The following is a 532,636-nucleotide window of genomic DNA, read 5'->3' as shown; positions in this document are numbered from 1 at the left end:
GCTTATGTATTTTTGCACAAAATGTACAGTCTCTGTTGAGTTTGACACTATTATGGGATTTATCTGTGTCAGCTGTTAGCGTATTCACCTTCCTTTTTATGAAAAAGTTAGGTTCGAATCCATGCCAGGAGCTAGGTTCACAACCCACAGCACGGTGGATAGTGCCTTGCCAAAAGACCTGCCCTCCCCTGAAGCAAAGAACCCAGATCTATTCTGCCTCTTCCTGGGGCCAAAGAGAAGGAAGCTCCAGACTCTGTGATGCTCTTTCCAGAAAAGTCGGAGTTAATTTAGTGATTAACTCAGGTCCTTATGCTATTCCTTATGCTTTTAATTATATGTCCCTAGGGCTTAAAATCCAAGGATCTTTAAACTTCCCAGACAAATAATTTAGTTTCACAGCAACCAATGAGTTAGGTATTCACATCTGTACTCAACAGATGATGAGATGAAGTATTGGGGAGATAAGAAAGGAATATTTATTCCCCCCTAAAAGTGATAAAAATACAGTTTTTTCCACATAGTTTAATGTTTAAAAAATTCTTATGGACTATTTAATACCTGGCAAATGTTAGAAAATCAAGGCAAACACTTACAAAATAACATTTTTTGTTAAAATAAAGGGGGACAGGAGGGAATCTAATCACTATTATTGCAAGAAACTTCAACACAGTTCCGATCATTGTCACTGGAAAATATACTGAAAGAAATAGTTTTAGTTCAACAACTTTTGTTAAAAATTTTTCTAAATAAATTAATCAGTCCCATATCTCATCTTTTGTTTAAAACACAAGGTCATCTTTCCCCACTTATGCAATAGTAGCATTGTCAATATGTATTCTGAGTATTAGACTGTGAAGGATCTAACATAACTGGAATCTGAAGGATAATCTATCAAAGCTGAAATTTAGTAGATGCAAGGAGAGGCGAGTTACTTTTTCTTGCTTGTTTTAAATTGGAAGGTTTCTTGTCTTCTTTATAGGTCAATATTCTAATTAAAAATGTATGCATATTTTTAATAGAGACAAATTGAAAACAACTGCAGAGTTTTAATGGCCTGCATTCTTCAACATTTTCTCCTTTTTTACTCTGTACAGCTTCTTTAAAAGGTCAGAAGGAGGAAAACATGTGCTAAGTGCTGTGCTCAGAGAGACAATATACCTCACAGAAAATATGTTAGGGTTAATTAATAATATAAATGATGCAATATCTAAAACAAGAGTTATATATTAATCCACATAGTTTGAATGGTAAGGGGACATTTTCCATAGCTTAAATATCCAGTGAACGAAGGACAGACCTGGAAGTTACGGACTTTTTAACTTTTATTACAGGTCTTATACAGACGTCCTCTGTGATTCACATAATCTAAGAGTGCTTCACTTCCCTCATCTGTAGAGAGAACCACGACATATTTGAACTTGAAACTGTTATAGAAATGAGATGTGTCAAAACCAGAACATGAACACCCCCCCCATGAGCATGTCATAAGTAAATGTTACAAAACCAAGAATTACTATATTGAATCAAACCAAAGATCCATCTCTGCCAGAGAACAGAAACTGTTCTCTTCCCAAAGTTGGAAGTTGAACCCATCCTTAAGGAAACACACCTCATCTCTTGCAAAGAAACCACTGCAGGAACGTGAGTTGGTTCATTACAGAGGAGACATAGATAAGGTTATGAAACAGGAATTTGCCAAAAGCAACTTGGGCTAAGTCAGCAATTTGATGGAAAAGTTATCAGAGACCAGAGGTCAGACGGAGATACTACCATGTTGTTATGCCTTATTTCTCCTTATTGTTTCTTTTAAATAGAACAAGATTTAGCCAACATCATATGCACGGGTATTCTGCCAAAACAGCAATGATCATTTTTGAAAGCAGAGGTTTCAGAGGCAGGTTATGAACATATAGTATGTTCCAAGCAAGAGATAGGAATGCGTACTGAAGCAGGAGCAGTGTAGCACTGGAAAAGAGGGCAGAAACAGCAGGTAGTGGAGAATTCTTGAGTGTTTTTTAACAGCCTGTTAGACTGAACTGCCTGCATGGCTTACAGCACAGCCCTGAGCTTATAAAAATCTTGACGTTATACTTGATCGGTATGTGTGATTTCCCTATGATTTGTTACTTACAAATTATTTTTTCATCTTTGGATGTATTTGTTCTTCCAGGCTCTCATGTTCATTTTCCTTTTAACTGTGTAGCTCCCAAGGGAAGGATGCTAAGCATTCTCGTAGAAGAGCTCTTAAATGCATATAAATAGTGGTCATATATCACTGAAGATTTTACATATGTGAGATTAAACATAGCCATAAAACTATATGACTGCTATTTATTGATCCATAAATGAATACCTGGTTTTCAATTTTTAATACTTCTCTTTGAAACAATGGCATAGACTTCTGAAAGCTATGCTTTCTCACTGCATGACAATTCTGTGTTAGAGCCTTAAATACTTTTACATCTACATATGTAAAAGGACTTTTCATTTCACTTTATTCCAATACTCATATACCCACACACATTACAGACCATAAACATTGTAATAAAGAATAATTCACTTGTCATTCATGGAGTTACTTCTGATTCACCTGATGCAGTAGAATGCAGATACCACATATCAAAATAAGTAATAGAAATGAAATTAATTTAAGCATACATAGGCCGAGTCTAGGTTTTTGTCTGTAGATCCGAATTGCCATGATTGTAATAATTGCTTAAATTTGTTACATTAATAGTTAATGATCTCTAATAAAACTGAAGTCTGATTTTACAAGACATTGCACTAATTACCTGGTGCAATGTGTAAATTACCTGATTCTTGTGTAAAACACACAAGACCACTGCTGAGCTTACTGACCCCCATTCATTCACAGAAGTATGCCTATGTTATATTTTGTATGTAGGAGGGAAAGAACATAGAGATAGACATAGTCCCTTCAGATAAGAGTTTAATCTGAAAAAAAAATATTTGTCTAAAGTTTACAGCCCTGCACAGTGTCCTTTAAGAGTCTAAAAAGTTTTGGATAAAACAAAGAAACAATATTGTCTATTTCTGAAAAGACATCAAATTATGCATTTATCCTATTTTAGCTCACCGAAATATGAAAAACTGCTTAGAAACTTTTAGGCTTAAACTTCCAGTGAGTAAAAACCATAAATTTTAAGAAACTCCAGTGACTCCTAAATTGGACTTTCGGTGAGACAAAGAAGCAATAATCTTAAGAGTATTGACAGAAAGAGAGAACTACCATTTTATATTAGGATTTAGGGAATTATATATTCCCCTTGCAACTACTGCATCAAATTCTTATGCTTACATGATGAAACAAACGATATTCTATCGTGGATCTGTTGAGCTCTTTCTCTACTCCAATATAATTGAGGAATTTAACTGTTATTCACACTAATCCTGAAGATTTATCCACAATGAAATAGTTCTCAAAATATACCACCATACAGTCTTTTACTAATTACATACCTGTTGTTAAAGAATTGCCTTCCTTTCTTCTGAATAGAAGTCATGCATGTCTTATACCACAGGTGGTTGTATTTCTCTGATCATGAAAAATGAATGTGTGCGTGGGAGTATATTTGCTTTCACTGTATTTAACAGCTCACTAATAGGTGATTCAAGTTTTTTTTAGCATCATCCACTTAACAAACAAGACGGAAAACTTCCTTCAAGAATGGTCAGTAATCCATTTCTAGCTGTGCTAGCTTCCCAGAGAAAAAGCCAAGTGTTTGAACAATACTATGGTTTGGTGTCCTGTTTTCGGCTGGGATAGAGTTAATTTTCTTCCTAGTAGCTGGTACAGTGCTGTGTTTTGGATTTAGGGTGAGAACAATGCTGATAATGCACCAATGTTTTAGTTGTTGCTGAGCAGTGCTTACACTAGTCAAGGACTTCTCAGCTTCCCATGCTCTACCGGCTGAGAAGGCTGGAGGTGCACAAGAAGCTGGGAGGGGGCACAGCCAGGACAGCTGACCCCAACTGGCCAAAGGGACATTCCATACCATGTGCCGTCATGCTCAGTACAGAAACTGGGGGAAAGCTGGCCGGGGGGGCCGCTGCTCGGGGACTGGCTGGGCATCGGTCGGCGGGTGGTGAGCAATTGCATTGTGCATCACTTGCTTTGTATATTCTTCTTCTTATTACTACTATTATTATTATTAGTAGTATTTTATTTTATTTCAATTATTAAACTGTTTTTATCTCAACCCATGAGTTTTGTCACTTTTACTCTTCCGATTCTCTCCCCCATCCCACCGGGGCGGGGGCAGTGAGTGAGCGGCTGGGTGGTGCTCAGTTGCCAGCTGGGGTTAAACCACGACATTTGGGTCTTGAGAGACTAACAAATTGATGATAGGTTGTCATGAAGGCTGAGAGCTAAGGTACTCAGAAAACTATCAGTCTTATACTGACACATTAGGGAATTGGTTTCCTAGTAAGCATTCTCTGAAATCTGTGTCCTATTCTGTTCTTACAGAGCCTGACTTTGGTGACTGCTAGATGTAAGATGCTCATAAAATGTTGGAAGGAGGAGTTCAAACACAGAATCTGATTTTTCTCTGGCTTTTAGTTTTAGAAATTGTCTTTTTATATAAAAATTTATTTCAGTAATAGTACATTCTTAAATTAAGTACATATTATTTTCAATAAGGGAACTAATTCAAAAGTAAGTAAATAAAAAGGAAAAATAGGTGGTTGCCTGAGGCAATTAAACTGAACTATTTTCATGCATGCGATTGGGGGTTAGAGAGCAGCAGAGCTTAAGCACCTCAGGGTCCACTTCCAGGAAGCACAATGCTACAGAAAAACATGAAGTCTTTGCCTGGCGCTTTGACATGTGCAGGCAAGAGGAGTCGGAAAGGTAAAATGGGAAGGAAACTAAAAGCTTTGCATTTCTAACCGGCTGGAAACCTTTACACTAATGCTATCTTTAGTTCTGCCTGCCAAAGATGCGAATAAGACAGATGGCAGAACTGTGACCAGCTTTTGAAACTGAAACAAACTACTACACAAACCCTGTACAGGCATCAGCAGATGCCCTCTCACGAGAGCCCTGAAACAAACAGTGGTTTAGTATATGGCTGTATCTGAGTCCAGCTTTGTCCAGCAAGATATTTCTGGTCATCTCTTTAATGTGTGACTGGACTTCTTAAACATTTGTAACTTAGTTAAAATTACTACTCACTGGAGGATCCCTATACACTTTTAAAAGTTGCATATTTACTTTCAAGTGCGCTGTAGTACAAGCAAAATTAACTTTGGTAAATAATATCCTACTGTAATAGCGAGCATACATAAAATATTCTCTGCACAGAGAGTTAACCCAACACAGGACAGTAACAAAGAGACAGACTGCAATTTTCTAGAATCTAATGAAGGATGAGAAAGAGGGTGGGTAATCCTCCATATAGGCGTATAATCCCATTTAATTTATTTTTTAATACAGAAGGTCTAGAAAATGTTTCACATTTGGACACAGCCTGTGTATGGAAATACACGCAAAGTAACTAGGTAATAATGTAGTAAACAGGCAGGATTTGGAGACAAGAGAGGAGTAGTGAAGATGGGTACATAAGTTTCAGAAGACTTAACTCTTTGCAAAGACAAATGCACAAGCCGTTAGTAGCCAGCAGATGATCTGCTGGCCAAAAGCTATAGCTCTCCATAGTTCTGTACAGACAAGGAAGCAAAAAAACTAATGGAAAAGGAAGGGTAGTGAAATTGTCTTATAACTATTTCGTACATACAGAACACTGTTCTGGTCCAAAAACCATGCAGCAGTCACTGGCCTAAGATCTGCATGAGAAATACTCTGGTACTTGATGGCTTCGTAGAGAAGAATAGAGATGACAGCAAGGGAGAAGAGAAGGCTCTAAATATGGAATCTGCAGGAAGTCAAAAAATCATACATGAATATTGCTCTTGAGATGATGAAAGTGCAAGGGCTGAACGGAAAACCAAACCTTGGACACAGAGTGTTGGTGGAATGGGCTGCTGAGGAGGTGTAGAAGAATCAGTAATGATGAAAGTACAAATATGCAGACAATGGGGGAGACTTTGTACTGATTTCTTGAAACAGACCAGGAATTAGTTTACATTTCTAAAGATAGTGGTAGTGTTCTGCTTTCAGCAAAAACTGAGAAATAGACATTTGCTATAAATAGTACTGTACACTTCTATGAGCCCTTCATCTGAGGTTCTCGACAGTTACTATTTTTCCCAAAGAAAGAAGCTCAGTAATAAAGACCTACACATGCAGAAAAAACCACAACTTTAAATTTTACAGGACAGACACAGACATTCTCACTACAGGCAAACAAGAAGTGCCCTTATAAGACATAGCACAACTTGATCCTTATTACATTAAAATCAAGGTCTAACCTTTTTTCCATATGGGAAACTGTTGTGGATGCTTTAGGTATAAGAAACAAAACAAGTATGATAGTAAGTAAATAAAGGCCTAGTAAAGATGAATTAACAAGAAAGAAAAAGTGAGGAGAAAGATTAAGATGATGATATAATGCTTTCAGCAGAGGCTTTCACTTTGCTGAGTCTAGTCTAAACTGACAGCCCTGGCTAGAAGCTAAAACTCAAGGGTCCAGAGGAGTGGAGAAGAAGAGCTCACTTTTATTTTTTGCTGAGTTGAAAAGTGTCACTTTTCGTTTTGCTTTTATAGTTGCTGGAGACCATTACTGCTCACCCCATGTTGGCTTTCCCTGCCCTAGAGAAAGTAAATGACATCTGAGAATGCAGTAACTGTGTGGTTTATCGTCCCATTACATGGTATCCCTACAAAACGACTGCAGGCTTGCTTGCAATATTTTAGCTTTACATCAGTTGGATGAATCGGTGTACCAGGGACAGCTACTTTTGTTTATATAAATCTCAACAATTTTACAATAGGGAAGCAGGAACACAACGTCTGCTATGACAAGCCTAGAGGAAAGCATGATCATCACAGGAGACCTTGTAGGAACTTGCTGTCCCTGCAGAGAGGAGGAGTGATAGGGAGAAGTATCAGGATATGTAGTGGAATGTGCACATGGTAGAGACACTGGGCAGAATGAGGCATATACATCCTTTATAGCAGTTCAGAATGTCTCCATATTCTGTGAGGAGGTGAAGGTAACGCAGTAAGGAAGGATTCTTTCTGGCATGACCCTGAGAGCAGAGAAAGGGGCACTACAAAGGCCAACTGCTTCTTTTTGATTACAGAAGTTACATTAACCCACTGTGAGACTTTCAATGGAGGAGACACCTTTGGGTATGACAGAACCTCTCTTTTTTTCTAATGAACACTCAGCACTCCTGTGGAAGGGAAAAGGAGGAAGAGGAGGCAGCACCCAGCTATGCTGCTGGGTCAGAACGGTCAGAACGGTCAGAAACAAAGGGTAATTAATTCTGTCATGGTGCAAAAGAGAGTAAGAGAATATAAGAATAAGCATTGCCTATAGGTTCAGTGACTGGATGATACCAGGGTTGTAAAGTCAGAGATTGTAGGATCAATGCACAAACACAACCTGCTGCTCTGCAGCTGTCTGTAATTGAGGTAGCTGGCAACTGTCCCCGAAAATAGTGCACTATTATAATTAAGGAAGAAGTTTAAGACAAAGTTAGCATTCTAGATCTCAATTCTGCAAAGTCTCATGTAGGTTCTTACCCTTTCATACTGGGAACAGTCCTACTGAAGTATCAGTGCATAAAATTAAGGCCATTAATAAGTCTGCAAGATCAGGATCAAGGTTTGTGTTTTAAATCCCATGTTAATCCAGGAAGGTGGCTTCATGAGAAAGACATTAGAATAAAGTAGCCTGCAAAGCACATTCCAGAAATTCTATGATCCTAGAACCTACACAAGCTGGGCTATTCATTAACATTTCTGCTCTTCCCCAAAGTCATCAGAGATTAACATGATTGCTGCAGCAAAGGGCTGCAAGTACTATTGAGAAATAAAATGTTTACATACATATAAATCCAGACTAAATTTGATTGCCTTTGTATAGCATCTCCATATTTATGTTGATATATCTGATATCATAAAGCGGTAAAGAGAAGACACTAATTTCTCTGGATTATTTCCAGTGTTGAATATATCAATAGTGTGAAACAGCAAGGCAAAAGCAGGAGAGAAAGGAGAAAGAACATACATCATAAATAGCCGTGCAAATCCAGCATTTCATCCAATCCAGGGTAAGACATTAGTCACTTTATTATCAATGCAACAACAGACGCAGAGAAAAGGAGAGGGTTTGGGGTGGGGTTTTTTTCACATGAAAGGTAAAAAATAAGACTCCTTCCATGGTGTGCTTGTATGACTATTTTCACTGCCTCAAGCAAGTTGTATCACCCCCCCCCCCACCAGATATCTTCCATTACCTCTACATGGATGCAGAGCAGGTCATCTCATACATTAACTTTTTATTCAGATAGCTAATGACTTAAAACATACAAAAAGTACTAAAAATAAAACCCAGAAAATTTAAATGGAATGACTTTAGAGTTTACAAACTCATAGGAGCTAGCAGAGTCAGAATCAAAAGTGAACTTTCAGGTTCTGCATAAAATGAAAGGTGGATTAAAATATACTTCTGCTCATTTCTTTTGTATTTACTGTAGATTAAATTATTATATTTGCCTCTTTTTGAGATTTTTTTTCCCCTCCCCAACTGCCCTACTCTTTTCCTGGTTCCTGCATGAAAAGAGACAATTCCATTGCTTAGTTGCCATGCAAAATCATATGAAAGGGATTTGGGGTTATTTAAGGTAACTTTGCCTCCAAAACCAGGTCCTTATTTCTTTCCCAATGCCAACTTAAAAGAACAGGCAATGATCTGAAAATATGAAACCAGAGAATGTATACACTTTGCATTTTCAAACTTCTTATTCCCATATATGCCCAGTCACTTGCGGTGTGTGATGTCTCTGTTTAGTCATCCCAAAACCCAGCGCTACAACTGTCTCAGCTGCCTTGGTATTACTTGCTTATTTCTACCATCTGCACGTGTGACACTGATTTATTCAGCCACTGAGTGTGCTTCATGGTTTGGGCTAGGAGGGCTAGCAGCAGCTCTCCTTTCATAAGCAAAACACTTGCATAATCCCCAGCACGAGGCCCTCGGCTCTTTTTTGCATCTGATGTGCCAGTTCTATCTGCCAGTGTGAATAGAAACAAAATGTCCAGATCGCAAAGTCTGTGACTGCAGTTGTTTCCATACCACAAGCAAATTAAAGCAACCACTACCTCCCTCTGCCTCTCCCCCCCGGCAGCGGTCACTCCCCACTGTATCAAACGGGTGCGACAGCTGTACTGTGGTCTGCTATTTCAAAGACTTCATTACTTTTACAAAATATGTTGCAGCACATTTACCAATGCACTGCGAAGTATTATAAATAATTAAAACTAAACCATTCGTGTCAGAAATAAATGAACAAAGCCCATTTTGCAATGCAGCATCCCTGATTTATTTTTATTGCATTCATTTAAAGCATTTGTTAATTCACAAAACCCAGCAGTCCACACAGAGTGGGTCTCCAAAACATTAGTGAATGCTAGTGAGGTCGTGTCTTCTCTTTAGGCTCATAAAGGAACAGATCTCTTTGGGTCAATAAAAAACATACAGAATACACAAAATTAACAACCAACTGCTTCTGGATTTCACATTCTGTGTTTTCCAAGTGTATGCTATTCTGAACATCTCTTTTTAAGAACCTTATCTGCATTTTGCATTTGCATAAGGGTACAAAATATGCAGAATCACACTCCAATTAGAAATAATTTTAAATACAGCTATAGCTAATATCTACACCTTGAGAGACTGATACTATCTTGGCTGCTCCCTGACTTCCAGTGTGCTTGTTTGTAAGCATCATAAATAAAACTGCTTCTTTTTAAAGTTTCAGTTTCACGAGGTGAGGATTTCTTTGGGGGGTCTAAGTTATGGTAGTGGTGATCAGACATTCTTCCCTTATTGCTGTTGCTATTGTCATTGTCTGTATCACCAATATATTTCACAAGAAAGCTGTGATCAAATCTAGGAAAGGATAAATAAGCATGTCACCTCAGAACTACTGCTAGTAATATAAAGCCATACTGTCAAAAACCACTACTTTTTTGCTTCATCTCATTTTAAAAGATATTCTGGGTAGAGGCATATGCAAACCTGTAGCCGAATTCCTATATTAAACACTGAAACAATTCCTCAAAAGTAATAAAATCATAATGAGCTTTAAAACTGTATTTAAAACTATTTTAGATCAAATATACAGGCACCTGTGGCAAAATAAAATCCTGGAATAATCTTCGACCTTTCCAACTCCATTCATTTCATCACAAACCCGAGTTTCTCTTTACAGCTCAGTCCCTGACAGCAATGGCTCCTATAACAGAAAGAGCTCATTGGGCTTTCTTTACTGGAAGAATGCCCAAGAAAGTTGGAAAGCACAAACTTATGTGAGAACCACGAGAAAGCAGAATGCTCATCTCTCTTAAGTGTCTTTTCTTATGATTCTGCCAAAAAAATTCCGAACTCTATGCATGTATTTTTTAATACTATGATTAAATTCACACTATTCCAATATTAATCATCCTGCAAAATTTTGCAACTACTGCAGAGTTATCTTTGGTAAAATTTCATAAGTTTATTGATTGTGTGTCAATATTTTAATTACAAACAGTTTCACAGATGGAATATTTTAAATCTTTCCTAAGGTTTCTATGAGCTTCTCTGGGCTATTTTTTCTTGCCATTTGAAGAGGAAATACATTCTCAGACGTGAAAATAGATGTGAACAGGTAAGAAAGCAAAGGCTTTGCTTCTATTCTGTTCAATTCTATACTATTCTACACTGTCCTGTTCCATTCCTCTGCTTTTCACAACACTGAAAGCGGAGAGGTTTGTAGACCCAAGTCACTGCACTTTTCTAGTAGTCTCCCTATTCATTAAATTGTAGTATACCCTTACCTGCATTCCAAGTACACCACAGAAATTAGTGGATTTAATCTTGTTACCTTATCACAGCAAAAAAACCTATAAAAATGAACAGGATGCAAAATTAGGTACTATACCTTTTAATTCTGAAAACAACTTGCTATCATGCATGATGTTTCCCAGCACAAATATCTCCATGATACCTGGGCAAATTACCAATTACAAGTGCACCGCTCCCAGAGCGGGTATTTGCACATGTAGCCCTACAATCTGCAAAGTGTACTCAATCTTGCATAAAAAGGACTTTGAGAAAAATTTATTGCTCACTGACATGAGAACAAATGCTCCACAGTGACTGGGGCTTTTCTGCTATGCAATGGGGTGCTTTATGTGAGGAGATCCAAAGCAATGAGTATTTGCTGAGTTAAGATGTAAGGAGGCTGGAGGAAGCAGATCATCTGCTCTAATTCATAGTGAGAGAGAAATTTCTGCATAGCCTCCATTGTGAAAGTCTTCATGGAAGAGCCGTTGAGCTTACTTGAATCCCTCAGCAAGAAATGCCTGTGTCCCCACCTCCACAGACAGGACTTGATACAGCGCGCTCAGACACCAGAAATAAATTTCCTTTGTGTTCAATAGGATAGGAACATGCATTTACTGAACATGCAGTCTGGCTTCTCCCAGAAGGTACTACACTCAAGGTCTGAACTTATGCACATAATTATTATTCTACTCCAATCATCTTTATGCATGAACTGGATTTATTTTATTTTTCTAGGCCATTATTTAATACAACAGGCAGTGCAGAAACTAAGAAGCTAATACAATCACTTCTGCTGTGTACTGCATGTTTATCTGGCTGAAAATGTAAAAATGTCAGAATGCATGAAGTATATCAGAAGTGTCACTAGGCCTGTTTGGTATGCAAAAGAGCACTGGAGAAGTTATTTTATTAAAAAAAAAAATATTTACTCCAAATTACATTTCTCTTACTATACCTGCAATACTCAACAGCTAGTTTTTAAAAAAAATTCTGACTGATTTTTGGGTATTTATAAGTAATGCAAACCAAGCGATTGACAAGACTCAGATCCAGACTGAGATGTAAATATGCACAATGGCTTTAACCTGAGCAAGCTTGTCATACCTGAGTTTTTAAACAAACTTGAACAGTTAAGGTGCCTTCCAGTTCTTACCAGAGAAACAGCTCTGCTACCTATTTTGAGTTGACTAATGCTGCAGAGACTGAAATCTTCTCAAAGGACCCATGTTTCAACAAATGCTACTCAGTTTTAACCCTGAATGCCCCTTATATTTGGTATCGCTTACTTTCTACTTTATACATAATTTTCATCAGAGGGAAGCAGCTACGGAAGGATCTACTGTGGTCACCTGAGTACTGCAAATTTTTTATACATGTGAACTTTGTCAGGGATTGCAGTTCAATTTTGGTCTTGAGGAAACATAGTTATGTTACTGTGATAGTTAAATGATCCAACAACATTTGAACCAGTAACAAGTAAAGCAGAATATGTGACCCTTCATCTTCAGCTAGAGAATCAGCTCTGCCAGCAAACAGGCACAGAGTCAGTCAACGGACATGTGTAACACCAGGGCTTACCAGTGCCCTTTAAGCACAGCTCAAATCCCATTTCCTAGCAAGGGCAGGGGCTGAAAGGGAGAGCTCCCCAAGTAGGACCATGAACAAGAGCAACTGGAGCTGGAGGGCTGGCTACCCAGCACCAGGCTGGGGTGCAGGAGACACTGACTGTTGAGTTACACTGAGACTTTAGTCTGTTACATTTATTCAAAGATGCCTTAGCCACTAAAGCAACAGGCGGCAGTATATCAACACAATCACCATACAATGCCGACTCTTCATTATTGAAGAAACACTGTTTAAATCACTCTCTTTTTCTATTAAAACATTAACAAAAATCCCCATTAAGTAATCTGCATTTCACAAATGATAGTGACCTAGGTCTTCTGCTGCCACAAGCATAACTTGCTTTAGGGCAATGGGCTCTTAACAACCGTCAGTTTACAGAAAATGAACATTTGTCTGATTTTTTATTTTATTGTATTGTATTTCTGTAATGGTGCTTGAAATTAACATTTTTACTCTGTTTTTTTCACTCTTTTTTGATCATTAATGTAGTAAATTATACCAGCAAAAGGAGCACAACAGTTTCATCTGTGTCTTAAAAACCTATTAACTTTAAGTGTCTGAGTAGAAACTGTGTAGCATTTTAAGGCTGACTGTCTTATTTCCAAGGTCATACTTGGGCCTATTGACCTAAGCCAAACTGACTCGAACTCAAATATTCACAAGAAGAATCCTATCAAATTGAAAGCATAAAGCGAAAGAGGAAAAAAGAGCCTAGGCACATGGTTACATAATCAAAGCTAAAATAATCTATAACTAGTCAAAGTGTTTCAGTGACATTTGCAGGCTACCTTCCTGTGAGGACCCTATTGTATTCTTCAGATTTTAAAAAAACTCGTAAGCTGAGGTATTCAGCAAGCTGCTGGATATAATTTATCTTGCTTTAATTTATTAGAACGTGTCTCTATATCACTGTTCTTATTTTAACAAAGCGGTTTTTAAACTGGTAAAACTAAATGTATATTTAATTTATTTCACCCACTAAAGAATCCTTGAGAAAATCAATTTCCATTTACAAAGGTATCCCAGCAGGTTGGAAGTCCTATTACTGCAGTATTGTACCTCTTACATCCAGGTTTATGTGACATATGGTATCATTTCTTCTCCATGAGTCTATTACTTTCAGAAAACTATGTTAAAACATCATTATAAATGTAACTTAAACTGACAAAAGCTGTGAAAATAAAAGTTAGTGCTGATCACTGCCAGTTTTGGTTGTACACCATATGTGATCGACGCACATATTTTCATATTTCTGCCATCATATGACCAAGAAAACTTCTTCTTATACATCACCCTCACGACTACTGAGGTATTACCAATAGTACTATTTCTAATCTGCTAAGGCATGAAGTGGTTCCATAGTGCTGCTTTTTTATTTAATCAGAAATGCCCACCAAAAAGAACTTTTTTTCCTGGTGTATAGTTAACTTCTTAATCAAATTACACTATTTAAATGTCTGTAGTAGGTATCCTAATGCTGAACCACTGACAGATTTGAAATCTACTGTTTTTGCAAAGTATGGGATCTCAAAATGTGTACTTCATCCTCACAGAGAGCTGGGAATCAACATTTTAAAAATCTTTAATACTATGGTATAGACTGAACATAAGTTAGTGTGACTAGTTGTCATGTGCATGGGAAGACTTGCAAAACTCACTTTGGGTCCCCCTACTCATAAGCTATGCAACCACTGAAACTGTTCCTTGGAACCACACTTACCTAGATCCCAGGACTGATAAACGTCACATTAACACGTCTGGAGTTATTCTAGTCCACAACTGGATGAGCAGTTCCCCTCCAAGGTGACCTACTCAAAAACTACAAGGTTCCATCTCACCCTTCCCTACTGAAAGTGCGCTTCCCCGTGCTTGGTTCAAGGAGTGTGATTTTGTGTTTGCATTTTTTATTTTAGATTACAAGCAAGGAACCATTACAATCACTCATAGCTCCATTGTTCTCAAAGTATATGTTTGAATCTACAGACACCAAACAATTCAACTCTAATAAAGTATTTTTGGTATGACCCATTATTTTCACAGAATTTAATTCAGTTTCAGGTTGGGCCTTAATTTTACTTATAATTTTATACTAAGTATAAAAAAGTGTGTGTGTGTGTACATACATATAATAAAAGGTGCTGTGAATTACAGGGCTCTAATTCCATCGGGCTTCTGATGACATCATAAACTATTGGAGAGGGGATCCAGTGGATTGTGTACTCAACAGAACCCAAAGCATGAATTACAGCTCTGTAATTCAACCCTGACCTGCTTTGTATTTTAGACAAAATACTGGTACAGTTGCTGTGCAGTTACCAGCATTTTAGTGCTACTGCAACTGTTTACTCTGCTTCCTCAATAACATACCCTAGACATACCCAAGTCCACTGGCTTTCACTGATCCTGGCTCCTTTTCAAATATTTCTGGAGAGTTTTGATATTCTCGTACATGATATTTTGCAATCAATGAGCACAACTTCAGGATGAATACTGATTTAGGTGTATAATGGCATATGCAGGAATTACGAGGGCTTTTTCTGTAACTGTAGTGTGCACAACATTGCAATGAGTAATGCTCCGTTCCCCAAGCTAGCATAAGAAAAACAAGGTTGTAAAACTAATCATCCCACAGCCCAGGAATGACACAGCTGAGGTTGCCTTTGCATCTTCGATTCATTTGAAGGTGTGTATTGCCCCCCATCCACAGTAGTACAGATTTCAAAGGCAACTAAGGGAATCAGATGCTCTGGTCTCACTGAAGTTCTGAAGAAGGTAGCTCTGTAGTTCTTTCAGAAACTGTTGAAAAGTACCATTTACTGTATTTAATGATATGATCCTTCTGTCTTACTCAAGGATAGATGGTGCTTACTAAAGTTATGTGTGAGCAAATGTAATCAAGTTCTTAAATATATATCCTTATATATCCGTATAACCTTAAATCCCATTTCCTTTAGCGGGAACGTAATGGATCTCTGATCTGATGAGGTGTGATGTTTACTTTAAAATAATATCTGAAAGCAGAAGAGAAAAACGTCTCATATCTAAGCACTTTCCTTTCCTGAACTGCCAGAGGACTCAGAAGTGAAAAGAGGAGGAAGACAAAAATTTGTATTCCTTAAGAATGTACATAATGACCAAAGGCAAAAAGAATGAAGATAAGATTTCCAGATGGGGGAGTAAACTTTTCTCTTAGTTATTCACAGAATTAGTATGTAGACTACACAACAGAAATGCCTATCTTCAGTATAAACTTATTTTTCATTTGCTAAAGCAAAGCAATTGAAATTTGGAAAAGGAAATCACAGGTAAGACAGTGACAGCAACCATTCCAGTCCATGGATAATAATCTACCCATGTGACAGGAGGCATTCAATTTTTATAACCTGGACCTACGTCAGGTGACTGGGATCAGAAAATAGAAGGCAATTTGTTCCTGACACTCCCTTGTTGCACATTTTTTACAAGGTTTTAACCTCCAGCAACTCTGGGATTTGAAAGGAGGAGGTATCTCCCTTATACTATATCCCTACATCCCACATCAGACTAAGAGTAAATTCCAGCAAGCCATTAGCTGTGTGTAAATCAATAAAAAACAAACAAACAAAAATAAATCCCAGAGGCCAAACATATAAGATCAGAATTTCCAAGCAGTTGTCTGATTTATAGACTCTTTCTACTAATTCTAAACCCAAGCCTGTTATCAGCCCCCAAGCAGCGCATCAGGAATGCCACACAGCCACTAGTCTTTATCCTTATCTTCATCACCATTTCCCTTCTGCCACTTCAACACAGTACAGAAAAAGCAACAACTATTCTACTATTGGATATCACTACAGGCATTTTTGCTCATTATTTGAATATTATGTACTTGATTGCTGCACACACATTTGTTGTTACAAATATAATTGTCTTCTTCATGTATCTTTCTTTAATAAGCTGTTGTTAATAATGCCCAAAGATGCACAACACGTACAGCTACAGCACGTAAATTACAAAATATACAGAAACTGCAAGGTGCAAGGTGTTTGCATGTGCATGTATACACACAAAGAACAAATAGCAAAGAAGGAAACGCTTTTATAATTTGTCCTGTTGGAAGACTGACTGTGTTGCAACACAAGATAAGATGATGCTGTACCATTACTACGCAGACCTGCACAATGGTTCAGTAATGCAGCAATGCTATGTCCAGAAGCAACAACACCAGGAGGAACTGTTGCATCAAACTACCACAAGTTGAAATGAACATGCAGGGGAAGACTTGCACAATGCTGACTTCTTCCAAATATAGCATAAGATTTTTCCTATACAAATCTCTTTTGTATATGAGATTTTGTATATGAGTTATGAGAGGTTCAGGCTTCTTGCGGGCTGTCATAGAGCTTTGAAAATGAGTATTTTTGTAACATGTAGCATCTGTGGAACAATGCCATGGTATATGCCACAGAAATATATCACTGAAATAAAGCCGCCTTCTTTCCATGCTGAAAAAAAATGTGACACACAAATATTTCATATTTAGAAATGCGCATGTTCAAACCAGGCAGTTCTTAACCCTGAGTTCTGTGCAGACAGCTCCTGCTCTGCCTCCGCTGTTGCAGAGCCGCTGCAGTGTTCATGCCGCAGTTCATCTGTATGACCCCCTGATGCCTGAGCTCAGATCCTCAGCACGCACGTTGAGTGTGGAGGGGATTTCACCTCTTAGGAAGAGCAGGCAAAATTAATCCCTGCTGTTAGTCCCCTGTGCAGAACACTTACATCAGAGATCGAGTTGATTCTGTCCATGTAACATCCTTCATCACAATATCCACTAAAATATCCTTTGGCAGATCTCAAAGAAAAAAAAAGGGCTGTCACATTTCTTTTGGCACTGAGGTACCTTCATACTGCTAGAGAATTTCTCAGGGGGTGATCAAAATTATTAGCACGTTATTAAGTAATGAAGCTCATACAGCATAAATCATCTTCTCCCTCATATCTGGGTCTCCGAGATCTTATCTCCTCATAGGAAGAAACCAAATCCAATATTCTCAGCCGTGCTGTCCTGTAACACACCCGAAGCCAGCACTTTGTGACAATTACTATTCACTAGAGAGTTGCTTTTCTGTGGCTACAACATTCAGCATGTTTTTAGCACATGGGCTGTTGAGTCCATATCAAATTAGGTGTCCTGCTGGCCATATGCAGGGAGAAAGGCCCACAGGAAAAGTTTCGGAAGCAAAGGTGCAGAAGTGTACAGAGGCATTTAACTAAAATGCAAGGGGGTGGGGGAGGGCAAGAGCTCATTACGTGAACTTCCCTCCTGCTGTCATCCCAGGTTGTGTAAATATTAGCTGTGTGAACTGGAATAACGGCTCGATTGTCTGAGAGGATGACAAGTGACACCTAAGAACTGGGTCAGGATCAATCACTATTTGCATACCGATTAGTTAATGTTCTTTCTTTTCTCATGCAAATAGAGTAAAAGGTAACATTTCTCACTTTTAGAATAAAAAGCTTCAAGTATCTTTCACGCAATGGCTTACATTGTATTTTTAGAAAATTTGTTTAGTCCTCAGTAGCTCTGCTAAAACTCCTTAGTCATGATTTGAAACATCTAAGTCTTAGCTTCATCAACTCTGCTAACATACCTTAAGCAGTACTGCTCACCTTCCCAGTAAACCAGGGTGCTTAGCAATGTGTTTCTTTCTGGCTGCGGAGCAGTCGCTCCTATTTCAGTCCTAAAGTGCTTCTACTTAACTCTTATATTTTTCAATATATTTTGGGACTGACATTTGTAGCTTGCCTCTTATTCAAGCCATAGGCCTTTTGTCAAGACACTAAAATCCAAACATGTGGCACTCCTGCAGATTCCCTCTTCGGTCATCATTAAAACAGAGCTTGAATTTCACCCTGTTTCTGTGCATGGCAGATTTATGATAGAAATTACAAGAATCATTCATCTTTCTCAAGTTTATAGTATACTTCACTGCTGGACCGTTACCTCTCTTAGAGAGGCTACTTGCGGTAAGGAAATTGAAGAGAGGAGCAGCTAGATGGAAACTTTTATCATTTGGACACTGTTGTCCTTATTGACCCTTGCCTTAGTTCAGCCTGTACCCCTTTAGCTACAATAACACTACTTACTTCTAATGAGGGCAGAAGCATCAGAGAGACTATGAATGGTGAATTAGTAAAACCACCACTTTTCCAGGCTTATTTCTTTAAGTATTTTAATATTTCAAAGAATTCCTTCTAAATGTTTTAAGAGCTTTAAATTAGTAGCTGTAACTTGATCATAAATTAAAAATCTTCCCTTGCCAATGAAAAGCAATGCCAAGTTATTTGTATACTTATTGTTTGTTTACACTCCCCATCAAGATATTCCCTGGAAACTGATTCTTATTGCCAAAAGAATTGGAATTCATAATACAACATCCATGCTAACTAATCTTGTATTATACCTCCATCAAACAACTGCAACACCACTCATTTCTTGTCATGCACAAACATCCTCCCAAACCTATGAAATTTTAAATGTAAATAAATATTCCAAAGTCCATATAAGCAGAGCACCTAATTCTCACATCAGAATGCAGATAGGTGAGAATGTGTGTGCAATCATATCCAAAAGGAATTTCAGATGATGTAAAACCTTAAATAAAGAGCTCTGGCCAAATGCAGGAATCACAGTAACCCAAGCTTCTCTCTCCAGACAAAATGGAAACTCAGAGTCATAGTCATGCACATATGCTAAGACTGATTTTTTTATTTTTTTTTTAAATACAGTAGCACTACAAGTCACATCTGCGTGTGACCCCATTGCTCTAGATACTGAATGGCCATATTATACAAAATAGCTGCTTAAAACTAAGCCAGAGGAAAGCCAAAGGGATTCTGGCATAAGGGGGGGACAAAAAAAAAGGAAAAAAAAAAAGAATGTGCGCCCACACTGACACACTGACTTTCCTCATTATGGATGGCCTTTTCCCCTAGATTTTTAAACAAGCTTAAAGCTTTTGAACGTCTTTCTCGTTCCAATGAAAATGGATGCTGCACTAGACATTCCAGGAATACACACGCTTCCTTTGATTGCATTAGGAATCATCCCTAGGCCAACAGTCAGGAACACACTGGGTCCTTCGGACATCATTTCTGCAGCTCATTCTGTTATTAATGAAAACTGGGAACAAATTCCAACTGGGGCAAAGTATCATAACACAAAAGATGCAAGATACCATGAAGATGTCATCCCAGAACTCTACTTTCATATTGGTGCCGCAATGCTTAGAGCATAAAAAATCCACATGCTTGTGAAATCCCAAGTGTCTGTCCTAGTGTTCAGAGCAGTTCTCCACTAGTTTGACTTTAGCTATCTGAAAGCTGGGTTACACAAAGTGTCGGTATGCACATTCTTCATCTAAGGTGAATAAGTAATAATGACACGTAATTTACCCATAATTAGGACTTCACATGACAGCTACATCCCACTGGAATAAAGAAACTGCCAAGACAACTGAAGGAAGCTTGTGAGAACAGGAAACAGAAATTTAACATGAGTTGGAACCTGGAAATCATTAGCAATTGGATGGGATTGGCCAAAAGGTTTCACAGATACAAGTAAAACATTATTCTGTATTAATTTCTCAGTTTCTTCACCTCAGAAATTGTCCCACTCAAATTCCACAAACTTAAGAAATACTAAACCCTGTATAACAATCCTACATAATCCCAAGGATGCATTTTTCTACAGTTTATGTAACACCTATGGCACAGCCATACCAAAAATAAACTTTCTAACTGGAAAAAATTTAAATAATTAAGTTCTTGTTGGCCCATTTGTTTTTTAAAGAACAAAAACAACAGCTCTTTTCTAAACATTTGGAGATCTTCACAAATATATGTCCATCTAACTCACATTGCTTTCACTGCAGGTTGTGCACTTGAGTACACCTGAGAATTCAACTAATGCAGTAATGAAATCCATACAAGTAGTGTAAAGTTCCTGGAGACATCACTTTGCTGATGCCCTGAAAAGAAAGATGCAGAAAGCTCATTGGTTTCCAGTTGACAGAATATTTACAATGCCTCATGTCTAAATGTCATTTTATTGCATTCTCCCTGCTTCATTCCCTATAAATTAAAAGATGTGTGATTAATCAGTTGTACTTTGGGTTCCACACACAATTTCATGGCATGCCCTGCCAAACCCATAGCCCAAGTGTGCCACCTAATGGCCCTGGAGTCAGTAATGCATTTATACTACTAGTTTAGCAAATAAAATCTAAAGAAAGCGTAGCTTCATTTGTTGAGATGGAGGTGGAGTTTTATCATTATTTTTCTGAAGGTGTCCTGGTTTTGGCTGGGATAGAGTTAATTTTCTTCACAGTAGCTAGTATGGGGCTATGGTTTGGATTTGTGCTGGAAACAGTGTTGATAACACAGGGATGTTTCAGTTACTGCTGAGCAGTGCTGACACAGAGTCGAGGCCTTTTCTGCTCCTCACCCCACCCCACCAGCGAGTGCTGGGGGTGCACAAGAAGCTGGGAGGGGACACGGCCAGGACAGCTGACCCCAACTGACCCAAGGGATATTCCACACCATGTGACGTCATGCTCAGCATATAAAGCTGGGGGAAGAAGAAGGAAAGGGGGGACACTTGGAGTGATGGCGTTTGTCTTCCCAAGTCACCGTTAGGCGTGATGGAGCCCTGCTTTCCTGGGGATGGCTGGACACCTGCCTGCCGATGGGAAGGAGTGAATGAATTCCTTGTTTTGCTTTGTTTGCGTGCGTGGCTTTTGTTTTACCTGTTAAACTGTCTGTATCTCAACGCACGAGTTTTCTCACTTTTACTCTTCTGATTGTCTCCCCCATCCCACCGGGGAAGGGGGGAGTGTGAGAGCGGCTGGGTGGTGCTTAGTTGCCGGCTGGGGTTAAACCATGACAGAAGGACCTGTCCACTGTATTTCACTAGTAATTCTGAAGGTCTGATGAAATAATTCCTTTAAGGCACTTCAGAATTTTTAGGTAAGCAAGCATTTGAATGTGACTATGAGGTTAAGGAATTCTGTGTAGCTTTAACCTCACAGTCAAAACCTCACAGGTTACAAGCTGCCCAAAAACTTTGATATCCTGGTTGCCTCTGTTTACTCCAAGTCTCACTGCTAAATGACTGCAATTTCAAATGAAGTTGTGGTGAGTGGCAGCAATAGATCCATCCTGCTAAATGAATGTGTTATTTCTTTTATCTGTTAAAGTACTTACACAGGGCAAGCTCAATTTAGCTGATACCATCTGCTTAACAATGCAGTCCTATAGTCAAGATAGGTGTGTGCCTTAAGAAGCATCAGGAAAAAAACCATGCATAGAGGAGTTGTGGAATAACATTTGCAATGGTGATACACATGAACTCAAAGAGAATATAATTACATTATAAAATAAATTTCACAGTAGCATACACTAATGAACTTAGCTGTCAAGCAACGTTCTTAAAAATACTATCTATCTAAACATACTGTAAAGGAATAAAAAAGATAAATACAGGTGCAGTTTATGTTATACAACATTTAATATTGGGAAGCATAGCTACTTTATAATAATTTACAAAAGTAAGCATTACAACTGTGGTGCAGAGGTTATAGGTTAAGGAAATGAGTTACTTATTTGGTTACATACCCAGAAACTGAACACTAGGAAGGAGATTTGGGATTTACGTTTATGTTGCAATTTAGAATAGCTCACTGTCAATCCCTGTTTTCTACCACTTGAAAAGAAGATTCAGAAAATACTTACATTTGAATGAGATTAATGATTTATTATAAACACAGTATGCCAGAAGATGAACAAGGGATGGAAAATACTTCTTGACATTAAAATTATTTTCACATGTACTCAGTGCTTCCTTTTCATTATCCTTCACTAATAATGTAAAATCTAAGTCTAAATATTGTCAGATACAAGCCTGTATGGCAAGACAGTGTTTATATTATTTATTTTGAAATAACTTGTAGTAATTCCCCTTTTCCTATGAACTCTTGATTTCTTTTGCCATAATGATGAAGCTGGTATAACACTCTGCGTGTTGCCTAAGCCAACAGGAGTAGAAGGATGAGACAAGAATGACTTGAGTCAGGGTAGATGACAGAACTTAGTTGATACCTAGGTTTTTACCTCTTTTCCTCAATTCTCCGTATTCATGCTTGGACAATTCCACACAGAGCCATCTAACCCTGCCCGCCCTGAGCTGCAAGGTTCTTTCCATTTGAGATCTCATTTCTCTAACAGGCTGTCAAACAGAGGGGATGTTACCTCACAATTTGTCGTCTCAGGATTGCTAGTAAAACAACAAAAGGAAAATAAAGATAGAAAATATCCAAGAATTAAGGGAATCACGGCCAAGGCATTTCTGGAGAAGTGAAGTTTAAAAAAGATATGGTTCATATATAGCTCGTCACAACCAAGGCTGTTCTATGGCTGGCTACATTAAGACTGGGAATGGCTGCAGTTCATGGAGTTATACTACTACTTCCTTTATTGTGAAAAGAAGAACAAGACATCCCTCCTTCCCATTCCTTCCCATTCTTCATTTGCTGTGTTGTGCAATTTGTATATTTTGCTAACGAATGGAAGATGCGTTTATTCCATCTCATTACAACCGACATTGACCAAAGGACTTAGGTTTAGTGGAAAGTTACTTCCACTGCAGGTGCTGGTAATTAGCAAAAGATTCAGTTGATGTTTGTAGACACAACCTTTTCCAGTCTTTCTTTGGAGATAAACTTCATTAATGTATGGCTCTCATAATGTGTGCATGTATCTTAAGACTGCAATTCTGTATAAATATTTAAATTAAATCAGTGGCAGCTTTCTCTAGTGACAAAATGTAAATGAAACTTGCAAAGAAAAGAAAAAAAATGCTTTTACTGAACACTACTGAAAACTGCATGAGGTTTTTATGGGAATTTTTCACACCACTCCCCCTCATTTCCTGTTGTCATATAAATAATTCACTAGCAAAGTCCTCATTCTGAACAAGAAATGAAAAAATTAAGTAAACAGATCTACAGATATGTATAGGCTCTGCAGAAGTTATAATTTTGTTTTGTTAAACTAAGTGGTCACTCGTTAGCAAGACAGCCTGCCACACTGGGATGAGAGGAGGGGACTGCAAAACTTGCAAATAGATAAAACTGCTTGAGAGGCTGGAATTTGATTTCCTTATCAGACTCAGAAAGTTAGCTGATGCAAAGCCGAGCACAAACACTGAGCTTTCATATTTTAAGCATGCAGAGAAGAAATGGTAATTGCACAGTGATGGCTCTGAGTTCATGGCAAAATAAGTCACTAAAACAGGTGAATAATTCAAATTTTACACATCTGCCAAGGTAGGGGAATGGGCCAGGTGTCTTCCTGTCAACAGCAAATAGTTAGTAGATTTTCCTCCATCCCTATCATGCTCCAAAGATCTTGAAGTCAAAGAATCTTGTTATCTGAATAATCCAGTGGAACAGAATTTGCAATTATAGAATGTTGCTGTAAACTTTCATATTACTCATGTCAATATTACTCATCCCAACGTGACCTGTAAGCTCAAAAACCATTTCCAAAAGAAGGATCTTAGCACTTTAGAGTGAATCCTGCTTCAACACATGTGCTTGTTGAGCCCACTGATCCTTCCAAGACTATTCTTCCCGGTGGGGGAAACCTTGAGCATCTCAGTTTGATAGTGGGATAGTTTCTTCCCAAAAGAAAAAGAGAAGGAAACTTGCAAAATATTTTTCATTCTCATGATGAGATTGCAGTCATATAAAGCTGCCTGGATGCATGTACCATGGCTGCACCTACACTGCTCTGTCAGTAGCTGCTGTTAGTAAAGAGTAGGTTAAGAATAACAACAAAAGCCCTATTCCCACTGACTTGTAAAAACATTCTGTTGTCAACTCAGAGAAAAGCCTGCTGAGATTCCTGAATAAAATCAAATGTGTACTCATGTTTGAAATGCTCCCAAGAAAGCAACAATTTACAGCATTAAAAGGTCCTAGTCCTACAACTAGTTCATCCATCCCTATACCACCTTTGTGGTACAGACAGAGAAGATGAGTCAGGGTCCTTGGTTGCAGAATGCTAGTGTCTGCTCAGGAAGGGCAGTACCTTGCCCATCAATAGCAGATGGTGCCTGTAGAGCAGGAGAAAAGTTCCTTGTCCTAGGAACAGCCTGGGATCCAGAATGCTCCCAAGACTCAGGAGCTGCAATGACATTGCAGCCAGCCTGACCAACTCTGTTCTAGTCGCTCTATGGGACTGACTTCTCCATCTGTCTAGGCTAGTATAAATCAAGCATTGAAATCTGGGGATGACTGTCAATGTTACTTTCACGAAAGTCTAGGTATGAATCCTGAGGAGCAGCCATGCGCATTAAGCTGTTACTGGATGATCATAAAAGGAAAGAGGATAGTTCTCAGAGGTGATGTCAGCTGGGCAATCAGGAAGCTCCTCTTTCAGAAATAAAGCCTGATGCATCCCGAGAGTTTACTCTAGTTAGGGAAAATAAGGGAAAGAGCAACCAGTTCTCTTGATACCTACGATGCGATTCCCCTAAAATAAACTACATCACAAAACAAATACCAGTGTAGTATTTTTATCTATGTGCCAGAAAAGAACATATAATAGTGTTTTGTATTGCTGTTGTAATAATGACGACTTCTTCCATGGTATATGTGGGGAAACTGATGTCGTCAAAGGATAACTGTCTCAACATTATGAAAGATTTGAGGGGGCACATTCTGTCCTTAGTACTTTCAGACAACCCTATTTAAGTCAATAGTATTGCATAAATGTAACTCTGGGTAGAATGTGATCAGCAATTTATAAATGATCATACATACTGCTGGAGTCTGCAGCTGTGTTGTGCTGATATTTAGCTGCTCTACTGTGAGCCTCTGACTCTGATATGAATAAATACTGCAATGACAGAATGCACAAGCAGGGTAAATCTCAGGGGGACTGCAAATGGATTTTCTTGTTTGGCTTTTTTTTTTTTTAATCATTCCAATCTCCTTTATTTGGAGCAAAGGATTTTTTGGGAGGGGGAATACAGAAGAACCTTATGAAAATACCATCTAGGTATTTCTGAGTTTGGATTTTCAAGCAGCCTGATGCAAGGTAATTAAACTTACCTCACACTAACAAATTCTGTTTGTGAAGAGCAGATGTGAATAAGTTTGTGGCAGAAACAAAATAAAACCAGTATAAAGAAGATTTTGGATACTGCTGAATTTTTCTGGAATTTCTGGAGATAGGGTCCCATCTTTCTTCTCCAGGCTGATGAGAACAGGGTACACTGGTGACCTTCTCAATTCTGATTGTTACAGTTCAGTCCAGTACACTGACTGGGATCGTTAGCTAATTCTATACATGGAGAGGGGAAATATAGGACATGCTTAAATGGTGAACTGCAGACAATCCCGTGCTGAGTATCCTTTGATCTCAAGTCTGCCTGCATAATGAACCAGCTGTGATCCAGAGGCACCGAGACATGCTGGGGGGTGGGGGTAGTGGTGTTTCTGCTGTTCCCAGGCTTCCATCTATTCACCCCTCCTAGGTGAACCGACATAGTATGTCTGTGCCATGCCAAGTCAGAATATGCAGAGAGCTGATGCAACAGCTGTCCGTGCCCAATGATGTCTGTAGTCTGAAAGTCATCAGCCCATACTGGGTCAAAGAAGGAAAAGCTGCCTTAAATTTAGGTAAAGTATTTTTCCTGTCACATGAAAAGGTTTTTAAAATCCAAGGCAAGTTATTGCAGATTCATACCACTGTATACAGCTTCAGAAAAGAAAGGTTGAATGAAAGTGGAAATTCAATATTTCCTGGTTTGCATTAGCAAATATATGATTTACCTTCAGATCAATGGAAGGAACAATGAGTTTGGTCAGAAACCCCTGACTTTAACAACCAGTATGGAATGAAAAAAAAAAAGGTAGGCTTTCTTTTTTGCTTCAGCCAAGGTAGTCTGGCTAGGTCAGAGTTACAGTTTCACTGATGAATCAAGACACAGAGAATTCAGGACTAAATGCAAATCAAGTTTCACCGAACGAAAAAAATGAATGTCTGAACTGAGAACTGAAAAGTACAGATCAAATAAAACTAAGTAAGATCCCTCTTTTTCACCACTGAATTTTAATCTTGGTCCAAACTGCAGAACTATAATTCTGAGTATGGAATTTTAAAAATAAAGATGTAGGCAAAAAGTCTTTTGCAATTTCCTTTAAATGAATCCAATGATTCTATCTTCTAGGGCAGCATTAAACTCTCAGGGTGCTTAACCAAAATCAAGGGATTACTCTCCACTATTACCCTATAACAAACAGAACAGGTTAATAGCTGTCATTGCCATTTCTAAATAGAGTACTGTATCATTATGTATTTTTAGAGCTGACAGGCGCGCATCCCTATTACAGCACTTCTATAACCTCACACAATAACAGTAATGAAGTTTTGCAAGATGTTTTGATATTTGCAGACCTTATAAGATTTTAGTAAAGGCAGTGGTTAGGTTAGATAGGCAAAAGGAGAGCAAAAACAGAAGTGGTTTTCTTCTTCATTCTAATTCAATGTTTCCTGCACAACTCTTGCAACTTTTTTGACATATGAGAAACGCCTGGAGGAGGCCAGTCTGTCAGCAAAACAGCCAGGAAGAAATTTATTCATGGAAAGAACAGAGGTGCAGTTAAAAAAGAAAATAAAAAATACTCCCCTTTGAGAGGAGATGGAAAAGCAGCTATAGACTAGTGAGCCTTTCTTGATCTTTCCTCCTTACTTGAACAACACTGTCCCAAAGAAGTCAGACTCCCAACACCCAGAATAGAACTGGAAATTGCCATACGGCATCTCCCAAAGTTTCCTACAATATAATATATGCTTGCTTAGGGACTATTTCCCACCCTTCTCCTGTGTAATATAGTAGTTCCCATCTACAACAGACTGGTATTCACTAGAGATCTGTGAGACTCAGATTTGAACTCCACTACAACCTCAAGCACAGATTTTGATTCCTGTGTCAGACATTACCCCAGAATTACATTTCAGTGCCCTTAATAATGGCTATTCTTGTTTTCAGTTTCTTGCAAATGTTTTTGAAAGACTGCAGTTCTTCTCTTCTGCCTAATTGTACTGCCAGGCTTTTTTTCCCTATAAAACAGGTGAAGAAATCGCAGAACAAATATGATATGGATGGCAAAATTATTGTATGGGGCATGAAAATGCTATGACCACAATTACATTTCCTTTCTTTGGCTAAGGCACTCCTAAAATGACCCTTGGACAATAAACCCACCTCTCTGCAATCTTATACCATATCATGAAGTTAAAATTTCCTTCTGCACAGTATATGATTTTTGCATAGCTCCTAGGGCAGTACACAGAAACTGTCCTCATTTTCAACTCCATTGCACTGTTTTAGCTTATGACAAAGAATACCTTTGCAATACCTGACTCAGGTGCACAAGTTCCCCGAGGGTTTGTAACTTCTCTCACCATGCTACTGAAGGAAAACCACAACACATGGCAATGCAAAACATATTTATAACATATTTGCACTTAAATCTATGGGTTAGCTATTGGTATTCTCATATGAGTGGCACTGTCTTAATTGGAACTGCACCTACTGACAACAGTATAATTTTATCTATAGCCTGTTTGGAAGTATGGGCAGCTTTGTTGCAAGGAAATGCATTCTCATATATTCTTTTTCTCAATCTATCTTTCTTAGTCATTCACACCATATAAATGCTTTTGGTTTCACACGTATCTCTTGCAGCATACTAATTAAATGTTTCAAAAGGCTTTATCCATGGTTAAGTGAAGATAAAATTTTAATGATTTAATTAGCAAGCTCCAGGGAAAAAATAATAATGAACAAAGGTGTGTGCTTTTAGTGTCTCTTGCTCTCATGTTACGTTAGAAGCACAGGAAGGAAGATGCAACATTCAACATCACTTTTCCTAGTATACTCAGCAACAGAGAACATGGTCCATACCATGCTGGAAGGGAAGTGGGGAACACAACAGTCAAGTGAATTATGCCAGTTCTTAGCTGCATGTCATTAAGGGTGCTTCCTCAAAGAAAGAAGGCAGCTTTATGGGGGAAAAACAAATCAACTATCATTTGACCCCTAATGCTTGAAAGCAATTGGGAAAAAAACAAATGCTATTTTCTGAAGATGAATTGAAAAGTGGTTAACTTTCAGTATTTCCTCATGACTTTGTGTTTCTCTTGTCAGTTGGCTGATTTTTCCTCCCAGACCTCTGCATTCAGGGCTAGGTAAAGATAAAATTCTGTTGTTCTGTATTATACATTTGAGAAGAAAAAGCTAATTGCTCTGTTTGAATAACTTCTTATTACAATTTGGAATTTATTCTCCTGCTTTCCTCTCCACCAAGATTAGCCTATTATGAAAATCGCTATCCAGACACTACATATCATTGACACAGAGCACAATATAAAGGCAGTTTGAGCCTGGCTCTGGGATGCAGCCATTCTAATCCCACCGCTTGGCTCTCCCCTTCCAAATGTGAAGAAGTTGGTTATAATATTCCATTTCATATGATGCACTATGTTCTAATCCACATACTGAATATCAAAAACTAGCACATAAGGAGATGAAAGGGAGTCTGGATTGTTCACTCATTATAAAGCATCATTCATTCAAAGAAGTTAAATACATCAATAGGCAGCTTTACTCCCTCAGCACAATTCAGAAGGATCAACGGTACATGCTAGCTTTTGCTTTAAGAATTAGAGATGAGGCCAGAGCAGAAGGAGGGCACAGAAAACACGTATTTAGCTGCAATTAGAATTCCAGTCCATTGTAACATAATCATTGTTTTAGTTCACAAAATTTGCAGTTGGCAGCGATCTCACTCTGTCAGCCATCACTGAGCCGGCTCTGGAAAGACCAAGAGCTGCGTTCACAATCAGCTCTTGGCAAAAGCGGTCGCCATGCAGTCGCTCAAAGCAATGTGATATCTATATTCTCATCTCATTATCATTATTCTTCTCAGCCAGAATCCCTAGTAAGAAGACATAGCTGGCCAAGTTCTATGGAAGGCTGTGTGCACAGGATAGTAAAGCTGTGGAAGTTGCCTGCAAAAGGAGAGTACACAACAAACACGCCGTGCAGAGGGTAAGCAACTGATAACGGATGTAGTGAAGAAACTGAGGAACTGATCCCAGTCATGGAAATGCTGCATAGCATGCAACTCTGTAACCCTTTTTGGTAGTATATAGTGCTTATTCAATATTCTGGTTCTTATATGCTCAGAATATGGGCACCGCTCAAGCCTTTAATCTGCAAATCCCCTGAAGCAAGGATTTACTTTTACATGTGGTAGTCAACCTGTTGTAAATCACTGTGTACAGCTAACATCACTATATCAATGACTAGCAATAAAAGGGTGATAATATGGGTGGTTGAGGAACCTGGAGAGACAGGTTGCAGGGAGCAAGTGTAGAAATGATGTAGATGTAAAGAAACACTTGAGATCAGCTTCACGTGTTCAACTTAAAATTCAGACTTTTGTTTTTCAATGCTTAGTTAAGAAACAAACTATCAAAGTCCCATTTACCAGCTACTAAGGAAATTAACTCTATCCCTGCCAAAACCAGGACAACAAGAAAACTTGCGCTATAAATACATTATTAACACTTTGGTTAAAATTTGGTTGAAATTATCATAGGCTTCTAGTAAGCAAAAGTCTTTCCAAAGTCAGCTGTTGTTGCCTGGCATCTTTGCAAATTTGCCTATGAGGGTCTTCAAAAGTTCTTTGATGAAGAGTAATTAAGGAAGACGGAGCCATAATAGTCTGTGTTTGGGATCTCTTAATTTTCCCTGGAAATGTAAATGTTTGAAAACACTGAGAGATTAGTTTCAACTCTTTTTCAAATAGAAAACTATCGCTGGTGAGATAGATAGTCTTATAGGGGCACAGCCAAGACACAGAAGCTCCAGCTTAGAATTACCAGTGTAATTTGTTGTGTAGGTGATCAAGCTGTTAAAAACTAAGCTGGACAGAAGCAAGTCTTCTGAGTTCAACAGAACCTCAAAAAAACTTCTACCAGAGATTCTCACATTGGTGTGGCTGTAATAAAAAGTCTATCAGTGTTTAAATTATAAGCCTTGCTTAATTTAACTGTAAAAATTTGCTGGAGGCAGAGATTTGTAATATAAATTTTTAGCCTGACAGCAATTTCCACTTTACACATTTTGAAAACAAATGTGGCAATGTTTCAGTTAGTGGAGAACAAATAATGTCTTAGAAGCCTATCTGTTACAGGAGTTGAGAAAAGGAGCAATTGCACATTTTAAAGCTGACAAACTCCCATTACTATCAATGCTGACACGTGCTTGGTTAATTCATACTTTACCAGAAACTGCCATCAAGTCATGAAATGTAGAATGACTACAAATGTTTCATAAGCATTCATAGTGACAAATCAGGTTTGATTGCCTTGACCAGTGTAACTAGACAAATTTAGAATATATTACAGAAATCTAGACTTGATGTTTCTTTCCGAGGTACTCGCTGGACAGAGGTGTTGATCTTAATTGTCTCCTTACTCAACAGGAAGAGGCACATAGTCATAACTTCAGAAGTCCAGAATGAAAGGTTTATCTGCACCAAAAGGATAGCTTTTCTATGCAGGAGAAGGGATTTTTTTTTCCAGGAGTTATTCTCAGACACTACCACAGGATCGTAGAATCATCATTAACCTTCCTCAGTTCCATTCCAAGAGCAAGGTACAAATCTTCTATTGGCTTTTGCATGTAGAAACTCTGCAGAACACCGTGCTTTTTTTTTTTTTTTTTTAAGAAAAAAAATATGAACCAAAGTACGATCATTAAAAATAATTTTAATCCATTACTGATTTTTTAAGATGGCAGGGAGGGAAGACAGAATGAATTACTGCTGAAAGTTATAATGACCTACTGCATTTCTAGAATGGGCTTATGTATTATCATGATGCAAATGGCACAAGAATTTGAATAAATCAGATTAGAACCAAAACTCTTCCTCCCTCAGTCAGTGAGAAAAGTATGGTCTTAGGTAAGTAGGCTTTCTTTTCTTCTCCTGCCCAGGCAAAGGCAAGAGTGCTAGCACTTTATATAGAAGTCAGGACAAACAACTGCGCTCTCTTTTCTAAATTGTCCTGAGTCCAGTCCCACTGATGACAAGCCTCAAAAAGTCTCTTTGAATGGAATCACTTTTAGAACAGAATACAGGTTATAATCCCCTGTGTATTATCTTCAACAAGCCTAATTTGGATTCAGTATCCATGAGTCTGTCCTTTGGAGGCTATGATCATTAATATATTGATTGCACCATACAGGCCTGATAAAGCAAAGTACTGCTCCTTCTTTGCAATAGGATCACTTTGTCACACAAGAAATCAAGTATTTACTAGTAAGCTTATCTACCTTGATCTCACCATCCCTCTGATGTTCCTTTGGGAGCCCAACTTCTTTAGACACCTTTCACCTCTGTGTTAGTCAACTTACCCTCCTAGAGGTTTTAACAATCTCATGCTTCTTCCAGTGGAATGCATTTTAATTGTTCATCATCCTTGGATTTTACACCATGACAGAGTAAGGCTTAATTTTGTTGAAGGAATGACAGGAGGACCTTCCCAATAAAGAGCCCAACAATTATTTTCTTAAAGATAGTTGATGTGTTTTTAAGGTGGTATCTTACCATTAGCAATTTTGCCTGCTCTCCCATGTTTTCCCCCAACAACCCTCTCTGACTTAACTCTATAGTCAAGAAAACTCACCCCAACAACAAACAGTCCTGTATCATGTACACACATACACTTACTGAATCTGATGTGTATGACGTAAACTGCTTAATCTTCTTGTTCAACTGGGTTACATCATTTCCTTCAGGCCTTGCAAAATTATTTAGGACAGATGAGATATCGAAATTTTGAAAAGATGTAAGAAATAATTAATAGCAAAATTTTTACTTCTGTAAAGGGAAAATCCTCTTTGTACTACAATCTAACTTGTCATGTGCTGAACAGTCACTCATAATACCTGGTAAGTAATTTACTTAGCAAAAGATCAGAACTTGGATAGAGGATATCACACTGCACTTGCCTGTGATTAACCAATGATACAGGTAAAAAAACCCAAACCCTCTTCTTAGACTTTTTCCTGTGGAAGTTGTTTTATTGCAGGTTATAGGTTTCATTAGATGACTTTATGAGAAAAAAAAAAGAAAGAAGAATTGCGCTAACCACTCCAAGATAAGGAGTAAGAAGGTTGGGTTGCAGGTTTTTTGTTGATGGTTTTTTCCCTTATGAAGACACATTTGTTTTGGTTACTGTTGCTCTTTTGTTCCATGTGTGTCTTAAAATTTTTGCTGTAAATCTCTCAATTGCTGGTTTTCAAACATTCTAGAAGTATAACGAGCCATGTCAACACCAGAAGTGACAGTTCTAGATATAAAACATGAGGCCAAAAAGAGCCAAAGGCACCAGAACCCTCGACTTACGGCAGAGGTCCACACAGTTCTGGAAGTGCAACTGTGTGTGATGCAAAGCACATATCTGCATGATTCCAGAGACATCATGACCCTGAGAGCACGCCATGTGTACACAGTTCCAGGCTCACCAATATTCATTTGTCCACAAAACAGGCTCTAATAAATCCTGATCGGCAGTTGTGCCTGTTCCCTATGTAATTAGCATTTGTGTGCTTTACACTGCCCAGGATTGTCATCTAGAATCCTATAGATTACTGCTTTCCATTTCCCCTCCAGTATTGTAATTTCTGCCAAACTGTCTTAATGCCAGAGAACATAGTTGTAAAATGATTAAAGAAAAAAAAAAAAAAAGAACAAACTCCTCATGTTCGAATTTAACTGCTTTCTATGTTCATTATGTGATTCGTGGTTTTCTCTCAGGCTTTGTTGAACTGCTTGCCTTTGGTATGGCCCTACAATCTCCACTTCACAATTGAAAGCTTGCTTGCAATTGTTCTCGTGAAATTAGAAAGATGGTATGAATTTCCATAAGAACTTAATGGATTTCAATTCTTAATTTGGCAAGCAAGCTTTTACTTATTTCTTAGCAGGTTTACTGATGACATTCTTGGTAATCTACAATGGTTAGAAAGCACGTATATTATATACAAATTGAAAACAAAACATCTCCAGTTACTCAATATGAAATCCACTGAATCCACTGTGCTGTCTTTTAACCAGCCCCTGGGAAAAAGCAGGGGTTTACTGGATGCTATAAAGCTTAACGCATTTAGGCTCTGATGGACCAAGGAAATAAATTAATTGCTCCTCAGTGGAAAATGCTCTAGTCTCTGACTCCTGATAAATACATTTTTGCTTCTCAGGTTATTTCAAATGAGTAGGTAGGACTTAAAGAAAGATGGTCTCTAGGTTATGTTGGATTAATACCACTACAAACATTGTATAGCTTAAATTGTACCCAGAAACAAATTGGAAGCCAATTAGATTTGAAAAGAACAAAGATAATTTGCTCCACTAAGAAGCAAGGCAGCAGGATTCTACATTAGCTGAGATTTCAGAGTGATCTTTTGGTATTGCTCCCATACAGAATACACATCAACAATCAATTCTAGAAACGGCAAAGACATGGATAACTGCAGTGGGGACTGCTGTCTTTAAAACTCAGGAAAAAGAAACAAAGAATGTGATAAAGCGGGACAATATTTCAAATATTGAATGTTTTAAAATGTTTATTCTGCAAAAGTTAGCAAAAGTTTTATTAAAAAAAACTTCCTAGGAAGTTCAATTTTCCTATGAACAGAACCATTCTTGAGAATAAATTCATTCATTAAAGTGCAAGTCCTACTTCATATAAAAACCTCAACACTACCTTAACTGCCAATTTACTGCTGATAGCTCTGTAATATGTGACTTTATAAAGCATTGTCCAAGATTTTTAAAATTAAGTATTTATACTCCTAAATCACTCCTGCCTGAAAAATACCGGGTATTCAGCAATTTTGAAAATCATGCCCTTGCATGTCTAAATATAGATGTAGGATGTTCTTGATCGCTAAAGCATCACAGAATTCTTCTCAGCTGAGAAAGTAAATATTAATACTACTCTGAGTCCTAATTCATCACTCTGCATAGTGCTTTGAGATCTTTGGATGAAAAGCATTACAGATCTATTTCCAGGATCTTTTCCAGAACTCTGGGAATATCTAAAAGCTCTGCAAAACCCTTCCTTCTTTAATAGGACTTATAGCATGCGCTCTCAAAAGAATGTATATGCCATTTGCTTTTTATAACCTACTCTTTGTTCTATTTTTGTTTTTCCGTGTCACACTTTCCTCTTACTGATGGATGCCGTAGCTATACTAAATGTATAGTGTGTGTACTTTTGTGTACTTTTAATGAAAACAGGGCTGGCAAGCCAAAAGTGAGCTTATCATCTTCACTTTATTAGTTTCTGTATACAGGCTGTTTCTTATTAATTACATAAAACTTTTTTAAAAGATAGTAAATGGTGAAAAATAAAATATAAGTAGATGTATGAGCCTGGAGCCAGTGAAAAAGGGTGAAATAACAGCTAGGCAACCTTCCAGCAATGTCACAGTAAAAGGTAGGCTCTGGCTTTTGTTGCGTATTTGATCTGTCCAGAGCTTTTTAATTTATCAGAACAGCTGGTTTACAGCTATAGTACACAATTTTTTGAATAATGGTGCATTAATCTTAACCCTATTAAATACACAAAACAAAAATGCTCTTGTGACTGCAAAGGGTTTAGGTTTTTTTAGAGGCTTTCTGTACATTGAGACTAGCAGGACTGCTTTTTAGTGGAAAAAAAAAAGCATGTCTGTTTTGAAAGGGTCCAATTAGCCAGTCTCAGGACGCTCAGCTTACAGCGCTGAGTGAAACTGGAGCTGGACTTCTGCAAAACAAAACTCCGGTACACTGCTCACTGGATAGAAAATATAGTCAACTGAGAAGCAGGAAACAAGAGAAACAAAAAGAAAAAAAAGAAAGTGGATGATAAAACCCATTTTCCCCACGTTTTCATTTATAGAGTGTCATGAAAGCCTACTTAGAGGCTTTTATTTACTCTTAAGCTAGACACTGGAGTTTTCCCTGAACATTCAACATCCCTCACTAGAAATAGCATTACTATTTTCATACATAGAAATATTTCTTTTTGATTTTTATGACATTCTAATTTTTTAAATATTGGAAATGATGCACAGATTGATGAGTGGTCTGGGGATTTCAGAGCACATAGAATTACTTTGTTTTCATGCGAAGGAGAAGGAGAAGAGCAAAACATCCAAGATTGGTAAGTATATGAAAACAGTCCAATCAGTGCCAAAGAAAAGAAAGGAAATCACATCACAATTAAACTCCAGTATTACAAATCAAAGAAAATTCTAGCAAATTCCATAAGGTTATACTAGGTAAACCCAAGCCAAACTCATGCCAAAGTTTTCAGTTGAAGTACAGTCACAGATCCTCAGATCTATGTCTATTAATCTCCACTTTCATATTAATGTTCTTCCTACTACCAAGGCAGAGTTTATAGGATGTCTTTTTACCATATCAAACAATAAGGACCAAAGAAAAAAGCAAGCACTCAGGCACAGAAGAGTGCCTTCCAACATCAAAACCCCTCCCAGCTGCACGGTGTGGGATGGACTCCATTCCACGGAAGATAAGGCTGGACTCCTTACTGGCCAGGTGTTCCCAGTAGCCTCCTACTCCGCACTGCAGCTGTGTAGGAATAAATCAAAGGCACATTTCATTCCATTCATTGCACTGATCCCTCTACCTGGTGCCAAATTCTCCTCCTTCTCCTGATGAAGGCAGGTGATCATTCAGCAACAGGTCTCAGACATGCTGTGTTTTGTTCTGCTTTTATCTTTTCTGTCTCATTTTGAACAGGGCACTGCTTACTGATAGCAGTGTTGGACAGAGTTGTCCTTTCTCTAATGGAAGGGAAAATAGGCAGAAAACTAATCTGATTTCTGATGCATACATATCTATATAGAGGACAAGTTAAGTGTACAGAGTCATATATCTACAAATAGCATGTATTACATGTCATATATAGGGTGTCTTTATAGATATACATGTATGTGTATCTATAAATATGCATTCATACATGATTTATATAGTGGGGAATGCAAGAGTTCCTACAGACTTTTAAAATGAAACTGTTCTCCCATATAACATTAGAAAACAAAACTTCTAAGGATCTACCAACACCTATTTTCTGTTTTGCAGTGGTGAATCATAAAACAGGCCTACATATTACATGTAGTACGGTGACACAGTTAAAACACCAATTTCAATAATAAGCCTGTTCACTGTTGTCGACTCCTCTAACCATTTCAGCAGCATCAAATATATCCTGAGATCTTTAAATAGGGTACGATCAAAACACATTGCAAAAAAGCAATCAGAAGATTGTGTATGAACAAAAAGCAGCTAGGAAACAAGAAGCCATAAATACCAAGCAGAGCTGCAGCCGGGGGCTGCCTTGGTGCCTAGGCACAGGGACACAAAATGGAGAAAACCTGTTGGGAGCCTTTGGTAAATTATGTTCCCAAAGGATGTTCCCCAAGACAATACAAAAAAACATAGAGCAACCTATGCACCTTTATGAGACTGTCATATGGAAGGTATTATAAAAGTGAAAAGCAGTATTGTTATTACCACCAGTACTGGCAGCTGTGCAAACACAAGGAACCATCTGCTGTTGTTTTGTAAGTGCATGGGTGATCTGGGACAACAATGGGCTAAAACCCATGATCTTCCTAAGTAAGGGAAGTCGGCTTAGTTTCTAACATTTCTTTCAACAAATCTGTGGGCTAGGGTCACACTCCCAACTTAGTTTCTGCATGTAGGTGTAATATCAATGGTTTTTACAGCTATAATATTTAAGCCCTCAGGACAATGACTGCAACTCATGGATCTTAGGGGATGATGTGCTCAAACATGACTGTGGTAGATGCTGATCACCTCCACAACAACCACTATAAAAAGACAATGCACATGAAAAAAGAACAAATAGCATATTTTTGCAGCATAATCCACAACAGTATCCCATCTAAAATTCACCCACTGTTTTGGGGTTTTTCTGTTTTCCGGGCACTGGCTTGCATTATATGTCATGTCAAACTATACCGCATTAAAAGCATGCCATGGCCTTACAGCACATAACACAATGTTGCAATTCCTACAACAAATACACACTTATCTTGAGATGACTATTCACTTCCAACTCACGTGTAGGAAACGTAGGCTGCTGAGGAAGAAAAGAAACTCAGTGACATATAGAAAATGGAGGTTGGGGTTGTTTATTACATATAGCAAGAAGCTACTTAAGTGTTATTATTTCTTGTCAGCTTTGTTGTCTTGTGGAGGTTACAGCAAATACTGGCTATTTATTCCTGAAAACAGACTAAAAATTGTGGTACATAATGGAAAATCACATCATACAAAGGAAAGAATACTAGAGGTAGGAATTGATTTATAGATGACAGAAAACTAAAATTCATGGCTTAATGCTGTGACTTGGTACTTCCATGAAGCTTCACATTTCCAAAGAACAGTGCAAACATTGCCTAATTGATCCGCATGAATAATTTACTGTTGGAAATGACACTATAATCCTTGCCCTTTCAGTGTATCACTGAATCTTCTGCCTTATTTTTAAACTGTGGATTCTGCAAGGCATACGCATAAGCATTTTTTAATCATTTCATAGAATTTCAGTTGTGGAACGGTCCACTACAACTTAGTGGAAGCTGCTTATCTTATCACAAACTACTTGTTGATTCCTCCCCATGATGAAGTGTAATGCTCACGTAACTAAGTTAAATGCTTATCTAACTGCCTTAAATATGCTACCTTTGCATGTGCATTGTATCCAGATAAGTATGCATATAAAATGCACAAAATCCTTTAATTTTTCAAAAAGCACTTCCCCAGTAAAATGTTGTGAACCTCTCATTAGTCTCATTAGTGACTTTTCATGACAACACATGGAAATCATTGCTACAATGAATCACTTGCTACATGAACTCCTTACTACAAGAAATCAGAGGCCACAGTTTAAGTAGAATTCAAATAAAGGATCAGACATTTACACAGAAACACCCATAATTACATCAGATAGAATAAAACTAATTATCAGGGATACAAAACCCCATGCTTCAGACCTTAAGCCAACTTTGTGTCTGTTAACACAAACACCTTGTGTGGTTTGGGTTTTTTTCTACCCATCACCAATATGTTTTATACTTGCAAATGTCAGATAGGATACAGCCTTAAACGAACAACCGGTTTGATCTGTCACGGCAATTCTTAGCTTCTTAAAAATGTAGAAGAGATTTTGTATATTCACTGTGAAAGCCCAAATCAACTGGAATCAAGTAGTAGCACAGTAATTATTTTTGTTTTCAATGAAAATGCAATAGCATCAATAGTGTGAATAATTTAACTGAATTTCTAATCTGATTTTTTTATTATTAAACATGACAATTGTGTGCAACACACTTAATTCACTTTCCCTTAATTGGTACCTAAAATGTGATAATCATGTTACCCCACAAAACTTTTTATATGACAATCATTAAGTGTTCTTTAGTGTACTATATATTTTTGGAGCTACATGTATATTTTAATAAAGCTGAGTGAAAAATTTATAGGAAGCCTTTTTACATCTTTTCAAGCATGAAACTGCCTTACTACAGATGAAGGACTACTCTGCAAAAGTGCATAATGCTATAACGGCTCCAGAATTATGCAGATAACAGTGCACTGTACAAACACAAAAGGAAAAAGAGGAGCATTCTACCTTATGTTCATATACTCCACAGATTTTTCCATTAAACTAAAAAAAGTCCTTGATGTCTGTCTTTCTCCCTCCTCCCCTCCTTCATACATAATGGCACAAACATGATTTCACACACACACAGTTTCTCAAACTATAAACTTTTTCCACCTGCAAAGTAAATTATAAATTATAGCCCCTGGAGGCTAACTACTGATATTCTCTTAACGCACATGGCCAATAACAATATACAGTTTCATGGCTAAATAGTAAGCCTGTAATTTAATCGTAGGGTCCTGCTGCCATTTATAAATTGCTCCAGCTTTTATGACATCAGGACTGCACCTTCTTTTGAAACGCAGAACGGTATTCAGACATAAAACTTGTATTATTCTAAATGTACAAGGACTGTAAGGCAGTATCCACGTAAACATTAACCCAAAGGGAATATATTCTTTCCGGTCAGAGTTGCTGCTGCAGTTCACCAGGTTGAGACATGTTTCCTGAAGGGCAGAAAGGCAGGTAGACTTACCTTATGCTTAAAGGCTAAGACCTAACAGAAACCAGACAAAATATATCTTAGATCAAAGATCACCTTTCTCTTATTGCTCTTGCAAGATCTTGTATTTTGTACTGGGAGAAAAGGGTGTCTGAATTCCAGCTAGCCTTGTAATGGAAGCCAGTACCTTTCCCATGAAGCAGTGTTTTCATGTGACATATTTAATTTTCATATCCAGCGTAAAATTACAGTTGGAAAACCATATGCCCACAAGTTCAGGGAAAGCCTAAAGGAAACCAGTGGAAAATAATTAGGTCAACAAGGAAAAGAAGAAAAACAGTGAAAAGAAGGGGGTAGGGAGGAAGAAGAAAAAGAAAATTTATTTCCACTGCTGTGGATTTTTTTTCCGTAAGAAGTCCTCAAACAGTCAGAGTTCAGCAAGTGTGATATGCTGTATTACGCATATAACATCAGCCTGCTTGCAAATACATCATGGTATTGCCAACTGACACCATAGGACTGCTACGGAGGGCAGGGATTTCAAAAGTCTTTCAGAAAGAGTGTGATATACTTACTACAGTTTCTATATATTTTGTGATTTTTTTTAATAAACATTAGGTTTGCTAGACTACTACCATAATAATCATTCTTCTAATGAGGAACCTCTAGTGAGAGGATTTCTAGGTTCTCGCTACATGAACAACACTACTTAGTCTTTTAACAGTTAGAGGAGATGACAAAGATGACACTTGGCACAGTTTGATGGTTTCACTGTTTTCTTTATTTAGGAGTTAGCACTGACACCCTACTGCTCTTCGGGGAATTTTTTTCCAGGTCAATTCCAACATAACGCTTCAACAGCAGCAGAATTAGCATTGTCTGTCTCTCACCCTCCCTTTTTCAGTGACCTTGGACACTTCATGATAGAATCTGTGAAAACTATAGAAAGGGGGACTACACTGAGAACTGTGATCACCAGAGCTTTAAAGAAAGTTTCCCTGAATATGAACTGATTCTTACTTCAGATTAATAACCAAGGAGAATGCATGATGAATGGGTATTATGACCCTTGCAACTGAGAAACTGAAGCATAACTAAAAAAAAAATAAATCAGGTTAACTCCATGCATTGTGGCAGGAGCAATGGGAACCACAGCCTCATCCCTAGATAAAGCATCTCTGAAGGGAAAAGCATTAGTCAAACTTTACACTCAGCTCCATTCATCTCGGCTGTCTTTGAGGGGACTGAACAGCTGACCCACCATTTGACCTACTGAATTGTAATTAGAAATACATATCTCCACTTAATTTTCTGTAGGGATATCTGTTCAAGGGTCTCATATTCGGTCCTAAATCTGAAGACAGTCAGGATACACATCCTGCATTTAACTAACTTAGGTATTCCACACAAGTAGAACAAATTTGTACCTAAATTAAGATAAATCTGATTCTAAATAGCTTAGACCTCAGTCTCACTGCCTGCCACATGGGTGGAAAAAGGATTGTAAAATGCTACTACCAGGATTCCATTGGATTCTACTGAATATCTCTCTCTCAGTATATACATCTACCCCACACGGGCGTGAATGACTACAAAAACAAAAAGCAACAATGGCTCTGAAGAATTAGTTTAGTTATTATCTGCAAATATTATTCCTGCTGCAATTTGTGTGTTCTTCAGAAATTACTCAGTTTGTACATACGCTTATACATACGTAGCTGACAGAAACATAGGAGAACAAAGCTTTGTTTATTGAAACAATCTTATTTTGAAGCAGAATCACAAGGTAGAAGTCCTACTTCTAGCATATATCAATGACACAACTTGCTGTGTTTTGCAGGTTCATCAACATACAGTAAAGGTCTTTCAGCTTTATGTCTAGAGCAATCATAGAATCATAGACTATCTCAAGTTGGAAGGGGCCCATAAGGATCATCGAGTTCAACTCCCGGCTCCTCGCAGGACTACTTAAAACTAAACCATATGACTAAAAGCGTCATCCAGACGCTCCTTGAACTCTGACATCGTTCCTCTCTTTGCTTCACAGCCATATTTTTGATTTGTGTGAACTAATATTTTTATTTTCTTCCAGGCCAATGCAGAAACAAGTCAAAACCCACTGCTTACATTCTAATCTAATGCCAGCTGTCTTCATGTAGACTGGCTGTCAGCCAGCCTCCTGATGGATTCTTCTGTGGTTTGTATGAACAGAGGTCACAGACTGAAGTCATGGGGAACACAACAACATGCTTCAATATATGCTTAATAATATAACTCCAAGATAACTGAGCAAGCATTTCTCTTTCAATGTTCCTCCATGACCATAAAGGTGAGTTGGCCTCAGTATAAATTCCGAGGTTCTAACTAGAATGGCCTAGGTTTAGGTTTTCCTGAATTTAGGGAGCTATTCTGAACTTGTGATCCCCGTGTCCGTCAGCACTAAAATCCCTCTGCTACACTCTTTAAGTATATAGAAAAGATTCTTTAAGTCTCCGATGATTACAGCACTTTTTAATAATGCCCTTTCTCTTGCTTCTTCTTTTCCGATTTAATTTTTTTGCCCCAAAATGTCTTTCTGAAGGATGCAGAATGAACAATGGAAACATCATTCAATCCAGCTTGCACACAAAGATTATTTGACTTTGTACCATTGACACTTTAACAGGTTGATGTCACTAACATTAATAAATTCCATCCAACAGTTGGACCCTAGCCACAGAAAAGCGCTATGAAAATGAATGATATAGCATATGTCATTCATATATCAGGGTAGGAAGAATCATTGTTTTCCACTCTACAGAATGCCCAAGTCTAATCAGTTAACATGAGGCTTCCCATTCCGGGAAGGACATCAGACTACCAGGAGATTTTCAGCGCATGAGGAAACTAGACAACGTGGTCAAAACAGGCAACTTATCCATGTCTATAAGTTTGTAAGAAGTATGTTTATAAACATATTCTCTCTCTCCATAAATACCACCAACCTGCTTTTCACACAAACTTAGGAAGCCAAGCATTGCCTTAATTATACAAATACAGAATCCTCTGGTTTTGTTTCCTTAATTAGCTGAGGTCAGTGGGAACACAAGGATAAACTAGGTTAAAACTAAGCCTTGAAAGTTACATTAGATTCCATCCTTATGCATAAAAAAAAGCATAAGGAGTAACTCTCTCTTGGGAAATTATTATCATAATATACACTTTCAAAAAATGCAGTTGAAATGGGCATGTAGATTATTTTCTACAGCTGTTTTTTTTCAGACTTGAATAGTATATAAACCCACTAGATATTCTCAGGTTTGCTCTACTTTCTAAAGTATGACGTCATTCCATTCTAAAATACTCAATTTAAAATATACATACTGCATTATTGTGCTTGGCCATTTTTGGGTTAGTAAATTATTTACAAGTAAGACGATTGTAAACACCAAATTATGGCCAGAAGAACAAGTCAGTCATCCGAGTTGCATACAAACACTACTTTATATACTGAGTTTATGCAACATGTGTCCTTGTCCCTATAGCCACACACCAGAGGGTTACAGGAGAGATACCCGGTGTTTGCTTAGTGTACAAAGAACTCAAGTGTGTCATCTGAAGGAACTGCCTAAGCTTCACTGGTGAAAGAAATTAAATAATTTTACATCAGAAGGCCAAAACATTCAAGCAGTCAGAATTCTGGGTTTTTTCTTTGTGTTTTTTTTTTTTTTTAAAACTGGGAAAACACATTCATGCTTGATGATCCTAAGTGTCCTCCATCTCTTTGCAATGAAATCACCCAAAGATATAAATAAACTACTCTAAATAAAGTTCAGACTGACTGCAGCATTAGGTATGTCTACTAATGTATGTGACTGTCAGCCAAAATAAATTAACCTCCAATAGAAGTCATTTTCATAAAATTAATTATTCCAATGTCAGCTAAAAGAGACAGGTGCACTCTCACTATTCCTTCACTAGACTTTTCAACAAACTTCTCAAATAGGCTGCAGTTAGAAAACCTTAATAGATCTATATTTGAAGATTTTCTTTCGCTGTTCTTTCCAGGCTGTGAGTTTGGTTGGGTTCTTTTTCGTAAACTAAAGGCTCTAGCAAGAAAAATAAAGGATTACTGAACAATTTATATATAGTACAATTTGCTATAAAAATATAAGAGGAAACTCAATGACAGAATGAACAACACTGAGCCTCGTACACTAGAACATGGAACTGAGATACTGGTTACTCAGGGATTTGGCTTTTGCCACTCTTCTGAAAATTTGCCCAAATTTAGTTGCTGTAAATCTTTGAAAAAATAGCATGTACAGCTCACTGGAGGCTTTGATTTTAGCTGCCAATGCCTGCAAGATTCAATCCACATTGAGAATAGAATAGTTGAGTTGGAAGGGACCTACAACGATCATCTAGTCCAACTGCTGCATTAAACACACTACAGTCAAACCTAATTGGACTTCCCAATGCAATTGCAGCTCTTGGCTGCTATGAACTGTCTGCTTCTAAGTTCAGGCATAAATGCTTATTCAGGGCTTGCATAGGAATTTTTGCATACCAATTTACTGTGCTATGCAGACATACTATAAGCAAGTATGATCGCTCCTCTGCACTGAACGGGGCATGAAGCCAATGGGAAAAAAAACAGCAGGCATGTAGCTGAAGCCTGTATTTTGTGAAGCATGGAGCAAACATATGGATAACTATTAGAGAAGCAGGCCACAGTTTCACAGTTAAGATGGAGTTGTATTTTGCACTTGTAAAAAGGATTCCAACTGCTTGCTACATCTAAAAAAGGTGAATTCTAAAATTTGCAAGTAAACCCATTTGTTATTTTCTGAGGTAAAACTGACTAAAAATTGAGTTCCGCATTAAAATGTAACTCAGACTATACACACTTATTGCTAAATTGCAGGTAAAGCTCCAAACTTTTAGAGAGGAATTTCAAATAGAGTGTCCAGCGTTATAAATCTCAGCATTAATAACAATACAGATCAGACCCAAATGAAATCCAGATGTGTTAAGACCTGGATATGTATTGTTAAGACATCAGAACAGTCTCAACTGTGTTGCTGTGTGTTGTGGTTTAACCCCATCTGGCAACCAAGCCCCACACAGCCGCTCGCTCATTCCCCCCCAGTGGGATGGGGGAGAGAATCAGAAGGGTAAAAGTGAGAAAACTTGTGGGTTGAGATAAAGACAGTTTAATAGGTAAAGCAAAAGCCACGCACGCAAGCAAAGCAAAACAAGGAATTCATTCACTCCTTCCCATCGGCAGGCAGGTGTCCAGCCATCCCCAGGAAAGCAGGGCTCCGTCACGTGTAACGGTGACTTGGGAAGACAAACGCCATCACTCCAAACGTCCCCCCTTTCCTTCTTCTTCCCCCAGCTTTATATGCTGAGCATGACGTCACATGGTGTGGAATATCCCTTGGGTCAGTTGGGGTCAGCTGTCCCGGCCGTGTCCCCTCCCAGCTTCTTGTGCACCCCCAGCACTCGCTGGTGGGGTGGGGTGAGGAGCAGAAAAGGCCTCGACTCTGTGTCAGCACTGCTCAGCAGTAACTAAAACATCCCTGTGTTATCAACACTGTTTCCAGCACAAATCCAAACCATAGCCCCATACTAGCTACGATGAAGAAAATTAACTCTATCCCAGCCAAAACCAGCACACTGTGGCAGTGATGGAATGCTGCAGGAGACAGCTGAGAACCACACATAAGTACCTGAGCTGGTGCCAATCCAAGCTAAAACAACCACATGGAGCAATGTAGCACTGGGAGAGACCGCTTCAGGTCCTCAGCTACTTCTGGTTCCAGAGCTTTCCTGGCTTTTCCTGCTATACTGGGAGTCTCTGTTCCTCATTCAATTTCACGGTGCAGGTGTGCCCTGAAGTGAAAGAAAATATATTCGAAAAAGAAAAAAGAAAAGGAGTATGCTTACAACTCAGGTTTATCTAAACTAGTGCTACAAACATATTTTCACTATAATTATGTACTTAATGCAGAGGTTCCTAACCTCTTTATTTTTTGCTAGGGTGACAATGCTATGTTTCCTTGCTGCATACCACTCTGAAGTAGGCTGCAAAACTCTAGATACATTTTCCTCTTCGTTGGCATTCTTAAGTTTCACTGCATGGCATTGCGGACAGACTATTCAGTCCTCTAACTCTGCTTCCATGCCTCATAGATCAATTTAAGTCCAAATACACTAATGTAATTTTCTAGGTTTGTAATTCTTGTTTTTGGAATAACTATTATATTTTTCTGACATAAATAGGTACCTTTGTGTGTGTTTTAAGGATGCTAATATGTATTCTCAAACTGGCTTAGTGTTTTGTATGGGGGGGTGACAAAAATTGCTTAACATAAAGACAGTTTGGAAGTGATAGCTATAAGCTAGTTGTGAAGAGGTTTGACCTAACAGTAATTTATATATCAGAACATATATTAAACTTATGGGTAGGGAAAAATCGTAATGCTCTAGGCAAGGCTTTGCTACGGAATAAAGATCCATCTCCTTCGACACAGAAATACAATAGTTTCCTCACATCACAACATTCCAAGAGAGAATTGGAGCATACACTATTCAATTTTACAAAACTGTTGAATTGTGCACTTGAGACAGTAAATATGGACAGCATGATAGACAGAGTTTTTATTCCAGCAAAACTATTTTGTTTTGATATTCTCTGTCCGTGATGCATCCAAAGAGCTGCCCTGGGGCAAGACCCCAGTGCAATCAAGCTGTCAGGTTTAACATAGATATTCTATGAAAATAACTTTAATAAATAAATTAAAGATCATGGCTACTTGCAAAGGAGGCTATTCGCTATTTTACAGGCAGTTCAGGCATTTTTTATCTCTAAAATATCAGGTTGCCATCAGATATTTAGAGGGTTAGTTTCATCACCAGCAGGATAAACAAAACAATGTTCCTCAAACTTTAAATCCCTTTTCTGTCTATGTCTTAACAAATTCAAGGCAGAATGAACTAGTTGTACTGTCAGCAAACTAGACAGAGTATGAGTCCTGACAATTTGTTGGACTAAACCACTCTGTTCAAACAGACCTCAGAATACAGCTTTAGGTTTACTTCATGCACCTGCCTGCTTTATTATTTGGAGAATAAAAAAAGGTTTTGGGAAATGAATACCTAACTTAGCAAAGCATAAGTTGCAGGCCACAAAAATACTATTTCCTTATTTTAAAGCATTTACATGCTCTTAATTCATTTGCATCCCAAAGGATTAAAATTATTTTAAAGAAGTAGTCCCTCACCCTCTTAATGTGCTGGATTCTGCTGCTGTTCTGCCTAAACTGATACAACTTACTTGGAAACAAAATGTTATTAACAAAAAGAATATTTTCATTTCTTGGTTGCTATAATTTTGAAGCAACAAATATATAGCTGTATTGTATTTCTCTGGGCACTCAAAGAAGAACAAAGACCTGAACTGCAAACAGTATTTAAGAATTTCCCAACACTAGGTATTTTGGTTTTGTTGTTTTTATCGGTGGGAAAATACAGACAGCAAATAGCAGTAAAGTTTTTGTTCTAGAGCAAAACATGAAGTCAGCTTCCCAAAGCACTTGTCTTTCTCAGAGAAACAAGGAAATTGGAGCAATAGCCTGCCACATCCTGTTGATTCAATGGACAGCAATGGTACAGAACTTTCAGTCATTTGGATGTTGTTATGGGAACTACAGAATTAGAGATCTGGCAATTGCAGGTATCAGTAAAAAAATGCTATATGCTATTTTTCTCCAAGTTCATTTCGCTTGGTCACTCTTCTCAACACTAAAAAGCAATAGGTACTTGATATAGAAGTCATATCCATTCCTTTCCACGCACTGCAAGCCATGGCTTATATTTGATAATAAAGACTAATATAAAACCTTATTCCCTCTTCTGTGTGATACTGTCAAAACATTTGAATTCTAGGCCTGAACACAGCTTGCTAAATAACCTGCATTTGTTTTTTCTTGTTCTGAGATCAGAATAGTCTATGTCAAAATGATAGTCTAGCAATTAAGTCATTACTCAACATCAATAAGATTGCAAGAATCAGATTCCTTAGTATATCTATTTGAGGCATGAATTTGAATGAAGGGGAATAAAAGAAGCAACAGTTCAACAAAACTGCTGAACACATACCTAACTTTAAACTTGTTCTTAATTACCGTGTGGCACATAGGCCACCAAAAATATGAGCAAGCCTTATTCCGCAGCAATACCCAGTTTACAAATCAAATTACAGTAAGAGGCATAGTAAAACACAAGCAATATAGAGTTCAATTAAAGCAAGTCTTTAATGATGTCATCAGTAGACCACAGTTTGTGCTCTGTAAATAGCAATTACTCCAGAACTGCAAAATTATTAACTTAATCCTATTTATCTGTTCCTTGGTATAAAGCTCTCCTGTTTAAGTTGTGTGTTATAGTCCATCATGATTTTAAACAGCATAAACATAGTAGGGTTAATATAGCTGAGTGTCAATACATAATAAGGTTTTAACTGTGACTTTTATATTGAAGGAAGAGTGCACCTGAAGAATTACAAATTGTTACCTTACAGACAGCCGTTAAGGGGTTCTTACTAAACACAAAATCTAAACTAAAGACTATATTCACAGAAGAGTCATAGTCATTGCAGTGCTCATCTCAAGCTTTAATTTTCAGAAACCAGTAGAATCCATAACTGCATGCTAGGTGTTTCAACTATTCATACAATGCACAGAAGAAAATCAAGCACCTCAACATGGAATTTTGAACAGGCAACGAGTTGAGAAGGTAACGACCAAAGCTAGCCAATTGAAAATATTAAAGAGAGATGGGTGTCTTAAATTTCATTTCTTTCCAGGTTTTAGGTTTCTAACTGCAGATTCCAGAATATGCTTATCTTGGTTTAGGATCGATAGCCTACAATATTTCCCAAGCTTAACTGCTATTCCTTTTAAAAAAGGGAACAAACGCCCCTAATTTTCTTTTAGAAGAATGAAATCTTGTAAAAATTTGTTAATGCAATACAACAGGAGTAGATCAACAAAATGAAACAACTGGTGCTGAGGACTCAACATCTATGCATGTTTCACAGGGATTTACTTCAGACTTGTTCTTGTCTGATCCAATGAATTGAACACTTAAGCATCTCTTTCTGTTTAGTTTTATCTGAAATAAATCCAGTTCACATGAACTAAGACTACTCCATAATGCAAACCAAAACATGCTAAATATGGACAGCTGGTAGATTCACTTCAAAAGCCCACTCCTGATTCAAGTTAAAATGCTACTGGGCATAGATACTGATGCCACCACAAACTAACGGGTGAAGCATCTACAGAAGGGTTAGCCTGAAGAAATCCAAAGCTTTTAAGGTTCCATGAGTCTTTAGGGGCGGCATTCTTCTTCTCTGTTGAAGCCGCACAACTTTATAAGAAAGGATCAACTATGTCAGAGAAAGAGAAGGCAAAAAGGAGCATGATTCTGCAACTTCGTTACAGAATTTGGCACTAATTTGGGAAATGTGAATTCCAACCTCTGTTCCAAGGAATGTTTATGAACTTCATTCAATGGATATTTAAATGTAAGAAGCAGCCTTTGGAGGTTTGAAATTGCCCCTTGCCAGAGGAGACAGCAAAAGAAAGATCCTGATCAAGATCAAGTGTGCCTACTTCTGGTTATATGTAAAAAGATTACTTTAAAATGCCTTGCAAATCTTACTGTTGAAACCTCATGCACCTTACGTGAAACTTTTGAAGAACGCACTTCTGAACTGGGGCATCCAAGGTCTGCCCAAGTTCCTTTTAGGCATTCCTTCTGGGGATTTGGGACAAAAACATAGCTATAAAGCATGTAAGCAGGAAAACAAGTTCACGTAGAATTTATTAGCTTGGAGGCCTACAAATACCTGAAGCTACATTCTTTAGTTGCTTCATGTTTGTGCATATTTATATCTCCTTTTTAGCTGCATGACTTCTTAGAAAGTAACAGAGCATGAACTGCCTTTTCATCACACCATTTTTACATTGGTGAGATTCCACTGAATTTAGTGAAATTCTGTTGGCAAATAAAATGGAGAATAAGGTCCACAGGGTAAAATCCTGGGCCAGCTGGTTTGAATGAGTTTTCCAGAACACTTGAAGTCTCTATAAATTGCGTGAGAGAACTTAAATTCAATCATACATGAAAAATAAACAGAGGCCAGTTTCTTCTACTTTGGTCACATTGTAAATACATAGTAACTGATTTCACAGGAACTAGTTGTAGAAGAAACAGCTCAAAGCACACAGACTAGCAGAATTCTTATTAATTGCTATTACCCTTAAAACAGTATTGATTCCAAATGTTTAAATACATTGAGACACATCTGTGGATGAAAACTTGCTGATCTTCTATATGTGCATGAACATGTGTACCAGCTTTACACTTTGTTAATTTTGTATCTAATTAATGCAAAACTTGCAAACCCATATTTTATAATTAAAGTTCTTTGTCATTAGAGGCACACTGCTAAGACACTTCACAAATATGTCCAATTTCATCTGTAAAGAATGACAGACCTTAAACAGCACATTAAGCAATTTGAAAATCATTTGGGAAAAAACTCAAAATTTAATTACAGAGTTCAAATTATTAAAATTGCTCATGCCAGTGTTAAAAACAAAACAAAACAAAAAACTCGAAACTCTCCAGTAGAAATTATTGACCCATTCTTGTAAAGCTAATCTAAGAAATACAATTTGTCTTGAGGCTTTTCTTAAGAAAGTAATAACTTAAAACTGTGATGGTCCTCAATAAGTAAGGCTCCGAGACAGTTTTGATCCATTGATGAATTCTTCCTAATATGTTCCCTGAGGTACAGTTTTCCTAAATCTATTAGACATTTACAGTCTTTCAGGATGTGCTGCCTGAGATGCTCTATCACACTGTATTAACTTGACAAGGTAACGCAGCGCTATCTTTTATTTTCATAGAAGAACTATGTTTGACCTTGGAACTACTAACAACAGTTTATTACCCCTAACCTTACTAGAGGGACATTCTGATATATTACTGTGAATTATTATACTAGACATAAGATACACATAAGATGCATGTAGAAAGTTACAGGGGGGGTTATTCAGGACAAGATCCTGGATCTACTAAAAATCACAATAATGTTTCTACCTAATACCCAGTTCTCCAAGGAAAGGCAAAACAAAACAAAAGCACTCCATAATGATCTAGCCATTTATAAAACACAGTTAACAGAAGAAAAAACAATTCCCATTTGTTGCTTAGTGGCTTCTCTATGCTGTCCCTATCAGCACAGAATCATGGTACTAACTCCTTTTGAAATCATAAACGATCTTGAACCCTAGATACAATTATTCTTCTTTCAGTATACACACTTAGACATTTGTGGCGATAAAACAAACTGCAGGCCCTCCCCCCTTATTCTGCAACAGCCTCTGGAACAGTACCTTGAGTATTATTGCACTGATAAAAAGATCACAGCTACACTGGGCACAGTTGTAAACCCTTCTATGCAACAGATTTTGTGAGTTTATGCATCACAGTAAGCTTCCAGGAATAAGAGTTATTTGTGCATTAATCTTCATCTTAATAACCCCTTTGCTTCAAATAAATTAGCTATACTTAGCTGTGTCATAAGACGATATACTGCAATGTGCTAGAAGGAAAGCTTCTCTTTCATTTTTCTTTTTCAGAATTACTCTCCACTTAAATGTTTATCAGGGAGCCAATGCAAAGTGTAACTAGTCAGCACAGGAGTATGACTAAAACAAGGGTTCTTTTTTACCCTTTTGATGTTCTTCTAGGGACACATTTATGTATGTTTCTTAAAAACATATATTAAAGTAACTAAAAACAGAATAATTTTAAATGCTTTGTAATTGAAAAATTCTACATCTGTAGTATTTTAAGCAGCAATTTAAGATGTATCGTTCCTTCTTTTTTCAGAGGTTTTATAATCACCTATGTTACAGAATTTTTTAGGATCCCTTTTAATGCGTTTTTGTCGAAATAATGAATGCTAAGTGATTGAAACCCCCTGCAACTTGTTAGAGAGATCAACCAATAACAGTAAGCAAGGCACAATGTCTCCAACCATAGCACCAAGTTCTGCTCTAGGTGACATTCTTTGAAATTAGGGGTGTCTGCTTAAATCCTGCAGAGATTCATCTGCTGGAAGTTAAGCATGTATATATTACTGCTGTAATACATAGGATTTGCCCCTGTTAAGTATATGTACAAAGTCCTTGCAGTATTAAGGCTTTATTTTGGATTTATATCCTTATGACAAAAGGCAGAATTAGTCTCAATATTCTTTAGAACAGATGTATATCGTGAAAGTAGAAAGGCCACATCTATGAAAGCTTTTCTTGATGTATCGCAACTCCCTGAGACTTCAAACACCCATAGCAGGATTCAGACTCCATCCAGGTATCCAAATGATTAAAGCTACTCATTTTGTAAAAAATTAATTATGACCGAATGAAAGAACTCTCTGAACATATGGTTTTGAGATTTGCCAACATCCAAGGCCAATTTATTTTTTATTAATCTATGTTTGTAAGATGTCTGAGACATTGTGTAAATCTCCTTTTGAAAGCTGAAGTCAAGAGGTGAGAAAGAAAAAGCAAGATGAAGGCATTGTTCAAAGAATGCCACAAAGCAAAGTTTCTCTTGTAAAATAAGAGAAATGTGGAGACTCCAAACTAACTTTTTTTGCAATGCATTTTACAGATAAATTTAATTTTAAATTTATTTTTTAAGATTTAATTGTAAATGTCCTTCCTTGCTGGCTTTGTTCTTGTCCCCAAAGCAACCACCTTGTTTTTCTCTTGACAATTTTCTCAGAATTTGGAACTTTTTAGTGTCTTTGTTTTCTTTCCTTGTACATTAGAGTAATTCTTTGGTTGCTACTGTGATCAACAAAGATCACTGGATTCAGGTGAAACTGAGAACAATCAATCACTGTGCAATAGCAACTTCCTTTCCTCTCTTCTCCCTGAAACTAATGGCGAAGCTCCCATTGATAAGGTCCAAATTTTACTCCAGCTTGTGAGGTAATGGTTTGATAAAGTGACATTGTTATATATTGCAAATTCTCACTAACTTTTAAAGCTAAAAAATGTACACAAACATTTCTTTTTTTTGAGTGAGAATATTAACACAACTATTATTTTTATTGGGAAACAATACCGAACATGAAGAAATATCTAATTAGGAATAGCAAAGATTCTATTTACAGATTATTTTCTAAATAAGCAATTCCCTTTTCTAAGGGAAGCCATTGCATTTCGAGGTAGAGTGTTCAAAGACCAGTTACCAACTGGAATGGTCTAAGTGGATAGATCAGGAAAGCTAAGCTGGTGAACACCGGCAATAAATTAAACAGGTTAAACTCAATTAGATTATTTCATTTCCAATGTTAAAATCCCTTCAATTCTGAACTCCAGCATACTAGAGTTCACATTAGCCAGGAATGATGACATCCACAAAGGGATTTATCATTCTTCAATTTATGTTCTCTAATTTTACACTTTCAGTTGCCTCAGCTGAGCTTTTCTAAGTGTCACCATACAGATGCAAATTCACTGTTGACAACCCCTACTCTTATTTGTGGTCTGAAATAATTTAGCGTCACTTTTCAACTGTGGGCTTTTTTTTTTTTCTTTTCTTTTTTCCCCCCCAAAGCATGCTTTTCCTGACAGATTAAAGATCTATCAGAATAGCATTCTCCAGGAAGGGTCCTGAATAACATCAGGCCAAAAAATAGATCTGACAAAGTTCCCCCATACACACACTTCTTCCACATACCTTTCAACCAGATGATGATTTTCTAAAGTTTATTTCAGTTTATCATTCTAATCTAAAAGGTTGAACATCAGATAACACACTTTGTTTTAAACCATAATCATGCAAGACATTATGGCGAAATGATAGTGCTGAAGTCAAAGTACATTAAATCAAACAATGGGAGATTATCAGTCAACCTTGCAATCTCATCAAAAGCACCAGCATGCTTGTTCAATATCTGTTTTCCATAAAAATCATATCAATCAGCACTGATTGTTAATTTTGTTTCTACCATTTCCATCTTAACCAGCCTCCCAGTGCATGAGAACTGATCTTCAATTAACATGCCTGGGATTACTTGTGGCATCATGTTTAACCTTAAAATATTTACATAACATTGGGTTTTCTTTCCACTCTTCTGGAACTTCTAATGGCAGTTCAGATTCGTTAAAAAGAACACTGATAGTTCACAGAACTTCTTAGCAATTCTTTTAACAATCCCTGGTATATCCAGGCATTGTATTATATTATATTCTGTTATCCAAGCATTATGAACTTGAAGGTATTTTGCATTCTTCGTTGTGACTCTTATAAAGTATTAATTTTGACTAACAAAGAAATGCATCGCTATTTCTCTCCAAACACAGAAGAAAAAATACACGAGTTGTGTCCATAAGGGGTAGTGTATGCACCACCTTCCTTCAATTTGTTTAGCCCTAGTTATTAATATTTAGGCTTTTATAGGTTTTTAAGGCTATAAACTTCATAATTTAGTTCAGTTGTAAGTGGATGAACCCAAGTTAAAACTCACTGAAGTTTCACCCTTATCTGCTTAATTTTTGTCCTTGTGAGTGGACTTTAAGAGCTCCTGTAGAAGACTGTCATGAAAAGCAACGATACACATTCTCAGCAAAACAAAGTAACCCTTATTCTAATCTTACATAGTGTCTGATCTGGAATCCACTATAGTTCTGGGAAAAAAATGACATTAATTTCCATGTTTTTTTCACCTTACCAGTATAAACCAGAAGTAACGACACCAAAATCTGTAGAGTTGCATCAGTTCAGCTAACATGTTAGATCAGAATTAGGTTCTATTTCTTTGTAGCAATCCAGACTGGGCTGAGCCTTACTTTATTTCACTGTTAAGGCAACAGGAGTCCTGTCCTGATTACCAAGTGCTTTATATAGCATGTCATCTCACCTTGTAGTTTGTACTTACATTTTCCCCTTGTACCTATGAGCGCTCTGTGGAGCTGCTCCCAAAGGAAGGTCATATTATAGTCATCTTGGAATACTCAAAAACTGATGATATGCATACAAAGTCAGGAATAAGATCAGATTTACATATTAATGTGAAGATTTGCAGAGGTTTTTTTACAATATATTCATTAAAAAAGCCAAAAAACTGTAGCATTATTGTACTGCAACTGCCACTCAGTTTAAATTTCATGAAGTTTTCCATGTCTCGCTAAACTCATTACTAAAAGAAAAATCTCCAAACTTTTGCTGTCCCAAAACCCTGTATTAGTAGAATCATATGTACGTATAAACCAACTACAAGAGTTAGATCATACTATAACTCACTAACAATTATTTTAAAAGTGTATTTACATTCATTCCATATAAAGCGTAGTGGTTTTTTTCCATTACTATGAATTATTTACATCAGAAGTGTTGATTCATGAAACTTAGGTTTCATCAAACTTGACCAATGTGAAATGCGTGCATCTAATGTAGTTCTCTGAACTATTGATTTTTCTGCGTCCATCTGTCTTGCACTCACTCTGTTCTGAGTACTCTCTGAAGAATAATGCTGGCATCTGTTTTAAGTATAAGCATTCCAAATTACTGCATAGATGCATTACAGAGTCATTAAGAAAAATCGGTGGTTTCTATGTAAATAACCACATAGCTTTGCTACTTTAAAACATAAATTTCTTTATTAAAGATTGTTTTGTTTTTACTCCAGTATTTCTCCTTTACTTCAGCTACTGCAGTCAAAGCTATCATAATATTCTGCTGCTGTTTAAATTTACCACTGGTGTGATTTCCTTTGTTGTGGGTGGTTTTTTCCAAGGAATATGCATTTCATATTGTGTTTACTACTGAAAAGTGAGATTTTGAATCTGAATCAAGTAGAAAGACCTTAGTACACATTTAAAATACATTTTCACAGCTTTCCTAAAAATGGTGCAAGGGTGTCACCCAAGTGGATCACTTAAAAAATATTTCAGATTAGCCTTTTAAAATAACATTTAATTGCTATGGAAATTATGATAAAATTTCTGTAATTAGGATGCATTCTTCCTTTCTGAGCACAGAACAGCAATAACCTTGAGCAAAAACTATGAAAATGGTAAAACGTACTGTCCGTGTCCACAGCCTGGATTTCTACAAAATTAATTTCTGTTAGTAGAATCATGATAAGAGAACCGTGGAAAAGAAAGCTCTTCAGTGTTAATCTGGACCCTTGTCCTATCTTGAACAGATTCAAAGATATAATATAATTGCTTTTGATCATCTTAAAAAAAAGAAAAAAAGCTCGTAAGGAAAGGAAGAATCACAGCACTGAGAAGAACCAGTCTTGAAAAGCAGTGAAGCACTGATTAGATAGATGCCAGCTGAATTATAGACAGTCAGTCAAGAGAAGGGGTGAGTTGACGTACACAAGGATGCAGCCAAGAACAGTGGTGACAAATAAATTATTTTAGCTGCTAAAGATAAGAACCTGCTGGTGAAGATCCTCTGCACCAAATAACTGGGGAAAAATGTTTTGGGACAACTTTAATTTTGTGCCAAAATAGCACTACTTGTAAAAACCAGCTGGCATGCTGGCTCACTCATGTTAATCCTCTTACTTCATCTCCCTGAACCGACACAGTCTGGTCCATTTTTTATTTTTGCAAACCGGAGTTATGGGATCTAAGCCTGATGTCTCAACTTCAGTCATGAATAAATCTGGAAAATTCTTGGATACACAAGTGTGCAGGCCCAAAAGATTAATAAAGCCAAAATGTCATTAAAAGACAAGCAACAGTCTCATTATGGCAGAAAACTCTCTGCTGAAGTCCCCATAGTGGCAGATTCCTCTGGATTTGAATCTTAATTTAAAACACTACTAATCAATACCTTTTCATATCCTATGGAGAAAAAAATAATTTATAACTACAGTGGCCAACGCTGCAATCACTGTAAATACCTTCTATGTATTCTTTAAAGCTTACTTTCTCATTTCATGACCCGTTTATTTTATATGATGGGCAAATTGTAGACTATGACAGCAGTAACATGGCTGAGATGTTCAGTTATATCCCCTTTAGTAAGTGTGATTGCTCAAGCCCTTGTGGTAATTGTTCTCATCCTCCTTCTTGTTATCTGTTTATCACATTGCAATAAATGGGATTTTTCTTTTAAGGTTAGAATTAGGTTCTAACATTAGAATCATGTTGATCAATTCAGAAAAACACAGGATCGTAATAATAAACTAACTCATCACATCTATTACTTTGCATTTCTCAATTAACTACAGTATCTCAAGAATATGCTATTTTTGAAACATGATCTCCATGTATACATTTAACACTGTTCTTCACAGTAATAATGTAATCCCAAAACAAAATGTTTTTGCTTACTTAAGACAAGGTGTTTACACTGCATCTGAAAATAACCCATACACTTGATAAAAACACAATCTTCTACAACACTGTTCAGGGACTGCGAGAATGTTGTTTAAGTCTTCAAAATATCTTTATGAGTAAGCACATGGGAGACAATAATCAGTTCACTAACCATTGAACTAGCATCCTCTCTGGGTGAAACCATGGTCATACTGTAGCATCTTAGTACAAGATGATCAGGAAATTAAGAAAACTGTAACCAACAGAAATCACACGGCATCTTGCATGGTATATGACTTCAGTTTTTTGTTTTGGTTTTTTTTTTTAGTATCAAAGTTACCGCTATGAAAAAAGGAAAACACCATGAAATCTAATCTCATTTCAAAGTGCTTAATGTTTTATGTTCTACCTGAAACACATCCTGCAGAAGCAGTACCTTTTAATGTTGTGGATGGGGTTTGATTCAGCTCTGGAGAAAAAAAAAAAAAAAAAAAGGAGGGAGTGGGGGGGAAAGGCAGCTAACACCACACTCCCTATAGTATGATGGTATTCTCTGAAAGTCTTCTACCTAGTGTGATCAAGAGTAAGTTGATGCATTAATGCATTTCAGTAGTAATATTACCACAGTTCAGTTGCAATTTAGTAGATTTCTTTTGTACTTACCGTTTCAGGTTCTGCTTTATTTATTTTTTTTCCTGATCAACTAGAAGGTTGAGAAAGCTACCAAGATGGCACTAATAAGTATAAAGGTTAGGTACAACCAAAAGATTTAGTCTTTGTCCCAAGTCCTCCCTAATATTTATGGGCAATTTCAGACGTTCCTCAAAGTGCTCAGGTCACTTGTGCCTGGGGCGTCATCTGAATCATGAAAGGGCAATCCCTGCAACCCATGGCTGGATAGCCAGACCAGCTGTGTTTGAAGACACAGACTTCTTAAAATAAGATCTCTCTCTACATTCTAGCCAAACTTGTCTGGAGTAGAATCATTACAGCCCCTGTAGTCTTCCTCTGGGAGGCTCTAAGAGTGTTTTCAAACGTCTACATTTCAAAAACGCAGAACCTGTTGTCTTGATCCTTTATGTTACTTCGCTAACTCTCTACTCCATAAAACACAGCAGGGCAACGTGGCTAGGTCATTGTGAATTTCTTCTGATAGCTAAATAGGAAAGCCTATTGTTACATCGGGATAATACAGAAGATGGGATAATTCAGAAACTACACTAGCGCCTTCTCCTGACTGTACAGACATTGTCCATATCAGCTTAACTGTTTTTGAATATAAACACAGCTGTGCTACAGCTCTATCAGGAGAGCTCTTAGACTCATAAAAGCCGTGAAACATACATTTCAATCTATTCACTCTGCCCTCAACTTTTACCGCTGTGCCTTAGAACTGTACCTTGTCTGTTCCCGGACTCCTAAGCACAATCATATTAAGCAGCAAGTGAAGGAATTTAACTTTGAATTTGCTAGCATTTCTGAATTTAAAATCAGACCTAAGAGGTATATAAATCTAATTCTAATTTCTTTTATGTAAATTCAAACCACATGGAGAAAACAAAAATCTGTAATTCTGTTTGTTTTGGGGCTTTATAACTGACACCATATTCAGTTACTTAAGCTCAGTAAAATTTAGTGGGAGTTACTCTTGTTCTTGTAAGTGTTCACTGCAGAAGACACTTCCAGAAGCGTGGTGAAGTCATTGTTTAATGTCTCCCCTGAGACTTCCAACTATGTAACATGATTTCTTTTTTCTTCTCTTCCAATGTTTATTATTGATGTAGAAGCATATTTACACCATAAAAGCAAAGCAGCTGGCTAGTGACCCTTAGGAATATACCCTTGTTAAGGAAGATTTTAGCCCCCTCCCAATAGTTTACTGCATTCAGGTTGATTTAGTATGCTGAAAAACAATCTCATTTGAAAACAAGTTATTTTCTACTCACATACTCATTGTTTTCTAAAGCTTTGTCCCTCTTGGGAGAAAAGAAAAGGCAATATAAAAATCTTCTGGGACAACCACGTGGTAGTCAATGCAATCGCTTGCCCTGAGTTTTGCACTTTAAGTTTCTGGGTGAAGGAAAATGGAAGTGTAGAACCAAACCACAAAACAGTGTTTTCAGGGTACCCACATGATCTATACCTTCTATAGGAAACCCTTCTATCCAAGGAATTAGAAATATTGATTCTTCTACATTACTTACGATGAAGATCTTACTAGAATATTAACTTTCAGGTTGCAATAGTATGTTATGATTTTGCCTGTTAAAGTGTTCGTATCTCTCTCCATTTATTTTTCAAAGTTTTTGGTAAGGGTTTTTTCTTCACCAGTTAAATTTCTCAGGTAGAGTAAGTCATCATCCAAGAAAGTGCACTGGTAGAAAATACCACATAATACAAAATTAATCACTGATTTTTTTTTTTTTTTGGTAGAAGAATGAATGCAAAATAATTACTTGGCTTACAGGACTAAAATATGCAAGCAAACCATAGCAATTACCTGGTTGAAAAAACTTTGCATTTGGTATAATCTACACCCCAGCTGGGTACTACCCATCAATGACTGCAAGAACCAAAGACTGCATCAGGAGATACACTAGAGCAAAACCACCTGCTGCATCTCTCAAAAAAGCATATAAAATTATTGGTATAGAGAATGCTCTCTCTAAAGGAGTTTAGCTAAACTTCAAATGCTAGAAAGAGTCAATAAGCTATACCCTAGAAGATATAAAGTCTTGTAAAAGGAAACGAAGAATTAAGGTTGTACAACATTGGCAAGATTTTCCTTTGGAAGTAGTTCCATGATTCTATTTTCTTGGCTAGAAAGCTACCTTTCATTAAGTGGTCTGTCTTGAGTAGCAGACCCTTCTGTTCTTTCCTCTTTTGTCTGATTGTCTCACCACTTATGTAAATGAAATGTCCCACCATTCTGTAATAATTATACAAAAGTCTGCAGCCCTTAGAAGACTTACCCATTTACACCTCATTGCAGAACACAACAGTCATTGGAGAAAAACTCTCTAACCTCGTTTTGTCCACCTTTAAATGAAACTAACTACATTGCTTCTTCTTTTCTTTTACTTACTTTTAAAATTCCTGAAAACCCATCCCCTCCTTTTTTCTGTCTTTATGAGCATCAGATTTGTTTATGCTTTTTCAGGTGGGAGAGTTGTTCTCCTACTAGTTTTCCTGCTGCGTGTTTAACAGCTTAGCTCCTCACTTCTTACATGCATGCAGGAGAGTGAAGAAGCAGGTACAGAACAGAGGTAGTAAAATCGTGAAATGTTTTTACTAATCTAGATAACAAGACTTCAGATAATTTTTTTCTGGTTTGAACACTATTAAGTACAGTTATTGCAACCAAAGCAAATAGAAAAAAAAAAAACCAACCAACAAATGTTGTCTTCTGTGACATGTCAAAGGGACATGGTTATTGTTAAAAATAAGGAAATAACAAACTGAAAACGTCTCATCCAAAATGTGGAGTTGGCAACTATAAATAATACTACCATATTTAAGTATTTCGCCTGAATGACGAAAATAGGTTAGCTTCCTATTCTTATGTTTGCGTGTTGAACAGATTTAAAGTGCTACAAGGAAAATGTATTAATTCCAAGAGGAAACAAGCTTTCACTAAAATTAAACAAGGTAACAGAAATTAGTATTTCTCTTCTGTAGCATCTTGGTTTTAAAACATGACAGTTTGACAATGACTCTTTCAGCAGACTTTAGACAACAATAACATAACTGCCATGAATTGCCTCCCTTCGAACTTATAAGGAAGCACTGAGTCCTTTCTTAGAGATCAAACTGAATTTGAAATCTTAAACTAAAATTTCCATCAGCAGCCCTATGCTCCTTTGTTAACAGCACTTAAAAAAAACAACCACCAAACATGCAATTAAATACACTTTCCATTTCCAGTTAAGGTAAATCAGTCCCACCCAAATTACTAGTTAAAGAAAACGTTTCTTCATGCTGCAGTAAATTAACTACTATTAATGGTGCAATGGGAGTTACAGATTGTTACTTCCTTGAGGTCAGTTCTCAACACAGCTGAAAACAATCTAGGTTCACTTCGCATTGTTCTTAAAACAGACATATTGAAGGGAAAATCGTAAGCACTGGGCCCTGGTATCTGTAGATAATTATTCATGTGGTCTACACACAAAAAAAGGAAAGTGTGACGTGAGAGATCCAACAGAATCGCTATTCATGCTCTATTGACCACAAGGAAGAGACAGCTGTTGAAGTACAGCTCATACCTTCTAGTTACCAGGAAAAGGTGACAGAACAGGAGAAGAATTTAAGTACGGCAACTTCTTGAGCATAGGAGCAACAAGCTTTCACACACGGGGAAGAAGGGCGGGCAGAAAATGGATGTCATGAACCTTAAAACCTGTTAGATACTAGAAGAAGCAGGCATCAGCATAGGTGAGCATCTGGCAGACAAGATTTACCTGTGAGATACAAAGGGAGGGTCAAGAGGAAAAACTGACTCATAGCTGGCATGGATTTGATGGCTTGGATAGAAGAGGGTGCAACTGAGCAGCACGCATTACACGCACAAGGCAGACATTGCCACGGAACTAGTAAATGCTGCTCACCTGTACTGGGGTGGCGTGGAAACAGTGAAGACACTTTAGCTTTTTTATGCTATAAAGTAACAAAAGCATGAGAAAAAGGTGCTTTCTTGAATAATATACCTCAGTCTGAAACCCATAATGCCAGCCGTTAATAATACAAAAAAATGACCTTGCATTTGATGTGATAATTTACTATGTTTGCCTGCATGGCTCTATCGTAAGAGACAGCTTGTCAAAAAGGAAAAAAGAGCAGAAGCTGGCTGCCAACCTTCGACTCAAACATTCGCTAAACTCATTGAATAAAACCAAAACAAGCTCAGAAACTTCGCTGTACTGCCAGCCTCGCAGGCTGAATTAAACACAACGCAAAGAGCAGGAAGGGGAGTTAATTCGCACCTCCGGGCTCTCTGGCTTTGTCACATACCTGCTAGTTTCCTTGTTCGCTGCAAAAAAAGAACAGCTGCCGGGCATGCACGGGCTGAACCAGCCGCACCCCAGCCTTCCTGGGCGTGCCTGGCGTGCCCCCTGGCAGCAGCAGCCACCGCCGCCAACGCGGCGGCGGCGGCGGCGGCGGCGCTTCACAGGCCTAGGGGGCGCAGCGAGCGCGGGGACGCGGGAGAGCGTCCCGCCAGGCGCGCACGCGCGCGGCCGTTAGCGAGCGCGGGGACGCGGGGGTGACGCGCCCCCTCAGGCTTGCACGCGCGCGGCCGTTAGCCCGCGCAGGGACGCGGGACAACGTCCCTCCCGCCTTGCGCGAGCGCGGCTCCCGCGCCGGCCCCGCGCGCCTGCCGCCCAATCAGCGGCCTGGCTGGAGGCGGTGCTACCGGAGGGGGTGGGGGAGGAGCGGGGCGCTAGGGCGAAGAGCGATCGAGGCGGCCGCGGGCAGGTCCCGCGCTGGCTGCAGGGCGCGCTGTGTGTGTGTGCGCGCGTGCGGGGGGCTCCTCCTCCGGCGCCTGTGGAGAGCCGGCGGGCAAACGCGTATCGAAATACCACCGCCCCCCCCCCGCCCGGTCCTGACAGTTCCACACGCACCCCCCCCCCCCATCCAGTAGCTCCCTCCTCAGCTCCGTGGAGGATGTTCCCCCACACAGACACAGCCCCGTTGAGGTGTAGGTCAGGGGAAGGTGGGATGAGGCGCGGCGTGCGTTTGGGGCGGGGGGGCCGCGGGCTGTGGAGAGACGGGGGTGTGCGCGGGAGAGACGTGAAGGGAGACGGGAGGTGAGCCAGCAAGGCGCGGCGGCCGGGGCGGGGAGCGCGTCTGCCGGTTTTGAGGGAGGTGAGAGGGGAGCGAGGACGCGGGGCGGAGGCGGAGAGGTAGGAGCCCGGGAGGGATGGCGGGTGAAGTGTGAGCCCACTGCCAGGGGAGGGTTAAAACCGCGTTTGTGCTGGAGGAGGCGAGAAAAGTTCAGGCTGTCTTTCGGGGGCGGGGGGGTGGGGGGGGAGAACTGACAAGATTTTTGTTTGATCAACTTGGCGCTTAGGTGCTTTGTTTTTAACTTGCGTTTATCCTGGGTGTACTTCTTTTATAACTACTCGTATTCTTTCTTTTTAATACGGGGGGAGGGAATCTCCAACGAAACTTTTCCCTTTACGGAAGGCGGGACTGAAACAATACCCGATGCATTGTTTAAATGTAAAACCTCCAGCGCCTTTTTTTTTTTTTTTTTTTTTCGGTACGGTTTTATTGCCGCCGCCGCTGCTGTTGTGATAGCGCTTTCCCTCTTGTGTTTACAGCTTCTGTAAGGGAGAGACGCTCAGAGGAAGAACCAGGATCCCTGGGCTGCATAAACAAGGAAAGCAGGAGTCCATCTAAGCAAAGCTGGAAGGATTTCACCTTGTTGCTGTTTGTTTCGGGAGATTTTCCCTCCCCCCGCCCCGGACACTATCCAGCTGAGGGTTTGTTTCGTTCCTGCGTCCATAGCCGGCCAGAAGAAAAGCGCTTTACATGTTAGAGGTGATTTTTGTCGTGGTCTCCCTGCAAGAAAGAGATCAGCACCAGTCTTCGATGAGGAGGGAGATACGATCGACTGAGGTTTTCCCTACCTCCGGCTGAACGTGAGAGTTCAACTGACACCGCCGCTGGCCTGTGGCTGGCTGGCTGCACAGCGAGCTGGAATCACAGCCAGAGCTGCTCAATTTACCTGCTCGAGGACCCTTCAAACCCTTCTATTGACGGTAGAGATTTGTATCCAAAGGAAAATCGGATTAATATAAACTATGCAGAGCTTTGCGGGGATATCTGGAGACTACCCTGTCTGCATGGCTAATCTTCAAATTGTCTGAAATAAATCCTTAGTGCAAGGAATAGCAAGATACTTTCAATTAGGTTTTTTTTTTTCCTTGACGCTTCTCCCCCCCCCCGCCCCGAGAATTTAACACTTCCATCGCAAGGTTTTTACAGGAGAATGGGACACATGCTGGAAAACTCACCACGCTTCATAAAAATCACAGGGGTAACAGTTTCCATCACCGTTGCGGTATGAAAGGTACTCTTTGGATTGTCTGCTGGTGGCTAAGATGGATCAGTCTTTCTCTGTTTCTGTTAGCGATGTGCTGAAGGATCCGGATTTACTGAAATACTGACGCCCATAAACTTACTCCCTCTCTGTTGAAGGCATTGGATGTGACACTGCAGAGAAACATGTGTTTCACATTTCTGACTGGTTGTTTTGGTGCAATCAATACCCCCACCAGAAACATTGACTTAGGTGGCGATTACCATACCGGGAGGCACACGGAGCGCCTCTTTCGGGTTGCATGCCAAGTGAGCACAAATCAAAGAGTCCGCCGTTCCTGTGAAGTGGGGGCGTCAGTTCCCCCCAAACTCCGGGGCAAAGGCAGCGGGCGGTGTTCCCAGCCCACCAAAGAGAGCCCGGACTCGGGGTGCGGAATGAGCAATGACCAAAGCGCTGTCAGGAGTGGCAGGCAGTCGGATCGGATGGGGATCAGTGAGGCAATAACGGTTGAAAGAAAGGTGGATCGCGAAATTATTGCCCGAAGGAGTAGCAGGCGAGGCGGAATGATGATAAAGTTAAACTTCTGTTTCATCTTCTGTCGGGGATGGTGGGCGTTTCTGTTGCTTCAGCTCCACATGTTGCAAGCACTGGCACAAGGTAGGGCTAGAGACATTTTTGTTTATAGAAATGCTGCATCTGCCTTCTAAGAGGAAGGGAATCTCGCTCGGGTACAGAGAAACCCTCTTACTTTATCCTTATCAGAAGTAAACTGCAGAATTCGCACTGAGCTGATTTCATGTGGGAATGGTCGTTTCTTATACATAATCGTTTCTTTATGGAACAGGGATTTGCAAACTGTACCTACATGTTTCTTTCCCTTTCTCGTCCAATCCTTCCCCTATCCCCACCTCCCAGAGAGAATCGATAGCCCTATCGGGAACAAACCTGCTTTTTTTATTTACTTAAATACGTCCGTACATTTCTGTTCTTTTAGGCAGCAAAAGAGTTAACGGCTGGTTGTATGTGTGTGTTTAAAACCACTGTGCACCGAGATAAGTTATTAGGAGAAGGGGAGTCATAAATCCGCCGACTAGAACTAAATCAGGCATGTAAAAGGAATTCTTTGGACATATGAGCACTATTCTATGTGAACCTCGGTTCGAGCATTGTTCATTTCTTTTGGATTGCCAAGTAACATTTAGCCGAGACAAAAACTGCAATTGATTCGTATCTGAGCATTTCCACATCAGAGATCCTTGCAAACGAGTCACTCGTAAAGGAAGGGTCAGAGTCGACCAATAGACTTTAAATATCAAGTGTCAGTCACTTTGCATGTAAATTCCCTTCTCAAAAAATTGCCGAATGTAGCCTAATTCTTAATAATCCTTTGACAGAGCAACAATAAATGGCAGGCAGAAGCATTACAGTTGGCTGCGCCAAATAACATGCTGAACAAACGCAGCTTTCACTTTCTTTGCTGGGTTGAGTTTTATTGCTGTGTGCATTGTCTGACTGAAGTGGTATGTGTTGGACAATGCAGAACTGTATCGTGTGGGACGATGAGTTAGTTATTAAAAGCGGAAGTTAATACTCTATGAAGGGGAACGGTCTTTGTGTTTTAGTTCTTTGTTTTCAAGTATTTCATAGGGAACAACGGTGCATTCAGTTTTAATAACTGGATGGGCTTGTGTGTTGAGGAAGAGGGGGTTATAAGCCAAGTCTGCTCTAGTTTGTCTGCTCAGGGTTTACTACTGCATCCTCGGAAAGTTTGGAGCCGCAGGATACAAAAGAGTTTTAATCCAGTGTTTAATAATGGGCTCCACCCTCATAAACCTTTTTCAGTGCTTTGTTTATGCTGTCATTGCTATTCCCAAACTACTTATGCTGAGGCCTGCAAGCCCTAACAGGGTATTGTTATTCTGAGACAAGACATACCTGAAATAATTCTCTCTGCAAATTAAAAGTCACATTACTTTTTTGTTTCTTTTGGTAGTTGTTGTTGATAGATGCCAACATGATGATTCATTTTGGAAGACAAATGCTGATGATTCTTGCTGTTTACACTAAAAATGCAAAAATTTTTCATATAAGGCAGTTTTAAGTGCCAGCAATTCAGGAATCAATTTAGATGCCATGTAATACAGTTTTTGGTGGTTTAGTAGTAAACTAGCCATCTTATTGGATTAAAAAGTGAACTCAAACTTCTGTTTAGCACATAGTGTAGAAATTTTTTTCGACAGCGTATTTCAGATTCCTAAGCATTTGCAGTAGTATCAGTTTTAGGTTTATATATCTCAGGGACTTACATAGTGTTTACAAACTATCCTAAAGAAAAGTCCTAACACCAAGTTAGTTTTACGCATCAGTATTTAAGAGGGGGAGGGGAAGCGAAGAGAATAAGACACATTATTTCTGAGAAATATTGGTGCAGATAAAGGCATGGAGTTTAGAAGACATTCAACAATGAAAGATAAAACAATTACATAATGCAGAAACAACATACGTTTTTATTTTTATATAATGCAGAAAATGCAAATTGCAGTTAGTCCTCTAAAAATTCTTTGACACATAAACCAGCATGGAGGTCTTAGTGCAGAGTGCTTCTATTAGGTTTTCATGAAATTTGTGTTCATTTATAACTTATGGTTCTTTTTGCACTCTGAATTCTAATGCATTCTAATGCATTCATCATATTTATGCAAAAATTTACTTTAGAGAGAAGATGACAATTTTTATAGAAGTCCTTCATGAAAATGGAAAATCTGCTACAGCCACAGAAAGTTTTTAATGGAATGATGTGGTCATATGCATGAGAGAATTACATGACTCCAATCTTTTTATGTGATAAAAAAATGAACTTTCTAAATATATGGGCCATGGCTATTTTGAATGAGTCATAATACTATGCTATAACCAGCTAATGTTTCTATAATAACTATTTCAGCATTAAAGAAATAAGAAATATTTCAGGCATACTGAAATGCAGGTTCTTAGTTCATAGGAAACAGATTATATAAAAGTCATTGAGATTAAGTATCTTATACTGCAAGGTGAATGGAAGAAAAGGTTTTCAACTGCAACAGGTTGTTGAGTATTCTCTAGACTTGAATGATCATCCATGTAAAAGCAGATCTAGAGGCGAACTGTAGATAAAACCACTTGTAAATTCATTTTGTACTTCGCTCTTCAGCTTTTCTGTCTCCTGGTAGTTGTGTTACATAATTAGATATAACGATTTATTTGCTTTCTTTTTCCTTTTCAAAGTGAATTTAATTATTGTGAAACATACAGTGGTTTATTGTACTGAATAATGCAGCATTCTCTTTGAGCCTTAGTATTGTTAGTGCAGACCTTCTCATTACGGGAGTGATTTCCTGGGTGGAAGAAATGTACAGCTGACGAAGGTTGTGGCCTGTCCCATGAACACAGCCTGGAGGGGTACTCCCACTTCTGTAATGGCTGCAGATCTGCACAGACGCCCATTCAGACCGTGTGTGTGTGCGCGTGTGTGTGTCTCACCCGGTTTACCACACTGGCCCATCTGTGAATGGGAAGCTTGTCAGAAAAATTAACCTGTAAGAGTCTGAAAACTGTTGCACATTTCTTTGTTTACTCAGTTCTTCATGCCTGCTAGCCTCTGCCATGATGCCTCTTTTCATGGCATTTTTGTTAAATTTGAGCATTAGGTGCTACTTAGCCTCAAGTCACTGTGTGTCATCAAATAGTAATGAGATGCTAATTGATAATCAGTATAATTATCAAATTAGAATTTTCAAGGTGATGGTAGAAGTGAATCATTTCGACACAGTAACTAACTACTGTACTTAGAAGAACATTATCCTGCAGTGACCTCTGTCTAGCTCAGTGGTCTAGCGTGCCTGGGCATAGTCCTGTTGAATACATAGAGCTCGTTGCAGAATTGGAATTTATTAGTTATGTATGAGATTAACAAACACTGATGCCTACCGAGATACAAAATGTTTACTAAAATACTAGAATATTTGTATGGAAACAGAAAAATTCTGCGTATTTAAATAGGTTGGAAGTTGCTAGGGGCTACTCTACATGCATCTCAATGGCTTTAAGCACTTTCCCAATGTCTTACTTTTGTTGAAGAGTGAAAGAAAACTTAGAAAATATACTTCTTTGCATTGATGGCTGTTGTTCAGAATGATTTTAAAATAGGTAAAAGCAGTGCAAAGCTTTAAGCTTCTCCAGCAGGAGATGGGTATCTTTAAATATTAAGAAAGAGAAGCTTGTCTGATTTTTCTTAGTTTTCCAGCAATGGAGTGTAATCTTTTTATGCTACTTGATCAAATCCGTAATTCAGAATTCTACATGTACCTGAATGTGCATTTGAGATGATATTGATATCTATTATGCTTTGACAGAAGTCATGAGATGGAAGATAGCAGAAAATGTTTCTGGGGCCCAACTTTTTTAATTCAAATATTTGATCTGGTGTAACTTATAAATATGCTAAGTGTAGGACGTGTTTTTGAGCAAATTTCAAACTGCATTAGATGCAGAGATGATAAGCAACTTGCATAGAGCATGTAGTTGTTGGAGGGACAGAGAGATGGTTAAATGTAAGGGCAATACTTATTGGAGAGTGAAAAGCATTCTGAATTAAATGTTGAATGATACATTTCTAATTCCAAAAGATTCCATTACTGTTCATTGGAAACTCATTAATTTGTATTGTGTTCCCTTTCTTTAGATGAACATTTTAAGTATGTGCTAAACAGGTGAATTCTTTGTGTATATAATTATAATAATTAAAAAATTGATTTGGAGGAGTAGATACAAGCCTAGTCTAAATAGAAATGGGGTGGAGAGAGTGGGCTTTTTTCTGTGGCCATATCATGCAACTTCTAACTCTCTCTACTGTGGTAAATCTGTGTTTGGTTTATATGCTTACCTTTAGCTGAAAAATGTCTTATTCTCAAGACTTCTCAAAGCAAGTTCAAAGAGATAGGTATACATACCTATTAAGATTTTAAGTACAGTGTTTCAGATAGTTTCTTGAGAGTGCAGTGTAACAGTACTATTAGAGGTGAAGGAAGACCACATGTAATAGGTGTTTCTCAGTGTTGTTTTCATGCATTACCAGAAGATGCTTAGACCAAGAATGACCTAGGTACGGAGAGAGAGGTTGTGGTGGTTCAGTCTCAGAGCCATGCTGTGTGACTTTCACATCACTTAAGAAGAACGGAAGGGAATCTGTGTCCATGGCTTATAGTCCTTGAAAGGTTGTTCTGGAAGGTTCTGTCATCTCTGTGCATAGTCATATATTTTGAATAACAAAGACAATTATTGGCTAATATTTTAAAGATTGTCTCACTGACTAAACAAACCGTAGAAATTTTAATAAACAATCTTAGAGTGAATTATTAGGAAGCTGTTAAGTGAAGGTCTTGGGCTTTTGTATGTCTCAGAGGGATTTTTTTTGTTGTTGTTTTAATGTTCTTACCAGCACATATGTAGAAGTCTTGAATGCACTCTTGATTCAAATAAAAGATTTTAATGCATTTAGCAACTTTGTATACAGCTTTACCTGAACATCACATTCTGAATGGACTAGGTGTTTGGTTCACTTGGACCTTTTTGCTGTAATGAGTCTGTGGGCAGACTAGAGGCAATTAGGTTCCTCATGGAGCAAAATCTTGTTCATGTTGAGTTCATCGCAGAAATAGACCTTTCTTCCTCCCTCTGCACATATACATACATAGTATGTATTTAAACAGTTTTTAACGAACAAATTGATGATTTGTTGCTCTTTTCAAAATTGTGTTTTCTTGAAGTTATAACATAAAACTAGAATAATTTTTATAAGATTTGTGCAGAGATTAGAAAATGCCAGAACTAAGGTAGCTTGTGCATCTTTAATCTGAATTCTTTATGCATGTGTATTATGACCAAGTTTAAATTGATACATATTATTTTACTGTCTACCTTAGTCAGAACTAAGACTGAATACTGCTTACTGATCAGTTTTTCAGTATTTTGTTTTCTTGTCAGTGCTTGGCCCCATCTTTCATTTACTTCAAATCTTTTAAATTCAGCACAAGAAGACTTTTGTGCGGACTAAAGGAAGAACTGTTAGCAGCTATAGCGTGGCATTGGATTAGGCTACTTACAGTTATTACAGCTGGAAAGCAGGTGATTGGTGAGACTTGGTTTCTATTTCTGACTATCTAGTGAGTATTTACTAGTGAATAAAGACTCTTCTCTCCATGTGCCTCAAAGATGACCCTTCACCACCCATACGGCTCATGCAGAACAAAAATATAACTCCGTGAAAGGTCTGTTCCCAAAGAAGTTGGGATTTCTGGAGTTATTTCTGCCTGTGCTGATGTTGGTCTTGTTACAGACTATTTCGGACAATTCCATAATTTTCATTCCCTAGGACTCTTCTGATAAGTGGCCTCACACGTAGCCTAGTAAATTTATTAAATTGGAGATGTGTAGTAGTTGGCAGACTTTCTTATGGGAAGTGTATTGTTTTCTCATTTTATTGGTTATAAACAGGTGTTAAATAGATGCGATGAAATTATTTTTTTTACCTAAGTAAAAATTTCCAGTTCCTTTATGGACATGGTCTTTGAAATGTCACAGCCCTGAAATTTCCAATAGGTTCTATAGGAATTAGTTCATGTAGCACTTGCAGGTCTGAGTTCAGGGGGTTACATCGCTGAGAAGGGAAAAACCTTTTATTTTAATGTGCATACTAACTTAATTACTTTTAAACATATATGACTGTTTTTGTAAGATCTATTCATTATACAAATTTTTGGCTTCTAGACCTACATGGTGTTTGTATACTGTATCTTGAGCATTAGTATTTTTCGTTTACTAAGAGTTATTTTTTTGTTCTGCCCTTGCTACGAAAAATAATAAATATATTACTAGAATATACTAGTCTGTTGCTAATCATATCTTTTATCTGTGAAATGCCCCTGAGGTGTAATACAAACGGCACCTTCACTAATATTAAAAATGTAGATCTAGGCTTTTTAAGGGAAGTGTTTTTAAAGTTAATTTTCAGCTGTTTAGCTCCCTGAACTAGCTCAAACTGGGGTCATGCAAGCATCAGGGACAAAGCCAAAGACGTGATGGGAATGCATGGCCAGGGGGCAGGGCCCTGGCAGCCATCACTAAGATCAGTTTAAATTGTTAGAGTTTTCAGACTCAGACAAAACACAAGGGAATGTACATTGCCTAACTTCTCATAAACATGTGGAGGCTGCTGTTCCTGGGTAGAAAATAGGAAGGTTAGTGCCTTTAAAGGGGTGGTTTGGAAAACTTAACTTTGGATTTCTTCTCTGAAAGACCCTTTCAGTGAGTTTCTCCTTCTGTTAGATAGAGTCTTCCTAAAGAAAGTCTTACTAACCTGAGCTTGTAAGGTAAGTGCTAAAGTTAGGTAATAAGAATATTCCCTTTAATCCCCTTATATCTCAGTTCTCAAGACCTATAATGGGAATAATATTTTTCTCTTAAAAAGAAACTTTGTAACTTAAGTTGCAAATTCCACAGGTATTACTTTTTAACATTTGTATCTAATATACAGATTCAGCAGGTGAAAATGGTGGTATGAGCTCCAACAACTCTGGTAAAAGGAAGTCTTTACTACCACTTTATGCAAAATGTGGAAGTGGATTGTACAATCTTATGTCACACCATCCAGATAACTTTTCAAGTGTCATTCTTGATAAACGATAAAGCATTGGCAGTTTTTAAGCAGAGAACTTGAATCCTTAATCCTGCTTTTTACATTTCCATGCTTTTGCGGCAGCCTGAAAGGAAAGTTGATTCTGGTAGATAAATCGTTGTCCCTTAGGTCTCTTTAAACCACTTTATGGTCTTTCAAGCCATAAGCCATATATTTTTCTAATAAACTCCTATGTCTAACAAGTTATCTAAAAAATAATTTGTTGGGCATAGCCTTCTTGGACCAGAAAGTAGAGAATAATGATACATAGTTCCAGTACATGTTGCCAAAATAGTCCCACATTGATTCCAGGCTGAAATTGAAGAGTTTGTAACTCACTAGAGATGAGCCTAGGGGTGGCATGCCAATGCTGGGGGCGAAATCGATAGCCCAGCTCAAGTGCATCTACACCAATGCACGCAGCATGGGTGGCAAACAGGAGGAGCTGGAAAAGCCATTGTGCAGCGGGATAGATATGACTTAGTTGCCATCACAGAAGCATGGTGGGGTGATTCTCATGATTGGAGTGCTGCAATGGATGGCTACAAACTCTTCAGAAGGGACAGGCGAGGAAGGAGAGGCGGTGGGGTGGCTTTATATGTTAGGGAGTGTTTTGATTGTCTAGAGCTCAATGATTGTGATGATGATATGGTTGAGTGTTTATGGGTAAGGATGAGGGGGAAGGCCAATGAGGCAGATATCCTGCTGGGAGTCTATTATAGACCACCCAACCAGGATGAAGGGGTGGATGAAGCATTCTACAAGCAGCTGGCAGAAGTCTCTCAATCACTAGCCCTTGTTCTCATGGGGGACTTCAACTTCCCAGACGTCTGCTGGAAATACAACATGGCAGAGAAGAAGCAGTCTAGGAGGTTCCTGGAGTGTGTGGAAGACAACTTCCTGATGCAGCTGGTAAGTGAGCCTACCAGGGGAGGTGCCTCGCGCGACCTGCTGTTTACAAACAGAGAAGGACTGGTGGGAGATGTGGTGGTCGGAGGTCGTCTTGGGCTTAGCGACCATGAAATGGTAGAATTCTCAGTTCTCAGTGAAGTATGGAGGGGGGGCAGCAAAACCGCAACCATTGACTTCCGGAGGGCGGACTTTGTCCTGTTCAGGATGCTGGTTGAGAGAGTCCCTTGGGAGACAGTCCTGAAGGGCAAAAGAGTCCAGGAAGGTTAGAAGTTCTTCAAGAAGGAAGTCTTAAAGGCGCAGGAGCAGGCTGTCCCCATACGCCGTTAAGAAGAATGGGCAGGGAAGATGACCGGCTTGGCTGAACGGGGAGCTCTTGCTGGGACTCAGGAAAAAAAGGAGAGTTTACCGCATGTGGAAGAAGGGGCAGGCGACTCAAGAAGAGTACAGGGGTCTTGTTAGGTCATGCAGAGAGGAAATGAGAAAGGCAAAAGCCCAGCTAGAACACAATCTGGCCGCTGTCGTTAGAGACAACAAAAAATGTTTTTACAAATATATTAATGACAATAAGAGAGCCAAGGAGAATCTCCATCCTTTATTGGATGTGGGGGGAACATTGTCACCGAGGATGAGGAAAAGGATGAGGTACTCAATGCCTTCTTTGCCTCAGTCTTTAATAGTCAGACCAGTTATCCTCAGGGTATTCAGCCCCCTGAGCTGGAAGACAGGGACGGCGAGCAGGACAAACCCCCCATAATCCAAGAGGAAGCAGTCAACGACCTGCTATGCCACCTGGATGCTCACAAGTCTATGAGGCTGGATGGGATCCACCCATGGGTACTGAGGGAGCTGGCGGAGGAGCTCGCCAAGCCACTCTCCATCATTTATCAGCAGTCCTGGTTAATGGGGGAGGTCCCAGATGACTGGAGGCTTGCCAATGTGACGCCCATCTACAAGAAGGGCCAGAAGGAGGATCCGGGGAAGTACAGGCCTGTCAGCCTGACCTCGGTGCCGGGGAAGATTATGGAGTGGTTCATCTTGAGGGCGCTCACAAGGCATGAGCGGAACAACCAGGGGATCCGGCCTAGCCAGCACGGGTTCATGAAAGGCAGGTCCTGCTTAACCAACCCGATCTTCTATGACCAGGTGACCCGCCTAGTGGATGAGGGAAAGGCTGTGGATGTGTCTACCTGGACTTCAGTAAGGCCTTTGACACCGTCTCCCACAGCATTCTCCTAGAGAAGCTGGCGGCTCACGGCTTAGACAGGTGTACTCTGTGCTGGGTAAAAAACTGGCTGGACGGCCGGGCCCAGAGAGTTGTGGTGAATGGAGTTACATCCAGTTGGCGGCCGGTCACGAGCGGTGTTCCCTCAGTTTTGGGGCCAGTCTTGTTCAATATCTTTATCAATGATAAAGATGATGAGGGGATTGAGTGCACCCTCAGTAAGTTTGCAGACGACACCAAGTTGGGCAGGAGCGTTGATCTACTCAAGGGTAGGAAGGCTCTGCAGAGGGACCTGGACAGGCTGGATCGATGGGCCGAGGCCAATTGTATGAGGTTCAACAAGGCCAAGTGCCGGGTCCTGCACTTCGGCCACAACAACCCCATGCAGCGCTACAGGCTTGGGGAAGAGTGGCTGGAAAGCTGCCTGTCGGAAAAGGACCTGGGGGTGTTGGTCGACAGCCGGCTGACTATGAGCCGGCAGTGTGCCCAGGCAGCCAAGAAGGCCAATGGCATCCTGGCCTGTATCAGAAATAGTGTGGCCAGCAGGAGTAGGGAAGTGATCGTGCCCCTGTACTTGGCCCTGGTGAGGCCGCACCTCGAATACTGTGTTCAGTTTTGGGCCCCTCACTACAAGAAGGACGTTGAGGTGTTAGAGCGTGTCCAGAGAAGGGCAACGAGGCTGGTGAAGGGTCTGGAGAACAAGTCTTATGAGGAGCGGCTGAGGGAACTGGGGTTGTTTAGCCTGGAGAAAAGGAGGCTGAGGGGAGACCTCATCGCTCTCTACAACTACCTGAAAGGAGGTTGTAGCGAGGTGGGTGTTGGTCTCTTCTCCCAAGTAACAAGTGATGGGACAAGAGGAAATGGCCTCAAGTTGCTCCAGGGGAGGTTTAGATTGGACATGAGGAAAAATGTCTTTACTGAAAGAGTGGTTAAACATTGGAACAGGCTGCCCAGGGAAGTGGTGGAGTCCCCATCCCTGGAGGTATTTAAAAGACGTGTAGATGAGGCGCTTTGGGACATGGTTTAGTGGGCATGGTGGTGTTGGGTTGACGGTTGGACTTGATGATCATAGAGGTCTTTTCCAACCTTAATGATTCTATGATTCTGTGATTATTACACAAAGAATGAGAAGATCTGGTAGACACTACTTCCATCCTCAGATTCATATTTGTCTAACTTTGTATATTTATTAGCTGAGAATGTTGCGGCTTTGGTAAGTGTTTTTGGCATTGAGTTAATAGGAAGTCTACTCAGTAGCATTGTTACCGTTTAAGGGAAGGTACTAAGAAAATAATGGAACTAATGCAAATATTTCAAATGTTTAGACATTCAGAAACAATGCATTTCATTATACTGGTACTGTTTGCTCACCTAACACTTGTGTTGAATACAGACTCAGTACAATACAGTCATTGCTATCTTCCTTGCACCCTGGGGATTGTCCCTTGTTCTTATTTCTTATCTGTCAGGAAGTGCAAAGGACATTCATGACTAAATACTTATGAAATAACTAAACAGTGTGCGGTGATTGGAAAAGAAATATATGGTGCTATGCCATACTGGTAATTCAAAGATAATAACATTTATCATAACATGGAACACATGGCAAGTGACACAGTGCTGTAGTATTGAAGTGGGTGGGAGGAGGTAAGGGGAATTCTCCGTCAGTATTTCTAAATGTGTGTACTGATTAGTGTAATTTTAAGTCCTCTTGAATCTGTGCATGTAGAAGTACAACTACCTTTTCTTGCAGATTTTTTGGGACTGTTTTCTTTCCTTCAGTATCAACAGGTTGGATAAACTCTGATTGTAACCTATCATGCTAACATAACATTTGCAAAATAGCACTCTTGTGCTTTCTTCCCTGCTGTCCCCCTTGCTTAGGAGAAACTCTTTGTCCATGAACAAATACATCCTTTAAAGTTTTCAAGCACTCTTTTTTTTCTGTAATGCATAAAAAAACTTTTACAGTAGCTCAGTTGATAATGCACTGGAAATGCTGCTGTCCCATGGTGAAGACTGTCTCATTGTTCACATGTATGCCCATCTGTGTGTCTCACTGTTGTCCTCTATTCGCTTTATCTTTTTGTCCCAGGTTGATAGAGTCTTAACCACAATGTGCTTCTGGTCTCTGATTATTGCTGCTACGTGCTATTGTAACACAAATAATGCCTACTGCTAGTAAAAGACTGAGGTGATAGTTTGAAACCCCTGATTCTACATGCAAAATGTAGAACAGATTCCTTAGTTATCCTCTAGCTGGCCACAGAATAGCTTTTCTAGGACACTTGTATTATCAGAAGCAGGGCTTTTATTGTGCTGGAAGACCTTGTTCACAACAGATAATCAGAAAGATTGTTTCATTGTGGATTATCCCAGGCATTGTTTTTCAAAAATGTTAGATAAGACTAAGAGGCCAGAGATCAAGAATAGTAACTCCTGTGTTTCACCTTTTGCTATTTTTGTTGCAATAAAGAAGTTAGATTTGTTTTTGAAAAGGGAGTGACTGAAGTTACTTCTTAAAACCATTTTAATACATGCCACTTCAAACACCAGATTTTAAGGTAAATGCTATCAACCAATTTCCCATTTTGCTTTAGAATTATTTTTTTTTAACAAACATAACTAGTTACTTCTTTATCATGAGCAACATTGGATGTGTCTTAAATGGAGAAAAATATGTGGATTATTGTTAAATTCATTTCCTGCATCAGTGTGTGCAACCATCACTTTTAAAATAACATATTTTAAAAAGAAAATAATATTCTTTCTAGTTATCTTAAGCTTTTTTTTTTTTTTTTTTTTTAAGTACTGTGCTACCTTCTCTCTTGGAACTAGTATGCAAAATTCTTAGCTTTTAAGAACTACTGAGAGCTCTGTGTTTTTTTTTTTCTTCTTGAAAAGAATACATATTTTATATAGTAACTTCCTGAAATTTATAGACGGAGAGAAGGTGTTTCCTATTCACAGAGCCTAATCATGCTAGTGTTCATTATCCATACAGCAAGGCTAAAATTTCACTTTAAAGCATTTTTGTTCATGGAAATAGGAGAATAGATGAATTGATTCTACGTTAATTCAATTAACAAAATAGGCTGGTGATGCTATTGTTTAATGAAGTCATCAACAGAAAAATTTCAGGTCACTGAGGACAAATCTCCCATTTATCCACAAGTTTGAAGTAGCAGTGAATAACAGAGCACAGTAGATTTCATACCTGTGCGTTTTGAAAACTTACCTTGAAGTCATTAATGTAGTACCTAACATCTTTATTTCAAATTCCTCTATACCAGTGTTGATAGCAGTCTTGCTCAGATTTAATTATTTTCACTATATATGATTTATTATTAGCATTTAATGGGTCAAATACTTATGCATATTTTTCTGAATCTTCAGTTGAGAATTCTGAGTTAATGAGAGTCATGTCAAACTCAAAAGTTTTAAGTGCTGGTAATTCAACGTTACATTTGCTATGTAAATGTATCATAATTAAAATGATGCCTTGTCAATCCCATTCAGGTTTCTCATGAGTATGATTTTCAGCTTTTGTATACTGGATATAGCTATGTTTTCTGCTACCCAAAACCTGAACAGACATATTTACGGCATACCAGTGTCAATAAAAATCTGCAACGTTAACTGTTGTGCCTGTTAAAATTTGAAGAGTGCAAATCTTAATTCTGTTACAGAAATCCAGGTAAGATCTAAAACTTAAGTTTTTGACATTTTCAAATTGTTGAGCTCCACTATAAAAAAAAAGTTGGTGCAGCAGCCAGTGAGAAAATATAAGACGGCTCTGCAATTGGACCATCCTAATCTCATGGGCAGAGATGGATACTTTTCATTTATAACAATGCAGAATGGGAGCTTGATGCCTGCAAAATAGCTTTCACCAACAAATGTGGTATCACTGTCACCCTAAATGCTCTTTGACTGAATAGAGATATAAAACTTTTTTCAATTTATCTTATACATTTGACATTACGCTGAATACATCTGTTTTAATATTTCCTTTCTATAGGCAATTCCTTTACAAGTTGGCAGTCAGTGAAGAAAGACATAAATGCAACTAAACCACAACTAAAACACAGGCAAATGAAACTAAAAACAGTCAGCAGAGGAAGCTGGAGGCAGAGAGAGCTTTTAAAATTAGCTCAGAAACAGTGGTGGCTCCCCCTAAATGGCTGAGTCCAAATGGGCTCAACGAAGGAAGGATATTCTTTATCTAGGTTCTACTCTAAGTAGGATTGTGTTTTCATTGCCCTTTAATTGCTAGTTTTGTTGTGATAGTTAATAAATCAAGGATTAAATCAAAGATCAGTAAGTCGGAGTTATTTTTCTATACTTACAAATGACAAAATACAAAAGTTTTCAGCCATTGGCAAGTACAGTAGTAAAGGGAAGTGATTTATCAGTATGAACTGGTGGCAGATGAATTAAGAGACAGTATTTTTAATCTGGCTCAGTGACATCAGTGCCAGTGTAAACTCCTCAGCTTGGGAAGAACCTCTCCGCTGGGTGTATTCTGATCTTGGCTAAAGTTATGTCCCCAGAAGTTTTCAATCATCATGTGCTAGTGCAGCTGTGTAATAACAAAAAGCTTAGCTACTCTTGATCACTCTGCTGACTTGGCAAACAAAAGAAAAGAGTAACTGTCAGTTTGTGCTTGTGCAGTCTGGTCAAAAAGAGTTATTAGGTTAATAAATGATCAGCAATATTATTTAATATCTGCCCTGAGAGCTTAATACAAATGAGGTCAAAGTTTCATATTGTATATAAAAAATAAAGTGCCAAGTATTTTTGGATTTCCACACTTACATGTGAACAAATGTTCTTACATATAAGAACAATTCTTCCAAGAATTCTTAGTCTTCTAAATATCTTTCTACAGAGCTGCTGGACATTATAACTACTGATAAACCAGCTTTTGTGCAGATGTTGACTATAGTGGAGTAAAAGTTAGCTGTCACTTTATTAGAATTAATGGCATAACTACTCATGTGTTCTTGAAATTCATTGCAGCATGAAGTGATTAGGCATTGGTGCTTTGGTAAATTATGGCATATTGCATATTTTTTATAACCAATTAGTAAGTGTTGGTGTTGGGCACGTGCAGTGCATGTAGTTGTCACTCACACTTGAGTTGAATTTAATTGACATCCATACCTGTGTGTTTACCAGAAGAGTTCTGTTGGAACTATTAACATGGGACAAAGACAGTGGATATTATCTAACTCGGGAAAGAAAGAAAATGTTTGCTATTGTTTGTTTTATTACAAGACCAGATAATAGTGCTGTTCTAAGGACATGACTGCCTTGACTGAAAGAGCTCCCAAAACTAGTACTGGAGTTGCCAGATATGGATTTCTCATAATTGAGTCAAATCTTATATTCCATGTGAAAGGCATATGTCGATTTCATACATATTTGCAGTTCTCGGTCACTTTTCCAGGCATCCAACAAGTCTCAGCTGCCTTGAAATTCTGGAAAAGTGGCTACATGCTGAATAATCTGTGTGTATGCATGCTTGGTCAGATGCTGCATCAAGGCAAATAAAACACAAGACATAGCTATTCAGAGCTCATGTAGTAAGCTGACAAATAGAATGTACTGTAGATATGAAGAACTGTTCATAGTGATTGATATATTGGGCATTTTTGAAGCCTTCAGTGTGCCCAAGCCCTCTGAAGTTCTATTGGTGATGCTGGTCAGAATTTCTTTTACTTTCCTGATTTTTGTAGACAAAATATTACATCTACATAGAAAGAAGTTTTAAATTAACATATTATTATTACACATATTAGTGCTTTGCATAATTATATTTTCCAAAATTGCATTTTAATGCCTCTGTCCTGTTTGTAATAATTCTTTTTTAACAGGTTATTTTAACATATCTGGAAGAATATTTTGTGTCGTTTGGCATTGAGTTAAATAATTGCACCCTTATAATGTTCAGAACTGTGACCCTCAGGGCGCAGTGTAAAAAGGAAAATATTGTTCTATCAATAATTTCCACGCTTAGTTCCTTCTCCCCTGCTCAGTTGCCTTCACCTGCTCCTCTAAATTCTGCTGGCGGAAGCAATGGGGAGCTAAAGCAAAGAAAAAAAACATGGAGGTAAGCTACAGTAATAGAATTAATAGTGCCCATCCTTAACTAAGGCCATCTAACAACATCTCAGTTTTTAAAACACTCATTTTGGAGGCCTCCTCCTTCCTTTTGTGAGGTTTATTTGTTCCCATTTCACATAAATTTATCAAAACTAATTTTAAAATGCTTCTGATACTTAAGTCAAAACTTTTAACTTTGTGCAGTGTTTGAGTTTTAAACAATTCATTCTGCTATGTGCAGTCAATACATATTTAATTACATAGACCTTTCAAACTTTTTCCCCCCACAAAATTATCTGGCTATTTATTTTCTTTATATTAGAGAAAAATTGGAATATATTTTAAGAATTTTAGCTTCACATTTAGATCATAGTTGTTGCTGTTATACACATAATATTCCTTTATAATCTTTCTTAGTTGTCTAAAACTATGTGAAAACAATGATACGGAAGTAATTATCTGAAATGTTGTGACCTTAATAAACATTACGATGCTGTTCTTAAGCCAAATGACATACAACAGGGTGGACTATTTCTTTTTTGTTTCAGACAGAGACGTTAATGTCAGTATCTTGTGTTATGTGTGATGCTGTAATTTAGTGGAGAGGGGTATAAAATTAATTTTTGTGATTTAAATGCATATATTTCTGAATTTCAGATTTCTAAGAATAACTTGTGTTTATGGCTGCATCTAAATGTAGTTTCATTTTGTACCTTGTATATTGACTGAGAGAAACTCTGAAATTGCATGATCTTAAATGGAGATCTCAAATATCATAAATCTGCATCGTGAAATGTAATAGTGTTAGAGTCAAAACACTTGTGGTTATTCAATTACTTAGTCGTGCTTTTTCAGCAGTTCTGTCAGATACAAAGAGTTTGGATCTTTCAGACATACCATCTTTGAAGAAACAGCTAAAAGGCAACAGGTTTCAAGCTCTTTGAAACCTTGGCTCTTTGAGTCCTTGGTGAAGGATGTTCTGTCATCACTATTGGTCATTTATTAAGTATGCTTTTAAGTTTGTGGGGAAAAGTAACGAAGTGCATTATTACATATTCATGTAGCACAAAAAGGTCTTAATTTATTCCCCTTATATAGTACACATCTCCTATATTTTAGAACTTGCAAAAGTTATTAGGCTAATTACAGTTAATCCTTTTGGTAGGAGGAAGCTAACAGCCATCTAAACTAATATCATAAAAAGGAAGGTCAAGGTTTGTATGGCTTGGTTAAACTGATAACTAATGTAATTTTACTAATATAATAACGCGATGTATAAAAGTAGGTGATTTTAATTTTAGCCTATATTCAGTAAAGCTTACATGTTAGAAACATTGTCTGATATGGTGATTTTTACTTCAACATATTTTGAAGGGTTATAAGCTTTAAACATTTGTATTGCTATTATAAAATTCTTAATAGTTTTTCTTTAGGCATTTAAAAGCTTCAGTTGTGTTGGGACAGTTTTAAAACTTTTTTGGCAGAGGAATTAATGTGTATATAGTAGGGTTTACTAATAACTATTACTGAAGTTATACAGGTTAATTCCAATGAAGTTCTTCAATGTCAGTGTGTAAATTGCTGTCCTCTTCTTACTGTCACTGATCTAATTTTTTTGCATGTAAGTAAATGTGGGGGATTTTGTGTGTGAAAAAGGATGTGCTTCAGCAGGTTTCAGGAACTGAAAAATTAGTCTATCCACTCACTCAGATTGGTAATGGAAGTAATACCCTTTCCAGGTAAAAAGTCAGTCTAAATGTAAGGATTTTATGATGCAAATACTTGTCTTTTGGGATATATAGTTTTCATAGCAGCTCATAATAAAGCCAAGGAGTCCAATGTTTTTGGGTTTGGTTTTGTGGTTTTTTTTGTTGTTGTGGGGTTTTTTTATGTTCTATTTTGGCTTTACATAAGAGGCTTAAGAAAATAAATAGAATCAGGTTGTTGAGAAGATCAAAACCATGAAAGGTTTTTAAACCATGAAAGGTTTTTTTAAACAGAAATTTTGTTTGGAGCAGGAAAAGACAAGACATGAGACTGTATCTTCATCTGTATTGTAAGCAAAAAAAATTTAGTACATTTTGGCTAATATTGCTTAGCAAGGTGCACAGAGCAGTTTGATGGCTCACCAAGTTAGTAAAAGACAGTCATAATCTTCAGTCTTCTACTGGAGCATATGTGAGCTGTTCAATAAAATTAGACATTTTTTCGAAGTCTTAAGTCTTAAATGTAGTTGCTTATGAAGGTATTCTAGACAGAAACAGCAATACTGAATTGAGTTGCATTTTAATGTACTTGGCTATTCCAGCTGTGTAGATCCCCAAGCATAAGAAGGCAGTATTTATTCTAAACTCTGTCCTTTCCTTTCACTAGATCCAAAGGAAAGATACGTGCTCTCAGTAACTCAAATATTTAGATTTATCCTGCTTTTAGGTGCTTCACAGTCCAAAAAAATGCAAGTAAGTTAAGCAAAAGGATTTCCTCTAATTGCTATGATTTTAAAAATCACTGATAGAATTCAAGATGCCTTATTTCCTTATGTATCTTTCTCCTTTCTCTAGAAACTCCTTCCTATAAAAACCAGCATCCCGTATTCCCAGAGCTTTCCCTTACCCCTGCTCCTTTTTTCGCCTGCCTTTGGTTGGGTTTTTTTCTTGTTGTGTTGTTGGGTTTTTTCCTTTTTTTTTTTTTTTTTTTTCCCCTTTTGTAGCTAGTGCAGGGACTTTTATTAGCAGAAAGGATGTCCTGTGTGGGAGACAACAGAGATACTGCATAAATGGCTTTTTCCACACTGGAAGATGAAGGATCCTTCTTGAGTTCTTATCTATAAATTCCTGATGCTGTCCATCTGGGCAGAGAATAGAATACAGATCTCACAAACTGTAAGTTACAGGGAAAAAAGTTCAATAGGAAAACCAGCTAAAAGCTGCTGGCTCTTCCAGAGGGTTTTCTTAGAGCAACAATCTCTGGGGACTCCAGAGGGATAGAGCTCTGCTGTAATCCTGAAGCCTTTACAGTTATGTCTCTCTCACCGTTCAGCGTCTCACAATTAGTCTAACCTGTTTATCAAAACGAACATCAAACCTTTGGGTTTGCATGTAAGCCACAAGTTTCTGTACATCAAACAAGGATTAGTGTTGTGATACTTAAGTGTGGCACATTCCATCACTTTTTTGAAAAGGGTATTTACTTACCAAGTATCATCTCCTGGATCCCCTCTGATCTGTGTTGTTTATAAGACTGGAGATAGGTGGAAGAGTTTTATTTGATTACTGTGATTAGAGTGGCAGAGAAATCCTTTGTTATTTATCTTCTTTAGTGTCTTGATGGGTATTTGACCATCTTGGATCCTATTTCTCGTCATGCATCATCCACAGAATTGTTTATTAAATTCTGAACAATTAACCTATGCAAACTCTTTCAAGGCAAAATAATCTGAGCAAGTACTGGTGAAGCACTTGCACAATATCAGTATTGCATTGATATTGCAAATATCATTCATTCATTCATTTTTTTGTATCAATTTGACAATATGACATAATTTAAGGGAAGAAAAATAGATTTTAATATGCGTATTTCTGTATTACTGAACAGCTAATTAGGGAAATTAAAGTACTTTCTTAGCTATGAATAGCAGGTTGAAAGAACTGTGCAACAAAACTATTCTTGTAGCTCTACGGCTTACTTCCTGGAAACTACCCTATTAATTCCATTACAGATTATTAGTAGTGCAGTATAAAGTGTGTATGAAGACGAGGTTACTCTCAGTCTAACTGAAGAAAATTATAAAGACAAAAGAACCAAACCTTTGAAGATGGTTTGATCAGAGTCTACTAGAGACTTTATTATATTGACTAGTTTATATGTTGAGAATATAAAAATCTACGTCTCACAGCTTTGGATTCTTAAAATGAATGCCACAGTAATGGGAAAAAACGGCCTCATCATCAAAAGGAGTTTTATATTTTTTTTCGGTACTTTTAGTTATTAATCTAAAATTATTTTTAGTCAGTTTTCACATTTTGAAAACTTTGTTGGATAATTGTAACTATTTTTTGTGAGGATTCTTGTATAGCAAATTATGTTCCTACTAGGCAAAATATATATTTAACTAGCATACAGTTTCCTCTGGCAAGCTATTTTGATATTGATGTTAAATTAGGTTAACTAAATTATATATTATTGCCAAAGGCAATATAACAAAATACACGTGGAATACATTGAAGTACATGTTAGTCCATCAACTTTGTAGAGAACCATGTCTCCGGGAGGTAGACAAATATTATTCTGAGTTTATTGCTGCTTTGAGAGTTAATGACCATAATAAAGGTAAGTATAGCTTGCTAATTATCTATTAGTTTTGTTTTTAATAACATTTTCATTTGCATATTGGTTTTCTGCTGAAAACACATGCTTTTAATTGTTCATCTTCAATTAGCATCACTTTTCAGATTTTTAAATGGGGTTTTAAAAAGTTTAAAAAGTGCAGGTTTAAAAAGTTTGTCTAAATGAATTGAGATACTCAATTAGAAATGTGCAAAAGTAGGCTCATGTCAAAAATACTGGATTTTAGTTAGAAACTTAGAGTTATATATTCAGTTCTTGTCCTACATGGTTTTCAGCTTGGAATGTTTTGGGCCATTAATTGGCCCAAATTGACTGACTCCTCCATCTTATCTTGGACGAAATGGATTATTGTTTAAACCCTAGCATTACAGTTTGAAAGGATAAATTATTGATTGTTGACATTTTGCACAATATCAGATGTTTCTCTAAGATGGAATTTAATTTCTTTAATCTTGTAAAAGTAAAGTAGAAAAGCATACTTTAAATTGATTTGGAAAAAAAATGCTTTTACAAATAAAAATATTTTTTTCATATTTGCATTACTTAAAATGCATTTTTTTGTCTTATAAATATGCTAATCTTTATAAGCTGCTTCTGGTATGACATATGGTATGTAATTTTGTTTCAGTTCTTTGTCATCAACCTAGTTACTCTTACATAAAATGTACAATTGGCAGGGAAAATTAGTATCTTCAGTGGCATGATACTTATAAGACTTTTGAGATGTATCCGGGGTATTCATCTGTATTAGAAGTAGACAGCTGTTTGAAGAGGACTTGGAGATTCTGTTAATTGTATGTTTGTTCCTTTTCAGACAGCACTTCTTTTGGGCCCGTTTGGTCTGATGGAAAAACTGCAGATAAATACTTGTGAATAAAAGAGCAAAGCTCAGTTAAACATATGTTTATATTTTAAATAGTTTTATACAAAAAAAAGGATATTTAACTGAGAAGTAATTAAGATTATTTTCTTAAGGGGATGGAGCAGTGTCAAGAAAGAAAAAAAATCACAGAACAAGTTTAAAAGATTGATTGAAATTGCTCCTTAATCTATCAATCAAGGCTTAGCCACATGTAAGCACAACATTGTCCTAGGAAATGAAGAAAAATTAAATGATATATTCAAATTTTGTAGGTTTTTACTAGTATAGAGCCAATGAATAAAAACCTTGAACTAAATGAACTAAAAAACTCCAGGAAAAAAAAAGTTAATTGTGCCACCATGATGCTGTTTACATGGAAGGAGATTTGTCTTTTTTTTTTTCTTTTCTTTTTTGAAATTTTGTGTATTCTAAATGTCTGTTGATCTACCTCTGTTCCCTATTATACAGGGCTGTGCAGAGAGAACTTATTTCTAAATTGAAAAGCTATCTCAGGTAACTTGGAGTAATCTAGCAGTAATAGTGCAGAGCTTAATGCAGGTACACTCGGTTAAAATGGGAAGTTCCATGATGTTGTCCCTACCCTCAGGATCATGTGTACAATTTAAAATAGAGGAAAAAAATTATGAACAATATTAGGGGCAGGCATAGGAACCGAAGGCTCCTCCCTCAAGAATTTCCTGCTTAGTATGCTAGAGTCTGGACCCCTCTTGTTTGTGTGTTTATGCTTTTGCCCTTTCCTTTTTGACCACTGACCCCTCTCTGTTTATAAGTGTGTAAAAGCGACAGCTTCAACTTGATAGTGGAAAATACTTCCAGCCTTGTCCTGTGTGTTATAGGCACTTTTCAGGGAATGGGATACAAGAATTTCAGATTTGAACTCCTTGTGCTGAGGGACATGGCTGATAAGGGTCTTTTCCAACCTAAATGATTCTGTGATTCTATGAACCCACATTTAATATCCTGAAGAGAAAGTTACTCAGTCTTTGGAAAACGCAGTGTGACTAGTTTTCTGTGCCAAGAGACAACTGCAGAATCTAATAGCACATCTGTACTGGTAAACAAAATGGACCAGGCCTGTCCCCTGCACTGAAGCCATTTGGCATGATAGACCCATATGTTGCATAGAACATGATATGATATATATAATACAGTAGAATCCATATGTTAAATTCTTTTGCCTGTCAAAACAAGGTGGGTACATCCCATCTGTATGTTGGAAATAGCCCCTAGTAGACACTCTAAACTGAAAGCATGTCCAGGCACTGTTTGGGAGACTAATAACTGGTATATCACCAAAACCATGCCAAGGACTCTGCTAACAGCATGTCAGTATGGATGCTCACAGGACAATGCCTGTGTATTTATTAGTATACGTGTAGCTTTGATGCAAGAAGGATTTTCAGGCATTTATGTATGAGCAAATGATTCAGCATTGTAGACAGGAATCCGAGTCTTGGAGAAGTAGCATTTTAAACCTACCCTTTGTTAACCTTTAGCTCCAGCTAACCTTACACCTAACATTTACTACTCCTTGTTGATAGTAGCTACTGAGAATCTCAAGTGCCGAGGTCTTCTCAACTGACACTGAAGTTGGATTTGTGAATTGAACTGCCCAAAGCAGATGTCAAAAGTTAGGTATAGCATATAACCATTTGTTAATCTTAAATGTTAGAACATGTTAAAAATAGTTGCTTTCATTGCTTCTAATTTGAACAATTAAGTGTTGTTACATGGATACTTCTGCCTTTTCTTACAAACGTTTTCTCCATCTTAGCAACAAGAGAGATACTTGATAAGCCAGGGAAAGACAACTGCAGGCTGTTTGACTTGACTCTTGGTGTTAAAGGGTTCTTTGCTAGAAACTGATAATGAAGAACATTTCCAAGAATTAATTCATTATTCTTGGTTTTGGAAGGTTGGTTTGATTATGATTTTCATTTAGCTAAATTCCATCCCCAAATTGTTGAGCAATGATTCCATACAATTTTATTAAAACTAATGAAACGAATACTCTGTTTATAGGCCAAATTCAGTATGGTACTTCAGCAAAAGCTTAATTTCAACTACATGAGAAGTGATATTATTGATAAGTCAAGCATGCTTTATCTTACTGAAGTTGGATCATCATTTGTATAAAAAAAACTCCCACTCAATTAAAGTCTTTCATAATGAAAAGTTTCTGTAAATTATTCTTAGTAAATGGAAAACATCCTATTAGTCTTGCTTAGCTTTGTTTGCTCTAGAATTTGTTTTGAGATTTTGTGTATAATTTCCTGTACTTTTGGGCCATTACTTTAATATTTATGCAAAAACTGACAGGAACATCACTGAAGTTTTAGCATATGTTTTGGCTCTATAGTCAGGGAGTCTTTTCTTTTTTGTACTAACATCTCTAGTCTCATTTTATCTTAACACAAAGTGATCTGCACTTAGTAAGATACAAGCTTCAGCTAATCAGAATTAGCAGCTATCTGGAGTAACAGACTGTTAAGGTGTGGCTGTGGTTCACCTGTCAACTTTGCCTCTCTCAATGTACATGAAGATCAGATGTGCTACCTGTCAGGACCTTGAGGACATTAGGTCTTAATTTCCCTGACCAGCCTCACCAGGGCCCTCCACCCACACCCTCTGCCCCTGGGCCTAGGAGCTCCATTTAAGCTCAGGGCTGTGTGTTTAGTCTCTGCCTGAGCTCTGTTATAGGTGTGCTTGCATCCTGCCCTGTCTCCTGGATAGACCTCAGGCCTGTGTGGTAGGTGGCTTGTCTCCTAGATGGGCCCCTCAGACGTGCCTTATAACTTGCGTCTAGTGCTGTCTCTGTCCCCATTTCTTTTTGCCTCTGGCTGGTCTATCTGGGTATCGCTATCTTGTGACTTGTCTGGGACTGTCAATACAGGATTACATTACCAGGACCTCCCTCTGCCTGCTGTGTTGGAGTGCTGTGGGACCCCACCCCAAGTGCGGAGGGAACCCCCTGTGCTGGGGTCATGCTTGGCTCCTGGCTTGTTCCTTTGGGAACAGCCAGCCCTGGCTGCTGCTTGATACTGCTACGCATTCAGTATCCTGTTCTGGGATGAGCACTATGGTAAAGAGACTTTCTTGGCATTGGCAGCCAATGCTCTTATTCTTGCACTTTTTCATCAGCGGCAGGAACAGCAAACATAGCTCTCTGGCTCAGATACCGTTTCCTGGCACCAATACACCTTTCCATCTCCTCACACCTGCTTCTGAGCCCCTTGCCCGTCAGCCCATCTCGCCTACCTTGCCTTGCTGAAATCAGTCTTCCAGGCTAACTCTTCCCCGCCATCGCCATAAGGCTGTGAGCTTTTTATGATCATCTGCTGCTTCATGATTGAATTAAATATGCTTAATTTTGAGTGTGTTTTTAAAAGATAAATTAACTAAAATACAATGATGCAGATGCTGCAATTCACTGAGTCAAAGAGAAGAAGAAAGCAGGGGAGCTGGAAGGGGATTCAAAGGTTCAACAGTCTATTCTCCTGGGCTATGGCAGGATCAATCATACCAACGCAATTCCTGACAGATATTTATTTAATCTGTTTTCTAAGCACTTCAGTAAGGGAGATTCCAGAGATTCCATTGTCAATCTGTTCACTATTTAACTATCTGAGCTGTAAAGACAGAATTTTCTTGAGTTCAGAGTCTAATTGCTTTTTCTGCTACCAGTACTCCAGATTGCTGAAGTAGATGGTATTTCAGACACCTGCTATACATAATCCTTTTCTGTTTCATGGTTTTGATAAGCCTATGCTTCTTGCATTGAAATTTGAAGAGAGCTGAACTGAGCTATCTTTTGTTAGTGAAGTAAACAAATATCCAAACTGTGTCCTCAACAGCTTACTCAGCCAAGTTTTGGGAAACCACTTGGGAAGTTGTAAGAGTGCTGGGGAAGAGTTAGCAATTACAAACTTCATCTAAAAAAAAACCCAAACCAAAACCAAAAAAACCCCCAACCCAACACAAAACCCCAACTTTCTGTAGGCACTTGCACTTTTGCAACCTTCAGTCAGAGATGGTGGTGAAGTTTTATGCTCCTTTCAGACCTGATTCTTTTCAGCCTGATGTGTTCTCAGTATATTCTCGTGTTTTAGGCCAGTCATCTTTCAGGGATGTCTAATCAGAATCCTTTAGTTCTGAACTTGTTTGCTAGCTATCAGACACACCCCAGTATACCCCTCCAGTATACCTTAGGGCTGCTCAGCTAGGGAAGAAACACAATAACTTGTTCCTTAAGGTAGAATTGAGATGTAAAATTTCAGTTTTCAGAGCCTGAAATCTAGCTTCATTCTCCTTGCTTCGTAGTAGTTGCATTAAGCATTGCCTGAATGCTTCCAGGCCAGCTATAAAGTAAATGTATTGAAGTGTAGAGAACGTGGGAGATTTCAGTGTTTAATGAAATATTATGTGTGGCTCAAGTACAATTACATTGTTTTGTTACTTTGACTTGTAGGGTTTGGTTTTTTTCCTAAGGAAATGCTAGAGATATTTAATTTGGAAGAAGACTGTTTGGATGTGTTTATCTGCAGGGAAGAAGAGTAATTTGTATTGGAGGAGCAAAAAAGGTATCAGAGTGGGGTTTAAAAAAATGAAATGAAGCAAAAGAGCAGAAGTGTAGTTTTTTAGAATGGGATGGGATTTTTTTTTCCTTGTTAAATAGGAGGTCATACTTTTGCCAAAACAAGCTGTTTGGAGGACTGGAGTCCGCATTTCAGGAGAAGCCAGAAGGTCAGAAGCCCAAGGTAAGAAGTTTGGAATCCTAAATTCTTGAGAACACTCTAGAGTAGGAGGAAAGTGTAAGGGAACTGACAAGTGGAAGATGATTGTTTGCTTACACATTTGTATTTAATGTACTCTTTTCAGAGTGACTTCTTTTAAACTGTGACATTATTTTGGGCTTCAATTCTCAACTCTTCTAGAGTTAGTAAGCTGTATATCAGAATGGCTACAGGTTTGGAGCTCTGGAAAAGAGTGGTGTTAAAGCTCATGAGGGGTCTGCACCGTCTAAGGGGTGATCGGGCTCCGTCAACCCTAGAGTTCTGCTAAAGGTATCAGGAAGTTCTGAAATTGCCAGAAGAAAGTGAACAGCCGGCGCTGGAGCTTAACCAGTTAAAGGAAACCCCAAGGGTGTATAAGTCGAACGTGGTGAGGCCGCAAGATGATGAGTGCCCAAAGGGGAGAGCCCACGCAGCCCCTGACCCAGCGCACGCGTGGGATGCAGGAGGCGTGGGCGGTGTGAAATCGCCGCCTCACAGCCTCGGGAGGGCCAGCAGAGGGCGCCAGAGGGCAAGGCGCCCGGCGGCTGCGGCCCCGCTGCGGGGCGGGAGCCCGGCCCGCGCCGCCCCTGCGGAGGCTCGGCCGCCGCCCCCGGGAGCGGCCTGCGGGAGCGGCCGCCGCAGGGACCGTGCCCCGGCGCCTTGTGTGATATTTAAATGGGCTTGTTCGGTCTAGTTCGTCCTCTCTGTTAGCGCGCTTCGAGGGGCGCGTGGTAGAGGCTGGTTTGGTCCAGCCCAGAAGACCACAGAAGCCTGTCGTCTGTGCATTCTTCTTGTATGCACAGAAGAATGTTTTGATTAACAACTGTACGGTGTGCAGTAAAAATACTTTCAACACATCGTATGAGGCTATGTGTGTTTAAAGTCAGGAAGATGAACGATTTTATGTAGTTTAGTGTATGAGTAGGAACTTAAAATTTGAAAGAGATCTCCTAAGACAATGTTTTAAAATTATTTTTCCAGTTGTGAAACGGATTTTTCTTCTCCCTTCAGTCCAAGAGCAGTATAGACTAATCCAACCAATAGTGCAAGATTATCATAATCCAATTGATTTTTGTCATAAAAACACGTGTTTGATTTGTGAGGAGAGATGTTTAACCTGTTGAAGGATTTGATGAGCTAAGAATTATGGAAAGCTTTTTTGGATAACTAGTAACTTGTTGGCTATCCAGTTATCTTCTTGAGAGAAAATGATCCCAGAAAAATGGTCTTTACATTTCAAGGAAGGCAATATTTCATGCAAGATCCTCTACTCCATTCAATATACAACTGAAGTCCCGGTAACTTTAACAGGACCAGGATTTTATTGGAACTTGTCTTTCGTATTATCCTTCATAGATCTCTAAGTGTCTGGAAGAAGCAATGAAGAATATACAGTGCAGTTTATTTACCTACCTAGTGGTGTCAAAATGAGCAAAGCTGCTGTTGTACTTGGAAGTTCAGGTCAATTAGTTTAGAAAAGATTTTGTTATAGATGGACATCAAAGCTGTAATTTTAAGAGAACCAACCGTGAGAAACTATGCATTTATCCAAAGCGTGTCTGTTTTTCTAAATATGCTGTATTTCTTAAGTATTCATCAAGTATCCAATCTGATTACCTACCTCCTGCCTTGTACTAAATTTTATAAATTTTTTTTATGTTAAATGACATGGTTGAATAGAAATCTCAAATCTTCCCCCCTGCCTTTTCTTTTCTCCTATGCCCATACAAATTATGAGAGTTTTTCCTTTCCGGTAAACAGAATCTGAAGCACTCAACTCTAGGTACTTTTAGTAGGTGATAGACCTTAGCATTCTGGCTACTGGAGGATGAAACAATACTATGTGTGTGGTTGGTTTGTTTTGTTAACAACAGTAATAGATTAGTCACATAGCTTTTGTGGATAAGAAGGCTGAGTAGTTTAGCCTGCTGGCAGGACCCTCCCCTACCATAAGACTTGTCCTGTTTTATATATAACAGAGTTTAGTTTGCCTTAATCTCGGTAGGGGGAATTTTTCCTGAGGTCCTCAAAGTCTGGATTTTAAGGGTTTTTGTCTTTTTTATGGTATCCTTCTAATTTTATTAGTATTTAATTAAAATAATGTTTCATTGTTTAGTAACTCCTGTTCCCTTCTTTTCAACACAAAGCTTTCACTTTCTTGAAATACTCTTACTCTTTTTTTTTTCCCCATGTAATTCTCGGTGTATCTGCCTTTAAACGGGTATTTCAGAACGTACTGCTGTTTCTTTTATGACCTTTGCAGGGATGTAGCTTCCTCCCTTTGGTGAGAAGCTTAAGGAAGCATTGCTAGATATGTAACTAATCCCCAATCAACACGTGTGCAAGTGTGCACACAAGCACACGCTTAACTTACATATAGGGAGTTAAATGGCTTGTCAGGATAACCAGTCAGCATCAAATGGCTTTGCTTCATTTGTACAGAAACATTTTAATCAACATAATGACAGTGGGTAGTTTTTATAAGATTTTCATTTTTATGAAAATATTTGGAAATGTATATTTCAAATTATAATATATGGAATGCTTAAGCAAACTTACTTTTCACCTTTAAGAACACATGGTGATGTTAGAGCCATACCTATGGAGGTTTTGCCTCCTTGGTAGACAAATTGCTATTGCAGAGTGGGTAAGCTGGTTTTGGTCTGTGTTTCAGTTGACAACTCAAAAAATTGTGCTCATAATATATAAACCTTGTTTGGTTTCTATTTGGGCCAGATTTCTCAAAGTTTAACTTGACTTGTCAGTGATATCATGACTTTCATTGCTGCTTCTGAGAATTCTAAAAAGTTATTTTGAGTCTACAGTTTCCCAGCCTCCATATTCTCATCTTTTACTTCTGAAGTAGAAAGCATGAACCGGCTTTCTTACTATTTTCAGGAAAGCAGCTTATGGCAGCAAGACTTTGATGTTTTTGAAATGTTACTGAATTCTTTTACCTTCCTGAATAAGGAGAGGATTACTAGTAGATATCTGGTGTTCATGATGCAAAGATGATTTATGTATCGGCATTCTGAATTTTTACTTCACAGTCCTGAAACTGACTGTCACACCTATGGAAGTTCTGGATAAGATTCTTATCTGCCTTGTTTACCCCCCTCTAAATATCTTGCCTCTGCTGGCAGTGTTCCGTAGAATTTAGCATCTCAGATGCATATCATGCTCTGCCTTTTTTTTCACATCTTCTTTGAGTATTATATTGGTGTGAGACCACTGAATAATTTGTCATGAATCAACACAATAATTTTTTTTCTTGAAATTTAAGGAAGAGTGCTATACCAATCAAGAGGCTGTAAAATAGTATGCTTTTGAATTTGGAGCTGTGACAGATAGCAAAGCATTATTTAGTGAAGAATTAAGATTTAGCAATTCAACATCACACACCTTTTTTGGTCTAAAAAGTACATATTTTAAATCCAATACACTTTCTGTTTTCTTTGTTTTGTCATCTAGTGTGGTTTTTTTGTGGTGTGGTGGGGGTTTGGGGGTTTTCTTTGTTTTTTAAACTGATAAGCTTCCTATCTTTTATGTACTGGGCATTGAGAGTGAAGCTGACAGTATTAATGAAGTGCAAAAGCTAATTTACTATATTTTGTCTGAATTTAGCCTGGTATCCACTCAAGTGAAGCATTAATCTTGGATATATGATGATATATAATAGTGTTGCACTTGGGAGCAGTGCAGTTACATTTCTCTTATTTAATTATCATGTCAAAGAGAGGAGAGTGGTGTCCCTTTTCATATGGTGTGGTAAGGTTATATCTTGAATTTTTCATGCATACAAATCTGAGCATATTGCTGCTGTAGGATTAAGAAATCAGAGGACAGAGCACATACAGTGTTGGAGCAGGAAAATTAAATATTTCAGTACTAAAATTTCCACTTGCTGTTTGAAGATGGAGAGGAGCAGATAAAAGTGTGTTGCAATAGGAAGGATGCAGAGGTGAAGATGAGAAGAAATAGTCTAGAATAGCATAATAGTTTGTAATTAGAAGGGAAGGATAAGGAAAGAGATTTGGTTCGTTATTCTGGGATATTTTTCATACTGCATGTTAAGTTTGTGCTAACAGTGAGTACCCTCTCAAACTGGGTGGGACAGTGTGTTGGAATAAGCACTAGACAAAACATCTGCGGTAGAAAATTATTGGCTAAAACCTACTTTTCATACCTAATGTCTGTTTATTTGTCTACAGTTAGTAGTTGTAAGGATGATGTTTTTATATGTACAAGCTATTGCCGTTTTTTGGGGAAAAAAAAAATCTCCAATTTAAGGAATGCAATCAGACTTTTTTCCTTAAACTAATGCCTGCCAACACTTTGTTCCAGAGTTCAGATGGAGAATTAGCTAATCTGTATTGAGTGTCTTCAAAAACCAAATGATGCTATGCTGTCTCTCTATTTCTTTTATTTATTTATTCATTCTGATGAATCCTGCTTGAAATATCCATTGTTTGGATGGCAAAGAAATAAAAGGGAAAAATAGTTTTACTGCTGCTTTTTACTCCCCCCCCCCGTGGTTGTCACACTGCTATTTATTCCTGGTCTATAGACAAACAGTTTAGGTGATATTATTATTATTGTTGTTGTTGTTGTTAAATTATGACTGCCCTTTTAGTTTATTTCAATTTAAGAATTAAACTTGACAAGTGGAAAAATCTTGCACAGCTAAATGATGTGAGTTTTTCATTCCTGTTTGATTAATCACTGAAGAAAGGTGAAGGAGTTTGCAACTTTCAAATTTCAAGACAGTTCTGAAGAAAAATGTGATTATGGGTTAGTTGTGCTATTAGATCACAGAAATGGTTGTACACATGTTTGTGATATCAGTAGTTCTCAGTTATCTCATGGAGTTAACGGGTATATTGATGACACAGTGGTTTGGCAGTGCTGGAATAGAAGCTGAGCCTTTCCCAGCTGTAAGCAGTAATCTCTTTCCTTAGCCCATTTGTATGAGGAGGTTCATGTGCATATGCTACCTAAACTATGTGTATCTGAAAAGATTTCTTTAAATGGTCCTGCAGAAGTTCTTGACTCATTGCAGTTGTGTGTGTAAAAGAAAACATAAATAATGGGTACAAGAGGGAAATAGTCATAGAAGCAATATGGCTATATGCCTGGCAGGAAGTTATTTGGAAAAAGAAGCAAATTTCCATTAGAGAGATGGAGACGCTATGTAAGGAAATTGCTGCTTCCCATTTCTTTCTGTTCTGCTCAAGGAAAAGGTATTTGGTATATATACCTTTCTTACAAATAAAGAAAATTGCCTCACAAACATATCTGACTCATCTTGACAGCTACTTAGCCCTGCCAGAAACAAACAGGCAAGGAGAGTTGCCCAGCTGTATGGGCAAAGGGGGCAGCAATATACTCGTTGATTTGAACAAACATCCACTTCAAAAGAAAATAGATTTGTTGTGATTTAATAAGTATCTTAGTTCCCTCTGACTGATGCTGCATATGATGACATAGCTTCTGAACGCAGAAATCTAAGAATATGCAATGTGTCCAATCCTGATATAAATATTTAAAAATTGGTAGGAAAAGGCATGTCTAACTCTGTTCACTCTAACAAGCAGAAAAGATAAAAAAAATAATCTTGCAATAGCCTTTTAACTAGATTATCTATAGTTTTGTGAACTGATATATAAATGTAATAGCCCATTTATGGAAGTTTTGATTTCTGATACTTAAACAGATTAACTTAAGTATTATTTCATTCTACACTTAATTTACCTGAGAATACATGAGATATCCTAAAGCACTAATGTAGAGTTGCAACACAGTTGCAAGCCCTCTTCCTAGTTTCATAAGCTTTACAGTCATAAGGTATCATTGGTCATTCAGATTAAGTGAGGGAGCTATTTGTACCCTGTTTAATGATAACTGAAACAATAGAAAACACTGCCTGAAGTACAGGCCTATGTGACAGGGTTAGTTGGGGAGCTAAGATGTATGTGTCTGTGGATTTTTTTTTTTTTTTTCCTTTTTCCTGGAGTCTGGAAAACATTGCTTGCTATTGAGTTTAAAAAAAAAAAAAAAAAAAGCCAAAAAGTAGGCTTAGTTCAGTCTTAAACTTAGTGAAGTGTAAAAGCTGAGAATAGCTAGGCTTCGTACTACTAACGTTTGAGATCTTCAGAAGACAAGGGAGTTGACTGGATCCACTATGTCCAAATATTCTCTGCTACATAAGAAAACAATTTTTCCCATCCCCTCAAAACCCCCTAAAACCCAAGCTGAAATATGAAGAGTAAAAAAAATAAAGCCATTTCTTTACAGATGTTTAGGAACCTGTAGGTAATTTAGTATTCTCTACCCTCTCTTGAATTGGTCTGAACAGTAATTGTAATGTATGGGAAAAACCTAATGACACCAATTGTTTTAAGTTATTTACCCAAGAATAGAGTTTTCTGATAATCACTCCATAACATGTTATTACTATCACTTTATATGTTTTTTATTGAATTAATTTTTACACACCAGAGTTGTTATTAAAATACCATACTTTTATCACTTGTTCCTTGGGAGCATTCATAGTAGTGCTGGTAGTAATCAAGCAAACTGAAACAACTGCATTAATCGAGTCTTTTTAATGTAATTGATCGATTTCACGAGTCAAATCGCAAAACGTGCAAGTCCTTAAAAATAGTATGCAATAGAAAAGTAAAGAAAAACATCAGAGCTTCCAACCAAAATGAAAGTTTCAGTGTTTTGTATAGCTTCCAAAGGTGTTGCTTGATAGCCTAGTTGTTAGCTGTAAGAAAAAGTAAATTGGTTTCCTTAGTACATGGGTTTGTGAAATGTTTATTTTTCAACACAGGAATTATCAGACAGGGCTGGATTCCAGACAGCTGGGCAGATGGTTCTTTCTTTTCAAATTGGGTTGTGCCAACAAAGAGAGACAGCTATACAAATGTTAACCCCTAAGGGATAGAGAAATCTCTGTCAATCTTCCCTCTCCACCCCCTCCCAACTGTCCGTTTGAAAAGAAAAGGAAAATAGCAATTTTGATCTCATTACTGAAAAATATTCTGTTTTTTTAAATGTAAGTTTTCAAACTTTGCCTTTTCAAAAATACCCATGTTTAGAAATATAATGCAGTCAGTTAGCTGGTCTTTAATGTGGTTGTGTAGATCATGAAGCATGAAAAAACCAAATTTGCCTCAGATCAGGTACATATCAATTGCAGCATCATGGAGATGCTAATATATATTTAAGAGAAGTGGTTAGTAACTGCAAAACTGATTTGTGCATGGGCTGTAAATGGATTTATTTTCTGATGTTTTAACTGATTTGTTTTATATACTTTACCAAGACTGAAAATTTCAAGTCTGTTGCCTAAAAATAACTACTTTAGGAAATAGACCTAAAAACTCAAGATCTTGGAAAAAGAATTTTAAGAATTGCAGAAGTTACCTTTGAGTGGCAGGATTTAGTTTTCTTTGTAAGGTAGTAATTTAAAAACAAAACTTTCATTATTTGAAATTCTTTGACCTCTAAAATAAATTTCAGATACTATTCTGTGCCCATTCAAATGAATGTTATCATTTTTTCTAGTTTTGAAAATACGAAAGCAGTTTTCTTTTTATCTGGACTTTTAGGTGGGCTTTTATTTAGATAATAGAGGCTTGACTAACTGATGTAGAAGGGAAATGTAATTTTTTGTTGAGAAAGAGGAAGTTTGAGATGCTGCAGGCAGAATAAGCAGTTCTAGTTTGTCTTTATTTGTGAAATAGAATAAGAGAGGAAAATGACTCAGAGGTTGATGCAAAGTTTAGTGGTTCAGAACAGGGTTTTGTAATACAGCAGTTGAAAAAAAAAATAGATAACACTCATTCCTGTTTTTTAACATGCACTCATTTTGGTTGGAAATAAGCTAGCTGCAGTGCACTCTGAGTGTTCTACTGAGTCTGAGTTCCCCACCTTATGTAAAGAAAAGTATCCTTTGTACATAGAATTATTTGCTTTAAAAACAGCAATACTTGGTTTGTTGTTCAGGAGAATAACTCTTGAATGAATGTGTGTTTCATAAATGCGCATTTTAGTGCCCTTTTCAGGTACTTTTCCCCATTGCTTCCAATATGTCTAGATAAAATTATTAAGGAGTAAGTGAGGAACAAGCCACTGTGGTTCTGTTTAGCTGCACATGGCTGGACTTCAAAAAAAAAAAAAAAAAAAAAAAAAAAAAAAAAAAAAAATCTGCCTGTTGTCATAAGGAGATATATCAACATCATGTCCTAATTTCTGATTTCTCTGTTTTGAGAGAGTAACCTTGATATTTTGTCACATACTTCCAGATTTTTGTTGCTGATGGTTTCCTGAATTATTAGTTTAATTTTCATGGTATTTTTTTGTATCTTTATTATATTTTTTCCCTCCATCTGTCCACAGAAGTAAATGAGAATCTCCAAAAATGCTAGGTTTTTTACTTTGATGAAGAGACAGTCCATTTGTTTCCATCACATTGTGTATTGGTGCGGTAGCAGCCAGCTAGAGAAAGGCGAATGAGTTGCATATTTAAAAGCATGTTAAAGAAATTATCGCTTTCTAAAAAGTAATGTCAGTTCTTGTGATTGGAAATGGGATTCCTGTGGTCAGAGTGAAGTTTAAAATATTTATACGTAAGTGGGGTGATCATGATCTAGAAAGTTTACCTACTTAAAAGTTAAGTTTTTCTTTATATTGGTAAAGCAGTATTAACAAACAACTTCAAAAGTATTCAGTCATTTTTTTTCCCTAGTTCTCATGCTTCTCTTATAAAATTACACTTTATAAAAAGTCCTTTTTCTAGAATAGCAGGTATACACACTCCTAAAAACACCAGTTGTAATTAAAATTTAATTAGAAACATTCCAAATTGAAACACTGTGACAGCTGGATGTGTTCTTATCAATTATGTGTCATAGTGAAGGTTTTGCCACGTAGCAGTTTGGAGAAAACTGAGATTTATTGCCTTTCAATATGTGTTGAAAATGGTAGAGCTTAGAAGATTCTCTGAATAATCTGAATAATTTTTTTTTAGTTAAATTTGAAAAACTGTGGTTAAGTTCCTACCCCACTGACGTTCCTGTGAATTTTGTTATTTAATTATCCTATTCACACATGTATTTCAATATATGTTGAAAATGGTAGAGCTTAATAATTCTTCAGAGAATATTCTAAATTTCAGCAGGATAGATAGTCTTTAACTCTCCCCACATATGTGTCTACAGCACCTATATATTTATATGGGAAAATGTTAATGAGATATGTGGACAGGGTAGTAGGAAAAAAAAAATAGAATGCTATTAAGAACGGAGGGTGACTATCTGGGATATTTCAGAACATTTATAAATCTGCAGTAATAACTGAGTTTGCAACTCTATCTGTACATTTTTGAGATCATGGGATAACTTACTGCATCACAAGTAGTAACTTCACTTCATACATGTAGTTCTTCTCTATGCCTATGTTAATTTTGTCTCTTTAACCACTTATCTATTAATATTGGTCAATGAATAACAGCTCAGAAAAAGCTAGGAATCTGGTTTTTCCCCAATGAGACAAAACTTCAGAAGTCAGAATAAAATGTGAGAGCGGTTAGTTAGATGGCGTTGCAGTCATGCTTCCCTGGTTTTCATTTCATTTGAGTAGGCATCAGTCTTATTCCCAGACAAGTAGCGTAGTAATAAGAATTCATATATTAGCCTATTGAATTTCCGTTCTTTAGCTATCTCCTATAGCAATTGCATATTAATTAAAATTTTTGAAAGATAGACTTTGCAGGATGGATAAGTTATTTTTGTATTCAGATACTCATGTCATGCCTTTTTTTTATCTATTTACTTTTTCAAATGTTTCTAATCTAAACTTAACCCCTGGACTTTTAAAACAAAAAATTATGTTGATGAAGAAAGTTGATTCTTTATTTGGTTTCAGTGTTCAATTAATTGAAAATGTGAATCTTAGACTTACACTGCTTAAGTCAGTTTGGAAATTTTTTTTGAGCCAAATAGCTAAGGAAAACTGTAGCTGTTGTGAAGCTTAAAAAAATAGCTGCAGCTAGCTCTTCAAGGTTATTTCACAGTAAAAAGCTAAATTTAAAATGCTAAAAAAAATTAACAAGATGTGGAAACACTGCGAAGTAATCTTGCATAAATGTTATTTACTGTTAGTATGAGGGAGGAGGGTTTATTGTCTAATTAAATAATGATTTGGATGCAAGCTTAAATTACATTATATATGTATGCAATAAAGTTTTCTTGAAGGACAAATTAAAAAAATCTAGTTATTAAAGCCTTATTTACAGAAAATATGAACAGTACAGAACATAGAAGGGAATTTTCTAGTTTTAGCATTATGTTTGTTAGTTTAAATGTCATCCTCACTAGTACCTATGATTGTTTCCTTTACGTTTTCTATCTTTTCATTGTGCTGTTTTTTTGGTTTCTGGATTCTGCTGGCCTCACTAACAGGGTATATATAGTACTACCTAAGAATTAACAGTATATGGATTATAATGTGGTATTAATTGATGATGTCAGGAGTAGAATGTGAAATCTAGCCAACTATTTAAATATTAAAAACATTCTATATTGTTAAAGCTCTTCTGCAGTGCTCGCTTTTACACCTCTTCTTATACTCTCTTGGCTTTATAGCAGAGGAGTTAATCTTGTAGCTTTTGGGTGGTTCAAATGTCCCAGCTGCATCAGGTGTGATGTGTAGCCCTGGGATTGTGCAGCCAGCTCTTGGATAATCTGAATTCCTGATTTTTGAAGAAAGTGAACAAGCACAGACTCCTGAGGCTTGGGTTCACTTGAAACTTGCCCACATTTCATCTTTGTGTTTACACATCCCATAATATTTTACTATATATTTTTATTCTTACCAGGGCCTCTCTTACTGAGTGGCACCGATCCCCACCAGAACTTTATAACCTTCAGTAAAAGCTTTCTAAAATTTCCCTCCTTTGCTAAGCACAAATGGTGCACCTATGCAGTTATACCTGCAACAGCTGCATCCTTAATAACCTTTTGGTTATTTCACCTTAATAAATTAGATTTTTTTAAATTTATATCTTTGATTTTTTTTAAAGTGGAGGGTATTCTGCTCCAAAACAAACTTGAAGATTTACTTACATAGCATCAGAATGGGTCAGAGGAGTGGGAGAAGCCATGCGTAGCTCTGAGACTATGCATATGCTCTATAGTCATTCCAATTCTTCCAGTTCTTGCTGCAGGGTCTAATACTCCCATTAGAGTATAAAGAATAGGAGGAGAAAAGGACAGCTAGGGAGGGTGAGTCACCTTCTTGGATCCTTTTCTTTAATACAGTAAAAAATTGCCCCAGAAAATATGACGTGTATCTTACATTGAGGTAAATATAAGTGATTGTTTTTTACACCGTAATCACAGCAGTTACTGTACCTTTTTAATTTGCATATTTTTAATTTACTTTAGTAGAAAATTAATCCTAAGAGTTCCATCAGCTCATTTCCAATTTTATTTGGTTATGTTAGTTATAACTGTGTGCTTATATTTAATGTGAGACACATTATAAATACTAATAGATTTGTTCTGCTAGCAAATATTTCAAGTCAAAATGTTTGCATTTTGGATGTGATTATATTCTTTCTTGAATATATAAGAACAACTATGCATTATCCCATTCAAAATACTGGAGAAACTTGTGACTATGAATAAATAGAATTTAATGTAATATTAAACATTATAGAACATTATTTTATTTTCAGATAGCCTTATAGTCTTAAATGACTTCAACAATCAATGAAGCTTTTCTTATTTTGGACATTGCTGCTTGACTTTTTATTTATTTATTTATTTAAACAGCCAACTTGACATTATTTTTGGCCTACCCACTCATTTTTTATTGCATGAATTATTTCTGCAAACTGCTTGTCGGCATGTTATGTTAGCATAATCTGAATTTGATTTAACTTACGGTAGTAGTAACCAGTAACCAGCCTTCTCTATTCCTCTCTTGCTTTCGATCGCTTTTCTCTTTATATCTAGTAGACCTGTTGGCTGTGAAAGTGCCTTTTTAAGATCAAATTGTGTCAGCTCGCTTACACTTGAGCTTTTCTCTCCTGGCCTTGGTCTACAGTAAAATAAAAAGTCAGATGGAATGACACCAGGTAGTATTATTATTTTATGTATGTTTTTTCATTTCAGACTTACACCGTGGGTTTTATGCTCTGATGCTGCAAATATAGGAATAATTTTGTTGCTTTTGGAGTAGTGTTTTGGCCAATTTTCTAATGAAATAAGTTGGGGCAGGGCAGTGTGTAGAAATTTGTGTTGGCATAGCTTTCTGTACCTGGAAGAATAATTTTGGCACCTTTAGCAATTACTAAGTATATTGTATTTGACAGAAAGAGCAAGCGTCTTCTTTCTAGATGATCTTTGTAGACTCTCTGCTCTCCAGACTTCCACTTGTTTTCAAGTGTTCCCTACAACAGGCCATGGTTTTACCTTATTTTGCTCTGTGTGTGTTACCAAGAGTGTCTCACTTTTGATTTCTTTGATCTATCCTAAAATATTAAGAAGAAACACTTGCATGTTCTTAAATAGAGAAAGTGGATAATTGGTCCTAAGTTTTGCTGTTTGCTTACCCATAAAGCTTTGGTTGGAATCAGGACAGAGGTGGTGGGGTGGGATTGTTTGTTTTTCTTAAGATCAGAAAAAGGAGATTAGTGCTTTTTCTTCAGTGTTGGGAGAATCGTTCCTTGATGTTGTGAATGCCTGTATCTGGTTGGATAACTTTTCAGTAAACACCTGTTTCTTAAGTTTCTGAGACCCCATTCTCAGGCCTTACCCTTGGCTTAATCCAAAGAAACAGAATGCTCTTCTTGAGTTACTTTGATTTGATGCAGTTTCCAATCCAATTAGCAACCAATTAGAAATGAGAACAGTTTTTCTTTCAGACCCTTAGTTAAAAATAATCAATAGGATATACATTAAAATTTCAAATCACATTATTTTGATACATGTGTATGTATTCTGTTTTTTATAAATTTATAAAATTTTTATAAATTTTAAAATTTTTATAAATACTCAAGTATTGTGGCAGCAATTGATGGTTGATTGTATTGTGAAATAGAATTTAAATCTATTTTTTTCCCATCTGAACACAATATGGAATTGGGACTGTTGCTTAGAAAAGCTTTTAGTATATTTCTGAATGAGAGAAAATGTAGTTTACTTGATGACCGCACTGGCAAGTCAGTTAGCAGAAAAGCTAAAAAACCCATGCCCTCCAGGAAGAAGGCTTGACCTTCAACCAAGCCAGTGTGATGTCTTTCAGCTAACTCTATAACTGGCAATGCACTAATGAAAGATTTCTCCAGTACCTTTATTTTTCTGTAACCAGGTTGTCAAATAGATTTTTTTCCTTTATTTGTATAATTTTATATCTGCTTTTTTTGTGCTGCTTTATTTAGGACTCTTGGAGCTTCTAGAGATGATGAACTAACTTCTTTGTTGTAAATAGACCAAGTCTTGATAAATATAAAGGGAGTTCAATTTTTTTTTAATTAAAAAAATGAAACTGAAAAGTAAAAATACACCACATTCTCACTGTGTGCAAATAGCAACCCCTTGGGCAAAGGAAAGGAGAGTTCTTGTCCTAGGGTGGTTTTCATTGAATACATCTAAAAATAGGGGTCTTGAAAAAGAATAGTGTCAACTCAAGACTCAACTACATTTTAAGAAAAATACTTGTTTTCATTTGATGTTAGCATAAATTCATGGAAGTTGTAATCTGCAATGTGTACATTCAAAATTCTTTGATTTATCAAATTGGCCAGCTATGGATTGCTTTCAAGAGGATCCAAAAAGTTAAACATCAGGTATGTTAAACAGCAGATAGACCAAATTTTTCATCTAAAACCTGGGTCTTAAAAAATAACAATTCAAATTTCAAGAGTTTTGTTACTTGGGAATGTTGACTTTTTCAGTTTTGCCATAGGTGTGATTTTTCTCTCCCTGCCCCCGCCCCCAACTTTCAGTGAGGGATAAGAAAGTACAGAAATCCATATAGTTTCCCAATTAATGAGGATTCACTTTGGTAAGTGAGATAAACCTTACTATTGTGTGCAAATGTCATCTTGTGCTAAATTTCTAGAGTTTTGACATTACATGGAGAGAAATGTTTTTGGGAAGAAAATTTTCCTACTGTCTTCTGAAATGTTAATGGTAAAAGTAAGGCTGTTTCTGAGCAACAGCTGACCTCTTAAAAATACAGCTGCTTGGAAAAAAAAAATCCAATGAAAACATCTTGTGGAGAAGCTAGACACATCAGAAAGTACCACTAGAGTAAGTGGAAATGTCAGTTCTGATAGCGCTTTGGATTTACTAGCTCTAGGTCCCTATACTTGCTTCTAAAGTTTTATGCTGAACGCTGGAGGCACTGGATGAGGAAGTGAGTGTTGCTCTGAGGTATTCCTTGGATGAATAACTTGTGGTAGTGTTCTCTGAGGACACAAATTTCTCAATTATCTACGCAGTGTTCTGATTTGTCCCTAAATAATGAATCTGAATATTGCATGTTGCCCTTCTTTGGGTGTTTCATCAGACTTCGCTTGTGCTTTAAAAAAAATAATATTGTTATTAAGTGTGCAAGCAGTCTAGGGAAAAACCAACAAAAGCTAAGATGAGAGAAGGCAAATCAGAAGCCTAGGCAAGGTTCAAAATGTGTAATTATAGAGAGCTTCCTCCCTCTTTCTTTGAAAAGCCTTTTATTTATTCGAATGCAGTATTGCAAAATTGAGTTTTGCATGAGGAGTTTGTGGCAAAAAGTTGATTTTGTTAGTTAATATTTAAAATATCACAGGTTTCAAAATGAAAACACTTGTTTTATTCAAGTAACGAAATTAGATGAAACTCTTAAATCTTAGCAAAAGATACAATATTTGTGGAGAGAAAGATTTCTTCTGAAGAGCGCAATCTGACAAGAAAATTAATTCATCCCTGAGAAGGAATCATGAGACTTTGGCAGCAAAGTGTCTTAAAAAAGGAGATCTTGAAGACACTTCATTTGCAGGCAGTGAATCTATTCACCTAAGCTGAGTGCTTTGTTCTTGCAATCAGAGCAATACTTAGAAGAAGCAAAGTAGAAAGGAGAAATTCACCAAGTAGGGAACAATCTTGCTGGGCAAAGTAATTTTCCTTTCTGAAGTGTTTGAGTGTACAACTAGGGAGAGAATAGTCCAAGAAATATATTTTTGATGAATAGAAACCCAGGAAAGCTGTCTGAAAATTCTATACCCGTTTCTCCCACTTTTCATTCCCTTCTATTAGTTCAATAGGAGACAGGCATAAATTCTCAATTGCAGAATTTCATTAAACTTGTTTTTTGCTAAGTAGAAGCTCGGAACCTCAGTAGAACATGTGAAAACGTTATTGGTCAACAAGGATGTAATGGAATAACCTGACTTTATAAATTGTAGTATCTCACCTGATTTAGGAGTTGTGAATTCTGCTGGCCTCTAAACATAAGGTAAAATGAATCTGTGTAGCCAAAAGGAATAGTGTAATGAAGATGTCTTGGGATTGGCAGGGGCTATAATACTTGATTGAAGCCCTCTGATGTTATATGAATCTGTGATTATTTGAAGGTGGTACCACATAAATGATGAACATTTTTCTACATTTGAGTAAGTAATTTAGTTTTATGTTGGTGTAAATTAAATGAAAATTTATGTCCTGAAGTGGTTTAAAGATGCAAGGAAGGGGACCAATATTTGAGTTTAGTACAATTACAGTAAACATATTGTTAAAAGTGTTCGTTCTAGAGTGAAGTAGTTAAGGATTCATAGGAGTATGAAGCTGCTGATTACTACCTGCTGGCATTGTACTTTGTATTTTAAGATAATAATGAAATAGGCTTTCTGCCTTAGCATTCTTTTCATTTATGAATATATATAAATGAATAAATTTCATCAACTTCTACAAGGACAGTGAAGAGTCTATGATAGCACCGATCCAGGGACCTCAGAGGTTTACATAAACATTAGTTGGCAATATATGATTAAAAAATGGATCTTAGGGCTAGAGTCGGGGGGGGAGGAATCATGTTTCAAAGGTGTAAGAGCTTACTTTAAAATGTACAGTGAGTGTTTTTCCTGAACTTAGCACTCATTTTTCCTTACTCAGTCCTAACTCAATAATAATGTGATGAAAAAATGTTAAACATATCATTGAATTATTGCTGCCTATGATTTACTGACACTCAAAACACCATCTATCAGTCTTCAAAGGAAGACTCGAGTACTACTTTATAAGAAATTCCTGTTTTATATATTTTATATATAAATATTTTGCATATTTTTAAATAAATTGTTTTTTCAATCTTAAAAGATGGAGAATGAAATTCTTTTTGACTCTTGTGCAAAGAGTCATTGCTGCTTAGCAAGTATTCTACCTGATACTATGCTGAAAACATAAGTAAAAGTCACGGTATTGTAGATGTCGGTAATATATTAATATGCATTTCATTGTTAAGTGGACAAGGGCAGAAGGCAGAAGACATGGTGAGGATCAGATCTGTTTATATTTGTAGCACAAAGAAAATGGACGTAATGAAATGAGCAGATGTAGGCGAACTGTAAAACGTCATGGGATAAACTTAAGTTCAGAATATATTGCCTTTCAGCAAAACACTTCACAGAGTGCTTACTAGAAGAAAATTTTCATTGTTCAATTCAAAATATAGTAAAGTTATTAGATATTAACTGTATCATGCTAATTTGTAACTCCTTACTTGTAAAGTGATTCTGTAAGTCAGTCCATCAGTTTACATTACCTACTTAAGGAATGATCCTTAGAGGTACATCAGATTACAGTGTTGATTTTAATGCTTTAAAAATGTGGAAGGCATATGTATTTTTAAGTTTGAAAATACCTGAGGCCAATATACCTATCATATTTTGATCTTATCATCTTAACCTTTAAATCAACAATATAACCAGTGAAACACAAGATGACAGTCTTTGATCTTCCTGTATTCTGTTAGTCTTATTCTGGGGCTTAAAAATCAACATACAACTGTATGAAAATGAATTGTATTATATTGGTTTGGTCAACTAAAAACTGATAGCCAGAAAGCTGTAAAATGCAGTTTAGTCCTTTTTAATAATAAAAAATACTACAAACAATATTTTATTCTATGGAATATAAAAGTTCCTATAGCAAATCATTGACCCATTATTTTCTCAGGCAAATGTCTGTATAGTTGATGCTTCAATTTTCATTATAGTAACACTTAAATATTTTTTTTTCTTACTCTTATTTTAGTAGTACCCTAATCCTTTCTTATTCCTGTAAGGTAAAAAAAGGCTGTTACAATCTATAATTTAAATTTCTGCTATGTTATTAAAAAAAAAAGTGTGTTCTTTCTTGAAACACTTTTCTAATGAGGTCTAAGCAAAGCTTGTTTCTCTCCCCAGTGAATTTAAGTTTTGTAGAGAATCTTGAAAAAATGGCACTTTAAATATGCAAAGGCAAGATCTTGATTTCTTTTCTTGTAGGATTTTTTCTAATTTTATAGTGTCAGGTCTTCCCTTTCAAATCTTTAAAACAAAACAAAAAAGCCTCCCCAACCCCCCACCACTTGTGATTATCTCTTGAGCCTGTAATATGATGCTTTTAAGTTAAGTTGTAAGGTGATGTGTCTGCCCTCCTGTTGCCCTTCAGCTGATTGAAAATATTTACACAATGTTTCTGACCTGTGTGAAATGTGTGTGAAATGGTCAGTTTTCAACTCTTAGCAGTTAATTCAGGTTGTATAAATAATTCCTTGTGTTTTGGACAGATGTCTGTATGCATCAATGTGCATGTTTTTTATGCTATGTAACCCTTACTAACAGACAGTGATATCTTTCACCGAGTATTTGCTGTACTGAATAATTCTGGCCTTTTGGGCTGCACGAATATGTGAAAACAGAAGTAGCTTGTTGCATGTTTCAGTATTAAGTATTGACACATTCATCTACTCTGCAGTTTTTTGACTAGGGAATTTTGTTTTCTTTCATATGCAACTCTTGACAGAACTACTGCTCTCCTGTGTTTCGATACTCGTTTCAGTTCAATTGCAGAATGTTACAGAAAACATCACAGTTGTTCTTGATACTTGGAAAAATCTTGCCAATGTTTTGAAATGTTTTTCCAAAATTTGCATGTTGCATCAGAGATCATTTCAGCCAATGTTTATTCTGTGGAATAAGCTTCTAGGTTAATTTTATAATTCTCCCAACAACTTCGATTTAAATTTCTATTGTCTTTACTAAGGGGTTAGATACTACAGTGATGCTAGTGTATAGTACTACCAGAACGTCTGGGGGAGTGATAAAGGAGCAAGAGGAAAGGAGATAGTCATCAAGAGAAGGGAGGAGGGGCTGTTTAATAAAGTAGTTGCCACTGTTCCTCACCAAAGAAGTTGAGCTGGAAGCCACTGTTGTGTTTTTAATTCTCTGTTTATGCCAGTAAGCCTGGTGCTCAAGTCATGGAGCAGGGAGTGGACAGTGGTACAGTGCCCTGACTCATATCAGAGGACAGTCATCCTGAGCAAAACTTTTCTGCATTCATATTTTCTGCCACACAGTAGTGAGTGTATTGATTTCATATAACTCTGATTTTTTTCTCTCCTGTTTCTAGACTATTCTACTTCTAACACAGAAGCCATTTAATTTTCCAGAGAAAATCCGTGTAGTTCCTGTTATTTTCATTGTCTTCAAGTCGTTTAATGGAATCCAAGTAGCCTGTGCCACCATATTGCCACTGATAGTTTTAATCTAGCTAACGAAGGAAAACAAACTGCGTGTTCCACAGTCATGCTTCATTTTCCTGTGCAGCTATTCCTAATCCTCTTTGGGCCACATTATTTATGAAAAGAAGTAGCCACACCATAATTTAATGTGCTTTAAGACTAACTTTCTAAAAGTGCGATTTTAACATTTTTGAGTATTTATTTGCAGAAGTACCCTTAAAAATGTGAGGTGGTTAAGTTTTATCCGAGCTGATCTGTGTCCATCATTGAAGCTACATTTGGTGTGCTATTTAAACTTTGTGTTTGTTGATCTTTCTAACACCCATCATTTCCACCAGGGAGTCCCATTACATCTTTTGTATAATGCTCTTTGTACAATAGCAAATTTTATGCTGAAATGTAGCCACATTTTTAATAGAACCCAAAAGCAGAATTTCATTATGAAGTTACTATATGCATAAATAAATGAAAAAAAAATAAACTTAATAGAAACTAATAGGAAGTACAGTGCAAAAATTCATGTTTAGTTTTATGGCTGTTTCCAGTCTTTCAATGTCATCTCATTGATTTCTCTCAAATTATTATCTTCTGCTGTAGAACCAGATGTTATCTTCACATAATTATGTATGCAGCTTACAAATTCTTTTTGGAAACCACGTTAACTATAAGATTTAGTTCTTCAGTTTTAGTATATGATGTACTAAATTATATATTCATAGAGATATTAAATTTAGATGAACACTCTCTCTGGGATCCTCTACCCTTGTTTAGACATACTGACTGCTGTAGGGCCTTGAAGGAAGTTAATTCAGCTCCTGAGCAGGTACTAATTCTCAGAAAACAAATTGGCAGGTAAGCATAAATTTAATTTACTATGTTAACTGCAGAGGGTAGAAGTCTTGCTGGTGTAAATATAATGCTATGCATGATCAGGATTCCTCAGCTTGTCCTCCTCTTCCTGGATTTTTTTTTTCCCCCCGGAGAGATATCTATCTATATGGAAAAGTACATGTATATGCACACGTTTATATGTATCTCTCTATGTGTGTGTATGTATGTCTCTTGCATTTGCCCAATATTTCTGGACACAGCTACTGCTTGGTAATCAGAGCTGGACTGCTGCACACTAGACAGTCCCAGACATGTTAACTGTGCTCATTGGAAAAGCTAAATTTACTTTTGGACACCACTGGACGTTTTGTGCAACTTCAGTATTTGCTATGTAGAAAGTCTAACATTTTAGAAAACTATTTTATGGACTTCTGTCTATATTTGAGTCATGCATACTGAGCAAGTTCAGAATCTCTAGGAAGCTTTGAAATTATTGCATTTATTTTGTGCAGTGGATGCCTGCATCCTTCTGTCTATAAGACTCTGTATAGCTTAACTGAGCCAGCTGTGCTCTATAATCTAGGTATATGGCCCACGTACTTTACATCTTAAATTGTTAATCAAGATGAAAGATTACTATGAGTCATGGAAGACTTCTGTAGAGATACAATATGACTGTATTAACTATGAACCAGTACTTACATGGAAATGTTGGGTCTGAGCCTTCAACTAGACAGGTAAGTGAGCACATACTGCATGAACACTGAGGTCTGGGGAAAGAAACATACTTAAAGATTTTCTGGTTTTATGGCTTGTTTCTTATATTTCTGCAGTGACCCCGATTTATTGCTCTTCTGTGAAGCCCATTTTTGTTAGTATTAATTTTTAATGGTCCTAAACAACCATAATCTAAATTTTTTGTATGGTACATATTACAGCAGTCTTGGCAACATCGTGTTTTCAAAATTCAAAGGGTGAAGCACAGGGTGTTTTGTGTTATTATAACTTTGCCTTTTGTTTTGAACATTTGTTTATAAGTGTTCCATGCAGTATGTAATTTTTTTAAAGGATGATGTTTGCATTACTGAAATGTAATAATTATAGAAGCCACAGTTAGAGGTGCACAAGGTTTTTATAATTAATGCATAAAAATATACAATGAAACCATGATAAAATTTATGAATACCTTTGTAGAGTTTGGCACAGTTTTGGCCTTCTAGATATTAAAATATTATGTTTCATGTTCCTGCTTTCATAGCAAATTCTAATCATATTCTGTAATTATTTTTTATTACTTAAATATTAGTATTCACTGAAATGTCAATCCACTCTAGAAAGTAAAATAGATAAATAGTAGTGTGGTAACAGTGATTTTGGTCAAGGACAAACTTGGTGAAACCTTTCCATACATTCTAATCAATTCTATATGGTTTTAATAATTTGGGAGGGGTGGGAAGTGGTCTTAAGCTGTGTATGGCTATGGAAGGAAGAAGAGTAAGAAATAAATATTAAAAGATGAGGTGTCTTTTAAGAAATCTTCCCTTCTAGTACCCCTTTGTTGTTCACATGATGCACACATACAGGTATTTTGTTTGAGAAGGATGAGAACGTATTTGTTTTCTAGTAGAAAGAATAAGTGGCAAAAATACTGATTTTATTTTTTTTTAAATGAATAATCCAGAAAAAAAAGAAAAATCTAATTAAAATACTGGAAGTTTGAAATGTAGAATTTCTGGAATGTTTGTCAGTGTTTTAATCAGTAATTTTACCATAAGTTGGATTCAGCAGTAACATTTGCTTATGATATTACATTATAACATTCTGCTTATGCTTACCCTTACTCACCTTGTCACTTTAGATGTGTTGCTATAGCTATTTCTGGGAGTACACTCTGAACCGAATCAGGAAGCTGATTTGATTTAATCATTCCCTCATGACTTTTTTTTTTCTTTTTTCCTTTCCCAACCTGGATTAGTTCCCCAGTCACATTCACAATGCAGCCCTACAAACAGTTGTGCAGTACAAGTGAAGGGCAGAATGGGGACAAGGATGAGTAGTAGAGTAGGAGGAATGGAAAACCTTTAAGTCAGCATTGCTACTGAGGAAAAGGTATGTGGAACCTTACCCTTATTTTGAATACCACAGGCTCTTTCAGTAATTACATGTTCTGTAAGCTAATTCACAAGACTGCAGTACATATCATGTAAAACAGGAATTATCTATGAATAAGATTAACAACAACTTTTTCACACTGTCATTCTGGTCATGTATGAAAACCATAAGTGTAGGGCAGTATTTATCAAAAAAGAAAGATCGTTTTTTGATTACAGCGGTGATTAAAAAACTTACAATAGCTTAAACTAGTTTTTCTTTGTGATTTTTATGGAGATACACAGATTTATTTTTCATTTAAAAAAATAGTTTGAACATTGTGAAAGCCCTTAAAACTATCATTCTCTGATAAGTTAATATATACAGGAGCAAAATCTTTTGTAATAATTAAATATCAGTTAGCTGTAACTAAATGAGTTTGACATAACACAGTGGCTATATTGTTAATGCCTTTAAAAGTAGAGTGTTTTCAGTACCTTAGCCTGCCTACGCTTTCTGTACGTTCAACTGCCTAAAAGTCAAATCTAATATTAATTTGAGAGGTGGAAAAGCTTAAGTTAAACATTTGGTAAAATTGCATTGTTTATATGAATTTTTGAAGTTTTCTGTTATAGTTTTCTTGAAGTAAGGTTAAATGTTGTGTAGAAAGAAATTAACAGTAAATTGTTATTGAGTTGTGACAAAGAGGTTGTAAAGGTCATACATAAAAATATGATTATATTTCCTCAAATGAAACAAGAATATGCCCTGTGAAGGCAGAGTAGTTTGAAATGTATTTTTTAATACAGGGATAGTTCGTGATTACGATTCTGATATCTAAAGGAATCAAATGGATTATTTTTATTCTTAAGCCATGTCTTTCCCCTGTGGTCTGGTCTTTAAATATATGTTAGAAGGTTCAAAACTTGGATCCACAACAATCTGTTCAGTGGATTATGCTGGACATTCCATGAAACGTGAAATAAATTTGACTGATATCTTGGAATCCTAATTTTCCCCTTATCAGCTGTACTCTTTAGAAAAGTGTGCTTTTTTCCCCCCAAAATGCCCAGAGGAGACTAAGACTGCATGTTCTGGGAAGTTTTTATTTCAGAGAAACATATTTAGGGTACTAATTATAATATAGCAGAATTTTGGCTTGTAGTATTTGGTTATTATGTTTGCATAAAGCATAATGTAGAGTAGCGTTGTGATTGTATTCTTAGTTTGCTAAATTCTGATGACCCAACTCCAGCAGGGTTATTACAGGTAGTACAGACAGAGAGGGATCAGGATTCTGTAGCTGGAGATTCCTCCTGTATGTAAATAGTACTCACTGAAGATGCTTTTATAACTAGATAATCTGTGATTACAGTTTAGGAATGGCAAATTGAATGGTGAAATCCAAAAATGGGACAGAAATGTGACTGTTCATAGGACGTTTGGGGTTTTTTATGGACTCAGAAGGACTATTGCCCAGTTCACGGTATTATTTAAATTTGTACTTAAGACCAGCTTTGGAATTATAGCAGAGCTAAAGGCACATAAACCTTCTAAATTAGTCCCTGCTTCCCTTTTCCTTGCCCTTCTGCACTGTTCTACTGTAGCATCATGGCTACTTTCCAGCTTCACAACCCTACCTGTTTGAGGAAGCAAACTGCTGTACAAGGGCTTCTGGAGTGTGTCTCATATCCCAGATTAGAGTCCTGTGCTGAAGGTCTGTTCCTGTCATGTGCCTCAGTGTCACCCATGACAATGTGTACAAAGCTGAATTTGCACTGGGGCTGTGTCTAATGATGCCTGTGTCCCAGGGAAATCAACTGGACTTAAGCATTTCGTGAAGAGCTTTGCTTAATGGATGGACTTAATCAAAGTACATGCTTAAGTATTATTGAATTTGCATCTTTAAAAATGGGTCTAAAAAGAACTCCTTGGAATTTTTTAGTATGCTTTTTGCCTATTGTCTTTTGTTCTATGTTTTCACACAAGTGGGGCAAAGTCCCTTGTCTGTGATGGGTAATTGTATGTGCAATGATAACATAAGTTACAGAAATAATGAGGAAAATGGATCTCCTCAGGTATAGAAAGCAAACTCTGTTTGTATTTGTATCTTAGTGAGGAATTGAATTACTTAAATACTTGTTCCCATGTATTTCTTTTGAATCATTAAAACTAACAATTATTTTTAATAAACTGGTGAAGAGTTTTTATAAGTTCTCATAATTTTTATAGAATATTCATGAAACTGATTTTGGTCACTACGTAGTATAATTGAGGTAAATATTCAACTATTCTTTGCTTATTTGTCACAGATGGAGAATTAGCGTCTGATTCGCAGTGTCTGATTCTGCTTTGCACCTATATGAAATAGGTGAACAATACTAGATCAGATTGTAGGGTGTTTTAATGATTGAACTTGCATGTACTTCACGTAACTGAAAATAGCTACCTAGTACGCAAGTCAGTGGAAAATTCACTCTGTTATCCCAGTGCAGTTGCAGTGCAAACTTCAGTACATCCTTAATTATGGAGTCACATAATATTTGCCATCAGACCCATTTGTCAACTCCATTTGCTGTCTGAAGTTACAGATGTCAGAAATTTGTACATGTCATCAATTCATTTGTCATAGTTGTTGTATGTTAACATTAAAATCAAGTTAGCTAACATTGACATTTAAATTGCCATCTTTAGGTTTCAGAATCAATAACATATTTCAATTAATTTCATACTGATCTGAGATGTTGTGTCAGGGTGATGCAGATATAAGGAAGTCAACACTGGTTTATACTTGCTTCATTTGTTGGTTTTCTTCAGAAATAAATCATGATGAAAGTGTAAAACAAAGGTTTCCCAAATGTAATTTTCACAAGTGAAGGTTTATGTTGATGCTGAAAGGATGAGAAAGAGCTTTTCAAATTACAGTGAGGTGGATTCTGATTTAAAAAAAGAAAAAGAAAAAAGGGAAAAGTGAGGAGGAAGAAAAGAAACAATTTTACCTATAACCTGTTATTGTAAACTTACCAAATTGTTACTTGTTAGATAGTGAGCATGTAGTTGTTTAGACAGATTATATAAACAAGAAAGCTAACAGCTACAATTACATGTTTCTTAATTTTTAAATGTAGATTTAAGATTGTTAGCAGGTCATTACTTGTATTCATGTCTCAGTACAAGATACTATTTTAATTACAATTTAGGGTATTGCAGAAAACCATTTTGAATCATGATGTTTTGAACATCTGTTATATTGCTCAAACAGAGGAAAAGCAAAACAAATTTAGTAACTTGTATCCATAAGATTCATAATGAGCTTTACTAAAATTTAACACAAAATGGAGTTTTACGGTTGTGCTTTTTGTTGTTGTTGTTTGTAACTAAAGTAATATGTGTGCAACTGGAAGAAAGGTATGGAAATGGTAAGAGACTGAGAAGTGGTTTTGCAGGCTGAAAAATAGCTTATTCTTGTCAGTGTTATTACATGACTGGGATCAATAACTGCAATATCAACAACTGCACACCCAGTAAATGGTCTGAATTTGACCAGTCACACCATGTCTGAGTCCTTTAAATGTTGAGATAATTATCACTAATTTTTTTTAATCGAGAGCAAATGTAAAAGCTATGCTAGAATTTTGAAGGAAAAGGTTTAGCATGGCTGACTTGCTAATCTTTCTTCCAAGTGTAAAAAAGTTGAGCTTTCAGCTTGACTGTTTAAGAATGTACAGACAAATCAATAGATTTATTGTACTGTACCTTTCTCAGGAATAGAGGTCAGGAGTTTGCAGAACATCATGGTTTCTTTTTGTGTTTGTGTTCTGAATATAATTCTACAAAAGTAGTTATTTATACAAAGCTCTTCAGAATTCCTAAAAAGAAATGTGTCTTTGGGGTGGGGTGGAAAAAACAATCAAGAAACCCCCAAAATAGCTCTGAGGTACAAGGAACCATGATATGCATATGGAAACTTGAAGTTGTTTTAAAGATATTAAACTTTATTTATACTTACAAAATATATACATGCATTTGTGAAGTTGCTGTAATTTTTTTCTTCTGCTGGAAGCCCCGGTGTTCTTTTCCCTGATCACTGAACTCTTTATAGAGTTCACAGAGCACGTATTCATTCTGTTACCCGGTGCTGGACAATTTCTGTACTAAAGAAAAGTGGGCACCAGTTTTAGGTATCACCAGTATGGTAGAGAGCCCAGCTCATGAGTGTAGCTACTAACTAGCTGACTAGCTCTGCTATTTCTTGATACCATTATGTTCTGGCTGCTGATGTAGCCACGCTGATTTGGAATGGATGTGGAATCCGTTTGGGTGTAATCCCACTTATACCAAAACTGATCTCACTACTGCTCCTCATTTATATACTACCTGCTTTTTTTTTTTTTTTTTAATGGCAAAAAATAAAAACCTAATACTAATTAAAAACCTAATGCTAATAGTGCGGTCTGCAAAACATCTGCTAGCATTAGAGGAGAGCAGGTCAGTCACCTCATTTCAATTTTTTTTTTCTACTTCTTAATATGTTTACTTTCCTACCATACAAGAGGTTTCTGTTATTGATCCTGGGATATTGTATAGTCAAAAACTGGATGGGGAATTGACTGGGGGAGTTGTCAATAAGGTATGGTACTTGTTTTAAAAATAATGAGTGGTGTAATAAGAGTCTCTTAAGTGGGAATTAGATTCTATGTATCTGTCAAGGCCCGTCTTTGCTATCAGCACAAATGAGTAGAGCAGACAGCTGAGGGAGAAAAAACAATTTGAAAATGGCAGTTACAATAACCCAACATGTAACTTTGTTAAGTAGAAACTTTGTTGTTAGTCACACCAGTTCCCTCAAACGTGTCTACACGCCTCTGCAACTTCCACACACAACTGTAAAGAGAGGAAGACAATCCACGGCTAATCACAATTTCTGTTTTCAAATGTGCCTTATTGCTATAGAATTCTGCTGAATAGGTACAGCCAGCTCAGAGGGAGACCCCTAATACTCCCTGGGCTCTTGGTGTACTGTGGTGGATCAATGTCAATTAGACATGCCTTTTTATGGAGCAAGACAGCTTGGTTCTACTGCCACGACATTGCTCCTACAGTTTTATAGTAAATCTGTCGGTCACTGTGGAAGCAAACTAATTTTTTCATTTTTTTGTCTTTTGTTTTGCCTTTAGGGTGGGATGTCACTTCAGGAAAAAAAAAAAAATCAGTTTTTTAGGTTGAGTTTTGTAGAAAAGTTTGCAACAGTTGGTTTAAAAAAAACAAAAAAGTGCATTATTGCTGGATGTCCGGGAGTTTATCAGGAAGCTTGTGGTTTTCCAAATTGCAGACTTGGAGAAATACTCTGCTCAGTAACCTGGAAAGAAAAACCATATTCCTGCATGGATAATGTGAGGAATTCCTATGTAATGAAAAATATGTATTTTTTTACATATTCAGTAGCAACTGAGTAGGGCTCAGCCAATTGGGGGGGGGGGGGGGGGGGGAAGAAAGGGAAGGAGAACACTGAAGTAAGAGGTGCTGGTCAGATAAGATAGCCAAGCCCAAATAATTTGAGTGGATTACAAAGAACTATTAACATAATTGTTGAGTTGTCTACGGAAGACAGTTACCAGACATTAACTTTTAGGTATTGTCACCCAGCAGAGGGAATTCACATGTGATTCAACTTGAAAAGAAAAAAAAAAAGTCAGAAAATCCTTTTAAATACTTGCCCTTCCATTACAGTTAAAGAAATGAAATCCAGGACAGGGTGTGGGGGAGGGCAATAATGCTAATACACGTGTGCATTTCAGTTTTCCATTCTGTAAGAACACTAAAATACTGCATTTTAGTTGACAGATCACATGGGTTGGTTTGAAAAATGTCCTGAGATGGGTAAACCTTTGGTTAGGATTCAGATTCTTTTCTGAATCTGAAGAGCCAGAAAGGGAAGCAACTGCTGAAGACAAGAACTTCGAATTGCACAGCCCTAAGTTCTCTTGAAAAAAATAGTATGTGGGCATAGATCCCAGGTCTTATGGTGTACACTCCCAGTTCTTATGGTGTACACACTGTATGAGGCACAGAGCTGATGCATTTCCCCCTTCCCACTGTCCTGCAATGAGACAGTGGGGAAAATAGGTGCTGTTCCATATACACTTTCTATTCTTTTCGTTATAGAAGCCTGGAATTCCAGCTGTGCACAGGGGGTGAAAGAAATAGAAAAAAAAAAATTTTTTTCTCTAATTATTAAGGTATCCAGACATTTTACAAGGTTAGGATGCTGATAGTCCATGATAAGAAAAAAAGAGAGATCCATCAACCAGTGAAGGAAATAAAAGGTGGAAAAAGTAAAAATTTCATTGCATGCCTTAATGTGTCTTCATACTTGTGTTAGAAGAAAGTTAGCTTATATCTAATTAGAAGTTAACACAGCAATAATTTTGTAAGGCAAGCATGTGCACGCAATGAGCTGATGTTGCAGGAAGGAAATGACAAGTGCAGAAGAGCATAAATCAACCTCTAGCTGAAATCTCTTGTTTTTCAACAGTGCATGAAGGCTCTGTAAAAATTTTAACCCTAAAGCAGTTCTTAGTTTTCAGATTTTCTAAGAGGGTGTTTGTAGCTTTGGAAGTCATGAACTGGCTCAAAAGTAATTCAAGATCTTTAAATTTGTAAAAGGTAGGAACTTAGTGATATTACATGCAGTTGATCTGCTTAAAGTAGAGGATTGGTACTTGACTGAAGTCAAGTGAGCAACAGCTCTGCGCTGATTTAATGAACAAAGGAGACCTTGCATGTTAGTAGCAGAAAAAAGTATCGGTAATGTAAAATTATGTATGTCTTTATTAAATTTTAAGTTTTAAATGATACTCTCAGTGCATATTTTAGTATTTGTCTTATCAATTACTTCTGTATTAAGCCTATAATTTTTGAACTCTGAGGGTGTACATTGAATTGACTTTTTGAACTTAACGAACTTTAAACAAACAGAGCTAACGGGGACGAGCTAGAGTAATATTTACTTTTTTGTTTGATGAATTGCCAGGACTGGAGTGCTAAAGGGCATCACAGTGCAGGTGGTTTCAATACCTTTGTGTTCTTTCTGTGTTTTTATTTGGAACTCATTAGTTCCTGTTAAAGCAGTAATCATTTTTTGGATGCCACTGAAATTCTTAGTTCTTAGTGAACAACTCCTGTGGTTTTTCTGCCTCTTTATTTTAGTGTATATTTGTTTTATTACAAGTCTTGACAACATGGTATTTTTCTTGTGTTTGCCTAGGTTTCAAATTCTGTTTAAAACAATACGTCTATTTGATTTGAGAGTATATTTTATCTTTCACGCTACTTATTGTTTGGGATGAGAATGTGGAAGGTTGGACTACCTTTACAATTCATCTTGTTGCAATATCTTTTCTTCTTCTTTTCATATGAAGAAGTTCATACCATTTGTTTGGCTTAAAAGCAATTGCAATGAAAAAGGTGAGTCTCTGGAAGAGCTTGCCAAGATTCATTTTCCCAAATACTTTTGTTTTTACTCATGTACCGTTGTTTTATAATCCTTATTGGAGAGAATAGACCAAGGTCTTTTGATATAAAGTACTGGTTTTCTTTGTGCTTTTCCACTCTGTTTTATATTCACTAACAAACTATTCTAATAAGTTGGTAAGATCCTAAAGCCCGGAAGTCCTTTTATCTCCCCTTTCCTCTTTCTTTTCTTTTTTTCTTTGATCTATGCTAAATTAGTAAATACATTGTTCTGTGTCATTGGATAGAATCTGTTTTTTCAAAAGTGGGGAAGAACTGCAGTTCTGGCTGACTTTTTTGCAGTGCGGCTTAATCTCATTTTTACCTGAAACTAGCAGAAGATTCTCCATGCAAATTATGTTTGGCACAGATTTAGGGTTGTGGCTGCCAGGATTACTGATGAAGCAGATGGAGAGCTACTCTTCTGCCATCATTACACAGTACCTTAATGTTAGAAACGTTAGCAGTAGACTACTACTAAGGACATGGGTTGAGTTTCAGACAAAAAAGTTATCCTGTTTAAGCAAGTTGAAAAAACAATCTGCCTATGAAAATACCTTATGAAAACTCTTCATTTGAGAATCTTGATTGCTGTATGTTATAGCAAAGATTGGTTGGTTGATTTGGATTTTTTGTTTGGGTTTTTTTGCCTACCATAAACCTTTTAAAGACTTTTTTTCAAAATATCTTTTATTTTTCTTGAAGTGAGAAAGAAAACTAGATTGGACCCCAAGGAGTTATACATTACATATAATAAAAAATACTTAATATTAATATAAATGGTAAAGCCAGTTTAAATGCTTTCCTCATTGTTACTGGGCCATAAAATACTAATCAGAACAAGCATGCTGTAAAAGTAAACTCTTGTTCAAAAGAATTCCTTTCTTTCAGTTCAGAAGGAAGCCATCAGTAATTGTATTACTTCACAATTATAGCAAAATTCCTTTTTGTTTAAAATGGTTTATAAGCTTGAGCTAATCCTTCAATGGTCTGTGGAAATAAACCGACACAAAAAAATAAGCGATTCAACAAAACCCAGAAATTAATAACAGTCAGAACCAACAATTAACTCAGAATTCTTGATCTAATGTCTCTAGTAAGATTCAGAATCTCTGGTCTTGTATACCATTCTTCTGTGGTTTTAAAATTAATATTTGATACATATTATTTGATACATGTTACTAACAGGATTAATAGAGAAATGTATGAAAAGTTTTAATTTTGGTAGACTACATGCTAGCAAGCCTTGCTCCTAGACAGGAAGCTATGAAAGAACCAGTGTACTTTGTGTTGCACGAGTGTATTTTTTATGTGAGTTGTTGGTTGAGTGGGTGGTTTGCTTGCCAGATTGGAAAGGCATTGCCAGCAATGATTAAAATGTCATATAACATGTTTTATAAATCACTTCAGAGGGTACCATTATGACTAAGATTAAAAAATAGGGGCATTTCAAAGAGTTCATGTGTAACACTATTGCATTCTCGCAAGTCAATAGATTCCACACAGTATTCTCAAGCATATATAAATAACTTAGACTTATACTGCATGGCGTACTCGGGTGCAGGCATCTCACTGCAGTGCCTACCAACCTTGCTTCCCCCAAACTGTTAAACTGAAACATTGCTCAGCTGAACATACCTCATTAGGAACAGAAACTACATTATTTAGATAAAAATTTAAGACAGGAGATGACTGAATTTCTTCTACTATAAAATTGTCAGAAAGTTAATGATAGCTGACTTATCATGAGATAAATTAAGATGATAGTCTATTAAGTACAGATTAACAGGCATACTCTATAAATATCTAGAAAATCTGCTTTCTATATAGTTATGAATTAATCTCAAAAACGCTCCATACACTTCTAGTATTCATTAAGAGAGATCTTAAAGTGATTCTGCCTTCTCATTTTTAATATTGAGGGGTGTTATAACCTGGTCATGGAAGTTAACCTTGTGTATTTGTTTTTATTTGTATTTAACTTTCCACTGAGTTTCATTATGGTTGCATGATTCTCCTCTTAAAGCATTGATTTAGAGCCTAAATGAGAATAAATAGCAAGAACCTCGCTTCTCTTTAAAATAAAGGAAGCTTGAAATAGTGATGGGAGGACTCTTACTGGATTTCTCTGGAGCTGTGAAGGGAGAAAAGACTGCCTAAAATTATCAGAATTGGTGTATAAACTTGTCGGTGTAAATACCACTTGCATCCTGGCAGCTTTCATGCAGGCTGTATTGGGCAGTTAAGGAAGATCATTAATAAAGTGAAAAATAATGTTTTTGAAGTCTATTGCACTCCATGTGACAGCTGGCTCAACGTTGTCTTTAAATGCTGTAACTTGTGAGTGAGACTACACAGTGATCAGAAAACTATAACTATTTCCCATGCCAACCTTTCAGTTTGCTGTGCTTCCCTGAGACTGGGGAATCTGACCAGTTATGTTTAACATGCTATGACATTTAAAAAACAATTTTAAAAACTGATGGTTACAGTTGTCCTTCTGGAAGAACACTGATGTATTTTTCATGGTCTTTAATAATCTCATGAAAAAATGAAATTGCCTCTTAAGCTCTGCACTGTCATATGGATCAGGTACTCCCCTTTTCCAAGCAAATGAAGCAGCTCTCTATAGCCTCCTCTGGAAGTTTAGTGCTTGAGGTACTTTAGATTTGCAATGTACTGAGTAGAAAAACATCATCCTGAGGAAGCTGACAGTGCTGATACATGATCTTTGATCCTTTCTCTAACCACTTCTCCTGGTTTTGGCTGGGATAGAGTTAATTTCCTTCATAGTAGCTGGTACAGTGCTGTGTTCTGGATTTAGGATGAGAACAATGTTGATAACACACCGATGTTTTAGTTGTTGCTGAGCAGTGCTTACACTAGTCAAGGACTTTTCAGCTTCCCATGCTCTGCCGGCTGAGAAGGCTGGGGGTGCACGAGAAGCTGGGAGGGGGCACAGCCAGGACAGCTGACCCAAACTGGCCAGAGGGACATTCCATACCATGGGACGTCATGCTCAGTACAGAAACTGGGGGAAAGCTGGCCGGGGGGGCCGCTGCTCGGGGGCTGGCGGGGCATCGGTCGGCAGGTGGTGAGCAATTGCATTGTGCATCACTTGCTTTGTGTATTCTTCTTATTATTATTGTTATTATTAGTATTAGTATTTTATTTTATTTCAATTATTAAACTGTTTTTTTCTCAACCCATAAGTTTTCTCACTTTTACTCTTCTGATTCTCTCTCCCATCCCAGCGGGGGGGGGGGGGGGGGGGGGGGGGGGGGGAGAGTGAGCGAGCGGCTGGGTGGTGCTCAGTTGCTGACTGAGGTTAAACCACGACACCGCTACAAGATGTTCTGCTAAAGCATATGCTTCTCTTTTTGCAGAGACAGGTGTTCTGCATTCCATTGCTACTTGATTTTTCTGCTCATCTTCCACAGATAATGCTACCCACTTCTTAAAATAAAAATAATAAATATTGTAAAACCTTAATTTTTTTTTTTTTTTTTTTGCATCTCCTCTTTCCGTTTCATGGTAAAAGTTTTTTTTCAAAACCTCTTTCATATTGTCCTCCCTTCATATCCTCTTTCTTTCTGGAAAACAGGAGACTTCAGGAAATTGCTATTTGAGGAAAAACATGGCAATGGAAATGGCTGAAGTCAGATAAAAGGAATTCCTTCATGTGGTCTGGCTGTGCTGTAACCGATTGTCACTTCATTTTCCCAAAGAATGCTTATTTGAGAGTCTTTATGCTTAAAAGAATAATAAAAAAACAAAACAAACAAAACATGTAAGTTGTGTCTAATATCTGCCTGCCTTCCAGGCAGTGTGCAATGCCCGTTTCTTCTCTGATGGACTTTTGTTTTCTTTTGTAGAAAGAAGCTCCAATCTCATGCATTGGTTTGCTTCTACCACAAATGCTACTGGCAGTTTACAGTCTTTGGTTCATTGCTAATTCCAGGCAATGTCCTTTAACACTTAAAATCTAAAGGATGGAGGTATCTGACCTATAACATTTTTTTTCCATTTTAGTTCAGTTTATGTGATGCTTCTAATTTCCCTTTTATTTATGGAAATTGGTTTTGCAACTGGTTGCTTGTAAGTAGCAATGAATCCTGTAGTATAAGGTGACTGAGGGAGGTAATAAGGCTAACTTACCCACTTGTAATTTTTTTTTCTTCTTCTCAAAAGAGTGTTCTCTTACTAGTACTTTAAGAGATGTCATACTGAGATCAGACATTTTAGATTTCCAGTAGGAAAAGAAAAAAATTGATTTTTCCTTTTCCTTTTTTTTTTCTTGGCCAAAGGAGAGTAAGAGGAAAACTCCAAAGCTGACCTTTTTTTGTCAGTTTAAATTACATTTATCATATTTCTGTGCATTCTTAGTACTGAAAGTATTCATATGAAAAAAAAGGTGGTTCAACTGGCAAGAGATTTTCAACTCCAGTTTTGCAAGCAAATGAAGGGGAAGTTCAATTAAGAACTTTCCATTTAATAAGTCAGTAATGTAGTATTAGTTTTCTCCTTTGTATTGGATTTAGATGAGAGAAATTATTACTCCTGGCAAAAAAATATTTTTATCCTTTGTAGAACTTGCATTTATCAAAAACCCCCACAACCACAATGTTTTTTAATGTTGTTAATACAGAAAGGCAGTTTTAAGTAGAGAGGTGGGCTTCCTCAACTTTATTTAGCAATTTTGTTACAGCTAATGTAACTACTTATATTTTACATCAGCTACTTGTATTTCAAGATTGTTCAATTGTTATTGGTAAGACCAGATAGTCTATGTTTATGTTTGAAGTAGTAATTACAGTTTTTGTGCCTCAAGGTTATGGCAGGGTTTTGGCATCATTGAACCTGAGATGGTTTATATCAGTGTACTTTCACTTTCATGTTAAGAAATTAATCAAGTATTTTTGGATTTGTTTTTAACACAAAATTTCTCATTTATTAAAAACCCTAGTGGAAGTATGCTATGAATACTGTACAAGTTTTACAACTTGTTTTATGGAGCAGTGTGATTTCATTTATAAATGAATTTGTTTTACTTTTTTTTAATGCAGGATTAGCTATATTGTGTTCTGTTGTCCTTTCACAGTTGCTTTCATAGAAGGTCTAAAAGATAAATCGTCGCCTGTATTGTGACTACTTCTCTGAAACGTGGTGATCCAAAAAAAAAAAAAAGTATTCTTTACAAGTGTTTTGGAGGACATGAAATTAAGGAAGTTAATAGGAACTCTTAGTCGAATTGATCATAACATTAATTTAGAGAATAAGGCATTGATTGTGACATCTAAGCTATAACAGAATTATGGTGATCACTCACATGGAGAATGTGTAGCACTGGTTAATGACAGGTCTAGTGCACTTTGTATTTGATTTGGTGTTGTAACTTTCTTAAAATGTTACAGTGCTGTATCATTTCCATTTATACCCAACTGGGATATTTTAGAATTTTATTTAAGATCACGACTTACCAGCAAGGTTGTATTATTTAGTGACTTTTTAATGTGGAGAAAGGAATATGATAAGCCATCTTCTTTTTGTTGTGGTTTAGGATTGGATATGATTCCAGCTTTTCAGCACAAATTCACATACTAGCTTTTCATTTTTATTTTTGAATTTTTGAGTCCTGTTTATGACACTGATATTCAAAAAGTGTCTTGATGTTTGAAGATGTGACTTCTATATATAATCAAATAAAAATTGGCTTCCAAAATTTCTATCAGTGAAGAAGCAGAGTAGAACTGACCTATTTATATTTGATCATAATAATGTAAAACATAACCTGAATAATATTGCTTTAAATTACTGTAGTGGTATGTGTTGAGTGTTCTGAATACAAACAGGGATATGAGGGGCATTCAGAATATAGAATACTTTTAAGCAAAACTTTTTGTGTCTAGAACGTGCTGATCTGGAATGGGTGGGTTTCACTTCTCAATGATATCTGTGGACAGCACCATTGTTAATTACTAAGTACTTTCTGGAGTCCTTTGGTCACCTTTTTTGTAATGTCTTCAAATCATATCTTTCTTGCCATAGAAGTATTCTATGCAATCAACTCCTGAGGAAAAAACCTCATCACTAGGGAAAAAAAAAAGTAAATATACTGGTACTGCCATTAGTTTTGTTCTTCGGGCTTGGATACAGAAATAGACCTCTGTGTGTAAAAGGAAACTTTTTAGTTTATTAAGAAGCTTATGTTGCTTGTTCTCAAAATCTAAGGCCTCCCAGTTTGAACACATTGAGTTACTTATGATGGTCATCAGATCTAATCCCTCTCTATCACTTTGCAGAAGTTTTTGCATGTGTACTGTGTATTCTATTAATCCTCTGGAAATGTATGCAAGTGGTAGAAAAGAATGTTTTCTGAAGAAGAAAATTATCCCCTACTGAGTAACGGATAAAGTTGAAAATTTTGAAATCAGATATTCTTTGTTGCTATTGGTGTACTTCATCCCTTAATAAATTCTCCGTCTTAAAAAAAAAAAATCTCTATGCGATCACTCTTTGTTTCTGTTTAAGAAAATGGTACGTCTATTTGGGATGTAAGTCACAGAGGTATAATGTTTCTGAAATTTGCTTACAAATTACTGAACAATAAATTACTGTAATAAATACAAAATTTCTTGGAATGTTGTTCCTAGAAGAACACTATGTATGTAATCATGATAGTCAAGACTTAACCAGTTGTTCATGATAGAGCAGAATAGTACTGTGAAACCATAAGGCGTAGGAAGTTAGGGCCTATTTCAATCTACCCCTCCTATCTGAAGCTGCCTGCAGATTTTTTTTTTTTCCTGTCATAGAATCCTTTGTTTTTTCAACCTAGAACCAGGAATGCCATGGTAAATAAGAATTCATTAGCCTTCACACAGGTTATGGCATAATATAAGTTGATAGCAAAAACCCAAATTTCAATCCAAATATATAATTTCATAAACAAAAATCATATGCTGCATATTCCTCAGTTTATTATTAATAGTATTCTACTTTTTCAACAACAGCAGCCCTGATCTAATAATAATATATAGCAATCTAATATATAACAATCTATAATTAATAATAAAATATTACATAATTTAAGTGTTCAAAAATATATATTCTGACACTGTAATCAAACCTGCGTGGGCAGATGATTATGTCTATAACAAGTTCAGGAGTTTAGATGCGATTCCTTTTGATCTTTAATATCCAATTTTGGATGGAGGAACGCCATAGTTATCAGCTAGATAGAAAACCACATGAGAGTGCAGAACTATATCCTTTTGAAACAGATCTATTGTGAAGCAGCATATCTTTTCAATCCTGTTCTAGGATTAATTGAAAAAGCAGTGGAGTTGTATGGGAATGTAGAAGTCAAAATCGACCTAATAGTTCATGATGCAGCAATAAAACCAAACATAGGTAAGTAGATGAGAGCAGGCACAGTTCCTGAGATTGGCTGAGTTGTGTTACGCATTATTATGGTAGAAGAGAATGGAAATAGGAAAGGCAAAGACAACTGTATGTTTTTTACTCTTGCTAATATAGCGAAACAGCTTCAACCTAGTTTTTGGAGATTATTTCTGCGGTTATAAGGTTAGAAAGATTTATTTTGAAATGAAAGCTTTACAATCTGTAGAAAATACTTCATCTTTCAAAGTACAGCTTTGGGGTCAAGTCATGCATTTGGAGCATGAAAATACTTGCTAGCAGGTGTAATTCTTACACAAGTAACCCTACTTTAATTCTGCTTTGACTTTATCACTACCATTCATATTTGGAATTGATGTACATTTCTGCCATGTCAAAAATAGATGAGAATAGTTTTGCAGTTTTTCTGGGAATAGCTGATCTGTTTTTCTGAAAATAATGCTGATTGTTGTTAATCAACTTGTCAGAACTGAATAGTTTTCTTCTTTATCGAAGTGAAGAAAATTGGGACACTAAATAACAGTCTGTGTGGAACTAGGACACTGTTTGGAGACATAGCTCCAGACATTGTAGAGGATTTTTTTGACAGATAAGCTGTGTGCTTAAAGAGATAAATGTTAATCTAATACATTGGAAAACAGACAGATTGCAGTGTACTGCAGCATTAAAATAACAAGACTAAGTTCTATGCACCAGCTGATTCTGTTTCATAAAACTCCACAAACTTACTGTGAAGACCATGGCAGCAGCTGGTAAACTGTATCTCCTAGACTCTTGATATATGATCCAAACATTGGTAGAGTAAGCAACACCTCAACTAACATTTTTGATATGGAAAATTAAAATTTTTTTGGATTGGATTGTAGGGAGTTGAAAGATCAACATAGTGCTGCTGTTATCTTTGTTCTCAGTCAGGCTTCTCTGTCACTTTCTTTCTCTTTTCAAGTTCCAGAATAAATATTGTCTATCCTTACTACGTCCAGAATACTGATGCTTGATATAGTTGTATAACCTGATCATTTGTATCCTATACAGCATGTGATTTCTTCAGTAAAAGGTTCACATTAGTGCAGACACTGAGTACAATACACATCGCAAACTCAAACTTTTAAAATGGTAGTTTAATACTGTATTGCCTCAGGCAAATATGATAGGACATATTAAAGAATGATGGCGATTCAAAAAAGAATTATAGAAGCTTCAAGGTGTGAGAGCTGTTCTTGTCATAATAAGACATGTTCTTTTATGGTTAAAGCCAAGTTAAGGAACAGTGAATATGAACTCATTCAATCAAGTTATCGGGTTCTCTGGAATTATTCTTAAATGTTATTAACAGAATATAGGTTTGGAGATGACTTTTCTGTAAGAGTTTTGTAGTTTCTAATACATAATAAAATGTGTTTTAACTTTTATATATATACCCCTGACTACAAAAGAAGGTTTCATGTGGAGCTAACAGGTGGAGGGAAAAAAAAGCATCAATCTCCAAAAGCAAGGATACACAGTGCTAATAATTACTGTCATTTAAACTGTGGAAGCAAGACCAGCTGTTTTGTTTACCAGCTGTGTGACAATTGATATGTCTAAGAGACACATGCAGGTTCTTGTGCAGTCATTTGTCCTTATATTCTGGGTGCAGAATTTGTGTGGAATGTGTTAGTATAACATGTAAGTACTGTGTTAGTATATCACTGTACCTGAGTGTCGTGGTTTAACCCCAGCTGGCAACTGAGCACCACACAGCTGCTCACTCACTGCCCCCACCCCGGTGGGATGGGGGAGAGAATCGGAAGAGTAAAAGTGAGAAAACTCATGGGTTGAGATAAGAACAGTTTAATAACTGAAATAAAATAATAAAAATAATAGAATACACAAAGCAAGTGATGCACAATGCAACTGCTCACCACCCGCTGACTGATGCCCCACCAGTCCCCGAGCAGCGGCCCCCCCGGCCAGCTTTCCCCCAGTTTCTGTACTGAGCATGATGTCACGTGGTATGGAATGTCCCTTTGGCCAGTTTGGCTGTGCCCCCTCCCAGCTTCTTGTGCACCTCCAGCCTTCTCAGCCGGCAGAGCATGGGAAGCTGAAAAGTCCTTGACTAGTGTAAGCACTGCTCAGCAACAACTAAAACATCAGTGTGTTACCAACATTGTTCTCATCCTAAATCCAAAACACAGCACTGTACCAGCTACTAGGAAGGAAATTAACTCTATCCCAGCCAAAACCAGGAAACTGAGCTAACAAGACTTGCTGAAAGTCTGCTCTGCCTTAATCTGCATGTGTAGTTCCAAACTGGAACTGGTTTATGTTTGGCTCAGAACACAGGTAGAATACCTGTCCATACAGAGATATCCTCTGTAGTCATTGTAATATTCTATCTTGTTTACTGGACATGAAGCAAAATAAAGATCCATGTTAAAATGCATTGTCTAGTAGAATACTAGATGTACCTTGACAAAATCAGTCCAGACTATAAAAATAAAAAGATAAATAAAAATAATTGATAAGCTCACTGGTTTTGTCCTCTTCTAAACTGGATCCATTGATCTGGCAAAATAGAAGTCTGTTGGAAGTAATAACCTCTGAACTTTGATCTGGATGTTTTTGTCTAATACCAGAACGTATCATGATCTTGTGAAGATTACTGCTAATCGCATAAGAACTAGTTAGAGAAGAGTCATTTGAGCCCCCAAAAGCAGTAATACCCAAGGCAGGAGTTTTTAGACTTCTCCAAAGACTTTCAGACAAAAAGAAGCTGTGGTAGCAGTTGTCTGTTTCCGCTCCTCACAAAGAGAATTTTCTGTTCTCTGTCTGAACCTACTTATACCTTTATGGCTTGACACAAGCATTAGCAAGGAAGCAGTCGAGTTGTAAGCGCTGTTTCAAAACTGCACTGCTGTTGCAAAGGTGATATCAAACTGCTACCAAGAGAGTAGAAAGATTGCTTTGTATGTTTGGCTGTTATATTGAAAGGGGGTTTTCAGATGCTAATCGTGTCTTTTTATATCTCTTGGCCCAGCACCATAAAAGGTGTAGTGAAACTGCTCCATAGGTACTGAACTTTTCTTTATCATATGCTGCTGTAGTACCTGAAACCTCCTGTATAAAATAGCTGATAAAATGAGACTTATCTGCCCTGCTGTTGCAGCAACAGGGAGGCTGGTAGCCTATACGCTTCTCCCTTGCCATAAACCAATGCCTTCGCAGGTTTTGTCATCTCAGGGGACCTGGTACTGGATTTTCAGTAACTTCACATGGAGTGAGCTTGCTTCTGTGTCTTTCTTATAAGACAAACCTAGCAGCTGTTCTGAGAATATGTATTAAATGGTAAAAAATCCTCCACTGAAAGCTGAAAAGAAAGAAATGTTCTGCCTTTTGGCTTCTACTTGAAGTTGTGGTAAGAGTCTGTATGTCTTTTGGTTTTGTTTTTAATTGCTGATCCAATAGGATATTCCACAGCTTTTTTTTTTTTTTCTTTGAAAAAGAGTAATCATTTTAAGAAATGAGAACTTGGTTGATCTAGCATCTTAGACGGGTACTGTCTCATCTTTTCTGGAATAGTTTATGAACACATGGAAACACAAAATACAGCAATTCTTTTTTTAAAATACAGGGCTGTTATAACAGGTATAACAGGAGTAACACTTTTAAAATTTTGACTGCGCAGCATCTTAGAAGCAAACATTGTGGAGATAAATTATAATGTTCGTATAAATATATGCCTGTCTAAATCTAACATTGAAATAAAGATACAGTTGCCTGAGTAAGTGACTGGATTTTTAAAGATGCTGTGTGCTAAAAATTCATCTTGACTGAAGTGCTGAACTGAAATCACAGACATCGCCACTTTTGCATTTCATCATCTTATGTACATACTTCACTTCAAGATGATCACTCTCAGATAATCGAAATACATAAATATTTGGAGGACTGGAGGTATATTTCGATAAGATTTCTTGGGCTTGGGCACAAAGGTTTGAAAATCCTGGCTGGGTTCTTGACAACAGTGAAATAACCTAAGTACAGGTCACAAATTCTGGTTTGTGTCTAGTTAACTGGGCATTTAACGAGTACCACTACAACACTGGAGTAGTATTGTACTTTAGTTTTTTCTCAGCTTTGCTATATGATTTTAAAAAGTACTAGTTCAAGTTCAAAAGGTTTGTTAAATGCAAGTAATTTTAAAAGTAATGTAATATATTAGAACTTATAAAGACCTTGGAAAGGTAAATGCTTCTCCAAGTAGCCTTTGATTCTGTTGGTGGCATAAAAATGATGTTCAGATCTCCTCTTGAAGGATGCTCTTCAGCATTTATGAAATAAAATGGAGGTGAATACTGTTGTGCCCCTTTTCTACAAAATATTTGGTGAGCATTTCTAACTTGTAGATTGATAGTTTCCCATTTCTACCTGTAAATGCTTATTTGCAGAGAATATTGAATAGAACAATTAGAGCGGAGAGATTTTCTTGTACCACAGATAAAGATCTCTACGTAGCCATCACCAGCATTTCATCTTAGTACATAAATCAGGGAAATGGTCAATATACGGAACAAATCTAAAAGATGTGAGAAACTTCATATGCCATTCCAATTTGATCTTTACCAAATGATGTATATTATAAAATAAAACATACTGATATTACTTCATGCAACTACCTTGGAAAAATGGTTTTGACTTAGAAATATTAGTTTCTGTCACGAATTGTATTTATTTTTCCTACGGGTAGAACTCAGGGTGCCAACAATGTTCTAATAAAAGTTAAAATTACTCCTATGGTGACAGCAAGTGACAGACTTAATAATATTGCCTTTTTTAAAGATTTAAAGTTTCCATTTTAACAATGTATAGCATAAGCTTTTGAGGAGTGACAAAGCTCCAGTTCTTTGCTTGATGTAATTTTCAGGAGAATGTTTGACTACAATGTGTGGTTTCAAAGATGCAGCTAGATTTTTCTCTGGTATAGTGGAACAGACCAGCATGGTACAAATGCTCCCGTGACTATCTTTGCTTTCTTGATTTCTGCAGCATTACATTTTCCTATTAGAGGAGTAAAGTGATTTAAGGAGGAGAGGGGGAAAAAAAATGTTTTAGCTTCTTAAGACAATGTATATTTTTTTGGAGCAAATATTTCTGCATTTTGTGTTTTCACAAGGCATTGTACATTAATTATATTGTACAAAGAGTGTTAATATTTAATATAGACATTTGTTCTTGAGTGAAAAAACTTGTTATATTTTATTGCCAAAAAGATTCATGGTAACCGACCTTGTCTGAACTCTGACAAATAGTATCTAAGAAATGATTATTTGGACCTGTGCATCCATCCTATACTGGAAAAGCTTATCTTAGAATACATTATTTTAAACTTATTTTCAATTTTGAATGAGAATTGATATACTGAGTATATTTTCATTTCATTGTTGGTATGCTAGATAAAAATAAAATATTCTTTCTTATCCTGAATACTGTTTTATAGCCATTCAGATTTAGTATTCTAATGGCCTGCTGACCCTCTTTGCTGAGAAACAGAAACTGAGAAATGTTCTCAGACTATTTTTCATTAAGTGGCTGCAGATTTATTTAAATTGATTGAAAGTCATCTCTAATTACAGGTAATCATAAAGCAAATGATGATAAGGAAAAGGTAGCATTTAGTTGAATTATCAATCATTCTTTTTTAGTGCATTCTAATTAGATTACCAACTGTTCTTTCAGAAAAAGTACTTTAATAGGAATAAATATCAATAAAATTACATGTTTATTTACCTGTGTTTGTATCTGTATTTCTTTTGTTTTTATATACCTAGACCACTATACTGAGTGCAATATTATTTAAAGGCAATGTAGTGTAGGCTACTGGGAAATTACAAAATACTAAACATTTAATATGTTAATTGTACCTTTTAAGCTCAAAAGAATTTGGAATTCTGTCTCACATTTGAGGCTGATTATTTACTGAATGCAAGTAGGAAGCTTGGAATATGTAATTGTGGTCTGCCGTGGTGAAGAAAATGACTAGTATTTTGGTAGTTTTTACATTTTTTTTGCAGCATTCATGCTTTCAGTTATTAAAGCAAATGAAAAGAATTCTCCCCAGGAATTAACACCACCTCCACCCCCCCCAAAACAAAACAAAACCCCCCAACCAACCCAACCCTAAACAAAACAAAACAAAAGCCCAAATAAACAAAAAAACCCCACCAGATTTGTTCAAATGTCCATGTTAATGTTTTGCTGCTGTAAGAGATCATGGGTGAAAATTGATTGTACTCTATGGCCCAAAGAACTTCATGGTAAATATTTTATTCAATAAAGCTTTGTATTACAAAGGGACTATTCGGGTTGTAATTATCAAGCTAAAATCAATATCACTTTCCCAGACTGGTACTTTATATGTAAGGGTATTCTTAAATACAATAGTATAATCAATAAAAAACCGGACAATTTCCATTTTCAGTAATTAACTCTATCCAGTAGTTTTTCCAGGACCTTCTGCATTCTGTGCTGTTAATAAGAGTTCTACTTCTTCCCATCACACTTCCTAAATGGAGCCAAAAAGCCTGGACAAAATTATGTTCAGGTTTTGAATACATTTAGTCTTCCACTACTCCTCTCTTATTTCCTTTGGTGGCAAATACATCTATCACTGCTGAAATGGAATTGTTAGTTTTTCTTTTCAAAAAGATAAATATCAAATGAATTTTTGGACAGGCACTGGAGAACCTTCTCCTGTACTTTGAGAGAAAGCCCTGTTTATTAATGATCCCACTGAAGACCAAGTTTATTAACCTTTGCGGCTGCTGAAAGCACACACAAAATGTTTGCGTATGTGTTTCATACGTATTAGGTAATATACACTCCTAAGCATTAATTTAGCTGGTGTTCTGGGAGTGACTCTTCAAAAGGTTAAGGCATAGCTACTTTATGATATTGAAGTCAACAATATATACTCTTTTTAATTTCACTGTGTCAGCAGATCTGACTTTTTCGGGAATTTTACGAGTGTTGCGGCTAGTCCTTGTAGCACAGTTTAAAACCTTTTTTAGGGTAGTTGCTGTTGGGTAGTTGAGGAAAGCAATCACATCCCATCTGAGTGTTCTCTTCAAGCCTGTACAACAAATCCAGCTTTCTCAGCCTCTTCCCACACAGTGTTTTCTGCAATTTCCCACTGTCTTGATGGTCCTCCATTTGATTAGCTCAACTTTGTCAATGTCTTTGGTGTATGAGGGAATGGGAAGCTGGATGTAGTGCTCCAGCTGTGTCTCCCAGGTGCTGGCTGGAGAGCAATAATCACATCCCTAACCTTCTGGCTATGGTTTAACTAGTAGTCTTACTTTTTACTTGTTAATTCTCCCTAAAAGGAAAGGCAGACAGCAAAAAGGGCTCCAGCTGTATGGAAGGATGAGACATTTTTCACTTTCTGCTAAAGGTTTGAACTCTCTGTGTTGTAATAGCCTCATATTCTTGATGAATAGGCACAGCAGGATGTCTTTTCTGCCTTGATAAAGGGTGTATCTGTTATCACTATTGGTGTGATTGTTTAAGAACTAAATTAAAAACTTGACTTCATTTTAGCTTCTAAGAAAAGGATGCATCAATGCTGGAGATATTATTTTGTTTTTTGTTTAAAACCAATATTTGTAAATATTCTGATGTAAGACAACTGAAAGTAATTTCTTGCTTTGAACTTTATATCAGTGAATGTTGCCATTGTTCTGATTATTTTGTTTTAATCAGAATTTATTTTAGAGTGAACAAGTGTGAAATTATTGTTTTGAAAGATGAAAAGACCTATGGTACACTTATATTCAACAAAAATTACATTTCTTGTATAATAAGTTACAGATAATCCATATATTGTCTTTGAACCTGGAAGAAAGTTGTTATTTCTCAGAATAAACTCACTTTACTTCCAGGAATGGCAAAATAAATAGCTAAAACAGAAGAAAAAAAAAAAATCTTTAGAAAGTAGCATATTAACAACTTTTAAAGACAAAGCCATTAGAACTCAGTAGAACTCTGTTGTTTTTTTTTTTTAACAGTTAGTGAAACTAATTTGAATGAAAACTCAGATTAAGCATATATCCTCACAAGTGTTCACGTAGTTTGTAATAACATACAGGAACAAATGTGAATTTCAGGAATTGCAATAACTATCTTTGTGACAAAAAAACATCCTTTATATAAAGACCAAGCTACCAGTCTGGCAGAACTTTCCTGGCAGATACAGCTGCCAGAGCACAGTTTCTGTGATCAATACATTATATAGGGTAAAAATAATTTTACAGATTTTGTGTAAGGCAATAATGCTGCTCTGCTGAGAGAAGATACAGAACTTTAAGTCAAGTAGCAGCGCTTTTCTCTTCCAAATGCACTTTTCTGATTTGAAAAGGATGTTCTGTTACTTGGCAGGCTGGTTGAAATTATACAGTTCATAAAGAAAGGATATATTTTGAGATGCTGTGAGTGTATATACTGAAATTGTTCCTGAGACTTGAACTCAGAATAAGAAAAGTAACTATAGTTCTTTATGAAGAATATGGTTTTTGCTCTGATTGACTGCTAAATTAGCTTAGTAAAATGTTTTAGTATGTTTTGTTACTAATTTTTTTTTATATATATATATATATTTTGCAGACAATAAAAATGTTACAAATTTACCTTAATCATTCAATTCATTTTCTCATTGGTCTTTTCTAGTATATTTGGTCAGTCCCATTTAACCACAAGCCAAATACATGGTACTTCTGAGAGCTGGTAAAAAGAATTATTGGTGCATTGCATACTGATAAAAGATATTCTTCCATAACGAGTGGATAGAGGAAGAAAAAGAAACTGTATTACCCCAACAGTACTTCCAATTTAAGATCTCTGATGAAATGTCTTTAAAAATGACAAAGTATCCTAAACTGGATGCCAGTGAAGTATATTCATGAATGTTTTATCATATACCAGGGACCATGTTTAAAGTAATAGAGTACTTAATTATAAACCTCAACAGTATTGTCAAACTAACCCGCCTTTGATAAAAGTGTGTTCTGTAAATGATTGGCTTTATGGATTAAGGCAGTTTGCTTGATGGCTTCTATATACAGGTTAAAGATAATTTTTGGTTATAATTGTGGAAATAAATTTAATATAACTATTTTCAAAGTTTTTCCAAAAACACTGTATATATGAAATTATTTAAATTATATTGTTCAGTAATATGTAATTACGGCTTTTTTTAAACAGGCAGAGAAGAATCAAGAGCATGATTTTTCTTCAGTATTAGTGGGAAATCACCAGTTGTGTTTTGAAGGAACTTTTAGACCACTCTACTTGAAAGGATTATGTTGCAAAATGTGCTTTTCTCAGAGCTAAGAGGGGTTTTTTTGTTGTTTTTGTTTGACTGTTTTTTGGTTTATCTGCTTGACTTTGTGCTTTGGACAGTAGACACATGGAGTGTAGTTGTGACCTAAGCACTTCTGTCATCGTTTCTGGAATTTCTATAGGTAATGTGATATAATCCCTTTTTGTTTTCATTCACTTAATAATACATCCCTAAATTCAGTTTAGTAACCCCATCTCTCTCACTTGCGTGTATGTAACATTACTAAAATTATTCAGATTTTTATCCTAATTTTGGGATCCTGCTGTCTATATCTGACTGCCAGTCCCTCACATCCCTCATAATATTTATTGCCTGTGCTGATTGTTCCTATCTGTGGCATGCTGTTAGGCTTGCTGCAGTTTTGACTTGGGTACAGCATTGTCCTTCAGTCTTCATATAAACCAGGTGACCCATCTACTGGGAAACCTGCATATATGTAAGTTTTCTCATGGCCTTTGCAAAAGCATGTTCTTTGTGTGCCTGTTAGTATGGAGAAAAATTCCTGGCTCCCAGGCATTCAAGCTACTCCCCAAGAGCCAGGTTCTCAACTGCTAGCCCACCCGGCATATAAAATTATGAATAAAAGTGCTGTGGAGGGATTTTGAAAGAACTGTGCTATGTTTGTTAATAACGTAGAGGCACTGGGTGTGTGAGGACGTGAGGGTACGAAAGTACAGCTGATGTTATATGGATCTGTGTCCATATAACACCTGTTTGATGGTGGCCTCTGTGTCCTCACAGTGAGACGGCTCCAGAATAAGGCCATTTAGACCGTGTGCAAGGAAACCCTAAAGGAATTGTAAAAACTGGGTGCTTCCAACATTTCCTTTGCTTTTCAGAAACCACTGATTTAGTCAGCTAGTATGATTCCTGTTAAGGAGTGTATTTGAATTGTTTTAATGCTGAGTTAATTGAATAAATAGTAATACAATTTACCTGTATCCCTTAATGAAGTTTTAAACATCCTTATGAGTCATTCTGTTACCTGTACAACCATCTTCTAAGGATGTGCTTAATTGAATTTATGTCAGATGGGATTTAAAACTTTCATAATATATGCAGAATAAGTGTAATAGGTTTTGCTTTGGAATATGATAACCAAGGGACATTTTAATTCCTCAAGGTAGCCCAGTGTATATATTTCTGTCTCAAACTGGTGATAGAATCTTCAGTTCCTCTCTCTTCCAAGAAAAAGATAAGAAGTGCAGAAAATGAGTATTTTACAGTGGATACTCCATTTTCATATATTTCCTACATATAGGAGCATAAAGTTTTGAAATGTGTAGGCAGGCAGGATACTTGCAGAAATAAATACTGTAAATGCTTTTTAATGGCTTAACATAAATATGATGTACCTGACTCAATACTGTAGTGTCCATGTTTCTTTTCCATGAATGTTAAATTTGTGGTTACTCTGGAGATGAGAGAGAATTTTATTGGTGTTCTTTGGGATACAGAAATAAGTTAATATTTGTAATCTACATTGCTGGGAAGGCTAAAACGAGAGGGATAACAGAAAGAATTCCTGATGTTTCTAAAGCATTTTTAGTCTTGAAGGTTTTTTTTTTTTTTTAGTAATCATAGAAGATTTTACTTAAAACTAAGATTTTTTTATTTTCAGATTTAAGAAATTCTCATAGAATTTAGCTATGACAAGTGGAATTCACAGCAAATACTGACATTTGTATAGAGAAGGCAGATGGAAAGAGAATTTTAAACAGATCTCTCATCTCTGGTATCATATATTAATAATTTTTGCCCCATCCTTTTGGGTAGTGGGATGGAGTTAATTTTCTTCATAGTAGCCCATAGGGTGCCGTGTTTTGAATTTGTGACTAAAACAGTGTTGATAACCCACCAATGTTTTGGCTGTTGCTGAGCAGTGCTTGCCCAGTGTCAAGGCTTTCTCTTACTCTGTAGGCTAGGGATGCAGCCGGGACAGCTGACCCGAATTGGCCAAAGGGACACTCCATCCCATAAAACGTCATGCTCAGCAATAAAAAAAACCCCAAGAAACCTAAAAAAACCCCCACAATGCGGGGGGGTTTAGTCTTCCAAGGTAGTTGTTGCTTAGAGACTGGGGGCGCATCAGTCTGCTCGTGGGAGGTGGTAAGTGGTTGTCTTTGCACCACTTGTTTGTTCCCCCTCCCCATTTCCTTCACTTATTAAACTGTCTTTATGATTTTTCTCACTTTTGCTTTATTCTCCCCCTCATCCTGTTGTGGGGGGGAGTGAGCAAGTGGCTGTTTAGGTGCTTAGCTGCTGGCTGGGGTCAACCCACCACAGAAAGTCACTCCATAACCTACAGTATAAACACGAAAAAAAAAGTAATCTGATTTTTATAAACAAAATAAGTAAGCATCAGAGAGATCACATGTAATATATTTAGTCCACTATCTAGTTCACTGGAATTGCCCCAGTGGAGATGCACAAGTCTTACAGCTGGCAGCATTTGGTTTTGTTTGAAACAGAAATGTGTCTTAGATGTTTTTTGATAGGTTATAAGATCTTGCTCTTTCTCTAGGAAGTGGGATGTAAATATCATAATTCCAGTTTAAAAGGAGTGTGAAAAAACTGACCCTAGATGTTATGGACATTAGCTATTATTAGCTTTATTGGTGTTGAAACAAATTGTGTGTAAGGCTGTTTTTCTGACAAAACCTTTGCATTAAGAAACTTGCATTATTTCTGTCATGAATAAGCTGGCTTTGTGTATTTTGTATTGTACGGTTGATCAGTGCTTTGTATTGTTTCCCTTTGTTAATAAGTAAGTAAATATCTCCAAATCAAAAGCTTGGTGCTGAGTTCATTGATCTTTGGGAAGCCTTTGATTCCTGACAAAGGAATCTTTCTAGCTACAAGATCTTTGAAGGAAAAATTCAAGTGAATTTGAAGTGTGTGTGTGTGTCTCATCATGCAGCTCAGACAAGGTAGTATACCATTAAGAATTAAATTTAATTTTTTAACGAGCGTGGTTATTGAAGAAATAAGGATGTATTTTCTTTCCATTTCTGATCAATTAGAAAAACCACAATTAACACATAATACTTGAAAGTATGAGAAGTTCTAGGTTTAAGTATTTTACGCACTATGGTACATATGGGTTACTCACTGTTTCTTGTTGAGTCTCACTGACTTTCAAACTATTGGCCTTGCATGCTGAATTAATTAGGCTATACATAAGAATGCATAGTTAAACTCAAGTGGCGCTCACTTCTTTTGATCATAAGGTAATGTAAAACAGGAATATAAGCTTGGTTAAGCCTGTATTTTATATATTGGTGTAAGCCTATCATTACTACAATTGATCTTGTGTAATGTTTAGCAGTGATTCATGAGAATATTTGTTATGACATTAAAAAGAACAAAAAACAGCCTCACCTTTTATGAATGTATAGGCATTCTAGAAATACACAATTTATCTAGCAGGCTCAGGGCATTATTTAATATCTCTATGAATTATGAGGAAGAAATGTGGTGACATTGGAGGCAGTTGTGGTTTGCAGAGTTCTAGGCTGTAGGTGATAGTGAAGTAGAAAAGGAATTGCTTCATCCTTTAGTCCTACTGTTATTCATCTGCACATGTAGCAGTGGTTGGTATAAAGAGTGAATAAGCTGTTCAAAATAAAATAATAGTGCTGGTAATGGCAGCCAGGCAAGCAGACATTTATGGGACCTGTGAGCTGTAGTCCCTGCTCACAAAAAGTGTCACAGACAGACATGGTCTGAGAGCAGCCTGACCTTTGGTCTAAACTGTCATGGCAGTGGTATGTTCTCCACAGGTTTCGCTTTTTATAGGTTTTAAAGTTAACAAATGTTAACTTTAAGTGAGCTGGAGGGATCCAAGTTTGTGCAAATGAATGACAATTTCATGGGGCTGTTATGACCCCTTAGACTTATGGCCTGTCATTAGAAACTCATCAAAATGTATTTATGGAGCTTAATTTCATTGAACCGTCTTGCGTTGTTTTTCTACTTTTTTCTCTGTGAAATATTAAGCCTTGATAGTTTCTTTTGTATTAGTAAAGTGGCATATATTAATGTTTGAGCATACTCATTGACAAACACACAATGACAGATTGAAATGTGAAATTGAAATTCTAGTTTTTAAACTTGGTATTTCCCTGAAAGAAATATCTGACATGTTCCGGTGGTTCTTAGCTGTTCTTGTTCCTTTCAGAAATGATGTATGAGTTGCTGCTTAGCATGTGCTTTTCTCTTGCCTTTTTCTGGACCCTGTGAAGTATTCCCTACACAAAGACTGAAAACTGCTATATACTCTTTGGGGTTTCAGGAGTTGAGTGATATTTTAAGAATGTTGAGGGGTAAGGGTTTGCAGTTGCTTGTGGATTTGGGTTTTTTTCTCTTTTCCTGTAGTATTTCAGTATTTTGTATGTTGGGGCTTTCTTTTGGTTTGTTTTTGTCTTGTTTTGTTTTCCTTAGACTCTCTAATGGCTTGCTGTGTCCTCTTACCCAGCATGCTAAAGGAATGCTCACTGGAGATTGAGCAAAAGATGGATAAGTTTCAGAAAGAGGTTTAATCAAGCAAGCTGAGATGTGTACGATCCAAGGGCTGAATAATTTTTACTTCTCTACATTTTGAAATGCATGTTGATGTGACAAGATGACATTACAGCTGAACTCTTAAAATATTAAGGTGGTTTGATAAAAACTTAAAAGGAAGTAACTGGAAAGTCAAACTACTGTCAAATTTGTTATAGCGTATACAAACAAACTTACCAATGTTGCTTCGAGTTTTCAAAACCTCAGATTATTATATTTTACATTGTTGGAGCAATTTTAAAACTGAACATCATGGAAAAACTCCTGAGTTCCTTTTTTTTGTAGCCTGCCAAAAATCACGGCAGAGAATTGTCCTAGGGGGGAACAGTAAATTCCACTCCCATGCTATATTATGCTTCCTTTCTTTGATTTACTTTATGTATTCCTGATTTATTTATTTGTGCTTATCTGAGAAGGACTGTGAGCTGACAACTGACTCAGCAGTAATGGGATAGCAATAATCAGAGTAATTTAGCAAAATACATTTTTTTGTTTTTCAACATAAATAAAACAAATTAATCTAAGGGGAGAAAGTGTGAGTCATCAACTTGGAGTTCACTCACTAGCAACCTCTCATCCCACTTTCTCAAGAATTTTTTTCTGTGCTTTTTCAAAGGATTTTTTAGATCTTTTCCTTTCTCTGTTGTACTGGTGGTCAGGGCAACAGCTAATTTTCATTCACTTGAGAGTGGCCCTAGCGCCTGCCACAAGTACGGAGTACTAGAAGTTAAATCAAGCTCAGTCGCCTGGGAGATAGTAATTCAAGTCCTTGTATTATGCTAAGGAGGATGAGCAATAGGATATGTTATCAGAAGGAGATTATGAATTTGTATGTTGAAATAAGATACTGAAAGCTCCTGGTGTCTCCTCCCCGTTTCCCCAGCCCAGGAAGTATTGCTGTCCTAGCTAAAGTCTGTGACATCCTTTCCTTCAAGACTTAGTCCAGTATTAGAAGGCAGAAGGAACACATCAAGCTGGAAGAGATAAAGAACAACTCTCCTGTGCTTTTCCTTGCTGTCTTGATTGTTGTTTGCTTGTTTTGGGAATTCTTTAAGTGAGCTGTTGCTGATTTTCCCCCCCCCCCCCCGTACTCATTTGGCTGATCCTGGTTAAGATGGTCTGAAACCCCTAGAAGATCAGCTGTCCTGTATCAGTTATTTAATGAGATAATTTTTGCATCCAGTTGTTTCCTAATCTAGCTACAAATTTTTTTTTTTTGAGATTTGTCATGTGCTTTCATTTGCTCTTGCCCTTTCATGCTTATTCTCTAATGTGCTGCTGTTCTCTCATACTTGCTGTCTCTCTCTTGCAAGTTGAGTTCTTAGTTGAGATGTGATGTAGTGGGGTAAATGCCGTGAGTCGGGGGGGAGAAGGAGCTGGGTGACTGTGACTGGTTCATACTGGGCTATGAAAAAGTTGTTTTGTGGATTAATGACTGGATTGCGGAGCACAGAAGGAGGACAGATGACACAGGGTTTGAGGCACGCAGTTAGTAGAAAGCACGGTGACATGGAAGCGGGATGGCATAGGGACACGTACATGTATACATTTTATTATTTTAAACTAGCAGTCTACAGAACCAGATGAAAGGTAGAATCTCAAAGATTCTGCTGGTTGCCATGTTAGTTTCTTCAAACTTCGGGCTAGTCCAAGGCAACTTTCTTGCCTGTCACACCTCTGAAGCTCACAGCATCCAGTCTGTCAAAGAACAAGTGCTACACACCCTGAGGCAGCTACAGCTAGGGAACAGTATTTGGAAGGTAAATTAAATACCAGTGATGTCCTTGCTGAACTTGAGAACACTCATTAAGCATCTGCTTTAACTTCTCTTTACCTTTGGTGGCATATGAACAAGGATGCAAACTGTCTTGCAGAGCTGGTGTTAATGTAAAATATTAAAAAGTGAACAACAAAGTCAACCATGCATGTGCTACAGGTTCTTTTTGCTCAAAACATTGGTTAGTCTGGATAAGGACCTTTCAGATGGGGAGGCCCCGCTGATTCCCAGTGCTGTAGTGCGTAGCCAGTGACAATTCTGAGAAATATAACTGAAAACAATGAATATTATTTTGTTTTTCATCTTGGATATAAGGAATATTTTAGAGAAGTACTGAAGGCTAGATACATGAAAAGATTTCCTTTCAAAACTGGCTGAATCGTACCTAGATTTTTCAGTCTTCCTAGCAGCTATAGAGTTTGTGCTTTGTGGATCATACTTGAGATTGAGTGTGATTCCAATAATGAGGTTAATCTTGTCATTAAAATTAACTGTGAAGCATGATGTTTACTTTGGTCTGTTCTGAAATGTAGGAGTGCATCTATGATGAAAGTGATGTGTTATAAATAGTAGTTCTGCAATTAATTCTGAATCATCATACACAGGTTTTTGGATTTCCCTAGTAATACTTACAAGTAGGGTTTTTGTTTAAACCTTTTCCTGCTCCCGTCCTCCCCATGTTGTGCCAGACTTGGTTTGTCCTGAATCACTAACACAACAGAGCAAAATGCAATACAACAAGTCAAAACCCCCTCATATCGTATCCTTATTTCAAACTTCAGGCAAGCAAACAAGAATTGTGTTCTAGGTCCTAAAAGCAATACTCTGAAACAGTTTCACACACTTTGACCAGAAAAATACACAGAAAATTATATTTTAAAGCATCTACAGTAAGCCCAGGGAAATTCAGAGCCCAGTACTATGTAACATAACCCTTCTGCTCTAGAAATGTGTTGTTGATGCAGTGAGGATATGAGCCAGCCTGTGTCACCTTCCTTCAGGGCTGTGGTCCCTGGACCATTCTCATTTAGTAGTATAGGCAGAAAGGAGATCTGGCCCTCTGGTTAAGCTCCCAGACTTAAGTCTGGCTGGATTCTACTGTGACAGTCAAGTCTTCCATTTTATCTGAAGACCAGAGTTTACAGAAGCCGTTTAAGCTGTTTACATGGTTGGAGTTCATCAAAAGCATTATCTTAATGTTTTGTTCCTCTCTAAAGCTTGTACGGGCAGTGGAATGACGGGAGGAACCACTGTTTTAAAGTTCTTGAGGTAAGCTTAGGAAGTTTTTAAACTTGTTGTAATAGAGTATTTTTTACAACTTAGGACTGATGTAAAGAACTGCAACCTCATCAAGTACAATTTGGCCTATATACAAAATAGTCTAAAGCTCCCAGGTATTTTTAGTAAGCACTTTGCTTTGTCTTCATTTGAAACTGGTGGTACAGAGTTTCAAGGAGATCTGTCAGGGATCCTGTAGAGCTGTCTCCTCCCATTTATCAGTTTAAATGGTGCTAGAAAAAGTACTCCTGCTCATAATTCAGGTATTACTTCAATGTTTTAAAAGTCATTCTGGTGTTTCAATGAAAAACTTGCTGCAGGACCCTTCACAATACATCCAAACAGGAAAAGGGGAGCAGGGGGAGGAAGCTGGAAGTGCTCATATGACTAGTGCTAGTAAGACTGCAGTGCTTGTTGTGCTGATCTTGAAGGTTTAAGGTCACTTTTCATCATGACAGAGCTTTAGAATAAATCGCAGGCATGTATGTTGTGTGAACTCACTTTGGGGAAAAGAATTATGTAAAAAAAATGAAAACTTGCAAATTATTTCAGTTAAGGAGTAAACATATAATAATATATGCAAGGCAGGAAAAGCTAATAACCTTAAGGATAATCTCAATGTCATTTGTTTTGTTGGACCCATATGGAGGGCATGGACTCATTCTAGCATTCTACATGCTTGGTTGTACTGCACTGGTTCCCTTGTTCCATTTGGAAATTATGTTTTTGTAGAAGAAGATTTTGGCAGTTGTCCATGCTCAGTTCAACTTCATGGCACATGCAGAATTGATTCAGAATTACTGTGTGTGACCAGGCCATTAATGCAGTACAATTGCCATTGGCTTGATAAGTTTGAGATAAATAGAAAATCATGACACAAGTGTTGCATAAATGCTCACATGGAAATCCTGCGTGGAAAAGTAGGTAAACAACACATGTGAGCCTCCTAAGGGTAAATGATAGTGCAATATGTATGAGATAGTGAAGAACAAGATCCGTTCAGATTGTAGTAGTGGATAAGTGATTAGAATTAGGTTTTTAGATTCCCATTATACTACAAAAAGACAATTTTAATTGATTCTTATGAAGCACTGTATATTTTTTGTTAATTGTTTATATTAAATGCATAGTGATGTTAATCATCTGCTCAGTTGATTTCTTAATATCCTGAGGGATTTTTTGCTGCTGTTCTTTAAATATTTGCTTAAACAGTAGTGCTAGAAACACGAAAACAAAAGGCATCTTATCTTCAACAGAAACAGTGCAGTGATTTCAATTTTGCATGTTTCTTGTTCTTTCTCAGCAGTTGTTACTTTCATTAACACATTTTTTTATTTTAGATAAATTACTGCCAAATATAGCTAAATTCCACAGTTAGCAGTTGACTCCAGGGTAGTGGAGTTAAACAAACAAGAGAGACCCAAACCAAAAACCCCTTAAGTTAATAGTCAAGATTTTTTTCGATATGCATTGACCTTTTTGAAGGTTTTTATACTCTATTCTGCTGCCTGATTACTTAGGGATTCACTGAGCAGTTTCCTTGAAGGCTATTCTTTCTGGTAGCCATTGGCATGAAAATGCATCTGAGTGAGACCTCTTTGATCTTCAGAGAGCTTTGTAAGGATAGATTAAAAAGAAAGCTATCAGGCATTTTTTCCCAATGAAAATACTGCCTATGATTTCAAGTCAGATAGTGTTGGGGGGGTGTGGGGGGTGTTGTTTGTTTGTTTTTAGGGAATTGAGTAGTGATCATAGCTTTTTTATTTTTTTTTAAACAAAACCTGAAAATACATGAATGTGTATGGTGCCCTTTGGAAAGAGAAACCAAAAAAACCCAAACCAGCCCTCTATGGAACATTTTATGTTAGTTAAAATCCAGAGGGATGATGAATCTAGTACCCTCTGGACAAAATTATGTTTAAAAAGACTTACAAGGGACTTGATTTCAATAAAGTAATTAAAACAGAATATGTCTCTAAGTAATCTGAGTTTAACTTTATATTGAGGTGCTGGTGTTCAGGTAAATCAAAATTTGTTCTTGCAAGTTAAAAACAGTCTGCTATGCTTACAGACTGTATTACAATCCAAAAATTTTAAATGATACATTAATTTGCAGCTGTGTGCCTCCAATGCCTTTAATTTGAAAATATGTGTTTACATTTTTTCTTTCTTTGAGACCACACGTTTGTATTGAAACTTCAAATAATCTGTGTTCCTGTTTTAGACCCCTGAGATCAGTCACTTCACATTCAGTAGTTGTGAATATCTGTTTGGGGAGTGGGAGGGGAAGGATTTTGAAAGTAACCTAACCATTTTTATAGTGTTCAGCAGGGATAAGCAGCAGAAATGCATTGTGATTTCCAGATATGATTGACTTAATAGTTATAATTTGCAAATAGGTATTTTTCATACCAAAATATCCCTAAATTTTATTACACCCTATGTGCTTTGGACATATTTACCCATTGTTGCAATGTAGCCATTACCAGTCAGATATCAGTCGTGCATTTCATTTGAGTGTTGGTACCTCTAGTTGTGCTGTTCTGAGACACTTGGTCTGTGCAAGCTGAAATGTCTATTTTTTTTTCCCCCCAGATTCCGTAGATGCCTTATTTATCACACTTTCTTCATTATTGCTTTTTACTTTAATTACGGATGAGATCACAATATCAATCGCTACTCTGTCTCAGAAACATAAACGAATCCAACTTCTTCTTGAGTATAAAGAGAGGCAGAAGAATTTTTTTACGGTTTATGAAAAGGGACAGGTTAAGACAGTATACAAAATCAGTTTGGGTACTTATAGACCACACCATTTGATCCAGTTCTTTTCTGAGTCCTAATGTATCAATTTGAGTTTCCTCATCTTCCAACAGAATGCCTTATTCAACTCGCTGTAGGCTGTTTTGGTTGGTGGTAAAACAGTCTCACATTCCAAAGGCTATTTTTTTGTAAAACCCGCTTTCCTCATCACCATGCATTTACCAGTCTTCTCTGCGCGGTGGCATGCACACTAAATGTGGATGCAATATTAGAGGAACAGTCTTAGTAGAGCTACAGAAGGAGATAAATATCACTCAGTCAAAGATACTAGGTTTTGTCTTCCTGCTTTTACACCATATCTATGGAGTTTTAAAATATTCTCCATTTGTTTTTCTGATGAAACCAATGTAATTTAATCAGTGAAATTCATCAACTCACTAATCCGTCCCTCTAAATCATTAATAACTCAAACAAAACACTGGTTTCGGTACTAACTTCAGGGGTGCACTGTTACTAACATTTTCCATTTTGAGGAACAGCTACTGAGATTTTGAAAAGGAAATAATTTTTATAACAATAGTTGTATTTTGCTTTCATTTCTCTGATTTTGTTATAATACAATTGCAAGTTGGGGAAATCTGATGATTATTACTCACTAAAAGGAGTTTTTATTACTTCTAATGGAGTACAGGTTTTATTGTCCTTAGTGTTACTAATTAGTTAACACAACTATTTTGATTTTTGTGTATAAGTGCTTATTAATTATTTTATCATGAGAAAAATGAGTGGGGTCCAAGTGCCCTATTAATTCATTTCAGCCTGAAAAATTTTCTTATAATTAGTTTGGCAAGAGGAATGAGTGAAATTAGCTACTAATGAGAAGATAAGTATAGTAATCTTTTCACGATATAAAACTGTGATTGTCAGTAGGTAGTAATAGGAAATGAGAGTATATTTCATGGGACCTTACTTCGTTGTGTGAAATCATTAACATCATCTGATATCGTAAATCGGGTTATTTCACACCTGTATTTCTATCACTGACTGCTAACCCTCCAGCCACAGATACTGATAAGTTTTTGCTAATTACAGAGTCATTAATGAAGTAAAGAATATGAGCAATCAATTATGGCTTGTTTTAGTAATCCAAACAAAAACTTAATGGCATAAATTTGTCTTTTGCTTTCAAGTTTTGACAGTATATTTGTGAAACATGGCAAGAATGTCAACACTTTGTAAGTAGCACGTGTGACCTATACAAGTTTTTCTCATGTTGAGTTGCAAATCGCTTGACTTGTGATATGCAATGACAATGATAGATTAATGGCTTGTTAAAATCCACTTTTTTCTGTAAACAAGAGCTTCACATTTCCTGTTCTGGTTCGTTCTATTTGCATCATTTATATGGTGAGGTTTACGAGAAATAACTTGCATCTTTTTTTATTATACGGATTTACAAGTTAAAACAGTACTATGTCAACAAAGTTAAGCATGGTTTAGTGCGCATGGTGGTGCTGGGTCGATGGTTGGACTCGATGATCTTAGAGGTCTTTTCCAACCTTAATGATTCTATGATTCTATGATTTCCTCACACCACCACCCCCCTTCAAATTTGACTTTATTGGTCTTATACGTAAGAACTGCACGTCTTGTGTTTTCTTGCTCCTTTCCTGTCTAGGTCTCTATGGTAAAATAAGGTTTCATGCTGATTGCCTCTTATTTACATTTCTTTAAATTTCCTCATGTTAAAAAATAATAATAATAAAAGTTACCATTCCAAAAAATGGAATTGCTATCAATTCTTTTTAGCTCTACTAGCTGTGCAGTGGTAACTTGGCTGAAACGTATCTTTCTGTCCAAATAATGCTCCATTATTTCTCCTACTTAGGACTGTAGCTGTGTTTCTTCATGGAATACTTCACTTCCACTAAAGCTGCTCTTAACTAGTGAAGCATACAACTGCTAATATTTAATACAGAGTAGGAGAATGATTGTCCATGGGTAGGACCATGTTCAGAATACAGTGAAGCTTTTTGGATGTAGAAGCAGCTATGAAATAGCTTTTAAGATGCTGCTTGTTGTAGGGTGTTTGGCAAGGCAGCTTATGTTATCAGCTGCAGGACCTGTTTGAAGGAAAGAGTAGAATAGGGATTTGTAGCTAGAACAGGTTGCACAGTACAGTATTTCTATCCATATATTTTTTGTGTGCTGTCTAGCAATCGGATTCAGCCCACTGTTATGCCAAATAATAATGCCAGCCTCCTCAAATTAAAATAGCCTTTCTGATGAATAAACATGATATGAGAGAAGGTTGCTGTGAATATATTGCTTGATATTAAGATGGATGAATTATAATTGTACTCTTTCAATTTATCTTGGAGATAAAAATGAATAGCTTTTGTATCACATCACAAATAAGTGTGACTGTGATGAGAGTACACTCAGGAATGCTAAGAAGAATTGTAACTTTTTCCCATGCTCAGAAATTTGTGGATGTCTAGGTATACAGTCTCAAATGCATATTAATAATTTTTCTAATAAGTTCTTTCTCCCCTAATTTGGGTGATTAAAAGGCTTGCAAAAAGGGTGTAGGGGTGTGTGTGTGTATATAAAAAAAATCTTTTGAGGTCATGACACACTCATATTACTACTAACATCTGGAAGGGATTTATACAGCATGACAACACTGTACTGTAGTGGAATTATTAACCTTAGTTTTGTTATTAACTGATTAAGACACAAGGGAGTAAGATGTCCTTATCATTGCACAGTCATTTTTCAGAGGAGGATTTAGCACTAAATAGCTCAGGTATGAACAAGACAACTTGTTCTGAGGTGAATGCCCAGAGCTGTCATAGGACGTCGGTGGTGTCCTTGAGAAAGTGTCTTAGGCATCAGTCCTTCACTTTAAAAAATCTCTTTCCAAATAATACTGTACATTTTGTGTCTGCTAGGTATCGACACTGGAACCCCTCATGGAAGTTGGTTGATTTGGGGGTTGTTTTGGTCAAAGAACTAGTAGATCTGTTTTCTGTTCAAAAAATTGTTGCGCTTCGACATTGTCATGAGTTTGAAGAAACAAATTCTGAAAATCAGTATCTAAATATCTGATAGTATTTCACTAAGCATTCCATAGTTTGAGGATTTTGATTGTTAAACAACAACTTTTTTTTTTTTAAATAAAAGGTAGGGAAAATTCTAGAAAAGCAACTTCTTTTTTAATAAAGCCATATCAATTATTTACCTGGTAAGTATAAGCTGACGAAGATAAAGAAAGAGTTTTAAGCCATAAATACTTAAAATTAGACACTGATCTGTCTTTTAGCCAGAGATGCACAACAGAAGCTTTTGCAAAAGTAAAAAGTCACATAAAATGTTTTCTTACATGAATGTCCTTAGCAGGAAGCTTGAAAAACATTCTTCCATTAAAGCCAATTATATCCATTGGGTATGAAGCAACAAAAGGTTAATATACTTGAAGACATAATTGCTGTATGGTTTTCTGTAAATGCTGTTATTTTTTTAATTGGATTGAAGGACTGATCAAGAATGATATATTATGCACTTCCTTCTTGTTTGTATTTTTTCTTCTAATATTTGGGTTTAGGCTCCAATTAGCTGTGAAATCTGCTTTCAGTGAAATTACCACAAGCATAGTGTGGGCTTGTCAGTAGCTGCTTAATTCTATAGCTACTAGGCTGCCTTAGCTAGGCTTAGTAACTGAGATACTAAATGTCTCTTAAAGGGACTAGGAATAATTTAGGTTAATATTCCTCCTCATCAAATGCCAATTAGGGGAAAGAATAATGATTCTGTTTACTTCCCCCCCCCCCGTTCTGCCTTATCTTTCAGAGGACAGCTGTCTCTCTTGCTGAGGTGTTTATAGGTGTTTGTTACTTTCTTGTGTTATCACATCCTAATGTGAAAATAAATATTGTATTACTGTTTTTCATAGTCTGTTTGCTTGCTTAGTTGGGTCTAAAGAAATTGCTCTAGGTTGTCCTGGTTTTTTTGCCATCTGGGAAGGACCTCTTGTAGATTCTGTTTTTAAGTCCTAATGTATTTGCTCCTAAACACCAACAAAGTTCACAAGTATTTATCCCTAGAGAAAATAAATGTTTCTATGCCATTAAGGGTCCCTATTGTATTTGTCAAGCTCCATACCCCAATTACAGGCTGACATCCCTTTCTCCCAGAAAGTAGACCACTCAGAAGAGCTGCTGCACGTAAAAACCCATCCTATAAAAAAACCCCATAGGGATAGGAAGGTCTTCCAAAGCAGCTAGACTAAAACTTTAACTGCCAGCCATTCAAGAAATATCATACTGTTGTTGTCTGCAGATTGAGCCAAAACAAAGCAGTATGTAAAGCGAGGCTGGGCAGTATATCTTCCAATAATCCTCTGTTGAAGCTACAGAGCTGATTGATGGATAAATACCGCAAGGTATCAAAGGCATCCTGTATGTTTAGTTTACCAAATACAAAGGGAAGGTAAGATAAGGATGTGCCTATGCTACAGATAGGATCTGACCAGCATCACAGCCTGTAAAGACTTCTTGGGTCCAATTTTAAAGTAACTAACTTAAGACAGCACTAGTTTAGCTGTAAATAGCTATAGCAGCCCAATATTCTGCGTAAGATAGCCACCAAAGTATTTCATCAAGTTCTTTGGCAGATTTTCCAAATCACAGCAGTTTTGTGCTCCTGTGGATATGCTGTTATTGGTACCTCACCTTGCAAGTTTAAAGCTGTGGTCACATTCAGCACCACAGTGCTAATATACCCTGTATTGCCAATGTCCTTTGGCATTTCAGTTACAGCTTGTAAATCACCTCTTACACTGCAAAACTGAGAGACAGAGTATGAAGAAGTCCCTTCAGTAACGTGGGAAGCAGTCTCCTCCCCAGAGGTGTTCTGCTTCGACACTGAGTGCTGTGCTTTGCCCACCTTCAGACTGCCCGACTGAGATCAAGCTGCTTGCTTTGTCCCATAACCTTTCTAAAATTTCAAGATCCTATCAGTCTTTTAACGTGATTAAGTTACTGATTTATCATACAGTGTTTCAGGATTATACCTGCCGAATGTAAGGGGATAAGGTTATTGACTCTAAAAAATACTCTTTTCTTTTTCATTTCTGTCTCCCCTGCATATCTTAAGTATCCCCAAGCTCTCCATTTAATAAAAGTTAAACTATCTTTTGTGTATGAACTTCATCTCTCCACCTGTGAATGAGTACTAAAACATTTTTCTTTGTTTATGTATCACAGAAAATAATTTTTTTTTCTTAAATTCCTGCTTCACTTCTCAATCCTGTGGAGAGAACTATATTAGGAAAGCAACTCTGAAAAGAATAGTGGTTCCCCTCTGAAAAGCTTTTGGTGTTTAATACCTACTGAGGAGCTGAAATACTTTTAAGAATTTTTTTCCAAGCATAAACTGGAGTAAAGGTAAAACATATTTCTACCTTTTAGTTAGAAGCTGTATCTTAATACTGACAATTTGGCTAGTATTTAATATCCTCTGACCATTATGTAGCCCTAGACTGTTACTTAAAACTCTTTCTTGAGAGGAGAAAAATTCACACTCTATTATATTATTATTCCTTTTTTTTTTTTTTTCTTTCATTCAGAAATGGGAGAACAAAGAAAACAATCGGTTTTGTTCCAGGTCAATGGAACTAGTCGGTGGTAACGATATAGAAATAGAAAAATTTTGTCTTTATCCCATCAATTGCATTGATGATTAATGGAAATATGAATTGAAATAATAAATTTTTAGGGAAATCAACTAAAATCAGTGGCCATAATTATAGGAACCAGAAGCTTCATTTGGTAATAAAAATCAGCATGAAATGTGTTTTTCATGTTTTCAGATCTTGACCACACTTAATGCATATAAGTGGCAAGCACGTCTCTTGTGCTTTCTGCACAAGACCTGTGCTGTGTGGAGCCCTCAGCACATTATCCACTTTGTTTAGATCTGAGTTTACATTTCAAAGCTCTGAAATCGAAGAAAAACTTTTCTACTGAATTTAGCAACAGAGTTGTATATTCTGCTATAGTTTTCATAAATTCCTCTGAGTGACTTTTATGCTCTACATACTTCAGTGCTTTCCTATGATGTCTGCTTTTATTTAAAGGGAGATGTTAGTGGGGCATTCTCTGTTTCATATCCTCAGTACTTAATTTGTTAATCATCTTCTCTCCCTCTATCCTGCTCCCATGAAAACTCCTTAGACTCATCTGTTAATTTAATGGATGCGTGGAAGCTCTTCAGGAAGGTGTAAATTTAGAAGGCTGTATCAGTGGAAAGTTTTTTGTTCATTTAAAAGTGGTAATTTTAAATTTTTAAATAGAAATACAGAGCACAGAACTTGAGAAATTTGGAAGTGTATGTGTGTGTATTATGACAATGCTTACTGTAAGCAATTTTATGCCTTCTGCTTTTATTTATGTACAGATATATCTCCACTAATTCTGTACACAAAACAAGTGTTCAGCAATAAGCAGTCAATATCTAAGATTTTCTTTAAACAGTCTGATGTCAGACTAAGGAACTGGGAGAGACATTATGGCAAGAAGTTCAGACGTTCTATTATAAAACACCAGGGCTCTGGAATTCTATAGAAGGTCAGTGATAAAAGGCGTTGATTTTTTTACCTATTCACTGAGAAACTGACCACCTCATACCTCTTTTAATGCAGTATGAATAAAATGGTATAGACATACTAATGCATTAGAAGGCATTTTGTTGGCTGCCAGAGAGCTTGAACAATTTCTGGTTTACTTGGACAACTTTTCTTAATTTCATCCAGATATTTGAAGCTTTGTTTGAAGTCAGTGGAATGAAAAATACCCCTGGTCTAATTCAGTAGCAGATTATTTAATAAAAAAAAAGAACAGCTCTCTGAAGTTTAACCAAAGTGTTCTATAATTCTTCCCGAGAAGTCAAAAAAGATGCATAAATCTCTTATCATTTTAGTAGGTAAAATGTAGATGATACGTTCTAACTAATAAATGGAGATTTACTTGTCCAGGAAATCACAAATTGTCTTGTCAGTGCTTGTCCTGGTTTTGGTTGGGATAGTGTTAATTTTCTTTCTAGTAGCTGGTACAGCGCTGTGTTTTGGATTTCTCATTCTCAACATATTCTCATTTGGATGAGAATAATGTTGATAACGGGGATGTTTTCATTATTGCTGAGCAGTGTTTACACAGAGTCAAGGCCTTTTCTGCTTCTCACCCCACCCCACCAGCGAGTGCTGGGGGTGCACAAGAAGCTGGGAGGGGGCACAGCCAGGACAGCTGACCCAAACTGGCCAAAGGGACATTCCCGGACGACTGGAGGCTTGCCAATGTGACGCCCATCCACAAGAAGGGCCGGAAGGAGGATCCGGGGAACTACAGGCCTGTCAGCCTGACCTCGGTGCCGGGGAAGATTATGGAGCGGCTCATCTTGAGGGCGCTCACAAGGCATGAGCGGGACAACCAGGGGATCAGGCCTAGCCAGCACGGATTCATGAGAGGCAGGTCCTGCTTGACCAACCTGATCTCCTTCTATGACCAGGTGACCCGCCTAGTGGATGAGGGAAAGGCTGTGGATGTGGTCTACCTGGACTTCAGCAAGGCCTTTGACACTGTCTCCCACAGCATTCTCCTAGAGAAGCTGGCAGCTCACGGCTTAGACAGGTGGACTCTGCGCTGGGTCAAAAACTGGCTGGATGGCCGGGCCCAGAGAGTTGTGGTGAATGGAGTTACATCCAGTTGGCGGCCGGTCACGAGCGGTGTTCCCCAGGGCTCAGTACTGGGGCCGGTCTTGTTTAATATCTTTATTGATGATCTGGATGAGGGGATTGAGTGCACCCTCAGTAAGTTTGCAGACGACACCAAGTTGGGTGGGAGTGTTGATCTGCTCGAGGGTAGGAAGGCTCTGCAGAGGGACCTGGACAGGCTGGATCGATGGGCCCAGGCCAACTGTATGAGGTTCAACAAGGACAAGTGCCGGGTCCTGCACTTCGGCCACAACAACCCCATGCAGCGCTACAGGCTTGGGGAAGAGTGGCTGGAAAGCTGCACAGTGGAAAAGGACCTGGGGGTGCTGGTCGACAGGCGGCTGAACATGAGCCGGCAGTGTGCCCAGGCGGCCAAGAAGGCCAATGGCATCCTGGCCTGTATCAGAAATAGTGTGGCCAGTAGGAGTAGGGAAGTGATCGTGCCCCTGTACTCGGCACTGGTGAGGCCGCACCTCGAATACTGTGTTCAGTTTTGGGCCCCTCACTACAAGAAGGACGTTGAAGTGCTGGAGCGTGTCCAGAGAAGGGCAACGAGGCTGGTGAGGGGTCTGGAGAACAAGTCTTATGAGGAGCGGCTGAGGGAACTGGGACTGTTCAGCCTGGAGAAAAGGAGGCTGAGGGGAGACCTCATCGCTCTCTACAACTACCTGAAAGGAGGTTGTAGCGAGGTGGGTGTTGGTCTCTTCTCCCAAGTAACTAGCAATAGGACGAGAGGAAATGGCCTCAAGTTGCGGCAGGGGAGGTTTAGATTGGATGTAAGGAAAAATTTCTTTACTGAAAGAGTGGTGAAACATTGGAACAGGCTGCCCAGGGAAGTGGTGGAGTCCCCATCCCTGGAGGTTTTTAAAAGACGTGTAGATGAGGCGCTTAGGGACATGGTTTAGTGGGCATGGTGGTGTTGGGTTGACGGTTGGACTCGATGATCTTAGAGGTCTTTTCCAACCTCAATGATTCTATGATTCTATGATTCCATACCATGGGACGTCATGCTCAGTACGTAAACTGGGGGAAAGCTGGCCGGGGGGGCCGCTGCTCGGGGACTGGCTGGGCATCGGTCAGTGGGTGGTGAACAATTGCATTGTGCATCACTTATTTTGTATGTTCTTTTATCATCATTATTATTATTAATTATTATTTTCCCTTCCTTTTCTGTCTTATTAAACTGTCTTTACCTCAACCCACGAGTTTTACCTTTTTTTGTTTTTCCGATTCTCTCCCCCATCCCACTGGGGGGGAGTGAGTGAATGGCTGTGTGGTGTTTCGCTGTGTGCCGGGTTAAACTGCAACAGTGTTCTGCTGGGAGCTCAAAAATAGGTGCTCAGAACATGTTTTCCTGAAGAACACACTATTTTCATTACCGAGGAAGAAACTAGCTGAACATAGAATAAGATTTAAACAATAATTTAGACTTTGAGATTAGGACATACAATGAATAGCCTTTCCTAGCTCACACATTTCCTCTAAAAAGGAATGGTTTTCATGTCTTAAACTTTAACAGTTATGTTTTATTGTTTATTATGAATCTAATAAATTTGCAGTATCTGAAAATCTGAGAAATTTTGTATTGCAAACACATTCAATAATGAAGGTGCCTACTTTGCTATTAAAACCATATAGCTCAATAAATATGTGGCAATTGGTAACACAAAACATTCTCTATCAGCTAAGCAGAGAAATACTTCTGTATTTTTTAAACAGTAATATAACACCCATATACTTATGAAGTTTAGCTCTAATTTTCTTCACGTGGTGAGAACATTTATTAATGTCAGAGGATGTATAGTTCTAATTTTTTGTTTTCATTCTTTCATTGAAACAATGAAAAAAAGAACATGAATGGAAAAGAGCTTTATTGAGTTATTTACTGTATGTAAACTATGGGCTAAGTGTCCCATTCAAACAGTCTTTGAATATTTTAAAGTGTTTCTGTAGTAAATTATTTATTAGTACTCAGGCTATTAAACCACACAGAGCTACTTATTCTAAACATATCTTAAGGAAAAAACCCAGATACATTAGTTTCTTTTCAGTTGAGTCACATCAGTTCTGTTATTTTTAATTATAGTATTAAGGAAGCAAAGTAAGACTCTAAGTGAGGCCATCAGAAAAAAAAAAAAGTAGCAGATTTTATAGAATCATAGACTAGTTTGGGTTGGAAGGGACCTCTAAAGGTCATCTAGTCTAACCCCCCTGCCGTGGGCAGGGACAGCTTCAACTAGATCAGGTTGCTCAGAGCCCCGTCCAACCTGACCTGGAATGTTTCCAGGGATGGGGCATCCACCACCTCTCTGGGCAACCTGGGCCAGTGTTTCACTCGTCCTGTTGCAACAGGCCCTGCTAAAAAGTTTGCCGCCATCTTTTTTATAAGCCCCCTTGAAGTACTGAAAAGCTGCAATAAGGTCTGCCCGGAGCCTTCTCTTCTCCAGGCTGAACAACCCCAACTGTCTCGGCCTTTCTTCATAGGAGAGGTGTTCCATCCCCCTAATCATTTTCGTGGCCCTCCTCTGGACCTGCTCCAACAGGTCCGTGTCTTTCTTATGCTGAGGGCTCCAGAGCTGGACGCAGTGCTGCAGGTGGGGTCTCACCAGAGCAGAGCAGAGGGGCAGAATCCCCTCCCTCGACCTGCTGGCCACGCTTCTTCTGATGCAGCCCAGGATACGATTGGCCTTCTGGGCTGCGAGCGCACATTGCTGGCTCATGTCCAGCTTTTCCTCCACCAGTACCCCCGAGTCCTTCTCGGCAGGGCTGCTCTCAATCCCTTCATCCCCCAGCCTGTATTGATACCGGGGGTTGCCCCGACCCAGGTGCAGGACCCTGCACTTGGCCTTGTTAAACCTCATGAGGTTCACACGGGCCCTATAATTTGGTGTATGTATAACAAAACTGACATTTAAACACCAAAGAAAACATCTGGGTATTTTCAAATCTTTCTTGAAGACTGTTTTAGTACTTGGGTTTAGAAGTTTTTAACTTTCTCTTAATTTTTTTTCCTCATAGTGATACAGTGTATGTATCACCATCTATACAGTAGCACCTATGATAAAAGTAACGTAGCTTGGTAATCATTGCTCTTCTAGAGTGAGTTTCTGGAGCAGCAGGAGAGATTATTTTACAAGTGGCTGTACAATACCGGTTATGATATAGCAGGAACTTGCAATTTCTGTCCCCTTCAAAGAGATGACATTTATTTATGGTAATAACTTTACTGATAGCTGGTACACAGTATGGTGTGCATTAAAATTATACTGTCTGTGAGAAATTACATCAAAATGTTGTTTGAAAATACAAGGGAAGAAAATACCTCCCCACGGGAGAAAATTGTTAGAAATTTCTTTTGACTAAAGGGGTAATACAGCAGTTTTATTTCTTGTATCTTTCCACAAAGGCGGTAAAAGATAATTTGACAAATGCTGTCAAATGTGGTAACCTCATCTAATTCCTTCACTGCACATCTTAATCCCTGATGCACTCTCCTCAAATAGATGGCCTGTGAGTATGGGGAGTTTTAGATGTGACGCCTTTGCAGCAGTTTCCCACTGACAGATGCAGTGACCTTATCATACAGACAGCTCTATCCGGTGTGACAGGCTAGCCATCTGGCTTGTATTGATCATAATTGATTTAAAGAAAGTGATCCTCCAAAGCTTGGTGCTGTTAAACCCCACAGCTAAATAGACATTTTATTTGGAGACTTTAAGCTTTAGGGTGTGTTTTCTCTCATTTCAGTCTGATTTGTAAAACATAACCTGAAGATGTGTCTTCTGGTGGTAAAATGCTATTGTCTTTCCAAAACATAGCCTTAAATATCTAAGGCAACTCAAATTCCAGAAAGATAAGAACAGACCTGAAGTTCACCGTGGTTGAGATAGCAAATAACTGTTCACTAGTCCTGAAGAGCGACAGGATCTTTTCAACAATTTTCCAAATAAAAGATAAATATTTTATCCAGTTCTCCTAATGTCACTATTTTTATGCAAATATTGTATGTATATAGATACTTCTATGTACGATCTAACAATATCTTATAATGTTTCAATAGCTGTAACTAACAGGCACAAATTGGCTGTATATTCCTGTATATTTCTTTTTTATTTTTCAAACCAGAAGTAAATAAATGGGTTTTTTTAGTTGTAATGTTCTTTACATTTACAGTATATTTGACATTAAAACTTGATAATTTATTTCATCTTTTACATTTGTAATTTAAATATGTTTAAAAATGACTTACATATTTCAGCTGTCCCAACATTTGTTACATTTATAACTTTAACATTTCATTAAAAAGGTATTGCTTTTAATAAAGTATAAATCCTACACTAGAAATTCTGCAGCGTATGTAGTAGAGAGACAGTCATGGAGAGACCGTGTAATGTTGGATATATAAATTCTCTCTGTCCTGAAATACACCTAAGCAGTAAATAAGAATCACTTCACTGAGAACTAAAAATCTGCTGTCCCCCGGGGCTCCTACTCTCGTACAGCGATGCTGTGCCAGAGGTTTGCCAAAGAAACTGAAGAATGTGGTATCTCGCTGAAGTAGCTGAGCAGCCAGCGTAGTTCAAGAACTGACTGGGCATGGGGGCTGAACTCTGTTTTCATTCCTAAGGATGATTTCTTCAAATTCACCAGGAGGATGGTTGTAAGGAAACTTGCATTTTTTTGCTCTTTGTACCTCTTTTGAGGATGAAGTGGTTTAACAACCAGGGGTGTCAGTTCAGTACTTTTCAGAAATTCCAGAGGGAAGATTTTCAGAATCACATAGGGAAGACCCAATTCTCCTTCTTATCTTTTGAAAATCTGTGAGAACTGGAGAGGAACTTGAGGTATGTGATACTGTGACGTGATAGAACTGTTGAAAGGGAAGATTTTTGTCTCAAACATTTTAAAGCAGAATAATTTAATACTATGTGTCATTTGTCTTAATAGTGTTTTATGGGTGGTCTTAGTGGAAAGAAGGCAGCACATAAACTGTTACATAATGTGAGTATATATGTGAAGAATTATATATTTTGAAGGAGTCGTTAGTCAACTATGTAGAGGGAACAGTTCAGGTTGGATGAGGAATGGATGGCTCCAGGATGAATGCAAACAGAAATGAAATAAGCATTGATGGCCCCCTAGATTCAAGAAGAATCTAGAGCCATAGGGTCCACTGAGAAAACTTCCAGTTCGTATGATCCTTTGCAGATCAAGTCTGTTTTGGAAGGGAGGGAGTTTGGGGAGTATCACAATGAAGTATCCTGGATGCCTAGCTTGAGGTAAAGCCATTACGGAGTTACTCTGAATGCTTGACTATCCAGGTCGAATGACTAAGGCACATATTGAGAATTTTAAGTGAAAGTAATTAAGCAAGTTTTAATTGTACGTTATTAGGCTGTGGATGAATCAGGATGAAGGTGACACTTACAAAGCACCCTCTAATCTGAAGGTGATGACTCTGAGTATAGCAGTGCTTGCAGACAACCTTGAGACTTGTGTCCTGAGCTTCAGATAAACCCTGAAGTGTTAGAGACACCAAATATTAATTCACCAGGACACCACCCTCTTACAAAGACCTCCCCACCCCATGGGTTATTTAATGGCTATCAATTTCTGGGGTTGAATTTTTCAGTCTCATCCAAAAAATTACACAGTCCTTTCATTGCTGCGTAGTGTGTTCCTTGGGAAACAGTTACCTGGGAGATCTGTGGAAACATTGTTTATCTTAACCAGTATGAAAACAGCATGGATAGTCCTAAAGGACATCACTTTGAGAGCTGTCTCAAGGTTTCTCAGAAGTGTAGGCAAAATATGCTTGTGCAAAAAGAGAAGCTCTTTGTAAGAGTAAGGTGGGTAGTAGGAGGTAGGTGATCTCAGTGGAGTTTTAGAGTGGGTGTGAGGAGTCAGGTGGGATATTAAGATGCTGTCAAAAGAAAGAAGAAACATGGGAAATAAAGAGTTGGGTTATGGAAACAGTGGGAACAGAATATTGTGCTGCAGATGTTTATTAGTGTTCAGGAAAGTATGTATTGCTGCACAGCTGATTGCTGTCTCTTGCACAGGTAAGTGGTCAAGGTACCACATACCGAAAATATTTTACTTTTCCCCAAGCAGCCAGCTGCTAAATGTCAGTTACCTATTTTGCCTAGGTCAAAAGTCACCTCTAATCATAATCCTATTGTACTATATTATAGTTTTGCAAAAAAAAAGGTGCAAGGGTCTTGGTGGTATCAATGTGTTTTCACAAGAAAATGTGTAAACATCTGAAATTTTTGAAGGGAGATAACTGAAATTTGCATACTGTAGTGTCAATAGGGATGGTATCAAAGGGGATGATATCACAACAAATGCAGAGTAAACTTGCAAATAAAATATAAAAAACCTGCAAAACAGAATGAACTAGTATTCATTTGTGAGATAGTTTGGATGGCTAGAAGAAAAGCATTTATGTAACTTCAGTGAGAAAGGCTTTAAGAAGAAAGCAGATTATTTCAAGCATGAAAGGCACAGAATTAATGATGATACAAAAGCAGACCGGATACCAGACTCCTTTGAAAGTCTGTTAATTGTTTAGTTTTTCTTTTTCCTTTTTTTGGGGAAATGAAGAAGCAAGACCTGAGGAAAATGAAGCTCCGGGTAAAGAGAAATGAGAGTAAGTTAAGATGTCCACTTTCTGAAGAAGGTTATATATGCCTCCTTGTGGAAATTACTGACATTACTCATTTGTCTAAATAAGAGTTAATGAGCATGTAGGAAGGCACTCTTACTGTCCTCAGTGTCTGATAATTGCCTGTACTCAAGGTTGTCTAGTTCTGCAAAGCTTGGAACTAATACCCCCAAGCTGTGACACTTTGTTTTGATTGTGCTGTATCATCAGATTAACCGTTAAATTGGCTATTGAATAAAGAGTAGAAAAATATTTTCTTGAAATACTTTTGCAGAAAATCATTCTTAGTCATAGTGATTGGATAATTTAAACTAATATGAAATTCACATAGGTTATCCAACGGTAGCATTAAGTAAAAAACCATCAAAGTATTCCAATTTGCCTAAGAGGAAGAGGGTGGAGATTTCTCTAGACTGGTTTAAAATGTTTGTGTTATGCAGGTTTTTAATGTACAGATGATATAGAATGAAAAGTTCAGGGAAAGATGCATCTCTTGCTGAAATAGGCCATACAGTCACCAAAAGTAAAGGTAAGAGTTTTACTCTTCTCTGAAGCGAGATGCTTGCTTACTTGAAATGTGCAAGGATAAAGGCATCAAAGTATCCTGAAGATCTTACAGAATCAAAGTTTGGAAAATATAGCTCTGGGAAGATGGTATATTTCAGTTACTGTTGATCCAACTAATGTTTGCCTTGCAAATCGAATGTTTTCATATTGATTGGAATTACTTCCTGGAGAAGTTTGTATTAGGTATTTAAAGTATCATCAAGTTTTAATCAATATAATAATATAGATCAAAACAAGCTTTGCTTGTTTGAAAATTAATATTGCAGTTTGCGCTTGCTTTTACTTAAATCTGTAACGACCTCAGAGAAACTACAGTAATTTGTATCACTGAATCACCTTGATTCTAAGCAATAACCTGAAATCCCACAACAGTTTGTAGGATTCTCCAAAATAGGGCTATACCAGACAGTTCAAGAGCAATTCTATTTAATTGCCTGACTCTGGCTGAATTTCAAACAGAAACTGACTCTGTATAAGTGTTGCAGGCTTGATGTAACAGGTGGGTCTTGCCATCCTGCTGATCTGATTATTTGTGGAAAGCTACTGCACAATTGTTTTGAAGTAGAAAATTAACAGTAAAGAAGCCCATTCCTGTCAGCCTTCCCACTCTTCAATTTTGGTTCCCAGGATTTTGAATTCTGTAATCAACTTTTCCTCCCAGATACAATATTGCTACTTATCTTAAAAATTATTGGCTTTCACTTCTGAGACTGAACGTCCTGTGAAGTACTTTAAAACTTGTAAAAGTGAAAATTATTAGCTGAAAGCTAATGCTTTTTGAGATCACATCCTTTTAAAATGGCTTTTAGAAACTTCAAATGTGTACTATTCTAAATGCTATGCATTTTGTTTTTGAAAAGACACTGTGGTTTACAGTTTATTTTTAGAGATAAATAAGTATTGATAACGTTTAATGAAGATTACACTGACTCACTAAATGTGCATTTACTTTGATAATGGTTGGTTAAGTATTTTTGGAAGGCTGGGGCATGTCTGACTTTCTTCAAAAACATTGAGATCACTATGTATTGTGATCACTATTTTGGGATCACTAACTCACCCTATTTTAAAATAAGTTCTTTAACTGCACAAGAAAAGATCTCATCACAGCTGTTTTTTTCTTTAGTCTTACTATTTTTCAGTTGCTCATTATCTTGTACAGCTGAGTTTTACGAAATTTTTGAGTAATGAGTAATATGAAGTCTCCTCAAAACTAGTAAGTTCTTGGCACTGTGTTGTTTTTAAGACTATCAGGTTTGTTGGAGTATATATACTGATCAGAAATTTAAAGTTTTAGGCATGGAGTTTGTTTGTTTGTTTGTTTGTTCTTTTTAATATAAACTTTTATGTATGAAATACAGAGTGCATAAAGATACATTGTTTAAAAAACCCACACACATGGCCTGTACTGTGTTTTCCTGCAATTCCAATATTGCTAGCCATGTTGAGTGCATTGTTTTAGATATTGATGGCATTGTTTCACCTTCCATGTTGGATTTCTGGTAATTAAAATTACATAGCATTGTTGGGAAGCTCACTGCAATCATGTCCTCACTTGCAAATGATGAATGCACATGAACTAAAAATATTTAAATGATGCGTAATTGCTAGGTTCTTGACTCAACAATTTAGTTAGCTCTAGGGAGAGGGAATGAAAAAGGAAAACTGTTCATTAGGGCTTAGGGATTCAGCCTGGTGTATTAGAAGGAATTGGATTATTTGGTTTACAGTGTTCTTAACAGATTCAATTTCAGCCAGAGATAATTGAAGTGTCGTCAAAGCTGTGTGCATCACTAAAACATACAGAAAGGCATACTCCCATGGGTTCGGTAAAACAATATAGAACAATGTGGAGTAGCTTTTCAGAGATTTAACTGCCATTACGTTGAGCCTGCTTTTAAAGTATATTACAGCAAACTTAGATGAATGCCTTCCTGTGTAGTTTGCAGAGAATGAATATGTTTGGATTGTTTTCTTTCATTTTTGAAGGAATCTGTTTAACAAATTATTATTATTATTAAATCTAATGCCAAAACTTGTGACTTTGTAGCAAAAATTCATCCATGTTTCTGATCAGTATATTTCTAAAATTCTCCCAATTTCTTTGTTAACATTCCCTATAAAGGCAGATTTGGATTTTAAAACTATTTTTTTTAACACAATGAATGATGCCATATGTAAAAATGTAGTTTAGTTACTGTTTATTGCTAGGTCAAAATATATGATTATTGAGACAGACCTGTTACCGAACCCTTCAGTCCACTACCTTTGCACGGGGGATTGTCTCTGATTTCAGCCAATTTACTGCCCCAGTCTCTGCTGTAAATACATTACTGCACTGGCTTGTGTTCTTTGGGGGTTGTTCTTGTCAGCCAGCCAGATTCTAATGCGGTGTCATAACCGATCAACTCCTTTCATGCCGTAGTACAAAATGGACTTAATCATATTTTCTTATGTTTATATTCTGGACAACATTGGAAAAGGACTATCTAGGCTAACTTGTACCAAAAAAACCAGGAATGGAAATTCCATGAGATCAAGGTGGAGTTAGGGTATAGCAAAGAGTTGACATTTCATGACCATTTATAAGGGTTTTACTGATGCCAAGATACTGATGATCAAGGCCCAGCTGATGTGAGTGCAGAAAAAAATTGCTTGTCGTGACCTGTTCATGCAGAAATCACAAGAATTTTGGGAGAGGTGCAGGCAGAAGAAGGTGTGATATAAGTGAAACAGAAATACTAAAATGTTTAAATAAGCTTTCTAAGAGTCATCTGCTCATTTAGATGCTTGCTTAGCCCATGAAGTTGTCTTTCTAGCTAGTTGTCTATATATATTGCAAATGTTGGGGTTAACTGTGGATTTTCCCCCCATATTTTATTGGATTTTATTGGATTTCACATTCTATTGGGTTTGTCTAAAACAAATATAATACAAGTAGTTCTTGTGAAAGTAACTTCAGGTTTTCTAGTCCTTTGAATTCACTTCAGAACATAAATACTTCTTGTGAATTCTAAGCTTTTTTTACCTTTTTTTTTAAAAAAAAATCTAACAGATTCCTACTGTCTTTATGTATAATGGACATCAATAAGGTTTTGGTAAAACATTGATTTTTATTGTTCTTAGCTCTGAATGTGAGCTCATTAATTTATATATAAACTAGAAAAATATTTTACATTTTATAGTGATGCCTACTAATTTTTTTAACAAAATGTTTTATCTTCCATAGAATTGAAGTACTTCATAGAATCATAGAATCATTAAGGTTGGAAAAGACCTCTAAGATCATTGAGTCCAACCGTCGACCCAACACCACCATGCCCACTAAACCACGTCCCTAAGTGCCTCATCTACACGTCTTTTAAATACCTCCAGGGATGGGGACTCCACCACTTCCCTGGGCAGCCTGTTCCAATGTTTAACCACTCTTTCAGTAAAGAAATTTTTCCTCATGTCCAATCTAAACCTCTCCTGGTGCAACTTGAGGCCATTTCCTCTCGTCCTATCAAATACTTAATGTATTTTATGCATAAAAGATATAAGGAAAAGCTTTTTTATATCAACACAGAAAACCATGCACTAGGGCCACTTGATAACCATTTTAAAGAAGGTTTTCATAATGAAATAGATTATTGCTTTTAGAAGGCTCCTTAAAGACTGTTCATCTAGATAGGGAAGGCCAGGAAGGAGAAGCTATTCTAAGTGTTAAACACAGCACTGGCACAAGAGAAACGCAGTGTATAATATCACGGTATATATTACATCTGTAAGTAGAAAAACTTGAAGTGTTGGTTTAAGTTATTTTACCTTTATCGTCTTTTTTTTTAATTATTGAAGTAGGCAAGGTTATTATTGCAGAAGCTATACTGATTTAAATGATCATAGTTAATTCTGTATGAGCTTGACAAGGTAAAGGTAATAAGAAATGGATTCACAAGATAAAACTTGGTGCTTTGTGCTGTTTTCAATTCACTGATTTCAAAGCACTTTACCAGGAATAATATTCTAAGCCTCCACACAATTCCCAGGAGGAAGTTAAGCATTATTCACATTTTAGAGATGGGTAAATGAAATCCAGAGAGGTTATAACCTTGTCCTGGTTTTGGCTGGGATAGAGTTAATTTCCTTCCTAGTAGCTGGTACAGTGCTGTATCTTGAATTTAGGATGAGAATAATGTTGGTAACACACCGATGTTTTAGTTGCTGCTAAGTCGTGCTTACACTAGTCAAGGACTTCTCAGCTTCCCATGCTCTACCGACTGAGAAGGCTGGGGGTGCACGAGAAGCTGGGAGGGGGCACAGCCAGGACAGCTGACCCAAACTGGCCAAAGGAACATTCCATACCATGGGACGTCATGCTCAGTACAGAAACTGGGGGAAAGCTGGCCGGGGGGGCCGCTGCTCGGGGACTGGCTGGGCATCAGTTGGTGGGTGGTGAGCGGTTGCACTGTGCATCACTTGCTTTGTATACTATTATTATTACATTATTATTATTATTATTATTTCAATTATTAAACTGTTTTTATCTCAACCCATGAGTTTTTCTCACTTTTACTCTTCCAATTCTCTCCCCCATCCCACCGGGGAGGGGGGAGTGAGCAAGCGGCTGTGTGGTGCTCAGTTCCTGACTGAGGTTAAACCACGACAAACCTGTACAAAGTTGCACAGAGGCACTAGGCCTCTGGAGAATGAGGGAACAGACACAGAAACTTTTACATCTTGTTACCTGCTGTTACCATGTGAGTAAAAGATCACCTGACAGATACAACAAACCCCTCTGAGACTCCATAGTTTAAGTCACTTTTAACCCATTTAATGGATTTGTAAGTAAGAAGCAGCAGTTATTTCATGCAGGTCTTTAATTCCTAGTGAGTTATGTCGTGTCTGACCTTCAGTAAAGTTGTTTTCTATGTGGCAGCATGCTCATATTATTGAATCATATCTACAAAGAGTGCAAATGCTGGAGTATCCTGGTTCGTTGGCGCTCAGGTGAAATGTCATTTCTTCTGGCGCTTTGCTCTGTAAGGAGCAGTGAACTAGGAGATCAAAAAGCCCCTTTCTAACTCTTCCTATTACGCTTGGTATATCTCAAATTTTTAATTCACTATGGGGACAAAAAGACTAAAACAATGGAGAAACTAGGATGATTTCTGTCTCTTTGTTGTAGGACGCAAAGTAAGTACGATCATCTGTACCCCCAACTGGTAAATACAGTGGCTGGCATAATCAAACTAGAGTTTGGCAAGAGGGTTTTGAGTGGCTGTGGCTTATCTGCTTGACATAAATCATCTATTTTCCTGAATGTATTGGCTTGCTGCGTGCTGACTATGTAGTTTTCTGGCTGTTGTGCAACAAATCTATTTGTTTATATATGCTTTCCCCGAATGCAGGCACTTCGAGATTATGTATTGATATCATACTGTGGTATTCAGATAGGTACACTGTAACTATGTTCTTTGTGGTATGTGTTTGAAAAATTAAAATTCAGTTATGCATGCAAATGCATAATATTATTAATGAACATACTTTTATTACAATTAGTGATGCTCTTCAGACTCATTGATTCATCTGCTAGGGAGATCAAATTACTGTAGCATTATAGGTTTTCCTAGTCTGTAGCAAAACCAAATAAATGGGATGGAAGCCTGAGGTATTTTGGACAAGGTAGGATCATGCTTGGAGAAATGAAAAAAGGAAATGACCTTTGAAAGTACTTACATGGAGGAATTAATGCTTTCTTAATATCTCCTCATTTGTAATTCTTGTTACAGGCTCGTTATTCATCAGAAATGTTTTGATGCTTTGTGGTATTGCTTTCAAAGCTGAAATACACAGAAGTAGCTGAAATTAAATAATAATAATAACAAAAAACCACTTTGCTCTAGCAAAGTGAACCTTTTGCAAATGACATAATAATTCCTTGGTTACCTTTGTGTTTCAGGATGGATAGTATGTTATTTTCATAGCTGGAAAGAACAAAAATACCTGCATTAGAACATCTTCCTTGAATATCCATAAGGTTTGTTTTTGTACAATATCTTTTTATTGATTATTCTGTCTTCAGTTACAATGAAGTGATCACTGAAGATTCAGTTTAGCAAAGTACTTAGTACTTCCTTAAGTTAAAACATACGAGCTGTCCAACTGACTGTAAAAGAATTATTTATTGTGCTTTTCAAACTATTGCCTAATTGGCAAAAAAAGAAGGTATAATATTGGGTGAGAAATCAGCTCTTAACTCTTACAGAGCTTCAAGGAGTACAACTGGTGCTTATGTAATTACGGTGCCACCTTGAATAGGAACTCCTTGAAGGCAAGTGTTTTGCTAATGTCAGAGTGCATGAGCGTGGTGATTGTCAGGCGGAGGCAGAAAGGTGGTAGGCTACCCTTGAGGGATGATGATCCTACTTCAGTGGACAAAATTACAAATCTTTCAGATGGCAGAACATTCTCTTGCTCAATGTAATTCATATAAAAGGCATTCTAATGAGAAGAAAAACATGTCAAGTGAAGTATGCAAAGTCTTGAGCAGTGATTACTGACTCTTGCAGTTTTCTGGCTGATGATATCCAGGTTTATAAAACCACATATTTGATCAATAGCCACTGACAACCGTTAAACTCTAACGTGTCAGTAGCAGCAAGTAATTTCAGAGAGTACGCTAACAGCGGATAATAGCCATTTCTTGCTTTTGGAGATCGCCGTTTCTGAACTGACATTCAGACATGTGTGTTACCCCAGCTCCAGCGCTATATCCGAGTTCAGCTGGAGCTTCTTGTAAGTACTTCTACAGGGAGGAATCAAGGCGTGAAGCTTACACTCAGCTGGCGTGTTATCAGGTGCCTATTACTTTTGTGTACAAACTGATGAAATCACATACCCTGCACATGGTAGCACTACTGTGTTGAGCACCCTGATTAATGAACTGAGGGAGAAGAAGGTAAAATTTTCAGCTGCCATGTAGAAATTTATTGTGACTAGTTCTTGTGTTTGTCTTGAGCCAGTATTTTATTGTGTGGTGACATTCATTATGAGTATAGCTTTTTGCATATATTTTGGTTGCATATTTTCATAATGACACATAAGCCTCTGTCCAGTTAATTCTTGCTTTTCAATTAGTGATTATTGATATTTTTTGAGAGGTAGGATTAAAATATATTTGCCTTCATTCGCAAGGTCAGTGATTCATGTTGAAAGCTGGCCTTTTACACTAGTGCTTCAACTGTACTTTTTTTGGTGCTAACTTATTATGGCTAGTCACTACTAACTTGGGTATTGCAATCAGCCTGATTTTTAAGTTGTCTGAATTGGAAGCAAAATGTTATATGTCATGAAATATGAAGTTTTTATATGAGCTGACCAGTCCAGTGGCGGGGACAGGGGGTGAGTGATATCCATGTGTTATAACTGAGCAGCAGTATTCCAGAAGCATTGCTTCAAAACTCGTAATACCCTTTTTAAAATACGGGCTCTGATAGAATATGATTTATTTCAGTCATGATGTGGTAAATTTATCCTTGGGGATATCAGGAAGGAGGAGTTCCATCAACAAGTGTCTGCCTTTCTGGCAAGATCTGATTAGTTGTGAAATTACAAGTAGCATTTTAGACATGGTTACAGTAAAGGTTACAGGCACTCTTTGGATCTGAAATTTCATTTTAGAGCAAACGATCCCTAAGGGCTGGTTTAATTTATTTAATTACATTGTACAAGACTTGGGTAATAGTTTTAGATCAAAGTATAAAAACCAACTTCCAGGCGAATTTGTAATATAATTCAAAGTGGTAAATTGCTAAACACTTCAACAGTTTTGCTTCAATGATACAAGGATATGGATTGCAATGATATAGTACAAATGTAAGCCTTATATTAAAATCATAAATAATAAACTAGGAAAAGTAACTTGTTTAATTGTAATGGCAGCATATCTTCGTTGAAAAGATTGTGCTACAAAACTGAATTAAATTGGCCTAGGAAGCCCCCAGGCCTTTTTAAGCATTTCTTACCCCCCTTAGTAGCTTGGACGGGGAAGATGGGCTTTAAATCTAGAATTTTCATAAAATAATTCTATTTCAAATGGTTCCCTGCTTGTAGTGCAGAAAGAATTATTTCGTTAGTTCTAGGTCTTCCCATATTAGGTGTGTCATGGTGATGGGTGAAACTTTCTTACACTTTCAGGTTCCCTTCATTACATACCTTGAGTGATACTTCTTTTCACTCTTCCCACTTTCAACTGAAACTTTGGCATCCATTTTCCTAGACATGATGTTTTGCATGTTTTTTCCTAGCTATTTTACTACCACATGCCCAATTGTATTGGGCATCTGCAAGCTGTTCACTTTTAGGTCAGTGATTAGCAACATGATGAAAATGACTCAAAACCAGCATCACCAAAGCAAAGCATTAATTACTCATTTTTCTAAAGGTACAAAGTGCATATGGCAAGAACCAGAAAGCATAAAAAAACATTACAGGTCCAGATCTTTCTTACACCATAACCTTTCTTTGCCAACTCTTTTGATTTACTGTTAAGCAAACTATTTTCAACTCTCTTGCTAGAAGTAGTAAACCACTTTGTTTGGGCAAGCCATTCTCTGTGTGTTTCCTTCCTAATCAGTCAACTTTGACTGTCACTCACAGCGTCATGTCTGATTACTAATACAACTTCAAGGCCAAGGCTCCACTAATGGTAGTCGTTTCTAAAACTTGACAAAGGAGATGTATTATGAGGGTGGAGGCTGGCAATAAATCTGAACTGTTGTATCTGGTGTTTGCAAGTCTGACTTTTATCTGAGTTACTGTTTTACAGTTCTTACATTAAATCTTTTGATCCACAAGTATATGCTACATCCATCAGAAGTTTTTCCAATTCATCACGCATGGTCTTATAGCTCCTTTTTATAATTTTTAAAAAATAGACCAGCAATTTCATTGAAGCCTTCCTTTAAATAAAGGCGCTAGGACACTTTGCCATCAGTGTTCTTAAGATTAATATCCCTCTGAAATATAGTGCACTTTCCTTTGTTTCATATTTAAAGGACAGTTCTGATTGTTTCTGTATTGATGTGCTACTTTTTCATGGTTTTCCATCCTGCTTATTTAATCTATTTGGCAATACAGCAGTGTTAGTTTATGACTCATCTAAGAGCTGTCTTCCTAATGATATCTCCCACTTCAAATTATTCCACCTAAATAAACTATAAGTACATTGAATTTTAATATTCAGATTCTTGTTTTTGGAACAAAAAGAAGCAGCATACACACAAATGACATCAGATACTGATAGTTTTTCTAGACTAAACTTTATGATCAATTTCATGAAAAAGGTTAAAAATGAAAGGAAGGAGTTGAAAATTGAGGAATATTGCCAAACTTAGTTTTCTCCATGGTAACTGTCAATGCAATGCTAACATTTTTCATATGGATATATTAATTATTACAGCAGAAATAGTAGTAACTGTAGAGCTACGGTAGAACTTCGTTATGCTAAAACACAGACTCATCTTTTCTGTTTTAGGACAGAGTGAAAAACTGAAGTGGTATTATCTGCTCCCTGGCTTCTGAGCTTATCAGACAATCTTCAAATTATCTTTTAGTTCTTTTGGCCGTTTAAAACTAAAACCATTCCCAATTAATACAAAAAGTTGTTTTGTTGATTCTCTACGTTCACTGGATCAAACGGTGTTCGCTATGCTTCTTGCACAAGCCAAACATCTGCCTTCTGTTTAAATTTTGTGGTACCATGGCAGATGATAAAATGTACTGCAGTTTCCAGGTTTATAAAATTCTTGAAATGTCATGCTAAACCTGGAATGGAGAGTCTTTTTGTTGCTCACAGACACAAGAGTTTAAATCTGCAGGTGGCTCATCAATTTTCAAATATCTATGTTTAAATAATTCTCTTAAATTGATTCTTCTTGCAATGTGCTGTTTAACATAAAAGATTTAGTCAATGGTCATGATTATTATTTGTGCTAAAGTCCCTTTTCATTGTAAAAGAAGCATTAACCAGTGGTTAAATGGTCTGTTCCGCAATATATATCATTTCCAAGTGGATGTGAAAAACAACATAAGTTTTTTTGCTTGTTTGGTTTTTTTGTGCTTATGAAGTTTTTCTTTTTTCTTTTTTTTTTTTTTTTTTGAGGGGGTAGGGGTGGGAAACCCTTACTGTATTTTTTTACATTCACCACACAAGGCTTTGTGTTCTTTTTTTCTTTCTATCATTTGAACTCTAATGTTTTGAAGAACCTTTTCTTACTGGCCCTCTCTATCCTGCTGTTTAACCTTTCTGGCCCTTTTAATAAGCTTCCTTATTCTAGGCAGTTTCCCCTTCTGAAACTAAGGAATACTGTATTAGATTTTCTCATTATTTTGATAATAGTTGAACTTCTGAAATCTTGTGTTAAAGTAGATGTTTTTATGGAAGCAACAAAATCCAAACTGTGAAAAGAATTCCATGCTACTATATTAAACTATTAAATCATCAATGTCACTTGTGAAGTATTACAGACTATGTTTAAATGTTATTAGCAGGAAGTTGATTATTTTGAGGATAAAAGTTTTCATAATAGCTAATTTGAAAGAGCTGTTAAAGTTGATAGTTCAGTTAATAAAATTTAGTTAAATAATTGGGTTTGTTTAAGAATAACCTAGAGACAGGAAAATAATTTGATTAGCATTTGTCTAAGGTAGAAGCTTCAATTTCAATTTTCCGTAAGTTCCTGCAAATTGGTAGCTGGGTAGTGTAGAGGACCCAAATTACTGCTTCCATTAAATACAATCTCAGGGATTATCTTTTGTGGTTGACTTAGTGGCTTGCCAGACAGGGTATTGATACTAGCTGGCCCAACAGCAAGTAGGAACCTCCTGCTGCATCTCATGATTTTTGTAGCCTGATAAAGTGTCCATGGGAGGGATTGAGGGTGGAGACAGAGCAAACTGTAGATTTGATGAAGAATGAAGGTGTAGGGATGTGGAGGGGACCTGGTGTTATGTGTGGGACTGGACTAATGGTACTTAGGGAGTCATGAAGGAAGGCAAAGACTTTGGGGTTATTGGAATTTGAAAACGGGGGGATTTCATAGACATAAGCATGTCCATAGATAATTGGACTTTATTAATTCCCTGGCTGACAGAACAATGTCCTTGCTTTACAATACTTTTCAGTGTTGTACTTGAGATACTGGAAGATGTGTTTGTCACTGTGTTGTTTTGCTCTCTTTAATTTATATCAGGATTTTTTGCTTGTTCTAATGAATGTACTCCAGCTGTTGGATTCCATATGGGAAATGAAGCCAGCATAGCTCTTCCTGACAACTTGTGCCTGTGCTGTGAAAGCTGAGAATGAATCAGCATGAGAGATCTTGGAATGATAGTCTAACATAAAACAGATGACTGTCATCTATTATTTGGGTGGCAAGGAAAGATAAGAGGGAGGAAAGTTTGCTTTTCAAGCAGGGTTAAAGAAATGAACTTTTTATATCAGTGCAGTTTGTGGCTCTAATTGGAAATAATTTACAGTCACTTGGGAAATTCTGTCTTCAAGGGTGGATTCGAAGGTGTGTACTACAGAGAAAGGAATGGTCATAGTAGCTTCCAGTGGCTACGCTAGCTGTGGGGAAAGGGGAAAATAAGTTAAAAAAGGGAGGAAGAAACCAAGCAAAAAAACCCCACCAGGCTGCCTTTAGTTGTTGCCATAATTAAAGTAGTTACTAACGGATGTCTGTATATATCGTCTGACAGTCTGTAAAGTTTGAAGAAATAAGTAGCAAATAAAAAATAACAGTTTTGTAAACCCATATTTTCTATTTCATGCATGCTCATTTTTCTCTGATTTTAAAGACACACTAGTTCTCACCATTTTTTTAGCCAGAGACACCATGAACAGAATGTAGTTGAATTAGTAGACCCTACTTGGATTTTGGAATTTCCATGCAAAGTTCTGGGTCTCAGGTTAAAGCAAAAAAATTGTGTTGTATATTGTGCATTTTCGGAGAATTAAAGGCAGAGAATCAAAATTCTTGTGAAAATTTACCATGACGCTCCTCACCATTTTGGAGTATTTTCAGTATTTGAGCCAATGTTCCTTTAAAAATTCAAGTTTCATTTCTTGATCTTTTTTCATCTCAGACATGAGTGCCTCCTTCAGTACACAGTCTGCTTCTGATCATTCTTGTTCTGTTTTCCATCTCTCCACTGATCTTGAGCTAACCTGATTTCACCCAGCACATTTCACAGTCAGCCCCTTACCATGCCTTTCTTGTGTTAAACGTATGCGGTGTCTCTGCTGATCTTCTCTTTCTTTGCGGTTTAAATTGATGGAGCTGGTTTTCTTACAGCTTACCCACGTTCTCCAAAGCATGGGTATCTTTTAAGCATCTTTTGTTTTACTACTGTTTTCTTTCAAGCAGTGGCAGTACTACATACTGTGGACCCTGTTGATCCATACTGATTTATTTCTTTATGAACTCGTGTAATTTCAACCCTTGGTAATAAATGGATTCGGAATGTGTCCATTGAGATGTATATAGATATATATATATGTAACTTCTAATCATTGTATCAACAGAGAAGGATGAACAGATACACTATCACATTTTCCCTTAAATAGCTTGTTTAGACCAACAAAGGTTCCTGTGAAAGAAATGATTAATTTTTATGAAATTTGTAATTTAGTGACTGGGATGTCTAATTTTCAGAGAGAAAAAAGTCTATTTTCAGTGTTCGGTAATGAACAGACAGCAAGTGTTAAGGAGAATGAAAGCATTAAATGTGTATCTTGTCACATAAACCTATATCATTATGATGGTGTATCTACTCCAATTTATTTTGCCTACGTATGTTTACTTTTTATAGGGCCTATTTGGCTGTGGAAAACTTTTTCTTAATTGCTCAAATTTGAGCTGAAATATTTTATGCTGATCTGTACTTGAGGGTAAATTTTTTTTGAAAGCTTGAACAAGAATGAATAGTTCAAGTCTTTTTGCATAGAGAAATATATGGCAAAAACACTATGGCCATTAAAAATTAAAAACTGCATCGATTTAGATGAAGTATGACAGTTTAAAATAATATGTATACAAAGATTTATTTGGAACTCATGAAGCTTATTTTCATTAATGATCCAATACTGTTTATTAGAAGTGCGTAATAGAAATACTTTATAATTCTTATCCCTGATGACACCTTCAGAATAGAAGAGGGGTTTGCTCTTTTTATTTGCATAGTTGCTGGGGGTATTTTTGTTAAGGCCTGTAAGATGTCTGGTACCTTCCGTGTCTCTTAGTTCACTTTCAAAAGTGTTCAGTAAGCACTGAAATGCAAAGTAGACATCTGTTCTCAGGTGGTCGATGCTCAGTAGATGAAGCAGGCACAGTTATTTGATACATCCCATAGCTGTATTGATGATAGTTGGTGTCTGAAGGCACAGCGGCATTACAAAAAGCATGTCTGAGTTAAATAGATCAGAAGGAAAATGTGGAACCACTGATGCAGTATTCTTTCACTGAACACTGAGGAGAAAAAAGTAGTTTTGAATGGTTTCTTAATTCAGATTTTCAAATGATATGAATATGGGGACTTTAGAAACAAGCTTTACAATCCAGCTATCTTGAAATGGGTTGCGTTCCCCTGAGGGACAAAGGGGAGGAGAAATGTGATCCATTGGGGTTTGTATCCTACAGGATACATATGAAGATGGAACCTTAACTTGTCACATTTCCAAAAACGATTTGTCAATAGGCTGATGCCACAAACTGAGTCCTCCAAGTGCGTTTTGTGAAAGGAAGGAGCTAGTATGTGGCCTCCTGCAATATTTACCATGAAAGCAATTGATCTAGAATCTACTCATGTGAAATGTAATCATAAATTAAAAGAAATTGCTCGTGTGCCTCTCTTGTTTTAGAGTTAAAGATCAGTTGTGCCGATATCTTGACCCACTGAGACCGAGAAACATACCGTATTTCAAAGCTTTTGCTCTTCTCTCCCTTTCTGCTTGTTGGGTAGGTTTTATATCTGTTTACTGTAAGAAGATGAGGAACATATGGTTTTGAGTTTCCAGCAAAGTTTATAATTCCGAAGAATACACAAATAGCTCAACTTCCTTGACTTCCAGAATTTTGGTTTTTGCGCTTCAGTAGTGTTTTATTGTTTCACTTCTCCTTATAAAAAGGTATTTCTCTTATAAATGTGGTTGATAAAATCAAAAGATCAGTTTCAGTTTTAAATCTCTTGAGAGAATTTAAAGCTCTCAAATTCTCTTGTACAATTTAAAATAAATTTTCACCTTAGAAGTCCACAGATTCCATCCATTTTGGCTTCCAAATAGTATATAGCTGCCAGAATAGAATTTATATTTCCTTCAAATCTTGGTGTGCAGTAGAAGCACTCATTAGAAGTAAAAGGCTGGACGTTGTGTGATAGCTGCCATGGATTTCATAGTTTCTTTATCTAGTATATTGTTATCCAAATTTAAGGCTCAAAAAGCCTCTGTTACTGATGTGGATGTTCTTGTGACATGTGAACAGCTGTTATTAGGCAACAATTTGCAGTAAACAGTTGTAGTAAACCAAGGAATTCACCAAGGTCTTTTAAAAATCAGCGTGGAGACTGGCTTTCAAAAATGAAACCTCAGGTCAGAATTGCACAGTAGTTTCCGAGTTTTGTGAACTTGATACAAATACATTTTCGCTGAATAGTGTTTATTGCTGCTTGCTAAGGTTATGTCAACACAGCAAATCGAATCCTTCACTATTATGCCTTGTCTTAAAGAAAACCAGCATTTTTCTCAGGAATGACTCTTTCAAGACTTTCAACTTGCAATGAAAAATAGGATTAATTACCTTGGAACAAAGGCATATACCATTAGTCACGCAATGTGTGGCATTCTGCTTTTGTACTGGTTACTTCTGACTTTGACTCAGATTCTTTTCCTCTGTGCAATTTGTATTTTTTTGTTTTTTCCATTTTTTTTTAATACTGGACATTCTGATGGGAATTCAGGAAAGCTGAAATTTCATACTTTTTTCAGAAGAATTCCAGGGCGCTCAGTGGAAACCACATGCTGCTAAAATCAAATAAACATTGTGTTTTATACATTTTAGAAATACTGTGTACATAATATAAACAAGACATTTATTATATTCTATCTTAGTAATTTTTTTCCTGCCAACTATGCAAGCAAAGCAGCAAGGTAAAGGTCCCTCATCCATAGATGTAATCTTTCTTCAGTGCAAAGCTTTGCAAATAAAAGCAACCATCTGTACAGGACAGCTGTTGAAATCCCTCACTTACAACCATTGTTTTGGTGCCAAAGTGAAGCTTCTTGCCCTAATATCATTGTGCCCTCATTAAAAATAAACAGCCCAAACCCATTCTATGTTATCCTTGAAATCCATTAAACGATACGGTAATTCCTGTTACAACAATAGTCTTCTGTAGTGGTTCTTAATGTAGAGCCTCAATGCATAGGGTTCATTGCATTTTCAGCCAGTGTATGTTTAATAAGGAGTTGGGCTTTTTTTTTGACATTTAAATAATTTTGTGAATATTGTTTTTATCAGTTAGGTCAACTAACCATGTATTCATTCAGTCTATGGGCAAATCATAGAATTACACAATACAAGCGATTGTTTTTTTGATCTCTGTGATATATTTGTTCTCTCTATATAAATTTTAGTCTGGAAAAGAAGAAATCTAAGAAATTAAAATAGAAAAAAATACATGCATAAGGGCATGTATTTTCATGAAAGAATAGGCTTTCAGTAAGTATGTGAAAAAACCTTGTCCAGCTATTATCAAAGAGAACAAAAATAGAACATGAACAATGTATAACAGCAAAGAATTGTTTTTAATATAGTTGGCTGGTATTCATTTCAAAGGCACAAGAATAAGGTTCAGATAAATTTAGGAATTTTCTTTCTGTTGCTTAATGATGGAAATGATTCTTAAGTACGGGTGGGGGGAGGGGAAGCTAAGACTATACATTTGATTTTCTCTTTTACAATGCTTTTCTTATGTCCTTTTCCATAGTATTCTTGCCTTCTCAAGTATCTGTCTTTGAAATCAATTTCAGATGTCAGGAAAAAAGTTAAAGATGTTGGCACTAGTTGTCACAGATCAGACTAGGATGTCTCATTAAACTGAGCAAAGAGAGAGTGCAAATCACCTTTAATTTTCAGACTGGTTGGTCTTTAATGTTAAACTGAATGTGACTGATGCCTTGCAGAGTAATATGTGATAATATTTACTGAAACTTCTCTTAAATATTTGAAGGTATATTTCTACTGTCTGCCTGGTATGAATGATTTTGGTTTCCTGTGTTCTCCTTTCTTGGCTGATGGCCTCTAAAAGTGAACTTTCGGAACAAATGTAGAACAAGACAGGCATGCCCCTGTTGTGTTGATAATATCAACTTGACAAATGTATTCTGAATTTTGCCTGCGGCCATTAAAATGGAAAGCGAAGTTGGAAGTGTTTTATGGGAGGGTTTTTTTATTGCTTGTACCAGCAAGTATTGTACTGATTTTGTCAAAGGAAAACATAATTTTTATAAAGCACTTGCCCTATTGACTCCCAACTAGAACAATGTATTTTAATCCGTCATCATGTTATTTTTACTTCTTCATTGTTTTATTTGCCATTATTGCACTTTTTCTGTTTACTTCTAAGCTGATATAAACTAAAGGCCAAAAGTCTAAACTATATAAATGTTATGTTAATGCTAATTTAGGCTGACTGTTTATTAATAGAACTTGTTTTCTATACATAGTGAAGAGAAATAACAGAGGTTGTTGTTGAACTTTGCATACACAATTTTTATAATTTGGTTGCATACGCAGAGGGGAAGGTCAACTCTGGTCATGCTTTTTTGTCATGTATACCATTTTTATTAATTTTATTTATTTATTTTTATAACAAATTGTTTCTGAGGTACATTATAAATGTGAAGTAGAAGTATAGACGTCATCAGCTTTTGTCAGATACAATGGGTTGGCAAGAAGCACGTGTAGAGAAGTGTCTTATGCAATTTAACGTATGTTACTTTAATTTAGAAATTATCATTTTTGTTATGAGGCTGCTGGATTGGCCTTTGTCCAATAAATGTTTCCTGTAACCATGGAACATGTTAATTTAATGTGTTTTCACATTAAAACGGTGTCAAAATAAGTACCTGTTGAGTGTTGCTAAACAAAGAGAAAAACAACTAATTTGCTTCTTAATGAGCCAGTTTCAGCCTATTTACTTTTAAGTCAGACAGGGTTTCTGGCTGAGCATGTATTTCAGAAGATCTACTCCATAAACAAGCCTTTTAAAATCTATGTTAGTAAAAGACATTTTCATAAACTACATCAATGAAAGCTCTGATTGTGAAAAATGTATGAATAGGAGTATTTATGTGATAACCCCTTAAAATAATAACCATAGGGTGTTTGGAATGTACCATGGAAAGTTAAATGATATTTGGGCCAAACTGTTCTCTTATTTTTTTGCAGTTCAGATGCTAATTCCTTTAAGAATAAGAACAGGTACATCACATGCACTCTTTCCTTCTTTTTCTCTTATTCACACCATGACGAGAAGTAAAAGAATGGAAGTGCCCAGGAGGCTGCCCTCTAACTTTGCTTACCGGGATCACTTTAATTTCTGCTGTGCCAGAGTATGTGCGTTCTGCCTCGCAATTAGAACTTGCAAAATGAGGTGTGTTTGGAATAATGTACCAGAGTATTACTAAAGGATTACAACTGTGTTCTGGTTCAGTGACCTCCTCCAAAATAATTAATCTATAAAAATCTGTGGTTTTGTCTGTTAAGCAAATAGCTACAGGCTTTCCTTTCTTTTATAAATCCTCTTTTGATATTTAAGAAACCATTTTCCAGGTATTTCTAGAGGACTCTATTTCTGTAATTTGTACAAGTTTTTTCTGTTGTTAGAATTGGAACATTTTTGTATGCACTTCAGATAAATTATTTTAAGCTTTAGGTTGGAAAAACAGGAAGTATACATTGATATTTTTTAGTTCTGTATCTAAATATGCGAGGAATTGCAGAGTCAGAAGAGGGAGAGCAGTAAGTATTATTTATGAATCTTAAACCTCAAATAGCCCAGGCTGTTTTCCAGCTGGGTTGGTATTAGATGTCTGGTGAAAGGTGAAGCGAACTTTGCTGATCGAGTCTCACCCATTGCTTTCTTAAAACAAGTTAGCACTCATGTTAGACAAAGAACTGCTCTTTGTTTAAAAATAACTTGAAGTTGCCAGTCATTTCAGAGAATGTAATTATTTCCTCTGGGGAAAAAAGAATAACATACCTTATCTACTCAAGGAAAGCATTTAGGATGCCCTTTCCTGCTTTCTTTGTCCTGCAATAATCTGCTTTTTTTAGGAAGAACTTTTCTGCTATCAACACTTTTTTCTCTGGTGGACCCTGGTTAAAATAACCTCAGTCTGTATTGTCCTGTGATGTGCTCCCGGTAAATATGTGTAATACGTCAATTATATTTGTTCCTTTCTCCCACGGAGTTTAATAAAGGAAATTATTTTGATTAATAGCTTTTAGATTTAACAAACAACACTGTTTTGGGTTATACATCCATCTGGTCCAGTTTCTAAATTGTCAGCTTGGTGATGTATGTGAATGTATACAGCAGAAACAGATGACTGGAGGGACTTGTGAAATCCTGCAGAGAATTAAGTCGGCAGATTGTTTCCCCCAGTGAGCAATTTTATGGAACATGTAAACCCACCCAGGGCTTACCTCTTACAGGATACAGCAGTTTGTGTGAATAAAGGTTCAGGCTTATTCCATATTCCTTTTGAATATACATCTTCATTATTGTCAGGTTGTCTAGGTTCAAAGCGAAGAGTAGAGGTTTGCCCTTCATTTGTTTGACGCTGCTAAGCAGGATTTAGCAAGACCACCTGTATTTATTTGATTAGGCTCCAGCAGAGATCATCAGGTGCTTCTGAGTTGGATTGCACAAGAGTAGGATTATGCTATAGTGTAATAAGTGTAACGTGTAAGAGTGTGGTAGTTGTTTTCTTCTTTGACAACTTGTATATTATGCACCAGTGTGATGGGACTAAGCTTTATGTTGCATTTCTGCGAGTAAGTGTTCTGTGTTACATCTCATGGACTCTTCCTGTCTTCTGACTCAGAGTTTAAAGTTGGACAGAAAGGTTACATGTGCAGAATGTACATTTCACTTGGATAATATTTTCTCATCTCTTTAAGGCGATTGAGGGCTTGCACAAAATTCTACCAAGCTTACAAAACCAAGCTTTACCTAAAGCAGTTGATCCACTTTCTCTTTTATACCCCTTCTCCTTTTTAAAATTTAGAAGAATGATTCTTGTGAAGGGGAGTCTGTTGTCTGATTGTTTGAGACAAAATACTCCTGACTTTTCTTGCATTAATTGGCAGTCTCATTAAAGGTATTACACCATCCACCAAGACGTGCCTTAGCTAGTAGACTAAGTGGTTTTTGTTTTTTTTTTTTTTTTTTTCTTTAAAAATGTTGGTTAAATAGAATTTAATCTTTTTCCAACCAGGTTTGAGGGAAAGTTTATAAATGGTCTTTTTTCTTAGACTTCGATTCACCACTCTTTCAGTTATTCCTTTGTGTTAGTTATTTCATAAACATGCTAACGTGACTAGTAGACGGTAGTCATTACTTGTTGCTTCTCATGGCGGTTGTCCAGAGTAATAGAGCTAATGAAGCAGAGCCTCCTTGTGCTTAATTTAATGTTGTGGTGATACAACACTGAGGTGTCTTTTTATTTTCTGATCAGATAAATGGCACTAAAATATAATGATTACCTGAATTACTTCCAAAGGATAACATTTCTTCAAGTTTACATTCCTTAACCTTATATAACTTTAAAAAGCTCCTCCTGATGGTATTTTTTTTATGCAAAAGGACTTTTTTGTCTGTTCTGTGATTTGGACATGATATATTGCATAGTTATTACTTCTGTCCTGAGAAATCTATCCAGATGAGAAGGAAAACAATTTTCCCTTTTATTTCAGTACATCATTATACATTCTGTATACATACATGCTTCTGATAATGGTTTTTAACCAATATTTTATTGATTTGCTGTTTTTACATACATATATACCTTTAGTTCTTTGGAATTTCCTAATTTTAACATACTTAATGTCTTCTTTACAAATGGCACAAATAAATAATGAATATTAATAACACTGTGAGCTGTATACCCCTTCAAGATGTTTGGGTGCATTAGTACTAGCTCTTAGAATGATTTTTAACTGAGTGTTTCTTTTATTATTCATAGTGCAGGAAATGCAATCTTTGAAGTTGATTTGCAATCAAAGTTTTACTTGTACATCCTTTAAAATTTTAAGCACATTAACTGTAGCATGTTTGCAAATAGTAAAGTAATTATCAACTATGCTTTTTTTTATCACCTAGTAGCGTGTTTAGATAGAGGTACTGTGTGCTGAACATAGGAATATGGTACTTTAGTAAAAATATACTTAAAGTTTGGGGGGTGCAATTCATTGCTCCTACATCCTATAGGATACACAGAGTTAATATAAATAGTTCTGTATGCAGAGCAATCTGCTTATGATAGCTTCAGGCCTTGGCATTAAAAGCAAAAAAAACCCCAACAAACCCCAGAAAGCACCACCCCCCAAAAAAACCCCAAAACAACCCCCCCAAAACCCAAAAAAACAAAACAAGAAGAAAACCTCTCAGACCTTAATAAAGTTGTGACGTTATTTTCAAAACACTATTTAAGTTCCATCTCTGCCTAGCTGGGGTTTAACCCTGTCTGACTTACAAATAAATCTTTTATTTTTCCTTTACATATCCTTTTGACGTATATCATCCATCAAAGTTAGCAAGAACAGTAAATGCATTGATCTATTGCTACACTTGGCAAGTTAAATAACACTTTATGTAAGAAGTATTGATTTATAAAATCCAGTACATGTAATTAACATTAGAACTGTCAAGAGCTGAAAACAGTATTAACTTGCTGCTTATTTACAACCTAAAGAAAATTAAATAAAATATCCAGATTAATAAACTAACTCTTTTTTTTGCCTTCAGGTATGTCAAGCTAAGTTATGTTTTCAAGAACATTGATATGTTTCTTCCAATTTTGGCAAGAAGAAATTAATGAAGTTATGACATTATTTTCAAAACACTATTATGTGTTTCGTCAGTGGTGCTTAGTTGTCGACTGAGGTTAAACCACAACAGTCAGTATTGCTGAAAATAATTCTGTAGTCTCTCGATACATGTATTATCCCTGAGGTGGTGAAAGAATTCCACTTGGATAGTTCTGAAAGTATTTAGTGTAAAAGATGCAGAAATAAGTGACGATATTGGGGAAAATTAAGGTAGCCAATTTATGTCAGGTTTTCAAAGAGCCTTTGATCTGGTCCTTTAATTAGTGCCTGCTCTTCTGCATGAAAGTATGCAAAGGCGTACGTCCCTGTTTGCATGTACAGTGTATTATCCCATTGTCTACACGAGTTATGCAGTGAGAGACTCTGAGAGCTCTGCAAGGATCACTTCGTGCTTCTGTTACTGACTCAAGCACTAACCAGGTGCCTGTTCCAGAGTTTGCTTAAGATGATGGGAATATTTCAGTTGACTTCTGTGAACTTTGGACTGTGCTTTGGTTGCGTTTTTGTCCTAATTCACCATCAGATAAGAAAATGAACAATCCTCACTCTGTTCAGTATAGCGTACGATCGTGTGCATACCACCCTTGAATTCAGTAGTACCACTGAGATCCTTTGAATTGACTTTTTTAAGGCAGGCCTTATCCAATTTATAAACCTATTTACATTTTTCAAGTTTAAAGGGCAAAAAAAGAAAATTACAAGTTACATGTAAACAAAATAACAATAACAGTAAGGAGTGGGCATTGTATTTAGCAAAGGTTTCTGCATGAATCATTTCCCCTTCAGCCCCCTTCATCAAGAGAGACGTGTGTTTGTCTCTTTTGTGGCTATTCATAGCTGCTTTGCTATTTAGAAATAATTCTCTCCTTGAAATAATAAATAGGTGGCCTTACATGGCTTTCAAGTCTGGTGGTGCCTTTGCTGTGCCATTGTTTCCTCCTGCTGCACTTGTGTGTCTGTTCTGGTACTTCCAGACACTCGTCAGCTGTTTACCTTTTTGATTTAATTTCTCTTCTACAAAAGGAAGATAAACCAAGGACAAACCTGTGGAAAGCACATTTATGTTTTTATCTTTTCTGTTGTATTAAATGTTCTGTAGAGTTTCATCCTGCCTTCATCCTGGTGTCGGTTGGAATATTTAGTGGATATATATCTCGATGGATAGACATCAGTGTGATCAGACCGGCCCTACAGTGGTTGGAGGTTGTAGATTATGTAGTAGCAACAGTAACTTCCTTTGCAGTTAAGATAATGAAGGAAATCCTGCTATATTTGGATTCTCTTTCTGTAAGGCAGTTTTGCCTTCCACCTGCTGTGTGCCGAGATTTAAACAGTAACAGCTTACTTCCTTGAGAGCTCTGCAAGTCTCTGTAAACATCACTAGATATGAAGAGAATATAAAAAGCATGGAGGTTATGCTTTGATACCAAATTCAGCCTAGAGAGACTGTAGGTTTCTTTGGAGGTTTTGTTTTGGTTTTGATAGTTAATGGGTTCTCTTTTGTTTGCCTGCTTTGTACGCTGTCGTGCCTTTTTCTCTCAGTATATTTGTAACTTTCTTTAAGTTATCCACATGAATATCTCCAAAAATAATCCTGCAGCCTATTTTGAGCATGAACTACACTAAACATAACTTAAGAACATCATCTCTAGCTTCTTGATTTCTAATCTTACAGCAGATATTCCATGAATTCATGAAACTATGAATTGTGATTGCCTTCTGATATACAAAAAAGCAATGTTTTTTTGCCCTGACTCAACTGAAGTATTACAGGAGGTCAGAAAGTGAAACTAAGACATGAGGTGTAGAAATTAAATGGGAAAAGAAAACCTTAGTGGGACTGTAGGTTAATACATCAGGAGGTGCTTAAGGCTCAGTTAAAATGATATCAGTTCTTTTTTTTTTTTTCTCCTCCTTGGCTGGTCTGCTAAAGAAATCAATTTTAAGAAAAGAATGATACAATTGCATGTGGGAAAATCTTTCTCAGTGTATTTGGGGATAACCAAGAGTTTTATGTTGAATTTTAAATGGGGTGATGTTACCGACCACTGTCTTTTTTTCTGTCAGAATCCAGGTCCTGTAAAAACTATTTCGTGCTTCTATGGGCCCTCCTCCTTGCAGCTCTGTTTTGAGTCTTTCTAATAAAACTCAAGAACTCTTTTGTCAAAACGGAATATTTCTCCAAGAAGTGATCCTGTAGTGACTGAAAGGATAGTCTTTAAATACATGACAGAGTGTTAGGGGGGAGATTTTATGAATGCAAAGAATAGGTTATGTTTAAGGACCTTTAAGCAACCAGTGATAGTAAGTGTCTTTTTTATTATAAAAAAACTGCTCTAGCTTTTTTCTGTTGTCTTGTCTCAGCATAACATGCAAATATATTTTTGTGGTTCATCTAAAGCTGTTTGTAGGGAAAAATGAAAGAAAGATAAGAGATATAACAGGAAAAGTTTTTGCCTTAAAACAAGGTAGAAAGGTTGGAAATATTAAAACAGGTTTTCCTGTAGCAAGTAATTTCATGGTGTGTATCTTAGAATTGTAGAAGTTTTTAAGGGAATTAATTGTGATGTTTGTTCTTTTAAACAATACTGTGTATTAGTCAAGATTTGGGAAAAACGTTTGATCTGTTTGCATCAAGAAACGAGGAGCTTAGAAGCAAAACGGAATCTGCAGTGCCATTTAGGTAATTCTGAAATAGAGAACTGATGCTTCAATTAAAAAAAAAAAAGGAAAAAAAAGTAATTAAATCTACTTAACTATCAGTGTGAAACACTCGTTCTTGGGAGTGTTGGGACTCCTATTCTATTGAATTGTTGAAAGCTAGTCATAACTATACATTACAGAATGTTTAGTTTTCCTCTTGGGATAGCATACAACAAACAGGTATGCAATCTTAAGTTCAATATTTCTTCCATCCAAATCAAATATATGATTGGCAATTACCCAATAACTAACTTGCCAAATAGTTATTTGACCTATTCAAGGCGAAAAAAGTTACCAATTGAAATTTTGTCTCCCAGTGACTGTGCATTTAAAAGAAATAAATGTCACTTATTCTAGAAATATGTAGGTTTTCTCACAGAACTTGCTGAGTCCTAAAACAATTTAATTCCACCCCCAATTAAACCTTTAAAAGCACTATCCATCAACCTCAGATGATATGGTATTTACATTTAGAGATTGTAGTAGAGGAATCCAACAAGCAGGTTATCTTTCTTATCTATAGGAGGACAAAAATGGGTAGTGTGGGCTCGTTTACTTGACTTATGAAATTGAAGAAGAAAGACTGATTTAAATACAGTTGCTTCAGTATTATTCCAATATAAAATCAGATACTGTCTTTGATAAAAGTTCAGGAAATCCACTTTAAGGGAATGCTTTATACCATTGTGTGAAAATTCTTAACTGCAGCAGTATTTTTGAAAAATAACCTGATATTTTAATGAAATATTCACTATGATGCATCAGTCCTTTCAGATCCAGGCTTAGAATGAGGTAGTAAAATGCAATTTAAATTTAATTGTTGTACTTGGTGATTTATGTCACACTTCCAACCAAGAAAATTTGAATCTCAAATATCCAATATTTTGGGTAGAATAGCCTTCCTGCAAATCAATACAGTTAAAGTGACTGAATGCTCTAATGTATGCTTGACATTGTTGACAGTTTATGAATAGATCATATACTAACTTTCACAGTATCTCACCAATACATTTTAGAAGGTTTGAATTCAAAAGAAGATTGATTCAAATATATCTGAGTTCAATCTGACTTCCTGGTACATTTCTTAAGATTTACTATGTAATAATTCCAAATTCTTCTGCCATATAAGCTATTGAAGTTCATTTCCACAAGAGAATACAACTTGCATCCAGAGCTAGCACATGTATGCATGCATATCAGGAACTAAGATAATAAGATTAAAAGGTCCTTTAGAAAAGGAAAAAAGAGAAAAATCTTTTCCGTATCCGAGTTGGGAATAAGAAGAAAATGGACTTGATTCACCAGAAGGTTGCAGTTATCGGCTGTCAGTCAGTACAGAGCAGCTCGGACTCAACTGTATGTGCTCTGAAGCATCAGCTTGTGAATGTCACAGCTGAACTTTAATCTGTTCTTGATGGGATTCTGCTGTCCATAGTTGTACGTACTTCCTTTGGATTACTGAAAAGATTCTTCCTGTCTTTAGTTGGGTTTCCTGACTCTAGCTTCCTTTTTAATTTAACTATACTTTTGTTTTACACATTCAATCCACTAGACGGATCTTTTAAAATACTCTTTTTATGGCAGTTATTGTTAACCTACCTGAAGATGGCTCACAACCCTTTTCCTTGCAAACAACGAGAGCAAAAGCATTTCTATATTGTTGCTTTTACTCCTGGGCTGATTGTTCAGCCTCTGTATGTAATTTATTTATCTAGTCTCTTTTTCCTGGAAAATTCCTCAGATATATTCTGTTATTTATTTTTCTGTGTCAGTTGATTGTAGCTTTAGACATGCATATGAAGAAAGGGTGATGTGCATCATGCTTTGACTAGGTACTAAAAAGCTAAAATCAATATAAGTGTGTTTTTTAATAAACCAATTGTATTTTTGTTTGGGTTTATTGGAAAATGTATCTCAGTCAAAAATTTATTTGCAATATCATATCTGTTGGGTGAACTGAGCGATGGAAAGACAGCTGCTCAACTGATATTTGTTAGCAATTGAACTGTATTTGCTCTGACTTGCTGATTTATGAACAGGTTAAACTACTTTTAATAGTCAATATCGGCTCACCTAAAAATGACTTAAAAGTAGAGATGCCTAACAAAGACAAATAGCAGTGGCAGTGGGGATCTCTTAACCTGTTCTCTGCACTCACGACATTATTCTTCCTCTGAGTGTGTTCAGGACTACAGAACCTGATTTTCTCAAGATGTGAGCACGTGATTTTACCTGTAACTCTTGGTATCCAACATTTCTGGAGAAAAAAATGCTGAGATTTAACAGGGTAGTTGCAGTGTTGTTCACTGATGGAGGGTGATGTGGTACTTCTCTGGAGTATGGTAACTTTCCTTTTATCAGTAGGATAGAGGTGTTCAAGATCAAATTGCATCTTTCATAAAAATATATGAATTCCTGAGGGATAGGACTGCAAGACTGCTTTCAAGATCTTGTAGCACCTTGTGGTAACTGAAAGATCTATTTAATCTGACTTTGGTTTATGTATTTTACAAAAGTAAGCTGTTAGAGGGCTAAGAATCATTAGCCAAACTTTGTTAATGTGTTTATTAGAGGGTATGTTTGTGATCCCTGAGATGGTACTCTCCTCAGTTTCTGAAGTCATGTTCACTCATGCTATCCTTATGAGATTAGGTTCCCTTGGTGAACTAAATGAGTAGCAACTCTTGGAATTTTTGTTTTCGTTCCATCCGGTACAAAGCTGTACAGTCAGACTGCCTTCTCCTCTTACAGGTTGTATTTGTAAGTTTGTGCCTGAACATGATTTTCAGGGAGAATAGAGTAGGAGCGAGCTCTCAGCTTTTCTGTGATGCATCTCATCTGCTAGGGCTGGGGAGAAGCCCAAGTAGATAACAATTGCATACAGCACCATTTTTGTATTTAAATGTCAGCATGAATCCAAACAAAAGTCTATGGGCATTATTGAATTAGTTCCTGAAACTATATTTTGAGATAAAATCCATCTAAGCTTTGCATATACCAAAGAAAGAAAATAGTCGGGCTAACCTGCCAGTATAATGGAACTCTTGCAGTTTAATGATGCACAAAAGCAAGGCAGACATGTTTTGGAGCAAATTTCCAGATAATTTTGGCATATTCAATCCTATTTTTTATTGAGATTTACATAAAAATAAATCTGCACCATCCTTTTAAGGATACTAGTCAGGATGTTAGCGAGTTTAGTAAGCAGACTTAATGAAAATTTGTAGAAGCTGTAAATATGTACCAACAGATTGGCATGTTATCCTTTTACTCCTTGCAACTCAGACAATTTTTTTATTATTATTATCATTTGTATTTTTAAATCAGTGTAGCTGAAGAGTCAGAGAGGCTGGAAGTATTAACACATTTAGCATTTAGAAGAAAGCAACAGTTTATAGCATGAATGCTTGCTTTTGGTTTGGTGTTTGTTTTTTGTTGGGTTTTTTTGTTTGTTTTTTTTTGGTTTGGCAGAAAACTATTTTAGCTAAGAATACTAATTCCAGTATTTTATTATTCCTGTTTCTAGGAGTCAGATAGGCTTTTTATTAGCTTTTTGCTCCATCCTTTGAAAGAATAAAAACTGAGATGCTCTCATGGTTTCTAAACTCTTGATCGGCCAAGGTTAGCCTTATGGTGAGCCCTTCCTGTATTTAATTAATAAAGTGCAAATATCTCATACCTGTTAAATGACCCCCTTGCATCTTCCATCCCTTAGCAAGTTCCTCCTTTCCTACAATTTCCTTTCTGAGATGACTTTCATTTTTCCTGCAATTTTTCCTGTTTCCCTGGGATGCTCTATAACAATCAATCTTGTCCTCATAGGTCTGGTTTAAAATTCTGCTTTCTGTTACAGCTTAAAGATGTAAAGCTTAGGGTGCAGCACCATTTTGATCACGTGTCTGAGGTGTGAGCAACACTGTGCTGCAGAAATGCCAAAGTCATCAAAGCTTTACTGCTACCTCCCTTCATGGAATCTTCGCTCAGTATTTTATTTTCATTTCTGCTTTCAGTGAATATTTAGTGGGCTCTGATTACATAATTGAATTTGAAAAACTGATGGTATGTGATTGATGAGAAAGTCAGGAATACAAGATTAGAAGATAAAATTACTTCGAGGGTTTAAGTAAATCTTCCAGAGAGCTGGGGTAATTTATAAAGCATGTTATATTCTTTACAAAAATATTCCTATAGGTCTATTAAATTTTAGTTTCTACCAGAATTGGACTGAATTTTGAGAATAATTTTCATGTAATACCAGCTTGACTGGGATCTTTTAAATTGGAGATAGCTCTGAGTGGGTTGCAGCATCACTGGGTTTGGAATATTTGAGTAGGAAATGTAGGGCTGAATGAAAGACTTGTGGCCAGCAGTCTTTGTCTTTCAAATAAATCATTTGTTCTTGGAAAGACATGTTAGAATGAGTAAGTGGATACTTCAGAGTAAAATAATGAAGGAAGTTATGCTGCTTGAGTCTTTAAATCACTGAAAAACAGGATCAACAAATTACTCGGGTAGAAGTTTATAGTGCAGATACCAGCTTCATTGTAATCTCCCTGAATGGCTCAACTTTCTTCAGGAAGGAATAGTTTAACAAGCTCATTTCATGAGCCTCTATATACTAGCAAGTAAATGTCATTGTTTTCAGGGGACTCGTCACTAATCGTTTCAATTTACCAATTGGACTCTCTTATAATCCCTTCCGCTAAATACGAGCACAACTCCCTGCCACTGCCTTTTCATCTCCAGAGGAAGCCTGACACCTTTAATCTTGCAAGGGCAGAATGTCTGTCTCATAACTCCTTTGGGAGACTCCCCAAAATATATGTGAAGCCTCTGAAAGGATTTACCATTTCCTCACTTATTTAGAAATATCTTTGTTAAAAATTGCTTTTTGCTCTGGGTAAAAGAACTGCATTTCACACTAACGTCGTCTAACTCTGGCTTAATTTTTTCTTTATAAAGTTTTAAAATATTGTTTGATTTTACTAGTTAGGAGAAAATGGGAATTGAGATAAGACTTCTTCACGGTATTTGCAGTCATTAAAACAAAAAAAAGAAGCTTTGTAGAATATAATCTCAGTCATGTAATAGAGTGGAGAAGTGCAAAAAACATCTTTGGTTTGCCTGAGACTATCTGCTAGTTTGGAATTATTCCTATTTTCTTATACATTGAATTGTCATAGCTTCCTGTATATCCAATTTAAAGAAAATATTACTGATCTATGCTAGCCATTAATTTTCAAACAAATTGTTTAAAATGCTACAAATCAGAAAAGGGCCTTTCCTCAAAATACACTTTTTAATTCAGTTTGTTAGGTCAGATTTTGAGTAATAGTTTATAAGAATTGCCTTAAGATGATGTGGGTTTTTTTCTGCAGAAATAACTATGTCTTTCTGAACTTAAATTCTAAAAACTAGGGTGACAATTTGTCAATACAAATCATCAAATGTGTACGCAGCTGATGTTCAACTTTATAGCCAATTGTAGCAAATAGTTTGGCAATGGTCAACCTGTGACTCCTCGACCACAGTCAGCTGAAGTGCAGCTGCTACCCTGGGACTGTGCGTTAGGCTGATAATGAGTCCGTGTTGCCATGTGGCCTGCTGAGTAATAAAAATTCCCTGATAAGGGGCGAAGTGAAAGATAAGGGCTTAGAGAGGTTGACATCACCAGGCTGAGCTGCATACCCACTGCTGTCCCAGTCTTCACTGGAACACTAGGGCACCTTGAAAGCCACTGACACCCCTCGCCCTGAGCTCCTTCTTCCCTAGTGTGTGTGGTTACTGTCTTGTGGCTATCAACTGTTAAAGATTATAGTATGTGACCTGTGGATTCAAAAATTTCGGACAGCCTTGAATAGTACATGAGGTCACTACCCCATAAACCATAAAAGATACCTTAAACTCTTTAAATAGCAGGTATAAAAATACCTGAGCTTAATCTAAAAGAAGTTTTAAAAGAAAGATTAGCAATTTAATGGAATGGTTAGTTGCACTGGGACAACATTTTTGTTTTTTGGTTTTGTTTTGGTTTTTTTTTTAATATATAAAATACACCCACCCACCCACCCTGCACTCCTAAAAAGCAGAGTGAAGTAACATCTACCTATTAAATATTATTCTGTATTTTATATTAAATCTCTGACTTTGAATGTAACTTGTGTATTTTATATATGTACATAAACATGTTAATTGTAGAAGGTATTTGTAAAATTCTAAGATTAAGTCTGTAGTTCCTACATAGTTACAAGTAGAAATTTGATGCGTAAAGTGTGAAAACCTTCATCTTCCAGAGGTGACAGGGGGTGGGTCTCCAGGAGGTGTAGACTTGTAATAAATCTGCATTTGAGTGGAGCTTTGGCAATTTACCAGTCGAGAATTTTGCTGCTTGGAGTATTTTGAGCATTTGTGATCCACGGGAGAACAAGAGTTTGAGACTACATGTGACCCTTGAACATTACTGAGGTACCTTAATTCAAAATCTGTTAGTGGTTTCAGGTAATATAATTTAACACATTTTTGTTGGCAATAGCGTTGAAAAACACATTAATCTTGCGATTTTGTGAGGTGTTTTTTTCTAAACTCTTTTTTCTATCAAAATTATTCTTTTACCCTGAGACTTCTCCTGCTGTGATAATCATTTCTATCCAAGATTACTCTTCTGGTTTCTATTCAAGAAATAAAAAAAAAGCTTTGAGTGGATTTAGGCCTCACAGAGGAGAGGGAAAAAAAAAAGCCAATAGGGCTGTTCACTGCCTGCCACAGTAGACAGTGCTGAAATTCTCATATGTATAAACAGTAAACATGGACAAAAGCTTTTCTGAGTGGGCACTTCTCTTCTAAATAAGTACCAAGGACTAAGGTTATCAAGATCTTGTGAATTCTGCCTCTAAAGATAAAGCTTGGTTATGAATATAACAGTGTAAGCCTTAACTACTGAATCACGTTGTCTCTTGTTTTATGATGGCCATTTTGAGAAGAAATGAGGTAAATATCAGTGGCTTATACTATACTTGCTTAAATAGCTTACAAACCCATTTTCTCTCTGTATTTCAGATGATGTTGCACCATACTTCAAGACTGAACCAGGCTTGCCCCAGATACACTTGGAAGGAAATCGACTTGTACTTACATGCCTTGCCGAAGGCAGCTGGCCCTTGGAATTTAAGTGGTTACACAATGACAGTGAAATAACCGCCTACTCCAATGAATATAAGTAAATAAAAGCTATATAATAGCCTTCTCTAAGTGCAATTGCAAAAAAAACCCAAAACAAACACCACTACCCGTCACCCAAATCCCCAATACCTCAAAACAGCTTTGTAGATACTGATACATTGACAATGCTTTTTATCATGAAAGAAGACTGTTTTTTGTAAACAAATAAGATCTCTATGAGAGAATCTCCTTTGCTAAAAATGATATTTCACACTTCAAAACAAGGGTCCTAACATAGAATTTTTAAGTACCAAAAATGCTTTTTGCTGCAGATGTAACCTTACATGTAATTGTAATAAATAGCAGGCATATTCCTTAGCTAAATGTTACATATGATGTGCTACTCATCCTGGAACAAAGCTAAGCTCAGTGGGACTCTTATTTTCAGTAAGATCTAGAAGAATGTAGTCTATCTTAAATTGCATATGAAACTTTCGGTTTCACTTATGAGAATGCGAAAATTAATCTTACAGTTTAACAAACTGTTCTTCTATTATGATGCACTTTGCTCCCAGGACCTCACAAGACATCCCACCAAGCAAGACAAAAACCAGACTGTGGCTAATCAGAGCTACAGTTTTACTGATGGGCAGCAGTTGGCTGGCCAAATATCAAAGTGTAAGACAGCCAAGTTTTGTCTGCTTTTCTTTAAAGGGAGCATTAACTGGGTCTCCCCTATGCAATTGGCAATTTTTATAACCTTATAGAAATTTAATATTTATGCAACTTATTTGTTGCTTTGAAATTTTCTTGAAATTACCTAGTGAATTCAGAAGTTATAAGGAGTGGGTATGTGACAGACAGAGCCCTTGTATAACACTTGTATCTTTAGCAAACCAAGCTAAATATTGCACTTTTGTAATTACATTGCTAAAGGTAGGGAAAAGTTGTGCTCCATCACTATAGATAGACAGTACAGTATAGTTTAGTATAAAAATGCAGATAATGATATCAAGTTGTATATTGTTACACAAGGTAGTCCATAATTTCTCAAAAATTTTCATAAATGTAACCTAACATTAGTTCTATTTTTTGTACTATTTACATTTACAGAGCAGTAGGGAAAAAAGTCCCTTAAATAACGTTGTAAAACTTTTTTGGGTTATTTAGCACATAAAGTATTTGGCAACTATGTTTCCAACCAAACATATAGTTCTATGTGAACTCTCCTAGAAATTAAAGACTTTTGATTGAGCCCTGAGTAATTGCATCTATTAATGGTTGCTGTTTTCAAGCCTTGAGATTCGCTGATACCTCAAAATGAGCCATACACGCATATAGAAGAGATTTGTGAATACTTTATAGAAAAATAAAAAAATCTCTAATAGCACAATTAATCACAGAAGGTTTGAGCGTCACTTTGTGTAAATGCCACTTGTTTTGATCAACAGCAGCAGAGTCTGTTGTAGTTTCTTGGTAGAAGGAGCTGACAACAGCTCTTAACTGCATAAGATGCTGAGAAAGTAAGACAAAGAAATGGTGTGGGAGGACAAAACACATGAACATGGAATCAACAAAAAGCAAAGGTTAGAACTCAAGCTTTGTAGATGTGCTAGTCACTGAGAGACTTACATTTCAGGATACTAGGAGAAACCTGAATAAGGACATGTGACATTTTGAAACTAAGATCAGAATGCCATGGTATTTCTTAAATAAGCGCACACCCTAACACAAAATTATAATTTTACTGTGTATTGCAGTATGTTAGAATCAGTGTATTGGAAGACCTTTCCCAAGCTGTATGTATACATACCTGTATACAGTACCTTGTTTCTTATTATTGGACTTAGTTGACTAGTGAACGTCAGGTCATGATGGAAGCTATATTTATTAATTTTGCATTTTTTATATTGTTCTTGTTTCTATTTCTAATTAAAACATCTGCTGCAGAGGTGATTAAGAAGATAGGAAACTACTGGTTTATAATAATAAAATAACATTGATAGAAAATATTAATTTAGAAGTTGCAGTCCTACTACTACTACTATACCACAGTCAGAGATAAGCCAAACAGGATTTTGATTCTATAGAAATGCAAAGCTTTAAGCTTCTGAAAAGGATTATATGGCATAGGTGCATTAGGATGAATGAAAGCAAGGAAAAGATATGCCTAGACATAAAAATTCCAGTTGCAGAATTTAAACTTTGACCCCATAATAGTTTGCTCTGCAGTTCTCTTGGGTAAATACTCTGTTTAAATGCATGAATCTTTCCTGTGTAAGTGACTTCTGCTGCAATTTGAATCATCAATCAAAGATTTTTGGTAATTGATATTACTTAGTGTGTCTCAGTTAAAGTAATGTCTATATTGTAACAGGCTGAAAATATTCAAAGCTTATTATAACACACCAAGTGAGTAAAGAACTAATTGGAGTCTTTGCATTTTGACATTGGTGACCCTGAATGAACAGCTTTTCTTTGTATAACGATGCTGATTATGTGCACAGCCTGGCTTTTATAGTGACTGTGCATACACTAGTTTGTATTAAGAATTTATATAACAACCTTATAAATTCTTTGTGATCTGAGATACATGTAATGAAAACAAATCAATATTGCTGACTGCAGTAGCAATTTCGGTTAAGTCTGTAAGTTAAGTCTTTAAAGTTCAGGCAGTGACTTTTTTCTTTTTCTTTTTTTCTTTGTTTTCTTTTGAATTAATTTCTGGACCAGGTGTGTCTTCCATATTTGCTTTTGTGGCCTGAAGATATTAATGTATTTGAATTTAAGAAACTAAGGTTATGTCTAAGCAGCAGTACACTTTCCTCCCAAACTACTTAAAAGCATCTGATTATTATATTGGTGTTTTTAACATTGGACATGTTTTAATTTTATTCTGTATTAAAAAAGTTAGATCAGTTGATGCATAAGTCCCTTGTTAAAAAGTTTGAATAGATAATAATTTGTATGACTATCTAATAAAATAAGTTTGGTTTTAATTCTGTCTCCACAATTATGGCTATTAAAACCCTGTAGCTTATAGGTTCACTTTTAACTCTTAGAGCATTTAAAATTAAAATGAGGGTGTAAATTTGAAATTAGGAATGAAATGTAAGCATTAGCATTTCTCCTTAGATGTTTGATACCACCTCATCCTTAAACTCTGACTCATTGCAATCCTGGTGATGGAGCATGTTATGCGCTGGAAGACTTCCCTTGAAGCTTTCTTTTTAGCTTGTCACTTTACATCTTTCTGTGGAAGCTTTCTGAACAGCCAGTTTCTGGTTGGCTGTACCATTAAAAACAGAGAAACTGTCTGGTCTGACTTTCTAAAGTACTTGCACAGATCCCCAGAAACCTTAAGTAGCCTCCTGGCATCTATACAAGAAGATCTTCTACCTTGAAAGTTAGAGTGTAGACAAAATTAAAGCAAAATTATGTCTTGTCACTGTAAAAAATTGTATTAACCTTTGATATAAATTCATTCCGTGGAAGAAAGTCTTACTTTGAATTTAGAAAGCACTATTTGTATCTCTTCTTGCATATCAGAAAATAAGTCGGATGGTGAAAGCATAGCACAAAAAGCAGTATTTTGACTGTTAGGTCAATAGAAAAGTATATTTTTAAAAAAGAAATCAGATATATGAGGTGCATAAAGACTGTTTAAAATTGTAAACGCAGAATTAGAAATTCCGTGAATATCTATTTATCTCTCGCACAGGTTTGTAATTTTCAAGTTAGTCTCAAATAATGTAAACATATGTTGTATCTCTTTTTTTTACTTTTGTTATTTAATTCTTCTAATTTTTCTTGCCTTACCTGCACATTGTTACCCAGTAGGTCCACTGAGAAGGCAACTGCTCAGTAGGTTTGGGCTGTCTTGGAATTTCCAAGGTAGATGGGATTTTCACTGTAAACTTCTAAAAGATTTTCTTGTCTTCAGGCAACATATTAAGAATGTTTCCTGCTGAAACTTTAATAAGTCAGAAAAGAAAACCAAAGTAGGACACTTCTGATCTAATTGATTTGTTTTGTCCTAGTTGCAGAAAAACTAAGTTTGCATTACTGTCTTAGTACAGATGAATACCAAAGAAAGAAGCCTTTAATTTTGGCTCTATGTAATAGACAAGCAGAGGAATAAATGTTAGCCAAGTACAACACTAAATCTTTATGGGAGGAAGAAAAGCTTGTTAAGCTATAAACTATTTGGTAAAATGAACTGTAAAAATGAATTGTCAATATTTATTTCTCAGAATCTTTAAATTTTATTCTTTTTTTTGGTAATGATGTTTTGCAACAATCGTCTGCCTGGCAAAGGAAATTATTCTGTAAGGAACTAGGGAAGCCTTATGTCCCATTGATTTCTATCCTATGCCTTGTATTTTCACCTATTTTCTCACTCTTTTTCCTATGGCATACTCATCAGGCAAGAGGCAACGTGGCTAATTCAGAGTTATATACTCACTGGCCAGCGAGTATTTGTGTGCTGATTGTTGGGTTTACTGTAACTCCCAAACAGAGCACCATTTTGAGTCTTCCTTATCTTCCCAGCACAAATTGTCATAATCCCTGGAGAAAATTTGCTGGTTGCTCCAAAGGAGGTCAGGAGGAGTCAGCTTAGGCGCAGAGGCAGACAGACAACACAATTGCCACCAACTCGTATACTTAGGAAGCCAGGGTCTCCTAGGAATCACAGTAGATTGCTAAAATTTGTCCATGGTGTTGAGCTCTGTTTTAATTCACTGTATTTGGTTGTCTGACCTATTTGCTATAGTGTGTTTGTTTGTAATTATAATGAAGTGATTATGGTCTTAATTTATCACTTAAACTGGATTTCTTCTACCTCCTTTGTTTTTATGCTGTCTGATCCTGTTCAGATATTAAGCTCTGTATGTGGCTGTGTATAGTATGTGTGAGTATGAGAAGAGGTGCTTTCTTTTAGTGGAATTAATTTCTGAAGATTAAAATTCAGCAGTTTTATTTTTCCTTATCTTTTCATAAAGACTTTCATTAATCCTACCATAATATCTCCAGAAGGTGACCGGGGGAATATGTGCTTTGATTAACGTTTGTTTAATGTGGGATTATCTATATTATTCGTGTGTTTTATTCACATTAAAACTGTGCCTATCAGCTCATTTTCATAGTTGAATGAGGAAGGTGAGCATTAGTGGACTAAGTGACTTTTTAAGTACAGCGAAGGACAGAACAAATACAACGTACAGTGCACTGTGTCTTTTCCAGTATTCTTCTGAGTTACAGTGGTCACGCAGTGTAGTAAACATCTTTTTTTTCATTGGAGAGCTTTGATATTTCTTGCAAGTCTTCCTAATGCCGGCGTTTAGATTGTAGTCTTCTTGTGCCACCTCTGAACAAAATACCAGGCATCTTTGCCTTATGAATGAGGGTAGATAAAACTAGGGAAAACATTTAAATCTGTATTTCAAGAGAATTTGCGGACAACTAATTAGTATTTATCAAATGTAGATCTTAAGACTGAAAGATATTTTATGTGTTTCAAGTATTTTTTTTTTTCTTCTATATAGTACAGACAATATTGTAGCCAAAGATCAGAGATTTTATGAGAATGCTGTTTGTAACAAGAAATACAATAGAGGCATTTGAGTCAATATGTGAAATATTAGAGGAGAAATAAGAAATGCCACATAAAGTAGCATTGATCTGCCTTTAGGAATAGGTGCACTATAATTCTGCATTTTGTCTTATAGGTACATCATCCCAGCTTTGCAGAGGTCTGATGCAGGCTTTTATCAGTGTGTCGTACGAAACAGGATGGGGGCATTGCTGCAAAGAAGATCTGAAGTCCAAGTGGCATGTATGTTTGAATTGAAGTTATTCTGTGATTCAGTAGCTAACCGATTCTTTTTGTGGGTAAAAAACCAACATACCAATAACATTTGCTAGTCTGAAAAGTTATTAGATATCATATTTAATAAATTTTAAAATTGCATTACAAGAAGTTTCACACTTACTCTAGTTATCTTCTGGGAAACAGTTCAAAGCAGTGCAACATTCAGTCTTTAGAGCAAGCTTTGAGCTGTTCAAAGCCATCAAACCGAGATCGTTTGGAGGTAGCTGTAGCATGAGAAAACTATTATACCTTTCCCCAAATACGCAGGGATTAAGAAAGGCCATATAGCACAAAATAAACAATCAATCAAAACAAAACAAACAAAAAAAAAGCCCAGAGGACAACAGAGGATATCTGAAAGAAAACCGTATGGTGGAGATAGCTCCATCAAGATTTTGGATCATAATTCTTGCGATACAAAATAAGCAGTTGTTACACAGTGAAAACCTTGCTAAGCAAACTTTAAAAGTCTGTTCTCAACACCTTTCTGAACCAAACCCTCCGATGTCTGTACCTCTTTAGTTTGTACTATGCAGAATTTTTCAGAGTTGACCTCTGACTTGGTATCTAACTTCCATTTGGAATGTTAAATTGATTTTCTCAGGAGTTAGTGCTAGTTAACATGACCTAAGAAATGATCGCATACTCTAATTTTCTTTTTTTTGGGTTAACATATAGAAAATATAATCCAAATAACTTGTTTGCAAATAATCATAAAATTTGGCCTTATTCTTTTTTCAAAGTAAAAACATAAAAAAAATTTAAAAAGAAACAGATTTGTATACTGTGTTTTAGCAACCTGATACATGGATCAAATTTCTCTTCCTCAGGGTCAATAACTGGAAATTCAGTAATAGTAAATGTCACTTGGTAAGTGGAGTTTAGATAAATTGAATTATTTATTAGAAACCCAATTCCAAGGAACTGATTCAAGTTAATCACTATGTCATGAGGGAAATTACACGGAATTTCCTGTGTATTAAAATAAAAACAGTTGTAAATGATACTATGCAACTTTTGGTATCATGTTCACCATTTTACTGTATTACAGTAAATTATGTTACTATATCTGTAATGTCAGTAATATCAGTAATTTGATGTTTGATCTCTCAGTGGTATTGTTTCAGAGATGCTGGGAGCTCATGTAAAAATAAACTGCTGCTAAAATGGGGTTTTCCTTCCCTGCCTTCTACCAGCCCTTTTGCCCCTGCTGTATACTCCTCCTAGTGATCTTGTGCTCACTCTGACGTGTGTCAGACCTTTGCAAGTACTTTTCTGAATATTCTTCTTCTGGTTTAGTGAATTATATCAGGTCACAGAGGATCTAGTGAAAGCTGGTGCGAGTGAATGTAACTGAGTGGGCTGAGGGACTTCCAACAAGGTTAGAAGGGGAAGGTGAGGGTGAGATGCTTCTCATTCTGCAGCAGTGAGCCATTAGATTAGCCTAGATGCCTCTGGAGTTGCATCTACAGGTGTGGTTTCAGGGGACAAAGGCTTTGGTAGCAGTACCAGAGAAACATACCCATTTTCTCCTGCATCCCATTAATCGTTCCCGCTCTTGTATTGCAATGTAGCACACTATCCCTTTAGGCTCAGCAGGAAAACTTGTTTGTGCAGCTGTGGACTGGGAAACTTCTCCAAAATTTAAAAAAAAGCAACAATTATTTTGTAGGGTTTGTTAAAATAATTCTTCCCCCCCCCCGCCCCCCGTCTGATTCCCTACGCAGCTGTACAGGCAGTTGTACTGGCGTAGTGGAGGGAGCAATTCTTGAGGAAGTACTTGTGGGAACGATAGTGAGGAGGCGGCACAGGAATACTTTACCTTGATACTGCTGCTAAAGAGTTGTGTCTCCTGAAAAGACAGCTTTATTCCCCTCTGAATGAGGGAAAGATTTGCAGTGAAGTGTTTTGTGTCTCCAGGCTTTTTTGTGTGTGCGTTTGGTTGTTCTTGAGAGAGAAAGACGTTTTAATTTTTTTCCCTCATTTAATTTGTAGTTCTGCATTGCTGAACAAGGCTAAAAAGCTATCTCTTAAGACTTCTCTGTCTCAATTAGGCAGTCTGTCTGTCTGTTTGTTTGTTTGTTTGTTTGTTTTCACTGATAAAGATATTGAGACAAAGCAAAGCAGATCTTATATGACTTGGGAGACCTTTGGTCTTGAACCTATAATGACCTATATGGCTTCTATAGTGAAACTTGTCAGTCAGACTTGCACTTTATTCCCACAGATTAAAGTGTTCTACAAGGTTTAGGTATCTTCTTTCTCCTCTACCCATGGTAGCTACTGATACCATGTGATTGTTTTCTGTATTTTAACATTTTTGATCTAAATTAATTGACTTAAGCTGTGTGGACATAAAGAAGTACCTGATATTTTGCCATATTTTACTTCTTGGTTATTCTTGAAAACATATCGGAAAGCAGCATTCCCAGGGGTTACTAAAGTCATCTTATCCCGTCATCAAGAGTTACAGGGAACTGTATGTTGGATGTTTAACTCAGAAGGGTTCACAGGAAATGAACTATTTTTGCCACTGGATAGAGGATGCTTCCCAATACACTTACACTCAAGATCTCCAGTGAAAAATTGAAAGGCACGAGTATAACGTGCATTGAGAAAGATCTGAGGTATTTTCCATGTCCTAGATCTCTGAAGTAGCAGAGAACTAATTAAATAATTTAAAAAATGTTCTCAACACGTGCTAACATATTACTTAACTGAACAGGAACAGATATTTGTGAGAAAACTGCTGAGTAAATCTTAATTACAGAATGGGCTTAAAAACTCTTGGACTGTGAAGACTAATCATATGACAGTGAAGTTAATTAGATCCACCTACGCGGTTTGAAACTTCTTTTCAAGTAGATGATCTGATTACAGTTGTAAGAAATATGGAGCAACAGAGGAAGTACAATGCTGATTATGTCTGAATAAATAACTTGAAAATCACAAAGATGATTAAAGCTTCTTTAAAATACCATGTGTTTTTAATTTCTGCTCTTGTTCTGTCTCTTCTCATCTCCTGCCATCCACAGACCTGATAGTAGTCTTCTATGTTTCAATGTGCTCTGCATCCCTCTCTGCACCAGAGAACTTGTAAAGAACCCTGTGGTCCTTAAAAAAAAAAAGGGGGGGGGGGAATTCAGTGGCAGAAACCAGAATAGTTCCCTCTGTGTGTGAGTTTCTTGGTTTAAAGCAAATTAAAATGCATAGAAGTTCTTTGGAGGGTGAATAAGTAGGAGCCTACAGCCCTGTTTATTTTAATGGATAGGAATGTGATATAAAAGGCAAAAGAAAAACAAGACGAAAACGTTCACTGAATTTTTACAAGGACTCCATAGATCCATAGATACATGAACTTGTCTGTGAAATAAAACCTTCAGAGACAGAGGTTCTGCAATTGTAGTTTTCTTTCTTCCAATAAAATTTTTGTTAAAAGCTGCTCTTTAATACTACTGATGCCTTTGTAAATGTCAGAGATCTAGATGCACTATTTAAATCGTAGTATAGTGCAACTAACAGCTACCAACATGACTATAGCCTTGTTATTTTGATATCCATTTGGGTATAATGGCTTACTCACATAGATCTAACTACACATTGGTTTGACTACAAGTGATAACAGCTGCTTGTCTATTTGTGTAGCTATGGATAAAAGGATAAAAAAAAATTGGTGACCAAAAAATTGATAAAATTATATACACCATTTGCATTCCTTTGCATTGCACAGGAATTTCTTTTATATTGTGCAAAGATTTATTTAAAAAAAAACCAAAAGAAACCACCATTAAAATGTCACTTTCCGTTAAAAACACTCAGTTATTGCAAAAGAACACTGAGGCCATGCGGTACTGCTGACTGATGCACTTCTTGTGTGCACTAGCAGCACTTGGATTTGCCTTATGCCTTATGCTCATCCAAATCTGTATTCATCAAAACTGTCTCATGATCTGTAGTGTCATATTGACTAATTATAGCAATGCCAATGACTATTGTACAACACAGTTATTTCTCTGTCCGCTGAAAAGAAATGGGGAGAGAGACAAGAACTTCCAGGACTCTTAGTATAATTTTTTTCTTTGCAGATATGGGAAATTTCATGGACACAAACCAGAGAAAAACAGTGACTCAAGGACAAGCTGCAGTTCTGAACTTCCTACACATACTCAGCTACCCAAGACCACAAGTGACATGGTTTAGAGATGGGCACAAGATTATACCAAGCAGCAGAATGTAAGTCAATTTAAAGCTCAAAATACCCCCACCCTAAAATATGATTAATTACATTTGATAACACAACTTACATTTTAAGTACACTAATTAAGGTTTAAAGAGAATAAAGTAGCCTTGTTCATACTAAGTTTGAGATAAATGGCTATTTTAAGACCATCTCTGAACTTCCTAAGCAGTTTGAGAAAATAATTCATGTGATTTTAATGGTCCTGGTGCAGCATAAGGGAGTAGATATGCAGAATGTCTGCACTTCCTTCATGCTATTCATTTTTATGATACATTTTGGAAAAGTAAATGTTCATCTTTCAATTACGTTTACTTGAGTGGACTAACTTAATGAATACTGAGATTTTTCTTTTTTAATATATGAGTCTGATTATTTTTACATGGAGTTATGCTTTTAATACTATTTTCCTCACAATAAAACTCTAAATATTGCTTTTTTTTTCCTTATCTTTTTAGCCTACAATGACAGTTTTATTTCTTTTTGACTAATTAGCAGCTCACCCACTAATGGCACAGTACTTGTGCTTTGATTAGTTGTTATCTCAAGGTGTGCTCATTTAGCCTTTCCTGAAACAGTTATGAAGCCATCCTGTGCTTTTACCTGCACAGTTTTATTTAGAGACTGAAGGGGTTAGCTGTAACATTAAAAAATGTAGATAAAATATTTTTTTACTTGCCTAATTTATTAGAAAACTGTTGAAATGCCAAGAATGTTGCTGGTTATTTTTATCTGTGTATTATATTTTCGTGTGTTCAAAGGCATAGATGTGCTAGCAACTGAGGGTAATAGGATGCTGCTAAATTCCAGAAGGGGTGGCGAGTCTTTAGAGTTTATGTTAGTAAGGGAAAACTCTTCTTGGATTTTAATTTTATTAATCCATACTGTATGTTTTACTGCTGCTTATGTGCATTTTTTAAACCTGAAAGCTAGTATTACAGGCTCTTTGAAACTGTTAAAATTAGGATTGCAGGGATGTGAAGCAACTATGTAATAATTTATGAATAATTTAATAGTAATTTGAAGAGAAACAAGCTGGAAGATGAAAAAGTAGGTTTCTGGGCAATCTCTTGAAGAGAGCTGAGTGACAAATCCTGAGTTATTAACCATTAAGAATCTACTTCCTCTACTCCTGCCACATTACAAATTTCCTTTTGTCAATGCTGAGAATACACAAATCAAAAAATTGCAGATGATGAAAAAGCCTTGTTATCCAGGTGTCAGACAGTTTCTTGGGATCTATTACTGGGGAACAGAACAAAGTGACCTAGGCAAATATGCAGTGTCTGAACATGAGACTTGTGTGAGTTCTCTTACAGGTTGGGAAAATTGCAAGTAGAGATAGAGTGTCATGTATTCATTAATATAAAATCCTGATTTTCATATGCTATGCTCTACTCTTACTCCTACCCTGTTGGGATTGTTAGGGTAAAATCACTTGTAATTCATAGCACTATGGTAATGCTTACAAATGGGAAAACTGTAAAACTCTGTTCTGTAGTAGGGGTCAAATATACCTAAAGGTTTCCACATGTATTTTATATCCCTGGTCAGAAATTTCATCTGAAAGGAGTTTGAAGACATTTGTCTGGCCTGTGTAGGAATTTCTAAATACTTTTGCAGTAGAAGTACATGTGCTGAAAGTGTGAACCTCCTTGGAAGTTTGATATATGTCGTATAGTAAGCCTGATAAGTTCAGGAAGTGACAGATTTATGGTACACATACCAATCATCAGTGCACTCTATGTGCAGTAGGTCTGCTGCTCCCTCAAAGTATTGGAAAAACCATATAGCATCCACTCACATATTGCTGTCTGTGAAATTCTGGAAGTAAATATGGCAGTCCTAAAAATACAGGAAACCTGAGACACGGCGAGGATGCATATAAAACCGTGGGAAATGTAAAAATATCTTGTGGGAACTCTGTTTCTTATCTGTGGAGCAAGTTGTGCATTTAACATCATGTTTTCTGTACACAAACAAGTGTATCAATTTAACGGATCACCTGCTAAACTGATCCGTTAAATTGATACAACCACCTTGTATGGATGCTCTTTAAACTGATTAAAAGTACCTTATATTGCTAAATCAATATAAAGCTTTTTTAATCCTCTTAAACAAGCTTACAATGATTTGGCCACATCAATCAGCTAGTCTGTCAGCTATAATAATGATTTCTAAGAGTGACATCGCTGCAGTGTATGCAGACTGAGGAAATAAGCAGTCCTAAAAATGAGGACAGTAGCAGTGGTTATGGTACCCAACAATTTCTCATCAGTGCCCGTTGAATACAGACGAAGTTGGCATTGCCCAATATTTTATCTGTAGCAACTTTTAAGAAAACAATTCATTTACATAGTTGGTCAAGTTAACTCTTACTCATGCAAAAGCCTTAATGTACACGTACTTAACATGGCTCCATTTTTGTGCTATAATAATGATCCTGATGTTTATTTACAGAGGGCTACTGTCACCACTAGAATGAATTCATTTCACTGATGTGGAAACAGAGAGTGTGCTGAGTTGTCCCTATGTGAGAAATAGGAAAGATCAAACGTAAGGAGTAGTTCTGAGGAAAAAAATAGTTCTTAAGGTGTTTCAAGGAACGTCATTTAATTGGCTCTGCAGTAGGGTTTACCTAGCAGGTTTAAGGTAGTAAATGCTGATGTCTTTCTCTTTCACTGTTTACGGGTATTTAGGACATTTATGGGGAGAGGTTCTGCCAGCTATTCAGCATTCCAAAAGCAGCGTACTAGGGAGCCAAGATAACAGAATTGCTGAATTGTCAAAAAATTCTGGTATATATGTATTATTTTAAAGATACTTTACAATATGTCAAATAAGACTCTTATTTGTTCTTTGTGTTTTCTAATAATTATTTATATATGTTAACACAGTTGCCAGTTCTAACAGATCATAGTATCATAGAATGGTTTGGGTTGGAAGGGACCTCTAAAGGTCATCTAGTCCAACCCCCCTGCCGTGGGCAGGGACAGCTTCAACTAGATCAGGTTGCTCAGAGCCCCGTCCAACCTGACCTGGAATGTTTCCAGGGATGGGGCATCCACCACCTCTCTGGGCAACCTGTGCCAGTGCCTCACCACCCTCAGCGTAAAACATTTCTTCCTTAGATCTGGTCTAAATCTACCCCCCTTTAGTTTAAAGCCATTCCCCCTTGTCCTGGCGCAACAGGCCCTGCTAAAAAGTTTGCCGCCATCTTTTTTATAAGCCCCCTTGAAGTACTGAAAAGCTGCAATAAGGTCTCCTCTAAGACTTCTCTTCTCCAGGCAGAACAACCCCAACTGTCTCGGCCTTTCTTCATAGGAGAGGTGTTCCATCCCCCTGATCATTTTCGTGGCCCTCCTCTGGACCTGCTCCAACAGGTCCGTGTCCGTCTTGTGTTGAGGGCTCCAGAGCTGGACGCAGTGCTGCAGGTGGGGTCTCACCAGAGGAGATATTCCTGAATTCTGATGACCGGGTGTAACAAACCTGTAATTTCCTGTTTCTCTTACTGATCATTAGGCTGAAAAGTGTCAATTGTTTAGGCTAGGGGAAAAAAAAAGATTCAGTGGATAGCTTAGGTTTCACCTTTTTTTAGTCAGAATGGTAATCCTACTCTGTGAGTGTGCGTGGCTGTGATATTTTCTGGGAGAAAGTTTCCTTTGAGACATAGGTAATTTTTTTCAAACTGCATATTCTGTTTAATTTAACTGGTAGTGTAACTCATGGTGGAATTTTGCAGCAAATAACTATGTATTAATTCCCATTTTAGTGGTGTTGGTGCCATAATATTTTGTTAAAGCCCCCAGATAAAAACAAGAATAGCATGACAAGTTCCTCCTAAATGAGTTGGCATGTAAAGTCAACAAATCCCTGTATAATTTATGAATGTGAAGCAAATGGCCTGCATATACTCATAGGGTTGTTGTTATAGTTTATGACTTGAGGCAACTAGCAAATCTGCAGCAGAGCTCATGCGACATGATGGTGTGTATTTAAAAATTTAAGTCCTAAAATTTTCTCCCCCCTGCTTAGTACAGTGTGCATGTATATTCATTTTGGCTTTTGTGCATTAACTCTCACCAAAGCCTCAGCTTGATATTTTAAAGGGGTGTTTGTAGATCATCAGAAGGAAGCTGTGTACATGCTAGAAAACTATGAAGTGGAGAATCAGAGAGAAGATCAAAAGATTGACAGCAAGAGAAAATAAGCAAGGAGAGGAATTAGGGTTTGGGATGGTTTTTATTATTATCTCACATGCAGATTTCCCAAGAAGTTTTAGAAAAGACTTCATGTTACACCTAGACAGATTAATGTTTTCCAAATACACCAGTAGACTAATGTGGAATTACAACTGCACTATTATCCAGGGTCTTGACTGATGGGATGATTTCGCCTGTTTCCCCACACATCTTACAGAAAACAATAGCCTCTCTAAAGGTAACTGCATCAAGAGAAATTGCTACTCTGAGATGTCAAGTATTCAGCTTGCCTTGCCTGGGTGTACTTCATCAGACTTAAAAGCAGAGCGTATTTAACTTTCTTTACATGAGGCATGTACAGTACCTTGGAGAGGCACAAAGGACAGTAGCACCGTCAAGGCCTACAATTGCCTTTCAGTTGTGGTATTGAGGAATTAAATTCTTAGTACTCTTAGAGGATTTTTTTACCTTTTTCTAAGTGAAGGACCTTTTCACTGAAAAGGTTCACTCTAGCCATCAATTCATTTATTGCTGGTTTCTTCTTTAAGAAGAAAACTTCTACTATGAAGACATTATTACTGTATTCATTAGCTTTCTTACAGTGAAACTATTTTTTTCCCTTGGTAAGCTGCAGTCAGGCGAATATTAACTCATGTCTTTTTTTAGTGGAATTATGTCTGACACAAAACAGGAAAGTTCATTTTTGGCATATGAAGGCATTTCTGGGGTGTCCCTTTCAGCTGGGTGGACATTTTGTCACTTAGTTAACTGTTAATGAACCAAAACATTTTACAAATGCACTTCATCCCACTAGACAGGGAAGATGAATTGCATTGCCTTTAGGTACACGAGTTTAATATCTATTTTTTGCAGTAAGAACAATTCATTATGCATTTGAATGTGTGTGGTCATTACTAACTCTTATAGAGACTAAATGTGCTGACAGATTGTGGAATGAAAATATGTTAGGCACAAGCAACTGTCAAACATGACTTGCTGTGGTTTTGAACACTCATAATACCTTGCAAATAAGCAAAGCTGGTGCAGATTTGCTAGCCGTTTGTTAAGGTGAAATTTTAAATATATTAATGACAGTCTCAGAAAAAAGTAGGTGTAGCTAAATAGGCTTTAAAAGATGAGAAAAATTAAAATATCTAGGAATAATACATCAGATTTGGGGCTGATATTAACATTAGACTAGGGTTTACCTTGATGATAGCAGCTCACTTAATGTGCCATGTATACATCTTTCACGTTAAAACAAACACCACTTCATTTTATATGAGCAGTTCTAGTGACAGCAATGCATTTCTCTACAAATACTAGCCTGTCATACAACTTACGTTAGTTGCACATAATTACTTTTCACATACACCGGATAATACTTTAATTAAAATTGTGGTGATTAGCATTAGTGAACAATAAATTCAGAGACTGTCAACTCTGCAGTGTATTAGCTGAGCAATACTTTAAAAAAAAAAAATTTGCAGATCTTTTAAGTCTGCTAACATTATAAAGTGGAGTGACACCTCTCAGCAGTAAGAGATGTGACAAAAAATACTATAAGCTGTTTTTATCTGTCCGTACCTTTTACAGGCTCCACATTAATTTTAAAGTCAGTACCTGAAAAAGAAGAATAGTTTGTAGAATTAAATTATTTCTTTACACTGAAATTCATTAGTACCCTGTTATTCATTTATTTAACCAAACTTCTGCATTGAGTAATTTCAATTTGAAGGAACAGGCAGCACTAGGAATCATCTCACATAAAATTTTACTGTTATCCCCAAGGGCCATATACATATGAAAGACTGTAGGGAAATCTCCCATCATCTCTTCAAGTACTCAGTTTGAGCAGTCCCGGATGCTGTCAGTGGACAGTTTTGAGTACTATTGTCTAGTGTCTTCAGCAGAGGAAAACGTTAACACCTCAGGGTAAGCAAATCCCAGGATTATTTTCTAAATCTGTTTGGCTTGTCTAGATTCAACCTCACTGTTTTTCTCTCTGCTCATAATTTGTTTGCCACAGATTTGAAACATCTGTTTCAAAAATTAATTTATTCAGACCTCAACTTTTAGGGTGAAATCTCGTGTGCTGGTTAGATGAAGGGAGAGGAAGACTGAGTCGTATTTGGGGACCACGTATGTGCTGAATGCAGGGTGTGTAGGAGCAACACAGCCCATCATAGGGTGGAAGAGGGATAGCAGAAAAAAATTGCTGCCAAAGACCATGCCTTTTAGCAAGGCTCATTTGGAAGTGGATTCCTCCCAAGAGAGAGACTGCGACTGATGAGATGCGAGGCACATTTTGGGATTTGACCAATATGTTTCATTATAAATTTGGACCGAAAACCACAGAGGGTTTTTTAATATATATTTTTTTATAAGCCAGGGAAAGTTGCTGCCATTATGATACTACTGTAAAATCCATATTTTTTGATAGAAAAAGAATGGATGCTTGGAACTAATATTGTGTTTTAATGGGTCTCAGCTGCTCACAGTATCTTTCAGCACAATCTTCAACAGCTGTAAATTTCAATAAAACTTTAAAGATCACTGTCCAAGATGAAAATCTGACTGTTGGATATTGTTTTTCCTAAGATGATCACATTTAAAGAACAGAATAATTCTATGTGCCACTAGGTTTATTAATCATAGATTTGGAATTTGTAAAACAAAGGGAATGGAAGTGTCACTAGAAGGAAACCTTTTTGCTCTAAGTATGATTTAGTTATCACAGCTTGCAGTAGAAATTGATTTATGAGTTTGTGGCTTTCTGGGGACAAACGTACTTTGAGAGAGAAAAACACGGACTATGAAAAAAGTGTTAATATTATTACTCTTTGAAAGTGAACTTACGCTATTTTTTTAAAACCAATTTAGAGGTGGGTAAGTATGAAGACTCATTGTCATTGTACTTTGGGGCTCACTTCTTGCATCTGCTGCATTTCCTAATCAGAACTAATTATGATATTAGGGACAAATCACAAATATAATCCTTTAACAACTAGTGTGCTTTTGTGGAAAAACATTTTTCTGTCCGTCTTTGAACTACTCTGTCTACAAATGGAAATATTTTAATATGCAGCCAGGATAAGACTATTAAAAGTGTTGCAGTCATTCTTAAGAGCAAATATGCAAAAGAAACCTATTGCTTTATGCTTAAAAAGTGGCAATTGTTCACAAATCCCTGGGAACAATTTATCTCCTATTACCCCTCACATATCTCTGTTTTTATGGAAATAGATGCAAAATGCTTGTGACTTATCAAATATAGCAGAAGATAATGTCTTACTTTGTTAACAGTATTCAACTTGAATTTAAAGAATTTGGTACATGGAAGAAAATTTGAAGCAGACCTTACGTTAATTAATGCTGCAGAGAAAGGAAGAAGCTGGAAGCTTGCCTATGGCTTACCTCTGATCCTTAGTTGTGAATGGAATCTTTAGCTGTTTTGTGTTTGGCCTTCATCTAACAGATTCCAAATGAATTTAAATAAATTGTAAATGCCCTGTCTGAGGTTTCATGGGTCTATCTGATCTGTATGAGAGGGGTGATTTTTGGCTCTGGTGAAACTTTGTAAAGGCATCTTGCAATTAGAAGTGAGAAAAAACAGTCAAGCTCTGCCAGTATTCATATGAAATCTATTTGTCTGCTGCATGTTAGCACTACCTTTTATTTCTTAATATACGCCTGTGGCTATTTTTATATATTACACAAATCTGTTGTTTTACATGTCAGGACCAATTCTAGACATAGACAAGCAAGGCATCTGTTTATTGGGGTGACCACAGCCATCACTTGCTTGCTCAGCTTTACTGTCTTTGCTTTTCCTTCTAAACTCCTGTCACTAGAGTGGGGAAAGAGTAGAATAGATCAGCCTACTTTTCATCATAGCAGTGGCAAGGGGAAAGGATAAGAAAGGGAAGTGCTGGAGGAAGTCTATGCCTCTCCTCCCCTTCCACCTGACTGATACATGCTGTCAGCACAGAAATGAAGAAAACCATAGTTGGGTCAAGACAGGTGCATGTGTGGAGTCTGTGATACTGGGGGAGAGAGATGGATTTGTGTTGTTCAACCCTGATGGAGGAAAGAAAAGACAGAGAGAGGAACTTTGAAGATGGCATGTCCTGGGGAAATGGTCGCAAATCCTAGGAGAAGGAGGGGCTGGATGAGGAGGAGTTGGGAAGACTGTGGTCTGGGAGTGGTGGTCTTCAGCTTTCACTCACATGGCAGAGGGACTGCCAGTGTCCTGAGAGCATGGCCCATGCTCGTGTTACCATCTTAAGCCCCATAGGAACAAAAGCCAGCCTCCCCAAAAGATCAGAGAAGTCCCCACGCCTGTTCCATGAGCTGCCTCACTCTTCCGTAATTTATTCCCCCAAAATCTTACTGACCCTCTCCATCCAAACTCCCACCATAACCCCCCATATTGCCACTGATCCCTCCCAGATGTATGTCCCCTCTGGATCTACCCTCCCGTCACTGGAAAACTGAACGTTGCCAATATTTTGTCTTTGTAGCAGCTTATTTGTAGGAGTGGAACCTAATGTGCAATTGACAAATCAATTCCTAGCTCAAAAAGCAGGAGAAGAAATATCTAGCGATTTCTGGTTTGTATGTTCCTGGCTACTTGAATTCTCAAAATAGAGGTGTAAAGGAGACTTTATTTAGGAAAAGCACTTGCAACCATTGAAGCTAAGATATGTACAACAACATTTTATGTATTTTTCTCCAAAACCTCAAAGGCTATTCACTTTTTAAAATAGAGTTTTGCTAGATTTTGCTCAATGATTTTTCAAGGAACTGCATTTGCTGTTGTCATTCAGCAACCAATACCATTTGCAAGAATTTTAACAACTCTGTTGCTGTCTGCCAGCTGCCATGTGTTCTTTTCCTACTCCCAGCATAATAGCTCTTCACTGGAAGAAGAGTGCAATACTTTCATAATAATCACTAGTTCAAATCACTGATTATTTTAAAACATCAAATCTCATTTTTGGCAATCCATCATCTGTTTCCATGGGAACTGAAACCGGCCTTAGCAGCAACAAGAAGCAGAGTTTATTGGGATACTTATAAATTTCAATGGCTGTTGTTAACCGCATTTTCTGTTTACCCAACAGATATTGCAGCAAGAACCTCATAATACACTTTTAAAATTCTATGTACATTTCATTTTCATTTATTTATATTTTTATTCATGTTTTTCACAACTTAGCAGAAATGTTATAATCAAGGAGGGAGAAAATGACAATAATCTCTAACATATGGAGTCAATATTGGATGTTTCCATCAAGTGTCTTTACTATTATTTTAACTCAGACTGTGATAAAAAAGAATGGAAAAATGTCCTGCCTTAAAGGAGCAAAAGATAGGTGGAGGCTCCCACTTTTAAGGGGGTCAGGTACAGCATTGCCCCTTGGTAATCTTATCCCAGAGTTTCTGCTCTCCAGAGCCTTATTTCCTCCATACCTTTTGCCCCAGAACGACCATTTCCTCAAGTGTGTGGCCTATCTGCCTGCTCCAGAGCTCAAATTCTCCTACTTCTTGCTATTTCAGAGCTCCATGAAACTTCTCTGTCTCTAATTCCTGCCTCCCAACTATTCCTGTCATCCACAGCCAGGTTCTCAGGCTGTTCCCAGCTCAGACATATCCCCTTCTCCTCACCTCTCTGCTTAGACACCTTGTTACCTTTCCAGGTACTGTCATTAATATCTCCCATCAAAGCCATTGCCTTATGTCCCCCAGACTTTTTCCTCTTCTTTGCCCAAATCATCTGCCAAAGTTTCCCTACTCTCTCTGTCACTTTCTCCGCAGGACCCCCTAACTCCGGGGTCCAGTACTTGCTGCTCAACTCCTGTCCAGACGTTGCTCCTGCTCCCTGTCCCCTTCCTCTGCTGCTGGCCCCATCTGCTGTCCTCTCGTTGGTGAGTGTGGCCAGATGTGCCCATCCTGCTCCCTGGTGCTCCCTGTGTAATGAAAGCATTAGCTTTGATTCTGGAAGAGAAACAGAAATCTGGATAGAGTCTGCCCTGACCATACATCAGCACAGACAGCTGTCTGAGAGGAAGAAAAGGAGGCAAACCCAAGAAAAATGATAGTCATATAAACACCACCATTTATAAACCCCATTTACCAAATTAGTAAGTAGTAGTAGTTGCGTGGATTTAAATATGCTGTTTTGCTGTAGATTTGTATGGAGCATTTGAGTATCAAAGAGAATAATTGGGCAACTAATTGAATGTAGTATTAATATGCATATCTAGCCAGCTTTTTTCCTTTTCTTCCCACTGTTTCAGAATGAAAACCATTATTTTCATAGCTTGTCATTATGTTGGCTCGGAAGCAAGGCAGCCATTTAAGACAAATCTTGAATCTTGAAAAGCTGTTCTATTACAAGACCTTATACCAAACAACCAACCCTATCATCTTCTCCCATCTTCTAATACTATTTTTGTCATCACAGCTGGAAGTTGGCTTACAAAGAAATATTTTGGGGCAAAATAGATCATATGTACTAACAAACATGCTGGAACAAAATTGAGGATGATTTGTCTTGCTAAACAGGAGGAGAGAGGAAATTGTTAGATGCTCCATCTAGTGCTGAGGTACAAGGAGACAAATGCTGATTTTTCCAAGCTCTCAAATTATCTCTAAAGAGTTTCCACTAACATGAAGCATCTCATAAAACTGCCGTCGGAGCCAGCAAAAACATTCCCTAGCACTGTTTGTCAGCTGCTAATACACTGGATCTTACCTGGTCAAGTTTAGATAAATTAACTGTCCTTTAGTAAAATGACACAATTCCTTGATTTATTGCATGATCCCAAAATAAAAGTACTCCAGTGCTAATTCTGCTGCAAGTCTGGCTTGTCTTTAGATCTTTGATTGTATCCCTCATCACAAACTCTTTCTGTCCCAAATCTGAAGTGTGCGGAGGTTAGTGGAAGTGCCTTGAAAATTCTCAGTCCTTGCTTCTTTATGTAGTCTGTGCTTTCACAGGAACTGATCTTAGATCTTATAATTCAGTTGCAATATTTACCACAAAACCCATTTTCTAAACTAAATATCTGCCCTCACATCTTTGTGTCAGCTTGTTTATCAATAATTTAGTCACATTTAGTATAATTATGAACAAATCAAGCTATATTTTCAGAGAGATGGATTTGTCTACATACATACATGTAGTCAAAAACATGCTGCAATGAGGGGGATGATAAATACCTGATAAGTAATAGCTAAGGGTGCATAGCAAGAGAGCATGAACAGAGAATATTGTGCAACCACTTTGCTGGGTCCCAGATCTGGTGTTGACTGGACCCAAGTATGGTTTCAACAGCATTATATGAAGAGTAAATTAATTTATTTTTAAGAAACCTTTTAGCAGCAGAAGTGAAAATACCTTGAAGAGATCTTGTAAATAGGCCTTTATCGTATGTTGGTGATTAAAAATTCCAGTACAAGAAATAAGCTAATATGTCACTGATAATTTAATAAAAACAGAGAGTTAGCAAAATCTTGTTTCAGTGAAATAAAGAGAAGTGGTGGTTTAATATTTAAATGCCTGATAGCTTCTAATCCATAGCTGTCAGTGTTAATTTCACTAAATAAAAAAGTTTATGGTGCTGAAGGTTCACTAATCAAGATTCATAAAGGTAAAATTTCAGTTGTCATCCTCTTGTCTCTTTGGGAAGCCACTTTATTCAGGAAACAATTCCAGAATGGAAAAAAATACCAAGCATGGAATGGAAAAACTAGCGTGTAAAATATACCTTGCTTTCTCTCATGAAGCCTATAGAAGTAATACTGGATGAATAAAGAATCTGAATGTCATTCCTGATGTTTTTAATTATTTAAGCAAAATTATTTCATCAGTAGGAATATTTCTGATTGAGGAATACCTTTTAGAGTTCTCTCTCGCTGGGAGATAGTAATGAATTACGGGGTCTCTGAGACTGCTGTCATCTACTCTGAAGCCTGCTGCACCCATGGGATATTCACTTAATCTGTTCTAATACATTCTGTTACTGGTAGGTGTCAATTTTAATAATTTCTAGAGTAAAATATGCAAGTTCATCAAATGCAGTGCTTTTTTGTTCTTTTGATAGGTTTGTATTAGATAGCACAGACAGTTTTACACCAAAAGCAAAGATGACACGTTGTGTTTGCTGCACATTGTTTTATATATAACTTGAGTAATATAAAGAGCATATGCATGATGTAAAATGGTCAAACACTATGACAGCAGGTCTAAGCTACCCAGCTAGATGCCAGGTGATTTGCTAATAGTTTAAATTTTTTTAATTCCCTAATACTTCATTTATGCCTCTGAAATAACATAATAATAAAACCTTCCTTTGTATAACATCAAAGTACTTTCCAAAGGGTTACACTTTTACTCACATGCAGACCTTATAAAAAAAAATCTTTTGGGTCTTTACTCACATGCTAATGTTGAATATCTTCTTTTATTAAACTGCAAAAGGGATTTACCAGAATTATGAAAAGACTCTGAACTTGTGCTTTATAAATGCTAATATAAAATTTAGTATTTTAATAAGTTTTTTAAATTTACATTTTTAAGTATAGTGCATTGGGTGAGCTTTGAAGGTGCACCCTCTCACTTTGACATTTACTTTCTGTTCCAACAGTTCCCTACTCCTTTAATACAGTCACACTTAAGAAGCTCTTTGTACTTTAATCTTTTAACTATCATAGATTATTTCACCCTGTGCTATACTAGCCACAAAGTGGAGGGGAAGGTATGCAGGGCAGAGGTATGCAGAGGCTGGAGTATGTTCAGATGGGGAAACAGCAATCTTTAGAGCAATAAAGTATTGCCTCCCCAACCCATGTCGTGACCCGCGATAGCAACAAGGTGCTTCTTCACAGAGTTGTGGGTAAGTGAAGAACCCAGGTCTTCTGAGTCAGTCTCAGTTCTGTGGTAACAGTGGCATTTGAGTGTAGTGAGAAGAATCAGTGGTGATATCACTAAAGAGAATAAAAATGGAAACCTTTCTAGGATAGCTCAAAATCGAACAAAGCAGAAGACAAGATTTAGTTGCCTACTAATTTATATCAGAATTGTTCTAAGCTATTTTGGTATGTGAATGGCTTATGTTACTCTTTCCAAAACCCCATAGTGTTTTACATTAGTTAATGCTTGTTTTTCCTTTCAACCTTCCTTGTTCAATTGTCATGAGTAGATAAATACTGCTTTGTGCTTTGCAATTTTGCCATATCACAATTTAATCATTCAACATCAGCCAATTATAGAAACATGAGGATTGTCCAGAATTAACTCGGCCAAAATCTGAACTGACCGTTTGTATGTAATGGGGTTTTTTACCTCAAAATTCTAATTCTAATCCATCTCAGTATTTTGCATCTTATTCTATGAGAATGTGATTTTCCTAATACCAGCTTATTAGAGTTTTTGAAAGTTCTAATGTAGTACCATGTAGTTCTCCTTCATCCACTCCTTTGTTGATACAACTTAGCAAAATTAATAAGGGTGTAGTATAATCACGGAATCATAGACTAGTTTGGGTTGGAAGGGACCTCTAAAGGTCATCTAGTCCAACCCCCCTGCCGTGGGCAGGGACAGCTTCAACTAGATCAGGTTGCTCAGAGCCCCGTCCAACCTGACCTGGAATGTTTCCAGGGACGGGGCATCCACCACCTCTCTGGGCAACCTGTGCCAGTGTTTCACCACCCTCAGTGTAAAAAATTTCTTCCTTAGATCTGGTCTAAATCTACCCCCCTTTAGTTTAAAGCCATTCTCCCTTGTCCTGGCGCAACAGGCCCTGCTAAAAAGTTTGCTGCCATCTTTTTTATAAGCCCCCTTGAAGTACTGATCGGCTGCAATAAGGTCTCCTCTAAGACTTCTCTTCTCCAGGCAGAACAACCCCAACTCTCTCAGCCTTTCTTCATAGGAAGTTCACTTCAGTTTTTTAATTATTGTGAAAACTCAGATTCTCAGGGAAATTTTTGTGGTATTCTTGGGAGACTTTGGGTACTTAATGACTCCTTGAATCATTTTGCTTACTGTGCTACAAGCATGATCCCTGCACAGTGTTTTAATGGAACAGTGCTAAACTATGTACTTGTCTTTAAGCATGTGATGAACTTACTGCATTTATTTGTATAAATATTTATAGGATCTGATCTCTGTTTGAAGATTTAAAAAGCATATTTTAGTTAAGCATTCTTTAATTGAATAAACAGTTTTTGCAAGAAAACCTCATTCCTATATGCATCAGGTCTTTGAAAAAGTTGCTAAGCAGTAAAGAAAAGCAACACAGCTGGATTTTAAAGGCATTTATGGCACAATCACTTGACTGTACTCTTAATGGTACTTTATAAATTTAGAGGGTCTTTTGCATTTTCACAAATCTCTCAACTTCCCTTCAAGGTTCCAAGATGAAAATAATTGTGTTACAAATATCAACTGCTTAAAACTGAATTTAGATTTATACTTTCATAAAATTCAGGCCACTGCTTCTACATTAAGAAATTTTATTTCTGTAATGACTTCTGTGTAGAGCGGTCAAAGATTTGAGAGACTGGAACCATGTATCTGTGTTTTCTAGGTAACATTTCTAACTAAATGTTGTAATGAACAAACTATTTTCCTACGCAGAATACTGAGGAGTGAACTGTATCACTTGAAATCTCTACTTTGATTTAATTTATTTATGATGTAGACATCTGCCCATTAGGTAGTGTTGTTAATAGTGACGATAATATTAGGTGCCTTAAATAAGGACAAAAAATGCCATTACAGATACCTATTTGCATATACTCATATAGAATTGTCAAATATAATTGGTCAAATTTGTACAGGATGCAGAAACAGAAGAAATCTAGAGAATGACAAGGAAAATGTCCTAATATTTTTAAAATATGGGAAGACAATTGTACCATGTCTTGTACTTTGTGCATCTTAGTTATCTTCCTGGCAATTGGAACTGAATTTGCAGCTATTTGCAGTGGCGTTAGAAAAGCTTTATTGAGCACAGTATTTCAATCATGAAAGACATAAGGGAAATGTCTAGGGTTTGGATTTTGGTTTTGTTTGGGGTTTTTTTACCATTAGTTTTATCACTGATATGTTCAGCAGATTACATAAATGTTTATTTGTGTGTTTGCACTCAAGCTTTGGAATATTGCAACTCCTGGAAGATTTTCAAATCAAATGCTCTAGGTGCAGGTAACGGCCTCTTTTTCCTTTGGATCATTCGATGTTACTGTTAACACTTATCTTTATGAAAGCTAAAATAATGGTAATGAAATCTCATGCTTCAGGGCATACACTAATACTTACAAATCTACTTAATGTTTTGTGAGATTAATTAGTTAATATGTATACAGCATTTAGAACATAAGTAATTTTAAAGTTATGCCAAGAACTGCTACAGATTGATCATCTGTGGAACTCAAGAGTTAATTTCTCCTGTATACACTGTACAAATTAAGAACAACATTCGTTTTTTTAATCATCTGTATTTGTTACTGACAGATCATTTGTCCCAGGAGAGTAACATATGCTACATTCAGTATGTTTAAAAACCAACTAGTCCTGGCTAGTTTGCTCATCATGGCACATCTTGAAGTACCAGCCTGGCTAGGTCCACGTAGGATCGTAGCCTTCTGATGAACTCTAGGAAGCACCTTTAAATGCTTTGTATTCACACTTCATCTTTGCACTAGGAACCTTCAAATAGTAGTCTAGACCTAGGGCTCTGGCCCTTCACTGTTTTTTCTTGCAAGGGCGTGCTTATATCCATCAAGAGATCAGAAGTGGTTTAAGATATATGCTGTAAAATTTCCAGAGCCTGGAAAGGAGGATTTATATTAGGAAGATGAGAACTGAAGCTGGAATATATACATGAAGTAAGACAGTAGGTGTTCACAGGCAAAGTTTTGAATAGTTATGGTAAATTGGTGGCAGGAAGTCAAAACCAACCAGTTTTCCATCTATGCTCATTCAACAGAAAAAGGTTATTCTCAATACACATAGTAAATAAAGACAGAACAAGAAAAAATGCATTGAAAAACTTGTTCAGGGATAGTAACCTTTACTGAAATTAGAGATATGGTGGACTGTTTTAACTGATGGTTTTAGTTTTTTCTCCTCAGAAGGTGCACAAAACTTAGCTTTGTAAATCAGTCTGTGTGGATTTGCACTTGAAAAAAGACGTTCATATGAAATTTGCACCCCTTATTATTTTTAATTAGTAAAAAGTTCTGAATTAGATTTGTAATTACAAATTGGCATCAAGTTTAAGTATGTTGAAACAAGCAATTCTCTATAAAGCTTATTTTCACTGAGACTGAAATGGTTGATACTTGCATTGCGTTTTGCGGTTGTTTGTTTTATTATTTTTCCTGGAACTGTGTTTGCTGTCATATGCAAACAAGAGAGATCAGTCTCTTATTTACCGAGGCTGAGTAAAAACATAGCATATTATCCAGTTAGAAGACACAGTACACAGAGTAAGCAGATCAGGAAAATGTATTTCAATGCCAGCTTCATTAAGTCGATAATCATCTCAATATATTCCCTTACAACAACTTCAACAATTAGTAGCCATAGTTTTCTTTTCGTGATTAATTTTAATCAATGGTACAAAAAAATCCCCAAGAAAAAGTCCATGGTAATTGGAAGCTTCCAGAAAAATGTTCTCATATGTGAGGCGTTGCAGCGATAAGAGTCACAGGACCAAAATTTGCTTGTTAGTTCTGGATTCTGAATGGTGGAATTAATCACAGGTGATATAACAGCAGCTCACCTCTGAGGAAACACACCTTAATTTCTGTCATAAACCATATGTTTCTTCAAAATATATTCTTGTTTCCAGATACCTCAATAGTAGGACATGGCCACATGCAGAGAGTATCAATGACTTTGGTGGCCCAATTAGATTGGTGTCAGAGTTTAGTATTCTGTGACTGTGCTTATCTCCCCTGGCAAGACCATGAAGAATTGCTTCTGTTCTTGAGAAGCAGTTAGTGTGTTATTAACTTTGCTCACACGCTAACTTTTATGCTGGGGTTTCATTTTTAGCATCTGCCATTTTAGCCTAAGCTTCTGAAGGCATTTTTCATGATACTTCTTCAGAATTTTCAACAATAGATCAAAAAAAAAATTATTTACAGAATATGTGAATAAATAATGCCATAGCAAAATCACCACGGAAGAAATACCCCCTGTGAAGTCCCCCTGAAGTGGAAGACAGTGAGAAAAACCCACAGCTGGCTCTCACCTGTACCGATCTCCTCCACAGCTCCTGTAGATGCATGTGGACACAGCCATTCCCTTGTCTTACTCAGCCTGCGGTCACGGGGCTGCCAGCAGCTCTGGCGGTTTTATTGACTGACTGTACTGGGTAGACCACTTGTTCAAATAGTGTCCTCACTGTAGGAAGAAACTTGTCCTGGGCTTAAGGAATTTAAATAGATGAAATGGCCAGAAAGGAAGGGAACAGGCAGTGCCAATGTAGCAGTGCTATCATTCTAACCTGGATGTCAGTCATCATGATAAATTGATTTGATGTTACTTTATATCTTCCCCCACACACACCCTTTTTGTTCCTTTCAGAAACTGTTTTCCATAGTGCTCGTGAATCTTGGTTAGAGATCACTTGGTGTTCAGAGAAGCATTTCTGCCAGGAGTCTACCAATGTGAAATCTGGACTGCTTGGTACATGTTTCACAATTTTCATAGGTTGAGTACAGGCCAGTAATGTGAGATATGCGTCCACAGTCAGTGTTTAAGGCAAGTAGCCTCTTACCACACAGGCTATAGAAAGTTTTGAAGGAAGGTAATACTTCCCTGAGGATCAACTCCCTCCTCAAAAGCAGTCTGAATTTCGGTCTTGGATGCCTTTATCATGTATGAAGAAAAGAGAAAAGAAATGCTGAACAATATTATTATGTGAGTAGATTGAATATTGAATATCTTTTGAAACTTAATGAAACAATACCCAAGTCTGTGAAAAGGTCTTTTTTTTCCAAGAAGAATTCTGGTTTATAAGATGTTTTCAAAAAATTATAGATGAAAATATTTTTGGCTAACATGTTTCAGTTTTATTCTGAACACAATGATCTCTGATGGCATTGCTTAAGAAGAGAATACTATGTCACCAGATCAGTGACAGTAGAGATGAGACAGGCTAATAAATATTCTTGGAAGCATTACTGGCTGCTATGGTGTCCAAAATATGGTGTACTAAAGCCAGTTCTGGATCTCATGGGGAAGACTTTGGCTTTGTAGTTGCAATGTTAAACATCTCCTTTTGTTTTGAGGAATCCGGATATTTAGAACGGTAACTTATAAGGACATTTGTTTCAGAAGCAGAATTTAACAATCCAAAACTTCCTATTCACTCTGTTCCTGTCTAGAGTTGAGGAAGAACCTCCTGTTTCCTTTCGTTTATCGTAAAGGGTCTTATAATTGAAGACAAAAAAATGTCAAAGGTGTCTACAGTTGTACATACGCATTAGGCTGATTTGAATAGAGTAGATGAATTCTTGATACTACAGTCTTCGGTGTGGATGGAAGCTACATGAACATCTTTCATTCAACATAGCTATTCAAGGTATATTATTATTTTTAGCTGACTTTTACCGATTTTAAGTAAATTTTTATGTGAGATAAAGTGTTATAGTATGTTTTGTAACATGTCATAAAATTCGCTAAGCATCATCTGGATTGATTCACACCCAGTATGAAATATACTGATAGAGTGTTTCCTTGGCAATTTTGTGTTTTTCTGATTATGTCTTTTAATTCTCTCTTTCTAATATATTAGACAGGTTTTTCTCACTGTGGTGAGCCGAAAGGCTCATGGACTACAAGAAGCTTCAGTATTTTCCTGTGCTCCCTGCTGCTTTGTGTATTCTGTCACTGGCATATTCACTTGATTATATGACAGGCAATAACTGCTCTCTGAGGGAGTAAAAACAACTGTTGAATTCATTTTTGAATTATATCATATTGCTCTGTTCGAAACCTCTTTTAAATAAATGTTGAGGATAGAACTATTGATGTGGTTTTTAAACTTTAAATTTCAGTTAGTTCAGATCATTTTAAATAGTCCTTCAGCAAGAATAAATCAGTTTTTATAACTTATAACTTTCAATTACAGTCTTCGGAGAGAATAACAGCGTGTTTCAAGGAGCTGTAAAGTACAACAACAAGGAAATGTTACTGTTTCATTTGTTCGGGCTTTAAGCTCCTGTGGAACCTAACAAAAGTTTTTCGTAAGGAAGCACATCCTGGCGGGATCCTTGAGTGTGTCAGTCTAGGTGTGGCTTTGATCTAGTGTTTGAGCTTTCACTTAAGGAACTTACTGATAAACCTTGTGGGGGGATGACGCTGACCTACTTTGCTCTATTTCTACTGCTCAAAAAAAATGGACTGAGAAACACAAGCTGTTACAGTCTTCACTGATGTGCCACTGAATTGCATGAAAAGATGTTTCCTCTGTACGAATTGCAAACTGGTGGCTCTGATGAATGAGAAATTTAGGACTTAACTAATAGGTGATTCCGTTGCAAGGTATTGGACAATGCAAAAGCTTTAAAATGTAGCAGGAGTAAATTTAAACTAAACCAGGTATGGATCTATTGTCAGATGCAAACTAGAAATACTTATTCAGAATAGGCATAAGTGTTCTATATTTAGAACAAATGCTATGGAATTAGATAGATGGATAGGTAGAACCCACACAATAGTGTGGGTTAAATAGAAGGCTTACCTGGTAATATATTCTAAGTGTGTTAAAGGACCCAGCTTATTTATAAGGTTCTTATCTTAAGGTATTATAAGGTATTATAAGGTTCTTATCTGCTAATGTTAGTTTTTAATAAATCTTTCAGAGCCTGGTAAAATCCAAAGGCTTATATGACTGACAGTATAATTCCAGTCCTTAAAAAAAACCAAAAAGAATTACTTGAATGGCAACCTCATTAGAGGACATCAGTCGTGGGCAGAGTAGCTGAATGGCTCAGTTGGCACTGTAGCAACATGAAATGGTAAATTCACCCTACTTTAATTCTTTAGAGTGTCATTTACTGATTTGTTTCTGCCTGAGCTTTGTTTCTGTGTATGCAGATTCAGCTAATAAGGTAGACTTTGGAAATAATGTGGAAATACTAGAGTAATTTTTCTCTCCTCTTTTTCTGACCCTCTTGCCTGATGTTGGCACTTACTTAAACAACTGGTATTGAGAACGGAGCACGTGTTGCTGTCACTGCATTTTTTTTCTGCTGGACCAGGGCTGTACCAGGTAAATTACCTCCCCTTAAGTCTCCCTTGGTCCAACTCTAAGATGATGGGTGCTAGGAGAGAAAACGGTAACCACATTCATTTTTAGCTGCTTAGGTAGGTTTTCCTCTGACCAATTAGACAACTTGATTCTCGAAACTACAGTACCTGGATTTATTGCTTCTACCATTGCTTTACTGGTAAAGCAGAAATGAGGAAGCAACTGTTTGAAAATGTTGTCTGAAATTTTTAGCATTAATACCCCTCTGAAACATCTATTTCTTGTTTGCATTCTCTGGCCTCCTCTGTAGCATTAAACACTTTAGTAGCTATTTTTTTTTTCCTGTTATGATAATGCCATATTCTGTGATCTAAGGATTTTTTTAATAAAGCCTTTACATCTTTTCTTTTTTCCACGGACACAAAGACAGATCAATGAAACTTACGAAAAAGTTGCTAAATTGGCATATGCAACATTAATTGCAGGATATCTGTGTTACAGATTGACCTGATATTTTTCCATTTTAAGTTAAGAAAAAAATTAGCATAAATAGCAATAAGATGTGTAAAGGATAATATTTCCTCAGGTGAAATCCCATTCACATTGTCAGGCATACAAATTTAGTTAAGGCAAAGGTAAGAAAATATTGTCCTTTAAACCAACTTCAGTGAAATGATACAGATTAGAAAAGCAAAGCCGTGAACAGTAGAAACATGAAGCATTTCCTAATACCAAATGTAATTTTTCTTCGTTCCTTCCTTCACTCTTTTAGCTTTTCTTTCCTTTTTTTCTCTCACTTGCAGTGCATGGATTGTAGGGTTTCATTATTTACTGCATAAATCAGTGTTTTACTTTTTGTAGGTGATTTTTAGAAATTTGCTAGCTTAGATGCATATCATGGAATTCAACTTGTGTTACCCTGCTGCTCCAGGATCTGATTTACTATTCTAAGGCTTCTAGTGCTTTGCGCTTTTATCTGGCCCTTGATGAAGCTGTGTTTGCACAACCATAGAATTTACAGAATTTTGACCCTTTTGTTTCACAGATCTTACTCCACTTTTCTGAAAGATGAGTTGGGAACTTTAGGATGTATTTCAGATAGTTCTGTAAAATGGTAGCTGAAGTAGGATGACATCTATCCCATCTCCCCATATGCCTCAGGAATTTCCCACATTATTAGTGTTTTCTGCATTGCAACCCTACTGGGTAAAAAGGGACCAGTTCTCCGCCTCTGTATGTCCATTGTAGTTGTCCTTGAAATATAGATTATGGGAGGGAAGTTTTGTACACGAGCTTGAATCATGCAACATGAAAAACTAAAGAAAACTATTTGTAAAATGATATAGGGGAATTCAATCGTTTTACTTTGTTCAAGTTTTGATATGATGGACTTCCATTGAACACCAACTTCTAACACACTGTCTCACTGCTCAGTATAATCCAAAATAATTGCACATATAATTAGCATTCAATTAACGAGTTAGATCTCTCTAACTGCTACTAACTTTGAATCTCCATTTACAGATTGTCCTAACTTGATAATAATATCTGTCTTTTATGGTGTCTAATTGGCTTTTAGAAAAGATAAATTAGGTTTTCCATTAGAACATAAGAAATGCCCTATTGGCTCAGACTAATGGTCCATCAAGCCCAGTATTCTGTCTTGCCACTAGCGAAAAGAGATGCTCTTTAAGGAGACCATGCAACTGTTTTCCCTTGTTCTCCTCCAGCATCCAGAATTTTTGGATTAGGGATGCTGGAGGGTTCATTCCTGCCCAGTTCTTCTAGTACCTGGTTACAGACTTGCTGTCCATGAGTTTGTCTAATCTTCTTTTGAACCTGCTCATATTGTCTGCCTCCATAAATTTACCAGTTTTTTGCTATTATTAAATATTAAAATTATGATACAGCTTTATGTAATCGTAAATGTGCTTTCTTTAGCACAGATTACATAAGGAATATTACAAACAAACAAAAGGATTGTATGTACCTTGTGCACTTACGAAACAGGAGGGTAGCATATTCACAACATTATGATTTGTTTCTTTAAAGATTTAGACTTAGTAAAAAAATTGGAGGAAAATTTAATATAAACAGTGAACTATTCCAATATGACAACACAGATTTATGAAAATATCTTTCCTATTTAATATTTGTAGAAATTCTCTGGGAAAGAGACTAAACATAATACCACTGTGGTAAACATTCACAGGTTATACTAAATTTGATGGAATGCTAAAGGACTGAAGCAGACATCTGGAGATATTAGGCAAGGTAAATACAGGATGACATTTGGTTGAAAAATGGAGGCTTTTCAAAAAAGGAAAAAACCAACAACTTGGCCAGCGATTTGCTGATCAAGAGGTAGCACTTTCTCTGGTAGAGGAAGAGCTTTTGAGTCCAGGAGTTCTGGAAGGGAAAAAAAAAGTGAAAACTTTTTGTATGATCTTTCAGGGTATTCATCTGACTCTCTAAACTTGATTCAGAAAGAGGGCAATAGAGGTTTTTCTTATTTCTTTCATCTTTTCATCTAGGCTGTTTCACAAAGGGCTAAGTTAGAAAAGGTTTCCTGGGTGTTATGCTGACAGCATCTCCTAACAGATACAGCTGTGCATTAGTAATATGGGAATGCTTATACCTGTATCCTGAAATAAATTGTCCTTTAATCATTAAAACCCAACCTTTTTTTCAGGGTTAGGATTCACCTGTCCCTGTACAGATATTACTGATATAACTTATACATCATGGCTTTTGCTGATACAGAAATGCCTTTAAATCTCTAACAATTTACTGTGTTGGCAAAAATTCTAAGCTTTTTTGAATACAAGTGGAAGAAATTTCGTGAACTCTCTTACTCTACTATACACCAGCTGAAGCATTTTCGCAATCTGCCCTATCATCACTGCCTTGAGCTGATTAAGGATTAATGTGTTATAAAGACACTCCACTTGGGAGGGGGATTAGCTATGCATCAATCCATAGCAATAACTCATGAATCATCAAAAAAGGCACTGAATAGCCGTGTTTAGCATGGAATATTTTCTTGGGTTAAAACACAGTTCATCAGCTTCTTCCTCTGTTGAAGAGGTTCAAACTCTAGCAGTTTCCTGGGTTATTTGGATGTCAGCTATAGAACTGTTGACTATTGAAATCTCCTTTCTCAGTCATGGAAGAGCAGCTGACGACAGAAAACTAAACAAAGTGCCACTTTTCTTATGAGCAATTTATTGAATACTTCTAATACTTCCATGCCTGATGATTATCTTCTATGGTAAACAGCAGAAACATCTAAGATATTATTAGGTAAACATTTCTGGGCAACGTTATATTTACTGTTTTCTTCAGGAGGAAGCCTTTTGGACCATGTGACACTATTGAATTACAGTTTCTTTAAAAACAGAGCTTGTCATTGCAATTAAGTATCTGAAATTACAGCAGTCAAAATCCAATTTCATAAAACATTAAATTGAGTCTGCTTTAGAATGTACTTACACAACACTAAGAAAGGGAGTGGAATGAACTATAAATTTTCCATTTTACTTGCCAGCCAGAATGCTACAATAAAATACTTTTGAAAATCTCGTACAAAAAAATTCCATAGCATGTGCTTGCACGACATCTAACTCCAGCGCGTGTCATCACTTCTTGTTCCTGCAAGGAGTAGGCTTACACTATGAAAGGTTATGATTACCAAATCCCCGTATGAAAAAGTCTTTAGATCCAGAAGATATTCAGCAAAAAGAATGTATACTGATCAACATCTGGAGACAAATAGGGTCCTGCAGGAGGATGTTAGCTGCAAAATAAAAGCAAAGAGGGTAATAAATGCAGATTATAAATAAACAATAAAATTAGAGAAGACATTTCAGCTGTAAGCTCTTCTTAGGGCTATGAGAAAATATATTCTGTTTTTTTCCACAGCCTGAAGATGGTCTCATAGCCTAAGTGTCATCTCTTATTTGGCTCTTTCTACTAGAGCAAATTAACCCTTCATTCAGTGTTTTTACACTCTATACTGATGCTGAAAATTATATGAAATTCTATTTTTAATCTTAGCAACACTCTCAGTAGTTTTCTGAACAGTCTTAAGTAGTTAATAAGTTTAGAGATAAATGGATTGGTTTACACCATTCATTTACAAATGCAGTCAAGATCGCAAGATGTACAACAGAACATAATTATAATCAATTGGCAAATCAGGGGCAAATGTGTATGTTCTGTAGCTTCTGTTAAGCCCCAAATGCAAGATTTTTTGGACAAATTCATTTAGAATGAAATATCTGAACAACTTTATTTCTGCCTTTCTCAAAGTCTCGAATATCTTGCGATATTCGATTCAATCTTTCAATTGATCTAGGTAAAAATATTTTTTTATGAGAAATAAGGATTGATTGTATGCTAAAACTCAAAGAAATCACAGATTAAAAGAATAGATGCAACATTTCCAGTGAATTTTGGTGGTATCAGTGTTTTTCATATTTATATACTTTTTACTTTCTAATAAAACAAACCAATCAATATCCTAGGAGATTTTCTGAATCTGGGAGTAGAACATAAGAACTGTTTGTTAAAAGCTTTATAACGTCTTTCCTAGTGAAGGATCATTGAAGAGGTTTCCTCTTCTGACTGACATTCCTGGGAATGTGTTTTTTAAGCTTTACAAGAGTGGCATGGCTGTGATAAGGAACAAGAATGGGTCATTTACTGTGGTTACGAAGAGACACTGATGCTCCCTCTGTTGAAGGGCATTGATTTTTTCATTTTGGCTTGCATCATAAATAGACATTGAGAAAAAGTACCACTCAATGGTTGTTTGCATGGCAAAAGAGAGTTGAGATGCTTTTCATTGAAAAGGGAATCTTGTTGCTGCATCGATTTTATCTGACTGCTGTTTGTTTCTGTGTACAGATCTAACGTGTAATCAGAATCACTAAACAGGGAACACAGTAAATCACATTATATGTTGTTTTACAGTAGCAGAAAGTATAAGAACTGTTTTTGGAACTGTAACATAAAATTTGGCTTTAATTGATCCAAATAGCCATTGAAAATGTTAACAGTTAATCAGTCTGGTGACCAGGAAATGAAAATTCCGAGGTATATTCACTTCCCCCCCCCCCCCGCCCATTAAATACTGGGTGCAGAAGACTTCTACGCCTTCTCTTCATGTCAAAAATGTCTGTTAAATTAGGGAGACTTTTTATCTAAATACTTTAATCATTGTAAGTGTTTGCATTATCATCAGATTCATGCTCAAATTGTCACACGGAATTATACTGCTGAGAAAAAACAGAACTTCCAATGAATTTTTTTAACAATTTGCCATCTCAACCAATTTTTCATGTTTTTTAAAAACCTCTTGGGAAGAATTTTCACTTATTAAAAAACACATTCTTCCTCTTGCACCAAAAATGCTGGGTCTGCCTTCATTGACAGCAAAATTATTCCTACTCAGGAATCTGGAGAGTATCTAGCTGGTACCAATGTGATAAGTGTGCTAAATTAATTGTCATTCAGTTTCTTCTAATACAGAAAGGTCCTTGAAGGAGAGTGTCACAGGTATAAAGGAATAAAGAAGTGAAAGCAAGCAACCACTTGAGAGATGAGAGATGTATTTCTCATCCAGTTAAAACAGACAAAAACCTGTTTGCAAGGCTTCATTGTGATTTAAGGAGAAAAGCCCAGAATTAGAATGAAAGATGATGTGCTAGAAAGACTTGAAGAAATGGAAAATAATGAAGAGTGCAACAAGAAATACTAGGATCAATTTCTAGTGCTGATCATTTTTTTTAATAGTCTCCACCTTTTTTTTCGGCCTTTTTATATAAATCCTTATTACCTCCTTACTGATTCTTACATGTCTTAGTTTTCCTTTATTTGGTTTTCCTTTATTTTCCACATATTTTCCCTTCATCTTTCCATCAAGTATTTCTTCAGTTCATCTTCCCCCGCCCATTTTTTAACCAGGATCCATAAATTGGCCTTCCTTTCAGGTCTTCCTTCCTCTAGATCATATTTGCAGTAATCAGCACAGAAGAAATGGCAAAGGCCCCTACTTTGCAGGGAGTTCCCTGGCATATTTTTGTTTTGCTACAGACCTTTGTACAGATTTTAGCTTTCCTGAGCTGCTTTTTTCCAGCTAAGTCAAGAGAAGAACAGAGTATGTTTATAAGACTCCTCGTCATTGTGATACCTGAGTAGTGATGTTCCAGCTTTTCTGTCAGTCACCCTGTTTCCCCGAGAAGTGCTTTTATTCATGGAGCTGTATCCTTCAAAGTTTGCACTGAGTTGGTCTGTAGCAGAAAAGCAGCTGCAGGCCTTGTGTATAGTTTATCAACCTGGTCTCCAGAATGTAAGCTTTTTAGTTAAAAAAAAAAAAAAAAAAAAAGCAGTCTCTATCTTTCCTGAAACTTCTCTTCACTAGTCATGTCATTCAATTTATGGCTGATCTTGTTAACTCACTGACAAGCCAGACACAAGAGCCTCTCAAAACTGTGTAGTTGAGGAATTGCTCGAGATAGCTTGTAGAGCTGGAGATACAGGGCAGACCTCAAGAAACCTTCCCTCAAGAGCTGTTTGCTTAGCCTCATTTCACATTGCAGACACATTAACACCGTGACATAATCAAGGGCTACTGGTCTTCCCGTGGCTTCTTCGCATCCTTCAGGATACCCCATTCTGTGACCTAATTTGACATCCATCTATTACCGGTTCCTGAACAGAGTCAACAGTGCCCAGTGTTCTGCTCTTCGGTTTGCCTAGATTCCAGAACCAGCAGCACTTCTGATACAGTGCGCTCTGGCTTTTGAGAAGTCTGTTGAAAAGCTTTCATTTTAGTATCTTATCAGCTAGTCTGAGTCCAAAACTGTGAACACATTTCCCTTCTAGAGGAAGAACAAAACCAGAACTGTATGAGAAGCACCATGCTTGTTAGAAATCTAAAATAGAAACTAAAGGTTGTTGAGAAATTTATTAACTGTGCATTTGTTCTTTACTCACTCCAGTTACAAACTAAGATGTGTTAGCTTAAATTATTTTTGTTATACATAATTATAAGCCTTCGGTGACTACCTTGAAGATAGATAACTTCATATGTTTTGCTTGGTAAATTGAGCCGATTAAGAGGATATACACAGTCAGCTGTCATGGCTCAGGTGACTAGTGGAGACTCTCTAAGCTGCAGTAATTTGTCACTTCTGATCATCTGTCCATATACTGAGAGATTTGTGAACCGTCCCATTGAAACTGGAATTGTAAACATGGAAGGCTTAGGGTGACAATGTAAATATGGTGACATGTGAAATGACTTTTTGGAGATCTGGAAAGTAACTGGAGATGGTTTAAAATAAACAGAGTAACCCCCTGTTATTTTAGAAACATTAATATTGGGGAATTACAACAACCGGCAATTACAAAAACCAGCACCATATATTGATGAAGTTACATAGAAATAATGAATGTATCAATAAAGATGAAAAAACTATTAGTAGCTGTATCAGCATTACTGGAAGACTATCCCCAGGTAATAAGTTGTTTCTGGTTTTCTAATGGGTATGTTTATGAATGCTATTTGATATGTTTGGAAAACAGAATCCCTCCTTAATGCAGTCAAATATGTTGTGTTCTGAAACAGGCCAACACATAAATGATTTTACCAGGTGTTACAGGATGCACGTAAGCCATAAGTGAAATGAAGGCAACCATTTTCTGCAATTTTAGAGGTCAGTTTGGCACAATCTACTTGGTTTAAATTTTATCAGCTCCTCAAAGTACTTACTATTTGGAGAATTTCTTCCCTTGTATTAATTTTCTGATGGTTAATATGATGAAATGAAAAGAAGCACCTTTGAAGCTTACAGTTGTCATGATGACAGGTTTGCTTTTTCTTCACATATTCTGACATGTTCAGTCATGATTCTGTTGCACTCAAATGCAGTATGTTTTAAGTTACTTTGTAACTGAGATTCACCTTCCTATGCATCTTCACAAAGGGCTTTATGTAGATAAATTTCACATCTTGCAGTCAACCTGTCATCTCCTACAATAAGATGATAGAAATCTCAAGAATATAAATATCACTTGAACACTGTGTGTTTAGCTGATCTAGATAAAAGATTGTGGAGATAAAATACCAGTACTAAGAAGTTTTTCTAAGCATTTGTTAAATAGGCTTAGAAGGAGGAGGAGGAGGCTAGAAGGGTTGCAGGCAGGTTAAGGAGAGAGCCCAGACGTGGATTCTAAGGAGAATGATGATGTTTGTGAATCGGGTACTGTGTTGCTAACCTCTGTCAAATAATAATTCTCAAGTTATAGTAACATCTAACAGGAGACTAACTGATTATGGCATAGGGCTGGAGTAACCTTGAATAGATTTCATGGTGTCTTGAGGACTATTCATGAGTGAGGTATTTTTTAACATGAGAAGAGAAAGCTGGTTCAGAATATAGCTTGCATTAAACAGGACTCCAAAAACACAATAATAAACTATATCGGTTATTCATTTATGCCTTTAGTCCTTATCTTATTCACGCTTGGTATCACCAGCTTACAGGGGCAAATAGTGCGACTTGACAGAAGTTAACACTTTCCATGTTGTGACCAGAAATATATAAATTGCCACTTCTTTTGGAGTGCTTCAAAACAGATATTCTTCAGAAGATACTACTGATAAGCTTGGAGTAGAACTTGAGTGCTTTTGTTAATGTGAAAAAACATAGAAACTTCCTGACTTTTTGTAAACCTTTAAAATTGGTTAATTTAACCATAATCAGATGTAGTAATTAGAGCAGATTTTTTGTGTTAGTTTTCCTTTAATGGCATTCATAACCCATAGGAAAGGATGGTAATTTTTTCATCACAAACTCATTGTCATTCAGAATAAGGAAAAAACAATAGTTTTTCACTGGATGTTTTCAGTAGAGTGGTAGTTGATGAGGCTGTGTTTATCAGCAGCTTCCTTTGCATGCTATTACATCTTGTAAAAACATTTTGTTTTTTTCTCCAGGTACTTCAGTTCCAGTCCAGTTTTAAGGTTAATGCTTCCTAGTTTGAAGTAATTGTAGAGCACTTACAAATCTTTATCTGGTGGCTGTTCGTTGTAGGCCACTCCTACACGCTATTGAATGCTTTCAACTCTGTCTAGAAGTTGAGGGAGCTTAGCAGTTTCCCATGTAGAACCCTTTATTAATCAGGTTAATAGGAGAAAAATAGCATTCATAGAGTTGCTCTAGCTTACATTTAGTAACAGAGCAGGTCATTAGTAACACTGTCAGATAATGGAAAAATATGTTCTGCACATGAAACTTTGTATCAACAAAAAGGTCAGTATATTATAGTAGTTAGCATATTATAGCAGTTACATCTAGTCACCAATAATATAATCAGCGGGAGCTAAATTGACTGAAGTAATGGATTAGTGTTCAGTCAACTGAAGTTTCATAGGAAAGCTCCCCTTCATTCTTCCCGATCCTCCAAAATTCAGGACTTGGATACAGAAGGGACAGTTGGCCAGAATAATTATTATCTCTTAAAATAGGAATGTTCTTATTTGTTGCTTTTATGAAATATTTGTTACACTGAAGTTTACATCTGACCTTTCTTTGGAGTAATTTTTCCAGGTAAACATGACTCCTCAGAGGAAGACAGATGCTTTCAGTGTCCTGCCCAGATTCCCATTGAACAGAAGAGAGCAAACACTGACTACTTCAAAAAATATAACAGGGTCCCTTAGGACGTAGGCTTATCTTCACTTTCAATAGGTTGGTGTGATTTAAGAAGTTACTATGCCTTTCGGTATCAGTGTCCCCACTCAGCTAGAGACTGCCATCCTAGAGCAGAGCTGGCCATAAGAACACTCCCCAAGTGCCTAAGGGCAAAGTCTGCTGTCCTGGTTTAAACCACAGGGAAAGATTTGAGCTAATAAGTTTGAATTGACATTGTACAAGTAGAGAGCTGACCTGTGGTTTAATAACCTCTGCCTGGGAGGCAGGGAAGGAGAAGTGGTGCGTTCAACCTAGCCCCGGAGAGGCCATCATGCTCCCAATGCTTGCCAACCACACAAAATGGGTATAGGAGCATCTCTAGCATGTGATATTTTGCACCCTCTTATTGCTGCCTGTAGCTGTTCGGCTACATTTTACCTTCAGGTTACTTGAGTATGTTCCAGTCTTATAAACTCAATTCCCATCTTGATATCATATCAACATCAGCAAGAAAAAATGGCAGTAAATTCTTAGTTGTGTTAGAAAGTAACTCCGAACAGATTACTTAGCTCACAAGGATGTTCAACCAGAGGCCTTTTTAAAGAAGTGAAAGGATAGAATAAAAACATCCTCTGAGCTAGCAAAACAATTCAATTGATGCTTTGAGATACGCTTCACAAATATACCTGCCTGTTAAAAGAATGTTTACATGGAAATAGGATTTGGATTAATCCTGCTACTTGTTGTAAAGACCCAACAAGCATATCTAGCATATATTTACAAGAAAAACTGAATTAAAGGATAAAATTTAGAAATTATGACAGTCTAATGTCATTCTCTGCTACTAGTGAAATCCTTTCTATACTTTGTTAGGCTCGGACCTGCCGCATTGATTGAGGGAGCCTATGTGAAACTGTCTGACACCTAGACATCTGACACCAGCTTCTCTGGTTTTATGAGTGTGGACAGTGACTTAAGTTATGAGTCAGTTGCCTGAAGGTAGTGTCTGGTGCCATTTTAGACAATCTACACTGTCCCACTTGCCTCCAGCTGCAGCTCCAGAAGGACACAGGTCTCCATTATGTCTTGTCTCATGTGTACTCTACCATGTGGAGTGTCATATCCCAAGTCACCTCTCATGGCACTAGATGCCTGGTTTTAGGCAAGTGATTCAAATCTCAGGAGGAAATAAATCTCAACCAGTTTAAGAAATCTAAATCCAAGTGTCTGCATGTATACATAGAAGTATAAGCTCCTATTACTGCTGATGAAGATGTATTCTGTAACCAAGCTGGCTTGAACAAGTGAGCAATTAAGAAGCTAATTAAAGAAGAGGACGAGAAGAAACAGTTAGGGTACTAACTTTTTTAATCAGGCATTTAATTTGCCTCTTCACATGTGCATGTCCTGTGTTACAACCATTTTATGCTCTTGCACATCTCACAAGGAACAGGGTGAGGTAGACCTAAGGACTTAAAGTAAATCTAAGTGGGTACAATTTACACTGTGTTACATATAGCTTCTCATTTGTGCCTAAAGATACTAAACTTGCTTGTGGAAAAGAATGTGTATCCCCTACTATAGGGCTCATACTGAACTGAATGTTTTAAAATACTCTGTGGCCTCACAGTGTACAAAGAAAGCCTGAACTGACATAATAACATCAAAAAGATGAGGAGTTATTATCACACCAACCATCTATTTCTAATTCAAATCAATAGAATGTATTATGTGACTAGGCTGAGCCTTCATCCAACTTCTTGCATTTATTGAGAGGTGTTGTGAGGTGGGGCTTCATTTCAGAATTTTGTCTGTTTTAGACAAGAACGTGATATCCTTATGAATTGGGAGAGTAGGAAAACATCAACAAAGATAGAATGGAAGTGTTTGACTGCTGGTTTTCTTTCAGAATTGGGGACCTAGAATATTGAATTCTTGATACAAAGTAGTAACAGCTAAATAATAATTTTCCTCATATATGTCATTTTAGGCAATGACTATTGGTGGAAAAGGCTGGAGGACAATTTTTTTTTTGGTGATTGGTAGTATTGGTACTGATGACTTGTGATGCCTTTAAGATATGTCAGTTTATATGATGTTGTCTTTGGAGAGAAGAGAGCTTAGTCTCTTCTGCATACTACTACACGAAGAGTGCAACAGTCATCTTAGAGGCATAGCTAGGGTGAAAGTGTCAGTAGCTGCATTATTCATCTGCATCTGAAATAAACTTTATTTGCTCATTTCAGTGCTAATACCAAAGTTCCATCAAGAATCCTGAGAAACATTAGATGGTTTTGTTTTATTTACTAGTATAATTGTAATGTACAGAAAGGATTCCTACACCATTCCTTTCTCCTGTAGTTGTTCTTCCCTGCATGTCTCTGTGTGTGTATTAATTTATATAGTACAGAGAAGCTGTAGTTGCCTTCTTATTTTCAGCTCTTATTCTCTGAATGCAAAAGAAGAACAAATACAATGCTTACTTGTAAGTTGGTTAATTAGTTTAAATATATGCATTCCAAATTGACCTTATGAGACAATGTGCAGGTAGCAATTAAAACAAAACTACTGCATTGTTTTCCTTCCAGCTTCTACAGACATTTAACAGGTTTATGTTCCTACTTTTCTTTACCGTGGAAACCTCTTGGTATCAATGATACTGTGATCCTGTCATGGGATTTATTATTGTGGAAATGAGAAAACAAACAAAACATAATGCAGAATGAAAAAAATGGGTAAGGAGAATATTTTATAGGCCATAGTTTTATCATTCCGCACCTCAGGCCTTAGTCAGATGGTCCCATGTAAAGCTCTGGTACAGAAGGTGAAAAAGGAGGACACCACTCAGTATCAGAAATGGGGAGAGCAAAGAGCTTGCAACCTAAAAGGATTAGTGAGATTTTTGCAACAAAGTTGAGAAAAAAATACCTCTCCCAGCACAGATGGTGATTTCATGCACTCTACAATTAAGAATCACCTTGTCGGACCAGCTTTCCTATAAAAAATTATGCAGGGCAGTTTGAGAGGTGTCAGATGTTTTGTGAGAAGGAAGTGCTGAATTCAGGTGAAAACCCTCTAGATGGACAGTGAGAGCTGTGAAGAGGGTTACATCCCCCTCAACCAAACAAAAAACTTCTGTACTCTGTTGTTCGTCTGCCTTTGTTGACGCTGTTTCAGTGTGCACTCTGAAACCTTCAGTGACACAAAGAATGGAGCATCTTTGGGAGAGCGATTGCACTGCCTTAATTGAACTCAGTCCTTTCTGCTAGGATACATGGCCTCCATCTTCCTGTAAAATGGTCTCGTCGTCTGTCACACTGAAGCTGCATGATACATGGATGCCACGGTGGACGGTAATGCCGATAGTCAAGCTGCAATGCCCCAAGTACAACAGGTTATGTATTCCTAGCATCGCCTCCAGCTCCCCTGTGTCTGTGAGCCATTGCACTGGCCTGACATGCACAGTTCGTGAATCAGTAACAAGAAACTGAAATTCAAGTCAGTGATTCTGAGAAAGATCTTGATCTTTAGCAGAGCTGACAGGTATGGGGTTTTTTCCCCCAGTTCTAAACAAGAGCGGAAATCATAAAAACTATCATGTCTTCTTATTTATTTCTTGTCTTTTAAATTTTACAGTTAAATTATGTGTTAAGAATTCTTTAAAGAAACATTAACATATTTATTCCAGGTTGCTGCTTAAGGTCACCATGGTATAATGTAGATACGTAGAAGAAGCTGTGTTAAATTCCAAATACCTTTAATCTGCAATGTAATTAGTTTGATTAAGACTGGTTATCTCTGTTAATTAGCATATCTATTAGAAGCATTGACTGAGTGCTTTTCATGATCACAACCAGTTCTTTATGAATTTAGAAATTCTTTCGTTGTGTCTGTTGCCGGGTTAACTGGAAAAAGATCAAATCTCCTCAAAGATGTGAGACACTGTCAGTGTGGAGTAAGCAGTTCTCCCAGAAGAACTGGCAAATGATGAGAAGATGAAGGAATGGGATTTGTTTAGTTTTAGAAGATTAGGAAGGAACATGATAACATTTTCTAGCACATACTAGATTATTAAGTGGATGATGATCAGTTTTTCTGTATAGCTGGTGGGGAAAGGAGATAGAACAAGAAAAGAAATCAGCATGATTTATTGTAAGGAAGATTTGGGTTAGGTAGATTTTTCTAACCAAAAGAAAAAGTGGATACTGATACTTCTCTGTGAGAAGAGCTTTTGACACATCCTTTACAGGTAATGTTTGTAAGTATGAAAAGACAAATTTCTCTTTGGAATAATCTAGGTATTGCTGTCGTGCCCTAAACTGGAGGATTTAGCTAGGTGATCTCTTATGGTTGCTCTAGAAATAGCTGGTTCTATGATTCATGATTCTGTGATTAAGAGGAATGGATTATTATTCATAGGCAGTTCTTCTGTCAAAAGTTTGGGATAGGAAATTTAGGGAGGCGCTTGTCTGGTGAATTTCTGAAGTTATGATTTTAGTTGTATCTAATGAATAAAAGGCTCAACAAGTCAACTAAAAGGAGGAGAATGAGTAGATACTTTTTATATAGAAATTTTCACATACTGCGAGCATAATTAAATAAATGTGCATTGGAAGAATTATGTATTTTGTTATTTTGGTTTTAACAAAAATGGACAAGCTAGGCACGCTTAGCAAAAAGCAATGCAGGAAGGTACTTTGTAGATTGTTGCTTGAGATATTTAGCATGTATAGAAAGTTTTTATTTTTCTTCTACAGTATTACTGAAAGAGTTTATGAGGTGCTTTACAAGTTTCTCATGGCTGAAAGGCTCAAATTTACTCTGCTAGCTTACCTTCCGTGAGACTTATTCTATACTGCATAGGGTAGTAAATTTTTACAATCAATTTACTTAATTAATTTAGTAGATCAATTTATTTTTTTCTGTGATGTATTCCTTCAGGGGCTTTAAATTTATTTCTTTTTTTTTTTCTTTTCTGACTATTTTTTTTCCTAAAGCTTTCATGACTTTCACTTTGATATTTATTTACTGAATGTACAGACTTATCACTTTAATACGTTATTCCTTTGTGGTTCTAATGGATTAAATTAAAAATACATGTTAAAAAGTGTTGCAAGTTTTATGCCTATTAGTATTGCCCATCAGGGGCTCAGGGAATTTTATGGCTCTACTTGAGTCATGGGTCCACATTCAAAAAATCAGAAAGACTTTGGGCAGGAAGTCACTTGATGTGTACATTTTCTTAAATATTTTTTCCTCCTATTCAATTTCAATTCTGAAAATATGTATATTCATGATACCCGTTAACTCTGACACAAACTTACATATTTTGACATCTCTTTCTGAATGAAAATGGTGCAATGGGTTGCTGAAGACATAAGAATAAAATTGTTTCTTTGTAAACAGTTATCCATTCAATATGGATTGAGATTAGTAAAATAATCCACTAACTTCCTTGCAGTTTCTTTATATTAATGCATGTAAAATCACATCTATTTTAATTAATTTGTTGTACCACTTCATTCTCAGTTTCTGTCCTTTCCACCACATGCCAGCTCTCTTTCTTCCTTTCTATCCCTTCACGTCCTCCCTGCCCTGTTCCTACATGCCTCCTTTTTGTATCTGTTGTAAATTTAATTCTCTTACGATATGCAGGACTTTAAAGAAGTTTTGTTTGCTTGGTTGGAAATTAAAACATGTTTTTAATTCTTGCATACTACCTCACCCATTTTGCATCTTTTTTATCTCCAGTTGTGGTCAAGAGTGTTTATCTGTATTTTTTAATTGCTGTGTTTAATAATTACTTTCTTGAAGGTACTGAGAAGATTTGTTTTAATTATCAGACTAGATTAACTAAGTGGATGGCTGGACATCTTTTTCTCCATTTAAGAGCAGGTGGTTTTCATCACTTCTTCAAACCCTGCCTGCCCAAAATCATCAGGGTATCATCCAAGAAAAACTTGTTAGTTGGCTAAGCCTGCCTTGTTCTAAACTTGTGTATGATAGATGATGGCTTCCAGATAACATTAGCTTAAAACATTAAAGGCTTGAGCAGCATTTCAATCAACTTCAATATTTCAATGAATATGCCTGAGCAAGCTGCCAAAGTGTATTATTTAGGCGAAACCTTTTTATCTGCCTACATGAGAACGAGCGCCATTGATTAAGACGGATTTCCCTGTTGCGTATGTCTTCAGAAGTTTGGAGATTTACAATTTATGTCTTGAAAGTCTGAACCATTTAAAAAACCAGTTGTTTTAGAGAATTCAGTCGTAGATTTTTGTGCAGGAAATTGCAGATGAGGTTGCGCTTTTTTCTGTCTAAAGTGATACTGTCAAAAACCTTCCTGTCCCAGGACAAGAACAAGATGAACCTCCAGCATCTCAATGGAAAATGACGCTTTATAAATAAAACTTCATTGCTATGGAAAACAAAAAGCAGTTTGCATAAAATAAAACCTCTGCTATAACAATCTTTCTACACGTATCATGTTTACGGAAAAAGTTCCTGGGAAAGTTTAGGCAAGCATGTGGCTGAAAAATGTTTCTGAAAGCCATCTGTCATAAGAGATGTAAAGAAAATTCAGAACAAAAATCTGTTTCAACTGAATTTAACTACTTTTTTGAGGTAACTGTAAGTATTTCTCTGAATTGGATGGTGCTGGCGGCTCATTCATAACTGAATTCTGAACTGGAGGAGAGGGGTGGATACTACATTTTTTGCTTCCTTGGGCAAACTTTGTTCTACTTTTCTGTCAGAATAATTTTAAACCCACATCAGGTAATTTAGCACAGATTAATCTTTCCCTTCTATTCAGGAATCTAGCAGACTGTTGTAAGTAGTGAGAAAGAAAAGCTTTTAGAAATGAGGCTAGAAATGCTAGCTTATGATGGAGTGAATCATTTTAATCAGGCACTGGAAGCATTCCACCAGCCCTCTCTCCACAGCCCTCTGAGATAAGCTCGTGGAACTTCTTTTGGTGGGAGGACGACATGTGGGAATAAAACAATTCTTTTCCGCGCTGTTCCTCCCCTTGCTTGCTTCTCACCAAAAAAGTTTGGTTATGCAGAGATCACTAGCAGTTATATCAGCATGACCTGGTATCCAGGCAACCCAAAACCTTGTCAGCGGTAACAATACACAATGAATAACTCTGGGATGATGAAAGCAGGAGAGTCTCGTTTGACAAGATAGCACCTGTTCCGCTCTGAACAGCCAATGTTGAAATAATGATGGCATTAGTCAGGGGAATACAAGAAGTTCAAAAGGGTTTTTGTGACTTTGAAAGCGAACTGCAGCACAGGGAGCCGTCACCAGTTTCCTCTTCAGAGATGGGTTGTTATGTCTCCTATTTATTTGGTAGGCAGTTTTTATGATTTTATTGCTCCTAATCTCTTTCTGCTCTCGGCTACAGCTAGTTGCAGATGCGCATAGGCTTACGTCTCTGAAGTAAACAGAGTCTGTTCTGTATTGAACTTATCTAACAATGTGAATTATAATAAGCTATGTGAACACTGTGGTGTGTAATGAGAAAGTGATGACATTGTCGGCCACAATTTTTTAGTTAGTGACTCTTCCCCAGGTGTGCCCCACAGCACTTCAGTGATCTCGGTTAGCTGGTACATTGACTTTTCTCCTGCTGAGTATTACCGCTTATGTCGGAGGTCAGTAAATCCATAATGTTCTGGACTGAAGAAATGCAAAAGGAGTAAGGGGAGTTTCTCACAATACAAAAGTGGAACATGTACAGAGGGGACCGAAATGATTCAAAAGACTGAGATCTGAAGAAGCAGTAGGAAACATGAAAGCAATGTGCAGCAAAAGAAACGGGAAGATGGGGAAATTATAGAAGCAACTCAGTGGGGAAGCAAAATATGTAAAACTGAAATATTCAGATGGTGGAATAAAGCAGGAGTGGTACACTACAGTGGGAAATGAAATGAAAATGAATTAATCAGGCAGCAGCAGTATTACCTTAGTGGAATTTAGCTGGGGAGACTGGATGGCCCATGCTTATACACTAGAGTGACTTTTTACCTCCCCTCTTGTTGTCTGTTGTCTCCATTTGGTTTCACCCACTTCCACACCCTTCTGTCTGTCTGACACCGTCTGCTCTTGGCCTCCAGAATCCCTCTGGAAGCTCGTGGCTGATTTCAACGGAAGCTGACAGAGGGAGAGATGTCTTGAATTCTAAAAAGTTTTGATGATAATGTGAAGCTGGATGGAAGCAAGAGACCAATAATGCATCTAGTGTGAGAAAAGCTACAGCCCTTTTTAGATATTAGAGTATGCACATGGGAGCTCAGCCTGAAGGTACAATCTGAGAAGAGACAAGGCTTTATTAGTTCCTCTGCTTACAGAGCTGATTATTCCCCTTTAACCTGCTACCTAGGCTTTGACTATTTTTTTCTACTTTAACGTATTTTATTTCTTTCTCTGTTCTCTGTACATCCTAAACGAAAGTTGTCTTTCATCAAACAGTGAAGAAAATGTAGGTTTTGGACAACCAGAAATTAGAGTGGTCAAAAATTAGACATTGGCAGCCCAGAAGGCTCAGGAAGGTGAACAGAAGCAGCTGAAATACTCTGGCACCAATACATCAGGAACTGAAAGGAGTTTGGAATAAAATGATCCAGTAACTACACATATGCATGAATGTCTGTGGTTCTATCAGGTTTTGAAAGTTTGAGCTAAACATAAGAATGGGCAAAAAATGTACAAAACAGATGCTTTTTGCAAAAATGTGCTAGCTGACATTTGTCACCCATTAGTACAGCTTCTTATGACCACATGATGGATCTTTCGTCATGTTCTACCACTAGAAAAAGCAACCACCCAAAGTATCATATGTAATGCTTCAGCATTATCACAGGAAATATAATAATAAAACTCACCTATATTGCCATGTACACTTCCATCTCAGGGTACAAAAAGGACAGTGCAGAATGCAGGAGGATTTCTGGGGATTTAGGATCTAACGTATATTAGGACTTTGCATAACATTTCCCATTTTCAATTTTAGTGCTAGAGTAGAAGGTTATGATAATCATTGGGTTTGGAGGATTAAAGGTGAGGTTGCATAACAATGTAGTTCTCTTCAAATTAGCAAAAATGTGTTTTCTTGCAACAATTTTTTCATATTGCCCTGTCAATGACTAAAGGAAGCTTGAAAAATCCATTTGCCACACAGATATAATGGTAATTAGTGGTAAAAAACTTCTCCAAACTTTAAAGGAGTTGAAATTTAGGTGTAGAAAGATAATGTAGCATTTAATATACTAGAACTTTTAGGAGGAATAAATGGATGGATATGAAATTGTTGCTTTGGAACTTCATGATATAGTAAATCTCAGTACTATACTCATTGATATTGAAGATTTCTTAAACTGAGCAAATTGTAAGGATTGACTTTTCTCCTAGAGGGACTGGATTGTGTTTGTCTGCTATTTGGAGCTGAAAAATGCCTAACAATTTCAGGGATAAGCAAAGAGAGGGGATTTTGTAGATGAGTTTGCAAGCACTTCTGTCTTTAGTGGACTCATTGAAGCCACAGGAACACAATTCTTTGCAGTGTTGTGAGCTTCAAGAGTAGCTTGGTATCCAACCAGCTTTATGAATCTGCATGAAACTTTTTCAGATAGAGGTGACAATGTAGAAGTCTTGCGGTAAAAAGATAATTAATTTAATCTATTTTAAAAATCGAAATCTTGCTAAAGAAGCTGAATATTATTAATAAAACAGTCTTTAGAATGATCGTTGAATTTATGGGATGTTACAAAAAGAAATGCCACATTGAGATTCTTGACTATTTTTTCCTTGCTTGGTTTTTTTTTTAAAAAAAAAGGTGAACTGTTTTTTTTAGAGGAATCCACTGTTTCCACTGGATTGGAACTGGATCAGTCTCCTGACACTATTGATCAAATGGCAGATGACTGAATTTTGTTCATTCAAATGAATATACAGTGTATTCTGTATTTTGGTAATAATGAAGGTAGTCCGACACATTCATGTGGGGATCTTTGCTTTATTAAAATTACTGTTTTCAATTAGAGATAGGTCAGCTGCTGAGTTTCAGGATTTTTCTGCCCATTTGTTTGCTTGCTAGACATGGGATTGTTCGAACAGTTTTTAGTTTTCAGCTTTTATGCTTAGGAATGGATTCTCAAACTTTATGATGTAATTCCATTTATCTCTTTAAGATTGGGAAAGTACACTTTTGTCTCTTTTTTACAACATTTTCTGGGATAATAGTATTTTTTCACTATTTACTTATAAAATCATAACAATCAAATGCGAAATCCAAAGGAGAAAACCTTGAAGTAAATCTTTGTTACTCCTTTTCTGCAGGCCAAGGAACAAACACGAGTTGACAATTAACAGACTAAAACTATAATTCTCAAACAGTCTACATACATAGTTTATTACAGTCTACATTCAAGAGGGCTTGTGGCTGTTTGGCACCTCTTAGGCTTCTAATGACTATATAAAAGATACTAACGTTGATATATGTTCAGAGATTGACATCACTGACAAATTGCCACATTTTTCAGTGACAGAGGTAACGTTCTGTTCTTGAAGACTGGCATCTTGCATTGTACGAACAAGCTAACCAGAACTTTCCATCTACAGAAAATACTGTCAGTGTGTAATAAGATCAGCTTTACCTCCTTAGTATTTCATATATGTTGGTAATATGAAATATGGAAAGTAATTTTGCATCCATCTCAGTTTGAATGCTTTGTGAATTCACACTTCAGTAATCTGATCCATCTTAGACAAACAGTCCAAATATCATTATCTGCAAACTGCATGTCCTCCTGTTCCTTGGCTGTTTTATTTTAAAGATTTGAGTTTAGAGAGTTAGCTGGTGCTACAGGGATGGAGAAAAATGTTTTTTTGAAATTCAAACAGCTTTTCCCAGTGCCGCTGATGAAAGCTTTTTCAGAATCAGTTCTGTCTGCAAACTGCCTTCCTGTTTGCCTCACCTAATTCATAGTGAGAAAGGACTAGAAATGTCTGACCCAGGAGTTTGTTAACTATGCTTTCTTCTAGTTCTCTTTCGCACAAAAATACCCCAGAAAAAAGTTATCAGGTCTTTAAATCTGATAATTGAATTTTGAAAGTTGTCTGTTCTTTAGGTGTTGCTTCCTGTTGGCTACATTTTAAACCATTGGAGAGAAAATATTTGTCTATCCTTTGGGTCTTCTGACCCAGTTTAAAGTCTAATTTTTTAAGTTCAAAAATTTTCTGCAGAAGAGCTATAAGCAGCTTGGGCAGTACAGAGAACAGAATGGTGTTTCACAAAGGTTTTATTTTTGTTGTTAAAAGTGGTCACAAATCAAATGCAGACCAGAAAGAAAAGCACCTTTTCCTTGGCTTGTGCTCTGAAAGACAAGGTGTGTTGGGGATGGGAAGAGGAACTGCCATCAGAATTGTGAACTTTTAGGAAGATCTTCTGAATATGATTCTGAGTTCTCAGGAGATAGAAGCTAGAGCTTAAACTTTATGCTAGAGCTTTACTTGAAAAACTAATACATAATTTCACACATGACGTATGTTACTTTGTTGGGTTTTTAGTTGAATAATGCACAGCAACCTTAAAAATGCAGTCACCATATTTTTCTGTTCTCCTGTTCTCATAAATCTTTGTCCCAGTTGATCCGGTATGCTAGAGTCCTTCCATGCACATCAGTGATCTTTATTGCAAGGAAAATACCACTCTAGTTTTGTGAGTGAGTGTTCATTTTAATGTTTCCATCTGGTTTGAAATCCATATACTGGACAGGAGTGGTGAACGGTGGCCACTTGGTCCTGCATTCCCCTTCTGTAAAATTGTGTTGTGCATAACGGAAAAACAAGAAGGTATTTATTTAATATGCTTTTCTCTGCTGACAAAATACACCTCAATATGTAAACAGGAACTCTTGAGGGTGTACTATTATATCTACAAATATTTATTTCAACCTTAAAAATCCTTTTCTTCTTATCCTTAAAGCCTTTTCCAAAATACATTTTGGTCTTCAGTAGTATGTTCTGATGAGCTGTCAGTTAAAAGCTGGTTTATGTCTTTTACCTTGCTACCCAGTTCTAAATAAATTATACTACTTTTAGTGATAGTATGAATTTATTCAGAAGCGATCGCTGAAGAGTAAGTAAGACTAAGTAAATTTTTTTTTTTTAGGTTTCCTGAAAATGTTCATCTGACCCTTGTAGTTTAGTTGACTATTGATTGACTTCTCTTTTGTTATCCGAATGCGTTATTCACACAGTGCATAAATCTCTGCCTATACGTTAATGTTATTCATAATTAAACTCTAGAGAGTTGATGAAACTAAGGATGTCTAAATAGACATGTTTTTCCCCAGTTGATATTTTCATCCTGATTGGCAGTGATAAGATTACTGCAAGGATGCTGATTACAGGCAAAAAACAAACTCAAAGAAAAAGACACTTTGGAAGGTATATACCACAATGTCGGCAGGCAAGTCAATTTAAGTTACTCTTTCTTAAGATTTGAAACTACTAAAGTAAGCATTCTCCAGAGACTGACTGGGCTTGTTTAGAAATCTTCTTGAGTGCTAAGCTGTGCTGAGAAGACACGCAAAGTATAAACTGACCTTAAAAATGGCTGGAATATAAACCGCATCCACTCCGTTGTTTATGGGACTGGTTAGGGAACAAGACACTGGAAGACAAATGATATTTATGACTGGAAAACATATATATCTTTTTTTTATTTGAACTTAGGAACAGAAACTCTATCCAGGAGCAGTAAAGCCATTATGACACACTATTTTCCAAATGCTACATTTTTTGAACCACTTTTGTAAATACTGCAGAAGAAAGAGAAAAATTTGGACCCATGGTAATGATTAGTAATGCAGTAAGGCATTTACTTTTAAATAGCGAGTTAGACATCCAGTTACATGTACCAAACATTGGTATTTTGGGTATTTATTAGTATTTATATTTAATAAAAAATATGTTGGGACATATAATGTGTAAAATACAATTGTATGTCCCAACATATTAATATAGATACCAATATCACTTATACATAAACATATGTTTCAGTTATGTGAACCCACATGGTTCAGTCTTCTCATCCAGCGACTGAAAATTAAAATTCCGTCCAAAGATCTCCCTCTCTTCTTTCACCTATTTTTCGTTTTCTTCTGAAGGCCCAAAGTCCAGATGGAAGCAACTGAAATTTCTGAATACCAGGTTCAAGAGGACTGTCCAGATTTAGTTGTATATAGTTGTCTGAAGCTATTTGGGAAAGACTGAGGATGTGTTTTCCTATGTCTGAGATCTCTCCTACCTGCTGGTTTTGCCTATGAGGCAGGCAATGCTTTCTCTTGTGTCTTCATAGCTTAATATTTCCTCCAGATCTTGGACCCTCTGCTAGAGCTATCTATTTAAAAATAGAACCTTTAACAGGCACAGTGACATATGTGTGTGTATTGCATATCCTTACTACAACATGAATTATATTTGTCTGTGATTAAAGGCATTAAAGGCTAATTTTACTTTGTCCCACACATACGTTCTTTATTGCGAATTGCTTCATACCATAATCTTCAGAACACAATTCTGTGTGACGCTGGCAGCAGAAAACTGATCTTGCCATTGCAACGTTGCCATGCATTTGGAATAAGTGCAGCTTTTACCTTCAAATGCTCAGTCATTATTAAAGGGACCTGGGGACATGATATAAAAATGGAAGTTTGATTAATTAAAGTGTGAGAGGTGAGGCAATTCTTTCTGATCATATATGTCCTTTCCCGCACTTGATTCACATGCTGTCTTAAAAAAGAATTGTATCTGCAGTATGAAGAGTGAATGTGAAAGCCAGGCGGAATTGGAAATGTGTAGTTTGACTTCCCTCAGGACTTTGGTTTCAGAAGAAGGACAACTCTTCCATGTCAGAGTGAGGCCAAGATGACAGAACATTACTGTCTGAATCCCTCTTTAGCAGATACTTGTAATTTTATTAACCGTTTTTTCCCAGTTGTAAATACCATCATTGTCAAAGCAGCTGGAAGTGTGAACAGTAGCAGAGGAAACATAATATCTTCTGGAGTCTGAACAGAAAAGCTGTTACTTTGAAACTCTGGAGAATACAGGCTTTTATTGTATAACAGGATTACTCTATATTAACTGAAGTGTAGACACCACTCGGAAGCAGAACTCTACAGAACAAATAAAACATCACAAAAATAAACGGCTTCAAAATTCTTGCAAGAGAAAAGTTTTAAGATAAAAAATAATAGTAATATAGAGAAATAATTTGTTGGTTAACTATGTCTTTTTCCTTATTTCTTTGTTGAGGCTTGCCTATCGGTGTGCTTTGACGGCAGGTTTAAATAGAACAATTACATTGCTGGTTCATATGTCGTTGGTTCAAGGTGCTAGGCACAATATACTTATAGCAAGATATAGTCTTGTCTCACAAAACTTAGCGTCAGAGAAAAAAATAATCAGTGTTGATTGTAGTAATGGTGTACATGTAATTTAAGTTCCATACTTTTGTGTTGTTATCTTGCACATATAATTTGTTCCTAGACAAAGCTTTGCTTCCTCACAAGTAGCTTTCAGTTTCCTGAAAATTTACAACAAAAATGTTTTCTCCTTGCATGAACGAATAAGGATTTCACATGCAGGATTCCAGCTGCCTTGAAAATAGATTTCCTAGTGCTGATACGTCTTGTACCATTGATGCAGTTATCTGTGAAACAGTGAATATACTGCTATGCATGCATATTCTGTTCTTTATCTGTTTTGTTATGCAATACAAACCTAGAGCATACTGAGATTCTCTTCCCGATGCTTAACTATCATAGTAATGACTGTGGTGGTGACTGTCATAGTCATTCTTCTGGAAAAATTACACAATTGATAAGAAATTCCAGTGATGGAAAGCTGTTCTTTTAATAGTGACTATAATGAGGAGAGATAAAAGGGACTAAACACAGTCCTTAGAGTTCACTAATTTAGCCAAAATAACATGGGAAATGCCATAACCAGCGTATAGTAAAATGTAAGTGAAAAGTAATGCACACATTACTGAATGAATGAATACATACAAAGTAATGGGCTTTAAAATTGGATATTAATACCAGGATAAGGGAGGACGGTAACCAGTGCTTTTAAAATATGAGTTCTCTGCTCAGAACTGTGATGTGAAAAATTACTAGGAGTGGCAAAACGGTGGCTCAGTGGTTGTGCTAGGCTTCATTACGGCATACTTTGGAGACAGTGATAGTCCACAGGTGTAAGTAAGTGGGGTTTAGGTATCAGAATGTTTATTGCTAGTGAGGGTGAAAAAGAGGCAGAAAAAGAGCTAAGCTTAATTTTCAGCTTGATTTTGAATTTTGCTATTCATGATCATAAAAGCAATATATTTTCCATTCTAAACAGAGCAGATGTCATCAGAGTGTAGTTGACAGATATATGTTTGGTTTGCAGGGTTGACAGATACGTTTGCTATATCTTGTAGCATCCTTTTTTAGATTAGAATAGCATTTTATATAAAAATAATGAGTTTATAATTATATAACATAAACAGAATAAGGTTGAAGGGTCCATTGGGTTTCATTACTTCGAAGTGCTGCAATGCTTGCACATTACAGACAAAATTTTACCACTAAAAACAATTCACATGAGACATTAGCAGGCAGGAATACAAAGTAGCTAAATGCTCTCAGACTGAGGTATCTGTTTGTTTTGTAGGCTTAACTTCCTTTGACACTGAGAAGAATTTGGCATCCCTTTTTAAGAGGTGCTTTTAGTACATGACACTTTAATAGAATACCTCAGTGTAATATTAAATTAACAAAGACAACACTAAATTATTAATGTTTTTTCCCTCCTCCCTTTCTTTTCTTATCCTTCTGCCCGCAGTCACCCTGTATGTTGACTTTTATGAGTAAACATCCAATCTGTCTTGCAATGTGGTTTGACATGCATCGGTGAAATAGATTTTGAATAGAAAAAGTACAGATGTTAAGACTGCCAGGTTGTCTGTCCGAGGCTGGAGCAGTGAATTGTATTAGGACTGCAGTTGTTTAAAAAGAACCTGTAATAAATCCCTGCTCTTGTGTGGGCGAGTGCTGTAGTCAAATCTGCCTTCTGGGTTACGGTCTCCAGGATTACAAATGATCCTGAGGGGCAAAAAGTGGGGATAACATCAACTGCTTTTGTAGGTATCAAAAATGGTGTGTAGCTGGTGATTTTGACGGTTTCAATGCAGTATATTGAAAATTTTTAATTCAAGCTGACCTCTAGAAGCTGTAACTGTTATTTATATTCTGGAATAATATTATACAGTACTGGCAATTTTGAAAGCATCTCAGTAGTATCTTTCAGATGCGTAAACTGTGGTCACTGGCTAGTAGTGTTTCTCCATTATAATAAAACACTGTTACGTGCAAGAGATAAGCCATGTATTGGAATTCACTAAGTCTTTGATGTCTGTGAACTCAGTAAGAGCTTTTAGTCTATGCCAGAAGGTGAACAGTCTAACACTTGTGGGAGATAATGTGTAAAAATAAATAAAAGCACAAATTTTTTTTCCATACGAAACTTCCTTTCTGTAGTAGTTTTCAAAGTGAGCTGTTTTTCAGTGTTGCTCAAGCTATTTTCCCTTACCATGCTATCAAATAGGGTGATGACTTTTTATCACACATCATCAAAATACCACATTCCAATGACATAACTCATCAGTGAGAGCTGTTTTGGCAGGTTCAGTACAAAAAGAGCTTTTTAAGTAGACAGAGCGGATGTCAGAAGCCATCTCACATTTGTCTGCTATGTAGAGAAAAAATTGTTTTCCCTTAAACATCTAGAATTTTTTTCCCTTTTTTAGGCCTTCTTTTTTCTTTTATGTTTTTAGCCTGATTAATTGTGGATTTTTTTTACTACTTGGAATTGGAAATTGTGTAGTGGCCGTTAGGGCTTCTGATACTCTTCCTTAAGATGTCTCAGCCTTCCACTCTTACTGGATTGCTTATTTAAACATCACCTTTTTATTTGAAAGAACGTAGATCTCCAGATGCTATTTTAGTTTCTGAAATGGAAATGTAATTAAATGGCCATATAACTTATTGAAGATTATGATATAAAACAATAAGAGGTGTTTTTAATAGGAAGCGGGGAACATTAGATCATCGTACTTCAGGTTCCCCAGGACCTAGGCATAAATGGCAGTGCCAGAAGACTTCGGCAACTGCACACTCATGCCTAAGTATTCTGGGTCTATAGAGTGTGGGTATGTGTTTAAGAAAGAAACCTCAATGATTTTTGAATTAGAATAAAAAATGGGAAGGATATAATCTTTGAGTCTAAGACGTGCTTGAAATATCTGAAATTTATGCAGCTTATTTGTTCATTCATTGCAGTGCACAGAAACACACATTTCATAAGCAGGTACTTTGAAACCGCAAGGTCTGAATCCTTTGAATGTTCCTTACTAGGTCAGACAAGGTTTTTGATTTTAATAGAGCTGCAGTAAGGATGCAGAACATAGCCCCTTTTTTCTTATACATGATACAATCATCTCATATCAGATTTGGTTCTTGACTTCCTTTAAAGTCAGGAATTGTAGCATCTGTCTTTAATTATCTGACAACATTTTCAGAATTCTTGTCAAATTCTGCCTTAAAGGAATGATAGTTTATAATCAGTTTCGGATAAAATAATGTTTACTCAGTCTCCTTTGCCGTATCTTCTTCACCATTATTGTCTATAACAAGTCATGTTCTCTTCTTGCACCCTGTCTTAGGAGACTTAATTTACATACACAGTAGCAACTGCCTGCTGTCTGTTGTGTGTGTACTGCATACATTTGGATGTTGTATGAATGGATGTGGTAAGTAGGATAGTGACTGTAGAGTAATTCTCATTCTGAAACGTACTAGGAAGCCAAAGGATGATCTAGGAACCCTGGCAGCCATTGAGGTAAGTTCATGTGCTGTGCCTCAGGCAAACACTGATTAATGAAATGGCGTAGTAGCTAAGCAGCTTCAGAATCTGCTGAGAGAGGCTGTTTATGGCAGATACACTGCGTATTTGGACATTAATTGTCTGCAGTAACAGTGCACCAGAAAGTTCCTTATACTTATATATTTCTAAGGCATAAATATATATGCAAGAAAAGCCAAAAAGTGTTCTTTTCTTTCCATATGGAGCAGGAGGGGACATAGGTGAAGTGATGCCCCTCATCCCTAGTTTCCCAGCCCTGCCCTCTTCTGTTATAGTATATTTATCTATACTTCCAGGATACTGCGAGTCTGACCCATTATCTCTTGGAGTCAAGCAGGAATGTCTGCTTTTCAGACACGTACAGAGGACAGATAGGCTTTTTGGGCTTCCTGGCAAGATTGTTAAGGCACAGTTACTTTCAAAACAACAGTAATAGAAAAAAAAATGTTAGCAGAACATGGAAAGCTTGGCTTATTACAATTCATTTCTTGTGTCCCTTAAAAGCAAAAGCTAAAAGGCCTAGCAACTGAGGGAACTGTGATACAGGATTTATTCTGACTAACTCTGCATCTATAAGAAGTAGTTCCTAAATGTGTAGCAGTCTGAGCTTTTCCAGAGGCAGGATGAGCTGATTCAGCAATGAGCTTAATCCTGCATTTAAACTGAAGAGAGAATTTACTTCCAGTTATTGGTGAAATGATGAGAATCTGTACACTCCATACTTTTTGAAGTATCTAATTAAAAAGGGGGAAAGGCAGATAGTTTGATTTTGTTACAGTAATAACATTCTGGCTTGTCTGTAAGACCAGCTATGTATTTGCCTTTCATCTGCATGCTCTGATCAATATCTGTAAGCCAAAGCAGTTACTTGAGTCTCTGCAGAAATCCCCTCTCATGTCTGAAATTTCTGCTTCCAGTCTTGAAATTGAATTCCTCTCAGCACCTCTAATAACTGTATCACAGCGGCTGCGTGTGGATATGGGTGGTCTTTTGCCTCTTTCCTTAGAGATTTAGGACTTTTCTTTTGCAGGCCAACTTCCACAGAATTTCCAACTTGTAGCATTTGCATTTTAAAGTCTATTTAAATCCTCATTAATTAGTTCTCCATTTTTCATATATAGCTACAACTTCCATTTTTGCTGTGGGAAACCGAGTTCTATATGACATGCTGTAAGTTTGCAATACTAATTTTTAAAAAGAAAATACAGGGCAGAGATTTAGGGAATGTTTGGATGTTTTTATAGGCTGATAGAGAAACATACAGATGTTTGCGTGTAGCTGCAGGCCTGTTTAACGCCATGTAGGAAGGATGATTGTTCTGTACTCCTGTAATCCACAGCATTTGCAGCAATCATTTCAACTGTTAAAAAAATCCTCAGAACTTCTGAAAAAGTGTAAAGGTTGAAGCAGAGAAAGCAAAGAAAGAAAGTGTAATGAAGACATTAGGACTTCTCCTGGGAAAATTGATATTTATAGAGAGAATACAAAATGGTCTGCTCATGTGCGTGTCATGCTTTAGATCTATTTATGCAATTGTTTGAATCTTCTGAATTTTGCTTGTGTATCGAGTGGTCAAATGAAGCTGGGCCATTATCAGCTAGAAGAACCAAAATTTAGCTTTAAACGTAGAAGATGCAATTGGTATTTGCCCTACTTGACAAGAAACGTATTGCAATTTTCCATTTTTTCATCAAGGGATTAGATTAATTCATACAATCATATATAGACTGCATACATATACATATTGCTGTCAGCTTGTATGCATAATAGAAGTTGGGAAAAAAGCCCAAAACATTAATCATATATTTGCTCACTCTGATTTTGAGAATAATTATGACTTTGTTAGATGCTAAATTCAGGCTCAGAATTCAGAAACAAAACAATTATTCTTCCATATTAGAAAAAAAAAGAGACTTTCTGTCTCCTGTTGTTCTTCCAGAAGAACTTTTCATGTCTCACTTAGGTGAGCTTTCCCTGCAGGACTTCATAGCAAATAGGTTAACTCCTTTCCCGTGGAAAATTCCCAGTGATGGCCCCTTTGTGCATTGGTGATATAGTGGTTTCAGGAGGTATGCAAGAACAGCTTGACCTTGGGTTTTTTAACTGAAATCAGTATCTTTAATCAGGAGTAATAGTTCTTTTGAGAAAAAGTTTGCAAAGGCATAATTTTTTCTAGAAGGGGCTTACTTTCGTCAAGTAGAATAACTTCTGCAGTATTACACATAGTCAGCTTTGGATGGAGCCGCTAATTTACCTTCAGATTTCTAGTATTTAATAAATACTATTGTATTTATTAAAGCTAATATGTATTGCAAAATGCTACTGAGAACTGCAGTATCATATCTAAATTTAAACTTTTCTAATGCAGCCTGTTTTTCTTCTGCCTATTTTGCATGTGTGACTTGAAAATAGTATCTTCCCATTTGCCCCTGTTAACATTGTATTTTCTTAATTCCAAGTTAAACCAGCCTGTGGTTTTTAGAGTCGTAACACTTTGTTTGTATATTGGTGCTAAAAATAAATTTGAAAGGGGAACAGCAGAACAGTGGCATTGACTGTATTGAGCTAAGTAATTTTAAAGAATAAATGCATAAGAAAACTACTTATTCAAGCCCTTCCAGAAAATGAACTATTTAAATTTATTTCCCACAGTAAGAATCTTTGAGTACTGTCTTTTCAGCAGCTCAATTGCAAACACCAGAAAGTGAATTGGAATGCTTCCACTTATGAAAACTAAGAACGGTCTTATCACATGAGATGCTTTCTATGGAATGCAAATGTTTACCATACATCATTTGAATTTTTCTCATCTGTGAAATATTTCATTGAAAATAAAAAACACTCATCCAAATCCTTCTTTTTGAAAACATCTAGAAGGACAAAACAAGCAGTCTGGATTATGGCCATACACAATTGCTATTCAATAAAAGTCAAACTGCAAAGACTGCAGTAAACAAAAAGTTATCATACAACCAATTCTAATATCAGCAGTATCTAAACCGTGGAAAGTTTTACAAGTTTTACAACTGCAAGTTATCTGGTGTATACATTCATATTATTGCCCTTTGTTGCGTGGCTTTAGAATTGCTTAATTGATTCATCGTCTCCATAAAGCAAGCAGCTAATGAAGATTTTCTTATCTCACAGAGCCAGTGCTTTTGAAAAGGAAGGATCCCAATTTGGTCTGTCCTGATGCTTTGAAGTTCTGAGTGGCAATGGTATGCTGCATAGTGACAAACGGGATATTTTAGGTGACTGTAGATTTTTTTCATTAGACTTGGAGGCATAAAAGAGGCTGGAATGAAGCAACAAGTTGGAGATGTTAGTTTCAAAATTGGGGGAAGGAGACAAATCAAATGTATGGCTTGGTGAAAAAAAATAGTTTTTCTGTATTTTTAATCAAATGCATTTCATATCGGTATATTGCATAATCTAAGAATTAGTTCTCCCTTTCTGCATCTACTTCCTGGAAAACCCTGATAACAGAGATATTTTTAGAGTACTACATTCCTGAATTAGCAGATTTTTCAGAGTTCTAAAATAATGTTTGTGCAATTTGGTCAGGTATAAGAAAATGTTTTACAGAAACAAAACAGCGAAGATATATAATTCAAAGTGCAATATTCTACAGTTACGTATTGTAGGAAAGGTAATGATGACATTATTTTGTCAAAGGTATGATTAGAAAAATCCCTTTTCCATTCTATTTCATTTTCATTTACAAATATATTTACAGGGATAGTATATATGTGCTCATAAATGCACGAATATGTAGTACAATTCTTGTACTTCTTAAGGTAATGCTTAGAGCTCTTAAACTTTTATGATACACACACTGCACCAGGTAATATGTATTTTATGAACAGTACACACATTACCAAGTAATATGCAAAATATTCAACAATTATCTGCAAGCCTTTAAATATCAAGTGGTAGAAGGCCATGTATTGGGCTAACCTCAAATACTACAAATACTACTGTTAGAAAATGTTAAATCATTTATTGTGTTTCAAAAACCTATCCACCAAACAAAATGCCACTTTTGTGACCCCAGATAGCGGAGCTGACCGGGAAATGGAGACAGTTTGCAAGTAAGATTGCTCTTCAATGCCATGTTCAACATTCTTTTCTTAACATGGAAGAATTGCCATTCTTGGCTCTAGTGCGCTTGAAACTTTATCGAACGTCATTTGAAGAAATTCTACAAAAAACTAGGCTTGTGTAAATGGCCTTTTTATATGTGTTTAGTTGCTTTAATTAGTTATGTAATTCTACTGAATAATTATCTGTGTGTGGAATTTGCATTAATATTAAGTATATAACTTACTCAGGTGTTCTGGGGGGCCGTGTTGCTCCTATGCTGCTGCTCTTTGCTGATGTTCTTTTCTGCACATAGCTACAGTGGAGGTTTATCAATGTTTTAATAGTTTTCATAACTCTAAAGGAGAACATCAACTGGGTTTTTTTAGTTTGAGAGCAAGAAATTGATGGTCGAAAGGCCCCAGGCAATGCTATGGAGCACATTCTTTGTCATGTTCTCCTTTGTACCCTAACTGCAGAAAACAATCACAAATTCTTTTCACATTTCTCCCTCCTTCCCCACATTTTCTATAGCAGTAAAAGAGCGAGACTGGTTTCCAGACATGGGGCTTGGTGTGTTTTGATCTGTTGGCATCACCCAAGACAGGCAGAAAACTCTCACTGGTTTTAATGTCCTTCATTCCCTCTATCCTGATCTGGAGTATTATGAAGCGTGGGATGAAGAAATCTCTTATTTTGAGCAGCTACTCTAGCAAGCATCTAAATTACTTTCTCAGGAGCTCCCAGAGTCAAAGGTTTACCTTGGGACTTCTCTTGAATGACTGGAGTCATCCAGATGGAGAACTGTGAGCAGATGCAGCAAAGAGCAAGCAGCAAATGCTCAGAGCACCCATTACTGGATTGCTCACAGAGACACAAAAGCCATGGAGGCACGGGAAAGCATTATCAAACATGATTTAGCTTCAGTTTAAAAAAGTAAGGCATGCATTGAGAGGCTTAATTTAGTTCATATTAATTTTCTTTTTAACTCAATACCCTTTCAAGGCCACAAACCATATCCTGAGGATCAGAAGTGCTCTCCAGCTAGCTAGAACGTAGAGCATTCAGTGTTGCTGAGATAATAAACTGGAAATAAGTAACAATAAAAAACATGAGAACATCACGGTGCTTTTGAAAGCAAGCAATATTTCATCTTTATTACATATATAACCATCCTTCTTACCTGATGTCATACCTTAAATATTTCTTAATAAATTGGCCAGGTGAAGTTTTTCTAGCTTATGTAGAGAACCTACCAATCACTTTTGGAATTGTTAGCAGTTATCCCAGGGAACGAATGCAGAATGTGAGCTCGGGACACAAAACACCAGGAAATGTCATGCCTATTTTTAGGAAGGGGAAAAAGAAATCTGGAAATTAAATGTCAGTCAGTTTACTTCTCATTCCTGGAAAAGTACTGTAATAGGCAACCGAAGAAACTAATTCTAATCTCCTAAACAAAAAAAGAAAGGTCATTTAACAACCAATATATATAGTCAGAAATGGATTGTGTTGAACCCTTCTGTGGTTTGGTAGCAGGCTCTGTAGGTACGAGTGGAGCAGCAGATGTCACGCATCTTAATTTTGGCAAGGCTTTTGATACTGCCTCATAGGTTGTAAGAAAGTCTGGTCTGCCAGAAGTTACTAGGAAAGGGATGGAAAACTGGACAATTGTACTTTGAGAAGAGTTATCAGCCGTTCAATGCTAAAGGGAAATAATTTGTAAGATCTGCAAGATTCCCATCCTGATATGATGAGCGGACCAGCAGTCTTGGAAGCTGTTTCTTCTGTTTTGAGTTTGCGGTGATTAAATGTTTGTGGTGGAAAAAGTCAAATTTTGAGCAAAACCATTAGCAATCTTACAACAGCCCAAACTGTTGACAAAAAATTTAAATAAGCTGTTTTAAAATGTCAGTCTTTTCTAGTATGAAAAACAGATACATCAAGTTGTAGTGCTCTCCATTCAGGTAAGGATGCAATGCGCAGAATGTAATAAATCCGTTGCCAATACTTACTGTAGTGAAGCCTCAATGCATACTAGAAAAATCTAATACTTTTTCATCTATATCTTTATACCACATTGAAAACTATATGTCTGGCCCCTGTTACACTGCATTGCATACTAAAATCTGTCTTCTTTACATGGTTGCTGGCTGCACAGTTTATAGAAAAATAGTTTAGTAGAAACTACTATGTTTTATGCTATGTTGACACTTAAGTGAATCATGCTTCCTGCTATTTCTTATTGCAGAAATACATCTTTTGGTTGTTACTACTGAAGAATGTTTGCATGTATCTGAAGTTTTTTAGACTTCTTAGAGACCTACTACAATCAGTGTAATTGGAAGTAGCTATTTATGGGTAATTCTTATAGATGGTAACACAGAACACATCCGCTACTGACCACTCAGAGGTTACATTTTGTTTTCTTGAGGTCAAGATGGTGGATTATTGTTGCAAAAGGTACTGAAAATTGACGTGCAGTGGCTGTAAACATACACAGTTTCCAAAGCTTTGAGATTTAAATTTGCAGAAGACTCACAGAATGTTGTCCATCTATTTCAACTGCAGATCCTTAGGACAAAAATTATGTGTAATTTCTTCTTAATACATGAAAAATACCTGTATTTTAAGGACATTAAGGGTTCTGAGTAAGCATATAATCATTAAATATTCACAGTGTACAATGTTTAATGTGCACAACATTGAATACGCCAAAGAATAATGCCATAATTATAGCTTCTGTAATAATTATGTTTTATTGTGGCTTCCTTACTCTTTTTATCCCACAGTTGGTATAAGCTTTTAAGCAGATGCCTTGGTTTTGCCCTTTGCAGCTTATAGGCAGATCACTGCTGTGTTGATTCTGCAGTCATTGTCAGCTATTCAGCAATCTCATTTTTCTTTTACTGTTTTGGCAGAGATGAAATGCAAAGTTTTTAACCTTCCACTTTCCTGCTACTTCTTTGGCTGTTGGAAGCAAAGCTTAAAGCTTAAATAGGCGAGCAGGCATATCCTCAACAGTAACACATTTTTCTTCTCCCTTGAGCTCCTGAAGCAACTGACTATTTAAAGAATGAAACACAGTCAGTGTGAGGACACAAATAAAAAGGCTAGAGTAAAATATAATTTCAGTGGTGTCTTTTTGAATTAACAGTAGCTTAGATTCCATAACTCAAACCTCCAAACAAAAACTTGTCTTGTAGATACAGAATATATTACACATTTCTTATTATAGATGTGGATTATATATAGATATATTCTGTAGATATAGATATCTTTCTGTATATCTATTCTATAGATATAGACTAGATAGAGAGGTATATTCAATATATATAGACTATATATCCTGGGATCAGAAGTTTATGTGGACCTGTATCCGACATTAAAAAAGTCATGTAAGCATGGATTTCAGTTCTGGATCTTTCTGTTCTGAGATGATGGGAGCGCTGGACTTTGTCATGCAAAGACAGATTATTATCCAGAGGACTCAATGCAAGGCTGTGCACAGTAGTACAGCTACCAAGAAACAAATGGGATCTGGCATGGTGTGGACCTCCTGAAAGACTGAAGCTTATGTAGTATTGTTGGTTCTGTTTGTCCACACCTGCCTCTGGTTTGTTCCTGCAAAATCTTTTTGACTCTGTGGGACAAAATTAACCCCACTGAGCAGAGGGTACAAATAGAAGTTCCGACAATCTTTGTGGAATCGGATGCTGGGTTAGAGGAAAAAGCCCCAAAGCGATACCCCACTGCTAGACAGCCTGCTGCCAGCTGGGCTCAGCTGAGCTGAGTTCAGTCCAGCAGCCTGCCCTTATCACCAGATGAGCTGCAGGTGCTACCACTTGCTCAGCCACCCAGTCAGAGGAGGTGGAGGAAGCAAAAGCTCAGAGGGTTGGGGCTGACTGCTGGAAAAGGAGGGCTGCTTGGAGAGAGGATTGAAGGCAGAGTGGAAAGTCTTCCAGGGCTTTTTGTAGCTGGAGGTAGCAAAGAAGGTGGTGGGGCTGTAGTGTCAGATGTTAAAGAAGGTAAGGGTTCTGGTCGATTATTATTTTTTGGTGGTGATGGTGGGAGGACTTAGGGGCATAAGATGCAACTTGTGAGAGAAAAGGCCTTGTTAGTTCTGCTACTCAAAGTGGCATGTTTGTCTTCCTCGTGTCAGGTGCTGCTTTGCAATGCAGACTGTATTTGTACTTCTGCAGCATAGTGCAATAGAGCAGCTGTTGTTTTAATGCTGACCGGTTGGCCTCTGCACCATTTTACCCTGTCAGGTAATTTCAGTTGAACAACAAACATGCATAATTTTGTAGTTGCTGGTACTACAAGTAAATGTTTGCAGAAAGTAATGCAAATGTGGAAATGTTAGACATGTAGAATTACAATTGTGTTTCAGCAAATGTTTTATGTCCTTTTTTTTCTTAAAGTACATTCTTGGTTGAAAGCAGTCCCAGGGACCTGTTTTAAATCTACATTAAGTGGATGAAATATGGTTTAAAGCAATAAAGCATTGAAATTCAGAGCTCTGGGGTTTGCTCATTCATTTTCATAGGTCATCTTAACATTATCCTTTATGTATTGCTGCAGGCTCCCATAAGTGGGTTCACTGGCAGTTTGTCTCGGGGTTGGGACATGTAACAGACTGAGCAGCATGGGCTGCACATTTACAGAGTCACCACTGTGTTACGGGCTGGACGCATGTATAGCAGAAAATGATGATGGGGTGGAAGAGTAGGGTTTCAGGTGGCTCAGCAACTCTAGTAAACCTCCAGCTGCTTTATATGGGAAAGAGAGAATTGTGTTTCTTAGGAAAATGCTTTATATTAATGCTGTTCTTGCCATAGAGATTGCCAACAAATATTATTTTGATACATCCTTGAGGCATCAGAGATTTTGCTTCTGAGCGGCGATGAGAATTTAGAAAAAAATTCCATTACTGAAGGGTTTGATTTTGGTGGAGAGTTTTTCCTTTCTGTTTCCAGTGCTGTTGGAGTGAAGAGTTTCTTTAAACTGACAGTCCCTCTGCTGCTTTAGGAGGAAAACCAGTGAGATGGTGTTAGTGGTGTTGGTGCTGCTTCTGCTCTTGCAAGGTAACTCGCATTCTCAAATATTCCTTTTCAGTTGCCACTCTGTAGTGAAGAGTAAAGAAAGAGGGAGGAAAAGGTACGAGTTGCATTCATGACCTTTTAGGTGAAGTCATCTAAACTGAGAACGCTGAAGTTATCTGTAGAGCAGTATCATTAGGTCTTAAAATTTGATTCTGTGATTATAATAATCCCTACTTTGGTGTAGGCGCTACTAGCTCATTTGAGGCACTGGGGATCAAATTTAAAGTATCTACTTCAGCCCATTCAACAGCCTGAGTTTTTGAAGGAGGAACTTCAGTACTTCAGTTGGCAGAGGGATCAATCAAGAAGCAGCTCTGACACATCTCCCGAGATGCGTATCTGTGTGTTTTAGTGTGGATGCGTGCCCTCTCTTCTGCCTATTCTCATACACAGGTACTCAATTAGAAATGAGCCATGCCGTCGCTTTCTCTTTCCCAGTGGTCTCTCTAACTTTGCAGAGTGTATTGAGCTGAAGTGTAGACATACATATTGAGTAACTGTGAGCCTGCATTCCTGCGTAATTGTTTTAGCTTTAAGAAGAGTTACAATCCCTGGGTATGTGTTTAGCTTCTGTTCTGGGTTAAATATTAAGCCCTTGCACAATGTGCTTTTGCTGCCTCAAAACAAGGCTACTATGTGAACTTATTTCTGTCCTTTGTGTAAAGATTATTATCAACAAATGAGGATTTATCTTACTAAGTACTACAAACATGCAAGAAACTGTCTTTCTGTTCCATTATTATTAATAAGTTAACGAGACTTGTTGCAGATGGTAATTTTTCTGATTGTATTACTTGATTCAGGAAGGGCTGCAGGATAACCAAATACATGTGTTAGCTATTAGGTTTTGGGTAGAGAATATAGGGAAGAAAACAAGAAGTCTACCTAACCTCCCTGCATAACTGTCTTGTTCTATATCTCCTGTTCATTAGCTCTGTTTTCAAGATTTCATTCTGAAGTTTGTACATCACTATCATTGGCCTCGTTGCCCTGGCTCTCATACGACCCTTTTTTGTCATTCTTTTATACCATATTTTCATCTTAGGAGATAAGAGGTTAACTTTCACATTTCCTTTAGCAAAGTAGCCTGGAGGGTTTATTTGAGCATTGTTTCTGTTTTCCATCTTCAGAGTTCACTAACGACAGGATTAAGAACTTGGAAGTTAAAAATGTAGACGTCCATTTAATTAAAGGGATTGACTGTCGGGGTTGTATTTTTCTTTCTCATTAGCATTCTGTTCATTCTGTTTTCTTTCCCTATCTCCCCATTCCCTACATACTCAGCTTGTAATAAAAGTTGGTTCTTGAATGTAAAGAAGTGTGTTAATGCACCTGGGAAAAACATGTACGGGAAAGAATTGAATTTGTTTCTATCTAACCTAGGTGAGATATAATGGAATGTTTCATTGTTTATCTTTACAGTAATAATCAAAGCATCCTTTCAACACTCATAAGGATTATTTAAGAAGAAAATTCAGTAAATGTATTTATTTGCTTGTTTTCAACAGAAAAACAATCTCCTATTTTAAGTTTATGTCCCTGCAGCCAAGTGATAAGGGCATTTTAATGTTTTCCTGCATCTATCTTTCCATTTTAATGTGTTGCAGGATTAAGGGATAGCTGATGCTGCCGTTGCATAAATGTGAGCAAGTAGAGATCCTCATTACAGGGCGAAGTGGATAAAAAGAGTCAGTAACTGAAGGTGATGGAACTGTTGTGTCTACTGTCCATTAACTCAGTAATAGCACCTCGTCTCCAGATGAGGGGAATGGCAGGGAGCAGCATTTTGCTGCGTTGCAGGAGCAAATCCCTAAAACCTCTGCAGCAGAAATGTCTGCGAGTAAGGAGATAAATATGTGAAGACAGATTGCAGCAAAGACTTTGGGGGCATCAGAGGTTTTCTGTTCTGGTCTAACTATTATGTAGAATTACTTGCATCGGCAAGATGTTGAGCATACTGTTCACAACCCTGGGAATATAAGCTAGGCTGGTAATACGCATGCATGTTTTCCAGGATTTGTGAGTTCTTTTGCCATGTAACTCATAGCTGAGTGTTTCTTCAGCACTGAAAATAAAAATGCTCTGCAAAGCATATTGTAGCCATAAAATCAAAGAAACCAAACTGCATCTACTGACACTTCAGGGTTTCATTTGGCTGCTCAATAGGCATAGTGTTTATGGTTCATCCAGCAAATGTAAACAAGGCAGTCTCTCAGATGCACGCTCTCTATTGCTCTTCATTAGAGGGAATGTGTGGTGCTTATAGCTTCAGTATTGGAAGGAAGGGAGTTGAAGTTCTTTGCCTTCTATGTTACCTCTGGGACTATTTCTAAAGTAGAAGTTGCTGTCATTCTACCGGAGGACTGGCAAGATTTACTATACAAGCTTTGGCCTTCTGACTTCCTTAAGCTTTACAGCCAGGAGTCCTGAATATATGTCCCTGCTGCACCGCAAGGAAATTTGTGTCATTAGCCTCAGAAGTCAAATAAGCAGTAAGTCATACAAACACATCTGTGTATTGATTTTGAGTAATTTAAAAATAAATAGAGTTGATAGGTAACCTATCTTCCTGGTTTTGGCAACACCATCCAATTGAAAGCAAAAAAAAATCTATATGGTCTGTTGCTCCTTTAGTCATGCGTTATTTACATTTTAGTTGGCCACTGAAGTGTTCTTTATGAATTTTGGAGTCAAGGGCTGCAACCAGGTTTCAAATACAACATACAGATGGATCCCAAAAGGGAAATATACTTCTGAATGTCTAAAGGCTATCTTCCAGGAGACGTTTTAAAAGACGCTAATGTTCACATTAGGTTTCATACATTTTAATATATGTAGTATCACTTTTCCTGGGAAAGGGATGATCAAATGATTAGGTTTAGATATAATTGCATTTATCTTCTCAATCTTTTACATAAATCCTCTGATAACTTCACTTCCCACCTTTTGGAATTCTGTGGCTTTGCTACAAAACAGCTTTGTGTATATTTGCCTCACTTATAGGAAAGAGGAATTTCTCCTTTTCTTTTTAAAAAATTTTCAGCTTGTATTATTTTTGACTAGTAATGTATACCTAACAGAACAGATAAAATGCTATTGATAGAGTAATATTTTTCCAGTTGTTTACTGTGCTCTGTTTTACACAGTATTGACAGAAAATCATGTTTGGGTAGAAACCATAACACAAAATGCTGCTGTGATGTTATGCAGTTTTCTTTTTATTCCAAAGTTTCCAGCGTTTGGCTTCATACGTATGTTCAACATATAGTTGCATGTATCCAGCCTGGCTTTGCTTTTATGTCATTGCATGGCCTATTTATGATAGAAATAGGGAGTCACTGCTTTCTTTTAAATTTCTGCTGAAGTTCTGCTTATTTGGTTTTTTTAACCAGTGTTTTCTTTATGTTTTATTGTCACTAACTTGAAGTGCTTTGAAATGTTTGCATTAATGGCATTAAAAAAGTCTGTGATTGACTGACTTGAAATTTCTTCCGCTGTATTATTTTCAGTAATAACCAGGATTTTACAGAGTCTGTGGTAGATGTGTTTGTTACTAAATGCATCTGTACTCAGTATGAGGGGATTCTGCTGAAAGAAGTAGTGCCATACCATGAGTTACTAAAAGACTGGCATTTGGACAGCAATGCTCACCTGCCTGGTGTGTATAATTCAGGAGATGTTAAAGCAGTTGAAAAACAGAAAGCAAGAAGTTGCTTTGCCGAAAGTTGTAACAAAATGCCTGATAGTCAAACTGAAATGCAAGGGGGGAAAATAAAGAGTATTAAGATTTAGCACTTACATAACCCTCTACATCTTTTGAGTGCTAGAGGTATTAACTATTTAAGCCTCTAGATAAATTTTTCAGCATAAAAAGAAATACGTATGTGTATTATCCTTTTTCTCTCTTGGAAAAACATACAGACCAAAAGGCTAAATAACTCACCCAAGGCTACATATCACTGGTAAAACCTGGATATACTTGGCTCCCGGGCCTGTGCTCAATTCGTGCAATAGTATATGTCTTAATGGTGTGTGAGTAGAAATAACTACACAAAATCCCTCTTTTGATGTAGATAGCAAACCTAAGATACTGTATAATAACACTGTACAATGAATTTACAGCAGTAACACAAATGCTAGTCTCAGCTAACTGCAGTACTGTACCTAGATAGCACTAGCAGTTGTATTGATCCAGGCCACTAAATCTTTAATTATCTTTCATAGTAAAACTTGTCTAAATAAATTGCTGTGTTGCTACCCAGTACCACTGTTCTTTGGCAGCTGCAGAGGTTGATGCTTGGGTCACTTGCTACTTTTTTACCATATCCATGCTCTTTATTTAAAGATTTGGTACTATTAAAAGGAGAAGTAACGCATCTAAAAACTAATGGACTACTAGACTGTTAGTTCTGGAGCATAACATTCCCTACTACCCCTCAAAACAAGTCTGTAATAAGTTATGGCTGTACAAATTTTCCTATCCCCTGAAACTCTCCCGTTTATTTCAACATACTTGTATTTTGGGTCACCTAAAGGAGTCGAGGGGCTAGTTTGGTACTGTTGTCACTTACAGGGCTAGCGTGGTAAGTTTGGTTGTAGTGTTTGTAAGAGGGATATGTACTTTTCTGGCACTAGGAGAAAAAGAACGCCTTTGGCTCATGTGATAATAAACAGTCATTGAAGGTGCCATCCTCTTGACGTCTTCCACAATGTGTGTGGCTGTTTCATCTTCGGTGATATGCAGCTGCCATTAGGTATTGTGATTATAGCCAGATGATTTCTGTCAATGCTCTGTGTACTTAATATATCAGTTTTAAATATACCCATGTGCATGTACTCATGTGCATGTATTTAGCTGCTGAAGAAGGACTTGTTTCAACTGAGAAAACTGACCAAATGTATTAGAGATTTGCATTGACCCATCCGAGATTTCAGATTTTATTTCCAAACTGTGTGGATACTTCAGTTGCTGTGATACAGATTTTTGAGTCCCTGAGACTAGGTATGTTTATACAGCAACAGCTGTGCCAGGTCTTATTCTCACTATACCTATGTGAAAATGGAGATGGTTTCAAATGAGGTATGTGTGGAATCAGGAATAAAATGGCAGAGATGGTGCTGAGGCAGATTCAGGAACATGAATAAACAAAGGCTGGGAGCACCTAAGTAGGCACAGTTGTGACATGTCTAAATATTTCTGTTAAACGTGTTGTTAAGAGGTTGAAGTTTTCTTTGTTGTTGTCATATAATCAATTATCTCTTCAGTGCATTGCCCTGTGACAGGGCTGTGCCGCTGCTAATTTGTTTTATAGTTAGTGCAGTTCACAGTCATGCCTTACATTTGTTTTTATTCTGTAGTATATGGATCTCAGTGAAATAATGGTATGAAGATATAATATTCCACAGGAATCTCTTTAATACTTGACTACAAACCACTATACCACATACCATTATACTGACATGTTTTATCAGGAGCGAAGATATAATTTAATAACAGAAGTTTTCCTTTCATGGTGAAGGAAGAAAAAAAAAAATCAGTGTTTAAAAAAACCCACAGCACCTGCAATTCAGGAGAAATATCATAAAGTGGAGTAATATTCATGTCTGTCTGTATCTGAAAATTGAACCATAAAATCCCAAATGATTACAAATAGTCTTCGTGCTTGCTGTCAGTGAAGTCAGCCAGCTGTGTAGATCAACAACTTATGATACTTTTTAACTGCAATGTTTTGTTTAAATAACCCATTTATATTAAAAAATTTCCGCTATCCTCCTTTCCAGTGGTTGCTAGCTATGACCATAGCAACAGATAGTGATGTCACGAGTGGAGTTCAATGTGTTGATTATACGATAAACTGGAGAGAGAAGAAAATAGATACTCTGTTTACAAACATCTTGAATGCAGTGAGAGTTTTATAAGAAGAGGAGACTAGAGGAAAATTGACGTTTCTTATTCCAAGTCTTTGGTTTCTGTTGTTGACTGAGATGTACATTTTGTCTTGAAAGTCTGGATTTTTCTTCTAGTTTGAGAACTGCTGTTGCTGGAGTAGCACATCCAGGTACACATCAGTGTGGTTCAGTAGGAGAACACCCAAGAGCTGTGATGTAAGAACACGTAGGTACTTATATCAGCTGTACTAAGTCTTGTTGTTTAAAATGTAATAATAATAATTAAAAAAACCCAACCAAAACAAAGGAGTAGAGTTGTGTGATAATTAAGTTGCATTAAACAAGAATTGAAGCTGCTGAAAACCTGGGGGGAGAAAAACATTTTAACACAAGTAGTGCACTTATGAATATTATTCCTTAGTTCTTTACTGTAATTGCTTGCTTCTGGATTGTAGCATTGTCTCTCACTGCAAACATCTCTTTCATGACCAGTTATGTAGTGATTATCTTGGGTTTTATTTTGTGGGTTTTTGTAATCTCTAGACCAGTAATTGCTTGATATGAGCATGATTTTAAATATATATTTGGGATAACTCATCTGAGCATCCGTTCTGGGAGCCTCTATCTCCAAATAAGCTTTTCCGAGGGTGAACTGCTAAGAATTTTATAACAAGACTCAATATTTGATGATTCTGCTTAAATCTGAGATACTTTTTTGTAACAGTCCTATACATATATGAAGACACTTGTGACAGCTCTTGTTTTTTGAGTGTCTTCCTGCATGTCACGCTTTCTGGATTATTCTTTGGGGTTGGATGGTTGCGGGGAGGGGAGTGGATGGTTCTGGTGTGGTTTTGGGGTGGTTTTGATTCTTCTTGACTAGCCCACATGTTTAAATCTGATAGCCAGAACTGAGTGGAGGCTACACTGGGTGAGAAACAGGGTTATTTCTTAAATTTTCCAATGATACTGCTATTTGCACACCCTCGTGTGAGGTTTGTCTGTTTTGCAGTCAGTTACTCCTTCTGAAATAGTGTTTTGAATTTCTTCATTGAACTGCAAACCTCAGTCTTGTGGAGAGGCTTGAACAGGTCTTTGGAATTCTAATTCTGTCTTCCAGAGTCTTTGGGACTTTATCTGCAGATTTAGTAAGTGAAATCTAGATTCAGTCAACAAACACCAATGAAAATATTAAATAATGCCAGGCCAAAGACAGACCCTGTGCGTTTTTACCTGATATAACTTTCCAGTCAGGTAGTAGATCACTGATTTGTCAAGTACAGTTTTCCATCCACTTTTGTTCTAGCCTTACACTTGCTTTACACGAAACAGGTTTTGTGTAATGTGTTCGTGAACAAATGTGGGGAATAATGTCTATAGCCTTACTAAACCAAGACCTTGCAAGCTCCAAAACTAGTGCTAGAGAATAGGGAAGCCAAGCTTAAAACATGGAAATTCTGCCACTTCTCTCATTTCCTCCTGGAAATATATCTGCTGAACCCGTCAATAGCTAGCCTTCCTTCATTTCACGAGAGTATTCAACCTCTGCCTGGCAATTAGGGCTGTCTTGGTTATTCCTGTGTAACCTGGGGACACTTTCATGACTAGAAATCCCAGTTGCTTCCCAGAAGCACGTGTGCCATGCCATAGCTAGAGAAGCAATAGTATAAACTAGCATTGATTGTAAAATCAATGCATTAATTTGTGTAGTTATACTTAATATTCAGTGGCTGTGTAAGTATAAAATTTTTATTAATAGATGGTTGATTTGCAGTAACAGTATACCTGGAACCTGAATAATATTTTGTGAAACTGGCAAACATAGTGCTTTGTTGCTATGGACATGTTGCTCTGTAGCACATACGCTAATATTTTGCTCTGTGATTGAGTTCTGAAAAACATGGACTGTTTGTAGAAGACATGTATTTAAATAATTTTGATTAATAATTCCCCATCAGAATTGGAAGAGACATGGGTAGTGAAATGCTCAGTCTGTTAAGCCATGCGTACACTACTCCAAGTCAGGATTTCACTTGAACAACTGTGTTTTTAACCGCAATGTGTCTGTATGTTTTTTCCAAAAGGGGAAATCTACGGGGGGAAGTCTTTCAGTAACTATGTTGTTATTACTCCATAATATCTCTCTTTTCTATTAACATCCATGTTACTGTGTGGTGGCTGGCTCATGGAGAAAGATCGGTGCTTGCTGTGTAATTTGGACAAAAGTTTTTAAAAGGGGAACAGAGGTTTTCTATTAAAAAATATCTTATAAAGAGGGACTGATATTCGTATTAGCTAGAGTTAATATTGGAAAAGAGGCTTTATGAAGGCCTAGGTACTAAAACATTGCATGCTTGTTCATGAGCAGATGGCAGCCTTCTAAGAGAAAGCTTAATCAGGTTACCTTGATTTTCATTTTATGATGTTTTTATAACCTAGTATTATCTATTTATTGTGTAATCTGGTAGACTAATAACCTAATAAATATCTAACTTTTGGGCGTTATCCACTTGTAGAGTCAATTTTTCTATTTTCACATGAAAAACATTATTAATGGAAATCCAGCTATTTAAGATACTGATGAATTCATTTGTGGCATTTTAAGAAATGATGCAATTTTCAGTGCAGGAAAAATTTATTTAACTCCAAAAACTTTCTTAAATGCCTTAATAATGGTATCCCCTTTGGAAAATTCTCTTTACTTCTAATGGCCTGATTCACGTTCCACTGATGTTAACAGAATAATTACCATAAGCTTTAGATCAAACTTAGAGATTTTTTGCACCAGATTTATTTTTAAAGAATTTGGACAATTAGGAAGGCTGCAATTAAAAGTCCCAGAGTGTATCTAAGTGCTAAATTCTGGCTGTGATAAATGGAAGTGATGAAAACCTCATTAGGTGCCTGTTTACATGTTCAGATACTTAGAAGAACTGGGTGTATAAAATGACTTGTCTCCATCATTGCTACCTTTTCCCATCCTGTCAGACCATAGTCTTGGTTAGGCAGCACGTCATACACAGCTTGTAGTTTCAATGGCCCGACTCACCTTTGCTTTCAGATCAATCTGTTCTAGTCTCTGGCTGCTTCTGTGGTAAAGGTATCGCTGAAATGCTTGTAGGGCATCATAATACTGAATCCACCATTATAACTGCCTACCACTCGCAGAGATCTACGTTGCTGTTTGTTTATTGGCTGCTGTTCCCTACAGGCTTCCACTGAGCTCCAGAGAAATTTTAAAAATTCTTCTATTAAAACATATGATTTAAAATGCTCCTTTCCCTATGCTTAAGAAATCCCAAAGGATCAGTCTGCTTAGTTTACTTCCTGGTTGCTCCTGCCTTGAAAATGTTAGATTGAGTTAAGTTCAATATTGCTTTAAAAAACCAATATTTATATTTTTCATTAATTCTGTGCTGGGTATGAATTACTGATGGGTCCACTCCATCTGCTGCAGTTGTCTTCCTCAAATATGCTGGTAAACTGAGCAGCCGGGAATCAGATTTTCCTTGGAACATAAGTGTGGTGCTGTCATAATTTAAAAGTTATATCAGACAATGAAAACAAACAATAAACCCAGGAAAACATGTTAAGCCAATTTTAGGGTGCTCTGTGCAGCTGTTGTGCAAAAAGCGGCTGCAAGCCTGGTACGGGCTGGGGCATGAATCTTCAGATGGTTTAGAAACATTGGAATTAACGAGTCCTTAAAACATGACTAATTGATTTTTTTTTTTTCCCTGATGCACAGGGCTCATACTTGATCTAAATAAAACTCCCAGAGTCTGCAGCCTGTGAAGCCTTGTGTCTTGTTCTATACCTGTCTTTAGTTAATAAAATTGAAACGTTCCATTTTTCACAGAATTATTAAGATATCTATAATTCATTTTGGGGTTTCTAATTTAAAATTAATTTGGTTATGTAACTGATGACCCCAAAGAGTTGTCTTCAGTAGTTTCTTCATCTTCTGATTCTTTTTTCTGTACAAATTAACATCAAACTCTTCACACTATTTTGAACATGGAATTTATAATGTTTAACCCTTCTGCACTGATCTTTTTAGATTCAAATATACTTATGTTCATTTAATCTTTAAAATTTACTTACATTTCACTCACAGATGTTACATTTTGCTCACAATAAATATTTGTGTATTATAATTTTTTTTAAAAAATCTTCATTTTGAACAATTTTCTTAATAATTACATCTTAATTCCCTTTGCTCTTGATTAGTATAATGGTCTAATTGTCAGAATTTCCAGCCAGTTTAATACAGATAGTAGCAGTGTGCATCTCACCAGTATTCAGGGATCACCTTTAAAACTTTGGTTACAGTCGCAGCTGGCATCGAAGCAGTCTGAAATACGTTTTGGTGTTTTTGAACAGTCTTTCTAATGCTGCTTTCTTTAGAACTAAAGTAGAAATGAATGTAAATGTCACTGTTTTAATATTCAATTATTAGCACTCCATTGGAATTTTATCTTTATTTGCTTTATCAAATGTCCTATTAATTGCATTTTATATCCCCGCTCTGTAAATCTATCACAGTTTCTTTGATTAATTTTCTAAGTCAGTTAAGCTAGTACAGGTTCATTGAATAAAGCAAAAAATCATACTGTGATTTTTTTTAGCAGTTTTTATTATAAAAACTGTCAATAAAGGTAATGTAAACAGGATCTTTAGCTGATGTCTGATGACTGATTTCAGAACTGAAAATATAACCTTATATATTTTTCAGGAGATTTTTATTTATTGGTATCTACTGATAACTTTATAGAAGTTCAGTGTTCTTTGTATCCACGTTAGAAAATTGAAGTGATATGAATAAAATACACACAGCCTTTGAACACTGCTATGTTCTCACTGTAATTTTCTACGCCCCCTCCTACATATAAACTAGTATGCTACAGTAGGTATGTGTGATTTCCCCTATTGCTTTAAATAGGGGAAATGCTTCTTCGAAAGCAAAATAGTTGTGAATTATTAATGTTAACCACACCGTGCCAAAACAGGAGAAAGAAATGCAGGAGTGTTCATTACTGATTGATTAGTGTACGAATAATTTGACTTAGCACTGGCTCTTTTTGAGGCCCTATTGATGTATGAACTTGTTTCATCTAGTATAATAATTTTATATGTTGTTTCAACCTCATGCTCAAGGATATGACTAATAGCACAGCTGAACTCAATGGGGCTTTGCATCAAGTAATATAAGTGAAGGTAGGAGTTTCTTGCTCCAAGTCTTGCATTCAGATTTCCAAGTTTGTGCCTGTCCCAGTCTGCATTATTGTCAGCTCTTTGCTCCACAGGCTTTCTCTGGAACTTTACATGTTCTTTTATTCTTATCTGTTTTTTGAGCTTCCTCTGTCCTATTCAGTTAAGCCCTTAAATTTTTACATGTTGTCTCTAGATTAAACCTTTATCTTGTATAGTCAAGAAAAGACCATCTAATACATGTAAAATGCAAAGTAACCAACCCTATTGGAGTGCAAATGGGTAATGCTGCCTACGAGGGAGTTTATAGAGACACTTGTTATGTAGCAGCCCTAAGCAAGGGTAGACTTGTGTTATACAATGACATTTATGGACTCCTTCAGGCCTACACCAGTGCTAACTACAGGGTTGTGCTTTCCTACTTGCTTTAGATTAGATGAAAACTCTTCCCTCCCTATCTACACACAGATCATCTGTGTATATCAACTAGGCTCTAACTTGCTGGTGTTCTTGTCTGTGATGTTGCGATAATTAGTGATGCCATAAATACAGAAAGCTTACCTTCTGAGGTTCTGCTGGCTTTGATTTTTACTTTTTTTTTTCACTAAACTAGGTGATTCCCTGAGTGTCAGTCTTTAATAGGCTAGCTTTCACTTGTTGAGAAGGCTTTCAGTAAAACTGACTTTGCAGCATACTGATGTTTGCCAGAATTGTCGTCAACCCATAACAATGCAGTTTGCAGGCTACTGGTCTCTGTTGTCATTTGCTGTTTCTTGTGTAACTTCTTATTGCCATTTAAACGGTTCTAGTTTCATATGTTGTAGCTTTCTGCGTGTCACCATAAACATCTTCTGCGATCTAAACAGAGAAAAGGCCTAGAGGCATCAAAGATCTTCAGTATTACTTGTGAATGTGTTTGAAATCAGACTGGCTTTGATTCCCCAACATCTTGATTTAGATGACCAATGAATACCGTATCAGTCTGTCAAGTCTGAAGTGTTGCGGAGTTTTTGCCTAGTGGATACCATTCCTCCGCTTTCAATGCGATCTTTCTCTTTCCTAAATAGAGCCATCACACTGGAGAATCAGCTGGTCATCCTTGCAACATCAGTGACCGATGCAGGAGGCTACTACGTCCAGGCGGTCAATGAAAAGAATGGGGAGAACAAGACAAGTCCGTTTATTCATCTCAGCATAGCAAGTGAGTATCCAAATTCTGGATAATATGCTGTCGTACTGAGGTTGCAGACAGTATTCACAAAAGTCTGCCTTAATCGAAAGAGCCTTGCTAACAAAGGATTGGATCTCTAAAGGAGGTCAACCTTTCCTGCTTGGTTTGGAGCACATTGAACTCCTTGTGCAATAACGGGGACCTAAGAGAGTATATGCCCTCGACAAATCACCCTCAAAGCCTTTTGTCTGATGGTTTATTTTGTGCAAGGCAGGTACATGATGATATCCCTCGCTGTTTGTTGTGATCATAATTTCTTTTTAATGCAGAGGTTTATAATGTATTGCTTTCCATTGTGCGTAAGTAAAGAAGTCACTCTTCTGTGTGCAATTTTATTAATGAGTCTATTCCCAGTCTATACCATTATTTTTACCTGGAGTTATCACGGAGTCCCAGGGAACATGCATTTCGTTGTTATTACTTATTATTTTACATTGCGCAAATTGTATTAACACCTACCATTACAGAGGCATTCCATGAGTAGATTTTATAGCAAAGGGGAGGGAAAAGCAGCAGAGCCACAGGGTCAGAAAGATGACCGCACACTAAATATACCAATGTGCATGTTGAGCAAGAACATGCACATGTAAACTCTTGTAAAACATCTAGTAAATGTGTTTGTATGAAAAATTAATATTCTAAACATGTAGAATGTTTTGACTCCTTTTCTGAGCGCATTTCGTAAGGGTATTTTTAATGTAGCAGCAAGATAGGGAGTATGTTAGTCTGAGTGAATGTGCAGGTTTCTATTTTTGATTGTAGAGACAAGGAAGAGATGACTGGGTAAATTGTTGATGACACTGGCAGCTTTACTGACAGGCTACTCTTATGGTTTGGGCTTCTAGAAGATGCAAGACTCTAAGCTCTAGATCAGTCGGCATGATGAGATGCCCAAGACCTCTTGATCTTGGATACCATTAGATTTGAGACCATCCCTATGGCTCGTTGCCTTACAATAGCAAAACTTGGGAGTCTCGGTTTCTGGGCAGGAAATCTGGCAAACTGCTTTTGGAAATATGCTTATATTTGTCAGAAGTTCATCAGAAAACATTATGTTCCTGTGAAACATTTAATTTTTTGGAAAATAGAATTTTTCTGCTAAAGTTCCTAATCAGATTTCAAGCAAAGCTGTTCTTACACAAACAATGGAAGCCCTGTTAGTGGGACCAGGGGTCACTGAGGGCAGAAGCTGTACGGTATAACAGCAGAAGAGAGAAACCTGTGTTTTCTCCCAGATATGTTTATAAACTAAATGAACTTCTCTGGGTTTTTATGTGTATCTTTCTGAAGTGGAAATAATATTCCAAATCCACTTGTGAATTCTGGCTGTACTGTGGCATGGAGACTGTAAACATTATTATTTCTGACAGTATGAAGAGGTTTGCTAACACTTTAGTAACTTCATTTTTAAAGCAAATTTGTATTGTTTGTCTTATGTGACCAATAATGTACTTCCCACTTTAATTTCATATCTTAATTAATGCTAGAAATAGTCTGTGATCATGCATGCATAACAAGTGCTATGCAAAGCAGAAGGTAATATGGGCATATGGAAAAGAAAACACTTCAAAATGCGTACAGACTTGATACCATGAATGCAAAGTCTATCTGGAATGTGAAAAATAGGAAGGATTAAACGGATAAAAGGAAATGAAGAATGAGGCAAGATGGAAAGCCAAAAATGGATTTGCTTGTTAAAATTAATATTAGCCAATGAGGTTTTTAAATTGTCATCTTGATATCCAGGATTATTAATGCTATGTGTGTGTTGAAGAAAGGCACTGGCCGTAAGGCATTACGGTGTCTGTAAAGAAAATAAGATTAACATGGTCATTCTGAACATTGATCTGAGGAAGAAACATATGTGATACAGTAGATAGCAGTGAATAAGCCTTTTTGGTCAAGTAACAAAATAATCGGGCAAAAATATCATCCTGAAGCAATATGCAGAGAAAGGTTGCAGAAAAAGGATGTATTTTGGAAGAGTAATAAAGAATTCCAGCAAGTGGTTGGAAACAGATTGTTAAAGGTACATACGGGTATGGAAGATACCACATTGAATTGTCACTGTCTGAATCTTATCAGATGTTAAGAGTGATGACGCTTGTCATTTTCCATTAGAAAATGTATAAAATTTTAAAAACAGTTTAATCAAAATCAAATAAACCAGAAGTAAAGTGGAATATCCAATCTCTGTGTGAGTAGATTGTGTATTAATTATTGAGTACAACCTTGCTACATGACTCAGCATGCATATTGCCACTTTTATTGAGGGGAAAAAGGAAAAAAAACCCTGTAGATAATTCCCAGGGCAGGCATCCACTGAGAACAGTGTTAGACATGCATAGCTTGTTATTCCTTGAAGGATATCGGTGTCAGACTTGCTCCAGCCTGTAGGAAAAGCACATTTGCAGAATCAGCCTAACAGCTGAGAAAGCTGTAAGCTGTCCTGTTCTGGTCCAAAATACAAGACTGACAGCAGGAGAAAGGTATAGCCCTGAGCTAAGCAGATGATGAGTTACAGGGCCTTATATTGGAGATTAAAGTCAATACCTTAAATTGTGGCTCAAAGTAAATGGAGTTTGAGCAACGTCTGGAAAATATACTAAACTGTCCTTCAATTAATAGTTAATTTGATACATGTTGAATGAGAAAATTTGAGGATGTTGAACACGTTTTTAAAAATACAGTCTAAAAGCCCCAGTCACGATGAATTCTCTAGTAGGGCTCTGAGTATTAAAGGTAAAGACACTTTGTTTCTTGTCAGTCTAACCTATAGCTCATTGAGTCCCAAGCAGCATGAAGTCTTACATCCACCCACCACCCCCTGATTACAAACATAATGCATAGAACTTGGAAAACAGCTTCAAAAGAAAGCCTTCTAGCTTGCCAGTGTTGCTTCTGCTGTGTTTGGGTTTGCTTTTCTCTTCATTCTGAGGCTGGTTAGACACTGAAAATGTAGGTATGAGAATGCCTGGGTTGAATGAAAATTAACAGATCTTTAGGACATCTTGGTGCTTTCAGACACGTACCCAGTACGCATTACTGTGACAGTTCATTCCTTAAATACGCTTTGCAGTAAAGATGTATTTGCCAAGAGATATGGTCACCCCATGAGAAGATCCAAATATCGAGCGGTATTTTTCCTTAACAGCTGAGCCCCTAGCTTGGTTAAACACTGGTGTTCCACATGCCTGCCCTCTAAAAACCATGTGTCTTAATTTGAAAGTCTAGGTCACCAAAATAGTTAAGTTCACAGCATAAGGTCCAGTTCAACTATGCTTGAAAACAATGGTCACTTCTTTCAAGTGGACATGCTTCCACTGATTTCAAGAGGATTAGATCATCCCTGAGGTGACAGGCTCCGGTGAAATAAAAATGATGTCCAACAGGCAGTATGTTGGGAATAATGTCACATCTGAAATCAGTATGAGATGTCATACATTAGTCCTGAACTTAAAATGTCTTAAAATCAGTTGAACTGTATACTAAGCTCATGAAAATCTTGCCTTTTTTTTAACCGTATGTCCTGGCTATCATGTCAATAACACAAAATTTTGGCTAGAAAAATAGGAAAGTCTGAAAGTCAAGAGTTTGGTAACAGAAATAGTAACAAAACTTAGTTTGCTTTTTGACTTAAATATGTCACTTAACTCCCTCTTGAAAATTCACTATTACTGTTTTGGAGGATTTTGGTATTAACTCCGTTGCTGGAACTTCCCAACTTGACCAGAGAGGTGTGAGAGTTAATCTATCACTGAGCTGTTGCAAGCTTCTTAGATGTAAATATTACTTTTCAAAAAAAGCAATTGGGAAATCCTTAATGTTCTTTCCTGTTTCCATCTATTTGACAATAGATTTGATGGTAATATCTTAAACCGATCTTTAATTCTTTAGACTTCTTGTTTCATGCCCGTTCTCCCGCAGGTAGACATACACTGCAGCACAGATGGTCAGATCTCTTCCTAAAGTCTCTGGCTTGTCAGAGGGAAAAAGTGACATGGTTTTGATCTTACCAGAGTTGGCAGGATGCTTAAAGATCAAAGTGTTCGTTAAAGTAAGGCCATCATTAGACTCCTATTTCCTTGAAGGCCATACTCTGTATATCGGCTAAATTTCTCTGAAACTCTGCACCAAACCTCTTATGGTTATAGTATGGAACTTTAAAAACAAAAAAACGCTGATACATGGTACTTTGCTGTAGGCTGTGCCACTCATATGCGTGAAGGTGTTTTTGGGGGGAAAGGGGGAGCAGGGGTGTTAAGGGCTTCTTAATGAAACTGTAAGGACTTCTAGTATATAAGTCAAGAGTTTAAGAAGTGGGGTTTTTTTTAGAGGCAGGGGGAAAAAAAAAGATTCATAGGGAGCTTTTTATTACTGTAAGGAGCTGGCTGAGCTATTCACCACAATGTACGCAATGCGTGTCCTTATTACTTTATTACATGATGACATGGCAAGACTCTGGTGCCACTTTAGAAGAAGTTTGAAAAGCCCTGCTGAGATTTTTCTATTATTAACTTCAATGCAACACTGTACATGTGAGGACCGTTGGCTCCATCTTAGAAACTTTTAACAATATGTACTGCTATTTCTGAGTTTAGTTTAAGTATTTTATGAAAAATTTGAGAAAGCGTCCCCCAGTAAACAATTTAAATGGCAAGTTTGCAAAAGGTGGGTATGTGTAAGCTGTTCTGACAGCTTAGATGCTCCTGCTTCAATTGGTTTTGCAGCGCTAATCATCTGGAACTGCAATTCAGGGTCTTGCTTCTGGACCTTCTTGTTAAGCTGTGAAATATTGAGATGCATGTCGCTTCAATAGATTTATTAGTAAATTAGATAGCCTCAAGACCTATTCATATGCTAGGAGATACAGAATGTTCTGCAGACTGACGTCTTTTTCTGATGCAGGCTTTGTGAAAACAGAAAACAAGATTGATGAAAACTTTAAAAACCTCGCCAGCCAGCATTTCTGAAGAGTCAAAGATAATAAAGCCAATTATCATTTAACGAAGATAAATTTTTCCCTCGAGCACTGGCAATGCTTAAAAAAAAATAGTGTAAAAAAAAAAAAAAAAAAAAAAGTTGGGGACTGAAAATTAAACTCCTGGCTTGGTTGCATGGCAATTAATTTAAAATAACAATGTCATGTTGTTCCTCCCAGCTTCTGCTTGCAACAAGAAGAATTTTATTCCGTTACGGCAGATATTGACGTGAGGCTAAATAGACCCTGTTTGTCTCTGGTTGACGCCTATTTTGTTCTTCAATTTAATGTATCAAAGCATAAATTTTCAGAAGGGAAGAGTCCTATTTCAGACTCACAGGGTACTGATTTTGCACTGAAAGTTTTTGTTTCTTTTCCTATTGTAAAGAAAGGTTCTCATGATAGTGCAAGATGTTTAGGTCACTTTCAGTGGCTGTAAAAGTGAAATATTCTTTATGTTGTTAGGAAAGAAAGTGCCACATTACCTGTCAGTGTATTTGATAGAATATTACTTTTGAAATCCTTCTGTCAGATTTGTTAAGATGATAAGTTTTCAGAAGATTCTGAGCAGATCTTTTCCTCTCTGGAAGAGAGCATTTCACTAACATAGTTTTTCATATTAACCATCAAGGTTTGTTCAAGTCAGCAGATGTTGAGGATCCTTCATGGATATGTTTGAAGCATACTGCTCCATGAATCTTTCATAGCTAGTTCCAGCTTTCAGGTGTAGGCAGGAAAAAAACAAAAAAAGGAATGGGTTGGCATCCCCAGGGAATAGATTTTTCTATTCTGAGGTGAAATTCATGCAAGGTCTATAAACTTGTCAAACTGTTTTTAGTTCATGCTCTCTGGATCAGTACTGTTGAGGTGAAATTAGTGCTTCAATGATGCTTTTTTTTTTCCTTTTTCATTTTTGGTGGGGGAAGGAGAAGGAATATGGGATGAAATGAAATTGGATTTCTGTGCTGTGATTGTACCGTACATGCCTGAGGTTATCATTAAATACTGAGGAAGCCCAAGGTAGCACAGCTCAACCCTCTGTGCACTGGTTTTAAGTCACTCTTTGAAAGAATGACATTTCTTTCCTTTCCCGTTTTCTACACGGGTTTTGCTTTCCCTTTGTCAAGCAGAATTTCTAGGAAGGATACCCTAGTGGTTATGTCATGTGTGGTTTCATGAGTAAATGTGTGCCTTTTGCTTTGATGGTCACTTAGCGTTCCTTTGTTATCCAAAATGTTAATTTGAAGGAGACTGTAGAAGTGTTTGGGATTTAAAGCCGAACATTAAGGATAAATTCTGTGTAAATGCCATCTTTAATACCCTGGCAAAATACTGTCTGTCCTAATGCTTTTTCCTCAGTTGTAGCTCACATCTGCTCTAATACTAAAGGGCATAAATTTTTAAATGGGGATCTTTGTTTCTTATTATTTTGAGAATACATTGAGTACAACTTAACCATGCTGTTGAGATAGATAGATATATGTATGTATATATTTAAGTCAAATGCATTTTAGTAACAATTATAGCTATAACAAAAAGGACTAAATTGAGTTAGCGTTAAAGATTTGGTTTGGATATATTGGAACAAATGTTAGTTCAAGCTTTATCAGAGCTAGGAATTTTGGTGGAGGCTGATATTCTCAATGGTTTACTCTATTATCTACTGCAAAAGGGATACTGTATTGCAGTGTAGAATCATTTTATATGCATTACAAAGAAAGAACAGGTGATGCTCAGGATTTATCAGCAGTCTTGGACTCCAAATTTCATTGTTTTTTAAAGCTTCAGCCAGACCTTTTCCATGATTCTGTGCCCTTCTTCTTAAAGGAAAACTTTCCTCATTTTTAACTGTAGTGATATAGAGGGAAACCTGTGGTTAAAATGATAGATTGCTAAACTGCGGGAATAATAAAGATGAGCCAAGAAACATCTGTGGCAGTGTGAGCTGTTCTTTGGCTTTATCCAAATATTCTATCGGTGCTCTTTCTGATAAATAGCAGAAATCTTGGTCTCCAACTTCTTCCTCTGGACTATTTTTGATAATAGTTATTGCCACACATGGTGCACTTTTGCATCTAATGCAGCTTCTGTCCCAGGCAACTAGTGTCTCCTCTGCTAGTAGAACTTGACTTCTAGCTGACTTTCCTTAGATTATTATAATAATCCTTATAATATTTAAAATATTAATCAACCCTAATAGAGGATGATGTCTTTTTGCAATGGAAAGATACTAAAATAAACTTCAAAATTTTTTTCAATCTTACTATTGAAAAGCACTTGAAACAATCAAAATCAGCATAAAACATATTAAATATCTGTCACTTAATTTTCATCATGTTGCATCAACAAATGTAATAAAGCTTTAAATGCATGGTTTATGGAAGGCATAGTTCCTTCCTTTTCTCCCAAATGCAACAATACAACCCTGTTGTTATGGGGACTCATCGCTAGCTGGTGAAGCTAGGAAAATGCACCCGAGTTGAGTGTATGTTCCATCGGCATATGTACATACATTATGCATACTGCTCTAAAAAAATGGCAAATGCTAAAGTTTCTATAACCTAACTTATTATTTTAACATAGCTTCTTGTTACGTTTGTCTGTTTATAAGGTTTGGGGGTTTGTGTCTGTAAGGGATCTTTTTGAGTTCTGGGTTGTCAGAATTCTGGGTTGTCTCCTAAGTCCTTTATTTATATCTGACACATGCAATTAATTTCTCCCTATCTCTAATCACTTTTGCTATTACATTCATCGGAGTGATTTGTAACCTATCTCTGTCACTGCTCTGTAATTGATACGTGGAGATAAGAGATTCTTAGAGGACAGAAACAAGGAAAAGAGAAAATTGAACTTACCTTGCGATCGTTTTATAAAATGTGACATACATCAATTATACATGCCATCCAGGAAAATGCCATCTTGAACAAACTGCGATGATTTGTTGGAAGACCAACATAAGAGAAATGCCAGAAAACTTTTCTGGACAGAAAAGTGTTCTTAGTTTAACAGACAGACTTTTCAATCTCACTGATTCACCTACAATTCTTTTAAATAATACTTCAGAATTTACAAAGAAAGTATCATTTTTGATCAGTGTTTTTCTTCAATCGGTCTTGTACTAATACTCTAGCGTGGAATAAGATGAAAGGAAGCTGCTGAAATAAACATTGTTTTGATCAGACATAAAAAGATTGTGTTGGTAACTCAAGATTGAATCATCTTTCATGGGCAAAAATTGTGAAATTGATAGTATAGTCCAATTCCAACTTAACCGCATTCTACCGTGAAAATACTTCTCTGTAGTTTCTCTTTTCTATTTTGTTGCAGTGAGAAGTGAACTAATTTTCTCACTCTTGTTTAAATACTTTGTGCTCATGATTAGTTCTAATTGTTGGCATGAATAGTAGTTCCTGTCCATACTTGTAAGTTTAAGTAGTACTTTGGAATCGTTGAAAAGCTTCTTAATATGTACTGATAGTATTACAAAAATTAAAATCTAGTAAATAGATATGATAAATACTATAACGGCAATAGAAATGATAAAACTCGGAAGATTTAAGTCAAGCAACATGCAACGTTGGCCACTTCCTGGGACTGTAGGACTGGCAAACAGTCTTTTCCCTAGAACTGTTTATTTCTTTATCATGTACGCACAAGATAAACTGTACTTTCTAAAAACTTCCAGAGGAGACAGAAGTATAGTGATTTGTGGGCATTTGTAAAGGGCTTTGCGTTTCAGTTTATGTAAGTATCATAATTCTGAAGCTTTAAAAGGAATAGCTACTGGAGACTCGCATATCAATTTACCCCTTTTGAACATTACCTTTTGATCTCTTATGAGTCTCATTCTGCTGTGCCATACTCCTGGAGTATTCTAAGTAGCTGACTTGAAACCTTTGGCTTTGTTTCCCATCTTTACAAAGTTGCATGAATTTAAAGTATAATTTTCATTTATTTCAAGTTGCTAAACCCTACTTGAGGGATGCTTTTTACCAAGAAAGTAAGAATCTGTAACTTACTGAAGGGAGCTTTAGCTTAAACATGCTATTTTAAGGAAAAATAAATCACATTTAGAGAAAAACATCCATGTAATATATGGCTGTGACAGCTTTGTACTGTTCTGTAATGAGACAGGTTGTCCTGGCTGGTCTGTGAACAAGAGGGTAAAAAGATACAAAGCTTTTGCTTAAGAAAATAGCGAGGAGCATCTTATTTCTTATGAATTGGATAAACTTGCAGCATGTAATTTGTTTTTATTCATAGGAGTAGGACTCGCTCTTCAATTTAGAAAATAAGTGATTTAGGAACTATTTGATGGTGTTCTTTAAACTGTCATTGTATTAGGCAAGCTTGAAATGTGTTATAAACAATATAGATAAGGAAAATAAATATGCTCAGAACAGATGTTTAATAGAATAACTTTTGCACTTACTTCGTTACTGCAAAAGCCTAAATAGATCCTAAAGGTTGTATTACACGTGCCAAAGGTCTGCATGGCAGAACCTCCCCCAGCATATTTACAAAAACTAATTTTCATCTCAAGCTTTCACAAACGTATGGTGGCTTGAGGGTTATCATTTTAAAAACTCTTCATATTAAAGATGTTTTTAATTTCTTCTCAATGTACATCACAGAACAGGAAAATTGAATAAGGATAGAAACCCCTCACATGTCTGTGTCATCGTTCTGCCAGATAGACGTGATTTGTCTAAGTAGTTCCGAAAGTGCATGCAATAGCCTGCGTATGAACAAAAATGAAAAACCAGTGATTACACCTGTAACGTAAGCACTGGAGAGTCCGGACATGCAAGATTCAGTCATCTGTAAAACTTTAAATATTCTTCTTTGTATAGACACGTTATGATAAGGCGTTTAATTTGATTGTTACTGTAGTTTTCAGTAGACAAGATGAAAGTTATTTATATGCTGTCCAACTAGGTTTGGGGTTTTTTAAATCAGCTAACAAATTTTTGCTCCAGATTACAAAAAAAGTTTAGTATTGGAAACCTTTTTAAATTTTAGTAGGGACTTGCTATGAATTTTAAAGTAACATAGAATAATTGGACCTTCCTACCCCATTTGTAATAGGAGGAGAAACTCAGACTTGATTGTAACCTGGGTTGCTTCACCTGATGTACGTAAAAGCTGCATTCTTGTCTGCTTGGTTGTACCGTGGGAGCTGTAAATTGCCAATCCAGGATGTTCGTTATCCTTTGGTTTTGTACTACGCAGTTTTACATATCGTCATTTGCATCTGGGATGTGGTTAGACATCGGAGTAATCCAAGTTCTGAATTATTTTTCCCGACGGACTGTGCTGTAAGGTGGTAGAAAAACTGATTTCTTTTCACGTGCAGACTATTGTCTATGCTTTTAGGCCCCTTAAAAATAATCCATAATCCAAAACTCTGCCTTTTTATGGTAGATGAATCACTTTAGCTGTGGAATGTGGGAACAAAGTTACAGCTCCTATAACCTGGGAGAACATCATTGTTAAATAGTGTATCTTTAAAGGACTGTAACTTTTCTGTGATAAAAATGAAGGAATACAGCAGCCGGGAAGGTGGACACAATGTCCTAGTCTCTAAAGCCCTGTTTGTGCAAAATGTTATTAAATTTTGTCCGGCTATATTTGCTGTTAAATATGTTTACAAGCGGAGAACAAGTAGCTTACCGCTCTTGTGCGTAGGGAAAATACTGCAGCAGACAGTCTATTGCATGAAGAAGGAAAGACAAGAGAAGCTGTGCATGGAGGGTTTTCTATTCCCCACTTGTTCCTTATGCACTAAGGAGGGATGAAAAGGAAAGCTTGCTTATTTACTCCGTGTTGGCTATATTTCGATCCGCTCTGCAAAGCTATGTGCTCATAAACCTGACTTAGTAAAGACAGTGAAGGCTTAAAAAGCCAGCAATGTTGTATCTTCTGCAAATGCTGGGAAAGAAACTGCACGCCCAGTGCTGCCTTCGCCTATCCTTGTGGATTTATCAGATCACTGTGAGTGATACTGTCATAGTTATTAAAGAAAGTAATTGGTAGTGAGTGATTAAAATTGCAGATGGCCTTTTCAAGGTGATTATGAATATTAAATCAAGTCTGTAAAAGCTAGCTGAAAAGGCCCGTGAAACTGAAAAGTGAATATGCTGAGGATAATTGCATAAGAGGAGGATCTCGCAGGCATGCTATGCTCATCCAACCCCCCCCAACCAATCAATCAATCAACCGACCAAAAAACCCCCAAAAGCAAAATAATTCAAGTGGACCTGTTGTATCAAAGGGGGTGGAACTAAATATCTGCCTTTTTAGGCTGTAAATCCCTCTGTACAGAGAACTTACATTGCTGTCATCGTTGAGCAGTGATAGGTCTGCAAAGTCCCCTATGCCATGCGATGCTGTCATTAACAGTGATCTTTTCCTCTTCTTTTCCAATTGTAAGTGGTTATGACAAATGTTTCTTTCCATATAACCCTGGAACAGGGCCAAGAAATACCATGGAGTGACTTCATTTCGTGATCTTTATCTCACAAAGCAAAGGTTATGAGGGTATCTTTTTTTTTAGCTGAAAAATCTAAGGTTGATTTTGTTCCATAATTTAAAATGGAAACTTCAGATGCAAGCAAATATAAAGGTAGAGAAAACTGAACAAAAAAGTCTTCATTTTGAGCCCTGCTTACCTACAAGTGTATTTTAATACAAGTACAGAGAGTGTTCACATATGTCTAAATAGCTTGTGAGCTTAGAGCCTGAGGGTTTGTTTTCTTGTGCATATTGTGATTATAGACCCATCACTTTCAGACCAATTTCATGGTTTCAAATAGAAGAATTTTCTATGGCTGCTTATACTTCAACGTATTATCATTGTATTGATCTCAAATTTCATGCTGACCTATCTAATCTGCTCTTAAACTGTAAAACACTGTGGGATTTATTGTGAAGATTAATACAAATGTGTTTTGCAATTATTATTTATTTCCTTTGGTGTGACAGGAATCATTTGTTAAATCATTTGAGGAGCACTTTCCCCTTCAGACAATATCTGTGCTTACCTGAACTTTGTGGTCATTGTAATGTTAGCGGTTGTGTTGCATATCGATTCTTCATCTAAATTAATATTGCTTCACTTATGGATATTCCCTTGGTGAATTTGATAGCGAATTCTGCTTATTCCACTACAATAACACTTATTTCTAACCATATTGGCTTAGGAACTGGTCTATGGCCTTCTTAACAAAAACGTTTGTACCATGCAAGTGCGTTAAACTATTCTAAAAAAAATACTCAAACATTTATTATTGGTCCATTGCTAGTCAATGCAGCAGGCATGTTTTTTAAGGGAAAAGTGGTCTAAACAGATTCTCAGCACTTCCCTTTAACTGTGGAAAGACAAGTTCCACCTTGTAATGCAAATAGATAGTACCCAAGAAGTTATGAGGAATAAAAAAAGAAAAGAGAAGGATTTTTTCCTATTGAAAGAAGTGATGAATTAGAATATGACAATATTATGTTTTTCCACCCTCAAGGCATGTAAATTTTAACTCTTCAAGTGTCTTGTACGAAATATAAGCACAGTAAATGTGGCAGGCTGTTTAAAATTGCAAGCTTCTTGATAGAATTTGGATTATCAGTTGCCACTTTGCTTTTTGGAAAGCATATCGATTACTTTTTTTTTTTTATATGATTGATATGGCGTATTGCAACTTTGAGGGCCTGGGATCCTTTGAAAACTAGTGCTGTTGGCCATGTTGTCAGCAAACACAAAGACTTGCATTAGATGTGGTGAGGAGGGGAAGACTGCCTTTGATTAAATTGTGGCTGACAGATCTGGTACGCTCGTTGATGAAGAGGGCAATTTGCACTTCACAGGCTAATGAGGAGAAATATTATGGTATCTGGCAGACCTTTTTGGGCTTGATAGTGATTGCTGAATTCTGATCTTAAGTATAATGCAGAATTTTGAAAAAACAAGTCTGGGATGGTTACACATTTTTGTTGTAGCTTGTAATGGCGCTGATACCTTGCCATTACCAGAGCTGTGGAAATAGTCAGCTGGGCTAATTGCTGAGGCGCTTTTTTTCATGGTTTAAAGATGGAAAAAGCAGTGTGACTTTAAAAATTCACAGATAAATCTTTTTTTACAAGACTGTTACAAATGCTTTCAAAGAGTGTTTGTAATGGAAGAAGTGACAGACCTCTAATTAGTGTGGCAGTATGAGACGCTATAGCATATGTGCTCACAAAGGAGAGGGATGAAATAACACTGTTTATCTGGAGTTTATGGCTAGCAGGTGCAGGTAGATAGTGTTTTTCTTGGTTCATTCTTTCACTGCACATACCAGCAGAGGTGTTTTTAATTTTGTCAAAATATTTCCAAGTTGTGAAACTTAAAGCATACAAGTTATGAATTTACTGTGAGTAATGACCAAGCTGTTTTCCCGCAAGCCTTTGCAACCACTGTTTCTTTAAGGCAACTTCTTTTCAGAACTGTATTTCGCTACTTTTAAAGCAGTGAAGCTATTTTCTGGAAAAGGATACTGTGTGTTTAAAGTAGAGGTTTATGAAGTCAGCTGACAGGAGTTTATTGCAATCTTTAAAAGACTGGATTTTAACAAGTCAATTATCCTGTTTTAGTTTTGTGTGGATCTGGTACATCATTTCAGTTTCACTTCATAATGTCACAAGCAACCTTGATGACTTCTTAGTATCTTAATACAATATTTAGACATTCTTCGTGACACAGTATACAGTGGAATGGGAAGTACAAAGCTCATCTGTGTATTGATGCTGAAGATATCACACTTGTTATAAATGATTACCCTTAACTGGGTAGTATTTTTTAAATATTCATCAAAAATGAATATGATTTACCTAAGTAATATTTGTGATGTAAAAATTTGTCAGTCATATCTTTTTAATAAGAATTTTCAAAAGATAATTTAACCATCATGGTGCAGCATAAGCTATGTGACTTCTAGAAAGTTTTCTGAATGAGTGCAAACAGCAAACCTGTCTGTGCTGATGACCCTTCTGACTCCAAAAGAAATGGTCTCTGCAAAAACACTGGCCTATAATCAAATGGCTCTGCAATTTAGCTCGTTTTACCATCCTATTATGTTTTTCAGACATACTTATTAACAACTGTATTCCCCCCCTTTTTTTTTTAATAGACAGTGTGTGTGTTGTGGACATTTTGTGAAATCTGGCAGCTTTTGAAATAGATGAGAGAAGCCCCCCTTTTTCTTTTTTAAGGCTACAGGGTGTGTTTTAAGTGGTCTCCACATCCTTAACTGTAGTGGGCTTGTGGTTAGAATGAGGTCAAGGTGAGCTGAATTGAACAATCAATTCAAAAGGAAGAGAGGCTTGCATCAAAGTTGTCTTATACTTACTCTGTCTTCTGCAAATTCAGCAATGTGAAAGGAGGGGGCTTACCTTTAGAGCCGGAGTTGTTCCTTTTGATGAGCCCTTAAGAACAATGTAAGATATCTCTCCTTTTCATGCTTGATCACCACGGGGACTTTAAAATCCATGTTTCAGAAAGGAATCCTGGGTAGCAGTCTCTGGAAACATGCAGAGCTCACCAAAAACTATGTGATAGGTAATATAAAAGTGCAGATCCTGATTGAGGGAAGGAGTGCACTGAATCACAGAAACACGTATGGCTTTGAATGCATTGCTTTCATCAGGTTGTAGATCGCAGTCTTATGAGCTTTGCAGAAGATGGGGACAGTTTTTTATATATATATATATCTTTTTTTCCCAACAATGTATTGCATGCAATCCATTCAGAAGTTACAAAGTAACCTTAGGAAAGGATAAGAATCCTCTGTAAGTCACAGCAGGTTGCTATTGTAAGTAGTTCTCATTTTGCCATTTTGCTCTGGTTTTACCAAACAGTGAATTTTGACAACGACATAACCAAGTTGTTTATGCAGTTAAGGATTTATGGGAATGTGATTCTCATTCACAAGGGGAGTGTGTGTGTGTGAATTCTTTTTTACAATATGCCATCATGATCCTGAAGTAATTCAGAGATTGATTTGTAAAACATTCTGAATCAATTAAGGCTTTAATCAGCAAGCGGCAAACTTCAGATGGCTTGTGGACTAATTTTACCATCTCCCATCAACATGAACTTAAGCTGGAAAAAGAAAACAATTAAGGGGATGTAATTATCTGTCCTGATTACTGAATTAGAAGAGTTTGTGTTTATCCCATTGCTATGTAAAAGGAGAAAACTGCTTTGAAAAACAATTTGAGGCAGCTACTAAATTGCCAAGGGTTTGCGGGGTGCGATGTAGATGTTTGCTGGGACGGTTTTGGAAGAGGTTTGTCATCGACAACTGTCACACAAGTACTGTATGTTGAGCTTTGGAGGCTGTTGCCTGACAGCTCTGTAGTGTGCTACGCAAGATCTAGTACTGAGACTATTTTTCCTCCTTGTGCTTAAAACAAATTTGGATTTTCAAGGCTGAATCTCATCTACAGTTACTCGTCCAAGCATATATCTGGTGCTTATATCTAGTCATCACAAAAAATCTTGCAATTTCTAGAAGCCAGGAATCGATGTTTAAGTTCCCATACAATGACAACCTTTCTAGAAAGCAGGGAGGGAAAAGTGTCTCTGCGTGATCAAACTAACACTCTAATCATCCTGTGGTGGTGTCTTCCTGTTACCAAGTGGAGTTACCTTAAGTTATTAGTATTTTGCTTGACTTAAAATGAGAAGAGCTTACAGAAATATACTGAACTCATTACATAATTCTTTCTCAAACCAGACTTCTAGGTTTGGTAAGATTTTTATTTTCAGCTTAGCAGGGAGATAAATACAGATTTGTGACAGACTTTTACTTACCCTTTATATCGCCCCAGATCTGACCAGAATCCACAAATTGCATAAAACCTCTCATAAACCCCCAGCTAACAACGCTAGTGTAATTTCTGTTTGAATATTTAGCAGAATGTTAACCCTGACATGCTTAGCTGCCACGCTGAAGGATTGTTGCTGCATTATGTGCAATGTTCAGAATAAATGCCCAGAACTCCGGTGAGTTATAGGTCAATTACAGTAATTGGAAGGAAAAGTAAACAAGAAACCTTGGTAGTATCCAGCAGGAGTGATACCTCTATTTTATTAATGAGCAGTAAACAAGCCTGTCACCAATCACTGATTTTGCAAAATGTGCCATGTAGCTTACTTCTATAAATGGTATCCTTTCTACATAGTGTATGTGTCTCTTGGTCGTAGTGGGTTTATTAAATACTGTTCAAGAAAGTTTTCAGTCGAATGAGACTAAAACTGTCTCCTTAAGAAAACTGAACTTTATTTAAGCAGCAAGAGATAAGGCTGCCTCATCCACATTTACTTTACAAAAGGCTGATTTTATAGTGTTGGTGATACTCAATTAATGGCTTAGTATATTTTGAAACTTAAGTTATGTTATTATGAAATAACCTAAAATACAGTCACTGTACGAATATAAACTGCATCCTATCTGCTAGAACACACTAGTATAAAGGCCCAACCAGTCTCTCGTTTACACAGTATCACATAAATTAGAATTTAATAGTATTGTAACTTATGCAGATTTAATAAATATATTTGACTTTCAGAGCAATAAAATGGGCTATGGTGCTATCATAAGGGTAATTATTACTGGTGTTGTCTGCTGTGTTTAATTTTTAAATTAAGAAAATCCATAATGATAGGTATGTTTCAGAGAAATATATGATGTTCCCTAAGGACCCTTAGTGTTAATACTCTCTTAATTCAATACTGTATGCTATCTAGAGTTGCTTGGATATGTTGCTTCTGGCAGAACCCTCCATGAACACCACCTTCCTCTTCAGAGACAAGAAATAACTGTACTTACATTATTTGCCTTTGTTACCTAGTCTGGCCAGATGAATAAGTAAATTTTTGCAAGGAAAAGTCTTTGGAGACATTCAGGTTGCCAAAGCCAGCCCAGTGCAGGGCAGGAAGGGGGAAAATTACTTCATTCTTCTGAAGAGTGTGATATTCTGAAGAGTCAGATATTTCTGCAGGTAGAAGAAATGACAACTTGCTTTACTCTAGCTATATAGGCTTAGAAAGTGCAGCAGGACAGATAGTCATCAGTCTAACAGAGCACTTGTTTAAAACTGGGAATTTGTTGCATTTGTGGAATGCTGTGTAGAGTACTGAAAAAGCGAAGATTAGGCCATGGACATATCTCTAGGCTTACATAAACACATCCCACAAAGAAGACTTTTGTGGTTAGGAGACCGGAGAGAAGAAACCGCAGAGTAAAATAGGAGTTCCAAAGCAAAGGTATGCTCTTATCTGCATGAATGTACAAGATAGTTTAAATTATTTTAAACTCATCTGAGGCTTTAAGTGCTATTGACAAGTTGTATGTCCATGTACTATGTACCCTGAGGTCTAACTGGACAGATTTCTTGATGTATTTGAAGGACTGAGCAAGTTTCAGACTGTAACCCAATTTGGCATCTACAATACAGATGTGCTTTGTTCTCAGACCACTTGAGCAGCATGGGTATCGCCATGAGTTTGTCAACAGTATCGTGAACAATTACGAAGGTATCATGGACTTACATGAAGAGAGTCAGTGGTTCTGTGGCTGTAGTAACATTCTTATTTTAGTGTCATTCAAAGTCCCTGTTAGATGTTGCACCATTCGGATAAATATGTTGCAGTGGAATTGTCCTGTGAAGCAGGTAGTTCATGTTTTTCTAGCAGTCTTCCACGCAGGTTCTTAATATGGGAAATACAGTGGCTGAGGAATCTTATTTTTTAAAAACAATCAGTTTCTTTAGGGATGTATCCATTGTCTGTTTCTTTGGGTTGTTGACTTGGAATTCTTACTGATCACGACTACCTTTGCAACATTCCAAAAATTCCTCTTTCTTCTCATAGCTATCGCTTCTCACAGGATTCTGAAATTATTCATGGAAAGGATCTATTTGAGCAGATTGGTCATGGTAGTGTTTCACACAGACTGAAGTGTGGAGGGACAAGACATTTGCATGAGATCAGGAAATGTCTAAGCACATATATTTTGAGGAAGAGAGTAAATTGCAATAGGCAACGAACTGGTGGGAGGTAGGGGTCCTCTCTTCTGCCAGAGCTAGCTTCGTCTCCTGTATTGGTGGACAGTCAGCATTTTCATATCAAGAGATGAAAGAGCAAGTTTCTTAGAGAAACAAGCTTAGGCTGCTTTTTTAATGACTTGGGGAAAAGGACAGTCTGCAGTCAGTCTGCTCCTCTAGTAACCAGAAGGCAAATAAATGTTAAATCTGATTTCCCCTGGAGACAATGAGCAGATTATTGAGAATGGGGAGTATAGGTAGAGTTACTACCTCACCTGTGAGGTGAAATAGTATTAGCCGTACAGGTTTTTGCCTACCATGACTATCACAAGGTTTCTTTTATTTACTAGCTGGGTCTTGATGTATGTTAACAGACATCTTGCCTATCGACCATCTAGATTTCCTCCCTTCTCTTTCTTCTCTTCTCCTACTAGATGCAAAAGGTCAGAAGAAAAGCAGCAATGGGAATTCTTGCTGCCAGCACAAGATGCTCTTGACTCTGCATCAGTACTGCAGACTTTAATTTCCTTTACACTGAGCTAAGGTTAGGCTCACTTAAAGGTCATTCTCTGTGCAGTAGGGTTTGTTTTGTTTTGCCATTTGTTTTATTTATTGAAAACAGCATCTTTCCTGAGAAGCAAAGTTGTTTTCCCTGCTATTACTTCCCCTCTTCTTAAGTTGCTTTTGAAAGGTGTTTCATTACTTGCTAAGCTCTAAAGTGATTTTCTGATAGTGATAATATCAACTTGCAAAATCTTTGAGCCGGGAGCGTTTTTATCTTAGAACTGCAATAGTGCTTGTTGCGTAAAGAGATGGTGACATTTGGAATTGACCCTGCCCTTATTAACTTCAGTTTTGACTGAACTCTGAAATTATCCTGTTATCTTTCTGTCAGCTCCCTCAGATTCTGGAGGTAAACTCCACCATACGTTGGACATGACCAACGCTCTCATCATACAGTTTTCTTTGGCAAGTCAAATGTTTTGTTTTGTCAACTAATGTCAGAAAAATAATTTTGAAATCTTTCACTTCCAGTCAGTTGAGGCTTTTGGTTTCAGAAATACACAGGTGAAGAAATCTATTCAAAAACTGACCAGAACTTCCTGCCTCATAACTGTGACAACTTCTTCTGTAGAAAAATAGGTGCTGCTAAAAGGCTATCTACTCCCCTTGGCATCCATTTTCAGTAAGACAGTGAGAAGACATGGTTTGTCTTATGCCACCTTTGGTACCTGGATGCTCGGTAACTGTTAAAAAAACCTCACTCTCCACCTGTGCACAGGAAGATGTGGTTCCAAAGAGACCATTTCCAGAGCTAGGTATTTCTATGAACATTTGAGGTCAGAGATCTGGAACTGTCTTTAGAAATGGGCATAAGAAAACTTCTCTGGTGTGCCTCCTTTTTCCTTCGTGTTTCCTGACCCCAAAACATGTGAATTGTGTTTGGTGGGGGGTTTTTTTGTTTATTTGGATCATACCAGGTATTTTTCAAGGTAAAATGTATAGGTCCTTGATTATGAAGAAAAAGCAGAAATAAAAGGAATTCAAATGTGGGCTTTTTCATGCAGCCAAATCACCTGGGAAAAAGCTGGGACCAACAGAATATGACAGCCTTAGGATTAAGGATGAGTTGGTTTATTGGATGATGGAGTTCTCCTCTGGGCAGGCGTGGGAGGATTTTGTTAGATATTGGTCTTATTATGTAATTTGCTAAATGTGTTCGTACCTCCAGATGGCTGGATTTAAAAATAAAATTAATAAATTATCTTTACACTCTTTTAAAGTCCCCTGTTAATAGCCAGGTATATCCAAAGCATTATATAGAGAAGAACTGATGGGCTGCAATGAAGTAAAGGGAAATCAATTAATATTAAGGGTTCTCCGTGCTCGATAAAACACTGCAGAAGCTTTTAGTCCACAAGAATTGTCAAGTATTTTGGATGTCTTCGTAAAAAGGAGCTTATTTGGGGTCAAATGATATTCTTGGTGTTCTGCTTTCTGATATAAAAGTAAAGTACTCTGAAAACTATATGTGGCAGGCAAAATGTGGCCTTGTATTAAAATGCTGTCTGGTGATATGGAAGAGCCTTGTAATCAGGATAAGTTTGGCTTAGAGATCATATTGTTAAAAGTTAGAACCTATCCATGTTTGACTTTTTTTTTAATGATGTAATAAATATTGGCTGCTGGTGAGAAGCCTGAATGCTCTCCTCATGCCACCCATTGTGCAAACATTTAAATAAATATAACAATGTCTCTGTATGCTCTGAAGGGAACAAAGGCAGACTTCTCTCTCCCACTTCATTCCAAGGATGGCACTTCCTCCCTTCGTCCTGAGGGCCAATATTCCTTAATTAAAAAAAATGAAGCCCTATTCAACTCTTTCTTCTCAAACCGAATGCCCATAAATAAGAGATTTGTCTGCGTAAGGTGTAAGCATGAAACACTGAATAGAGCTTATAATAATCACAGCAGAAGTTTTAAAAGGAGTGGTCCTTTGTTCCCATGTCAGAATAGAGAGCTATGACTCCTGTGATTTCCAACCAGTTAGTTCAGTCTCTTTTAACGTGGCTCTTCCTGTTACTGTGCAATTATTCCACTTGTTTTTCTTTGCCTTTGCTAGAGCAAAGCTCTGAAAGCGGAGACAAAGGGGGAGAGAAACATGAAGACTGCGTGTCGAGAATTTGCTTTGTTCCAGAGTCTCAGAAAGCTATCTGGGTATATCTCTAAATTGGAAAAGGACCTTATGTCCTCTGTTTGACCGCTCTGTGCCATGCTGCCTCTGTTCACACAAATGATCGGGCTTAGTAGTCTTGTTCGGTCGATAGGTTTTGCACTGTCTTTTTTGTTTGTGGTTAATGTAGCGTGTTTCCTCCTCTTCCTCCCCCTCCCCTTTTTTAAAACAAACATTGCCATGCTTGAAGTGCTTCTCTTGCTTTTAGAAAGTTATAGCCTGAGATGGAGCAGAGCAGTGATCTGATTAAAGTGATTAAAACTATATAGAGAATGCATAATTAACCTTTGCCCTGGCTGTCATGGAGAGCTGATGCATGGAGCTGATACTGTACCTCTCTGTGGCAGTAGGTGTATGCTACACGCCGCTTTTTTTTCCCCCTTTTTTTTCCTAGAGAACTTTAATCGCTTGAGATAAAGAACCAGGAGAGAAAGATCAGGGCTGTATTAATCCTCTCAATGGCTTTATAATTTCCCCGCTATTCTGCTGCTGGTAATCAAGAAAAATAATGCTGGCTTAATCCTGGATGCCAAGGTCAATCATCCCTGAGCCTTTTGATAGTAAGGATGTCACTATGAAAAGATTTTTAATGAAAGTAATTTTCCTTGCGTACTTTGGGGCTGGCAATATGTACGTGATTTCTTGTTCCTGGTGGAAGAATATTTCTTGGTTGGAGTAATAATTGGCCCATTTTGATCATTTTCTAACAGCTGGTTAGGGCAGCAGGATGGCCACAGCAGACAAAGGCTATTCTGGAAAACGACGGGGGAGAAAGAGTGCCACCAATCAGCCAAGACTTGTACAATAGCAACAGAAAGGCTGTTTCTGGGGATCAGCAGGTGAACAGGAGGACAGAAAGATGGTAACAAGTCATGGTGAAAACATATGCCTGTTATCATTAGGTCTTGATATGCCAGACAGACGCACAAACTGGAGAAGAGGGTACTGGACCCTGGAATACGTTTTCTGGTGTGACTTCAATCTGCCACAACTTTAGTTCTCAAAAAAATACTTAAAGTATTTTTTTGCTGTTTCTGAACTAAGGTGAAAAAGCTTTTTAGCTGTTTTTTGAAAGCTGACACTCTGAACACCTTAAAAAGCCGATGCTGTAAATAATGCTGCTTACCATCACATTTAACTTAATTCTGCAGTGCTTTCAAGATTAGAACTGGTGAAAGATATGTCTGTCACTGAGACTGAAGTCTAAAAGTGCTAAAAAGGCAGAGCTGACACTCGTACAAAAGTTGATGTTAATAGTGGGCTCATCTCATGAGAAAACGTATCAGCTGTATTTGTGTTTGGAGAAAAAAGTGTTAGGGAATTTTCAGTTTTGTCCTTATAGCCAACATTTCAGTTAATCCTATGAGATTATTCTGTGTTCTTGCTTCTCACGTTCATGGTCGATAAAATCTAAAAGTTAAGATATGTGCAGAGGATATCAACATTTTTGCCTTCTGCAAAACAAACCCTTTCTTTTAGAAGCATCTGTTAGGAATTGCTAACTTTTGACTTTATTTTTTGTTATGTTGCAATCCATAGCATCCAAACCATGAAGCCTCCTATTTAAAGTCAACGGGATTTTAAAAAAACAAACAAAAAGAAAACACCACTGGATACTCCATTTCATACAGATCCTCAGCATGCCAGTCTCCCTCACTGCAAACTTCTTACAGAAAAATATTAAATGCAACTTTAAAAAAACCAAACACACTAAAGTAGAACAGGATAAAATCCATTTTAAGATTTTCACTTAATCCAGTAAAAGCCAAGAATTGGAAGGAAAAGGGTTTTTATTGCACAGTTCTGTTATGTCTAAGTGCTACTGCATGAGAGTTCTATCTATCGTGGCGTTGCCCTGCCTGTTGCAGTACCTGGGCAGACCGGTTAGCTTAGCAATTGCTGAGATACTTAATCAGGTCTTTAAAGTACAAGCTTTCAAGGTATAGGTGACAAACCTTGTCTTTCTGGGAATCTTAGATTTATAATATTGCGTAATAATATCTTCATCCTCCTTTCTTAGGATGAAGAAAAATCATTATTCAAGATACTCTTTGGGATTTAACCATTGGGTTTAGATAAGGTGCTGTCAAGGAACTTAGATTTTCTTGTGATAACGTATATTGTTTTATCTCTGTGGTGGAAGTTTTTGGGTTGTTTAATAGCAGTCATTTTATCCAGGGGCAAGATGAATTATATGTTCTACAATATGATTTTTTTCTGTCTTGGGGAGAAGATGGTGTTTTATAGCATCCCAGCCAAAAAAAACCAAACCTAATGTGTTTTTGAGTGATATTTTGATGCAACCAAAACAAACGGGAGTTATTCTGCACAATACATTCTGAATGCAATGTTTTATGAGTAGATAGTATTTTAAATGAACCCAATTATAAAAGTAGCTCAAATATTTATAGTGCCTGACTATGGCTGGAACATAGCCTTTTTTTTTTTAAATAACGCACTTCTCATTGTCTATATGGGAAACTAGATACTGGAAAACATTATTCTTTTTTCCACATGTGCATGTTTTTTTAAATTTGTTTTCGAAAATGAAATGGATGTTAGCAATACTTAAGATCTTCTATAGGGCATATAGTTCAAGCCCCAAACAGCATGCTAGCTTTATTTGACTTGCTGGTTTTGTTGTAGCAGCACTTTAAACTATAAAAAATGTACAAGTCCTGAACTCCAAAATAATTTCCAATGAAATGTAGAAGTTATACTGAACAGAAATGACAGCTGCTTAGTCTGGTGTCACAATTTTGATAAATGACGAAAAGGAGCTTAATTATTATTGTTTGATGGGGGAGGAGTTTCTTTTATCCAAATTTCTCTGCTTAGTTATTATCACTTTCTTCCCCACTGAGAAGGAAATACTACTGAAAATTAGGCTACTCATTTAGATACCTACCTCCTGGAGGAGTTTTGCCTTAGGCCACAAGTGCCAGTCACTTGTTAATTCCCCAGAAGTTCCTCAGAAGTGCCAGGGGCCAAGGCCATCATTGCTAATCTAATTGATTTGTTTTGTTATTAAACAAAACAAAAATGTGTTACTGTTTTCCCATGGAGTTCTCATCGCTTCTGAGAAGCGTGAAGACAAGCTGTCTGAACATGGCACTAGGGCAGGCAGGGATTCTTCAATAATTAATAGAGACTCAGGCAACCAGTGAGGCTTCCTCTTCTCATTTTCAACCTGGTATCTGGGTTATAATGAAGAAATAATGTTCCTGGAAGGGAACACTGTAGTAAGGTAATGGTCTCTGGCTAGAAAATTTTGAGGAAGAGAGGTATTTCTGAAATACGAAAAATTTTGGTTCTGGCCATATTAAACCAAGTATTAAACTGCATGATTGATATAGCACTCTGCGTTTGGTCTGATATTTTCTGATGCAAACTGATTAGTAATTAAGTCTGTCGTTGCTGTCTTGCCGGAATTAGGATGGCTAAAAAGAGCCATGTTTATGCTTTACTTCACTCAGGTGGAGGATGGGTAAACAGGAAAAATAAAGTGTTCTCTGCAGTGTTTTATAATGGGATGTATTCTTATAACCAGTCAGGTTTCTAAGTGTTTGCAGCTGCTCTCTTTTAATTTCCAGTAGTGAATGTAGGTCACACATCAACAACCTGGTGATCTGAGAGGAATTAGTAATCATAAAATCACAGGACAGAAGGCTCCTCTGGAGTCCAACCCCCTGCTAAAGGAGGTTACCTACAGCAGGTTGCTCAGGACCGTGCCCACTTGGGTTTTGAGCATCTCCAGGGATGGAGAGTCTTCAACCCCTCTGGGCAACCTTTTCCAGTGTTTGATCACCCTTTCAGTGTTTAAAAAAAAAAAATTCTTATGCTTAAACAGGATTTCTTGTATTTCAGTTTGTGCCCGTTGTCTCTTTCTCTATCACTGAATACCGCTGAGAAGATAATATCAGTTTACAGTTGTTTTCTCTGCAGTTTGTTATGAAGACAGTGGGTGAAGCTCCTGTTCAGAGCAGACTGAAGCCAGTCCTCTGCTTGTTTTCTTATTGTCATCACATGCAGAAGTCTGCTCTCCTGTAGCCCGGATGTTATTGGCAGCATTCAGCACTAAAAGCAGAAAAAGAAACATAATGAGCTGTGCCCTGCAGAGTAGTTATGTTGGATAATTGCACTAATAGACACTGTGGATTTTACAAAGGCTTTTGTGGATGGAAAATATAGGGCACATTAGTGAATAAATCAATGGCAATACATTAATAGACTGTGGCTCTGTTCTCCACTCGCTCAGTGAAACTACTTGATAATGACATTTTGTTCAGTATATCATTTCAAAACAATAGCAGTTTCATCACAATTGTAATGACTTTGATAAAACATTGCATAAATGGAAGGTTTGAAGTTTGACTATTGACAGAATTTGGGGATTTCAGCATTTGTAGAGAAGATTCCATTAATACTGAATATCCCAACAGCAGCATCAAATTTAGATGTTTGCCATGTGAGATCTTCAAGAGTACAAAGTAGATGTTCTAAAGCCTCGGAAGCTGCAGCAGTAATAAAGGGGTTTAGTATCTTTTTTACACTTATAACTTTGTGTATCTCCTATGAAGTAATTTGAGTTCAATTTACCTGTCAGTGTGAGTAAGTAAAACTGGGGTAGATCTGAGAGATGAAGCAATTAAAGTACTAATATTTTCTTTGAATTTAAATAGCACTTATCATCCGAGGATCACAAACCAATTTACTATTATTAATAATAAGGCCTGATTCATATCGAACGCTTTTCATCAGTATTCGTCAAAAGTCTTTACCAAGGTGCATGTCATTAATTCCAATATCAAAATGAGGAAACTAATGCATAGAAAGATAAAAGTGATTAGCCCAAGATCACTTAATTAGCACTGGGGGCAGAAACAAGGTTAAAAATCACATTTTGTAATTCCCAGTCCCATGCTCTTCTCACTTAACAAAATTGACTCCTATATACAACATAAGGATAATTATTTTATAGAATTTTTAAAAGCTGTGTCAAATAATTTCTATTAAAATACCTCAGTATCTGTCATCTTTAGGGGACAACGGTATAATAAAGTTAAGGCAGAAGCACTTAACAGATCAAAAGCAATGATTGTGACTTGATCTGGGTAATATACTCGAAGACCAGTTGTACTGATCCTGGAAGATCAGTGAAATTTGCACATATAATATATTACCTTGAATTTTTTGTGTTCCTATCTTGAAAAACATCCAGTATTTTGGAAGGAATAGTCTCTTTCTCCCTGATCCAGTAATCCCTGACATATGACACTGCACTAGGCATTCTTAGAGAAACGGTTAATCAGAGGGACAAATTCTTTAAAAATAAATACATAAATAAAATGAAAAATGAATGGTGTTCACAGATTTCATTGTAGACAAAATATTTTATTATGGACATTCAAGTGAACTGTGAATACCATATCCAGCATGCTGTCCACAAGATCACTGAACAACTTATCTCGATGCTAGAGAGAGAAGAAAAGACGGATCTTACTTTATTTCCCCTCACCAGAAAGCAATAGCATACATACAGATCTTAGTCCCTTAGTTTTCAAGCTGGGGACAGCTATTTTTGATGACATAGAATCATACTCTTTCTTATTATTTTGCTGGTAATGAGAATGTGTAGTAGAATATCTATATTTTCGGGAAGTACTTGAATCACTGATTTTTTGCAATGTATTTTCCTCCTTTTTTCTGTTGCTGGACTGCATTGACTGGTACCAACCAATTATGAGAGAAATAGATATTTCGAAGTTCATCACAGCGCTGTTTACTTGCAAGAGGCAGCTAGCACACAATGAAGCTTTTTGGCAGAATCTAAACACGACATTGGAAATTATAGGGCAGAGAACATAAACCAGAAGAATAAAATGCTGGAAATTACCTAATGAGTAAAGAAAAGCATCAGTGACCAGAGTTTTTATGGGTGCAATTCCCATCAATATTAATGGAAATTGTTGATATAAAACCCATCTCTGTCCTCCACCCTCCCATTCTCCCTACACACATCACCCTAAGTTGAAATTGCGAAGTATGAATAAATTATTGGGGACGAACAATTTCTGTGTGCTATTGAACTGTTTGCATTTTGATTTGCAAGCAACTTTTTTTTATTGTTTTTAAGAAATGTTGAGAAGGTAATGATTACTGTTCAAGCTCCAAATTATGCAGATAAATGGTCTATTTTAATAGGTCATGATAATGAAGTTACAATGTATCACATGATAGCAGTGTTTAATATTAAACTTTTTGGGCAAGTGGTCACTCTGCATCTTTTCTGTGTTGACCCCAGCTGGTCTGGTCTGACTGTGGAAGCTGAGATTGCCCCGTGGAGGTTTCAGCCCAAATCTCAGCCAAGTCTCATATTCCAGCATAATTCCTTTTCTCCTCTGGTTCTTCTCTAGGATCCACTGATCAACACAAAATGATGATTCTCTGCTGTAGCTCTTTGCTAGGGAAAGGGGAAAGACCTGCTGCTTGCGCTGCTGCTTTGCTCCGATGTTGGTACCAGTGGGGCCAAGTGGTCTGGTACAGCACATACTATGAGGGCTGCGGGTGCCTTGGTCGTGTTGGTTCCCCGTCATTGTTGAGAATCCCTCACGTTTAGGAGGATGATAATCTCATGGTACTAATTATCATTAGTTCAAACTTTGAAGCCTCTCATAAACGTAATGGTGAGAAGAGTTACCTTAGATAGTGGGATGATGCTCTAGATCAAAATGTGCAAATAACCTGTGGCGTGTGTGCTTTAAGAGGTGATGCTTCTGAACATGTTGTTCCTATACAGGCTATACACCAGGCAAATGTGAGAATGGAAAGAATAAAAGGTGAGAAAACATCACTGAAAACTAGGCTGAAAACTGCCTGAAGGGTTTGGTTGATGTAAGGAGAACAGCAAGGAACTGATTCCCCTCTTTCTTGTACCACTTTAACTTGATTATCCTTGTTTGTGTTACTTTTTCATTTGATAGAGAATGTTTTTGAACGAGCCGTTGCTTGAGGTCTGGTAACTGCAAGGAAAGGTAACCTTTGAAGCTGTGTGTATGTTTCTTCTCTAGTACTGTGGATGAGAATCAGTATCAGGATCTGATTCTGTTGGGTGACCATGGGTAAGTGTAGGTCACCATTTCTTTTTTTTTTTTCGTGTGAGTCACTGCCATTCAGCAGATATGCTGAAGCGTCCTGGACTACCTGAAATTTCTATGAAAATTCCACTCCATTCCTTGTCAAGCTAACTACATTGAAGTAATTGTATACAAATTCAATAAAAGATTAGAGAAAAGGGGTAGCTGGAGGATAGCTTTTGTTTTCCTGCTTCCAAGGTATTTTTATGCCGGGAATGTGCTTAAGAAACGAGACCCGTAGTCTTTATGCTATTTTTTTACCTAGAGTGAAGTCATCTTTGTTAGAAACTTTGACAACTGGTGTTCCTTCCCAGGAGTTGCCCTGGTCCCTCGCCTACCCATCAGCGATGCAAAGAGTTTGCTCCTAACTGACACGCTAACTTGTATCCTGGACAGATTTAATTCGGTAGGTTTTTGGTTAGCATTTTGGAACTACAGCAGCTTGTTTGAGTATATATTGCACTTCTCCCTGCAGAGCATAACAAATGCATGGCTATTAAGCCAGGATGGTTTCTAAACAGAAAGATATAGTATGTGTGTTTGGGCACTGGGGAGAAACATAATGCTTGGGGATTCTCAAATCAGAGAAGCAGCAAATGCTTGCAGGTTGCTGTGTCAGGCTCTGCAGATGACAAGAACACCAGTTCCAGTGAAACCTTGCCACCATCATTTGTGGAAATCCTGATTACAAATTTCTACACGAAGCCCTTGCTGTGAACATTCATAGATTAAACTAGACAGCTCCTTTTTGAGTTTTACTTCATCTTTGCTGTGTTTGCTCCTGGGGCCATCTACAGCACATTTTCTGAGATTTAGAGAAAGAGTGAAAAATTACAGTGCATGTAGTGCCATAGGAACATTCTTCAAGATACTGATTTTTATGAAAAAGGAGAGAGGATGGATTGAACGCCAGTCTAGTTATAATTGTAACCACAATATTTTTCAAACTAAAGACTATTGATTGTGTCCTTGAACCAGCGGTGATTGTTTTTATGAAGCTTTATGTTAACCGTTAAAACTATTCAAATATTTCTTGGTCTAATTAGATTCTTCTGTAGTTGGCAATTAAGCAAAAGGGTTGCAGTCAGTTATATCGATGTTGGATCAAAGGCTTGCAGCAGTGCTGCAAAGTTAAATGCTGTCAGCAGTGCTAATCTAAAAATTATGTGCATTATTTATTGTGTAGTTTGTGTATCACTTGTAATCCAGTATTGCTCTAATTATGCTACAAGATTATATGTAGGGAACATTTTACCTTCTGTTCTGTACAGTACAGGTACTTTTGTTGTTATATTTCTAGTGATCTGTTTCATAACAAATTGCACAATAGTTTAAGGGGTGAAATTAAAAAGGATTCTGCATCCCATTGACCTTTCATGTGGACTTTTAACTAGCTGCGTAATATGTACTGATTTAACATTAATGCTAGAGCAAGTAATCATGTGGAAAATACTATTAACATTGTATCATGAGGTCTAATTTCCTATTCAATCTTGGATTGTACTTCCTGCATCCCAAAATATCATCCAGGGTATGGATTCTGAAAAAAATCTGAATCTCTTAGTGTACCTGTGCTATAGTTCTGTTGGATTTTCTACAGGTCACTTAGAGGGACACCGGTAAGATTTATTATGCCTTTGCCATTAGTATTAAAAGGTTTATTTAAATCGAGTTTCTGAAAGATGTTTTTCTATGCTATCATCCAAATCTTTTGAAATAACTTCACAATATCTTAAAGAGTTGAACTGGGCCTCTTTTATATTTGTGACTGATATTACAAAGTAAAGTATGTACTAAACTAGTCTGCGAACATAAAAACTAATTATTTTTTGTTAAAGTCAAAATAAAGTGAGATAATGTTTAGGATATTTGCAGAAGTGTTAATCTTGGAAAGAAATGTTAGGCATTTATGACTGCTAGCCAAACCCCCAAAGTTAACAGGTTGAAACAGTGACCTGAGTTGGTCCTGAGAGTGAGAAGCAGATTCTCCTTCCTTCCAGGGTGCATCAATTAAAAGTTGTGGCTTCAGCTTGGTACGGAGAGTAGAAATGTGTGAGACACTCTTCTGAGCGCCTCAGGGAGAAAATCTCCTGTGCACGTCAGTACACTGGCAACTCTGAGAGCATCAGGTGACAGACTTTGGGCCGTAACAACGGTGAGAGAAGCGTGTTGTTTTATACGTCTATGAAAGAAAGAAAAAAGTGTGGTTTAATTGCAAAAACAGTCTGCGCAACCTGTATCTTAAATGATGATAGCTAAACATTAAAGAGCCCTTTTTGAGCAAGGACATATTTTTCTATGTTGACAGTGACCTTTTTAAATTAACTTTCACCTAAAGAGCGTAGAGGCTTAAAGCATAGCGTGGTGTATTTGTTACTCAAAACACATCTCTCTTCAGCATAATGAGAGTTCGGCTATCTCACTGTGTATGTTTGTCCATTGTATTGAGCTGTGCACCTTTTCATGCTCGATAATCAAAATGCTGATTCTTCTTATATTCTGAGATGTAATTTTACTTTTTCTTATTCCTTCATATTTACTTGTTAATAACAGGTAGAAGTTAAGCCTGTTCTTTTAGTTATAGCTACGTCTCAGATGTACAACCTAAATTGTGTATTTTACCTACATGAGCTGGGAGGTAAAACTTCTTTGAAAGCGAAGTAAGAGAGGAGACTGGTAAAGATGAATATTTTGGACAGCTGAAAAGCTGTCTAAGAATGTTGTTAATTTTTCCTGAAAGTAGCAGTGGAAGAACTGTTTCTTTTTGTGTTGTAGGAAATGCCACGCGTGCGCTATGTGCCTGGCTCTTTGGCACTGTGCTGCATCAGCAGGTTTCTGTGGAGTGTGCAGTAATTTGTGTCTGTGTTCAGCAAACAATGTGCAGAATTGCAGGATTAGCTTTTCTTACATTTTAAAAGACAAAAATAGACTATCATACTGTGGTGTTACTTCACTCCCTAACAATAGCGTTTCATTGCCACCTCTTACAAAAAAAAAAAATTGTTTTTCAAGCAGAGTTACAGACACCCCAATTGTTCTCTGCCTACAAAGGCATTGTCTGTTTTCTGGTGAACTGACTTTGCTAGTAATATGTCTGCATGTTATAAAGCCAGTCAGCATCATTAAAATACAAGGCTATAGGAATGAAAACTTTTGATGCCTTAATTTTTTCATAGCACTAATTTCTATGTTATATAATGGAAGTATTTCCGTAAGTTTCTCTGTGTCACCCCAGTCACGTTTCACCTTCGACGCTTTGTTTGCTAGTCGTTTTTGCATCCATTTCAAAATTGTGGTCCTGTGTTTCAGCCCTTTCCAAGGACTTGCTTTCTGTACCTTTCTTCTCTAAACCTTTTATGTCTCTCTTGGTTTTCTTAATACTCAAATACTGAATAAAGGGGAATTTTGTAAACTTCTTAGTATTTTAAGTACACAGTTTTTCCAAGATATTTAATTTTATTAGCGTTATGTAAAACTTGATAGTACAGAGGCTCATTTTACCTGATCTTTTGCTTTTTGCTATTGGTCCTTAACACCAATTCAAATAACAAAAGGAGCGGTAATCTCTTTTGATGCTTTACTACATATCCTCCTTGAAATCTTGACCACTTCTTTGACACCAGCCTTGCTTGATTTCTTATCAATCTAATCACTCTTTCAGAGCACTCCCACCTTATCCCTATTTCAGCTTTCTTGGGGTATCTTTTTTGCCCTTCCTCTTAATCTCTGATATTTATCAGCTATTTGTCAACCACTTTTGAAAACTTGGATTTATCTTGCCATAGCAGTTCTTTCAGATCCTGCCACACCTCTTCCTCTCATTCTTTTCCGATTCCCCAGAGAATGTAAACATGCTGCTTGTCCCAAAGGATGTCATTGCCTAGAAATTATGTACTCTGTCATCTTTCTAGATCCCTCATATTTATGTTGTATCTATTATTTACAAATTCCTCTTACTTTTAATAGTCCTGTGATGATACAGCCTTTCCAATATATCTAAAACTCTTGAAGCTCTTAGCAACTCATATTTCAATTACTGCAATGCCTTTTCTTTGTGGGTGGTGTTTTGTTGGTTTTGGTTGGTGGTTTTTGGTTTGGTTGGTTTTTTTTTTTGGTCTAAAGACTTCAGAAAGCTGCTCTTGGCTATTGCTTTGACATTTACACTCATGTTTTGTGTCCCACAGTCTGTCTCCCTCTTCCCCACTTTTGAGGTGGTTTATGACCTTTCCCATCCCAAAGGCAGCAAGGAGAGATCAGCTCCTGGCTCCAGTCAGCTGTTTGCCAGCCCGTTACCTTCTTGTTCTGTTTTCAGAGTCCCACCTAGGCTAATTCCTATGCTGCTCCTGTCTTTCACTCAGGAAAAAAGCCTCATCCTGTAAATCTGCCTCATTAGTACTACAAAATGCCTTCTGGAAGTGTTTCTGTGCTGGGATGCCTGCAAGAAACTTGGAGCATGATCCAGCAACTTAATATGCTGTCAAACAGAGTTGAATAATTTCCTTCTGCTTTCTTGTTTGGCTATATCATCTTTGGGAGGGGGACTTCTCTCTTATACTTGCACTGCAAGATCTTTGAGACAGTGACAGTCTGTTTCATTTTGTTTGATGAACCGTTACTCTGTGAAGTCCTGGTCCGTGTCCTTGGGAAGACTCCATTCCAGTTTGAGTCTATTCTGTGCTTTGAACTGGAATTTCCATGATTTGGGGAGCACAACTGAGAAAATGTCTCGCCTAGATACAGCTTGCTTTCTCTCAAATCCCTAAACCATTTAGTTGCTCATTCTCTGCGAATCCCACCAATATGATTTCCTTGTTATTTTAGGCTTGTGATTTACATGAAGCTTCATTTAACTTTGCATTCTCATGTTCCTAAATCCTTTCTTTCCCTTTTTAATCTAGTGTCCAAGAAAGGCTAGGTGTGCTACTTAATGCTTCGAGTTTTGTTCATCTATACATGTGTCTGTTTCTTGGTATTCTGTAGCTTCTAGTGCAGACCTGATTTTTTTCAAAGATTTCTCACATTTACTTTCTAAAATATTTTCTGGTGTTTTATCTGATGGAATGTTATGTAAAAAATATGACTTGAATAGATTGTATACAGAAGTAAAGAGAAAATATGAGGCTATGACAGACTGCAAACAGATCTTTGCCAGTTTAACTGAATTTTTACAGTTCTATAACTCAAGAAATGCTTTGGATCTCAAAACTGAAAGGTTTTGAATAGCTCCATAACAGCATCTAATTGCTCTAGCTATTTATAAAAAGAGAAATTGTCAAACATAGAAGTTCAAAAGCTAGCTATTGCACATGCCCAACAATCTTTTTCAACAATAATTTCATAATGATTTTTAGCTTGAGGACTTTGTGCTGTGCATTTGTAGCAGCCAAATTGACACGATGGAGTGTAATAGCTCCAAAGCAGCTATTACAGCCTGTTGGGTAATTAAAAGCTAAATGGAACGTTGAGAAATGATCCGTACAATCGGATTGGCTAATTTCTTCACTTTTGTAGATTTAAGTCACTCAAGATGATGTTATAATTTTTTTAAAGTGGGTGTATATTGTTTAAACCGCCATGAAACCCAATTCAGCCTCAATATGATGTTAAGGAAGATGTCAAGCTTTCTTGGTTTTGTGAATTTTATATATATTATTTTCATCTCATGAAATAAATCACACTTTTGTCCACTGAGCTCATAATGGAGAGGATATTTTATATGGAAATTCCTGAGAAATATGACACAGCTTATTTGCCATTACTAGCACTACGGGGGCACAGCAACGATAATAGACTTTCCTTTGGTGTGACGTACCTGTAGACAGCACAGGCATTCAGGAGCATTCCCCACGCTGTTCCAGAGTATGCCTTGGGCTTGGGCTGGGCTGAGAATTGGAGAGGAGACGTGACACCCTCACTGCCGCTTGCTTTTGTTGTGCTCAGTCTAGCTGTAGATGGCTGTAGCGCTAGATGGTGAGGATATTGTAGAGTTCTTTCCGTAGATATTGAAGCATTTCTTTTGGTGACAGATTTCTTAATCTGAAGCTATATGAAAGTGCACAGTAATCTGATCTGACCTTCTGTATCTAACAGGACATTATATTTCACTGAGATATCCTGTATTGAGCACAACACCAAAGTACTTCAGTCTTTGAGCGATTAATTGGGAATGTGTCTTAGGAACAGAACAAGAGACACCAGAGTACATTTGAGGACCCTCCAATGGCAGGAAAGTAATTAGATGAAATTTGTGCTACAGATTCTATTCTTGCAGAGACTTTGGCCGATTTTACCTTTTATTTAAGTAGATTTAGATATATGTTTCAACTTTGTCAGTTCTCAGTTAAGGTATTGAAACAGTGAGACTACAGTTTTCATGTACAAAAATCAATTTTAAAAGAAGATTGAGATCTTGAGATCTTTAGAAGTTAACTCTCCAGCTGCTCTTTTTGACCAAGAAAGCACAAATGTACGATAATGGAAGTGTTTGCAAGACAAGTTCTCCTTTAGAAGGGCTGTCTCGGGGGATGAATGAAAGGTAATCATGGCACCAGTAATGAAAATTGATCTTAATGCTATCACAGTTACAGTTACTACCTTACAAATATTACAGCTTGTTGTCAAATCAGTGAGCATCTCCAAAAGAAAAGAAAAAGGGGAGGGGGGTTGTGTGGTGCCACTGAGCAGGTTAAAATGAATTTCTGCAGTTGTTCAGCCAGCTGATGTTTTCTTAGCCACAAAATCATGGTATAATATAAAACCTGAAATGTAGTTCTAGAAATGTATATGGAGTTTATATATATAGTTAACATAATTGTAACAGTGATTCTCAAACTCTTCTGGCCACAGGTGAAGAGAGAACTGCTGTAGGCAGGTCTAGATGGATCTCCCTTTGAACTCTATTTTGACTTCATTTTTATTTCTTGTAACCCATGAACCTTTAGTTGGCAGTTGGATTTATACTTTAAGATAAGACCTGTGGTCTCATGTCCTGGCTTTAACGATTCTGCTGTCACATTCTAAAGGTGACCTTTTCTGTGACAGGTAGTCTTGTGGGTCTACACCAGCTTTTCCCCTTGGGAACTCTTCTCCAGTGAAGCAGGCGCCTGTGACTTTTAGCCTGAAAACTCCAACCAAGCACTAGTGCTCATCAGCTTCCTCTCAAACCATGTTCTGACCAAATCTCATTTCTGTTAGGCAATGCTCATTCAGGAAACCATTCCTTCACTTCTGGACAACAGCGTTTCTTTAAGAGATGAGGTTATCATGACTGGATTTATATACAGATATAGATATACACCAAATTGTGAGGTGAAATAAATTCCTTTGTCTCCTGAATTTAAATGGATCAGCACCAAAATATTCTGGCTGAGGATCTGACCCATTATGCCTATATTTAATAGTGCAGTTCTAAACCTGTATAGAGACAAAGAGCAAATCTTGGCTTTTGTACAAGGGTGTGTGTCTGCACATGAGAATGAATATCGTTTTGTGAATGCAGGTTTGAAAGTCTATCTTTTAATTAGGAATTGGGAATGTAGTTCCAAGATTTCCTTTCCTATCCTAGACACTAAAATAATGACTACGTTAAACATTTTGTTAGTGCATGGGTGACCAGATGTGGCAGGCAAGTTGGTGTCAGGTCTGCATTGGTTATCTTTGGAGATTTACAATCCCAAGTATTCAAAGAAGTGTCCTAAGGAGATGGGTTTCCCTGAGATATGAGGATGGATTGGTTTTGAGGCTTAAAAGTCCAGGGAATCTGCAACATGAGAATGCCTTTGCACTGTAACTTATTTTCCAAAGGAAGCACCCCAAAGTACCAGAAAATACTCTACACATATTAAATTGTAAAATCTTCATTCTATTCCAACCTAAGTCTTAACTTCTTTAGAAATAAAGTTTTACTTTTTTTTTTTGAGATTTTGCTTAGGGTTGCTTGCTTTTAATTATTTTTGAAATAACATTAGGTTATATGCTTAACTTAAATCTCCTTCCAATGAATAACTGCTCCTACTGCTTTACTTCTCCTAACTAAGCAATTACTGCCAGCTATTGTCAGTTCATTTTGTGCACCTGTCTGTCTTAACCCTACCTGGTGGAGGGCCATGTCATTTCTCTTTTATTGATTCTAGGGTCCCCTGAGACATGCTTACCCTTGTAATTCAGAAGCAAGTGTTCTGCAGCTCCATCAGAGTTTCCACAGAACAAGCTGTTTCTGTTTTATTAGTCTTTATTAAACTATGTGTTTTTGCTGACCCATAGGTTGGACACTTCAAACAGGCTTCATGGTGATGCTGCCGGAACTGTACTTGACAGGTATTTTTCAACCTGTCTAGAGTTAGCTTGGTTTTAGTATCATTTCAGACAGCTATTGTAGCAAGAATTATGCTGCAACACAGGCTACTGGTTAGACAATCCATATTTCAAGGTGTAACAATGTTAGGTGTGCATTCAAACCTGTTAAAACTCTCTTTGACTGTAACTACATTTAAAAATGGTTTCAGCCACAGTTACAAGCCCCAGAGGGAACAGGGCTTTGCCGTCTCTCTCCTCCAGGACAGTACACACTACCTGCTTCCCGAGTTCTCGCTACCCTACAAAATAAATGGTGAATTAATCTTCTGTGACTGAGAGAAACTTATGGTACATGAAATTTAGAATGCTGTCCAGACCCTTTCAAAGAGGCTTCCATCTCTTTCAGACCTCAGGCTCTAGAAAATTGAACCAAAAGAATATATGTTGTAGCTCTGACAGAACTCCTGTTGTTAACTATTTCTCATCCTTTAATTTCTCTGAGTCAATAACCTGGTGTTGATACAGTCCAGTATTTTGTTCAGAAACTTGCTCTGAGGAATGGCGCACCTGAGCTGCTGAGACAGTCACCTTCATCAGCCTGGCTGTGACCTTGCATGCACACTTGTCTGAAACTTCTGCTTCAGCAAGGGCTAAATCCCTCTGTCTGCATTATTTTCCCTTCCCTAACTGGAGTCCTTGACAAAGCTTTTTGTTTAGACAGGGAAGGACAATCTCACCAATAAGTAACCTGCTTGTCTAATTCTTCAGTCTTACTAATTGCTAAAGTTGTAATTTTAAATCTGACTGGTGGTATCAGAAGGCCAACTGCAGGGTGTTAGGTGGGTCAGGACCTGCAAATTCCGGCATCTTAATTTGACCTTTGGCAATTGACTCTGTGCAGTTTTATTCCCCATCTTTTCTCCTTAATTGCCGTTGCAGCTGTGTGTCTAGCTGCTATTACAAGAACTGAATTAGAAAAATGGAAGAAGTTATTCCATGGTGCTTTGGCTCTAGAAGTAGCTATTTAACCCCGTGATTTTGTTAGAACCATGCATGAAATCTATGCCTCTGATGTCTCTTCTGTCATATGTACTTACAATGCTGAGAAAGAACACTCTCAAAATGATGATAAAAGGAAAGCTTCAGAATTGTGATAATTTTGACACATCATTACTATGATTGACATGATAAATAAGTCAGGTCATAAGGAATAATGCAGTTCTAAATCCCCAACCACATAAGCTTGCTGAGAGGGAAAAAAGGGTCTATTAAATTTTCTGTATAGAGATTGCAGTCAGTGGTGCATAAACATACATTCTATAGCAACCTGTTCATTGCTCAAGTTGTTATTGGCAGGCACTGTGGCATTTCTACAGTCATTAAAAGAAGCTATCGCTATTAATCTTTAGTCTCAAGGTAGACAGGTTTAACCTGAAGCTGATCATCAAATAATGGTAACACATATTTGTGCTGCTTTGAACATGCCCTTTCATCTTTGGATGCCTTTCCTGTAATGTTATGAGAAGGGTTGAGGATTTTAGGCTTCGTTATAAAAGTTAGTAAGTTCATAACGTGTCTCTTAAAAAGACTTTTCCCCCCCAGCTAGGGGTATTCATGAAGGGGAGGAGTTTTTATGAAACTAGGCAGCTCATTCTGTGCATCCCCAGCATTCAGGGTATTGCTTACTCTCTGGTTTTCTTAGTCCTCGGTCAAGTAAGAAAAACCCACCCTAAAGCTGACCAAATGTACACAGATGTATACCTGTATGTGTTCAGTGAGACAGCTTCAGCGTGAACTCTGTCAGTGAGCAGAGGAATAACTTGGTGGCCAGGAGAATGTCTGGAGAGGGCTGGAGAGCATCTAGATCAAATTCATGTTAATATTCCTCCATTCGAAGGAACAGTTTTTTGATGGATTGCTGAATCAAGTCATCAGATACGCCAGAGAGTAATGTACTAACTAGTAATGTATTTAATGTGTCCCTTTTCTTTCTGATGGCCTAGGGAACTTAATCCCACCCTGCAGATACACCTGTATGTACAAGACCCCTGGGAAAAGGCAGCCATATGGATGAACTCATCAAGTTGCTTCCTTAGAAAGTGGTCCTTGAAAGAACTGAAAGAATCAACATTTTGATTCACCTTCTCTTTTGCTTCCCCTTCCTCAAGGAAAATTGTATTTTCCTCTGGGAAATACAGGAATCTGTCACCACAGACAAATGGGAAACTGTGATTCATAAAGGTTACAGAGAGAAAATTCAATTTATTTTTCATTCTTTCTAAAGACAAAGTCATATCCCTTCTCGAATATCCCTTAACATCCTCTCAGAAATGGGATGACATCTGTCATTTAAGCTCTCTAAGTACTCTTGTCCCAGTTCCAACTTTTGGCTGTGGTAATCAGGTGATTAGGGAGAAACAAACTCATCCTAAGTTATGTCTTCAGAAACCATTTTTATGTGCAAATAAAAAAAAAATTGAATTCCTACCCAGGAGGCTTCCCTAATATAAATTATCTTTGAAGCATCTAGTGTCACTAGTATACGTAGTTCACCAGAGATATGCTGGTAACCCTGTCCACCTAGTTTGTTATATGCAGTGTGCTCATCCAGCTGTTGACAACGATACATTCAAAAGATAAGCCAAGCAACAGCAGTTTACCCAGCATGTCATTTAACCCTTTTGGTTTGTAGTCTTATCATTGATCATAATGACAAACGTAGGCTGGAAAAGAAATTTAAAATTAATGATTTTGAGTCTGATCACTTTCTTTTTTAGTTTTCAGAAGAATGCTCTTTGACGCAAGAGGTGTCGCTTGCCATTGGCTATCAAGGGTCAGTCTTGGGCTTTTTCAGGGGTCAGGTAGCTTATTTTTATGTGTGTGTTTTGATGCTGCTGTATTTGCTTTCATTATCTGTACTTAATTTTTTTGAGCTTCTAATCCAAGTGGTTACTGATAGGGCTACGTCTGCGCAATAAGTTAATGAGGTCTCAGATTTTAAGAAATGCATTAACCTGCCCTGCTACCACGTGAAAGTCTCGAGTCCTGAGCCTGCTGTTTGAGTGCTGGCTGTCAGGAAGCGGCATGGGCAAGCTGGTCCGCAAGAGAGTCAGGAGCTGAGGGTGACAGCAAGGCAGCAGCAAGGCCCTCCCTGATGAGGGACACAGTCCTACACTGTCCGAAGAAGAGGTATGCCCAATAGTCCGGTCATCACCAGACAAATCCATAGTGACCAGGCAGGTCCAAGCTAAAGCTAGGAGGCCAAGTCAGCAAGGTACAAGGCTGGGTGCAAGCGTACCTGCAAGATAGCTCAGGCAAGGACCAAGGTCCTGAGTTTAAATGCAGCTCCTCTGTCAATGGGTGGAGGCCCTGGATGAGGTTTCTCACACAGCTCTCAAGTTAGCTATTTTCCCAGCAGCCTGATCCAAGGTTATACAGCTGCACCACATCAGAGCTGACCTTGACCATAGGCAGTGACACCCAGGAGAGAGGAAGAGGCTGCAGAGCTCGCTGGTGAACTCCGGGCCCCAACACTGGCCTTTTGGCAGCACTGGCCCACGTTCCCGCTGGGGATGATGCTCTTCCAACTGTTCTGTGGAAGTAAATAGCAGCCAGGAGTTGATTTTGAGCATATGACACTGACCACGTCTTTGTTCATAGGAAAATTGGGAAGGCAAGAAGATGCTGCTGGTTTGCATCTAGGAAGGACTCAGTTCAGAGGCTTGAGAACAACGGTCTCTCCTGCCCCGCGCTCCTTTGCTGGCTCGGTCTCAGGGCAGGGCAGACAGTGAGTGCAAGGGCTTGCTAACAGCAGAATTACACACTGTTTATAGACATTCATTTGTAATGTTTGTAATAGCTAAAGCTCAGTTAATTTGGTGTGATTACATGTGCCAGAGTCTGCAGGCAGCTTGAAACAATAACTTTGAGAAATGCGAATTGCCTGTTTTATTCTCATACTGGCATTGCCTCTGATAAAACCTGGGAGAATACACTGTCTTTTTTTCCCTATCCTGTCTGCTGTTGACCAGAGATGCTGTGAATAACTGTCCAGCGTTGTCTGAAAATTTGCAGTAGAATTTAATTTAGATTGCCATATCACATTAACAAATCTTTCAACTGAGAACTGACCTGCAAGGGGAGTGTGAGAAGGGGAGACAGCTTCAGAGCTTGCAAGATCCCCATGGATATTGTATAACATCTTCTTCTTCTTCCAGTTGGAGATTGGAAAGGAAAAAATGTTTCCCATCCTGTATTTGAGTATAGCCTAAAATGTTAAAAAGTTGTAATAGACAGGTCAGGCTTTTACCTGCTGTAGCCTCATTTCAGTAACGTTTGTCCTTGCCTCATTTTCACCACACGTAAACTGGAGATAATGGTTCCTACGTCTTCTGTAGAGGTCTCTGGTGTGCTGGTAGAAGCAGTTATTGTTTTTCAAGAGCACTTTCTACTTACGCTTTCCAGTGGTAATAAATTGTACTTTTTAATGGTAGGAATAAAGGGTTTGTGCAGAATTAAATCAGCTTTTTTAAATGTTCCACTTTCCCTCTTTGCTGGGTTTTACATTTTATGCATTTGTATGCATAGAGGGGAATAGGAAACAACAGAAAAATTGTTGGCATTTAAAAACGTTTGTTTTAAAGCATTTTTGGTGACTCTAGTTCTCCTATATGAGATAAGAAACAGATTTGTTTGTAAGATGCTATTTTTTCTTTTTGTCTTTTACATTGGCTATTGCTATTAATTATTATGAGCAATAAATGTGATTTACTATAAAATATACAATTTTATGTCCACCGTGCTTTTGTGTTAAGGGAAGGTTCAACCATTTACCATTTTCAAAGACAGCTTTGAGTAGTTTAAAATGATTTGTAGTAGATTCTTAATGCCTGTCAGAAATCTGGTCATTTTTATCCTGCCCATAGTTACAAACCTAAAATTTGTGACCAGCCAAAAAATGGGACATGCAGAGAAACACTTAAAAGCCCACATTTCCAGACATTTTGGTACACATTGAAGTTGAAGCTTGTAAATTTTTCGATTTGTTATTTAAAAAAAAAAACTGCACACAAAAAACCCCCACAAAACCCACAAAAAAGAACCCCCCAAAAATCAACAACAAAGTCCCACCCTCAATTTGTGCATCATTGCTTGCTGGATTGAGGCTAAGCGGTAAGCAATGAAAGCATTAACCCAAAGCGATTTCCATGTTGTGTGAAATAAATTGCTTTACTAAACATATAAAGTTCTCAGTAGATATGTCTATAGTCCCTGTCTTATGTGTATACCACATGAGAGCACGGGGCAGCTCTTTATAGAGCCCCAGAACACTGCAGGTTACGTAGCCTGGACATGGTGCTGGTACCAGCAACTTTACACTGGGAAGTGCAGCCTTGCCTGCATTCCCTTCCAAGTATCGAGTTCTGGGGTGCAGTAAACGCTTGAGCATGAAGAGCTTTATTTGTAAGTTATGGTGGGCTCTGTTACAAGGCTGCGTTAAAGCATTTTGCTGAAAGACCAAGTAATCCTTTTCTTTTTCAAAAGTGCTAAGTGAAAATGCATTGATTTTTATTTTCTTTCAGCAACTTCAATAGCTGAAGATTATTACTATTTTTAAGAGTGATAGAGAAATGTCAAAAATGCTTCAGTTGTACTTTTATTTTTATATATCATCAGGTTTTTTTTCTTCAGGGTTTTTTTGGTTTGGGGCTACAGGCTTTGGAGGCAGTAGGAAGGCAAGATTATGGTTCATTTCAAAAAGCTGCTTGTATTTCTGAGTTTTCTCAGAGATTTTTGTGGTTCAGTAGGTAACACACTTTATTGTCTTAAATTTGGCCTATGCTGTAAAACTCTGGCTCCTGAATAACCAAATGGTCTGGCACACTTTAATCTCTTCTTTATAATTACTCTTGAAAGAAAGGAGGGGAGAGGAGAGAGATCAATTACGTGATACTCTGCAGGGTGTTTTCAGTAGCCTGTAGAGAGGCCAGCACTAGCTTTTGATATTACGTGTGACTTATTTAGTATTTTCTTTCACTGAAGATAAGTATGGATGCACTGAGTTTGCAGAACTAATACCACAATCAAAAAGCTGGACAGAAGTCACAAAGCAAAACTAGCCTGGCGTTGTAGGCTAATGGGCATCCTCTACAGAATTCAGGTTCCAGGTGCTAGCTACAGCCAGCTCTTCCCATCCTGGCTTCCAGTTTTGTTTTAGCTGCTTGGTATAATTTCAATCCATATCTAAATGCGTTTTATGTGTGTGTATAAGTGAAGCGATTCATCCTTCTTCATTCTGCGTAAGTAGTTTTAGGAGATTGTATGTGTATGAGAGAAAGCAAGTGACAGTGTTTTGTTGTCAAGTGGAACCTGCAACTTTTTCTTACTGTTTTAGTTGCTCTGACGTTTGATGGTTCTGCACTAACACAGCCCATTACATTCTGGATAGCAGAATCATATTGTTAAGTGTTATTTTTGGGGCAAATCTGAATAAAATGGGTTGATTAAATCTGAACAATGTTGTTGTGTTCTGCCTAATCACACGTTGCCAATTAATTTCAAACTGACAACCCAAGGACATTTTGGAAAGTGACAGCATGTTTCTAAACCTAGGGGTGAGTTTACTTCTTTAAACCGAAATGAGATAGATGTCACTTGCATCTCAACAATATATAAATTCATGTCTTAGACAATGGTGCATTTCCTAATGTACCATTTTCTCATTTTATCTTTCATTTATTCCCCCCTAATTTTCCTTATTAACTGCAATTCTGTTGTGACATCCTAATGTCCTATTATGATGATAGAAATTTCAGATAAGAAGCAGCATGAAATGCAAAGTTTTGGATGAGCTGGGAGACGAGCACTCTCTGGAAAGAAGCTTGTTTTCCACTATCAAAGCAATGAGTCCTTGTCACATGCAGGAGAGGCTGTTTACCATCCGAACAGCTGGAAACAGTGACCCAGCCCTTTTCTGAGAGGGGAAGAAGTCAATGCAAGATCGAAAAGACATCATACTCTTAAACGCCTCTCTTATCTGGGAGCAGCAGATAGGAAATCATAAGTACATTAATGCAAACAGCATTTGTACCGGCCAAGTAAGGTACAACTAACAATTTATTTTTAACAATGCTGACGCTACCCATACTGCAGAAATACTAACAAAGAGCCTTGAGTAATAACTTCCCCTTAGATTTCTTTTTACAGTACTTGCAGCATTCTCTGAGCGTGCATTTATAAACTGTGTATAAATAGGCAGATACAAAAACCTATTCCATCTTCCAGAGAAGAGATGCTCGTTTATTCTCGCTTCAGAAAATTAAATGCTTATCCATCTGTGGAATTATTTTTGAATGAATAAGTTTGTAGACTTTCTTTAGCTGGGTTATTGTTTGCTCTTTTGGAACATTCTTTGCTTTTACAGTTGTTTTGTTCTTGCTACAGAGGAAATACAGCAATGTGTATTTTTCTCCCTGCTGAGGTCTGAGGCAACCTTATATTATAAAATAACCAAAGATTGATAATCACAAAGGCTTGAAAGGGAAACCCTCACTTTATTTAGAAGAACATCTGTGCAATAAGGAGGGAGAAAAAAATCTTTCTTTTGATAGAAAAATATTTCTTCAGATTCCGAGCTCTGCTGTGCACATGATTTTGCCCCGCTTTTTTATTTTACAGTACTCTGAATATATAAATGAAATTTCGTTTGCTTCTGAATCTCTGTGACCTGAACAACTCTACTTTTGTTAAGGATTGTATCCTTTTATAGAAGCAAGGGGAAAAAGTAGCATGATGTGGTCAGGGGGATGGAGAACTTTAGACCATATGGAGTGGACCTGAGGCCCCTGATAACCTATTTCTCAAAATATTATTTTGACAAGTCATTCCATATGTTTGGTTGAGTTAGCTGTTGGAAGAAGGCTGTGGGGTATCTTCTTGTTTTTCAGATCTGCTCTCTTTATGTAAAGACTTGGAAATAGCAGAACTTTGGGAGCAAGGTAGCAATCTGGATCCCAAAACATGTTTCTCATAGATATAGAGATATATATATAACTAAAAATAGAATGCAGCAAGAGTTGACCTTGAGCTTAAAATGCTGCTCAGTGAGCGCATCTTGGTTTGAATAGTAGTTAAGCAACAAAGAAAAAACCTGCCTATTTAGTTCAATGTTATAAATATCTGTAGAAGTGCTCTCCTTAAGCCTTCATAAATTGTTCCATGCCTGTAGCGTCTAGGATCTGAGGACAGGTTTTTAAATGTAGTTGTGGTTTGTTTTTTTTTTTTTAAAGTTCAAATGATGTTTATATGTAGCAAATTTAAATCCCCATTCTTGGAGTGGATTTTTCTGGAGGAAGCTTTGATCAACACCTTGCTTATCCAGTAACTGCAAAAATGTACTTGCATGGCTTTAACTAAATGTCTCTTATGTACACTTTTTAGATAATGATGGCTGATTTGGTGGCCCGTACGCATTTACTGGCACCAAATGTCTGTGATGCAAAAGCCCTTCCTTTCGTTGTGAAGGACAGACCGACTGTGGAACGCTTTCAGATTTTTACTTTGCTTATTCTCGGTGAGGGCAGGTTTAAATTCTTTTCTCTAATCATTCAGGAAGACCACAGATTTTTAAACAAGCAGCCAGGTACAGTAGATATCCAGGCCTGAGGAAATCTCTCAAATCCACTAATATTTATTATTTTCATGTATTTGCCAGGTATCTAATAGCATTCTCCTGAATCTAAGTTGATGCTAGAAAACTCCAACTTTTTTTAAACTTGGAGCCTAACTGAAATTTAGTATTAATTTTAGCTTTATCAGGACTGTTTGTCAGATGATCAGTATATATGTGCAAGTGTCTGCTTCCAATGTACTGCACCACAACATCAGGTTCATTTAAAAAGATGCTACAGAGAAATGGATCTTAGAAACTCACGTATGATCAATTGTACGTATTTGTTTTGTGCTCTACAGAGCATATTTAATCTTAAGTCTTCCCTGTGAAAATAGTGCTTCAATTATTGTTGTCATTTCAGAAATGCCTTCAAGAATTTATTTTATAATTTTCCCCAAAGTCACTGCAGACCCTTTTCTTTATTTAAGTTCAATGAAGGATAGATGAGAATGTCTTTCTTTTTTCCTCTTCTTTTTTATCTTTTTTTTACCACCCTTTCATTTCTAAGAAGTGTTTAAACTTGTTACAAGTAGGAGAAGCAGCAACTAGGTTGTCAATTGTGTGATTTTTATTTGTGCCAAAGTAAGGAGTTAAGAAATGCATTTATAAAAAAAGATGAAGCTACATATGAAGATACATTTGAAAATAGAGGGCAGCATTTTATTGTCTCCCATTTCTCTTTCTTTCCTGCTGCTTGACAGTAAACCAGAATCTGCTGGTGCGAATTGCAGCATCTGAAATAGCAGCAGTTCTCTGATTCCTGTAACGCAGCCGTGTCCCCAGCTCAGCTTTCCTTCTTCATTTCTTCTCTCAGCTCTTGTCTCACCACTGAATTTTGCATTTCTGGAAATTATGATTAACTGACAGTTCTGGTTTATTTAACATCCAATTAGTGATGTGTGGTTTATTAACTTAATTACCTTTATTAAGAAAGCAAGAGGTAAATCTCCAGATACGTGAAGTGCCAAGGCTGTAAGATGTTAAAAGTTCCTTTTTGTCGTAAGAAGAAAGTGACTCTTGCTGCCTGCTGACGAAATCCATGCAACCACTGTCAGATCCCTCAAACCTGTTTCCTCCTCCTAAACGCATGCCTGTTTGTATTTAAGAGGATGCTTCTCTTATGATGCGCTAAAGTGCATCGTAAAAATATACAGCCTCTTAAAAATCATTTCCACCAATGAGTTATGTTAAAATCTTTTTAAATGTAAGCATATTTTGGATTATACTGCTAAAAACCCAAAGGTTCTGGATGCTGGCTGCAGAGGTGCTGCTTGCCCTGCTGGCTGGCTGCAGTGGGCTGCTGTACCTGTTGCCTCTCGCGTCACTTTGAAGATGACTGAGGCTAATAGATTCCGCTGCTAGGCCATGGATATTTTTTTTTCCTCCCTTTTTAACTGCTGTTGAATAAGATGACACACACTATCCACTTATATAGCCGATATTAAAGCTATCTGGTGAATTGAAAAGCCACCTGAGCGTTCTTTAGCTAGAATAGCTTGAGGCTATATATTTTTTCATGTTAAAAGCTCTAATGATGTGCTGGATGATAAGTTTCTAGGCAGAAAGAAACCCCTCACTGTGCATGGGGGAAGGTCAGGTCAGTGACAGAGACTGAACTTCCAAATTGCTCTTTTTGCGTGAGGAGTTGTGAGAAGGGAATTTCAGAGTGTTGGAGCAGAAATTTGGTCTGCTTTTGAATTTAGCTGCTGAATCATCACAGGGAGCTGTGTAACTAAGCAGTGGCTTAATTTCCTTAAAACTACATGGGACAACACTAGAAATTTATTTCTGAAGTAGTCCTAAGTTACAGAGTGGGTTTGTAGACCTCAGGTAGTAGGAAAGAGGAGGATCGAGTCTGCTTTGTGGAGGCCTCACCCCCAAACAGCAGTCGCTGGGTCACCTGCACTTAATGGCCTGTAGAAAAAGGGCCAAATCAGGAAAAAAAAGCTGGATCTCCCATCCTTGCCCCAGTCTATGGAGCAGAACTGGTGAGAGACAAGCTGGAGAGACTGTGTCACCATGAACCATCCCGGCCGTGGTGCCTCTTCTTGGGCATGGCAGTATTTGTTGTTTACAGAAATATATTTTCTGTTTGTAAATCAACTGTATCTGGGCCCCTGTCTCTCATTATGCCCAGGAATAGATCCTTAAAAACTCTCTACAAGGTTTTAGAAGCTTCTCAACCTGTATTTTAGGCTCTGTTTTATCTAATAAAATATATAAAGCTCCTCTTTGCTGTAGTATCTATGCACAAAAGGGTATAAGTCATCCTGTGGATAGAGTTGAGATCTCCATTAATCTTTCCCTAAGGCTAAGACTAACAGCTCTTGCAGTCTGTGTGAAAGTCCGTACAAAGAGGGGAAAAAAAAGCTGTTACAAACGTGGCTGTTATTTGTTTAAACATTTGGAAACATTTATAGTGTGATGCTAGCTTTTTTTTTACCCCTGCTCCTATTCTTTTGGTTGTATATATTTCAGTGAATCCTTTCAAACTTGCCAGACAAGAAAAGTTTAGCTTGTTTAGCTAAGTAAAATTAAGACTGTGACTGAGTATGATTGTTTTCTAGAAATACTTTAGAACGTAAACATCACAGAGGGAGAAAACAGCTATTTAAGCTAAAGGACAGCTTTGGCAGAACAACAAATGGGGTACATTGGCCACGAGTACATTTAAGCTGGAAATTAGGAGTGTTTTTAACAGGTTGAACAACGACCAGGAAAGTGGAGTTAAAAAAACCTCAATATTTTTACCACAGGCCCCAGTACATTTGGAATGGGATTGCTTGTTGGGATGTCAGAGAGACAGGGAACCAGGAGGTGCTTTCTAGTCCTCTGCTTCAAACAGCAGAAAGCTCCATACACATTTCTTCTTGCCAACATTTTGCATAATTGATATATTTTTTTCGTTTTCTCCTTTAAGGTTCTGTTTCTCTAATACTATATATCTACTTAAATTAGGAATGTGAGTATTTTCACTGTCTTCAAACTGACCAGCGAGTACCTGAAGTTAAGTGCATTTTGAACTGCTTGCAGAATTGCAAGTTTGACTGGTAGGTCAATTTCTTTGGGTAATTTTATTTTTCAAAGTTAAATGCATCAGAAGTACTGTTGTAACATGCGGTGTGTCACATGGGCCCAGAAGGGGTGGACAGAAAAGGAAAGAGTGCAGGGTTTCAGGCACTGCTTTATGGCATGGGCGAGTCAGCCGAGATTAATGTATGTGTGGCTTCCTCAACAATTGTTAACGAAATCTTTCATAATTGCTTCTCTTTGCCATGTCCCCCCTTGTACACTGGCTATTTAGTTTGCGATCTGCTTGCTGTATTTTGTTGGGGTATTATTCTATTATTCACCCCTTTTTGTTGTTGTTTGTTTGTTTACTTTACTTGCTGTGGAAATGAATCGTGTTTGATCTGATGTGGACAAAGCTTAGTCACGTTGACAAGAATATTATATTGAGTTAATAAATATAACTGACCGAGATTATTCACTTGTTTTGCTTGTATTGTGTTTTGTAAACATTTTTTTATATCTGGTGTTTTATTTACATGTCATGATGTCTGATGTCTGGATTGAGAGGAGGACTGTATATATAAGAATTCACTTGCTGTGATTGATTCAAACAACTAGGCCGTTTTCACTACAAGTTTGATCCACAAAGCTAAGTTTTTATGTTGTTGCTTATTTACTCTTTCGAGGCTAGAGTGTAGTTTCTCAAAGATTCAATATCAGAAATTATGCTAATATATACATTTTGAGGAGTCTTAAGATATCCTCGGGTACTGAAAAGTCATAATTCTTCATACACCAACTCTGTGCCATTAGATTGCTAATTATTTTGTAAATACGTACTTTTGACTCAAAAAAAACTCCATCTGGAGTTTTAATGTTATTCATCAAACTAAACAAATGTGACCAAGAATCCTCACAGGAAAGCGTCTGTTATTTTCCTTTACATCTAGAAATCTGAGCAGAGGCCTGTACAGTGCACGGCAATACCAAGCATTTCCCTTTTCTTGAAAATTAATACAGTCCTTGCTGGAATAAAAGTGAAAAAATGAAATGGTAACTTTTATCATCTTAACACTCTTTCATTGTATAACCAGTTAATAATCACTCTAATAAGTAGGGAACAACTAGACAAGCCATGTTTTAGGATAGAGTTTTATGATTGAGAAATATACTTTTTTTCATTATTTGCTCAATGCTTCTCTCTCGTGCCCGCAGGTGGTTGTCAGCATTTGCTAGTCTGTTGATCAGGCTCCAGTTCCTGTTGTGCATCTTGTACTGCAGAAGGGAAGGGAAGATAATCTATTATTGATCAGGATCCAATTCCTGTTGTGTATCTTGTACTGGAAAGGGAAAGGGGCATTAATCTGTTATGGGTTGATAATCCAAACCATCTGCAGGTTGTACCTGGAAAAAGTGAAATGTATTCCGTTAGACAGTTTGTATTTGTAAGGTCTTTTTTTTTTTCCCCTCAAGCAATCATAAGTGCTGTGTGGTTCTCATTTCTCCTCTTTTCTCATATTCCATGTTACATAGGCAGAGGTTGCACATTCTTGATGCCATAATGTTGAACTATTTATATGTAATATTCTTGCTATTTGTATTAGACTCTTATCTCCTATTCTGCTTTTTGCTAATATAGGTATACATCATTTGGTAACATGAAGCTTTGCATGTATCCTGCACAGTAATTGTGAAAGCGTTTCTGCATACTGTGCAAGTCTGAAAGTCTGTAGGAAGGTTATGGTGAAGGTTTTCTAATCTTTTTCTCCCAGGTTAGCTTCTAAACGGTTTTGAAGTTCTGTTGAAGTATTCAGTTTCTCCATTAGCTTGAGGGTAGCGTACTGGTGATTTTTTCTGCAAAGTGTTTGTCTGCCTTCGACAAATTTTGTAATATGAAGAAGTGAATCTATTTTTGGATACTGATTCCTGTGGGATTCCTTCTTCACTGAAAACAGGATGCTGAGAAGTAATTGCAGTAGTAACTAAGGGTAGGAATGACTAGCAGCCAACATCACATTGCAGGCTCTATCCCATACTAAGTAAATGAGGGTGATCTGAGTGATTATTTAGGCAATCCTCACTCCTCCTGCTCACGGTCACCTTGTTTGTATTAAGTGTTTTGAAAGGGTTGGGACCTATAAGCAATTTAATTGCTCAGCCTCAAAAATAAAACTTGCCGTTTTTCTCAAGTCTGAACTCAAGCTATTACTTCTTTCAAGAAATAAACACTTTCTCTTACCTTTTATTAAGGCTGGTTTGCACTGTATCTCTCTGAGATTAATTTGAGCATCCATTGAAGTAATACTCTCTTAATATTCTGCACCACAAAGAAAGATATAGGTAAACTTTGCATGCCATAATGTAAAATCTGGGAAAGGACCTGATGTTTCTATGTTTCTGAAGGGGAAATCACCTTTTGTATCTTCAGTCGTATGGCCTGAGTGAGATTTCTTCTCAGTTGGGAAAATGAAGCACCCAAGTGGCTTTGATAAAGTCTGTGATCTTTATAAACTGTAAATTACAATATTTAAAGTTCCCTGTACCTTACATGGCAATATACGTAGAGAGATAAAACTAGTCTTTTCAGAGATGATACGGCAGTCTACATAATTACTGTACTTAAATAATAGATTAAAAATTCTGCAGCTCATCAGTATTAAAAAATCAGTGTTACAGACCACTTGGGATGGGTTTCCTTCTTGGTCAGACAGGAGGAGAGAAGGGGGAAGTTCAGTGTGATCCAAGATCGGCGTTGTGCAGTCATGCGCAGCCACTGGTGATAAAAACGAATAGACCATGCAAGAGATGTTCACACTCTCTTTTCCTCTCTTCTCTCAATATATCTCTGCTTTGTGCAGAATTGCCAGATTCTTGAATGCCACAGTCTGGAGAGGAGTTCATGTTTAGAGGGAGAGAAAACCCCCAGATAGTCTCCTTTCCATTTTCTCTCTCTCTTCCCCCCCCGCCTCCCCCTCCCAATTTTTCTATTTTTTTGGCTCTTTTTTTCCCCCTCTTTTTAAAAAAGTCTAATATGGAAAAATAATATTTGTGCCAATTTACCTTAATATTTTGGGTGGTAAATAGCAGCAGTTCACCAACTGCTTCATGAGCAGCTGGGGATGAGGACCACTGAAACAGCTGCGAGATAAGCTCCCTCCGCTTGTCAGTCAGTGTCTTTGGTGTTATGGTAGTCAAGCTGCAAAGACTAGTTGGGGCTGGTCCTGAAGGCACTTCAGTTACTGGGCCCTAGTAGATACCGGTAATAATTAAGACAGTGTCTAATGAGAAGGTTTAGAAGCAAAGGGAAGATTGGAAATACTGAGAGTGCTGTGGCTAAAATAGGTACAATGTGAAAGCAAGCAGAGCGTGCTCTTTTTTGGAGAAAACTCTGGATTGGGACTCTTGCCTGTGGTAGTCCTTCTGTCCAGTCATCTATTAAGGACTAGAATCAGATTAAGAGCACATCCCTTCAGTGTTCTTCAAATGCTGTTCAGTCTTATCTCTGCAGCTTCCTACAAGTTCCCTGCAGACTTATTATGTCTAATAGTGAGGCATCCCTTGGCTACAGTTCTGGGGTCAGTGTTTTTCCCTAATGTTGCTTTGCTTTCTTAGCTGAGGCGAGGGGTTCAGAAAGCAGATAGAAAGGAAAGAAGATCTTTTCTTTCAGAAAAGATAGAATATGGGTGGGAATGGTGGTGCCCTATTAGCAAACTCATCTCACCATAACTGTGTTCTTGTATGCATTTGTATTGCTCTCCCATTTTAGTGTCTTTAACAAATATCTCCTTCAGAGAAACGGAAGCTCAATCATTAAAATAAAGGATATATGGGAAATTGAGTAGTTCTTAAATGATGTGAAACATCCATAGGGGAACAGGGGATGGCAGGGAGGGGAAATGGCCAGTGACAAGTGCAGAGAAGCTGCCTGAGGGAGGGGAGGCAGAGGAGGAAGAGGTGATGAAAATCCAGAAGGAAACAGCAGAGACCTAGAAAATGGGGACAAGAAAAAGTCTGATTAAGTAAAAAAGGAACAGTGAAGAAGAGAAAAAAAAATTCAATTGTTTTCTATGAAGGATTTTCAAAGAAAATATCTGTTTACTAACAATGACATTCTTCCTTGTACTTTAGTGTGGCACCAGTCAAGTAAAATCATGTCAAGTGTAGTGCATTAGGAGGTAGGAGAGGGATGGAGTGGCTTTATTGACAGGTAGGATAAGAAACTTGGAAAGTCTGGGTGGTTTTTCATTATCTGATTGTTTGAAATAGCTCTCTACCTTCTACAGCCCAACTGAAGTCTGATTTGCTGTGTCACATCATCAAAACAAAATCACAGTGTTACTCCTTACCTAGCTTAGGAGCCTAGCTACTCAGATATTCCAACCTGTGGATTTCTTACAAAAGGATGAGTTCTGAAAGGATGGGGCGGACACGCAGATCCCATGTTACAGCCCTACTGAGATTTTTTTACTCTAAAGTAAAACCAAATTCCTCCTTTGATATTTTGATTAGCCATGAAACAAAGCTGCAAACTACCTCCTGCAAAAGGAACCATGGGAATGTCCCTGTTGGGTTTTATTTGGCAGGATTGGGGCCAGAGTGAATTATGGCAGGTGGTTTCTTTGTACTGCAAAGGGAACCTTAAACTGTCTTTGAATATGAAATAGGAATATGCATGCTGTCTATGTACTGTTTAGATAATACTTTGAAATGTTGTTGTTTTCTGTATATGCTTGTTACATCTGCAGCTGACCTTTGTAGGTATATTACTTAGAATGCAAGTGCTAACCATTTTGATGAGCCCTCTGTATCACGTCGGTATTAGCTCAACATCTTTATCAAGAGCCTGCTTTTAATAGATTTGTTTCAGGGATGGTACAAAATGAAAATAAGCACATACTTTGTTTAGATTCTTGTTACCATCGGAAAGAAAGTCAAAGAAATCTTACGTTTTCCTGGTTGCAGGCGGAGTAACGTGCACTTTTATTTCCCATGCTTATCTGCTCACTGCACAAAGAGCCGCTCGCACATGGTGAACTCCTAGAGGTTACAACAAAGCTGGCTTCTCTTCGGCTGGTTTTAGTGGGGTTGAGCCATTCTTCAGGGAAGCTGATAAGTCAAACAAGTGGTTTTCCTCTTTTCCAGATGGAAATAAGAAATGATTACTGCCAAATTAGTAACTCGTTTGTTGATCATCTAGCATTTACTGTCGTAAACCTTCATCTTGTGCAGAAGTAGTGGTGAACAGTAATGCTGAAGTTATTTCTTCTCATCAGTAACAAGCAACTAATCTGCTGCTTGTTTCCTATTTTTTCAATTACTCTTTGGAAAATTCCTGCCATGAATACCTATAAGACCACCATGGAAATAATCTTAGAAAATAGATTTGCTACCTGATAGGATCATATTTCCAGGAATGTTGTTGAGCAGAAGTAAAAACTACTAAAAGCTTGTTTTTTGAGATCCCATGTGAATTGCATATAGATGCTGTGTCAGGTCAACAGAGCATATTTACGAGAAGAAATAAATATATGCTTACCACTTCCTTAAGTACTATTTTTGGATGCTTGAATTTATTCAGATGTGTGGGTGGTATTCTTAAAATTTTGAAATTATATTACATGCTTTCATCTCCCACAGTACGCTATTTGCTACCAATTACAAAAACATCAAAAGGTAAAAATTTTGTCATTCAGTAATTCAGAAATCTGCTAATCTTCTGAACTTTCTGAGCCCCATTACCAAAACCTTTGTCTATCCAACAAGTGAAATCAAATGTCAAATGGCTTTTGGCATGCTTGGTAGGAGATAAGCAAAGAACCTTCTATACATTTTCTATTCTTTAGGGAATTATCTTAAACATCAGGGTTCATACCTTGCACTTGCCAGTTTCCCGTTCTGCTTAATGGGCATGGGCTAGCCTCCTTTGCAGAAACATTTGATGAATGGGCTTGCTTTTTTCCATCAGTTTAGTTTTATTTTCATTACTTTTCCCTATAATTCGTTTATTGGATTCTGTATCTTTAGAGAATTTTATTACTCTGTTATTCAAGCTGAAAAATAGCTAATTTTTCTTTCCCAAATGAGTTGCTTGAAGCAAAGTACCTATGAATACATGGGTATTTTAATTCACTTACTAAATGTATACAGAGAAAATTTACAAGCAGCCTTTTTACCATTTTTTAAGTGTCTGCTGACTGTTGCATAAGCTAAATTATTTACAGTATGATGCCTCACAAAAGAGTAGCAGATTTGGGTTATTTACTTTCCTGATAAGAAAAAGGGATTGAAGTTGCTGTGATATGCTGCTTTGTTAATTTTATATTTGTTCCCCAGTGTGTAAAATCTTTTTAAAGAACTAACATGAGTATTGGCAGACTCTTTTGAAATGGTATGGAAGTGGTAAGATTAAACAAAACATGAAAAGGTCTTAAAATTATAAGTCAGCAAGTGTTTGATAAAAATAAAAGTGCTCAACAATAGAAAACCTTTAGGATGCTTAATTTATTTGCTCTCTCTTTGAGAATGGCCCCTGCACTCCATCTGGGAGTAGTTCTTGCGAGTTACGTGCTTTGAATGATACCAAGCTGGGTATATTGAAACAGTGTTTGTACAGTATAATGAAAGCCATCGAGAATGGTCATGCTGAAGATCTCCCCTTAATGAGGAGATTAAAATCCATGGTGAGGTTGAGGAGTGAAATTTGCAGCTGTGTCGCTTGACGAGATCCTTTGCCTGGAACGTGTCAGTCCTTGCTGTTTGCAGGTGTACAGAGTCTTCACAAGGTTTCTTGCTGCCCGTGCAGGTGCCACAGACCCGTCTGACACCGTGGCTCCCGTCATTGTAATCCCTCCACAGAATACAAGCATTGTAGCAGGGAAAAGTGAAATCACGCTGGAGTGTGTGGCCAATGCAAGGTATTGTAAAAGCAGTGGGGTTATAAGGAACTAATTTTAATGCACTGTCCTTTACTGAGAAGGACATAGGAAGTTATTTTCCATTTTTCTTATTATTTTAATGATTGAAGCAGAATGCAGCATGTAGCTTGCTCTTCAAAGTAACCTTATGAATAATCTTGTTTGTCCAACATTACTGAATTAAACATATTGATTTTTCTGGCCAAATAATGATATAGGCAGAGTCACTTTCCCCCCTGTTACTCACACGGTAAGGAAAAGAAGCATGGTGGTGTTCAATCAGCAGACATTATCTTAAGGAAAAAGTTATGTTAAGGGTTAATAATATTTCAGCTATATTGCCTATTGACATGAAAGGTGATATTGTTGAACAGTCTGTGCTTTCTAGTAAATAAATTAGCGAGGATCTCCTATGAAGTAATTTATTACAGATGCTCTCATTTTACAGTGATTATTGCTCAACTGTTCATAATGCACCATAATATAGAGTTCACAGCATTCCTCCTATGTTTCCATCTAGTTGGCCTTGAATAGCATTGAATTCCAGTGGAAATGAATAGTTGAGGTCCTTAGATGGTAAGAAGACCAACTGATTCGCTTTCCCCCCTGAGGGCAGAGATGTTCTCGATATGGTTAATATTGTTTTGATAATTGAGTTATAATGAAAGCACTTCCCGTGCAGCTGATTCCCATAGCGGTATTTACTCCTTTTGCTTAGAGAAATCAAATTATTAGCGCTAAAGTTCTATTGCTGTATCAATTAGCTGTACTTGCATAATGCCACTTGAGTAGTCTGTAGTCTTGATATGTAGAAGTTATATATGCATTTACTTCTTGATAGCGAATGTCAGGGATAGAGGAAACTTACGGAAGTTTTATAATCTGTATATAACTGCAGACAAGACTGTTCTGTAATATATATATTTTATTGTTGTATTCTTGTGTGTGTTTTTTTTTTTTTAAACCTCGGCAGACCTCTTGAGAGACTAAGCATGACCTGGAAGAGAAATGGAGTAAAAATAACCAGTGGCATTAGCAGTTTTGGGAGACGACTCACTATCACCAACCCAACCTCTGCTGATGTGGGGATGTACTTCTGTGAAGCAAAATTGAGAGACAGCACAGAGGAACCAGCAAGAGCGAAAGCCTTCCTTTCTATAATGGGTAATTCTCAAGGCAATGTGTTTTTTAGTAAAACAGGCTCTGGACTGAGGTATAATAGGAAATAAAATTGATATTTTAATATTTCATTGACCTTACATTTGAACCTTTCTTTGGAGAACGGAACAAAGGAGGTGAAAGAGGGTTATCTTCCACATTAATTCAGCTGTTCTTCCCCATGAATATAAATTCATCAAAAAGTTTGTGGTTTTTTTTTTAACACTGATGTGATTCTGAATCCCTTGTGAAACTATACGTTTAATCAGAAGTTGGGGAAATATAGTAGTAAAATCGTTATTGGGCAGCTTCCACATCTTGGCTCTTAGATGCAATAAATCCTGATTAACTCCCAGCTTACTTACATCTAGTTTTAATATGTCAAGTGCCTGTATTTCCGAAAGAAGCCTTTTAGGAGCACTTCTGTGCGTTGCCTGTTGCAAGTGCCAGTCAGGGGGCCAAGGACGTTCCTGAGCACAGAGGCAGGCGATATCATTACTGAGGTAACAAAAGGGAGAAGGAAATACCATTAAAATTGGTGTTACGTGCTAGACCTTTGACTCCAAGGGAAACTTGGGACTTAATATTTTTAAAGGGACATTAGTGCCCTTTCACTGCCTGTTTCCACCACCACCTCTGTGTTGGAGTTTTGCTGTAGCAAGGTTGTCATTTGGAAATGGTAGTTACAGTGCATGTCATGTCCTGATATAATAAAGCAAATTAGCACTCTGCACACAGTATAGAGTTTTTAGGACTTTTAGAATAAAAGAGATGTTTTAGAACAGACACATTTAGATGTTTTAAGCCAGAGCTGATTGTGTAAAGTCTAGCTTTTATGTAATAGTCCCAGTAATAACTGTGCAAGTGTCCTGGAGAGGTTATTGCTCTGGCAATGATACAAGTTTCAGTGTTGATCAGAAATCATGCACGTGCATTTCCGTAGTGCGTTGCAGTGGGAATTCAGCACACAATTCTCTACACTCTTCTAGCCTTCTGAAAATACAATTTTAAAGACTGCTCTATGGTCTGTATTCTACTAAAGCAATTTATAGTAGTTCATGCTAGATAAGAAAACAGCTCTTCTCTCTACAAAGCTCTGTTCCAGGTTCATTTGTAGCACTGTGTGTCTGTTATATTTATTACTTACTGGATGAAGTTTGGTTCCAGTCTTTTTCTTTGTACTCTGTTTCTTAGAATTATTACCTTGCGGCTTCCCTTCCCTTTAAGGAGCAGAGACGGATTTCACTTATTTATGGTTTTTGTTTAAACTCTCCCTTATTCATAAGATTTTATGGTAACTAGCTTCACTTTGCTGCTTTGCTGTCAGATCCAGCCTAATGCAATACTTAAGGCAGCCCCTCAGTTAATGTAAAAGATTCTTAAATACAGTTACAATAAAACTGAGAAACAGTCATTGGGGAATCATATTAAACTAGCAGTGCTGCCTTTCTTTAGTAGCTTATCTGCTCTCTGATTTTTTAAATGTTTTATTTATTTCTTACCCAGTTTTAGGGGGCTGTCAGGGAATGAAGTTATGAAAAGGCCTGTAGATAAGAACAAGCAGATGAAAGAAAGCAGAAACAAATTGGTTACCAATTACTTTTATTTCCTTCTGATGGAACAAGACACTTCAGTTGCAGGTGTTTACTCAATGTGTCAGCAAAGCCTGATAGATTTCTTTATTTATGAGTTTCTTGAGCTGCAGGATGGATCTCTAATTCTAAACAGAAAGCCAAATCAAAGGATTAGTAGTTAATGCATAACTTATATTCAGCCTTACAGTTCTTGGATGGTTTTGGCCATCGTTTAATTAGTCAAGGGACAGGTTCTAGAGGAAAGTGCAGACAAGATTGAAACCTAAGGGTTTTTGCAGTGTATCCCTCATAGCCTACTGGAGTAGTACTTACAGAAAATCAAGTATGCTTGTCCATTTGCATGTATAAAATATTTGTAGTGTGTACATGTTGATAGTGACCTGATAATGAGCTGTGCTTCTTGGGAGAATAACACAGTGTGGACTTAATAAGGAGTCTTGACAAACAGAAAAAGGAAATTGTGTTAATAGAAGAGGTTGGTTTTCAAAATGATTGGGATAAATCAAATACAGACCCTCAATAGTATGGTAATGAGAGCTTTTGTGGATTAATAGAAAAAATATTTTGCTATTAACTGGTAGAATAGGAGTAGCGATAAAAAGATGTATCAAAGATATCACAAATACTGAGTTGATTGAAGCTTTTTTACAAATATATCAGTCCTTGCCTTTCCCAGCTAAAAGAAGTCACATAACCTGAGTGGGGGCTCAGATGGTGACAAGAGCTTTATTAGAAGGCAGTAGAACTTCGTGCAGTAGAACTTCGTACAAAGGCATGTGCTCAGTTCAAATTATTATTTGTGATGTACAATATTATCTCTGAATTTTTTCTGAATATTTCTGAGAGTACATCTCAGTTTGTAAATTAAAATCACAGTAATATTTGAAAAATCTGAATCTCTAATATAATAAAGTAGTACTGCATGAACAAGAAGAAAATCCTGTAGTCTTGTGCTGCACTGCAATTTTCTTCTCAATGTGGCAAAGAGCTTTCTGACATCTTCATATTGTTCCAGCAAAGATAAACTGAGGTGGTTCCAAACCCTGGTTTTATTAGCTGCAGTTGTTATAAATTTTTAAAGGGTAGCATGTTCCTCAGTTGGCAGAGCCAACAGTTTGGGAAAGATTTGTTGCAGATTAGATAAGAGCACATTTGTTTTATCACTAACAGTTTGAAGATTAAGTAATTTAAGGAGTCTTCTCGTGAGCAAACCAATTTGAACAGTGAGCTAATCTTAAATTCTTCTGCTCCAGTTCTGCAAGTTCCGTTAGCGACAAATTGCAACAGTCATTTTTTAAGTGATTGTTCTATGGGAAATTATGAATTTTAGGAGCTTAAGAAAATGAGGAATGAAACTCTTCCACTACATGAAATCCATACTGGTCTTTAAATCAGATGCAGTCACAAAGTAAAATCTGAACAAACTGAGGAGAAAAACAATTAGAAAGAATGGCCTGGTACAATGAGGTGTTGAAGCCCTGTTGGCCTGGCCAAAGGAATAGGACGGAATAAAGCAGAATCACAGTAGAGGGCTTCCCTTCTTTTCGGAGCAGTTTTGTGCCCAGAACAACTGCATTAATAGACATATTATTCTCATCTTGGTGTTTCCTAGAGAGAATTTTTACCTCCCAGCTAGATAGATTTCTTTCTGAAAATAGGACGATAGGGGAGTGTGGTAGGTCTGTCTCTCTCTTAAAGGCTACCCTGGTTCGTTCCCATCAGGTATGGATACAAGGATCGTGGGATTCAGGAACACATCAGAAAAATTCTAATGTTAATATGGAGGGCCCACCTGGCTAGGCTCTGAGGTGAACTATAGGGCTATTCCTCCTTCACTGTACTTATCCAGGAGCAAGGGTGGAGATGCAGAAGGGCCACCTTTGTGCATTGCTGTTGTTCATGAATTTGCATTGAATGTATATACAACTGTCAGAACAGAAGTTATTTTCCTCTGCAGCTAGCTACCTCGATACCTTGTGCTCCGATCTCTGGAAACAATAGCTCTTGTGGCTCTAGCTTAGACACTTTGAAACACTACAAACGATGTCTTGAAAGCAGAGGAAAGAATTGTTCCATGATGATTGCATTCATGTATTGTGCTTAAGAAAAGACCATGATGACTGTGTTCGTGTACTGGGCATAAGAAAAGAATAAGAGTTTTCAGGAAAACTATAATATAAAATGTCTTTGGACTTACCTGAACTTCAGTTTGGGCTCAAAGCAGAGAAATGTTGGCAATCTTTCATTTGGCGAGCCTCAGAGGTTCTTGAGATGGACGCAGACATGTTGCCTTGGCCTCGAATGCGCACAGGACCTATACCACAGTGAAGTAACGGGACTTCTGGGGAGTCTAGTTGTGTCTCTGACATTCAGGAGAAGTTCTACCTTCTTTCAGTTCTGCAAACAGGAGATGTGTTCCCTGTGCTGCTCTAAGGTTTTAGAACACACAGACTGCAGCTTGCAGGAAGGGTAGCAGCAAGAAACTTAAGAGTACCTTTTCATCTCTTTCTGTTTTAACCTGATATTCATGCAAAGAAAAATCCTGTTTCAAGGAACCTGTTATACCTGCATACACAATGTGGCTTCTCTCAGCATGGTCAGTCTGATCTGCTGTCTGGAGTTACTGACTTTGTACCTACAAGGGGCTCTCAAGTTTCCAGTTCCCCTTTCTCTACAGGATATTCACCAAATAAATTAGTTTATGGCAATGCTAGAGAAAGGCTTCCATGTTTAAGGCTCAATTTTCCTCTTAAATATGCAGGCCTGAATTTCTGAGTGATGCAGGAATTTCAGCTTTGGAGGAGCCCTTGGGGCTTTCTCTGTTCTTTCTGACTTTCATGTATGTATCTAGGATTAGGTCACACATCTCCAATGCAGCTTGAAGGGTATGTAATGGATGCTGACTGCTATCTTTTGAATGTTAAAATCAGTGACCATGGAACTCTGTGTGTGGGAAGTTAGAACAGTATCAAATTTTGCAGGCTCCCAAGGGCTTTGCAGAGAGGCTATCTTTTCAATGATGTCTGTAGTGCAAAAAAACCCTGAAACCCTCAACAACTATTAAAAGCGTGCATTTATATTCAAATATTCTTTTTCCCCTTTGCTTGTTCTTGACCTTTTAGTTAAGATCAGTCAAACGCCAATACAATATCTGAACAATACAGCATCTGTTTCTTTCAGTGTAATATGAGATGTGACCCCTCTCACTGCATGGCATGCTGCACTGCCAGCAGGGTGAACTCGGTGTAATGGGGCCTTTCCTATTCTAACTGTTGTGATTCTATAATTTAAAAAAAAAAAAATTAATGTTTGACCCGATACCAACAGACTACTGTCATTTCTAGAAATCGCTGTGTCTGGGGGCTTGTGTCTGGCATATTGTATAGTTTGGAAGACATTGTAATTTCACCAAACATATTAAATTTCTACACATGATTATTGCCCACAACAATAAATGTTCAAATTCATATCGCGTGATTCAAACCAAGCCTTATAAATATGCGGTAGAGTCATATATACAGACAGCCGGAATGCCCCTTCAGAATGCTATCTGACCCCTATTAATATTACTGCATTTTTATGGCCTTTTTCTGATAGTTATTCACCAGGTAGAGTATAGCACCCAAACTGAGATGACCTGAATTTTTCACTTGCAATTTATGCTGGGTCTACAGGCCCTCAGGCACACACCTGATGTGCAGATGATACATCTGACTCATCTGAAAAGTGAGGAGCGTAGATTTCAGTTGTCTAGCACCTGTAACTAGAGCTATTTCTTCCACAGCCTGAGTTCTGTTGAAGCCATAGACCCTCACTGCAAAGGACCTTTTGAGCATCCATATTGCTAGCGTAAGACACGTGCATGTGGAAAGGCAGCACAGCTTGCATGGAAATCACTGTTTCATTTCCCTCAAAGTCCCAGGAGTATACCTGCACCAATACTGCTGTGATCCTCTCATACCTTAAATCACCAAGACTAATTTGCCATGTATATTAGACTTGGGATGCCACAGCACTGTTGTCCACATGGTATTCTAGATCTTCCAGAATTCCCTTATGAATTAGCCTTGTCTTCCCACCCAGGCTTGTCTCTGTCTCCAGGCAGCAGAAGCAGGTAGGTAATCAGTAAATTGTAGAGTTGCTTCTGGAAGGTTTTCTGTATCTGTGCTTGTCACGCAAGAATAAGATCCGACTCCTCTACGGGCAGTTGTTGCCTCAGCCTCTCGACCCCTCTGTGTCAATTGTAGCATTTGGCAGGCTTCCAGCTGCTGGAATGGCTGTGAGAATTGAGTTCAGCAGGCTTTAGTGTAAGGGAAAAGGTGGGTCTGGGCTTGATGAAAACTGGAAATCGTATCTGTTGGCACACCTACACCCTGAAAGTCCTCTGGGAGTTGTCTGTGGCCTTTAGATTGCATCTTTCTGCTGCTCTTACTCTTTTTCTCTCGTCTGCTTCCATTTCTCCCTGCTTCTTTCAAAAAAAGCTGATGTGAATCTTCCTTTTATAACATCACATCCCATTTGCTAAGTGACAGTTGTCACTGACTTCAGGTTCCTTGTCAGGTAATTCATTGCTTGATACCTGCTCACTTAAGCATTTCTTAATGTAATAAATTTCTTCGAGGGTGGCATAACAGCCTGTATGGGATTTAAAGGAAGGAGCACAGATTGTAGGATAGGATTTTGGGAGAGGCACTGGGAAAGCAGACTGTATAAATATGCCGAGTATAACCGCAGAAACTGTGTGCAAGAGCAGCACATAAGCAGTAGTCATGGAACCACTAGCATGGTCACATGAAGTGCTTTGCAGCTGGACTGCAGGCCCAGGTTGAAGATAAATCTGCAAGTTTATCACTGGTGTGTGAATATGTTGCTGATCTAGGAGAAGGTTTGAGAGCTGGTAGCTGAAGGTTGCCAAATTTAGAAATTGGCCCATTAAGGTCTGAGTGCCTTATAAAGGGGAGTGTGGAAGATGTGCAGTCAGGAACTCCCTAAAAGGAGAAAAATACACTTGAACCTCACTGAGACACCCACAGAAGCAGCCCAAAGTTAGAAGTGAATGTCTGGATATGGGGCTATGTGTCTGGATGCTGTCTTGCTCCTGTGCTGCTTTGGCTGCGTTTCCCCGTTGTCTCCCCTCACAATCAAATGAAATTGCCATAGAACGAAAGATGCAAATTTTAGTTTGAGAGATGGACAGATGGGTGCTTACTTGTGTGTCCACAGACAGATACATAAGTAAGTAAGGACACTAGGCTAAAAGTTTTGAAATTAAAAAGATAAAATTCTGGAAAGTGGAGCGCAAGGAAAACATCAGGCAAGGCTTGGAGGATGGCGTGAGAAGCAAAAGCTTACTCAGAATTAAACATGGACTTAGATGAATTGCAGAGGACTCAGCAACTTAGTTGATCAAACATGTCAAACTGTGTGCCATCAGTGAATTTCAATTAAATGTTCAGCTTTTCAATTTGTTGTTTAGATTAACGCATGAGATCATATGCAATAAATCACAACTTATTATGCATGTTTATTAATAGCTTTATATTTAGGCAGAGAGGATCAATAATGTTAACACATGTATATTATTAGAATGTAATAAATCAGGTAGCTTGTTTTATTGGTTTTGCTGGGTAAATGAGTAGTCCAGGCTCTTTTGCAACCTCACCTCCTCTGCACAGGGTTTTGAGGACTAATATTGATTGACTTTATTTGGAATGAATACAGAATTGTAATATCCATTGGTGCTCAAATGAGACCCCAGTTCTGTACACTCAAACAAGTATTTTATTGTAGTTAGTGGGAAGGAGTGCTGGGAAAGGGGTTTTTGCATTCTAATCCGGTGCTTGCTGATGTGTACCTGCTGGCACGTCACTGTGAAATGCTAGCAACGCTTGCTATACTACAGGTGGTAGCAGGAGAAATAATAATTTGCAGGATAAAATTATGGGATTTTGTTTTTATTTATGAAAATACTAATGTCCTATCAATAATATAAACTGCACGTCTGGTTTTCAGACATGGTTGGTGGAGAGATTTGAGAGAAGGTTAGCTCAGATGACGGTGGATCTTGTAGCTTAAGACATTTTTTTGAAACACACTTCACTTCCTTAAAATGAAATACAAGTAACTTGTTCTCACAAGCTACTTAAATGGTCTTTTCTGTATTTTCTAAAACTTACCAGTGAGTTTGTCTATGGTACAATAGCACTCTAGTTATAATCAAATAAAATGCTTCTAAAAACAGTACTCGGATGATAATTGCATTGAACAGACTATGACAGTTTTTAGTTACCATGATAATTACTGCAACCTTAATGCCTTTGGGACTTTGACATGATGCTCTTCAATTTTATGCTGCATAGAAGAAAGAGTTACATGACAGCATACTCTACAATTTCTGGAATCTTGTCTTTGTTTAATTAAACGTCTAATATCTTTTCTTTAGTCCTAATGATAAAGTGTGGATTTTTATGATTATTACTATAACTTCAATTAAAGCATTAAATCTGTTTGCTTTCAAGAAATAAAACAGTTGAGAAGAGTTTTTTTTAATTATGCTGCACTTATCCTCTGATGTTGGCTCTCTGACGTGCTATGGCACTTTGACATGCTTCATGCCTTCACGAGGTGGAATTTACTTGAGATACTGAAGCAAACTATCCTATAAAATGCTACGTTGTACAAATCTCTCGGGAGGGCCCTTCTGAACAAAGAATTAAAATGTTCCATGATTCAGACCTATAAAATAAAAAGTAGCCCCTGCTCTGAGTATTAATTTGCAGTACAAACCCCTAAATCTTACCTTATATTGACTTGACTCTTTGGAATTCATACTCAGCATCGCAAAAAAAATGTTGGCTTTTTTTATGATGCTTTTGCTACCAAAAAAAGCGCCTCTAAGTAGAGACAGACTTAGGCAAACTGGTCTGTTTGTAATACGCTGTATTAAATACAACACGTGTGGAGAGATTATATGATGAATATCTTTAAATCAACACCTATTTTTCATTTTGCTGTGGCTTGCTTTGTTTACTTTTGTTTGCTTTCCCTGTTCTAAAGAAGCACCATATTTTACGGCTGAGCCCGAGAGCGTGATTTTGGCTGAAGTGGAGAAAGACGTGGACATCCTGTGCCAGGCGATGGGTGAGTGTGCAGAAGTGGTCAAACTTGGATGAATGATATATTTAGATCCGGTACTGAAGAAAGCAACTTATATAAACTTTTAATGTTTTGAGGCCTCTGCGTTATTGCTAATTATCACAGATCCCAGGTACAAGGGAGAGGGATGGCCTTTGCACTTGGAAAATTGGACAGTCCTTGTAGTTTAGTTTAGACATGAGTAATGCCGGCAGGTTCATGTTTGTCTGTTGGGCAGGGCAACTCCTGCTCTTTTACCTCCGGTAGCCTGCCTTTGCTTCGTAGTTGTCTCTATATAACAGACATCAGTGTCTTGAGCCAGAAAATTAGCTGAGGTGAGTATGGTTATGGAACCCATCATTTGCAATGCAAAAAACAGTCAATATTTTCAACAATTCAAATGTCCTTTTTTCTAAAAAGTATGGAACTTTTATACTGAATAGAGATGTCAGTAACTCTGGCGTTTAAGTGTAGTTAAGAATTTTGCAGAAGGACTATTACAGGCAGTTTTTAATTGGCAGGTGTTTTAATAACATAAAAGGCTTCAAATGTCTAGAATTTCACCTAAAGCAAAACGGTTTCTAAGATTTAGTTCCAGAGAAGTAGAAGCACCACCTATTACCACGCTAGTAAGATAGGAGGCATCATAGTCTTGTGATTAGAGCCAGTTTGTCTATGTCACCAAATTGCTACATGACTTTGGCAAGCGACTGAACTTTTTGTTGTTTCACTTTCCCTGATGCTGAGTTTAACAAGCAATACACGTAAAAATGCCATGAGATCCTTACGTAAAAAGTACACAACCTTGATTAAAAAAACCACTCAAACCTAACTAACAGCTTGTTTGGATGGGTTCTTTCTCCAGATCAGAGCTGATAAAGATATTCTTTATTGCATGATTATATTATTTCCACTATGATTTAAGCAATTTTTTGTATGCTCTATGTAGGAAAGAGTCAACACTGCTTTTCTAGAGGGAAGCTTTGCAAATATGTTAGTCTGATAAGCAAGCATGTGTGTAAGGGTGCTCTGGCTGATGTAGAATTACAGAAGCCCTTGATGAGGTCTCTTACCAAAAGGCTCTTATAAAAATGAAGCTATCGGGTTATAAGAGACAAGGTCTTGTTAATTAATAGCTTTCTAAACAAAACACAGCAGGACCTGCTGTCGATGGAGTTCCCCAGGAATCTATGCTGGAACCTGTGCTGTTCAACATACTCATAAATGCCCTGGAAAAGAGGGTGAATAATAAGATGATAATATTTGCTGATTATATAAAATTATTCAAGATAGTCAACATTAAAACTGACCGCAAAAGAGTCGCAGAAGGTTCTGATGATTTGAACTGACTGGAGAATAAACTGGCAGATGAAATTATTGACAGAGATGAAATTACCCATTACTATGTAGAAAAGGTATGTCTTCTGAAAACATCAGTTCAGTGCCAAGCCATGGTTCAAAATGTTAGGTACTGGGAAGAAAGGAATAGAGAGAAAAAAAAAAAGAGAATGCCACTGTATGAATCCATGGGGCAGCACCCCCATCTCAAATACTTCACACAATTCTAATCGCTCTATTGGAGAGAGGGATGTAGAAAAACTAGAAAAGATAAAAAACGTAGGAATGGTATAATTAGAGGTCTACCATGGGTTTTGAATAATGAAAAATTAAATAGACGGGAACACTTTGTGAAAGAGAGGACTGAATGTCGGGTGCTGTATGGGAAAGTGAACAGGAGAAGATGATTCTGTATTGCTTAGTGCAAGAAGTAGAGGAGGCAGCCAGCTAAATTTTCAGGTAGGAGATGTACGGTAAAGGAAAGAGAGTACTTTTTCAGAAAACATAAACTGTGGAGGTCATTCGTGCAGGCAGTAGTTAAGATCAGAAACAAAACTTATTTAGAAAAACAAACAACATTTATAGGAGAAAAATCCAGTAAGGACTATTAAACACAGCTGTGCAACCTCTGGCTCAGGAAGTAGCTAAAGCACAGATTACTGGAGCTGAGAAGGTGGAAATAGCATTTTGTCCTTGGACTGTTCTTGCATTTTGTGCCTGAGCATCCAAGACAAGACAATTTCAAAGGAAGGAAAAGTGACTAGATAGACATTTATTCTGGCCATGTGCCACCAACTTTGTTTCAGCGTGTGATATGACAAACATTTTGACATTTTTTTATTGGAGAAGATTTTTCAAGTAGCAGAATTAAAACTAAGTGTTGTATCATTAGAGAAATTGAGTTAAAAAAAACATTGTGAGATTTTTTTGAAAAATGTTTCAATCCTGCACAACTATTTGACAAATCTCTGGACTATCTCACTGTCACTGAAAAAACCTATCTGCTGTCTCAAATGTTTTTCATTGCCAAAAAACCCCAACCCAAAACCTGGAGGAATCAGGGAGACAAGAGCTTGACTTCAACTCATCCTTCTACCCTAACTCTTCCTTTGAGCAGTTTAACTCCCAAGGGGACTAATAGGGCGCTCATAACCATTCTCAGCAGATGAGGTCTTATTGGAGATATGGGAACCCTTACTAGAGAAAATAATTTATTTCTGCTGAACTCTTTTAGTGTACATCTGATTTGCTGATGAACGTGGTGCAGGAGCATGGAAACCTGTCTTCACATGGATTATTTTGCTGAGTATCTATAACACAGACTTGTAAGGGGCAGGTACTAGTATTAAACAGAGAGGAGTGTTGATCCATTATTTCACAAATCTGGCAATTGCCAGCATTTAAAAAGAGGGTAAATGAAGGTTGCTGTCTCCCTGCTTCGAGCTAGGAGCCTAGAATAAAGCACTGGGGGAACTGCCAAGCTGCCCTGTACCTTTGCTACAAATAGGAAGACAGATTGTATATCCCCCAGCCCCATCAAGTTCTGTGCACAAAGCCCATTTGCCAAGTCTTGGTGCACTTTGAATGTGTGAGAGACAGATTAATTTCACAGTATAAGCAGAGATTAACTGTAAATAAAATTGCAACTTGCACAGACTAGCTTTATACTTCCCTGTAATGGAGTTTCAGTGTATCAGACAGCACAGTAACCATGCTCTGCTGTATATCTTTCAGCAGTTGCTGCCTGCATTTTCAATAGGTTTCCTTTAAATGCTTTTTCTTATTTGCTTATAGAAAGTTTAGAGCCGCAGGCAGTGGTGGTGGTGTCTAGGGAGTGCAGTTAATTGGACTTTAGTTCTACCTGTTTAGACGAGTAGATGGAAGGATGCTTTTGGGATTCCCCAGTAGGCCACTGGGATCTAGAGAAGGCTGTAAAAAATAAATAACAAATAAAAAATAAATGTCAAAAATGACACAGTGAATATTTCGAGTCTTTTATCCAGGTTCTTAAGTAAGTTAAATTTGGCAAAGAGTCAAGCATTTGTTTCACAGGTGGGGAAACTGAGCCTCAGATGCATAAATTATTTGCCCAAGGTTACAGAGAAAGTGGCAAAGCCAGAACCAGAGTCTCAGTTTCCTGCCGTCCCTTCTCCTCTATAATACTAGATTAATTTGTCTGTGATAAATGAATAGTGCTGCATACATGCTGAGAAATAAGCTTATTTTATTTATTATTACTAATCTTTTAGGCCCCTCTGTAATCTCTCAAACAGTAAGGTAGGACTGATACTGCTTGGAAAGGTATAGTTCGAAAGGTCTTTAAAGTGTTTCCTTCTGTTCATAATTTTTTTCACCAGAAGTGTTTAGAGAGAAAAAGGAGCAAAATTCCTTTTGGGGTGTGGGGGGCGGAAAGCTGTGGGGTAGGAGAGGAGGAGAAGAAAGGAAGCTGGTTTTAACCATCTTTATAGCCAAAGAGGTAGCAAAATGATAAAAGAAAATGTGTACAACTTGGAAGACAAATCTCTCTGGGAAGATCACTAAAGCCCAAATGAATGCTGCTGACAGGCATCAGAGTGCTTAGATAAGATCCTATTATTCAGACTCATAACTTTGAGTAGAGGAAGATATCTGTAACTGAAATGTAGAAAAATAGAGATGGTAATATTCAGTTTGTCAGCTGAGTTGGTGATAGGAAGGTGTATCTCACAGTGATTATAGGATTAGAAGGTTTGCTAATACTGTTAGTAGAATGGAATTTATAGAATGACACCAATGTTAAAGGTTTGAGTGTACTGAACGTAGGATTTCATTATTTCCTAGGTGCCTATCAAGTCTAATGTGTGGGGAAAATGGAGTTGCTATTATTTAAACTTGAAATCATTTCCAGGCTTCTCAGCACCAGGAGAACTATTCCATTTTGCATCATCTGTTTCTTCATTACTCAGTGATAATTTGTATTTGCCCAGGAGGATTTTCAAGAGATGAATAACACTCTCGCTGAGAATTCTGAACATTGAAATTTACGCTAATTCTGTATATGGGCTGTTGTATGAAATCTAAATTATGCCTATTGCAAGCTACCACACTACATCTATTCTCTACCAGACAATGCACTCTACATAGTGGATTTCTTCCCGAGATGATTACCCTCTAGATTACGAGTACATTTTATTTGATCAGCAGAACAAAAGCATCAGAGGTGATTGTACTAAATGATACATGTTTATAAAAGTAACAGCAGCAATTGAATGTTGTTTTTCAATTGTTCCTTACATTGTTTGTACATTCTTTCCAGGAGTTAATAAAGCTTTTGTCTGTATAAAGAGAGTAAGTACATTGAGAGAAGATATGAATGGAAGTATAATACAATAGTATTTAACTTTGAGATTTTTAAAATGGTAATGATGATAATATGGATCTTCCCGTAGTGCTTTCGCTCCGAGAACCTTAAGTCATTGCCAAAATTGCAGTGAGATCCAATGTCTGCAGATGCTCAATTCATCAGTGACATCCCATCCTTGATGCTTCTGCGATACCCTGCTTTTCTCTATTTGGACAAATTTCACTCACCCATGAATTTAAGTCCACAGTTCCTTACCTTATTACAAGGGAATGTGAAGCTCTGAGGTTTTAAGTGATATGTGTTCAAAAATAGTTACCGATTATGAAAATGCCATGTTTGGGGCTGAGATAACTTAAATCAGCTTGATACCCCTGTGATTATCCAATCACATAATAAAATATCTGCTTCATTTCAGATCCTTGCATAGGGCCCTCAGTATTTGATCAGTGAGGGATTTCTGGAATATAAAGATAAAACATTGTCTGATGTGAGGAGCGGGAAGGGAACATCTGTGTATGACTGTTCTAGGCGCCTGACATCTCTTGAAGAAAACAGAATCCTACACTGTTTGTATAGACTAAATTTACAGCTGCTTCATCCCAGCTGACTGGGATATGACCGCAGCAAAAACATACATGAAATAACTGTGTCAGGGTTTGTAGAACATGCACGTGAAAGAAAACAGGAATAAACGGGACTGTAAGTTTTATCTAGGGTAGGATTTTTGTTTCTCCTAATGTCTGCATTTTTCAAATAACAGGTGAAGCTTGAGAACGAATAAAAATAATAATAATTTAAAGCTATCCCATTGTTGGCAACATGCTGTTTGTACCTCAGCTCAAACTAAGCTGCCAAATTAGGACTCAAATACAGCCATGTGAGCACTTCATTTTTTATGTATAATTTGCCATTTCCTTTTTATTTTGTCATCTTGGCTACAGTAGCACAGAGGAATCTTATTTGGGATGGAACAGTCTTAAAGACTTGCTGCATTGCCACACTGCTGCTGTTTAAGTAACATGATTCTGGCTTTCAACATGAAATTGCTGTAAATCTTATTTTGTAGTAGCATGAAATATGATTGGGTGAAGAAAGTAATTTGATAACATGTTTTCTCAACATTCCCCCTTTCACTGTTTGCTGGTTTTATTCCCACATGTTCTGCAGTGTATTATTACTGTTGGTAATGTAAGATGCAGCCTCCATTTATCAAAAGCAGCTTGTAAAAATATAAATAATTGGTGTGGAAGGATGGGAAACTGGGGATATGACCATAACAGTGCCATGTATTTTGACTACCTAAAATGTGTTGCGCAAAGACAAATAGCAAAATTCTTTTTTTCTTTTCTTTTCTTTTTTTTTTTAGGTGTTCCCATTCCCACTCTGGTCTGGTATAAGGACTCTGTTCCCCTCAGCAAGCTAGAAAACCCCCGCTACAAAGTACTGCTGAGTGGTGGGCTGCGGATCCAGGCGCTGCATCCTCAGGATGCTGGAATCTTCCAGTGTTTTGCTAGTAATAATGCCGGGGAGATACAGACGTACACCTACCTGGATGTGACTAGTGAGTAAGGAGCTGCAATAGAGACCAATGAGTTGTCTTGTCATTTCTATAGGTGACCCTACATCCATCAGATTTCTCCACCGCTCTGTGCTTGTTTAGTTTGACTCGCAGAACCTTGATTTTCATCAAGTGTAGCTGCCCTATCTGTAAGGTACCCCAAAATGCCCTCTGTGGCCTGAACATAATCTGCTGAAGGCTGGAGAAAAACTTTCCATGATGTTAGGAGAGTTCACCTCAAGCCCCTATTTCATGCTACAAAAGGAGAACTTAGTGAAAAGAAGAAGAAAAAAAAAAGTTAATTGTGTAATACTTTTATCTCTCCTTTATACTTAAATAATTTAGTTCTACTCTAATGTAATTTGGTTCTGAATTCAAGCTACTACTTCATGACTGTGCGTGGTATCATTTTAATCTGCCTTTTGTCTACAACTACATTTAGTAGGGCAAAGAAAGAAAGTTCAAGTTATGTCTTTTTTTTTTTTTTTCCTCCAAAAAGTCTGATTAAATGGTTTTGTTAATGAAGTACACTTTTCTCTATGGAAGAATTGCAAATCCTAGTAGTCTCTTTTAAAAGCAATTATTAACAGGCATAATCGTAATACTTTAATTCTACTTCAGGAAGCTGATTTTTTTAGCCCAAGAGCAGTTTACACGTTCTGACCAGAATTCCTACTGGCCTCAGAAAATACATCAGCCCCAGTTCAATATATATCTAGGAAACTGCAGAAAAAATGTAAAAAAAAAAAAAAAAAGCAACTGGGGGAAAATAAGAGAGAAAGAAGCTTGGAAAATGTCTTGGATGAGACTCAGGTTCTAAATTCTTTTGGCTGACATTTAAGTTTCAAAGTTAATGCCTTTCTCAAGTTGCTTTTCATCTTAAAGAATTCTGTTATGAAGATGAAAGAAAATAGTTTTGTTTATCTAGATTTCTCAACTTCCCCCCAAACGCTCATTTTGAGCTCTGTCTTCATCTGTAAGCTGTCTTACTTGTACATGTACAAGCACTGATAGATTTTTACTTTCCATGTAGGTAATAAACTGAATTAGGCAGTTCCTAGGAGATGAATAATGAAAGGTTACAGTCACTGCCGAAAGGCTTTCATGTATTATTGTCATGTCCTTCTCCATGATCAGCTCTATAAAAGTGGATGTAGAGTAGTCCATGATAATAGGTAAAGGATCTTTCTGATAACTAATGCATTGAGTTTTTAAATTTTTTTTTTTATTCTAGACATTAAACCAGCATTTATACAGCCTCCAGAGGATACCACTGTTACAGAGGGAATGACCGCAGTGCTAACCTGTGAAGTTTCAGGGGCTCCAAAACCTGCCATCTCATGGAAGAAAGGTAGACAGTTATCAAGTTGTTGTGGAAAAGCTGTAATCCATGTTTTCTTGTCCATTCTTATTATTGGGATTCTGTAGATCCATTTAGTGCATATTTCTTCATTTCTCTGGTTCTGCGAGCAGGGGGTTTGTTGTGGGGCTGTTGTGAGCCAGTGGCCTGGATAGGCTGTAATAGTCTTTTGGAAGAACTAGAATTGCAGTGCTTAATCCGTGCAGTCTACGTGACACTAATCATGCTGTTTTTCCTTCTGTGTTTCAGGAAACCAGATCTTAGCCAGTGGCTCAGTTCAGATTCCTCGGTTCATTCTTCTTGAATCTGGAGGGCTCCAGATAACACCCGTTTTCCTTCAGGATGCCGGCAATTATACTTGCTGTGCAGTCAACTCTGAAGGAGCTCTGAATGCTTTTGTGATGCTGACAGTGTGGAGTAAGGATAATGCTTTGTTTAAAGCCTAACTTTAATCAAGTATTAATCAGTTTTTGTTGTATGCTCAGGAAATTTTCATAAGTAATTATGCTTTTCTAGTTAATAGAGATACTTGTCTGATTTAATAGGAATAATGTGTCTATTTTAGGAAACCTATCGCAAATATCCTTTTTGATTGTAAAATTATGCATATAAACTTTTACATTTTGTGAAAGGAAGTGTATTTAAATAGAGCTTGAATCACAATTACAATTTTACTCAGGTTTTGCCTTGGTGAATCTTGCATTGCAAATCAGACCTTTTAACTTGTAGATTTGGCTATTTGCAGTTGGTTTCTGCCTCCAGGAGTCTGCAGGCAGTATAGACCAGCCCATGCTGTTACTAAAACCGTGGCCACAGTTGCAATGGATATGATTTTCCTCATACCTTTGTATTTCTTTGTGGCTCTGGGCACTGTTGGAAGCCAAATCAAAGTACAGCAGACTTCAGCTACTCTCTCATGCTACAGATTGGCATGGCGCAGGGCAACCCATGAAATGATTTTGTCCTTCGCCATTTGCCTTGATCTTTATTGTTTTAATTTCCTCTGTTGGGGTAGAGAGTCTGATCTAACAGGTTCACCTGTGTTACTCCTAGGTGAGTTAAATTTAAGTGTAACGTGTTTTTTGCTACTAAAGCTAGGAAATAATGATCCCTGAGCTGGGACTAAAACTAATTAAAAACAATGAAGATGATAAGTACAGAAGTGTTGTGTCCCGCTCTCCTTTCCTGTGCTTAAAGTACTGATTATGCTGCTGATGTGTGGTGCGTATTTGACATTTGCTAATCCCAAAACTGTGCAAGTTAAATCAGTAACCTTTTGCCTTTTGAACTTGGGAATACCTGAAAACAATACTGGCAGTAAATGTAATGTACTTGTGTCATATGGCCATCGTATTTATCTTATTGACAATGTAGAGTTGGTATACATATCAGGATGTTGTATACTGAATGATATCCAGGTGTATGGATCAAGTAAAGGAGGTCCTTCCTATTAATTCTCAAAGGCATGGTTCTTATATGTATTAAAGATACATATAAAGTTCCTGTTCATTGTACTGCACTGGAGGGGGAAAAGAAAAGTGAATATAACCTAATATTTGTGTAGCAACAGCACTGTTAATAAGCTAGAAGGCATACATAGGTACATCAGGACTAATGCTAAAAATTCCATGCTATTAGAGTTAACTCTTGATTTTGCTGATGCTGCTGCCTTGTGCATATAGGAGATATCTCAGTAGACGCCGATTATCTCTGTAGGGATTTGGGGCTGATTAACGTTATCCACATATCTTCTATACTCATCCTAGTTGTCTACCTGCTTCAGCTGCTGCTATCTGCTGCTGCTACTGTGTGTTAAGCATAATAGAGATCTTTCACACCAGATCTTGTTGCTGTAGTTACAGCAATTATTGTGTTCTGGGTCTCCAGGAGGTGCTTCAATAAAGATGTTTTGAAACATTTGAGTAAACAGCATATCTTTCTTACACAGAGAATTCGGACTACCAGAAACACCTCTTTCTTTAACCTCTTTCCTGGATTTGACAAGATTGTAGGGTGTCATTTAAGTTTTCCTCTTTCTGGATGTTTTTTTAGTGTATTCTTCTTTGCACAGGTTTTCTTTGGTTTTGTTTTCCCTGCTCCAAACAGTGTGACTTGTCTCCTGACTAAATGTATGTTTGGATTCATCCATAACACGTTGCAAACATACTTGCTACTTTATGACTTTAGGGAGTTGCCATAGACGCTTACCACAAGACAAGTGAGAGTTAGCACAGCTTTAGCGCTCTTCCCACTCAGATCACTGCCGACTCAGACTCATGCCCTCTGCTGCTTTTGCTTCTCTGCACCCCACAGCGTACCACCTCTTCTTGACACAATGACATTAGAGGGAGGGGAGCCTTCACAGCAAAGACTTGAAGAGGAATGGCTTGCTTGCTTTGAATGACAAATGTTCAGTTGCCAGCTCTCTGAGTGAATACTCAAGTCAAAATGCTGTAATTTCACCTGAACTATGGCTTGTGTTCCTTTCAGATCACACTTTTATTTTTCGCCCTCCTGAGGATAGCACTGTGATCAAAGGAACCACAGCCACTCTGCGATGTGAAGCGACTCATGATCCTAGAATTTCAATCAGGTTGGTGGTGTCAGTTCTTGTTTGTGTGGTTTATCCGAGCTTAATGTTATAAGCTATATGAATAGCATTAGGTGAAAAGTTTCAGGACCCCAGTTTTTAACACCAGACCCCTGATTACTGCATTATAAGGTTGTACACTGTATCATTAATCATATAAATCCCATCTTCCATTTCAGCCTTATGTATTATTTACAATGAGCTATGTTCCACTTCACGACTTCAATATAGCCTTCCATGATTTTACTGTCAAGGTTAATACACTATCAATAAAACCAACTTGTCAGAAGCTGATACTTAATGAGAGTAAAAGCCAAAGAGAGGGAATAGGATTTCAGAAGAGTTTACATTGGGGTGCATGAAGCAACACAAGAGATGCCCATGTTCTTGGAAATAATTCAATAACTAGGGGCTATATTCTGCTTTAACTGTGTAAAGGAAAACACAATTTGTCTGACCTATTAAAATTTGTGCTAGAGCATTTACAGGAAGCTCGCCATTTTAAAATAAATTTACCATGAAAATTCATGTAGTCTGAAAGCAACACAAATGAAAGAAAATGCAAGGAACAGCTTGGAGGGTGCTAGAAGGGTGAACTGCAGAAAGAACTTCAGAAAGAGAAATACAGGTGTAAAAATTTCATGTAGAGATACTTAATTGTAAGACTATGGGCTATACACATCTCTGACATGTTGGTGTGTGTGTGTTTTAATGGATGAGCTCTAGTAAACCTCGTCACAGCAGGTGACAAGGTTTGCTGATTATGGTAGTCTAAGGTTATTACAGTCTTAGCAGAGATGGGCCAACACCTCAGCTGTTAACTTTAGAGTATGATGTTCTAGTTTAAAATGCTGACAAAGGTGGACTTTAGAACTTGGGCGTGAGTACTTCACCTCTCCCATGTAAAATATATAGTATTGTTTATAAAATGTATAGTAACTTGGATGCAATTACATTTCTCATTCTGACCACTGATCTGAAACTAGAATTTGTAAAAGGCACTGTTCCTGAAAGTAACCGTAGGGCCCTGTCATTTTTAACGTGTGATTATAGAAACTTATATCTTATTGCACAGTTCAAATAAATCTGTTTTGAAGTTCTTGTGAGTAATTGTTAACTGAAGCATTGTAATACTCAGGTATGTTTGGAAGAAGGACAGTGTTGTAATAAATCCATCCAGCAGTTCCAGGATCACAGTAGAGAAAGATGGAACCCTCCTCATCAGCCAGACATGGTCAGGTGACATCGGAGACTACACCTGTGAGGTCATTTCTTTTGGAGGAAATGACTCCAGAACTGCTCGACTAGAAGTGATGTGAGTATTCCATCTTAAATATACACTATGCTTGGTTTCAGATACCCTTGGGCATTTTTCTAGCATTTCATTCTAGGAGATCTGGGAAGTCTGTAAGTTCGATTTTTGTTGTGGGTTTTTTTAGGGGAAATTAAGCCTGGCTCATTCTTAATTAAATTGCCTTGAAATGTGTCCTCCCTTTTGCATGCTGCCATGCTGCTTGGACTTCTAAGTAACTGGAGTCTTGGAAGTTACTTCTGAGTAACTGCATCTCTCTGAATTACCATGTGTACGTGTCCATCTGGTTGGGTGGTTGAACTCAAGGGATAACGATTAAGAGGTTGTAGTCTGCCTGAAGCCAGTAACAAGTGGACTGTCACAGGGGAATCTAATTGGACGTGTCCTGTTCAGCATTGTTATCAGTGATCTGAAGGAGGTGTTGGAGTGCACGCTCATCAAGTTTGTAGGTGGCACAAAATGGGTGGGGGACAACTGAGATAAACTCAAGGGGAGAACCACCATTCAGAGGGACCTAGATAGGCTGAGAAATGGGCCAACAGGAACCTTGTGAAATTCAGCAAGGACAAATGCAATGTCCGCATCTGGGGAGGAAAAACCTTTTGCAGTAATGAGGTTTGGGCACTGACTGGCCATTAGCAGTTCTGCTGGAAGGAACCTGGGGATCTTGGTTGACAGCAGCTGAACATGAGACAGCTGTGTGCCCTGGCAACAAAAAAGGCTAACAGCATCCTGGGCTGTGTTAACACGAGCATAATAGTTTGACGGACACGATCACCCTCTTTGATTTGACACTTATTAGTCTACATCTGGAATACTGTCTCCAGTTTTCAAGACCAGACTGGGTAAACTGGTCTGATCTCATGGCTGACCCTGCTTTGAGCAGGAGGTTGGACCAGAGACCTCCTGAGGTCCCTTCCAACCTGAATCCTTTTGTCATCCCATGCTGTAGGGCTTTTCCATAAAGCCCAGGTGGTGTGTTGTGATGCCAAGGTTATAAGAAAATATTTTCCTACTTTTAGTATTTTTTTCTCTGTTAAACATATATCAGAACAGCTGGTCCCTGGACAGGCATTGCTTACTCTTGCATTCTCTTTATACATAGTTTTTCAGGGGAAAAATATTTTTATGTATGCCTTTCTTTATTCCTAAGGATCTTTAAAAATAAAAACAAGAAAATGTTTAAAGTGCAGTTCAGTTCTGAAAAAGGATTATAAAAATGTCATTACAAGGTTCCATATTTTCTATTTCTGTCATTCCACTGGGGTGAGGTGCACTTCCATTTTATTTTTATCACTAAAAGCAACAACTGTGGTTTTGGTACATGTGTGGAGCAGATCAAATATATAAGAAGGTAATGTTTTATGTAGACTTTATTTGAGTAGTGCCGCATGCTTTAATTTAACTAAAATTGCATCTGTTTCTGCTGGTCATGCCTGATCTCTCCGAGAAGATGGCAACTTCTGCTGTTGGCAGTGTAATGAGTTCACCTCCGAGATTTGCTATGCGGAGGGCTGTTTGATACAGCATTATTCTGATACTGCCAAGGCTAGATCAGATGCCCATTTTCAGAGAGCGGTCATACATTCTTTCTCTAATTAAGCACTCCTCAGCTCTCCTCCCAGAGTGCATTTTACTGCTGGTTTGAATCCAAGAGCAGAAGACAATTCAAAATACATTGCTACTATATAACCATACTTGCTTTTCTCTGAGGCAGTTTTTGAATGGAGGGCAGAAAATCATGGAGTAAAGACTGAAAAGAATGTTAAAATCTGGACTCTGAAGCAAAGCTATAAATACGTGCTAAACACTCAGCAGTCTGAGCATTTCTTAATCCTAAATAGCAAAAGATGCCCTACGCAACCCAGTACAGCGCAGCAGGTGTATTTATTTGCAGTTCCCTGTTGGCCAGTGAGGAACAATTTTATACTCCATAAAACTCAGGCTAGAAGTTAGCTGGGAGAGGCACATCTCGTGTGCATTGCTGAGGCTGCCTTTCTTGCACCCCAGTTTGTTCCAGTTGTGTTGCCTGGGACTGGCTCTTACTCCTGTATCTCTGCTTCCTCCAATGTTCTGTTGCTGATCGCCTACCACCTGTTTTTCCTGGAGGAATTAAAGAAAAATAACAGACCCACTCTTTTAGAGGACTTCGGTAACTGATAAGTCACTCAATCATACCTTGAATTGTGACATTTTATTTCAAAGTAGTGCTGCAGGTAGTGCAATAATGCCAAAAAACATCGCATTCCTTTGCAGCTTTCATCATTATCATTTGGCTCAGCAGCACAAATCTGTAAGAAATAGAGATACATGATACAACAGAAGTGAAATGAAGAAGAAAATATGTGGAAAGGAAATGTCTGAAGTAAAGCTTAAATTAAATTCTAGCTCGTATACAAATGACAGATCTATAACATTCCCTATTCTCCCAGATAATTCTCTTGTGCAGAACATTAACAAACAGGGCATGTACATTCCCATCGATGAGCACTTACACTTCAGTGCCTTGAGTACCACTAATGTCAGACAAATGTTCAAAGGAGACCTCTCAACCAATTACAGACTGGAGCAGTCTACCGACGGATAATATCCTAGCCTACCTAGCTTTATTTGACAACTCCAGTTGTCTCACCGCCGTTTTTCCCGCAGGAACCAGCATGTCCCTCCTCTACCTCTAGGCATATCGAGGGAAATTTCCAAAGGCACAAATAAGTTTGTTACTGATTTCTATTCAAACTGATTCAATTCAAAACCATTGACCTTCAGGGTGACCTTCAGTTGTTTAATCTCTGAGTGGTCTGGTTTTCTAACCTGTGAAAAGAAGGAAAGAAAACTCTCTTTTCCTTTGCCTTCCCTTGTTGGAAGACAGGCTTGTTTCTTGCTAGAAGAACATATGCTGATAGCACAGCATGGTATACATTGGTGGTGCAAGCAGGACGGATCATTTTTCTTAGCATGTCTATGAAGAAATAAGATATTTGAAAAGGAAAGCCAGAAAACTAATGAAGAACTTGCTAAAGTGCAGCCAAAGGTTACTTTGCTCATCAATTTTGCACTGATGGTACTTGGGCACAGAAACTAATTGCTAGTCAAGAGACTCTATTCATTCATTTGTCTTCCCTCTAAATGTGTTTATTCTTCATGTACATCACTTGATTTGATTTGCACGAGGTAAAACGTTTGCGAGTGATGTTTGTCTTCTGCAAGAGAGAGATTTTAATTTTTTACTTACTATTTTTTTTCTCCTAGCAGAGCTACTCGACTGCAAATACAGAAACATTTGCAGGTCTTTTGATGATGAGCTTGTGCTTCTCTTGCATTCCTCCAAGTCATAGGATTTGATCCTGAAAATAATTGTATGTTATGAAACATCCCAGCTTCATTTAGCTTAATTTTATAGTCCTGTAAACACCATACTGAAATTCGTATAGAGGAAAAACCACTTGTTCCTAAAGCTGCATGAGCTGAGTTATCACAATGTATCACTCACCTGATGGGAAACTGTGCTGATTCAAGCTCAAAGTATCCTGAGGGTTCTCAGTGTATATAAAATATGCAGAATTACCACTATCTATGCCTGATGATACCTGCTGCTCAATATCAGCCTGTCTGCAGTCCATACTAAAGAATCTCTTTGTTGTATGAATGTGACTGAAAAGTATGGTAATGCTGCATTGTTGGAAAATCAAAGCCCTGTACAAGCCTCTGTTATGTCACAACATATACTAAAGTCTTTTAGGCTCTTTCTCTATGCAAAAATGTGGGGAGGACAATGTAATACAAAAATAGACAATTTATGCCTGGCAGCAAGTTCATCTTCTTTCAGTTCTCTTTCACCAGAGAAAGAACTATTATTGTTCTGCCTTCTTCAAAAGCAGGAGAGGGGAGCTAACCACTTATAATAAAACCCAGTGGGTTGCCAAGAATGCACAGTATTGCCTTTGTCAATCATTTATACATGAATTTTGATACCCATTTTACTAGAGTATTTGTAATTGCTGCTACTTCCAATTTCTTCCTAATATATCCCATAGAAGAATAGCTTGATTACTAAAACTAAAATCAGTAAGACCAAGGCAGAGTAACTAATCAAAATGATGTCTCATTACAAACCTACCTTCATATGGATCCCGTATCCCTCGCTTCCTACAGCCCATCTCTTCCTTTCTGCAGGGAGTGAAAACAGGAAGGATGTCAAACTTGAAAATGTGTTATTCCTTCCTGACTAGAAAGAAAGCTTTTATTTATTTTTCCAAGCTCGCTATTGAGATGTCATCCAAGAAGTAAGGTTCATTGCTGAGTTTAAAAGCACTTGATACTCAAAAGAGAAATATCACCTGGAAATACACTCGGAAATACAATTGTGTCTGTTCATCATTGAAGGTATATCAGAAATGTAGGTGTTTTTAGCAAAAAGAAAGCATAAAATTCAAAAGTCTTTCCCAAGTCATCTGTAGATCTGAGCTTGTGGTGACCACCAAAATGAAATGGAAATAAATCTGCACGCTCTGGGACTTGGCAAGCCTTTAATTTCAAAATATCCACCTCGTTATAGGCCCGCGAGAGACAAAAAGCCTCAAAACTAATGGATGCCTTGCAAGAATCCTTCCTGTGTTTAGAAATTGGAGAGGATTCTTTTGCAAGAGAAACTGGAAAGTCCCAAGCAACAGATGACATGTTTCTTCATTTAAAGCATTATAAACTTTTATGAGCAAAGCCATCAGGGCTGAGTGCTTTGTTAGGCTTCCTGCCTCAACTTCTTACCATGTTACCGGGTCTAGCAGATGAACCACCTGCTCCTGAGTAAAACTTGTATGGTGGACCTGATTTAGGAAATCATTTATGAAATTGGAGCGGGGCTTTTTATAAACTGACAAGAAAACTTGTTTAATCTCCCTTGCCTTTTTAGTAATCCCTTCTTCAGTCACAGTCTCTCTAATTACCTGTTGTTGGATCATTTTTCTCAGAAATCTCTTCAAACCATGTCTGGTTTGTTTCCCTCAACAAATAGTCTGCTTTTAGCTAATTTTATAAAACACTCTGTGTTTGCTGAGTGAATTTTTCAGCTGCCCTCTGGCAGTGATGAGCTGACGCAAAACATTAGGGTTTCTGTTTTGAACATGTATCATCTGCAACTAGCTAATATTTCTCTCCTGGTTTGTCACAACGACTTCATGTTCTTTTCTTGCAAATCTGCTGTTTTAATTGCTTTGTCGGAGTCCCCTCAGGTCACCATGGTGGTCATGCCATTAACCCTGGGCTTGTCTATCAATTACAGATTTAAAAGTGTCCATATACGTATTTTGCTATCATACAAAGTAAGTTATGGAAAACTTGCCTCCATGCAACTCTTCAGCATTAAAGGAGTGAGGTCTTAAGATATCCTATATTGAAAAAACCTTCATATACTTCCTGTTTGGGGATTCAGTGAGTAAAAAAAGAAAAAAAAAAAAAAAAAAAAAAAGATAATGCTGGAATTAAACTTCCAGTGTCTGATCAAGGGTTGTTCTGCGTCCTGGGTGTTACTTGTACTAAACCTCATTCACTTTCTTGGTGTATCAGAAGTTGAGCAGTTCTAGTCTGAGGTCCTTCTCATCCTGAAGAAGGATTGAAACTACCATTCCCTGCAATGATTTCTTGGATGTTAACAGCAAGGAAAAGTAATTTTCTTAAAGGTGAAAAAGAAGCAATGATCTCTTTTGGGAACGTGGATATTCATGATGGTGGTAGAGGTCTCATTTATCATCCCTTCCACACAGTATATGGTAGCAAATGAGAAGGGGACAAAGCGTAAGTGCTTGCTAAATTAAGAATTACTATTTATTAATCTCTGCTTTTGTATACTACAAAGAGAGAAGTACACTTCTGTGCTGAAATGTCTTTGTAGTTTTAAATATTTATTTCTGTCCAGGTGTGTTTCTTAGGCACTTGTTATGTCTGCCTTGAGGGATTTAAATCTGTAAGCACCATCTGTTGCTGTTTGGTGTGGACACATGGCTAAAGAATATGATATTAGTGAGATAGGTGTACTGTATGGCTGCTGCAGCTCATGCTACTCAATCTCTGTCTGAACAGAAAGTGCCCGTTTCCTTCATGCTGCTGACTGATTACCATTTTGTGTCAATCTAAGAGAATAATCAACTAAACCCAAATCCTAAACAAACCCCCACACGCATGTTTAAACTCAGTTTGTGCTTTAAAAAACATGAAAAAGGGAATGTCCCCTCTCCTCCAAAGTCTTCTGAGACTTGTACTCTAAGAGAGACTGAGCTGTAAAGTCTTTCTTAGTCACGTAGCCTCTGCCCTCAAACGAGTTGTTAATCCAACCCTTCTAAATGTATGGGGAGACAAGCTTAGCTAGTAAATGCACACCCAGGAAATATCCTTAATATATTCCAGGAGTGTTTGTTTAGTTCCTAGAAAAGGAGTTACATGGGGAGAAGTCTGCTGTGAGCTCCCCCTCAGCCATCCCTCCCACATTGCTCCCTGTGTGAGCATCGTCTTCTGGAAGAAGCTGAAGCCACAGCCCATCTCTGAGCTCTTCCCCACAGGGCCTGGTGATAAATGAAGTGGGGACTGGGACTTCTGTGAGCCATGTCACAACAAGACATTTCACTCTTTCCTTCAGTAATTTCCTCTGCCAGCTTAATCACAAAAACACTTTTCCAACCAGCTTGCTTAGGACATAATGATAAATTGTAGTGGAGGTTTAATGCTTATTATAATTTAATGTTTCATTCAAAATTAAGCAGCACACTCCTGTAGTCCCTGGGTAAACAGCCATAACTTAAACCCCCACCCCGCACTTTTCAAATCACAGACTTATTCTGCCATTTTGTCTTGCAGGCCGGCTGCCCTCCTACTTTGTTTCCAGGTCCCCCCTCTTCCCTAACCTTGTTCATCGCAAATTTTGCAGTGCTCTGTTCAAAATCTGCTTCTGTTGGGCCCATACACACTCCTTCCTGTGCCTGATGTTTCTTCTAGCCTAAAACTGACTGTGTCTTAGCTGTCCGTGCATCAGAAGTCTGGAGCTTGGTTGGTGCGTGCCCAGACCTGAGTGAGAGCACAGTCAGCCTAAACTCCTCGTAATCAAGGCATCTTGAGCGAGTGATCTAATGAAGTTAAGATCTGAATCACACCCTGAGGTGTCATTCCGTGTTTACTACAGAGAGAGCCTGGGGTGACCATGCTGCTAATTTGGTTAGGCGTTTAAAGTCCAATGAGATGAGACGTGACTTTGAGTCTCAGGTTTAGCCTTAGGAAGCATCAACCCTTCTAGCTTACAGAGAGGTGGGCAGGTGAGTGTCTTCCGCTTGTGTTGTCTCATTATCTGTGTGTTTTTCTTGCCACTCCTTGGTTCTTCCAGCAACCTTTTTTTTTTTTTTTTGGCGTTAACTCCACAGCATGTAGCCATCATAAACACATAAACAAAAGCATACATGGTTTTAACAGAAAAATAAAAGAACTATTGTCTGGCTCTCCGTATGCTCCTCAATCTTCTGGTAGAAACCCAAATCCAGGACATATTTATTGTTCTGGCTTAAAGCCAGAGTCTGTATTTACTTTTGTGAGTGGCTAAGGAGTCATGGTTTTTAAATAAGTGTAAGCCTTCAGTAGCATGATACATTACAACCAGAAATTACTACATTTTTAAATTAAGCATGTGAAGTACCCTTGTGGCTTTCTGCTCTGGTCAGAGCAGATTAGCAGTTGTGCATGCTGAGGAAGGGTTACCCTCCGCCTTCCTGGGGAGGAGCAGTAGATTGAATGGGTGAAAACTGGTCCTCCTTGCTTTTCCTTCAGTATCTGAGGTCCTTGTTCTCCTTAGGAACCAGGATGATAAGGAGCAGAAATCAGGCTCAAATATAATGGCAGAAGGGCTCTTATCACTTAATACAGATCAGCATTTAAGGGATGCAGCAGAATTTAGCTTCTCACTGCACTGTGCAGCCTCCGACTTTCAGCCAATGAGTACAAATGAAATGTTTTTCCACAAATCGCATGTATGTGGAGAAATTACACATTTTAATTGAGCTGCTGTTTTATTTTTGTTTTTTAATGATTCATTTTGTATTTCCATGGGGTTTCTGCAGGCATTTTCACTACATTTTCTAGTTGGGTGCTTCAAAAAAAATCCTTATTTATAGGAAGGAAAGATTCTACCCATGATAGGATAAGCCTGAATCCACGAGTAATTCAAGCTGTTCTGTAGCCTAAGAATACATATGGTAATTTTGATTAGTAGCTCTATATGAATAGTGTCAATGTCTTCTGCTTCCTTGAGTATGAAAAATTCCATGTTAAATCATATCTCCCATGTGTTTTACTGTTTATATGTATTACTGCTGTCACTTTGCTAGGACATCATCATAAGAAGGGGAAAAAAGTGAGAGAGGGAATTTATTGACCAACTTGTGTCAATCAAAACCAGTATGAAAATTGGCTTTTTTCCACATTTAACAACATTTCCATTAGCTGTTCTAAGCATCAGCCTTGGGACTTTTGGCATAACTTTTTTTTTTTTCCCCAAATAGGATAAAATTGTGAAGAATTCAGAGATGTCTTTCATTTATTTAATTGTACAATAGCTGCTGGTAGTTTTATATCTATCATCATACAAGTCTGATGTCGTGTGTTTTTTAACTGCCTGTAAGACTGTAGCTGACTGAAATGTAGATTGATTTTTCTGTGCTGTTTTTTCTCCCTTTCTCTTTTCCTTAACAGTGAGCTGCCTCATTCCCCTCAGAATCTTCTGGCCACTCTAAATTCCTCATACAGCCGCAGCGTGATGCTCTCCTGGGTGCGTCCCTTTGATGGAAACAGCCCTGTTCTCTACTACATGGTCGAGCTCTCTGAGAACAGTGAGTAAAGTCAAATATGTTTCAACCTCATGTTCTTCTTAATTATTCAGCCTTCTCTGAGACTCACCTTTCACCAGAGCTACTAACCAAATGTTACTGTTGTTTGCTAAATGAGAGAGAGTGTGCACGAAGAGGAAGCGCTGGGTTTTACGCTCAACTATTCGCACGCTGAAAGAGTTAACAAAAAGAGGCCTGAGATGGTGGAATTGTCATACAGGAAAGCCTTAGGTCCACCTCCAGCATTGCCAGCTAGACTTGAGGCACAACAGCTCATTCGTCAGTGCTTCTATTCGACATCTGTAAAATAGCAGTAGTCACATTTCATTTCTGCCCATTGTTGCCTTTTGCTCTGGGTTCGTAGATATCCTGATGCATTTAGAGCCCCAATTTTACCTGCAAAATGCAGGCAGTACGACAATATAAGGAACCAATGGCCTGTCAGAGGAACAGACTTGGATGTCAATAGGAGCTACTATCTTATCTTTATATGGGTTCATATATTTTCTCTGCTTTCCCCAGGTTATCATTTTACACCCTTCTTTTAGGTAGGTGATTGAGGATGCTTAACTGTAAGATATCCAAATATCCAGCTTCCTGGGTTACAAACCTGGTCACTGTGAATTGCCACTTCTCACGGTTTTGTCATGCTGCATGTCTGGTCCTTTGTGGCTCTCAGTTTGCGAGGTTATTCAGGGACAGTGCTAATGCCTCTTTAGGAGTTGATGGAAAGATGAGGTTATATGGAAATCGGTCACCTTGGCGATACTTTCTAATCTCTGTCACCCTAGAAGCTGGAAATTCAAGCCTAACAATTGATTCTTGATGAAAAAATTAAGAGCATCACTTTTTCTGACATGTGGAAATTAGCCACTGCATAACTGAATGTGAAACAGTCCTGATTTCTGATTATCTAGAGAGTAGCATTTTGTTTTGCCACACAGGGCTTGAGATGAAACTTGAGCTTCAGATCACATACAACCCTTTTGCTTTGCAGCCTGGAGTGCATAACTTTTCAGATGTGGAGGTCCCAGAACTGATGATCTTGACATCTGTTAAGCAAAGTGCAGTTTTCTAATCCTAGCAGAAATCCCAAGTCATGCCCAGGACTGCTGTCCTTAAAACAGTTCTTTTCGAGCAAAGACCTCCTGATTTTTTTGTAACAAATGACTCGGAAAACTCAGTGTTCTGCACTCACGCCCCCTCTCTACCTTTTATTCACCACCACCTTTTTTATTGTCACTCTTCCCTCCTTCCCCTCCTATCGACTACAGGCCAGTAACTGCCTTTTTGCTTTTTCTTACCCGTTCTTTCACCCAAGGACGTTATCCTTGTGTTTCATGTTTCCCAGTGGCTTTAATGAAGGCAAGCTAATAAACTCCTGGTCTGGGAACATGATGCAAAGATACTAGAGCTGTATTTACAAAGAGGCAGCACAGAGCTGGCAGAACCGATGCACTTGGGTCCTGCACTGGGCTGCATTGACTGGGAAGAGTCACTAAAAGAGGAGGCAGCTCACTCGGTGCCCGAAGTTTGAAAGGTCTCCAAGTGCCTTTCTAGCAAGGATGCTTTGCAATTGTTCTAGTATGGGAATGGGATAAATGTGCCATCATTTTGAAAATGCTGTAATTAATTTACTGAAATTTGTAGAAGGCTCAGCAAAAATCAACAATAGTTCTCCAGAAATCATGCAGACAGTCCCTCAGAACTCCACAGGATCCTGTGAAGCCTCGCTCACTCCATGATAGATCCAATAATTTTGGCTGATGGCATTGCAATCTACCACTGAGTCTCATTATCACAAATCATAGGTATATGTACTTCAGCAAGCTTGCAGCTGCAAAAACCAAACACAGACCAGGACTGTTATGAATTGAGCATCTTAACTCCCAGAAATATTCTGGATCTTGCTGTCCTTTCAGTTTTCATCTTTATTTACTTTGCTTTTATGTATAGTCTCTAAATGGTTACTCAGAGAAGTAGGACAGGGAGGAATCTAAACCCTTGAATATTCTACTGTTGCTGTTCTCTCTCATTTCATATATTATTGCTCAGCTTTACAGATGCCAACAGAATAGTGGAACAATGTCAACAGTGGCTTTGGTTTGGAAAGCTGTCTTGTTTTGTTTTTTATTTTCTTGAAGTGTTTGTTTTTTAGAGTTATTTTGATCTCAGTAGTGTGTGCTTAATATTTAGTTTCTACAGACCTCGTACTCCTTTGGAAAACACCACCTTTCCTTTGTTCCCCCTCATCCCAAGTGGTATTTGTGAATGAAGCTGACACTTGATCTTGTGTAGGTATAGTTTTGTCTGATACGACTGTGCAGAATCTCTCTTTGCTTTTCAAAGAAAACTTCAGGTTTTCTGTCGGTCCCGTTCGTGCTGCAGAAAGAGCAACTGTCAAGGAGTCAGCGTATGCCCTCCGTGAGCTCATGCACTTGTGTCTGTATCTCTTTCAGCAGCAGTGCAATATGCTTAACATCCTAATCCCCGTTTGCTTTCATACATGTAAGGGCTAGGGAGGGACATCAGAACTGTGATTTATTTTCCAGTTAGTAAAGCTGCACAGGAGACTTTGTTCTTAGTTCTGTGGAGTTTTAATACATGGGTTTTGCTTTGCAGTTACAGGTACCAAAACACAGCCTAGTTCTGTTAATTTTTTTTAGCTGTTTTGCTTTGAATAATTTTCTAATAGCGTTAGGATCCATTGTACATTTTGAAGCCTGTACCATAAATGAATACACAATAACAATATCTGTTTCAGAGAAATAGCTGAAATGGGCTCAAAATAATGAGTGTAAATTTCAGGGGACTAATTACTAGCTGCATTAGAGAGAGGCGTGTCACTCCACCTGGCATGGATTAGAACTCCTTTTCATTAATATCAATTCAGAAAAGAGATATAAAAACCTTATTTAATTAGAGGAAAAAACAGTGGCAGATCACACACATAAATTGCTGGAAATATGAACAACTCTAGTCACTGAGTCACCTAATTTTTAAAATGAATGTATTTGGCACAATGCAATAATTCTCAAATTACAAGTATTCACAGTAGACCGTGTCTGTGGGTGACTTGAGACATATGGCCTTAAACATTTGGGGGCAAATTTATAACCTAATTTGAAAAACATAGTTCCAGGGAAACACAGTCATTAAGTATTCCTGCCCGCATAGAGCCAGGAATGTGAACCTGCTTTTGAAATAGGATTTTCAGATAAATAGTACCATGCGTTGCTGTCATTGGCACTAATATAATTTTTGGATGTTTCATGACCTGTTTAGCCCTGTTGCAATATACCTAGGAATTCCAATGAAGTATCTTCATGGAATTAGAAGGGGATATGCTTATTTTATTCCAAAGAGGTTTAGATTTCAGGGATTAATAAAAAATTGTTCCGAATAGTCTTTTATCTGAAGAAATGAATTAATCCTTAAAGAATCCTGCTGAGTACAATTAAGATAAAAGCCCATTTTTGTTTTATTGTATTCTGGGATATCTGTGCTGTGTGACGTAGTGAATATAACTCAGATTCATCACATTGTGCCAATGAGGAGGTAATAAAGCTCCCATGAAAAGCATCTACACGTGCTTAACTTAAAGCCTATGAATTGTCATACTGAATTTGGTAGGAATATTCAAATGACAAAAATTGAACACATTGATAAATCTTTGCAAAACTCAAAGTAAAACTATGTTGCTCGTTACAGCTGTGACTCAGATCTATACGTGATAGTGTTAAAAGATACTTTTTCTCAGGCCATTGGTAGACCTTGTTGAAGTCCTACCAAACAAAGGATGAACCATTTAATTTTTATTTGAACTTTTTGCAATATCATATTGTCATGAAGATTTGAAAGATGAATTCAGTAAACTCCAGCAGTACAGCAAACTCCAATACTACTGTCTCTGCAAAACCCCCTGGAGAAGGAAGGAGATGGGAATGTACTCCAAACCTGCAAAAATCGGCTTTCTGCAATAGAGCTAATCTGTAATATCAAATTAGAAATGATTTTTGAGGAATTTGCAATTAATGCATGAATTGCAAAGGTAGATAGGGAAATACAGAAGACATGCCTCTTGGTAAGCAACCAGTGTTATTAAACGTATCACAAGTGCATCCAAAAATTCTTGACAGAACAAAAGTAATTTCTAAAACCCCCCAAATCACATTGTAAACTAAAGAGTAGCCTGTGAGATTCTTCGTTTCCAGTAAATTAATTTGGAGAGGCAATCAGAGTTAATTCAAAATACCCAGAGTATCCTTAAGAAGATAGACAGCTAAACATGGAATTTTTTCAGACAGTAGCAATTACAGTGGAAGAGCAAGCAAGCAAAGCCCAGAGTACATTCTGGGCAGCTTAAGTTAAATGAAGGATTAGCACAGTCTGTTCAATCTAACAGAGGCTTATTTAATAGTTTGACCTGGCAAGTCTTTTTTCACCATGGAGCTTCTCCAGGCTTCCTGGGACAGGCGAGTGACAGTCATCCCTGGAGGAGAAGAGAGTCGGTGTTGAAAATTTTATGGCGTGTTTCTGATGTCCGAATTGCTCTTCTCCATGGTAAAACAAGCTTCTGTACAATTCTGGGGTTTGTTGTGTATTTAAGGAGGGAGAACAGCCTTTTGAAATGTGTAGTTTATTGATTGTCAAAAAAAAGACTTGACATTTAAATTTTAAAGATACTCTTCACATTCACTGTATCCACTGCTCCATGAGTGAGCAAATCCTCCCCAAACCACTTTCCTTTACGAATCAGGGTGCCCAGGAGATGAATAGGCTTCGCTTATATTAGTTTTCAGTTTAATCTCTCTTCCTGCCAGATCTTTTATCTTCCACCAGGAGAAGAAAAAGAATAAAGTATTCTACAGATGGAGCATATAAACAGAGCAAAGCCCCAAGGTGCTGAAGAGATTAATAGGCCCTGTTGTTGAATCAAACTGCTCACTACATTGAGCTGCTTGGGTTAAGCACTCTCAGGTGATGTTTACACCAGCAGTAAACAAATGAAATGCTCTAGGAAATGGACCACTACCCAAGTAGCTGATACAGGGGGTATTTCACTCCCTTGTTGGTGTCTGCTCTTCCATTTTCCTCAGGAAGCTGCTTCAGGCAATGTATTAAGTCAGCCATACCTTAACTTTGGCTTACCTTGATTTGTTATTGCGCACTCTGGCTGTAATGAGGTGAACAGTTGTCTGTGAAGTCTCAAGAGAAGCTTGATAAAATTCAGAAGGAAGTAGGCTGCAAAAAACTCCTAACCAATGCTTTTCTAGATAGCATAGGTGTGCTTCCTTCTAAGGTCTTTCTAAAAGAAGTTCAACGTTCAGCTAAGATGAATTGCCATCAAGATCTTGCAGCCGAAGTGACTGTTGGTAAATCATCAACAACTGACAAGGATGGAACTTGACTGCCGTGCAAATGTCCCTCTCCAGCTTTCCCAGTGTTCTGCTGTGTCAGTTTTCCTGTTAAAAAAGACTTTGTTCTCAGAAAGCCATTACTGGAATAAATATATTTTGAATAATTCTAAGATGCAGTGTTTATAGCCCAACTGACATCACACCCTAGAGGACTTAAACTTGCTAAGGAATCTGCCAGAAAAGCACTAAATTAGTGGTTTACATCTTGGTGTGAAGTTTAGCAGCCTTCCACATTTGGGACATCTCATCTTCATTTGCAGGCAGACGTCTAGGTGACCTGCCAGGAGCTGCAATGCACTTCTGATGAGCAACATGCACAGATACATTGCCAAAATTTACAGCTAGTTCCTCAGTAATTTCCAGAAGTGTTAGTAATTTTGAGCAGGGAGCATGAAAACAGCTGGTATTATTTAAAAACTGAACAAATCTTTAAATTGGCTGATTCCATTGCTGTACTGTTGCAACACAGACCAAATGTCACCTCTCCCTGACTATTTCAGTCATGACTTCGGGGAGAATGTGTGACACCAGGCTAGGAAGAAAAGAAGTCAGGATATTTAATTTTCAACATGTTTCATTTCTGACCTCTTTGAAAACTTGAAAATGTAATTTGGGCATCAGAGGCGCTCGGTATGTCAAGTATGTGAACTGACAATGAGGGTTTTATAGTGCTGCCAGGGCTGTTTATACCAGGGAATCTTCCAAGGAAATGATTAGACCAAATGCCGTATACTCTCTCTAGAAAAAAAAATTGCAGACATGTAGAATCCGCAGCAGAAGCTTTCTCAGGTCTTACAGCAAAGGGCTGATTTGGCAGGGAGAGTCCACGCTTCTACACCTGCTTGCAAGCTGGGTAGGAAGATATTCCAAACTGACTGTGAATTTCATTACAGTCCTTCCACCAGAGCCGCTCATGGGTGTGGTGTTGTAATGGCCTGCCAAACAGATGGGTTGTGAAATACACAGCCCATCTGTCTTTATCATGCTTGTTTCCTCTTTTATTAAAATGTTAATGAATATAGTTTTTATTTATTATGCCATGACATGTGCAGCATCACTTTCCAGTAGACAAATGTGCAATCTGCATAACCGTGTGGGCTGACAGGAAGGTTTCTTCTGCTGAAAAGAAACTTCTTCCCAAAGTTCCTCTGAGGAAAACAAGCACAAAGAGCTCTGAGCAGTCAGAGGCGTTTTCTCACTTCTGCAGGGCTTTTAACAAGCACTTCCATCTTTTTCACATGTAAATTATTCCAACAGATTCTCCCTGGAAGGTTCACCTATCAAATCTTGACCCAAAGATGACCGGTGTTACTGTGAGTGGACTAACTCCAGCCCGAACTTATCAGTTTAGGGTGTGTGCGGTTAACCAGGTGGGAAAGGGCCAGTACAGCTCTGAGACCAGCAGGTACAGTAAAAATAAATAAAAATAAATATCATCTGTTGTTTGTGAATGAATAAAATAATCTTTTGCACAATAATTGGGGAACGGAGCAGTTAGCATTACCCAGGCCTCTGGAGAGTGCTCTGCAGCTGTCAGTAATTGGTGATAATGGCAATTAGAGGATGCAGGATATCGGCACACCATGGGAGAGGTGCCCTCATGTTTCCAGAGTATCAGCTGAGCAGAATCTTGGAAATATTTTTTTGCTCTTCTGCTAAGCCACAGCAGTTAGCCCGGGAAGGAGTACAGCATTCACCCAATCATTGCAATGTCACTTCTGGAATTCGCCCAGATGCGACATAGAAGGATGGCTTCATCAAATTGAGTTTCAAATGCATCCCCCTTCTGTGAACCAAAGCTTGCTGTGAGCTTGAATTGCAGAACAGCTGAACTCTAAAGGGCTTTTTCAAAATGTAGGAGTTTGATATGAAAAATATTGAAAAAGCTGAAAGAAACAATTTGGAAGGAGTCACAGACACTGGACCTGAGCTCTAACTCATTCAGGCTTGTAATCTTTTTAAAGAGTTGTAGCAGCCTGGGTGATTCGGAGAGAATAAGGTTACCTCAGCTGTCTGTCCTGTTGCTTGCTTAACTGATTTCCTATTATGTTGATTTGTTGTAACTACTTCATGCATGTCTTCAGCAGTTTGATCAGCGTTACATTTCTTTCTAGTGATGAGACTTTGATAAAAGAAACTGGTTCACATGGAGTTGGATACGTGAAATAGAAATGTTATCTATCATTTATTTCAACACTTACCTCCATCGCATTCTTTTGTACTTAGGTTGATGCTACCTGAGGAGCCCCCCAGTGCCCCACCTAAAAACATAGTGGCCAGTGGGCGCACCAATCAGTCTATCATGGTCCAGTGGCAACCTCCTCCCGAGAGTGAACATAATGGAGTTCTTCATGGGTACATCCTAAGGTAAGTAATTTCCTAACCTGGAAAGTCTGGAGATAGATCTGTGTGTGCATGAGGGAATTCAGAATGGTGTGACTTAAAGAGTGTATTCAAAACTATTTTTAATTCCATTAAATATATTAGTCATTATTTACAAATGCTGTGGCTGCCCTGGTTTATTTACAGATGAGAAAACACCTCTGTTCAAGTGGCCACAGGGATGCAGGCACTTAAATTCTAGCCTGTCTATACTAGAGAGTCGGTGAGCTGGGGTCTCTGTTAGCTACTCCGAATGGACTGCCTAAGTGGACTAGCTCCCTATGGAGGCTCTCAACATCCAGATAGCTTTTTTCCATTTTCAAAGTGAAGCGAAGCACCAAGTACTAAAAGTGTTCGCATGGGAAGTTGGTACAGTGCAGCCTATGCATTGCAGATGTATATTTGCTTTTTACAATCTCAGCTTCCTGCTAGAAAGTTTAATTAAATTTATCAAAGACACAACAGGGTTCCTGCACTATGGAAGAGCAAGAACAGAATCAATAAACTTCAGTTTTGTGCCAAATAAAATGGAAAGAGGGAATGACAGGTCAGATGCTTCATGGCAGACCTTAATTTGGTTTTGAAAATCAGTCAGTTGAGTAAGATTCTTTCAGCCCCATCTGTATTTATTAATGAGAAACAGATTCAGGCAGGTAACTGGGAATCCTGAATACATCCAGTCTTTCTGCTTACACAGGATTTATTGTGTTGGAAAGGGTGTTGCCACACTGAGAGACTTCGCAGAGCGTTTTCCTTTTGTAGTTTTTTGGGACTCAGTTATTCACTCCTACCCAATTCAACTACGGCTTACTTGCTTATTTGGCATCCTACACATCCTGCAGTGCTAGCAGCCAGCTAGGGCTGCACCTTTAGTAAGGGAGACATTATCTAAATCAGAGTTTTTGTGGGAAACTCCCAGGCATTGCACCACCTCTGACATATTTCCAAGTGATGGTTACAGCCTATTGTAGGCAGGCTGCTGACACTTTTAATAGTGTCCTCCAGAACTGCTAAAAGACAACTAAATGCTACAGTTTAAATGCCAACATCCTGTTCATGCTGTGCTCCTATTTTTGCTGGCATGGATGGAAATGCTTTTGTGATGTTAAGAGTGTTGGTGAGCTCCCAAAATAGTGCTGGAAAGTTCCTTCTCTCTGCAGGCAGAGTTGAAGTCTGTTAATCTCCCTGTCACCTGCACAGAGCCTGTTACGGTGGTGAGCCACTTGTGCAAGTGCCTGCAGTTTTAAGAGCTGGACTCAGTTTGAAAGCTGTGCCAGTCACCAGTGACAGGTGGGAAAAGATGCTTTAACTTCTGTCTATAGCTAGAATCTTGTCATGAGGCTTGGGTACCTATTTGCATAGGGTACAAGTTTTGCTTGTACAGTTCTTTCCTTCAAATTGGTCACTCGATGATAGGATTAATTCCTTAGCTATTCCTAATGAGTCTTACCCAGTCTCAGCATTAAGTCCTTTGAGAAAGCAATCCCATAGCCTCCTACTTCTGGCAATCTGTTCTGTTTTCTCCATATAGCGTTTTCCATAATGTTTAACTTAAGTATTTTCTACAACATCTATTAGCATAATTGATCCCTGTCCTCGCTATAACTTCTCTTTCCATTTTAATAGAGAGTGATCATATTCCTTATGCTCAATCTGTGAACATTTTTGATGTCTACGTGCTTTGTCTTGACTACAGAGCAGAGAAACCATTTATTCAACAGGAATTTAAGATTATCATATAAAAGCACAACTGTCCCAGGTAATAAACCAGGCTGCTCTTCCAAGTCAAGTTGTACGGTCACAGCAATGTGCACTGAAGAAAACTCTTCCTGCACTGATTTCTGTAGAATTAGGGTATAACAAAATGAAAACCACCATGCATCCCAGAGACCCCATGCTCAAGACATGCAAGATACTAAATTGATGGAACACCTGATCTTTAAAAGTGAAGGTGCACTGCACAAGTCATATGGAGTATACATCAAAGTCCATGGTGGGAAAAATCATGAAGACATGACATTTCTGAACTGGCCTCCTTCCTCTGCCCTTTTTCTCACTGGCAGTATTGCATTTAGAGGACTGCCATGCTAACAGCATAATAGATTAAATCACAGGAGCACTCTACACTGGTGTCTGCTAGGTGTGAGACAAAACACTGCTGCACAAAGGATTGACTTTGCCAGGAAGCATACACCCTTCACAGGAAACGAAAGAAAAAGGTGTAGATATTGCATAAAGTAGAAAAAGATCAAGACATTCAATAAACTCAGATGAAGTTATTTCCATTTGTATTTCATAAATGGAATCACACCAGTGTAGCTTTACAAATATTAAGTATGCCAAAATATGGTCAGGCAAGCAGCTCTTCAGCAGAAAATAGAGGGGTTGTCAGTGATTAAGAACTGATCTCTTTATAACAAGACTTTAGAACAAAATTTATGGCTGAAATACATGAAGTTGTCTAGTCATAGAAATTGCACCAATTTAACTTAGATGAATTTAAAATCAGACTGTAAGATGTCAATGAAATTGTTCTGTGTCAATAAGCTTTTGGTGATTACTGTGAAGCAAGAGATGAATAAGAGTGCGTGAAAGCTGTGTGGTGAATAAAAATACAGATGTTTCCATATTTGTCTTTTTCATGGAATAGTAATGCCTTGTGCCCCTTACTTGGCCTCCGCTTTTCTGATTTTTTTGTGAATTAGCATATTGTAAGTATCCATTGTACCATTTTCCTAAAGGAAGGAAAACAAACAGTATTATTCACGTTCACAGATTTGCAAGGTTTGTTTGTTTTCTGTAATTGAATTCTTCTCCATACTTTCTTGGCCTAAAGAGACACATCAAAGGGGCTCTGTTTTCTGCAATACAGTTTTTACATGGGAAAATATATTCAGTGTTTCAGCTTCCCATGTCTCAGCAGAAAGTTTGCCAGGTTGTTTACCACTCATCCGTATTTGGTACAGCCCTTCTCCTGGAATTCCAATACTTAACCAGTCTTTCAGTCTCAACTATATTCCATCCTTATTTTAATCATTCTGTGAAGTAAATCCTCGTGGAAGCCAGAGATGGCAATGCCTGACACTCTAGAAGGTCAGAGCCCTCTGAGCTCTTCCTTTTCAGATTTCAGAAGAGAAGGAAAAAAACATTTCTCAAGCTGATTTACAGCAGCACCCTGATAAAAATCACATCTGGGCTATTTTTTCTACTAAATCACAGCTTTTACTAGACAAGCCACATTTAAAAAGCTGTAATTTTTCTGCAACCGTAAAACAGGATAAAATACCCGTTTTGTTTAGCCCTGAGCATGTAATCTCGGTGAGATCAGATTATAAATACTATAGCAGTCAAACATGATATGGTCTTATCAGGACTTGGTCTGTTCTTTCTGATTATTTTTCATTATTCTTTGTATAATTCTGCTGCAAAAGTTTGCAAATTGCCTCTTCACAAAGGAAGCTATTTTGCTAGTCAGGATATTTGCTATAATTGATACCATCTAATTAACTAGCAAATTTTTCTTCCCATATGGTAGGTATCGCCTGGCCGGCCTCCCTGGAGAATACCAGTATAAGAACATCACCAGTGCAGAAATTAACTACTGCTTAGTGAAAGACCTGATCATTTGGACCCAGTATGAAATCCAGGTGGCATCTTACAATGGAGCGGGGCTGGGAGCGTTCAGCAGACCTGTGACAGAGTACACTTTACAGGGAGGTGAGCAAACCGGACCGATATATCCGTCATAGTTACAGTTTATAGCAGAGTTTCCTAAGGAAGAGATGCACTCTCTGATAGTCCCACCTAACAGCTTGTAAAATGAACGGTCGTTTCAGTCAAATTTGATTAGACAGCTTGGGGTAGGAGACATCTACAAATTTCAAATGCCTAAGCAGAGACAAGACGAGACTCTGCTACTATCTCTGTTGTAGAAAAAGCTGTGAGTGAATTCAAAAATTATTTATTTTCCTTGACCGTTGTGATGACATGTTACCACATTTGCAGGTCAGAGTTGGCCACAGCATAAGTAATAAATAGAAATGCTGAAGAGAGCTGGGGTCCCGTGGAATGGATTTATAGGACGTGTGACAGGCAGGGGCTGAGGTTACTCTGCCAGGAGGGTCAGAGAGAATATGGCAGGGAATTGGGTTTATCATGCTCAAGACATGCAACATGCCGCGTATGCAATATAGGAGACAAAAGCTGAGTAAACCAGCTGCATTAGTTCTGATAATCACGGAATACCTTGTCTTAGAAATACGGAATAAATTGTAAGGAAACTGTAGGGAGAGAAATACAGCCTGTGGAGAAAGAGTGTTTTGTAGCATTTCAGGAACGGTGCAGACATTTGTGAAGAGGAAGATAAAATGTTCCTTAAAGCCCTGATTTTTATGCTACAGTTCCTCCACACCTTTCTGGTAAGTGCTTTAAGAAGAGTATAAATTACACCAACAAAAGGATATGTAATTACTTTTTACAACCAGTGTAAGGCATGTTTACACCTCTAGATTGGTATAAAAATCCGTAGGATAATTAAGTACCAGGCCCTTAAAGCCTTCGTATATTCCCATAATTGCAGGGCTGGGCTGGATTCTGAGCACCGGACAGTACGTGGTCTCTACTTTATTGGTCATAAAACAATTAAATTATTTTAAAAACTTGCAGATTTACAGTACATCAATTAATTTACAATCAGTGAAGAATACATAGTTGTTTGTTAATTGTTACTAGGAGTACATTATAACATGATTAGATACGGTTTGAGGTGTAGGGAGATCTTTAAGAAAAGAATATTTGTGTGCAATACTAATTAACCACAACAATTAAAGAAGGAAGCTATCTCTATTTTGTCTTAGGGCATGTAAAGTCTCACAGTTTAGAGGATTCTAGACACACTCAACCTCCTTCTAGAAGTATTTATAGCAGACCTTGAAATGTTTTTCTTAGTCTTCTCCTTGCAGCCAGGATTAATGTTTTGTATCTCGCTAAAGACCAGATCTCTGCTGAGAATTGGTTTGCACACAGAATTTGAATCTCTTTTGTGAATATGCTTGTAATTCATTACTTTGTTTATTTGCACGTTTTAAGCTACATCATAGCACCTTAACCTTCCATCTATTAAGACTCAGGTTTGGACTTCACACTCTTTTTCTTAAACCCTGCAATTGACTCTAATTTCCCTTGATATTATGTGCTGTTATTATCATCCTTTATTGATTGGCTGTCTGTTGTCATTTATAAGGATATAAATCCTCTGTTATAAATTGTGTAGTCAGTCCGGCATTCATATTAATCAGCCGGAGTGTTTAGACTGCAGGACAACCTGCAGTGGCCTGCTTGTCTTTATGTAGTTCCTAAATGCTCAATGGTGGGTAGACATAGAAGAAAAACTGGATATTTCTTATTTATTTTATACCAGTGTTTAATAATAGCAGTAAATAACTACTTCACGGATGCTGCTATCTCCTAATGAATGCCTTGCTGGGTTTCTGTGCAAACCACCAAAGGCATATGGCCTGTTCTAAAAAAAGTTTGAAGCTTTTTTACGTTTAGAGTTGAAAAGGGAGGCTGGTTGGTATCAAAATCATTTGAAACTGGATTAATATCAAGTCTCCATATGTAATGTGCTACTGTCCAAAACTCTGCTCCTTCATCTTTCTTGTAGTTGGGAAATGGCAGGAAAAGCCAGTGGCTGTTTCTTGCTCTGGAATGTCCTTCCTGAACCAAACCAGCAGGAGTAAGAAAAAACCATGTGTAAAACTGCCTTGTAAATCATATTCCGATTTTAATATGAGTGGAGATAAACGTCAAAGACACACGCTCCCATCCGTCCCCCTCTCCTACTACCACCACCTCTATTCTGACATGTATTAAATGATGTGAGCTATTCTGGCAAGAACCTGTCTGTCTGCAGATGAAAAATACCTGAAACACCTCATATTAATTGTGTGCTGCTATGCAGTCAGAGCCTGGCAGGAAATGAACACTGGGAGCAGATCAACCCATTGGCGGGAGCAGATCAGCACATTGGCATCTTTGTCATGGGGAATATTGCCTGGCCATATAAGCTGTGGATTTATACCAGAACCTAGTCTATTAATCCCTTATTAGTCCTCTGGCATTGCTTTAGCCACTGATAACTAATCAGCTACTCAGAGTTCTTCAGAAATCACCAACTTCTAGAATGTAGCCAAACTCGCAAGATGCCGAAAGATCTAAACTTGTAGAGAAACTGGCACATAACGTCAGATAAAATGTCAGAAAGACTTACTGGCAAAGCATTGAACATCCTAGCACCGGGGTCAGACAGTTTGACTGTCTCTAAATCTCGAAAGTATTTTCAGAGTGATATTCAGCGTAATCCTTTGATGCTCTGTATATATAGGTCTTTCTTCATCGGAGTTTCTCCAGCTGTTCCTTACTTTGATGTTACTTTTCACAGGGATTTGTGCCAGCCTTCTGCATAGGGCAATTTTTACTTATTTAAACAGCGTCCTGCAGGACTTTTCATTGCCATATGAAAAACTGACGTTTCCCAATACCTTTTCATATAAGAATAGCTTTGTGAGATCTATAAACATCTTTCTTGGATGGTGACGATGTTGTCTCTGCTCTGTACTACTGGACATGTTTACCTTTTCCTGCAGGTTGATTTGAGAAAGCGGAAGCTTCCGTCCTTTACTTTGGGTCTGTCCCTTTTATCTCACTAGCATGAATACTTCTGAACTTCTCTCTCTTTGAAAAACTCCCACTGCTCCTTAGATTTAGGCAAGGTTTATAAGCAAAGACATAGCTTTCGTTAGGCTCTTTGCATTGTTAACCCACTTTTGTTTCTACGTTAAGTGCTATGTCTTTCTTTTGATGCATATCCCAAAAGCCAGTCTTATGTCCTAAAGTTCATAGGTCTCAATGTGTAGTTTGATATTGTTTTATTTTCCCTTCTGTGCTGTGCATGGACACCTTGAAAGACCAGGAAAGTCTGAGTAAAAGGCCCTTCCTGAATAAAAGAGCAGGAGAGTCACCAGACTAGGGAGTCTTAACGGCATGGAGAGAAGGATAAAAACAAGATGAGTCTGTTCAGCCGGGTCCAAAGTAGTTTCTTCCTCAGGCAGTAGGAGGTGAATCAGAGAAATTGATAAGACCGAGACAGAAGAGCTAGAGAAAACGCGGTTAACTGAAAGCTTCCTACTTTATGTAGGAAATAATCTTGAAAAAAGAATCTCTGAATAAGGAGTGTCCTCTACAACCATTCAATTTTATCTCAGTGAAAAGAGATTTCCCTTAGTTTTCCCTTAGGTTTTCTTGGCAAAAACATCTTAGAGATCCTTTGGGGAACCTACCAACAGCCTTGGAGCATCCATGGCCATTTTGGGCCCAGGTGCTCCTGTGCAGAAGCAGGTTGGAGTTGTAGTGGCTGGATTTTGTGCATCTCAGTTTTATTGCTGTTTGGTGTCATTTGCCATCTATTGCCTTTCGGGTTTTTTTAAATTATTTCACAAAGGTTGTGAAATTAGCAGTTGTCTCAGTGAGGCGGCTGGCCCACAGCTCTTAATAAAGACGTCAGATCTTGTCCTTGTGAGAGGCGTGCAAGAAAGGAAGAAGGCATTTCCCAGCTGCAAGAAGCAAAACTCATCAGCTAGTGCCAGATCTCACACTACCGAATTTCAAATATCGGCCTGTGTAGAATTGCAGAGACCGCTTTTTCTATGCACCTGCTGCAGTTCATAGCACAGCAAAGGGTGTCAGCCAGGGGCGTAGGGGAATAGGCTTCACGGGAGGAATCGCGTCCTTCTGCGGCAGACTCTCCCCACCGCTCCCACTAGGCATGTGCAGCTTAGCACCTCAAGCCAGTGCATTAAAGGAACAACCAAATCCTCACATAGAGAAAAACCTGCTGTTCCTCGAGCCTGCCTTATTGAGACATGGAAGCTGCCACCTCAAAGGTCAGGAGCTCCGGAGGAGTAGGATACTTTTCTACAAGCCTCTGTTGAAGATCTATATTTAAGACCAGTAGTCTGGCTGTCAGAATCTCTGCGGGGTTTACATGCTATTTGCACATAGCTAGAGACAGAATAATTACATGTACACATGCTTAACCTTAATGTCTTCTCTTCTCTCGGTTGTCTCGTCAGCAAAACCCTTTTAATGGCTTTTATCTAGAGTGCTTCCATGACCTTTTCTACTTAGAATGCTGTGCATTAACTTGCAGTCCCGGGGGCTGAGCTCTTAACAGATTTCCAACCACGTGAACTTGATCAGGAAGAAAGTAACAGTTGGTTTTGTCTGACCAATTTGATCTGCAATTGCGAGATGACTCCCAGGTGGGTCTCCACTCTGAGATGGTTTAGGAATACTTGCAAATGTGAGGAAGAACAGGTTTAAAAACTGAGCATGTAAATACTTGGGGATTACTCTTGAAACACCTATTTGACATTGGTAGCTTCTGTACCGCTTGACAACAAGAAACTTGTAGGAAGAGGACAGATATCTACCACTAAATTAGAAAATCCTTTATGTGGACAGTCGCAGTTTCAGTAAGTTACTAACCATGATCTGGGAAAAGTATTTGAGTTTTGAAGTGACCAGAAGGTCAATTCTGATTTAGCTTCCGTCAAACGTCTTTTCTTTTTTAAATGCAAAACTGTTCAGATACCCAAGGAAGTCTTTAATATCAGGACATAAAAGGAGAACTTTATACTGGCACTTTGAAGTAAATTTGAGATTATAACGCCATATATAATTACTGATTAAAATGTAAAAATGTATTATGTCTTCTGCAGTATAATTAAGCTCATGCATATCAGATGGACCATGTTCTTTCCATCTTTTAAATGCATGCACTGAGATGCAGATGTTGATTTTTCAATAAAGATGTCCAAAGAGGAATTGCAGTATAAATCATGATTTCCAACATTCTGAAGGTTTTATGTTTTCTGTTCATAATTTTTACTGTTTTTCTTCTTGTAGCAGGTACTTTTTGTGCTATGATGGTTTATTCCTGTTTCAGGAAATTATCTCCTAATGAAAGAAAAAGATTTCCCTTTTTAAAAGAAATAACTAATGCATTTGGTTATCCACATTTCTAAAACTGTAGTAAACCTATCCTCAAGTGCTTGCCTGGGCTTTTTTGAGGACTAAGGACCGCAAATGAAAACTTTTTCCTCTCAAAAAATTTGCAATATTTTGAATTGTATCTAAAAGACTCATCAGACCCTTAGAATGAAATCCTTGTGATATTGAAAACACTGGAAATCTGCTATTCATTGTACAGCATCCATGGGATTCTCCACTAAAGAAAATAATGCCCACAGAAATGAAGCAGCAATGTGCATGCTAATCCGTGTTTCAGGAAAATGATAAAGGCAGTGGGAGTATCCTGCGGGGACTGGTTGTACCATGAACTCTCAGGTCACCTCTATGCGTTTCTTATGCTCAGGGAAAAATAGAGTCTTCCCACCACTGCCGAAGTTCTGCGTTTCTTCAAGTGTGGCTGTCAGTGGGCAGCACATGGGTTTCTGTACAATAATAGATTTTCTGTACAATAATTGTGTTACAAAATCAACGTAGCACATATAAATAGAGTTGTAATGTAGCAGAAGGAAGAGCAATGGGTGGAGAAGGATGATGCTCAGCTGATTTAGCCTTCCTGACAGAAGGAGATTAATCTATCAATGATATCCAGGTGACTTTTTGTTAACAAATTAACTTGAAGGCTTCTGATACAATTTTCTTCTGCAATAACAAATCTCTGGCAGTTACAATATCTGAATATGCAAATAGGCAGGAAAGTAAGAATTTTTATTTTTTTTTTTAAATCTTATTCACGTTAACTGTTAATTACATGAAGTATTGCACACAAAAGCAAATTGAAATACATCTTGTGGCTCTCATAATAAACAGTTTCATCAAAGAACATGAATAAGAAAAAACACGTTTAGTAGGGGAATGTAGAGTAGGGGAATGTAGCCAAAGCGGCTTGTTATGACTGTAGAGTGACTGTAATATACATGACTGTATATCAGGATGATTCAGTGAATCTCTTAACTACAAAAACTTTATGGTGTCTACAGGTCATTAAGATAATATTATAACCTTCCAAAAGCATACAGGGAATTATGATACATGGCAGGAAATAGGATCCAGATTCTAATGAAAATTTAGACTAGTATCAGAAATTCTAGTTTTAGAACTCAATAATTATGCATAGCTCATAAATTGTGACATCAGGTTTTAAATTAGAGCAAGAAAATTCTGAGTAATACGTGGTTTCTGATGTTAAAAAAAAAAAGTGCAGAGCTAAATTTTCAAGCCATGGTAGACATCAGGGAGTTTTAGTGTGACACGGCATGAAAGTGGATGTTCTTGTCATTTCAAACCTGACATCTTTGAGCATTTCTCCATTTTTCTGTGTTGATGTTTCTAGGTTGTGGATGTCTTTGATAAGTGTACACTGCCCTAGCTCTGTTGACTGCAGTCTCACTATAGCTTGTACACGAGTTAAGAATAATGCCCCTTTATGTCTCTTTAAAACGTAGCTTTTGGTGGAAAAAGGGGCATTTTTACATTTTTGAACTTAATGTCTTGATTTCTTCTCCATACAAAGACTCATCTTCCAAAAGTACTTTGAAGCTTTAGAAGTTTGTGACCTGTTTTTGAAAAGTATGGAGCAAACCACCATTTCTCAGTGGAATTGTGGATACTTTTCAGAAGCATAGGTCACTGGGCTTCGGTCGAAATTTTCCCTTGGAAGCAGAAGGAACAAAGCTTTCCAGGCTTCAAAACCACTTGTGGATAGTTCCTCTTCCATAGAATACAAATGCACATGGCTATCAATAGTAATATTTTTGAAGCTTTATTAAACTTATTTTCTGGGATTCAAAGGGTATTAGTCCATTTTTTTTATACTCAAATAGCAGTTGTTTTCTTAAACTTACTATAAGCTTGGTAGTTTCAGAAAAATAGACCTGTCTATTAGTATTCTTTCCTCTGAGAACTACAGAAGTGACATCCTAAAGCAATAAGTTGAAGAAATTGCCTGGAAGGTATTTGAAGAGACATTATATTAAATGGCAAAATATTTAGGTGTTACTTTTTAGTTGTTTGAAGCCAGTATGCCTTTGTTTCATGCTTTCTTTTGTATTGAGAAAACATTTGTCTAATTAAATACTTGGCATAAAATGTTTATGCAACTTTTAGTAGATTAGAGGATGTATTGGCTCAGAGTGTATATAATCAATTCAATATACATGAATGAATATCATATCAAGATAAAATGAGAACATCTCCAATTCCCAAGAAAAATCTTTCTTGCGTGTGATATGACTGGTCCTAATTCTTTAAGCAGCAGTAAATAATAAACAGATGCTGTTGCCAGATTATAATTCACAATTAGAGTTTTAATTGTGCAAATTCCATGTTTGCTTGTCTGATCTGGGGAATTGTGGTGTATTAAGAGACTCAAGAAATTTCTTTCTGAAACTGTTCATTCTCTGTGCAGTCATGCATAATTGAAAGAGATGTGTTCACCTATCATTACCTAGCTTCTGTCTCGAGTCTTTATGAGCAACTCATCTGTGCAATAATAACCTACAGAAATCCTTTCGGCCCCCCCCTTGAAAGAATCTCCAATATAGAATGAGAAATTAACCCAATTACCCTTCTTTCCAAATCATTGCTGGTTACCATTTCACAAGAAGTGCATCCTTTTCTCAAGGTTGTTATTACTTTGTGACTCGTCAGTGGCAGTGAATAGCTTTTCTCTTTTGTCCCCTCGTCCCTCCTCCGCTCTGTTTTATTTTGTTTCCCTCTCTGCTGACTGGGAGCAGTGCCTACAGCTCCACCGCAGAATGTGCAAGTCGAAGCTGTGAACTCCACAACCATCCAGTTCCTCTGGAACCCTCCACCCCAACAGTTCATCAATGGTATTAACCAAGGTTACAAGGTAAGTAGAAACAAGATTTCTGTAACTTCAAATAACACTTGCCTTAACAGTCCTGGTATATGACAATTAGAAGTTGAATCTAATAATCTCTGAATCTCCAAAGTGCCTGTATATTTTCAGGGGTATCTTACACGAGTAAAATGAAGAGAGAAGTGAGCAGTTGTTGCTCCTAACGTTTGCTAGTTTATGTAAGTTCTGAAAAGGGGATATGTCGTAGGCTAGAAGTCCTGCCGCTTACCTGGAGATATTCCAAAGGCAAAAAGCAGTTCAGTGTTTGGAAAGTCAGCAGTTTAGAAAGTCAGCACAGGAGATACGTCGTTGTGCCACTGAAAATCAACCTTGAGATTTCTATTTACTCTAATGCAAAATGCAAATTCATTTCATTAGGAACCAAGACGTCACACTAAATATTTGTCTTAACTTTCCCACTGTGATGATTTCGGAGATATAAGAATGTAAAATTTATTAATCATGCTTGATGACACGGAGTTAGCATGATAAGCCCTTGTTGATGGGGCAACTGGCAATACCTATTACAGTACACAAAGTAGAGAGTGCTTAACAGAGCACTTGTTGGTACTTTGACCAGCGGAGTGTATGCTAAGAAGGTAGCTGGAGTGGTTTATTTCTGTCTCTCAGGAAGGACGGCTTAATAGAAACTCCTTCAATGGTTCGGCAGTAGGAGCATAATAAACGAAGAGTTTAAAAACGTTCATGGAAAGAACAAAGAGAAATCTCGTAGGAATCGGAGAGCAGGAAAAGGGAAGATAGGTGTCTTTTATGAGCAGGGAGGAGGAAGGTTGATTTAGGTGTTGGATGAGCTGAGAAGGATGTGTAGTTCAGAAAACAAGCTGTGAATTGAGGGATTGTAGGTGGATTTTAGAAGTTTTGGAAGACTTGGTCCTGCTTTAAGAATTTCTCAAGTGATGGAGAAACTGAGGCAGAGGTATGCATGGGAGTTTTAGTATTTTTCCCATCGATATATTTCTCATAAAAAACAGTGATGGTTTCAGAATCCCGCTGCTGAAGTACTATATACATGTTGATGGGTATGTCTTTTTCCCAGAGATAGAATCAGCTCTCAAGACGAGGTGACTGACAGGGCTGCAAGAGTATATCCTGAAACCTCAATACAAAAGTAGTACTTGGCTTCTGTTCAGACTCTGGAGAATAAAAGCACTTTTTGGGCTCAGTGGACTGCAATGTACTATAATTTTCTGGTGCAAGTCCAAGCATGGTGAGCTCAGTCAGATTTGCAAAAGTCATATTTCAGATATTTATTCTTTATTTTATTCAAACAGAGTTTCAGTCTAAAAATCCTTACTCTCATCGCATAGCTACTTCTAATTTATGTTTCAGTTTCTTTAGCAATAGTATAAAATAACTAAAATCGTAATTTGTATGTCAGTGGTCAGTGAAAACTTCTGAAATGATCAAAATTTCTCTTTCCTTCGATTTCTTTGATTGCAGTAGATTGCAACAGCTTTACCATTCCTGTTTCTCATAGGGATTGTGAATTGCAGTACAAAGACTGTGTGAGAACATTTCTGTCAGTTACTACTTTTGCATAGTTTTTTGTACGATTTATAAATTACTAGTAGTCAAAGCTAGGCCTTTGCTTTTCTGAAGGATTAAACACATTTTTTCCTTTAACTGATGGAATTATTCACCTTTATTTTCTGCACATGTTTCCTGAAGACTGTGCAATGAAATGTACTCAAAAAAAGAGAAGTTCAGTCCTCCAAAGTTATAAATGCCAATTGTAATCCACAAAGGTGATTTAGAAAAGAAAATAAAACTTACTATTCCATCAACCATTTTCCATTTTTATCTTTTCTTTGGAATTTATTTGCATTTCAAGAAGTTGTAAAGTGCACCTTTTCAAATATGAAATATTCCTAACAAAATTACTCCTTATAGTCCTCTAGCTGTGCTTTCTGATTATCAGAAACTATAGACATTGGCTAAATGTGTCAAATATGGCTCATTAATTTCAGGCGTCTATTCATTCTATTCATGTTTATGAGCCTGAAATCAATACGAGTAGCGCAATTTACACAGATACCGAGTAAGGACTAGAATTTTAACATGCTTGTATAAGACACAAGATAAGGATTTTTGGACAAAATAAAAATTTCATAAGCACTTTAAAGCTTTAGACCCCTAAGCCATTAAGGCGATTTCAAAAATTACTTTAAAATTTCAAAGTCATTTGCCAAAAATGAATTTTTTAAGTCCTCATTTAGGTGCATACACATAAGGTACTCTACTCTAAAAAATATTGATCACCCAGAAGATCCACTGAGATGAATGAAACCTGGAAGAACTGAGCACATCTGACACGCATGCTACTTTAAATGCATGAAAATGTCTTCAGGAGTCCAACTTTTGGGACCCAGGTGTTGAAAATTGTAGTAATCGTCTTTACAACCATTTTCTATTCTTTCTGTAGTTCCAGAACCACTTGAATCATTCACAGTTTGGATATCCCCAAACCACCAAACGTTGTAATACTCTTAGCCTGTTAGGCAGGGCTGGTCAATGGGATGCTGGGGGGGCTGGGGGGGGGGGGAAGGAGCATTTCCCCTCTCTCCCCCCCCCCCCAACCTCCCCAGCCAGTGGGATTTTTAAAGGAACCCCAAAATAAGATAAAGCATCTATCTCAGAGTAGCACTGCAAGTACTTTTCTTCCTTCAGCTTGCTTTCAGCAGCAGAGACTGTCCAGGCTGGTCAGAGCAGCCCAGAGAGAGACAAAAGACTCATGTCGTACAAATAATCACTCGCAATAATAAGGGCATTGCTCAGTAGCAGATATTGAGAATTGCGATACCTCCACGGTATCAGTATGTCCCCATCACTAGTGGGTATTAGATACACCCCTCCAGTTATCATAGCAACAGTGTTATATCCATCTGTTCACCGTCAGAGCTGACAGTAGTTTAACAGCGTTGCTTGTCTTTTACAATCAGATTAAGACGGTTTTGGCAGCCAGGCATACTTTGATTCTAAATAGACACAACTTCTAATGAGAGCTCATCCGCGTTTAAATTTTCTAGCTTCTAGCATGGCCAGTGGATGCTCCAGAGACCGTGACTATGGTCACCATCGCTCCAGATTTTCACGGTGTTCATAGTGGCTGCATCACCAACCTGAAGAAATACACTACTTACTATACATCGGTTCTGTGTTTCACCACACCTGGCGATGGACCACGAAGCATACCCCAGCTCCTGCGCACCCTTGAAGACAGTGAGTAGTCAGCACTGGTAGAGAATCTCAGTGCTCGGGTTTTGTTTGGTTGGATATAGAAGCCAGAATTTTCAAATCTGGGCGCTTAAAATTGGACCTCAGGTTCACAATCAGTTTGCACTCTCTTGTCAAGTTACTTTGCATCAGACAATGACCTCAGCCAGTTGTCCATGTGTGTTCCTTTAGCCTGTGGCAAATGAATGATATTTGATTTTTTTTTTTCATTATGGACTAAACCTGGATGAATTTTTTTACACTGGTCAGAAGCTGAAAGCTTCATAGTCTGGTTCAGCTAACACACAAAGCATTGTTTATGTCTGTGAACACTTATGCTTCTAAATCCATGTTCAGGCATCCAAATAAATATGAATTGATCTTCTTAGGTACTGAGCACTGGAACTTCCTGTGGAGGTCAGTGATTAATTTAGGATTGTTTCCTTTTGTTATCCAATATATTGAAAATGTCTGTATCTATATTATATTGCAAGTGTTTGTATAAAAGAGCCACGACTGTAACAATGTGGTAACTTTTATTCTGCAAAACTGGAGTCAGGATGAAATAAAATGGGCTGGATAGTTTAGCATATAAATCATTTCCTGAATCAGAAAATATTTTGGCCTCTGTGGTCCTTTGGAAGTGTTTGCTCAAGACATATTTGGGACTAACAAGTCTAGCATATGTCTGATGCAGATAACAACTAAATTGCAGTGGCCCTCGTAGCTAACTGTGTGTCCACAGTGATCTTGGCTCTGGCCAGCACTTCAGTATCTTCCTGTCACAGAGCATCATAAACACTGCTGCATGTTTACAGATCCAAATCAGAATAAAAAAATGCCTAATACATTCATTAAGGTATTGTTTTTAGAAATACTACTTTGCCTTAATAGGGATGTTTTAGGTTAGTCAATGTTCCCATAAAGAAAAATCTGATTATCATTAACATTCACAGTAACGAGGTTCAAAGTGCTAATCTAATTTTTCATGAGATACTTTTGAAAGAACGTGAAGAAAATTAAATACTTTCCCCATGGATTTTCCTTTTGTGGTTATTCTCCTCCATATGCTGTGCCCCAAAAGCAGGTTGTAGACTTAAACCTTTGCTTGTTAGAAGATTACAGAGACAGCAATTTAACTACCAGAAATCTATGTGAACCATCAATACGAGCTCATACATGTTTATCTGGGGTTAAAGCAAAAGGCGAGAAACATGCGTTAGGTTCTTACGTGTAGTATTAACTTTTTTGCCTGTTTTCCTAAGGAAATGAAGCTTTTGACAATGATGATTTGTGAATGTATTTGACTGTCTGTCTTAGGTCTATCTGTCTTTCTTCCTCCAACGACATTTGAACCCTGTGGCTAATTTCAGTGAGCACAGAAGAGTAAGAAACCAAAGATACGAGACTCCTAAGATTTCGCAAAAATTAATCAGCTGGGAAGAGGAAGGAGAATATTAATATTTCTGCTGAAGAAAAGGCTGCAGAAATGAGCCTTAAAGACTTTGTGCAAAGTGGGAGAAAGGGCACAGTCAAGGCTTTGGGAGTATCTCAGGGAAATGTTGGGATCACATGCCATTTTAAACACAAGAAAATTCCATCATAAAACATAAACCGAGGAAAAGCCAGACTTGCATTTTGTAAAACATTTAAAACATTTCTTAGTGTATGCAGCTGTTGGCTACAAGGAGCTTCAGCAGTAGAGATGAGCAGGATTTTTTTTTTTTTTTTTTTTTTTTGATCCTTCAGAATTTCTTTCCTTGCTTTTCATGGTGACTGAGAAGTTAAGTGCGGGATGGTATAATGCATCTTTGTGGAGAACTCGTTGAATCTAAGTTGCTTCAGGATTTATGTGGTGCAAAAAAAGATTCAAAAGGACTGTCATTCATGTTCTCAGGCAATAATTTTCTGTCTGTATAGCAAAGTTAGGCAATCCTTTAGGAAAAAAAATAGTGCAGACAGATTTGTGTCCTGATGAACTGTGGGTCAAATAAAATCTGACATCCAGGCAGAAGCAATGTGTCCTGGCTTGGAGTAACCTGCACGTGTTTTTCATTATGACATTAAAATTGGACTGCAACTGCAGGAGCTAGTTGGAGTAAAGCTTTGTGAGTATGCGGTTTGCATGTCTGCGGATACATGGTCCCGAATAGTGCATAATTGCTGTGCTCTTGTTGGATATTCCTGAGATCGCTACCAGATCAGCAATTCTTTCTATAATGCTTTGACTACTAGATATCACAGAATGGATTTGGAAGTTTTCCTCACTAGGATTGCAGAATTGCAAATGTGGTTGTAGCCTGACCTACTGGCAGGCTTTTTTTTTTATCATAGCTGGAGGGGAATGAGAAACTGGACTAAAGTGAAGAGGAAACAAAATATGAAATTGCAGACGAGAAATTGCCAACTGATGTCAGTGGAGCTGGAGGATACTCGGGCAGGGATCCAATGACAGAAGCACAGTGAATATCAAGTGAACAAAAACTCCTTTTTCCAGTACATCAATTGAAGACAGAACAGCAGTTGGATCAAAAATCAGTCAGGATGTCTTCCTTGAAGATCAAAATTGAGGGAGGATGGCATATTCTTGACAGTCATTCCATTTTATGCTCTTTCATTGCACACTAGGGAGCTGAAATTTTTAAGAGCTCTTGAGCTACATCATAAAAATCCTTTAAAAGTCTCACACACTTGTATTCATTTTACAGAAGACAGTTGCCATTATGTTGGACATTTTTAGAGTTGTTTTGAGAGAATCTATCCAAGCAGTGGCTCGGTGACTCTGTCCTTGCTTTGACCTTGCATAGGCAAAAGGCTCTTTCCAGGTGAGGGGGTGCTGGTGGTGTTGCTACAAACCTAAGGCCAGATAAGCTACACATAGCAGCACAGGTAAACGCCGCACACCGTCGTTGAGGGAAACATCAAATGCAATCGCTTCCAGGATTGCCAGCTTGATTGTTCTAATTAGATTAGATCAAGAAGAAAGGCAGAGAACAAGTTGCATGCAAGTCTCCTGCTGCTACTCTCTTTGGTTCTCTGCACAGTTAGGATGATGGCTGGATAAAATAATTTATGTGATGTGCTTCTTAACACCTTGCATTCTCCTCTCTCCCCTGCAGCTCTCACGGATGTTTTCAGCAGGCTTCCCTTGGCCCTGGCTCAGTGTTTTATTTCTTCAGCCCTAACCTTGCCACATGAATCAGATCAAAAGTACGGGGGGTTCTGTTAACAGATTTCCTTTTCTGATTGCCAGAGCCAGGAGCGGTGGGACACCTGAGTTTCACTGAGATTCTGGACATGTCTCTCAAGGTCAGCTGGCAAGAACCTGTTGAGAAAAATGGCATCATTACAGGTGAGTATCAGCTGGTATCTCCTTTTTTTTTAAATTTTTTTAAATATGTGTATCATTGCAGTGAAAAAATGTTTGTGTAATAGAGCATTTAGGAAGAACTGGCTACTGCAAGCGCTGGTTTCCTAGTCCCTCTTTTGGGTAATTGAAAAGTCAGCTAGGGCACGTTATAGAAAGTACGGGTCCAATTACTGGCAGCTCATGATTGTGGTCACTGAAAGGACAGTCTGTATTAGAAATCAGCTCCCCATGGAGTTTCTGGTCTTGTTAAATCTTCCGTGACCTCCACCTGTGTCACTAAATTTCTGAAACTTTGTGAGACAGTGTTTGGCCTTTGCCCCAAAGGTGGGGGGTTCCTACATGGAGTTTGCAGCTGCAAAATCTGGATTGGCATTGCTAAGATTTGCAATCAAGACCAAGCCTGAAATCAGCGGTATCCTTCATCTGTGATCAAGTGGTCTGGCTGTGGACTGCGTGACAGAATTTGCATGTCATTACTTAATTTTGTATAAACCATCACAAGGGTTCAGAACTCTCTTGTTTCTCTTTGATGAGCTTGCCATTTGACAAGCTATTTATCTATTTACTGTATGCCAGTGTAGATACAACATCAGCAACTTCAATATTCTTCATAAAGGAAGCTATTAATAGTTGAGAAAAGCTCTAGTTCTTATCAACAGAGGCAATATTGTTTTCAGATGGGAAACTATTACAGCTGCACAGGATGGACATTCCATTTAACAAAGGCTTTCAAGGTTCTGAAGTGCAGAAAAGCTCCCAAATTTTAAATTACTGGAGCTAAAAATCATAGTTGGAAAGGGAGAAGATCATTTCACATGGATCAACATATTTTGTTTTGCGAGCATTGACATTGAAATGTTTAATTTTCATTTTTTTTTAAAAATTGTATTATAATTTGTAAAAACAAAATACATTTTAGGACTTAAAAAAAAAAATCAGACTTTCTGGCCCTTGAACATTGAAATGTTATATCAGTCTAATTTCCTGAAGCATTTTAACTTTGACAGGTCTAATTATTTTGATAGGACTTGCACTTGTGAGTGTTTTCTCTGTGTATCTGTGACATGCACCATTTGTCCATGTGTCTTCCGTGCTGTTTATAGTATATGTGGAGTCCTGTCCTGGTTTCGCCTGGGATAGAGTTAAATTTCTTCCTAGTGGCTGGTACAGTGCTGTGTTTTGGATTTAGGATGAGAACAATGTTGATAACACACCGATGTTTTAGTTGTTGCTGAGCAGTGCTTACACTAGTCAAGGACTTTTCAGCTTCCCATGCTCTACCGGCTGAGAAGGCTGGGGGTGCACGAGAAGCTGGGAGGGGGCACAGCCAGGACAGCTGACCCAAACCGGCCAAAGGGACATTCCATACCATGGGACGTCATGCTCAGTACAGAAACTGGGGGAAAGCTGGCCGGGGGGGCCGCTGCTCGGGGGCTGGCTGGGCATCGGTCGGCGGGTGGTGAGCAGTTGCACTGTGCATCACTTGCTTTTGTATATTCTTTTATCATCATTACTATTATTATTATTTTCTCTTCCTTTTCTGTCCTATTAAACTGTCTTTATCTCAACCCACGAATTCTACTTTTTTTTTCCCCAATTCTCTCTCCCATCCCACTGGGGTGGGGGGGGGGAGTGAGTGAACGGCTGTGGTGTTCAAGCTGCCTGCCGGGTTAAACCACAACAAGTCCTTATGCAGATCATCTTATGTCTTTATACCATAGTAACCTTTCTGAAATATGCATTAAGTGGTTCGAGAACAGAAACTAATGACTTCTGAAAGCAGAGCAGTATTGATTCAGTGAAGATGGCCAAAGCCTTCAAGCCCGAGTGCTTAAATTTAGGTGCCTAAATCCAAGTCTAGCTATCTAAGTAAGATGATGTAAAACTGATCCTTGTTAAGCACGCGTTAGCAGCACTATGCTTAGTGTTGCAGAATTGCTTTGCTAGAAACTAGCTTCTGCTTCCCAGAATGGGTTGAAACCTGGTGGAGCACAATGTTGGACCGTGTTATATTTGGGGCAAATTGTTTCAGAAAGAATTAACTCAAGAAGCTCTATTGTTCATGAAGAAACACCAGTGTAAAAATGCCCAGCAAAGTTTATAAGGAAAAAGAAATGTCCTTAATGATGCAAAACTGCATTTGGGCTAGAAGAAAAGAATAGCAAAATTGTTCATGCCCTGAGTACCTCAGAGGTTTATAGAGGGCTGCTTGGAGATCCGAGTGCTTAGGGAGGCAATTCTTCATCATTTCTGCTCATTGATATCTTTACTGGACCTTCTTGTTCCATGCACCAGAGCTGGGAGGAGGAAAGCACGGAGGGTGGTGCCTGGCAGCCAGCCTGCTCTGGGAAATTGCCCATTACTCTTGCTGTAAATTTCAGTATCTTCCTCGTTCTCCCAGTAAACATTGATTTATGAGGACCTGGATGTAGATGGACAGTTTGTGATTGGGTGTACTGCTCTCTTGTAGAGAATTTACTCCAGATCAACAGAAAATTATTTCTGAAACTCCTCTGGTCATTAGTTTCCGTTAGGCAGCATTTTGTGGAGAGGGCGTAGTGCCAAAGCATATGGGAGGACTCTGTGGCACCTTTCCTATTCTAACTTACACTGAAGCCAGAGGAAACGCTGTCAGCCCAGGCCGGCTGGACTCTCCCGTGCACGTTTCTGGCAGTGATCACGTCTGTAAAACAGAGAGCGCGTTTTTACCATCCACATGTCCTGAAGTTCTGCCCGTCTGTCAGTCATTGTGGCTTAAGTGCTACTTGGGGGTACGGTGGATGTTGTTCCTTTCCTTCAGCATTTTTTTCATCTGTTTTTGTTATGCGTGATTACATTTGGCTTTGTGTCTGCTCGGTATGTATGTATTTTCTGTTTCCGTTTTTTTGTATGACTATAATTTAACTATACTTTCAGGAGTGAAATATCCAACAGTAGATGCTGCCTCTTTGCCTATTCTTCAATTTGCATGTGAACTCAGGATATTTTTTCCTGGTGAACGTGTTTTCAGTAAATAAATACATAGAGACTATGTGCCTAGTGGGTGGGAAAGCTGGGTCTCCTCCCTGTAATCACAAGGGAGAAAACATAAAATTTTCAAAGAATAATCACCAACATTTGATGTATATCCAAAGTTTATCTAGATGGGAGAGAAGATATCTCAATCACTTACGATTCCCTAGTGCATGGTGGATGAAACTGTCTATTGTTCGTAAGCAACAAATGGATAGGGAGAGCATTAAAAGTCCCCTGCTTATCTTCTGGTTATTTATTGCTTTGAGCAATCCGTTTCGTTTTATTCTGAGGTGATGCTCCTTCATTCCCTCTGCCAGCCCATGTGCAGGGTTCAAAGCAGGTGTAGCAGGGTTGTCCCCAGCTCCCAGGGAGACAGATGAGCCGTGGCGTGGCCCTTGCCCAGCTTCTGCTCCATCCATGGCTGCACACGGATGTCCTGCTGGCTGGGGACACAGCTGCTAGTTTTGTGTCCTCTGTTGAGAAGAGGGGAGAGGCAAAACTGCACCTTCCTCAGACGACTCCTCGTGCCTCCACCTTGCCCTGTCTGGAACAAACAGCACCCACAGCTTTTGGAAGAAAGGGGTGTTTGTGATGGTCGTTCTTTTTGCAACTCCTTTGTGCCTCTTCACTGAGCATCAAATAGAGCGGACAGTCATTCCCCACCTTTCTGTTCGCCCTCTATTAATAAAGGCAATAGAGTCCTTAAATTTTGTCAAAATCTTTATGCAGAATATAATCTTTCTCGTACTACATAAACTCTGATCGCTGGTAAATGATTCTCAAGCCTTTTCAGAGAGCATCAAAAAGCCACAGTGTCTCTGAGATATTGGTAAATTACTGACTTGCTTAATTCCCGTTCAGACACTTACTTAAAAGCAGCTCCAGATGAGCATTCAGGAGTTTTTCCCCTTCCCCTAGGTAGTGCATAGTCAGACAAGCGGTTGTGGTGTAGCTGGAATGGTTGAAGTATCATCTCTTTATCACTGCCCCCTCATGTGAAACATAATTAGTGACTATGTGAGTACTCCGAGCCCATTTTCATGCAAAATTAGGTTAACATGAATCTCTGTCAGTGATGGCAGCTAGCACCGGCGGAAGAATAACATCTCACACCCCTCAAACTCTCGCAGAAATATTTGTCTTACCATGCCTTTAGTTCATGAGATGGTGTTTCCTTGTTGATTAATACCATAAGGTATTTTGCTATGTCAATTTGTATATGTTAATCAGCTTATCATGGGTTGGTTTTTTTTTTTAAAAAAAAAAAAGGAAAAAACCTTAAGCCCCCCAACTGGTATGAATTCCTCATCTTAGATGATGGCAACAAGAACCCAGTCGGGAGTTTCTCTAGCCAGGTTGCCTCATGCATGGTTCACCCAGTGACGTTCCTTCCTGTCAGTCCTTTTCCCTCACTTCCATTTCACAGGCATTCAAGAGCTATGTGTATTTCCCCCACCCCCCACCCCCCGAGTCAAATCACAAAGAAAGCTGCAATCAAGCAAACTTTTCAAACGCACTCTCTGGGGACCGGCACAGTAAGGTTCAAATGAGAATAAAGTGGGACTGGGCAGGAGGAGGACAAGCAAATTTGGAGGTAAAATTGAGCAAATCAGACAGTAGAAAGTTTCAAAAGTTCTTGGAAGGCAAATGGTTATGAAAGTGATAAAAAGGAAAGCCTGGTTATGATAGAAGAATAATATGGAGGTCAGGGTGAGTGCAGTTTCGGACAATACATTGGCTACACTATGGTTTTGAAAGAAAGGATAATGATTCACCCTGTTAAAGGTTTTGTGCGAGGAACAAGCAGTGGGGAGTAGAGGTTTTTCAGTTCCTAGAAGATTCCCACAATGTTCCTGCCTGATTGTTATTGTCGGATATGTAAGTATTTCTAGATGTACAGCAGCGAAGGTTACTTCAGCCTGGAAAGGGAGTAGCCCTACTAAGCACATATAGATTTTTAATTAGATATTCTAGCTGGTGAGAAGATGTTATGTTTTCTAGTGTTTCTTCCTATTTGCTTCGTAGAGTTCACAAAAGGAAAGTCCACCCCTTTGCGAGATTATCCCCAGGTTTCCTAGCCATTTCATAGCTAGCACTGTGTAGTCATAGAAAAAGAGACAAACTGTTGGGGCTCCATATCTGCCCCCATCTGTAGTCTGATGGGCAGGTGATACCCCATGGGGTACCGACATCAATTGTTTATTGGAAATACCCAAGTATTTTTCTAATATTGTTATTTTAGCCAGTGTTCACTTCAACTTTTTTTTTTCTGCTTATAAAAGGTGACCATAATGGAGTAGAGTAGGAAACAAGTCATACCACCATTGACCACAAGCAAATCTTGCAGAAGCAGGAACTTACCAGTCTCTGGGTTATTGTATAACTGTGCTTTAGAAGAAAAACTAGACCCCACCACCGCTACGGCCCCCTGACTTCTGTGTAACTGTTTTTCAGGGTATCAGATCTCCTGGGAGGTGTATGGCAGGAATGAATCTCGTCTTGCCCGTACGCTACCCAACACAACGCTGGAGTACAAGATCACGGGGCTGTCATCTCTCACCACCTACACAATTGAGGTGGCAGCTGTGACCGCAAAAGGGAGCGGATGGGTCACGTCCTCCACCATCTCTTCTGGTGTGCCCCCAGGTTGGTAAAACTCCATGAAACAAATTAAAATGGGCTGATTCTTCGTGTTTCCATGTTCCAAAGATCACAAATTACTTCAGTTCAGTAATAATAAAAATAGTTTTATTTATAAAGCTTTAGAATTCTTTACCGCATAATTTAAATTTAATTTTTAGAACAGTTGAAAGCCTTAACATGAACACACTTGCAATTTAAAATTACCAGAAAGTTGAGGCTGTTTAATACAAATACAAAAAAAGTTGTAGGGACGGCAGAAGGACTGGACAAAGTAATAAAGTGGATACAATACAGAATCTCTTGGCATTTACAAAGTAACATGAGAATGAAGCCTGAATCGATTAAAAAAGTGTTGCTTTGGGGCAAAAATAGAGTCTGGATGCTGTTAAAAGGGAAAAGTTTTTCCATTTATAAGTAGTGTAGCTTATGTCACCTATGAGAGGACATTTGTCTAATGAAACTAAAATCTTATTTACAAGACTTGGGAGTTGTGGCCTGAGAAAGATTTGGGGGGAGGTACTGCATTGTCTGAGTTACCGTTTGGGCACCCGGAAATGTCGCCTTTTTGCATCTTGTTTTTAAAATTCTGCACTCTCCCTCATCCAGTATAGAAAGCAAATTAAAAAGGCAATTCTTACCTCCAACAAGCAGTTTCAGTTAACTTATAGGTTATACAAGTAGAATTTTCCAAAGTGGAGCAGTTAGTGTACATCACTGACAGTAATCCAGTTTTTCCCTTTTCCGGTATTTTTGAACTTTTCTGTATGTCTTGAAATATGCACCCCTTTCTTTTCCCTAACCATAGGTAATTGTGGCACTCTGTAGAGTAGATCAATGCCATGCTCCCTGTTGTTAGCCAGATAACAGCATTATCCTACTTGGTCAGGGTTAGTTTATTGATCATATTTCCCCCAAATGTGAAGTAAGAATCAAGAAATATTGTGTATTCATGCACACGTGAAATATAGGCCAAAAAGCTGCCCACTTTTTGCCTGTTGCGTTTGCACATAGTACAACATTATGAATGATTACTGATTATAATACTAATTTTCATTACTTACGAATGCAGGTACTATTGGGAATTTTTTCTAAACAATCTGTATTTAATCTCTTTTCTGGGCTTGCTTTTGTTGATAATTCAGATAATATTAAAAATGTAAATGCCTCTGTAAGCTTGACTAATGTGAGGCAAAGATCTGATTGGGGCTGCAGACTTTTCCCTGTAGAAGGTCACCCTCTTTATTTGCAACAGAAATTTAAAAAAACTTCATCCACTTTATTCAGGCATCAGAAGTGCCCTTTAAAACCCATCTATTATAGGTCTATATAAGAATCACAAAACCTTCCCCATACGCTACCCCAAAATTTGAGTCTTTTTCTGTTGTTAATATATTAAAGTTATATGTACTTTAAGAAGTAAGTAAAAATTATTGTCATTTAATTCTGGAGAAACAGAAGTACGGTGGAATTAGGTGACTTGGCAAGTGACTGGCAGATCTGGAGCTAGGAATTACCTTCCCCCCTGAGCCACCATGCTTTGTTAGTTACGCAACTTCTCTGAAATAGTAGCTGTAATTCTGTGGATGGGCTCTTTCTTTTCTCGTTTGATCTGTAAAAATGTGGTGCATGCTCCGAGCAGCAGAAATTGTAATGCTGTATGTAATACTCCGCCAAAAAAAAAAACCAAACCCAAACCGCAGCTATTTGCTCTATTATAATTGTTACCAAGGTATTTTATATGCTGAAACACTGAATGTCAACCTGTGTTTCTGGGCCCTAGACGAAGAGCGTTTCCACCTCTCATTTACGTTTCTATTTCTTCAGAACTTCCAGGTGCTCCATCCAACCTGGTGATTTCCAACATCAGCCCTCGCTCTGCCACGCTTCAGTTCCGGCCAGGGTACGATGGCAAAACCTCCATCTCCAAGTGGATAGTCGAAGGCCAGGTACATCCCTGACAAAAAGCTTTTAATGAAGTTTCTGGGGAGTTAAAAAGGGTCTAAATAGTGAATTGCTGTTTGGATTACAGTTTTTGTTTAACTTTGGATCAAAGCTCTTCAGTAAATGGCCTGGTGGTAGCTCTTCAGGGGGTCCTGGAAAGGTTGGAATGCAAGGGAGCTCGAGAGGCTTAGCTGAGAAATGTCTGTGCGGTAGCCAGTGAGAAAAGGGTCATATGAATGCTGTAACTTCTGTTCACAGGAACAAAAGAAAAATATTATATATATATATAAAATATATATATGCGAGAATGTTTATCTTCAAATAATTCACATGGATTTTTGTAAAGCAGCTTTGCTTATGTTCGGAAGAACACCAGATGCATCATAAGCAACACATACAGCAGAGCTTCAGTCCATGCATTTATTTAAAAAAGGATTTGAAACCTGCGTTTAGGTTCTGTTAGTTGTATTTTCAAACCAGGTGCAAATCTGGAATTATTATCTCATGCAGTCAGAAGTCTAGGAAGAATTGCACTGAACAGTAAAGATACCATTATTCATGAGATTGAGTGTATTTTTCTGTCTTGTAATGGAATATACTGAGGTTTTCTGTCCAGGCCTCTAGATATGAATAGGATGAATTCTCTTCTTCATCAGCTTTAAACAATATCCCTCTTTCTGCTGTCATTATGCCTTGGAGGAGTTATATATTCCTCATTTGTTCTCCTGACAGATGAGCTTTGCTTCTTCCTTTCCACCCACAGATCTTTATAAATAATATAATCTGTTTTTAAGACCAAATGTTGGACTTCTTAAATCACCGTCACCACTTAGACATGTTGATACAATCACTTCACTTGGTAATGAAATTGTTGTGAACAAGTTGGTACATTTTGTACCGTTTACATACACATTATTGCATGTTACGGAATTAAACACTGAAATCCTATAATATGGTGGCTCGGCACATTCCGAGAAGCATTTTTGTGCTGGAGCACCACATTGATATTGCTAGGAATTTGTTAATTCTGTGACTTGCAGAACGCCACTGAAGTGAAATAAATTTGAATGCTTTAAAACTGCAATAATAATTACCATGAAGTTCATCTGCATCCTTGAAGAGCCCTGGGTACAAATAGTGGTTGAAGGGTTCTTGGTGTGAAGGGAGGGAAGGAGGATCTTTCTTGTTCACAAACCCTCATCAACATCTCATGCGTTGCTAGAAAAGTCAAGGGGTTAGTGGTTCTGATAGATCCTGGATCCAGGAATATTTGCTCCATTTGGGGAAGGAGCACAGCCAAAGTCTTTGTGGAGTCTGGGCAGTGCTTTTCACCACAGCTACCCTGCAATTTTCTTCTGCACCATACATCACTTGTTTAGCTTTGGCACAGGAAATGTTATTGCAAGGGGATTTAATTAAAAAAAAAAAAAAAATTCTTGCTCACATTATTAACAAAAATCTTTTCAGGTATGCAGAGACATTGTAGACTCCTTAAGGATATAGCAAATCCTGTTTCCAGGTTGACAGCTGCAAATAATCCTTTGTTCACAGCCCCTTTCTGCCAGTACTTCACTCAAACTCTTTCACTCTTAAAGTGCCATTTCACAGCACCTTTAGCCAATCTAAACCAGAGTTCTCATTGTCCTGCTCCCGTTCCCTCTCCTCATCCCATCACTCTTACCAAGACTTTCTTACTCCTGCTTTCTGCATGCACTGACCATACCTAGAGCTGCCACAAGAGCTTGCCCATCCAGCCCAAGAACAAATGAGTTTCAGACAGATCAACTCCCTGCACAGGCTGTGTGTGTGATCAGAAGAGCACCATCGCAAGGGAAGGGGATGAGAACATGGTAGTGGAGCAGAGGTGAGGGCAGGAATGCATCTGTCCTGACTTGGACCTAAGCTGCTGCGGACCTGCCCTCTGGACTTCACGGGTTTTTCTGCCTACCTTTTAAAGACACACAAGCTTTCACAAAACAGCTGTCAGTGACACCCCGGTGTTCACTTATGCCTTTCACGTAGTCTGTTCTAAGCAGTGATATGTCTGTGCTGGGATGTGGACTAGTGTTGCAGCATCTGTATTTTAGCATAGACAACCATAATTGTTCCTTAGGACTATGTTAGATTGAAGGGCGGTGGTTATACCCAACCTACAACAGTATTTTCTAAACAGAAATATAGGGAGGATTTTTTCCTTCTGTGTCTTTCATTCACTGGCCCGTGTACAGCTTTTAATAGCCCTGTTAAGTGTTTCATGCCTTAGCACTAAATTAAAAGCCACTTAAGGCATGGTTTTGCATGCTATGATTTTAAAACAGGTGGTATTATGGAGTGATAGGATCACATTTAACTATAAAACACTAATCTATATCTTCTAGTGTACTCTTCGATTAATCAGTTGAATTAGAGAATATTCTGTCCAAGCAGGTACAGGGACTACTTCTCCATCCATTTGCAAATTTTTTGAACATTAGCCTTTCTGAAAGTTTGCAACAAGGTGCAGAGTAGCTGAAAACAGATAATAGCTTGGGAAAAAATATGTTGCAGTTTACTAAGACCTTGTACAGCATCGTCTCTCCTGGAAGGAGGAGAACTAGCTCAATGTCCCCACACAGGTCTGTTCCCTCTGGGCTGTACTTCTGCTGTCGGTGGGTTCATGACAAAGCATGACCAACAAATACATGGTACTGTCATGCACTTCATCTGTGTCCCCCTCTGTATAGCTGGGTGATAGCTTTGCATTGGGCATCCCTCGTATATTGTGTCTTCTCTTCCATCTCTGCTGGGAATATACCCTTTACTCTGAATGTCTGAGTCCTTACAGACAAACTATTTTATATTCACACACATAAGCTGCCACCAACACGTTTTTCTTCTTTGTTCCTTTATGTGGCACAAAGCTTCCTTGATAAGGGCAGGTCCAGAAAACGTTCCAAGTATTCCATTTTGGCTAAGTACCATTTTTGAAGCCTGATACTTCATGAACAATTTAGATGAAACGCACAGCTGGGAATTCCAGTTGACGTGAAATTTTGTACATCTGGTCTTGGCTTCTGCTTTTTGTGCTGGGGTGTAAATTCACGGGAGCCACCGTGGAACTAATTCTCAATTATGTCAATGAACGTGAGGAGAATCAGGTCTTTAAGGTTTTAGTGTTGGTAGGTACTGAAATATCAAGCGTTAAAAATCCCATTTCTGTGTTTCTAGTGAGGCTACATTCTGTACTTCTGAAGGGATTTCTTAAAAACCACTAGGCTATTTCTTTTCCATCTTTCCATCTAGACTCAGAGGACTGGAGGAAACTAGATTCCAAACAGAGAACTACAAAAAAGTACCAATGCCATTTAAAAAATATTTCTAATATTGTTTTTCCATTACGTACGGTGTAATCTAAAGAGAATAGGGTCTAATGTAATATAAAGGTTCTGCTGACACTTGTTGAGAAGGACCAGCAGTAACTGCCTTGTGGCATTGACACTCACAGGTAACATGTTCATCCCCAAAGAATTTCAGTAAATCCTTCCAATCATCCTGTACTCTCAGATGCAGTTAGAGTATATATTGTAGACATTTTTTCTGGCAATTTGCAACCACGAATGGCACTGAATCCCTGCTGTTGTTCATGTGGTTTCGTGTTTGTGCTCTCTATCTGCTGCAGTCCAGTTCCAGCTCATTTTTCTCGTACTGGATTTTTCCTGGGGTTTTGTCAGGAGAAGTACGTAAAATGACACCATCATGACTATGCCTTGATAGGTGCTCGGTCCACAGCATCAAGCTTTCCAGTGGCTGATTAGAAAAGCTGGGCTAACTTCTGCCGAGTTCGGCATGTTTTTCTGGTGATGAATGTTGTTATGCACACAGCAGAAGACCTGTGAAACAGCTGAAGGCCACTTACGAAGAGAGATCGCAAGTCATGGAGCCATGGGTATATGGGCTACTATAGAGAGTTTTTGCTTAAAGCCTTTCTGCTGTTTTTAGAGAGATTTCGTATGAATATCATGGTGAGCGGTAACAGAGTTTCAAAGTAGTAAAACCTTTAAAGTATTATCGCTGTATTCCCTTGTAAAGCTGTGAGTTGGGAAAGACGTTGTAACTTTAACCATGAATTTATCTGGTTTTGTGGGTTAAGTCAGTGACCCAGATAGGATTCATCCATTGTACGAGGTGATTCTCTTGGTGTCGTTTTTATTTCGGAGCTGGTAAATAAAGTGTCTGAAACTCTGACAATTTTATGCCTTTGCCAATCTTTAAATCAAAAATGGCTGCATCAATTTAAGGATTTTGTAGGAAAAAAAATTGCACCCAGGCTGACATCCTGTGAACCGAATTTCTCCCAAAGTGATTTCAAATGTGAGAGTTATGGACGTCTATAATGAAAACTCTGACATATCTTGAGCTATAGTAGAACACAGGGTACCGCTATAATGTACAGAAACACTGTGTTTTCCTTTCCTGCAGTTAGTACTTCATAACTGTTCAAAATTTTGGAAGCATTACTGTTTTATACAACATATCACAGCAAACTTTTTTCATTCCAAATTTTAATTATTTTTGGTTTCTTTTAAGTCAAAATTCTGCAACTTTGCTCATACAGTGCACTCCATCAGAAAATGTTGTCACTTTATAAAATATGTAACGTTTCCTTTTTAGAAGTAGAGAAACTAATGCATAGAGAAGTAAAGGGTTCTGACATAACTTCCAATATTATTTTATACTGTCTCATTTCTGTAATAATAAATGAATATGCCCTTTTATTGAATGTAATGCCTTGGGAACAGCTGAGAGACAGGAATGAATATGTGCTAAGTTGTGATGGCTGATCGTTATTGAGAATCGTATGAAGTGTCTTGGTGGACATAGGTGTTTTTATTGTGGCAGTCCTGGGGCCTCCTGGGGATTGTGGCCCTGTTGTACAGAGAACTGTTAAGATGCAGACTGCGTTTCTTAAGCAGTTTTTATGCCGACGGTAACAGAAAAGCAGTTGGTGTTCTCATCTGCCTCCTAAAACAATGCACACATGAATATGTGTGCGTCTGTCAACAAACATAATCCTTTTTTGAAGTTTGCATACACTGTTATCCAAAAAACAGCTGCAAGAAAGAAGCCTCCAAATGAACTTTATTTTATGCAGAGTGGCTCATAGTGGACTCTCTTGCCCCTCAAAGGACTCTCTTATCCTTACCACTGACCGTAGTTCTTTCTGCCCCGTGGGAATCCCTTTGTACTCCGATTCTTGAAACTGATACTTTTCCTCTGATCTGACATGAGAGCGTTTCAGCAAAAATAATTTCCTTTTCCTTCAAGAGCCTGAAACTTGGAATCCACTACAGATCTTGCGGAAGTTAAAAATATAGAAGTCCATCACTGAAGGTTGTCTTCCAAGACTCATTTCTGAGATTGCTGCTAAATAAGTGAAACTTGTTTTGAGTAGTAGTGACCTAGAATTGCTTGGCCGCAGAAGTCCCCAGGCTGTTCTCCAAGCTACTCTACAGCCATTCACCCTTCAATCCTCTTACTTTGAAAAAAATCCCCACAAAAGAAGCACACTTAAATTATGCTACTGATTTCAGCAGAAGATCTAGCCCTTTGAGTTAGTTTTCCAAATGCTGGCATCAGATCCTGGGAACGTTACAAGCTATTATTCTAACTAAAGCAAGTTCCCGATCTATTTTCCTTAAAATCTTTTGCTGAATCACAGTATTATACCTGTGGTTGGTTTTCTTGCTGCCTCTCTGTCATTACCTTTTGGCAGCAAATTAGTCCGAAAGTGGTTAATTGGGACTGTCTGTGCTGCTGTTTGCCCAGGATCCCCCACCTCCCAAAAGAGGTAGCGGCCACCTGTTTACCAGCTGGATCCTGAGCTTGGGAACAGCTAACTTGCTGGGCTTGGTTGGCATCTGCCATTTCCTCCTAGGCTGCACCCATCATTCCTAGCAGGGAGAGCATTCAGAACCAGAAAGCTGTCGTCTTGGGATAGCTTTCGAGGGGCTTGCCGTAGTCCTGGGCGCATAGAAGCTTTTGCTGCTTCTCAGTCAGTAAAAGATCCTTAATATTTCCACCTTTGCAGCCAGCTGGTAAATGCCTACCTGCAAAACAGGCGGGGGGTTTTGGACACCTCTCAAGCTTGAGTCAATGTCAATTGTTCACAGCCCTGTGGGCCTCTGGGTCTGAACCATGTGGTCCTTAATGTGTATTAATGACCTGCCTGCTGCTGCAGAACGATTGAAACCTGTGGTGTCTTTTTTGTTGTTGTTGTTTGCTATGCAAGAAATATTTTAAAAAGCTCTCACTGTTCTTAGAATACAAAAAGACGACTAACTACTGGAGATTATTCGCAGCTTCCAAAGCACTGTGGATTGTTGCTATACAATTGCTGCAGCACTTTGAGGTGATGCTGTTAAGAGCAAGGAATTTTGCAAAAATAAGCATTTACTGTAGACTTTCTACAGTATTAATCAAAACCTCTCTTAATAAAGTGTTCTACGTTTCCTTGACTGAAATCAACCCTCTCTTCCTTTCTTTGTTCATGTAGGTTTTTTTTTAAAAATTCTCTTTATCATTTCTTTGCTCTCTGGGTTCAGTTTAAGGCTGTTCTGTTTTACCATGCAGACCTGTCTCGACTTGCTTCCCTTAAGCTTCTGCATCCATGGACTTTACTAAAATTTATGGAGCTCAGTTGGGACTGGGAATTTTAAAAGGCCCATAATCTTCACTGACATCTATTTTATAGGTGGTTTGGTGTGTGTCGCTGTCCTTGATAACCATCAAAACTGAAAGACCCATCAAGACCTGTGCAACCATGTCCCTCCATGAAAGCAGTCTTCTGCTAGGAAGATCACAGAGGATTCTTTTCACGGTGCAATGCAGAACTTATTTCTTCGGCCTAATTTTCCTTGTGTCATTTCTTCATGCACAAACATAAATATGCAGCGCATCAACTCCTGGGTGAACGAAGAACTAAAACATCGATAAATAAATCAGGCTGCTTCTCCTGAAGGGAAAAAAAAGAAAGAGTGAATGAAACCTAATTTTCTATTTGAAGTACGTGGGATATGCTAGATACTTTGGGCTACGTTGCCTATCGAGTGCTTTGACAGTGTCTATGGCTGTAACTAATACACGGAACTCTTAAGGGATCTGTTTAAAAAAGATTAAAGGAAATAGCTCTTTACACAGTGGGTCGTGAGCTTCTAGAATTTGTTGCCACAGCAGTCTGTGGGAGTAGATAGTGTCAGTAGGTTAAAAAAGGTTTAGGCATCTTCACGGATATTAAGTCTGTAAATAGATGCTGAAGGGAGTAGCTGCCTATGTACCCTCTAATATCCCTCAGCCTGTGATTATGGATACCAGGGTAGGGTGAGGGAATTGGACTACAGGTACTGTCCTTTGTGGTAGGGTTGAAACACCAGAGTAAATGTGCACGGTGCTAGGGAATTGCATCAGGGAGTCTTGTCTAAGATCCCCTGTGTTTCAGCACTTGTGAATCTCCAAAGTGAAGCCCAGCCATCTATCACCTCTCTTCTGTCTCCTTGTCCACACTTCTACTGCTCGTAAGAATGCACAACCCTGCCTACTGATGCTGCCATCTTCCAGGGTCCCAGGTCAGACTCTGGCCTTTCTATCATGCCTTGTTGACTTCCTTTTAAGTCCTGATGCATCTTCATTTTATCTCCAGAAAGCTGTATAGAAAGTAATGCTCTCAATTCTCATCACCGTTTTGTCCCTTCTAACGCTGCCGTAGCTGAGGGACTATGTTGGGCAACATGTTGTGATTGACTAATACAAAGGATTGCACATGCAAAAGTCTGGTCTAAATGCAGAGCAGCAGATGAGGTTAAAACACTTTTGTTGTTTGACTTTATCCTTGTTTCTCTGTCTTCATTTCTGTGGCATTTTGCCTCCATTGAGACTTATTAGTATGCATCAGTTCCTGCGAGTTATTACCAAGGCTGTTTTTCATTTTGTTATATTACTATTTGATACTTTTGTATTGTGGCAGTGAGATTGAACAGGGTATTAGCACTCTCATGGTGTTTTTCTGGAATAGATCTTATCAGAGGATCCCAGTGAAGTCCCAACAGGTACAAGGAAATTTGGCTAACTTGGCTGTGTTGTCGCTTTACAAATAACTAGTGTGTTGTCATATAAAAATGAATATTAACTGGATAATATGTATTTAAAAGCATTTGTCCTTCCACTGCTGTGATGATACACATTGAAAAAGAGATTACATATATAATTCTTTTTATATATATATACATGCATGTATATAGTCTGCTTTGTATTCCTTCTTACCTTTCCCATGTACAGGTTGGGGTACTGGGTGATGAAGAAGAGTGGGTGAGTCTTTGTGAGGTGGAGAATGAACCTGACGCTCAGATGCTGGAGGTACCGAACCTTACTCCTTACACCCATTACAGGTAAGAACAGCAGGTAATTAGCTGCAGCATGAAAAAAATGAGTAAATAGCAGCATGGAACAGCTTTCCTAATCAGAAACAGCTGGCTGTGTGTTATAATCTGAGCAGAAGGGAAAAGGTTGGCTGTTTTCATAGTTTATACTTAAAATTCCTTGTCTGATATTGTTAATTGCAATTTACGTACAATACAGTTCTAACGTTAAAAAGGAAATCCAAGCGCACAGTGAAGTGCTTTTATGAGTAACTGGTACCCTGTGACTCCCCTCATCTAAAGGGTGCACCGGTGTAACACCAGTCAGTGACAAATCAATTGTAGTTAAACTGGTGTAAACTTGTAATTACATATTTACATCGGTTTAAACATCGTTTTATTGATTTAGCTTAATTTGGTAACATCAGTTAAATGAAACCTTTGTTTATAAGAATTTACCAAGTTGAGCTTAATAGATATATGCAATGCTTAAACTGATTGAAGTGAATCTACATTATGGGTACACCCCAGTTAAACGAGATTGATTTTTAAATCAATTCCATTCAAGTGATGCGTTGCTTTAGTATAGACAAGATTTGAGAATTTGAGGTACTCAATCCTAATGAAAAATACTTCCATGAAATAGCTTGCTAATGTAAAGGCTGGTTGCAAGGACATACAGTGGCAAGTGTTAAATCGGCTTACTAGAAACTTGTCTGTTTTGTCCTGGCTGAAGGGCCTTTTAGCTAGCCCAGGTGCTGTTGTGAGCTAGTAGTAGGTGTAACCAAGTAAAGCTCATATACCTTTAAAACTAATTCAGTGCTGGTACGCTAATTTTCTTCCCTTAGTCAGAAGTCTGGGAACATACTGAATTTCGCACAAACTCTCCGCCGAAGTGTTTTACACCCCATCCTCAAGAGCTAAACATTTTACTTAAAAGCTCTCTGAAAATTTCTGAACTTGAGCAGAGCTTTCTGGTGCAGAGGTTTAGGAAAACTATCTTCAGGTTGAGAAGATTTTGCTCTCAGATAGGGGGATCCTTAAAGCTGAAAAGGCAGAGGTGAACAGTAAAGTGCAGGTTGTACCAGAGTTCAATGTTCAGTGTCCGTGCAAAATAAGAAAGACTTGCACACCTAGCAGGTGCAGTTATGCTGCTTGGCACTGGCACCTGTCACGCTTCCAGTTCTCCTCTGATCTTTTTCATCATAATTTGTAGACTAAAGCAGCTCCTTGAATTTTGCCTAGTTTTTTTTCTTTCATGCATACACAGATATGAGCTTTTTTGTTGGTTTTGTTTCAGTGTAGAGCAATTTTATATAATTTTTTGAAACCTAGAAAGTTGTTGCCAAATGGATTTGTGGTCCTCTAGTCACCTTTAGTCATTGCCCACTGAAGAAATACATCACGAGAGCTAATTATCAGACCGCATCTTTAGCGGCCAGCTTCTTTTCTATATTTTGTGCCAATGTTTGAGAGTCAAATCAAGGACAGTGTTTGTTTAATGTCTCCTTTAATGCATTTCCTAGGGAAAACGGAGTGGATAAATAAACACTGCTCTGTTGACTAGCTCACCCTTTTTCCGAGCTCAGTCATTATGTCCAAACATTAAGTGTTTAGTATGAACAGGTCATGTATTTATGTGCAAGCGCTGGATACCTCTAATTGCTTGTGACGGGTGAGAGTATCTGAAATGTACAGCATGTCTTAATTATTTTGTGCTTCCTGAAAAAAAGATTTCTCTAAACCTTTTGTGACCCAATAGGGTCTTCTATTGTAGAAGAGATGGTTTCAAGCAGACAGGGTATTTTTTTAAAGACGCATATCCATATTAAATAACTTAATCTTTCTTGTGCAGGAAGGCTGAAAATGCAGCACGGGGATAAATCAGCTTCTTTCAACCAGTAATTGAGGGGAAATGTTATCACTAGTATATTTTTTTATATTGACAGGGAATGAGAATATCTGAAGTTTGATATTTTAATACCTTTCTGAATGTATTGTACAAGCATCGCAAGAGAAAAATCACTTACTGCTAGCAGAAGCTCATCAGACTTGGAATAATTAACATAAATTTCTCACACAAATACCTGAGTTTCTAATAGACCCTAAGCTAATCTCATTTTCATGTTTTTAATACCTGGGAGTATCTGAAAGCGGTTACCCTAAAGCATTCAGCAGTGAATACAAAGGGGACCTGCATGCAACTACCTTTGTGGAACATTTAGAAAGACCTAATTTGTATTTTTCTCTCTTTTCCCTGTTCTGGAAAGAGAGGTACCGCTCACTGAGCTGTTACAGCATGCGCCGCATCTTTCCTCCGCTCCAGGTTCCGGATGCGGCAGGTGAACGTGGTGGGCCCCAGCCCGCTCAGCCAGCCCTCCCGTGTCATCCAGACGCTGCAGGCTCCACCAGATGTTGCCCCCGGGAGCGTCACCGTGCGCACGGCCAGCGAGACCAGCCTGTGGCTGCGATGGGTGGTGAGCTGGCGAGGAGGAACGGGGGCGGAGGGCAGGCGGGTGCCGGTGCTTGGGATGCGGCTGCTTCCCAGGGATTCAGGCCAGCACTCAGGAATGCTTTTTCCTTGCATTTGGTGTAAGGAGTAACAGCAAAATTATTTCCTTTTTCAGAATGGTTGCAAATCTGAGACTTAGCTTAAGTGCCTTATTAATCACTTAAATTGCCTACTGCCACTACTTCTGCCACTTCATCAGGGGAATATATGCCTGTGTGTAAAACCTTGGCTTTTGAGACTCTGTAGTTCCACAGTCTGGGTCAACATGTGGGACAGGAATATAATATACTTGAGCCAAGTTGCAGTTTCCTAGGGCTCAGTTGTTTGCTTTGTACAAAACAGTCCCCGGAAAGTGCACACTGGCCACTGGCAATCATCCTGCAGGTACTGAACAGCTGTGGTTCAGAGGCAGCAAAGTTTGCACATTACACTCCTGTAGGAAGATTATATTTATGTGAAATGGTGTGGAGTTATGTGATAAAACATAGAAAGAAATTATTAATTGCGAAGATACAGTGATTGATGACATTGTTGTGCCCCTTTGACTGTCTGTTATCTGCAGAGTTGCCACATTGGGATTTACTTGGCAATAAACCTGCTCCAGAATGGTTTTTCTTCTCCCCTGTTAGGCAGAATTTTCCACTGGGGTTACTGTGGTGTGAAGTTGATGAAGCACAGGTTTCCTTTTGCCCAAATGTTAGCTTTTCCATGCATAAACTCATTATGGCTGGAAGTCAAAATCAGCCGAGAAACAAGAGGGTTTTTCTCCCGTCAGAAAGGAATAGTCCCAGTTTCTCAGTGGGACGCTGCACTGAACTCTGAACCTTGAAAGACCGAAACATCAAACTTGAAGGTGTCACCTCAGTATCCATAGAAAAGCCATTGCAGTTCATTTGATAGGACCCACGTAACTCACTCGTGACTTTACCGCGTGAATAACATGCCCGTGTTGTTAAACCTTTGGTACTATATCCAGACCTACATATCTTGCATCAAAATTAACTCAAGGTTATTTTAAGAGACTTTAAAACCTTTTTAAGATTGTGTTTCCTTGCTGTGCTACCTGGAAGCCTGGTTATCATGAGTCAAACTGTGCAGGGTTCAGGAGGAGCAACAGCCACAGCTAAAAGTGACCTGACATACCTTTTTCACGCTTAATAACATCAGTATTTGAAAGCATTTAATCTTTTTTTTTTCCAAGACCTGCAGGTGAATCTGTCCCCCCCCTGGGAGCTGGGAATTCCTTCCTTCCTTACAGAATAAGGGCCACGTTTCTAGCCCTGTTTGCCTGGGGGATACTGTCTTCTAAGCTGTGAAATGTTAATGTGTATCAAACTTTCCCAGTGATTCAGAACAGAATCTCAGCCATCCATGGCACCATATAGTTAGTTTTACGGGGAAAAACTCTAAACTTCATGAAGTAGGCTAATTATTTCATATTTTAATCTCTGAAATTGCTTGGGGAGTTAGAATACTAGAATAAATCTCTGCTGATAAATGAGTAGGCAAAGAGTCAGTAAAAAAAGTAAAAAGTGTACGATAAATGAATTTGTCATATGCTTCAGCAATTTATCATTCATTTCCATAATTAATCACAAAGCTCTGAAATATATTGTATTCATATCATCTCTGTTGATACACCCACAGCAAATGGCACAGTTCTGTGAGCATATCTATTTGATTCAAAATTAAGGTAAAAATTAAAGGAAAACTTCAAGCAACACAGAAATTTAGAGATCGTGAAACATAAATAAAACCAAAAATCAACCTCTCCATCTTTTTTGCCTTCCTATGGCTTTACATGAGTCCAGACAGCCTTGGTACATAGTCTGGAAAGCCCTGGCGGTTTGTTCTGTATAGGAACATGGTGCTTTTCTTTGTGTCATTTGCCAGCCCCTCCCCGACACGCAGTATAACGGCAATCCAGAGTCAGTGGGGTACAGGATCAAGTTCTGGCGTGTGGATCTGCAGTCTCCCACCTTGGTGAAGGTTATTAACGACCGATTGGAAAGAGAGTACACGATTGAAGATCTGGAGGAGTGGACGGAGTATGAACTGCAGATCCAGGCTTTCAATGCCATTGGGGCAGGACCATGGAGCGAAGTAGTGAGAGGGCGCACACGGGAGTCCGGTGAGTCAAAACACCATGTCTGCTGTGAAGGAGACATCTGAGAACTTCAGCATTTTCTGCCCTTTTGTTCAGTTTGGTTTTGTTTTTCATTTTTTTGCTTGTTAATGCATTAAATCTAAAATGAAAGAAAAAACCACAATCTCTGGGTGCACTGAAGGCAAAAAGATATGTAGACATTTGAGGGAGTTGTTTGTTTATTTTATTCCTACCCTGCTTTCATGCATAAACCTGCAGGTTATTTATTTAAAGCAAACAAAACAACCTCTCCCCATTCCTGCCCTCGTTTGGCAGCAGTACGGACAGCAGAAGCAGCTTGCGTACAGCCTCCTCTGGCCGAGCAGGTCTCTCATGCTTCCTCTCCCTCCCCAGTACCCCATTGCCATTGATTTTCTCACAGTTGTGGTTATCTGAAATTTAATTTCAAGCACCAAATATTGCTAAAAGGGCACAAGTTATTTTAGAAAGCTGATTACCCGTATAGGAAGAAAATAATTATCTGAGCTTTTGATGACACATTTTCAAAGCTGCCTTCTAAATTTGTGTGTGCAAGGCTCTGTAGACATAACCTGCATATAGACATAACCTGCATATAGACCTGGAGCACAAGTACTGTGCTGTCTAGCTGATTTGTCCTCACTAGCATAGAGACTTCAAATATCAGAAGCAAACTCTCAATCTCGGGCAACAGTAAATGACTGTGAGCACAGTAGCAACAGTAAAGACAGATCTTGAAAAGCTGCTTTCCAGCTGTGAAATTTCACAAAACATATTTCCAAACCTACCCCACATGCACCTGATAAATTAAAATTTATATTGCAAGTGAATAAGAAAATGGATGGCGTATATGGTTTAAAGTTTAATAATAAAAGCTCTGTGACCTGTATTTATGCAAGGTTCAACACTGATTTTTTTTTCTTTTTCCCCCTATTTTTCTCCATTAAAAATATTTTGGAATTTAATTCTATGCGTACCCTACACTTATAGACACACATATGCATGCCTGTGCACTCTGTACCACGCAGCGTTACTTGGTGTGAAGCGTGAACGTGCTGTACGTGGCAGGATTTGGTCTGCCGGTTCAGATAACTGTCTTTTGAACTAGCCAAGGAGAGGCTAAACAAAGCCATCCCCCTCCATTAAAGTGTTGCTTTTTGGGAAGTAGTAATTGGAAAGCTATTGCCAGAGGTATTTTAAACAAGGCATGCTTGTGCTGGAGTTAGAGATAGCATGACCCAGACAAAATAGTTTTGAAGTGTTCTGTATCATAATAAAAAGATACCGCATTCTCCACTTTCTCCCTTCTGCTGCTCTTCAAACACTTCTTTTGAAATGTAGTAAATACTAAGATTAAGTGATTTCATAAAACCTTAGGATTATAGTGCTCTTGCTCAGCGTCTAAAGATCAGAGGTTACGTGTGTATTTGGCTTTTTCTTTTGCAGTATTAAAAGAAGGTTGACTTGAAACTGATCGTAGGAGGCGCGCAGAATAACACAAAGCTGTGATCTAGGCCATAATGACTCATTTGTTATTTTTATGTGTTTGCTTTGATACTAACATCTGATTTCTTGAATAGAGCAAGTCAGGGCTCAGACTTTTGGCTGTATCTTCCTAGATTTAGAATATACAAGAAGTGCGGGTATAGCGGCAAGCTGTGTGAGAGAACTTCAGGGAATCTGCAATTAACCTGTATGCACAAACAGGGTTAAAATGCAAATAAAAGATATCCAAAGCCAGAGAGAGAGGTCAAAGCGTTTTTAGGTCTGTCTTCTGAACTATGGGAAAAATTCTATTTAACGCTTATGTTTTCAAAGTACTTTAAAAGCAGATGTCCTAAACATTTCTTTTTCCATTTTGTAGATACAGAGACTTAGGGAAGTTGGTTTTGCCTGGTGCTGCAGGTTGTAAACATCCCTCACAGCTGGCCAGAGGTGGCTTGGCCAGGATCACATGGGGGCTCATTGGCAGAACTCACGGTTCTGTGTTTTACACTGTCCAAGCAGCCTAAGAAGTCAGAGCCCAGGCACTAAATCAGCTCGTGGTATCTAATTGACAGTATGGCCACTGGAGTCCAAAATCTTCATTAAAAATAAAGCTGTACTTCAACACTTCTGTTTATTCTAGGATGTGTGATCATGTCACCAGTATCTGAGCACACATGCTAACAATAAAGGAGCATGCCTTTACAGGTTCTCTCCGGTTTCTGAAGCTCTTGAGTATAAAACATCTTGAAACTAAAGAAACTATGAGAGAATAAATAATGCTGCAGGGTTTGGTAACCCGGGCTTAGACAACAGTTGGGAAACCCTAAAATGAAAATCTGGGGTAAGGTTTCAAGCAGCTGAAGATGGAGGGGGATGAATTAGGATTTTTAAACAGGACAAGTTTTATTAATCCAAAAATGTTTTTGTAATGTTAGAAATTAAATAACTCATTACATTTTACAGTGTAAAATAACTGCAGAGTAACAAGCTCAGTTTCCACTCAATAAATTGAAAATGATAGTAGGTACAATATAGAGAAAGCAAGAAAATGTGAAGACCTCTGATGTATTAGAACAACCTTGACAAGGCTGCTTCCTTTTAAATATAAACCCTCTTATTTTCAAACAATTCATCTCAAATACAGCTAACTCAGTGCCTCAATATTTCTGGGCTCCTAATATTCAGCTACATGAATGTATATACTTGTCTTACAAAATCAGCTACTCTACAAGCATGGTCACATATCTATGGCAAGGATCAATCTCTTGATGTTTCAGAGGCTGACCTTCATGAAGCAGTTACTGTGGTGTGATAAATCATTGCTTGATAATTCAGATGTGGTCCAATGTCACTGCGGGGATTTGTCAGTTTATACAAGCTGAGAATTTGGCCTGCGGTATCCAATTTTATGGGCAAAATGGTTGTGTACTGCAGCTATGCTACTTTTGTTGTGAACCTTGCTCTAAATTTGCACTTCTTAATTGATGGCAGATGTACAATATGCCAGCTTAATTTTTAGTTTCAAAAAACAATGATGGATGTTCAGCTAAGATGAGCTGCAAAAGTGGACGACACCACTGCATCCCACTATCTAACTTTCTTAGAAAGCCAGAATACAGGCTAGCTTATTAAAAGCTGCTTTTGGCCCAGTTAGAGACATAAACCAGCATCATTTGCTGCATATCAAATAGGGCTATGCCAGATGTAGAAAGAGGATGCGTGATCTTAGATGCCAACACAGATAACCTTAAAAACCTGAGTTCTTATTGAAGTTCCAGTGCAAAGTGCCAGTAACTCTGTAATTTCCTACGTTTGATCTTCTAAAGTACATCATGCAGCTGGCAGTTTGCTGGATTAGCTCATCATTTAGTTTCGGTATTTCCGGTTCATTTCATTAAAGCTCTGAGATTTTTTTGGACACTGTTGCTTGGCTTCTGTACTGTTCTTGTGGGTTACTAATGAGAACTCGGCTTTGGAGCTTATAATAAAGTCTTCAGTGCAATGGTTGAGGAAACCAGCATTAGAAAAGGGAGCTTGCAGAGGAAAGGGGGATCTGTATGCCTCACTCAAGCCACTAATTAGTCTTAGCAAACTGTAATTTCTTTCAATCAGGATATTCTGAGAGAGGAGAGGGGTCGGAGAAATGAAGGTTAAGTTTCAATTCATTCGTAAAGGGTCAATCAAAGTCTATTACTTGATAAAAGGCTGGCAACAGTAAGATCCATAGTATCACTTGCAGGTCCTGAATTCATACATCCATATTAGAATAAAATTCTCAACACTAATATGAGAACTGGAGAATTAAAGCACGCTCAATTAACACAAGTATTTTTACCATTTAGGCACTGGGCTTAGATTCCTTTCCAGCGAGAGGGTACGTTGCTGCTCTGGCTGTCACTGGGAATTAAGAGGAGTCTGGGCTAATAAATCTTCAGATAGACCATTCTCTCCTTTGTTAGCTTTCGAGTCCCCCTGCCAGCAGCGTGATCGTACACACACCTCAAAGCAGGCATGCACGCAGGGCCAGCCCGGGCACAGCCTCCACCTTTTGTGAATTCGGGAAATCTCGTGGCTGCTGATCAAAGAGGAAAAGAAATATTTGTAAAATAAAGAAACTTTTTCTCTCTTGAAAGGCTTCAAACCAGATAAAATAAAAATAAATGTGGCTGGAAAGGGCTGCTTTCCTCTACGTATTCTGGTTTCCTGCGACCCACCTCCACCCTTTCTCTCTCCAGAAGTGATTCATGTGAGAGAAGCTCTTTGTGAAGATCTACAGATAAAGTTATGGCAGCTATCCAAAGACATTCATGGCTCCTGGCAATCTTTTTTCCTTTAACTTAATTATATCCTTGTGGGGGATAAATCTAGGAGAAGATTTAAAAAAAAAAAAAAAAAGGCACTTCAGGGTTGGAGGGGAAAAAAATTGGATTTTAGTCTGCTGCAGTGTTGTGTGATGGTGCTCTTTCTCATGTCCCGAATAATTGGTAACAGGGAAATTGTTTCAGAAATGACTATCTCTGCAGTTAACCTTGAGTGCACAAGGGTGGGGGGTGGGATTTTTTGTGGGTTTTTTTCCAATTTATATTAATTCTGGTGTCATACTCATTATCTCGTTCATGTTGCTAGGAGCTTCAGGAGCTCGCCTTCAAAACAGCAGATCTGTTCTTTCATTCGGACAGCCAGGAAAGCATTATTTTTGGCAGAGATTTGTGCTCCTTTTTGTAATATATTCAGGGACCTAATCAAGCCTTACTGTCCATAAATGCTTGTGTAACATAACTTGGTGAAATGTTCTCTTGAGGTCTGACAGGTGTATCATGCTTTAGAAAAGATTGTACCCTTCAGATGTTGGAAATGCCACAGGCAAAAAAAATGCAAAAGGGCAGCATAAAATGTGAACTCTTAAAAATAGCCTCAAATTCTGCTTGCGTAACACGGCGTGCTATTAAGCTTGCCTACAAAAGCCTGCAGTTGTGTGGTGGTTCTGCAGCGGTTAGAGTTTTAATGTCATGAGAAAATGCAAGTTTGCTCTTCTCTCGAGTCAGAGAAAATTACAGTGTTCCTGTGCCATCAGTTCTAATGATGTTTCTGGCTTCATAAGAGCCAATTTTGCAACATAAATGAAATAGGCATATCTTTCATTTACACCGTATCGGTCCCTGAAAATACACCTTGTGTTAATGTATCCGTCTCTAATTGATGTGTTGCAAATGTTGAGCACTATCACATAATCAAAAGGCTTAGAGGTTAAAGAACTTCTGACTGAACTGGGAGTGCAATCCAGCGGTTGAAATTATTGCTAACTCTAGACAAGATGCTATAATTTCCTTTCAGATAATATAGGAAGCCAGGGTGGCGTAAAACTTCTTGTTACAGATCAGACTGTAAGATAAACTCCCATTCATAAAGATTTCTGGCTTTTGGCATAGGGAAATAAAATGTATGGGAAAGAAATACTAAGAGATAGACTTCTGTAGAAGTCCAGCAATTTAAACTTGATTCTAATTATGGCAAATATATAGAACCTGAAATTAATTCATATCTGTCTATATTTACTGTCTATCTGAAGACACTGATTAATATTAAATGTTTAGCTCTTTACAAACTTTGTGATTTCTGAGATGAACTGGCAAGAAATTGCGAAGCAGGCTGAAATATAAAGATGATGTAGAATGAATACAAGAGAAAAAGGGATTGTTTAGAACCTATTCCAGTCCTTTTGGATTTGAATACTCTTCTATGGGATCCTGGAACAATCCCAAGCAGATAGGGAGATGGGGCAAAATTATGTAGCATGCCTTACCTATTTCTGCTCTTGGCTATGCCGTGTGATTCCAGTTCCCTCTGCTCCTCCTGAGAATGTCTCTGCTGAAGCCGTGAGTTCAACCCAGATCCTTCTGACATGGACCGCGGTCCCTGAGTCCGAGCAGAACGGTCTCGTCCTGGGTTACAAGGTATGCAACTGGAGTTTCATGCTTACTTATTTTTTTAGTGCATTACCTGGATGTGTTTTTGCATTTGTTATTTACTATTCACCTGCTGGATGTTTATATTATTCATAAATCAGCTGGAGAAGATATAGGAAGCGTGCTGGTTTTGAAAGGGGTGACTAGTGAATATCATCTCATTTTATATTTTGTGAAAAGGAGGAATCTAAAATGCGGCCCCCTCTCTTCAGTCCTCATGCAACAATCTTGTTCTTTCTATGTTTCATATACGTTTATTCTGCAGATACTTTTCAAAGCAAAAGATTTAGACTCTGAACCAAAGAGCCAAATAGTAAGAGGTAACCACACTCAGTCTTTCCTGCTGTCTGGCTTGCGGAAATACGTGCTCTATGAGATCCAGGTATTGGCATTCACCCGTATCGGAGATGGAGTCCCCAGCTTTCCTGCAGTTATAGAAAGAACCAAGGATGATGGTAAGTTTTAAAGGTTACCAAAATAAGTGTCTTATTTGACCCAACCTTTTAACACTGCTTTCTTCTCGTGATGCAAGTGTAGATGACAGCCCAAACTAAAGCTCTTTGAATTTCTTTTTTCTTTCCAACTTTGAACCTAAAGGACTTGGTCCCTACCTAGTATAACTCAGCACTATTCCATTGGTCACGGGCTGAGGATTTGGCGAAAACACAGAAAACCAGAGTCTCCCATTCTTCTTTCCCTGCAGCTGATGAAGAGGAAAGAAACTTCTAAAATTGTACTCTGAAGCTCAGTGTAGCCAATTTCTGTTGAAGACAATTTTTTAGAGCCCAATTATAAATTCCCGTTGAAGTTCAGTCATGCTCTAATAAAAAAAAAAGAGTGCTGCAATTGAAAGCAATAAACAAATCTGTGTCTGATTGGACTGAAGGAGAGAGATGGAATTTGCAACTTCAGTAATCCATTCTCAGTTTTTTCCCAAAAGAGTAAGACCCTGGAAGATGATCATACCAGCTGCCTTTTGCAACTGCCTCCAGTGCTTCCCCTGAGCTCAGGGACTCCCGAGTGCGGTTTGTGTTCAAGGGACCCAAGCGAGCCTCTCGCCCCGGTGCTCTCTGAACACGTCGGTGTGGTGGGAGCATTCCTGCTGTGATGGGGTTTTACAGAAATGTAGTTCAACTCTTAAAATATTTTTGGCTTTGCAGATGCTCAATTTACTTTTAGTTTCACTACCTTTTCAGTATTAAATGAAGGTTAGTATCAGTGTGAGAGGCTTCTGTTTATTACTCCCAATGAAGAGGAACACACAAAAAAAAGTCTCTTTTTTCATCAAAATCTTTTCAATAGCAATGGAATAAACATTGGTTTCTACAAGCAACTTCATTAAGGTAATTTGGTTGGGCTGAAAACTCATTCAGACTTCTGGCTTAACAAGGCATTTTCTACGGAGTGCGGGGAAGGAATAAGAGCATGCAGGGATAGGAACGAGGACAGGAACAGGGGACAGCAGCTCCCGGACATCTTTTTAGCCATTTTCTCAGCACGCTGCCTGTGTGGGGACTTCGCTTTTCTTTGAAAGGAAACAAAGAGAAATTACTGTTAGCAGAACTCTGCAGGGAGCGAAAAAGCACTCACTGAAATGTACATATTGGCCTATAATGAGAAATATTTAAAACTGCTTGTTTCAGATAACCCCATTATAGCAGTTCCCTCCTTAAGTCTATGTTGGCAAATGATACAAATTGTTCTTCCATCTCCATACCCCTGACATAAATAGTTGTCTCTTCTGGTCTCAACTTAATTAAAAGTATCATCAGGGGTAATGCAGGTGGAATTTGTGCTGATGGGGAAATTTTGCCAATGCTAATATATGAATTAACATCTCCTCACCTTGTGAACCTGGGATGGTCAGTGCAGCCACCAGCCGTCTGTATTAATGTGCATCTCACCTGCCTCAGATTCTCCTGCTCAGACCTAAGTGTTTAAAATGCACGTGTAAAATCAGAAGGCAGTTCAAAGCTGGTGCTGATGACACAGAGAGGAGGTATTATTCAATTCCAACAGGTATGAAGCAGATTAAGCTGACACATAACTCTCTGTAAAGGCAGCTTGGTGACTTGCTTCACAGTGTGTAATCAGTTACCTAGCGGTGATGCGGCCGGCTGGCAGGGACTCCCTGTCATGCTGCTGGGAGATAACTCTCACGGAGGTCAGAGCTCCTTTGTCAGAGCATCCTGCTAAACGCATTTCACAGGTGCGGTAAAACACTGTGGGGTGCACTGGTTCTGTGTTGTGTTTGGTGTCTGTGGGGTGCCGGAGGCATTTGGCCACGGACAGGATTCCTCAGAATAAATTTATATTTTGTACGTACGTAGGTGCTCCTAACCATCTACTTATTTTATTGGTGAGATACAGCTTGAGCTGCCTTCTATGTAAGGTGATCAGAGAACTTGTAATTCCTCTGACATGCAATGCTTGCTAGCACGATCTCTGTTTTTCTTTCCAGCCCCCGGGCCGCCTGTGAGGCTGGTGTTCCCTGAGGTGAGGCTGACATCCGTACGGATTGTTTGGCAGCCGCCGGAGGAGCCCAATGGAATTATTCTGGGTAAGAGGGAGCAGCAAACCCAGGGCTGGGAGGAGAGGGCTGGAGACCAGAGTGAGCTCCGGCTGTTGGGTTTTCCTTCCCCTTGCATGTCGGATTAGAAACCACACATAAGCAAATCTGTGGCTAATGAAAAGAAAATATGTCGGTGTCAGCTGAGAAACATGGTACCCTGTGGTGAGGAGGAAAAGCCTGCCCAGCTCCATGGTGTGTGTTTTCCTGAGTCGGAATGACATGTCATTCATGGCATTGTGTTTCAATCGTCTCTCTTCCCATCCGCATTTGGGTTTGTAACCTGTTTGGCTGGCTGTTGGGCAACCTGCCTGTTGAGCCGCAGCAGGAGAGAGCTGGATTTTCCCCTCCTTCCCCCCCGCATTTGCCTTTTCTGGGCATGCCCAACATTTCAGTTTCATGTATGCTTCTCTCTTTTATTGCTTCCTTTGGATAATACTGACTGTCAGGTCACAAGGAGTTAACTCACATTTAGCTTTAGGGAAATAGGGAAAGCAAGGGACAACAGAAATTCATGAAAAACCTTCTTATCTTCCTGCTCTCAGAACTCTTGGGTTGCCTTTGCAATGTGTACACCAGCAGTTACTTGTACTTAAAACATGAAGACTCTTACAATGTAGGAATCCATTCTTGCCTCTAAAATTGAAGTAGCTAATAGTTACCCAGCAATTTTGTGTTCTCTGCTGATGTTAAGCACATTTTACGGTGGTTCTAGCTGGTGAGTAAAGATTTGTCTCTCAATTGTGGAAAAAAAAGAGAAATGAAAGCTTTTGGGTTTTGTTTAGTTCTCAGTCTGCCAGGCTTTTCTGCTTCTAATTTCACTGCCATCATTCAGGCTTGCGTGTAGTCTTTTAGCAATCTTTCCCAAAGCCTTCATTGTTGGGTGGAGGGTGCCTACTTGAAATGCTAGTGTTGGTGGCACCCTTTTAAATAAAGGACCGGTCTTGCATTGCCTTGAAATCTTGAGTCAAGAACTTAAAGTGTTTGCTCAGGTGTGTGGTTTCCCAAAGTGCTCAGGGGGTGGTCCCGATGCCTGAAGATGCAGGGAAATCATCAAATGGGATCCGAAGGCAGATGCTGCAGGGATTTTCTGAGCACGAGAAAGAGTCTGTGTGAAGCTTGGCAGCGGTTAGCTGTCAGAGACAGATCCACACAGGGTTTCTCTGCAGCTCAGGGAAGCTTGGCTTCCAGGTTGTCTTGTGGGTTTGATTTGTTGCTTTTTTTAAGGAACTGTGTGTCCTAGAAGCTTGCTCTCAGTAGAGATTGGGATTTGAATCACAGGATGTGGTTAAGGAGGAAAAAAAAAATCATTTGATAGAAATGATGAGAAAGTACAAAAGAGCTTTTGCTCTCCCGACTGTGTTCCAATGTCTCACGTTGCTGCACTTTGTCAGCCTTATTTGCTGAAGTTGCAAGCTCGGTGCAGCAGGAACTCTCTTTTATTTTGTCTTTGCACAGTGCTTTGTGCAACGCATCCCCTTCTCAGTTGGTTCTTACTCATTGCCACTACGTTGATGATAAAATCATACGAATGCACGGTTGGAAAGAAAGGGGAAGGGTGTCCCTTAAAGAATGCTTGGAATGCTTAGCATGTAGACTGTTGTTTCCGATGTCTTGCACAGTCCATTCCCAGTAACACATCCCAGGATACTCGATACTGTCCTGACTTGGCTTTTTTGCAACACCGATGTTGTAACTAAGTAGGTCTATGACCCACTACTAATTCCTACCCTTTTTCCACAGTACGCTTCCAGGCCAGTCAGTCCCTCTTTCATATGTACATTAAGCTTTTTCTTTGTAAGTGTGATAATTTGCAGGTGCCTTTATTGAATTTCATCTTTCTGATTCCAGACCATCTCTCCTCATTACCAAGATCTCTTTAAATTACACTCTTGTCCTCTAAAGGGCTCACAGCCACTCACAATTTGGTTTTATTTTTGAAGTTTGCAAGTAGACTGGCAATTCCATCAGCCGGGTCGTTAATGAAAATATTGAACAGAACCAGACTTATGACTTATTCTCATGAGACCTTAATTAATATGTTCTCCCAGTTTGTTAGCAAACTACTGCTAACAACATTTTGACTTTTTTTTTAAAGTGTTCAAGTAAAAATGTGTCATATTTTTCTTAGATTCTGTTTCTCTTTCTTGCTTTTGACAGGGCTGTGTGCAACCATATTAAAGCCTTACTTAAAGTCAATGTGGATCATATCTACTCTTCTCACCTGGCCAATTACACTGTCAAAATGGAAAATAGATTATTTGATATTTATTATTTGCTCCAGACAAATACATATTGGCTGTTCCTTGGCACTTTATTATCCTCATGGATGCTTATACATTGACTCACGTTTTTTTTCCAGGACCTTTCTGGGTATTGAACTTTAGCTTGATTTGTCCATAATTCCTCTGTTTTTTCTTTCCCCTATTTTAAAAGATAGGGTACTCTGTTTGCCCTTCTGCAATATTCTGGCATGTCACCTGTCCTCCACAAGTTCTTGAAGATAATCACTGATTATTCGGAGATGGCTCCAGCTAGTTATATAAGCACTGCAGGGCAAATTTCGTCAGGCCTTTCTGAGTTGATTACATCTAGCTTAACTAAATATTCGTTAACCTGTTCTCTATTCTAGCCTACATCCCTACTTATATTGTTGTCAGTTTTAATTTGTGTTAAGTATCTAGTCAGCGTCAACTTTTGTGTGTGTGTGAAAATGAAGCAACGGAGGTATCAGCCGTCTGTTCTTTTCTCTCACCTGTCTTGTGCTCATCTTTTCTTCCCAGTAGTTGACCTGTCCTCCTTCTGTCTCTCGAATTTCTAATGTATTTATAAAATCTTTCTCGTTGCCTTTGATGCCCTTTAAGTTCTAACTCACTTTGCGCTTTAGCCGTTCTGATTTTGTCCCTACGTGCTTGTACTGTCTATTTATACACTCCCTTAGACATGTGTCCTGTTTCAACTTTTGTCCAATTCAGTTTTGATTTCCAGGTCATTAGTGAGCTCTGAATGCAAACATATTGGCCTCTTAACATCTTTTGTCTGCATTGGGATAGTTGTACCTTTTTTTTTGTCTCTTTTAAAACTGTCAGCTAACCTGAATTCTTTTTTCCCTTAGAATTCCTTCCCAGGGGGATGTTACCTGCCAATTCCCCCAGTCCACCTCTTTGAAGTCCATTGTCTTTATTCAACAGGTCTCACTCCTTTATTTTTTTGAGATTAGAAACATTAATGTTTGTGGAGGAAGTAGTTAGCTGCCGATGTCAGAGAGAAAAAGTAAAAATTACTCATGCTGGGTACTTTTGTGATCTTTCCTAAAAAGTGAGGAGTGCTTCAAAAATACATAACCAATGTGCAGCATTCTATGTAAAGGTTGCAAGTTTATTTTTTTTTTTCCTGTACACCTTTTAAATCTCGTTCTGTAATGAACTTTGAAAAACACCATTGTAACCACCACAGTCAAGTGCACTGAAGTAGAGTTGTTGAAAAAAATAAGTTAACATAATTTTGCGCTGTGCCCTTCTATTCAAGAGTGGGGTTGGAAAGAAAAAATACTTGCTCTGCAAGAGCAACTTATATTCAGAGCCTTTGAACTAATGTTCCTGCTCTGCTAGCTTTGTCCTCTGAGTATACAAGCACCTTTGCAGCTAACATTTTTGTAATCTATATCAAAACATGTTCTAGCATTTCAGAGAGAGATTAGTGGGATGAAATACTGGCAGGCACCAAGAGGGAAAACCACTTGTTTGTTTGTTTAAATATTTTACTGTGGAAGACTGCTAGATATTTCCATTGCTCCTTTTGGGAATGTTACGCTAACCATCTGAGGCTTCACTCTGTCTTCTTTTTCCACACGCAGTTCAGCTAGCACCCAACATAGTTCCTTCAAATACTATTAAAGAAAAATGATGTATTAATGTGCATATGTGCACTTCTAGCTATGAGCTTCCTCTGAAAACAAGCGCTCAACCTGCATCCTTCCAGGCCCTAGTTAGTATTCCTCAGTATCCTTGTATGTAGCGTTTACCTGAAGCTTATTGCAAAAGAGCGTAAGAACTCCACTGAGTGTTAGAACCCAAAATAGGATGTAATCCATGTTTGCAAATTCATATTTTGATCCTAGACTGCATTTGCACACCCGCTGGCCCTTAAACAGATAAGCAGTAAAATCAACAAACTGGATTGCTGCTCCACTAGGCAGACCGTAACCTCCCAATATCATTCGGCTTTCCCTAAGTTCTGTGACAAATTAATAAGCGTTTGTATCTCCTCTGCAGCGTGGCCTGCGTGAACGGGTGCTGTCAGTTCTGAAGGGCTTTGTATGGTGATGAGCTTGAAAGCTTTTTTATATTCATGGTGTGTTGTCATCTTCCTGCCTGCTTGCTTTGGGGAATCCACTGGTTGTGTTACAATGACCTAACATTTAACAGGCAGTTCAGACTGTTGCTGTTTATTGAGTTCAGAAAGCGTAGCTCATGAAACTGCTTGCAGTTGTGCAAAAAATACTTTAAAAGATACTAATGCAAAAATAAGCCTAGTTTCAATGAATAAATAAACTCCTGAAGAGCTGATCTTTCAGGGCTTTTTTAATGCTGTTTTGGTCTGGTGAAGCGCAGAACTCCCAATACCAGAAGAGATTTGGGATCTAATGCTATATGGGGAGGGAAGAAAAATTAAGAAAACAATATGAGTTCGTATTGACCATGCAGATACTTCATATTCTGCAAGATATTCCTTTCCCCAAAAAACCTTGCTCTGATCACCTTTTAAATACTTTACTTTCCTTCATAACCTTTGATTTTTATTTTTTTTTAACCTACGATATCTGTGACATCTTCTTGTCATAATCGAGTAAGGGAAGGAAGCTTCCTTATTCCTCCACTGCAGCAATTGCAGTTATTGCCTCCTATAGCCCTCGAGCATACATTAATTTCTCTTTGAACACTTTCCATTTACCTCTATTGATTTGCCTCGTTTGATTTCACTTAACATTTCCTGTCTTCTCCCATCCCTTGTTGCTGAAATTCATCAGCTTAATAATTTTATCTTTTTGATCTTGCATTAGCCCTAATTATTATCCGAGCTGTGGTTTAAATACTGCGTCCTCTGTGCCACTCAGGAAAAAAAAGAAAACCAGTGCTTTTTATGCCAGTGTGTATCCTGGCTGTCCCAAACTGTCCAATAGGAGAAGGTGATGTAGGAGATGAAAATTAAGATACTGGGTATCCCTCAGGTGGTTTGTAGGTAGCAATAAGAGCGAGCTGAGTTCAGGTGCCAGAAGTCGGATACGTACCTTTGAATCCGACCAAGGGAACTGTTGAGTTTCTGAGGAAATATGTGAAGGTGATGGCTCTGGTTGTGTAAACTCTGCCTCAGATATCCGGGAAAACAGATATTTACCCAGACTGTCAGCCAACACGGCAGATGTAGGAGAGGACGGTGAGAGCTGATACTGTTTTTCACAGGGAGGCATTGAAAGGGAGTTTGCAGAGCCTGTCAGAGACAGGCTGTGACAAGTGATTTCTTCTTTCTCGTGGCTAAATTAGTTTTTACGCCAGCCAAGGAACCACTCCTGTGTAAGTTGTTATAATGGCCTAGATATGTATGTGTTCCTTTGCCTAATCTGAGCATGTTTGTAATTGGCTTTCCAGCATGAGTACCACCATTTAGCAGTGAATAGTTCTCTTTCTATTCCCTCCTTACATTTTAACTACACTTTATATTTTACAAAGGTTTAGAAAAGAGAGGAAATTGCTTGACAAGGATGTGTCCCAAACATCATACTTATCTTTTAATAACTAGATAAATCAACTTTCTATTCTTTTAATATTCTCTGTTTCCCTCCAGGTCTTATTCTTTACATCTTATGTCCCTTTATCAAACTTCTTTAGCCATCTTAGTTGCTTCTTCCTTCATCTTTCCTGCTGCTGTAAAATTTCCCCCGTGCTTTTCTTTGACTATTTTTCCCCTTATTGAGATCCTGCACCGGGGGTTTTCACTCCCACGTTCTTCATATCTGTATAAACAAAAAAAGATCGTAGTGTATCCATTCCTTCTCCCCATTGCTAGCTGTCTTTATGTAGACCTTAAAAAAGATCAAAATACTATAGTACTAAAGATACAGAAATACTTTGGTAAAATATATTGGACCAGTAATGGGAGAGCTGGTGGCGTGGATAAAAGGAGGTAGTTTGCAGGTGGAAAAATGAAACGTTCAAAGTATAAGACCCTAAGACTTTGCTGGGATCTAAGCATGCTCAGGAGCTCTGAAAAATCAGGCCAGTTTTTATCTAGTAGTCTCATGCTATCCATCCAGCTGTGAAAATGTTGCTGTAGGAATATGCCTGAGACATCAACTGCTGCGTTGTGTGAGGGTGCCCCAGGCAGCATGAGGTGAGCCCAGTGGGGCGCTGGGAGCCTTTCACTGCTGATGCCCATTTTCAAATGTGGGTGCCCCAAGTGTGTTAAGGCACTTCAGTGGCTCAGCTCTGTACCCAAACCTCCTTGTAACTGCAGCCTGCGGGAGCTTGGGCTGAAGTCACAGGTGCCTGGAAAAGCCAAGTCACCCTTCAAGGTGTTGGTGCAGTCAAATTTGTTCCATGTGAGGCAGCTATGGCTGGTGCTCCACATCCCCTAGCAGCTGCCGAAGGAAAAAGGACAAGGAAATGCTGGTGCATTGTCAACAGCACTGTGAGAGTCAGCACACCAAAATTCATACCATCTGTATCCCAATTAAATTCCACTGTTTGCGACAGTGTGCACCACGCACAAGTATGGCATTCATTCAAGAAAGTGCAGGAACTCTGTTTGTGCCTTTTCTGTGAGTCGGCATGTGGCAGTTGTTGCATATTCACAGTGGGAAATAAATGTCGGCGATTTTGTCTAATAGCCACAGGTAAGATGATAACCTCAGTTTTCATGCACTGACCTTCACAAATGAAGCACGCCAGGTTTGGCTCCCCTTGTTCTTGTTACAGCCAGAATGTGGTGGGAGTTCAAACTCTAGCTGGGATATTAATTCAAAGAGAAAGAGATGGTCTCAGGTGCTACAGACCCCTTTGTGATTCGGAAGATGAGCAGAGGGTTGGCAGAATCATGTCATGACTGTTTTGTTTTCAGCTGGTTTGATTTGGGTTTGTTGGCTGCCCTCTGCCCTGTGTAACTCCATGAAGCGTTTAATCATACAACTGTATTCAGTTTGGGCAATAAAGCCCCACACCAGTTCTGGTATTAATTGATTTTGGAAGTCAGCAGCTGGACTGAAAGTTACTATCGAGCTCCAGAAGTGAGAGCCTGATTCAATTGCTGGGTTTACAGACTGGATTTGAGTATTTGGCAGATCTTCTTTGGGGGACAGTTGTTGCTAGCGGTGCATGAGAACTCTGGAAGCCCTCCTTTGCATAGTTGGATCATTAATAATACAGGCTAAACTGTGAAATCCTAATTGTCAGGCAGGTTGGAATGGGGGTTATCACTTGCAGGCATCAACAAAATTGATTATTAAGTGCCGCGTGGTTGAAGCAGGACCTCACAGCTTGCAGGCTTCTTCCTTGGGCTGTGGGCAAGGGCAGCAACGTTGAATGACAGAAGAAGGATGCTTTTATTGGCAGTTCTGGCACTCGCTGTACAGTTACAGGGGAGTGGGAGAGCTGAGAAAAAGACAAGTGCAAAAAGCAGGAGCAAACCTTTACTTGAGAGGTATGGAGGCTGCACGGTTTGGGTAATCCAGCTGCTCTGCAGCTGAAGAACCTTTAGTTTGAGCCAACATTGAAACTGTGAGAGGGCAGAACAGCATGTGAGTGTGTGTGCATACACATGCACGTGTGAGCGTGTGTGCTTGGGTGGAAAGCTGACACAGAGTGTGTTGTCTTGAACTGGCTCAACGAGGTGACATTAATTGCATGGACTCTGTTCCTTTGCCTTTCCAGAAAGGTATCGGTATGCTTAGGAAAGATTAAACTGGTTTTGTATCTTGTTGGCATAAAGGATGGAAAGTGAAATCAGTTCCATGGCAGATAATACTGAGTAGACCCTTGTGTGCGCCACTGTGTGCAATTTCCCTTGTAGGGTACAGCGCCTGACTGGGGGAGGGCTGCCATGCAGCAGAGTTTTATAACACTAAAGGAAGTAAATTACTTTGTTCTGGTCTCAGATAAACAAGTAATTATGATAAACTAATAGTTTTAGTGCTCTTTTGTCCCTACTAGAAAAAAATCCTAACCCTTTTTCTCTCTCTTGTTGACGCTGTGATTTCAGGGTATCAGATTGCCTACCGTCTGGCCAGCAGCAGCCCTAACAAGTTCACGACGGTGGAGGTTGGCTCAACAGTCCGGCAGTTTACTGCTACAGATCTCACCCCTGAGTCAGCATACATCTTTCGGACATCTGCCAAGACCAGGCAGGGCTGGGGGGAGCCTCTGGAAGCCACAGTGATCACAACAGAAAAAAGAGGTAATGCTTGCAGCCACAGGTTGAGGTACTTTCTGTTGCATGCCTTGGAGCCTGCGCTGCACTTAGGGGAATTTTAATAATGGGCTACAGCCTGTACACCTCCTCCTTCTGACCCCATCAACCTGCCCCAAACCATAGCAACATCATGATTTGAGAAACCTGGTGAGCAAGACAGACTTTTATGAGACACAGTTCTTCTAACCTGCCGGGCTGTTGGAGATTGATTTTTCCATCAGCTGCTATATTGGCCATATGCAGCCTCCTTCTGCAGTCAGATCTTTATTTCAGCTCTCTTGTTTTCTAGAAAGATTGCAATCTTAAGAAAGTAAGTGATGGATGAATTGTATTGATTAAGGAATGCAAAATGAGAGGCGGTGATGTTGCAGGATTTCTCCACGGCTTCTCCATTGTACCTCAGTCCTGACCTAACGTGTTAGTAATTACTCTGGCCTTTCACTGCTGTACACTCGAGCAGAGTGTTTGCATTTTGGATCACCCAGAATCTGCTCTGCATCATTGCTTGTTTCTAGTGCTTTGGCTCAAGTAACTGCTCAATTCTCCAGCCTTAGAACAGATCTCTAGAGCTGCCAGTTAGAAAAATTATATTTTCTACTTGAGCATGAAGATTTTTTTTTTTTAATTTGGAGCTAAAAGATAATATATTGGTGGAGAACAGGAGTGTGGGTTTTCCTCTGGTCTTGTACTATATGCCATGTTCCATTGCGAAGCATGTATCTGGTCTCTTGAGCTGGCAAAGTCAAAACTAGCCAGGGTAACTTTACCATCATCACTCCCTTGCGTATCGCTGGATTCTGTGCCATGTGCCGCTCTGACCCATTGTGCTGTCTGGATATTGATCTTTAAGAAAACTTCTCCCTCAAAAATTACAACCATGCAACTTCTGTGACTTATAAAAATCACAGTTCAGAGAGAAGCACACTTCAGCAGGTAACTAGGGCAGACCTCCATAGACATCTTTCAACTATTGCTAGCACTTTTGCATGTACTTGTGTGCCTGGTCTTGGCTCTTGCCCAAGTATTGCACTATAATACAAGCAATTATATTTACTTTTAGTTCTTAAAATGTGCCTATTAAGCAATCTCTTGTTTTAAGTCCTTTCTACACCTTTCAAATCATTTAGTGCAAGAGTAAGGATTTCCCATGCTCTTTGCCCACAATGTCGTCTTATTATTTTCCTATAACACTTCTAAGAAGAGAGGACATTGGCCTGATGTTCAACCACCAGCAGCGAGGACCTGTGCGGTGCATTTCAGCTACTTCTGGCCTGTCTGGTTGGTGTTAAAATTCCCACTGGCATAGGTCTCCAGGTCATGTGTAGCCTTCCCGGTCCGTAACAGTGCAGTTCTCAGAGAAAGAAACTCGAGCTGTATTAGGAAACTTGAAGTGCCTCTACTAAAGATACTGTCCATCAAAGAGATTTATCAGCTGAAGGTTTCTTCCACCCCTGTCTGATTGCTGTCAAAGTGGAATTTTAAAGTCCAACATGTGGAAGTTTCAAAAAAAAATCCACCATGCCCAATAAAGTGAATACTCAAAGCTCGGAGCCTCTCCTTTTCAATAAAATGTGCTCAGATTTCCCAGACCGTGCACAAGCTGTTGCTGGATACACAATAGCTCAAGGCAGAACTCCCAGCTCCGCTGCGGGAACACTGATCCCTCGTTGCTATCAATGTTTTACGGTTATCTTGAATAGGCAAGTCATAGTATAAAATGAACCCTTTCTCTTTTTGATGGATGGCTCTGCTGTGTCTCCATGCATGCTATGGAACTGAGTCCCAAGGTACTGAGAGTTAACTGAAGTGATCCCATATGTAACGTGTAGAGAGAAAAATGTGTAATCTCACATCAGCAAGATTGATATGAGGAGATGATAAAGAAATTTACCCAGTGCAGCTATTCTGCTAACAAGTAAATAAACAAACAAACCTGAAACTTGTATACATGACAATAAATATTCTAGAGTGAAGAGATATTTAATTTCCATTAATAAAAATGCCTTTAATATCCTTGTAGTCCTTGATACTAAAGTAGGCAGGCACAAAAATTCCCTTGAAAGTTAGCAAAAATGGTCACTCCTGTCCTTTTAAATTCCTTGGATAATCCCAATATAAATCTTTACATTTTACAATGATATCTCTGATTTACAGATCCCAAGTTGTATCGTAGCTGTATTCTCCAGAGTTCTTCTGTAGTGCTTTGAATCTACATAGTGGTGTGATACCCTTCAGAATACTTAACACCAGCGGTCAGGGCAGAACTTAGGAGATGTAAACGTAGCGAGAAATTAAAAGGAGTCCATTGAGTCATGTGGCCTGGCCTTACGTTCCTGCACAAACAGCTCACCTTAGCATTTGCTTTGTGGCTAAACTCCCACAAATAAACTCTTCATACTAATGGTTTTGTACAAACAGTCCTGAAGTATATCTTGCAGTACAGGAGATTTTAAGATCTCCCATTAGCAGCAGAAGGAAACCCAATCATGGGAGACTGACTGCAAGATCTGACCTGCCCAAAACTGCAAGCTGGTTAAAGCTTATCGGCAGGGAGCATTAAATCCCCACACAGCACTCGCTTCCTCTGATAGAATAACCCTGAATACCTGTCTCAGCCTGTCAGTGTAAGGCATTGACCTTTTGCATTGTACTCCGGCTCACAGGCTGCTGGCACGGAGGGCTTCCTCCAGCTAATAGCTTACAAATCTTTGGGCACTGATGTCAGCAAGAGCATGCTGCAGAGAAATGCCAAAACATATAGGAAATGGTTGTAGGGGATGGCAGGGAAATGAAGTGCTCGCCATAGAGAGCTGTAAGGAATCGGGCAGGCGGACGTGTGTTTAAGGAAACAAGTGCTGATGAAATTGAATTGCTTCTCAAAAGCAAGTCACCGCGGTGTCTCCGATCAATTTCTGCTTTATTACATGCCACACATTTTAATCAGAATCAATAATCTTCATGATAAACAATTAAACAATTATTCCTCACTCTATAGAGTTTCTCTATTGAAATCGATGGAGTGCAGAGACACAGTGACGGGAAAGGAGATCTATATTGAAACAGTTGGGGACTGGCATGCTTACACCTGCATTACCATTCCCTGCCTCATCTAAAAGGTGTACAGTTAATTACTGCGGAGAGATCTCCCTCAGCATTGGCACTGGCTGGTTGGACTTTGCAGGTTCACGGTTAGTGGCTATGAAGAGAAGAACTGGGGAGGTCTGGAAGTGAACTGCAGCAGGTACTCGAGCCCCAGCTCTGCACTATCTCCAAGCTGGGGTTTGGAAGCAGCAGCAGGAGCTGCTGATGGTTCCCTGTTCCTTGCCAGAGAGAACTGGTGCAGGAATTTAGGATTGGCTGTAAGTCGTGTGCTTGGACTCTGCTACACACCAGCTTGTTCCAGCTCATCCCTTCCTCTTCTTCATGCCTCGACTGGGGAGCAGCTGGTAGAAGAGGATGCTACATAGCACAGAGGGAACATAGTCCCATGGTACCAAGTAGTAAGCACAGGTTAAAAAGTGAACTACTTTACAGGCAAACTCTGTCAAAAGTGCAAATGCAGCTGGAAGCACAGCTGAGTTTCATTAAGGACTTCCTTGGGTTGCTTGGCTGTGGGTCTTAGCGATTCTTCTTTAACCTGCCAGGCTAAGACCTCCCCAAGTTTGAGGTCTGCTGCTGAGCAAGTGTATATTCAGTGGTGACCTTTTATGTGGGGAGATAAGAATCAGTTTTACTGCTCTTCTTTGCAGTAGAAGGTTAAGGAATGGGATGGGTTGTATACTTCATCGGGCAAACCCGAAAGTTCAATCTCCTGTGGCATTACCACTATGAAAATCCGATCAGGCTGTCATGTTTTATGTTAGCTAGAATTTCCTCTCAAAGCAGTACCAAATTATGGTTTAATTGCAGAACGACCAGCACCTCCCAGGCAGCTGATGACCCCCCAGAGTGATGTGTCATCACGGAGTCTGCTGTTGAAGTGGGTCCCTGGAAGTGACGGATCTTCACCAATACGGTATTTTACAGTACAAGTGCGAGAACTGCCAGATGGAGACTGGCAAACCTACTCCTCTTCCATCAGCCACGAGGCAACATCCTGCATTATTGAAAGGTACCATATGATCCCAGGCTAGCATAGAAATTCCCACGCTTTCCACTTCCAACAGTTAGGAAGCCAAAGCAAGCATCACTCGGCTTCACGGTCTTTTTGGGGGAGAGAGGTTAAGTGAGGTCATTGCTCCCATTTTAGGGGTGGTGTTATGAACAGTAATTGAGAGATTTGCTGAAGGTCATGCAATAAATCTAATTAAGGTTGGATTGGAATGCATCTTTTTGAAGCCCATCCTGAAAGCTCAGCACGGTAGATAATGCTACTCGGGCTAAACCATATGTAGCTACACAATGCTCTGTAAAATACAATTAGTTAAAAATCCTTTCAGTAGTGACTGATGTTAAAATCCACTCTCAATGCTGCATTGCAATTATCTCTATATAAGCTTTTCCAGATGAAATGAGAAGCATTTTTATCTGTATTTTCCATACTGGAGTTTATAGATAGCATCAGAATGTTTAAACTTTGTTATTCAGGCTTCATTATATCCTCAGCGATGCTGTTGTAATTAAAGTCCTTGTAACATCTGCAAAAGCAATTGAATGTCTATGAGAAGGTGCTTGTTTTGCTGTCCATTTCCTCTATTGACCAGCTAGTACAAATCAGATTATTTCTACAAGGCTGTGAGCTTTTGGAGAATCAAGTATTCAAAGCATTCAGATACAGATTTTTCAGTTCTGTTATAAAAACATCAGTGACTACAGTATATGGCAGCTCACCAGTCGTGTGCCAGAAGATACAGACACGTTGCTAGCCTTTCGTCTAACCGTGCAGAAAAAAGAAAACTTGACAATTATAGATACAAATATAGACCTGATTCATTGACCTTGGAGATATAATACCCACCCTGAATTATACCCAGTATCTTTCCAGTCAAAACCTGTAAAATCAAGGAAACCAACTATGTCATTTAGACTTGACATTGGCATTACTGAAAACAAGAGATCAAGAAAGATGATTCAAATTATTCAAGTTGCTGTAAGTAAGTAATGGTGTCCTAATAGGGTGGAACTGCTGAAAAGATTTCTTCTCCCCCTTGCTAAAAGCATTTTCCTGTGAAAGTCCGGAAGAGTAGTACATGCATGATGCAAGAGTGCTGCCCATCAGAATGTATTATCCCTTGATGTTTAACCATTCCTTACAAGTAACTTTGCTTGGGTTTGTAGTCAGTGTTACATCTGCCAGCTGATGGCTAGACACTACGAACTAATTAGCTAAATCCCCTGTAATTTACAGCTCTGCATTTCTAGCCTCCACATATGACTCAAAAGGCAGCCTCCCCCACACCTTCTCCCTGCCAAGCCGAGACAGACGAATCTTTGCTAAGGTTATGTCAGCTGGAAATCACTCTTTGCATATCTTAAAGCACTGCATAGATAAAAGAGCTGCAGGGAACCTGTTGTTACTGTCTTTATTGAATAATCCAGGTAATAGCATTAATTTGAAATTCAGTGGGAATAAAACGTACCGATCAAATGGTATGGTCTAGAGGATTAGTCAGAAGGCTGGCACTCTGAATTCCAGTGCCTGCTGCGCACTGGCTGACCCTGGGCACGTCACCTGTCTCCTCTATACCTGTCATCCCCATCCGTGCACTGAGGGTGAGCTGACCCACAGATCTGTTTTGAGGCTCTCTCAGGCAAAGCACCCTGAAAGCCAGGTTTTGCATAGCCACGCAAAACTCGGATAACAGCACGTCTTGTCCTTTCCAACAAGCCCCAGTCGTAGGCTGCTCCATGAACTGCAACTTCATGGCTGTTTTCTGGAGCCCGATTCAGCTATGAATCCGTGCGTGTTTTCAGGAACTCAGGCTGATGGAAATCTGAGAAGGTGCTGATGGCAGCAAGGGTGCGAACACCCCCGTGTCCCAAGGAAGCTGGGGGAGGCTGCAAAGAAAAGGCGATGTGGAGAAGGGACAAACTGCTCAATGACTTTAGTTGCCAATGGGCAGGTTCTCCATAGAGGCTTGTTCTGAGGCAAGTTGTGATGATGTGAGGAGATTTCATCCCTCAGCCTTATTTTTTGCATTTCACAGCTTGAACCCATTCACCTCTTACAAACTGCGAGTGAAAGCAACCAACGATATCGGAGACAGTGACTTCAGCACAGAGACTGAAGCGGTCACAACTCTGCAGGATGGTAAGTGAGGAGGCAAGGCACGCTGGGGGCATCGCCGTGGGATGGGTGCTCCCCAGTGCTCCTAGGTTTGCTGGAGCCGCTGCAATGTGTTCTCCACTGGGACAGTGGAGTGAACATTCAACATCCAATGCAGTTTTGTTCATAGGAGATTGATACAGGTAGTAATGAGATGTGGCTGAATTAATGAGAGGCAGCCTTAAGTGCCCTGCTGTGCCCTCTGATAATGAATCATACTTTCAGGAGTCTCAAAATGGAATTAAACTCTGTTTGATTGGCTTCCAAACTCTGCACTAACCATTATCTTTGCAGAAATTGAATAATTTACAAGAGATCATTAAAAATAAATGTAGAACCATGCATACATTTGAAGAAGTTTCTTCAATTGTTTTCACTCACAATTCACATCAGTCTCCAATATGGCAAAATTGCTGAGGTATAAGTAAGAATATGAAGCTCCTAGAAACACGAACATTTAATCCTGCAGATCAGGGCTAATAAACTGTGAATGACATTGACAAGGCTTTTATTTTTAGCCTTAGAGATCAGCTTCTAATTCCTTGATTGTGTAAAGTCAATGCCTGAATGCAGAAGTAGCTCTGATGTCTTGAATGGAGAAAGGAACTCTGCAAAGTGTGAAAAAGCATCAGTATTTACCCTTAGCCTGGGAAATGGGGTAATACTGGGATACATATATATATATATATATGGTGCTAGGAATTAGCCAGTACTTAATACGGCGCAAGGAATGACTGGTTAAATATAGCATTGAGATATAAAAATAGGAAACAATTTTGCAAAGGAATGTTTAAAGAACATGATCTTGAAATCAGAAAAACAGAGGACAGAGCTCAGGACTACCCTAAGTTAAACAAGAACCCATGTAATACTTGAATAATGTGCCTAGCAGCCTATTAAAGACATCCTGACTCTCCACCTTCCTGAACAGCAGCTGCTGTGTTGGTGCAGGCTGTAACCGGTACTAATGAAGCAGCACTGACTCACTGTTTCGGAATTTAAAATTTTATTTTCAATTCTCTTTTAATTTAGCTACAGTGAATCCAGAATTGTGCTTGGCCTCCTCACAATACAACAGGGAAACACTGTGAAAGCTTCTCACCTCCTTAACAAACTGAACGTTTATTCTGCTGAGCAAACCTGGTGCTGCCACTAGAGCATTGCACTGTGGAGGGCTGTCAGCTCCTGATAAGCCTTCCCTCCTTTGTATTTGAGCTGCTGAAGTGTGTGTGTGTGTGTGTATGTTACAGACCATGGGCACAGGAATGGGTTAACCCGTGGTAAATCAAGCTATCTTAACTAAAACAATCTGTGAATATGTGACATAGACTCCTAAAAACAGTGGGCTTGCCCCAACCGTGGCAAAAATATGGAAAATTTGGGAGCAGTTTGCTCGCACTTTCAAGTGCACCCACAGCTGGTTTAATGTCCTTTCAAATGTGTATCCAGTTGTTTGTGAGCGGCTGGCACGCTGCAGCTTCCTCCAGATTTATGCCCTCAGCTTTTCTCTTATTCCTGCTCAAGTTTCTAAGGCCACAGATAGAGCAAGGGATGTACGAGAAGTGGCTGGCTTCTGCCTGGATTGCAATAGTCATATCCACCGTATTGCTTTTGAGACCCACCACGTAGTAGCTGGGATAGAAGATTGTCTTAAGCAGCAAAGAAAGAGAATCTGATGAAAAAAAGCTGCCCGTTTTCCACCCTGTTGCTATAACTGCTTTGGTTATCTTTTTTCCTTCTTTAGTTCCAGGTGAACCACCCAGTTCTGTGTTAGTAACTCCCCACACGACTTCGTCTGTCCTTGTGCAGTGGCAGGTAGGTAAAATGAAAAATTCTGATGTTTCTGGAACAATTTTTTTGTTGCTTTGACTTGTTGAGTTTAATGGTACATTGCAATGGACGTTCTCCTGAGCTGGAATTATTGTAGTAAAGTTGAAGGACTGCAGCTACTTCCTTATTTTCCTGATCTAGGCATATATTTTAGTGATGGATGGAAATTTCTGGCAGTTGCTTTTACTTTGTGCCCCATGAGGGAAAGCTTGGGAGGTAAAGGAGTTTCTGTAGCGACACCCAAGATCACTACTTGTACAGATTCTCCTGTCCTTTCACTGATATCGATAGACGTGCATCTTTACATTGAAAACATTCAACGGAGAGCGGCACTGGTGAAGATCAGGTAATCAAAAGCTCGCTTTCATTCGCATCGCGTACTGCCTCCTTCAGCTGCTGAAATAATCAGAAGTGTGTGCCGTGCCTGAGATCCTGTTCGTACCTTTGAGGAACTCCACATGCTCCTTCAGCTCTGAGGGCTTAAAAATTGAGATTTCTTCAGAGAAAAGAAAGGAAGTTTGAGCTCTCTGTAATATCTCTGACTTAGATGTGAAAGTATTCGTGCCAAGTCTGCGTTTTATATAGGCATTTCCTCTGCCTTCCTTTACCTTTCAACACTGGCCTCCTGGGAGATGCTGGAACATTTTGTGACCCAGTGCCTCAGGCTTCTTTTTGCAGAGTGAGCATTATTAGAAGGAACCCAGTGGGGTACTGCACGTTATCCATAACCTATCCTGGAAAGCCTCTCCCCACCCTGCTCCCGAGACAATGTCCCACACACATAATAAGGATAACTTTGGACAGATTGCATTATAGTGAAAAATGTACATACGCGTTTACAGTACAGATGGGGCTCCTTGCATTTTTGGAAAAAAAAAATGTATGTATGAGGGTCTGTTTATTGCTACGCAGCAGCACTTTAAAAATATGCCTGGCTGTACTGCTGGGTTGCTGGCCCAAGTTCATGCAGCATAATACTAAGCAACATCATTGCTTACAGCGTGTTGAACAAATAGAAGACGTGTTGAACAGTTTTACCAAAGGAATTATGGAGAGATGTAAATCTACTGCCCCACCTGCAAATAAAGCCCACAGTGAAGAAAAAAAGGTATACGAAGAGAGGACAAAGAGGATGTGAGGCATGATGTACCGCAGAAGTAAACATTCCCCCAACTGACTGATTATTGGTGTGTAGTTAATGTGAAATAGGTGGTTGTTTAGGTAATTGGATGCTTTTTATTTCATGAAAATGAAATGGGGTTGTTGTGCCAGAGCCATCTCAAGGGAGTTGTGGACGATTATATGTCATTACTACATGTATATTAATAGGTCCTGGTAATTCAGCCGTACTGTATTTTTCAAATAAACAAAAATCTTCAAGTCCCACAATAGCCTCCAATTAAGAGGAAGTTTCACAGCAGTGTCTAAGAAATAATGTAAACTGAAAACAGCAGTCAAGCTAAATGGGAGAGTAGATTTCCAAGCAAAGCTAAATTTTTAACTTTGAGCTGTGTTAATAATTCACAAAACAAACTCTAGATGCACTATCTGTGCTTTCAGCTGCTTGGTCCAATCAGTCCATTATTTTTAAATTTAAACTAGGAAAAAAATAAGTAATTTCCATTGAGGTCTGTTGTATCAATAATGCAAGGTTATTTCAAATGTTCAGGAGGATGTTACAGTTAACATCAGGATCATGTACTGTTCTGCTTCTACCTTAGAGATAACAATTACTCAAACTTATATTTTAGTCTTTTTTTTATTTTATTTTTAAGCAGCACAAAAATGTTTCTCTTCCTTCTGTACAACACTGCGGGCTGCCACTCATAATCATTTTACCTATTTCAGCAGATCCCTCAGGCCTTCCTACAAAATCTTAAATAATCCATTACATCAAAAGCGGAGTTTTGTCCATGAAAGACAGATAGGAAGGGGAAGACCTGACCTTTTAGCAGAGTACCCTTTTCAGGAAAGAATCATAATTTCCATGGCAAGGAGAAAGACTGTTTTCAAGCCATTTATTTTCTGAGCTTTTCTGTCCTAAATTTAAAGGAAGGAAAAAATGGAGAACCACATGAAAGCGTAAGAAAACAATGCTTGCTATCAACAAATCAGTGTTGTACCACAATGAGGAATTAAGCTTTATCTGTTGGGCAGTTATATGGCAGAGCAGGGAGTAACAGTCTCTTTCTCAGCTTCAGCAGTGTTTTCCTTTTAAGATTCTGTATGATAATCCACCTCAACTCTTTTTTTTAAATTAAAAAAATAGGAAAAGACATTGAATCTTTCCAAGAGCACCTTCCTTCTAGGTAATAATTAAGTGAAATACAAATCCACGTAATGTTCACAGTATTTCTTTCATTGTGTGAAGTTTATTTCCGTGCTGGATAGGCTTTGTTTTCTTGCAGCCTCTCTCCTCCTTTGTGGTGATGCACTCGAGATGTACGTGTATGTGGGACCGTGCCTCCCTTTACCCTGCCTCTGGAGAAGGCGGTCCTCATGCTTTGCATTGTGACTCCTCTCTGCCAGGACAGAGGGAGGCAAGGACACTGCCATGCCGTGGAGCCCTTCTCTGCTAGGGCACCATCAGAGCTAAAGCAACTTCAGTGTAGTACAGAAAACAAAAGAGGAAAGTCAGAAGATTGGAAAAGAAAAAAAAATTATCATGATAGATATACTAGTAATTGCCAGTAAACCATATCTCATCTTCTCCACCTTGCGGAGAAGAACGTTTCAGCTGGTCTATGAGCAGCTCTGGAGAAGGCTGTCGCTTTTTTTGGTCTATTTGCTCAGTCCCTTGGACAAGGGGCTCAATCTGAGACTAGGAAAGACTGTTGTACAAGAGGTTGATTTATTTGCCTTCTTAAAATGGAGTCTGAGAGGGAATATGATTACCCTTTTTAAAATACATCACGGGAGTAAACACCCCATAGGGAGAACAACAATTTAACCCAAAAGGCAATGTTAGCACAGGAACAAATGGTTATAAACTAGCTATGAATTATTTAGATTAGAAGTTAAATGAAGGTTTCTAACTGCCTGTTGTGGTTTCACCTCAGTTGGCAATAAAGCACCACTCAGCTGCTCACTCCCACTCCCCCTCCCCCTGGTGGGATGGGGGAGAGAATTGGAAGGGCAAAAGTAAGAAAAGTCGTGGGTTGACATAAAGACAGTTTAATAATTGAAATAAAATAATAATAATAAAAAATTGTAATGAAAAGGAAAACAACAGAAAAAAGAGGGAGAGGAACAAAACCCAGGAAAAACAAGTGATGTAACTGCTCACCACCCACTGACCGATGCCCAGCCAGTTCCCAAGCAGCGGTCACCCCTCCCCGGCCAACTCCCACCAGTTGATATACTGAGCATGACATCCCATGGTGTGGAATGTCCCTTTGGCCGGTTTGGGTCAGCTGTCCTGGCTGTGCCCCCTCCCAGCTTCTTGTGCCCCTCCAGCCTTCTCAGTCGGTAGAGCATGGGAAGCTGAAAAGTCCTTGACTAGTGTAAGCACGACTTAGCAACAACTAAAACATCAGTGTGTTATCAACATTGTTCTCATCCTAAATCCAAAACACAGCACTGTACCAGCTACTAGAAGGAAAATTATGCCAGCCGGAACCGGGACAGTATCCATCCCTTATTCTAGACCGTCTGTGTCATGCCCAGGTCCCACACTTTCCAATACGTTCCAATTAATCACCACCACTTTTCCTGTCTTTTGATATATACACACAGATATCATTCCCTTAGTCTGTGGGCCATCCCTCTAAAATGTCCGTTGAGTTCATTTAGTCCATGACTTTGGGCTTTATCTGTCATAACAGTCTTTCAGGGCAGGAAAAATGGTATGCGGTGTTGGATTGTTTCATGTTGAAGTCAGTTCTGGTTCCATCACCGCTGCACTTTGCTCGATTTCATCAAAGTTCATTCTTCATTAATCTGGGTGATTCTTACTGTAATACCATTGATATGGCATGTAGCAACTATATTAGTGATGACATACAGTATTACATAGCAATTAACATCATACAGTTCAAATCATTAGCTATTCTTACCTAAAAGCAAATCCCCTTGAGGTACACATCGGACTTCCCCATCCTTCCGCATTATCCACCAAGTGCACCCAGGTCCTTGAGCAAAAGCAAACCCATGGATGGGTTTGCCTTTGCCCGAGGCAGGAATAACCCAGACTGTCTTCCCCAGCATGTTTTTTATGTGCACTACAGGGACTTTATCCCCTTCTACAGTACGTAAAAGTTTTGATTGGGCAGGGCCAGCTCGATTGGCAGATCCCCTCGTGTTGACTAACCAGGTGGCCTTTGCTAAATGTGTATCCCAATGTTTGAATGTTCCACCACCCATTGCTCTCAGTGTAGTCTTGCAATTCAGTTCAATTTTCCCAGAGGCTGGTGCGTGATAGGGGATGTGATACACCCACTCAATGCCGTGCTCTTTGGCCCAGGTGCCTATGAGGTTGTTTCAGAAATGAGTCCCGTTGTCTGACTCGGTTCTTTCTGGGGTGCCATGTTGCCATAGGACTTGCTTTTCAAGGCCCAGGAGAGCGTTCCAGGCGGTGGCATGGGGCACGGGATATGTTTCCAGCCAGCCAGTGGTTGCTTCCACTATTGTAAGCACATGGCACTTGCCTTGGCGGGTTTGCGGGAGCGTGATATAATCAGTCTGCTAGGCCTCCCCATATTTATATTTCAGCCATCGTTCTCCATACCAGAGGGGCTTTAACCGCTTGGCCTGTTCGACTGCAGCACATTTCACATTCATGGATAACCTGTGCAATAGTATCTATGGTCAAGTCCACCCCTCGATCACAAGCCCATCTATATGTTGCACCTCTTGCTTGATGGCCTGAGGTGTCACGGGCCCACCGAGCTATAAGTAATTCACCCTTATGTTGCTAGTCCAAATCTACCTGAGCCACTTCAATCTGAGCAGCCTGATCCACCTGCTGGCTCTTCTGATGTTCTTTAGTGGCCCGACTCGGGTACATGAGCATCTATGTGACATACTTTTACAACCAGGTTCTCTACCCGGGCAGCAATATCTTGCCACAACAGTGCAGCAGCCCAGATGGGTTTGCCTCTGCGCTGCCAGTTGCTCTGCTTCCATTGCTGCAACCACCCCCACAGGGCGTTTGCCACCAGCTCTCAGTCAGTATAGAGATAAAGTACCGGCTATTTTTCTCATTCAGCAATATCCAAAGCCAGCTGGATGGCTTTCACCTCTGCAAACTGACTTGATTCACCTTTTTGTTCAGCAGTTTCTGTGACTTGTTGTATAGGACTTCACACAGCAGCCTTCCACCTCCAGTGCTTTTCCACAAAGCAACAGGACCCATCCGTGAACAGGGAATATTGCTTCTCATTTTCTGGTAGTTTATTATATATTGGGGCCTCTTCAGCACGTGTCATCTCCTCTGGCAAATTTCTGAAATCTTTGCCTTCTGGCCAGTCCATGATCATTTCCAAGATTCCTGGGCGACTGGGGTTTCCTATTCGAGCCCGTTGTGTGATCACTGCGACCCACTTACTCCGCATAGTATCAGTTGCATGATGCGTAGAGGGGACCATCCCCAGCCCAGCACCGGTAGTCGGGGTGCCAGGAGGAGCTGCGCTTCAGTACCAACCACTTCTGAAGCAGCTCGAACCCCTTCATATGCTGCCAATATCTCTCTCTCAGTTAGAGTATAGTGGGTCTTGGATTCTCTGTATCCCTGACTCCAAAACCCTAGGGGTCGACCTCGAGTCTCCCCAGGTGCTTTCTGCCAGAGGCTCCAGGCCGGGCCATTCTCCCCGGCTATGGTGTAGAGCACATTTTTTACATCTTGTCCTGCCCAGACTGGCCCAAGGGCTACTGCATGAACTATCTCCTCTAATTTGTTCAAAGGCTTGTTGTTGCTCAGGGCCCCATTTGAAATCATTCTTCTGTGTCACTTGATAGAGAGGGCTTACAGTCAGACTGTAATTTGGAATATGCATTCTTCAAAAACCTACAACGCTTAAGAAAGCTTGTGTTTCCTTTTTGCTAGTTGGTGGAGACATGGCTGTTATTTTGTTGATCACATCCATTGGGATCTGACAACATCCATCTTGCCATTTTATTCCTAAAAAGTGGCTCTCCTGTGCAGGTCCCTTGACTTTGCTTTGTTTTAGGGCAAAACCAGCTTTCAGAAGGATTTGGACTATTTTCTTCCCTTTCTCAAAAACTACTTCTGCTGTGTTGCCCCACATGATGATGTCATCAATGTATTGCAGGTGTTCCAGAGCCTCAACCTGTTCCAGTGCAGTCTGGATCAGTCCATGGCAAATGGTAGTAGGGCTGTGTTTCCACCCCTGGGGCAGTCGGTTCCAGGTGTACTGAACGCCCCTCCAAGTGAAAGCAAACTGTGGCCTGCACTCTGCTGCCAAAGGGATTGAGAAAAACATGTTAGGGATATCAATTGTGGCATACCACTTGGCTGCCTTTGACTCCAGTTTGTATGGAAGTTCTAGCATGTCCGGCACAGCAGCAACGTGACTTCATTCAGGCCGCGATAGTCTACTGTTAGTCTCCACTCTCCATTAGACTTTCACATTGGCTATATGGGACTGTTAAAGAGTGAGTGAGTCTTGCTGATCACTCCTTGGCTCTCCAGTTGATGAATCAGCTCATGAATGGGAATCAAGGAGTCTCAGTTGGTGCGATATTGCCGCCCGTGCACTGTTGTGGTAGCGATTGGCACCTGTTGGTCTTTGACCTTCAGCAACCCCACAACAGAAGTGTCCTTTGAGAGACCAGGCAAGGTAGACAGCTGTTTAATTTCTTTCATCTCCAAGGCAGCTATACCAAAAGCCCACCGGTACCCTTTTGGGTCCTTGAAATACCTTGTCCTGAGGTAGTCTATGCCAAGGGTGCACGGAGCATCTGGGCCAGTCACAATGGGGCACTTTTGCCACTCATTCCCAGTTAGGCTCATTTCAGCCTCCAATACAGTTAGCTGTTGGGATCCTCCTGTCACTCCAGAAATATGGAAGGGTTCTGCCCCTTTATAGTTTGATGGCATTAGGGTACACTGTGCACCGGTGTCCACTAGAGCCTTATACTCCTGTGGGTCTGGTGTGCCAGGCCATCAAATCCACACAGTCCAGTAAACCCGGTTGTCCCTTTCCTCCACCTGGCTGGAGGCAGGGCCCCTCTAGTCCTGGTCATAGTATTCGCTACTCACTTCTTGCAAATACAAATCGGAAGTCCCTTCTTTAAGATCAGGAGTAAGATCAGCCCTTCCGCTCTGTCTGGGGAACTGCCCACTGGAGACTGGAGCAGCAATTTTCTTGGAAGAACCCCCTTTGTGATTGTTTTTTCTTGCAACTCACGTACTTATGCCTCTAGGTTCGAGATAGATTTTCCATCCCACTTCCTCATGTCCTCTCCGTGGTCACGCAGGTAAAACCACAGGGTGCCCCGTGGTGTGTAACCACTATATCCTCCCTCTTGAGCAGAACGTTCACTCCTAATAGCTGAGACACTGGTCCATACAGGTGGGGAGTAGGACCTATTCTCTTTGAGTTGCTGGACCTCCCAGGATGGTTTATCCACAGCCGAGATGAGGGAGGAAGAGACTTCTTCGTAATGCCAGAGTTGGCCAGCCAATTCATCCACTGTTTGTCCCTTTTCATCTTTCCAGGTCATTACTGCCAATGAGTTGGCATACGACAATGGTGCGCTCCATACAAACTTCCGCCACATGGGTCGCATGCACTTGACTTCGTCTGGATCTTTGGATAACTGCTCGTTGTCCAGGCCATCATAAATCACATAAATCCAGCACAGCTAATTCCCTTGGGTACTGGATACCTCTCTCCATAGTGGTCCACTTGCCTGGGTGACACAGAACATAGAATCATTAAGGTTGGAAAAGACCTCTAAGATCATTCAGTCCAACCGTCAACCCAACACCACCATGCCCACTAAACCATGTCCCAAAGCGCCTCATCTACACATCTTTTAAATAATTCCAGTGATGGTGACTCAACCACTTCCCTGGGCAGCCTGTTCCAACGTTTAACCACTCTTTCAATAAAGAAATTTTTCCTCATGTCCAATCTAAACCTCCCCTGGTGCAACTTGAGGCCATTTCCTCTTGTCCTATCACTAGTTACTTGGGAGAAGAGACTGATACCCACCTTGCTACAACCTCCTTGAAGGGATATCTTTCCTTCACATCTGACAGGAGTCGCCTCCAGAGGCTGAGGGCTTGTGCCCCTTTTCCAGTCGCTCTGTCAACGTCCCCCCCTAGAAAGGGATCCCAGCTGCTTGGCTTCCTTATCTCTAATTCCAGGCTACTGGCCCCATTATCCTAGCCTTGGAGCAGCCAGGTGACAATGTACTCACCTGGATGACAGCCGAAATCTTTTCACGTGTCTTGCAGCTCACTCTGGCATAGAGATTGGGTGGTTACTGTCTTGTTTATGAGTTCTTCCTCTCTCTCTGAGGAAGAGGAGGAACCTTCCCGCCGAGTTCTTCCTCAGGGGGAAATGGGGAATTCTTCCTCTTCCTTCTCCTGTTCTCATGATGGCCCTGCTTCAGAGTAGTCTGCTTCTTTGCTGGTGGGACAGTATGCTTCCTCCTGCTCCCTCTTAGGAGGAGCTTCTTCATCCCTTTCTAAATGAGCTGACTTCCGCTTCCAATATTTCTTCTTGTGTATGGGGGCAACTGATACCGGCATGGGTTGGTTCTCTGGTTTAGCTCCAGTGCCTGTTGGTTTGCACCGGGGTTGGAGTAGCTGCAGTGCCTGTTGGTTTGTTTTCCCTCTTTTCTCCCTGAGGGTGCTGCATAATACCGAGCAGTGTTTGGTAGATACTAGCCAGGGCCCAGCACAGTGCGATAAGTTGTGCCGCTTTGGAATAACCACGGCATTTTTTTTTCAATATTCTATGATTTCATCGGGATCCTGTAGTTGTTCAGGAGTGAAGTTCTCTAGGTCCCTGCCCGTATTGTCCCACATGCTGTGCCACCCATGACCTTCCAGCCTCCGGGCAGATCTCTGGGTGACTTTTTAAATAGTTGTTTAACCCTAAACAAGACCTGAAACACATTCAGAAGACAGAGCAATAGGAACATGCTGGCTTGAACATCCCAAGGATGTTCAAAATTCTCGAGAGCTGGCGTAACTAGCCTGAAGGAGAAAGGGAAGGTGAAAGAACAGGGGAAAGCATGCCCCGCCCCCATCTTCCCCATAGACTGGTTCTCGGAGGAGAAAAGGTGAAGAGTGTCGTTATTAATAATTTCCGAGAGATGGCGCCCGAGGTATGGAGACGACAGCAATACCAAATACAAATACCAAATTAGTCTTTTGACCGGTAATGTTATCATATCATAAGCTGATGTTACACAGTACAGCAAAATGATAATCTTGACCCATCTCCCAGGAGTGATAAACAGCACTGCAGGGAAATACCTACTGCACGTGAGGATTTACATAATACAACCATGCGAACAAATAAAACAACATTGTGACCAGCGACCACCAAACTAATATAATGGATGTTTATAACAAATTTATTTTAACACGCTCTGGTTGGATCTGTCATTATCTCAACCCGTCGAGCCCCACATTGGGCACCAAAAAGGACTGTCGTGGTTTAACCCCAGTTGGCAACCAAGCATCACCCAGCCGCTCGTTCACCCTCCCCTGCCCCGGTGCGATGGGGGAGAGAATTGGAAGGGCAAAAGTAAGAAAACTTATGGGTTGAGATAAGAACAGTTTAATAATTGAAATAAAATAATAATAATAAAAAATTGTAATGAAAAGGAAAACAACAGAAAAAAGAGGGAGAGGAACAAAACCCAGGAAAAACAAGTGATGCAACCACTCACCACCTGCCGACCGATGCCCAGCCAGTTCCCAAGCAGCGGTCACCCCTCCCCGGCCAACTCCCACCAGTTGATATACTGAGCATGACGTCCCATGGTGTGGAATGTCCCTTTGGCCAGTTGGGGTCAGCTGTCCTGGCTGTGCCCCCTCCCAGCTTCTTGTGCACCTCCAGCCTGCTCAGTCAGTAGAGCATGGGAGCTGAAAAGTCCTTGACTAGTGTAAGCACTGCTCAGCAACAACTAAAACATCGGTGTGTTATCAACATTATTCTCATGCTAAATCCAAAACACAGCACTGTACCAGCTACTAGAAGGAAAATTAACTCTATCGTAGCCAGAACCAGGACATCGCCCAAGTATTGAGGCTTGGAACAGCTTTTCAATAGGAATACTGGGAAGCAGAAAAATCAGCTTGTTTTCTGGTGGAGGTTGTTCTGTTTGTGAAAAGGACTTTTAGAAGCTGGCTTTCTGCAGTCTTGAGGGCCTAGTCCTGATGATTCTTGAGGTCCCTCACAATCCTGTATTCCTAGATCATTCTGTAATGCAGATGCTGAATAGTAGTGAAAGGTGGTCAGAGCTTCTCCAAAGGATGGAGCACAATAATGAGCATGAAACAATGATGAATGAGGTTCTCCAACCATGCAGAGCAAGTACAGCAAGATCTTGGGATTATTTGGATTGCTTTCAGCAGGCTTTGGGCAGGACAACTGCAAAAGAAGGTAGCTTCTTACAGGAGCAGTTTCCGTCCGTTTTCCCGGTAGCTGTGTAGCTGTCATACTCTGGTTCACATAATTTTCTTTTTTGGTTTCCATAAACTGCAAACTTTCTACTTAATTCCTTCAGTACTCTCCCAAAGCAAAGTCTTTTGCACTGAGACAGGACAGCCCTCTCTCTCCTCCTGCCATCATAATGAAGTAATGGAAAATTCTTGTCTTTTCTGGAAGCAGAATGCTAGGTTATTATCAAATATCTTCCTCCTTCCCTGTAAAAATATTCTTACTTTCTTCATTAAAATTACATGTGGTATTACCTTCTATTGTGACAGCATTTCACACCAGCAGTTAATTTTTCCACAGTGGACAGAAGGTTTTCCTTAGTAAAGTTCTCAAGACTGTTAGGGATCTTTCTGGATTAAAGGCGAGATCATCATTAAAATCCTTTTCATTTATACTTTCAGCCCCTTAAATTTCAGTGCAAGACTCTTTAGAAGATAAATGGCTCAGGGCATCTTTTCTTCTCTGCAGTTCTTAGCCTGTATTAGACTCATGAAAGTAATTTTTTTCCCAAACTTGAAAAATCCCTTTGCTTGTCTCTATTTAAGCAAGCCATTCAGACAAAAATCTTCTTTTCAGTGTACTGGTTGTGTATCTGTACCTGAAGGAAGATGTGAGGGGCTGCTGAAGAGTCCTTGCTGAGGTACAGTCTTTGAGCATCTTCCAGCATGTTGCAGAAGAAAAAAAACCTCATATCTGAGCCAGCCCAATGGCCATACGTACCGTATTGCTCCAAGCTGTTACGGAGGAGACCCGGGTTTGCCTGTGGGACTGGACCTATGCAACACACCGGAGTCCATCACACTGTGACTCCTCTCTAAATGCCTCTCTGAGGCTATTAGGCCTATTTTCATCTTCCTAATTAAAGCCAGAATACACTAATTCTTTGTTATTTTCTTATCAGTCTTTCAGTAAAATAATGCCAAATGAAGAATGTTCTATTAACAGCCCCCAAGAAAAATAGCCACTAAGGAAATTCTGTCTTTGACAAAATAATTTATTTCTTTTCATCTCGGAAGAAGTGACGTACTGTTTTGCTGTTGCACTGTTGGTGGCCAGCAACTTGCATTTTCAGGGACGTGTTTATTTATATTCTTTATCACGCACAAGTTTCTGTGGATCAAGAAGGAAAGGAGCTTAGCTCTTAGTGTAGTGCATCAGGTGTCAGTTTTTGAGTAAAAAACCTTTTGTAATTGCCACAGCTGAGTGAAATCATCAAAGTTGCCTTTAACTTGTGTTTTTCAAATTACACAACCTTTTATCCTGTGTATTATTAATGGCCATATTCACCAGAGAGCACCGTGTCCCTTCGCACAGGACCGGTGTCAGCTACTGCCCGTTGTGATGGATGTTTGTTGCAATGCACATCTTAACAAGCCTGTTCTTAACGTGAATGTTTTTCAGCCACCCAAAGCTGAGAGTCTAAATGGCTTGCTGTTGGGATACCGGATCTACTATCGGGAGCTGGATTACACCACTGGATCTGGAACAGAATCCAAAACCATCCAGAACCCTTCAGCTTTAAGAGCAGAGCTCACACGTAAGCCTGTGTTTTGGACCCTATGATATCCCAGAATAGTAATCCGTCGTTATACCAGACCCTATATGCCCTCTTGCCCCATGGAAATAACACACAATTGTGTCTAAGAGTGCTGGGGATAATTTAGCTTTTACACAATCAGGGTGAAGATGCTGAAGTATGCTAATAACTTCTCTCTGATCAGCATCGCTTGTAATGGTACGTGCTAGTCTATGCCAGCATGCTTGAACTGATGTTCTGTCTGCCACGTCTCCTCTGATTCCCTGCTTTCTGCTACCTCCATTTCATGATTACCCTGGTATACTTTGTTCTGCCATCAGACAAAAAAGAGAGAGACTTCATTTTCCTCAGCTGGGAACCTTTTTCTTGCTATTTTTTAATAGTTTTTATAATTGACATTTTGTTTTTCTTTTTGCAGTATAAGAAAACAGCTGAGGAGAAATTTTAAATAGAATTTTTACAATTTCAAAGTCCTTGTCCCTATTGTGGAAGAAAATAGCAAAAATGAGCAAGAATTTCAAGGTGCATGCATGCCATGTTAGTCACTGGGGTTTTTGGCTCACATGGAAAGAAGGTGGAGAGGGAGAGGAATACTAGAAAAATTAAAAGGGTTTTTAGACAAAGGCTAGAAAGGAAATCAGAGGGAAGAATAGGCAGAATAAGATGATGGGAGGCAAAGATGTGAGCACTCAGTAGCCTGACAGATATGGTCCAGCCATGAGATGTGCTCACGGAGGGACCAGCTTTTGTCCTGTTTGATGTCAGTGGAATATTCAGAATAAGATAATACTCACTCAAAGAGCAGCAGAATAGGGTTGAGTGAGACTATTCTAATATCTTACATCATCTTCCATGTTTCTCTGAACCCATAAAAGTGGCTTCTACAAAAGCAAGAGTGATTTTTGTGGGGGTGTGGAAAAAGTGGATGCTTTAAATATAACATAAACACCTAACGCCGACCTCACTTATACGGTCAGTGCTGAATGAGACTTCTCAGACTGTACAGAGTTTTGACCAGGACAGAGTAGAGATGTAAAGCTCCTATAGGTGTAGGTATGCATAAGCATTTTTTTCCGGACAAAAGCTGAATGACTATATATGTTGTCATGAAATAATGACTTTGGATGCTCTCTAGTCTCACAAGCCAGGGAGCCTGTGAAACCTGCCGGTTTCCTCTCTTCCCTCTTCTTGGCTGGCCCTGCAGCGATGTTCCTAATAGCTGTAGAGTAGAAAAAAACATGCTGTACCTATCCAGGGAGTCGAGAGAGAGAGAGAGAAAGGGGTGGAGACAAGTGTATTTTAAGAGAAATTTCCCTCTTTCTCCTCATAATATGACAATTCTCACCTTAGTACACATCTGTTCCTCGCTGACCTATGGTTTTGCACAGCTTAGCATATTATTACAATTCGCTCACAGCAGGAATATTGAATTTTCTAAGTGAAACTGTGGGAAATCTAACACACATTTAAAGAAACGGGTCCTGTCCTATTTTAAGTGTTTGCTTTTTGTGGCCTGTGTTCCCGGTCTTTACCCTGCAGCTCTTCACGTTTTGAATTTTGCATGTTGAGAAATAAGGATGTAATACAGTGTTGAGAGTTTCCCCCTGGAAATTGTTTCCTTTTTACTAATTTATTCTATTCAGTCTAGGATTCAGAAGATTTCTATGTTGTATATTTGTGAGATTCTCTGTTTGAGGAGGAAATGAAACAGCCCCGTGTGAGTGAGATACTTTTGATGTGTTACGAGAGAGTGATGTGATTTTATTGCCCTTCAAGGTATAGTCCTAAAGCTCAAACTGTGTATGTGTGTGTTGCATCATTTGCCTCTGTCTCTGCTGTACATCATTTGCAATAACTATTTCCTTGCACTGTAACAAGCTTTCTGCTTTGCTTACCCTGAATAGCCCAAAGCAGCTTCAAGACAGTGAACAGCAGCTCTGCATTAACGACGTATGAATTAACACGTAAGTGCACATTGCCTTTAGATGAGACTCTTTGTAATGGTTCAAAATACACTATAGGCAAACTCCTATGGTTCTCTTCAGTGGATCTAGCAGAAATCAACACAGATTAATGATTGTGCTTTTTTGAGTTTCTTTTTCTTTAAGCCTTTGCTTTCCCTACATCAAGAGACTTGCATTGATGATGCAAGTAGGTAGCTGTTGTAAAAATGTGGCTGCTGGGAAGGTAAAACATTATTGACTGTAACAACCCAGTATTGCTGATGCTAAATGAATTTTGATTCGCTTGCTACATATTTTGCAGTCCATCTCAATTTAGCTGTATCACATCATTAGTCCTATGATTCAAGCATTGCGATGCTCAGGCATTCCGTGGAGTAGGAGGTCAGTTTAGAGAGGGCCCAATGAATTTATGTGCGTCTCCAGAGGTGTTTTCAATTGGAAATGAATAAAATAGCATTCGACAGAGTTAAAAGGGAAGTTGCTTTGTGGTGATGATGGTTCACTAGATAGGTTTTGCCCAAGGCTATTGAGTCACAGATTGTGATGGGCTAAAAAAAAAAATGAAGCCCTATCCCCACTGAAACTTGCATGCATGAACTCTTATGTGTTCCATTTTCTTCCACACGCAGTTAACACTAAAATCTGCCTTGTGGCTTTTCATGGCAGCAATTAAAGTTTCCCTGTACAAGCTGCCCAGTACTATATCCTATATATCTTACTATTTTTTGTTTGTTTACGAACTTAGCATCATTATTGCTGATTTGCTTGCTACTTGTTTTGCAGTCCATCTGAGTTTAGTGGTATCACATCAAAAAGTTAGTGATGTATCGGATATCATTTACAATATGCCTGAGACCAGGGAATGATGCTGGACTCTGAGTCAGATATAGGAGCACAACACTTGTAAACATTTCCGTGAAACTGAAATTAGATGAACCTGTATGATTAGACTTACTGAATCTTACCAAACCGATGGCATACTGTCAGCCACAGAGTTAAGCGTACTGTGTGATTCATAGGTAGCAGAGAAAATTATTGGCAAAGGGAGAAATCTGGACCCCTGGCCATGCATGTCTTAATCAATTCAATGCTCATTTAAATACAGCAATTTATATTATTGATCACTCTCTTACTCTAATTCCACTGTTAAGTACTTCAGATGATAAACATTTCTGTTAGGATTGATTCTGTCATCCTGAAAATGCAAAATCTGAAATGAAACTGCTCAGGCACTGCCTCCCCTAATGATGTTGACATGATTCTACTCCACCCTCATTTGCATCTACTAATTACCCTCATACAATTGGGTTTTTCTAGATTTTTTTATCACTGCTCTCGCTTTCCTACCTCATCTGTCAGAGTAGTTTCTATATGTCAGCAAAGAAATCGGTTGCCTGGTGGCCAAATGGAGTCCAGACTTCAAATTCTCCTTTCTCTTTGTGATCGACGTTCAGGCTGTGCTCACTTTGAAGGAGCAAGATACCCCTGCAGTACTTCGAATGGGACTCCAGATTCCCCACTGCACATCTTCTCCTGCACCCTGCTTCAGCAGTGATGTTCTTGAGCAGTGCAGTTGCTAAATGACTCCCCAGATGAAAGTCCCTAGGATTAGGCAAAGGCTTGAAGACACGTTCTATCCTACCAATAGAGATCAAAAGGAGCCCATATGTTGAACATTCAAAGCAAAGTCCTGCCTTTTTCTGTTATTAAGAATGACCTAGAGATGTTCCTCTAGCTGGCTACCCATCAGGAATGATTCCTCTTACTGGAGCAACACCATGAGGAAACACTGGAAAATGCTGCCATTCATTGCAAAGATCTTTCATAATTATGCAAATCCTGTTGTGGTGTGTGAATTAAGGAAGGATGGAAGTAGAGAATGCACTAATTGTACTGTTTAATGCTGTATTTCACGAGAGAGAAGTCTGTTGATAAAGAGGTGATGGAGTCTAAAAAATACCTGTAATACCATATAAATAATTACGTATAATATGATATTTTCCTTTTTCAGAGTTGAAGAAATACAAGAGATATGAAGTACTAATGACAGCATATAATGTAATTGGTGAGAGCCCTACCAGCACGCCAGTGGAAGTGTTTGTGGGCGAAGCAGGTAGGTAAAAGGAAAATGAGTAGATTTTTTTTAAAAAGTACTGACGTGTTTTAATATTCTCCAGATAATATTTAATATTTGTCCAGGAAAGGAATGATTTGAAAAATTCCCCGGTCATGATCACTAACGGTTTTTTTGAGTGTCCTCTCCTGGACTAGGTTGGCACTGACAGTTTCTTGCCATTTGCAAGCCAGTTGGTCTACACAAATAAGGGAGAAAGGGCATTTGAAAGAAAGAAAAGAAAATATTTTTGGAGTTGCAGGAAGATGACTGTTCATACCAAACTAGCTTGAGGGAAAAATTGACCCAACTTAAAGAAGTGAAAAGTGGAGCACAGGAAAGCCATAAGGGAAAAGAAACAAAACTACAAAACAAGGGAGACTTCGAAAGCTGGTTCTTTTATTTTATAGCTCTCTGTGCAGAGGCATTACCTGTGCACCACACCTTGCTGTATTTTTATGCTCTCGAAGTCAAGAAGACATTGTGTCCAGTTTAATGCTAGCTTTGGAGGCACAGATGATGATTACTCTCGGGAACATGCAGGCTTTATACCTGCATCCAGGCTCTACAGAAGCTGAGGGTCAGTGGCACTATTCATGCCTTTACTTATTATGGATCTAGCGCATGAATCCAGGCTGTATTTATGAAATGTAACTTGCTGATCATTTTAAAATCCCTCCATTGGAAGGCTAGAGGTGAAAATCGGGACAAGAGAGTTAACTAGACGCTTCTTTGAATGCTTTGTGAAACAGGTGATTTTGCAGAGCCCAGATAACCCGCAGCTGAGTCTGTTCTTCTCAGTAACTCTAGCTGAGAAGCTCAGAACTGGAATAGCTGATGTCTTCCTCACAGCCACGGCGGCGGTGCCGTATTTATGGTGACCCCAGCTGGAGAGAGGCTGGTGCTGAAATAGTTGCTAGTTATTGGTATCAATTTCTGCAGCAGCATCTTTTGAAGCTTAGAACAAAAATAGGCAACAGGCACCCTCCTGTTGTTCAGTCTGCCGCCGTGAACGAATCTGATTACACTTTTGTTCTTCTGTCTCAAAGCTAGGATGTAGAATCTATCAAACCCAGCACTAATTCATTTTATTATTATTCATTAAATATTCTATTGCTCAAAACTAAGCAAAGCACATTTTTTTAAACTCTACTGCACATTTTTTTAAAGCCTACTTAACCTTTTCATTTCAAATATGGTGTAACGTTCACTAACTTTCTCTGAAAACATCATAAATTAATCAGAGCAGCATGGTTCTGGAGAGACAGCTGGCAATATTTACATTTTTTTCTAGTTTGCTGCTGCTCCAACTTACTTCTGCAACTACAGTAGAGAAAGCTCCAAGTGGAGCCAACTGTATCTGGCTTCAAAATACATTTTTGTTTCAGAGCTAAATATCTCACTGCTGCAAATGGAGCCAGCACATGCATTTGTACACATGTACACGGCACAGAAAATCAGCTGGGGAAAACAAGGAAATGCTGTTCTATCACGTCTTTTAATCCCACGGTCCAGGTCTTCCTTATCGTAACTCAGACAGGGAACAGGGCAATGGAAGGAGCCAAACTGGGGAGGAAACTGAGATATCCAGGAGACCTTCTTCCACAGGCAGGGCTGGTATATCCGAAGTTGTAGCATGACTCAGACGGTTTTCTGAGGTACTGGATTTACCTCTGGTTAGGGACAATCCAGGTTCATGCGGTAGAAATGATGAAGGTAGGATCTTCCTGCCGATTTTCACTCTTGTTTTGTGAAGTTATTATGCTTTGTTATAGAACTGCCTCTTCCACCTCCAGAACTGGCTGTGATTTATACTGTGAGTAAAGTGATTGGAGCTGGTATTGCAATTTAAGTTTTAAATTGATTTGTGACACCTTTGAGTTAAAGTGTGCTGTGGAAATACAAGTTTTTGTTACTGTTTGCTTGATGTTCTTACCCGTGGTAAAGGCAGTTAAGCAACAAGCTGGAAAAAATAGGTCTGCTTAGCTTCAGCAAGGGGCATCCATGTTAAAAACGGAGAAAACCTTCCCAATAAACAACAAGTGCTGACAACACAGGCATAGCACTGAACACAAAATGACTGAAGGGGACCAGTCCCTGGTCTGAAGGCCCCAGATAACTTATGTCTCAGTACTGTTAAACAGTGCTTCGTTCTGCCGTAAGGGTTGCAGTAATTCTGGTAAGTGCAAGAATGTTCCTCTCCTGGTTGTAAAAAGGAATATACAGCACGTGCCTTTGGAGAAACGTGCTGGGTTTGGGCCAGTTCAGTGAAAATACCTGATTCTATGCAGTCCTGGTGGTTGTTTCATATAGTGTGGGGCACCTGGAAATAATACTGACGGTTGATGTGCTGTTCAGCTTCTATGTTTGGTACAGCCAGACGAGGGATGCAGGAGGAGGAGTGTCTGTAATTCCTTCTTTCCCTCTTGCACTCTCCCCTGTTAGATTTGAAGATTTTCCTATCATCGTATCTGGATTTTTACAATAAAAGCTCAAGTAGGCAATGGAGCCCCTGACAAACTTGAAAAAAAAAAAAAAGCCATTAAAACCAACCTTCTGGCAGTTTTGCCAATCAAACAAGTAAAAAGCACCCAAATGGGGAGTTTCTCTGGAGCTCTGGCATGCCATTGAGCTGTACCCCAGATGGCCGCCTCCTCGGGCAGCCCGAGTGCGCTGGTCTCACTTGGCTCTGACCGATGGGCAGGGGGAAATTTTGGGAGAAAACAACCTGCTGGTAGACAAGGGGCCAGACACGAGTAACAGACCTCTGTCTCCTGAATTGCTTGCTGAATAAGGGAGCTGGGTGCAAGTGTTTGGGGGTTTGTGGGGGTTTTTGTGCTACAGGTGGAGCAAAACCTTTTTCTTGTTGCAGTAGCCCTAAGATCAAAGCCTCAGCAAAGGCTGCATTTTGAGTTCTACCTGGACGTTTGCAAAACTCACTGATGTGAAGAGCAATTCTTCCTCGTGCCAGGAGAGCGGGCTAGGAGTCCTTGCACTCAGTGCAGCCGGGAAGGATGCACTGCCTGTGCAGTCTGAAGAAAGCCAATGTCATTCCCCCACCTGCCTCAAGCATCTGGATCCCTCTCCTCCACAGACCAGAAGATCCACATAACGTCACGTTTTTAGGGCTGGCTGCAGCTCTGCCCTGCTCATTAGAGAACCATGTGCATCTCCCGACAAATGACAGAAAAATTGAAAGCCGCCACTTGCAGAAATTAGGAAGGGAGTTGCAGCCCCGTCGGCAAGCCCCCTTCTTGCCTTGTTAATTCATTTAACAGTTCAGCTGTCAGGGATGCCGGCTTTGATTGGGAAGGCAGTGGGTGTTCAGCGAGAGGCTGTGTACTGATATTCATCCCAGCCCTAAATGCAGCTGCTACCAGAGGTGCTGTTCTGCTCAACTGAAATTAAGACTCTGTTAGAGCAGCCACTATATCAAGAGCATTATTCTACCAGGTCGCTGTCACTATCTGATTGTGTGGTGGGCTCTGGAGTTCAGGAGACTCCACTACCTGCATTTTAATTAAACAGAAATCACAGGTTTGGGGCAGGCATGCTTCAACTAGTTTGGGAAGGTGAATAAAATGGAAGGCGGCAATACAAATCCTGTGCTAACGAGCCTGCAGCCTCCAGTGCTTCTCCCATATACTGCAAAGCTGTTCTGGATGAAAAATAATGGAATTCATAATTTCTTCCAGCAGCTGCTGCTGGAGGAGAGCGCATGTGTGCAGAGAGAATCTAGCAGAAGGGGTGAAGTGCACCGAGAGACACTAACCTTTAAACAGGTTCTAAATCCATTTGTGTGAAGAGGGGAGTGATGTGTGTCATTATAACTGATGGTGACATTGGTGACCTTCAGAATTCACAAGGCTGGTTTGTTGTTGTTGTTCTTTTTAATAATGATCTCTGAGAGCTGGTTTTGCAATGGGAAAGGGAAGGAGTAAAAAGAGCTGCAAGACAGAGTCTTCTTAGAAGTCCTCCATTGAAATGCCGTCTTGGCTGCTAGCATCGTCTTTCGGAAAAGCAGGTTTCCTGGCCATCTCACTTGCTTCAAAGTGAAACTGTAGCTTGGAAAGGAACGGGAGCGGGACAGGAGGATGACTCTTCTTACCCCTCTTTTCTTACCTCTTGGTGAATGTACTTTTTGGTGCAAAGCTTGCAGATGCCAAAGCAAATTTCCCACTGTTATCTGCAATTATTTTCATCTGCCCTCCTGCCTGCAGCTCCACAGGCGTTCCTGGAGTTGCCAAACTTTATTTTGTCTACCTGTAGCTGACACATGGCGGGAAGCTCTGCTCCGCTCCGAGCTGCCTGGCCATCTCCAGCATTTTACAGGCAAGGAGTAGAAACCATCTGGAAAGCTCCGAGACCAAAAACAGTGATTTAGGTTTGGGAAAGAGAAGACAAAATACAGAGAAGAAGCCATGCTAATAAGAAAGAAGCCTCGTAAGGAAGCAAAGACTTGACTCCAAGCACGTGGCTCCCCTTTATAAGCTGCTTCTAGGAAAGAGCTCTTGTCCCTTATTTGGTTATCTGTGTTTGGGCGATGTCCCTTTGTCTCTCGTGCTAACGCCAGAGAAGGTTGTCAGAACAAGGCTGTTTTGTCCTCGAGTGTTTTCATCTGTTTCTGCAGGCCTCACTCTTTTCTTGTGTTCATACAAAATACCCTACATGGTGTCAGCTCCCCATCGTAGGTCGCTTTCTGGAGAAAGAAGTCCCTCAGCATTACCTTGGGCCCCCCTTTCTCTTATAGCACAGAAGCTTTATCTCCTTCCCTGCCCCAAATGTAGCTGGGAAGATGCTGTGCAGAGAAGTCCCCTGTGCCTCCTTGTTAACAGCCTACAAGAGGAATGACAACATTTCAGTGCATTAGAGCTGGCAGCTTCAATCAGTCTGCTGTGGCCCCCTTGGCTGTTTTCTCCTATCTGTTTGGGACACGTGGGCCATGTCTCTCGGTGACTGACTGTGTGTATGCAGATAGGGAGCGCATTGCTGCTGGCAAAGCTAGAAGAACTGGGTGGGCATTTCCATCCCAGATGCCACTGGAGGAGGGAAGAGAAGGATTATCGTGGCCATTTCACATTGCAGTAGTCTAAAACCTGTCAGCCTAGGGACAGTATCTTCCCTTGATAAACAAAAGGGGATGGAGGGAAGCTGTTGGAAAGTAGTATGATAAATAAATTATTGGTTTCACTTGCTCAAACTTTAAACAAAGGGGTTGATCCTCCTTGACACTTTAAAAGCACCAAGCCTTTGAAAGGTATTTGCCTTTTAATTGTTGACACTTCTGAACATCAGCAAAAGGCTACTTTTGGGGGATGGCAGGGTGTTTGAAACATTGATTTTCCTTTTCCCCTCCCCTTTAAATTTAAAGAATCTGCAGACCTGTTACAACGTCATGATCAATTGTGAATGAGCCGTTCTGGGAATGCCCTGCTCCAGGAGCGACACTGGGTTTTCATCCTGTACCTAGTGTCTTTCTCCCTAAGGAAGAAGTTCTCCTCTGAGCTCAGAGTTAAAGATCCAAGCCATGTTCTCCAGCAATGCACTAAAGGAGAGAGCAAAGTCAGAGCAGAGCAAGAAAGGGAAACTATAGGAAGATGGAGAGGAAAAAAAAGTGGTGAGACATTTTCTGTTTGCACTGGGAAAGAAACCTCTTTTCAGTTTCTCTTGCGTTACTGGAAACCATTATCCCTGTATCCCAACAGCATTCAGTTTCTGAGAGTAGGATCAGCCACTGGGTACATTCTGTCAGCATTTCTTGGTGGATTTTAAACTCCTCCAGGCTCACTCTATACATGGTTTCCACTTGGGGCTTGTCTGCGGCAAGTCCAATTTGGATTTGTTGTTCCCATCAATGCAGCTCCACTGGTGGTAATAGCAGTATAGATAGCACTCGGCTGCATTATCTAATCCTGCAGGGCTGTGACAGGACAGTAAAAAATAACAAACTAAAGTGTGCCTACATTAGAGCATTAGTCATTCCTTGTGTGTTACTGGTATTGCTGCAGTGCTGGGGAATTATGGATATGAATTTTCTATATAAACCTTGGCTCCCTTTCTTATTCAAACTGGCTATTTTTTTTAATGGTAGTTTTACATTCTTAATCTGTTTACAGATGAGCACAAAGGTTTTGTAATTAAACTTCCAAATTTGGTAGCTTAGCTCAGTAGCTGCTTTTGTAATGGTAAGACAGAAAGTAACCGTGCCAGTGTGAGTCTGTGAAAGAAGTGTCCTTAATGTCAACATGTCAAAAAGACACCCCTGCAGCTCTCTGGAGACTGAAATCTAATGTCAAGGCAGAAGGAAGCAAAGTCTAAGTGAGAGTCGTACTGCTGTCAAAGCAAGTTATTCTACCATATAGGAAAAGGAATTTTAAGAGAATGCACTGAAAAGCAGTGTCCAGATTGAGACATAGATTTGATGGGCTTATCTGACATCTTTAATTCTCCATTGACAATCCAGAAGCTCCCTAAAATGATTTGCAGTGTTTTCATGCTGCAAGTAAAAGCTGAATGCGCGCCTCATTAACAGCTCATTAAGTTGTTAATATTGGTCATAAGCAGCCTTTGGTACAGCACAATACTTTATACAGTGCGGCAGCTCCTGCTTAGCTCTGGTGTAATTGCCTCTTTTTATCACGTCTCAGTGTAGGAAAGCTGTTTCTGTCCAAGCAAAAATATCACCAGTTTTTGATCAACTGTGCTTTACTTACCTCTGCCACTGCTATTGCTGGTGTGGGTGGCGTTGGGCTGCAATTGCCATGCGACGTTTTGCTCAGATGACGAACTTCCATCTCACAAACCCAACAATTTGATGTCGATTTTCAGTACTGACTGTAGCCCGAGACAGTCAGACTCTCCGTACTCAAATCCATCATCAGGACTCCTGTCTTTGTTCTGTAGTTGGTGCAAGCAGCAGTGGGAGTGGTAGGACAAATTAGCTGTTCTGCTGCAGTGTTATATGGCCTGTGAAGAACCGAGTGCAGGGACATCCCTGCACAGTACACGAAGGGCAGAGGGATGAGAAGCCTGATCGCGTATGCAAAGCCTCACTGAACTAACAGCAGAGCTACTCCATTAAAAGCAAAGGAATTAACCTTCCTTTCACAAACATGAGCAATCAGTAATGTAAAAGAGACCATGAATTGCACTGGTAAAGAAGTGGGGAAGCCCCTGGCTGATATCTCATACTCAAGCAGACACAGACTGGAGTTCCAGTATTTTTGACTAAAGGGTTATATTTGCAGCCACATTTCTATTTCCTCTAATTGTGCAGTCCTGCTCTGCTTGCTTTCAGTCATCCTGGGATATGTGAGCAAAATGTTGTAAGTCTTTTCATATGGGTCTCAACTCCCGTGGCTTTGCCTCCTTTCTACAGCTTTGCTGTGAAGCCAGCTGTAGAGAAACACAGTCGGTTTTCTTTTCTGACATCTGTTTGCTGTATCCATTGTCAATCATGGAACTGGAGGCATTGCAGGTTGCCTGTTGTAGACTGAAAACAAAAAAGTTGCCATTTTTTCTTATGAAAGTATGAATTGGCAATATTCTAAAACATTTTGGCCACAGCAGTCCAGACACTGAGATGATATGGGTGTATAGGACCACAGTGGTGAACTCGGGGATGCTATGACTGCAAAATAAACAAAGAAAGAGAAAACTCTCATTCAGAGTCAAGAAAATGTAAATTTAATCTCTCTCTCCCCAGGAGCACAGGACCACAGTCCTCCGTGGGCTCCCTGGGGTTCCCTGACCATTGCAATCTGTAAATCCTAAATTAATCCATCATGGGGGTCAGCTACCTAAATTTGCATTAAAGCCACAGTGAAAGGTTATCGCAGTGGCAGATCTCACCTGCTCAGTTTGACTTTTATCCGATACGGCTTTTAACATTTGGTATATGGCAAACTCAGTGGAGATTCACCCTAATTATTTGATACGCTCTCTTGACTTTAGTGGAGCATAAGGAGTTTTCGGTGCTTATTAGGTTTTAGTAGGTGCTGCCGTTACTGTTAGTGAACTTTAAGTGGGTGCTTTTGTCGGCTGCCATGAACTTGTGCTATTATGATATTAGAGTGTGGGATTAACAAATTATAATGAGTGGAACACAACTTATAAATGGAGGAGGGAGGAGTCTTGGGAACCGGAGAGCCTGGGGAAATAGTTTGAAGTAGGTAATTTTGCCTCTGTCTAATGGGTAGACTTTTTTAAGAATGTTGAGAGCGGTGCTTTCCCACCCGGCGCTGCTCCCACTCCTCCCAGTGCACATGAGGGAGGATCAGGCCAGAGTATCAAGCACTCAGCAGTTTTTCACCATCCCTTGCACCCTTGAACAACCTTCAGTACCTCCTGGGGGGTGAATCCTGCGCTCATCAGAGCTGACGCTGCTCTGTTATACAACTTTCACACCGGGTGAGCTCTGCTAGCTTTAGCGGAGCTAACCCTAATTTGCATTGGTGTAAGTGAGAGGGGATTTTAGCTTGTAGGTTTATGCCTGTATGTTTGTTTGCGCATACCTAATGCTTGTCAGGCTTTTGCTGTTCCTGCTCATGGGTCTGTCTCTGCTGACTGATGGGCTGCCTGCCTGCCTGTGTGTGATCCTATCCTTGTTGACACAAAAGAAATAGAGGAAAAAGCTCATTTTACTCTTTTCCCCCCTTCCTGTTTTAACCACCTGTATGCCCTTTCCAGAGGCAGTTTGACAGTTCTGTAAGGGCTTTACTTTTGGGCCGGGCGTTCTCAGTCCCTTGATGGATAATCTCAGTATGCAATGTGATGGCCTATTTTAAGTTTGTATTAGCTAAGTAGAACTGTGGGCTTCAGCGAAAGAAAAGTGTGTAGTTTTTGTTTGCAGGCTCTAACTATTTCACAGTACTGCTCCGTGGGATTTGCCTCGGTCGTAGGCATTGTAATGCGATCATGGTAACTTTTTCTGCATCACTCCAGATCGTGTCTGTCCCATGAAAATCCTGGATTGCACATGGCTCATTGGGAAATCTGAACCCCATATTAAAAGATTAGCAATCACAGCAACAGTGTTTTCACCACCGCTGGAAGAGATGGTGAGGGACAGGATGAGAATTACTTCTGCTTGAGTCACTTGCCAGTTTATGAAGGTTCTTCATGAATAAATCATATCCGTAGAGGTTTCCTTAGGACATGATTGCCGCCTCAGTTAAAAAAAAAGGCATTGGCAGATAACCTCCTAGAGTCTGGATCTGTGGAAAGGATACTCCATTTCTAGTCCTTGTTTCATTTCAGTGTTTTTCCGATATGTGCGGTGAATGTCATGTCTCCTTCCTTCCTCCTTCCACCCCCGCCTACCTCTCGTATCTCTGCAGATGCTGAAGACATGCCTAGTCAATGTTGGGAAGCTTCCCAGTGCTAAGCAAAGAAGCTGGCTATGTTACATTTGGGTATCATTTGCAGCTGCTTTTATTTATGCTTTTTCATGACTTTAATACCCTTAAAAATTTGATGTGGCAAAAACCAGCTACTGTACTAAGTGTAGTATACGGGGAGGGGGCCAAGTGTTTGCCTACCCGGATAATATGGCACAGAGTAAAGCGATTGCGGGTGTGCTGGATTCCCAAAGTCCCCATCCTGACAGCTATTCTCTTTCTCCTCTCCACCCCTTCTTCTCCACCAAGGTAGGTTTGTCTGTTTATCTTTGTATTTTTGCATCGATTAGATTGTGCTCCCTCTTCATCAGCGTTCATGAGGGTGAGAGGGATGTTGTTCAAGTTCTTCCTGTATTGACTTCCATTGGTCTCTTGTACACTAGGAAATGTTTCAATTTCTCTTACACTGATCTATGCAACCATGTAAATCAACACATATATCACATGTATCAACATCCCTGAAAAAAGGGTTATTTCCTACTAAAACCTGGCTATTGCAACTGCTTTACACACACCCCCACCCAGTAGGAGGTTGGGTTTCTCGAAGATGGAGGAGACCAGACTCCTTTCCTGAGACTTATTTCAAGTTGCAGGGTGCCACGAGCCTGCTGAAGTTAACAACTGGCAGAGCACTAGGTTTTGGTGCCAAATTGTCATGCCTGAATAAAGAGGGTAGGAGCACTCAGGTCCAATGTTAGCAAATGGAGTTGCGTTGGAGGGGTTAAGACCCACATCTTTTGTACGTGGGTCTGCCTGTCTTATTGCATCTGAAATACATCTGAGTAACACCAGAAAGTGCAGTCCTCGGAAAAAGCACGTACTTCCATCGCAAAACGTAGCCTAGCTTAAAACAGCCAGAAATTGGTGGGAAACATGTTTTACATTCTAAATATAGCTTATGCCGCTTTGTCACAGCGGAAAGCAGCTTCACAGTAGCTGTTTTTGAAGCACTATTAACTAATTGTTATTGAACTAATCAGCATCGCTCACGCAGCATTCCTGATGGCACAGAGGTACTGCTGCACAGGGGAAGCGTTCCTTGCTCCCACCTCTCTTTCGCAGACACTGTAAGAAAATGGCCAATATACACTGAATATTTTTCTCTCGTGCTGCTTTTCCTTCGTGGAAGGAGTGACTGCAAACATCTGCAGATGCACCTCTCTGTTCTTTCTTGGGAGGTAACATCCTTGCATTCCTTCTCTGAGCCCATACTGCAAGAAAACCTCTTGCGTTTTGCTTTGCCCATTCTGCAGATCAGTCTGGCTGTTTTATCTTGTGACCTTCTGTTTGTTTTGTTGTGTTTGGCTTTTATAATCCACTTAACTGTTGCTTATCTACGCCATAACTTGAGGGCAGTGGCTGCAACAGGAGAAGAAACAATCTGTTCTCCATGTCACTGCAGGGACAGAACTTCAATGCGGCGAGGATGGTTTAGGCTAGACATTAAAAAAAAAAAAAGCAACCTGAGAGTTATTTTAAGAGTTTTAAAAATAGGGATATGCTGGTAGAGTTTGTGTGGGGATGGTGGGGGAATCTGGAAAGAGGTCAGTGATTGAGATTACAGGAACATCTGACCAGCCGAGCTGATCCCGCTGTGACGCAGGAGGATGGATGTCTGAGCCCTCTCCAAATCCTTTCCAGCTCTATTTTCCATGACTGTGTGTGCCAGGAACCAGCGTGTAAACTTTGGAGGTGCTGTGTGTGCATGCTTTAAGTGTCAGCACATGCTACATTGAATATTGCTGTGTATTCTCTCTTGTTGTTACTAGGTAGGTAAGATTACAGCTGATACGTCAGAACATGCTGCAACCACCCCGCCATTATAGTGTGTAGACATACAGATTAGAGGCTTTTTAGGCCTGGAGCTGTCTCTTTGTTCTGTGTTTATGCAACACATTGTGCAATGAGATTCTGGCCTCTAGGTGCTAACACCAAAATGCAAATATATTGATTACTAGGGAATAAAAGCAGGCATGTTCACAAAAGCATGCTTTGATGAACTGGGGGGGAAATGCTTGCTAGATAGAAAAGGATCAGAGGTCTTTACAAAACAGAAATTTGCTTGGGATTGTTTGGAACTGTGGGATCAAGCTGATGCACAGAAAATCTTCAGTCTCTTTCACTGCATTTTTCTCCTCATTTTTTGCCTGCATGTTTATTTAAATGGCATGAGTATAAGGGAATCTTGCTCCAGACTTGTCTGTGAGTTTCCTGACATAATACTGGCATTATAGAAACAATTAGAAAATCAGAGAAATCCTTTGCTACCCAGAAATTGGAGCAGATTAAGAGCAGCAAGGAATGCTTCATAAAAACAGTTATTAGGTTTACCCAATGACTCACAAGGATTTGTAGCCTACCTGTGCTACATAGCATCGTGGCAACTGTCACTAAGAAAAGGAATAGTAGTTTCATATTGATGAAAAGCTCTCAGTGCCACACAGCCCAGAGAGCAAATATCCAAAGCAAGCAGCGAGAAAAACTAAGGCGAACCTTCTGCAATGCACAGAGCTCCGGTGCGGGCAGGCCACTGGGGATTTTAAGCACCTTCTCTTTAAAGGTTATAAGCATTTGCAAGCTCAAATTGACTGCAGCGTGAGCAGAGGCTGTTCAGTACGACTGGAAAATGGGGGCAGTGATATGTTTAAATGTGGATTTAGATGTGTAACTTTATTCATGGGCTCATTTTGACTCTCTCTTGCATTTCCAGATAGATTTGTTGTCTTTACGTGATCCTGCCAATATCATCCCAGTCCATAGATGATGATGTTTTTTTAGTAATTACTATACAACCTGCTCAGCCTTTCTTCTTACTTTTTGGCTGAGAGAGAGTTTCAAGGAGACAATCTCAAAGGTGAATTGAAATCAGATAAGAAAAGAAATGTTTACAAATATCTGCATGAGATTCCAAGGCAGGATACATGCACAGAATTAGACTTCATGAATACATACTGTTTTTTTTCAGGGAAAGTGAAACGCTTTCCACCTGCCAAGAGCTGAGTTTAGACCCTCAGGGGTCTGTGTCACTTCTGCTATAGTTGATCATGTCACTAATACCTCAAGCAGCGTGAGGTACGCAGCTTTAACCTTGCTTTTTATGTATTCGTGATTTCAACAGCCATGAAAAAATTCAGAGCTCAGTAATCTTCAACTGCATTCCTAGAAGGTAAAAGGCTTTTGAATTCACCTTTAAAATGCACTTGCTTTTATTGGCACAGACTGTCCATACATTCGGTGAATGGTTGGAGGTTTCAAACAGGTACGAGTCTTTAGGGATGTGTTTCCTTCTTTTTGAAGTATTTCATTTCACCCTTAATGTAACGTGCTGTCTGCACAGAGCCACATCAAGCATCAGCAGCACTTTTCTGCTCTCCCTTGCTGTCAACAAGAAATCTGTGCTTAGAAGAGGAGGGACACATCACCCTTTGAAAGTTGAACAGAGGGACAGACTCACAAGGCACAAAACCAAACAATTTACATCTCGTAGAGGCTCTGGGGTAGCGAAGGGAAATGTCTTTTTCCACATTGTCTTCTCCCCCCCCCCCCCCCCCCCCATCAAATTTTCCACTGCTGTGCCAGCAAAAGTGCAGCTCCGGCAGCGAGCGTGTCAGAGGAGAATGATCACTGGCAATTTTTAACCATTGTGTTTCTTAGATGTGCTCCAAAAGTGGTTTGAGGAAAAGCGGTGTTTTTCTGGCAGCAGGCTGCGCACACCGGCTCTTCTAATGGTCGCATCTCGGAAGCGGCAATTGTTGCAGGCTGGCACATGGGATCCAAAGAAAAATGCTATTGTAGACGCTGCTTCAGACCTGGGTATTGAGAGCACTTTGAAGCTGTCAGCTCAGGACAGACAGTAGTGTCACTACCTAGAAAGAAAACACATTGCTAAAGTGATCCATTTTCTTCTGTGATTGTACATATTCCTGTTTCCCTGAGCGTGTCATCGTCTGGAAATCTCCGAGGTGTATTTTCAGGTTTGTGCTGTGTGATCAGTTTGGCCTCGCACTCTGATGTGTGCTGTGAAAGTCTCAAAATCTTGAGATGTTTGGTCCTTAACAGAAGGACGCTACAGTGCACTGAATGCAGCCAGCCAGCCGGCTAGCTGCTCCCTCCGCTCCTCCGCAAAGTGCAGAAGACAGGGCAGCAATTGGACGAGTGCACCCCTGTGAACACGCTGTATTTCGCTGATGGTCATTGTCACCTCATGCATTCGCTACATCCAGCCAAAAAGGAAATGAAAAAATATAATAAACAAATAGTTTGAACTGAGCACTGGGATAAAGGCTATTTTCAATTTTGCCTTTCACGTTTAATTGTACAGCAATAATTTTGCAATAGAGTTGCCGATGGCAAACATGCAAAAGACATTAACTTTATTTATGTTTTGGATTATTAATGTGGCTGTTAAAATTCCTCCAGTTAGTTTTGATTGAATTGTTTTTTTGTGCGATTCTGTCGTTTAATGGAGCGGTAAATAAGAATTTCTGATAATGAGCCCAAGCATCTGTCACAACAACCTGGCGCTGGTTATTAACATTTCCATTAACGGCAGGGTGGGCAGTGATAATATGGAAACCACACAGTTAGAACAAAATAAATAGTTGGTGTCAGGCTGAGTGGGTGTTAATTACTATTTTATTTTATAACTCTGGGGGGAGGGAGTATTGGTAGAAAAGTGTGACTTATGAAGGTCATTCTCTCTAAAGAAAGAAGTCTCCAGAGGAACTGATAACCGGGGCTATCTAACTCAAGTAGTGAATGTTTTATCACTCCTATTTATGGCCCATAAAGGGGCTGAGAGAAGAGAGGCAGCTTTCTCAGGTGGCCTGGGTGAAGGCTACAGCACCGTGAACATGGAGAAAGGAGAAGCGTACCCTTTGCCCTGCCTTTCTCTTCCTAATTCTGGAGTTTGAACGGGACACGCTTCGGCACCTTCTCTGTAAACAGAACATGTGCTGTTTTGTTAAGACCTGCCGGAGACAGGGACAGCAGGTCGGGAAAACAGACCGTCCTTGCTGGCTGCTGGGGAAGAAAATCCACCTGCACCAAGTTGGATCCCGACAAAGGGAAGGATGGTGTGACCCAGGTGCACTGAAAGATTCGTTTTCTAGCACAGCACAATGCAAAGAAGAAATGCCATCAGGAGCCAAAGAGGGCCAGCATGTATATGTGACAGTATAATCAAAGCAGAGCTAACAAGTAGCAAACTAAAAGTCATTTTGTCATACATAAAATATTAGTTGAATTGATTAGTGTCTGACTGGTTTTGGAGGTACTTTTAGACAGTATTTTGGCCCTAAGTCTTGGAGCCTTGCAAACAGGCTGTTATAAAGACTTGCTGCTGAGTGGCAGGCCAGGCTGACGGTGGCAAGGGGGCTGCGTTGCTCCCAGTTACTTTCAAGAGTGGTCGGTCAGGAGCGCAGTGCCGCTGCCAAAGGCAAGCCCCAAACGTTACCGCAGAATGAAGATAAAATTCTCCTTTCTTTTCCAAAGCTGCTGGCAGGATTGAGCCGATTCAATGTCTAACCCAGTCTGTGTGGGACAGAACATAACCACGTCCGGAGGCCCGGCTGCTCCTCGGCCCACCTGGGCTGAGACTTCCCTGTGATATAGATACCTCCAGGGCTGACTGTTAGCTGACTTGTGGCGTAAACAGAGCCTGGCCTGGGTCCTTCCGCAAATGGAAAACTGCTGCCTGGATATGAACTAGTTCTGCTTGTCACTATTAATTCTTCTCCTTTCCTTCTAGCACCAGCGCTGGCCCCACAGAACATCCAAGTAAACGCCCTTTCTGCAAGCCAGCTGGAGCTCACCTGGGACCCCCCTCCCGCCGACAGCCAAAATGGGAACATCCAAGGCTACAAGGCAATCCTCCTGTTTCTACTGGTTTCATTTATCTTGCTTGGCGTTGCTATTACTTGTGAGATAGCTCTACAAACTACAGTCGCCCTCACTGTATGAGGCAAATTAAAACAGCATTCAGACTGCAGTAGAGAAATGGCACCGAGTCCCAAAACCAAAAGAAAGAGAATGAGACTGGGGGGGAGAGAAAAGGAAGAGTGTGTTGCTATTTGTGGAGAAGGAGGCCGTGGGGAAACAGGGTACGCAGATAAGGCGGCAGCTCCACTTATGCAGGCAACATATCTGCTCCAAAAAGCAACAGACACACAAGAGCTAGGGGCAAGAAATGTATCGAAGAAAAGTAACTGAGCTTTCTATCTATCAAATGTTACAAGCCATTAGGAAACGCAGAACTTTCTCCAGGCCTGAGCCAGGTCAGATTTCAGAAGAATTATTTCATTTCCTTAACTTAAACAAAATTAAATCATACTATTAATTGCATTTGGTTCGTAGGAGATGAGCACGTTGCAGAGGCATGTTGTTTAGCTTCTCCAGCATGAGAACGGACCCTCAGAGAGTGGCAATGGGCAAGTCTACAAACACTGGAGCTTGGCTTGGGTTCAGTGTCTGGCTCTGCCTCTCTCCATGAATTTAGGTCCATAAGCGAAGAAAAGCCAAGCCAATGTGAATAATCTGGCATCCCTTCTTGGCAGTAACAAGCATCCTTATATATCAATTCATGTTCTTTTCCTTTTGTACGTATATAGATGGTTCTAACAGCTTGGCTTGTAGAGCCAAGGTGGAGTCTTGCCTTGGCTCGTTCTCTCCACTTTCTGGCTTGCTTTGGCCTGTTGTAATGCTCTCGCTGCCAGGCCTGTCCAATAAGTAGGGCTGGCACCACTTTTCCTCTTGGAAACCAATTCTCCAAAGCCTAATTTTATGGCATCAGGATAAAAATTATGTAAGGGAAGAATGGGAAAAAGTACCTCAAGGAACTTTAGGGAAAGTCTTTATTACCCTCTTCAGGAAGGCATTTGCTTGGCTGTCCTGTGAAGACAAATGGTGAAACCGTTGTGTGCATACAGAGGTGAATTATGGACCATCGTATCGGGATGCCAGTGCTGACAGGCAGCTAGCATTTCAGGGAGAATTTAAAGACTGACCTCTCATCGCTGAACTCTGGCAGCTCATATCTGCTGTCATTAGGCCATATTCTTCAGCCTGTGCTCTATTGCTCTATTTTTGAGTGATGTACTCAGCTACGTGGTCACTGGAGTCAGGGGAATTTGCCAAGGGAAGAGAAAAGATTTGGCATGTGGTGAAAAGCGTTAGTATCCCATTTAATGCAGGAGTCCAGAGCAAGACTGCACCATCTTCCTGATGTTTTATAGCTGCAATGCCCAGATGTTTCCTAGGTGTGGGATATACTAAAACATCTCACTGTCCCAACAGGTTTACTACTGGGAGAGTGACATCCAAAATGACACAGAGAAAGTGAAGGTCCTTTTCCTCCCTGAGACAACCGTCCGGCTCAAAAACCTGACCAGCCACACGCGGTACATGGTCTGCATCTCTGCTTTCAACGCAGCCGGGGACGGCCCCAGGAGCAGCCCCTCGCAGGGCAGGACACACCAGGCGGGTACGGGATCGTTGCCTTGTCTCAAAGCACAGACTTGGTGATGACCAGAATGTAACCGGGCAGTGGCTAAGGGAAATGGGTGGATGCAGGAGGGCACTGGTGTTTAGATTTAGCTTTCAGATGGGTCGTTACATTGTAGTGGTCTTGGAGGGGAAAAAAGGGATCAAATAAGTGGACCATGTGGGAAAGGGAATGCTACAGCAGAAACGAGAATGGACTGGCAGAAGGACCAGTCCCTTCACAAGCTGATCCAGAAGGAAACTGTCTGTGGGTCTGTTTCTGGCCTCTGCTATCACGTCTGAAAATCTGAAGGAACTAATCTCCAGTGCCTGGAAATTGCCCAAACAGTCCTGTGAGAGAATTATTGTGCTTTTTATAATTCCTCCTTTTTTTTTTTTTTTTAAAAAAGCTGGATCAGCAGCCACCGAGTCAGACTGAGCTGTCTCAGTGCTGGATGTGACCGTGGTAGGAGTACTCCAGCACAGGGTGAAGGCAACGCCCTTGGTGTGGTGGCTATGAAGAGGAGGCATGCACTCGGGCTGTATGCTCACGTAGCACCCTTCTGAGGGTCTTTCCCTTCCATGTCCTATCTCCTCGCTTGCTTTTGAGGTTCAGCTTTGCAGCTGAGTGGCTGCTTTTTTTAGGTCAGACTGGTTTTCTGATTGATTACAGGACATTTGGATAAAATAGACAAATCCCACTCTCAGCTTGTTTCCTTTAGATTTAGGCTGGGCAAATAAACTAATGTTTTATAATATATATGTATATCAGATTGACTACTCCTACTGCAATTCAATCTATTTGTAATCCTTTCAGCACCCAGTGCTCCCAGCTTCTTGGCGTTCTCTGAAATCACTTGCACGACACTCAATGTGTCTTGGGGCGAGCCGACAGCAGCAAATGGAGTCCTGCAGGGTTATCGAGTAGTCTATGAGCCTTTGGCTCCCATCCAGGGTAAGAAAGACCTCCGATCATACATATTCATGGGGAAATGACAGAAAAGCACTGTAGTATCTTTTATCTCTGCCCAATTTCCTACTTGCTCTCTGCCGTTTTCCAAGAGAAGCCAGGTGGCAGAGGGTAAGTGAAACAATTCTGCTTTTGCCAAAACTGTTCAGCAGCCTATAACATTGTGGAATATAGCTTTTGTCTGTCCTCTCTCATTTTCTTGCACAAACTATATTCTGTGTGATTTGAAAAGTCATTTTACGGCCGTCGTTACCTGGTATGGGCGAAGAGGAAACTCAGCCTGAGAGTGCCTGGTTGTCTCCCCGCGTTGCGCTTTGAAATTGCTGAGTAGGCTCCATCCCAGAATAGTCGTCAGACGCATTTGTGTTGCTTATCATGTCATGTGTCACTTCTGTTATCGCAAAGATTGCCTGGGCATCGAACGTGCTAGTCATCACTGGTACCACCGCCACTTTTGACAAGGGAGAATAACTGTGATAGAGATTTAGTTGTGTCTGTTTACATGGAGTTTTCAAGCAGCATTTTTAACCCAGCACTAGATTTAAGCTGGGCCACAACAATGTGGTGGCCACAAATGTTTCATTAATTTGCCAGAACAGCAACAGAGAAGGATTTGGCAGTTTCTCTGAAAACAAATGTAAATTCATTCCAAAGGTGAATTAGAAAAGATTACAAAGTTTGTGGATGGTCTTATTAACATTTTTATATTCCTGGTAGATCGCCAGTAGTTCAGTAGGATGTCCAACTTTGGCAGTGTGACAGCAGGGAGAGTAACTTCAACCATTGCCAATCCATTTTAAACTCTTTTCCAAAGAAATAAAGATATCAGTCACTCATATTTGCTTCTTCTGTAAGGAATAAAGATCTATATTGTCTGAATACCCATGTCTCATGCACTGAGAAAGTTATATTCAGGAATGAAAACATGGGAATAAAAGCACTTCCAGCCTTTACAGCTGGCAGGTCTGAGCACAAAGAGCTAATGCAGAAAGCATTTCTAATTCTGACCAAGAAATGTGCACAGGGTATACAGGAGGTTCGGGCTGTTTGGGCATTTCCTGCCTTTTATTCATTCCTACACAAGGTTTAAGAACACATTTGTTCGCCTGAAAATATGGAAGTGTCAGATCATGTTTTCTCTGCATGCATTTGACTTAACATCCTCAGAATCTTTGTTTTCTTTTCTTCTCTTCCCTGCCTCTGCCTGTGCTATCTCTAACTCCAGTTTGTCTCTCCTTCCCCTCTAGAAGATTTCTGATGTGAGCAGGGAGGTTATGGCGGGCTTTTCCTCAGATTCTAAGTTTTTGCCTAAATTTATTTTCCAGTTTCTACCCATTTGCTCTTGTGCCAACATTTTTCTTTCAGCAAACATATTTATTCTCCCACCATGGTAAGTAATCCCTCCCTCGATGCCATCATTTTCCTCTGATAGAAAAGCCACGCTCCTTTATTTAGAGAGCAAGGTAAAGCCAAACTCATTTGAAGGTGGAGCATGTAACAGTGCTGAATGCAGGCAGCGAGGCTTGCGGGGCTGGCAGCTGCCAGACCCCACGATCCCAGAGGGTCCTTCCAGCCCCAGGTCTCAACGTTCCTCCATGCCAGCACTACAACGCAACAGCATGGATGGACCAGACCCCCTGGAGCTTTTTTCCTGCATCTTTTGGCTTTTCACCCATTCGTGATTTTCGGCTGAGCACCCTCGCCGTTGTGACACCTCCTGCCTTCCCACTCACAAGCCACCATTTCAAACCTGCATAGTCTGCAAAGCTTCCTAACAGCGATCTGTTCTTTAGCACAGTCTTCTCCCTGTGTGACCTTTTATTGTTTAAGCTTTACAGCGTTGTGTTTTACACAAAAATAGACAACAAAATTGCCCTGGAGCCTTTTTTAACAGTTCCTTTTTTTTTGGAACAGAACTTCAAAATGACAAATGCTTCCTGATTTGTCTCAGAGAAATGAAATAGTACACCTAGGGAAGGAGGGCACACTTTTACTGCTTCCTCGTTAACCAAGGAAAGATTCCCTAAGTTATAAATTGTATCTGGGAGAAAACTTTGAACAGAAATTGCTTGGACATTATTCTTTATTTAACTGATGAAAACTGAAAGAAGCATCTTGATTTGCATAAAATAAGCATCTGGATTGAAAAAAATCTTCCTTCTGCATTTTTCTGAAAAGACAAACTAGCAAGCCGCCTTCTCCAGTGGGAAAAACATTTTCCCGCTTCCTATCTTCTTGGTTTGAAATGTGTTATGTGCATCTACAGAACCAGGAAAATGCCAAAAGGGCTCTGTAAATTCAAACTTTCTGTTCTGTGAAATATTTATAAATCAAATTCTTTCCATTGACCTATTTTTAGAAAATTTCGATGAAAACTAGATTTTTTGTTTTCAAAGCACTCATTGCCACTCTGCCCTTTGTGCAGCACTGAGAACCTAAACGTGAAACTGGCTATGAACGTTCGTGAAGGAAACAGCACCGATTTTAATTCATCCATGTAAGAAAAATTCTTAGTGAGAAGAGTGAAACACAAGTCATGACTTCAGCCTTGTCCAAGCTAACAGTGCTTTGATTGCATCCCCCATTGCAGTGGCGTTTATACCCAGAAGTTACCTGTGAGATGTATGTCCTTCATTCCGCATTCACTTGGTAATGGTGGAAATGACAGGACGAGGTGAAAGCAAAGAGCCTGGCCCTTGTTTCCTCCTCCAGGCAATGTTGCAGGTTACTTGGCAAAGAAGCAGTGGAGAAACGCTTGCTTAGGAGGCAATCTGCAACACGCAGTCCTCTTCGTTTACCTCCTCCTTTCTTCCCAGAGTAATTAGTGAAGTTGCCTGTAGTCTCTTGGTAATTTCCCAGTTGTGTTGTAAGGTTTTTTTCCTGTCAGTACCCACTTATCAAGCTTAAACTCTAATTATACTTATCAGTGCTGAAAATTGGCTATTATCACTACTTAAACTCCTGCTAATTGTAAGAAATACTTTCATAGCAAACTGGCAGATAATTTTACTTACCATCTAGATGTAACAAGCTCCACTTGATTTCTTTTTTTTGCATTGCAACCTTCTCTTATTTTTTTATCCGCGTGGCTGTTCCAGGGGTGAGTAAGGTGGTGACCGTGGACATTAAAGGGAACTGGCAGCGTTGGTTGAAGGTCCGAGATCTCACCAAGAGCATGACCTATTTATTCAGAGTGCAAGCTCGAACCATCGCCTATGGACCTGAACTGCAAGCCAACGTCACAGCTGGGCCAGCAGAAGGTAAGTGGAACCATAAAACCATGTCACAAGCCAGATCAGTTACACAAACGTGGTCCAACAGCGGGGAATAGTGCAGTCAGGGCTTAACATGAATTTCCAAGCCAAGGAGAAGTTGAGTCACAGGAGCTCAGAGCATGATTCAGTGGGTTTCGCAACTGCCCATGAAAAACATGTTTCCTTTTTTCCTGAAACCTAGAAGTCTGATGTGAATAAACAAAACAGTGTGAATAAATCATAACACAAATGGGCTAGCCAGGGATTTCGAAGCTGCAGCCTGACAGCGCAGTGCATAATTCTGACTGTACTGCTCTGCGGTGGAGTCAGAACTGGAATAACTCTGCCGAAACCAGCAGAGGTTCCTGGATGTAAAGCCAGAAAGAATTTACAGTTATTCTCTCCTAACGCTTTGGTTTATGCAGAGGGAGAGGTCTGCAAATTTCCTGATATGTCAAGAGGAGCTACAGACTGAACACCAGCTTGGTTCAATATGCGTACCGAAAGAGTTTGTTTTCTTATTTGGTCAGTGATTTTGATAAACAGATAATCTAACAAGGCAAATGCCTTCCAATGATATAAGCCTGTCCAGTAAGTCACAGAACATCAATGCAATGCTCACATTTCTGATTTTTGCTTCTTTTCCAGCTCAGGGAAATACTTGCTCCCTCCATCAGAGCCACGTCTGGTAATTCCACCCTTCTGGGTGCCAGCAAGCTTTCACTTTATCACAGTACCCTCCGTAGCCATTATCTGGGACAGCAGCACTATGGATCCGCAGTCTAACTCTCATGCCCCACCACAGAGAGTATAAAGCAGGAATCCTCTCTAACATGGCCGTGGCATCTTCCCAAGCAAAGGGGCAGACGGCTGTCCCCACGAACCTCTCCCTGAAACTTGGAGGCTGGTTTCACCTCTGAAGTCAGAAATAGCAGTGGCAATGTGCAAACGCTGCAGATATGCTAATGGTTAAAATGAGTGTTTTTTCTCTTTCCTTCTTAACACAGGTACCTGTAAACCCCAGCCATTGATATGTAACTGCTGGTACTAGAACTAGTGAAAAATTTAGGTCAATAGCCCATGGAGCTGGTTTATGTTGCCTATATGTTGACCGATACTTCTAGATAATTTTTTTCCCCTATATCGCTAGAAGAAATGAAGAATACTGCAGTCTGTCTGTGATACCACCACCATTTGCTATTCTCGTTTCATCCTTCAGGGTCTCCCGGCTCCCCTCAGGAGATTCTGGTGACAAAATCTGCTTCTGGGCTGACACTACAATGGACTGAGGGAGATTCAGGAGAAAAACCCACCATTGGGTACATTATAGAGGCACGACCCTCAGGTAAGCCGTGGGAAACACGGAGAGCTTGATGTCATGAGTTCCCTTCCTTCAGTCCATGCTGAAACCCATCCTGCGGTGGAAAGGTTGTTTGTCATCCCAGTAAGGTAATGGGATTTTGTGAGAGAACGCTGTTGCCAGCCAGTATGAAACCGTTGCTGGTTTATTATGTGGTTTAGCAGATTTTCTCCTGGTTAGGAGTAGTCACAGAAAATTACCCTGAGTGCTCTGGCTTTCACTGTACTAAATCACTGGTAAATCATCCAACAGATGAGCTAATATAGTTAATAATTAAAACTCACTTAAATGCTTACAGCATCTTTCATGCGCAAGGACCAATATTGCAAACTGTATTTTGAGGACCACAGCTAGAAATCTGTCCTCCTCTGCAGCAGAACACAGCAGCTAATTACTATTTTACTGTTAATAACAGGGCCAGGACTTTAGCACCACGTATGCATCGCTTTTCCCATTTGTTCTGCAGGGAGGGCATTAGGGGGGGGGGGAAAGGAGTTCCCCCCATCACCACCAAGTTTTTCTTGGTGCTTTCCCAGAGCTCCTTTGCTTCTGGGATTTGCATCTTACTGAAGCTGCTCTCTGCTTTTTCCAGAATAGTTCCCCAGTGGGACACTGTCATTTTAAAAGTAGGCGTATGCTCCAGCCTGTTCATGGCCTCTCCCAGCTTCCTACCCCTCGCAAATTCAATAAGTGCACACTTTCTGGTAAGCAAGTCGTTAACAAAAACCAGTGAATGCTGCCAGACCCCTGTGTAATCTCACTTGATAATTGCCCTCCACTCTGACAGTGAATGTTGATAACCATTCGCCGAGAACAGTTTTCCAGCCGGTGATGCATCTACCAGATACTGGTTTCACGTAGGCCGTGTTTGAATGTCACGATGTCAAAAGCTTTGCTGAAGTCAGGATAGATGATGTCTGCCCTTTCTCCTCTATTGACAAGGTCTGCTTCCCTGTCACAGAATGAAATTAGACATGATTTATACTTGACATACCCATGTTGGCTGCTTGTTCTTTCCTTTTTTTACTCCTAGGTGCTTGCACATTGCTTGATTATATATTGATTAAATGAATGCTTATCTGTTTGATTATATAAAGGATCCTAACTGTTTCTTGTATGTGTCTTGAATGTCAGGCTGCATTTAAAACCAATGATTTTAATTACCTTTAACCAGACCAGTAACAAAATCACTGCCTGCATTTCTTTTGTCATCACTGAAGATGCAGATTTCCATACTTGCGTCTGATAGAATTTGCTCTGTAGTGAGGCTCTGCTGTGACCCTAAAATTTCTTCCTCACTTCTGTCATTTACTTGACAATTGTTTTCAAAACAAAGTGAAGGAAAATGTGTACCTTCTCAAAGCACTGGAGTTTCCCAGAGCAATCAAGATTTTTTTTTAGTTAGAGGCGTGACACCGCTGTGCTTCTATTTCCCTTACATCAGCTTATTGATTTCTGCCCTTATTTCTTCATAGGTAGAAAATACCCTATCTTATTTGAACAGCATTGTTTAGATAGCAGGTTAAACTGAAGCTGTTCATTGAAGTTGACTTACCAGCTTACGTTTCCCCAAACAGGGTTTTTTGAGTATTTTAGAGGGAAACCTGCAGCCCATGTGCAGATTGTCTGCAAGCTGGAAATTCAGCTCGTGTGAGTGGTAACATTGCAAACTCATCCGATGTTCCTGGGCTTGTCTCACCGTTGGATGTGAATGAACGTTTTACATTTCATGGCTAAGGATGCAGGATTTGTGGCCCACTCTTTTTGAGTAGGAAGAAAATAGTCCCTCCAAGACAGGTCTGAGCTGCATTAACCCTGGGTCACTTCTGCTGGTCCCACTCCACTTATCCTGGAAACACACAGAAGAGGTCTTATTCTCCTGCTCTTGCAACCTGACTGTTGAGGCATTTAATTCCTCTTCAGATTATTTTAATCCTATTCATGCTGCTGTAGCAAATGAACTAGGCATTCGTAGGCTGGATTCTCATCCTTCGTTCTGGTTGCAGCTGTAAGAAGCGTGAAATGTGATCCAGGAGAGGAGACAGACTAATTGGAACATTTGCTTATTTCACCCAAGTGTCGGCTTCCTTACTGTGCTGCTTTTCTTCCTCGTCTCTGCACGGAGGAGTTTGAAATCTGAATTACGAGCTTAACAAAAGCAGGGAACTAATTCCTCCTGTCAGGGCTGGTCATTCAGTGCAGCTTCTGTTTTAATATGATTCTAAGAATTTGCTTCTGCACGTTGATTTATATGAGTAATAGAGCGTGGATTGGAGCAACCTTTGTTTTTAAGGAGTCATTGTGCAAGAGAAGAGCAGTTGACTTGTGCCCTTCACATAAAATCAAGGAAGGAAAAGATATATTCATCCTTCTGAGATCAAAAAAGTGGCATTGAACAGACAGATGAAAAGCTTTAGCTTGTTGCCGATATTTAAATGCAATACCACTACCTTAGTGTTTCACATCTCAAGTGTTATCTATTATAGGCCTCATTACCCCAAACGTTAAATGCTGTATCATCTCATTTTCCCTGCTGTAGCTCCCTGCCAAGACTCTTCCATCAGAGTGGGAGGGTGGCTTTCTGTCAGAAATGGCAAGCCCTACCCGCTTTTGTCACTTCCCTTTGAATTTTTCAGTGCTCTGCTGTGTCTCCCAGGGCTCCGGCTGCCCTGCTGGGTTTAGCAATGGTGGCAGCAGGCAGCTGAGGTTGTTCATTTGATCTCCCCGTTTCTCTCCCGGATTTATGGAAGGTGACCAGGCTGACTACCTCCTCTGCATTTTGAATATACTCAGACACGGGGACGGGGCAGGCGAACCAATATTTTTTCCAGAGTGATCTGTGCTAGAGGAAGACATTACAGAAACAGAAGAGTTTTTCTTTTCCTTCAACTTCTCTGTCCCTGGAGAAATGGACTCCAGTTTAGCTCCTTGTGCATTACAAGCAATGCAATTAAGCAGCCTCTGTCACTGCCATCGTAAGCACTCCCTAGACATCAACTAGGCTGGCTAAGGAATGGGTATTAGATCATGTCCTCAGTTTTTACATACAGAGGAAAAGTCCGAAATGGCACAATGATGTTAAGGTTCCCAGTGCTGCCCGAGGGAGTGGAGAAGCTGGGTTTGCCCCTCTTTTCCCAATCCCACGCCACATCCAAAGCTCCTCTCTCTGGACTGTGCTTTAATGGTAGGCATGTGGCCTGTAAAGTACTAAGCAGTCTCACGCAGGCTTTCCTTCCCAGTTATCCCCTATCTACAAAGTGGATGTTTTTGTATAATGCCCCAGGGATCCACACTGCCAGGAGTGGACGTGGATACGTAACTGCCAAGCATGACACCTTCATGCATGTATTTGCCTCCTGCAGTCATCCTGAGCTGCAGGGCAGCCGCGTAGATGTTTGGTCAATCTGCTTCATGGCTTGTGTCGCCTCAGGAAAAGCCTCTGACCCAGGACAAGCTGATATAGATTTCCTCTTCTGCTTCCTCTCCCCATGATGTGTTTTAGGGTTTGTTTGTTTGCTTTTCCCAAGCAGGGGATGACTTAAGCCCAGTGGAGAGAATTGTATCTTAACATGCTTCCAATAATAATATTTCTAGCACTGTGGCTGGCATGAACAGGCCGGTTAAACCTCAGATCAGCCACAAATCATGAGCTTAGGACATAGATAAATTAAGAAAGTGTTTTCTTTTGCTCCCCAAGATGATCAGTTCCATGAAGGCAGCAGACGTTTTGGAGAAGAACCCGTCTACTTGGAGTGGGGATTGTCCTTCCCAGAAATGCTGGTTTTTGCTTCCCACACCCCGAGGGCAGATCTCACTTTAGTTTCCTTTCTGGTGTCTTGAGTAACGTTTCTATATTTTCTTCCTTTTCTATTTATTTTTAAACAAATGAAGGAGTGCAGCGTCAAACATGGACACAAACCAGCAAAAGTCAGTAAATTCAAAGTGAATGGTGCAGCTGCATTGCCGGCATCTGCCATGGGGCCTTTGGTTCGCTTCTGCTCGCAAACGACATGCTGAGGCTGACAGTTTGTCAGCCTTCACTTCCCATTCTTGTCCTTTCGCTAGTTTGCATGATAATCCAGCCCTTTGCCTCTGACAAATACATCCACATTTTAATTTTGTCCTCCGTAGGAGGAACACTACCCGCATTCAGCCGGTCCTTAACTCTCAGCAGCTTCTCCCCTCATAAACCTCCTAATGTGTAATTAGGAGAAAGTTTTACGGCACGGCTCTCCTCTTACTCCAAGAGGGGAAGGCTGGTGTTTAAGACCTGAATAACTGACAGCTTTCCATCTCCCCAGCCGCAGCACGGCAGTTGTTTGTTAGTGGCCTGAGTTAGCAGAGCCGGGAGCCTTCGTTACTGACTGACAGATTTATTCAGCGCGGAGACCCCGATCAATTGCCTGTGAAGCCAGGCTGGCCTGTGGGTGCTGTGTATGGCTGCAGCCTGCAGGGCTGCTCCTCGCCAACACAGGATGGCCGGCGCCTGGCCGGGGCAGGCTGGACATCGTGTTAGGTTGGAGGTGGTTTCACCTTCCCCTGTCATTCAGATCTCCCCATGCACGTGCCTCACTCCCAAATTGGGTGGAGGAGTCAAGATAAACATCAAATCTCACTTCAGCAGGAAATAAGGCTGGGGCAGGGTCTGGCGAAGCGTTGATAGAAACAAGAAGCAAAGAAAAATGTATTTTTTTGAGGAGCCCTTCCTTTTCTATCACACATTTAGGCCTTTTTTAAGAGGCCGAGTGCCCAGTGAAAGGCAATGTGAAATGAAGAAAGGGACGGATGTTACTGAAGGAAAAGCATTGGCGAGCAGCGCAAGTGCATCCCCGCTGCCAGCTGTGCTGCCTCTCTCAGGACATTGACTGGGGCTGGCTGAGCCTTGCACCTCTTTGCGGGAGTCCGGTGTTGCAAACTTTGCTTTTCTCAGCGGTTTCTATGAGTTAATACCCAGTTGATATCCCAACCACGGCATGTGCATCTTTCCTCCCTAAACTGAGTGGAAAATACTGTGTACAGTGTACTAATGATTTTCTACTGAGCTTAAAGGCCAATCTTTGCTATCACAAGTGACCTTCTAATGAATTCTCTTTCAGCTGAACTTCTAACATTTAGAGCAAACCTAGTTTTGAGGGATGGGGGAAGAGATGCAGTGAATGAACTCACAAGTGTGTGTTCAATATTTAATCTCAAAGTTCACCACTGAAATAAAATGCTTTTTTTAGTTTGGATATAGAATCATAGAATCATAGTATAGTTTGGGTTGGAAGGGACCTCTAAAGGTCATCCAGTCCAAACCCCAAATATCTGTTTGCGATCTCCATCTACAAAGAGGGGTTTGAGTATTCCAGGTGGAGGTAAGATAAATTAATTGAGGATCTGGAATTAAAAATCTTGTTGGCCGGGGCTTGGGAAGCCACAGACTGTCCTGTGTGTGGCATTGGCTTGGAGTCAGCAGTGGGAGAGACGTAAGGATGTCTCCCTTTCCAGGCTGCCACCGTGCAGACTTGTGACCACAGTAGCTGCATCAGCACCTCTCTGGGATCCCAAGGATCACGCGCTGGGTCCCATCTTGGCCAAGCCCTGTTTCCTACCCCAGGAAAAAAAAGTTTGGGCAAAGAGTCTTTCAATGAATTAAAGGGGGGTGGGCCAGAGAAGATATGGCTACTAGCCAGAGCATCTCTGAGTCCCTGTGAGACAGGAATCCCTCTGAAGAAACATCCACCAGCAGCCTTTGCTGCCCTACACCATCGCCACCATAGCCAAGAGGACAGAGAGGTGGAAATGCAATGTTGACTTCTCACAGGTAGTTTCCCCAACTTACTGGAAGCTTTACAGAGTGGTTAAATGTACACTTCTTGGTCTGTTGGATATTCTGCACTGTGCACCTTGATAGGTTTGAGAAAATGAGTGAGAAAGTGTGTGTGTGAACTGTTGTGTTTGTTGCAGTGAGTGTTGAACATTCATTTTTATTGTTGCCTTTTCTCCCCCCATTTAAATGGCTTTCAATGCAAACAAATTGCTTTTCAGACAATTCACAATGGGCTCAAATTCTCTTATTGCATTTTACAAATGTGTTTATGAAAGCTCAGGCAATTCTAGCAATTATGGCAATATTTTATAGTCTGAGATCCATCTTCCTGCTATTGGTGGTTGCAACAATCTAACTTTGAAAATGCATCCCTCACTCCACCCTCTTCAGAGAAACTAAATCCCAAGCTGCCTTTTTATTGCATTGTAAGTTTACGTGGTAGAAATAATCTAGCCTTCTATTGCCCTGTAAAAGGGAAGTCAATATTTTATCTCTTCTTTTATAGCCATTGTAATATCCAACTAATACATAACAATGGTACATTATGATAACTTCATTATACTCTGATCATGCTGGTGAATAATGTATTGCTCTGAATTTTAAGCATGACAGAAAAATTACCTATTTTTATTGTTCTTTGGTATTTCTCAAATGTAGCTGGAACAATAACATTTCAGCCTGCTTTTTGCGCCCACTGAGACTGCCAATCCTCATGATCAGAAAAGATGTAGTTTGGGGGTTGTTAGTCATTGTGTGTGTTGCTAGACGTGCAGCACGGTACAAATTACTGAGCCAATATTTACTGATGCCAAAGTTAAAACATTCACATGGAAATGCACCTGCAGTGTTAATCAATCCATCTTTGCTGCTATTCCCTGTTGCACAGAAGTAGGCTAAGGGCCAAATTTTGCTCAGTTACACCAGCACAATTCTGGAATCGCTGCGGTGACTCCAATTAGTTTACACTCAGGTAAATGCAAAGGAAATGAGAACAGATTCCTACCTCACGTTGCAGCAGTGGAACAAGTCGCTGAGGGTAGTGCTGCTGGCTCCTGCTTTATTGTTACCTTGATAACACCTCAAGCTACAGAAGTCATGCTGGTGCTCGAATCTCACAGTGCAGAGGACTTTCTTTCAAAGCAGGCAGCTCCTGCGCTGGAGTCGTATCTATGCAGAGGTTATCATCGTATTCCCACTGCTGTGGGACACGCAGAGAAAAACAGACATTGCTCAAACAGCTTTGATAACTAAAAGTAAAAGCCCAATGGGATACTTGTGAGGTGAGATCTGTAAAAGCTATGCTGGCTTAGGCTAGCTGAGAGTTTGGCCCCATGCATAGACAGTAACTCCATTTTGTCAGCGAAAGCGCTGGGCTCCAATTGTTACTGAAAAGCAGTCCGTTTAGATTAATGTTTGATTCCTGCACTCAAACTTATTGACTGTCATTTTTAATTATAGTTGGTTTTGTTCTTACTGGTAATAGCATCCATCTTGTTGAAAGTTCTTTCCATTGTAATCAAGTGAATCTAAGATTGCGGGTATGGATCAGGGACCAGAACGGTGCCTGGTCAGGATGCACATCAGGATCAATGTCGGTATGGCTGCTGAGGACTGAGATTACCCTACTGAAACACTCCCATCAGAACGGCATTGTGCTTCTAACAACTTCAAGAGGTTTCTAATACAAACAAAAACTCATTCCTGTTCAAAAATGCACGGCACAGAAGCGCAGTGCCGGCTGTCTCGCTCTGCGGGCTGTGCCACGCTGCGGGCCAGCGCATGCAAAGGACATATCACTATTGATATTGTGAAGCAAGCAGCACTCCAGTGACACCAGTCCACCAGGCACCAGTTCATGCAAGGCCACAGTACTTCCCACCAAGACCCAAATCTTACATTAGTTTGCAAAGCCTACGCACTTCAATAGCGAAGTCAGTTTTGCAATGTAAAAAGCAGGCAAAACCTGTGCGATTAGGACTCATTAATGTAGCAGGTTGCTTTGGGTTTACTTGCTCTGTCAAATAACAGGCATGCTGATGCAGTGACCTTACCTGATCAGGAGGGACCCGGATGGCTGGCAGCTGCTCTAGCCAGCTCAGGTCACTGTGGGTGCTGCTGCAGGTTTTAGAGGAGACCTCTTCCATCTGGGCTGTTATAAGACCCCATCATGAATAAATGCCTTTATAGATGGGGTCTTGCAGGGCATTCTGACATTTGTCTGTATCACTGAGCAGCCTTCAGGTAAGCATGTCCACTGCCTGTGGTTGAAACACACAATTAATGACAATTTTTTTCTATGAGCAGAAGGAAGTGCCAGGTCGCACAGTTCATGCCATTTCTCTCCTTGCTGCTTTCCTAGATGAAGGGCTGTGGGATATGTTTGTGAAGGACATCCCTCGCAGTGCTACCTCCTACACAGTTGGCCTGGACAAACTCAAGCAGGGTGTGACCTATGAATTTCGGGTGGTGGCTGTCAATGAATTTGGCTATGGAGAACCAAGTGTTCCCTCTGTGGCAGTATCAGGTAATCATGGAATTTTTAAAATATATTTTCCAATGGAATTTCTTGGGGTTGGGGGCTGGGAGAGGGAAAAAAAACAACCCAGATTCTGTAGTTGCAACAAATAATCAAGGGCAGATTGTTTCCACTTGTTTTAGGATAAAACCAGAGTAATATAGTGGTAAATCAAGGCTTGTTATTACAGTATGCTTTACTCTCAAGAGGAAAAATGCGTGTGCCATTTTTAAGTTTGACAAAGAACCTTCTCAGGAATTTCAAGAGCGTTTGTATGTAAGATCTCTTTCCCTAAGACTAATTTACACAGTCTACAACTTGTTTGTTTTTTCTCCTTTCCTCGTCTGTTGTTTTGTTTATTCTGCTTCCTTCTTTTTTTCCCAGGGTTCTCATAAATATTTTCTGTGTTATTTTGTATTTAGCTCTCAAAAATATAAAAGTGTAGTTTCACAAAATTATTCCTGATATCCTCCGTGCTGGCGGTTCCAGTACGGTGTGATGCATCCAGTCCCCCTTCATCAGAACAGCTCGTTGGTGATGCTCTTGGGCTCTTCCCACCCTCCCTGCTCTCTCGGGCTTATTCCCAGTAAACACGACTATGGCCTAAACATGCTTCCGAAATCCCTTTGAGCAGCCCGACACTCTGGTTTTCTGAAGGAACTTCAATACCTCAAAAAGCGAATTCCACTCGGCTTGCGACGTCTGGGCAGCTGGAGTTCAGTGGCCTGTTGTGAAGTGGGAGGGCTTGCCCTGCTGAAAGCTTTGCTCAGGTCTCCTCTTACCCTTGCAGAGACAGCTGTATTCCAGGTTGCTTGTGAGCAATAAGTTTCATCCTTGCTGTGTCAGCAAAGATAGACAAGAGGAATAAAAGAACCTGATAAAGCGGCTTTGTGATTCAAAATTCTGGAAAGTCCTGAGCATCTGGCAACGCTCCAGTATCTGGAGTGGCTTTTATCTCTTCGCTCCTCCAGTGAAAAGCATAAACACCATTCAACGGTTTCCCAGCAGGCAAGAGTAGTATCGCTATCACGGCTGCATTTGTCCTTACACAATTAACCACTTAGCCTGAGAGAGCTGTCTATGGATTTCAGTGTGAGTGCTACCCTTGCTTTTCTCCTTCAGGACAAGGGCATAGACAACCCACTTCAAACACCAAGAGTCAGTGTTTTTCCTATCTGTGGTTTCAGAGACTGTAACACAATGTAAAAGGTCAGTAATCATGTCAGTCTTTCCTTTCCTGGAAGACATTATTCCTCTGAAGCTGGGTATGCAGCTCCTTGTGATGCTTTTTATAAGCAAACCACTTGTTTGTAAGTTCTCCACTTGAACAGAACTATTTAATTCACCTCCTTTTGATGCTTCAGTGTTCATCTCAAATTGCTGCATGAAAGTAAGAGGTTTCCATTGAGATTCACAGTCATAAAAGTATAAAGCATTTTAGGCTGGCCACTTCAGCTAGCACAGGGAGGTATAAATTGCACTGAATCTGCTCAGCCCAGTATGGCTTGTGCAGTTTGCCCTTAGGACTTTATTGGCCTGGCCTGGCCTCCTAGCAAAGAAAGATCATGGCTACTTTTCACTGCTGCAGAATACCCAGTGATCTGGAACAAATTTGAGCTCATATCATCAGGCTTACAACAGACTTGTGTTTAGACCCAGGGCTCCGGACAGCTGGGGAAAGAGAGTGCCTGGGTTCAGTGGCTGTGAGGGGTTGAAGTCGGTCTCCTGGCATCGCCCGTTCCTACCAGGTGTTCTTCTACCTTATGGACTACAGGGAAATTATATACAACTGCTGGCTTGTGCTCCAGCAGTAGCATTTTTTTCACAAAGCTGAGGGATGCTGACAAAGAGAATATCACTGCAAGAAAATAACAATATTTGTTACTTTAAACCAAAACTGGCAAGATAACTCTAGCAAGGGGAAGTTAGTATCGTTTTGTGTCTCCAATTGAGGTCAAATGGGGTGAAATTACTTGAGATCACGCAAAATCCAGGCAACTGAATTGATACCCACGTGCTGCACATCAGGGTTGGCTAAGCTGATGGGGAAATGGTATAGCGTAGCAGTGAATGTTGGAAGTTAGAGTTAATGGAGGTACTAAAAGATATTGGCCAAGTGTACTTTGTTCCCTGGCACTAGCTGTATTTTTCAAAGAGCCACTGAGCAGCATTTGGCGGGGCAAGCCTCTTAAAAAGTGGAATAATCGTGGGTCATGACAGATATATTAGTGGTTCCTTTGGCCCAGGCAGTATTAAGTCTATCGCAGTAGTCAAGAAATGTGTGCGGAGCTGCGGGAAGAAACCTCTCTCTCTTCACTTGGTGATAACTACTTCTTAGCTAAGGGATCCTGGAGTGCTGCTCTGGGTGTGTGAAAGATGCTTGCGGAGATGTTGGAGCCATGATATGCTCCTGTTCTGTTTGCCGTCCTGGAAGTGTCAGCAAGCCCCTTGAAAGTCTGACTGCAGAGTAGACTGTGTTACCTCCTTTGAACACCTCTCTCTCCTGAACACTTATAGATGCATCATTCACTGTGGGGAAGAAGAGAAAATTTGGAAGGAGTATAAAGAGGAATTGTTATTTGGTGTTTGCTCTTTCAGCACAAACAGAAGCCCCTTTCTACGAGGAGTGGTGGTTTCTGCTGGTGATGGCACTCTCAAGTCTGATCCTCATCCTCCTGGTGGTGTTTGCGTTGATCCTGCATGGCCAGAGCAAGAAGTACAAGAACTGCAGCACAGGTAAGACATCAGCTCCATGCTGTGCACACACTCTTAAGAGTTGTGGGAATTAGAAATGTCTTCCCTTTGAACCCCTGATTTAATCAGCGTGGACTCTCTTCATAGGTATTGTATTTGGTAGAAGACTCGGATCATTTTACTGTCCCGTTTAGTAGAAACGGCTTTTGCCCATAGCCATACTGGGCAAAGAGTGCCTGATCTTATCAGGTGTCGAATGCTAACCAGCCATGGGCTTGGGCAGGACAGCATCTGGAAGTCCCAGGGACTGTAGCAAAAGCCAGGGAGTCTGGGTCAAATGCTTGGCAGAAGACCACAAAAAAGGAATGAGCTGAGACTTCATTTAGCTTTGTCATCATTCTCTGATAGATGGCGAGAAGGAGAAAGATTCTGCTTTTCCATGGCTGTACCCAATGCAAATATTCTGGGTCTGTATGTTTGAGGACTATATCATAACTCCTTTATATTAAATAGAGTGCCCTGCATCTCACATTCATTCCCTAAGCCAAGCTGCAGTTGCTGGGCTGGGGGCCAAGCAGCTCGGAGGTGTCTTGGTTATCTGGACCTGTTAGACTTTAATGCATAATAAGCATCAAGCTTTGAATTTTCCTTTAGTTACAATTTTTACCAGTCTCCTTTCTGAAACGAAACAGGAGCTACCTGCTCTATAACTAGGAATGTTGAAAGAGTCCCCTTTCAAAATGCCTACTTCTTGAGCTCTGAATATTGTTCTTACCTTTTCTTCTCCTTACACGATAAAGTCCTGGAAGGGCTGTTCACATGTATATTTCTCTCACAGCCTCCTCCACCTCCAGCAAGAAATTGCTCTGATGCCAGGAGGTGCCAAAAAAGGCACATTAATTGGTAAGATCAGGTGGATGGGTCTTTGCGCTACCTGTTCTTGGGCATTAATGTAATGAAGGAGTCTTCCAGGCAGTATTTAGTAATTCAGTCCCAAAGTGAAGGTCTTTTCTTTCTTTATAATTCACTTCTAACAAGTGTTAGAAAGTCAGATTTCAGTCTCATGAGATATAAGATGTATGAATACCGTGGCGTTTTACCAAGTTAATACTATTACATATTTGTATGTATAGCTCATAGGAAATCTCTCATCTTCTTAGTTTTGCTCTGTGTTTGGGGGACAGACATGAAAAGACAGGTCTGACCTGTGCTGTCAGATATCAGCGTTCACACTGAGTCTTAATGTAGCGCTGAAATTGAAGCCGAGGATAAAGTACCTGTCTGCTGCAAAGTGGCAATATACAACCGGTCCTTCTCCCCAGGACACGAGCTGAGCTCACACCTTTGGGATTACAAAGAATGAGCATGGGAGAGAATAGGCTCTTGCTATATTCGATCGCAAGAAATAATATACTTTGCTGTATTTTCCCTCTTCTTCCAGTCCCCTGTCCTTTTCCCTGCCTTACATTGTCCAGTGATTTCTCACATCTGTATCTTATCCTCATTACAGCTCTGACATCTTTTTCCCATTTGCTACCCACTTGCCCTTTCTCTTGCTTTCTTTCCTGCCCTTTTTTTTTTCCCCTCCTTTTCTTCTTTTTCTGCCTTTCCTAGTTTTACTTTCTCTTGCTTTGCTTCAGTCAGCATGAATGGGATTCACAGCACCTGATTTAGGACATCTTCAGTGGCCATCTGAATTAGTCACCTGGTTCATATTTATAGTCAAAAGACAAGAATAAGCACTTTTGGAGCACAGTTCATCCGTGCTATTTTAGATACTTACCTCCAGATGAAATGCATCCATCCATGACTCCTTCTTTCCCCTCTTTTGGCTCCTTCTGCCTGTTCACATTCCTGATAAGCCTCTCTCCTTCACTCTGATTGCTCTCATTTGCCAATAGGAAAGGTAAAGAGATTTTCAAATAATTAATGATGTCATAAATCACAAAGAAGGAAAAGTTAGCTCTTACAGTTGTATTTGAGGGAAAACTGCCTTTGTTTCAGCTGAATCTTTCATTGCCTGGCTCCAGGTAAAACCATCTCCAATATGGAAGAGTCGGTCACCCTGGATAACGGAGGTTTCACTGCTCTGGAGCTCAACAGCAGACACCTGAACATCAAGAGCACCTTCTCAAAGAAGAATGGAACCAGGTAAGAAGCTGGGAACACCACGCTCTTGGAAATGGCTTTTTATCTCGCTTCAAGCAACTGTTAAATAGGCAAAGGGGAGAGAGGATCTAGGGAGGGCTTTAATGCCCAAGTCACTGCCCCAGGCTGTGATTCTGGCTTCTAAACATGATTTAATTGTGTCATTTCAGAGAAATGACAGCATCCCATACACTCACCCTTTACGTTTCCTAGGTCTCCTCCTCGCCCAAGCCCAGGGGGGCTGCACTACTCTGATGAGGATATCTGCAACAAGTACAACGGAGCTGTGCTGACCGAGGGCTTGGGCCTGAACGAGAAGCCCTTAGAAGTGTCGGAGTCGGAGGTAAGGGTTTCCCTTTGCCTTGCCAAATGTTGACCAGTCACTGCGGATATTCATTTCCCCGCTGAATCTTGGCAAGTCTCTGAAGTCCCAATCCCATACCTGCATTATATTGTGTTGTCACTGTTTGGCTGTCTTGGGGACTTTAAAACGTCCAATTCACCAGGTTGTTCACATCTTATCTTAAAATTAAAATGTCAAAGGAAAGAATGACAAGCAGGACCCAGCCAGGGCAGATTCCAGACCTGGCCTTGGCAGATATTCACAGTTTTCCAGTGTTATGTAGAAAGACAAGTGCAATCCGTCAGCCAGTGTGTGCTGACCTCTCTGGAAGGGGCTGCACATCCCCTTCTGCCTGTGGGCTGCAAACTTGGAGCACTTTTGGGAAAATGTATATATGCTGCAAAATAACCAGCTGGCTGCAGCTACCATCTGGATGAGGTTGAAGGTGGGACACACTTTAGATTGTTGCACTGACTGAAGTATGGGATATGGTTTGAAGTTTTCACAGTGCCTTTTTTAGATAGCTACAGCGAACACCACAACGATTTGGAAGAGTGGTCTTGAGTGGTGACAACTGTTGCCTCTGTTACAGAGGGAGTAAGTGGGGAATGAGTAACCTGCCAGGGAGCGCATGGCCATGGCTGTGAGACCCCAACATTCAGGTTTCTGAACACCCCAGGCTGCAGACTTAGTCTAACTCAAGAGAAGCCTTCTGCTCGGGTTGCCTTTAGAGTCTGTTCCCCAAGGAAGGTGGGTGTATGCCGGCATTATCCATCTGGCAGTGCTCCATCTTGTGTCTTACATCCCCTTTAAGAAGAAAGAAAGTGCTTGTGGTCTGTAAAAATCCAGCAGTGGCCAGGGGTGAATAGACAGACTTCAAGGGATATCCAGAAAGGTAAATCTGTCTCTAAAATTGTGTGTTGTCAGCTGAGATCCTGATGAATCTGAACTGACAGCGCAAGAAGCGAGCAGTGGGCCAAACCACTCCAAACCTGACCCTTCAAGCAAGAATAAATCAAGAGCAGCAAGTAGTGAAAGAAGATGACAGTTTTCATCTGTAGCTTTTCTGCACCTGCAGCTACAGCTGCTTTTCCTGGCTACCTAGCTCTCACCTCCTGTTAATTACCACGGACAGCCTGCTGCTTTGTGCTGCCCTGTGGCCGACCCGTCGTGCAGGCAGCTTTCCTTGGTGTAGCTCAAGCTGCTGTCTATGCAATGCACAAGCGTTACCCTCCAGATTAAACCCATAGTGCTTTGGTCATGTCACTGTAACAACCCAGCATTAAACCTGTCATTAAAACAGTTTGCTGAGCATGATCATGAATTTAGCACTGGCACCTTTTGACATTAATTTCAATGCCCCATGTGGTATTTCCTGGTAATGCGCAAAAGTCTACTTGCAGGGTGTCATTACTGCCTTCTGTATGTACTGTTTGTACAATATAGAAGAAAGTGATTTTTGTTTTTTTTCTCAGGCTATTATTAATATTATTTATTTACTGTGTATTGCAGTTGAGCCTGAAGGTCTCAATTGAGATTCTAGTCTTTTTGTGAATCTGTGTGTGCATGTGAGTATGTGAACAAAATATGCCTCCTGTTTTTCCTTGGGGCTTAGATATGCAGCCCTTCTGTATAATGTCTTTGATGCTTGTTTTTTTTTTTTTGTGGTGGGGAGTGCTTTTAGGCATGAAATGTTAATATGCTCCCAGCAGAGGTAGCAATAGGAGATGCTGCCTTTTGATCAGCCTGAAAATGCTGTTTACATTGGCTGGTACAGACAGGAGGTGAGGGTGGGCTGGGGCAGAGGTGGGTATAGATGTTTGGCCACTCTCTTTTCAAGTATTCCTGTATCTATTAGCTCTTCCTGTTTGTCTTTTCTGTTCTTTTTGTTTCTATTCTCAAAGGAGATCTTAACAGACAAGCTCTGTTTTCCAAGAATTTCAGAATTTCCATCTCTCTTAGCAGGCGGAAATGTTTCCCGTTATATGAAGAGTTAAAGATATCTTTTTATATAACAGCTCCACACAGGTTTGGTCCTCTGCAGCAAAGGGGATCCTGATGTTGTTTTCCTCTAAAACATCTTTGCGTGGATCTCAAATTCCCCTTAATACGGTGCACGTAAGGGCAGGCAGGGCCAAAAACTGTGCTTTTGCTTTCAACCCACATGTCATCTTGTTGCTGCTTAGTCTTACCCCTGTTGCCTGAGGTGTCAAGATTTTAGATGGAAAAGGAGGAAGCTCACTGGCTTCAAGTCTCATGGGGTTTACTGAACATGAAGAAGTCTGCGAGAAACTCGGGCTGACTTGACTGCACTTACAACACAGCTGCCTGGGAGCCTTCCTCCGAGCTCCCACCTGATGAGGAGAGCAAGAGAGAAATAAAGAAAATCAAGCAGGCCAAGCAGTAATATATGAATGAGGAAATATGAAGGGGAAACTCTTAATATTCATAAATCAAGTGGTTAACTTACTCCATGTCATGAAAGGCAAGCACCAGTACTGTTAATGAGTTTAAAGTAGTTTAATTGGCAGGTATGGAGCAAGAGAGTGCTAAGAGTGTAATTTCTAAATTATTAATGATAATAGGCTTTTAGATAATGAGTCAAGTGGACGAGGCTCTGGACAGCTAATCTGAAGAAATTTGGTGTTCGCCACGTACAGAAATTTGATGATGTACCTGCGATGTCATCCAGCCATGGAAGAGCAGTTTTACAGGAGGGGAGCGTGGTGTGTGTTTGTTTGTTCTCACATGTCCTTGTGGTCACCCAAAAACTGTTTTCAGGAGACAACGTTCTCACGGATTGCACATGTTATCAGTCAGTGCTGAATGCTGGCGATGCTCTGGTCTTCCCAGCTGCTCCCTGCGGTCTAACTGACTTCTGCTTTCTCAGCTCTGTAGGAAGATATTATAAATTTCCACTTAACACTTAATAGGGAATATGGTTTAACTTGTTTCCAATTAAGTTCTCCAATGATTTTGACAAGTTGGGCACCATGTGGAAACCAGCTGCAGGTGACGCATTAAATAAGCAAGGGTTCCTGTGTCCAGAGAAATCTTTTTGCATACTAGGTTACATTTACAGCATATTCATTTCATGTCAAGCAAAAGAAACTGCTGCCACCTACATTTTTAGAAGTAATCTCATAACATTGTTTCTTATGCAGTCACTTTTAAAAAAAAAAAAGATAATTGGAACTATTTTCAAATTTCCCATTGACTAAGCTAGCCAACTCTGCTCGCTGGCTTGCCTCTGAACAGCACTTGTGCATTTCGTGCTATCAATAAAATACTTAAATAGCCTCTCATTTTCTGTATTTGTTGTTTCACAGGCATCCATGCACCTTTGGTTGACAGTCTGTAATGTCACCACACACCCAGCCATGCCCCAGCCTATGGAGGTTTCCAAGGTAACAAAGCCACAGTCGCACAGAAGGGAGAAAACTGAAAACAAAGTAAAAAGCCCGGCAGCGTTTCCATTTACTCAATAGTTTAAAAACCACTAAAAAGTAATCCTCTGGTATAAGCTGTCTGTATTGTCACGCAAAACAGGTTTATCTTGCCACTCCTTGATTTTCATCAGGGCAGAGAGGGATGTGGGACAGCAATTTAGAGAATTCCTTGCTGGTAAGGGTGGTTATTAGTACTTTGTTCAGAGCAGACCTTAGAAGATACTTTAGAAACATGGACGGACTAGTCGGTTCCTGCCTGTTCTGAAGGAAACACAAAGAAAACACGTTGTATCGACACTAACAAGTCGGTTATCCTTTCCATCACCAGTGCTAATGATGGTGAAAGGCTGAAGTTAGTGCAGCAATGTATGTTTCATGAAAGTCGCTTCTGAAAGGCACTGGCTTTATTTACACCAGACTAGTGTTCTCTTTCAGTTGGTATAATGGACTAACTAGTGGACAGATTATCAGCAGGTGGTATTGTTTTAAATTCCCTCTTTCTGTTCATGGCAAGTCCAAGTGACGCTGTATTTCAAGTGGCAGCAGCCCATCTAAAAGTGTTCCCAGTATTTCTCCTCTTTATTATGTTGACTTCTGGCAATCTAGAAAGAACTTGGCTTAGGTACAGAAGTTATATTAGTTTTGTGGGTGAGTATCTTTCTGCTAGGGTTGGACAGAAATCAAGTTGCTGCATCCGTATTATTATACCTATCAAGTCATGCGTCAGTCTTCTGGATACAGCTTCTTCTCAGCATTTCTTCTTCGAGCTTCCAGCCTTTTAGTTGTCTTTATGTTTCTGTATGTCTGTGGACACATCAGGAAGACCAGTAAGGAGCCAGTAGAAGTTTGTGGATTTTTTTCTCCTTATGCTTATGACACCTCAACTCAGCTGTGATCCACCTTTTCAGCAGGGGCTTGTTTCTTTGGTGGGTGGCTGAGCATGTCTGAGTCAGTAAGAGCTGATTGGGGAAGGAGTCAGAAGACATGGCAAGGGCAGTGGTAGTGTTGTGCCTTTGATGGAGGGAGCACATCCATGATAGCTAGAGGAGTTCATACCTTCAGGTACTACTTCTGGTGAGTGATCCACAACCACCTGCCTCTGCTTAGGATCTAGACACTTTTCTTCTGGATGCCCACATCATCCCCCAGCTTCCCAGGCACTTTTTACCTTAACATTAGATGATGGAGCTGCAGCAGAATGTTTGGAGACGTAGGCTGGTGCAAAGTGCAACACCTTAATTCTTGGTAAGAGCAGAGGAAACCTGGGTTTGGGGATCTTTTGGTCTGCAGGTAAAGTTGGTTGCTTCTGCAGCTGAGGACCAGCCTGCCTGAGCTATTGCTGCCTGCTGCCATGCCCTGCCATCTGCAGTCATCAGAGGCACTCTTGTTGGAGCCCCTTACAAAAATAGACAGGGCAGTGCTGGCAGGATGTTCCCTGCGGCAGTGCCAAGACTCTGGAGCTGCTCTCAGCACCCACTGGCTGTGAAGTGGTCCAAATCTGGGGATATTCCAGGCCTGCCACAAAACCCACCTGTTCAGGAAGGTCTTTGGAGGGAGTCGGGTGTTTGCTTCCCGAGGCTGGCAGCTGGTGCAAAGGAGCGTTCTTCTAGGAGATAGACTTGCTGAGTTCCTTCTGGAACAATTATTGAATGCTGGTAGGGTTTTGTTGTGATACTAATTACGTGTCAAGGCACCTGAAGCTCTGCATTCTTAAAATAATCAAACAGTACATAATTCTGAAAGAGCCAAAGCATGGTTAACAGTGGAAGGGAAATTTTGCAAAGCTGTAAAGAGCTGCTTTGCTCAGGCTTTTGGAAAACTCTGGGAAAAAATTCTCAGCCCTGTCCATCACCCTCTGTGCTGGAAAATGGGCACAAAATAGTACCGAAGCAGCTATCTAAGCAAAGAAGTGGGATGATGGATGCGGTGCCCTTTTCAAATGATGGTTCGCAAGGCATTTGAGGATTGTTCTTCAGAGACCATTAAGAAGGAGCTTTAGAGGAGGAGAGACGAGTTGTGTGGCAGACAGGATCAAGAAGGATGTGTGTTTGCGGTGTGGTGTCATAGATCAGAACGATACCAACCTTTTGAAACTAATTGCAGCAACTAACAGTTACAAGCTGCACTTACCCGTCTCTCTCTTGTATATCTTAGGCAGCTACTACTTTGATATTTAATTGCCTTTAGAATCAGTTATGCAGATTATCGGGGGGGTGGGGAGGAATAAAAGCTTTTGCATGTTCGAACCAGAGATTTCGAGAGGAGGCATGAGATATGGAAATGACTGGGTAAATGTTTGTGTGCTGTACGGGATGTGGTTGTTATTGGTGGGAACATTAGTGGGAACAGAAGGAAAATGTGCGCCTGGATACCATGGCCAAGGCTTTGTCGTGGTCTCTGTACTCGGAGGAGATGTACGAGCCCTCTGTGATTCCTCCAGCTGTATCACAGCAGCGGTACTTCAGAGGAGGGGCAGATGCAAAAAGCTTGTCTGGCTACATCTCAATAGAGCTCCTGCTCGATATTGATATGAGCTTTGAAGCTCTTCAGCCACTGTGCATAAATGTTTCAAGGGGTAAGATCCGCTCTGAACACAGGGCTGTGCCTGAGCCATCCCAGGAAAGCAATCCCTCCTGCCTGGCAGTTCTTCTTGTCCAGATTTTGCATTCTCTTTCTTCTGTCGCCGCTGGTTGTGTGCCTTGTTGTACCACCAATAATCAGCTGGAACATACAGGTAGAGTTGTTTGCCTGGGGAAAAAAATATGTGATTTTGCTTAATTTCCTTTCAGTGATATAATTAATTTTCAATACTTAACGGGGCTTGCAAGCCAAATCCAGAGAACTACGCAGGTGGCCTGGTCTGACCACCACAAACACCAGCACATCTGGCTAACTTCAGTGCGTTTGCGTGGAAGACATTCTTTCTGTCCTTGCATCAGAAGTGAGAATCTCAGTTGTAATTGCAATCTTTCTGATTACGTGACTGAAAGCTGTTGGTTTCCCTGTGACGTCTCTACACTTCCCTGCATCTTGTGTCAAAATAGGAACTCCTAGCTCCCGCCGCAGCATTCTGCAGTGAATTAGAAGGGGTTTCTCTGCATCTGTTATCGCCAGCGTTCGTTGGGGGACTCTCCCTCTAGCAGCAAAGCCTGGCTAAACCAGAGCACAGTGCTTTTCTACAGTCCAGCATGTATTACACTTGGACTACAAACCATCCTACCCTAAAATTACAGCTTTTGTCAGCTGGTGATATTAAACTTTTCTCTAATTTCTTTTAGAGTGGAACAGGCTAAATCATAGATGCTAATGGCTGATTTTTTTTTATTTTTTTTTTCCTGATGCTCCAGGCCACTGACTCAGATTATGAAGATGAGTTGCCAAAACACTCCTTTGTGAACCATTACATGAGTGATCCCACCTACTACAACTCATGGAAGCGGCAGCAGAAAGGGGTGAAGCACCCGGCATCCTATAGATACGAGGAGTGCGCCGCCAGCGAGACAGACCCCTATTTCCAGACTGTCATCACGACACAGAGCTCAGGAGGGGTGTACACCCCAACGGGACAGCCCGCGCCCGGCTCCCGGACTCCAGTGACAGGGTTCTCCTCCTTCGTCTGAGACGGGGCTGGAGGATAGAGCCGAACCGCCGGCAGCACTCGGAGGGACCCGTCGCAGTGACTGTGTGTGTGCGTGACCGACGCGGTGAACTGTGGGTAACTTCTCTATCAGGGTAGAAATGGATGGGAACACGAACGAGGCTGGGGGTTTTTTTTCTGAAGACAATCAACTGAAAATATGGAGCTGAACTAGCTGAACCTTTGTTAAAAAAAAAAAAAAAAAGGAATTCTGAAAAGTGATGATTTTAACCACTTGTGAATAGTAGGGGTTTTTTAACCGCTTTTTGTAACACTGCTTCAGGAAGCAGCTCCCATGCCCTTCTCTTCCCTCTTTCTTTCTCTCCCCTCCTCCTGTCCCCCCCTTCCCAAACAAGGAGGTGAATTCCCTAGATGCAATGAGTGACTTTGTGATGTGATTTGAAGAGAAACATAAAACCTCCCAGGCTCTTCTTTCTTCCTTTTCTCTACTCTCTTTCTTTTTTTTTTTTTTTAATTTTTCCCTGTCACCAATGTCAAGTAGGAAAATATAGAAGAGGGACAAATTTTTATGTGAAAAGCAGACGCCTCCTCTCTCCTCATTGCTGCTCCCCACATTAGGAGCCCTGGCTGATCAACTTAGGCTCAGATGTGTCACTCTGCTCTAGGCTCAGTACTGGTGTATTTATACTGAATTACTGACCTGCTTTTCTTTCTTGTTCAAATGGGACCTGCTGCATTCTTTAAATATTCCAACTCCAGGGCCTTTAGAAGAGGAGATGGCTCAAAAGAGCACTGTAGGCAGCGGTGGGTGAAGCAAGTGGGAAGAATTCAGATGCAAGGTCAGTTTATTTTTGGTGTGGCTCTAATCCTCCCTCCTGGACTGCATGTGCCATTTGAATCAGTCATTTTTTAAAAGTCAAAGGACACAACCCAGCAAGCCAGAGGAATCTTTCAATTGAGACTGCAGTGACAAGCTAGAGTCTCTACTAATTGATGAGGTTTTTGATCATCAAAGTTATCCTGCCCTGTCAGTAGAAGTCGAGCATCCTTTCTCACCCAGACTCCGCAGTGCTGCTTACTGGTCTGTAAAAAAGTACACGGTAGCTGGGTTTGTTTTATTTTATTTTTTTAGGACAAAGACATGTCACACAGACTGGGTGAGTTTTGGTGTCCGCAGGTGCCTTTTACTGATTCTTCAGCTTCGTATCTGGGAGAAGCAACAAAGTGTCTCCAAATAAAACGAACCAGGTTTTTCAAGCATTAAGGTCATGAATTACCTTGTGCACGTTTACAGGCTGCTTTGTGCACTTGAAGCTACAGCCTTTGGAAAGAAGAGAGGGGTTTTTTAGTTTATTTTCCATCCTTTTGTATAGCTCCCTTTTTGTTTTCTTCTTTTCTATCCTTTTCCTGAGTCTGTCATGTTTAGCAGCAAGTTGTTTGCTCACAAGGAAGTTGTCAGGGGTTTAAAGAATCCAAGTCCAGCCCTTGGACCTAGCAACAGTCCTGGATCACCAGACTTTTTACCGCAAGACTTTGAAAGGTGAACTTGGAAGTAGGCAGGTCCTTGCCACTCCAGTGTCTGGCATTTCCTCCCAGGTGGATGTAGGTCAGCCAGGAAAATTGGTATCCTGCTGCTTGCTAGCATCCCATCAGGGCATGTGTGGGCACCGTTGTTATTTCAAATTCTCCCTGTCCTCTCTGGAGGGATGCGGGACAGCTGTGGCACTGGGTGGTGGTGTCTTCAAGGCAGGTTGTTGAAACCAGCCTGGCGTTGATTACGGTGGCTGCCTGTTCCTGCCCGTGGGGGCTGGTTAGAAGTAGCCTGGTGGCACCTCACCTGAAGAGGTGAGGTCCAAGGGCAAGCTCAGCCCTGCTGTCACCTTTCTTCTCGGACAGGGCAAACAATCTCAGAACTGCTTTTACTCTTTGGCACTGCCTCTGAGAACTGCTGCTCTTGGTGCATACAGATTCTGGATAGCTTTGGCACTGGATTGCTGTTCCTCTCCAAAGGCTCCAGAAAGAAAAAATTCCAAACCAAAAACTCCAGTGGGTGTGTTTAAGGGCTTTTGAGTTTGGGATAATGATCCACAGCTCATTAGATGGCAAGGGATGTGCAAAGACACGAGCCAGAACCCTGTGAGCCATCCCCCTCTCTGCACCTGGGTAGGATGTGTGTGGGATGGAGAAGGGGCTCCAAAGAGGATGACGTGGAGCTTACTGAATGAGAAGAGGAATGCAAAGCAAACAAAAACCCCACTGCCTTCTGTGCACTTTGACTGTTCTCTTAAGCCATATGAACTTCGCTTTAATTACTGAACTGACAAGACTTTGTTTGCAGTCTGTTTTTTGTTTGAGACAAAATTTTCTACGTGACGTTCTGATTTGTTTTCTTTCTCCTTTGTTATTTCTTGCATCAGATTACATATTTTAAACACATTGTTTTATATGCATGTGACATAGCAGTGCAATTGCTGTTGGAATTTTAACGGTGCTTATCCAACAGGTATGAGAGGTAGCGCTACAGCAGGAGCCTTTCAAGGACCACTAAAGACTTAGGGATGTAGATTAGTAGAAAGTAGATCAAACACCGAAGAGCTGGCTCCAAAGGAAAGCGTAGTGCGAGTAGCTCTGTATCTCCTGAATATTGCCCGATCTGAACTGGTGTAAGGTGCAGTTACTCCCTGGGCCTGATCTGATAACCACATTGAGCAAAAAAGCAAGGAAACCATGGGGAATAAAGGAAATGGGCTCTGTGGCCACTGCTCCACTGAAGGACAACATGGGGAGCAGCACGATCTATACAAAGCAAGGAGAAGAGGCTATTCCCTTTTTCTCAGAGCCATCTGCAACTAAAAAGCCTGAGCTTGCTGAGGGCCTGCTGAGTTGGCTGTATGGCCCTTTTCTTCCGACTGCTGCCGAAATGACAGGTGAGGTGTGATTCCTTTAGGACCTGTTGATCCAAACAAAGGTATTTCTGTTCCATTCCAGTCGACACTACTGTCACTCTCGGTTTTGTTTTGTTTAGGAGTTGGCTTTTCTTACATGTGGGTTTATTTTACTTAGGCAATTGCAGAGCGTGGAAGTGCACTGCCCTGCTCACCCTGAAGATGAGCGTAGGATGTGTGTTCTGCTGCCCAGGATCCTGCATAGCCACATGCATGATGCCTGTGCCTTCTTGTTAGCACACTGTACTTGTAAAATATGATTAATGGGTAGGTTTTATTTACCTCAGGTATCAGGTAAATTGTTCTATCTGGAAGGAAACACTCCATCAGTTAGCAAGAAAGTTCTCTTTCATAGCTGTAATCTTTGGGAATCACAGCTTTGAAATACAACTTTTAAACAGTAGTTGTCGTGTTACAATAACTTCACCCATCAAATCCACTTCTGTTTCTATCTTCTTTAGAACAGTCTTGAAAAATGAAGGCTTATATTTAAAATGCCTTCTTAGGCTATTATATTTGTATTTATTTATTTACTTTCCCATGTTTCTCAGGTCTCTTGGTGGCTGTTACTAAAAAATAAAAACAGCTTCATGAAATGACCAAGGGAGACATTTCAGGGAACAGTTTAATAGGAGCTCATTTTTCATGCAATAGCCATGGAAATATCCAATTTCCTGCAGGAAAAAAGTGCCCAAGTCTTCACGCCCCTCCCAGGGCTGAGATGACACCAGCCACCACCATCAGCAATGCTCCCGGCTCTCCCAACAGCACCGAACTTCAGGTTGTCCCTATCATAAATCACATGCAAAAGTGCACGTGAGTGAAGGAGCTGTACTGTTCCAGCCCACTCTAAGTGGAGCATTTTACCCCTCAAACGTCTGTATCACACCTGGTGTGTCCCCCACCATAGCCCACACCCTTGGGTGGAGTATTTTCCATTCCCATCTTTTAATGCTCCGATGCTGGTGCACGACCGGTGCTGCTCGGGTGCGACAGCAGCAGTGAGAAGGGACAGGAGAGGGCACTGTTTTACTTTCATCAGTGACAGTCTTTTTCCCCACCCTGGGAGTCACCCGTGTGAAACCCCTTCGTGGGGAGGGCAGGGAGAAGCGAGAGCACGGAGAGCAAAGGGTTTCATCAGCTTTTACTAAAGGAATCACACTGCGGCCAGCGATCCCACTTTTGGAAGCAGTTGGCATTACTGGAAAGAAGAAAAAAAACATACAGAAAAAGAAACTAATCCATTACCCAAAAGGATTATTTTTTTGCCTCTTCATTTTGAGTGTTAAAGCCAATGACGCTCTGCAGATGGGCCAAGATCTCATTTTTCCTGCTTAAACCCAGGTCTCTGCCAGAAGCTGCTGTAGCAATTGTTTAGAATAAATATCCAAGCCTGTCTTGACATGCGGATACATTTATTATCCTTGTCATTGCTTCCCTCAAGAAATCCATTGGGTCATCCAAAGATTATCCTATCTGCTCTCCAAAAAGGGAGGAGAGAGAGCTGTTTATACATACAGAGCACTGGTGTCTTCTCCCACTTGCTGTTTTCAGATAAGCAGGGCGACTTGTTTCAGAAAAATCCTTTTAGAAAAGGAATTTATCAGGAAACTTAAAAAAAGAGAAAAAAAAACCCACAGAAAAACCCAAACACAAGAAAGATAACCTTTGGCAGGGCCATTAGAAATCTTGAAGTCCTAGAAACCTGTGACATGTAAGACTGAATATGATCCCAAGACCTCCTATCTTTAGTGATCTCCTTCATCAATAGCAGCCAGAAGGGCACATGCAATGAGGGGTTATATTTGGAGAGGAAAAGCCATCACAGAACAGTTGCTAGATGGGCAGGTTTTACTGCAAACAGCTTCATTCAACCTGGAGTTCCTGCTAGTTCAATCACATTTCTTAGGTTGTTTTTATAGGTTTTTGCCAGCATGTGTGGAGTCCATACATCATCATGGTGTTACTAGAGGTCACGTGGGGAGAGGTATGTTGCTGTGGTGTTTACACAAAGCCACATGCATGACAATGTGGTTGTACAGTATCCATTGAAATCTCCTTACGGAAAGCCACCCTTGAATTAGGAGCACATTCACCCCAAGACTGAACGTGTTGGGATGGGCATGGGCCTTAAATGGCTCCACCTGACAAGTCCCTTGAGTTCTTTGTACTTTTGTGTTCTGTTTCTTCTCCTCCACATCTCCACCCCCAGCCCTCCCAGCCAAATAAAGTTGGCTTGCACTTTGTGAAGGTGTAAAGTTTGCTGCCCCCGGTAGTAGAGAGCCACAACCGATAAGCACACATGTGACACATGGGACAGGTGAGGTATGTTGGAACAAGGAGTGAAATACCACTGGGACTTGAGATTCAGGCTCTGACTCAGAATTTTATCTTCTCAAAGCTGCCACCTGCCCATTTTAAATGGCCCTGGAGTCTCAAGACTTGGCAGGAAATTCATTATTTTGATGCTGTTTGATCACTGTGCACTTTCTTGGGGCTTGAATCACTGGATATAGAGACTGGAATGGGGTTACAGAGCTTTATATTGAAGTGTTTTCCCATTTATGTCCGATTCTCTAGATCTGGGAATGAAACCTTTCTGCTAGCGTGACGTGGTGGTGTTCTGCAGGTGGGGCACCTGGGAATTGCCACCAGCGCTCCCCCTTTGGTGTCGTTAAGCTCCTGGGCAGTTCTGGGATCTGTAACGGTGCAGTGGGAGCTCTCAGGTAGCAGAAAGATGCAAGGACATGGTATTACGGTGAGTTTGTAGCTGGTCACTTTGCCGCTCTTGGAATGGAGTCCGTCCTCTGGTTTGGTATCTGCTGTCAGTTTAGGGGTAGGACCACCTTACACAGCTGTGTTTGAGTTACCCTTCGGTGTACTACGGTTATTGGATCGTTGCTTTTACTTCAGTGTCTCCTTGGGGATTTGCCCTGGATTTTCGTTCCACACATCTTGTTAGCCTCACCTTCACCACTCCACTATTTTATATGAGAAAGTTACTTCTTCTTTTGCAAACTTGCTTCTAATTAAAAGAACCCTTTTTGAAACGTGTGTGTCCTTGGTACATTTATTTTGGGGAGGGGAAAAAAATATTTTCCAGCTTCTTCTGTTATTTCTGGCTTGAAGAAGCTTCTGGGTGCCTTGCCAGCACGCTCATGAGTTAACAGCTCAGGACGGTGAAAACGTAACACAGGCTGAAATTCCTCGCTGTTAGTTCTGGACTGTAAAATCTTATAATCCCCCGCTGCTTTTTAGCTAAAATGACATTCTCAAAGAGTTTCCACCCAAAATTTGATCAGCCTTAAATAGTTTGTTATTTTGTGGTGATAAACTTCCTCCAGATCCTTAATACAGGAGAGTCAAAACCCATTCAGAAATGGAAACTCACGGGGCCACCATTTTGTACGCCTTCGTCCCCTCGCAAATAAGACTTGTCCTCCCCTGCAGCGTTGTAGCAGCTGTTAATCGGTTCCCACAAACATGCTGATGTTGGGGAGGTCAAACCAGATCCTGGCTGGTGGAAATCAGGGCAGCTCTTTTTTTTATTCCGGGGTGGTTGTTGGTGCTTTTCCCCAGCTGAGCATCTGGCCTAGAGAAGTGAACTAAACACAGACAGGTCGGCTACAGCTCTGGTGGGAGAAATGAGGGAGAGAAAACAATGTTTTCCGAGTGGGGGGGTGGGGGAAAGAGTCAAACTGCTAAGGAAAGAGCTCATATCCTCCTGCTCCTGAAAGGGATATTATAAATAATGCAATGTTGTATAAATACAGGCAGCCCTCTGCGGCTGGTAGCTTGTAATAACCCAGAGGTATCGATGTACCCGTTTTGAAGATGAAAATCCTCACGCCGTGGAATTTCGTGAACGAGACATTATTCTGCAAAATTGCCATAAGATGCAGAAATGCTTTTCTGAGGTCATTCGGCTCCGAAGCGTATCATCCTCCCGCTTCCAGCCCTTGCTCTTCTCAGGACGCATTTCCTCCGCACGCGTTTTTATGGTTAGGAGTGAAGCACGGACATAAACACGGGAGTGGATGGAAAATCTGCCATGGCATTTGTAGCCTAAACAATACCAGAGAAAACAGATTGGCTTCCTGCCCTGCCCTGAACAGCACAAGCAATGGCTTGACTGAATCGAGTAATCTGGGCTTTCATTACTGACCCTTTTCCTGCTATTTGTCTCATTTGTTTCCTCTTCTTCCCCCTGCGTTTTTGCTCCAGGGTTATTTATTTTTCTCCTTGCTCCTTTTATTTTCATTTTTTTTTAAGCCTGCTTCTTGTTTTTACTTTTTTTTTTTCTCCTCCTCTTGCCTCGCCAGTTATTTTCATTTCAAACCTGCGTTTCCCACAAAATCAAAAGGAACTTTATCTGAACACACGTTTTTGTTGGGTTTTCATTCACTTCCACTGTGCCCCAAGAAAAGGAGTCCTTTTGCTTTGCTGCCTTGTTTCCTTGGAAATGCAGGGCACGTCCCTCTAAGCCAAGGCAACCTGGCCGCTGCCTTCCCAGGCCGGTAGAGACCTTCATTAGGTAGGCAATTGGCATGTTCATCACTGTTCGTTAACAAGTTAGGATAATCCTAAGTCAGGTGAGTCTGACGTGTGAAGTCATTCTGCGAAGTTTTACAAGTCAAATTTCTCAGCAGCGCTGAAGCCGGTGAAGTCATTTGCACAATCAGAGAATCTGCACCTACGTATGGAGAAACAAGCAAACTGTCGGTGCCGAACGGTGACGATAACGTGTCAGAGGAGGCAGCGACTAACGCCCATGATGTCATTCAAAGGAACTTCCCTGCATCGTGCAACTTCTAGGGGGTTTAGTACACCGTTCATGCTGGTCTGGCTCGGATATGCACCCTAGCAAAGCAACGGTGCACACAGTGGCGAAGCCGTGGGCTTGTTGTTCTTCACCTTGATCCTGGATAATCTGAGTTCATGCAAATCTTTGCACTTTGGGCACTAAACAGATGGTGCAGGTAAGGCTAAAAGGCAAGTCTGAAAAAAAGCATGTGTAATATAGCCTGGGGCCTCATGCCAAGAGTGATAAAATGCCTTACAAACACAGGTGACTTCACCACAGCCCTGTCAAATTGGAAGGGATTAATATCCCTCTTTTGGTAGAAGAAAATTGAGGCATAGGCCAACTTTGCCTGTGGGACCAAGCCACAGTTTGTGTGACTGCTATCAGCGTGCCCAAGTGGCCTCAACTGCAAATGTCCTCAGCACAGGGCGAAGAAAACACATCTTTCTTACAAAACAGCAGGATGAGTTATTTTTGGGTCTCTATAAATTGTCTGCTTTCCAGCACTATCATTCATACCCTACCAGGGGAACATGACTGACCTAATTAGAGTCTAATTCCAACAGTACAAGACTCAACTTGTAAATACAAACTCTTTTTTTTAAATTTTGGTTTATTTTTTATGTATGTACAAGTGCATCTGGTTGGTCTAAACACCCCAGAGGTGGGGGGCAGGGGAGGAGCAGGGCAGTAGGAGTCATCAGAGAAGCTGAACTATGGAAAATTTGGGATGAAGCAGGGCAAATTTCCAGAGTGATTTATGCGACTGTGACTTAATCTGCTGGGAGACTGGATCCTCTGGGATTAAACCTCACGTAACCTGATGGAAATTAAGAAATGTTTTACCCCCCCACCATGGAAAGGACTGGCAGAGGAAGGATTCAGCATTTCAATCGTCCATCCAGCAAAAACCATCCAGGGTGACAGATGAAGACACTTTCATTGATCCATAGCTGTCTCCGCACCACAGAAGAAATTAAAGAGGTGAGAAAATGATGCTTGTTTTCAATGAAGCCCATTTCGTGAAGCAAGTAAGGGTTAATCCAACCAGCCAAAAGCCTGGCTTTAGTTGCTATAGAAAATCCTCCCAGTGAGGCTGAGTGAGAAACCTCCAGCCATACCTGCTGGGTTTCTCGGGAGGGCCTGTGCCCAGACATTCTCGGGATGGCTCACATCCAGCACCCACTGATAAGGAGCCCACAATGCTAAATTAATCACGAGCCAGATAGCTTCATCCCTGCCCTTAGTCCATGTGCAGGATGCACCCTGGAAAAAACAACCACAGCCCAGGCACCGGTGCTGCCGGAGACAGAAGCGATGGGCCAAACTCTGCCCTTGGGCAGCGATGCCGCTCTGAGCGCCGGGTCTGGCCCAGTAGAGATCCTGGCTCTAAAATGAATTACATCCACTGGGCTGTTTTTAACATGTGTCCTCGTGAGATAGGGTGGGTTTGGAGATAAGGAGATCACGGTAGAAAGGGCTGTATGTCGCGTGTTTAGAGATGATGTCTTCAGGGCTGTGTCATGGGTTTTGGTTTTTCTCTGGCTTGACTTCTGATTTGGAAGTGGCTTGGCAGAAATTGAGGTCATTGCAAATGTGGCAATGCCACTTCACTTTCTGGAACGCGCTGGCTGCTTCATCAAGTAAGCCCGAGCTACCAGCTGGGAGGTCTCAAAAGACACAGAAGTTCTTCTCTGGTACAACATGAGAAGGGCAAAGGAGAGGCTGTCCTTGGAGGAGCCGGTGTCCAAGTGCGCACAGCACTGCCCCCTCCGTGCTTTCTGTAATTGGTTTTATGCTGTAACACTGGCTGTGGCTTATAATTTTCCATCCTTGCTTGGAAATTATAGAGGAGTGAAAGGGAGATGGGTTTCAGCTGTCGATGCTTCAGGAGCATTCAGCAGCGTTGCTGGATGAAAGGAGCAACATGGTGTTTTTGCTCTGCAGAGGTCTCAGAAATACCCAGGCATGAAGCGCTGCGTGGTTTTGGGCTCGGTGAGAATGAAGGCAGAAACCGGTGCCAGCCCTCGGTCATTCCCTGGCTGCTGGAGCTCTTCTAGGAAGTCGTACATCTGGTGCTTTCCCATTTAGTCCTTTCAAGAGGCTTATTTGAGAGCAAGGGTTGTAAGGAAGAGCCAGAAATAAACAGCTCGTGATCCCATTTGTAGGATGAGAGGATCAAAACAAGAGAATTGTTAAAGATGGGACAATCAGTGAATAAAAGCCTGGTTTTTAACAAGGCTGACATTTTGGTATGTCCATTAGAAGACCGTTGTCTGTTACAACGTGAATTTTTCCATAGCATGTGGAGGAAAGGAAAACCTTTGGGTCTACGATACAGCCACTAAAGAAAAAGCTTGAGATGTAGCAGAGAACGTGCCTCCTGCGGGTGGTCTTCTACCTGTTGGTCTGTGTCCATGCAGGACTTCTCTCTCCTTGGTCTCTTTCAGTCCCGTCAACCAGACGGTGGTAAAATCCCCTCTCCTCTGGGGACGACTCTGCAGTTTAATAGTTTATGTACCTCTGCCTCTCAAGGAGTTTTTACAAGCAGAAGGGGTTTTCGTTTGTCAGCCCTGCTCCTCTGAAGTTCTGCATGAGGTTTAATACCATCTTCTATGCCCCATCAATTCAGTCGTCGTTTCCCTGGTTGCCCTAAGATGTATTGTCCCATTTTTACAGCTATGACACTACCAGTGACTACGGCCAGTTATCACAGCTCAAATCACCTTCTGTTTGTATTAACCATGGTGACCGTCAGCTTTTGAATCCCCACATATCTACTTTGCTTTGCCACCTGTCCTCTCTCTCGGTGTAGAGGAGAGGAATGCAGGGTGCTGGCCACAGTGGAAAGGCGCTGTGCTCCGGGATGACAGTAACACAAACGCAGGTAGAGTATCTGATGCATAAAAGCCAAGCACCCTGCCACTGCTGCGATGAGGAGTGGTAGATAGCATGTGAGTTAATATTGAACCAGGGTTGTTGCCGGGGTGGTGTGACAGGAGCAAACACTCCAGGAGCCACCACGGTGCGATGGACCACGTGGTGGCCAGCAGACGAGCGTGGGAGGCATGCAGGGTCATGGCTTTGGTGGTGTCAAGGACCACTACGGGAGACCTTGCCATGGGGGAAGCAGGGGTCACACTGAGTCAATCCTCCTCGCCAGTATAAGAATATATAGTCTTTTTATAGCACTGTGCACATCACCAGGAATCCCGCATGCCTCTTTAGGGTCCTTGGGTTTTCTTACTAATGGGGAAAGCAACAGCACTGTGTTGGTCTCAGCACGAAGGACGCTGTCAGAGGGGCTGAGGCCACGTCTGCTCATGACCCAGAGGAGGAAGTTCCTTTCGGATCACTCTGGGTTCTCCACAGGTACAGATAATTAACCCTGGAAACATCCCTAGGGCTGTAAAACCATCTCTGTCTTCTCATACATAATGGTGCCTGTAGCCCGGTGCACTGAAAAGGCTGCTGGCCATTGATGTGACTCTTACTGATGGGTTTAACAGCTCTCTCAGAGACATTTCATATTAAATAAGTTATTATCTGAAATGGGGGGGGGGAAGTGACAATTTTGTGAAACAGGTGAAATTAGAAGCAGCATTGATGTCAACTCGCAGTCTGCTACTGCTGCTATTTTTCATTTGTTTTAGCACATCTGCTGCACGAGCACGGTGGGGAGCACCCGTCGCTTCCCCTTTCAGTACTGCAGAACATTTTTTCAGGGTCACCAGCCTTGGACAGACGAGAGCTGTGTAGGGACCCCAGCCCAAACTTGGGCAACTTTCTTCCCTTCTCTTAGACAAGGTGCTGGGATGCTGCGGCAGCCTCACCTGCAGCACTGTTGTGTGGTTTGCTTGCCCACAATGCTAAAACCCTTTAAATGTTGCCAGGAAACATGATCTGGAGAGCCTTCCCCTCTGCTTTATCCCTCCTGGGTGCCATTTCAGTGATACTCACATTAAAACAATAGCCTCAGTAAGTACACACTCTACCATTGCATTTGGTCCAAAGGGCTGTGTAAGTATAAAAGCATTGCTTTAATACCTTCATTTTGTATAAAATTATGTGGTGCTGAGTGTTCAGGATCGCCCCACCTGCAGCTCGGACCTGCGGTGGCAATTTTCGTTGGGAGGTGGAATTTTTATCAACTGATTTTCTCAAATCTGTGGAGCCAGGGAGACAACAGCACTCCGAGAGACATGCAAAAAAACCCCACCCAAAACAAAACAAAAATCAGGTAAATAAGGAGTTTGCAGAAGTTCACCAGCCACGAGCGTAACCGGCGGATGCGGCTCTTGTCGGGGACGCTGCAGAGCCCGGCTGTGGGAGCCCTGCGCAGTAACATCCCCGCCGCCAGCCGTACGGGTTTCCCCTCCTGAGCGTTCGGCCCTGTAGGGTCACGGGGAGGTTAGCAGAGCGTGTCGCTGCTGGGGAGAGAAGTGCTCCTGATGTGAAATGGGTCAGGGGGACGGTGTCACTGTCCGCCCCCCCCCCCCCCCCGCCGGCTGCGTGATGGAGCACCATGGGTTTGACGAGGCCCTGCATCTTGTCTTCTCCTTAGAGTGTCACCTCTAGATCAGCAGATTGCTCCCGCTCAAACCTATTTTGGACAAACGAGCAATTTCCTTGCATGTGAAGTTGCTGCACAGTTTATTTACTTTTTTTTGAAGTAGCTAACATCCTCGTTCTCCTCTGAAGTCTGGCTTTGCCTCAGTTTCTGTCTGAGAGAGAAGAAAATACTGATCCATAAACCTGCTTCCCACTGAGAAATCACAACGGCTGTTAGAAAACGTTATTGGAAAATCAAAGGGTTTGTGCGAGGGAAGAAACGCAGCTAATCCTGGCCGGGGAGTTGCTGCCCTGGTGCCCGGTTTCTCCTCCCACCTCTCATCGCAGTTCTTGATGCCCTTCTGGTGTGGGACCCTGTGAGGGGGACAACTGGCCTTTGGATGCAATGCTAAAGGGTATCTCCCAGGGTATGGTTGCTTCAAGATGTCTTATAAGGGGGAGACGCCATAAAATGGAGAATAAGGTTCCTGCCGCAGCCCTCAGCCACAGCACGCTGCCGGGTTTCAGCTCTTCAGCGCAGCCTGGGGAAGCAGGAATCAGGCACATGCCTCCATAAACCAGCTAATTGATTCCTGTCAGCCCCTGATTACGTGAATCACGGAGCACATCGTGGCCATGCAAAGCTGGGGATGTCTGAGATGTTGTCCTACCAAAAATGGCAGTGCTGCTGCTTGGTTCTTCTACGTGGGCGTGGAGGTGACCTCTGGACGTGCTGGTGGCTCAGCACCCGCTGCATGTGTTTTATGAGGCAAAATAAATGTTTGGGCAGAGGCAAAGAACGCTGCTGGCCTCTGGGCATGGCCACACGCAATCTGCCTGTGCTGACTGGCAGATAATTGCAAAAGCACTTGGGTTTCTTCAAGGCTGAGTGTGCCCAAGGCAGAAGAGCGATGCCTGGTGCAGGGGAGTACGATGCATGTGGGCTCCTCATCTGGGGCTCGTCTCCCCTTGGCCACGTGGGTCTGCCGGTGGGCTCAGGGGACACGGGGAAGGGGACTGCGCTGGACTGCACGGAATAGGAGACTCATGGTCCTTCCCAGTGTGATGGGGGCAAAGGAGACCATGTTCTGACCCATCCCCACAGCCACCCACCAGCACAGAGAGTTTGCATACCTGTAGCTAAACTGGCCAGAGGCTCCACTGCACAGTCTGCCCGTATGCATAATGCATTTTCCCCGTTCCTCTGGTAGAAAGCAGCCGGTTCCATGTGTGTGTCTGGGGGACACTGAGCTGCCTAAAGCCAAATAACAAAAGACATCTTGTGCAACCCCACGCCTGAGAGCAAACAGAAAGTCAGGAGCAGAAGTGAAATGGAAACCCATCCCAAAATGCCATGGCTGGGGAGCGTTGGCGCTCCCTGACCTCCTTGTGAGCGCAGTGCTCACCGTGCCAGCAGATTGCTCAGTCCTCAGCCACCTCCTGCATGGATGCCTATGCCCTGGTGGCTTCCTGGGGCTTGAGCCATGGGCAGGCAAGTCAGCAAAGCCATCAAGCTGTGCAGTGGGACGTCAAGAGAAACTCCCATCGGCTCAAGTGCACACACAGGTTGTGCTCCTCACCAAGTCTGAGGTCCAGAGGGCTCTGCCTGAGGATGACAGACCCCTTTCAGTCCTGGGCAAGTGTTTCCCAGCAGGTCTGTCTCCTCCAGCCCCTTCTCTCCTGGGCCCTAAATAGGAGGTGCAGGAGGACAAAATAAAAGGGGATGGGAGCGGGGAGGCACAAGGGAAGGTATATGGTGATCTGGGCAGCCAGAAACCCCCCGGGAGCTGGGTCGGGACAGTAGCAGTTCCTGGGCCCTCCCAATTATACCCCTCAATAAAAGCGATGAAGCCAGCAAAAGCAAGACTGCACAGGGTAAGGGGGAGCAAGTCTGCTTCAGCATCGCTGCTGCTGCAGGAACAGCCAGGGGCTCCCCCTCAGGCCCACATGAACCTCATGGCTTTCAGGTGAGAGGCAGGAAGAAAGGGTTAAGGAAGTTGATGCCCTTTGCTACCTTTTCCCCTTGTAAAAACTGTCCTTTCAACAGTTTCAAATCTCAAGACATGTGGGGCTGGGCATCTTATTGACATCTCAATCTAGGGAGAAACCTGCCCAAGGGTTAAAGTTTGAGCAACGGAGCAAACAAGACAACTCCTCCTTTGCCGTCATATGGGCATGGCTGTGGCTAAAGGCCAGGGAAAAAAAAAATCATAAACCAAAGCTGCGGCTTCACAGGAGACGGGTGCTCCTAGGACAGGCTGGAAGACACAATGGATCTCCTGCCAAACTTTTCTTTTGTTACTTGGCTGCTTCTCATCATTTTCCTTAGCCTCCTGGTCCTGTAAGTAGAGGCTGGTCCCCCAGGGTGACCAGGGAGGAGGAGAAGCCTGTGCCTGCAGCTGGGGAGGGGCTGGGGCAATCACCCTCGGTATGAAGTGCCCGAGTACATGAATTAGTGTTAAAAAAAAACTGATCCTCGGTCTTCCTGTGCTACCTTCAAGGCAGAGGCAAGGGCTGATAAAGGGGGGCTGCGGGGCTCCCCCGTGCCCTCCCAGTGCCAGCTGGAAGGGAAGGAGGAAACTGGGCTGGGCAGGGAGGGAAATAAAAAGGAACTTCTTGATTTTTTTTGCTTTTCTCAGCAGATCCAAAAGGAGAAGTAACTTCTGTGCTTTTAACTGCAGCAAGCTCTGCCTGGCTGCAAAGTGGGCAGGGTGTCCCTGGCTGGGCTGGGCTCTGAGAGCTAGGAGGCAGGGCAGTGGGTGATGTCCATGTCTGCCCGTGTGCTTGTGCCAGCAGAAGCCCCTGTTTAAATAGTTATGTTGGCAAAATTGCCCTTTTGCTTATGTCACTCAGGGGAGCTGTAGTGAGCTATACAAGCAAAAACTTAATTTTGCTATTATAATTTATGTCCCTGCTCAGCTGCTGTGCTGCTGTGGCTCTACCACCTGAGCATCACAGTAGGTCTTTGCAAAGACAAACACAAGGGCAGGTCTCAGCTTGAGAACTTAATCCCTCTGAGACCTCTCTTCAGCCACCTGAGTCACAGATCTCTGATCTGGAGAAATAAGTGAGGCCCCTGAATAAAGACCTGAGGTGCCCAGGTATGCTGTGTTTGCCTAGGCTGGGCTACAGCTCCTTTCAGCCCTTGTCTTGTATCAAAATGTACCCTGAATTATCTTGTACCCCAAGTGATCCTGCATTTATTGCAGGAAGAGGGTATCCTCTGCAGGTCTGCTGCTGCCGCTCCATAGTTTCAGCTTTCTCTGGGTGGCAGGAACTGGCTATTTAAGCTGTTCACTGTACTCAGGGTGAAGAACCTTCTCTTTTCATCGCATAAATGCATCTCACATGCTCTTTGCTTGGCAGCTACGGGATATGGCCCTTCCAGGCCTTCAAGAAGCTGGGCATTCCCGGGCCACGGCCTCTGCCGTTTTTCGGAACTCTCCTGGAGTACCGGCACGTGAGTACCGGCAGCTGCTGCTCCGTAGCTGCCTGAGATTCTTACTTGTAGCTGGTGCTGCTTTTCCCATCCTTTGAGCATCTCTTTCCTCTGCCCTTGATTCAGTCGGGTGGAAATGACGCTTTCAGGTAGGAAGTTCTTTGGACACACAGAGAACGCAAAAATTACTTTTAGGGTCTGGTTGACCTGAATGAGGCGTGCTGCGTTTTTCAACTACTTTGTAATTTAAAAGTTATTAATTTCTCCCTGGATTTCTACCTGCTCCCCAGCAGCTGAAGATCTGCTGGAAACAAAGAAAAAAAAAAATTAGAGAGGTGCTTAAGACTGCTAATTTCTGAGAACTGCATGTTTCTTTGTGCTTTGTGTCATCCCCATGAAGAGGCTGAATTAGCCCCAGCAATGCCCCATCTAGCCACTTGCTGTTGGGCCAGCATGAGACTAAGCCAGGCGAATAGATTTCTAAATAAAACTCAAATATTATCAAGTTACCAAACCTTACCAAATAACTAGGTAGTAGCTGGTCCCAGGTACCTGACTGTAAATGCAGAACAAAATGTATTAGCTTCAATGAAAGAGGTGTTTTAGCTTGTGTTTTCTGGGCTTACAGCATGCATGTGGCCTCTTACTAATGGTTTAGTTGATGCATGGTGAGTGTTATGTGTCCCATAAGTTTCATCCTTACATGTAACATCAGTTAAAACCTTAATGGAAACAAAGCAAAACAAAAAAGCCATCATCACTCGGGTTGAGTAACTGCAGTGGAAGATCTCATGAGGACAAGGCAGAAGCAGCTCTAACTTGTTGAGCTGAAGATGAAAGGACACCCTGGGATCTAGTTCTGCCTGCTGACTCTACTCACGCTAAAACTGTGTACCCTGTCATACCTTGTCTTCATTACATTTTTAGCTCAGGTTGGTTAGTGGACGTTGAAAGTGTTGGGGTTTTTTTCTCTCTCTCTGCTCTCTTTTTTCCCTCTAGTGCAAATGTCCCCTAAGCGTCTACGTGACTCTTAAGAGCTACCATGCACCCCCCAACCTCTGCCACTTACAATGGGTCTGTGGGATGCACTGCACTGCCAGCTGTGACCTGCTTTGATCACTCTTCACTGGCAGACTGTTCATTTCTCCTTTCTTCTTTTGCAGGGAATCACGAATTTTGATCAGATGTGCTTTGAAAAGTATGGCAAAATCTGGGGGTGAGTTTCTTTCTGCAGAACGAAACTGCCTGTTTGGGGTGCTCCGCGGCCCCAAAATAGGATGGAAAAAAGTACGATGCCACCATGTCTCAGCACTGTAATTCCAGCAGTGACAGCTTGGGTCATGGGGAAAATCCAGGTTCACCACTGGCAAAGTCTCCAGCCGTCTCTCCAAGGCTTCTCTCCTGCTGGGATTTCAGTACGGTGCAGGGCTGGGATGACGGCGGCCAGTCTGGAGGGTCATGTGTTTGCATAAGCTTTGAAAATAACCTTTTTTTCTTTTTCCCTTTGGGAGCATTAAAAACAAAACAGCAGTGTTAGTGACCTCGGGGCCAGGAAAGCTTGCACCACAGAGCACCCAGGGAGCTCCCCTTGTCCTCCAACACCCGCCAAATCAGCATGGCCATATCTTTATCTCTTAGCTCCAGATGCATCAGTGAGGGAAGGCACCAATCATTTCCCAACCACGCAGCCTGCCCAGAAAACTCCACTGCTTGGTGTCAAACTGAGCCTCATGCCTTTGAAGCTTCTCTTTTGTCTGTCTTGAGCAGAGAACAAGCTGCAGGCTGCCGCAATGTTTTTCATCTTGCTCCCTGCCTCTCCCAGAGCCGAGGCACAAGCTACCTTTCAACCTGCCTCCCCGCTTCCTGCACAGCGCTGGTTTTGTGCAGGGGCCTCTTATCAGGCTTCTCTTGGGAACCTCTCAAACTGAAGCAAAATTGTTGCACAAAAAAAAATCCTAGGAGGCTTCATGAAACCTAGCACATTTTTTTGAAAGATTAAATGTTCTCAAGCCTCTTGAAGATGGCAGCTTCCCTCGGCTGTGGCCCAAGGCTCCCTGCCCTTTAGCCCACACCATGGCTTTTAAGTTTTTCTGCCTCTGTTGATTGGAAAATGGAGGAGACAGACGAGTTTTTCCCCTCTCATTGCCTCGTAGGCCACGCAGAGAAATCTCTTTACCCCACAGGTAGGCTATTCGGTGTGGATTTATTGACTCCAGCTACCAGTTGTGGAAACAGAGCTCAGACAGCCCAAGTGCAGGGGATCAATGTCATGGCAAAAGCTGCCTTTTATCTAAACCCACACTGCTTTGGCAACTCTTTAATACCACAGACGATTGCTAGAAATGCTCATGCTGTCTGTGTTTGGCACTTTCTTTCCCTTTCTCCTGTTTTACTACATAATAAAACAGTTTCAGCCTCATCCCTTTGGCTGTTTTGTCAGAGGGGACTCAGCTGGCCCAAACCCTCTGGGCTCCAATAGTCAATGTGCATGGCTCTGGCCACAGAAGAAGCAGGCTGCTTTTGCTCCGACTGACCGTGAGCGATGGACTGACTGTGGGTTTCTCTTGGCTTAGGATTTTTGATGGCAGGCAGCCTGTGCTGATCGTTTTGGACCTCATCCTCATCAAAAACATCCTGGTGAAAGAGTGCTATACCGTTTTTACCAATCGCCGGGTACGTACCTAGTCCTGTGCTTTCCTCTCCAGTACAGAGTGCATGGAGCAAGAAAGAAACTTTCTTCTTGGTTTCTGTTGTCTTTCTCTGAGCCCTTCAGCAAGTAGTTGCTCTCTGTTGTGCCCCAGTTTATTGATGGTACCAACAACAAAACTAGGGAGGTGTAGAGGCCACTGTGGCTGGGACATGGGGACATCAGCCTGGATGTACCCTAGGACTGATGTCATTTATGACTCTTACACTTTTATTTCCATTTCTGTTTGCTGTTTGAGGTAGACCTGATAGGACTTCAGGGGTGAAGTCAACACTTCGGGGGGGGGGGGGGGGGGGGTTGGCATTGCTGTCATGTTGAAGGGGGCTGGAAACCTTCACCCATCTCCATGTATAACCGTGTCTCTTTTGCTGTAAAATTCTCCCTGTGCAGAACTCCAGTCTGAACGGGATCCTGGAGTCGGCCATCAGCGTGGCTGAAGATGAGAAGTGGAAAAGGATTCGCACTGTGCTGTCTCCAACCTTCACCAGCGGGAAGCTGAAGGAGGTAAAGCAGAGGCCACTGGTACTTTGCATCAATAGCTGGAGGAGGACTGGGCCATTTCCAAGTACAAACCTTCCCCTCAAATGGGAAAGTCACCCCATTTGTCAAGACCACATTCATTAGCACCTGCGTTGTTGGGTGCAGTTCAGCAACACGGTGGCTGTCTACCATAATGGGGAGGGAGTCAGGAGAAGGGTACAGGGGGATGAAATGGCTCACAAGGTATTGCAGGCTGAGGCTGTTGGCCCTATGACCTGTATTTTCTTCTTGCTAAGCACATCACTCAGACCATGGGTGCCCACTTTCCATGCACTTGGAAGCCATGTTCACTCCCAGCTGGAGTGGAGGCTTAGCTGGAATGGGAGCTGCGTGTGGATTTTGGGAGGAGAACCTTGCTCAATTATAGTCAGATGAGCTCTGTGGACTGGTTATTAAGATGAGAGAAAGCAATGTCTGAGGCCTGGAAACGATACCTTCCCCATGCCTGCCCTTCCTCAACAAGGCAAAGACTGGGCAAGTCGCAGAGGGCAGTGTGGAGTTGCCCAGCCTTGTTTGGTGGAGGTGAAAGAGTCAACAGTGCCTTCTGCTTTGGTTTTCATTTCAGATGTTCCCTATCATTAACCACTATGGTGAAAAATTAGTGAAGAACGTTGAGAAGAAAGTGGCTAATGATGAGTTCATGACTATGAAGGAGTAAGTAACTGTGTGGGGCTGACAGGAAAGAGTTTGTATTCAGTGTGGGGAAGGGGCCATTTTGGAGAGCCTTTTCCATCCTGCAGCGTAGATCCCTTGTCAACTATGAAGGCAAATTCCATAGCGGTCATGGGCATGGTATGTTCCTCAGCAGTGGGCTTGCTGTGCTCTGTTCAAACGGGGTGGCTGTGCTCTATTCCCCGTTTCATTTCTCTGGGGATGTATTTTGAGGAAGGAGTAGGGCCATTCCAGAAGCCCTGCAAGATATGGTATTTTTTAATGCCATTTTTACAATCATCTCTTTTACAGACAGAAATCAGAATACAGTCTTTGTTACCCCGGACCGCAGTGCTTTCCAACTGCAGCCTAGGTTTTTGACACTGAGAAAAATTGGGGGATGAATGCAACTGGGGAAACTTGGGAAAGTATAATGCCAGTTACTGCCAAATCAGGACAGGACCTACTATGTTAGGACTCTGCACTGAGTCCTTGATTAAAAGAGATTCCCTCTCAAGGGATTCCCTATCAAGGATTGTTCCTAGGTGGGCTCTTATTCACTACGCTGGTTGGGTTCATCCCATTCACTCTCTCTTCTTCTCTTCCTAGCATTTTTGGAGCCTACAGCATGGATGTGGTGGCCAGCACTTCTTTCAGTGTGAATATTGACTCCATGAGCAACCCCAATGACCCCTTTGTCACCAACATTAAGGAATTTCTCAACTTCAGTCTCCTAAACCCTGTGTTCATATTCTCAGGTATGACACAGTTCATCTCATACAGCCCTGAATCGATGTCAGAGGTGGTGACCACCTGCATTTCCTGGTAGCTCCCTTAGTAGCTCTAAGTCCTCTTTGCCATGTGGGAGATGCTTAGCGCTTTGCAGGATTAGATTCACCCTAGCAGGTCTGTAGAAATATTTCCCCAGGGAAACCACAGTCAAGATTTGTATAACCCATGTGGGTCTTTGCAGCATCCTCCTACAAGCAGAGACCCTGTTTACAGAGACGCGATGGAGAGCTGCTCTGTCACAGAGGGCTGCACTTACTGTGGCGTTGTGGCCATATAGTGATATATGGAGGAGATTCTCAAGTGCTATTGCATGCCAGCCATGGTTAGGTAAAAAGAGAGCTGAAGGAAACAAAAACCAATTTTTTGGGGTCAGGGTCCAGGTTTACCCCTCTCCTTTCTATGCTTTGTGCCAGTTTTTAGTTTCTTGGGCCCCTTTGAGCTAAAATATATCGTTCTCCTCTCTCCTTTTAGTGTTGTTCCCCTTTGCTATCCCAGTGATGGAAAAGATGAATGTGACACTGTTATCCTCAAAGGCCATGGACTTCTTCAAGGGCGTCTTCATAAAAATGAAGAAGGAACGGGAAAAGGGCAGCAGCACGGTGAGTCCAGCCCAGGTGGCCTCTTCTCTTCACTTCTGAGTGCAGGAGGGACCTGGTAGCATCTTCAGAAGCTGTGGTGTGTCGCCTACTCTCCATAACAGCTCCCAGCTCATCAAATCTGGGGAGGGCCAGAAGCATGCCCCACCTGGGCTTCCATGTGGAGAAAGTATCTGTGTTTGCAGAGGGTCTCTAGTCTGAACCTCAACATGCATTGAAGCCATGAGACTGCTGGTGGGGCTGCAAATGGAGCAGGTGTCTCAGCAAGGAGCTTGTGCTAGACAAGGTTTGCCTCCTCCCCACCCACATCTTCTCTGACTGCCTCTGTTTCTCCGTAGGACCGGGTTGATTTCCTGCAACTCATGGTTGACTCGCAGTGCTCACATGACAGCTCCAAGTCTGCTGAGACTGACTCATACAAATGTATGTCTTGAGATCTGTCCTCCTCTCAGCAGAAAGCACGGTAGTTCCTCGTGCGGTTAAAGGAAGGAAGTAGGAGAGGATTTTAGGCATTAATCCTACGCGAGATTCAAGGTCTCAGTAGTTGGGCCGTAATGATGTTTATCACATATCAGCCATATTTTATTATATCCCATTTCCTGGGATAAATCCTGAGGTCTGTTTGTGCAACAAAGAGCAAACAGAGTGAATATCTCCTTACTCCCATTTCTTATTTTATCTTCTCCGAAAGCCAGCAAAGTTGGCTGTGTTTCATAAAGCACACAAAGCACATATGCTGCACGTACCTTGCTCATCTGTGAGCTCATCTCTGTTCCTCATCCTAGGTAAACTGTTAGATTTAGAAAATAATGGCTCAGCCAAGGCACAGGCCCAGTCCATCAACCTCAGTCAAGGCAGGATGCTTGTAAACTTTTGAGGTGCCAGGACAGGGTATTTGTACGGCAGCCTGCAGTGCAGGCTGCATCCTGGCAGCGCTTGGACACTACTGCAGTACCAGCGTTAAATCCTGTATTTTCCTTATTAACAATGCCACATTATGCTCAGGGCTACTAATCCCTCAGCAGCGCAAGGCCCACCTCGTGGCTTAGAGGAGCTGCTGGACATCTCTTCATCTCTGATTTTTCCTGGCATGTGCCCCTATTTTTTTTGGCCCAGGAGCATGGTCCCAGAAGATAGCAGAGACTTTCTGAATCAGGCTCAGGCTGCAGATACCCTGATTCTGCTCTTAAAGAAAGCAACGTTACACTGCTGATTTTGACAGCAGTTTTCTGGCTGTACAACAGTGCCAGACCCTCCCCTTTGTGGTACCAGAGGGTTAGCTGGATGTTTCCTTTGCCAACTGTTAAGAGGTATGAGTAGCGTTACCTAGATTGATGAGTGGGATCCTGAATTCCCAAGGGTTAATCACTGTAGTTTTCAGCTTCTTGCATGTGCTTTTATGCCTCTTTTCAGCATTAAGTGATGAGGAGATTCTGGCCCAGGCTCTTATCTTTGTCATTGCTGGTTATGAGACCACTAGCTCCACCCTCAGCTACATATCATATAACCTGGCCACCCACCCTGACGTGCAGCAACGACTCCAGGACGAGATCGATGCAAACCTGCCCAACAAGGTAAAGGAAGGTGGGGAGATGCTGGGGTTGTTCCCACCTGTACCTTGTAGACCCTGAGCCAAAAGCCAGGTTGGAAACAAAACAGAGTGGAGGAGGTGCTGGCACTGAGATTTCCCCTCCTCTGGTCTCTGATGCCTGAAGGGGAAGCGTTGCGGGGGTGTTGGGGTGGGGAGCGAAGTCCCGTGTTCATAGCCATCCTGATTCCTCTCCCTAGGCTACTCCCACATACAACGCCATCAAGCAGATGGAGTACCTCGATATGGTGGTGAACGAATCCCTCCGGCTCTACCCCCCTGGGAGCCGGCTTGAGAGGATCTGCAAGAAGACGGTGGAGCTCAATGGTGTGACCATTCCAAAGGGTGTGGTAGTCATGATCCCAGCCTACGTGCTACATCGTGACCCGGAGTACTGGCCGGAGCCAGAGGAGTTCAGGCCTGAGAGGTGAGGGACAGGCAGGGGGAATAGCTGCACGCTCAACCTCAGCCCTGGGAGTGGAAATGGCAGGGAAAGTGGGGAATGCATGATTATAACATTTAAATTAGGCATTTATCATTGTCTGACATCTAGTCCCAGCATTACCGTGAGGGGAGTTTTATGATCTACATCCATAAACTGTGCATGGAATTTAATTAACTGCATTGAAGGGAGCGACAGTGAGAGCAGCTCCCAGCAGCTGTAACACTGAGGGGTTTATGGCCAGATATTAAAACAAGAGCCATTGGGTGACTGGCACAGTGCCGTGCAAATCAGCAGTGGAAGGGCAAAGACAGGTAGGAAATAAAACTTAATTTTCAACTCAAGTTATGAAAAAATCCTTGCTTAGGAGTCTCTGTCAGACCCTGCGAAATGAGGCGATAGCCCAAGGCAGACCCAGGAGACCCTGGGCCTGCCAGCCTTCAAGTGGCACAAAGACGCTGAGGGCTGGTCCAGAGAGAGCAGGACCAGATCTGTGCCCTTGCATCAGGAATTGAAATGCCCCTGGAAGCTAACCCCAGTGTGGAGATGTGATGACTTTTGAGACAAAACGTGGCAGCAGTATCAGGCAGAAGTTAGGGAGGGAGATGGGTGCTGCTGAAATCCCCTATGGACCCCTCGTGTTGAATGCAGAAGGAACCACTCAAATGGGAGTACTCTCGCAATGGGCATGTTACACCAGTTGCTCCAGTAGCTGCATCCTTACTCCAGTTGACAAACTGGGCATGGGTAGCTGGACGGGAGCTCTTTAGGGATCACTTGCCTTGCTGGGAGTTCATCAGTGGGATGTGCTGGTGTCTCAGTAGTGAGATACTTCACTGCTGACTTAGCATGGCTGAGGTTTGTACCTGGACCTCAGGCACCGGGAATGAAAAGCTTTCTGACATGAAAACTAACTGATCACTAAGCAGTATTACTGAAACTGCTCAGCGGCAAATTTCTCTGTGAAACTGATTGTTCTTCCCTGTTTTTCATGATGAGGAGAGGAATGGCTGGCATGTCTCAAAAGCAACCTTCCCTTTAGTCACACAAGGGGAGAACGTCTTTGTGTTTGCTCAGTCCTTTGATCTAAAGGGAAGACGTGAAGCTGTGGACCTGTGTGGTTTAGGGTTGGAAATCCGGGTTTAGTTTTTGAGCTGAGAGGGAGTTCTGAGAAAAGTGTAGCTATGAAATCCATTAGCATATTTCAGGTATTCCCTGTTCACCTGATGTATCTGGAGATGCACAGCCAACTCCAAGCAGCAGGATAAAAGCAGAGGCATAAGGTATCTATTGAGACAGAAATAAGGGACTTAGCTGGGTTCTTCTAATACATACAGAAACACAAAAAGCTTTTGCCTTCCCAGACCTCTCGTCACTTCAGATCTGAAAGCTGACATATCCTGGAACAGTAGCTCTTTCTAACTTTTTTTTTTTTGTTATAAACAGGTTCAGTAAAGAAAGCAAAGAGTCTATTGACCCCTACACCTTCCTGCCATTTGGGGCTGGCCCCAGGAACTGCATAGGAATGAGGTTTGCTCTCCTCATCGTGAAAGTGGCTATGGTTGTCCTGTTGCAAAACTTCTCATTCAGAACCTGCAAAGACACTCCGGTGAGGATATGGGATGATGTGTTTTATTACCTGCCCTTTAGTCCCACTGAGATGGTCCTGCACGCTCTCTTGCCTACATCTCAGGACAAGTAGGGAACTTTCTCACATGCACATTAAATACCTCTCTTCCCCAAGGAGTTCAGAGACCACTGAACCTTGCCTGTAGACTTGGGTTTTACTACTTCACACAGAGATCGGGGAGGAAGATTTCACTGTGGATTGGAGAGGCATATGGGAATAACTGCATTTAAATCTTCTCAGTTAATTTAAATGGTTTACCACAAGTTACTGATACATTTTTTTAAGCCTCTACAGAAGCAAATTTAATGTTGGTGGAGTATGTCAGGCTGAAATCCCCAAAGTCCTCTGCCTCTCTTTGGGTGTACCTAAGTTGTAGGGTGCTCGCTCCCCCATGGTGCACTGCCAGTCTGCCTTGACCCGGCTTAGGAAGACCCTGCTCCAGCGAGCAGAAAGGGAGTATCCCCCCAGCCCGCTCCAAAGCTGCGCTTTGCCACACAAACATGTTTATTCTCTGTGAGAAATCCCAAGACACCAAAATTCATCTCTTACGGGCCACCAGGCAGTCTCTAAAGGCTAACAATTTTCAAGCAAGCGCAATCTGAGCTAAATTTGAATTGGCGACCCTCTCCCCCTTTGAGGCTAGGCAGGATCCCTCCAGGTTTTGGTTTTGCCCGGCATCCCAGCGAATGCCGCATGCGGTACTGGTGGGACAGGCCCTGCAAGATGGGGCTGTTTGACATAAAGTAAATGCGATGGCTGTTGGAAACTATATGTCAAGCAAGCCCTCCTGAAAACATGGCAACTCCCGGTGACTCAGAGGCAGGTAGCACTATGTTTGGTGTTAGTTTCCAGCCCCGACCCGGCTCTCTGCACTGACTGCTGCAAAAGCCTGTGCCATTAATACATTTCGTTCATGAGGCGAGCTTGGGAAACCAGAGCAGAGGCGGCAGCAAGTGTATTCAAAGGACATTTGTTGTAAGAAACAGAAAAATCCTTATTAGATTGTTACTTGGCATGGGTGCTCGGCTGGAATCTCTGCAGATTCAGATTGCAACTCAACTAGTAACCTGGAGGTGAAAGACTGTAATAGTCCATTAACAATGCAGTGACCTATCCACCCTCCCCCGAGTCTAATGACATTTTTCTAGTCCTCTGCAATCCATAAAATTGATTCTTTTTATAACTGCCTTTAATTAAAAGGAGACGAGTTAAATATGTATTGTATTATTGGTGCCCATAAGTTTATGGGGCTCTTTCAGCCCTTTTTTCTACAGAAGATGTCATGTACATGAGATAAGAGCGGGAGGGAAAAATTCATGCCAGAACATCCCCTTGGAATATGTATATGGAAGCTGCAGCCTCCTCTCACTCCTCCACTGATGGCACATTGGGCTCCGAGCCACATTGCTTAAATTTCCCGAAACAAAGCTTACTGGGATATGGGGATTTTAATGTAGCTTGTCGGGCTGGGGGTGTATCACCTTTGTCCTGATGGGGAGAAGGAGAGCTGGGATACGAGCAGCATCAAATTGATGGGGGAGACTTGGTAAAACTCTCTTCCCTCCCCTGCAAGATGACTCCTTCCAACACCCGCTTTAAATGTTCTTTTTATTGAGATTTCCAGCCTACCCATGGGAGCCTCTCGCTTTTCTGTGTGAGGATGCTTTTTCTTTAGTATTCAATCTGAGCAGCAATCTTAGTTTCGTTCTTCCCGGAGAGCTTATTGCTTCTCCATCTCCCATTACGATCTAGCTCCCCTTAGCACTGACACACTTCAGCATTAAACAAAATGGCACTGCGTGCCCCTCCTTAGCTGCAGCTCCCCAGGTGGATTTTGGCTGCTTTTCCCTCCACGTGCAGCCTGTTGATCAGCGCACCGAGCTCTTCCTACCATGCCATGTGAAAGCCAGAATTCACTAACCAGTTTACTCAAGAGCTGAGGGCTATTAAACCCTAGCTCGTAGCTGTTTTGCATGAGCAATAGTGATAGTCCTGCTATAAGTGCACCTGTAAGTTAGGAAATGCGTTGAAAACAAGGGCTGGCTGAGATGTATGTGGGCTGTAGGGGTCCTGTCAGTGTCATGACTGTCCTTTTTCCCAGCTTACATGGCTATTTTGGTTTTTTGCCTCCTGCTCAAGATCCCGCTGGTTCTGAACACAAAAGGTTTCATGCAACCAAAGAAGCCCATCGTCCTGAAGATGGTCCCCAGAGCCCATGCTGATCTGGAGAAGTGAAGGAAGCAGGAACAGATCAGAGGCTGCTGTTCGATGGTGCCTCCTCTAACTCTTGAGAGGAGACTCAGGTTGATGTGTGCGCTGTAGAAATGTCAGCGGTGCAACCCCCCATTTCACAACAGGGCTTGAGGGGTTTGGCCCAGCATAAATACATGAGCATTATCCTAATGAACACGAGCCCCAGGTCCCGCTGTCCCTGATCACAATAGGCATTTTGCAAGACCATTTGCACTCAAATTATTTGGGCATTTTTTTCTCTCCCTCTGAAGAGGTACTTTTCTAAGCAATTTGATTCCAGACACTGTCAGTCTCTTCTGGCAGTGTAATTCAAATCAAGATAGGGAGAGCAAATTGCACATAGTTAAGTAATGCTACCATTGCTCCTGTTCCTACTGCCTGCTGGGTGACTCTGTATGTCTTCTGGTTTTATTCTTGTGGGAATGCAGAGTTGTCCAGGGCTATTTCCTCAGCTGTGTGCTATGACCCTGACAAGTGTTAAAAGTGGTCACATCCTTGCAGGAATGAATGCCTGCGGCAAATTTTCTGATGCTGATTTATTTAGATTTTCTTATGGGTTTAGCTGGCTTTTGCATGATTCACATTGCAGATGAGTTAACTGGAGGAGCCCAGAGATAAGCAGTTACCCCTAATGACTGGAGATTTGCAGAATGGGAGAGAAGTGCCCTGCCTGTTTGCTTATTTTACCACGGGCGTGCAGCCATCTCCCATAGAAGGGACTGTCAACACAGGCACCATCTATACTGCCGTCATAACACCTTTTAATCTCTGATTTATATTAGGCCATTGTAAGACCAGCTTAACTGAATTAATAATGATGCAGGGTGCAGCACTGAGAGCCTTCAGATGTCCTGGAGAACCCTAGTCGGGAAGAAAGGTGTTGCCTTCGGCTATTGAGAGCTGGAAAGTCTTGCTAGACTTTGTCATTTTTGTAGATTCTAGAAGACCTGTATGCTCACATTTCATATTATTCCTCCAGAAACTGCTACTGGAGGGCTAACTGCAATAAAAAGCTCACTTACCTCTTCTGTAACCAGCTGATGCCAGTCTCTGATTCTGTTCTTTCCTCTACACACAAGTGAATCCATCTGTAGGGCTCATAAGCCATTGGCCAGACAACGGTGTGGTCTCATCACGTCTCCCAGCTGGGCTTCCTCACTTCTTTGGTGGGATTCTCAAAGGAAGTCCCTCTGCCTCAAAAATCAGTGCCACAGAGTGGAGATAGAAGTCCTCTCTTGCAGTTCATTCTTCCACCGTCACCTTGTAGCACCACAAATTACTGAGGGCACAGCCTTGCTGGTCTCAGCCAGCATTTGTCTTTCTGTGAAAGCAGAGGGCTTTGATTCCAGCATCTGCTCCGTGCTGCAACCAGCTGACTTCATGCAGGGTGTAAATGCTCTCCATGCTCTCTCCTAAACACCTCATGCACCTGCTTCAGTGTACCCTTCCACAGGAGGATGTCTTCTGCTTCCAAGCTGTCAAATTTCAGCGCTGGGTGAAATACTTGCATGTGCATATGTATCTAACCCAGTCACTACCATGTATAATGCTGCTTGCATTCCTAGAGGATTAAACTCATTATATCCTGAATGAATCCAAGGCGTTACCCCATGCGTACCATCAGTAGTAAGAACTGCTTCTGGAGGTGCGGCGTTTAAGATATCCCAGTCCAAAATAAATAGCTGAGCAGAGCCATTGATGGTGTGAGGTGTTTTCCATTGCAAAATTGGGCTGAGGAACTTTAGTTGCCAGACAGGAGGTTTTATATTTCTTTTGTATTCTTAGATAGATAGACAGATATATTCTTTTTGTATTTCCTTTCTATATTTTTGAGGAATTGAGTAGAAAACCCCAAAAGAGACATAATAACCTTTCTGCAGTAGATTAAACTCCCCTGCGAAAGACACCCTTGCCTGGAAGCGTAAGGGGAAGAGTAAGGCTGCTTCTCTAGAGAGTCACCAGTGAGCTGGGTGAGAGGGTTAGAAAATTCCCAGCAGCTCGGGCAGCCACGGCTTCCCCTTCTGCCTTCGTAACCTGCAGCAGTGCAGCTCCCTTCAGCCACCAATGTACAAAAGTGACAATTCGTCTTCATTTTCAGCTGTTACTGTCCCTTTTTTAAAGCCATGGCACTGTGTTTGACTGTGATGGCACATCTCAGGGGAGAACAACAAAATACAGAAGCAGTCAGAGCCCTGGAGAAAAAACAGCCGAAAAGTGCCTGCACCGTCACAGCGGTTCACAAAAAGGGGCATGGAAAATCCTCAGGTCTCTGCCTTGAGAGGTGACCGAGAAGATGAGGGTGACAAAGTCACACACAGTGTCACAGGTCAGGGATGAATTAATAACCTTGCTGGAGCAAAGGCCATAGCTTGCCCGGTTGGCAGCGAGGGAAGGGTTTTGCCTCCTCGCTCCACGCCTGTGGTGGAATTAATCACTCACATGCAAATGTCAACACTATGGAAAACATCCTTCAGGATAATCTCTCTCACAAAGCTGCTTAACATTTTGGTAATATACAGTTCACTTGCAGGTGTCAAAGGATTTCAGCCTCTCTCATCTCTGTTCAAAGGCGTCTTCATCTGCTGGCATCCCGTGCCGATGAAGCGGGTGAGCAGGCTGCTGCGACCAGCAGCACCGACGTACCCGCGGAGAGACCGACCGGCGAACGCACAGCCCTGCTTTATCTCCCGGCACCTGCGCGGGATTCTGGCAAGGGACAAAATGATGCTGAGGCGTGCCAAATCTCGTCTTCATTTCACTGACTTCGGTCGTGCTTAAGAGCAGAAAGTGCACACCTTTGCCGGTTCCTACTTGTCTTAGAGGGAGGTTTGCCATCGGATTTTGGCTTTGTGGAGTAGCTGGGGGTGACCTTGCAGTGGGGAATCACTCGGATACAGTGAGTGTTCCAGCAGGCACAGCACACAGGACACTGTTTCTTGGCTTTATTCCAGACTGAGCAGCTATTTGGGGGTTGTTCTATGTGAACCCTTTCTGGTCCGATTTCCGGGGGTAACGAGCATGCACCACTCCCCCGTAGCTAGAGGGAAATAGAGCTGTGCTCTTCAACAGCTGCGTGCCTCAGTTTACCTGCATGTAAAATTTTTAAAAAAATTTTTTACAGCTAGGCAATAGTGAGCGTTGGCGTGCATCCACCTTATGCCATGCTTCGATTCAGATCACAGCAAGGTCACAGAGTGAGCAAATGGGTTTCCTTTTGGATGACGCTAAAGCAGAAGTGCTTCAGCTTATCTAACGTGCTCCAGCTGCTGACAGCTTGAAGCAAGTCCCCCTAAAAAACATATAGGACGAATATAGGGTCCTCAGCATCAACTCCTTTGCTCTACATATCCCCTTCCTATAGCACAGCACCACTTCCTAACGCAAACATAGCTTCAGCTTAGCAACAGCTCCTTCTGTAAGGATAGTTCACCATCAAGTTGCATCATTCAAATCTGGCCCCATTCACTCATGCTTCAATTATTTAGGCTGGTTTCAAGTGAGAGCACCCACTTGCACTTAACATGGTGCTCACTCATTGAAGTTGTATCGCTGTCAGGCTTAACGTGTTCGAGTGCTTCGCTGGCTCTCGGTCCTCTGCCATCACTGCGTGAGTTGGCGAGCTGGGGGTCCCCCGGCCGGTCCCGGGTAGAGTGGTCGTGCCTGGCGCAATTTGCAAGGCGCTTGGAGCTTTCCTGACCCTGACCCAGGCTTGCATAGAGGTTGTCTGTATTATTGCTGCTGGTGCTGTACTGGACCCACTGCTGAAGAGAGACAGGCCTCCGGACACCCTTATTGAATGCTCGATTTGGTTAAAATCAATAGAATAATCAGCCCACAGAGTCTGCCTAAAGGTCAGGAAGCGGTGATTTTTTTCCTGCAGCAGCTTTGCTCCTGAGCTTTTGTTTTAGTGTGAGAACTGTGAGCAAAAGCACTTCAGCAGGTAGGTTATAAAAGTGCTATGACTGCTGGTATTAAGCTGAAAGGCTAATGTAAGCAGTGCATAACAAGGTCTCCTAAAATAGAGAGGTAAATTCTTTGCAGCGCTCATTTCTTAGACAACTCAAAAATGAGCTGGTGACGGACACGGCACAGGCTGGGCTGGAGTCCTGCAAGGCAAAATGCAGAAGAGCCTCAAAGAGGAGTCAACCAGCTCTACCAGGAGGTAGAGGATGCCAGAAGAAGGGGTGCCAGACTGCGGGATGGAAGCAGGTGGAGAGACCCCCTCTTTCTCACCCCATTCCATCCCACGGCCCCAAAGTTCGTCCCCCCCACCCTCTCCCATCTGTCTGTCGCACAGACACACCTCTGTGGCTCCTCAGTCCCGCCTGTGCCAGCAGCAGTCATATGCGGTGTCAAAGGACACGACAGCATCCCCTTAACAGGAGGACCCGTCTTTACACCTCTAGTCACTCAGGCACATGTATGCTATCGGCTGGACACACGACTTACCGTGGACTGAATTTGCAGAAACACTTTGATCTTTCATTTTTAAGCCCAGTGATTCAGTCTCCCACAGAGCTAAGGTAAACGGCTGCGATGCTGCTTCGGTGGATTCAAGGTTTCAAGTCAAACAGCAGTCATTTAACCACTCTTTTAAAGTTCATATCATTTGAATGTCATATGTCAAACTGATGCTACTTCCACTGAAGGCAAATAGATGTTTATTCCCCTCGCAGCTGGCCAGCAGTCTGACATTCATTATTGAAGCCTTGCAGCTGCCAGGGATTGAAGCTACCTGTAGGAGCGCGTCTGTCAAAGCCTTCCACCTCTTAAGGGTTATTCCCTGTAATATCAACTCATACGTTTTAGTTCTGACTCATTTTATAGCTGCCATAGGTTTGCAGTTGTTTTTTCCTATGTCTGGGCAAGGTCAGGCATTGTTTTTTGCCCATTCCCTCCAAAATTATGTTGTTACCTCATTTTTCATGGCTTCTCCTGGGTTCAGACTCACCGTCACTGTGCACCAGCCCCTGAGGTTTATGATGTGAATGTTCCTCTGCTTGGTCTTATGGGTGTGGGCGGCTGCCAGCCCACAGGACCACAGTGCTGGTGGCCCAGCCGCGGCGTCTTGATGCAGCTTCAGCCCACCTTGGGGCACTGCAAATTCTGTTTCTGGGGAGTAAGTTTATGCGTGAAATACCTGATATTTTGCAGCTTATTGGGCATTAAAATGTTCAATTGGCTGCAGAGGATTTTACAGAAAAAAAAAAAAGACAACAGGGATGATCAGATTCGTTTGCATTTAGACAGTGCCCTGAACATCACAGAGCAATTTACACCTGTACGAAGAGCCTGCGGAGTTATATTGAATCAGACCTGGAGCATTTTACAGCCACTTTGCACGAGCATAAATGATAACATAAGGTGCAAAGGAAACAGCCAGCCGGACAATTACAGAGCATCTTCACACGCCTTATTAATCCTCATTACAGCCCTCTGTGCTGAGACTCGGCATCTTCCCTTCGTCGACAAGGGCCGGCGAGGCTGTGGAGCCAATTTAGCCACCTGCCAAACTTGCAGTATCTGACTGCTGATATCAGCGTGTCCTTGGTCCTGGAGAGCTGGCTGCTCCTTGCCAGTGTCTGAGATGCATCTTGCTGAATTACAGTGATGGAGATCACAGCTGCCTCCTGTCCTACCAGGCTTCTGAGCAACCTGTGATGTTATGCTCAACTATATGTATGTCTTTGTCTATTTTTTTTCCCTAAGCTTACCTCCATAGGTATCTCAGGAAGGGGGGGTGATGTTCATCTGAAAGACCACGGGCCCCAATTCCTTGCCTGTGCTGATACCCCCATGAAACAGGTCTGGATGCTGTGGGTGCATACAGGGTCGTTAGCCTCAGGACGCAAGGAAATGGGCTAAAAGAGGATTATTCAGCCGCCCTCGGAGCGAGAGGCTGAAAGCACCACCGGCACGTGTCTGAGCTGTGCTTGTGCACTCAGGTTAACAACCCAATATACAGCTGCCGGCATCGCTCTGTATCTACAGTAACATTTCATGAGCAGTATGATTGTTTGCCATAGCTCTTACATTTATGTCTGATACTGAAACTCCTTAAAAGAGAGCAGCTACTCGGTGTTTCTCAGCACTCCCAGAGCTCTCGCCCTATTTCCCACTTGGAGCCTCTTGCTTAAAAGCTGGTAGACCTGAACTTTTCCCACTGAAGATGACAAGAAAGACCTGGCAAGTGTTGAGCTCTGCAGGCAGGAGACAGCCTGAATAGTTAGACCAGTTGTACGCGTTTGGGAGACTGGCTGTCTACTGTTCTTTCTGGGAATCTTATTAATGTTATCTTATTATTTCATAATAGATATAACCCATGTGCTAGTGCTGGCAGACCGTAATTGGGCCTTGCCAGGGAATTACTCATATTTTTCATTCCTGAAGGAATGAAGAGCATATTCGGTTATGCTAACGACCTCATTTGTGTGGATTCCATTCACTTGATATGTCTCGCTTGTGAAGTATTACAGCTAAAGCAATGATTTCTCACTCAAAGTAAACGTCGGGGTGTCTCGAAGCAGATGCTCTCCTCTCCAGATGCTGAACGGATGCCTATGCTGTGTTTGCCTCTCCTTTGGCAGCTGCAGACTCATCCAAAGGTGGTTTTTTTTGCAGAACATGTTTTGCTGGTGGTGATGGGCATTTTTCCTCCGCTCTCAGTGTCTCAGGGTGCTGCAGGAGACGTGGAGCTCTTTGAAACGGGGGGGGGGGGGAATATTCGTTATCTATTGCTGCTTTATAAACCCTTTCTGCCTATTTACTAACCCTTATTCGGGCCTTGGGCCTTTTGGGGTGGCTTGTAAGACACTACAAGAGGTAGAGTGTCTACCCAAGTTCTTAGCTGAGGGGTTTTCTAACTCTCCACAGGGTACAAATGGTGATAGTTTCAGCCATGCAGAACCTTCCTCCCCATACTTACAATTACGCTCCTTTGTGCGCATATCAAAACACAAGCAACATATCCTCGTCAATAAAAACCCTTTCTAATTCTTTTTTATCCTCCCCAGGGGAGTCCTTAGAGCCCTGTGGAACCTTGAACAGCCCTTTAATTCATCCCGCTTTGGTCCTCGCCACTGCTTGGGGCCGGTTGTTGTAGCAGCCGCGCTGGCTGTGAAAAATGCTGTTCCTTAATCGAGCAGAGCGGTGGCTGCCGAATGACACAAAGCATTACCTGCCCACGGGGACCCAGCGCGTTGGCTGTTTCTGCAGCGTTATCAAAAATGTTTCCATGCATTTGTTTGTAAAATGTCTTTATCCAGCCAGGAGAAATGTCCCTTGAAGTCAACTAACCAAGTAAATAAATAACAGTCAAAGACAATACAGCAAAAAAAAGTTTCTAGAGGGAAATAACTGACAGATTGAAAGAGATTTGAGGCTGTTGTGTTGTACAACTCGGCGCACAATGTGACAGGAGAGAGTCTTCACTACGCTGCTTCCTGGTCTTCCATTTTAAATGAAGCCCTAAAAATGCTGATTTAAAAGAGTGGGAGAAACGAAATAAAATAGCCTGATATACACTTGAACATTTTTTAGACTTTCTGAATTTTTTTCATAATCCATCTGCCGGTAACCATGTCAAAATGAAGCTCTTTGACCAGGGTGCAGGAGGGATGCTGGAGCTACTAGAAGTTTTTCAGTGTGTTCATGCACAAATCTGAGCAAAGAGAGGAATGATTTCACTTTTCACATATAATAATAGCAAACAACAGGAATCCTGACCTGGAATTTGTCTTTGCTTTCCAAAAGCATCCCTGAGTGGTCTGTGGAGACCAGAGGAAAATGCTGATTAATACCACCATTAATGAAAACAAACACAGGCTAAAATTCCAAGCACCGTGATTGCTTCTTAAAGCATCCAGGGATAGCAGCAGATGCAATAAAGCAGAAATCCACTTTGGCTGCCAGGGGATAATGTTTCCTACTGCAGACCCGAGCCTGGGGGAGGGGAACATACCACCCATAGCAGAGCAGCCCGTGACCTTGAAGCTCTCTCATGTTTGAAAAGCCATCTCAGAAACACAGCAGACCTGAATGCTCCCGAGGGCTGCGAAGGGTCTAATATCATCTACTGACCTGCATGGGACCTGGATACTGTTCATGTGTATGTTCATTGGCTTTTTCCATCTGCATATTAATCTCATTGATTTGACCAAAGGAATTACAGGGTTGAAAGAAAATGAATAGTTCCCTGCCCAGCCAGCTTCTTATTTTGATTCATTCCATTCTTGTCACTTTGAGAGAACTAAATAATTAATCGTGTCACCGAAAATAATTAGGGCTAATATCACACAGATTACACTAGCCAGTTTCAACAATACTGTTGGTAAGAACATCTAAATAACCTGATATTTAATTATAGTCTGGCTTGTTTAGTGATGTACAGATTTGGGGCTTTCTCTCGCTCCAAATTTTGGCCAGCTACATTGATTAAATGAGAATTTTTTATAGCTAGTGTTCAAATTATCAAATACTTGCCTAAAGCAATCCCATTGATCAAGTGTATCATTTGTAATACAAATGTTTTTATTAGGAGGCTTTGTTCAAGATAAATGAAGGCTCAAATTAACTGGAGATTGGATTGAGTAGAAAATGCTGCAGCTGGATAATTCCAAGCACTGAGGCTGAACATTTCTTTCAAATGACGAGAAGTCATCAACTAGGTCTTAATATAAAACATGCACACACAGAGGCACCTCTGTATTGATTCCTCTCATTGCTATGGCACACTTTGTACAAAACACATTCAGGTTTTGTAGGATAGGCTACAAACCCATCACCTCACTGCAACTAAAGCAGTCTGAGTTTTTATTCTGGCCAAAATTAGGTATGCTATCAAAACAACAACATGCACCAAACCCCTCTTCCTGCTGCCTCATTTTTCATCCACGTTCTGCTGCCTCTGCTACCACCCAGTAAAACTCCTTGGGCAGCTCTGCTCTTAACCCAAACGCCTCTTTGGCATCCAGAATGGGGCAATCATTTTCCTCTTTTTAGGAAGGAAAACCACTAGAAGAGAGCCAGCATGAATATTTAACTATTTAACTATTCCAGCATTTGTGGTAGCACAGCAAGGTCTGGACGTGATTGAGAGTTTATCCATGACCAGCCAGTGGAAAATGACCGTGTGAGTGAAATGCTGTTACTTTACATATATATACACATTTTAATACAGTCCGAATTAGGAAAGCTATTTGGGATTACATTTTTTTGGCTGTCATGTAGAGCTGTAGATATTAAATAGTTGCTCTCTGAAATAACTCTCCCTTCTCTACATCCTGCTCCCAGAGCGTGTAAAGTGTTTGCTGATACAGGAATTACAGATGTTGGAGGAGCTGCTATAAAACCTCCCAGGATTTACATCTCCTCCGTGAGGTTTCTCCGCGGGCTGACTTCACAGGGAGAGGTTTTCCAGGCATTCGGGATCCTTTTGAATGTATCTCCAGAGGCATTTGCAATAATTGGAGGAAATCCCTTGAAGCCCGTCAGATAAAACACACAGACTTAGGAAGGGAGCGCGGAGGTCAGTTAGTCCCCATGGACAAACTATTTTTGGCTTATTCAGGGACACGAGGCCAAGTTTCCAACTCATGCTGAGCGCTGGCTTTGTGAAGACCTCCAGATGCTTGCAGCCTCACCGCAGCTCCAGTCTCGTCTGGCTTACAGCATGAAAATAAATGTAAATCTCCTAAAACTGCTGGGTTTCTTCTTAATTTGGGGTAGAGAGGAAAGTTCAGCTCTTATACCTGGATCTAACCACTCCTAATGCCCGTCCCAGCACTCCATTGATGTGCCAGGCTGGTGCTCAAGCGGTGAAATACGCAGCACAGCTTTTAGGGTGAATTATTACTTTATTCATTTCTTCAGTGAAAGAAGGAATGAGCCCAGGTAGAATTACAGGTGATGAAAAAGAGAGACTTGTTTTTCTCAGATATCATTTGTGACCACTTCAACTGTATGTATATGTATGTATGTATACATTTTTATATGTATGCAAGTACCATACGTATGTAACATATGTATAAGTGACAGATATACAAAGGATTACATATATATATGTTTGTCATGTTACATCCATATTTTGGAGCTGCAGGCTCTGGGTTGTGAGGGCTTGTATTTTGCTTTTATGTTGTAGTCAATAATAGCTTATTGCCCTCATCGTAAGGTTTAAAACCTGTGACCATTACATTTGCTGAAGGAGGCTTAAACTTCACTTTGGAAAACTGCAGCGTATTGGTGCGAGGTGTATTTTCTCCAGAAGAGCTACAGCTATTGTAATAAAACCAAGCAAACAATCAAATTTATGAGTTATATTTAAAGAGATGGGGAGTGAGAGCAAATCACCCCCTTTACGCTGCAACCAAGGCTGCAGCACAAGGACATGGCTGCCATCTGCCCAGGAAAGTGAGGAATGAAAGCGATGGCATGTATTGATAATGGGGAACTTGGTACGAGTCAAGCCATTTCATTTCTATAGGGAACCCAGTGATTGAAAGCAGCACTAATGCTGATTAATCCCCCTCTCTCTTTTCTGTCTCCTAATTTCTGGCCGCTCGGTGCTCCTTCTTCCTTTCAGCTGATTTCCACTGTACGTGTATGTCAAGACACCTCATGCTACATGCACTGAATGCAAGTAAAATCCTGAAGATTACACCGTTGCCTTTCTTAGCCTGTATCACAGTTTATACCACTGTGTTAATCTCTGCTAAGTCTAAAACAATTTATATAGTTAATTTAATTTCTGTTTTAGTAATTTACCACAAGAAAATCTAGATTTCTCATCAGACTTTCAGGGTTGTTTTTTTTTCAGGTGAGGTTTTGCAGCATTGCATCCCTGTTCAGTTCCCAGGGCCGTTCTCAGAGGATGGGGACTGATGGAATATACATTCCCTCCAGCCTCTTTTCTCAGTCTGGTCCCAGGTACAAGGACAGGTAAAATCAAAGGGAAGATAAGGTCATGCTCCTTGTAACGGTCCTCATTTCAGGAGAGCTGACCCAGCTTGATTTCACCAGTAATTTTTGATTTGGTTTGGTTTAGTAGATAATCTGATTTCAGGGGGAGAAAAACGTGATCCAGGTTTAGCAGTTACTCATGTTTAGCCACCCAAACAATGTAACAGCTCTTCAACTCCTTTCTACGTTGGGAAATCTCAGTTAAGTTCAATGCCTCACCTCTGCCTCCAGCATCTCCTGGAAAAGCCATTGAAGTGAGTCACGGGTTGCTTCATCCACCAAGACCTTTACTGATTGCTGCTGTTGCAAAAAGAGATTTCCCCATCTGGGGCAGCAGCTGGGCTGCTGTGTGTGGTTGAAACTGCCTGTGAAAGCAGAAGATGTCTGGGAGACAGGCTGATACAACGCAGTTTCAGGCAGGAATGCATCTGAGGATGAAGCTTGGCAGGGAAAGCTGGAAAGGGGAAAGAGCACAGAAGTTGCAGGAACAAAATCCTGATTTTTCTAGCATTGTTTTCAAAAGGAGGGTGACATTTCTGGGGGAAGTGCCAGGATTTTCAGTACATGGCTTTCTTTTCTGAGTGTCAGACAGGCCTGCCCAACAGACATAGTGGTGAGGTTTAATTGATTGGTTTTGAGAAAAAGTGTTCCAGTTACCAACGAGGCCAGGCTGTATATGCTGCTTAAGAACAGGCACTACTTATGTGATCATCTGTATTCACATGCATTAATAGTAGTAGTAGTAGTAGTAGTAGTAGTAATAATAATAATAATAATAATAATAATAATAATAATAATAATAATAATAATAGGAGAGCTAACAGAGGTTCTCCTTAGGAAGGAACAATAAAAAAATATATGGTTTGGGGCAAAATAGTTTTGACGTCTGCCTGAGGTTATGGGCATGAAGTCTATCTGGTCAAGGAAACACAGTAAAACCATGGTCAACTGGTGTCAAAGAGATGGCTGGGAAGGGGGAGAGCCTTTAGTTGGCCAAGAGATTGCAAACTCTTGCACAGAGAAGTGGTGTCTTGGAGGACTGAGGATCAGCCAGGTTACATTGGAGGCCAACGGACTTCAGACTTGGTCCTTGCTGTCACAAGGAGCATAATCCTAGCACTGCTGAGGCTGATTTTACATCTGGCTTCAGCCGGAGCAGGCTCGAGGATTTCGTTATTCAGCACCCACTCCATCTGCTTTACTGAAAATGTGTGCAAAGATTAAACATGACAAGGTATTTGTTTCCAAGAGACTGATATTTTGGGATGGATTAAGAAATATAAGTACCCTCTATTCCCTGGAGAGTGAGGCAGGCTGGCTGTGCCTCTCGGCTCTGGTCTCCTCCAGGCTGGCCAGTACCACGGAGCACGGCAAAAAATGGTATCACAACCGCCACGGCTTTTTGGATTTATTTCTCTGCTTTTCCTACAGATCCCTTCAATTCAAACTCCAAAAGAAAACAAGTTCATCAAATGTCATTTCAAGAATATCCATCTGCATCCATGCGTCGTGAGTGTGAGAAATGACTTGTCAAGCAATACTACAGCTAGCGTTCGCCTGTTCCGATCCATCTCCTGTCAGCATTCACACCCGTGTTGACAAACTAAATTTCACCTCGATTTCATCTTTCCAGATAACACAGATTAACTGGAAGATGTGTCATTTTTTTTGTTTGCTTTGAAAGCATGCGGAAGGAGCAATCCTACAGAAGAGATACAGATGTTGTCTGAGAAAATCCTGCCCTCCTAGTAAGCGATTCAGACCAACGTATTGCTGGAAACAGAGACACCAGAGGTACCAGCGACTTCTGTAAGACTTTGAGCACAGTAAATGTAAATGCTTGTGTTATTACGCTGTTTTAATACTGTTTTCATGTCTCCCAACCAGCATCTCCTCCAGAGTTACAGTCTCCATCTTCTCGCGTTCAGCCTGGCATGGTTGGCTGAGACACTTCTTGAAGTGACTCTGGGAGATCCCTGAGCATCTAATGTGGCCTTGTGTGCAAGGCAAGGACAGTCAGCCCACAGCTCAGGCAGGCAAGAACAGAGCTGGTGGCTTCATATCCCGGAACAAAACCATTTGTATTACGCTGTACTCAGTATGTATTGCTGTATACACATTCACCAGTGAGACGAGATCATTCCTTCTCACTCTACCCAGAGAAAGAGACGTAGGGAATGGAGGCTGTGATGAGATAAATGGTTATAATGAGGTATAGGCATTTTTAACTAGCTCCTGCGGACTGCACCACACTGCTAATGAGCTCTTGCCAAGTTTCCTGTGATTCCTCTTTACTTTTTGTAGCTCTGTAATAGTAACAATATAATCATTTTCTATAATAACCATGATAAAACCCAGATAATCCTTCTGTAACTCCTGCATAAGCTTCATGTAATTAAATCAGTTGGTGAAACATTCTTAGTCTAAGGGATGGATGAATGCAGCACAGCTCTGCTACCCGATGAAGAAAACGATGCGGAGAGTGTATTCCCCATATCCCCCTACCCCCAAAGCAGTATAAATCCAGTGCAAGAGTGGAATAGGGTTAAAAAGGCACACAGTTGTGTTTGGATCTCAAATTAGCCCATCATTGCCAAAGCAGATGCCAGAATATTACCAAACCAGTAAACTTGGTCCTGAGGGAAGAGCCTGATTTGTGTTAGGTGGGTTGGTGACTAGGCAGCTGCTGGGCTCCCAAGGCAGAGAGTAGTTCCCAGATGGGTGGGGAGGTGTGAGAAGGGATGAGGGGAAGAGACATCACAGGAGTCCCACTTTCATCTGTCCTTTAAAAGAAGGGGGAGCGTTTCTCAACAATGCTGAGAAACACAGTTTAGATAAATAGCTGGCGGCTCCTATGAAGAGTTTATCCAGCCTGTTATCTTTCACTGGCCTGCTCTGATTGATGTACCTCAGGTGGTGTCATATGTGCTTATTCTTTTCTTTCATTTTCTTTTAGCTAGGAGACAGGTTTTTCTATAATTACTCCTCTTATAAGAATTTCTCATGCAAAAGTATATACGCATTGCAAAGGAACAGTCTCTCTGCACTTAAGTTGGGTGAACAATTGCAGATCTGCTGCCCTCCCTCCAGGAATCTGGTGATGATGAAGCCTTTTGTGATGCTGCCTTTAGATGAGAACCCAGCTTCTTAGTTTCCTGACTCATGTTTAAGCCGGCAGAGTCTATTGTCAACTGCAAGAAACTTACCCCTGGGCAGAGAGAGGCAGCAGCCACCCGCAGCAGTGCCGTAGACTGATTCCTGCAAGGATTTCTGAGAGAGAAATCTGTTGGAGAGTGAAGCCATCCTGGACAGTCCTACCACACATCCCCAACCCACAATTTCACAGTCCACAGAGGTGGGGAGATCAGCAGAGATGAGTGATTTTCCAAAATCCCCATCATACGTTTCCTGGGTAGCGATTCATGCTGCAGCATGGCCCAGGTAATATGTGGCAAACCTCAGCTCAAGACAGGGCAGTGGAGGAAGGTGAACTTGTCAAACAAACCTGCTTTCACTCACTGACAGCCCCACGTGCTCACAAGCACCAAGATGTGCGTGTAGGTGGTTCAGGGTTAGTTGTGATGGTGCGGAGGGCAAGGGGTGCTGGGTGCTGGCTCCTCCTTGCACTCTCCTGCAGCCAGCGACCTTCTGCTGGGTTTCGGATGAGCATTTTGTACCCATTAGGAGCTGACAGTGATTGGGATGTTTTGTTTCTCCGTCTTCTCCTACACCCACACACAAGTCATTAAGCGACACTTCAACTCCTCTGCTTTGTGTCTCTGTCCCCCGTCACCTGTAATGGCTTCACTCATCAGTCTGCCCTTTGTTTTGGCTGTGTTTTAGTGTGTACTGTGGGGTTTTTGGTCTGGGTGCCCTGCATGTGATGTGCTGTGATCTCCGTGACCTGCTAGCACAGGGACCAGCAGCCAAGGCCATCTTTCACGCCTTCTACTTGCAGCTTTTCTTCTCTGCCGGGTGCTTCCACACCCAGACTTTCCCTGCTCCGCTGTGATCTCCTCACCTCTGAGCATCTTTCTTGTGACTTTGCTTTAATAACTGACCACAAGAACAGCTTCAGAGATTTTGGGGAGGATGTTCACATTCAGCCTTTTGAGGGAAGGACTAAGGAAAGGACGTACATCTAGAAGATAGTGAAATGAGTTGTGAAATGGGTACGATGCCCTGAGAACAAAAGCCCATTTCATTAAGAGACAGGAAAATCCTAACCTCAGCAGTAAACTTCGACAGCGTTTGGACGTGCTCTGGCTGGTAGAGCATCCAGATTTTACTGTTTCTAAATTGGGCTCTTAACTGAACCAGGTGCTGAACAAGTGCTTTCCACAGGTCACTGAGTCCAACTTTATTCTAAATAGCACCAGCCCCAGGCCCAATTCACTTCTGAAATAAACGGATTCATCTCTCACTTACAAAGCCACATGCCCTGGCATGGTGCATCTTCTGTGGTAGCCTGCAGCATCAGGAAACGCACAGCAGGCTGATTTCTTCTTCAGCTCTCCTGCGGGCAATGCAGCTACGCACTGGGCCTCGTATGGGTTACTACCTTTCTGCTCCATTTATTGCCGCAGTTTATGAAAGCCTGCAGTGAAAATGTTGTACTCATGTTAAGGGGAGGTGAAAGGACAGAGGAAGCCCAGCATGAAAGTACTCGGAGCGTTGGATGGTCTCCTTCCCTTTGTTTGACCATCTTGAATTTTCCTACGTCTCTCACATCCCATGCTGTAGGAGCCGCTGCCAAACCGCTGCTCTGTTATGGTCTTTCCTACCTGCTATCTATTAGATGGACCCGATTTTGATCTTACATTTTTTTTCCTCTTGCTGCTAAGAGGAAAAAGGAAAAAATAACCTCAAAACTAACTAGTTACTTACTCCTTACCCTGACAAAGGGGTTGCTGGGGTTGCTCATTTTTTCGGTGCCCATTCTGAAGTACTAGTGCCACATCCAGGCTGTCAGATCCAAACACACTGGGGGAAAAAAGGGTAGAAAAGACAACAAGGATGTAGCGTTTAAGGCCTGAAATGGCCTTTTGTAATCTTCTGCTTCCTACCCATGCATCAAGCTTGGAGACACTCAAACCTCAACTAGATAGGCCCTGAATTGTCAGGCAGAGATTTCCTCCTGCTGAGGATGGAAGAGGATCTCCTGCATCCTCAGCATGGGCAGAGTTTCAGAGCCTCGTGCAGAGCATGAACCTGCCCAGGCACTGACAGGTCTTAACGACCGTGACCAGCCTCATCTGTGCTCTCCACTCCCAACCATGGGCCCAGAGCCCATTTAAGCTCAGCCTGGCACCAGCAGTCCTCTCCCTCAGCTCAGCTGGAGGAGTGCAGGTCTCCAGTCCAAGCGCAGCTATGCACTTGCCTCACCGCGGACACCCTGTTGTCCCTCTGAAGAAGGTGGCCTTTCCACCGAACACCAGCACGGTAAGGCCTTGCTTTGCTTAAGGATTAAAACTGGTGGTTTTGTGACTCGTGCTCTGTAAGCGAGCTTGCTGCAAGGGTTGCAGAGGGGGAGCGGGGTGCTCATGGTGGTGCCCAGGGAAGGATGGCGATGGCCCAGCCCCAGCCGTCTGTGTCCCCTTCCCAGCCGCAGCCCTGTGCCTGAGCACCACAGCCCGTGGTTTAGATAAGCTTTCCTCAGCCCGCTGCACAGACTTTGCACAGAGCTGTGACTACATCAGAAACCTGATTCCTTTAGGATTTGATGGTTTTGGATGTGAACAAGTGCAGGACCCTGGTGCCCCTGGGCAGGGGCATGGGAAGCAGT

General features: G+C 39.2%; 2 protein-coding genes across 5 annotated transcripts; both read left to right on the top strand.

Annotated features, from left to right (window-relative positions):
* Positions 1–63,131: 63,131 nt before the first annotated feature.
* Positions 63,132–494,946, top strand: SDK1 (sidekick cell adhesion molecule 1). Of its 4 annotated transcripts, XM_076350553.1 has the most exons (47): positions 63,132–63,154; positions 63,671–65,049; positions 192,660–192,819; positions 198,491–198,597; positions 202,719–202,866; positions 272,385–272,518; positions 327,260–327,371; positions 328,345–328,535; positions 337,181–337,264; positions 343,306–343,500; positions 344,732–344,848; positions 345,107–345,274; positions 347,348–347,450; positions 348,586–348,762; positions 357,484–357,620; positions 364,295–364,442; positions 365,264–365,404; positions 368,955–369,136; positions 377,245–377,360; positions 380,417–380,609; positions 383,857–383,955; positions 389,443–389,634; positions 391,456–391,577; positions 399,883–399,992; positions 402,289–402,439; positions 404,368–404,605; positions 410,426–410,541; positions 410,819–411,008; positions 413,015–413,113; positions 421,376–421,570; positions 425,495–425,696; positions 427,732–427,835; positions 429,595–429,665; positions 441,725–441,860; positions 443,765–443,824; positions 445,836–445,937; positions 461,085–461,200; positions 462,629–462,815; positions 463,632–463,769; positions 466,883–467,044; positions 468,258–468,383; positions 476,570–476,734; positions 479,324–479,461; positions 481,450–481,570; positions 481,781–481,910; positions 485,240–485,317; positions 488,707–494,946. In XM_076350553.1, the coding sequence occupies exons 2-47, from the start codon at positions 64,578–64,580 to the stop codon at positions 488,977–488,979; spliced, it is 6,906 nt and encodes a 2,301-aa protein (XP_076206668.1). In that variant the 5' UTR covers positions 63,132–63,154; positions 63,671–64,577; the 3' UTR covers positions 488,980–494,946. The 4 variants fall into 4 exon arrangements, with proteins under 4 accessions (XP_076206668.1, XP_076206670.1, XP_076206671.1 ...); XM_076350555.1 differs by lacking the exons at positions 63,132–63,154; positions 443,765–443,824 and having other exon boundaries at positions 63,623–65,049; XM_076350556.1 differs by lacking the exons at positions 63,132–63,154; positions 485,240–485,317 and having other exon boundaries at positions 63,623–65,049.
* Positions 494,947–503,514: 8,568 nt separating this feature from the next.
* Positions 503,515–516,928, top strand: LOC143166602 (cytochrome P450 3A24-like). Its single transcript, XM_076351115.1, has 13 exons — positions 503,515–503,598; positions 504,624–504,717; positions 505,860–505,912; positions 507,270–507,369; positions 507,794–507,907; positions 508,509–508,597; positions 509,204–509,352; positions 509,858–509,985; positions 510,321–510,405; positions 511,396–511,556; positions 511,771–511,997; positions 513,459–513,621; positions 515,782–516,928. The coding sequence occupies exons 1-13, from the start codon at positions 503,528–503,530 to the stop codon at positions 515,875–515,877; spliced, it is 1,530 nt and encodes a 509-aa protein (XP_076207230.1). The 5' UTR covers positions 503,515–503,527; the 3' UTR covers positions 515,878–516,928.
* The last annotated feature ends 15,708 nt before the right edge of the window (positions 516,929–532,636 follow it).

Source organism: Aptenodytes patagonicus, chromosome 13, assembly GCF_965638725.1.
Source record: "Aptenodytes patagonicus chromosome 13, bAptPat1.pri.cur, whole genome shotgun sequence".
NCBI classification, from domain to species: Eukaryota; Metazoa; Chordata; class Aves; order Sphenisciformes; family Spheniscidae; genus Aptenodytes; species Aptenodytes patagonicus.
This window is presented reverse-complemented; position numbering and strand designations above follow the sequence as displayed.

Excerpts from the sequence above, each read along its gene's own strand:
- SDK1 (XM_076350553.1), top strand. The coding sequence starts at position 64,578 with ATGTGTTTCACATTTCTGACTGGTTGTTTTGGTGCAATCAATACCCCC. Across the intron at positions 347,451-348,585 it reads GATCCTAGAATTTCAATCAG|GTATGTTTGGAAGAAGGACA; the intron begins GTTGGTGGTGTC and ends TGTAATACTCAG. Across the intron at positions 468,384-476,569 it reads TATAGAGGCACGACCCTCAG|ATGAAGGGCTGTGGGATATG; the intron begins GTAAGCCGTGGG and ends CTGCTTTCCTAG.
- LOC143166602 (XM_076351115.1), top strand. The coding sequence starts at position 503,528 with ATGGATCTCCTGCCAAACTTTTCTTTTGTTACTTGGCTGCTTCTCATC. Across the intron at positions 504,718-505,859 it reads CTCTCCTGGAGTACCGGCAC|GGAATCACGAATTTTGATCA; the intron begins GTGAGTACCGGC and ends CTTCTTTTGCAG. Across the intron at positions 511,557-511,770 it reads ATGCAAACCTGCCCAACAAG|GCTACTCCCACATACAACGC; the intron begins GTAAAGGAAGGT and ends TCCTCTCCCTAG.